General features: G+C 45.6%; 12 protein-coding genes and 2 long non-coding RNA genes across 27 annotated transcripts; 6 read left to right on the top strand and 8 right to left on the bottom strand.

Moving 5' to 3' along the window:
* Positions 1 to 29695: 29695 nt before the first annotated feature.
* LOC129386885 (uncharacterized) lies at positions 29696 to 41613 on the bottom strand. The gene is made up of 3 exons (XR_008614189.2): positions 41109 to 41613; positions 35226 to 35310; positions 29696 to 31363 (listed from the first exon to the last, which is right to left on the bottom strand). It is a non-coding gene; the product is annotated as an uncharacterized lncRNA (long non-coding RNA).
* A 57754-nt stretch (positions 41614 to 99367) lies between these two features.
* Positions 99368 to 107921, bottom strand: LOC126539204 (uncharacterized). Its single transcript, XM_072285231.1, has 6 exons — positions 107913 to 107921; positions 107132 to 107329; positions 105641 to 105936; positions 103469 to 103640; positions 101413 to 101641; positions 99368 to 99681 (listed from the first exon to the last, which is right to left on the bottom strand). Exons 1-6 carry the CDS (start codon positions 107919 to 107921, stop codon positions 99497 to 99499), a joined length of 1089 nt encoding a protein of 362 aa, XP_072141332.1. The 3' UTR covers positions 99368 to 99496.
* Positions 107922 to 116909: 8988 nt separating this feature from the next.
* On the bottom strand, positions 116910 to 252703 carry LOC126539199 (uncharacterized). Of its 3 annotated transcripts, XM_050185943.3 has the most exons (7): positions 204870 to 205035; positions 157157 to 157297; positions 142899 to 142972; positions 130473 to 130548; positions 129034 to 129413; positions 124466 to 124769; positions 116910 to 122215 (listed from the first exon to the last, which is right to left on the bottom strand). In XM_050185943.3, exons 2-7 carry the CDS (start codon positions 157261 to 157263, stop codon positions 120859 to 120861), a joined length of 2298 nt encoding a protein of 765 aa, XP_050041900.1. In that variant the 5' UTR covers positions 157264 to 157297; positions 204870 to 205035; the 3' UTR covers positions 116910 to 120858. The 3 variants fall into 3 exon arrangements, with proteins under 3 accessions (XP_050041900.1, XP_072141635.1, XP_050041901.1); XM_072285534.1 differs by lacking the exons at positions 157157 to 157297; positions 204870 to 205035 and adding an exon at positions 250813 to 252703; XM_050185944.3 differs by lacking the exon at positions 157157 to 157297.
* LOC126539200 (dihydropyrimidinase-like) lies at positions 233770 to 288673 on the top strand. 2 transcript variants are annotated; one of them, XM_050185946.3, is made up of 13 exons: positions 233770 to 234054; positions 261091 to 261185; positions 261559 to 261632; positions 262474 to 262584; positions 263178 to 263345; positions 264757 to 264899; positions 267333 to 267401; positions 269003 to 269280; positions 270353 to 270494; positions 273402 to 273485; positions 274876 to 275139; positions 277176 to 277404; positions 288361 to 288673. In XM_050185946.3, the coding sequence occupies exons 1-13, from the start codon at positions 234052 to 234054 to the stop codon at positions 288444 to 288446; spliced, it is 1746 nt and encodes a 581-aa protein (XP_050041903.1). In that variant the 5' UTR covers positions 233770 to 234051; the 3' UTR covers positions 288447 to 288673. The 2 variants fall into 2 exon arrangements, with proteins under 2 accessions (XP_050041903.1, XP_050041902.1); XM_050185945.1 differs by lacking the exon at positions 233770 to 234054 and having other exon boundaries at positions 261085 to 261185.
* Positions 288674 to 291783: 3110 nt separating this feature from the next.
* LOC126538991 (F-BAR domain only protein 2) lies at positions 291784 to 377966 on the bottom strand. 6 transcript variants are annotated; one of them, XM_055075242.2, is made up of 24 exons: positions 377745 to 377966; positions 360877 to 360968; positions 356286 to 356460; positions 352284 to 352496; positions 344795 to 345074; positions 335306 to 335536; positions 326589 to 326681; positions 322976 to 323035; positions 318007 to 318100; positions 313293 to 313505; positions 311895 to 311919; positions 311703 to 311763; positions 311509 to 311550; positions 309705 to 309838; positions 308597 to 308632; positions 306387 to 306460; positions 303191 to 303360; positions 302732 to 302877; positions 301586 to 301798; positions 299569 to 299714; positions 296563 to 296779; positions 295774 to 295941; positions 294736 to 294988; positions 291784 to 293367 (listed from the first exon to the last, which is right to left on the bottom strand). In XM_055075242.2, exons 1-24 carry the CDS (start codon positions 377772 to 377774, stop codon positions 293345 to 293347), a joined length of 3189 nt encoding a protein of 1062 aa, XP_054931217.1. In that variant the 5' UTR covers positions 377775 to 377966; the 3' UTR covers positions 291784 to 293344. The 6 variants fall into 6 exon arrangements, with proteins under 6 accessions (XP_054931217.1, XP_054931218.1, XP_054931219.1 ...); XM_055075243.2 differs by having other exon boundaries at positions 313293 to 313475; XM_055075244.2 differs by lacking the exon at positions 308597 to 308632 and having other exon boundaries at positions 377745 to 377965.
* Positions 377967 to 378384: 418 nt separating this feature from the next.
* On the top strand, positions 378385 to 397904 carry LOC126539201 (integrator complex subunit 12-like). The gene is made up of 8 exons (XM_050185947.3): positions 378385 to 378542; positions 381790 to 382020; positions 384967 to 385179; positions 386911 to 387077; positions 388231 to 388297; positions 388810 to 388902; positions 391873 to 391998; positions 392785 to 397904. Exons 2-8 carry the CDS (start codon positions 381841 to 381843, stop codon positions 393196 to 393198), a joined length of 1260 nt encoding a protein of 419 aa, XP_050041904.1. The 5' UTR covers positions 378385 to 378542; positions 381790 to 381840; the 3' UTR covers positions 393199 to 397904.
* On the bottom strand, positions 387634 to 392939 carry LOC140214091 (uncharacterized). Of its 2 annotated transcripts, none has more exons than XR_011891012.1 (2): positions 392851 to 392939; positions 387634 to 387728 (listed from the first exon to the last, which is right to left on the bottom strand). It is a non-coding gene; the product is annotated as an uncharacterized lncRNA (long non-coding RNA). The 2 variants fall into 2 exon arrangements; XR_011891013.1 differs by lacking the exon at positions 387634 to 387728 and adding an exon at positions 389010 to 389157 and having other exon boundaries at positions 392851 to 392925.
* A 712-nt stretch (positions 397905 to 398616) lies between the features above and the next one.
* On the bottom strand, positions 398617 to 401482 carry LOC126539198 (tetratricopeptide repeat protein 33-like). Its single transcript, XM_050185942.3, has 4 exons — positions 401161 to 401482; positions 400517 to 400598; positions 399683 to 399814; positions 398617 to 399150 (listed from the first exon to the last, which is right to left on the bottom strand). The coding sequence occupies exons 1-4, from the start codon at positions 401382 to 401384 to the stop codon at positions 398929 to 398931; spliced, it is 660 nt and encodes a 219-aa protein (XP_050041899.1). The 5' UTR covers positions 401385 to 401482; the 3' UTR covers positions 398617 to 398928.
* A 3569-nt stretch (positions 401483 to 405051) lies between these two features.
* LOC126539196 (oxysterol-binding protein-related protein 11-like) lies at positions 405052 to 434247 on the bottom strand. 4 transcript variants are annotated; one of them, XM_050185940.3, is made up of 21 exons: positions 434094 to 434247; positions 433624 to 433655; positions 433318 to 433423; positions 433196 to 433243; positions 432366 to 432447; positions 432182 to 432291; positions 429760 to 429990; positions 429036 to 429077; positions 428641 to 428721; positions 428301 to 428374; positions 424621 to 424709; positions 417508 to 417647; positions 416631 to 416716; positions 416054 to 416135; positions 415244 to 415376; positions 410120 to 410230; positions 409320 to 409474; positions 408736 to 408852; positions 408389 to 408550; positions 406152 to 406235; positions 405052 to 405570 (listed from the first exon to the last, which is right to left on the bottom strand). In XM_050185940.3, exons 1-21 carry the CDS (start codon positions 434106 to 434108, stop codon positions 405511 to 405513), a joined length of 2040 nt encoding a protein of 679 aa, XP_050041897.1. In that variant the 5' UTR covers positions 434109 to 434247; the 3' UTR covers positions 405052 to 405510. The 4 variants fall into 4 exon arrangements, with proteins under 4 accessions (XP_050041897.1, XP_050041894.1, XP_050041896.1 ...); XM_050185937.3 differs by lacking the exon at positions 434094 to 434247 and adding an exon at positions 433779 to 434058; XM_050185939.3 differs by lacking the exon at positions 434094 to 434247 and adding an exon at positions 433779 to 434057 and having other exon boundaries at positions 432182 to 432261.
* A 1469-nt stretch (positions 434248 to 435716) lies between these two features.
* On the top strand, positions 435717 to 457675 carry LOC126539195 (serine/threonine-protein kinase PLK3-like). The gene is made up of 10 exons (XM_050185936.3): positions 435717 to 436109; positions 440431 to 440538; positions 442749 to 442865; positions 444269 to 444582; positions 445299 to 445693; positions 446290 to 446364; positions 448475 to 448631; positions 449425 to 449554; positions 450219 to 450332; positions 452136 to 457675. Exons 1-10 carry the CDS (start codon positions 435969 to 435971, stop codon positions 452358 to 452360), a joined length of 1776 nt encoding a protein of 591 aa, XP_050041893.1. The 5' UTR covers positions 435717 to 435968; the 3' UTR covers positions 452361 to 457675.
* A 6948-nt stretch (positions 457676 to 464623) lies between these two features.
* Positions 464624 to 476207, bottom strand: LOC126539183 (uncharacterized). 2 transcript variants are annotated; one of them, XM_050185929.3, is made up of 3 exons: positions 475968 to 476207; positions 468792 to 469374; positions 464624 to 466347 (listed from the first exon to the last, which is right to left on the bottom strand). In XM_050185929.3, the coding sequence occupies exons 1-3, from the start codon at positions 476028 to 476030 to the stop codon at positions 465659 to 465661; spliced, it is 1335 nt and encodes a 444-aa protein (XP_050041886.1). In that variant the 5' UTR covers positions 476031 to 476207; the 3' UTR covers positions 464624 to 465658. The 2 variants fall into 2 exon arrangements, with proteins under 2 accessions (XP_050041886.1, XP_050041885.1); XM_050185928.3 differs by having other exon boundaries at positions 464624 to 466350; positions 475968 to 476206.
* A 120-nt stretch (positions 476208 to 476327) lies between these two features.
* LOC126539182 (uncharacterized) lies at positions 476328 to 492731 on the top strand. Its single transcript, XM_050185927.3, has 5 exons — positions 476328 to 477484; positions 477559 to 477811; positions 481412 to 481580; positions 484295 to 484403; positions 490624 to 492731. Exons 1-5 carry the CDS (start codon positions 477373 to 477375, stop codon positions 491421 to 491423), a joined length of 1443 nt encoding a protein of 480 aa, XP_050041884.1. The 5' UTR covers positions 476328 to 477372; the 3' UTR covers positions 491424 to 492731.
* A 13366-nt stretch (positions 492732 to 506097) lies between these two features.
* On the top strand, positions 506098 to 559731 carry LOC126539184 (uncharacterized). The gene is made up of 4 exons (XM_072285372.1): positions 506098 to 506672; positions 508623 to 508723; positions 554123 to 554358; positions 554852 to 559731. The coding sequence occupies exons 2-4, from the start codon at positions 508642 to 508644 to the stop codon at positions 555155 to 555157; spliced, it is 624 nt and encodes a 207-aa protein (XP_072141473.1). The 5' UTR covers positions 506098 to 506672; positions 508623 to 508641; the 3' UTR covers positions 555158 to 559731.
* On the top strand, positions 527645 to 529729 carry LOC140214159 (uncharacterized). The gene has a single exon (XM_072285519.1). It carries the CDS (start codon positions 529145 to 529147, stop codon positions 529727 to 529729), a length of 585 nt encoding a protein of 194 aa, XP_072141620.1. The 5' UTR covers positions 527645 to 529144.
* Positions 559732 to 576716: the final 16985 nt, after the last annotated feature.

Genomic DNA, 576716 nt, shown 5'->3' with positions numbered 1-576716 from the left:
CTTTAACCATGACCATGCGGTATTTTGCCCATTTTCCAGATGCGACATTTGGCGAAATTACGCTAAATTGGCTGTCCTGGCGGGTTTGACATGAGTGCAGATGTACAACGGCAACTGCCTCTGCTCGGAATATATCACAGAAAGAAACTACGCCGTTCCGGCCAAAACAAGACTTGTGGTCGGCTGTGCCGACTGTTAGAGTGAAAGTGCGGTCCCTGATCGATGAAGGTAAGGAAAACAAGTTATTAGTGTTTGCGAATCTGTGCTTCTGTAATTCCTTATTTTCGAACAGAAACCACTCGACAGGGCACGGCGCAAGTGTCATTAGCACAGCGAGCGCTGTTTTGTGCACATCATTTGCTACGGGGTCTGGGGCCATGTGACGTTACGCAGGGAAACTTGCTCGGCGTGCGCGAAGAAATCAAGTGCTTGTCAATTTGTTTCTCGTTTGCTCGTCTGCAGTGCGCGATGTTCCCGATTATAGGCTCAACTAAAAAGCCAACAGTTTTAAGAGACAATGGCCGAATTCCCGTTCGTAAAAAGTCTCGCCGGGCTTGGTGCTACAGCATGCGATACGGTGAAGCCAGTTCTTGTCGCGTGGTGCCGTATTCTCCCGGAGTTTGGTTTGCCGCTTTGTAGCAGAAATTCTTCCGCAGCGAAAATTCCAACGCTCAGTTGCCCAGCAGCTTTAAACCATCGAAAGATAGAAGTTAATTTTTCTCTTATGAGTATTTTGCAGAAAAATGAAGCCATGGTAGATAAAACATCCAATTACCTAATCCTTAGCAAGATGAATCAAAAGTTTTCATCGATCAAGAAAACTAGCTATAAAAAAACTGATGCCTATCATTCTGAGCCAGTTCTTGAGAAAGCAGGAATGCTTAACATGTTACAGTACTATGTAGCAGCCATAAAACTTGGAAATCGCTTATTAAATTTTCGAGCTATATTCCTACTTGAAATACTGCGACCAAATATAATCATACGTGACGAGCATGGATTGAAGGTACTAAATTACGAAAACAGTTCGATTTTTTGTCACGTGCCCTAGAAATTTGCTAATGAACGTGCTTTTCATGGCTTGTTTCAATAAATTCAAAGTGCTATCATACGGTACGCATTTGTCGCCAAAGAAATTTGCTTTCCAATGCAACATGACACTGTAGAATACACTGGACACTGCACTTGTCCTGTGTGCCTGCGTGCAGTGTTCCTTCATACAGCGTGAAACTTTGGCGTAAATTTGCCCACTGGTCCAACGAGATGTTCTAACGAGGTATCTGTCTTTGCAGGTTCTGCATCACCGCAGCAAGACAAAAAGCGGAAAATATATTCACCAGAGGTCGCAGGTGTCGTCAATCGGCTGAGGAATGATAGACAAAGATATCGCAAATGCGCTAAGTTAAAGAGCTGCCGAAATATTACCACGGGGGAAGCGCTGGAGAAGTTGATGCATCGTGTTAGCGCAGAGTTCAACCAATGCTTCTGGAGCCAGGTGACCCTCCATTATCGCAAGAGGAAGAGAAGGACATGGAGAAATGTCTTCTGGAGCAATTTGGCGTGGTCATGCACTTGGTCGGTGTGACCACTGTACTGAATTTAAGCTGAACAGCAGTCTGCTATATGAAATCTTTTGCTCCAATAAGTGTCGCATAGACCTGCTGCAGCAGTTCTGCTATGCGTGGCTTCTGCTGCACATAAATGACATCAATCTGGATCTCAAGATAACATCGTGAGAGGAAATCCACTGCAAAAAAAAGTTCCGGAAGCATGAAAATTGGGAAACGTTTTCCGATATCTTATTTTTGCCATTCCGATAAGTATTAGTGCGGTATCCTGACCACTCTATATTTGAAAAAATATTTCGGCATATTTAAATATTTTCATAAACATCGTGCAGCGTTATCTTTGTGCAGGCAATCGTTGCTCCCACACCTGCACCCTCCTCTTTAGAACTTGTTAGGTAGCTACGATACACGGATCTTGGGATACTAGAATCTTCCTGAGCTTGCTTCAATAAAGTGCAAGTACTAATGTGGCTCGACACTTTTGACTTCAGTGGCTTCATTAATATCGCAAAAAAAGGGGGGAGGGGTGCTCCTTTCGGCGAAGCCACGAATAATCGTATTAATCAAAGAAAGCATGCCATGCCGTAAACGGGTGTTTAGCCATGTTGAATTGCTTTCGCTTCCGTATTGTGCGGACATCGAAATTCTCATGACGGATGACTTCCAGCCAATAATTAAATTCGTAACATAACTCTGAAACCTGTCCCATGCTTCAAACAGGCCGCCCGAAACTGAGCTTATGGGCTCTGGGAAAGAAAGTGCACAGTGTACGTTCAGCGTTCAGCCAGGTCATAAAAGCCATTCAAAGGAAAACTGTTCTGAGCAGGTTGCCTTGATGCATTGGATGCAGCCGAGTTGAGTTACCTTTATAGTAATTTCTTCATGTGCCGAAGCTACGCCTTCAATAATACCTTTGTGCATCACTCTGTCCTGGCGCAACCTTATCTGACGATCAACCGCTGCTTGACACATGCTTCTGTATTTACTGCTTCTCGACAAAACGGTTCGGTGCTATTTGTGTTACTGTTTTGGGAATGTGCCATTTATACCTAGATAATGATAGAATAGGCGGATTGAACTAAAATTTTTAAGAAACATCTGTAATATGCCCGTGAGCAATTTCTTAATGATACCTTGTTCGGAATGTTCGATATGAATGAAGCTCTGGTGGTCTTACATGAATCGTGAAAGAAAACCAAACATGAAAAAATTGTTTCTCAGTTATGTTTTTTGGACTAGCAAGTACACCCGCTCTATGAAATAAACTTTATACTGTAACACTTCATTTGGGCCTAGTTGGTACATAATTCTGAACTTAACGTTACAGCGCAAACACCTAAGACGATCCACAAAAAGTGTGTCGTGTCTTTTTGTGGATCGTCTTAGGGGTTTGCGCTGTAACGTTAAGTTCAGAACTTTATACTGGTATGCGAAAAATGTGGACGTGCTGCTCCTGATAATCTTTCCATTATTCACAAATAACTCTTTCGACAGAAACTGCTTTGGTAGAGTTGTGTTGTGCACACCAAACTAAACATGGCATCTGTAGTAATTTGCTGTCTGAGATGTAGAAAGCTGTGTTATCTACAGGTACGTATGATCGTAGTAAAGAATGCGCCCATTTGTACTCAATGCCATACTCGGCGGTACATTATTGTGTTGTGTATTGAATGCCTTGCTGTGCGATAGGTTGGTAATAAAAACAGTGAATAAATCTCATTTTTCTGCCTATTTGTTTTGCCGAAACTAAATAGCCATGCATCATGGCGTGCTGGCTCGCGAATCTTGAACAGAAAAAGATACATTTTTACAGATGTGTCCCACAAATGTTGTGATTACAAGAAAATGAGAAGACGAAAGGTGTTGAAAACAAGGTCTGAAAGACGAAAACAATTCGAAAAAAATAAAAAGTAAGCGACGTTGGTTTCTGTTGGAGCTTGCAGACGACAAGCGGGATGGCGTTTCTCCCTCGCGCATGAACAAAACCGTTGCCATGGCAGCATGCTTGTTTTTTGTTTCGCCCAGAGTTTCGCCTGCTAAGCACCAGGGGACAAAATGGCGCTCATGATACAATTCTCGTTAACTGGGGGGGTTTACCAGCTGACATGGCAGTAGTTAAGGTTTCGTTTCCTCATCTTTCACCGTGCTTCTCACATACGTGTGCGATGTTTTTTTTTCTTGGTTTTTTCATCGGATCCGAGAACGAAGAGGGCGAGGTCGACGCGGTCGTGTCATGCAAGCACTCCTCGGCCAAAGACGACGCTGGCCTTTCGTGCGTCATCACCAGGTCACGTGTGAGAGGCAGCACTATACGATCTGGCCAGAAAGGTGAGCGCATCGAAAACATGTCCTGCATCGAAATATTTCCATTGCCTTTCGCTGTGCCAGTTGCCCATAACAGAATTTCACGCACACTAAACCCGAGTACGCCAATGCTTCTGTAATTTTCATCAACGAAGTGTCAACATAAATGTTTGTCAGCATTTCAGCATGAAAAAGTAACCTAGCGCAGTCCACAATTCCACCTCAATAATGTTATCACTGCCAAAAATTGCAGACTGGGCGAACTGGAAGTTATCCAGCGCAGCAACGCATCAAGAACAGGGAAGAAAGAAAATGGCAGACGTGCGCTTCCTGACAAGTGAAAGTTAATTGGAAAATAGCGTGAAAGCATCTGCATCGTTCACAGCATTTATGTTGCGCTGTTGTCCAATAACATTTCAGTTATGCCCCAATGATAGTCTTTTTCAGAGTCTTGTGTGCGTGTGGTTTGAAAGGCTACATTTATCACTTCCGAATACCAGCAGTGAAATAAGTTGTCTATGTACTTCGCGTTCGTATCGTTCGTTCGTTCGTATCATGTGGTAAAAATGAGTCCCATCTGTCCACTACGGCGTCCTTCGCAATCCCCGAGTTGCTTTGTATTATTTTACCCCAACTTAAGACTGCAGCAAAAACGAAACACACAACGGTTTTCCAGGCTTCCTCGTCGCTGGTAACGCTTTGCCATTCCGCGTAAATCTGCCGCCTGTTCTTGCCATTGGGCATCATACTTAAAGAAGTCGCACAGTTTCAATCCATAAAAGAACTAAGAGTACATGACTGGGGTTAATTGGGGCCCAGGGTTTCTTATAGTTGACAAGTGGGAAGTCGTTGAGCCCACCGACTCAATACCGATATTATTCTACAAGATAACGGCACAACGCAAAACCTTAACACGACAGTATTACATTTGCCCCTCTTGCTTGTTACAATTGTACCTTATAGTTATTGTGGCTAGCATTCTTTAACTTCAAGCAGCTTGAGGTATGTTTGTCGGTTGGTTTGTTTATCCGTATCTAACCTCTTCCACGCCAACTGTCACAGTGTAGTCCATGATGTAATGAGTAGGACATCGGCCGGCTGTGCTGAGGGACCATCTTGGGTAACTGGCTTTGTGAGGGTATGTGTCGCACCTCAATGAATGTATTCCATGGCATCCTGGACACTGGATATGCGCCAGCACCCGCCGTGATGGCGCAGTGGCTTTGTCGTTGCGCTGCTAAGCCCGAAGGTGCGGGGAGAAATCCAGGCAGCGGCGGCCACATTTCGATGGGGCCACATTTCGATGGAGGAGGAGGAAAAGAGATAAGAAGGCAGGGAGGTTAACCAGAATCATGTCCGGTTGGCTACCCTACACCGGGGGAAAGGGAAAGGGGGAAAACAAAGATAACAGGGAGAGAGAGTAGGGAAGGAAAGAAGGAAATTGCAGTGAGTTCGCTGACGTGTGTGGCCTTACAGAAATTGCATTAATAGTCACAGTTGGTCGCACAAGCCCGTCGTCCTTAAGAAGCACAAAAGTGCCTTCACCGCTTTATGGGCCGACGGGCGACATTTCGACGGGGCGGCCACATTTCGATGGGGCGGCCACATTTCGATGGGGCCGCAACAATGCCCGTGTACCATGCGTTGGGTGCGCGTTAAACAAAGCCAGGTGGTTAAAACTAACCTAGATTCCCCCACTACGGCGTGCCTCACAATCACATCGTTGTTTTGGGACGTAAAACACCGCGATTTAATTTGTTTTATGTGCCATTGAGGACGTACTGGCCTTCAGTCGCTATCCTTTAATACAACTTGCGTAACTGGGTATGTGCTACTGGGCATGAGCCGCATTTTAATGTTCCTCTTTCATGCCATTTTGGGTCATTGGGCTGTTCTACAGCGGCCACGTGTCTTGCTGCCTGCCCTGCGTACCTGGTGACCAGGCCTTCTAGTACGATGGCATCTGGCAGGGACTGCCCTGCTGACCTGGTGGCCGGCTGTTTGAGCAGCCTGGTGTCTTGATGCCCACCCTGTGGATCTAGTGACCTGCTGATCTAGCGAGCTGAAATCGCGATGCCCGGCCTTCTGACCTGGTGACCAGCTGTTCCTGTGGCCTCCTCGGCTGCTGATCAGAAGATCACGCATGCGTTAAAAAATCACAGGTGCCAAACCTTTTTCCATCATAATTTCTTTATCAAAAAGACAAGTTGGACGAGTTGTTTAACATACGCAAATTCAGCGTCTGTGTTACTTTCGATATTTTGTGCTTATTTATTTCTGCCATTAATTTGTATTTAAAAATTGTCTTCGCTACAATAACGGGAGATGTAGCCTGATTCGTTATCGCGGATTACCTTTGCGTTGGATGTCATCTTACCATTGATCGTGCATGTGGTTGCGCGAATGAGTGCTTACTTACTTTCGTGAATATCTTTAGTCTTTAACTCATGAACGCGACTCACACCACTCTTTTTTTTGAAGACACCACTAATTGAATCAATCAATGCTCTTTGCTCGAAAATGCAAGACATCCCCGTGGCTCTTGGTTCAAAGAACGCGGGGACATACAGCCGGGCCAAGTTTCGCTTCCTATGAGAGATGAGGTGAGCACACTCCTTACGACTGTTTTGAATTAGGCCCAGTTAACTTTTGGTGTGGGAGCAATCCGCTGTGCAATCCGCTGCTTTTTGCTGTAAGCGCTTTCTCTTTCGTACTCGTGAAGTTGGCGTATCTGTGGTTAGACAAATACACTACATCACTTTCTTCTGTGCGGCAAGTCCCTGAATTTGATATCGCGTAGTTGAAAAATCAGCTGTTCGGTGCTTATTCCGAAACGTAATTAAAACTTGCTGATAGAGGGAAAAATGATAAATGAAAGGCAGGGAAGTTATCCAGTTCTGAGCCTGGTTGGCTACCCTATACTGGGGAATGGGGAAAGGGAAGGGAAAATTTAAGAGAATAAGAGAAAGTCCACTGTGGATATCGCCGACTTGGTAACACTTTTCTTCTTTATAACCATTGACGGCCACTCAATCCGGTAGATTCCAAATATCGCAGCAGCGCTTTTGTGGCTTTTTGTCGCTGCGATATGCGAGGCCATGGTTCCAACACCTTGTTCAAGTTGAACAGTTTTCTAACTGATTTAGAGCCTTACAGAGATCGTGTCTTTCATTTTCAGAGATGGGCAGAAGCACAATAGATGTTTTATAGTCTCTTCGACACCGCAGGCATTGCACTCCGCGCTATCAGCCATTGCAATCAAACACGTATATGCACTGGTGACTGAGACACCTAAGCGTAGGCGCCATAGCGTTGTTTCCTCATTTCGCTGAAGTCTAGGTAACAGCCGCAGTTTCATGGATAGGTCGAGGGAATGCAGTCGATGCTGGATGAATTCAGGTGTGTTCCACTTCTCCAATGTCATACGGTGGGCTAGCTTGCTTAAGTGTAGGGCTGCGCCAGTCCTCGATAAAGGTACAGAAACAAGGTTTGCGTCTTCGTGGGCTTTCCTAGCAACTTCGTCGGCGAGGCCCTTGCCGGAGATACCGCAATTTCCCGGCAGCCGCTGAAGCAAGACGTCATGTCCCTTCGCGATTATATTATCGTGCGTTTCTCGTATCTCCGACGCAAGAGGTTCATAGGACCCGCGACGAAGAGTTGACTAAAGTCATTGTAGGGCTCATTTCGAGTCGTAAAATATCGCCCACCAATTAGCCGGTTGGTTGTTAATATAATCAGCGGCATCTCAAAGCAACAAGCTCCAAAGCGGTCGATAGAGTATTTAAGGAATAGTGCAGGCAGGTTTACATTTGCTGACGTTTTACGTTGTTTTTTATTTTCTCTCGTGGCAGCATCATTGGAATATATTGCTGACCGAACGCAGATGTTCTAACTTATTTGAAGTGAAGCTCTTAATAAATGCTGTACAACTAACAGGGATGCGCACAATTTCTTTATTTTATGCTGTGCAACGCCAAATCCATGCAAAGTCTATGCACATTCTCTTTGTGCAATTTTAAGAATTTTGCACTACACTGTTCAGAGTCATTGTGAGATGCGAACATCAAATCAGGCGGATGCACATTTTTAGACGCCTGTGTAGCAATGTGACGAGGACGAAGGCTTGTCTAGGGAAGAATGTTGATGATAGGTGTGTGCTCAGAGAAGTAGAAGGTATCTGTAATCACATGTATTCTGGACATGTTAGGGGAAATTGCAATTTTCAGAAAGCGTGGTTTCGCAGCTTTGCGTAGAATGTCACTGAGGGCCATGTACTCTCTGCTGTGGTGGCTACGTGCTTAAGTCCCTGAGTATTCAATGGTCTATCGTATATTATGGGAACGTCAGGTGTCTTCGGTGTTGGTCAAGAAACCTGGTTAAAATGAGAAACAATCGCGTTTGCCTTCCCCACGCTGCATTATTAGTGAGACCAGTGTATCTTCTAAGTTTGTCAGTCCCCGTGCCTGTTTTTTCTTCTCGTTTCTTTTTGTGTGTGTGCAATATTTACCGTCCGCATTTTGTTCCGTTTGTACATTTCTGGAACTCCGTTTTCACTTCTATCGTAGCTTCAAACTGTTCAAACTGTGTATCTACAATTAAACAACAACAGTAATGTTAACAATAACAGCGACGTGCTAAGGACAAGACTACGACAAAAAGACGTTGGCATGACGACGTGATGATATGTCATTGATGGCATGACTACTTAACTGCTGTGGCAAAAAAAAAAAAGTTGCAACTCTGAACATATACAGCGCGTTCGTCGTTCTTGATGCAGCACGCCCTCTAGAATGTTTATGGTCGCAAACTTCTGGGCGAATACTTTCTTCACTTCTTCCGTCTGCTTTCGTGGTTGGTCGGTGGCTGGACTCCTCAAGGAACCCTTCGTTTGTTTGTTCTTTTGTTCGCTCCTTCGTTGGTTATTAGTTCTTGGCTAAACTGTGCATTCGTTCGTTCGTTCGTTCTCGTTTAGGCGTTCATTCGTTCATTCGCTTGAGCTTACATAGGCAATCATAGAATTTTTTTGCGACTGCACTTAAGTAACCATGCCACCATTTCATAGTCACCATCCCGCAGTCATCATACACTGCCCTTTTGTAACATTGTGGTTGTCGCGCTCAGCATTTCGGTGTTGTCGTTATCTACGTGTTACTGTATCCACGCCGTCATTGTTGTCATTTCCGTATCTCACCGTCATCGTTATTGTGCTGTCTTTATCACATCCCTGTAGGGGTTATGTAGCCGTCAATGTTGGCGTCACAGTCCAGCTTCATCGCAGTCGTCACCGTTACAGCCGTGTCGCCGTTTTGCCCCGGTCGTCTTCGTGGCATCATCGCAATGTTCGTAGCCACTATGACGTCCTCGTAATTGTTTTCGTGGTTCGACGTTGTGTAGTTGTCATTGTGCCATTGCATCATAATTGTCTTTCTCTTTTACTCGCACACAAGCATGCGCACAAACACACACACCTGTTTAAGTGATAAAAAGGATGAAGTATCTGGAAACAGGGTGTGTAGGTATACTCCATCTCAGTAGTTCCTTGCAGCACTGGAGAATCTGCAGGAAGGCTGAATGCCCATCATCATCTATTCATACCCGCCGCGTCGTCTGCTTGCCATCCTTTCGATACATCATCCAGTGTTCGTGGAGTGACGCAACACATGTTTTTGTGTTCCAACTATATAGACCGTATTTTCACGAATACCAGAGCAGGCCTTCACGTCACGGATACGCTTTCTGACAATTTCACTGTAGCCTCCATAGCCGGTTTTCGTAAAAGCGAACGCCCTGATAAATATTCCCACGCCCTGTACCGTCTGCTCAGCGTCTATTTGGTTTTTGCTCGCCACCGTTATCACGTGCCATACTAGAACGCTGTAGTAAATTAATGATGAAGTGGATGATTAGGCGTTCGTAGCGTTCCACATCGTGAAAGCATTACCAGCGCTAACGCTGTGGTGCCACCTGCTAACTGGAAATCAAACCAATCTTGCTGATCGGCGCTGCCTCTGTAGTCCTAGCAGCGTCAAAACAAGCGACTGATCCGGATAACGACAAAACGTAACTATGTCCTCAGCATGAGATGAAACTAAGCGATCATAGATTTTACCGTTTATGTGTTACGCTCTGGGCAGACAGCCCTTAACAAGCGCGAATTGGGATCGAAGCGGGTGGTTTGGCCTGCGCCGGGCGCTGCCATGTTGCCGCGTAATCGCAGTTAAGGCAGCTATTAATGTTACCGGTGGTAACCACAGTATCAATTTCCGGTAGACGACGTGCATGCGCCAACGGCCTAAGATCTTGCGTATCGCTGTAACGTATATATAAAGCAAACATAACAATCTTCAATCCCGCCAGTAATCTGACAGTTAAGCCCATATTTATATTTTGCTGCGCAAAGATATTACCTCTGTACATGTCGTGCCTAGGGTAGCGGTGCGAATCACTTGTGAGATACAGTAGTTAGGGTGCGATATTGGTAGCCAGGCAGATAGCTACCCGCAGAGTAGAGAATGGCTTAGCCATAACGTAAACCACACAAACAATATAACAGGAGTTGCTTTGATGAGCACACGTACGCCACTGGTTGTTCAATTGTTAAGATACGGGTGCGTTTTTTTTTTTTTTTGCCTATTTTGCCAAGAAGCTTTTTTTGCATATCCTGCTATGCTTGGCTGGGCCACCACTGGTTCTGGGTTGGTAATTATGTCGGTCTATGTATTTGTGGTTGTGTACGCGAATTTTATGTGCCCCGAATGCAAGTACGAGCCAGTAGGCTTGTATAATCCTTGTGGGCTGAACGACAAACTAGTACCACCAGCAAGCGTACCTCTGTTGTGCGTAATAAAAAAAGAATTCCTACATAAAACATGGACATATATCTACATAAGTAGTTTTGAAGCACACGGACGTCCTAATGAATTAGCACATTATAATCAACTGATTCTTTAGTGCATTTGATTTTCTTTGAATTAACCATTCGGTATGTCCCGCCGGGTGTGTGCTAAAGCTTAGTTAACCCTGCAGAATGGTTATGCGCCACTGTTGACACCAGAGGTACACAATCCTAAATGTATATAAACATGTGTCACGCTTCTCTGTGCGCTTCTCTGTGTAATCGCCATTCTTGCATCGACAAGCATACGTTGGCTTTGCCCTCGTGAGATAGGTGCATAGACGTGTGATAGTGTGCAACTGTCTGATTTAGTGTTTGAATTTCGGCAGAGCTTATGAATGGTGCAGTTACAAATATAAAAAAATTGCATGAGATTCAAGTTATGACCTTCGTGGTGGATAAACATCGTATGGGATTACACGCTCCAGTCCAATGTAACCTTGCATCGCAGTTAGTTGTATAGCATCTGTGTGTACGCTTCACTTAAGCTGCGATAAATTCTAACATATTCGTAGGATTTGCATAACCGTTTTCATGTGGCATGTATTAGAAATTTTGAATTGTTAATATGGGCCAGCTGAGATACTGCAGATTCTGCAACAGCGTGACTATAAGGGAAACAAATTCTACTCCGGTTCATTCATTGACATTTTGTGCTTATTACGTTTCAAATGCCGCGTTTGTTCTTTGTAAGTCAATTATATATGTGCTGCGCCTCTTTGAACATCATCAGCTGATAGACAACGGAAGCATTTAGGCTCTGCTTTTCACACTGATAGTCCAGATTCCACGTTATCTTACTCAATTCTTTACTCCATGTACTTACAATGTACTTGTACTTGCCTTCTTAGAAAAACAGCTGTTAGATATTTACGGCTTCGGATCCTTGGTAATATAATCCAAGTATACTGATAGTGAATAAATAGACTAATAGAAGCGAAGCATGCAAGCATATCGCGATGTTCTAACAAAAGAAATAAAAAGTAAGAGTAATATGAATGCTATACGTCATCCATTCCGAAGTATCATAACTCTTAACGTGATAGCGCAACTAATACCGCGCTCACGCACGATAATAAACAACCAGAAAATCTGTAATGTAATGCCCCATCGGGGTACTTGAGGTATAATAAATAACATATTTCTTCTCGAGTATCTGTCGCTTAGTGTTGCTGGTTATTGCCCAAACTTAACGGGTTGGTTCATGTGGTTAGCTGTTGCCACTCATTGCGTCTATAATAGAATGTGACTGGTAAACGTTAAGACGATGAGGAAAACGTGGACAAGGTGAATGCAGGAGCCAACGTTTCGACAAGTGGACTTGTCTCCTTCAAGGCTACATATGCTTTCCTCGCCACAGTATATATAAGTGGGGCCCCTCCAAAGAGGAGAGGGCGTGAGGCGGGAGGACGCGGAAACGAGGGAAAATGTGTTAGCGTGTCGAATTGAGAGTAAAGAAACACTGTGTACAAGGTCAAAGCCAGACCCCCCCCAACCCGGTCTGTCAACACACGCGCGTTAGCCGGCGTGTCAAGAGCGTCTGACACGACGGCTGACAAAAAAAAAATAATAATAAATAAATAAAGGGAAAGGAAAGGGGGAAAAAAAAGGGGGGGCGGGGTGGATACGCCAAGAAATCAAACTAAGAGTTGTTGCCTATAGCTTGAAGTTTAGCATAGCGAATAGATTCTAAAGCTCCCTTTGAAACGTTTATGCCTATTGGTTGCAATGCCTTGAACTTGTGGATAAGGTATGATTCCCTGTATTTTCTTTCTCGTTCAGAACGGAAATTTGACTGTAAGATGTAGAATTTAAGTTCATCAAAGTTATGACCTGGTTGGTTGAAATGCTCGGCGACGGCTTTGGGAAGCTTTGTAGCTGTGTCCGCGCGATGTGCGTTTAATCTGACGTTCATTGATTGTCCTGTTTCACCGATATATTGTTTCTTACAGAAGGAACATTCAAGCATATAAATCACATCCGAACTTGTGCAAGTGAAGCTAGATTTTACTTCATGTGTATAACTATTTGCGGTGCTTTTAATTTTAATGTCACTTTGAAGGTGCCTGTAGGTTTTGCACCTAGGGCGACAACATGCTTTTATTACGGGGGAATGCGGCTGGCTGACTTTTGCGTGCACTAACATGTCTTTAAAGTTCTTGTTTCGGCGATAGGTAACCCTGGGTACATCCGGGAACGCTTTTCGCAGACGCTTGTTACTTCATAATATTGGGTGGTATTTTCTTAGGATGTTGTTTATGTTTGGGAGTGCATTAGAATATTTTGTTATAAAAGCCGGCGGTCTGTCAGATTCTAATGTGGGCTGTCTCTTCGCCAATTCCGACTGTCTCTCCAATCTTGACGCGGCATCATAAGCTCTATCGAGAGCAACTTGGGGATAGTTCCTTTCTGCTAGTGTTGATTTAAGGTCATCTAGGTGGTGGATATAATCGTGGTGTTCGCTGCAGATTCTTCTTATACGTTTCGCTTGTCCGACAAAAATTCCTTGCTGCAATGTCGCGGGTGATGACTGTTGTAGTCTAAATATTGCTGGCTATCTGTAGGCTTCCGGTAAAGTGTCGTTCTCAGTTTACCGTTTTCTATGTAGACCGTCGTGTCCAGGAAGTTGATCTGACTAGGAGAGTGGTGAGCAGTAAATTAAATACTCGGGTGAAAGCGATTGAAATCGCTAATTAAGTCGGTTAAAGCGCTTGTGCCGTGTTCCCATATTATAAGTATGTCGTCAATGTAACGGAGATAGGTGTGGGGTTTTAAAGGGTAGGATTTCAGCAGGTCTGCTCCAAGCTGTCCCATGAAAATGTTCGCATACGTGGGAGCGAATGGCGTACCCATGCTAGTGCCGAAAATTTGCAGGTAGTGTATAGAATCGAATTCGAAATAGTTGAGCGTGAGAACTAACCTAAGGAGCGATAAGTAAACTTCAGGAGCAAGATTGGAGAGACAGTCGGAATTGGCGAAGAGACAGCCCACATTAGAATCTGACAGACCGCCGGCCTTTATAACAAAATATTCTAATGCACTCCCAAACATAAACAACATCCTAAGAAAATACCACCCAATATTATCAAGTAACGAGCGTCTGCGAAAAGCGTTCCCGGGTGTACCCAGGGTTACCTATCGCCGAAACAAGAACTTTAAAGACATGTTAGTGCACGCAAAAGTCAGCCAGCCGCATTCCCCCGTAATAAAAGCATGTTGTCGCCCTAGGTGCAAAACCTGCAGGCACCTTCAAAGTGACATTAAAATTAAAAGCACCGCAAATAGTTATACACATGAAGTAAAATCTAGCTTCACTTGCACAAGTTCGGATGTGATTTATATGCTTGAATGTTCCTTCTGTAAGAAACAATATATCGGTGAAACAGGACAATCAATGAACGTCAGATTAAACGGACATCGCGCGGACACAGCTAAAAAGCTTCCCAAAGCCGTCGCCGAGCATTTCAACCAACCAGGTCATAACTTTGATGAACTTAAATTCTACATCTTACAGTCAAATTTCCGTTCTGAACGAGACAGAAAATACAGAGAATCATACCTTATCCACAAGTTCAAGACATTGCAACCAATAGACATAAACGTTTCAAAGGGAGCTTTAGAACCTATTCGCTATGCTAAACTTCAAGCTATAGGCAACAACTCTTAGTTTAATTTCTTGGCGTATCCCCCCCCCCTTTTTTTCTTCTCCCCTTTCCTTCCCCCCCCCCTTTTTTTTTTGTCGGCCGTTGTGTCAGACGCCCTTGACAAGCCGGCTAACGCGCGTGTGTTGACAGACCGGGTTGGGGGGGGGGGGGCCTGGCTTTGACCTTGTACACAGTGTTTCTTTACTCTCAATTGGACACGCTAACACATTTTCCCTCGTTTCCGCGTCCTCCCGCCTCACGCCCTCTCCCCTTTGGAGGGGCCCCACCTATATATACTGTGGCGAGGAAAGCATTGTCGCCTTGAAGAAGACAAGTCCACTTGTCGAAACGTTGGCTCCTGCATTCACCTTGTTCACGTTTTCCTCATCTTCTTGAATTTCCATCTCCCGCATTCCCCGTCTTTTCTCCGGTGAACGTTAAGCAATCAGAAGATGGAAGAGGCCGTCTGAAGCCGCGAAGATCTCTTTTCTAGAGCCCAATAAATGTTTTCCGATCCGATTCGAAGCTAGGAAAAGGAAACAATCCTCAAGGGGAATAACAGCCATCATCATCACCAACAGCCTATTTATGTGATATTCCAGTAATTTCCAATAACCCTTATCTTGCACCAGCTAAATCTTTCCTATGCCTGCCATCTTCCTAATTATATCGCACCACCTAATTGCCCGCCGTCCGCAATCACACTTCCATACCACCGATTACCTGCCCTATGCATTACATGGCTCACCCAGCTCCACCTTTTCCTCTTAATGTCAACTAGAATAACAGCTAGCCCTAACAATCCGCTTCACTGTCTTCCTGTCCTGAACGAGAGGTCGAACATTTTTCTTCTCAAGGTTCTTTGTTGATCCCTAAGTTTCTGCTCAATGCGTTACCACCAGCAGAAACAATGAGTGTATGCATTTCAAAGATACCGGTATGCTGTGGGTCATGATTTTGTAGTGCATGCCGTATGTGTTCTAGCTGAATTTATTTTCCTGTAAGTTTTCTTCCCATGATCACGGCTCCCTTTGAGTGACTGGCCTTGATGTACGTTTTCATTGACCATACACCATTCACGTTTTCATCAGGCTCAAGAGGCTGACCACCGATCGAGAATTCTCATTGTGTTGCTATGCAACTAAACGTTACCTTAGTCTTCTGACTATTAATATTCAAGCTTACTCTTCTATTTTGTCGACTTGGTTTTACCATAGAGATCATACCTTACGTGTAGCACCAAATCTAATAATAGAAAAAAAAAGGTTGCAAAGCGCAATCATATACATGTGGTGACTTCGATACCAAGAATATGGTAGGGCTATAACGAAGACTTGATCCATCTAGCAAAGCTCATCTCAAGCACCACACTGGTTACGTTGCATGGGCACAGGTACAATCTATAACACTTGACAATGAATCATCAGAGATAACGTAGGGCAAAACTGCGCGCTGCGTTAAGTAAAGGCAGAATGGGCGTGAGCAAAATGTTGCTTTCAGACTTACAGCAATCGCCGAAAGACGAAAGAAAGTCAAATGTTGCGTATTCCCAGGAATAAGTTCAGATGAGAGAGATTAGCTAAGAAACATACGGCGGTTGGGTTTGTCATGCGTTGGTAGCGCACGGCACCGCTTGTGCTGTTACTTAGGGAATCACGGTATCGTGGAGTGGATGGCCTAGACCCTTATGCACAACCTACAATTGCGGCTCTTTCGGTTTCCTTATCCCCTCTGATGAGACGTAGTATTTATTCTCTCCTTTTCCAGAATGATTCATTTGTTGGGAGTTGGCGCTATGTCCGTGCGCTTCGCTTGCGCTTGCCGTTTTTTTTTCTTTTACTGTTCATCAATTACTTCCCATATCAGCCTATCAATGTCCTGCCATAAAACACCACGGCACGTACAGCTGGCGTTGCTGTGTATGGGACTACGTAGGCGAATGCTATCATCGAGGTGCGGACGGCCAGTGGTTAGAAATCGTCATCTGGGACGATCACTTCTAGGGCGACCACTTTTAGGGCGATCACACCGGATATGTGCGCGCATACGGCCGAAAGCGTTTCTGGCTCTGTGCCAAGTTCGCTTTGTAATGGTGTACAAGATAGGTCAAGGTTTCTTGTCCTCACCGTGCTTCTCACATACATGTGCGTTGTCTTCTTTTTCATTGGTGCTGTCAACGAACGGCTCGAGATCGACATGTTCGTGTTTCGTGCCCTGCACGCATCTGTCGGACGAAGATGATGCTGGCCTCTCATGCGTCATCACCAGGTCAAGCGGGGGAGGCAGCACGGGAACCGACTGCACGAGTCAAACCAGCAAGGTGAGCAGTTCAATGACGTGACGTTTAGCGTCGTAATTTTTTTATTTGCCTTTCGCTCTGCCAAAGTAATCACATATAAAACGACTTCACACACACTTAGCTCGAGTACGCCAATACCTCGAGTACGCCCGTACAGGTGGTTTCAATATGAAAATGAACACATACTCAGATTTAAATAATTGGTTCTTCCAGAAGTGTCGAGTTTCAAAAAAAGCACATGGAAAGAATGTATTGAACGAAATGAACTGGTTCTTTCCTTGCATATCGTTTTTCTTTCTTAGAAACACATATCGCACAACCTTCCCTCAGACATAACAAAATAACCAGCGCGTTTACAAGCTAAGACAAACTAGATGGTTTGTAAGGGATATGACCCCATACAGGTAATTTCATTATAAAACGAACACCTACTCAGATTTAAACAATTGGTTGTTCCAGAAGTATCGAGTTTGGACAGAAAGTTCTGATGACTACTATATGCTATCATTGTGAAGAAGGATGGGTCAGGTGAAACTTGAATAACATTATCATGAAAAATAAATGCCCATAAACTCCATTTGAAAGCAAATCTTTTCAAACAGGCAGATCATACATTAAAGTGATCTCTCCACTATACATGGCTTCAAAATGGCTATCCAAGTCTCCGGTGGGCCACCGGCATGGGACATTACTTATGGAAGTCTAGCTCCATTATTCTTTGTAGGCTGTTGCATTCTAATATAAGGAAATATTTAAAGGAATTTTGAACATATATTTCACGAATAGAATAATTTGTTTCGGCGCAGTACTGCATTCAACTTAGATTCAAAATTTGGGTTGTTCATGCATTGGCACAATATGTAGAAGTGCATGAAAAACTAACGGAGTACACTTGAAACATTTATTGTCTATGGCATAAGCGCCGACTAAGGGGGGGGGGGGGAGGCTTCGGGGCCCGAGCCCCCCTACGGAGATTTTCGGGGGAGGAGGGGGCTGAGCCCCCTCCCCGGGTGATGCCGAAGGGCCCCCTCCCCCCCCCCCCCCCCACACACACACACACGTCATTACCAGAGCTTTATCACCCACATCCTTTGAGATTTCCTTTGACTTTCCCCGACCTTTTCACTAGAAATTTTACTAGGGTTAATAGCTTGCTGCATCATTGTTGGCGCGGACGTGCACGGCTTTAATTCATACTTTCACTTTATTTCTGCCAATCCTGACTAGGAGAACACACGCATTAGAAGCGCTAGCGGCAGCTGCCTAATCCGTACTTTGTCATTTCAACATTGTTTTAAGTTTCCACTGTAAACACCATGCACATATACAATATATTTCAATATACACACAGGGCACAGTTTACTATGCTTTTGAAAGAGATGGAGGTATGGTATGGCAAAATTTTATTCTGGAGGTAGTCAATTAAAAATTATTTCTAAAGGTATGGATAGCCTATGCCTAGAGAATGAATATGTTGCTCTATGTCAACCAGGCTTCAAATTGCTTTGCGTGCTTTTTTGACCATGAAAAAGACCTATAGACTCCAGTGACCCCTTCGGCAGAGTCTTTCATCAATGACGTGCGAAATGCATGTGAATGTTGTGTGTCTTAGTATTGCTTCTGTGTCCAGTAAGCAATGCTAACGACTCATGAAAAAAAATTTATAACAGTTTACAATATTTATTAGGAATGGAAACATCAGTTGCGTGCAAAGGTTATACATATATGTAGGGTGTTCCCACTGACTATCATGCACCAAGATTTAAAGAAAGAGCAATGCGTTACTCAAAGAAAACCTAGTGCATATTGTTTACAGTACAGTGGAGTAGCTGCCAGTAATTGTTTCGTTACTGAGATTTAATTAGGTAAACCTAATCATCTAACTCGAGATGCGCTATCTTAATTATCAAAGTGCAATGACAGCCTGTGACCCGGTGTGCCATTGGCTATCAGTGGCACTAGTTTTCAGAGGCACGTATTTTAACTGCGGGAAGCAACGTTGGCTTACGTTGTTGTCGTGGGCTCTAGAAAGCCGGGCAAGAAAGGCGATGTAGGAGACGTACGGGAGCAGTACACGTCGCCTGCCGTGGTACATCATGCAACCTTTCGATATGATGGCCTCTGGAAGAAGAAAAAGAAGATAGTGATGTACAACTTCTTTATTTAGTCACTTGCATAGATGCAAACTATGAAAGCACTAAGTACCAATTCAAATATTTATGGCTGCTTGCATTACTGAACTGCAGTTCCCAATTAATACTAGTTGTAATACTGCACCCAAGTTATATATACTGTTTGCCTTGCGTGTGCTGCAAGACAAATCTAAAATTACATATACGAGCAAACTGCTCAGCAAACCTGACATGGTAAGCGAAAGTTATAGTGACGTTGAGGGAAGGCTTCATATTTACAAGATGTCTGCTGCATCGAGGCAACAAGAGCAGGTCGAATCACTATCCATACTTGTGTATTCGCCGCTCTGAGGAAGATTGTTTCACAGGCAGAAAAGTCATGGAGTCTTGCGATAAATTCGTCCAACTGGATTTAATTGCTTTAATCGTAGTCGCAGCCTTATCTGCGCATGTCATGGAGTCAGCTTTCTTTGCCCATTCGCAAACACAGTTGGCAGTATATCACCGCATTCGCACATTGCAGATAGTCTACATGGCTGTATCCTGCGGGTGGTGGTCTACCTCGTGTCACAATGGTGAAGATGTTATAGGTGGGTGGGTGAATGGTCATGATGACGATGCGCCCCCTGGACATAATGGATGAGCAAGAAGCTCTCGAGGATGCCCATGCCAGCAATGGACTGGCCTAGCGATACCACATCTGCATTAACAAATGAAAAGTGGCTGCGTGAACAATATAAACACCATTGAATATAAGTATGTTATTACCAGCAGGCATCATCAGTAGACAAAATTGCGCCCAGACAAGGAATGCAATGCGTAAGACTGTGGCAAGCGCTATTAGCAGTTAGAGTAGACGAGAACATATGGTGCCGTTGAATGCCATTTAATGTGCATTAGCGCTGACAGTTTTGCCCAGAGCTCGTGACTTCTCTAGCATGGAGTAATGTCGTACGGAGTACAGTGGATGGGTCGTTTGCATAGACTGCCCACGGGTGTAGCACCTCTCGCATAGTATTGTAGGGGCAACGGGCTCACATGTTTCATACTAGTTATGCTATAGAACACTAATGACGATTGCAAAGGTTTAGGATACTCATGAGAAGCACACACCTAAAGGTGAAGCTTTTTCGCACCAGTTTTTATATAGATCCACGTTGCACCTTTTGCCAGTCAATGTAGTACCGTAGTGGTAATTCCTTGTTCGCTGAAATAACTGAATAAAGTAATGAAGAACACGAAATTACTGTTGACTGCGCTGTAACGGGCCTGAAAATGTTTGGCACAGTCAATGAATCAGTGAGTTCAAGAATATACGTAGGCTGCGATTCTCACTCTGGCCTTGGTATCACTCCCAGGTCCACCTGGCTCTTGGCGCAGCGAGGTCAACAGCATCGGGTGTCGCACGCCCAAGTCAGGCCACAGGTGCCAGTTGCGAGCAACGTATGCGACACAGTGCACCCTCTTTGGCGGCGGCATGAGCAGTCCGTGATGTCTCAGCGCAGCCGGCTACTCGACTTTGGATGTCGGTTGGCCAAGATGTCCAGCAGGGTGGAACCTTCTTGCTCTGCCTGTTGAAGTTCAAAGATATAATGCTTAAGTGGCCCTGCCGCTCATGTGCTCAGATATGTATGTTTTCTACATTCTGACATTATTTTATGATGGCGAATCGCCGTTTCCACGATATTTGAAGTTAGTGATGAAACATCTGTGGCTCTAGATGTCGATGCAAACAAATGTACCGCTTTGGTTAATCCGACGCGCAACGCTGTGCTCTAAGACTTACTGAATATGCGAAATGTCGAAAGAATGTGTAAGACGGGTACAAAAAGCGAGATTTCAGTGCGGAAATCAGCGACAAGACTCCTAGGCGGCCGCGTTGGCAGGCGGGACTCACTGCGCCTTAAACGGCCGCAACGTTGGCACAACAGCGTGCTTAGGCTTGCTCATCCAATAGTCGGTGAGGGCGACATGGCTTCCAGGTGCGACATGCTTCCCCGAAGGAGCCAATCACGCACGCCCAACATGGGCGAGAGTGCACAAACCAAAGGGTGAAAGCTCCGGTACCCTTCCAAACCGTTTACAGCGGCATGCTACGCGGGGCATCACAGCAAAGTGAAAAGGGTGGATTAGTTAAGAAAGCACGCTGTAAACTACTTTTTTTGAGCTGGACATTTTCGGAATAATTCTGAGCTTTGAAATATTTCATCATCATCGTGATTAGCATCATCATCAGCCTGCTTTATGTCCACTACAGGACGAAGGCCCCTCCCTGCGATCTCCAGTTACCCCTGTCCTGCGCCAACCCATGATAACTTGCGCCTGAGAATTTCCTAATTTCACCACCCCACCTAGTCTTCTGCCTTCCTCGACTCCTTGCCATCCGTTCTGTAACCCAAATGGTCAAGCAGTTATCTAACCTACGCATAACATGACCTGCCCAGGTCCATTTTTTTTCTCTTAATGTCACACAGAATATCGGCTATCCCTGTTTGCTCTCTGATCCACGCCACTCTCGTCCTGTATCTTAACGTTATGCCTACCATTCTTCGTTCCATCGCTCTTCGTGCGGTCCTTCCTTTCGAGCATCTTTGTCAGTCTCGAAGTTCCTGCCCCATATGTTAGCGCCGGTAGTATGCACTGATTGTGCACCTTTCTTTTTAATAATAACGTTTAGCTTTCATAATGGATCCTAGAATGTATGCATGCGCTCCAACCCATTTTTATTCTTCTGTAAGTTTCCTTGTCATGATCAGGATCCCCTGTGAGTAATTGACCTAGGTAAACGTACTCCATCACAGACTCTAGAGGCTGACTGGCGATCCTAAACTACTTTTCCCTTGCCCGGCTATTAATCAATATCTTTTTATTCTGTATATTAGTATTATACCCCACTATTACACTCTCTCTGCTAAGGTCCTCAATCATTTGTTGCAACCCGTCCCCAGTGTTGCTGAACAGGACAATATCACCTGCAAATCGAAGGTTGCCGAGATAGATTGTCTCCTTGTCTAACCCCTTTCTTTATAGGTACCTTCTACTTGTGGAGAATTAAGGCAGCTGTGGAATGTCTGCATGTATTCTCCAATATATTTACGTAAGCGTCTTGTACAGCGTGGTACAAGACGCTTCCAGCCCGTGCTCTGCGGATGCTGCTTAGAGCGCCAGCAAGTGGCAGCAAGGAGAAGCACGTGCGCTTGTGGCGTCATCTGTTGGCGGCCAGAACAACCAGGCATGGTCGATAGGCAAAATAGCTGGAACGCCTCCCCCCCCTGTCGCGTGACTTGCGCAAGGAGCGGGGCATACAGCGCAATGTCTGCTACTAGCAAACCGCGTTGGGTACTCAAGCGCACTGGAAACGTGGAAGCGACAAACCTACGCCCGGTAGTTATTAGGTACTCCCGGGGTATCTATATTAAAGCGTAAGCATTCTAGAGCTACTTCCACCGGAATCCGTCCGTCTGTTTGTCTCTCTGTAGCGCGTGACACGAAGCACTGCGCGTATAGGTGTACGTGAGGTCCTATGCCTTATGACTACGTATGGCTACTGAGATTTATTATTATGACTATATATAGTCAGTACAGAGAGGTATAAGTGTAATTAAGGTTAATAAAGGCTACCAAGATTATTTACGATAAAATTAGTTAAGCGTAACGGCGATTATTTGAAGGTAATTAGAAATAGCGAGGCTAATTAAAATCTATGTTAAATTGTTAGACTAATCAAGAGTTGTAATGCAAAAGGATAGAAAGTTGGGCGAGTTGGTACGGTAAAAAATTTAGTTCAGAGTTAGCGCTCGTCCTGCCTGCTTCTAGTCTGTCACTTCGCGCTACAATCCAAGATCATGTAATTTAGAGTTACTAAGGTTAAACCAACAGAGCCTAATCAAGAATAATCAAGGGTAACTTGAGATTAGTTAGACCTACTTAAGTAATCTTAATTATTAATTACAGATGCAGACGTCTCCATCATAACTTTAAGGAAGGCTAAATAAGTAATTGAGCAAATGTCGTCATGATAAAAAGAACAGCATGAATAATTGCTTAAAGAGATAATTACGTTTACTTACCCAAGCTATAGTTTCACCTGAGTGCACTTCTCTCCCAAACCGCTCCGAATCAGGTGAGGTTTGTTCACGCTATGGCTTGAGTGAGGAGCCAGAGCTCCGTACTGCAAAAAAAGTATGCAGAAACTCTACTACAGTTGTCAAAGCGTCCATAAGCCCACGCCCATATTTCAGTTTGGCCCACTCCCAAATTTCAAGTTTGCCCACCCCCAAATTTCAAGTTCACCCACCTCCAGATGTCAAGTTGGCCCACCCCCAAAGTTCAAGTTGCCCCATCCCCAAATTTAAGTTAGACCACCCTTGCTATAGGCTTCGATCCCGTGCATTTTCTATGAACCCGCTTCTTATCTATGGTTACTATCGTTAATAATTTTTTTCAATCGTTTTTTGTCGATTTTAAAGCTACCAATCTACACTTACGCTAATATAATGATTAAATGTCGTAACTTCGTACACTGCGCATTCTTGTACTAATAAAATGTATTACACTTTTTACATGGTGGGCACATCTTGTTGCGGTACTCGCCAAAGAATGCTTACGCATAAAATGTATTGGGAGTGCTTATTAACTCGCGGGTCCGTCCACGTTTCCAGTGTGCTAGCGTACCAAGCGCGGTTTGCTAGTAGCAGACGCGACGTTGCAGGCCCAGTCTGTTGCGCATCCACCTGGCTGATAGGCAAGCAACCGCTTGCCTATCAGCCGTGTCTGCTTATTCTGGCCGCCAACAGATGGCGCCACAAGTTGACGTGGCGCCATCTGCTCTAAGCTCTAAGCAGCCTCCGCAGAGCACAGGCCACGCGCTCGCGTGTTCCCTTTCGTAAAGGAACACCCTGTACATCTCGGCCACGTAACACGTCTATGACTGCTGGTATCTCTACTGAATTAAATGCCTTTCTATAATCCATGATAGCCATATAAAGAGGATGACTGTACTCTGCAGATTTCTCGATTACCTTATTGATAACATGGATGTGATTCATTGTAGAATCTCCCTTCCTAAAACCTGCCTGTTCCCTTGGACTAAAGTCCAGTGTTGCCTTTATGCTAATGGAGATTTCCTTGGTGAATATTTTATATTATACTGGAAGACCCCTAACGGGCCTATAATTTTTCAATTCTTTAACGTCTCGTTTTTGTGGATTAATATAATGTTGGTATTTTTCCAGTTGTCTGGAACCCTTGAAGTCGATAGACAGTTCGCATAAAGGGCTGCCAGTTTTTGAAGCCTTATGTCTCCTCCATCTTCGATTAAATCGATTGTCTATCCGTCCTCTCCGGCCGCTTTTCCCGGTTTCATGTCTTGCAAGGCTTTCCTTCCTTCATCGCTAGTTACAGAAGGAGCCTCTGTACCCTGTTCATTACCAAGAATACAGGTATCGTGGCTGCTTTGGGTGCTGTGCAGGTCAATATAGAATTTATCCGCTGCTTTTATTATACCTTCGAGATTGCTGATGATATTATCCTGCTTATCTTTCAGTGCATACTTCTTGATTTGACCTATGCCAAGTTTCCTTCTCACTGATTTTATGCTACGTCCAATTTTTACTGCTTCCTCAGTCTTTCTCACGTTATAATTTCGATTATCCTTTTTTTCCTCCTTGTTGATCAGCTTTGACAGTTCCCGGAATTCTATCCGATCTCTTGAGTTGGACACTTTCATTCTTTGTCCATTCTTTATCAGGTACTTTGTTACTTGGGAGAGCTTCAATACTGGTTGCCTTGATGCCTCACCGCCCACTTTAATTGCTGCCTCTGAAGCCAGCCTAGTTACGGTTTCATTTATTAGTTGTGTGTCATCTTCATCTCTCTATTCTAAGGCTGCAAGTACCAGCATGCACTGGTCTGCTTTTACCGTTACTGCGTCTAGATTGGCCTGTTTCTTCTTGAACAATTTTTGTCTCTTCAAATCGAAGTGGATCCTAGACCTCACTATTCTATGATCACTGCCCTTAAACTACCTACCACTTCTACATAATGCACTAAGCTGGGACACGCAGAAAGTACGAAATCAATTATTTCTCTTGCTTGACCATTCGCGCTTTTCCAGCTCCTCTTTTTGCTCCTACGCTTCTTGAAGGTGTTTATTATTCGCAGCTTTCTTCCTTTCCGCGAATTCTACCAACATCTATCCTCGTGTCTTCCTGAAATCGACTCCCTAGTTGCCAATTGCTTGTTCGCCAACCTGCTTTTTTCCCACCTTTGCATTGAAGTCGCCCATTACTACAGTATAGCGAGGTTGCACTTTATTCATCACTATTTCAACAATCTTCATAAAACTAATATGTTTCCTCATCATCATGACCGGAGCATAAGCGTGTACTACCTTTAATCTATACCTATTAAGTGTGATTGCGACTGCTACTACCCTCTCATTATTGCTGTAGAATTCGTCGATGTTGCCTGCTATGTCCTTATGGATTAGGAATCGTACTCCGCTCTGCTTCTTACCTAAAAGTCCCCTATAGCAGAAGACGTGGCCGTTTGTCAGCCTCACCAGTTCTTGTAACGTCATTAAGGCGAATGATATCCGAAACAATGCCGGATAGTTCCTCAAGGAGTCCTGCTAAGCGAGCTTCACTTGGGAGAGCTCGGGTGTTATATCTTGCCAGTGTCAGTTTGCAATGGCGGAATAATTTGCTGGCACTCAACTTCATAACGCACAAATCGTGGCAGTATAAATAGATGAATAGGCAGCACAAGTAAATCAATAAAGTGTGATACAGTTTAGATGGTATGGTCAGCGCTCCGTAAGCGGCACTCGCAACCAGGGTCCGTAAGTTTCCTCTTCCCGCTGTCCGTATCACCGACTCTCTGCCAAACAGTGTGCAAATTCCTTAAAACTGAGTAAAACACGCGACAAGCATTTGTTTCTGCCTGAAGGAGTTGCCAGCCCTCTCTTTCTTATTACATTTCCAGAGCAACGTGCTCACCGGAAGTGGCGATTACGGTGAGGATGTCCCACACCACTGACTTCGAACGGCAAATCCCTTCATCGGGAGCAACTTGGTGCGAGACCGCCGAACAGCCGCTGACCCAGGCTGGAGAGGTTCAGTTCGAATGTCGCGTCTCGAACCTGAGTCAGAGTGGCCACATCTATCGTCACGACAACGAGGCAATTGACACCATTGCTGGAAATGCCGACAGACGCGTTGTTATTCCCCCCCACACACAATAATAAAGAGACTCAAAACAGCGCTGGCCACAAGGCCAGAAGAGGACGACGATATCAGCGTGCAGGGCCAATGACGTGCAAAACGACTCACGTAGCACGAGTCTAACCCGTAAGTATTTGTGGAGAGATCTTGACGTAGCCCAAGGAGAGTTTTGGGCGAGTCATCGAAAAATAGCGCCGGTAACAAGGGGGCTTGCCGAGTTAAGTTGGTAAAGGCAGGGGAAAGGCAAGGAGTGGAATGGTGGTGGGTGCCATTCATAGTTCAAAGAACTGAAACCCACGTACGCCTTCGAAATTTGATATGTTGACGGCACTGTGTGCCGTTCACGTATTGTTTTCTTTCACATAGTCACGAAGGTGGTTCAGGACCCTTTTAACCCTGTAGTGCCCAACGCACCTTCTGTAGGTTGCGCCGTTTCAGATTTCGAAATTCAAGTTTGCGCACGTCAAGCACAAGTAGCGACGTTAATTGGCTGGATTCGGGTGTCACGTGTGCGTAGCTTAGAAATCAAATTAGTAACTACAGTGGCAATTATGCTTACTCGTATGTTCCGTTAGATTTAGCGCAAATATGGCGTCCATGGCGAGAAATTGGGAAAAAAATTCTGAATTTCCCTTCATGTAGACTTGTGTTTGGGCATTACAGGGTTAAATACTCCCCATATGTGTTTTAGTGTCGATGTTCGGCGCTTTGAAACGCACTCTCTCCAAAGTACTTAGAAACTTCAGCAGCCAGCGGCCTCGTAAACGAACAACGAAACCATATGTGACAGGTGACTTCCACTCCACAGCGTATCTTGGACGTACGACAGGTTGAGTACGTTGAAAAAAAAATGTATGTCGTGATGGCTTATGACACGCGCCTCTCAACTGGTGCCTACGTATTGATTGCGCAGACGGGATAGGTACCCGTGCCATTGGAATTTTGCGTAAGCTAAGCAATCGCCGTATATGATTGACGAGCCACTTAAATGGTGCATGTACTTCCCCGTTTTGCAGTTTTATCGCGTACTTTTCTCGGGTGCTCCACCCTCTCTCTCGCTTAACCGACGGCTTTGGAAAGGTGTTCCAAAGGTTCTGCCTCCAAAATTTCGATTGCCTTCTCTCGTGCAGGTGCCGCCGGTCGGCTTGCAAACGGGCTTCAGCATTTAGGAGTTGCCGCGAAGAGGTTCTGAAACCGGTCATTTCTCTGCCAGCGTTAGTTTTGACATGCATACTTGCGATTTTCGACGAATGCGCGCATGTAGACTACGTGAACGAAGCTGAGAACATCAGTCTACAGGCAGTCTCTTGATTTTGTGTGTGTGTGCGCGCGCGCGCATTGCAACCAGAAAAATGCTTTACCTCATGGACAACCGCTTGTTAGCTTGGAAATAAACTTTCCTTGAATTAACGCCATGCGTGTCGAGTCTGACTTTGTTTTCGTCATGAATGTCTCGCATACGAATGATGCGTTCACTACGTACAAAATAACGCATGCGCACTTACGTTGCCGTTTACATCATTTGTCTTTCTGCGTGGACAAAATGGCACCAGTCAAGCGTATGTAACGGTTCTAGTGCCACGCCGCGGCAAAGTCGACGACGAACAGTGTAGCGTCACCGCGCAGCCAGCGTGACTGGCGGCTTCCTGTGCGCATAAGCATGGCCAGAGCGGGGTGGAGCACGTCTTGTCTCGTCGGCAGAATGAACTGTGAGAGCATGGGCGGCGACAAGGCCTAGCTGGCCAAGCTACTGGTCGACAAAAAAAACTGTAAACGGTGTGCCGTTGCGGTGGTCGAGCGGCCTGAGTGTTCAACTCCTATCCTTCAGGACGGTGGTTCGATTCCCGCTGCCTGCATCGTTGTGAAAAAAAAAAAACGCAGCGATGCGGATGCCGGGGCTCGAAGTGTCGTCCGTGAAGGGTCGAGGTGGACCATGTAGGCTGGGTCTCGGACCCCAGAGGACCTCCTGCATCGTAGTACCGCCGTACGCATGGCCAGTGCGCGGATTGAAGGCGGTGCGGACGTCGGCACTATGACGCAGGTGACCCCCTGGGAGTTACGCTGCCGTACAGCTGGGTGCCGGACCTCCCACCGAGCTGTACTCTCGGCCGCCGGAATGTGGCGGATAAGAGGGAGTTTTGTGTCATGGTGCACATCATTTCCTCTCGCTATCCCCCGGGTATCCTAAGAGGGTGGATACCTGTTGCTTTTGTGGGAAGTGCGAAGCGCACCCCGGCGACGAAGAGAGGACATAACACCCACAGAGTGAACCCACGTGTGAGAGACCCCTAGAGAAAAGCGACCCGGCCCACCTTTGAGAGACCAAACCCCCCCTAGAGAAAAGCGCCGTCCACCTCTAAGAGACCCCCCCCCCCCCCCCTAGAGAAAGCCGACCCGGCCCACCTCTAAGAGACGAGCCCCGCCGCCTTCGCTCTTTTGCCGCGAGAGGGCGAACCTCTACAGAGATCGCGCGGCAAAAGATTGGCAGGGGGGGGCTGGTCTCTTAAAGGTGGGCCGGGTCGGCTTTCTCTAGGGGGGGTTACAGGTAGGTGTTACGTCGTCTCTTCGTCGCCGTTCTCCGTGGGGGTGCGCTTCGCACTTCCCACAAAAGCAGCAGGTATCCACCCTCTTAGGATACCCGGGGGATAGCGAGAGGAAATGGTGTGCACCATGACACAAAACTCCCTCTTATCCACCACATTCCGGCGGCCGAGAGTACAGCTGGGTGCCGGAACTGCCAGAGGCCATCTGCGCCCTAGTGCCGACATGCGCACCGCCTACAATCCGCGCATTGGCCATGTGCGTATGGCGGTACTAGGATGCAAGTGGCCTTCTGCGTTCCGGGACCCAGCATCGCGTCCACCTCGACCCTTCATGGACGACACTTCGAGCTCCGGCATCCGCATCGCCGTCTCTTTTTTTTTTCTTTCAACGATGCAGGCACCGGGGTTCGAACTGCCGTCTTTACGATAGCTCGAGCCTCGACACCCGCATCGCTGTGGTATTTTTTTTTCCACAACGATGCAGGCGGCGGGAATCGAACCACCGTCTTGAAGGATACGAGTTGAACACTGAAGCCACTCGGCTACCGGAACGGCACACCGTTTACAGTTCTTTTGTCGACCAGTAGCTTGGCCAGCTAGGCTGTTATCGTGGCCTACGCTGTCACAGTGCATGCTGCTGACGAGATCAGACGTACTCTATCTCCGCGCTGCCCACGCTTATGCCCACAGGACGCCGCCACTTACGCTGGCTGCGCGGCGACGCTAGACTCTACGTCCACATTGCAGCGGCGTAGCGTAGCTGTGCAGGGACTCTAATGGCGCCGAATAGTTATACAGGCTTCAATTACACTTCAGTCTTTGACCCGGTTTGGTAGCGCTGCGACGTGTTGCGATAAGACGCTGTTCAGTTGCTGTCAAAGGGAGACCTGGGCCTACTCGTAAAACGAATTTACCTCGTTGCCTTCGCCGGTTGATTGACGACATTCTGCCGCTTGTCGATGCAAAGAAAACTGATCTACCCGGCAATGCAAATATGAATGTACTATCTTGTAGGTAGTGAGCGAATCACCGGCATGCGATGTTCACACGAGGAAAATAGAGGGACACTAGACACCCAGGGCGTTAATTCACTTGAAGTTTATTTCCAATCTCGTAAGCATTCGTACACAATGCAAAGCATATCTCCGAGTGAGTCACACACGAAAATAAAGATGAGGCTCTGCCGGTGGGACAACCCTTCACAGCTTTTAGTTTGTAGTCGGCATATGCGCACATGTCGCAAAATGTGCTGGAGAAATTTTGCATCACAATGATATGACATCCAATTCATAGAATTAACGCTGGCGGGGAAGTTTCAGAAAGTCTTAGCGGCGGCTCCGTAAATTCTCAAGAACATTTGCAAGAGCCGAAATGCATTAGCTGCACGAGGGAAGGAAATCTCGACTCTACAGGCAGAACAATTCGAAGAGCTTCGGAGAAGCAGGAGCGTACAGGTGTTTGTTCCAAGGGAAAAGGCGCGCGGAGCACCACAAATCTGCGCGATGAAACCACAAAATAGTACGAAAGCACACGCGACAATGCAGTGCCTCTCCATTCTCATACGGCGACTGCTTAGCTTACGCAACATGCCAATGGCACGGATACCTTTCCCGTCTACGCAATCAATACGTAGGCACCAGTCAAGCGGCGCGTGTCATAAGCCATCACGAGACACTTCTCATCGTACTAAACCTGTCGTACGTCTTCAAGATGCGCTGTGAATAGGAATGCAAGACGCGCGTCGCAAGTTTCGTTGTCCGCGTACGATGCCGCTGGCTGCTGAAGTTTCTAAATACTTGGTAGAGATTGAGGTTCAAAGCACCGAACAACATCGACACCAAAAGCATATAAGGGGGAAGTATTTAACCCTGTAATGCCCAAACACACGTCTACATGAAGGGAAATTCACAACTCTTTTTCCGACATATTTGCGCTAAATTTAACGGAATATACGAGTAAGCATAATCGCCACTGCAGGTATTATTTCTAAGCTACGCACACCTGACACCCGAATCCAGCCAATTAACATCGCTACTTGCGCTTGACGTGCGCAAAGTTAAATTTCGAATTCTGAAACGACGCAGCATACAGAAGATGCCGGGGACATTGAAGGGTTAAGAGGGGTCCTAAACCACCTTCGTGAGCATGTGAAAAACCCACTACACGAACGGCACACGCTGCTGTCAGTACATCAAATTTCGAAGGCGTACGCGGTTTTCAGTTCTTTGAACAAACAATGGCACCCACCACCATTTCATTCCATCCCTTGTCTTTCCCCTGCCTTTACCAGCTCGATAACTCGGCAAGCTCCCTTGTTATCGGTGCTATATTTCGATGACTCGCCCAAAACTCTCCTTAGGCTACGCAAAGATCTCCCCACAAATACTTACGGGTTGGACTCGTGCTACGTTAGTCGTTTTGTACGTCATCGGCGCTGCACGCCGATATCGTCCTCTTCTGGCCTTGTGGCCAGCGCTGTTCTGAGTCTCTTTATTATTGTGTGTGTGTGTGGGGAAATAACAACGCGTCTGTCGGCATTTCCAGCAATGGTGTCAATTGCCTCGTTGTCGTGACGATAAATGTGGCCACTCTGACGCAGGTTCGAGACTCGACATTCGAGCTGAACCTCTCCAGCCTGGGTCAGCGGCTGTTCGGTGATCTCGCACCAAGTTGCTCCCGATCGAGGGATTTGCCGTTTGAAGTCCGTGGTGGGGACATCCTCTCCGTAATCGCCACTTCCGGTGAGCCCGTTGCTCTGGAAATGTAATAAGAAAGAGAGGGCTGGCAACTCCTTCAGGAAGAAACAAATGCTTGTCGCGTGTTTTACTCAGTTTTCAGGAATTTGCATACTGTTTGGCAGAGAGTCGGTGATACGGAAAGCAGGAAGAGGAAATTTACGGACCCTGGCTGCTAGCGCCGTTTACGGAGCGCTGACCACAGCATCTAAACTGTATCGCAATTTATTGATTGATTTACTTGTGCTGCCTATTTATCTATTTATACTTCCACGATTTGTGCTTTATGAAGTTGAGTACCAGCAAATTATTCCGCCAATGGAAACTGACACTGGCAAGATATAACACCCGAGCTCTTTCGAGTGAAGCTAGCTTAGCAGGACTCCTTGGGGAACTATGCAGCATTGTTTCGGATAGTGTTGGCCTTAATGACGTTACAAGAACTGGTGAGGCTGACAAATGGCCACGTCTTCTGTTATAGGGGACTTCTAGGTAAGAAGCAGAGCGGAGTAGGATTCCTAATCCATAAGGACATAGCAGGCAACATTGACGAATTCTACAGCAATAATGAGAGGCTAGCAGTAGCCTTAACCAAACTTAATAAGAGGTATAGATTAAAGGTAGTACAGGCTTATGCTCCAAACTCCGGCCACGCTGATGATGAAATAGATCACTTTTATGAAGATGTTGAATTTGTGATGAGAAAAGTGCAACCTCAGTGAGCACTTGGTAGAGTGCTGGCTGAGTGCCACTTCAATGCAAATGTGGGGAAAAAACAGGCTGGCGAACAAGCAATTGGCAACTAGGGAGTCGGTTTCAGGAACACACGAAGAGAGATCTTGGTAGAAATCGTGAAAAGGAAAAAGCTGCGAACAATGCACACCTTCTTCAAGAAGCGTAGGAGCAAAAAGTGGAGCTGGAAAAGCGCTAATGGTGAAGCAAGAGAAATAATTGATTTCCTACTTTCTGCCTGTCCCAGCATAGTGCATTATGTAGAAGTGGTAGGTAGCTTAAGGGCAGTGATCATAGGATAGTGAGGTCTGGGATTCACTTCGATTTGAAGAGAGAAAAATTGTTCAAGAAGAAACAGGCCAACCTAGACGCAGTAGCGGTAAAAGCAGACCAGTGCAAGCTGCTACTTTCGGCCTTAGAATAGAGAGATGAAGATGACACACAACTAATAAATGAAACCGTAACTAGGCTGGCTTCAGAGGCAGCAATTAAAGTGGTAGGTAAGGCATCAAGGCAACCAGTAGGTAAGCTCTCCCAAGTAACAAAGTACCTGATAAAGAATGGACAATGAAAGTGTCCGACTCAAGAGATCGGATAGAATTCCGGCAACTGTCAAAGCTGATCAACAAGGAGGAAAAAAGTGATAATTGAAATTATAACGTGAGAAAGACTGAGGAACCAGTAAAAATTGGACGTAGCATAAAATCAGTGAGAAGGAAACTTGGCATGGGTCAAATCAAGAAGTATGCACTGAAAGATAAGCAGGGTAATATCATCAGCAATCTCGAAGGTATAATAAAAGCAGCGGATAAATTCTATATTGACCTGCGCAGCACCCAAAGCAGCCACAATACCTGTATTCTTAGTAATGAACAGGGTACAGAGGCTCCTTCTGTAACTAGCGATAAAGGAAGGAAAGCCTTGCAAGACATGAAACCGGGAAAAGCGGTAGGAGAGGATGGATCGACAACCGATTTAATCAAAGATGGAGGAGACATAATGCTTCAAAAACTGGCAGCCCTTTATGCGAACTGTCTATTGACTTCAAGGGTCCCGGACAACTGGAAAAATACCAACATTATATCAATTCACAAAAACGAGATGTTAAATAATTGAAAAATTATAGGCCCGTTAGCTTACTTCCAGGATTATATAAAATATTCACCAAAATATCGAATAGAATAAGGGCAACACTGGTCTTTAGTCCAAGGAAGCAGGCAGGTTTCAGGAAATACTTTACAATGGAACACATCCATGTCATCAATCAGGTAATCGAGAAATCTGCAGAGTAGAGTCATCCTCTTTATATGGCTATCATAGATTATAAGAAGGCATTTGATTCAGTAGAGATACCAGCAGTCAGACGTATTACGTAATCAAGGAGTACAGGAAGCTTACGTAAATCTATTGGAAAGTATATACAGAGATTCCACAGATGCCTTAATTCTCCCCAAGTAGGAAGACACCTATAGAGAAAGGGGTCAGACAAGGAGACACAATCTCTCCATTGCTATTCACCGCGTACTTGGAAGTATTCAAGCTATTAAACTGGAAAGGCTTCGGAGTGAGGATCGACGGCGAATATTTTAGCAACCATCGAATTGCAGATGACATTGTCTTGTTCAGCAACATCGGGGACGAGTTGCAACAAATGATTGAGGTCCTTAGCGAAGAGAATGTAAGAGTGAGGTTGAAGGTTAATATACAGAAGACAAACGTAATGATCAATAGCGGGAAAGAGAACAAGAGTTCAGGATCGCCAGTCAGCGTCTAGTCTGTACGGAGTATGTTTACCTAGGTCAATTACTCACAGGGAACCCTGATCATGAGGAAATTCATAGAAGAATAAAAATGGGTTGTATCGCATACGCCTAGCTACTGACTGGAAGCTAAGCATTATCATTAAAAAGGAAGGTGTAGAATCAGTGCATTCTAAGGGTGCTAACATATAGGGCAGAAGCTTGGACACTGACAAAGAAGCTTGAAAACACCGCACAAAGAGCAATGGAAGGAAAAATGCTTGGCATAACGTTAAGAGACAGGACAAGAGTGGTGTGGATGAGAGAGCAAACAGGGATAGCCGATATTCTATGTGACATTAAGAGTAAGAAATGGAGCTGGACTGGTCATGTAATGCATAGGATAACCGGTTGACCATTTGTGTTACAGATTGGGTGCCAAGGGAAGCGCAGTCGAGGACGGCGAAGTCTAGGTGGGGTGATGAAATTAGGAAATTCGCAGGCCAAGTTGTAATGGGTTGGCCCAGGATAGCGGTAATAGGAGATCGCAGGGAGAGGTCTTCGTCCTGCAGTAGACATAAGATAAGATGATGATGATGATGATAGTGATGATGATGAACGATTATTCCGGATCTCGGGGTTAGACCGAAAATGTCCAGCTCAAAAAAGAAAAGTAGTTCACAGCATGCTTTCGTTGCTAATCCGCCTTTTCCACTTTGCTGTGATGCCCTTTGTTGCATGCCGCTGGAAATGTTTCGAAGGGTGCCGGGGCTTTCGAGCGTTGGTTTGTGCAGCCGCGCCCATGTTTAGTGTGCGTCGGTTATGCGTTTCGCAGATCGCGTTTTGTTTCTCCAGGGAAGCACGTCGGACCTGGAAGGCATGCCACACTCGCCGACTACTGGATGAGCAAGCCTACGCACGCTGTTGAGCAAACAATGCGGCCGTTAAAGGCGCAACGAGTCCCACCTGCCGACGCGGCGGCCTTGGAGTTTGCTGTCGCAGATTTCCGCGCTTGAATCTCACTTTTCGTATCGCTCTTACACATTCTTTTGACATTTCGCATATTCAGTAAGTCTTAGTGCGCAGCCTTGCGCGTCGGATAAACCAAAGCGGTGCATTTGTTTGCATCGACATCTACAGCGACAGCTGGTTCATTATTAACTTCAAATATCGTGAAAACGGCGCATCGCTATCATAAAATAATGTAAAAATGTAGCAAAACGTAGATATCTGAGGATATGAGCGGCCGAGCCACTTAAGCAATTATCTTTGAACTTCAACAGGCAGAGCAAGAAGGTTCCACCCTGCTGTACATCCTGGCCAACCGACATCCAAGGTGTAGTAGCCGGCTGCGCGGAGACATCACGGACTGCTCATGCCGCCACCAAAGAGGGTGCACTGTGTCACATACGTTGCTCGCAATTGGCAGCTGTGGCCTGACTTGGGCGTGGGACACCCGATGCTGTTCACCTCGCTGCTCCAGGAGGCAGGTGGACCTGGATGTGATACCAAGGCCAGAGTGAGAATCGCAGCCTACGTGTATTCCTGAGCTCACTGATTCATTGACTGCGCCAAACACTTACAGCCACGTTACAGCGCAGTCAATAGCAATTTCGTGTTCTTAATTACTTTGTTCATTTATTTCAGTAAACAAGGAACTACCACTACGGTACTACATTGACTGGGAAACGGTGCAACGTGGATCTATATAAAAGCTGGTGCGGAAAAGCTTCACCTATGGGTTTGTGTTTCTGATGAGTATCCTAAACTTTTGCAATCGTCATTAGTCTTCCATAGCATAACCAGTACGAAACACGTGAGCCCGCTGCCCCTGGAATACTGTGCAAGAGTTGCGACGTTTGTGGATAGTCTACGTAACCCACCTATCCACTGTACTCCATACGACATGACTCCATGCGAGTGAAGTCACGAGCTCGGGGCAAAACTGTCAGCGCTAATGTAAATTGAATGACATTCAATGATGCCATACGTTCTCGTCTATTCTAACTGCTTATAGCTCTTGCCACAGTCTCGCGCACTGAATTCCATGTCTGGGCGCAATGTTGTTTACTGATGATGCCTGCTGCTAACAACACACTTCAGTGGTGTTTATATTGTTCACGCAGCCACCTTCAATTTGTTAATGCAGATATGGCATCGATCGATCATTCCACTTCTGGCATGGACATCCTCGACAGCTTATTCTTCATCTATTATGTCCAACAGGCCACCAACGGGCGCATCGTCATCATGACCACTCACCCACCCTCCTATGAGACTTTCACCACGATGACACGAGGTAGATCACCATCTGCAGGATACAGCCACGTACACTATCTGCAATGTGCGAATGCGGTAATATACTGACAACTATGTTGGCGAATGGCCAAAGGAAGTTCAAAGCATCACATGCTCAGATAAGGATGCGGCTACGATTAAAGCAATTAAATCTAGATGGGCGACTTTATAGAAAGACTGCATGTCATAGTGGTTTTCTGTCTGTGAAAACCTAAGTATGGATAGTCAGTGATTCGATCTGCTCTTATTACCTAAAACTCAGGTGCATGTTGTACTTATTAATGTTCAGTTGTAGAAAGAAAGGTCCCTGTCTCCTGGGGGCAAGGAGCCCTGCACAAAAAAAAAATTCAACCTTAAAATAGCAACCCAAAACTATTGAATGCCAGTACCTCCCGTTTCCTTGTTATATACGGCAAAGAATAAAAGACCAGAATGCAACAACACCATGCTGACGTAACACATACAGTGTGTGCACATTTCATAGAAAGTGCTGGGCACAATTGTCATGATTCGCATCACGTAGCTCAAACGACCAGTATGGGTAAGGTTGCTTGACTTGTGTGCTTGAAGAGAGAAAGATTAACTTCATTAGCAAACAACCTCCTTGCTCAAAATTTAATATTGCATATCAGTAAAATGCGGGTAATATGATTTTACGAGATTACTCGTACCTGACGTGCATACGAGAAAGCCCACAAAACAAAAAACTTTTGCACCAGTTGCCGCAATGCCCTTTTTGATTACATACGTACTGGCCGTCTGTAAGCAGAATTACCACTTGAACTTTAGGACTGATGTGCCATAGTGAGCATTAAACCTTTCCATGCACCAGACCTTAGTGTATATAAGCCCCTTGCCTCAATGTCACTACAACTTGTTTACCATGTCAGGTTTGCCTACCCTATCCCCAAGAACATGCACCCCACCCACAATCAAGAGAGAAGAGCAGCGCGTGCCCGCATGTTGCACAAACGCTGTTTCAGAGGCCCAGATACATACTACACGGACGCTAGCCCGTATCCCTCGTCACCACGTTGCGGGCCCAAATACACAATCGCCGTTGTCAATCAGGGGAACCTGGTAGTCTCTGCCTCCATCCGCGCCACATGCAGCGCAGCAGCAGAAGCAGCAGCGATCGCTCTCGCACTTCGCGACGCCGAGAGCAAGGGAAGGCCCGCCCGCGTCCTTACGGATTCACAAGCGGCATGTCGTTTACATATGAATGGAACACTCCCTATACAAGCCATTCGAATCCTGGGTCGCTCACTAGAATGGACCCACGGTATCGTCTGGTGCCCCGGGCACGAAGGCCTGCGGGGCAACGAAGAGGCGGACTGCGCAGCTCGAGGTCTCACTAGCCGAGCGGCAGACCACACCGTTCTTCAGCCCCCGACAGACCGACGAGCGACCGACGAGTTATTAACGACAGGTCAACAAATACTACAGGACCAACGTCTCGGAAGAACACAATACGCTCCCCCACACAAAGCTCTCAATAAACTCCAGGCATGGGACTGGCGCCGCCTGCAAACTAACACATGCCCACACTTGTCTCATCTACACGCAATCTCCGCAGATAGATATACGTCCCGGACATGTCCCTGGTGTAGCAACCGCACAGCGACACTCGCACACATAACACACGAATGCGCCAACCATCCGGGCGAGGCAATTTCGCCACGAGTCACAACACACACACTCACTATGTGGCCTTGGGAGGCGAGACTCTCCGAACTGGACCTGGGAAGCCAACTGGCGACCCTCGACCAGGCCCGGCGAGCCGCGATCGCCAGTGGAGCCCTGTCAGAGGGAACCACCCAGGAATAAACCGCGCAACGGTTTCTGCAATAATAAAGTTCCTCCTCCTCCTTCTCCTCCTCCACCAGCAAAGTTTCCTCCCAGATGTAACTTTAGTCTTGTCTTGCAGCATATGCAAGCCAAACAGTATATATACATTGCGGGCAGTACTATAACTAGTATATATTTGGGAACTGCAGTTGAGCGACACAAGCAGCCATGAATATTTGGATCGGTACATAGTGCTTTCATAGTTTGCATCTAGCCAAGTGACTAAATAAAGAAGTCGAGTTGTACATCACTATCTTTCTTCTTCCAATGGCCATCATATCGATAGGTCGCCCGGTGTACCACGGCAAGCTACGTGTACTGCTCCCGTAAGTCTCCTACATCGACTTTCCTTGTCCGGCTTTCTAGAGTCCCTCCGACAACAACGTAAGCCTACGTTCGTTCCTGCTCTTAAACTGTATGCCTTTCAAAACTAGCTCTACTGAAAGCTAACAGCGCACCAGACCACAGGCTGTCATTGCACGTGCTTTGAATGAGCACGATGGGAACCTGCTATATCTTGTGGACGATCATCCACTTTCGGAAGGGCAGCGGATTGGGCGAGTTGGTGTCCCATGGTAACAATAAAATTCAAACAGCGCTAGACGACAGGACCAGAAAGAGGAGGAGACAAACACGGCGCTGAACTTACAAATGATTTATTTGAAGTAAGAAGTCAACTTATACATGCAGAACTTGGCACGCATGCGCCCGGTCATACATCGATGACCAGATACAAACTCCGGACAGCCGACATACGCACGCGATGTACGTGCCTTGCAATCTACCCTTTATGCAGCAATGTCATTTCTTTCGCTGACAAGATTAAAGATGTTTTGCTAACGCAACTATTAGATTTTCTGATGATATGGAATGCTTCAGCGACTTCTCTGGTAGTCTTGTCACTATGAAAAAATAACAATGGTGTATCGTCAAAGAAAGGTACGCATTTACGAATACTGCAATGCTTTGCCAAGTTAGTGTCTTTTTTGTCCAATGAATTGGCATGCTCCATTAGTCTAATATTGATGCAACGGCCTGTCTGGCCTATGTAAGTTTGACCACAAGATAAAGGAATTTGGTAGGCAGCGCCCTTCTTGCAACTGATATACTTATTGACATGATTTACCTTGCATGTAGCATTCCGTTTAAAGCCTTCCTGCTTCCTCTGAACTGCTGCCCCTAATTTACCCAGCTTCATCGGAGCAGAAAAAACGACCCTCACACCATACTTGGCCCCTACCCTCTTAAAACGATGTGACAACGCGTGCTCATAGGGCATGACAACAACTTTCTTCCCCGCAACATTTTCTTTGGGCTGTTCCGAACATTTCAGCGTTTTTATAATCTTATTGGCACCAGCCACAATTACAGAATCTGGAAAACCGGCCTCTCTGCATCTCTGGGCTTGGACCATCAGGCTACTGGACATTTGATGAGTACACGATTTTTTGACAGCTATACCAATACATCCTCTTACAATTCCGGATTTAACAAGCTTAGAGTGACAACACGCGTAGTTTACAAGAGGTTTTTCACTCCTGGGAGCGTATCGCCAGCATAAATGGTTAGACAAAAAGATCAATTTAAGATCTAAGAACTGCAGGACGTTCCTCTGTGGGATCTCATATGTGAAGCTCAGTCCGGACACATGCTTAGAAAAAACATCGAGTAAGTCAGGCACACATTCAGCCCCCTTAGACCTAACTAAACTTAGGAAATCATCCACGTATCGAAAAATTCGAATATACCTTCCCCATTTAAGTCCTTCTCTACTTTCCTGTCAACATAACTTAAAAAATGTTACTAAGTATTGGGGCCATTTTGGCACCAATACACACCCCCGACTTTTGCTTGAAAACTTTATCTTCCCACATTACATAGGTATTCTCTAAATAAATGGATAAAAGTTCCATGATAGACCCACTCGAAATGCCACAATTATTTTGGAATGCGCACTCATCGTTTTGGTCTGAGATGCAATTCTGAACACATTGCAGAAGTTGATTATGGGGAAGAGAATAGAATAAATCGACCACATCTATGCTAAAACCAAAGCACGAAGCCGGGTTCTCCGGTGTGAGGGTCGTTTTTTCTGCTCCGATGAAGCTGGGTAAATTAGGGGCAGCAGTTCAGAGGAAGCAGGAAGGCTTTAAACGGAATGCTACTTGCAAGGTAAATCATGTCAATAAGTACATCAGTTGCAAGAAGGGCGCTGTCTACCAAATTCCTTTATCGTGTGGTCAAACTTACATAGGCCAGACAGGCCGTTGCATCAATATTAGACTAATGGAGCATGCCAATTCATTGGACAAAAAAGACACTAACTTGGCAAAGCATTGCAGTATTCGTGAATGCGTACCTTTCTTTGACGATACACAATTGTTATTTTTTCATAGTGACAAGACTACCAGAGAAGTCGCTGAAGCATTCCATATCATCAGAAAATCGAATAGTTGCGTTAGCAAAACATCTTTAACCTTGTCAGCGAAAGAAATGACATTGCTGCATAAAGGGTAGATTGCAAGGTAGGTACATCGCGTGCGTATGTCGGCTGTCCGGAGTTTGTATCTGATCATCGATGTATGACCGGGCGCATGCGTGCCCAGTTTTGTATGCATAAGTTGACTTCTTACTTCAAATAAATCAGTTGTAAGTTCAGCGCCGTGTTTGTCTCCTCCTCTTTCTGGTCCTGTCGTCTAGCGCTGTTTGAATTTTATTGTTACCCACTTTCATCTTTCTCGTTCACTATTTTGCTTGTACTTGACTTTCATTAGGTGCGTGTGAGTAGTAATTTTCAAAACCGAATAAAATACAAATCTAGTAGTGCCAGAAGCGGAAGTAGTTGAAGACAGAATACTTTTCAAACAGTTCTAAAACTAGTAACTTCCGTTTTCACCATAAATTTGAAGCCGTCTTCATATCCCAAGACATTACTAAATTTATGCGCATAGAGAGCACCTTTGGAATTGCAGTTTATTAAAAGCACAGATAAAGCAATAGGAGCACATAAGTTATTCTCATACTCGGGACTCATTGATGAGTGCGGAAGATACAAGTCTAGTACGAAAAAGCGAAGCGGCAAGAAAGGACAATGCACATTAAAGAGGCTAAAGTAAAACAATGATGCATAAAGGATTCTACGCCGTACCTCGCACACCGCAGTTGACCTGGTGACGTTGGACAACCTGCCACCGGAGGCGATGTTCGAGTCCGGCCAGCGAGTCGAGAGCTCGGTCGAAGTGTTCCAGCGCCGGCCTGGGACGCTCTCCGACCCGGGTCCTCCGGGCAACGCGCCCGTAGTCGTCTACGTAGCGGGGTTCATTGGATAGGTGCTGGCCCTGTGGGTGTGAGTGCGCGCTTTCATAATCTCAATCTTTCTATGACCTCCCGCTATCCGTTCTTTATGAAAACCCTTGTTAACCTTTCCGTAAAACCTACCTTCCTGAACGTTTTGCATAATCTTGTGTAGACAATCAATTAGGAATTGTCAAAAGTTTTTTTTGTGTTAAATATATATTTGGCTGATACACACGCGCGTAAGCACTAGGGTGGTGAAGATTGCAGCTTATTTTAATCACCAAGGGACACTTGTCTGCATTATTGTGCCATCGCAACGCTCAGGGTACCACATTCACATGCCACAGACACATCCCAGTTTCAAATTGCAAGCGCTTCTTGAGCCATAGACAATAAATATCTCAAGTGTGCTCCTTTAGCTTTTCAAGCAGTTCTTTATATTGTGCAAGTGAATGAACAATCGACATTGTGAATCCAAGATGAACTTAAAACTGTGCAAAAACAAATTATTCAATTTGATATTTAGGCGTTTAAAATTTCGTTAATTTTTTCATTATTATCGAATACAACAGCCTACTAAGAATAATGGAACCAGACTTTCATAAATAATGGCCCATGCCTGCGACCCACCGGAAACTTCTACAGCCATATGGAAGCCAACCATATATAGCGGAGAAAGCACATTTTGGCTCCTACATGATCTGTTTATTTGAACAGATTTACTTTCAAGTTGAATTTGTGGGCATTTTATTTTCATGATGAAACATTTTAAATGATATTAATAATATTTAATTATTTATTGTAAGCGCAGCCCTGTTTCCACTTCTTTAAAACCCTGTAACTAGACGCACATATAGCTACCCCCGCCTCCAGAAACCTAAACCTATAGCCCATTAAAATTAACGCGACGCCCTATTCTCCCGTCATTAAACGTGTAAATGGACGCAGTTATCAATACTTCTGCAAATAAATGTATGGTGACACTAAATTATGAGAAGAATACAGAAATTTGCCTAAATTGCTTTTCCCCAAAGAACATAAGCAACAGCTCGTTCTAATGTACGCACAGCCCTCTTCTCACTTCTCTAAAACCGACTACCTGGACGCACATATCACAACCCCTGAAATTGAACGTATAGTGACACTCATTTGCGCCGAATATAGTAAGTGACAGAAATTGCTTTACGCAGAAAAGAAAACGTCAGGCTATAGCCCTTTGGAATGTTCTCAGAGCCCTGTTCTCACTTCTATAAAAACCTCAAACTGGACGCAGATATATGTACCCAAGCAAATGCACGTTTAATGACACTAATTTAGGTGAAGGATGCATGAATTTCTGAAAAACGATTTTCCTAGAAAGAATATAATCCCGAAGCCACTAAGAATCAACGCACAGCCCTATTTTAACTTCTCGAGAAACCGTGTAACTGGACGCACATATCACTACCCCAGCAATTGCACGTATAGTGACACTCATTAAGGCAAAGAATACAGTAATTTATGGAAATTACTGTATTCATTTCTCAATACAATATTCTTTTCTACAATATTCTAAGACAAAAAACATCAGACTACAGCACGTTAGAATGTCCTCACAGCCCTCTTCTCACTTCTCTAAAAAGCTGAATTTAGACGCACATATAGGTACCCCTGCATATCCAAGTTTAGAGACACTAATTTAGGTGAATAATACATGAATTTCGGAAAAGTACTTTTTCTGAAAGGAATATAAGCACAAAGCCACATAGAATGTACGATAAGCCCTGTTCTATCTTCCCTATAACTCTGTAACTGGACGCACATATCACTCCTGCAATTGCACGTATAGTGACACTCACTTAGGCAAAGAATATAATTTTTTAGGGAAATTGATTCACGCAGAAAGAAGAAACATTTAGGCTACAGCCCGTAAGAATGTCCTCAAAGCCCTGTTCTCACTTCTATATAAAGCTAAACGGGACGCAGATATAAGTACCCCCCGATAATGCACGTTTAGTGACGCTAAGTTAGGTGAAGGATACATTAATTTCTGGCAAATGCTTTTTCTGGAAAGAATAAAAGCCCGAAGGCACTAAGAATCTACGCACAGCCCTATTTTCACTTCTCTGAAACCCTGTAAATGGACGCACATTTAATTACCCCTGCAATTGCACGTATAGTGACACTCTTTTAGGCAAAGAATACAGTAATTTATGGAAATTGATTTACGCAGAAAAAAGAGATACATCCGACAACAGCCCGTTAGGATCTCCTCAAAGCCCTGATCTCACTTCTCTATAAAGCCAAACTGGACGCAAATATAATTACCCCGGCAAATGCAACGTTTAGTGACACTAATTTAGGCGAAGGATACATGAATTCCTGGAAAATGCTATACCTGGAAAGAATATAAGCCCAAGGCCACCAAGAATGTATGCGCAGCCCCTTTCTAACTTCTCTGAAATCTTGTAACTGGACGCACATTTCACTACCCGCGAAATTGCACTAATAATCACACTCATTAAGGCGAAGAATATAGTAATTTATGTAAATTGATTTACGCGGGAAAATGAAAAGACATCAGACTATAGCCAGTTAGCATCTCCTAAAAGTTCTGTTCTCACTTCTATATAAGGCTGAAACCGGACGATCATATAAGGAGTACCCTGGCAAATGCGCGTTTAGTGACACTCATTAAGCAAAGAATATAGTAATATATGGAAATTAATTTAGGTGGAAAAAAAGGAGAACATCAGGCTCCAGCCCGTTAGAATGTACTCAAAGCCCTGATCTCACCTCTTTATAAAGCCAAGCTGGACGCACATATAATTACCCACGTAAATGCACGTTTAGTGACGCCAATTTAGGCAAAGACTATTTAAATTAGGGAAATTTATTTACGCAGAAAGAAGAAAACTTTAGACTACAGCCCGTTAGAATGTACTCAAAGCCCTGTTCTCACTTCTATATAAAGCTAAAGTAGACGCACATATAGGTACCCCTGTAAATGCCCGTTTAGTAAGGCTAATTTAGGTGAAGTACACATTAATTTCTGGAAAATGCTTTTTCTGGAAAGAATATAAGCGCAAAGCCACTAAGAATCTAAGCACAGCCCTATTTTCACTTCTATGAAACTCTGTACCTGAACGCACATATCACCACCCCCGCAATTGCACTGATAATGACACTTATTTAGGCAAAGAATATAGTAATTTAGGGAATTTTATTCACGCAGATAGAAGAAATCTTTAGACTACAGCCCATTAGAATGTCGTCAAAGCCCTGTTCTCACTTCTATATAAAGCTAAACTGGACGCACATAAATACCCCTGCAAATGCACATTTAGTGACACTAATTTAGCCGAAGGATACATGAATTTCTCCAAAATCCTTTTCTGGAAATATGAGCCCAAAGCCACTAAGAATCCACGCAGAGCCCTATTTTAACTTCTCTGAAACCCTATAACTGGACGCACTTGTCACTACCCCTGCAATTGCACTGATAGTTACACTTATTTAGGCAAACAATATAGTAATTTATGGAAATTGATTTACGCAGAAACAAGAAATGACATCAGACTACAGCCCGTTATAATGTCCTCACTGTCCTGTTCTCACTTCTCTATAAAGCTGAAACTAAACGCACATGTAAGTACCCCTTCAAATACACGTATAGTGACACTCATTGAAGCGACACCTATACTAATTGGTGGAAATCGCTTTACGCCGAAAGAAAGCATCAGACTCCTTGCGCGCCGGCGATATCCGAATGTAGTCGCGAGGTTTCCCTCTTGCGATCGGGGCTGTGGCGGCTTTGACGGGCAAAAGTTCGTTTATACCACGGAAATAAAGAGTTCATTTTCATCTTGCCTGTCTCCTATGGAGCGCGGTTTCTACCACACTCTTCTGCGGGAGAACGCCCCGTTCGTAAAAAGAAAGAAACAACGAAGATTGATTTGAATTTTGAATAACAGAGCAAGAACTGCTGAGTGGACAGAAGAGAGCTATGCTCCCTTCTCTCTTCTGTCCCCTCTGCTGTCCTTGCGCTGTTACTCAAACGTTAAAGCCAGGTTTAACAACAAGCCCAATCTTAAACCGTTCTTAACGAAGATTGGCCACGAAAATGTGCAGTGCAGAAAAAAAAAAAAAAACGACTTCTTGCGTTCGCCACCGGGCCCCCCGCGTGAGCCACGCCTCAGCGCTAGTGACTCGACAAAAAGCTGCCGCAGCGGCGCACGCAAGCTCACGCTTCACGCAGTTTTGCCCGTCGAAGCCGCCACAGCTGCAGTCGCAAGAGGGGCACCTCGCGGCCACATGCGGATCTTGCCGGCGCGCGAGGAGGAAGCGCGGAAACATGCACGCTTGCAGTTTCCGAGGGACGCGCATGCGCGCATGGCATCACTCTCGACAACAGGGGTGCGGTGCTAGAAGGGGAGGAGGGACGTTTCCCCACGTGCTCGCGCACCCCGCACTATTTTGTCGTCGAGTCTACATACTACACACGAAGCAAAGTTTCAAGCATCGTCCACATACAGACAGATACACAAAAAAGGAGAAAAAACAAAGAACAGGTAGAAACAGAACGTTATACGACATACCGGTCTCTCTGATAACGCAGCATGGACAAGGGAAACGCATTTATTTCATTGTAACCACGTTCAGTGACGAACTCCGCAAAAAATTCTTTCTCATATAGGTACAATCGCTTTTGAGGTTCTCAAAGACATAAGCTCATAGGCGCCACAGCAGAGGTTACATGGCCCTCGTTGACAGTCGACGCATTGCTACCTAACTGCGTTTTCTCAAGATTGTAGTTGCTTCGAATATGTCCCGAATACGCGTGATTACATACGTGTCCTAAGACCTGATGCCCACTCCTGTCATCACCATTTTTTTCCCAAACATCGCACATCGGCTTCGTCCTGGTGACATCGCTACGCAGACGTCTCACACTGTACATACGCCTTATTTGCTGCCAGCATTTCAGAATAGCTTCAGAGCGGTGTAGAGCACAAATCTAAAGATTACACGAGGCGAAGGTAGTTGATAAACAGTGCATGAATTTACTCGTTGCATAGAATGAAATAAAACAATTTACAAAACCATTTATTAAAAGACTCGGATTCAAATAGATTACAACGTGTGCGTTGGATCATTATTCTTCACGGATGCTACCAACACAGAAATGATCAAAAACAAGTTGAAATGGCAGAATACGTAAACCTGCCGGCAGTATTCCTGGAATACTCTATCAGGAAGCTTTTAATTGCGTTTCGGAATACGGAACGAACATGTTATTTATTTAGACTACACGACAAGAAATTTAAGAACGTTAAAAATTATGGGGTTTTACGTGCCAAAACCACTTTCTGATTATGAGGCACGCCGTAGTGGAGGACTCCGGACATTTCTACCACCTGGGGTCCTTTAACGTGCACCTAAATCTAAGCATACGGGTGTTTTCGCATTTCGCCCCCATCGAAATACGGCCATCGTGGCCGGGATTCGATCCCGCGACCTCGTGCTCAGCAGCCCAACACCATAGCCACTGAGCAACTACGGCGGGTAAATTTAAGAACGTGCTGCACTGAACAGGCCTCCGTATTAGATTAGTCTAACAAACCATACGCCTACTTAACGACCACGAAAGAGAAACGATTTCAGCAAAAAGCCGCGTATGGCACTTCTCGTGGTTGCTACAAAAGTTGACTGAGCGTAATTAATACAAAACAGTGGCAAGGGCTGTGTTCTACTCGTCTTTTAAGAAACGGAACAGACATAAGGTTCGGCTGTCCATCACCGCGATGTGTGAACCAAACGTCATGGGGATGTCCTACATAAACAAGCAGCCAGCATTGATGCAGCTATGTCGTGGTGTCTTTAAAAAGCGGCGTGCCTTTCATTCTGACATTAAAGGCTAAAGCGTTTCACCAAAGCAGGTGAGCACTCCTTCCCACAAGCACAAGCACTGACAACGACAAAATGACAATAAACGCGACAGCAACCCGCGCTATCGATTCAGGATACACTGTATGTTACTGCAGCGAAGAGAACTTTCAATAACAAAGAAATTGCCGAGATCAAATAACGCGAAAGGTACGATCTTAACACCAACGCTGATTTTGCGTACGTTAATCAACAACTAGGCCAACTTGTATTGCTTTGATAAAAAAAAGAAAAAAAAGCTTTTGCCACCTGTGATTGCTTAACGCATGCGCGATCTTCTGATGATCATCCAAGGGCGCCAAAGAAGAGCTTGCCACCAGGTCTACGGGGCACGCAGAAAGACACCACGCAGGTAGAACAGCTGACCACCAGGTCAGCTGGGCGGGCATTGAGAATACAGAAGGGCAGCGGATTGGGCGAGTTGGTGTTGCATGGTAACTAAAAAATTCAAACAGCGCTAAACGACAGGACCAGAATGAGGAGGAGCTCAGCGCCGTGTTTGTCTCCTCCTCATTCTGGTCCTGTCGTTTAGCGCTGTTTGAATTTTATTGAGAATACATCAGGTCGCAAGATCCGCTGAACGCCAGGTCAGCAGGGGCGGCATTGAGATACCATGTCGCAAGATCAGCTGGCCACCAGATCCGCAGTGGAGGCTGCCAGGCGCCATCGTGCTAGGTCCGGCCACCAGTTCCGCAGGTGATACAAGAAGACACCGGTAGGCTAGAATATTTACCCACGTTTTCGTCAATGATATCCAATGAAGGGCAGTACGTACCCAAAGGCACACAAACATTTTGGGGGGCTTTTACGTTCCAAAACCACGATATGATTATGAGGCACGCCGTAGTGGGGCACTTCGAAAAGCTTTTGACCACCAAGTCTTCTCTAACGTGCACCCAAGGCACGGCACACGGGCGTTTTTTCATTTCAGCCCCATCGAAATGCGCATACCACGGCCAAGATTTGATCCCGCGCCTTCGGGCTGATATAGTTGCGAAACGCCAACGCTACTACGCCATCACGGCGTGTAATGGTCGATAACTAGTGACCGAAGTTGGTGTATAGAAGAGGTTCATAGATGAGCAGAACATGCACAGTGAGCCATAATGACATGGATGGGGGCGAAATGCGAAAACACCCGTGTACTTAGATTTAGCTGCACGTTAAAGAACGCCAGGTGGTCGAAGTTTTCGGAGCCCTCCACTACGGCGTGCCTCATAACCAGAAAGTGGTTTTGGCACGTAAAACCCCATAATTTAATTTTTTAATAATGACATGAAAAAATTTCGTTAAGGTGCGCCACATACCATCACATAACCAGAGACCCAAGTTGTTCTGAAGGTTGGTTTGGAACCCCTTTTTCTTAGCACAGAAGCCCGCTGTCCTACCCATTCGTCCACGGATTACCCCGTGACTCAAGTTGGCTTGGAACAGGTTAGATATGGATAAACAAACTAACCAATACACAGGCAAGCGCACCGCTAAATGAGTGAAGTTCAGAAGGAATGGAAACAATAATTGAAAGATACAACAGTGTCCACGGCCATCGAGTGAGATGTCTTCGTGTTTGCCTGTGTGCCCATGACAACGTTCTTGTTAATATAGTTAGTAAGCTCGATGTTTACTGAAGTTTATGGCGCTTATAAAACTGCTAATCTTTCTTCGTACAGTTTAGTGTGCGTGAAATCCTTTCATAGGCAATTACCTTGGCAGAGCGAAAGGCAATGGAAAGATGGTGCTGCAACAAGCCCCGTCTTCGGTGCGCTGACCTTGCTGGTCTGATTCACCTAGTCGGCCACCATGCTGTCTCCAGTGCTTGACCCGGTGAGGAACCACGAAAGGCCAGCAGCGTCTTTTGCCCTACAGATGCGTGCACAGAAAGAACATGTCGATTGCTTGTCCTCGGCGCCCATGAAAAATTAAAGAAAGACATGTGAGAAGCACGGTGAAAGATATGGGGACACGAAAGCTTGAGCTATTCTAAACAACGTCAAATAGCGTTCTTGGCGCCAAGACAGAAACGCTTTCGGCCGTACATTCGCACTTATGCTGTGTAAACGCCTCCTAAAGTGATCGGCCAAGACGTTGCTCCCGGACAACTGGCCATCCGCGCCTTCACCTACGTATTCGCATACACAGGAATGCTATCTAAAATGCAAATGTACGGGCCTTGGTGTTTTCCGGCGAAACATTAACGGGCTGATGGACAGCAAAAGCAGGCAAACGCAATCGAAGCACAAGAGCACAGTACCAACTCCGAACAAATGAATAATTACGAGAAAGGCTATGAGAGATACTGTCTCAGCCCAGAGAAAAGACAAAACGGTGCAATTAAGCGCAAAATTATAGGCTGTGCCCAATAGCCTAAGCCATCCATTCCACCATACCACGATTCCTCACATGAGACAAGAACCGAAGTCACACGACGCTAAAACATAAAGTGAAGGACCATTCTTTTTAAACATCGAGTGCCTTGCTCTAGTTGATTCTTATAAATGTGGAAGATTTGAGTTTCCTTGAAATTTCGGCAATAATTATAATCCTGGAAGTTGAACGCCACCCGCATATTCTCCTATTGTTTGGATTATGCTCGTTCGACCTTTGCTTAACACAGTGTGCAGTTCTATGTCTGTCAAGTGATTGACGAATGTAAGATTTCACCTTCCTCCCATAACACATAAGGACTGCTGTGCATGAGATGTTTTGCTAGAAGGATTAATTCTCGGTGATAACCTTCGAGCTTTTCGATGCGGATATTCTCACGTGTATATCACTCCGGTGTGCCATCTCTTTTATTCTTTTCTATTATGGGAATTCCTGCTAACGATAAGGTATGACTGGTATAACTGAGCCAACGGAATGAACAGTAAGGCTTAAGATTAATGTACACAACGCTAAAGCAATGGTGAATTTCCTAGCAAGAGAACGGAATTCGCGATTGATGGTAAGCCTCTCGAATGACATCAAGGCAAAGTAGTAAAAGGTTGTCCTGATCAAGGGAAGGAAATTGAGAGGAAAATAAAATCGCTTGGAGTGCATATGGCAGGCATTACAAAATCATGATAGGTAGCTTACCAATATCCTAGAAATGGGTATAATCGTTGCATTCTAAGGGTTCTAGCACAAGGAGCTGAAACTGCGAGATTAACAAGAACCCTTGACAAGAGAAATGTTAGAAATAACTTTAAGAGACAGAAAGATGGCGCTATGTGTAAGAGTGCAAACAGGGGTACGCAATATTTCAGTTGACAGTAGGAGGAAAAGATGGAGCTCGGCGGGCCATGCAATGCGTAGGGCAGATAACCAGTGCTCTATTATAGTTACATAATGGGTGTCAAGAGAAGAAAAGTGCAGTAGAAAAGACAGGGAATTACGTGGTGTGAGAAAATCGGAAAGTTGGCAAGCATAAAAATGAATTAGCTGGCGCAAGTCAGGGATTAAGAAAATTGGTGGGACAGGACGTAAATAGGCTGATGATGATGACTGCTAGATTTGCTTTCTTTGGGGTTGACTTCGCTCATTCTATTTTTCATGTTGCAATGCAGCTTCGCAAATTTCCTTTTTTTCTATCGTGTGTACCCCCCCCCCCCCCCCTTACTCGATGCTCCTTATAGGAGCCTGTAAGATGGAAAATAAGTAAATGAAATTTAGATTGCAATGTTCACAAGCTATGCGAAAATTCAAACACTAGATCAGGCGGTTAAGCAGTGTCAGACATTTACGATGGGATGTTACCTGGACGAAGATTATTTTTTGTGCTTGTCAAGGGAGCAATGGCGATAACAGGCGTACGCACAGGGAAGTATTACACATGTCTACTTATAGTAGGAACTATGTACCTACTGCATCAAAGTGCACTAAATGCTCAGTACGCGGGCGTTCTTGCACTTCCTCCATCGAAATCCGGCCGCGGCGGGGTTTTGATCCCCCGCCCCCGGGCGCAGCAGCGAACGCCAAAGCCACTCACGGGGATGTCCTAAGTACACGAGCAGCCAGTCTCGAGATATCAATATCGGTGCTCACTAGATCTCGCGTGATTGCGGCGAAGGCAACGCTTCAACACAAACAAATGGCCGAAATAAAACAGCGCACAAGGAACGAAGTCAACATAGTCAACTTCAAGTTTGTTTACCTTCCAACCTGTCCATCTTGCTGCTTTTATAAAGAAATCGAAAAAAGAAAGTCTTGCGTCACACGTAGTTCTCTAACGCACGCGCATCATCCGATCAGCAGTAAACCAGGCCGCCGGAATACCTGACCACCAAGTCCGCAGGCCGTCCTGGCCGATAGATACCAGGTGGCTTGAACAGGTGGCCATCAGAATCTTATGGCGGACAGCAACATACCAGGTCGCCAGAACAGCTGGCCGAACGAGTCCGCAGGTCAGGCAGCAGGATACAGTTTCGCTCGAACAGCTGACGACGAAGCCCGTAGAGCGCACCGCGACATTTCAATTCGCTACAACAGGTCATCACTTCGCACGCAGGGCGAGCTGCAAGAGGCCAGGTCGTTGCAACGGCTGGCCACCAGGTCCGCAGCGTGGGCAGAAAGATGAATGTCATGAAGTAAGATTAGCAATATATTACGAACAACAAAGGACGGAGAACCGACGCTTGCGGCCCACCTGAGTAGAGAAATTTTAATCCTCAGCAGTAATGTATTGCGAGCGATCAAATAGAAAACACTCTGTCCAATTTAGAACGTTAGCGCCAGTATTCAATCGGCTTATTTTGTGAAATAGAAGCTTGTAACACTTCACAATGCTTTCGAGAAATCTAAAGCAAGGCATCCAACGTATGAGCTGTAAAAATGCGATCCATTTTATCAGTAAAACACACGAGTTGAGTCTTGCATTATTATTATTTTCTGAAGCCATGCTGTGCAACTGAAAAAAAAAAAAAACGCCCAAGCACTCCGTAGAGATAGTTAACCAGCAAAGCTGCAAAGCGCGGTCCCGATGTTTATCACTGGGTTCATTAAGCGACGGCTTGGTAGGCTGCCCGATCCTTGGTACGCAGTTGCCGCTTGCGCTCGGCTGCACGAGCCCGTTCTTGTGTCCGGGCCGCAGTAAGGGCACGGTGTAGACGAGCTCGTTCCCGATTCTGCTCACGGCGTCGCTGATCGAAAGCTGCCTGCTCCTCAGGAGTACGTATGACGCGTGGCCTAACCATTTCGGAGCCAGAGAGAAAATGCTGCGCGCGCGCTCGGCTGCGACGGACAGCAACGACGTCACTACTCGCGCAGCCAATCATGCGCCTTTATCTTTTTTCTCGTGCATACGCATGGGGTTGCGTCGGAGGAGTTTTCGGCAGACAGGCGACAGACGCACGAATCGGCTAGCCATATACAGCTTCGCTGTAAAAATGAGTTATAAAAAATCGACAAAGCTTTTCAATACACTGTGCTCTAACAGCTTGCAACATCTGCTTCTAAGCGAAATGGGGCGGAAGTTGCTAAATATTGGTTACCATATTTGTGGAGGAGGACCACCTTCCCTAACTTCCGTTTTTCAGGTGAAGCGCCTGTATCGAGTGAGTGTTCAAAATGTTTTGTTAGTATAATAGAACTGTAGGCGGAAGTGCTTTTTCAACAACATAGCATTAATATAGTCGAAGCCAGGCGAAGCATCGTAATAGATTAGTCGATAAGCTTAGCAACACCACATAAATCGACTGTCACTGGGAAAATAAGTGGCTCATTGTAGTTACGTAAATTAGGGAGTCTCTTATTAGGAAGTCACGAAAAAGCTTTGACAAAGAATTCGTTAAGGTGAGTTGCGGAATCACTTTTGGAAAACGGATAAGTAGGTGTGCATTCTAGTAAGGTTATCAGAAAGAGGCTTAGTTACTTTCCAATATTTTAATACTGCATTTAAGAACGGATGGAAGAGTAACAGTTAGAAAATTACGGGTTGCATATTTTACCGCTTGAATTTAGTCGTTCGAAGCCCCCTTGCATGCCTTCCAAAAAAAGAAAAAGACTCGAGGACAACTTGGCTGAGCAGTAAATGCGCTTTTTACAGCGAAGCTGTATATGGCTAGGATTTCGTGCATCTTTGTTCTCCGTGAACAAAAACTATCATCATCGGTGGCTCATACCCCCGTAAGCATCCTTGCTCCCCTATGCAAGCAAAAAATGCAATGGCTCATAGCACCTAAGGCAGAGGCTACAAGCACTCAGCAAAGTGAAGTGAACAGTGCTAGAATTCTTTCTAAGCACGCATACAACATACAGAACAGAATGTCGAAAACTGTCATAATCAGGGGCTCATACCACAATGTATGGTGGCAAATGGCATAATTACGTACCTTATTCGTGAACATTGTCTGCTTGCTATAGTGTACTCTTTCTGTATTTTCATACTATGTAAGTCTCTGTTTTGGTTGTTATGAGTGCATTACTAGTTTTTTTCATGTCGCTTTTGTTCCCTGCATTGAATTCCTAGAACTAACCCTGTATTTTTTACTCTTGGAATGTATTCTCGCCCTTCCCCTCTGCGATGCACAATTATGTACCTTAAGGGTATCACGCATAAATAAATAAATAAATAAATAAATAAATAAATAAATAAATAAATACCCCCATAAGCAAGCAAAAAAATGGAATGACTCATGGTCCCTTAAGGTTCATGGCTACTAACTTTGTGTGAATTAGCTGCGATGACATTATCCCTGTCGTAATTGGCGGTGATTTGAATGTGGATGCGTCGGTACCGAAAAGGGAGCGGTTAACGCGTTCCGTGTTGAAAACGTATCCCTTGCGATGCCACACCGATCCGGCCCAACCGACCACCCAGCGGCGCATGTGCATTTATTTGACATTATCAAAGAATGTGAATGCAGTTGCGAGTGAAATAATGACCACCGATCAAGACAATAAATCAGTGTGCGAACCTTTCGTCAAGACGTCCCCCCATCGAGATAAGTGAGTTCGTACCTTTGTTAATAACTATGTGTCACCTCCGTATCGTGTGCTAAATAGCTTCGCTGGTCAACCACCTTCACAGAGTGGAATGGCTAATGATTTTTTTTTCGTTTACGAAGTCGTTTAATATACGTGGCATACCAGGGGGCCTTGCGAGTTAGAAATTATGGTACTGCTGTGAACACATTGTCATTAGTTCATTTAAGTGGTCGGTAAAGATGTCCCAATGAACTTGAACAGAACTGTCGTGAAACGTCAGTCTGGAATGTGTGAAGAAACGCACATAATAGTTGCTGATGACCTCAAAGTTCCCTTTTATTATTGTCGAGAATCGTTTTCTATGTTTTGTAGGAGGGTTGGCAGTAACTTAGATGCGGAAGCAATATTTGAAAACTAATTGAGTTCAGTACTATGTCGATGGTGTTTGACACATCAGACGTATCCCTGGTGAGTTTGTTATCACTTGCGAAAATGAAGAAAATAAACATAAGCCTAAGCATTCTTTGGCATATGAGACGAAAATGGTAGTAATGTAGCTAGTTGAGTGTACCATCTACTGTTTGTAATGTAAACAACGCCTAGCAAATAAAGTGTGGATGACGCAAAACGTGAAAGTAAGGTATTAATCATATCACGCAATTCCTTAACGAATGTGGGTTAAAAGAGAAAACGCCTATAATTGCGTTCCGGCGATCAATTGTAAATAAATCCCAGGCGATTTCGAGGCAGTAGTAACAAAGAGTAAGAAAGATTGTCTTTATAATTGGTGAGAATGACGCCGACTCCACGACGCACAACCCGATCCTGCCAATAAATTGCGAAGTAATGGCCATCTTCAAATATTTCCAAATCGTTACCTTTAATCGAAAGCCATGTTTATGTGAAGACGATAATAAATGGACAGCAAGTGTCAATCGCTGAAGACAAAGACAGAAGAAACTTGTGGATATATATATGCGAAGGTTATTTGTGAGTCGACTGTTCGTACTTGTTTTGCGTAATCAAAAAGGTTTCTACACAGAACCTTATCATATATTTCTGCATAAATATTTCTGAAGAACAAAGACATCCTATTGTATAATATAATCAATTGGTTTTTATTGCACTTTATTTTCCTTATGCTAGTCATTCGGCATGTGCCGCTGGCTGGGTGCCATTTCGTGGCCAATCCTCCAGGCTCCTCTCCGTTTAAGCTGGAGTGCTCACAAAGTGCTCGCAAACAAAGTGAACAAAATGCTCGCGAATAAAGCGCTCGCAAACGAGAAGCTATGTTGATGGTGTGATCCTTGCAGCTCGACGCACTGAAATGCGGAAAGAAGAGAAAAAGAACGAACGGTTAGCGAATGGACAAGCACCTGCTCTGGTGCGTGTCCTTTTGCTAACCGTCCTTTTGGTGCGTGTCCTTTTTTTTTTTCTTTGTGCGGCTTCAATTACACAGTGGCCAATTGCCGTTATACAAACACGGGCAGCACGCATGCGCAGCAACATTACGCCGAATAGGCCTGCGTCACCATCGGTTAGGAATAAGCGTGGAAATCCATTATGTGCTTCATTTTGCTGTAGCTTTAAATTATTGGGTATAATATTCAAAAGCCACAATGGGAATATGAGGGACGCCAAAGTGGGTAGCGGACAAATATTTAGCAGCTATTATACGGCAGGAAAGCCGAGTACGCCGTGAATATTTCACTGCTGGAATGCTGGAGTGAAAAATGTAACCATTGAAGCCACGCGCACGAATCCGCCATGAATGCCGGAAGTTCGCAGGAAAGCAGGCAGTCTGCGTCGAATTGTTTTTACGCAATTACGGTTGCAGAGTGGGAGGCAACGGTAATATCAAGAGGCAATAAGTGACGTCTTCAATGCGCTCACCTCGCTGGTCTGCTAGTACAGTCGGCCACCACGCTGCTTCCCGAGCTGGTAGTGGCGACGATGCAAGAAAGGCCAGCATCGCCTTTGCTTGACAGATGGGTTCCAGACACGACCAGATCAATCTCATACCGTTGAAAAGAGAAAAGACATCACACGGGTATGTGAGAAGCACGTGATAGAGATGGGGACGCGAAGCGTTGGAGTTCTGTATTACCCCGTCAAACGCCGCCATGATACATCAATAACTGCAATTTATCAACAGTCTTGGTACTGCAACAAGTATAACTCAATGTAGCATTCGACGCTTTGTTGTGCGGGGAGAGAAAGACATCGACACTTCTATTGGCGTTTCTCTCGCGTATGGTTGCGTCAGGTGCAATCTAGCAAATTAAACGACAGAGGACAACCAGCCGCGCTCATGCCCGCCATTGGTACTAGGCCTTTATTTTCTATCTCAGTCGTTTTTCAAAAGCAGTCTGGTATACAGGGACGATCACTTAAGAAGATAGTTTAACTTTCGCGAGATTTTGCGAGACTCGGCACCGGACTCAATTATGTATACGGCCAACAGCGCTCTTCACACTGCGCGGACAGTGAGCTTGGTACAACGCCAGAAACGCACTCGGTCGCCTAGGAAACACCGGCGAACATATGCGAAGCACATAAACAAAGCAGTCCCAACAAATGAATCATTCTGGAAAAGGCGATTATAAATACTACGTCTCATGTGAGCAAAAAGGCAAAACGCAGGAGAGAGAGAGAGAGAGAGAGAGAGAGAGAGAGAGAGAGAGAGAGAGAGAGAGAGAGAGAGAGAGAGAGAGAGGTGAGGGGGAGGGAGGGAGAGAGAAATGAGATGAAGGAAAGGCAGGGAGGTTAACCAGACTGAGTCCGATTTGCTACCCTACACGTGAGGAGGGGGAGTGAAAGAGAGAGAAAAAAAACATGAGTTTATCGCACTTTCACATGCACTAAGTTAGGTGTAGGATGTCCATAATCGGGCACTCAAGTCTGTTGGCTTCAGGCAGTGAAGTGAAAAACGCAGGAACAAGGCGCAATATAGTAGGTCGTCCAGAAGGGCCCAGGCCGTGATTCCGCAAAAGCCGCGATTCCGCAATTCCTGACGGGAGACAAGAACCGAAGTCATGCGATGCTAGCGCATGACAAACGCAACCGTAGTAGTCGTACCTCAATTATAGCTCTAGCCTTATTTGATTAGTATGAATATGCAAGATATTAGTTTCTTTGAACTTTCAGCGATGACTGCATGCCTGGAAGCCGGACGCCAACATTATATTCCTCTACCATTTGGCACATGCTCATTCAACCTTTGCGTAACGCCGCTTGCAGATTCGCCTACGTGATGCCTGGGGACGTATTCTGCGACGATCACTCTCGGCGATAGTATCGCCTCCGCCGTCAGGCGTGCACTGATTGGCTGGTTGAGCAAAATCGGGTGAGCTGGTTGGCTTGTCGAGCACTACCTCGCGCAAAGGCCGTAGTATCGCCGAAGGGATCGTCTGAGAGTACGTCCCTTGATGACTGATTTTCGAATGTCAGGTTTCACCTTGCGCCAATGCCACGTAATAACGGCGGCTCTTGTGATGTGTTTTGCTAGAAGAATCAATCCTTGGTTATAACCTTACCATACTAGTTGCGTCGAAATTATAACGTGTATATGAATGCGTTGTGTAGTCTTTTTCTTTTTCGATTACGGGAGCTCGTAAGCAACGTAAATTTTGACTGTTATGGTATGACTGAGCCGACAGAGTGTAAGAGTAAAGTTTAACATTAATATGCATAACATTAAGGTAATGTTTCATAGTCCAGCTGTGATGAATGATCATGGCAAGCAATTTTACAGGAAAATAAACTTGGTAGAATCCATACCGATACACATTACAAAATCATGACCAGCAGCTTACCGCTATCCTTAAAAAAGGAGCAATCATTGCATTCTACGGGTACCAATGTATGAAGCAGACTTGGAGATTAACAAATAACCATGACAAGAAAAATTTAGGGAGTAACGTTCAGAGACCGAAGAAAGCGATGTGGATTAGAGAGCAAACAGGGGTAGCCGATATTCTAGTAGTTAAGAGGAAAAGATGGAACTAAGCGGACCATGTATTGCACAGAACAGAAAGCAGGAGGTGCGTTAGAGTTACAGAAAGCGTGCCAAGGGAAACGAAGTGCAATCGAGAACGGCAAAGAATTAGGTGTTACAAAGTTGGCAGGCATAAGATTGAATCAGCTGGCGCAACTCAAGGTTTATGGAAATCGCGGGGAGAGGGCGTAAGTAGGCGGATGGGGTGATGACTGCTACATTTTTTCCCTTTGGGGCTGGCTGTGAGGCGCAACCAGACGAACCGACGTGGACAATTTGGGCAAAAGTTAACTAAAGCGACAAATACTCGAGAAGGCGACAAACCGGTTGGTTTTGTTGTGCGCGAGCATGGCATTAGTTGCTCTACTGCATATGGAGTTATGGTATCCCCAAACGGATGGCATAGGATTATAATTCTCCTATTCTTGAATTAATTTGTCAGAAGAAGGCACTTTTTTGGCGTGCTTCGCGAAGTAAAATGGCTGCGACAGTGTTCAGGTATTTGCACTGGAAAAACGTTGATTCACAGTGGAGGAAAATAACTAGGTAGCTTACCAACAAGTATGCGACCTGTATACTGATCGACATGGCAACAAAGAACCTTAAGCGAAAAGTCAGAGAGACTGAGATAATCTCATGGGTGGCTGTAATGGAGAAGAAACTTGCTATGATTGAGTAATACATAAGAAGAAAAAAAAACAAAATCGGAAAATGAAACAATATATGATAACTCAAAGGGAAACTCGATACTTTTCGAAGTGAGATCAGGACGCCTCAGAAAACACACGCATAAAGGGAGATATAAAAAAGGAAGAAGCATGTGCTTGCTGCGATAAAGCTAGGGAAACGATGGAGCATGTTTTATTAGAATGTGAATATATCTGTCCAGCGGTCGATTTAGGCAACATTGTCCTCCTTGAAGTCCCTGGCTTTAGCGAGAGCAGCGGGAAAGTAAACATGTCCACAGTAGAGATTAGTAAGAGGCGATTGGAAGATTGGTGGAAGAGAAGTAGGGAAACAACAAACGACGGAGGCGTACAAAAACAATGTTTACAATAGGGGATCAGAAATTTCGGTTATGAGAATTCATCATGTTTTCTTTTTCCTTTTTTTAACATAGGTAGCACATTAGGCAATATAGTAAGAGCTTCGTGGCGCAACCCACCCCCTCGTTCCAAAGGCAACGCTCATAGCATCCGTCCATCTATCCATCGCTTATATTCGCCCATTGTTGCAAATTTGTACATCCATATTTTACTACAAGTCTTACTAGTACTCACCTACGGAGCAGAAACCTGGAGGCTTACGAAAAGGGTTCTGCTTAAATTGAGGACGACGCAACGAGCTATGGAAAGAATAATGATGGGTGTAACGTTAAGGGATAAGAAGAGAGCAGATTGGGTGAGGGAACAAACGCGAGTTAATAACATCTTAGTTGAAATCAAGAAAAAGAAATGGGCATGGGCAGGGAATGTGATGAGGGAAGATAACTGGTGGTCATTAAGGGTTACGGACTGGATTCCAATAGAATGGAAGCGTAGCAGGGGGCGGCAGAAAGTTAGGTGGACGGATGAGATTAAGAAGTTTGCAGGGACATGGCCACAATTAGCCCATGACCGGGGTAGTTGAAGAAGTATGGGAGAGGCCTTTGCCCTGCAGTGGGCGTAGCCATGCTGATAATGATGATGATGAATGATGATTTTACTACAAACGAGTATAAGCCGAAGCACTTTCACCAACATATTTAAAGGGACGGGAACCTCGCATTTTCGAGTAATAGCAGAGCCTGGTATTGTATGGCATAAGATATTTGTTGTAGATCCTCTAAACTGCTAAAATGCAAAAATCCTTTGTTTCATTAGCCCAAAAAGTGAAAGGCACATTTGCTTCATTCACCTGATACACTTCTACACGTAGGCTGGGTCATTGTTGCGACTGTCGTCGCTCAGCTTCACTCATGTAAGAACAAGAAAACAAGAATTAAGTAGGGCATACGTAGTTTCTGGAGTTGGAGCGCGATGAGCAGAGAACAAATGCTTGCGATGCATATTAACTGATGGTGTTGTTTATAACGGGGCCGCATATACATAATTGACTTATGAATAACCAACGGGGCGTAAGAAATGTGATAAAGTACAAAATGTGTATAGATGGCCCGGAGTATAATTTTGTTTTCTGCCCTGCCACACTGTTGTGACACAGACAGTGTGACAACCAGCAGTGTACCAATTGGCCCAATTTGTCGGTGCGGAATGTCTGTCGCATGTCACACGAAAGCAAAGTTTACGATGATGCTAAGCACACGTTGAAGTTTATATCGCGCGAGGCTTAAGTGAAACGTTCAATCAAATCCTATATACAACGGTGATGCATGCAGTTCTGTTTACTTACATCCCGTGCATCGTGTAATGCCATACAATATCTGTCCATCCACCACAAATGTTACATTTCTAATATCTTCGAATTGTTTTTATGTTTGTAGAGTGTACCTTTCACAAGCTACGCAATATCCAAACCCTGAATCGGTCAGACGCACAGTGTCAGACATCTACGCAGTGGTGTGACTAGAACAAGGGCGACTTAGGATGCCTGTCGATGGAAGAATGGCGATGATAGGTGTATGCACGGAGAAGTACAACACATGCCTAAATTCATCAGGGATTATGTACCTCTTATGTCACAGTGACATACGCCGATTCTTGAAGACTGGCCAATTATTGGCTCACAACCAGTGGTACATACCGAATGACTAATTCAAAGAAAATCAATGGAGCATCGTGTGATAATTCATAATTGATGTCTGTGGACTTCGAAGTTACTCACGCTTATATCTTAAGGGTTTTATGTAGAAATTTACTTTTCTTTATTACGCAAAGGAGGTCCCCACTGGCACTATTTTGCAGTTCAGCCTAGAAGGGTTACACAAGCCCGTTTGCAGGTAGTCGCACTCGAAACACAAACATAGCCTTAGGCACCCTACATATGAGTTTAAGCGAAGCTCTTCGGCGGCGGTTCTTGGGTTAAGCTTCAGGGTTCTGGGCGTAACTCGAACAGGTTCGTGCCGCTGCTCGCGCTTTCGTCGTCGTCTTCTTCCACAGCTGGCTCCGATGCCGCTCATCGTGCCAGCGTTTACGTACTGCCTCCCCGCCCCCCCTCTGCGAAGGAACTGACGGCAGTGGCCCACTGCCGTCAGTTCTTACTTCCTCTTCGTTTTTTCTAACTTCCTCACTCCATCCTATATAAACAACTTCCTAATTTCCTCACCCCACCTAGTTTTTTTGCCGTCTTCGACTGTGCTTCCCTTCCCTTGGCACCCATTCTGTAACTCTAATGGTCCACCAGTTATCTACCGTACGCATTGCATGGCCCGCCCAGTTCCATTACTTTCTTTTAATGTCAACTAGCTAGAATACTGGCTATCACCATTTGCTATCTTCCTGTCTCTTAACGTTACTACTAACATTTTTCGTTCCATGACACTTCGCGCGGTCCCTACCTTGTCCTCGAGATTCTTAATTTTGTTAACCTCCAAGTTTCTGCTCCGTACGTTCGCACAGGTAGAATGCAATGTTTTTAGACTTTTCAACGACAGTGGTGAGCTCCCAGTCAGGATTTGGTAATGCCTCCCGTATGCACTCCAACCCACTTTCATTCTTCTGTAAATTTTCTTCTAATGATCAGATCTCCTGTGAGTAATTGACCTAGAAAAGCCTGCTCCTGCACACGTTATAGAAGCCGACTGGCTGCGGCAGCAAAATAAATTGTGGAGAAACCATAGACGATGATTTCCAATGTAAGCTAATAGCCAAAACGACCGACCGATCGGACGAACGAACGAACAGGCAAACTAAACAACGCGCGCTAATCTGGCGCCATCTCGTAGCCATCGTCGCCGCAGAGCGTGTCTTGCGCGGCACTACGCTAGGGTGGCCACCCTCACACTTTCGCCATACCCTCCTCTTCTACTTGCCGTCACATGGTTCCGCTGTACTCTTCTCCCCCGCTTCCCTCCTCGCACTATCTTCGCTATCGCAATCATATCTTTCGCTGCGCTGCCTGTTCGCTTTCATCCTTAAATTAATTCTGGGTTATCACGGGCGAAAACCAGGGTTTGATTATGAGGCGCGCCGTATAGTGGGGGACTCCGGATTAATTTTGACCACCGGGGGATCTTCAACGTTCCCTGAATGCACGCGATATGGGCGTTTTCGTATTTCGCCCCCATCACAGTGCAGCCGCCGCGGCCGGGATTTGATCCCGCGACCTAGTTCTTAGCAGCGCAACACCATAGCCACTAAGCCACCACGGCGGGTCGCTTTCATACTTCGCTTATGCTTCGCTGTGTTCGTTTGCTCCGTTACGAGCGACAACGCCGACACTCGCCGCAGAAACAGAGGCCTAAGAGCTGGGCTCTAAAAAAGCACGGGTAGAAACAGACCGTTATGCGACACATTGGTCGCACTAATGATTCAGCATGGACAACGTAAAATCGGTTGATTCTAATGCATCCTAGTGCGCTGGCCAACGTCGAACAAACTTTTTTCCCATAATAAGATCGCTCTTTAAAAATACTTACGGACATATAAGCACGTGTCCGTCGCAGCAGAGGGTACATGACCCTCAGTGACCGCCTACGCAAAGAGCCGCGCTTTCTGACGATTACAAATTCCCCGGATATGACCCAATTACTTGCGATTACAAATGCATCCCACTTCTCCGTGCGTACACCTGTCATCCGCATTCTTCCCTAGATAAGATTCACCCATCGCGTTCGTCCTCCTGACATCGCTACACAGACGTCCTACACTGCATGTACGCCTGATTTGGTGTTTGCATTTCGGTATAGCTTTTGAACGGCGTAGGGCACGAGGCAAAAAATTGCACCAGGTGAAGGCTGTGCATAAACATTGCGTGTAATATACTCGTTGCATAGGATGAAATCAAACAATTGTGCACATCGCCGTTAGATGAGTAGCATTTATTAAACATCTTCGTTTCAGATAAATTATAACAAGTGCATTGGAACACCCTTATTCTCCACTGATACTATCACGACGGAAACAATCAAAAACAAGCCGAAACGTCAGCAAAACGAAACACGCCTGCCATTTTGCTCGATTACTCTATCACCAAGCTTTCAACTACACGACATCAAATTCAAGAACGTGCTGAACAGGCAGCTGCACCTACATTTGTCTAACTGCAGGTACACCTACTTCACGAGCACGAAAAAGAAAGCGGTTACAGCAAAAAGCAACGGATGCCCCTTTGCGCGGTACCAAAACTTGAATGAGCGTAATTAATTCAACACAGTCGCAAGGATTGTGCTCACCTCGCCTGCTAGGAAGCGGAACTTGGCCCGTCTGTCCGTCTTCGCACCAGGCTGCAAGAAAAGCTGGCCACCAGATCTGCAGGGCAGGCTGCCAGCCCCACGGTGCTAGAAGGCCTGGTCACCAGTTCCGCAGGGCAGGCAGCAAGACACCAGACCGCTAGAACAGTCCAGTGACCGAAGTTGGATTGAAACAGGTTGACTGAAATGCATAGCCAATGGCACATATCCAGTTACCCAAGTTTGCCACTGAAAGGTAGTAGGTACCCAATGGCACATAACGAATTTTTTCTGAGCTTTTACATTTCATAGATTATGAGGCACGTCGTAGTGGGGCACTCCAGAAGAATTTTGACCAGAAAGGGTTCTCTAATGTGCACCCAGGGCACGGCACACGGGCGTTTTCGCATTTCGCCTCCCGAAATGCGGATGCCGCGGCCAAGATTTGATCCCGCGCCTTCGGGCTTAGTAGCAAAACGCCAAATCTACTACGCCAGCACAGCGGGTAATTGCCCATATCTATTGGCCCAAGTTGGTGTAAAAGAGGTTCGTCGATGAGCAAAACACATGCATTGGCCGATAATGGCGTGAAAGAAGTTCATTGAGGAGTGGCACATACCGTCACATAACCAGAGGCCCAAGATGTTCTGAAGGTTGGTTTTGAACCCTCCTCCCTCAGCATAGCAGCTTGTCGTTCTACCGATTAGACCACGGACTACCCCGTGACACAAGTTGGCCTGGAATAGACTATGATACGGATAAACAAACAAACCAACAGATAGGCAAACATACCGCAAGCTGGGTGAAGTTCACAAGGAACAGAAACTGCAATAATTATAAGGTACAACAGCGAGTGTCTGCGGCCATCGAGTGAGATGTCTTCGTGTTTGCCTGTGTGCCCGTGACAACGTTCTTGTTTATTTATTTATTTATTTATTTATTTATTTATTTATTTATTTATTTATTTATTAGTACCTCAAAGGCCCCATTGAAGGGGTATTACATGAGGGGGTGGAATTTCAGCAGTACATTCCTTCTATGGATGATCTGAATGACGATGAGTCGATCTGATCAACGATGGCGTTTGGCAGGTCATTCCAGTCCCTTGCTGTATGGACGAAAAATGATGACAGATGCGCAGAAGTGCGAGCAGGGGGCGGATAGACGGCCTTCCCGTGGTTTGTGCGATTTGAAATGCGATGGGCGGGGCTGATAATGGAGTTCAGAGATGGATGATAAAAGAATTTATGAAACAGACACAATCTGGAAATTTTTCGGCGGTTCGCTAAAGTTGTAAGATGAGCATTACGTTTTAGTTCAGTTACACTTACATGATAGGAATAGGCGGAGAAAATGAAACGAGCTGAGCGGTTTTGTACAGATTCAAGAGTAATGGAAAGATTATTTTGATGAGGGTCCCAGATCGCGCATGCATATTCTAATTTTGGGCGGATAAGTGTTAAGCAACCAAGGGATTTCACTGATGGGGGTGCTAGTCGCAGGGTTCGTCGAAAGTAACCAAGGACGCGATTTGCCTCGTTAGTAACCTGTGATATATGAAAAGACCAATTTAGATCAGGTGTCAAATGGATTCCTAAATACTTGTAAGTTGATACTGAAGCGATTTCTGCATTCCCGATTAGGTATTTTGAAGATGGTTGTGAGTGACGTCGGTGGAATGATAGCAGAGATGTTTTTTTTTTTTTCACATTTAAGGTCATTAGTAATGAATTACATCAGGTCAGTACGTGCTGAATGTCAGACTGAAGAAGCAAAATGTCATCGGTGTTAGTAATAGGCCGGTAGATAACGCAGTCATCAGCGAATATGCGGATGTTAGAACATATGTTAGCAGGCAAATCATTAATATATATGAAAAAAAGAAGGGGGCCCAAGACGGTGCCCTGAGGTACCCCAGATATAACAGAGGAATAAGAAGATGAGAATTTATTAGCAAAGACAAGCTGCTGCCGATTAGTGAGAAAGCTGCATATCCAATTAAAAACATGTTCGTTAGGATGGAGACAAGAAAGTTTTAGGAACAATCGTTCGTGAGGAACTTTGTCAAAAGCTTTTTCAAAATCGAGGAAGAGGGCCTCAATAGGAATGTTAAGGTCAATGCTAGAGCTAAGGTCGTTAATTAAGAGGGCTAACTGTGTTTCGCAAGACAAACCTTTTAAAAAGCCATGCTGGTTAGGGTGAAAGAAGTTGACGGATACTACAAATTTTATAATTTGAGAGAAAATTATATGTTCCATTAGTTTAGAAGTGACAAATGTGATAGATATAGGTCGATAATTATGGCGAGAAGATGAAGGCCCTTTTTGGGGGACTGAGATGACTTTGCCTATTTTCCAGTCATGGGGTATAATGGCTGATGAAAGGGATTGCTGAAATATTTGAGACAATATGGTGTTAGTTGCATGTTTTGTACTTTTTAACACTTTAGTATTAATTTTGTCGACACCAGCTGAGGCGGTTAATTTCAACGAGTCGAATATTTTGACAATGCAATCAGGTTCGAAGCTGAAGCCTGGCATAGGTGGAAAGTTAAAGGAAGGGAAATCGGGTAATTCGTTATCCGGTTCGTGGGTGAAAACTGAGCTGAATGATAAATTTAAAACTTCCGTAACGTAATGATCTTCAATTGGATTATTATCATCGTCACACAGTGTTATGTTTCTGATGGGGTTAGGATTGATGCATTTCCACAATTGACGTACGAATCATAAATTAGAGTAGAAGAAAAAATGAGTGTCTAGTTTTGTATACTTGTAGGTTGTAGGCTTTTTCTGCTTCGTAATAATTTTGCCACGTGGTGGGGTTATTCGTTTTTTTTTTTTGGCGGTTCGGAAAAGTCTTTTCTTTTTGTTATTCATGCGTTTTAGCACGGAATTGAACCAAGCTAGGGGATTCATGGTGCTCAGTTGCGGTGATGGTAGGTATAAATTTTTCAATTAGAGCGTGCATTGTTCTTGAACAGTAGCCAATTAGTTTCAGGAGTGCGTTCATGAAAATCGGTTAGAAACCAGGTTCGGAACGCATCAAGTTCACTGTTGATGCTTTCATAGTCTCCTTTGTCATAAAGTGTGATAGTTTTAGTTATTTTTTGGGGGTGCGGTAAGCGGTTGAAAAACGTGGCGTGTATTACTGAGTGGTCACTGATTCCCGGCAGATTCAAGAGCGATATCAAGTTTTCTGCATGTGATGTTAGTATTAGGTCTAATATGTTCGATGATTGAGCATTCTGCCTTGTTGGGCTGGTGACCAGTTGGGTCAGACCAAAAGTGTGACAAGTATTCAAAAAATCGCGCGCACAAGAATTAGTCGTGTCAGATGGGTTTAGATGTCAGATGAATTTAGTCAGTAAGCAAATGTTTACAGCAGTTTATGCGACTGTAAAACGAGTAACCTTACTTCGTACACTTTAGTGTGCGTGAAATCATTTTATATAACCAACCTTGGCAGAGCGAAAGGCAATGGAAAGATTATGATGGAACACATCACGTCTTCAATGCGCTCACCTTGCTGGCCTGACGCGAATAGTAGGCCACCGTGATGCCTCCGACGCTTGGCCCGGTGATGACGCACGAAAGACCAGCATCGCCTTTGCAGGAAAGATGCGTGTACGACAGGAATATGTCGATCGTTCTCCGCACCGATTGGGGAAAAAGAAAAAGACATTGCACGCGGATGTGAGAAGCACGATGCAAGTGCTGAGGACACGAAACCTTGAACAATTCTGTACACTATTGGATAGCGATCTCAGCACAAATCGAGAAACGCTTTCGGTCGTACACTCAGCATACTGTGACAGACCCGGTGTGATAGCCTCCCAAACCACTGGCCATCCGCGTCTCGATGAGAGCTATTCATCTACATAGACCCACATACAGCAACGCTAGCTGAAACCGAAAAGTACGGGAGTTGGTGTTTTCTGGCAAGACATTAATGGGCTGACGGACAGTAAATGACGGACAGTAATAGACAACAGGCAAACGCAAGCGAAGCGCGTGAGCATAGTACCAACTCCCACCAATTTAATAGTCCTGGAAAAGGCGAAGGTAAACGCTGTCTCATTACAGCGAAAAACGAGAACGGAGAAATGAAGCGCAAAATTATAGGTTGTGCGGAACGGCCTAGGCCATCCACTCCATGATAGCACAATTTCTCACGTGAGACAAAAAGCGATGTGGCGCGATGCTAACACAAACAAAATCGAGACATGTTTTTACCTCGAGTGTCTCTCTTGCCATAGTTGATTCTTATAAAAATGCAATATTTTAGTTTCCTTGAACGATCTGCAGTAACCGTATGCCCGGAAGTTGGACGCCACGTTCATGTTTTCCTGACATTTGACTTATGCTCATTCAACCTTTGCTTAGCACACTGTACAGATTTTCTTCGGTAATGTCGGCCAACTGATTGACGAATGTCAGATTTCACCTTTCTCCCATGCTACTTTTAGACCGACGTGCATGCGATGAACTTTGCTACAAGGACCAATTCTTGATTACGACATTCCAGCGTTTGGGGCCGACATTATCAGGTGTACAAGATATATTTTTTTTCTATTATGGGAACTGGTATTAAAGATAACGTATGACTGAGCTAAAGTAATGAATGGTAAAGCGAATGTAAAATGAATGGAAAAGGAAACTATGGTAATATACGGTAAAAGACTATCGTAATCTTGAATTGCCTATCAAGGGAACGGCACACGCGATAGGTAGTAAGCCTCCAGAATAACACATATCAAGGCAAATTAATCAAAGATTATCCTGCTCAAGGGATGGAAAGTTACAGGAAAACAAATTCGGTTTGATCGCATAATGCACATTACAAAATAATGATCGGCAGCTTACTGCTATCCTTGAAATAGGCCCTATGATTGCGTTCTACGGGTAGTAATATAAGACACAGAGACTTCTAGATTAACAAGAAATCTTGATACGAGAAATTTTTATATGGATCATTCCGAGACAGGAAGACAGTGATGTGGATTCGAGAGCAAAAAGGGCAGCCGATATTTTAGTTGACATTAAGATGGAAAAATGAGCAGGCCATCCAATGCATAGGGCAGATAACCGCTGATTGCTTACACAATTGGTTACACCGGTTAACCGCTTACACAATTGGTTTCAAGGGATGAAAAGTTCCGTCAAGGAAATTAGATGGTGTGATAAAATTAAGAAGCTGGCAGGCATAGGATAAGATCAGCTCGCGCAAGACAAGGGTTATTAGAAGTTGCTGGGAGAGGTCAAATATGATGATGATGATGATGATGATGATGATGATGATGATCGTTTTCTTTTTCCCTTGGGGGCAAGCTTCCATTTTTCATCGCTGAACTTTTTTACGGCCACCTTCGCTGATAGATACAATGAGGTGCAATGGGTAACCAGACGAACAAACGCTGTCAGATTGGACAATAACCAACGAACTTAGGCGCGAAATACTCAAGAAAGGATATTTATATTCCATTAAAAACCCCAATGGGGCATTACATTACAGATATGCCGGCTGGTTTTTGTCGCGTGACAGCGTGGCATTAGTTGCGCTATCGCATAAAGAGTTGTTCTATCTCGGAGTGGATGGCATGAAACAGTATATTACTCCTATTTTCGTATTTGTGTTTAATAGGTCGCGCTATGCTTGCATGCTTCGCTTGTCCGTACTACTTGCATATACGCGTCTACTATATTACCAACGAGACCATGTAAAATTTTTTCATGAGCAGTGCTATATTCACGAGAAGGTCATCAGAAGTACATTGTAAATACAAGGAGTTAGGAATTGAGTATGATAACGTGGTATCTGGTGTAGCTAGGTGAAGAGCAGAGTACAAATCTTTGCGCTGCCTATCAGCTGATGGTATTGTTCAAAACGGCGCCGCATACATATGAACATAAGAATAAACACAGCTTATGAAAAGTAATGAAGTACAATATGGCAATGGATGGTATTGTCCGGATAATAATTTTGTTTCCCGTATCACACCACGCTGTTGTAAAACCTGCAATGCCTCAGTTGGACCAAATTAGCACTTCGAAACGTGTGATGCATGGCACATGAAAACAAAATCATGCAGATGTTAAACATACGTCTGAATTTGTGTGACACGAAGCTTAAGTGAAGCTTAAAGGAAGCGTGCAATCAAATGCTATACAACTAACGATGATGCGTACAAGCGTGTTCCCTTTCATCATCTGGAGCGCGCAATCCGACACAATATGTTTATCCAACACAAAGGCCACAACTTCAATGCTATGGATTTTCTTTTTCATTTTTGTAAAATACACCGTTCACAACAAATGCCGGAATTCAATCTCTAAATGCAGCGTACACACAGTGCCTGACATCGACGCAACGATGCCACGAGGGCAAAGGCAACATACGACTCTTGTCGATGCAAGAATGGCTATGACAGGTGTATGCACAGAGGTATGACACACGTTTAGATACATTTAGGAATATGTACACCCGGCCACAAAGTATTACGGACCATGAAATCGGAGAAAAAGCTGAATATCTCCGCAGCCTCACAACGCAGCCTGGTATTTGCATTTCGGGTCTAGACTAGAATACGCTAACGACATTATTGTATACAGTTTTACTGGCTACTGCTACAGGTTGGTCGGTAATTGAAGGTTTTATGGGATCCCGTCGTCCGTAAACTTTTGTGGCCGGGTGTACGTCTGGTGTCAGTGGCACATAACCATTCTGCAGGATTGGTCAGGAATCGGCACGCGGCCAGTGGAACATGCCGAATGGCCAATTCAACGAAAAGCAAGAGCCCTAAATAATCAGTTAATTACAATGTGCTCAATCATTAGGACGTCTGTGTGCTTCAGATACTTATGTTCAGATATGTGTCAAGATTTTGTCTAGGAGTTTACTTAACTTGTATTGCACAGAGCCGAGGTGCGCAGTGGCAATACTTTCCCGGTATGTGTATATATATATATATACATGACCAACAGACAATGAAGCCAAGGAAAGCATCGGGGAAAATAGCTGTAGTTGAAAACTATGAGTAAAATGAACGTGGACGAAGAGAACGTATCGCCGGTGGGACCCGAACCCTCGACCTCCGCATCACGCGTGCGGTGGTTGTGTTCCGCATTACAGGGCGTTGCACGGAACATGAGTCACGCGCGCGTTCCCTCTTACAGTAGACCCACCAAAAGTTGCGGTCTTTCTGAACGTAAACACGGGAGCGAATAGTTGTGCGCTGCGAGCGCAGTTATCCAGCGTCTCGATATCAGTGCGCATGCGCGGCGGGAGTAGCTTCCCTTCAAGCGCATCAAGTCATCGGAGCGCTCGCCTGTCGTCTGCTGGCTGTTTTTCTCGGTGGCGGCCACATTACGGCTAAGCAAAATTGGGATGATTCTAGTTGAGACTGTGTTCCTAATCCTTAACGTTAAATATGAGGAAATCGCTGCCTAATCTTTTCTTTTTGCCTGGGTGCTTTTAGTCACACAATGCAGAAAACGAGAAACGTGAACATTCAAAATTTTATTTTGCGAACTTTTCAAGAAATATTGAAACACTTAGAGAAGTGACAGCTGTGAACTGCAATCACTCGCGGTTTGACTTCCGTTAATGTTTTGTCATATCCCCTTTCCCAGCAACAACTGCTGCCATTCTGTACTCGCGGACAACCTTCTGTGGCTATGAAGTTAAAGCTACGGGGGCATGGCTGCTGTACATGTGTTACCCCGCTGAGTAGTCCACCAGCGCTTGACAGCGCTTTTGGTTGGTAGGAACAGACGTTGGATCCAGGCAGCTTCCCCGTGCGCCGGTTCAGCGTTTCCCCAGGCACCGAAGGGAAAAGCCACAAAACAAGCAAACCTCTTCACTCAGTGGTGCGCTGTCTTATTTGACTGCTGCTAGTCGGGTGCTTATGTTTTGTCTTTTTGTCTTGCCCAGCTTGAATTGACTTGGATTAAAACGCGGCCACTCTTTTCAGAAGCGCTCTCACTTGTGCGCGCTTTGCCTCCGTAGCTTTCCCTTCATAGCCACAGAAAGTTGTGCACGAGTGTAGAAGGCATTGTAGACTACAGGACAGGCACAAAGTTAATTGCTCTAAGATGCTCCCACTCTTGGCAAGCGGCTACCCCCAGCTCGCCCCCAGTCGCCCAATAAATTGGGTGTCACGCCATGGCTGCTTTAATGCGCCGTCATTCATTTTCGCAGATGTTCATGTGGGCGCCCTTGGACGTCCAGGCGAGCAGATGGGCTACGAGTTTCTAGGTGCTCTTTCAGAATCTTGGCAGGGTGCACCGGCGCAAGATCATTCTGGAACACAAAATCAGAATCTGGTAAGGCGGTGTGGGCATAAGTGAGGAGACTTGTTGAGTTCGCTACAGTAGTGCTGCGAAGTGTGAGCGCCCTCGACGTGGCGTAATGGCCCGATACCGTGCCTTCGACGCCGTGCCTTCGACGCCGTGCCTTCGACGCCGTGCCTTCGACGCCGTGCCCCACACGTTCATGCAGGTACGTCCGCTCGCGGCCACTACTTGCACATTGGCTTGCTCGTAACTGCATGGGAAGAACGTTAAAGTTAGTCCTTCACACAAAATAAACACCGTTCAAAAAGATTTCTTACCGTGTCCCTCTTGTTCGCCAAACTCGCACGCGTTGGTTTTGACATGTTGAAAAAGTCGACTCGTCCGAGAAGATTCGATCGACCCCAGTCATAGCAAGTCCACGAGGTGTGCGCTCTGGCAAATTGCAGTCGTGACGCCTTGTTCGAAGCATGTGAGGACGTGCTTTCGGGCAGCTAAAGAACTTCGCAGCCCAACACTCCTGCAGGACTCCTGCGTATGGCAACAACGGAAGCGTCCACATCCAGCAGCTCCCGCAGTTGTAGCCCGCACTCAAACGGGTTCTCCACGACTACGGTTACAAGAGCTCGTCCTCTTCATCTGTCGTTGCACTTGGTCGACGCCCATCAGAAATGCGGCCTTCCTTGAATGCTTTAGTGGCCTCTGCACCAGTACACCGACGGAGCGCTCAGAATATCCCTCGAGCGAAAGTTTGACTATGTCCCAACTCTCTTCGAAATAAGGGTCATGCCGAAGTTCAACAGGTGTTCTGATCAATGCGGTAATGTGAATATATATCTTCCTTAGAGACAGTAGGGTACTGCTAGAATACGGCCACAAGCATAATACGCATGCTTGGCAACCACTTAGCTATGAAACAGAATGATCTTAGAAAGGTTGGCAAAAGATAACACAGTTTCCTGTTTATTCATAGATCCTATGGAACGTAATTGCAAGTTCAGCATTCTTACCACTTTTTAAGCGCACGGCTCTCTTATTGCGGTACGAGTGCTGTAGACGACACGCACGTGCTTGCGTGACGCAAAGACGCACGGCGCATGCGCGCTGCTTCTCTGTACCACCGCTAAACTGCGCTGGTAGTACGGAAAGCCATGAGCTCCAGTGTTCACGCTCAAAAAGATCGCGACTGTACATGGTCGCCTGTGACAGTCTACGCAGAACTGCTGGACTGCGCCTTCTTTCAAGATTATAACTGCCTCGGATATGTTACGAATATGCGTGATTACAAATGTATCCTACTTTTCAATGCACACACCTGTGATCAGCATTCTTCCTTGACAAGCATCACAGATCGCCTTCATACTCGTGACATCACTATGCAGATGTGTCACACTGCATCTGCCTGATTTGGTGTTTGAATTTCAGAATAGCTTTTGAACGGTGTAGAGCATGAGTCTAAAAAAATTGCACGAAATTAAAGTTGTGCATAAACATCGCATGAATTTACTCGTTGCATGGGGTGAAATTAAACGATTGTACGCGTCGCCGCTAGCTGTATAGGACTGTAACATAAAACTTCGCTTCAAATAGATTCCAACGAACGTGTGCCTTGGATCTGCATAAAATTTATCTTCCTACAAAATTTTTCGTTCGTGACGTTTCCCTGATTCGGCAAGTTTTCCAACGATCGTGCCACGACATAAACCAGCCAAAAACACGGCAATACGTAAAAACGCCTGCAATAGTCACTAAGTGCAGTTTCAGCAACTTTTGAATTGCGTTTCGGAATATGCAACGAACAGGTTATGTGTTCAACGCGCCGACATCAAATTCGGCGGTGTGCTGCACTGAACTGGCATCTGTAGTACATTTGTCTAATTGTTGATACGCCTACTTCGAGAACAGGAAAAAACGCGTTTTACAGCAAAAAAGCTAAGGTACATATCGCATGTCCGCTACACAAAAAGTCCATTCAGCGTAAACACTTCATCTCAAATGAATAGGAAAAATTGCGCTCACCTTATATTTTGGGAAGCGGAACTTGGCCCGGCTGTTCGTCCTCCCTGTTCGAACCATGAGCCACGAGGAAGTCCTGCATGCACGAGCAGCCAACATTGTCAAATTGTGGCGCCCTAGATAAGACTGCGGCCTGACGGCACAAGCTAAAGTTATTCACAAAACCGGTTCATCTTCTTGCGCTCACTCACATGCACTAACGAATGGCAAGATGGCAGCCAACGCTAAAGCAAGTCACGTTATCAGCGCCGACTACCTCGCCCGCTACTGCGGCAAAGGCAACGTTTCAGCGCGAGAAAATGGCCGAAGTCATGCAGCGTGATAGGAACGAATTTTTTGCAACGCATCGACATCAAGTTCAGTGGCCTGCTGCACTGGACTGGCAACTGTAATGCATTTGCGTAATGGTTGATACGCCTACTTCGCGAGCAGGAAAAAAGAAAGCGTTTTACAGCAAAATGGAGTGCAAGGCATTTAGCATAGCTGCTACGCCAAAGGCTGATTGTGCGGAGTTATTTCAAGACAGCAGCAAGAATCGCTCTCACCTCGTGTGCTGGGAAGCGTAGGTTGGCCCGACTGTCCGCCGTTCCCGCGTGGTTCGAAAACCGCGAGCCACGGGAATGTCCTACATGCACGAGCAACAAGCAATCTTTCAGTAACTCGGTGGTTCTTTCGAAAAAGCGACGCGAGTTGCGGCCTGACGCCAGAGGCGTATGCTTTTCACGAAAACGGGTGGGCGCCATTGCATGCAGACACATGCACCGACAAAGGGCAAAATGGCAGCCAAGGGCGAAGGAAGCCGCGATATCGCTAGTCTACATCGCTCGCTATCGCGACGAAAGCAACGTTCAAACGCAGAGAACTCGCGGAAATCAAATGGCGCGACGACTAAGACATAAATTTGGTCGATGTTAGCCGACCAACTCGGCTAACTTGCCGTTCTGACGCAGAAATTCCGATATAAAGAAAGAGAGAGAGAGGGGGAATATAAACACTTGCCACCTGTGATTCTTTAGCTTGCGCATGAACTTGCGAGCACCACCAAAAAAACTAGAGATGTAGGCCTTATCTGTTTTTCGCAGTACGTACGATCGTTATCTTTGAGAAAGGGAACACGCGAGTGCGTCGCAAATAGCCTCGTGGGTCACGTGTTACGCGGCGCCACGGCGAGGTGCAAAACTCGAAACGTGAGGAGGACGCCGTTCCGTGTTTAGGTTGCACCCACCCTAGATTGGGCGATAATTGATGAGTCACTGTGCTTTTATTTTGACAGTTCCTGCGTAATTCTTTTGGACCGTGCGTATACTCTGGTGTTATATTTTGCAATGCTATTACATTTATCAGTAGAAGAACCTCACGCCAACATCTGTATGCACGTCTTTTATCTTTTCTTTTTCTTTCTTTTTCTTCTTTGCTGTTGATACTGTGACACGTTTTTTTTTTTTTATCGCCTCCTCTTTAACTGTCATTTCTGTATGTAATCTTGCACCGGCAGTTTTTCAAACGAGCCGCACGAGACAGATTGTCCACGCCAGCCAATAGATCGCAAAATGAACACACGTATAGAGCCGCGCACAAGTTTCGCATAAGGGAGTATCGTAACCGTCGCTGAATTTTTGTTTCTTCTTAATAAGCGTTAGGCCACGATTATCTTAAGATAAGTTCGGCCACAGTCCCACGCGTAACTATCTCCTTTTCAAAGCCAGCGAGCCCATTGAAATACTCGGTGTCTGCGCGCCATGCCACTTTCTTGTCTTCCTCCGTTGTGACAGCTCCCGCTTTGAGGCACCATGTTAAGACTGCACTTCTTTCCAAGACCGACACCCTTTCCACACTGCTTTCCTCTCAGGAGGTTACGCTACGTATAAAGTCTGCGGCATCGTGTCGCATCGTGTAGTGTCTATGCCACGTAAAATCCTAGAATGTAATTACATTTCAACTCTCTCGAAGTGACGTAAACCTATCGTCTTGATAGCAGCTCCGGTGTCGACAGTTACGAAGGCCGGTGCACTTTCAACGACTGTAATGGTTGAAACATTGCGTGGGTTGGCGTTGTGACCCTCGTAGCAACGAGACTACGTAATTAAAAGGCGCATCGAGAGAAAGCCACAATGTTCCCTAGCGAGGTTAATCCGATGACGCCCAACATATTAGATACCCCGAGTTTTATACCTCGGATTGGCGATTTTATGCTGGAAACCTAATGGCAAACTATAGTAGCGTTTTTTTTTTTATATATATATGGGAGCAAAGTTTAAGTTTTGGGATAGCTCAGCAATACAATAACAATGTAATTAGCTTATACATTGCTCTTCTTTTACCTCGTATAGAGAGAGCGTAAACTTTGTTTTCAAGTCAATAAGATTCGAGTCCGGCGTCCTTTTAGTGGGTCTGGGCACTCGCCGCGGACGCGGTTCCGAGACCTTGTCTCGAAGCGGCTTCCTCGGCTCGCTGGACGGCCCAGAGTTGTGCTGTCAGGTTCGTATAGCACTTAACTATTTTTGTTAGGAATATGCTCACCATTGCCTAAATTAAAGGGGATCGAGTTGTTTTAATTTTCCTTGGTGTGTATTGGAGACTGGGCCTTCTGGGGTTAAGAAAGCTTTCCAGCACCAAGCGCCCCAAATACGAGAAATTAATTTGTATTCCATGCAGTTATGGTGTCTTTACGGCTATAGGGTTTCCGCGCGGAATTCTACAACATGAACTCGGCTACCGAATGAATGGAAACAAATTTAAAAAATATAATACAGTTTAAAGAGATGATACACTCGCTGTGAATACTGCATTATGTCTTTGCGTTTTGACACCACGGGGAATAGCTACTCCGCGCAGGTTTTATAGCGACGGAAATAACATGACAGAGCTCTAACCTAGATCAAGCGCTGCAGTGGCAATGAGGTCATGGAAGGAAGAGCACCATGGAGAGGCGAGAAAGCCTGCAGATAGCAGAGGAGAATGTCGGCCCCCTGTTCAATTAGTATACACGACGTGTGATGAGGTAAGATTACAGCGGTTGAACAAGCTGGCCAAGTCTGGTCGGCCCAATTTGTAATGCCTGGTCGCCATTTGTTTACGACGGCAGTTAACAGCTCGAAATTGAGTTGGCGTGCCCCAACTCACGTTAATTGCCGCGCCGTTATGGCTGCTGTTGTTTCCGTATGGCACGCACCCGCTAGGGAGGGTTAAGCAAGTGTTTTATTCAAGCGAGGATACCGATCATGCATATATGGGCTTTACACTGACTACGTAGAGAAGAAAACCCCCAAAGATAGAAAAAAAGCTCGCCCGTCATATCGTAAATCAGGATCATACCTTTCCGGCAGTGTGCTATAGGTACTGCGGACAAGTTAATTAAACAGCACGTATTGTGCAACATTTGTATGTTGAACTCCATGCTTGAATTTGTTTGTTGCACCATCTCAGAGTGGCGATATCTTTGCATGCATTTCGTGAAGCACGGCGCGCAACACTATAGAGAAAGATGTGCGCATCAGAAGTGTTGCAACCTGAACACCTGGCGGCATGTGTTATGTTTGAAATAGCCCACGTGTGCAAATGGTGGTGACACTTGCGACAGCCTGCCGCTGCGGTGAATAAGTACAGAACGGGAAGGATAGCTCAAGTGCGCCGATTCTAAAGGCGCAAGCATACGCTTGGAGTGCACAAACTATATGTGTATTCTCTTCCGCGCAATCTTACATTTTTTATGGACACAGATATTTTTTATGACAAAGACAACGAAGTTAGCCGCAGGATGAAACCTTATTGTGCAAGGTGTTATGCAAGAACGAAGCATAGAATGCAGTCGCCCAGATGGCCAAAAACACGATCGAGGCAATCGATGAGACGGCCTCTTATGCAGCGCATTTGACACGCTAAAAATGTCCTTTGTAAAGCTCAGCTTAAGCAGTCGAACAATTACGCGTAAGATGTAAACGAAAGAAAAAGGAAAAAAAAATCTTTTGATCGCTTTGAACATCCACAATTTAAGCGCACATGTAAACTGTCATGTAAATTAGCATGCACAATTTAATAAATTCCGGTATCTCGGTTCAGGCATCGGTCGCAACTGCGGAACAGTTGACGATTTCGTTTCATCAATGACCGAGAGATGCTAACTTTAATGAGACGCTGGAAATGTCAGTTCGGCCTGGTCGCCGGGCGCGCTACTTCAGCTGCTGGGTGATAATTACGGTGATAATTACAAATAAACACGAAACAAATAAAGTATGAACAGACTCAAATATTAAAATGTTAGGTCAGGTCCCCTAGAACAAAGACAGGAGCATAAGCCTTTGAGACAGATGCGAACGCAAGGTTCCTCAATGCTATAGAAACTATCTGAACAGTCGATACCACGAGTAAACAGAAACATCGGGAGGCGGCTGTAAACTTGCAAGCAGATAAAGGCAGCCGGTGGAAATTGAAACGTAAGTTTCACGTGTCGCAGTGCAGGTCACATTAAGTCCCTAGCGCTGCGCCGCATTGTTAACAGTTGCTGTACAAAGGAGCGTCCTCTATTCGGGCTCTCCTGACGGGACACCAGTAGGCGAGCAGAGCGCCCGTCACGACGAGGGAGAATGCCACGCACACCAGGTCCGACATCCAGACCTTCTTGGCCGCGAACTCTTCATCCGGGACATCGCAGGGCCAGAGAAGGATCGCCGTAGCCAGAAGACCTGCGAGGAACGCCGGAAGAAAGCATTCAGTCTTATCTCGCGGTTCTCTGAGAAAATTTGTGACGACAAAGAATTTCGATTCTTTTCAGGGCGGACATCACGTGTCCCTCAGCTCACACAAAGATCTGGTAGAGGTATTCATTCGCAGCCGGAATCACTGTGGCTGTGCCGAGAACAAGAAAACCTTAATTTCTAGTTATGCCTTGTCCGCATATCGCGTGATGCTGAGAGAGTGGGGAATAGTTCCTGGTGACGTTTGGCGCGCACCTGTGTTCATCTGTGTTAACGACAAGTAAACTGCTTCAGCTTTTGCACAGCAAATGACTATAGTGAGGGTGCACGTCACTATAGCCATAATACTTTAGTGGCAAGGCAACGGCAACCGATCCAGATAGGTGTAATCTTTCTTTTTTGGTCATTAGGCTCATTGTTATGGGGTCCTTGGTTAAATTCGTGTCGTGGCAGTCTTCTTTTTAAAATTTTTTCCCTTTCCTACATTCCTTTATTTGTCCCCATCTGCTGTCCGCATTTACACGCTCTAAACGCTCAACACAAAACCAGAGCTCGCCTAACTAGCTCTGTTGACCTAGTCATTGTTACGCGGTCTGAAGTTTCGTTGCAGTTGCAGCCTCAAGTGCTTCTCAAGCTTAGCAATTGCCAAGCGTCCTACCTTAGCGCGCCCAGAAGCACGTATACACGTATAGCAGTATTTAAACCGACCATATGAAACACGCTGTTCTTCGTATCCGAAAATTCGGCTTAACTGTGTTCGCCATAAGGGGAATCTATAGCATAATACTGCTACTAAAAACTATGCTTTCTTTCTTGTGACGACGTCGTGTATAGCTATATAGTGTCAATCAAGTCGGGGCCGCCCTATACGGAGCATGCGCCGGCCGTGGGTTGCGACTCGCCTGCTATCGTCCTGCAGTGCCACAGCGGCGTCAAGGCGCTCCTCTCGGTGGCCATTGTGGTGCCCAATGCGACCAGCGCGTGCTCGGTGCCGTAGTCGGGGCCCGACAGCTCCGCGTAGTGGAAGGATACGGACAACCCCGCGATGCATATGACAGAGCCCGCTGCGGTAAGCTTCATTTTGGTGGTGACGTCATCGGAGGACACGTTTGCGACGCAGGTGCCGATCGTCTCGCAACACTGCGTAAACGGACATTGCAGTACGTGGCGCCGTTTCAACGAAGAGCAAGAAAAACAGCTCCGGCGTAAAAACGCAATTTTTAAATCTAAGCACATGAGCGTTTTTCATTGCGCTTTTTTTTTTTTTTGCATCGCGACAACGGGTTGGAATGGGTTAACAGAGAGCTTTAGCTTTTCCGTAAGCTTCTTACCATTTATTACGACGTTTTAGGACGCTAGCAAAAGTGAAATGCGACAAGGACAGGAGAGGGCTTCATTCCAAACCAAGTTTACTTGAAGCGGACAGGTCCAGTTTTATCGGAAATGCGCCAAGGCGCGCAAATATATTCGCACACCGATATGAGACCACGGAGATGAAATTGCGAGAGAAAGAAAAAGCGCCTATTAACACAGAATTGATAGAATACAAAAATAGATAATAGCACTAATAATAGCTTATAAGAAAATATCTAATGGAATATCGGGCAGAAACGTAGATTAAAACAAGTAATTGACATCTAATGCTGTGCAGGGCACAGACGTATCATTGACAAAAACATCGAGCCTTTTACCGATGTAATATGCCGCCATTAACTTTCGCTCTTTCCTGTCATCGTCGTACTACACTTAAGTCCCCCACTTCACACATCCTAATACCTATGAACCAATTAGCCCAGCCACAAGTACAGCGATTCCTACCGTTTGCGAATTACCGGGTTATCTCTCCGTTAGCATGGTCATGTCCGCGCACATCACCAAGGCCAGCCAACTGGAGCACTTGCCTTTCGAAAGATGAGCACGGAGGGGAACGAGTTCAAGACTCTGGTGAAAGGGTAGTCTCCGTTCAGCTCGAACACGTCCCGGTTCAACACGGCTACGGCTTCGAGGAGAAACTGCGCCCCCTTCAGCGTGAGCGCGGCCATGTCTTCGAGCAGAGCCGTCGTCCGGCAGAGTGCGGCGTCCAGCCACCCCTCGCTTGACGCCAGCGGGTCGTCGAGTTTCCCCCGCTTCCACACGCAAGGGTCCTCTTCCTCGGGGCCGTTGATTTCGGAGGCTGGCTGCAGTTCGGGAAACACGGGATACGAAGGCAGACTTGAGTCAAGAAGACGACCGATAACAGTGGCGTAACCAGAAGTTTCTTTAAGGAGGGAGGGGGGGGGGGGGGGGGGGGGGGGGGGCGCCGTGGACTAGCGCCCACAGCGCCTTTCTCCTTTATTCAGGAGAGCAAGGGGACTCGGGTCCCATTTGCGCTCCCGACTAAAGCTATATAGCACGTTTCATACATATTTTGCATACCACATATTGCACGTTGAATACTATGTGATTTGACGTAACATTACGACCCAAATTGTAGCTGCAATATATGAAGTAGTCGTTCCGCATAGAAGTTGCAGCCGATCCAAAACGACTGCGCTTCAATACGTGTGGAGTAACATTTCCGCGACCACACTATATAACCCGCGCAGTTTCCGGAGGGTTTCTTGCTAGTGGTGCATTCGACTGGTCACTTTCGAGCGCTCTAGAGCGCTCCCGCGGTGCGGCTTACATTGGGGCGTGGTAGAAATCGAGCGGTCGCAGAACACGTTCGCCAGGTCTACGCTAAAGGCGCCGCGCTCCTGCTCAGAGCACTCGGAGGCACTCGCACATTCAACCTGAGAGCGCGACTGAGATCGGACAGAAACTCGATCACTCGGCTGTTCCGATTGATCTGGGAGCAGCTAGCTCGCTTGGCTGGGGGCAGTGCTTCTGTGGTTCCAGTTTCGAGAGGGCTCCGCATCATCGCAAACCGAGTATGAGAACGGCGGGAACCATGTCGAACGTATGCTAAGTATATGGAACGGAGTGTATAGTTCTGCGCTCTCCGAAACCATTCCTTACGGGCAAGCTTTGTCTGTGAGCCAACTCAGATTTTTTTTTTCTCGATGAACAAGTGGAAACAGCAGAAGCGCTGTTCTCGGTGAAATCACTCTCGGGGACACGATCACTTTCGCGAGAACGCGCTTGGCTCGGCACCGGACTCGGCGCCACGCGGGCGCATCGGCATTTGCGGGCAACAGCGCTTCATTGCACGCACAGAGTTTCTTACAAAAGTTACTACATGAAACTGGCGCTAGTGTCTAAGTGATCAAGTGATCCGCAAGCATGGCGGTTCAGCCATTATAGCCAGCCTTGGCATGCGAATTCTCCGTGAAGCCATTCTCCTCGCATTCCCCCCCCCCCCCCCCCCCCCCCCGCAGTATTGGCCCAACACATGACTTCTGAGTCAGTGTATTGGCCGAGAGCTTTCAGGTTTTGTCCAAAAATCAGCGATACAAAGGCAGATATGTAGGAAGAAAATAGCCGCTTCAAGCACGCAAAAGTCTCTTTGACGTCAGGGAAGTAAGCGAACCTGGTTAGCTGAACCATCTATGCAAGTTGTGCTTAAGTTGGATGGCGTGCAACCTTCTTATTCTGAGGTTCTCACCAACTATAGGCTGTTCGTTTTGGCGTAGCTGTTAGCATGCAACGTTACGGCACTGGTTGTCAATTCACATCTGGATGCTGCGGAAATGACCGTTACCTCTGCTGCACGGGCAGCCAGTTTCTGGCTCCGGTCCATCCAGACGGTCACCGCAGCACTGAGGTAGAGCGCCGCCGCCATCCCAATGATCCACTCCTTGCGGAGGCCACACACTTCGACCAGGAGGCAGGTTGCCACCCAGCTGGTGAAGGCTACGTACGCCTGAGCAAGAAACGTTTTGCGTTCACGCAGGGAAGTTGCAAAAAAAAAAAGGAGGGGTGGGGGGGAGAGCAGAAAACACAGAAAGCAAAGAAAAATAATAAGTAACCTGGTGAACTCAGAGTGGCGTTCCAAAAATGAATGTGCAGGCGCCATCTTAGTATGGACATGAAGTTACAACTGGGACCGAAATTGCGTCTGCTGTCACCTATCGCTGGTGATAAATGCAGAGCGGTTTCGCAGCTGATCCACCACTTGTGGCCTTGAAACGTCGCCACACGTGAAGCATATTTTGAAAGGGGTGCCGATCCTTGATCGCCCATACGTAACATGCTCGCCAGGGATTCCATCTCCGCGGTGCTGACGACGAGGTCTACAATGAATGGTGCACATCCAACAGCAAGACCATCTAGCGATCCTATTAAGTGTATAAAGAGCAACGACTTCTAGAAGTTCATTAACGCCTAGGTCTTGATGCCATGTAAATATATTTGTTTCTTTTCATTTCGTTTTACAGCGGAGCTGTCATACGCTAGGGTCTGGTTTTTTGTGTGCGTAGGCAAAAAAAAAAAAAAAAATGGCGGCCACCCCAGAGCTAACGAGCGGCCGATCGCCGTGATAAAAACGGTGATAAAAAGCGTGTCGCCCGGTATGCCCCAACTGCGTTTAATTGTGAGAATTGTCAAATGGTATTGTGATTTAAAAAAAAAAAAATCCGTGCCCTTCCACTCTGTATGGCGAGTGCCTAACGCCTGCTTCACCTCCGCCGCGGGTCGGCCCGGCATTGCACCATCTTCGGGATCGGCCCACGTGTGTGTCTGCACATGGACACGATGCTGGGGGAACTAGCCCTTAACAGCCTCGCTGTAAAAATATCGCAATACACAAAGTGAAACCGTAATAGACACTGCTTAGAATGGACTGTGGTTTGACATCACGGTCTCTTTAGGCAAACCACCGTAACCTTATCTCAGTTCCCTTCCACCTGTGCAATGGGTAGGTCGCGTGCGGCGAGGACTGCGGAAGAATAGCGCGCCTACGGAGAACACCGTCGCGAACAGAAGCGGTAATATGTGCGGCGACGGCGGGCGGCATAGTAGGTACTACAGAGCGCACTGCTTACGAAAGTACAATTTCGTAGTAAGAAAATACCAGTAAACAGCTTATTTTCTTGCCAACAGGCTACGGTACAATCAGCAAGCCGTTTACGATAGGCGCTACTGAGGACATTTTTTCAGAAAAGTGCACCTTGGTAGAAAGAAAATAGCAACAAATGGTGTATTTCTTCGCCAACAGGTAACGCTACACTCAGCAATCCCTATGTCTGGGCCGCCCGAATGAATAAAAACACGTTCTACTGATCGCATGCTGGACAGCCCTTTCTTTGCAATGGGGCCCTCAATATGGGGGTTGCCGATTGTTGCGTCATCTTTTGGTTAATAACAACACCATTTGTTGGCATTTTCTGGCGCCTAAATGCCACTTTCCTAGATATACGCTTAGTAGCACATATTCTACAGTGTTTGCTGAGCTTTGCGTTACCTTTTGGCAAAGAAATAAACTATTTATTGGTATTTTCTGCACTGTATTTCACTTTCATAAGTGATAGGCTTAGTAGTACCTATGTTCGCTCGGGCCTTGATAAAGGGGGGTGGGGGTTTGCTCATTGTAGCATTACCTGTTGGGGGAGAAATAAACTATTTATTTCGTACCTTATTGCTCGTAAATCGCCGTGTCCTAAACGGCTCAGTAGTGCATGTTTCAAAATTCAATTCACTTTTGGGTGCAGAATACGCTGTTTGGTTGATTGCAGCGTTACCTTTTGGCGAAGAAAAGGACAATACGTTGTCTTTTTCGTTTTGCACAGGGCCGCTAGGTTCGTTGCATTTCGCAGCGCAAATTTGCGGTGCGGTTATCGTTTTTCTTGGGACAGCAGCCGTCGCGGCTCTGTAATCTCTGTTTATATTTGCCGACTGCATGGTGTAATGTTTGGTGCAACGTAGTCCCATGGCTGCCGAGCTGATCAAGCGTGCAGTATGTTTACATTTAGGGTTCGCGCTTCGCAGACAATGTTGAAGCCACGAAACACTTCGCCTTTTCTTAAAGACTTGTTCGCGTTTTCGCCGCAGTTTTGGCATCTTTGGAGCCTTAGAAAATGCACTGACCTTGAGCCGTCGCGGCATTTTTTATTCTTGTTGTGCTTTGTGAACTAAAAACCAAATGCAGGGCAATTTCTGGACTTGTTTGTGCATGCAGGGAGTCAGTGCAGCTGCTGAGGCCATTGGCAAGAAAAAAGAAAGAAAGAAGCACAAGGCGTCGAACCAAACACGAATCGAAAACCGTTTCCAAATCGCAATTTTGAGCAGAAATGAACCCGAACCTAGAAAAATAATGATTACTGGTTCGGCAGGAAACGGTTCAAGCCTATAAGGCGATAACGGGTGCTCAATAGTTTCCAGGATTGCTCGATTCAGTGGGGCACAGGACCTCGAGCAAACACGTCTCGCTGCGTGTTCTGTGTGCTACGTATAGACAAACCAAAAGCGGTTCACGCAAGGTGACAACATTACGTAACGTCTGGCGTATGCCGTAAGCATCGCCGCTAATTATCGTCAGTCAGCGCGAACAGCACGTAAAGCTTCGCTAACAGCGATTCCCACAGTTTGTCGAATCTGCCTGATTTTTTTTTGTGCCTTTATATTGTTAGTATCATTCGAAGCAAGGCTTCTCTGCTGGCATTCATAAACAAGTGCAAAACACAGCCCGAGACCTTTCATTCACCTTAAATAGGCAAGTGAAAAATGTTGTTGACCTACTGCATAAAGGGAAAAAAAATGTGGTACACCCGACTGCTTAGTAACTCAGGGGACCAACTGCAATGCATGCTCACTGATGTGGAGAGGCAGAGCAGAAGGGTGGGACTAAAAATGAATCTGCAGAAAACTAAAGTAATGTTTAACAGTCTCGGAAGGGAACAGCAGTTTACGATAGGTAGCGAGGCACTGGAAGTGGTAAGAGAATACATCTACTTAGGACAGGTAGTGACTGCTGATCCAGATCATGAGAGTGAAATAATCAGAAGAATAAGAATGGGCTGGGGTGCGTTTGGCAGGCATTCGCAGATCATGAACAGCAGGTTGCCATTATCCCTCAAGAGAAAAGTGTATAACAGCTGTGTCTTACCAGTACTCACGTACGGGGCAGAAACCTGGAGGCTTACGAAAAGGGTTCTAATTAAATTGAGGACGGCGCAACGAGCTATGGAAAGAAAAATGATAGGTGTAACGTTAAGGGATAAGAAAAGAGCAGATTGGGTGAGGGAACAAACGCGCGTTAATGACATCTTAGTTGAAATCAAGAAAAAGAAATGGGCATGGGCAGGACATGTAATGAGGAGGGAAGATAACCGATGGTCATTAAGGGTTACGGACTGGATTCCGAGGGAAGGGAAGCGTAGCAGGGGGCGACAGAAAGTTAGGTGGGCAGATGAGATTAGGAAGTTTGGAGGGTCAACATGGCCACGATTAGTACATGACCGGGGTAGTTGGAGAAGTATGGGAGAGGCCTTTGCCCTGCAGTGGGCGTAATCAGGCTGATGATGATGATGATGATGATGATGATGATGATGATGATGATGACACCCGACTGTAGCACGCGAAGCTGCAAAGGAGACCCGCAAGGGGCTCTCAGAAAGGGAAGCTCGCAGTTGAAGAAAGATTTGTTCTGGTCTGGGATTCGAACACGGGACCAACGCCATACCGGGACAGTCGATCGACCGTCTCAGCTAGACAGGAGGTTACGAATGTACCAATGTTAAGAATGTACAAATGTCACGGATGTAACATTCGCACATTCTGTCGTACATTACCATTGTAAGAATGTAACATTCGTAACATTCGATCCCCACTTCTTAAATTTTTACGGAAAGTTCGGGAGAGCTGGCACGTATACGTCCGCGTACCTCGAGGTGCCTGACCACGATGACGTCTCTCTTTATGTCCAGCAGTGTCGCCGCCACTGATGGGCCCAGCCCCATGACGAGTGATGCCTCGTAGAAGAACCCCCTCCTCTTGGCTTCACACGCCGCTACGGCCGCCAGCAGAGACAGCGACGCGGCGGTCCTGTCAAACAGAACCGCGACCTCCTACGTTAACTTAGTATGCAGGCCACGCTTACGCAACCCTCGTACCACTAGAACGCGAACTCGGGCAAGTAAGCCGTAACGGGGACAATTTGCACTCGGGAGAAAAAGTAGGCACCGCGCAGTGAAGCTTGCGTGCGACGCCAGCGCCATCTACAACAGAACCTCTGGCGCGGCCATTGCGTTGACAGTAGCGCTAGAAGATATAGCCGAGCGAGTTGTGCGAGCGAAATCGGAGAGAAGCCTTAACATTTTCCGTGGCACTTTCAGTAGCTTGTCAAGGGGCAAGACTTCCTGTGATGTGAAAACGTTGAGTCGCGCGTTCCCTGCGTATGACTGCACATGTGCGCGATCGAGATCGGAAGCGCAAGCATCCGTGAGATCCCCCTCGGCAAGGCGCAGTGCATGGCATTCAGACGACCGATGACGCTCGTCTCACCAAACACATCTTGCACATACCTTGCACATCTACATTAACCATGTTGACGACAATGTCATCTGTTGTCTGTACACGGTCCTTTCCTTTCTTTATATATTCTGCTAACCTTTAAATAAACGCCACTTGAGAATGGCGCGTGTTTGTTGCATCTGTTTCTTCGCCTATGTCCAGTTCGGAACACGCCTTTGCAAGTTCACTATCTCGTACTAAAGCGGCCTCTCGTACTCTTGCGGTAACTAATATACCGATTCAACACCGACTAGTCATCTTATGGTAACACCCAACCCCCTCCTCTGTGTTTGAAATCACCGGGCGATAACGTGTTTGGCTGAAGCGTAATATGTCTTCCTTCACGGTCTCCGTCTTTATCTCCAGTGCCAAGGCAGAAATCGCGAGTTATCAAGTACACTCACAAATAAGCAAGTAAGTAAAATTCTACAGTTGAAGGAATTATCTCAGAGCCGATATCAAAGGGTGGTACTTGGGAGGCAAGACAGGCGTCCTGGCAGAACGTCTCCGAAAGAGCAGCCAGGCCAGGTAGGGTCCCAAGAGCACGGCCAGCTGCTGCACACCGAGCAAGACGTACACGTCGCGCCTCTTCAGTCCTCGCTCCTCGTAGAAACTGTACTCGTACGGCCACTGGCTGAGGGAGCCCGCGTACACTAGCAAGTAGGCGAACGTGGCAGGTTCCCTACTGATGGGCAAGCTTCACGAAGGAAAAGAAAAGGAGGGGAGTGCTTCAGGGGACCTTAAAGGAAAACATTACGTCGAGCTAGATCGATCAAGTATTCGTCTAGAAGTCCATCACCGTTTTCTATGGATGGATGGATGGATGTTATGAACGTCCCCTTTGGAACGGGGCGGTGGGTTGCACCGCCAAGCTCTTGCTATTATACTGCCTAATGTCCTACCTAGGTTAAACAATTTAAAGAAAACACACACTATGAACTCCCACAACCAAATTTTCTGATCCCCTATTGCGAACTCTGCTTTTGTACGTCTCCGTTTTTTGTCGTTTTCCAACTTTTCTTCCGCCAATCCTCCAATCGCCTCTTACTGATCCCTATTGCTGACGTGTTTCCTTTTCCACTGCTCTCGCTGAACCCAAGGGTTTCGAGGGTTTCAATTCTATGCGCCAGTCTTAGGGCGCCGCCTCGTGGAAGTCTCACGCAATCGGCTCCCTACCCGGCGAATGCGTTCCGTTGGCGTGTGCGATTATAAGCAGGAGGCCTTCGTGCCTCCAACGGCCGTTGTAGTGTGGGCGATCGTGCAGAATCTCACAGGATGTGACTAAAATGTGTTCATGTATTTTATCTGCCCTGCTTCACGCTACATACGGGAAACAGCAAGCTTTACCTACATAATGTATTTCTTAGTTACGTAGAAAATTGTCACCGAAGGCCCTGCTGCTCCTCCTCCATTTCAAGCGTCCGCGCCAAAACGAACAAACTGACGTAATCACCACGTGGCCGTCCTATTAACCGCTCTCGGCGAATCAGTGAGCACCGACGTCGCACGAGAGAGACGCGGCAAGCCACGGCAAGTGGCGCCACTCGAATTTTGTATTTTACGTCATGTTCTTGCTTACAAAAGCTCCGTTCTCGCTGCGAAGGACGAATTCGTTAATGCGGAAGCCCTAGCCATTCAATCTAGTTCGACTTTGTATTTCCCTTTAGCGCCACTATAACCAAGTTGCAGGCCCGTTGACTGCCCTGCGGCGAGGTAGCGGAGATGATACGCTAGTTACTGTAATGACTGTTTCTGCAACGAATGCACAGAACTTTTCCAAATTTCGGGAATCTTTTCTTCATCGAATTTTTTTCCGTTGGTCATTCTGTCAAAAAATAAGAGAAAAAAGAAAGAATGGAGGTGCAAGAGGAAAATTGGCAGTCTCCCCTGAACGGGCGAAGCATGGAAAGGGATACAAAGGTTTAAGTTCGGTGAAAAAATGCCTTTGCAATTGCCATGGCGGTAAAAATAAATGCTAGAAGGTGTCGGTACATTCAACTTCGTTCTTTTCAAAACGACATTACGGAATCCCTACCCTACGCGGTGACTCGGTGGCTCTGACGCCCTGAAGCTCAGCACGAGGTCTCGGATTCGACGACCGACCGCAGCATTCGCGTCACGACGACAGAGAACTAAAAAAAAAAAAAAGAGAGAGCGCTGTGTACCGTGCCTTGTTGTGAACATTAAGCAACCTCGGGTGGTAAAAATTAGTCCGGAGTCTGCGCCGCGGGTTCCCTTATAACCCACTGTGCAGCAGCGAGACGTTAAGCACTACAGCTTAATATGGAATCATTAGGGGTACAGTGCGTGCCAAAAAAAAAAAACTGTGCCAATCCCCTCTGTGAAGGTGGATGCCCAGCGAAGCTGTGTATGTGGGCCCCTTAACGCGAACTGTCCATTGCCATGGGTCGAACGCCGTAAGCACGTAAATGGAAGGCGAGGCGCGACTAGTCGCTCCTCCGCGATGTTGAGGCTAGGAAAATGATGAGGCACCGGGGGGTATACATAACCATGTATTGTTGCAAAACGCGGCAGAGGGATCCTCTCTCGCATGCCCTTTACGTGCTCGCTTTTGAATCGCTTCCGCAGAGTCTGTCCTGTGACAGTAGAATTGGCCGCTTCCTACTTCTGCCAGTTTCCCCTCCAGTTGCACTGTTCGCCTATGCAGATGACTTGTCTATAGGCCCAGACGAGACATCAGCTTGCACCGTCTTGGATGTAATGGACAGTTACTGCAGGAAAAGTGGTGCAAGGTTGAATAGGTCAAAAAGTACAGCCACGTACTTGAGTTCTACTCCATCCAGTCCGCAGCCCCTTCATGGTCTACCCGTGAAAACGCGGTTGCGAATTCTAAGTTCCCAGTTATATCCAGACGATCTGTCTCCTGAAAACTGGCAAAGCTAAGGAGTAGCTTGAAACCAAGACTCAGGACATTAGCGCGTTGTCGTGTCCACTGACGACTCCAGCGACAATTATTTGGTACCTTCTATTTTCTATTCTCACGTACGTAGCACGTGTGTCTCCTGTCCCATCCCAAACCCAGCTTATCTTGCAGATGGTTATCTTTTGTTTTCTTTGGAAAGGGATAACTAGTTGTGTAGCTCGGCAGGTGCTTAAGTTGCCCAAGGATAAAGGAGGACTCGGAATTCTCTAAGTGGGCATCGTGGCTACTGCACTACAAGGCAGGTGGACTCACGCCTCTCTTAACTCGGATATGCCCCTGACTCGAAGCTTTACTTCTTTCCTTCTCAGAACTCGACTCCGTTTGTTTTCGCCAAGCACATTCTTTCACTGTCTGCCTCGCTCAGGTTCCTCGCCCACCATTTATGCGGCGGCTGCCAATTCACTTGTAGGCCTTCGCAAGGTTCAGCCCAGCGTCCACGTAGTTTTAACTCCTTTTCAAGAACTAGTCGATATCCTCACCCCAGGTATCCACCCACATGGCCAAAGGACCTGCCCATCCACAGGCCAACCTGGAAGCTCATTACGGCCATCTTCCTAGACTCCAGACAAGCTACCTTCATGTACTGCTTGGATCGGGACTGCCTGCCGATGAGCTACAGACCCTTCACAGCAATCCCGACTCGAGGGGTGTGCTTTTTGTGGTGGTCGTTAGGATACGGTCCATATCTTTTCGCAGTGTTTGCTTCCCGCAGCTTTTCTTAAATGGATAGCGTCTTTTTAGCATCCCAGGTGTTCCGATTCAGGCAGTTCGTTTTTTGCGCCCTTTGCCAAAGCAGGCGATCAACCAGCTCGTGCTTCTTCTTATCCAGTGCTCATACCAAGTTTGTTTACCGCGCTATGATGCATGTCACGGGGGGGGGGGGGGGGGGGGGGGGGGTAGGGCACCGAGCTTTCACGAAGTGCTTGCGAAAGCACGGAAAGTGGTCTGGTTCCATCTTACCCGCGAACGGCATCGCTCAGGCGAGAAGTTTCTCGAAGTGTGGGCTCGCCCTGCCGTAGTTTTTGACGAGTCAGGTGGAAAGCTCTCCATTAAGTCATGAAGCTTGCGTCTAAGGTCGCTCGACTTGGCCGTGTGAGCCAGTCGATCCACGTGTCTTTGTTCGCCTTAGTGGAACGGAACCCAGAGTCAGAGCCGGTCGTGGCGCACCCTCGTGCTATCGTGCTGCCGCGCGTACGGCTTTGGTGGTCTCCGTGGTTGTTTGCGTTGACCTCTTTTGTGTTAAGGCGATCCGAGGTTCTGTCGGCCTAGAGTCCCGCAAAACCGACATGGCTGTTTGTGTGTTGAGCCGTAGATCAGTTCGAGCTGCTCCACGGCAGACCCCTCGTCCGGGAAGCACCATTGGTCCTAACCAAAGCCCCCCGCCCAGTCAACCCTGGCAGAGGGGAGTTGCCGGAGTGTACCGAATGATGCCGGGTTGATGAGTACATGTAAGCTCTGGTACGCGGCACCTCCGGGTGCCAAGTCCCCTTCCCATCTCGAAGCGGGAACGCTATCGCGTTAAAATGTATTCACTTTGATACTGGTGCCACGCGGTTTCGCGTGTAGCTACACTCCTAATTTTGTTGCACGCAAGTGCGTTTGTAAAATTTATTCCACTAAGGGAAAACCTATGTGGAACGAATGTCCTCGAATCTAGGATGTTCCATCGGTGGAGCTTCTTGCCATACTGTATAACACTCCTGATTTCGTTCCACTTAAGGGGCCGTATAACGTAAAACTAATTCCATTCTGTTTGTCTTTCCACCTCCTGACGTCAAGTTTAGGTATAAGTACCGACGCAAGTATCACGCGGTGACCCGCCGCGTTGTTTGAAGAGCCCAATCAAATGCTCTCCTTTCTTATAGGAGGTCACTTTTAGATTTCAAAGCGAATAGCATTGCCTGTCTTTAGTTTCTTTTATCTAATTGGCTGTCAAAAGGCGATGAGCACGCAGAAGTGAAGAGAATATCGGTGGGGCCGACCTAGCACAGTGAAAGTAGATAACCGGGTGACGAGAAGAGTGCCGGCGCCTGCGATTGGTCCGCGTCCCCGTGCGGCATGCAATGGAAGTTTACAGTGCCGCTGAAACGGGTGCTCCGCGAAATAGAGTTGGCAGAACGATGCCGTATACATGTCGAATGTATTCGACAACGTTATGCGCCCACGCAATAATTTTTATTATACGCAAACAAAAAAAGGATCTTTCTCGTAAGCAGCTCCGAGTCGCTGCAATACCTAAGGACTCGCACCCACCCCCAGGCAGCCATATTCTATTCATTTCAGTCTCCGGCTATTGAAAAATAAAATAATTATGTTCGGTGCATTAATGAATCCTGTAGTTCTTACACGTGACGTTGACGACTAAGCTTTCGCGGTTTTGTAACGCTGCGTGACAGAAAGACAAAGTTGTTGCCGCCCCCCATAAATTTTGACCAATACACTCTAAGAAAAGTTTACACCCTTCGGAGTGCCCCTTCTGCCACACAACGATAATCGTCATTTGCCTTGATGCGTTTCCTTTCTTTAACGCTGTGAGCCCGGTACCTTCCAGTAACGAACGGCATGCGCGTTATCACCATGACAGCATTCCCGACAGGAAAGTCGCGGACGCGGCGTTTTCAAGAAAGGAAACGCATCAAGGCAGATGACGATTATCGTTGTGTGGCAGAAGGGGCACTCCAAAGGGTGTAAACTCTTCTTAGAGTGTAGCGTACGGCTAATGCCGAAAAAACAAAGCGTAGAGTATAAATATTTTTTTTTCTTTTGTTAGGCTTAATCGTGCATAATCAGTGGGCACGCGTGATGTCATAAGGGGAGTTTTCGCAGCTTTCCTTAGGTCACGTGACAGACAATTTTTCCACCGACTGTGTATAGGGCTAATGGCATAAATGTAATAGAAACAGTTGCGAATACGTTTACGTTATAGCGCCCAAGTTCCTCTATAAGTAAGTGGAACCTGCACGCTGATCTCGATCCGCGTAAGTTACATTTAGTAAGTTCAATTAACTTGCGCGGAAGGAGAACAACAGTGAACTGCGGCGCCAAGTGTCATTTGCGTCCAGGTTCTTAGAAGCACAGAAAATGCCCGACCTCTCTCTGGTGTCCCGCAGGGCCTGCAGTGCGATCGACACTTGGCGGCACAACGTGCCGGCGAATCTTCCCAGCGCCTTCAGTGCCATGGTGCGAGGCCTCGCAGGCGCTTACTCGCTTGGCGGCCACGTGGAACAAGTCTTCTAGGGCACGGCGTCTTCTAGGATCCGGCGTGGAGCGTCTGATGATGATGATGATGATGATGTCCTTGACGAGTTTGGCGCTTACCCACTCGCGGGGATTGGCCAAGAGTAGGGCAGACTTTGCTTATGTGTTCAGAAAATGGAGCGTCTCTCGAAAACCAGGGCTTTGGTATGGTTTGGTGCCTACGGATATGGCTATACCCACTACGGGGGATCGGCCATGAATCGGACGGCAGTAGGTTAAGAAGGGAAGAATACTTAAATGGAATTTTGTAATTTCGAAATGATATTAAATGAATACTAGTCGTTATTATCAATTTTCGGGCTAGTATTCATTTCAAAATGTGAAGTTAATATCTTAGTGTTCATATTGAGCAAAGTAAAGCAATGAAATTAACATGGCAGTCCCTTTGTTTCGCTTACAAAATTAAATACGGCATCAAATGCGTTCCTGTTGCAGTGTCCCAGTGCCGACGCCCCAAGAGGCAGTATCACAGGGAGCGTAAGGGAGCCCTAGCGGTTGTGTCCTACGAAATGAATGATGACGATGATCATACTACTGTATGTGCTCTTTGGCTCAGCAAAAGTTGTGTTCGCAGTATACGTAACCAGGGAGTTTCTAAAAAAGAAAAAAAGATATCTGGAGTGGAGATGATGCCTTAACGCCGAAGCCGGCCGCCGCCGTTTTGCTAGAGGAACCGATTAATGTTAGCGGATGCGCCTTTTTTCTCTTTGTTGTTGTTGTTCTCACCTCCAGCGGTTCCGACGCGGTCAGTTTGGCAGTGCAGATGTCTTTCGATGTGTTTGTTTGTGTCACTGCATCGTTTTAGGATGAAACTTGAACGTGTTGCCAGCATGTATGGGGTGATGCTGTATGGAGGTTTATGGTGCAAGGGTCAGATATGGCCAAAGAGCGCCATAGACTTCGTGATGGTTTTTCCTCGAATAGTTTATGAAATGGATAGTTTTAATTTGACTGGTGGATGTAATATGGCTTTAAATAGGCCTAAAATCAGTATTTTATATGCGTAAAATATATAGGTATAAAAATAATGACAATGACCAGAGATGTGAACTCTGACCACAAATGTTTTGTTACGCAGGGATGATGTAATAAAACGTCTAAGCCAACGTAGCACTACTGCCTCATCAGGGCCCTTGAATGCAAGGGCCTGGACACACGTGCTGTACTAGGTGTACCTAACGCAGCAGCAGCCTCTGGTAAGAGGCTGTACTATGTAACTTTTGGACTGATAATGTACACTGTAAGAGTGTCATTTGAAAGAATTAAAAACAGATCTGGTGTCGAATAATGCGTTGAGGCCAAGAAACTATGCTGGATGTAAAGGAAGACGCTGTCTACAGGCTAAAGGAAAGTGCGTTTTCCTCTCGATTTCTGTTTCCCGACACTCCACAAGGACCTGTATGACGGTCAGTCTTTCACATCTACTACATGCAGGATGTTCATCCCCAGTAAGCAAGAAGTTGTGTGTACCGTATGTTTGCCGTATTCTTAGTCGAAACAGCAGGGCATCGGTTTCTTATGATTTTATTATTGATAGAGAAATGTTTAATTGTGGCTTAATTAGATGAAGTTTTTTAGAGGTCTAGGCGTCCCACAAGCGTTGCCAATAATCTTAATTCTTTTCCGAACGAAAGGTTTCAAATCTATGGCGGGGACAGCTGTGCAATTGTTGAAATCTTTTGTTGCCGTGGATATGGCGATTTCATCGGCGAGCATATTACCCTCGATGCCTCTGTTCCCGGGCACCCAGCATATTATGACACGTTGGTTGCATGCATAAAGGGCGCGCAAGAGTGTATAAGGATCAATAATTTCAGGATTGTATGCTGTTGTAGGGATAATACAGCCTTTACAACGCTTATACTCCGGGCAGCAGCACTTCGACCGAAGTTCAATATGTGCATTCGAATATGCATCTCAGCAGCATGCTTACTGACTTCAATAAATGACACGTCACATTCCATGAGCTGCCACTGCCACGGCGGTGACAGCGTCGCTGGAAGCATTAGATGGTGCTCTAGAAATTGGACATACATTTCTTAATTGAGATTCCTAACACGCAGTGTGAAGGGCTCGCTGGTTATGGGCCGATTATGAAAAAGTACGGCACAGGACAAATGGCTTTCAGTCGTGTAACGAGGATGTTCGGGATTCAAGTTTACTTTCAAATAATATGTGAAGCTGGAATATGACCACTGTAGACGGAGTGACCCCTCGTTTGATTCTACATAGAGGCTTTCTACGGGGCTTGTCCTGAAAGCAGCAGTCGCGAGGCGCTTACCTAGATGGTGCACAGAGTTTAGGATTTTAAGCGGGCTTGGCGTTGCAGAGCGATCGATTATAGCACCATAGTCAAGGCGAGAGCGGTCAAGGCTCATGTACAAGTTCAGGAGGCATTTTAGATCACTATACCCATGTTGTGCGCGACAGAATTTACAAACGGTTTATTGTCTTCAGACATTCTGCTGTCATATATTTAAGATGGGTAATGAAGGTAAGCTTGGAGTCTTAAATTATCACCAGGAATTTGTGTTCACTGCTCACAGATAGCGATATTTGGCACTGGTGTCACTCCTATTTCGTTTGAGAAGAGTATGCACGTACTTTTCTGTCCATTTATAAAGTTCATTTGCATCCGCCCATTTAGATAATTTGCTTAATGTAAGCTGAACCTGTCGTTCGTAGATATCAATGTTACATGATTTTAAACCTATCTGTACAACATCGACATACACAGAATAAAACACGGTGCGTGGAATGACTGTATAAGGGAGTTCATTTTTACATTGAAGAGTGTGCAACTAAGCACAGCCCCTTGCGGCACGCCGGTTTCCTGTGTGAATGTTCTAGATAAGGCATTGCCGACTCTTAGGCGGAATATGCGATTAGACGAGTACCTTTCGACTGTGTTTAACATATTTCCGCGGACCCCCATCGGGGAAAGACCTCGCAGAATCCCGAAGCGCCATGTCGTCTCGTACGCTTTCTCTAGATCTAGAAATACCGAAAGTAAAAAACTGCTTATGTATAAACGCATTGCTGATGTTTGCCTCGACGCGAACACGGTGGTCTATTGTCGACCTGCCTGTGCTGTGCGTGCGTCTCCTGGACACACAGCATTATCGGACTATATTTACGGAGGAGCTCTTTAACATCCCCAAGATTATGGAGAGGTCCTATGACGTTCCATTGTAATATCTGCGTAGCCACAATGAAATAATATTTGTGCTCTGTGTTAAAGAAATGAAATTTAGGTTACAGAAGATTCGACGAGCGCTGTGACACGCTGTTTTTCTTTTTTCGGAGCGATCGCGAGAATTTTGCTGCTCCTTAGGCGCTGGAGGCGCCGTCTGGCTGTGAGTTGAGTCCATCGCCTCATGAGGGACGCTGGGCACCCGCTCTTGTGAGCGGTTTGTTCGTGAAGGTTTCGCCTTCAGAGAAGTATCCCGCGAGGCCGCCAACCCAGATGTTGATGGGCCGTCCTTCTTTGATGGCGGCGCAGCGCTGGATGCATCCGCCGACAGGCCGGTTGGCGTGGCCACAAGCTCGCAGCGAGCGTGCCGGACAGCAGCCGCAAGCCGTTTCGACGCTGCCCCTCCACGCGCCACTGCAGCAAAGCTATTCTTCGGCAGGTAGGATACCCACCTGCGTGCTTCTTTAAACGATATGTTCGCTTTGACTTTTATTGTCACGATTTCTTTCTCTTTCTGCCATGATGGCAAGGACCGCGAGTACGCGGCGTGCTCCCCATCACAATTCACAGAGTGTGCAGTGTTTTCGCAAGTTTCAGTAGTCTTTTCTTGGGCACTTAGCACAAGTCAATCGGCTCGGCAGTTCTGGGAACTGTGGCCAAATCTTTGGCACTTAAAGCATCTGGGAGGTTAGATACGTATGGCCCGACACGGATCTTGACGTACACGTACGTCCTCAATGGTCTCGGGTAGCACACTTGATCCAGATGTAAGAATGATATGTCTGGTCTGAATTTCCTTTTCAGTCGCGTCTCATCTTAATTCGTTTCACATTTACCACGTTTTGCTATTTCAATCCTTCCAAAAGCTCTCCTTCAGTGAGCTCCATCATGTCGTTGTCGGAGATTACACCTTGGATGGTTTTCGCTGTACGGTGACGGGCGACCGTACCTGGGATTTATCCGAAAGAAACTAAATTGGGCAGCTTCTCATACTGCTTTTTATCGCGGAGCTACAAGAGGAGGTCCCCGCTGGCCAACTTCATAGCCTTGTAGCCTTGGCTTCGGTGATACATTTAGAAACTAGAAACGGTGAAATCATCCTAACGGTCTTCTCTTGTTTATCACTGTGTACTACATGGTATCGCGGGAAATTCTCTCTTTGGTGGCGACGAAATCCGAAAACTTTTTCAGGGTGCCCCCGATTCTGGGTTCGATATCGATATGGGAGACGGGGGGAATGAACTTGCCATGCATGGATTCTTGCTTCGGCAGTAATGCCAGCCATCCATCATGGAGCCCAACAAGGGGACGCCGCAGAACGTGTAAAACAAGTCCTCCAGACGGCAGCTGTACGTTACTGCTATAAACTAACATGATATAACCTACATTGGTTAAGTCACACGCGGCTAACCCTTGCTGCCCAGAAAATTGGAACTTAAAGGAAATAAAGAGAAGATAGGAAAGATTGAAAATGAGAGAGAAAGATGAAGAGTGGAGAGGAAGACCGGGAAAGGCAACTACCGATTGACCCGGGACAGGTCAGTCCGGGGGTGCCTCTACGTGAAGCGGAAGCCAAAGAGGCTTATTGCCTCCACCGAGAGGCCATACAGGTCCAAACGCTCGGCATCGGCTCAACCCCCAGGATCATCCCCTTTTCCCCGGACACGACTAATCCGCACACCGCCAGACGCGGAAGGGTCCAGCCCTCGAGTGCTCGGGTACGTGGTGGCGCAACTCACCAAACGCCTGCTGACGCAGACGCCCCTGCGGGAAGCTTGTATGGGAGATCATGAAATCACTACTCAGCCTATGACAATATTTTAGCCCGAAACAGCAATTTTTGTACGTCTTTAATTCCTTTATCATTTAACGTAACAGTTAGGGACAGTTGAACGGCGACTAACTATATATATCAGCACGCTTTCAACGGTGAAGAAGGGTCAGGCGCTGGCGTAAACTGTGCTGGTTAAAATATGCGAAGGCTCTCACTCCAGGTCTTTAAATACCCCCTGGAGGTAACTCAGGCGCTGTGATCGTTCGACTACGATAAGAATTATAAGTACCTAGTAGATGTACTAGACTAATTCACGCGTTGTGCCTTCGGACTTTCTTGTGGCTTTATGCTTCCTCACGTTTTGCGTTTCTTTACGATTTATGTTTTCAATTGTACAAGAAATCCTACTTCTTTAGAGCGATAGCTCTACTACCCAGGTACAAACCCAGAAAGCGCCTGGTTCCGTAAAACTGACCTTCAAGTTCAGCCAAAGTCAAACTGCGACTTGGCCTGTCTAATGCGTTGTGTAGTGAAAACGAACAGCGCCTCAAGGTCAGTCTTTCGTGCCGCCACCGCCAGAGGCGCTGGCTGTGTCAAGTTCACTTGGCCTCCTTGAAGCCCTTGGGTTCAGCGGGAGCAGTGGTCAAGACTCTGAGGGTGGTGTCATCTGTGCGCGCATTACCGGGGCTGCAGCAAGCAATAGTGCAGCGGACTATAAGGCGAAGTTGTGCGCAATGCACGAAAACAACAGAGAGAGAATAACGGTACACATTCAACCGACAGCTTTCCAGCGCTCTCGCCATGTGGTTTTCATCAAGATAGTGAGAATCGGGCCCCCCGAATTCGCTCGACATGTTCATTTCGAGCGTCGAGTTCCTGCTCAGAGCGCTCGGAGTTGCTCTCACTTTTACGTCGGGAGCGCAACCGAAATCTGGCATGATCATGATCACGTGGCTCCTCCTATTGCTCTGGGTCAGTCTGAACGCTGAACTTTCGATTCGAGGCATTCCTTATCTGGGTCCAGCATCGATAGGCCTCGGCATCTGTAAACCGATTCGGAAATATGCTATAGGAGTCACTCGAGTGTTTCAATTGTACTGCGGTCCAACGGGGCACTTTTGATCGCCGTCAGCCCCGATCTGGATCGTGCCTCCTAATCCAAATACGCTCATTTCCGCAGCTTGTGCAAGAGAGCCAATCTCAAACTGACGAATTCCCTCCCGAGCGGGCACGTTCGCTATTGACAGTGTGACACGTGGTGTCGGCACTTCTGGAGAGGGCACGTCGTCGTCTGCTGCGAGAGCCGGCTGCTGTCTCGGCGAGTGTGTTCATATCCACAGGAATCGCACGAAGTTCCCGCAGGTATTTCAAATATTTAATAACAACAACAACGACAAAGATCTCACAGTTGCCGTTTTCTCGGCGGCAAACTATTCTCAAGCAAGTTACTCGAAGGTGAACACCGAGTCAGCGTTGACGGGAGAAGCGTCAGCGACGTAACCGCCTGCGCCTAACGCTGACGCTCACTCCGGCGGGCTTCAAAGCAGACGACGCAAAGGAGGCGGTGGCCGCGAAGCAGCCCAGCATAAGAGCCAGCGACGCCCAGGCGAGAGCGGAGTCGAACTGACCCAGCTGACCGGCAGGCAACGCCAGTATGGCGGCCGATATCAAGCCTGGAGCAAGCAACGTGAAAGAGGAGGAAAAGACAGAAAGGTGCGTTAGGCAGAAAATTATCTTCACAGCTTCGCGAAGCTGTGAAGAAGAATCTTTTCGAAGTTTATTACAATAAATCTTGTCATCAATTTTCGATGAATGCGTTTTCACGTCTCCAGCTGCCGGGTGCTGCCCTTCAAACCCTCGTTTGGCTTTGGCAGGCCCGCCTTTGTACAGTGCTATTGTATTCTCATAAACATTATTATTATGAAATTGACAATAAGGTAAAAACATTAAGTCAAGCTAGATAGATAGAGTATTCGCCTAGGGGCGTATCGTCGTTTTCTGTGTAACAATGTGATTGCCGTTTTGCTCAATTCCTTAATTTGAACCACCTGCACGAAAACGGCTGCGTTCACGTAATCTCCACGTGACCTCATTCTATGCCGCGCTCTGTGAATCAGCCAGTGCCGACGTCACACGAGAAGTACGATAGTCCGCAACAGATGGCGCCACTCCGACTTTTTTTTTTTAATTCTCGTCATTCTCTCGCTTACACAACCTCTGTTCTCGCTACGAATTACGAATTCGTTATTACAGACGCCTGTACGGTTTCAATCTAGCACAACTAAATATTTTCTCTTAGAGCTACTTTAAGTTATCACCAAGAGACTAAATCGGTTTAGATGGGTAAAGTATTTTTCAACTCTGCTTTCGTCGAGTTTGCGGTGATAGGTTGTAGGTAATAGGTAACAGACGGAGACACTACAGGTTGACTGCTAGAAGAGCAGAAAGACGAAACTTCGACTTTCCAATTTCGCCGCGAAATCCTGGGGCATGCACGTCATTGTGATCACACAGATTTCAAAGTTTTCTCTTTTTCTTTTCGCATTTGGGTTTTGTAACTCATTAAAACGGATAGCTAGCTGGGCGGGTCGGTAGAACTGCAGCTTCACTTACAGCGGGAACGAACCAGCAAGCACAAACACGACAGCGCTCGTGCTACGTGTTTCTTCTTCGTCCTTGATGGTTCGTTCGCGCTGTAAGTGAAGATTCAGGAAAAAAACGCTCTCGAAACTTCACAATTTGAGCGTTTGGCTCTCTTGTAATACTGTATACGTAGCGTATCTCTGTAGACAAAAATTAACTACGCCCGAGCGGACACTGTCAATATTCATGACGTCTCCACCAGCTTGTGCGGGGAACTGCACGCCGGCGCCGACAGCCGTCCTTCGTCTTCGAGTATTTCTTGCCTAACGAGCCCTTCTCAAAATTAATCCCTGTGTTCGGAAACGCATCTTAACTTGAAAGGCCATGGTCGACTTGGATCTAAATGGCATCTGTAGTAGGAATAGCAATGAGTGTCTCGAGCACGTTCCGGTCAGACGTCATTTAGATCAAATCACGCGTGGGCTTCAGCTTAAGATGCATTTCAGAACACGAAGTTGGGGGGGGGGGGGGGGGGGGGGAGTAGCAGCTCTCTTTTCTGCTATCGCGGAAAGGTAATTCACAAATACAGCTCGAGTGCTATTTCCGTTTAGCGCCCACGTCTCGACAGCCGAACGTACTCTTCCAGATTATTAGTGCGAGAAATGAAAGCTAAAGATAGAAATAATAAAGGAAGTAAGCGGTGCAAATTTAGAAGAAACTGCGACGTTGTGCATGCATGAAAGAAGAATAAGAAGGGAAAAGAAATCCTAGCCCTGCTGTATATAGTGGCACTGAGACAACAGACAGGCACTTGACCTGACCTGCCAGGTGCGTCTCCCAGGCGGGCCTCGCGGCCCCGGCGGCTGATGACATTGACGCGGAGTAGGCGAGCATCATGTGCAGCGCGCACAGGTCCTCCTGATGGATGTACGTCTGGAAGTGCAGCAGCAGCACCATGGAGCACACCGTGTAGCCACTGAAGAGGAACATCCAGCGGCCGCACGGCTGGGGCCAGCGCACGGCCTGGCAGGCGGCCAGCTGCTCCAGACACTGCGCAGAAGCGGCTCGCTCGGTTCCTGAAAGCTGACGCTGGGCCCGTTCGATTTGTCGTCCCGGACTGCACTGGAACTGCCCGAGACGCCGCATACGCAACGCTCGTTTGGCTGTGAGCACCGCCTATAGGGAAGGCCGCGGGGGACTGACGGGGGCGGGTAATCGAAGAGGCCCACGAACTAGTGATAGAGATGCGCGAATATCACTTTCTTTTTCGAATACCAATCGAGTACGAATAGCAGGCGTCGAATATGGAATCGAATATCGAATGCGCCAACACAGGCGCATATATTTACGGCAGGAACATTTTAACGCGATAGCGTTAAGGAGCCCATGTCGCAGAAAATCCCGCGTCGGTGGCCCGCGTCCGGCGTTGGGCATCGTTTCGCTGAAAGTATTTTCGAACCACCCATACCCAGACTCTCAAGGTGACGCAAGGAGTTTACTGAATTAATTGAATTTCTCAAACTAAAATACGCTGAAAAATCGTAAACTATGAATTACACGCAACCTGCAGACATGATAGCTCTCGGATTGTAATTTGACTATACGAGAAAACATAATTCTGTTACGCGAAAACTCAAGAAAACCCCCTTTTCCAGCGTTTCCAGCATTCACATATCAACCGCGGCGTCCGCCATTTGCGCACGCCGGGGCGCGGGTGTCTTGGGGGGTCACGTAACGGCGCGCCCGGTTCCTTGCAATACCTCCAGCTGGCGCTCGCCACCATCGCATCCCGGCTCACGCAAGAGGCCGCGTTTCTACCACAAAGCCCGCCTTCGTGCATAGCGTTCGCGGCCAGCGTTTCCCGGTAAGCATTACGATTACATACGCTCCAGTTGCCGGGAAGCGTGACAAGCAGTCGGTTATCTATGAATGCTATCGCGTTCCACTCTTAAAGGCGAAGTTTAAACGTCCTGTAAATTTTTATTTTTCGATATATTTAGGTAAGATGCCTGTATACTGACTAGTACAAGACAGCTAACTATCGGAGGCAATTAAACGAGCAGTTTTAAACAGAGGATCACCAAGCGTCATTAAAGAAAGCTGCACAAATAGCCTCTAAACAACAATAGAGCGTGGTTGAAAACAAACTATCCAAAAAGTAACAGCCACTCTATGACTAGCTTTCCAAGAACGGTAAGAAAATGGTTGCCGAAAAAAAAAAGGAGTTGTGCAAAAAGAAAAGAAAGGCTGCCGAAGGCCTCGTGTGACGTAAACACATGTAAAAGGGCCTGTTAGGCGGAAGACACAGCTGGTTGTAGCGTAAAAGAAGATGCTGCGTCGCTAGACTGCAAAAACGCACTAAACGACAGGCTACAAGCAAAAATCACAGGTTGTGATGTAGGCTTTCTTTGCGAAACTCAAAACAAAGCTTGCTTTACACATTTTGTTTCTGCGTTGCTCATAAAACTTTTGTCGCTGTCACACTTCCGATAATTAGGGAAACCTTGCTCAGCAGACGGTGCACAGAAACCAGGCTTAAAACAGTCGGTTGTGGCGATATTATTGGTTAGTTTTGAGTATTCGCAAATACCGAAGTTAACTTCTGAATGCGAATCGAGTAATACACACTGACTATCCGTATTCGTATCCGAAACTTCGAATCTCCGCCAAGCCTTGCCAATGGCACTACAGCAGTACGTACAGGCAATAGCAAATGGCCTGCCTAAACCGCCCTCCCGAGTATTCTTTAAAAAGAAAAGGGTAGTTGTCGACGCTACCCATCGCAGCATCGCCTCGCAGTAGGCTGAATAATAGCTATCACTGTAACCGTTATCGCGTCACGTCGGGTATGCTACTCGTTTGCGACGACAGACTCACCAGCCTCGCAACGAGCAGCGCTGGCAAAGAAGACACGTATTGGAAGCACGGTATCTCCACCACCGCCGGGAAGGCGACGCGGGCCAAGATGGCGGTCGTCTGAATGGAGACGCTGCTGACGCTCATGGCGACGCGACTGGTGCTCTCCGAGTAGAAGGTCAGCCACACGAGCCTGCACGAGGACAGAGGGAACACCTGCAGCTGCAGACCTCTGCAATCACGCACCACTTGCTAAGCTAGCTCTGTGTAAGCCCTTAACTAAAAGCCTTTAAACTTCGTAAAGTAGCACCACGCTTTGAAGAATGCCGCCTCCTCCTCAAGCGCTCTGGCCACGGCCGACGCCGCGTCACTATTGGCCTAATTGCATCGCGTGGGCCCTCGCTCCGTGCTTCAGCGCCATTTCTGCTCGAGAAGCATCTACGGAGTGACGAGGAGCGCATGTTGGCGCCCTTGCTAGGCTCGAGCAGTGTAGGTGGCGCAACGGTCGAGGAGGGAGCGTGAAAGAGAGAAGAAACGAGGAGGAGTGAAGGCGAAGGAGGAGAGTATCGCTACTTTGCGAAGTTTAAGGGGCTTTACCCTTAACAAGACAGAGGTTCTGTCTGCGGGCTTTCACACCACTCACGACCAACGAAACTAAATATGGAGCACCAATGTGAAGTAGCACTACTATGAAACAAGAACCCAGCACGCACGCTAAGCAAAGCCAAATAAGCAGTGTTTTAAATCAGCATCTTTCTCTTGTTTCAGTCAGGTTAGCCACTTTACGATCTTCCCAGTGGGCAGCGGTTCCCAGTTTCAGATAATCGTTCGTCAGTGGCGCGTCGGTCAGTCGAGCCATGGCACAAGTGTACTACCCGAGTAAGCACGAAGTTTGAAGCCCGTTTCGGAATTGGTGCGATTGAAGAACCCTGACTTTCAGGTGTCAATAGTCGACGTTGGTTGAGTTGAGTAACGCAGTAAAAGCTTCTGCTGTGGTTTTACTTTCGATGAAAAAAGGAAGTAGTTAATTGCGCGCCGGCCCAGTAGAAGACAGCCAGCGATAGCTGAGAGCCCCTTTCATGCTGACGTAAAGCGCTCTCTGGTGACACAATTGGGACACGTTGTGCGATCTGAAGTGACAGTACATACGGGTGGGGGCTTTTGTGTTAATCGAAGCTTGGGGGCCACTCTGTCCATGCATCTTGAATTACGACGGTTGGCTAGTGCACTCTGATAATACACTCTGGTCGCACATTACAGCTTGAGACCCAAGAGGTGACCGGTTGCATTATTAAATTTTTCTGCCGGGCTGTAAAAGTCCGGCTAGGAGGTGATTTCTATTATCGCCGTACTATCCTTGATAGACTAATTGGTTACTGATTTTATTTAACGCCCCAGATCCACGCCTGGTTTGCCAGAGTTGCCGCAGTGAAAGTTTTCGAAATAACCTTGTCCACCTGGACTACCCAGGTTTCTTCTTTTTTTAAGTATAGAGACTTGGGCGATGTGAAAACGGCCATAGCGCGGTATACAACATTGCTCTAACATTGGAGCAACATTCCAACATTGCTGGAAGTCAGCGCTGCGTGTGTTTTTCTTTGTATGTCCTCGAATTCCGCGCTGTGCTCGTTTTGCCATGTTTCATCGTGCACCTCGGCCTAATAGGCAAATGTCCTTTTTTTTTTGCATTCCGCCAGCATCTGTATAGAACACACCGGTAATCAAACGTGCCACCTGAAGCTCAGAATCGGAACGTCGTAACCGCTGAGCAAGTTGGGCGGGCGGCGAAGAGATGCTTGCTAATTCCATTGCGTCAGTGCATTCAGTCCTAGGTTGTCAGAGCTACGGATGTCGCAGTCAATCAATTAATCACTGAAACAACCACTCAATTAAACCGTTCGACGTGGCGTGAAACTTTCTTATTTCCTCACGCAAAATCAACTGATGCCTTTGACACCACTCTATACAGGGTGTCCAGCTAACTCAATGCAAGCTGTTCAACGAAAAAAATATTAAGAAAAACACGGTGCAAGATACAATTAAAGGACTTACGGTGCACGGTCGCCAGATCTCTGACGACCGAACACCATAGGGTCTTAAAATCCTATCTTTTGCCGCGTTCTTATGTATATTTCTTACTTTTTCGAAGGGATCGGCTAAAGTCAGCTGGGACACCCTATAATATGCGCATACCTGGCCTTAAGAGACTGGCCGTAAAAACGCGGCGACGGTGACGCATCGCGACAGCTGGACGAGGAGTCACTGTCGTCGTCCTCTTCGTCGCTGCTCTCCGCCGTATCCCGTTTCTCGAACGCCCTCTTCGCGAAGGACGAGCAGCAGCGCCTTCTGCCCGAACGGCCGACCAGTAATAGGCAGACGACTGCGGCCGCGTAGCAGGCGGCCGCCGTCGGGTACACTGTGTCGATGTCGAAGCGCAGCACGTCCACTTGCAAGGCCACGAGCGTCCAGATGGCGTGGCTCGCGCAACCCTGCGACGAGGTGAAGAAATCGTCGGACGTGTCTGTTTCGTCGCGATAGCAATTACATGGACACACCAGGCGAATGTTTGTCGTCGCCGTCGCCGTGATGTTCCGTGTAAAGTCCAAGGGCGATAAGATCGTCGCCGTGCGTCGCACGCTGTATGTGAGAGTGAAATACTTGTAATGTAACGTAGTGTAATACTTGTATCTAAATACTTGTAATGTGACCCAACTTCTAACAATAAATTCTGATTCTCAAAAAAAAAAAGCACGCTACATAAGCCGGCGATTGCGGCTCAATATGGCGCGCGCGAAGGGAGAAAGCTGAGAGCAAACGCGCCGTCTTCCGTCTCGCGAAAGGCAGTGGGGCGACGGATGAGAGGGAGGGAGGGAGCGGGAGCCTTGCACGATCTAACACAATCGGAAAGGGAGGATTCGGGCAAATATGGACATGCCGGGTTTCAGTGCAGATGATGGACATCTATTGGCAAGAAGGTTTGAGGATCCCATAAATGACACAGAACGCGTTCAGTGGGCTCGCTGCCTAATAAGTCCGTACGCAGGCAAACATTACATTTTTTTCTCCTGAATATCGTTGTTCACATGACTGCTTTGAATTTAAGAAAGTTTTTGATTTATTGAAACAACGTCACTTGTTAGAGTTACATGGGAGCGTGCTTGCTGCCGTCGGGCGCTGCTCTAGAAATTCTGGCCAGCATCGGAGACAGTCTACGTAGACAGCTTCGAGCCCAAGTAAGGGAACACGTCTGGAACCGTCGGGAAGACGATGGGAAGGCGCGGTTGTCACGTAACGCCACCCCCCGGCGACAAGCAAAAGCTAAGGGAAGCCAATATTATTTCTATATGTTAACTCTTTGCACGTACCAACCTACTATAAATGCAACTTGACTTATAATAGGCGCACAGCAAAACATGGCTGTGGCACTTCTGCGCAGACAACCTGTCCGTCGAATTTCCAAGCGTCCTGCTCAGCCGCCATATTGTTCGTACAGTAACGTAGCCTGCATCGTTTTCGACTTCGAAGCTGTCCTCTCGAATCTGTCTTCATCGACAGAATTGGAACGAGACTTAACATGTCCGCGTTGTTCGCTTAGCCGTCTACTTTGCCGTCTACGGCGAGCCACAGTCACTGGATGGACATCGACGCGCAAAGAGAACACGTGATTAACGCGTGTTCCTTCACCTGCCAGGCGGAGATTCCAGCATCGTCGCTGGGGCAAACCGCCTCCGCGATGACCGTGACCAGGAAGCCCTGTGTGGCGGCCGCCGCGTAGAAGTGACCTCGAGCCTTGGCGACCGTAGCGGCGACAAGCGCCGACGGCGCGAAAGGCAGCAGGCGTCTCGGAACACGCACGCAGAACAGCCTCGAACACGGACAAGGCTGCGAAAGCACGATGAAGCGCCTTCTCTAAACTGCTGTTGTTATTCTAGTAATGCATTCACATTTAAAAAAAAACTATCGTTGTAACGAACTCATTTGGAACGGAAACCGACTTCGTTATAAGCGGTATTTCTTTAAAAGCGGTGGAGCTGAATGAGAGCTGTAATAACGCGAGAAGATGAACAACTTCGAATGAAGCTATTTTGCCGTGACTAGGGTTTACTGTACTTGGTTCTGGCAGTACGTGACATTTCATGATATGTCACTGGAGCTAAATGACAAATAAATATGTCGGAATTTGCTCCTCGCGCCACCGTAACACTGAAACCAGGCGGAAATGCAGAAAGAAGTAAAGAAAACTTGACACATAGACAACGGCACACACTTTGTATAAGAAAACAAACAAAAAACGTCACTGCAATACTGTTGCGTCGTTATTGCCCTTTTGTAGCTTTCAATCCACTTTCTGACAAGATTCAATTTAATATTATGTATATTTTTACAAGGGCGAACACTACAATTTAAAGTGCAGCTAAAGATGCACATTTCAATACTACGAAAAAAATGTACTTGTGAACTGCACCATATACATGTATCCCACGTAACTTCTGCCAAAATTTAAAAATGTGCAAATGCCACGTAGCTGCGCAGAGCCAGGGTAATATTTGACGTCGCTTGGATCAAGTCAGTCTATATTTATTATTTCACTTCAATACATAATCAGTTATTAATAAATCGATTTCATTAAATATCATATTCAGTGCAAAAGTGTCAATGCGAGAATTGTAGACCCCGAAAAATTCCAGATTCCGCTTTCTGATGCTCAATACGTGCTACACAAAAGCTTTGTTTTTCAAGCTTGAAAGAAAGCATCCCTTTTGAGACGGGGTCCCACCAATACTGGCCACCAATAAGCTCGTTCGTTTTGCCCTTCTGGTGTATCTTGATGTTTGAATTATTTTATTCACTAAACAGCCATTTCCTGAAAATAACACGCTACACTAAGGCAATATTATTCAAACACGTTGTTTCATTGCTGGGGTAGGTAGGTTAGTTGGTTGGCCATTATTTTTGCAGAGGCAGCACACGTTAGATATAGGTATATGTATAGTAACATGGAAGCAAACAAGAGCGCTACTGACCTTCCTGGCGTCTCTTGCTAAGGCTCCACTGGAGATCCATTTACATTTTGCCCGACTACTTCACTGAGCGCAGCAGAGCGCCACTCCCCGGTTACAGAAGAAACTGAACTTCAGCGACTTTATGCGATTTCCACGGCACGGAGTTGCTTGTGAGACGCACCTTACCAGCGCATTCGAGCAAACGCAAAAGAGCACTTGTTTACAAAACCTTCACTCGTAAATCACCGCGTATTGTCAATGAAGCTCAGTTGGCGCGTACCCACAACGACAGAACGACCAAGAAACGTGCCCGCGTTTCGATAATGATGAGGATGACAAATTTTAATACAATGGCACATACCCACCACCGGCGAACGGCCAAAAAGCGGCCCGGCACATTTAAAATAGATAAGAAGTGAAAAAAAAAATGCGAGGCAATACAATATATTTGTCACATTGCGTATCATGGACGCACGAGAGCACAAACGGGCGAGCGCGTCAGTTTGCTATACGTCAGAGACGCAGGAACGAAATGGGCAAATTTATCGCATTTCATAAACCGCTTCGCGTAGATTTCGACATGTGCGTTCAATCTGCGCAATCTGTCTTTTTTTTTCTTTTACGAAACACTCACTCACCAATCGGGCGAGGGGTAAGACGCGACCGAGCACCAGCGCCACCTGTTGGACAGCCACGACGAGGCTCACGTCGCGGAGGGACAGGCCCCGAGACTGGTAGAAGCGGTAGTCGAACGCCCACTGAGACACGTAGCCGGCGTGCAGCAGGAGAAACGCCAGGGTGTCGTACCGAGGCAACCGGCACCGCCAGCGCCTGCTCCGTCGGCAGAACGCCATACAGCGTCAGTAAATTGAGCGGTGATCGCGGGACTACAGTGAGTTAGAAGGGACTTTCTGCGCCAGTTTACGTCGTTCCGACCTCACCTTGCAATGAGCGACGCATACGTTATAACTTTTGCAGGCACAACAAGTACAATAATACTGAAATCCGACCGAGTGTTCGATTACAACGGAACCAGAGAAGCACGGCGACAGAGCTCACCAGGGCGTCTTCTCCACGACGACGTCGTCAGTATTGTAGTTGTAGTACTCCATCGGCACTGTACTGCTCACGGAACCCTGCAGTGCTATCTTCTTCTTCTCTCTATAGCTATTCGATGTTGATGATGTGTTGTCGAGAATGGCTGTCAAGTACGCCAGCGTGGTTGGTCGAAATGCAGGAGCAATTGAAGACAACGACGACGTGCCGCGCGGAGTCGTGCCACGCGCCAAGCGTCGCAACAAAAGAAACAACAGAAAAACGAGCACCAATCGTCGTTGCACACGGGTACACGATCGTACACATTTGTGTACACCGTGCACAATCGCTAGCTGGCCGTGCACCGTGTACGCTTGTGTACGATTGTGTAGACGGTATCGCCGTTACCGACAATTGTGTGCACGGTACACAATCGTCGGTACACAGAAAGAAGAGAGGAAAGAGGAGGAGGGAGAGCAGCGAAACACTTTAAATCCCATTTGTGCTACAACTTAGTTCATTTCACCTTAATTTGTTAAAAAAAAATTGATAACCGTTTTCGCACCGCCCAATTCATGGCCGATACACCCAGAGTGGTTTGCGCCATTTCACTATGCAACAAGAACAAGAAGCGGAAAGGGCACGTTGGTGATTGGAAGAACAAGGGAAGGTGGCAGGGTGCAGAGGCTCGAGCCTGATGGGTGCTTGGTCACGAAGCATCTGCCTAGCCGGCTGTACACTTTCCGACGACGTGGCGTAATCCCGCAGCAGGCTGCTGTGCTTGTCCACGAGAGTGACCACTTCCTGTAGAAACTGGACGACAAGGCGCGATAGTGTGGGGTGCAGGGCGAATGAACCTGGGTTCCTGGGCCTTCCACTCGGTCACATCCTGCCAGCTGGAGACGTCAGGCTCTGACCCCCTTCTCGACGACAAGGCAGCAGTTAAACACACGTCGGCCGTGCGAGACCTGCTCCCTTCCTCTGACCCCAGGCTTCATTTGGCTGGTGCTGCACTGAAAAAGGACTCCTAGACACAAATAATAGCGTATCGTCGGCGAACGCTACATTTGCACGCGACATCAGCTTTTGTTACCACTAGATAACTCGGTCCACTCTATTTTGTGCTTTTGAACTTCTAAGTGGGTCTCGTGGTATAGCTATCACTGCAACTCCTTTTTTTTTTTTCTGGGGTAACAAAGGATCTGCGCAAGAAAAAAAAATAGACAAACACGAGAGATTATAGCTCTCTGCTTTTCCACTCTCGTTGTTGTGTATTGGTTCCTTCGACAGCCGCAAGATTTTGCGCTTCACGGCCTGTCATGCATACATAGTTCTCTTAAAACGACAGAAAGCTGACCTAGTTGGTAAGGATTCATAAGGTAAGGATTCCTTCTTTGCATTATGAATACATAGTTCTCCTGGCCTGTGAGTGTAGCATAAACAATTACGCAGCTACAACGCACGTGTTAGAATCTATGTGAAACGAAGCTTTCACGAACCAGTTGATGAAACGCTATAAATAAAACCTTGTAGCATTTCACCAACCGGTTCGTGAGAGCGTGTCTTCACATAGATTTCACAATTCACTCCTCCCTGTCTGACGTAAAGCAAACTGGTGAGCGAGATGTAGGTTTATGTGATCCACTGGCACGTACCCACTCTGGGGGATTGACCAGGAATTCGGGTAGGTTATAGTAAAGTGTAAAATAAGTCAAAATTTTGTAATAGGTAAGCTATAGTCGAAAGATAGAGATCGTACAGCCTGAATGATTTTGTGAAACTAAATATTCTACCATGACCATAAAGTAAAAGCAATTCAAGTCCAGTTTTGGAAAGGAGGCTAAAAATTTTTATATGCAGTGTTTAAATCTCATTGATCCTAAAAGAAAGTCTTCAATGGCAGCGCTAACCTTTCCGTCGATATGCCCAAGCGTAGACGCACCGAAAGAAAGCACCTTTTGAACAGTTAAATCTAATCCAAGAAGGCGGAGTGGTGTTTCTAGGGTCCGTTTTCTTAGGCTAATAAATCGTCGACAAGAAATTAAAAGAAAAATGGCGCGCGAGCATATGCATGCTACTCGCGCACCCGTGCTAGGCAATGTGGCAACTCTCACACTGCCTCGTATTTCTTGATTTCTTATTTATCTTATACGTACCGGGCCGCTTTTTTGGCCGATCACCAGTTGTGGGCGTGTGCCACTGTACGGAAATCATCACTGTCATTATCGACATGCAGATGCACTTCGTGTCCGGTCTCCCGTCGTGGGTACTTGCCGCATTATGGAAATCATAATCGTCACCAACATGCGACGATCATGTCGTGTCAGAGCACGACATACATCGCCAGCTTCTAAACGAATCATCCGTTGTATGTGGCATAGTATAGAAATCATAAAAACATTTCCTATAGTTGCGCGTTTGCATAGCACGAAAGTAAACATAATTGTGCGTATCGCCGTTAGTTTCGTAGAGCATGTAATCACCCGCTTCGCTAAATCTCCGCTGCAGATAGATTCCCACGCGTGCGTTGGACCTGCACATTTTTTATATGTTTTGATTATTGTTACTATGATTATTGCGTCCTCGTGCTAGCCGTGAATCGCGAAATCTTAGGGGCACATTACCTGACACAGGAAGCGGCAATCTCGCTACAAAACCACAATGCCGAATGATGATAGAGTGTACTAGAAAGACATCACGACACAGTATATCTTGTGATCACAGCACCCCAGTTTAAACTCCGTAACAACTCCCGCTATCCCTAGTATCCTGAATGCAACTTCGTTGCTATGGCTACCGATCAAGGGGCCATGCTCCACGCTGAGGTGTCTGTTATGGATGCGGCGCTATGTCACTTTAATATATTTAGGGTTACATAGTCCTTGCGTCTCCATAGCGAGTCCACTTTGGGCGACTGGCCAGGAATCTGCACATATCGATACAAGTACGTAGCGCTCAAGCTGTCTGTACGTTCGGGCACATGCTCAGCAGCGATTCTCAAGCTACGTTCGGGTGCACAACAAAGTGACCAGAGTTGTCGACTGCGGCCAGACAAGCAAGTTGTCCATTCGAGCACACACCTAGTGACCCAAGCCGACACATACCTAGTGACGCAAGCCAACACATAGCTAGTGACGCAAGCTACTAAACAACTTGGTTAACAACTTCAGTGCTTGAAAGAGGTTAAAGCATGCCGCAAAGGTGACGTTCCTAAATAATGATAATCGCACAAGACACAAGGATGCCAATTTCTTGATATTTATTTACACAAAAAATTAAACGAATTCCGAAGAATAAACGAAGATATGCACCACATCAAACTTGGCCTTCGGCTCTGGCTTTTCGTGCACGATCAGTCCTAGTCCCTGCAACGGGGCTGGTTTCATGCTCGACAATTACGGACGCTCTTGCCTCGCGTTCCTTCTCCGTGCGAAAGCTGGCCAGGTGCTGTCCGAGGATGGCCTATTCGTCGCTCGGCGTCGCCCCTGCAGTCGCCAGAAGCTGACCTCGCGAGCGACGCTCGGAAACGGGTGCTTCTCTTGCGTTTCCGGCAACGTCGCACCGGCGCTCGTCTTGGTTACGGTTCTGCTTCAGCTCGAGGCGGGCGAAGAGTTCCGGAAGGTTTGCTTGCGCGTTGGACGGCGAGCTCCTGCGGGGGCCGCTGCTTGTCGAACCGAACCGGCTGCTCAGGCTTGAACTTCCAGCTTCTGTCACGCGTTGCAGCAGCGACGGTTGACATCTTTCGAAGCCCCAGATGCGCCAGGCTCTGGTGGAATGGGCGAAGCATCGGCTGAATAATGGATGGAGCTCCGGGAGCGCCGATTCTGCCAGGCATGGATTCCGACGCTGCAGACGTGGAACGATTTTAACGCGAGCAGAACGCGCCGCTCGCGCCAGGACCACGCATTCAAAGACCGTGCATGAAGGCAGCCAGTGATTGGAGGCCACAGCGGAGCACGCGGGGCATGCACTCATGCCTCTCCCTCTCCCCCCCTCCCCCCCCCCCCCCCCCGATGTCACTTCAGCTTTCTCTTCCTTGAGAGACGCCAGCACGCTCTTCGCTGGTACGTTCAGACTGTTTTACAGCGAAGGTGTTATTTCGTCTATAGAAGCGCTCGAAAACTTTATGTATCCCTGTTTTCGCGGTGTCCTGGAACAACTCCACACTAAAGCGAGGATTCCCCTCGCCTCTTCCCCCACTCTACGGGACCACGACTGCTGGCTGTCTTGCACGATAGGCCAGTATCGGACGTAGTGAAAACAGGCTCCACGTATTGTGCAAACCAAGGCCCCGCGGGCCGACAGGTGATGCAAGTATAGGCGCAGACGTGTGCTTCCAACGCCAACGCGCCGTCGTTGTGCCATCGTTGTCATTCCACCATCTTCGTGCCATTGTGATAATTCGTTTGTTGTCGTGCCATCGTCATTCCTTCCGCTACCTTCACCGCAGCATCGTCGTCGTCATTACACCATGGTCGCCATGCCATGCAACGTCTTCGTTGTGTCGGCGTCATTCTGTCGGGTAGCGATTCCGCGGCAGTCATGACATTGTCGTCGAGCCGTCGTCGTCGTATACAGTTATCTTCATGTGTGGGATGCGCGCTTGAATGAACGCCACAAGCTCATGTTGAGCTAGGCGTTTCACTGCAAACATGTGTTTAACTGTTGTATGCTCTTTACTTGCAGAAGCCCGCTAAACGAGGACAACCGTTCTTAGCAAGCGTCAATAAAGGTTTCGCTTAAGACCGACACCCAAAGCGCTTGGGGTCACAGGACTCGCAGGAAGATTATGAGGATGTAACGCGAATATTAAAATCCTCAAGGCGTCCCGCAAGCGGGCGGACGCGCGGAAAACTGCACACGACGCACAAAGGTGCAGTGACTAATTCCGGTTTTACACTCGGTGCGCACGAGCGATATAAATGAAAGTTTGCGCATATGTGTGCGACACGTGCAGCTTTAGTTTAAGCATGTCCGCAAACGTGGGCAAGGTCGCTGGAAATGAGCGTAAGTTCAGCCTCGTTAGCTGTGGTGCGGATTAGGCGTTTTCGCTCCGATTCTCAAGCTCACCGAATCGCTTGTGGGTCTGAAGGTCCCGCTTCGTCCATGACATTTATGTGTAAAGGATGCGTCGCTGCAAAACTTCTACAATACTGTGGCCGCAACCTGCGTGCTCGCGATTGAGTCTACTTTGCTTCGTCGTTTCTGATACCAAACGCACTCACTGCCTCTGGTGGCTTAGAGCGCCGTTGATAGGGTACGCCCCACAACTGTGCATGACGTGGCCAGGTTCCCCTCAAGTTGCTACTTGCAGCTTTTTGCCTGGTCATCCTCGCAACTTTGTTGTCGCAAATAAACTCAACTCCAGAGATATTGCAGGTTCAGTGGGCGTGTTCGCAGCCCGTGATGTGCACGGTACCTGAATTCAAACAGCGCTTACATTCCTGTTGCCTGGTGATGCGCAAAGTTCCTAGATAAAAAAAAAAAACTTGTTTTAGCTAGGGAGTTTAGTGATGATTATTGTTTATTGGCATCCCCTCTGAAACGTGGCGGTGACAAATACTCACCCAGCTTGCTTTATTTAACCAGGCGTACATACATGTTATATATATTGTGGCGATGCGCGGCTCTCATGCGTCTCCTGATATGTTGTTTTCCCGCATAGCTCCAGTCTCCTGTAATCCGGCTTCGCCGCGTGGCCCGGTGCAAGCGGCAGTCGGTCTGGTTGAAGCGCATTGCGACAGATGGCGCGAGCGTGGCTCTGCTAAGGCCGCCTAACAGTGGGGTTACTTGGGCGCAAGAAGGAGAAGGCTGTCTCTCTTTGGCTCGGAATCGGCAAGCGGCGCGGACGTTCTGCGCGTGCGCCGATCCATACTTCTGCGAGACCGTCTCGCGAAGCCTTCCCTGGAATGGGCGAACACGATCGTTCGAATACTCGCCATAGTCCATCTTGCAAAGCTGCGAGAGCCACAGTGCAACCAATAGCTGTGCCTGCAACTTGCACATTTGTCTTGCAGCATTTCTGACACGCCCGTTAAGCCGAATTTTACAAAGAACGTCGAGGTAACAAACATCAAAGACCGTCAAGAAGGCGAGACCACTATTCCTCTAGCTAAAACATATCCTACCAATGAATTCGCGCCTCCTAATGCAATTACTTGAACAAAAACACGCAACCGCGTCATAACATGAATTAGACGTGTCAGTGTAACGTGACTGGTGTAAACGGTTTAGATTGATGATCGACAACGAAAGATGAATTATTCGACCATGTTAAGCAAATAAATTGGGGGCATGTGCTCAGTAAGATACATTGAGCCTGCAAAGGCTCAACATTGCACAAGTCAGTCGAGGCGTCATGCTCAGTGATCGATAATCATGAACGCTGATATTAACGGCCACGATCATCACCATGTTAACTTGTGGTGTGCTCAAAATGGAGTTAGCCCCAAGTTTTCATGACCTTGCAAGTTTGTCACTGTGGCCACGCGCAGCTAGTATAAAAACCACACTGACTCGTCTACACAGTCGACGCAGAGAAAACAGGGATACTGATCTGCGAGATGTGTCAAGTGCGTGCGACTTAAAAACAAGGGCGTCGCGATGACTGGTGAGCGCCAGGCACAATCGAGGACGCAATTAGTCACCGTATTCTGTCAAGAGCATGAAATGCATTTGTTCAGTCAGACTATGAAGTGTTGTCTGTGCTGCGATTCAAAACGGTCGAGATGGCCCGCACTTACCTCTAGTCCCACCCGGAAACCTGGCCATACACGAATGACGGGATGCCACGCAGTTGAGGCACATTTTCGCTCGTAATTCACAAGCGAATCTAAACACTGACTCCAGGAAAACAATAAGACTGCATCTCTAGGTAACTGTTCCTTAAAGCTGCTAAGTCTCTTCGTGTTAACAACGGTTCCCTCCGCCCCCCCCCACCCCCCCCCCCAAAAAAAAGACACGATCCTGAATGTGGTAAGTAAAACATATGCGTAGAAAATGTAAGTTTTTCTTTCTGGCGCGTGCATAACCACCCGCCTTTGCAGCCGATCACGTGATGAGTGGCACTGGTACATTTCTACACACCTGCTCAGTGCATCGATATCACCTCAGCCGGCACTTGTAGCTAGAACGCAAGTGACAGCTACGCGTTAGAGTGTTTCCTTTAACACCGGACCACACTGTACGAAGACTCCGGTTAAGTGACACGTGACGTACAAAAAGACATGCCGATTACGTCCGATACCCTATTGGTCTGCGTTAGCCGGCCATTAATTCAACATCGCGGTGCGGGTCTGGACAAATGTATATACATACTACACGATTCTTCCGCATTCGTCCCAGGGTGACCCTTCGTCCTTCACAGGACGTAACCTGCATTATACAAGCGGAGCCTATAGCCTATCGTTCGCGAATGACTTGGGCGCGTTTGAACCATCTTTAATCCATGAACTCCAGAGAGAGCATCAGTGCTTCCAGATTACCAAGGAATCGTCACAGAATCCGATGACACAGCGGCAGTTCTCTTCCGTTGACCCTGCAGACGATTTCCTTCGACGGTCAAGACGACACGTTTCAAAGCTTTGTGCATCAGACGGCAAGACGTCACTCGCATTCGAGAGACACCTGTCGTAATTTGAAAAGTAATTACTGTGACGTGTGTGGCACAATCAGTTTTTTTTCTTCTTTGGTTCTTTCACATAACACACTATTATCACCCGTCGCGGCATGAGGACATCGAAGATCTTACCTGTATTTTCCCGACTACAAGCGAGCACTCTTGTAAGTTCGCGTAGCACACGAGAGTTAAAAGAGCCTTTTGTTTGGAAATGAATGTTCCGCGAGAGGCCGCTCAATTGTGACCACATCGAAAGCACACAGCGCAAGTCCGAGAAAGAAACTTTACAACGAAACGAGCCGGAGCAAGTTTGTTAAGGCAGCAAAAGCTACGAGAACAAAGATATTTTCAACGAGAAACACGTTCAATTTAAGGGCTAACTACAATATAACAGGCATCATATATAAACGGGTCCTCCGAGCCATCTTTATCACAAATGAACAAACGTCCACTCCTGTAACCAGATAAAACGTACCCACCTGTACAAACATTTCTTTCTCGTGAAATCAAACCAACATATATATATATATGTATGTATAAGGCTCTGAAAACTGCACAACTCACGGCTCCCCGTGGACGCCACAGTCGCGAAAGACACACTCGTGTCACGTGCGGTGAAACTGAATTTTGGCCAGAACATTCTCCGCGTTGGCTGTGCGTCGAGCGAAAGCGAAACACTGAAAACTCGCTACAGGCACGGTCTTCTCAACCACACAACCTCTTCTCTCTTTACAACGTTTGCTTTTTGGCGGGGGTCAGAAACACTCTACATGTCAGCAAAATCTCACGTAAAAGAAAAGAGAAGAAATTGCTTCGGGAACACGAACTCCAGTGGTAAGCATAAACTCATCTACGGTCAGCCGCAAAACCGAGACTAGCGTGTTGTACTGCGGTACAGCTGAGTGTATTATGCAGAGCTTTAAACAGGGGCCCTGAAATAGCTTTCTTATATTTCGGTCAAAGCTGACGTTTTCTCTGTTGAATATGTTTCCCTGAAATCCCGTATCTTCGAGAATCTAGGTGGCACGAACGCGGGAACCCGTCGAGCAAGTGCTGAAAACATTGGAGGGTGTTAATCAGCAACGAACGAGCTATAGAACGAAGAATGATGGGTGTAACGTTAAGGGATAAGAAAAGCGCAGAGTGGGTGAGGGAACAAACGCGAGTTAATGACATCTTAGTTGAAATCAAGAAAAATAAATGGGCATGGGCAGGACATGTAATGAGGAGGGAAGATAATCGATGGTCATTAAGGGTTACGGACTCGATTCCAAGGGAGGGGAAGCGTAGCAGGGGCGGCAGAAAGTGAGGTGGGCGGATGAGATTAAGAAGTTTGCAGGGACGACATGGCCACAATTAGTACACGACCGGGGTTGTTGGAGAAGTATGGGAGAGGCCTTTGCACTGCAGTGGGCGTAACCAGGCTGATGATGATGATGAATCAGATCCTTACTCCCCTAGCAACCAGAAGGGTGTAAAAAGCTTAGCACTAACCAGGATTCAAAGTTGTACATTTCCAAAAACACATCACGGTCTCCTCGGAATTCAAATACTGTTACTTCCACTTTGAAAGTCAGCTCCACACAAAGCACCTACTTTCCTCCCTGCAAACTTTTACGTCTAATTACCGCAGAGCGTATTACCAATTAAAAGCTTCATGCACTTTAAAGACCCATGTTGACGAAAATACTGTTTGGGCATTGGTCCTACAGTTGTGAAACACTGCACTCCCGGAACTTCATCACTGAGAAATAATGGGCGTGAAACTATTGGAAGAATCGTAAAGCACGAGGGTCCAAAATTTGTTAGTGCGTTTGGAGAGTATATATAGAGAGTACACTCTACTTCTGCATCTAAGACGAGTTTTGGACAGCTGAACAAAAAAACATAAGCACTTAAGGAAGACAAGACGTCGCTGCCCTTGTCGCTCTTCCGTAGTCCTTTGTTTTTAGTTCAGCTGTTCAAAACTCGTCTTAGTTATGAACAAACTAGCTCTGTTAAATACTACGCTAATTGTGTATCTCGCGCGTGTTTCATGTGTTTTTCGCAAGTCTTGTGGACATTACTTCATTTATCGTCGCATCCAGCAGGAGTAGCCTGCGAGACGTGCCACCATGCGAGCCTCTCCCGTTTTTCACGGAAGAGCCTAACTTAACAAAAGCAGTGAGTCACTGCGAAAACCAAAGCGCGATAATTTCCCGTGTCACGGCTATTTCAGGGCCCCCTTAACATTCCGCTGCTTATCGCACACAGGAAACGAAACGACTCGTGGTTACAGTGGCCAGCCATCGTCGCGGTGGTCCAGCAGATAAGAAAGGCCTCTCCCTAAAACAGAGAGGATTTCCCGTCTTGTGGTTGGTGCGCCATATGTTAGCGTGGTCGATAAGAAGGGTCGCTTACTACAACAACTATAGCTGAGATAAAGTAAAAAGTATTTACATTTGATTCGCGACTTACCTAAGGCCCGCGCGGGTCTTCTGCTCTACCGACCGCGGTCGGGGTGTGGCGAGTCTTTTCTCGGTGTTATTCAAAAAAGTGTGTCCCGCTATAGCCGGGACATTGAGCGGAGCTAGCGAGAAGCATTGCTCTAGTCTGGTCAACACAATGAAAGTAGGATGGCAAAGTGCCTTCACTTGCTGTGACCGTTCGTTAACATACAAACGACTATGTCGGTCAGCGGCTGTCTTGAGTATTATGCAAAGAAAAAAGTAAAAGAAAAAGGAAAAAACAACTCCCGTGCTACTTGATCTTCGTGCTGATGTCTCGGAAGACCGCGCCATAGCTTGTACGGCTGGTCAAGTGAACAAAACAACTGCCTCAGTTAACGAGGCGCAACAAAGGCATTTCCTTTAGATCTCTCTCTACTCGTCATAGGTCGTCCTTTGTATCACAATCTCAAACAAGGTGCATTAAGAAAATTAACAAAGGCTTAGGCTAGGAGTCCGCGGTGTAAAAAGTCGCGCTAGCGTGTGCGGTGGACATCGAGACATTCAACAGAAATGTGGCTGCGATCAAAGAAATAGTTCTAACGGCGTAGGGAATATCCTATATACATATTTGTACCACTGATATCGAAGAAAGTGGCACCTCTGAACGCCGGCGCGAATTCTCTGAATCTGCGCCGAAAAGCATGTTTCACTGTGCTTACGACAGCCATCAGATCAGTGCGAAATTTCACCGCGTATACGGCTGATAAAAACCGAGAACTGCACTCAGAGGCTCCAGTGTGAAAACTTGCATGGCAACACACACGAAATGCAACGCGCATAATGACACCCTGAGCGCATCCTAGCGATGAACGACGACTGCAACGTCGTACAATTCCGCTAATTACAAATATCTCGAATATTCCTGGCACGCCGTCAAGGCAGTTTGCAAACTCTCGCCTTCTCCGAGTTAAAAAAAAAATCCATCCAATGGCCTCAAGCGTGCGCATCAGCAACAGTAGCTACTGTTACGTGAACCCCAGCAGTCGGCCACCTACACGCAACGAATGCAGACCGACGGGATGTCATCATTCTTCTTTCCTCGTGAGCCATGGCTTCTCATGAAAACTGCTATGAAGTAAAATTCATCGAGAGGAAACTGGCTCATCGCTTTACAGACACACGCGCGCGCGTGTCTACACGTCGAGCCAGGCTTCCCCGTCGACGAATTCTCGCTAGGAAGGCATGCGTAGTGGAACAAGAGCACACCGAATCGCCGATCCCTGCCGCGCGCAGTTCACACCCACTGAGCGACCGCCTCGCGTCCATCTAGTCCGTCGGTAACCTAGCGATGGGCATGTCGCAGCAGGGTCCCTGAGGCTTCCAGTCGTCCTCCATGGCGGAGTGGGAGTCCTCCGAGCCTTGCTCTTCCTCGATGCTGAGCTGCGGCGAGAGCAGCCTGGAAGAACCGAGCCTCGGGCTCGCACCCTGGCCCGAGGAAGAGCAGCTTCGCGGCGAGTCGTACGCCGGGTCACGCCTCGAGAACTCGCGGAACAGCGCGTCAGTCTTTGGGTCGATGCTGAAGTCGCGCATGAGCAGGCGCTTCGAGCCCGAGCCGCCGTTGCTTCCCGACGAGGCCGAGCGGGCGCTGCTCGTTCGGCGCGTGGAGCGGAAGAACCTCTGGAACACGGACACCTTGCCCTGGGCCTCCTGCTGCAGAGACCCCAGAGGTTCGGAGGAGAGGCTCGAAGACTGGAGGGCCTCGGCCGCCTCGGCTGCTGTGGGGCCCGAGATTAGGTTGGACGACGAGCACGACGGGGGCGCCTCTTCGGAGCGGGCCCTCATCTGCAGGAGTCCGCCTTCCAGCTGGCGTCGCTTGCGGAGCGCCGACCTCCTGGAAGAGGGCGCGCCGCCGCTGCTCCCGGCGGAGGCGGCGTGCAGCTCCTGTAGCGGGACGTGCTTGCGGCTCAGCTTGGCCGGCTTGTTGCCGTTGCTGCTCTCCATGGACTTGTAGCCACTGTCGGCCTTCATCTGCTGGAGCCGGGAGGCGTGCCCCTGTGCGTCCGCTCCGCTGGTCCCGCCGCCGCCGCCGTCCGTATTGTCGGTCGTCGAGTCGAACGAGGACGTGGTCACGCCGCCCTCGGTCCGACTGGCGTCCGTCGAGGAACAGTCGGTCTCCATGCTGTCGAAACTGTTGTCCGCCGAACCTTTGTCGACCCGGCGCTGCAGCCGGCGGGCCAGCAGGACCTTGTAGTTCTGGCGCCGCACCTCGCTGGGCACCCCGTGCGCCCTTCCGCCGGACGACCTGGCATGCTGCTCGTCGGTGGCCTCGGACTCCTGCGACGTGCTGAACCCGGTGTTGCGGTGTTGCTGCAGGAGCCGCCGGTCCTCTTCTTCGCCCTCGGCGACGTGCGACGCGGCCTCGGCGGTGGACAGCTCTTCGAAGCAGTCAGTGGTGGTCTCCTCTTCCTCGAAGGTGGCCCTGAGCTGCCACAGCTGCCGGTACTGCATCCTCACCGTCTCGGCGTCCTCCTCGCTCGGGTCGTCGCTCTCGGGCGTAAAAGCGCCCGGCGACGAGAGCGACTCCTCGTAGTCGACGGCCTCCTTGCTGCCGATGTCGTTGTAGCAGACTACGGAGCCGCCCGTCGTGGGCTCCTCTTCCAGGGAGCGAGATTTCAGCAGCAACCTGCGAAGAATAAATCAGACGACTCAATGAATGAGTGTATCACTACCTGCGTCAGTAAAAAAAAAAATATGGGGTTTAACGGGCCAAAACCACTTTCTGATTATGAGGCACGCCGTAGTGGAGGACTCCAGAAATTTAGACCACCTGGGGTTCTTTAAAGTGCACCTAAATGCAAGTACACGGGTGTTTTCGCATTTCGCCCCCATCGAAATGCGGCCACCGCGGCCGGGTTTCGATCCCGCGACCTCGGGCTCAGCATCCCAACACCATAGCCACTGAGCAACCACGGCGGGTTCCGTGTCAGTAGCTTCAACGTGTTAAGTAAAACGATTGCTGTGTAATTACGAACATGTTGTTCCGCCTAGTATGCATATGTGGGGCACTAAGAATGATAACAGCTGCGATATGACGCGAAAGGTCGACGGTGTCTATCGCGCACGGATGTCGGCGTAGCGCATTTCATCAGTGACTACATCACGATATCGTCGAATTGTGCAGTTGCAGTGCCTTCGTTAAAATTTGTGTTTTCCCTTTACTAGCGGTCCACACTGTACATGGAGCAACGGTAGCAGCATACCAACAATATGTTAACATGCGACAACTATAAGGGAAGCATCATAGTGAAGCAGATATTTGTGAGGGCGGACGTGTGCTCTTTTAAAAAGGGCGACCTGAGCGCGAGAAACAAAATTTTGGCGTATTCACAGTAACGTCCCTAGCTCAGAGATTACAATGTTTCGCACTAGCGGCCCCACACAGCGACCGGGCTGATGCTCGTAAGTGCCGCAGTATTTCATCGTTTATAGCTGCTCGCTGTAAAAAGAAGCGACAAGCCGAAATCTGCTTACAATAAACGAAACTGGACACCCCCTACCACGGACACCACGGCAGGGTAAGAAGGCGAGTTTGAACGGCTGAACAAAAACTCGGGACTAAGGGAGACAGACAAGTACGTATCTGAACTATTAATTTACTTCTTTCGCCGCATGTGGCTACACATACACTAGCGCAGGGGCAAAAACTAAAAATGGATTCATATCGTCTGCGCCCCGTACCGGCCACGCAGAGGGGAACGATACGTGATCGGAAATCACGTGTCGGAAAATTATGTTCTTCTACCTGTCAGGGCAACTGAAGCGGTGCTGAGAGAGACAGCCAAAACATGTTTATTGAGCAGTTTAGCGATGGAGAGACAGCCAAAACATGTTTATTGAGCAGTTTAGCGTATGGAGTGGATCCTTATTTCAGGTAGCCATGTGCCGCCTTGGCTGCCCTCGTTATAAATCCCAATAGCCCCCAGCATTTCCCGTTTTTGCTTGCTGTTGTTCTTTCTTAAGGCGCTGACTTCATGAAAATGGGCTCGGCGTTCTGCCAGGGGGAGGTGGGGGGGACAGCACGAGTGTCAGTAGCTGTGATGACCAGAGAAAGAACCTATCTATCCGACAGGTGACTTCCGATCGCGTATCAGCCCCATTTGTGTGGCCGATACGAGGCGCAGATTCTGTGCATTTCGTTTTAGTTTCTTGCAAGTGCGTTACTATACACGTATAGCCTCATGCGGTAATAAAAGTCAGTTGATAGTGAAGCGACGTCCTTGTCTGTCTCACTCTGTAGCGTGTTTTCCGTTCAGATGTTCAAATTCGCCTTAGCGATGAACCAAATAGTTCATGTGAATGCAACTTTATAGCCTGCAAATGATTACTATTCACGCCACTTTAGGCAAAGCAGATGGCAGGTCCTTCCCATAATATCCTGAGGCCGCGGCCTCGCGCATTTGCGACGTACAGCCACAAAAGTGTTGCTGCCTCTCGTAAGATCTATCAGCCTACGTGTCTACTTGTGACCAACTGAACAGTGAATTCTTAAAAGTGTGTGTGCGTGCGTACTCTGACATTCTCTCCGTCGCTTCTTCTCTTCGCTCTGTACTCCCCCCCCGCCCTTTCCCCCAGTCCGGTGCGGGGTAGCTGACCTGGCTGAGCCTGGACAACGTCCCTAATTTACCTCCTCATCTATCTATCTATCTATCTATCTATCTATCTATCTATCTATCTATCTATCTATCTATCTATCTATCTATCTATCTATCTATCTATCTATCTATCTATCTATCTATCTATCTATCTATCTAATCTCCTCTCACTTTTTTGGTCTCTGCAGCTCTGCCCAGGACAGTGCGGGGTAGCCTATATACATACTGGACCGCGACGCCATTGTTTCTCTCTCGTATACTCTGCAAACGCGCGTTCGCACCTGCGAGCCATCCGGTCCAGGCTCTGTTCCAGCAGTCCCGGGTTCTCGGTGCTCGCCGACTCCCTCAGCGAAGCGGGCACCTCGGACCAGCCCTCGCCCGAGAGGTCCCGACGGGGCGGCGAGGACGACGGTGGCGCGGGGGGCGTCAGGCGCGCCGGCACGCTGAGCCGCCTCAGGGGCGGGCTGGGCCAGTAGCTGCACTGCGGCTCCTGGTACCACTGGTCCTCCTCGTACCACGGTATGCACACCGACGCCTGCCGCTGGATGCGGCCCGACGACGCCCAACGGGCCTTTCCCTTGGAACCTGAGACGGGCGGGGAATCGGCATTGCGGTTTCCACGCGCAAAAACACCGGATGTGGTTCGAAAGCGATGTTTGTTGGGCGAGTTTGGTAATCGACGCCGTGCTGGAATTCGCCTGGAAGGCAAGGACCGAGTGAGGCGGAGCGCTCACGCGGGTGTCCTCGTGTGCCTCACTCAGTCCTTCAAGTCTTCCAAGCGCGTCTCAGCACAGACGTGGTCGATGTCTGACCCACACGTTTTATGTATTGCCAGTTACGAACGTATCAGGTATCGCATAGTGAGATGCGTCCGCATATGGAGGTATGAGGCCAGATATGGCGGCCGCCTTGCTTACAGTATATTGCACTGTAAATGATCACATATAATTTCATCTATGACGCATTCCTTACGTTCCATACCATTTATATTGACCTATTGGGTTTCAGATATGGCAGTTGTGTTCAGAGATGTAATGCCGTATATACGGCGTTTCTCTTAAAACAGCAATCTGAAGGGACATCGACAGGGTAAGGGGCGGAGCGAACTACTATTCTACAGTATGACAAACGCCGCGGTATTACCAATGACATTGCACAAACGGACATGGACGACAAGCGTTCGTGCCTTGTTTTCGTTCTAATCTGGTTGCGCGCTGTGATCTGTAAGATAATCTAGGGACATGTCCCTAAATACGGGGACTTTTCGACATTTATTGCGATAACAGAATGAGGCTCGGCCAATAGCGGAGGTATGTCTATATCCCGGCTTGACAGCAAAAACCTCATCCGATTTTAAGCTAGGCGAGTAGGGCTTAGCTTAATCTAGGCGAGAATCGCAGTTTCGCCTGTAAGGCGAAGCATCAATTGCGATAGGAAATGATTAGACAGCTATATATACGAAGTAAGGACAGTAGTTTTATTTGCCGTATGAACTTACAAACATTCGCTTACTAACTAAATTAACGAGCATGGTGTCAAGCGCAGGCAGATATGAACATATCTCACTCGATGGCCGCGGACGTTTCCTGTCAAAACGCTCGCTTGAGGAAAAGCGGCAGCGGCAGTTTTCGTCCTTCGTGCTGCCTCTCGCTTCAACGCGAACTAAACGGCGAGACCACAGCGCACACGAAGCTGCCAGCCCTCGGTGCGCCTGGACTATGCACCCATCGCAGATCACTTTGGAGACAGGGCCCACGGGGCCGCGTCATAATCAGCCGCCGCCGGAATAAAACAACGCCACGATTTCTTCTTGTAGTCCTCCGTTGCCTTCCAGGCGCATGTGCAGTTTAAGTGTGTATTACCTTGTTCCTTTAATACATTTTCCAGCTGATGGTCAGAGCTTGTTTTGTCTTGTGTCCCAGACAGTGGCGCATACCCACTATGGGGGATTGGCCAAGAAGCAGCCGGTTTTTCGTGCTTAGAAGTAAAGCCAAACTAGATTTAAATTGTGGAGCGTGAAGATCTTGTGTTGCGCCTACGGCTACCTTCGTCTTCGTTTTCAGTGCAGTCATTAGCAATGAACCGACACCGACCCGCTCAGTTTTCTATTCTCTTGTCTCATGCAGGGTGCGGAATGTGGTGATCACCAGTTTTTCACCCGTGGTGCAACGGTAATCACGTAAATGAGGCGGTGCTTAAGTAGACGAACAGAAATAAGCAGCACACATCATAGTCAACGATACAAGAAGGGAGACGTGGGCTCACGAAAGCAATAACAAAGAAGAGGAAAATGACCAATAACTTCGTTTTCTCCAACGCGTTTTTTCGTCACGAATTTGTCCACGTCCGAATCATCTTCCCTCTTAAAAATAACATCAGCTCTGGCTGAATATCTCGCTTTATTTTTTCGTGGGCACTAATGACCGTTTCCCTTCTTCGTTTCGTTTGATGGCTCATTAGCGCCTTCTGGTTTCTCTCATGCGTTTTGGCTAATCGCTAGGCGACAGAGTACTGCTTCACTTTCTGGCGGTATTGGCGGCACGGCAGGCCGAAAGAAGCACCACGGGGAACCAGTGGAAATCAAGCCAAGAGCTAATCGCATTTTGCAATCACATGGCTGACCACGGCCCAAAAATATGTTTGGCACACGCTGGCGCCTGTTAGTAGCAATTGTGCGAGCTATTAGCAACCAGTGCGAAGCCGAACCGCTACCTGCTAATGCCAACAGTCAAGAAACAGGTGTTATTCATTCGGTCGTCATCTAGCATCGATGAGCAGTGGGCGAACACGGGAAATCAGAGTCCGAAGCTAACGTTTGAAAAAATAAACGGTGGTGTCTGAAATGACGCGAGGAATCTTTCGCATTAAAACGATTTCGCCGTTCCCCTGTATTGCAATAGCAGCTCCGGGCCAAAGCTTCCTCTTAGAACGCGACTTGTTGAGGTAAAGCACCAACCTTCACAGAGAGGCACCACTTGTGTTCCTGAATACCCTAAATACAGCGCCTTCTCTTTACCTTCTTTTTAAAGGCTGTCGGCAGCAACAATCATTTTATTGCGATAGCAATTATATGGACACTAGGCGAATTTCCGCCGTCGCCGTGATGTTCCCTATAAAGTCCAAGTGCGATAACATGGCGGCCGCACGCCGTATTGAACGGAACCGAAAGCGTGCGAGGATAAACGGAGAAGGATGGTGGCTCGCTCTCGTGCGTCCTAGGCTGGAAGGTGGTGGGGGGAAGCCCGCCGTCTTCCGTCGCACGCAAGGCAGCCGGAGGGGGAGGCTCTACTCCAGCTGCGGCCGCGCGGGCCTTATCTTGAAAACGAACTGCGACGAGTACAGAGTCTAGGTGCGCCCAGGGCGGTTGGTTTCGTGTGCGCTGTGGTCTCGCCGCCTAGTTAGCGTTGAGGCGAGTCGCAGCGGGAACGGCAATTCGCTCGCTGCTGCTGCCGTCCTTCCTCACGCCAGCGTTTCGAGAGCGAGTGTTCGCGGTCATCGAGCGACATGCACTCGTGTTTCCCTGTGCACGCGTGACAACATTTCTGTTAATTTAGTTAGTAAGCGAATTTGTTACAGCAGTTTACGCAGCTGATAAAACAACTCACCTTACTTCGTATAGTTCCTTAATAATTTACTATCGAAATTAATGCTTCGCCTTTCGGGCGAAACTAGCTTTTTTTTCGTATATCAGATCTCCGTTTTTTTTCCTTTATTGCGATAGCAGTTACCTGGACACTCCAAGCGGATTTCCGCCGCCGCCGCCGCCGTGCGCCGTATGCTGTAAGTGCAAGGGCAAGCGTGCGAGGTTGAGCCGAGAAAGATGGTGGCTTTATCTCGCGCGCACAAGGGAGAGAACGGGAAATGTATGCGCGATAGCAGGGAGAAGGGGATCATTAGTACGGTTCTCTTTCACACACCATCTTGGAGGTAATCGGAGGTGGATGCAAAGCCCAGGAAAACCGAGATAACTGATGGCTTCGTGTACGCTGTGTTCTCGCTCGCCTAGTTCGCGTTGAGCCGAGAGGCAGAACAAAGGGCATTTCTCTCGCCGCTGCTGCCGCTCGTCATCCCGGCAGCACCCAGATCGCGAGTGTCCGTGGTCATTGGGTGAGATGTGTTCATGCTTGCCTGTGCACGCGACGCACCACCCTCGTTAGTTAAGTTAGTAAGCGAATGCTAACAGCAGTCTGTACGGCCGATGAAACTGATATCTTTAATAACTCATATAGCTATCTATTGCAATCAATGCTTCGCCTTTCGAGCGTAGCTGCAACTTTTTTTTTTTTTGTCAGCGAGAACAACGACACAAGATAAAGTCATTCCTGGGACATTTTGATTAAAGGAGGCGCCACAATGTGGCGCTGATAGCGCGGCTATACTCCAATCCACGTCAGCGACGCTCCTGTATTCCGAAAGCTGTAGTACGTTTATGGCGTAATAAGGCAAATGGCGAGTTTTAGCTCGTCTTTTCGACCTTAACGGAGTACCGGGTTACCGAAGACGTGATTGGCAGTAAGAACGCGGCTGCGTCACAATCTTCTCGTGCAGTTTAACCATGAGAGCCCACATCTATCATTGCAGTGGGCCAACCACATTTTGTACATAGCTGCCGGTGTAAAGCGTCAAACGCAGACTGTTTAAACATTTTCCTTCGGCGAGGAAACCCATGCGACACAAGAACACTTGTAATGCGTTGTAGTTTTACAAAGCGTCACAAGACGGCGCTACCAGCGCTGCTGCCGCCATCGACGTCTGCGGTGTTCCGGTATTCCGTAAACGGTAGTGCCTAACTGTAACTATGCACGGTCCTATAAAAGCATTCGAACATCGAAAGATACCGCCAGCGTACCTGTATGCGAGTCACCGTGAGCTGTGCCTCGCTTGGTCGACGACGAAGACGACAAGGAGGAGGTGGCGTGAACGACGATGCGCTTGGGCACCGCTCCCGTGCTGCAGGTGGAGAAAAGCACTTCCGGTTCTGCCGGTGGCGGCTCCGCAGCGGAAGTCGTCGCTGTCACTTCCGGCTTCTTCACCTCCGGCTCACCCGCCGGCGCGTCCACGGGCTTGCTGGAAGACGAGGCCTCGGGCTTGGCGATGCCGCTAGCGTTGCTGCTGCCGAGGTTGCCAATGTTGACGCTGTTGCCGCTGCTGGCCGACGACTTGACCTTGTTCTTCGGGTCGCGCTTGGAGCCTCCCTTGGAATCGGACTCGCTTTTGACCTCAGGCTTTCTGCGAGCGGCGACGCGAGGAAGGGGCACATTTAAGAACAAATATTGATCGCGGTGGAGTACGTCCGAGTAACCGGTACTAATTTATGCGATTGAAACTTGAATGATCACGATAAAGCTTGAAAAGAAGCTCAGTGCTATGAAACGAGCAGTGGAAACAGCAAATGCGAGGCTTAAGAGAAAGCTTCAGCTGATGAGCGCCTACGTAAATACATGGAAACGGAGGAATAGTTTTTCTCGGCAACCACTGCACTGATTTTTGATGAGGCCTGTTGGACTTTAACCTGGAAATATTCAGGGCGTGTCAAGATACCTGCTCAGCAATCGGCTTGGCAGCAACCTATAGGCGGAAGGCCTAAGCGCCACTCGCAGAAGTGCTAGACTTCTTTTACGATGGTTATCTTCTGCTGGTCAATGTAAAGATTACCAAGGCGTAGGGACCATAGACCTTTTTTCGGCCATATGCGCTATACAACGCATACGCCTTTTTCGGTTTACTAGGCTGTTTTTTATTTGTCTTTAAGAGCCTCACACTGTTATTTTGCTGCTTAGTTTCTGCTACTATGTATCGTGGGGTGTATCCAGAATTTTTATAATATTGTCTTGTTTTCCGTTGCTGTTTAGTACCTCTTGCATTATTTCCTTCTAGTTTTCTTTTCGCGTAACAGAATTAGAATCTATAATCTTGCACAATTGTTGGATGGGCTAGTTGATGAACAGAAATAAGTGAATTAGCGCGAAAATTGGGAACAAGGAGAGGCGACAGGACAGAGCGCCGTCATGAAAGCACCGTCACGATATGACTTGGTAATTGTTCGTTTAGTGCATTCACCTATAGTAGAATTCACGAGTTGATCTTTATTTTTTCGCGTCTGCCTAAAGGTTGTTTTCCAGCATCACATTATCCAAGTATGTATATGTCCTGCCTGCCACGTAACAGGGGTCACAAGTTTCACGTGAAGCGTTTGTCACTATATTGTGCGCGTCCGCCTCGGTGTCTCTTGCGTTATATACGTGAAATAAAACTGAGATAATAAACACTATGCAATAGCGTGCTCACCCTTTTGGCAGCTGTGGCATCTGCCCGGAGCCAGGTGGAGTTGTGTGGACCACCGGAGCGATTGGCAGCTTTTTCTCTGCACAGAAGAGACAGACAGAAAGATACAAACTTTAACGATATGCTGGAGCTATGTTAGCCTGGCTGATCGCCTGACGTGTTACACCACGTGTTCGGTGATGCTTACGATTATACACAGTGATAAACACTTACAGAAAAGAGATGACACAGTTGAGAAACTCGGCAGGAGGGACAGAGACAATTACGTTTATTTAAATATAGAAGCTAAAAGGAAGAACATCCTCCCCGGTGTTTTTCATCGGCTGCCTAAAATGAGCCTGTTCCTGGTGAGCTGGTCACCAGGAAATCTGCCACATAGACGGCTTTTCGGTGGGCAGGGTTTCCTGGTGGTGGGGGTGGTCAAAATGATTTGCTAACGAGATGTCTTCGACCTGTCATCACGGTACAGTCACGCTCTGGCGAGCGAGAGACAAAAATAGTATGACTTCAGGGAAGGGGTACGCGCCGAATCGCATCAACGGCTGTATTTCTTGAGATATATCTTTCACGATATGTTTCTTTTTCTACGAATAAACTAAAACTGGGTTTTACGTGCCAAAACCGCGATATGATTATGAGGCACGCCGTAGTGGGGGACGCCGGAATAATTTTGACTATCTGCGGTTCTTTAACGTGCCCCCTATGCACGGGCACTTTTAAATTTCGCCCCCATCGAAATGCGGCCCCTACGTGGGTGGCTGGGATTTGATCCTGCGCCTTCGAGCTTAGTAGCGCAGCACCAGTCACTACGCTGCCACGGCGGGCCCCTTGTGTGCGCATATATATATATATATATATATATATATATATATATATATATATATATATATATATATATATATACACACACACACCGGAAGAATGTTTCACCCACTTCTAGCTGAACCCTGTTCGGGTGTTCAGGACGGTGTCCTGCATAATTAAGCATAGCTCCAGGTACAGCTAGAGATGTACGACGCGATATTCATGGTAAAGGTTACAAGTATGTAGAACGCTTTTCCAGATAACAGCGGGTAGTTGAATGAACGCAGTTCCGTATATTTATCTCTGTGCATTTAAAGAGTGAACGATTCAAATATATGGAATGTCGTTCCATAAATTTCGCGATTCATTTCTGTACAACGCTGTTCCGCTTAGGTAAGTGGGAAATATCAAGAGATAATATATCCAGTTGCAGCCGGAATGTAGAACAAGATTTAGCGCGTAAGCCTTCTTCGTTTTCGCATACGGCATACCTTTCAAAAGCAGGAACCGGACAAATTCTGTCGAGTAACTATTAGAAAAGAAAATTTTTTGAACGCCACTGCTTTGGGCGAAACGCCCGTTAGATTCCATTTTACTCTTAATTCCTCCTCTTCAATGATTGAGGTCGCGCAGGCAGCCGTGAACCAGTTTCTTTCGTCTGTTCTTGTCTTTCGATTAACCAGTTTAACCTGGCCTACCCGACGAGATGCCTGCAGCATTACGCATCTTCGAACGATGGAAGCGCCTGTGTTCGTCCGTAATTAATGCGCACTTGGAGTAACGTTGTACGCAGATGGCCAATACGTATACCGTAATTGCGCAGTTATAAGCTTCGCCGTGAGAGCTATTTGCTCGAATAAATCATTCTCGTATACTTCCTACTGCCGGCATTCGCGCACTGGTTGTCGCTACTACACAGACTTTTGAAGTTGGTCGAATCTTTTGAGGTTGACTGAATCAACCTATGCCCGCGCAGTCGCGCTGGCTGAGCCCTACTCGACGCTTGTTCGGCCCAACCGGCTAAACCATTTACGTGAACTCGACAGGCGTATTTCAGCCCGACAAGTCGACTCGACCCGCTTCTGTCGCGTTCGCGTAGAGGTCGTGAAAGACGAGAAAAACGTAGCGCCAAGCGGCCTACAGTCGAGACTATCGTGCAGCGCGCAGTAAGCGTGACTGCTGCTGAATTGTTAGTTAGTTAATTCGGGTTTAATGACGCAAATGCGACTAAGGCCACGCTGCGCTAGTCACAGGACAGTAACTGCTGAATTGTGCTTGAACTTTTATTTAATTTAATAGAAATGCTCTAAACACACGCAACATTAATTTTAATGCATGTAGTCATTAAATTCTCAGTTTTACAACAACTGGTATGGAAACGAGGGTACACCCTTCAGCTGCCGAGGGAGATCGCCAATCTCCCGTGACCAAAAGCTCCATTAATCCCCTCCCTCAGCGGATTGGCGACGGTGAGACACCGAGCGCATATCCCTCGAGATAAAGACAACGGAGTCAAAAAGGAGTTTGTGGGTGCCCGTGTGACAGGGTTATTCCTTTACTGCTGTGTAAAACTTTCGTCTTTTCACAATGTGTGACAACTCACATAAAGAACGCGAGAAAAAAAGAAAAACAAAAATATTTCGCCGACTCGCGTACGGTTCTGAACTCATCTACTGCTACAGCGGCAGGCTGTCATAGCGGACACCCAACTGCTCCTGATAAAAAGAAATGAAACACACGCACACGCTTCTCTACGATGCACAGGACGTCGTGTTCGACCGTTACAGTACCTACTGCATGATATTCTCCCAAAGGACATGTATGACAAAGCGCAGTTTCAACCGGACTGGCACCTTCTATTCGTTAGTTGTTTTTAGTTATGCCGACCTGTTTGGGACAAATATGCCTGTCTTCTTCGTCTCCTGCCACTCGTGCGCATCGTGTGGTTTTCGGGTCCTCGTAAAGCCGCTGAAGTGTCGTGTAATGCTCGCACACTATGTGCACTGGCGGCAATGATCGAATACCGTGTGTGAAGGAAAAATGATTTGGCAGGACGCATCCCTCATGTCTGTCCCATGTAAGCGAAGCGCTCTTAGTTTTGGAGAACAGTGCACTGATTCATAGAGATGCAAAATTTCCGGAAATTTTGAGCAATCGGAAAAAAAAACCTGTTTTTTTCACGTTTTTTCCCGAAATTTTGGAAAAAATGGAAAAGAACAAATTTTCTTTAGCATACGGCAGTAGTTTATTGGAAAATGTCAAAAGCCATAACTCTCCTTATGTAAATAACAGGAGTGAAATGCTTTCTGCCTTTTCACAAAGGAATGCAGGGTTTACCAGATCGAAGGCAGACCAGAAGTATCACCGCGAACGCGTTCAGTTCTCTGTGAATCGGTGCGGCTTCCTAGAATTGTTACGGCACTTCAAACAAGGAACAAAGAACACTGAAATATCTCTTCTGTGGATATTTCGTCGTGGCTTCGACTATGGAAACATTGGTCGAGATGGTAAAACGATGAAGTTCTACCTCTTATTCAGAGTCAATATCACTGACTTCATCTGTAGCATTCTTCATTATGTTGAGATGTGCGTGTACAAAAACAAGCTTTTGCACCGTTTCATTACGCAGCCTGTTCCTACGCAGAGTATGAATGTTGGCCAAGTCGGACCAGTTCCGCTCACAAGCAGCTGATGATGATGGAATCTGTAAAATGTTTCGAGCCAGAGGCATCACTGTTTTACTCGTGCAGATTCCCTCCCACCATGTTGAAGGAGGCATGTGGTTAGCCGAAGCCCATATTCCGGACCTTGACCATATGCTTGAATTCGTCCCGTATTCTGCCACATCGGAGTACACTTTTCCAACTTCGAGGTTCATGTGCGTACTGTGCTCCGAGATCCAGTGACAGCGGATCCCCGTATTCCGCGCCAACGGTCTCCCCGACCTTGAAGGGCATCCACACGTCGGAAATTGGCCGTACCATTGCAGAATTTGCTTCCACACGGCTTTATATGCGGACTTCCGCCACAGGTTGCACACGTGTACGGCGGAAAGTCAAGGTTGAACAATAACGGGAACCAAACCATGAGAAACCGTCCCCGAATGACGGAGCTACGCTAACGCTGGAGCTGACATTATGTGACGTCGATGGCGAGTGGCCAGCCGCCGTTTGGTGTTTCGGCATCATGTGCGACGTTTCGATTTCGCGTTCAGTGTTTCCGTTTCACATTCAACGCTGGGTGTCGCCTAAGCTTTATTTCTGTACGTTTTTCCCCGCGGAAATTTTGCCCAATTTTTCCAACTGCGCCGGAAAAAACGGGAAAAAACCTGTTTTTTTCCGGAATTTTCCCGTTTTTTTCCGCACTTCGCATCTCTAGCACTGAAACACAACACGTTGTATGCAGAACGTGCAGGACTCGTCATTCACATATTATGCGACGTGTCCGTGGTTATCGGGTCGTTTACTCTTTTTTTTTTTTTTTTTCTGCAGCTGTCTGGATCTTCCAAAGTGGCGCCATTCACAACTGGGAGAAAGGGTCTTCTGCAGTATCTACGATATATTGGGTGTCCCGGCTAAAATTAGCCAAGCTGTTGAACGAAAAGAAAAAAAGGAATACTGACACGAGATCGCGCACCACACGATTTTAAAACCTATCGTGTTCGGCCGTCAGAGGTGTCACGACCGAACACCATATAGGACTTATATTTGCATCTTGCACCATGTTTCTTTTTAACCTTTCTTGTTGTTGTTGAACAGCTTGGTTGTTCGCCGGGACACCCTGTACATGTCCGATGACGTCAATTGCCCATTCTAATTGATTAGTAGTCCAGAGTGCCTTTTTTTTAATGTTATATCCGAAACGCAACCGATCTTGTTACTACCGAAATACCCCGTGCTGACAATTCAGCGCGTTGAAATCGCTTGCCACTATGCCCATGCGTCATAAACCACGTGAGTGAACTAGGAAAACATGTAGCGCACAAGCTTTAGTCAAACGCCACAGTAGATCGGGGCTGATTGGATATGTGTTGGATATGTGTTCGATATGTATTTGACATGTGTTCGATATGTGTTTGACATGTGTTCGATATGTGTTCGATATGTGTTGGATATGTGTTTGATATGTGGTGAGGGTGACGAAAGGTTTCAGGATGCCTGGTACAAATTTGGCACTATATAAGCCGATACAGGCGTATGACACCATTGCGCACCTGCGCAGTCGATACAAGTAAAAAGAAACAAACGTCAACGTGTGGGAGTGATGCCAAAGAAGCTTCGTTTCAAAAGAAATGGATGCAGCAAACTCAGTCACAGTAAAGCCTTCAATACGGTCCACGGGATCCAGACGGCGAGAACTATTCGCACTGAAACCGCGCGGCAAACGCGCAGCACAGCTTGAAGCATTAAGATATTTCTCTCAATTTGCAACTAAGCACCCGCATGTACAAACCATGCAGATGCTCCTTTCGATGACCTACAACGACGCGGCTCTGAATATAGTGCGCCTTAAATTAAACGGCCTTTAGCGAGAACCGGACTCCACGTAACTTTACGGGTGGTTCTTTTTTTTTTTTTTTCATTCCGCCTCTCTCTGAATGTGACCTCTTTATTCCAATCACCTGCCCGCGCTACGCGTCCAGAAAGAAATTGGCCGCGACGAAAGGGCGGACCAGAAACCGCGAGAAAGCCGATAAGCAAATCCGCGTACCGAAAGTTCCACGCAAGCGCCGCTGGTAAAGATCGATCTGGTATCTACGTATGGCCTCGGCCTGCAAGTCCACTTTACTCGAGGAAACAAGAATGAAAGAAGAAAATAAGAGACAGAGAGAATAAAAAAGAAAGCAAGAAACATGTTATGCTGTCCTCTGTGCACGCACGGCACAAAACATGCACGGCAGGGTAAAAAAAAAAAGTACGAGGAGATGGAAAGATCCAGATTACGCGCCACGCGACCAAGAAACAACTGTCCCATGTGTAACACGAGCTCGGCGGTCCGAAGATGAACAAGCGGGAGGACACGCGACCCGCAGGACGAGAGTTGGAAACGCACCAGAAAACTTAAAGATAGAAGGAAACTTGTACGCGTACCACTTCTGCAGGCGCAGAGCGATTATGCATCGAGATAGCGAATGGAAAGAAGAGAGAGAGAGAGAGAGAGAGAGAGAGAGATGCTCTTGAAACGGTACGCTACCTGCGGTCGCAAGGTCGCGCAAACACTGCACGAGATACGTAACCGTTCCTGCGTCGGTCCTGCTTCGAAAGCATCTTAGAAGCTGCCGGACTTCTCGGATCCGCAATGTGTTGGTGTTTCAATCTGTTCATTGCTTTTGAGACACACTTGCGGGTGCATTACGATGAAGCGGCACGATGGGATTCGTGCACGATTACGGAGCAGCACGTGGTAGATGCGAATGCGACAGGCCCGTGGTAGAACTGCGTTGCGATCACGTGATGAAATTGTGGTATAACAGCGTGATAGGCACGCGTGATCCACACGTGAACAACACTTGGTGGAATTGAGGTACAGCCATGTGGCAGACACGGGACAAAGACAGGTGACTACGCGGTCGAACGGTGTAATAACCACGTGATTGAACCACCTGGTAGACAGCTGGTATAAACACCGGACAGAACCCCGTGATAGAGTCACGTGGTCGACACGGGGTCGAACCACGTGGTAGACGCGCGGTATAACCGTGGTAGAGTCAGGTGGTCGACACGGGATAGAATCACGTGATAGACACGTGATGGAGCAACGTGGCAGACGCCTACTAGAATCACGTGATAGACAAAGAAACATGCTTTGCTCACTTTGATTCTTATCGGAATCGTTCGGCTTGAACGTTTCGTATTCATTACAACTTGAGAGTTTTCATTCAACTGATTCCAGCGGAAGAAAGTTGAAGATATGCTAACGACTTCACTAAGCTGTAGTGTAGCATCAGAGCAAGTGTCGGTGAGAGCGCTAATGTGATAGCCCGATGACGCGGACACGATCACGAGAGACCTGAACTTTCGCTACGTCCTGCTTTCTCGTGTTTGTCCCTGTCATATGTGTAATTACTCTAGCGCTAGAATGACAGCCAGCGAAACACGTAACTACGCAAGGATACATAAAGACAGAAAAAAAAAGAAAGACGCAGGACAAAGCGTAGATCTTGTCGTGCATTCTCTCGTTCAGCACATCAGAATTTCTTCTGAGACGTGCAAGACGTCTCCTGAAGCAGCAAAAATAACTGTTCAGCGCAACGCCAATCTCTTCATCAGCTTCTGCGATAACTTGCAAAAAAAGAAAAACTAAACCTTGGCGTTCTACATGCCAAAACCACGGCACTATAATGAGGTAGGCCGCAGCGGGAGAGTGCGGAATAATTTTCTACTTCCCATGAGTTCTTTAACGTGCACCTAAATATAAGCGCACGAGCGACTTTGCATTTCGTCCGCCGTCGAAATGCGGCCACCGCACGCGGGATCGAACCCGCCACCTCGACCTGAGCAGCGCAGCACAACCTACACGTCGAGGCAACTGCCGTATACACGTCCGTACACAGAACACGTTATTTCGAGTAAAGGTTTTTAAACCGCGGCATACAAAATCATTCCCGCAGGAAGGTATAAGCGCATGCCCCACTCACCGCGTCTGACCTTTCACTGCTCTAACTTTACTTTTTTTTTTTTTTAGGGGTGAGCCCACTCACTACAATTGGAGTGAAACGCCGGCCAGCTTGAACCTCATTTCCATTTCCGCTCTGAACGAAGGGGGTAGGGGAGTGGAGGGGGGACTGGCTAACTACTGGAGGGGAGGGGGGGGGAGCACGCGCGCGCGTACGGATTGCGCGACTGAGTTTGCGCGCATGCAAATGTCACGCCCCTTAACGCGAAACTTTTACGTAGCCTCCAAACCTTCTCCTCCACGCATCACGTATACCAGTGACTCGCACCCGCCTCCCGCGGTGTGCATTACACGCAAGCCCGCGATAGCAGCCGCATATCGAGCAAGCGCGGCGTCGCACCTGTGCTACGGCACCGTACCTGTGCTCGCACGCGGTGCGCCACTTCGCCCCGAACGCTTCAGCTTCGAGCGAGCCGGTGGGCCTACACGCCATCGCGCGCGCGCCCACCCTGCAATCTTTAGTAAAGAGCGCGTTTAGCATTCACGCCGAGTCGGTCGTCCTCCGTCGGGACGGCTATCATCTCCCGCCACGCTTGACCCCCCCCCCCTCCCCGCGCCATCTGGATTACGGGCCCCGCGTCGCGGGCAGAACCGGCTGGCCAAATAGTGGAGCTGTGCAGCAGTGAGAATTCTTTTCTATGTACACGTTTTGCCCGTTTGTTCTGTTGGTTTGCTTTGCTTTGAGCGAATTTGTTTGCTCGTTTCGCGTCATTCAGTCCGAGCGGGATATCGCAGTTCATTCCGCTGCAAATTTTTTTTCTTTACATATTTCCATTCTATGAATTTTTCGACAGGAATAATGAAGAACAATACAATAATAACAGAGCGCGCATCTCTCTGTCGTCCAGGGTAATGCAGTCTGTGACGGGTCTGCAGTTTTCAATCGTTTTTCAATCTGGTCTTTTGTTTCTTGAGCCTGACGGGTGCTTGGCAGTTTTAGGCACAAATGGTGCACGTTCTTTTAAAAGTGGCGCGGCACAACAACGCGGAGTAATCATAAGTTAGAATAGATCGAACGAAACCCGATTTTACGAAGTTCCCGATGTAACGAAGAAATGTCCACTCCCCGGCAAGCACCCATAAGGTTCAGTGTTGTCATCAACCCGAATTAACGAATCTACCTTGCATTAAACCCGATTGAACGAATCTTTACCAGAAATAAATGAGTAAAAAAAATGCTGTGATTTTTTTTTTCTAGTTTGACGCAGACGGGTTTTTCTTCGATCGTGCGCTCTGACGCTATCGCGTTAAAACATTCAGTCACCCTAGTGACGGCCCTAGCTTTATTTTGAAGAGGCTGCACGCCTCGCCCATGCATGGAACAACGAACTCAGCAGTCGCTAGCGTTCTTACGCACCAGATGGCGCTAGAGGCGGCGGTAGTTGGGCCGCCCTCGCGGATTTTTTACACGCGTATAGGCGTGGTGGGTTAGCCGCAAATACAATGCCGCGGTACCTTTTGGGTGTCGCTACGTTACAATTTTAGATTTCGAAAGACCCAAAAATCCCTTACTCGATTTTACGAACTTCCCGATTTAACGAAATAATTCGAGCGTGGTCATCACTTCGTTGGCACGCGTTTTCTGACCAAATTTTGAAGTTGCGTTCGCTGCTGAAGGAAGTAATCGCAGCTCGCTAAACGGCCCACACTTCTTTGTGGTAAACGAGAAAAGAACGCAATTTACACGACCTTCCGTGATGATCAGTTTCGGATAGCCAAACCTAAGACTTTATATGACGTCACTGATTAGGGCGAGCCAAAGGCTACCACGATGCTATTGTATCACTTTGCTTCAACGTTATCGGCTAATCGAATTTCATACTGTTGACCTTGAGTCCTCAACGACTGATAAAGTCCTCAGCCAAAAAAAAAAAAAAATAATGGGGTTAAACGCGCTTTGCTGGCAAAGCTGCTGCCGCTATAGTCAACGCGGCGTTACGTGATCTTCCCGGCAGCACAGCGCCGTAAAACTTACAAGGCAGTTCTATCTGAGACACGGCGCACCGACTGCTCCGGCAAACTGACAGAGGCACAAGGAGGACGCCAAACGGGAGTTTCTGTTGCTATCTAACGCGCCGTATAGCGACCTTTTCGGCAGTGCCGTCATAAAACGTTAAAGCCGCAGTTTTATCAAGTAAGCGAACGTTTGCTTACGCGTACGAGCAATAAGAGTCGGTCAGAGCGCGCGACGCAATCGTCTGTTCAGCTGCCTAGTAAACAGACGGCACAGAGAAGCCCGCACGTAGTTGCAGTTTCTATCGCTAGTCAACCCATCGTTACGCGACCTTTTCGGCAGTCCCGGCATTCGGGTTGTAGTTATATATCGAGCGACCGCCTCGTTTACGAATGCAACTTCGTAGGGTGAACTGATCGCACGAACAGTTCATTCGAGAAAGGAGGACTAGGTGCCACGCACCTGGATGGAGCAGTACACGTACGGAAAGGAACAGACGATATCGAAACAGGGTTGCACGGATCGCCCCCTATCGAAATCGCCGAGCAACGGGTCTCGCACGCGTTCCATATGTGATCGTGCTCGAGGTGGTCGGGTGCACAACGCAAGCGCCGTGCAACACAGTTATCGCAGTGTTCCATCATTCTTTTTCTTTTTTTATTCGAACACGCACGAGAGAGAGAGAGAGAGAGAGAGAGAGAAACATTGCGGGCACGAAAGCAACAGATTCGCTTCCCCGATCTCCGCCGTCGATGACGCCGTCGCGACGCCCATCGCGACTTTGCATAGCCAGGCCGGTAAAGATTGCCGCGCGCCTGCTGTGAGGCACGACAGCACTTCGCGTGGAAGCGTTCCTTTGCGTGCGTATTTATGTTGTGCGATACGTTTTCGCGGTCAATCCACGAAAAAACCCTTCTATATCTGAACCTCGGAGCATTTCAGCGAAAACAGAAACACGGGCGCAGCGATATGCAGAAGCAAAAGCAGTCGACGAGGGAGAAACGGGTCGGCACGTCGTCTCTTTCGGAGAGAGTTTTGCGTGGTGACATGCACGGGAACACTCCCAAGTTGGCTCCAATCCAATCGCAAGGCCCGGGACTGTCGTATTTTTGACGCTGGCTTTTGCGTTCCCTTTGTTTCCCATAAAATTAAACGTACACGTTGCTTGCATGCATCAAACGTGTTATGCCGCAGGGACTTGAGCAAAATAATAAAAAAAATATCCATACGTGTCAAGAAACAGCCAAGCTTCCCTCGCACGTGTCTGTATTTATGTGTATGATTGTACGCGTGCGTTCGGGCGCCATTACATGTGTATTTAAGTGCGTGTTCGTGCGCGTGTTTTCAATACCTCACTTTAGCATCTTAGTACACGGAAAGAGTACCACAAGTTGGAATTTATCTTCCAGAGTAACGTCCAGGCGAAGACAAACGTAAACAAACTTTTACAAGGCTAGAATATGCTCAGAGCATTGCTCAGAGGACCGCGGGACCGCGTGGGTCTGCACCTCCGACAGGCAAGAGCGCCGAAGTTGAATTTGCCGGACGAAGGTGAGGACGCGTACCTCGGACGCTATAAAAAAGAGGGATGCCGAAGAGAGAGAGAGAGAGAGAGAGAGGCCCGCGAGGAATGTACGCGATCCGAAACAAGGCTGCGGAATGGCATGTCCCCAGCGATCGCACGTGCGAATGGCCCAAGTTGCGCGTGAAACAGAGACATGGGGTCCAAGGGGTCCCCCACGAAGCTCGAGTTCAAAGTAGAAAGCCAGCGTTGTATGTATTTGGGTGTCTCATTTTGTCCTGTTGCTGTACGCTTGAAGTTACAACCCTCTCAAAGAGCCTCAGGTGGCCGGTCGCCTCGGAAGTCCCGAGACCCAGATTGTGGCCATCAACGTGACGACAGTTTGTAGGACCAACCGTACAGTGGATCCGAGCCCCGGTTATCTGGCTCGCGATCGTACTGCACCCATCTACCACATTCCTGGTGCCGCGATATCGTTGTTATAGCGACACGTGTGGTGTGAATTGTATACAAATTTCCGCGTGCTTTAGCATCGCAGCGACCGTAGCCGTGTGACCCACGCGCCCCAGCGTGGCTAAACGCGCCTGTGCTCGTAATCACCAGCGCGCACACTCCCCCGCTTTGGAGCATGGAGGTCGGCGCCACGTTTTCGTGGCCCCGTTTGAATCCTGAATCGATGTTGTAAAATCGGTTGGGTGCGTTGTGGCTCGGAACGTTTCTTATCGGGTGATTTCGGGCTCGTGAACCATATCGAGGTAAAGGCTTAATAATATTAAGTTTAGTTCGGTTCATTGAGTATACAAACCTAGGGAGGCATACAAAAGACGCTGCACCACCGGTCTAAGGCCGGCCCTTGCCGTGAAGAAAAGATAACAAAAAATCATGGCGATTGACTGATTGATTGATTGATTGATTGATTGATTTATTTATTTATTTATTTGTAGGGTTTATTGGCGCAAGGGCCAGATGTGGCCAAAGAGCGCCAAGTCGATGATCCGTGCTTCTCAATGATATATGCATGAGTGTTAATTCATGGTTAATCATGGCGAATGAACATATCGCAGCAGTGACACCTGCCGGATTTTAATAATTACATATTGACAGATATATTTCGAAATACATATTCAAATACAAATAAACCTAAAGTGAAATATCGACATAGCAAAAAATAATAAGTAGACAAACCACCATAGAAACTAAGGTACAATGATTGAATAAGATAGACACAAAGATAGAAACTCAAATACAATGCCGTGAACACACTTCTCACCACGCTGCAGAGTTTAGTTTTTACATGCGAGCTGAAGAATTAAGCATTTTAAATGTGAGCTTTTGGACTAGCGTGCTCCCCGGTCCGTGGTCTGTCAGGTTGACAATAGGCATGTCAAAAGCCGCAGGCACTGTGCGCGACTATATAAATTACTTGTTTCTTTCAACCATTTTACTCGACGATTCTATAGTTATGAGGACGTACCTGGCACATCCTTGGTCGCAAAGCTGTTGAGTGGGATGGGCCCAACCGCCGGCTGTCTGCTGGTGCACTGTTCCCTGTGAACAAAGAGTACAGCCACCACCGAATGAACAGCACAGAAAAAAAAGCTGAGCCAGAACTTAGCAACTGCTAACTCAATCTAAGTGTGCCATAGCATACTTAGACCGCGATGATTGTGACGTTCCCACGGACGCACACGCCGTGCCTCGCGGGCGACCGTCCAGTCTCGTACATCAAAGTGACGTGTATCAAAGTGACGTCATCACATGCGTAACGTACACGGTCGTCCACTTCCAATTTGAACACGGCTCCGGGCGGCCGGCGAGGCCGGCGCTCCGCGGAGCGCCGCTCGTGGGCGCCGGTTTAACTAACGCGCCGGCGCACTGGCAGCCACAGGCGTGGCCTCAGCCGCCAGCACACACTAGTGCAGGCGCGCTGTAGCAGACGAAACGGCTACGGCCACGCTTGTGGCTGCCAGTGCGCCGGCGCGTTAGTTACCCCGGCGCCCACGAGCGGCGCTCCGCGGAGCGCCGGCCTCGCCGCCCGCCCGGAGCCGTGTTCAAATTGGAAGTGGACGACCGTGTACAACTGGCGTGGGAGGCGTTGTTTTGACGTAATCTAAACTCGTAATTAGTGCCACCAATTTGAAAGGCCTGGGAGAACGCGCCGTTCAGTAGCCCGCAGGTTAATATACTGCCACCACGATCAACTACAGCTGCCTTACGGGCGAGCCTGTATTAGGCAAACCAGAAAGCGCATTAAAAAAAAGGAAACAAAGAGTGATTAGGCCGAAGATTCTCAAGATCCCCGAGTTTCACCCAAACAGCTCATTCACCCAGGCTTCAAAACCAGCGAAGTTCTTCATTCAAAGATCACCTCGCAATGCCCCAAAACAGAAGAGCTGTGACGTCGACGAATATCGCCCGTATTCACTTAAACAATTCACTTGCTCGTAAGTCAACAAATGTGTCGGAAGTCAACACTAAACAAAAAGAAGTGTATATGTTCGCCTCGGTTCGGTGCTCTACTAGTTCGCGATACACCTATAGAGAGATATAACGAGGTTAATTTTATGCGAGTTTCTTTGCAATTACCATCGTTCTTCCTACACACTTTAGTGATAGCTGGCCATCAGTTTGTTCAGCTTATTTCCGCGTCGTCAAATACAAAAAGCATCCAAAACTCATTAAAGGCTCGACAAGAACAGCAGAACTGCGAGATGACGTGCGTAATTCAAATCGGCGTGAAAAGAAAATCCGGGCGGCCCTGCGCACGATACCTTTCTCGCTGAAAGGAATCACGCATCTTGTATTCCTAAACGCTCTTAGCATTTTCTTTTTCTTTTCTTTCTGCGGCATGCGGGACTTCTCGAATAACCAAGCACGCGCTCGCTGTAGCTGACGCCCTCCTGGCTTCTTCGATACCCCCCTCTCCGTAAGCCGCACGCGTGCTCCTATATTTAAGTCCAGCCGTGACGTCACGGCAGCCGCAGGTGTGCCGCCGATTGCCCCGATGCGCAGCGTCGGTGGCTCGGCCTCGTTAGGGGCTCATTATTAAAGCAGCGGCCGGCGACGCGAGAGCGCGGTCTATTTTAATGCGAGACCGAACGCCATTGTTCCGCACCACCGCCACCAGGTAGCGCGCGCGGCGGCGGCGAGCCCCCGCGTAACCTCCTGCGCCAGTTGCGTGCAGCGCAGCCTTAACTAATCGCGCAGCGATTTCATGTGACAAGCATACGACGTGTACTGTATAAGACGCCGGGAGTGATGAAGGAAACACGGGCGATGACCCCCTGCACCAGTTGCGTGCAGCGCAGCGCGGCGTGACGTTAACTGATCGCGCAACAATTTCAAGTGACAAGCATATACAACGTGTATGCGCTGCGCTCACAGCTATAAGGTTTAGTCGAAGAGGTGAAACACTTGTGTACGCAAAAGAATGCCGGGTGCGTAGATACAAGATAAAACGAAAAAAATAAACAAGGAAACGAGAGAAACACGAACTCACAGCGCTATCACGTGACACCTGTGAAGGTGTACCGCAGAGATGTACCGAAGCCTGACTTACACACGTGTCGCGGCAATAACGTACCAAAGTGCGCTACCGCTACATCCCTTGCGCTCGTGTCACGATATAGTCGATAAACGATCGCCGACCGACAATAATCAAGTGACAATCGTTTCTTTATAGAAGCGGTGTCTGAGGTCATCGAGCCTGAACAGGGCAAGGGCCGAGACGAGGACGAAAACGTGCGTGCGACAAGCGCTTGTGCCGCCTCGTCTCGTACCTCTTCCGCTGTTCACACAAGCAGCCAAGTCAGCTAACCACCTTGGTTGAGGCTAACAGGTATATATTGTCCTTGGCTTCCAAACTTGCCATGGACCGTGATAATTGGGCCAAACAGCGCACTGTCTCTGTTTCCTCTGAATGTCCGTGTTACCTTTCGCAAAACTAATCGAAATATATGTCACGGGGTATTATTCTGCATGCACAATGTTGAATTCCGCAATATTATCACATTCGTCATCTTGCCAACACTGATTGGCCCACGGGGCTGCTATACGGTTTCCCTGATTGGCTGAGCACCCCAATGCGACGTAATTTAACAACGTCCCTATTAAAGGTGATGTCCCGATACACGCCCTAGCGACGGAGCTCCCCCATAGAAGCGAACACCAATATCGAAGGCCACGCCCTTGTTGACTGTGTGCGCCAGAAGCGATTGCGGAGCCGGGAACACGTCATAGACGCCAAGGTACCCGATCCTCTGCCGCGGACTTTGGAGTCAACTTCACGAAATATTCACGCGCGTCCTCGCAGCTCCCTAACAGCACGAGCCGTCACTGTCAGCAATGTGAATCGACCGATCGGTCGTGCCCCTGAACACACAAGTCTCCCACGCGGCAAACGAAGCGCCGCTGCAATCGAGGCGCCCTACCAGGCGCTTACGAGATGCCGAAGGAGCATCATTTATATAGACTATTTTTTGCGGAAGCTTCGGAACACCGCCATCGTCGGCTGTTAGCGGGAGCGTTTTCTTTAGTTACAAAAGCTGGTGTATACGGATATTGCGGTCGAGTCGCCTGCATGAAAATGGTTCCACAGACGCTTTCAGTATTTTATGATCGAGCTGGAGGCACCGGTGAGCAGCATCGTTTTGCACTCCACCCCCCCCCCCCTCCCCCCCCCCCCCTCCGCCAAGGTCCGCGCTAGACTTCCCTAGCGCGTATTGATTTCCACAAGGTGCCACATAAGATGAGTCGTGAAGGACGTAAGGAAATGCAAAACAAATCAAATTGTGTAATGTTTCTTTGTTACAAGGAATTAACACCCGCATTGGGACAGGTTGTTACGCCTTAGAGATCAGACCGAGACGGAGCGCACCATCCAATCTCGGAGGCAATGCGTTGAGCCTCTCGACGACTGGGCTGCTTCCTCGTAAATGCCTGCAGAGGACGGTACTGCACGTCCTGCCACAGACGTTTTTGGTGAGCGGAATACAAGAAAAATCTGAATCTGCCCCCACCGATGCAACCATAATCAAATGGAGAAATTCATTGGTCACTTTCCTGCATTCCAGTAAAAACTGCAACAAATAATTTGATCCAACCACCATTTTCCTTATTCTAGTGTAACACCGAGCTTTCAATCATTCAATTGCGCATTCTGGTTTCTCGTAGAACCAATGGCCACCTCATCGAGTAATTTAGCTCAAGGGTTAGAATTGTGATACCTGCCACAGACAGTTTTTTATAATTTTCGTTAAGCAAAGAGAGAGAGAAAAAACTTGGTATATGTAGTGCAATGAACATCATGCTCCGCCATGTTTGTTTCATCGAAACTAAATCACGCTTCGCAAGTTGGTCCGACCATGGCTTCGTAGAAACCAAAACGGGTAGAACATCCGACGCTGCTTCACCCTCGCTACAGCATCAAAACCGCGCCGCAGAAGTGCACCGTTTTTCTCTTCGAACACGCTGGCTGCCGCAGCCCACTATGCCAGGCGCGTCGCAGCATCGCCGCTGCCATTACACAAAGAAAGTGCGACCACCAGGGAGCGCGAAAGCAGACAAGGCACACGCTTCAACAGATGGGCGCGTGAAGGCGCCGTCGGCGCTATCAGTGCTGGGACAATCGGCGCGCGCGATCTCGTTTTCACGGCGTGACATCGACGCGTGCGCGCCTTGTTAATTAGATTCACGCGGGCGATTAGTATTCCATCCACGGCCAGACAGCAGTCCCCGCACGCCCCCTTGCCCCCTCGACTCTAGCCCTTGAACTTTTCGTCTATCTTGGGATCGATTTTTTTCTTTTTTACACACGACCATCCCGACTACTGCCTCCATAGCCGGACACTGCCACAACTTCCGTGCCAAGTGGAAGTCTATAAGAGGAAAAAGTCGGCGTATAGTGGCCGCGCAGCACTGATTGCTGCGCCACCTATCCGCCTTTTACAATGTAATGGAACTTCCAGCTGACGAAACGAGTCGAGTTCAGGACACTGCAGCATCAGCAGCGTTCTCGGAGGCTTCCTTTAGAGTTAGGTTTCCTTAAAAAAAAAGTTATTTTGGCACTCTAAGTGCATTCAGCTGCAAGTTCTGTACAAAGTGTTGATATAGTGTCTGTGATACAGAGACAATAGATATTAGGGTTTGACGAAAGCTAATCTTGTCGGGCATGAAACTATGTTCTCAGCAGTGACCGACACTCCCTGTTCCTCGTCGACTCTGCCTCTGAATGTTCTCTCTACTTTTGTATCAATCGCTATGGAGGAAGGGTGTCTTGTTCAAGAATGTATAGGCGTTTGCTAGGTGTATTGGAATAAAAGTAAAGTAAGGTTGCATATAATATTCACGTAAAGTTCACGCATATACCCCGTCACACGACTATGTGTCACTCGGTATGTGCCCTTGTCTACGTGGCCCTGCGTATCTGCCGATTGGTATGTGCCGCTCTATGCATGGTATGTGCATTATCAGTTGCCTGCAGAATATTTACACCATCCATAAAAACCACTCGCTACGAAACCGCGAGTGCTTCGGCAGATGTCAGTCTGCTTAAAATTGTTTTATTCGTTATTTATTTTTGAGAACACATGGGTATGTCTCCTACTGGCGTTAGGGACTCCAAACAGCTCCAAAGAGCTCATTAAAAAAAAAAATACACATGAGCAGATGACAATACGGAATTTGTTAGTTACGACGCTGACGCAATACCACAAAGATGACAAAAAATTCCGCAGGAACCCATCTCGCGACTATGACTGCCGACGTAATTGCTACTAGCAATCATGGAATGTAGTGACAAACCGTACTGCTTAAGACACCTTTATTTGCAATTTGTAGCGGGGGAAGCAGGCTAAAAATGTTAATTGCATTAGTATATGCACGCTAACTTGCGTCACAGCGCCACCGCAGACTACAATGTGCACACCTTCGGAAGCCACAAAGGAAGCTTCACGAACGTGGCCTTCCAAACGCGACTAGTTTTAACCCACAGACAATGTATAATCATATCTGACTTCGAATCAGCTACGCCTCTATTGCATAGGCGTCTTTTGCAGGCGTAAAACTTTCGTTCACTGCCAGCTAGAAAAATGGACGTTCTCGCTTTTATCGGGTGGATAGGCATTCGTGGACTACGCTTGCAGCACTTGAATAGCGCCGTGAGAGAGGTTCAACACCGGCAGAGCGAAAAGTGTCTAAAGTGCCCAAAGAATGCTAACTGCATTCGTATCAACTCCGCATTACGCGCAGCACGTTTTCATATAAATGCACCGAGTCCTTGTGCTCTATATTTTTACTTTGTGGCGAGTGGCATTTAGGCGTGCAGTTCGTCTGGAGTCCACAGAACCTAAAGGGACTGACAACTGGCCAGAATGTGTTGAGACGTCGATAGAAATGATATGAACATGATTTATAGTGATGGGAATCCAGCGCGCTATTCGCGATTTAAGTAGGACTTATAATTTTAAATTGACAAAAGAAAGTCTAAAAAAAATCAGTAAGTGGCACGACCTGGCGACGAAGCCTCAGTACTTCGGCTGCATGTGAGAATACCGTACGTAAGTCGGCTGTTCTTAAGCACATCATACTTGTTGCTTTACACTGCAGTTCGTATATTATTAAACTCTTGTGTTTTATTCTACGCAAGCGGAGTGGAGTGGCAGAACGGGCAGCGATGTTCTTTGCATCGCGGCGCTCGTGCAGCCTTTTGTACGAGCGCGAGTTTGCGAGTTGATAACCAGAGTTCTGGCATATCCTACCACTTAGCTTGTCGTGGCTGATAAAAAAAGAAAGAAAAAAAAGAGCCTGGCGCATGCAGCCAGCAAAAGCACGGCCTTCGAGCTCTGTAGAAGAACGGCAGAGATTGTGCGAGTTGGTGGTTTTCCATATTGCTTTTAAAAAACAGCGCCATCGACGCAGGACAAAGAACGAGAATGAGGACACCCATGTACGGCGCCTGAGTGCGTCCCCGTTCTCTTCGTCCCGTGTCGGTAGCCCTGTTTTCAGTTTATTAATCAGTTTCTTAATTGGTGGGAGCTGCCGCTGGTGCGTAGGTTCGGACACGGCCTATTATCGTGAATATAATTCAACGCTTCATAAAACATGAACCGCGAGAACATCGGCTTAATAGACAAAATGTTACCTTCGTATGGCTAGAGCCGCCCTTGTCGTCTGCTTCCCACCAGTGCCGGCCTATAATCGCTACCGCGCTCACCTATCACTGTTATTTCCAGCACATTTCTTGAGCACAACGGCATCCTCAAAGCAGATCGGAAAATTCAGGTTAAAAAAAAAAAGTTTCCGACGATTACGATACTTCCTAGTGCAAAATTTGAGCGCAGCTTTATATGCGTTTTCATTTCACGACATACCGACCACAGTGTTTATTGATGCATTTGCCCCCCCCCCCCCGCCTTTGTGTAATACCGTGAAAGGGGTCCTTTAAGGAACAATAAGTTATGATGATGATGATGATGCCAGAAGTTGAGACCGATATCACCGCACCGACTGGCAGTGGGCCAGTGCCACCAGCACCTTCGCAGAGGGAGGGGCAGTATGGGAACGTTGGCATGATGAGCGGCATCGGAGCCAGCTGTGGAAGACGACGACAACGAAGGCGCGAGCGATATATTGAGGCAAAGAATTTGAGGCCGAAATCACCGCACCTCGTGGCAATGGGTCACTGCCGTCAGCGCCTTCGCAGAGGCAGGGGCAGTATGGCAATGCTAGCATGACGAGCGGCTTCAGAGCCAGCTGTGAAAGGCGACGACGAAGGCGCGAGCAGTGGCACGAGCGCGAGGGGCAGTGTGGGAACGCTGGCACGATGAGCAGCATCGGAGAAAGCCATGAAGCTTTCCTCTGTGGCTATACGCTTCATGGAGCCAGCTGTGGAAGAGGACAACGACGAACGAGCGCGCAGTGGCGCGAGCGCGTTCGCGCGGTTACGGCGAGGGACGCCGACGAGCTAGCTGCGGTAGACGACGACAAACGCGAGATCAGGGCCGACGCTCAACCCAGCAGCGCTCTGGAAATGTACCACAGCGTTTGCCGCGCCTCCAGTGTATGATTGGACACTTATCCCCGTATTCGGAGATGTGTCTTAACTTGAAGCTCACGCTTGACTTGATATAAATGACGCCTGGTGCGAACGTGCCCAAGACACTCATTGCGTTTCTTTTGGTGCGTTCACGATAGGCGTCTTTTAAACGAAGCCACGCATTGCCTTCAAGTTAAGATGCATTTCTGAATACGGGGGTAAGACCAGTGAGCTTTCCGTTGGAGTAAAAAAGAAAGAACGGGTGCTATAAAATTAGCTCCATTTTAAATATCATCGCCCAAGCACTCCTCGCATATGGTTAACATGCGAAGCTGAAACGTGTGGCCCCGGTGTTTAACACTGTGTTAATCCCGACGGTTCATCAAACGACGGCCTGGTAGGCTGCCGGGTCCTCGGGAAGCAGTTGCTGCTTGCGCTCGGCTACGAGCCTGTTCTTGTGCACGAGCTGCAGCATCGGCGTGGCGTATAGTAGACGAGCCCGCTCCCGGCTGTGCTCGCCGCGTTGCTGATCGAAAGCTGCCTGCTCCTCGGGAGTGCGTATGACGCATGGCCTACCCATTTCGGAGCCGGAGAGAAATTTCTGAGCGTGCGCTCGGCTGCGACGGAGAGCAACGACGTCACTACTGGTGCAGCCAATCCTGCTTTTTTTTTTTCGTGCATGCGCATGGGGTTGCGCCGGGGGTTTTCGGCGTAAAGACGACAGACGGGCGGACGAATCGGTTAAACATATAGAGCTTCGCTGTAAAACGGCGCTACCGACTAAGGAGAAAGAGCGAGAAAGGGAAAGGGGGGGACATGCGCTGAACATGCAACTGCGTTTATTGGAAAAACATGTTTGCTTTTAAAGCCATACATGAAGCGTGCGCGCATGCTCATTTTCAATAAAGAGCACTTGTTATTTCCAGCCATTGCCTCGTGGTCGCACGTATGATTATCTATGTTCCCTATTTTAACAAGCCCATTTCCCTGGAAAATAATCCTACGGAAGGCTGACTAACAATGATATAATAATATATGAAACGCCTCCGCCGCTTCCGTGTGTAGTGATTTTAAAGAGAATGGAAGAGATAAGTGTAGTGCCGTAATTGCCTCTCACAGGAGGACACTCAACAGCATTGCACGGGGAAAGGGGTGTGGGGAGAAAAAGATGAAGAGAGGAAAGGAGAAGGCGGGAGGGTCCAACCCTCGTGTGCTCGGGTACGTGGTGTCGCAACACACCAAACGCCTGCTGACAGACATCCCTGCGGGGACGCCCGCTTCTCCCGTACTGCTATCAGCGAGAACAAACAGCATTTTTAAACTTTACTGGCCGCGAACTTGCGATTTCACCATGGCGTTGCTCCGAGGAGGCACATGACGTCACAACGCGCGCCTCGCTACTGCGCATGCGCCACTAGTAGCACCGAGCCACAAGTGTTCCGCCGCTGCGCAGCGCCGCGCCTTTTCGCTGCCACCGTTTGGTATGATGTCACACCACGTTCCTCGTCGTTGCGCTCGCCTCCGCTCGCTTCGCCAGCTGCGTCGCATGCCTGATAACATGTGGGAGGATTGAAAAGGAGAGCTCGCGTGCGCCGCAACCACAGCTGAGGCAGCAGTATGTACGGCGACAATCCTGAGAAGCAGTAGGAGGCCTGGAATCGACATCGGAACGAGATAAAGAGCAAACGAATCGCCCAGGAAACAGACGAACAGCGCGCCGAACGATTGGCTAAACGCCGCAACATAGCTAGACAACCAGACTAACCTGGACTTGCAATGAAGATTAACCAAGGTTAACCATGTGAAGCCTTAGCTTTCGCTACGTATATCCTGGCATAGCCGAGCTAAACCACCGCCAATTTTTTGTGTCTACAAAGAACAGTGCTTTGCCAAGTTTGTAATTTCTTTTCGAAAAAAGTAAAGCGTTCTTGACACAAGGAAAATTGTGTTCATAAAGAGTTAGTGGGCCGTCTGTTTAAGTGACACAACATGCATGGCTCTGCAATAAACCTCATTACTTCCACTAATGTTACAGATGACTTGTCGCGACTAATTTCTTGAATGCTTGCGAAGAACAGTTAAACAATAGTGCAGACGTAAACCATTTGGTCACCGACGTAAATATTTTACACAACGCTTTTGGGAGAAATGTGCGATATCAGTTGAAAAGTGATAGCTATGTCTTCCAAAGCGCGCCCTTCTAGAGGCACACGGGCCGCGAGATCAAGAGACCGCTCATAATGCGATGCCAAGATAGACGCGCTGCAGGTCCCTGTGGATGTTGGTGTTTTACCGTGACAACTCGCGGACTTAAAAGGAGTCTAACGTTGTTCAAGGACCTTCTATTTTGTGGCGCAATAGAAGGCCTACCATTTGAAGTATCCAAAGTTCCAGTGGTTTCTCTAAAAAGCGAGCAGAAATATTTAAACAAAGTTTTTCGATGTGGGCAGCCTCTTGCTAAAACCAACGCTCGATGCGGATAACACTTATTACTGGGCGCGATGGCAATTTCGGAGGCCCCGCATCAACGCACTACTCTGTTCACCGTGACTCCGTTCGTTTGCGCAAGGCGGCGCCACTTTTCAACACGTGCTAGCTTGAAACGAAAGAAATGACTTTCTCACCCAATGTTGGCGGAGGAGCATAAACTATAACTTCAAGCAATAGAATATTGTATACAAGCACAATGACTCTCCCTGGGCGCTTTTTGGTTGCGTGACGCTACACGGATTGGCTGCACTGCTTCACCGTCGGGTAACGCCACATGTTCCCACACCTCTTTCAGAGCAAAACTAGATATATGGTTCCTCTTTTATGGGATACAAGCGTGCTGGTTTCTGTCAATGTGACATACAATCTTTTCATTCCGGCCAGCATTCATAGACACGTTCCGAGCGGTACACCTCCGAGGTTCCTATCGAAATAAATGGCTACGGAGAAATTGCTTTTCTCGGCAACCACTGCACCGTTCTACAGTGGAGCTGTTCGAACCTCGCTGGGTTTCTCTTGACGTTCGAGCTGGGGGAGAGAGGGCAGAGAGAGAGTGAAAGCGGAGTATAAAAATAGCATCGCGCAGCACAGCGATGCGGCGAGGGTGGGTGGGGCCTAGCGGAGAGGAAGAAGGAACGGCGTGACGGAGACGCAAGTGGTGTGACGTCATTGCTCTCCTACAAAAACCCGCGCGCTAGCTTTGCCGGATTTCAAGTAGCTACCAGGTACACGGCGTCGATGCAGCGTCCGACACACGACTCGGACGCATATGGCGTCTCAACAAATCGCTTCTGTTGCGGCGCGGGCGCCTAAAATGGCGCGCCGTTCCAACCGAACCCCCCCCCCCCCCCCCCGAGGAAGACGGCATGGATTTTTCTGAAGCCTTGACTTCCTCCAGCTGCGCTGGTCACTGGTGTTTGCGACAGCAGAGCCACGCATAATTTTTTGATGAGGCTCGCTCCATTTAAGAGGACAATTTCACATCTAGGAACTGTAGCAAGCACAACTTTAATTCATGCCATGAATATTTCAAAAGAAAATCTTGAAAGTCGCAAAATAAAAAAAAAACAAGAAAATCCGGTATCAAATTTGCAACTCTGACACGGATATAAGAAGAGATATCCCAATTCTGTAAAACGCACTTAATCTGAATTGGACAAAAGCGCTTTATCGTTCACCGCTCTGAAATTTACCAATAATTTATGGGCCGAACTTTTTGTGAGACCTACACAAACACTGTAACAATTTCCCCAATGTCGTAAATTAATATATCATAATTGTGCGCTTTAGATTTCGGACAGATGCAGTTTACAAAAAAGCGACGTCTGCTTTTGGGGCCATGGAGAGCTACATATTTGTAATCTTTATGCTGCAGTTGTTTTTTAACTTCCGAATTTCAACAATTTTCGTAAAAATTTTGAAATCCCAGTTCAATATTCTGTTCACCAAAGTTGGTAGAATTTAACTGCTCTTTCTCCCAATGCAACAAACTTCATTCAAAACGGCCCATCGGAATTATTTCGCGAAAGTATTTCTACCTTTTTACATGTCTTGCGACGAGTTCAGATGCAGCAACATGGCACTAACGTGCAAAGTGCGTCAGCAAATCACACTAGCACAAGGTGAACTATTATTGCACAATATAACCGAAGTACGCGAGAGAAGTCGTAGCTACATAAAAGCAAAAAAACCCCGCACGAGCCACAAGCAATGAAGGTGCAGGTCGCAAGATCCGATCTCCTACCTGGTAATAAAATTACGCGCGATGCTAGCGGCTCGATTTCTAGACGACGAGCAGTCACATGACCTCCGCCATAATTATAGTTTGCTGTTCGCGACACACTAACCTGCGAGCAAATGTGAGCATATCTTGCTGGCTAAAATCCCCTAAGACAGAAAGCTTTACTGCGTTAATTAAATTCCCTTGTGTTAAATAAATGTGCGTTATAATCTATCAAACGACGCGCATGTATGCTAAAGCAGTTATAGTGTATTGTTTAAGCACTTAGGCCCGACCGCAGCGTCTAAAAATAAAGAGTGTAGATCATGGATGCGCAGGATCTGTCACAAGACTGGTTCGCCCTTGAACGCCAGCGCCATCCATTGCACCAAGTAAGAACTGACCAGAAAGGAACAACGATTTATGTATTGAAAATTAAAGCACTGTTTACGTTTAGCCGACGGAAAATAATCGGAACAGCGGAGAGACAAAACGACGCTACCCTTAAGTGCTAACTTTCGTGCCAATTCGCTTAAAGCAGCGCGTATACCTTCTGAATGGCGGGCAGTTCAAACTTGACATTCGTTATCGTCAAGCAATAACTTGCCCAGTACTTAAATGTGCGCAGTTAGCAATAGTGATCTTATTGCCGACATTGTGGTGCAGCATGTACTGCGGCTCTTCGAAGCTCATCTTTGTACTTTCATTTTGACTATCGGCCCATCACAACGCACAAGCCGCCACCTGCCGACACCTCTCCCACGGTCAAAAATATCGGTGCACCAGGAAACGATACGAAGTTTCAACACATATATGGCTAGACACCACGGACGTCTCCACGCATTTCGATCGCTGTGCCTTCGACCAGAGGTATAGCATATGATGCTCTGTGACGTCAACTAACGCATTGACGCAAGCAGGGCGGCGACGAAAAGAAGGCTCGGCTAAGTCTTTACGATTTGAAATAAAAAATAAAAAATGAAAAGAGGTTGAAGGAGAAGACGACGGCGATCCCTTGGGCCAGCGGCAGCATTTCAACGGCTATCTTCCCGATCAATCATCTCTGCTAGTCATCATCTGTAAATAAACACACAATCAACTGTAACAATACCTTTAACCTAGATGGTCAATGGCCATTGACACTCGACAAAGACCTTGCTGAGTGGTTGCACCTTGGGTTAAGCTAAAGCTACAATTACATAGCAATAAATCCCGTGAGACAAGCCCAAGTGTTACTTAGGGCTAACTTCAATTTGGATGTGCCACAAACAAACAAACAAACAGCTACCACGAGGCGACTGTCATACCTCGACTGCGATTAAAGGCAGAGTTATGTAAAAAGGAGATACTCGAAGAATTAGAAGCATCAACGAAAAGTTTTTCATTGCTCGCACTTTCCTTGTGCAACATTAGGTCACCACAAATGCATGACTGGGCAGTTATAAGCCTCAATAGTCTATCGAAGGGTTGAAAGACGCCTAGAAAACATCGGTTTACTAACCACGGTCATGCAATAATTAATAATACAGAGCCCCTTAAAAGGCTGACACGGTCAAACGCTCACCTTATGATGGTGACTGCCTTGACATGCAATATTGGCTCGACATAAGCGTGAGGTCGGTAGCTGAACCGCTTAAGCCTCGTACAACCTCGTCCAAAAGGTTGAACGGCGACCAACCTTGTCCTAACCACGGCCATACGATAACAACGCTTACTGCACGAAGTCTTTAACCGCTAATACTATTCATTAGTTTAAGATGAGGCTTGTCTTCTATGCACAAAACATTGGCTCAACAATGAATGCGAAGTCTTAAACTAAACAGTTTAAATATCGTACAATCTTTAAGAGGGTCGAAGTGCCTTAACAGCTAGCGCTAATGATCACCATATGATGATGCGTGTATTCTGTACGTAACATCAGCTCGACGTAAATATGACCTCGAAAATTAAATCATTCCAAATTCGCATGACCTTGCGAATGGTCGACCGGCGACTAACGTTCCGAACACGGCCACACGAAAGCAATGTTTACAGCCCATATAATTAAGGAGCTAATTGTATTCATCGACGCCATCAGATTATTTCACGTCCACTGCAGTACGAAGGCGATCTTTCAGCAGTCTCCAATAAGCGGTGCGTAAAACGTGGCGGCCATGACCTGTTTTCGGCCCCGCAAGTACTTCCGGCGGATGCACCAAGAAAAAGCATAGCCTCTGAGATCCGCTACTGTTACTCATCGGCAACTGGCGTGGATTCGTACAACCCTTATTACCCCTTTCTCGCGTCGACCAACTTCACCCCACACTTACACATTTTTCTAATCTCACCACACAATCTAGCTCCGTCCCTGCCGTCTTAGACAACGTATTCGTATCGAATCGTGTTCAGAACATTCCAATTCAATACGCCTCTATCGAAAATGTCGAGTAGAGAGAGAGAGAGAGAGAGAGCAAGGTACACCACCGAGAGGAAGAGACCAGGACCGTACCATGCTGTGGCACCGTGAGACTCTCCGTTCTGCTGCGGTTGATGATGATGTTGCTGCTGCTGTTGTTGCTGCTCGCTCCCACAGCCGAAGCATCCGAGGCAGAACATGGACGCCGATGGATCATGGCATACGTAGCGGGGCCTGTCACATCGCAATACGATGCCTGTTGTTTCTTTTTCTTTAGGCTCCTCTCGAAAGCGGATAAAAGTTATAGCAACTCCTTGCCCCATGTTCAGCAATGCTCGCTACGACGCTCCGCTGTGGACGAAGTTAAAGTTCACTTCTTTTTTCAACTTGCGACTCTTTCTTTCAAGGGAACAACTGCTAAAAGGTATACGGCGGTTAAAACCGACCAGGCGGCCAGGCGCTGAGAGCAAGTTTTCTATGATGTTGAAGCTTTGAGGCTTGATTCTGCAGTTTTTTAGACATGTGGTTCCGACCAGGCGACACTTAGCCTGAAGCATACGCTGCCTTTCGCGAAGTAAACTGAAACACTCTACAGCGTTCCAAATGACTGTGTGATCAAGGCTCTCAGATGAGAACTGTGCTAACTTCTCTGCCCAGCCGGAAAGCTAAGTCATGAAGTAGCATAAGCAAATTTAGATATGTTTAAAGAAGAGGTCATCAGCAATTAAGGGTAACTATTGGTGCAACAAGTATTACCTCAATCCGTTATCGGAAGCTACTGCCACACGCTTGTTCCATTAGCAAAATGTTACTATAGATATTTATTTTTGCATTGCGTGGCAACGCGATAATAGGTGAGAGAACAACACGTGAAGCTCAGTCGGCCACTTGATCTGTGACGTGAACGCAAGAAATTACTGCACACTGGCAGTCCTAGTAACCTGGCATCACTAGGTTGTTTATATCTGTGGACAAGCCTGACTTGAATCTACAACGCGAGAAGAAACTAGGCGACACTGAACGTAAATTCAAAACAGCTCTCGAACAAGATTTTAAAGCTTGGAGGAAACGTAGAATTTTGCTGGAAGCCGACCTGGCTTCACTCATAGGTAAAAATACTCCACAGCATAAGCTTATTTCAACATCACTGACCATATCTTGACATATCACTTGCTTCAAATGGGAAGAGTCAAAGTTTACTTAGCACAATAACGATGCTTTCATTCTTACTGGCAACAGATAATTGCCAACGACGGACATAGATACGCTAAAACCACACATCCATAAAATGATTAGATAAAATGTACTAATTAACTTTCTCAATTGCTGAATGGGACGTAGAGGAACTCCAGAAATGAAGCCAGTCAATGCTCAAGGCAATATCTACCTAATGAGCACATGTCCCGAAGCTAGCGGCAGTTCCGTATTATCTCTCCTCAGTCTCTCGAAGAACCGCGCATTGGTGCTCTCGTGATTGTTTCCCAACAATGGTAATTTTTCTCCCACCCTCTGGAACTAAACTCATTAATATATTCATTAAGATGTTCATTAGGATATTAAGATAGCCAACATTTCGACAAGAGAACTTGACTAACGATGAAGACGAAGACGAGACCACTTGTCGGTACGTTGACTCTCGTGTTCGATCACATAACTTAATTAGCAAGTGTTAATTAGTGAACCTGAGATCACCACAACTGCTGACGCCCGCCACCGCTATTAACAGGCTGCCAAAAAGAAGACAGCACTCTCTTTACTGCACTGTCTTTACCTGAGTGCCCTTTAAAGCCCAACGTATCATTTACGCTACGCCGAGTTTGGTACCTCAAAGCTCTCATTTATGCACGGGAAACTTGACTCATAGCCTCTTGCGACGGTTTTAATATGCTGCAACGAAGTTTTATTTGTTCAAAAGGTATTTACAAATTTTCAAGTTATTGTACTAATTAAGATTTTACTCATGCCATTCCATTGCTTTCTTGTGTGCTTAAATGTAATTTCCATTGCCACAAATAAACGTAAACACGTTTTCACTTTTCTTGGTGTGGAACTGTGCTTGGGCATTACAGGTTTAAAAAAAAAAGTTCACTCTTTCCATTTGAGACAGTTGGCATCCTCGCAGTTACTATCATGCAGTCTTTGTCAAAAGTATACGGGCTACATTGCCTGCGACAGCCAGGCTGACTAAACTCTGTACAACAGAGTTTCTCTGGTACGAGATGCGTTCCAACTCCCAGCAGTAGGAAATGAACTCGCCTTCTCACCATCCCGAGACCTGGAATGGCAGGAGCGACGCGGGAACCGCACCACACATCCGAATGACACATACGTTGAATGCGCGGACAAGGCCCGTATACTTTTGACCAAAGGCTGCACCTACAGCGTCCACAGCTTGGAGCAACGTGAACGAGCACTGCTGTGTAAGGCTTCGTCTTCCAATTCCAAAAAAAAAAAAGAAAAGAAGGACGAAGAGGGGACACGTACGAAACCAGGAGGGAGTGACGTGGTGCCGTAACGTCCGGAATCCACGAGCCAGAGGCAACGAGGCCACGTGCGTGAGGATGACATTCCTTGACACCAGGACATGCGGATGTGGGGACAGTGCCAGGAGTGCCGCGTCTTCTTTTTTTTTCTCTCTTTTTTGTGCACGTACACAAGATTCGTGGGTACGGGGCGAGGGTGGCCAGAGGAGCGGGGACTCGAAACATACAAAAACCACGCCGCGGGAAAGTCGTGTACACAGCGAGAAAAGCAAAAGCCAGTTCGCTCGCAGAAGCTTCCCGGTGACGCGAGCAAAGCCAGCAGCAACAACAACAGCCGTGTCAAAGCGCACAGCTCACGGATACGAATTGACAGATTGCGCAAGGCCGCAGGAATAAACTGTTTGTAAACGCGACGTTTCACGCAAGTGTGCCAACTGTGGCATACATAGAGTCCGTACAGTACATCACCTTCAGGCGTTGTGCGTACTATATTGTACACGCCAAGGCTGCGCATAAAAAGCAAAAGCAGTTATGAAAATATTGAAGAGTCACGTTTCACATATTTCTTGAGAAATTTCCGATTGGGAGATTGCGGCAGATCTGAACAATATGTGCAAAGTGTTTTAGTGAAAGGAGTAAGAAGGTAGAATTGTGGGCGTTTGCTCTCGGCGCCGGCATGTCGTCACGTGGAGAGCTCGCTTCCTTGTGTATGGCAGTGTGCTGGTCGCGATAATATGGGCGCGGCCCGGAAAATTGTTTTACCAAACACGGAGGTCTAATGGCAGATTTGGAACAAAAGCACAGTGGAAAAGTATTACGTTATCGCGAGTCAGATATATTTTTTTCCAACAACTGACCCGCCATCGACGTATCCGAGTTGTCCGTCAACTCTGCAACATTATTCCATAGTGTAACTAAAAGAAACAAAAATCGTACCATTAAAACTTTCAATTCCTAACGTTGCTCTAAAAGGCTCACACAAGAGTGGAAGGACATTTTCGTTGGTTATCATTCTTCTTGTTCGGCGCTACAAAATTTCTTTAGCAGAACCTGTTGACGCAGACTGAGCAACAAGCGTGCTTCTGAATGAAATACTGTGCACGAAATGTTCACGATACGTTCACGCGCAAGTTGTCCTCTTCTATGCAAATACTATGCCCGCGGGGATGAAATTTATCGTATCTTGCCCCAATTTTTATGCTTGGTTTCGCACAGCCAACGTTTTGAAATATTGGGAAACTACTCGAAAAATATTCGTTTTTAGGAACTGCTATTGTTATTCGAATGTTATTCGAATTGTTATTCCAATAAACTATTCGATTTGCAGGCCGAATCGAATAGGAGACTCTTCCGATGCGTTATTCGAAAGTTTCGAATATTTGCACACGCATACAGTACACGCGCCGGCAAAAGTGTCTCAATTTCACTAAAGCATTTTTTTTATCGTTCTATCTCTCTCTCTCTTTTCTCTCACACATACAATCGTCGTCAGAACGTTGTGCTGTTTCTTTAGCGGAACGAGCAAAGCAAGGAGCTTCAGGTCGGGTCCCATGGTACAGCCACCGGCATACACGGACGCCGCCAATGTACACGTGCACAAAGGCACGGCCGCACTGGAATGCTGCCGCGTGTCCCAGTCGTGCACACGATGCAGGCCTTCGCACGGTTCTGGCGGAATCGGGTAACGCTGCATGCGCCACCTGGTAACAGCTACCGGAGCACAGCCAATCCACTCGCGTATAGCACTGGCACTCAGCGCCACGCTCACATATCGGCACCGCTGTCCTTTGCACATTTGGGGCGGACTACGTTCATATTAATTGACCGTGATAAGCATATGTGAGCTACGAATTGGGATATGCCTGGAACAGCCAACATACATATATTGCGACGAGGTTTATTGTCGTTCACAACGGTGTGGAACGCTAGGTAAATCTACGCACTGCAAGGACTGTCCGTAGCACGGGGCTCGCTCGCGATCACGGCACGGCCCTTCGTCTTCCTCTTCAGACGGCACATACACAGGGGCGCGTCTGCTTCCTTACAATATATATATATATTGTACACATTAGTTGGGGTTCGTACCAAGAATTTGACAGCTCCGATAGAGGTACTCTGCTACTAGTGGACTAGAATGACGCTGGAAGCTTGATTGAAACAGTGCAGTCCAGATATGCTTCTGGGTCTCAAAGGAAGCTCTTTTTCTTGCTCCTCTGGACCACAGACCGCGGTGAAAACACCTCAACCCTACTTCGTAACGAAGACAAGACAACACCGGGACAATATCAACTGTCGCACTTGTCCCTTCGTACTTTCCTACCAATGAGTCAGCAGCCACCCACCGAGTTCACCACTTTGCTGCAGTCTGCGTGCGTTCAGACGGCCCCGCATGTATCGTCGTGCACATGCGGTGGCCGCGGGCGCCATGCTAACCAGCGGACGTATTCTGTGAGAGTCCACCTAGCGGACATGTGCATTTCGGCTGCTGCTGAAGTGCTGATTGGCTATGACGCCTTGTGCTGCGGACGCGCAGCGCAGCCCAGCCAATTAGAACTTCAACAGCAGACGAAATGGACATGTCCACTAGGTGGACTCCTACAGGACGCCTCCCCAGGACTGCCAGCTTAGTCAATCGCTGTGTAACATATGCTTGGAAAAAGAAATGTGAAACATCGATACCAATGATGCATGGGAGGCTGATCTTTGTTAGCTGAAATTTGGAAAGTGATCCCAGCCGCCTACATTGTAACAGGCAGAGTGGGCGGCGGGGATGAACTGGTCCTCAGGCCTGGGATTTGGAGTGTTCTTTGAAGAGCGTGCCTAGCGCGTGTGTGTGTCCTGCCGCATACGCACTGATCAGATTTTGGTTTGGTTTTCCTTTAATGAGAAATTCCTAAACCGGTTTCTCTTTCTTCGCCATAATCGTCAACAGCACCATATCTTAAATGGACACCAAAGAGCAACGCTAAACTATCTTAGACTGTTTCTAAAGTTGTTAAGTTCTTTCACAATTCTCTGTATTGATTCGTTTGGCAAGAAAAGGTTTATCACTTCAAGAATAAAACGACTGTCATACTCATAATGCAAAGAAGGGGTAAAGGCGTGCGAACACGGACACTCCTCCCCTCCTTTTATTTTTATTGTGCGTCGAAACCTCTACACACGTTTACGTCATCGCTGACGTTATAAGTTCCAAACTATCCCTTCGTATTTGAGCTGTTCTGGCGCAGAAATAGTTCTCAAACCTTGTTATACAGGTTGAGTCTGCTAGGTTGAGTCGCTTGTGGATTTTCCCATTTATTAGTTTGTTTGTTTTTCTTAATTACATTCGCGCCTTAGAATAGTTTCGTCCGCTTCTTCCTATCTATATCTGTCCCTTCTTTTTAGCGCAGCGGGGAGCTTCATCGAGACGCAGTGAATTGAGAAGGCCTGGTCACAAGCGCAGCGTGTCGAACCGCGGGCTCAGCCTGGCTTTTCCTTTTCCCTTTTCTCTCTTTCGGCCCTGAGGTTCAGGTTTACTGGAAGCCCCGGCCACAGGTTAACATGAATAATCATCAAGACGGGTGTCACGACATTGCAGTGGCAGGATAACCGGGTAATACGGAAGCATGCAGAACCAATCGCATGGCATATAGCACGCCTAGTGTCCAATTCATGAGTATGTCGAAACCATGGAAACGACGGCTAAGTAATGCCAACCGCGGTCATTGAAATTTGAAACGATAATTAAGCATGTATAATATAGACCTTCGAAGTGCCCCTCTTAACACGAGCTTAGCGCGCCCCTTCCAGCAATCTGTAAAGTGGACTGATCTTGAAGGCAGCGCGCACTGGAATGGTGTCGATAATTGTGATATTGGTTACGCGTAGGTGCCGGCCGAAGAAACTACTGAGTAAAGACAGTAATAGAGTATCGCTGTTAGAGATTCGTCAGAAGACTCTTGACTTCGCGAATACGATCTCTGATCATCAGGCAAAGGGCAGTCTCTTCTAGGGATGCACGTAACCTCGGCTGGCTTCGTCGGGCCTTCCAATTGACGCTCCCTGCAAACCGTTTTCTTCTGAAGTAATCCAGAAAATTTTCAATAGAAAAAGCGTGTTCTGTCGGCTCAAATTGTGTGCGACTTAGCGTGTGAGTTAAAAGGCACGAGTCATTGTCATGAGCGAAGAGCTTTGTGGTGGCTACTAAAGCTCCTCCAGATCATCAAATATACGTGAAGCAAAGCTGTGAGGATTGGCATAGTTATTGCGGAGGTTGCTTAACCGGGTATGGTGGCGTGGTCTATTTCGTGGCTCCGTTGCGCTTCTCCTTAGTCGATTCATTCGCGCTTGTAGCTCTAAAGTTTATGCGCCAGAAGAAACAGGCGAAACGCAGGGCAAAGTTGAGGAATATATATATGCATTTGAAGGCGAATGAGAAAGTCCTTGCCCCCATTATTTAAGCCAAATTACGGCTGTAAATGCGAACATGTCCATTGACAGCGGTGGACCTTTCTTGGACCGGCACGGCCTTATCTGCCGGTAGCTACGCGGCACGGCGCTGCTGTCAGTTGTTGAAAATGGCGGTTGTGCTTCACACGTCCACGGCGTGCGAGCAACGAAATGTGATTCGTCTTCTATGGAGCAAGGGAATGAAAGCACATCGAAATCCAGAGGGAAATGCAGCCCACGTATGGGTAAAGGTGTCTCGCTTTGAGAAGTGCGAGGTGGTGGTGGTGTTGTGATCTTGCAAAACGCCATGAATACCTACATGACAATGAGCGTTCGGGGGGACCGCGTGCGGCAATGCGAACCGCCGACAAACTCCGGTCATTTCACTGGGAGAATGCGGACCACCCACCATACAGTCTCTCGCCCCTAGTGTTTTCCAAGGTTTCGGTCAGATGAACAAGTTCCTGGCAGGACAGCGATTCCCGTGCAACGATGAAGCCAAGACCAGCAGTCTGACGGTGGTTCCACAGTCAGCGGGGCGAATTTCACCACCGCGGTATATCAAATTTAGTGCTGCGATGGGAAAAATGTTTGAACCGGTGTGGGGACTATGTGGGAAAATAGTGTAAGGTACGTAGAATTATGTATGTTTAGAATTACCTGTATGTACCTTATTTTGGATAATAAAGTATAGGGGCAATGTCTTTCTGATTAGCCCACGTATAATAAAGTGTTTGTAGCAACACTCGGTATATGTGGTCACATCGCCTGCGTAAAGACGCCTTCACAAGCCTACCGACGGCATCGATTGTCCACGGTTAAGCTACTGTCCTTTCTACTCGGAGCTAAGGAAGGTGCGCTGATAGATGCATTACATGAGGGATAGGTCTTGCACATGCATATTGTCCAAGTGCAGAACCAAATTTCGAGAGGAGGAGATAGTGCATCGGTCCCGCAATCACACACACAAAAAAAAGGAAGCAACCGAAGTTTATGCCCTTAAGGTTGCGCCTCATGGCTCTTGTATCAGTGCACCTTCCTTAGCTCGCAGCAGAGAGAGAGAGAGATAATCGGTGATGATAAATATTAAAAGTAGCCGTTGAAAAATAAGTTCCTTGGGAGACACGCTGTCAGTGGCGGCGACTATGGGGTGACAGGTGATATGTGGTATTTAGTCGCTAATTACCAAAAAAATCTATAATTTACCGTCTAAACTGATAATTTCAACAGGCTCTCCGTGCAAGCCAAATCAACTTTTTGGATCTGGAAAAAAAAAGTGCGGTTATCTGCGGAACTATGGCACGACGAACTTCGGCTATCAGCTAGAGCGCGCGAAACCGAAGCTAGGAAGCTGCAGCGAGCGCAAAGCCGCACCCTTCGAGGCGACGTTCTGCTTACGTCACCCAGCGGCGGGCGGCCTGCGCGCTGCGACAGCGAGTGCTAGTTTCGAAAATTCCAAGTGAACCAAGTTCACTTCAAGTTCCAAGTGAAGGTGCCTTCGCGAAATCACTGGCTTAATTCATTTCGTAAAGTGCAATGTGCACGCTAAAGCAATTGGTTGAAAAGCTGATTCGTGAAATCCTGCCTATTACTTGATCATGCCTTTCTGTTTCTAGTGCAAGTGATGTCTTCCTCCTTGACTGATACAGCTGAGCGAACAGATTTGTGCTACATGCCACAGACAACTTTAAAGGAATTGGTTAACGTTGATTACAACAGCCCGTATGTAGGCCACCTACACTACCGCCACAGGTGTGTCGGTCAACGGCTTATTTGTCTACGGAATAACGTAATCAAACAACAAACGTGTAGCTATATAAATATTCTAACTGCATCTTTCCTGCAATACAGAGAATAGCTTTCGAAAAACGTTCGACATGTAATGCCCCTACATCGGCAATCACCGTCGATGGTTTCTGCACATTGTTTTTTCGTCTGCCCCCTTTGCTAGAATAGCACGCAACAGCAAAAAGAGAGAGAAGAGAAAAGGAAAAAACACTAATACGAAGTTGCGACTGAGGAAAGCGTCACAAAATCACGCACCGACACTGCTGTTACTATATCAACGTCTCCGATGCTCTAGGTATGCCGTAAACTGTAATACGCTTGCGGAGAGGATTTAAAAGAGCTCTAATTGCAGGCTACACGGTTTTACGTTGTACTCTAAGACAAGCTTCTGACACAGGCAAATGCAATGTCGTTCTGAAGGGGTTCACATCATCGTTGGGGCCACTCGCAGGTTGCCGTACGGAAGCACTTGGCGACAAGCACTCACTCGCTGGCAAGAGCGTTTGGGAATGTTCCTTCGCCACGACGAAGTGTGCAGCGTGATAGACATTCAAAAATAAAGAAAACATCGTTGAATGTAGAGTCGGTATTAACTTTAAAACGCTTGTTTTTTTACACCACCAAAAGTATTAAACGTACCCGAGCCAAAATTTCAAAATATGCCAGTGCCGCTAGCTGGATAGAACCAAGGTAATGTTTTCAGACTACTAATTTTTATATTTCGCCTAATTGTATTAGTTATTATTGAATAATTAACTTCTCAATTATTATAATCAGAGCAAGATTGCCAATCCAACTTATAAGCACCGTTGTTCTGTACCGTGCTACAATAAAGATTTTTCCAAGACTGAAAGTAGCCCGCAAGAGCACGCGAAAAAGTACGGCGCGACTATATTCGCGAGGCATTTTCTTTTGAATGTTCTGCGGGTTTTTTTTAAGCGTAAGCGTCGAAGCTTAAACGTGCTTCCCCTTCTCACTTGTCTCGTCTACGCGTAACCTTTACGCTGCACGCTTAGATTATGAATTGCCAACTTGCCCGATCATCCACTTTCTTTAACGCTGGGAAAAAGAAAACAAAGCATTTATGTAGTACGTACAGAACAGAAAGATGGATCCGTAATGTTTTTCATAGTGGCCTACACTTTGCTGATTGACAATGTTGCTCTGATTACATAATTTGAGAAGTTAGTTAATTGATAATAACTAATTATGTAATTACGCCCATATGCAAAAAAAAATTAGTATGACGCTCCAAGTGACAGCAAACAACATTACCTTGGTTCTGTCGAGCTACGTGGAACGCGCATATTTCTTTAAATTCTGGCACAATTAAGCCACATTGAGACACCCCGTATATGCACATTACTTTTTTTTTCACTGCCTGCCCGGGATATATTCAGCACAGAACGTCAAGCTGTGCCATGTTGACGAATTCGCCATCTATTCAGTTGTCACGAGACTGCTACGACCTCTGTGAAAACGGCGGAATTTCCAGCCAATCAGAAAGCCTGCAGCATCTCTCTGGGCCAATCAGAGCAGACAAGATGGCCGAATTTGACAATGTCCACAATAAAACCGCAGAATAGCATACCCTGGATATGATGCTGTCTTATCTTGACTCGATACAGAGGTGGGGGGGGGGGATAAACTCTTGTTATAGAACCAGCATTTTATGATGGCCGGGCCTAAGCCTCCCAGGAGGGGATGTCGAGGGCTTGCCTCGCCGCCGCCTCACGGGCGTGCTGGGTCGCCCAGGTTTGGTCCTCGAGGGCGGAGCTCCGCAGAGCCTCACGCAACCTCGACGAGAGGGTCGTGGTGTTAATGTGTGTGTACTGTGCTGGGCACTCGCACAGCATATGCGGAAGCGTAGCCGAGTGAGTGCCACAGCACCGGCAGTTGGGGGTCGTGTAAACAGCTAACCTTTTTTTCACTTATTGTCATGTTTTAGGCAGAAAAGCAAGCACAGAATACATATATATTTAATACAGTCGAAAACCCCGTTAATTCGGCAAGTAAACTTTATGTGGGCTAAAGCTCACACTACATAATGTTTAACTACTACAACGCAGTATATATATATATATATATATATATATATATATATATATATATATATATATATATATATATATATGCATATATATATATATATATATATGTATATATATATATATATATATATATATATATATATATATATATATATATATATATATATATATATATATATATATATATATATATATTAGGTGGCTCCTTATTTACTCATAGGTGGTGCCATTGTGGTGTCGTATAGATGGTGCCGCCTATCGTGCGGCGTAGTACACTCGCATAAAGTGCACTAAATTGCCCCGTGTGGCATGGCTACAAGACTCTCAGTAAGCTTTAAAATCGGTGTACTCACAACTCGCGAAATTTCAGTTCGCCACTTCTGGACTCTTGCCTGCTCACAGACATCGAAAATGCGCTTATACGAACTTACGGCTTATACGAACCGACTTCCAGCATTAAAATTAAATTCTGTGTTTTTTTTAAAGCGCCAAACCCGCGATACGATTAGGAGGCTCGCCGTATAGTGGGGGACTCCGAAATAATTTTGACCACCTGGAATTCTTTAAAACATGCGCCCAATGCAAGGTACACGGCCGGTTTTTTTTTTTTTTTTTTGCATTCCGCTCCCCATCGAAATGCGGCTTTCGTCATTTCCGCAAAGAGCCCCCTCAATGGCTTCAAAACGGCCCACGCTGGCCGAATATATCTTGACTTTTCGTCGACGCTTTGGGGGCAACGCGTACTTACCTCGTGAGCAGGTAGGTCATCAACCGCATACCACAAGAGAACACACTAGCCACTACTCGCTAACCAGTGCTACACTACTATACTGAGGCTTTCTCTACGCCAAGCATGAACAACTACGAAGAAAGAAGCGAGAGAAGGAAAACAGTGGTGCACACTGGGGCAGGGGGTTTTCAGCAAAATGAAACGTGAAACAGCTCGCCACTAGGAGAACGTACACACGAACTACTGCAGCGCCATGGGTGTATAGACCACTCTACGCCAACCTACGCCAGCCTTATGCAAGTCTACGACAACCTACGCCAGGCTTCTACTACACAACCAGCCAAAAAAAAAAAAGAACAAGTAAGCATACAGAGGGTGCTGCGTTGATCGACCAAAGTCACCAAGATTTACACGAGTGTGAGGATGACCACACCGTGAGCAGACGCACTTGGTTGATGCAGCGAGATACCGTATAGACTCGTCTAAGGGCCGCACTCCCAACCTGTAACTCAATATTTGTAAAAAAAAAGAAAAAGAAATTCCGTGAGAGAAGCAATTGCGTTCGGTGCCTCGATGCCGCGCTGCGCACTTCGACGCGCCCCTACTAGGATGGTGAGAGCTGCACGTTTATCTCTGATGCAATGTTACATCCGGAGATCCGGGGTGTGCAGTAGTCGTCGGCTGAACCGGCACCATTTTGACCAAGAGGTTCGGCCCATTGTAAGGGCCGCATCTGGCCAAAATAGTGAAAAAAAAAACATAGGTGCGGCCCTTACACGAGTCTACGCGGTGTTTCGATAAACGTTTCGCGTGAATGCTGGCAAGAAGTTAACATTTTGTGAACTCAGGTTGCGATGTTCCTTTTTTTATTTTGATGTAATTTCTATTTGTCTTGCGCTCGCAATTTTTTACGCGTTCTGCCGTGAACACTTTGAACGTGAGGAGACTCCTCATGCACGTCCCGTCATGCGCTACCTCTGTTTTAGGCATGGTTTGTATGTACTTGCCACATTAGAGTCAAGTTCTTAACATGTAGTGTGAGTTTCTTTTATTCCTGGCGATTGTGAAAGGTCTTGATTATCTCTTCTATTTTTGCTGTTCTCTCGTTTAGTGTTTCTTTAGCTATGGTTTTGGGAATAGCGGCTCTTCAGTAGCCAAACTTCCCATACTGGCGCAGATGATAAACCGCGAGAACAGCTTCTTGCTGGAATAGTTGATGCATTAAATTGGCGAAAATGTTAGTGTTCTTTCTTTTTTTTTTTTGCGCAATAAACTCGTACTACAGCGCAATAGAGTACTGAGGCGCAAAAATAAACACACACTGTTATGTGATAGCTGCTAGGTGACTAAAGGTAATCGGAACTTTAATGTGGCTTAAGTACATAAGAACTTTGGGGGAACAAAGCAATGGAGCGCCTCGTGCTACTTCGACAAAAGGACTCGTCTTTGTCAGAGGAAAGTAAATTCTTTTCTCGAAACTTCGGCACCGGACTGACACGTCTTTATTGCTTGTTCCCGTACACTACCGGAGCAATTTCCCCTGTTTCAAATACTAACTCCCTTTACGATGGCTTACGTATATATGAAGTATTTTGTAACCACCATAAATCCAGATAAGTTCCATTCAAAAAGAGAGAAAGCTGTCAGACGCAGTCAAAAAGAAGTTTCTAGTTTTAAGCCCTTAACTACCATGATAATTTTTTTGTAAATATGAAAAGCGCAAATTTTTAAACCGTTTCTGTCATTTTTCTAAAAGATACGACATCATGAACGCCTATAGCGTTTCTGCTGCTTTGCTGGAAAGAGAAAAGCCAAATGCATTGTGTATTATTTGTGTACATTGTAAGGTAGTTCAGCCTTCGTCACGACGAGTTAACATGTCATCAGCAGTGATACGGTTAAACGGACAGTCCCGAGAAACATTAAATCAGTCAAGAGTGATAAAGTCTTCTTTCGAAACATTATTTACGTTAATTTCATGGCAACAGGTTAATCTTTATTAGAAGAGAGATATTAGAAGAGTGAAACTTCCATTTCATGAATTTTCTCGCCGAAGCCATACATGCCCTTGCACGTGAGTGTGACGTCACATATTTTAAATGTTTGGCTGTTGTGACGCGGACAGAATTTCTCAAAACTTCCTGTGCGTTCGGCCTTTGGCTCTTCAGTAATTAAACGACGTGGTCCAGCTTTGCGATGACGACATCAACTGCGTCAGAGAAGTACGCCGTCTAAATTCATGACGCCATAGCGGGCTGGTGGTGCCGGAACCTCGCGGTGGCGTCGCCACTAGCGTGTCTTTCATTCGTTTGCGACGTTCCTCGCTTACCATGCCTCGATGGTCTCAAGGTAAGAGTTGGTTGTTTGGCATTGAAGAAGCGTAATTTACCAATACAGCCCAGCCTATATTGGCATTTCGTGTACGACAGCACTAAGTTATTAAGCCTGGTTGCATATTTCTCCAAGGCTACATGCGTGCTTGTGTATGGCAGGACAAAAAGGTTGTTTATTAGCGAAGAAAATTATGTGTGAGCCTCTTATTTGCGTGCCCAAGCCGCAGCGCGCCTGCGTCAGTGCGAATTCCACAGATTCGAAATGTTTTCGCATGTATGAGCTCCTTTTGGTTCAGCAAACGTTTTCAAAACTCACTAGCTTAATTCATTTCTTAGTTCTTCAAGAATACAATGTAACCTTTATTTATAGATATGCTGTTATTAGTTCACAGCAGACTCCATCCTATTCTTATTTCATCACGACGGGATGACCCGGGAAATTCAGGCCGATCTTTCTCACGTCTTTCTCGGCTAATGATGACAACGTCTACGATAAGACACGTCTCTGGCATTCCAAAAGTTAGCATCTCCTGAAAGTGTATTCTAGCGGACCACGTGAGCCCCATCGGTTTGGAAATATCGCAACGGTCGTCTGCAAAAGGATTTGACGCGGGAAACACCAGAGTGTGCCGCCCTGCAAAATTCTCTTTCAGCTATAAATCACTTAGGCACACCTTAAATTTTCATACGCGGGAGACTGCTTTATATTGACACTTTCCAAAATATTCTGTCCTCCAATTAAAAGTGCTAGAGTTCTTCAGTCCCTGCTGTCTCATGCTGCACATTTGTGTAAAATTTGCAAATATGCAGTTATACTTTACTCGGTGCTTATATGCGCGCGCGCACGCGTGTGTGTGTGTGTGTGTGTGTGTGCGTGCGTGCGTGCGTGCGTGCGTGTGTGTGTGTGTGTGTGTGTGTGTGTGTGTGTGTGTGTGTGTGTGTGTGTGTGTGTGTGTGTGTGTGTGTGTGTGTGTGTGTGTGTGTGTGTGTGTGTGTGTGTGTGTGTGTGTGTGTGTGTGTGTGTGTGTGTGTGTGTGTGTGTGTGTGTGTGTGTGTGTGTTCGAGCCTCTGTTACTGCTTGTCGTATCTATCGTTGGTCCACATATCAGTTAAACCTTATCTATGGCATATCCACTCAGCATTATTGAGTTCCTTCTTTGTGAAGACGGCAAGAAGTGCAGTGGGAGCAGTGAAGGCATTGTTGGCTATTTCATGCATTAATGTGTGCCTATCTCTAATTCCTTGTCAGTTGAACTGGCTCCTAAGATGAACGCGAGAATGGACTGGAACTGGGGAAACGCTGAATGCTTGTCGTAGACGTTGACAGGACGGTCTCTATACTGTCATTCCTTGAGCAAAACACTGGTTGACAACGTGTAAATGTATAATAGCGTTATTACAACGCAACGACGTACACAGGAGCACAGGAGCAGCATGGTTGTGAATGACAAAACCAAAATACAGGCTACAAGTGAGTGTAGGCATGTGTCGAGTTAGGCCTGTCGGCTGCGGGTTGTGATCTGTTGGGTGTGTTTTCGAAGCAGAGTGACGGTGTTTACAACAGAAATTGCCTGACAACGATGTCAAGCCACGCAACTTGTGGCTACTGGTATTACGTGTAGCAAGATGGTGCAAACAACGGGCACTGTCAAATAGCGAAGGCCAAGCACGAATGTCAATCGGATTTAGATGTTCAGAAGTAGAAAGTCCCTGGATATGAAAATATGGACAGAATTATTCCAAGTCGGTTCCAGGAACGCTCAAATATGTCCTGCCGATTGGTACATATTCATTTTATAAAAGTAACAGCGCTTCATACAGACGTAAAGTAAAAGACACGAAAGGGCTTTGTAGCCATTCTTTGTTATATTCATTGTTATTCTTGTAATCGGGGTCTCCCGTGCTTGCTAGACCTAAACCTCCTAAGTCTAAATCTCCAAGTTAAACCGAAATCTAAACCCCCATCGAAATGCCGCCATAGCGGTTGGGACTGGAATCATCGAATCTCGGCTTCAGCAGCGCAACGCCATAGCCACAAAGCTACCGCGGCGGGTAAGCCATGAGTAAACGTCTTGGAGAGGTTTTGAAGAAGTCGTGCTTGACAGGTAACAGTGGAAGTCCGACAAGCCGCACACGGAACGACGGCAGCTCACAGCAGCATTAGAGTAAAACACTACATTAGCATGTGCTGTTTATCGCTTTTAACTATTTAACGCTATTTATTACGTCACTCGTATATTTTACGCCTATTTCTAATACAACTTTAGATATCTATATGTGCGGCTATCTCTTTATATACTTTTCAGCAACTCCCAATCCAATGAGATATTAATTCTGACGTTTTATGGTCTCAGTTGCATTTGTGATATTAAACTTCATTGATCATCATCATTTTAAGCAAGCAAAAGCATCGCTTCGTACTGTCACAGCCGCACGATCGGAATGCATTGTCAACTCTTCGAGTCGTAAACTGCACGCAAACACAAGGCCGCCTAGAACGGTATTGTCCGTACCGCTGACACGGCGTCATGAGAAAAGACCAAACTATCCCAATAACAACTTCGTAAGTTCAGGGACGAGGCCAAACAATCCCGCCATCGGCCTGCACCGTGCCAGCAGTGAGAGCTTGCTTCACCAGGTGGCGCCAGCTATCTAACACGCTCCCCGACGTCAACAGCGGCGGCGGCGACCCGGCGGTTTCTCCTTCCCCGTGGAGAGATGAGCGAGGGACAGAGAGAGAGAGGGAAACAGGGAACCGCGTCAACGATTCGACCGGTCCTTCACCCCTTGTCCGGCCGGAGACGCCTCAACTGCGAGCGTGGGTTTGCCTTCACCGCATTGCGCGGTCGCTCGCAGGCAGAGCCCGCCGCCCACCTTCCTTTCACGACGCGAGCGGCTGGCGGCGGGAAACGTCGCAGCGCTGTTGCGTCCATCGTGCAATGACCGACGATCCGGGTAATTCGATTGCGCTTCTAAAGGACGCTGTGCGCCGATAGCTTGTGCGGACGGCCTAATTATTTTGGCTCTGGGAGAGCCATTGGTCTTATACTGGGCAGGACTAGCACTGAATCCCGGTGCGCGCATCTACGTAGTGAGTGGCGTACGGCAAAGTGCACACGTGTGGGTGATTAGGAGCACGACGTTATTGAGAGCGCTATTGGTCATCGCGATACTGCCTACGCGGGCGAGTAGGTTTCGACAGGGCAATACGTGTACATCGGACGCACAGAATCTCCCCCCCCCCCCCCCCCACCTCCCGTTTCTAGTTGCAGTGGTAGTAGTAGGAGGAAGTTCTTATGCTAGATTAATGCTGCAAAGTCCGTTATTAGAGTACGTTCCACTCTCGGGGGAAACACCTCAGAGCGCTGATTAGATGTCCCGTTTCGGCGCGAAAGCCTGCAAAGTAATCTTTTATCACGCTTCACGCTAACCGCTTTATTGTTTGCCGGAAAGAACGAAGATAAAGCCACATCCAGTATGCTAAGGCCTTGGTATGAGTTGCACAAATGAACGACTATGCCAAACTCGGGAATCTGGCGCTTACGGGCCACTATTGTATCACTCGATGTAATACACCTGTTACAGCGGGATGCAAGAACGTTCGTCTACCAAGCTTTGCGAGCCAACTGAAAAAACGCATTGTCCTCGTAATTAATACCGAGCACTCACTACGGCGTCTATCAGAGACACGGTGGTGCTTTGTGACACCAAAGGACGTCGATCAATTAGGCAATCAAATTTGTAATGCAAAATCTGAACACTTAAAAGGAAGCTTTAGCTCGGGGCCTCATACGATTCCGGCGATATAACCACATGTAAAATACAAGAAATACTATCAGGAGACAACAGCTCTAAAGGCTTGAATCAAGTTTGTTGCATTTGATAGAAAAAGTTTTGTTCCAGTGACTGCAGGCGGCAGGATTGTGATCTGGGGCTTGCAATATTTTTTTCTTTGTTTAATTATAAAAAATTGCTAACCTTTAAAAAAAGCCGACGGGCGAAGTTTACAAATCCGTAACTCTGCATTAAATACAGATATCGCAACGATGTAAACTCCATAATTATGGAACATCTAAAGCTGACAAATTTATTATATAAGTTTGCATCCTATTTGAAATCGTTACAACGTTTACGACGCGTTTGCAAAGTTTTTCCCACGAATTATTCGTATATCTCAGAGCAGTGCACACCACATCAATTATGTACGATTAAGATGTATTATTAAGCGCAGTTTACAGAATTGTGATATCGTTTTCGTTGCTGAGTTGCAAACTTGATACATTAATTTTCTTGGTTTTTTTAAATTTTGCTATTTTCAACAATTCTTGTAAAAAAAAACTGACGGCACAGATCGAAATCCGCTTTCTACAGTCACTAGCTTCTTCTTTCTTTCTTTTTAATACGCAAATCTCACCATAACTGCTGCAGCGTTTGCCGAGAAAACCGATTCCTCCGTTGCCCTGCATTTATACGCCAGTCTCCAAGCCACAGCTTCTGCTTAATGTGCAGACTCAGGTTCTGTACGTCACAGCCCATCAACTCCATCCAATCCATGAGAACTGTGAAGATATGCCGTCTTCTGTGGAGCTCCGTAAACAGCGTAGATTACTAACACATACATAAGGAGCAATCCATCTGACGTAGTAGACTTTAAGAGTCAACTTCAATATACTTGAAAAAGAAACTTGGTGGATAAAGAGAAACTGGTGCTGCTCCGGGGACTGAACCCGGCACAGCTGCCTTTCCGAGACAGTCGCCCTAGGTGTAGGACCACTGCACCGGTGAGAGGGCTCTACAACGTTCTCATGAATGGGTAGATAAACAGCTAGGAGCAATCAGAGAGAAAGTGAGAGTAAATGAGACAGCGAATTGGATGCGAATGGATGCGAATGAGGATTTACAAAAATGAGAAACAATAAATTGGAAGGAAAATTCCGTACAATAACACGAAGGGAAGTCCCTTGCTATTTGAGGCTCGAGATAGTTGTCTGACAAAAACACAACGGAGCCAATATTCCAAATTAGGCGAGGCATGCGTGTGCTGCAGCAATATCGGGAGAACATTCAGCACATCCTGATGGAATGCGAAGGGCTTCCCCCATGGAGCTAGACGAGTGCGTAACGTAGAAATTCCAGAAGCGCTTGGATTTAAAGTAGACGGAAATATCAAGCGGTCAGCAGTCGAGATAAGCAAGAGACGTTTACAGTAATGGTAAAAAAAAGGGGCAGGAAAGAGCTTGATAGGACCAGATTCATTACAGGCCTAGGTAGCGGTACTAGGTAGGTATAGATAGATAGAAACTTTGTTGCAATGGAAAAGATTTGAAGGAGGGGTGGTGGGAGCCTCTCAGCCCAGGGCCCCACTGACCTCTGCCGCCTGCCTGACCTGGCTAATTAAGGACTTTTGACCTGTCAGGTCGGAGCGTGCGAGCTGTGCCTCCCACTGGTCCATTGTGTCATAGGTAGATATAGAAGTTTTCAGCAAGAGAAAAAAAGTAATAAGGCGATGTATACAAAATAAAAGAATGAAAAACATGTTTATAGCAGAGCTTATCAACTCAAGAAGGCTAGGTGACTACTTGTCCCGCTCCGTTTCAAAAGGGAACGCCATTAAATCATCACCAGCATCACCCCAGCGTCACCGACACCGGCCTGTAGGGATGCGAAGCGAGTTGACATTCTAAACGACAACGACGAACGCTTCATCGCTCGTCCGAGAGCTATGCATCGAGCTGTGCCCAGTTCCGACCTGGACCACAAATCATCCCCAAGTACGCGAAGCGCACGCAATTCGACACCGTCAAGTGTTGTGCTTCCCTCCCTGGCTAGACTCTGCTGCTGCTGCCCCGACTGTAAAAAGCTTCAGCACACGGTTCCGATACCATTCGAATTAACCACAACGGGAGAGGCCGTACGAATCGACAGCTCGGAGTGCGCTGAAAGCTTGAAACGAAACGAGCAATTAGAACAAGTAATTCTGCGAAATACGCCAAGGCGGCGGCAGGATCGCGCACGAAAAAATTGCGATGAACCTGATTACTGTTGTTACTGTCAGGGCTTCCACGCGCACTCAAAACTCTAAGCGCTTACACTTAGAATAAATGTTCGAGTACATTTTCGTATTTTTACAGATTACAGGTTTTCTTTGCACATGCGGATACTTGCGCTAAATATTGATACCTTGCTTGCACTGATAAGTCATACCTGCCGTGGTTTCTCAGTAGTTATGATGTTGGGCTGCTGAGCACGAGGTCACGGGATCGAATCCATGCCAAGGCGGCCGCATTTCGATGGAGGCGAAATGCGGCCGCTGACACCTAAATCCAAGTACTCGTGTGCTTAGATTTAGGTGCACGTTAAAGAAACCCCAAGTGGTCCCAACTAATATGAGTTCCCACTACGGCGTGCCTCAATATCAGATGGTTGTTTTAGCACGTAAAACCCCAGAATTTTTTTTAGCATAAATGATGATATGCTAAAGTAAGCTTATGCTCGTAGCTTACATCAGGTAAATGCGGAGCAAAATACGTGCTATAGGAAGTACCGTAGATGATGCCTGACGCTCAGATTAGGTATAGTATATTTCTCGAGCAATCTTTATTAACATCGATATAGCGATGGTATTAAAGTTTGCAGTGTGAAGGTAAACTGCTAAACATAAACAAGCGTAGAAGATAACGCTCCTCTTTATTTACGGTAAAGAAATTTGGTCACCTGGAGGAAAAAGAAGAAAGAAACAAAGCAAAGCGTATAAATATTCACTGTTACCAATTTAGAAAGCGATAAACTGAAACAAAAAATAGCGTATCTTCTGCGTCATTGAAGAATACAACAAAAAACGCGCACCGTTTCTGTTTAGTCATACCTCCATGTACACACAGCTGAGAAGTTGATAAAAGTCTTCGAGTGCCGCTTGTGATAATGTGGTGTGAATAGGTCGGCGACGCGATAACAGCTGTATACAGAGTGGCATAGAGAGCAGAATGGACATTCATCGTCGCTGTTTGCACAGCCATACAAACTGCCGCATTGCTGTATAAGATAAGACCCAAGTGCTCCTCCAACCCAGAGACACACACACAAACAAACACACACCTTTCTTTCCTTTTTTTTTTTTCTAAACGCGAGGCGAACGCGATAAAACTGGCCGATTACTCCAATCGCTGCTTTCGCCTTGCGGTTGGCTGCCGCCGTAACTTCGTTCTTCAGCCCTTGCGGGTATCATAGCCTCCGAGATCGGGCTCCGCGCATACCGCCAGATCTTCGAGGCCACACCGGGACCGCATAGTGTCTCGCTCAGAACTTTTCGTCCCACAGCCAATACGTGCGCGAACTTTTATATTTGTTTTAGCACAGGCCCAACGACATGGATTGGGATATAGAGGTTACGTGGGGACAACAAAACAATGCAGGTGACGTGTGTTGTTTCGGGTGCCTCATATGTCCGTGTCGCTCTGCCTGCTCCAGAACAAATTAGAAGATGACCTATCGACAATCCCACACCGCTACCCTCAACGCGTGGACGGGCGGGTAACTGGCGGGGCTTCTCAAGTGATTTCGACACTCGGAAACCGTCGATGGTGAGAAACAGCGTCCCTTGAGTTTCCCTACTGGAGCTGTTAGAATTTAATATAATCGCCGGCACAGGACCTTTTGACGGGGAATCGTACGTGGATTTGCCAGAAATTCGTCCTTCTGGCTTGAAATGGATTTGTGGCTTCGCAAATGGATTATCTTCAACTAAATATTGCGGTTAATATAATTATTACTGATAGGTACAATCAGTTATGCAGCACGCAAACGCGAACATTTCTGTCTTTCTCGACCATCTGAACAAAGGCGCTAGGAAGTATTGAAAAACTTTGGCAGTAAGTTACAGCGCGCTGACAACTCCGATGTTCCTCTTCAAATACACGTGAAGCGCCAAATTCCCTCATGCAAATTTCTCGCCCATGTGCACGCACTAAAACATTTTCTGCTTCATTTTTTCCCAGAGCAGCAAAAGACTGGAACGGCCTTTCTCGCAACATCGCCACTATCACGTGCCCATCAAGCTCCATGCATAGCATATCAAATATAACATCGGACTGATCGTTGTCAACAATATTCTGTCTAACAAAAAAAAAAACACCCCTTATCTAATACCCTCTCGGGAATCTTTAAGGAAATAAAAATGAATGAATGAATGGCGACCACCGGACCGATTCGAATAAAGTCGGCATGCTGAAATTTTATATTTTTTCTCAAGTTTCTTTTTTTTTTACCGTCTATCATTAGTTCATCTAATGAAATGCAATTTACTTACTTCAACTCTCTGTTAAAAAATTCGTGAGCGCGTTTTGAATCTTGCTTACATCTTATTAACTGCTTCGTTTATCTGCTTGCTTGTTTCAGCAGCCGGCCTACTTTTGGCATGTATTGTTTGGCTAGGCAAGTAGAAGTAGCCGACCCCAACCATGATGTCTATCTCCAGTCATCTATACTTGAAAAAATTAGTTGCATTAAAAAAAAATAAAGAAAACTGCGAACTACCAGATGTCAGGAGCAGAAGCGAGACGTATGACCTGAAATTTTTCTTCTAGAAATCCTCGGTAGTCAACAAAGAGAGAAAAAAAAAATAAGGATCCAGATTTACTGATCTGTGAATGCACACCAACAGACATCACAATTGCCAAAATTATCGCTATAACGTCTAACCAGGAAAAACGAGTAAAGTATTGGATTACAGTAATGTGTGAAACATTTACGCGGTCATCGTGAGCCTTCCGAAATTTCTGTTGGCGCACTAGCGGTATATTTCAGAGACAAGTTTCGTTCGCATTATAAAACCTGGTAGAGCAACTTCACAATGAATTTGACCTAATATTAAATATAAATAAACAACCAAATAAATAAATAAGTAAGTCCTGGTAGAATCGTTTCAAACTAATTATTCAGTTGGACCTGAATATTCAGACTGACATGCGAAATAAAAAAATGAACGAATGAAATAAGTTAAATATATCTAGATTTTATCTCGGCAACAACGTAGTCGACATAACACCAAGAAATTACCCCAAGTACTGTCGATGTGACTGTGTGCTTCGTATTCTTCTGGTAGGTGTGTCATGGAACGGGCAAACTGTAACGTGAAATCTGATTCTAAAGAAAATCATTGTATGTAATGATGCCCTCGGACGTTAGGATCCAATAAAATGTACAAACAAATAAGTACACTGACGACGCAAGTGAATACCCAGCGGTTATATGAAGATATATCTCGGTATCATCTTGCCAATGTTGTAGAGGTGCAGAGATACTCTAGAAAACATACAAACGCATAAACAAACGACTGAAGTAAGCTTAATATGGTGTACATTTACAAATCGTAGTTTCGGCATATAAGTTCCCATTCAACGCACTTTGCTAATGACAAACCCGAAGCCGAATCCAAGTTCTACGTGTTCATTTGTTTGTTCCAGTTTTTTTAAGATACCGTTTTTTATCGATGGACACATTCACTGTAAAATATATCGCTGCTTGATCTACTTCTTCCTTTGCCATAGTTGAAACCATAGCAGCGTTAAAGTCTGCCTGTGCGAGAGCGCTGTCCGTCCTCTTGCGACAGCGATCTCTGGATAGCACTCGCTGTTTTACGACTCACAAGACGCTCGCCGAATCGTGACTCTTTAATTTATTGTTGTCCCTTTCGTTCTTTGTTTTCTTTCGCCGCGGTGAATGAACATGTTCTTCGCATCGTGTGCGAGCGAGCCGCCATGTCATTGATTCGAAAGCGAAGCGGCACCGTGACGCAACCGAGGAACAAACTACACCACGGCTCGCTTCACGTTGTAACCCGACGACCTTTCAGAGCGCGCGCCTCTCTTCACACTTTTTTTCCTCCGCCCCTTCCCAACGCACCCTTCCCTTTCTCCCCATAATTTCTCCCGCAACTTCAAGCCCCCTTTCTCCTTGCTCCCAAATTTTCTCCCTCCGTCGCCGGCGCAGCCTTCCCCCGTTTCCCTAGTTTTCCTCTGCGATGCCCAAAGCGCGCTTGCCGGTTTCTTTCTTTCCCGATTCCCCAACTCACCTCTCCCCAGTTTCTTCCTCCCTTTCCCAACGCACTCTTGCCTTTTCTTCCCGATTTCTTTCCCTCTCCCTTCATGTCCGACGCGGTCGTCCCACGCCAGGAGGAGCGCGGAAATGTCAGACGATCACAGGAGAAACCCAATTTTTTTTCACCGCGCCGTCCAACGCCCACGCGGTCACTCTCTCTTTCGCCGCGATATTACCATATTTTTCCGCCAATAGTCCGCGAAAAAGTGAGAGAGAGAGAGAGAGAGAGAAAGCAGAAATAAGAGAAACAACGTTGGCTGTAGAGACACGTTGCAGAAAGTCGAAATGAGTTGACATTCTTGAAGTATAATCTTTCTTTAAAGCGGGATATATGACGTTTCTATTTCTGGTGAAAGTTTTCCAACTTTCGCCAGTATTACTTTTATTTCACTACCTGCATTCCCAAACCAAGCGAGTTTATATGCCTCCTCTAAGTGCGACCATCGGTATTCAAATTTTGATCAGGTAGCGTTTGCCTCATGAAGGAATTTCAACACTTGACATTTACTTCCTAAAGGCACGGTCCCAACGGAAATCCCCTTTGATGTAGCTGCATTCATGTTCTCCAAAGCTGCACACCTTGACATTTGCGTCAACAGGCGCTCTTTACATTAAATAGTGACAATATAGCCGAGCCAACTTTGATACCCTGGTTATATTTTGTTAGTTATGAAACTACAACACCGACACCAGTAAACTTTACGAGTGTAATATGCACTTGTGTTCAGCACCAGGTGCAGTGTCATACATGCTCAGAGAATAACCCTTTGGTTCCTGTAAGTTGTGTTTTTGGCTCTTCTAAGTTGGATTGTTGACTCCTGCACATTTAGCTCCGGTTAATGACTACCGTTGGCATAACCAATATATGCAAGTTCGTAGAAAGATAAAACTCCACTGTCACTCGACTGCTTCTTAAACAGGAGACAACGCGGCGCGTAAAAGTTGAATATCTCGTTCATTTAATAGTTCTGGGACGTTAACTAAGCCAAAAAAAAAGAACCGCAATTGCGCCATGATTCAAGCCAAGTAAATTTATGCGTTCTTTTCATGATTCATACAGAAATTGTGCGAATCCTTATTTTAAAAAATGTCACGTGACACTTATGGCACTTATGCCTCATATACAACATCATATTCAAGTTGAGTCGAAATTGAGCTGCCTTTATATGACGAGTGTCTTGAAGTTTCTGATACGAATATGCACAATAATTGTGAACATGTAAAAGTCAATTGACCAATATTTTATTTAATCGTGTATTTCTTGACTGCATTTGTTCGGGAAAACGGTGCCCTCCAGAGCGCATAAACTATCTGTGCAAGCAGCGTTTGCGTATCGAACGTAGCATTATATATATATATATATATATATATATCGCGCGTATAGTACCAGTGCCTGCCACAGGTCAGTGAATCATTCAGAAACATTGATGCCGCTCGCGATTTCCCCCTTCACTTTTCCTGTTGGTTCAGTAAAGTTTTCAGCAACGGTTGGTCAACCAAAGCGTTCCGCCTCAGTAAAGCAATTAAAACACTCGCCTCAGTAGCGCAGTGAAAATGGCGTTGCGCTGCTAAGCACGAGGTCACAGGTTCGATCCCCGCCCGTCAACCGTATATCGATGGGGACGGAATGCAAGAAAAAAAACCAGAAAAATGTTCGTATACCGTACTTTTGGGTGCGCGTTAGAGAATCCCGGGAGGTCAGGATTAATCCGAATCCCTCATAACCCACCCCGCAGCTTCGGGTCGTTAAACCTCACAATTGTCTGCAAAACAAAATACATATTTCAAATTAACAGTGTGGCTCAATAAATTCGAGACCGTACAAGTATGAAACTTACTATCCCGCAAAGCGTAAAAGAAAGAAAAAAAAAAGAAATTTGTCAGAACGCTCACCACCTGCATACCGTAGCCGAGAAAACGCGATACATCCTCTCTCCGTTCCCGATTCCTCGCAGCATCTGTAGCTAACCGAAAGGCCAAGTGCGACGACTCCCTACTACGCGCACGTACAGAGCGCACGCACATTAATTCACGGCCGTATAACGATCGGGCAACGTTGCCCATCGGCGATCTTTTACGACCTACACGCTGGGATGACGGCCAACAGTCGGCACGCCGTTGCTTCGTGCTCCCTCAGCAGTCCCACTTACGTTTCGCCCTTCATGCCCTTTCTTTCTTTCTTTCTTTCTTTTTCTTCCTGGGGCTTGCATCCTCGAATGCCAATCTTTTGTGTTCGTTCCGCCGTCCCGACTCTTCCATTTCGCCATCTAAATGTCATAGCTACGTCTGCCTCGTAGCCCTCGACCCGTGATTCCCTCATTACGCCTGAATGTCACCGCCACCAAAAAAAAAAAAAAAAAAAAAAAAAACACACACACCCACGACGCTGCCCTTAGGATGCTGCGGCAGCTGAATAGAGGAACACGGTCTCGCAAGTAGTGTATAGCCCACATGATGATAAAATGTGGTCCCGGATTAGTGTGTTACAGCTTAATGCAACCACATATAGTGGCGATTACTCTTTCGTGCACCGAAGACTAAACACGTGTTCATTGCAGGGTGTGTGCGGGAATGAACTTGGACATTTCGAGGACAGAGTATTGTAGGAGACTACTCAAAGAAAAAAAAAAACGTTATGTGCTGCCCGAAATGGCGACAGCTGGATCGACAGAATATGTGTCGATGCTGGCACGACGGCAGCACGAGGACAACGATGGTACGGTGACGACGACATGACGACTTCGGTATGACGACACAATTACTGTGACGGTACTAATGAATATGAAGATTATGATGACATGACCGGACTATGATGATGATGACGATGGAGACAATGACGACGACGGTATGATGACGACGACCACACGATGACAGTATCACGACATATTTACGATTATGGCGTTGATGACAATGAAGACGATGGTATGACGGCCGGCGGCGATGATCTCATCAATGACAATGACGATGGTATGAGTACATAACGACGATGATGGTACTGTGCATTGCTACATTTCATGAAAGCGACTGGCCTCAGTGACCGATCATAGGCGTGAGGTTGTGGACATCCGCATGTACTCACACCGATAGTGCCTTCTTCCCTCCCTCTCCTTCCTTTTTTTCCCTTAAACCCCTTCCCCTGTGTAGGGTAGCAAACCGGACATGCGTCTGGTTAACCTCCCTACCTTTCCTTCCTTTTCGTCCTCCTCCTCCTATGATGATCCTACTATCAAGACACGACTACGACGGCGGAAATGATAATGACGATGTTGAAAGCAAGATGACGGGGTCATAATAGCCGACAAGTCGCGAAACCGGCGTCGAATGTGAATTAGGGGGAAAAAATTCTCTACTGTGTTGGATAGCTCCTACTGAGAAAGAACCAGGACAAGGACAAAAATTATAGTGAAACGAATGACGAAGCCTAAGGAAATACAATGACAGATCCTCAACAGCTATCACTGTACGAGCAAATAGGTTCGGCGGAATTACGCTTGGAGACGGATGTCATAGAAGCGAAAATTGCCATTCACCTGAATACAGCACGAAGATACAAAAGAGGTGCAATACTTATCCATAATGAAAGCTTCGCAGTTAGGGGGGGGGGGGGGGGCAAAATGTTTCTGCAACTATCGCTACACTTAGAGCTATTGCTGCACTAACATCTATCACTGTAGAACAAAATATTCTCCCAATTCAAGCCGGTGGCTGTGATGAGGCGTACTCCAGGTATTTATCTTTAACGTGTCTTTTCTTTCGGCCTATATACCGAACCAGTGCTCTTGGCGAAATATATGCAATTTGCTCTATCAGAAGCTCATTGTGATCGTGTCCTTCGTTGTGCACTTACATTGCTCGTAGTTTTTGTTCCGACTGACTTATGTATCATTCTAGTTTTCAATGTCATTCACAATTGGTGAATTCTATGTGTGTGTGTGTGTGTGTGTGTGTGTGTGTGTGTGTGTGTGTGTGTGTGTGTGTGTGTGTGTGTGTGTGTGTGTGTGTGTGTGAACGAGAGGAAAGGAAACCGAGGGGCCCGACCTTTATTGGTGACATCATAAGAAACCAACAAACACTGACACCAAGGGCAGCATAAGGAACACGATCGGCAGTGTTTAATCGAATTAAAGAACGAATAAAATAAATTTAAATTAAAGTGGATGACAAAACAGCTGGCCGCAGGTGGGGTACGAACCCACGTCTTCGCATTACGAGTGAGATGCTCTCACGAAGTGAGCTACAGCGGCGCCGTTTATCCATCTGCTTTTTCGAGGTATTTATGTGTATCTATTAAAATTAACCATACCCCTGAAAAGAAGATATATATAGGCCTGCGCGTATTATGGATCACATTGTTACATAATAACATTATATCGTAATATAACTTTCTCTTTGGTTTCGATTCTCTTTTCCATTGTCTTCGCCGACTCCCACCTGGCCTTTTCCTTTCTTCTTCTGTTACCCTATCCGGCTTCTCCACCCACACGAAAATAATACTTTAACTCCGTGATTCGTTAACGCTTTCTTTTTCCTTTCTAAATCGTTTATACTGTCTAAGCGACGTTCAAAACCCCGTTATCGCCTTCTCGAGAACTGCGAGCCGCAGCTTCCCGCTCTCCCGTGCAAATAACACGTGTTTCAGTTACCACCGTGCTGTTGAAGTTTGCTAAAGGCCTTGCGTTTTTAACATTTCACGCACCGCTCTACTGTACAACCACCCAGCCGTTTACTTTTAGGTTCTTTTTTTCTCGCATACCCGCTGCATACGCGTCCTTTCTTAACCCCGCACAGAAAGGAAGGTCACGAACGCTTCGCGCGCGGAGAGCTCGAAAGGGCACTGCGGCGGTGGCGATGAATTTTACAGCGAAGCGCGTGGGTACATATTTCAAGTTTACGAACTCGCACGCATTTGGAATTCTAGGACCTGGAGTGCTATTCGGAATTCCCCGTTCTTGTCGCCACCGGCCTTCGTGTGTTATTCTTTGAAGAGCTATATAGCTTGCGTTCTCACATATACTTGTATCGCCATTTGACATATACGCGTATTCCCGCTTAACACGCTCGTTCGCATTATACGTACACGCAGCTTCGTTCATTTGCAGTTCCAGTGTGGTCACAATTAAAGCTGCAGTGTTTGCTTTCCCGCGCTTGAGTCGCTTGGTATCACCGCGTTCCCGTTTGGTACTCAGATCTGCGCTTCAGCTGGCGCTCTATGTATTTATTTTTCTAACTGCTAGTTTGCGCATTGTCATTGGAGCGTCCATCTGGTATTCGTGTATACTCTAGTTAGCGTAATCGCCTAAAATTTATTCTTCAATTCGTGAGCAGTCACTTCGCATTGCACTTGGCGTTCCTGTAATTGCGTCATCTGACATTCCTTTGTTGTCGTTTTGACACTATACATATAGTTCACGTTCTTGAAATGATATTTGCATTCAACAGCTCCCGTTTTGTGCCCTAGCTTCGGTTCTATACTTGGAGTGTCATTTGGCATTATTCTGCTGTCCTTTGCCACGCTAGCCTATATTCCTAGATAAACGTAAAAGGTAATTAAGCATTCTCGTGTTGTCATTTGGTATGCAAGTTCATGCTGTCAAACATAGTGTCGTTATATGTATTCGCGCACTCTCGTACGCTGTCACTCTTAAACATCGACTGCCATTTGATATTTGTGTACTGTTAGGCGCGTCACTTTGGATTGTTAAACATGCAAAGCATCGTGTGGAAACGCCACACAGCAGGTGAAAGAGAGCTGCAGTATTTCAGCAAACATCCGCGGTTGACCTTCGGTTGACGATATGTCGAGTATTCTGCACATTTCTTTTGCGAGCACTTCTGATTACTTCGTTGTCTTTTTGCGGAGACTGCAGACGGCTTAAATCGTTAGGAACGATTTCCGCTTAAACAAGGAACAATGAACTCAAACAATGAACGTAGGTTGGAATTATGTGCAGCAAATCTAACTTCCTAAAGATGACTTACATGTCGAAAGTGGTGCAATCTACCCGGCAAGCGTGCGATTCCAGACAGTGTAAATTAGAACTCGGCGCAGCATTGTGTATATTACAACCATCCAGAACACGACGTCATCCCTCATAATTTCCCACCAGTTTTTCACGGCGTTATTCTAGTTCGCTTCTGCTATTTTAGCTTGACATCCTTCGACGGTGCTTCCAATATTTACGAAGAGTGATTTACTGCTATTTCTGCGCAACCACGGATAAGCGCGAAGCCAACTGTCCAGAATAAATACCCACATACGCTTCGCGAAACGAACGTAGGCGCGGTCAGCTTCAAAAATAGCGCGGACCGTGCTCGGAACGTTCGCCCAGCACTTGAATTAGAAAACAACTCGTGCGAAGCGATGAGAGAATCCTGCATAGAAAAAAAAAAACGCATCCCACGAGCCTCAGAACCGAACGAACAAATACAAAAAAAACACACCTGCGTCAGGGCGTCGGCAGGTTTTCAATTCCGAGCGCATGTCGGAGGCTCGGGGTCTGTCGCCATGCGACTGTTAAACGCGCACCGTATGGCTTGGGTCATAGCTGGAACGTTCATAACCGCAGACATAAAAGAAACACAAACGTTTGCTTTCACGCCTGCAAACACACACGCACACCAAACGTACGCGCAACAGCCTTCTGCTATTGGACAGACGAGAGAGCTAGAGAGGCAGTGGACAAGCTATCGTCTGCTCTTCTTGTTACTTGTTTCGTATATTTTTAACGCACGCGGCAGCAACAGCAAAACCAATGTGTAAAGTAAACAAACCCTTCGAGTTTGAGCCTGTCCACGATGAGCATGTAAAACTAGGCCTCCTGTGATTTTTTCTGACGTCTATTTTTCTTCCTTTCTTTCTTTATTTATTATCCTGTTGACGCTGTCTACTTTCCACAGCATTACTGCGCCTTTTAACATGCTGGCCCGTTTGTCTTTCTTGCTTCCTTTCTTTTTTTTTTCTTTCTTTCTCTCAATCGTTCTTTCGCCTACTCTCCGGCATTGCATCGTCGTCACTCACCCCTCAAGTTGTCTTCTATACAGCAACAAGTGCACTTGGCCTAGCCACCTCATGTCAACGCCAAAGCGTTGCCTGACGGGATGCGTCTTTGGCTTCAGGGACGCGCTGTATTCTTGACGCCCCTTTCGGCCCTCGGTCGCCTTCACATATTCATTGACGTTCGCACGAACCAGGACTGAACGAACAAAGAGGCCCGCGCACCAACAAGAAATGTAGCGGCGCCTGCCTAAGACAGAAATAAGGCTTGCCGCAAATTGAGCTAACGGTAACAGCATGCCATCAGATATATTTGTCTTGTCCGCATTACATACTACTACTTATGGGATTCAGAAATACCAGAGATGCAGATGTCAACCGAGCAGCGCTAGTGGCGACATCTTCCGGCGTGAAATTCAACGAGCGCGCATAAAGATATTGCAGTGAAAGCGTATGTGCAGCCTAGCCGGCGGCGCAACGCGTAGACCTCAGCAATATAATAAACTATCTACAATGGCCAAGTTTCCTTCGACTATGGTGCATCAGGATACAGGACAACGTCCCTGTCGCTTTGTGGGCAAACAAACGGCGGCAAGGTGTCTTTACCATCACTGTTGCTGCTGCCTATCAACAGGCTAAAGCTTTCTATTGACTAAGGTATGCTCATGATTCACGCATAGGTTGAGGCGCTCATCATGGAGATGCAAGTAAAGGTCTATCTCTAAGTTTTCGACATCAGTGGTGCTCAAGTAAGGTTTCTGTGGTTAGTTTCTGTGAAGTTGCAAGTTGATTGACATTGCATTTTTAGGCTCCCTCTTCCGGAACACGAAAAAATCGGCCTGTCACTTGTTAGGTGAGAATCCCTCTGTAGCACGACGTCGTCTGGAGACATTTCAAGTGGGGCTATGGCGCCAGCGTTCTTTGTCACGCTCGATTCTACTTTTGTTGAACTACTAAAGATTTTCACCACTTTTTGTCGACCGCTTATTGTTTCTTTTCATTTTTATTCTTTTTACCATGCAATTTGTTCAACGAGTCGAGCAAATACTAATACCATCTGAGGTGTCCCGAGCTCAGGCACTCTCCTCGCTCGAACAGACGTCACCGGTTAATTCCGTTTCACGTATTTTTAGCCACACTCCAGGTCGGGGGAGCGAAACGTTGTAGCACAACAAAAGTATTGGACAGTGGACAACTAAAAGTAAAGCACTGCGCAAACGGCAAAGTACGCAGAGTTAGGTGAAGTGGAAACACGTGAAGGCACTAACCCGCGACTTCAAGTGTTTCATCGACATCGCTGTTCTTGCAGACGACATGCACAAGCACGTCTCGTCTGCGAGAAGACAAAAAAACAAACAAAAAACAAAAACAGTTTACGAAAAGAAAACGAGCGGCCTTGACCGAAAAAAGTTGTGTCCCGAGTTCCTCCGAAACGTTATGAAAAGCAGCAAGCGTATGCGTATTCCTGGAGCTATAGAGGGACCCTTTAAAGAAGTTGACCTTTATACCCATTTATGGCAGGGCACGACCTTCGAGGGTCCCCAAAGCCCGTTCGTTTCTTGCTCTCTTTTTCGAAGCATCGTAAGGAGGAACAAAAAGCAGCGCAATGAAGGGGACGTCGCGCTCGCCAAATAAAGCGCTCTTATTGGCACAAGCCGGCCTTAAGTTTAAGCCATTTTCTCTTGCTTTTTATTCTTTTACGTGTCTTTTAGCGTCTGCTTCAAGGGTGTCGTTTTCTGCGCGCGCGTGCGTCGTCTGTTTTCCGCTCACAGACGACCTTCACAGATGCTTCTCCCGTTTCACCGTCACGGCCGGCTTATTGTCCTTGTTATCCCTCTGAAATAGGACGTCGCCTATCCCGTTAAGGGGATATCCTTTCGTTTTCTCATCCCTACACCCTGCTATATTTCACGGTGTTTTGAAAACAAAGTTTGTATAACGAGAAACCTTCGGGTTTCCAAGAAATATCAGCCGCCATCCCCCCCCCCCCCCCCCCCCCGTAAAGGCCATGAAGATGCGGGGCGATTTAAGGTAATTTGCGCGAATTTCTAGCTCGGGCATAAGTTGCTTTTGTCAAGTCCGCCATTTTTAACAAAAGCAGCGTTTTCATTACGCTCTGGGTAATCCGAGCGTAATCTTTAGCCTGCAAAGGCCGCGAAAAGCGCATGCGTGAAAGATGTCTTCTGCTTGATGTATCCTTGGCATCCGGTTTCGTTTAGCCGGTTTCCGTTTCCACCCACGCCCTTTCTTTTTTTTCAACATTTCTCTACGATTTCGCAACGAAGCACAGTGTAACCATCCCAGTTCTTCCCGCCTTGTCTTGAAAATAAGCGGGTAATAAGAAGCAAAAATTGACAGCTGCTGATATTGTTCTTGCGAAGAAGTGACCTTGAACAAGACGCATGTTGCGCCGACTGATGGTAGCCCTAAGTAATCAGAGAATCAAATTAAACACCAAAACAAAGAGGGCGACATATATGGCAGATGACTAGATGGCGGGATGCTAACGCTAAAATGTTCCCAGGCAAGAAGTGGGCGTCTTCAGCGCATGCGCAAGAGACAATACGAGTCGCACTGGATCAACGAAGATGCGCAAGACTACGCCTGTCATGATGACGATGATGATGATGACGACTACGACGACGAACAGAGTGTTTGGGATATTGGAATAATCTAATCTAAAAAGGTACACTTCCCCATTTTTCCTAGGATAAAAAATGAAAAAAAGAAAACCTTAACGTACAATGCTGAATGCGCAAGGTTAGATGTTCCATTCTTCCAACTTGATGTGGTGATTGCACTAAATACTTTAGCCTTGCTTCCGGTGTTGTTGATGCCATATAATACTACTTACATGCTTGTGATTTTTTGTTCTTGTTGCTATAGCGTGTGCAGTGTGTTATTGTTTTATGTTATATGCATCTCTCTTATTTTTTATTATATTTTCTCTTTATTTCTTTCCTGGTGTATAGTGTCAGACTTTACGATATAGCCGGCTCTAAAGAGGCCAATGCCTTCACAATTTTCTTCCCTTAATAACTAAATAAGCGCAAATGCACAGGATCCAGTACTCTAACAAACACTTTAATCAAGAACCAATGAACAAATAATCAAGTTGAAGCAACTTGCGCAGTGTAATTGCCTTGCGTGTGACAGCATTGGGTTATTGGTGATAACAATCAACGACAGATATTAATTAAGTAAATCCCTCCATCAGGGTCGCGTGGCCAGATCACGAAGGAGATTCTTTCGCACGAGACAAAACGATTACAGTGAGGAAAACATCGTGAAAGTTTTACTGTCAATTAACTGAAGCAATTTTGTTGGTCGCTTACAACAGAAACGTCAGACAAAATTTTATGGATCACATAGCCCGGTCTAGCACGTCTGGACAAGAAGACCAGTACTTTCGATGTTTCGCATAGAGGATGGGGGGGACACAAACAGCTCAACGTCGAAATGTGGTATACTTGGCACAAGAGACCAAGACTGACCACGTCTGAGCGAAATTGTAAAGCTCTCGCAAGTAGTCGAAGACGATACACTTTTATTAGCAAATGAGTGCTCAGGCTCGCTTTTTTTTATATATCTCCGTCGAAAACATCTTTTTACTGGTACTTCCAGAAAACAAAGTGCCCATAACCGTTCGACAAAGTCCCCTTTTAGCAAAACGACCATAAAATCGAATACCTACTGCAGACTTCCACGCTATTAAGCTTAAGTTCTTAATGCTCGCCTCCGTTGCAGTCGTCGTTTTGGTCGGGTTTGCACACGGTGCAAAGACTTCTTGGCGTCTTGCCGAAACATAAACACGTAGGCCGACCTCGGGAGAGTCTAACTTAAGGAGATGCAGTTGAAGCTACGTGAAAGAAATTACACAGAATCCCGAAAATGTGAGCTTAACACATGCTTCGTTAGTGAAAAGGCAATAAACATGTCAAATAGTGCAGCAAACGCGCGTGAAAAACAAAGCAGAAAACGTAAAGAACCAAAGGAGAGAGACGAGAACAAGCACACCATGACAGAGGTGATTGCTGTGATGGTATTGATGCACTAAAACAAAATATTAAAACGAAGCATTTAATTTACTAGCCATTAATCAAAAAGGCATAGAAAAAAGAATGCTGAAAAGACGAAACTAGAAACCCCCACAGCAGAGGGAGAAGAAATACAGAAGACGTAACACGCCGATTAGTGCCCCTATGGTACGGAGTAAATCTATTAGTAACAGTACAATAAAAGATTAGCAATATTGTGAACTCCAACTATACCGTAGGTTACCGATAACCTCAAGTACTGAGACCTAACTCCCAGTGTAAGCCATGCACTAACGTTGCACCATAATTTATGGATATGGAAACGCTTCCCTAGAAAATCGAACTCACTAGAACTATACCGATACATGAAATTGATGCGTGAAAAAAAAAAGAGAGAAAAGAAAGGATAGCGAAGGCGTGGGTTTAAGGTATTACTAACAGTCCACAAAAGCTACGAATTCCTTCCAAAATTCAGGAGAGCTGAAAGCAGAAGCAAATCTATTTATTCAAGTCATTCTTACATTACGAGCCACATTGGTCGCTGGACAATTTACGTACTAAACAAATCATTTCTCTCTTTTCTTTTAAATTTAGGATAACCATTATCAACATTGAATACAGAAGGCAAGGGATTGAGTCAACATCTTCTCCCGGGGACCTACAGTCACCCCTGTCGTGTCACCCGACATCACTTAATGCCTGCACATTTCCGCATCTCATGACTGCGTTTAATCCTTTGTCACCTTTTAATTCGCTTCGTTTCCCTCACTACCCGGTAGCTCTGCTATTCTAACGGACTACACCTCTAATAAGCTCCAGGGATTAACCGACCTTCGCCAACTCCGTGTCTGTCTTTCAAGTACAGAATATCCGCTAATCGAGTTCGCTAATCAATATCATCGTTCTCCAGTCTCCTAAATCAGTTTCTCCCCATCGCTCGTTACACGGCCCTTAGTTAGCCTTTCAAATGTAATTTTCTTATCCCCTAAATGTCAGCCCATGAGATAACACTCACGTAAAGCTTTGATCACATGCACGTTTTTCAGTGAAATCAATAAGCCGCCTTTCATTACACCGTCGGCCGCTAGCCAAACGTGCCCCGGCCCACTTTATTATTCTCCTACTAATTTCTTTATTATAATTCGGTTCGTTGTGGTTATACTGCCCTAATAAAGGCACTCTATCGCCGCTTCAAGAAGCCGGCTAACGATCTCGAGCACTTGTGCACCCTGGCCTGGACACTGAACATTACATCAGTTATCTGCATTTTATCCTTAAGCCTATATGCTTGGACTTTGCGGGTTCAGGCACTCAATAACACTTACTATGAGCTATCACATCGGTTTGCTAATCAAGTCAAAATGGGGAAAACTTAATTAGAAATCAAGCAGGAACTGTGATCTAAAGACACCGCCTAACAAAGTATTCATCGTGTGAACAGGCAGGTCAATGGTGTGTGTGTGTGTGTGTGTGTGTGTGTGTGTGTGTGTGTGTGTGTGTGTGTGTGTGTGTGTGTGTGTGTGTGTGTGTGTGTGTGTGCGTGCGTGCGTGCGCGCGTGCGTGTGCGTGTGCGTGTGTGTGTGTGTGTGTGTGTGTGTGTGTGTGTGTGTGTGTGTGTGTGTGTGTTCTAGCAAAACAAAAAACTAAACGTGCAACACAGTCCCACGAACTCTGCTCCCACGGCGCACGTGTGGGGCTATGTTTAGCGTTTAGCACGAAGCTGAAATCGCCGCAAGCTCTCTATAATGAATGACGTCAAGGCCATTTTTAATCGGGCGAGAGCGCGAATCGGACCCGGTTGCGACATGCTCGTAAAGCACGTAGCTTTGAGCCGTTGTCTAAATATAGAGGGGCGCCCCAGAAAAGGAAATGCGGACTAAATCTCCAAGACAGCCGGTGGGAAAGCGCGGAGATTATAAAAAGAAAGGCTTACGCGAGAACAAAGGAAGAGAGGAAAACGCGTGGGTTGACGAGGGAATACGGGACGGAAGAACGGGAGCGACAATAACACTACGGATATATATATATATATATATATATATATATATATATATATATATATATATATATATATATATATATATATAGTTTCCCAGCCAATTTTAGCCAGAATTGAAAGCTATGCAAATGCCACGTAGCTGTACAGAAACAAGGTAATGTTGTTTGCCGTCGCTTGGAGATGCTCAAGCTATTTTTCTTTATTCCGCTTAATTAGATAACTAGTCTTAATTAATAATTTTCTCAAATATTATAATTATAGTAAAAGTGTCAATGAGAAAATTGTAGAGTGACATGAAAAACTCCCGATACAGCTTTCTGTTGCTCAATACGTGCAACATAAGAGTGTTTTCCCGAGCGTGAAAGAAGCCCGCAAATGCACGCAATTGCCGCGCGGCTGGCCACTCGAGGCGTTTTGCGTGTATTCGCGGACTTCTTTCACGCTCGGGAAAACAATTTTATGTAACACGTATTGAGCAACAGAAAGCTGTATCGGGAGTTTTTCACGTCACTCTACAATTTTCTCGTTGACACTTTTAATATAATTATAATATTTGAGAAATTGATGAACTAATTGTCTAATTAGGCGGACTGAAAAAAAGATTATCTCGAAGCGACGGCAAACATTACCTTGGTTGCGTGCAGCTACGTGGCATTCGCATATTTTTAAACTCTGGCTAAAGTTAGCTGGGACACCCTATATATACATATGAGAGCTTTAGTTTGACCGTAAACGTGTTACCATGTGCAAAGTGCCGGATTACCGGAGAGGTGTAGTATTAAACTAAGCTAACTGGTTCATATCTAAGTCGCGTTTGAACAGCTGAATAGAAACACGGGACGGAGGCAGACGGACAACGATGTCGCTGAACAACATCTGCACATAAAACAAAATTATACAACTTCAAGACTAGCTAAACGAGGGGTAAATTTAGGGACACCGCGGGAGCGAAAGCGAGATCACCACACCGCTCCAGGAAGTGAGGCAGGACTCGTGTAATGTCATCGTTCGCGAGGGAGGAGAGGGCGCGACGGGAGAAAAAAGAAAGGAAATCGGGAAGACGGGAAAGGAGGACAGCGGAGGCGCGCTTCTCGCTTCTTTTACCCATGACCTTTCAGCCGGTGCCACTCCGAGCGAGATCCGAGTCAGCGGGAGAGGAGGAAACCGCCTGCGACTGAAGGCCGCGCCGATCTCCTTGGGTCCCCCGCAACTCGGAAACGAGCGCGCGCTCAGCTGACGTCACCGCGGATTGTTCCTTTCGATTTCCCCGGTCGGCCTTGCTGCATGCCGACAGACCTTGTTGTTGTTGTCACCGGCAGCGATGACGGTCCCTGCGGCTGTCTTGGTCGATTGCCCCGTACTTTGCTTATGCCGGCTGACTTTCGGACTGTTAATGCAGACGTCACGACCCTGACGATTCCTGTCGACGTCATCGTTCGCGTCGCTCGTGATTGGTCTTGCGATTTAAGTGAAGTCCTTGTCGAGTGCCGGCCTAGCTTGTTGTTGACGGTAGCGAGTGACGTTCCCTATACTGCTGCTGTCGTTTGCCTCGTTGAGAGTTGTGGCTGGTGCGTTGATGCTGGTGATGGCGTATCAATGATGGCAGCTCGTATTGTTGACGTCGATGATGATGTGGCTGAAAACGCTGTCGCGTCCGCGCTGATTCAGTTGGTGTTGTTTGATGCAGCTGCTGATTCGGGCAGCTCTGGTTACAGAGGCACGGTCAATTAACTGTAAGTAAAGGTCTTTTAAATTTAGTCCGGTTTAAATATTCCTTTCGTCGGGTAAAGGTTAAAGAATAACAAAAGTTGTTTTTGTTGCGCAGTCAGACAGTTGGAAACATACCTAAAACTTCCATACCTCCCCCAGATTTTGTAACGGAATTTAAAGAATATCCCCTCTGCAATCATTACAGTACGACCTTTTGGCTCAGATGGGACAAGCTTAATTCAAATCGACTCGGTAGTTGCGCAGCGTTCTGGTCTTCATGCGCACTTGAATATCAGTGTATCACACATGAAACACAGCTAAACACGCTTCAGTTGCATCTTCTTCCTCTATCGCACTTTATTTGTGAAGAAGGCAAACAAAATTCGTGACAAAAACAGGAAACGTCCCAGCAACGACATGCCGCCGATACAGGAGTCAAGCGTAGAGCTGTTGCGCTCTCGTAGAGCTACAGCAGCAGCAAGGTTTACATTTGCTACAGCAATTGCACCTTCCCTCTCTCCACTTTAATTCCTTAAATATCTACGCACTGCCAGGAATAAACGTTTTGTGGAGCACAGCTGCCGCGAGAAAAGCGAACGTTCGTCGTTACCCCGTAGCACGTGCTTCACACTGACTGTATGGTTCACGACTCCATGCCCCTACACCGCCGCAAAATTCATACTACATTCGGGACAAAAGTTCCGGAAAGCAAAAGTTTGTGGACTTGGAAGCCTACAGACTTTTGTGCAGCACTGGGCACTTTTGGACGGGGAGGTGGTGCGTCGTCCACTTGCCCCTGTTGGCGCACTGTACTTTCTTGCACTGATTTTTACATTCCGTTTGTTATACGGGCGTTAATTTAAAAAAAACGTGAAATAATTCCCGTTGTAGTATATACAGGAAGACGATGGTATAGATTACAAGTCACACGCATGCAGGTTGTGTTTTAGTTGAGGTTACAAGGAGAAGTGTAGGCAGGTAAGACACATAACACAAGGAACACGGTAATCTGTTAGAGCAACACGGTAAGTACCGAGATGATAGGCGCTATCGAAGGCGGCAGAGAATTAATGCAAGCGATGAAACTAGACAATTTTCGATTTTCTGTCATTTAAAGCTTCGGTCTAGAACATTCAGTTTGTCCAGGCCCGTGGAGCTTGGAGATCTTTGAAAAAAGGATTTCATCTTAGCAGCTGTACTTGAACAGAATGACGATAATTATGACCACGTCTGGGACGACGAGAAGCACTATGTACATTTCTCTTCTAACTGCTGAATTGGCTGGTGGCTACTTTAAGGACATAGTGAGTGTATCTTGTTCGACGTGTTCGACTTCACGCCGGAACATACGCACACTCCTAGCACATTTTGCATGGTGCTCACATGTCTCCCAGTTCATTCAAGCGTACGGAATCAGAATCGTAGTACGCGCACTAACCAGAAAATAGGACACGTATCAAACAAACTCTTTAAGAAATATTCAGCGCAGCAGCTCTGACGGTCGAAGTATCTAAGCTGACCAACGATGGATTTCACTTCGGTACGTATAATTGATACGGGACCTGCTCGCAAGTGAAACTCTCGTCACTAAATCGCCTCTGCCAATGTTGCCTGACTATAGGATGCAAGGCCGCGCAGGGGAAACGTTTCCTGACACGGTGTTTCCAACTTAACGTAATCAAACGTTGCGAACGTAGTTCTTGCAGTTCGATTTTGCAAATACTTCCAAGATTGCGGTGTGCCTGGTAGAGTGTGTAAGCGGGACTGAACGAGGACGTAGAAAGAAACAGCTACGCAGAGACAGCGCTACTTTCAACTCTATAGTTGAAATCTATAGTTGAAAGTAGGACTGTCTCAGTGTATCTATTTATTTCTACGTCCTCTTTCAATCGCGCTTACACACTCTATCGTGGATTCAAACCAACTAGCCCGCCATCGTGTTTTAACCAGCTGTGCCTGAGTTGGAGACTAAGCCAAAGCCAATTTTATTTATTTATCGTTTGCCACTACGGAGTGCAAATAGCCAGGGCGAATTAGGATCGAAGCGGGATTTCATGGCGCTGCCCCGTTTTCACGCAATCAGGGTATAAGCGGCGGAAGTCGTCGCGGTAAACTTGCCGGACTGAGGGCAGGCTGAACTCCACGAATCCACAGCTGTGGAAGCCTGTATCAGTAACGGTGGGAATACCATCATTTCCTTATCTCTGTTTTCGAGGCAATCTTACTAAACTGCTCGGGGGGGGGGGGGGGGGGTGCATGGATAAAGACGGACAGTTGCCTGACTGAGACCATTCCGGAAACCAGGCAGGATTCGAAGGAAAGTAGTTTCACTAAAATGTCGTTAAGCCAATACTGCGTCATTAAGAAGCAAGTCTGGCTACGGCTGCTTATACATAAAGTCTCATCCACTCTACCTGACGGCAAGTGGATGCGTACGGGGCGTGTGTCTGTCATCTCAGTGCCAAACTAAATAACGTATTCATTGTCTCGTGGTCAAGGGCCCGCGAAAATATTCATGCTCATGTCTATCCATATTAAGGTAACAACAGCTTCGCCGCGAGAGGAAACGAGGGTCGAAAAAAAGGAGCCATTTTTTTTGCCCCAACAGTCACACCTGGATATCGTTGAATACCACACCTGTGACAATTAGCGCGTACCTTGTTGTTATAATGCGTCGCTCGCCGTAATTACTTACGTTTCTCTTCCTGCAGCAGTTTCTTTTTCCAAGGGCGTTTCTTACTTTTTCTCACGTGACAATCACGTGACACCAAAGTGGTAAACAAAGCCGAATCGGTATTGCCAGTGATATCTTGTTGACAGATCCCCGTTCACTTGTAGTGTAATAATAGATTCTGTTTCGTCTGAAAACACAATAAAGCGATTACTGCCTAAGTAATATCAACCTAAATCCCTGGATAAATCGTCGCTCGAAAAATCAATTATTCGGGAAACAAGATTACATCAAACTATAACGCTATCGTGAGAGACAACTTTCCGCTAGACCAAAAATGGGTGCGTCAAAACACGACACGCATATCAGCACGACATATATCAACAGGTTGCGGTAAAATGTTACGGCTATAACTTGTCCTATTCTGCGCCTTCAAACTTCTTCACACGTTGCGTGGAACCCGCCGTGGTTGCTCAGTGGCTATGGTGTTGGGCTGCTGAGCACGAGGTCGCGGGATCGAATCCCGGCCACGGCGGCCGCATTTCGATGGGGGCGAAATGCGAAAACACCCGTGTACTTAGATTTATGTGCACGTTAAAGAACCCCAGGTGGTCGAAATTTCCGGAGTCCTCCACTACGGCGTGCCTGATAATCAGAAAGTGGTTTTGGCACGTAAAACTCTATAATTTAATATTTTTAACGTTGCGTGGAATACACGATACGTCCAATATGACATGAAATTAGTCTCAACGATTTCGAAAAGAATACACTTACATACATGTCGCGGTGTGTTACTAGCATGTTTGTCCCAGTGAAAAAGTTATTCGTAAGGATGACAAAAGGAATTTCACGTACTGCTTTTGCGAGTCATTGTTTTAGGCTCTACGAAGCCATTTTAGTTGACAGGTCTTGGGCGGTCATGAATTTAGTGTGTTCTAAAAAAAAGATGAAATTTGTTAGGGTCCACACCTATATGTTCAGCGTAAGCCCTTAAGCAAGATGCGTTATTACACCACGGAAGCGGATATGCTTAAACATTATTGATCACATCTACCCTGTTGAGATTCGCATCCGATCATCCCATCCACAAAGCGAAGGTGTGCTTTTAAAACTGCGCATATAATTTGCATGGTATGTTACATATTATTATTATTATTATTATTATTATTATTATTATTATTGTTGTCGTTTCTTTATTGTTTCGATTTATTTTACCGTGAGCATCCGCGGAAGGACAGGCAGTATATTATTGCAAGTCCCTAAAGCCTGCCTACCTGCAAGGAACAAGAAAGCAAAAAAAAAAAAAAATGCCAGTGGTAGTGAACGGACATCTGCACTTATGCACACTAGCATAAAATGAAAATCTGTGCATTTAGAGGCCTCCTATGAGCCTGGCGATGGTTGCAATTCACGAAACATAGACACGCAAACACGACAAACCGGTGACAACAAAAGCGACAGGCGTCAAATAAAGTGGAGCAAGTGAAACAAGAACGACGGTCTCCGCAATAACAGCAACTAAACTTAGTCCCATATTAAAACTTAATGATCCGTTTTTTGTTGTTGTTGTTGTTTATTTCCCCTCTCTCTCTTTGCTGCCAACTCCACTGTGTTTGTCGTACAAACGACCTGCAGGCAACGTCGGCGGCGCGCAATGACGTAAGCCACGGTATCGTTTCGCAACGGTTTGCGACACTCTATATATAATGACTCTCCGTAATGGAGACGCTAATGAAAAAACGAGGGCCTTCGTAAGCGGGCACCCTCACGGCTTGAGACGGCTTCAGGAGTGGACTTGGCTATTGTTGGCTCGACTGCCCCTATATCGCCTTCCATGTTTGGATTTGCCTCGATACTCGTAAGCAGCCCGCCGTGGTTGCTCAGTGGCTGTGGTGTTAGGCTGCTGAGCACGAGGTCGCGGGATCGAATCCCGACCACGGCGGCCGCATTTCGATGGGGGCGAAATGCGGAAAACACCCGTGTACTTTAGATTTAGGTGCACGTTAAGGAACCCCAGGTGGTCGAAATTTCCGGAGTCCCCCACTACGGCGTGCCTCATAATCAGAAAGTGGTTTTGGCACGTCAAACCCCATTCATTCCTTCAAATAACTGTATTCAGTGCCCTGCGATTTGGTGGGGTGGGCCTGCACCCCGCCTAGGTTTCGGCCAAGGGTTGTTGGCCGAAAGGTTGTCGCGTGACGATTACTAAGACGAGGAACTAAAACTCTCAAGTCATTCAGCAGTGCGAAAACCATGGGTGGTTTGTGGAGTCTTTCTTCTCTGTCTTCTGAGTGGACGTGGGGCTTCGCCGGCAAAGACATAACGTGACTCGTTCAACTTTTTCTTCGGGACCCCCAGCTGTGTTCTGAGCTAGCCTCGAGAAATTCCTTAGCAGTTACGCGGTTAACGTTTGCAAACGATTCGTGGGAATTACGAAACTTCAGATTCACTGTCTCAATAAATCGGGATGACATTTGGTTATTTTTTTAGAGTGTACGTAAACGTACTATAGTTTATGTAATACCACTCGCGACGATGCTACCGGCAGCGCTGGTAACGTCATCTTCTAGTGTTGAATTCAACCACAACGCGTTCTCTCTTCTCTTTTTTTTTTTTTTTCTGTCATTATAGCATCGTTGTTCTCAAAGAGCAAGAAAAGAAGAAGAAAAAGCAGAAAAAAAAGGACACTGTTTCGCTGACGGCGGTTGCTGTCAACGCCTTTGCGCACAGAACTTGGAGATGACATGGTAGTTGCAATTATAAAAGTCTGTGTATTATGTAGTTGATGTCAGCGTCACAAGATGACGTCACAGCACTGTTGTACACTTACGTGTCAGCAGTTTATATCTTCTTTTTCTTTTCTTGGGGGGGGGGGGGGGGGGGCGACTGTGTGAAATGCTACACGCGTACGGACCGGGTGGAACTTTCTAAATCTGCTATAAGAGTCACCAGGAGCGTTATTTTTGACACAACATAGGCCTCCTCGTTCGTATAACGTGCTTAAATACAGCCGAATGACAGCATGCGAAAAGGTGAAATTGAGGCTAATCCTTTTCTAGTGACAAAATTGGCTATGAGAATTAAGTTCGCTTCACGAGGAAGAAAGTTATTCCAAGGAGTCACGTAAATAAAGTGAGAGAAAGAAGCCAATGAGACGAAGTTTGCAGGAATCCTTGTACCGCCAGCGCCTGGTTAACCACTAAATAAGAAGCACCATTGCCTGCGGAGCCGGCTATTTCTTCATATATTTAATAAAGAATGACTCTACTGTTTGTGTTTGTAAATTACTGCAATGCTGCAATGATTTATTTGACCTCAGGTCATTATTTCATTCAATTACCATATAGTGGGGAGGCCGGTGACACGGTTTTTCGCCAACGTTTCCAATATAATCACGTTGATTAAGTTAACCTGCAACCTGTGATAAATGGAAAGATGAGTAAGAACGTGCCAACGACTGATTGAGTGGTAGATGTTGAGTGACGGATCGACTAAATATATTATTCGATTAACTGACCGTGACTGACTCATTCATTCATTCATTCATTCATTGACTGTCTGTCGCACTGAAGTATTTTCTATGACAGCACCATACTGACACGTTCTCCGCAGGCGCTTGATTTCCGCGATGTAAGGCTGGTTGGCTAATCCCATAATAATCAATCTATCTATCTATACCATTTAACAACCTCAAGGTCTGAGTGCTGGCGCATGCATACGTAATAATAACAATAAACAACTCAGATATATTTATCCCCAGTGAAATGGAATGTGAGAAAAAGGACAAGGTAAACTGTCCAACAGCTCAGGTACTTCGGTGTAATCCCATGCCAGCTTGTCGACGATGCTGCATTCTTGCAAGTTATATGTTCGAGACCGTGTTGACAAAATAAGAATATGACCTTAGACTCGCTTTTTTTTCCAAGATTAAGGCTTCAATCTCAAAACTATATTGTATTTAGAACACGCTGCAGGGCATACTGTCTGTCTCTGAGTGACTGACAATACGGCGATTGACAATATTCTGACTGATCAGGACCTTTATATCTTCTTTTTGTGTGTGTCTGATTTACGGACGACTCGGTACGATGATGGTTGCTAGCCGCATTATTATTCAGTCGAAGTTCTGAATAATAGTTCTGACGGTGTATAAATACGCTTTCATCGACTAAGTGCGCACGAGCCCTCTAATATATTTTAAAAAGAAATAAAAGAGAAATCTGACCTGAATACTCATGCCTAATGCCATCAGAGACGCATAATTAGCCTAAAAAAATTACGTCAAGCGCAAGCCGATTCACTGCGAGCAGAAAATGCCACGACAAGATCAGATTATCTATAACGAACAAATTGAAATATCGTGCCGCTAGTTCGCCCAAAGTTTTTTTTTTTTTTTTTTTTTTTTTTTTATACAGGGATAATATGCCGGTCCGTACCATTCACGTGAACATTGGAGTCCTTTGAATCGCCCATAAGCCAGAGAGAACGTTTCCAAAGTACCTTTAAAAGATAGTACAAAAAAAATTCTGTTTTCAACAGAGGCAGTGAGAATAGCCGGTGAAAAGGCAGTGTTTGTAAATTAGCGAGAAACTCTTTCAATTTAGTGAGTTTTTAGTCACCTTATCGACGACTTTGCCTTTTAGGAGTACTGGCGACGAGTCTACAGATTTTTTTTTTATTGTTTAGTAAAGTATATGGCCGGTAAATAGCACGAGTAAAACTCTCAAGACTCTGCTACGTTAAACGTCTCGCTTTCACTTAATTACAAGGGAGGTATATGAGCCTCCAATTGTTACCATATATTTCAAAAGCCATACAGGAGATCTTAGTAGTGAGCCATCTAGGTGCATCAAAACTTCTTTTATAAGCAAAGCACAATCTTAAAATGTGATACCGTTTTAGGAAATACGGAATTTCTTTCCATTTTCGCATTCCGACCACTGACTCACCACAAGAGGACATTCAAATATTGTTCAAAGAATAACAAGGAAGACATGTAGGAACAAGCAAAACGCAGAACAAATTCCCAGCAAATCCATCATCATCATAATCATTTAGCGACCTTAAAGAAGTTATGTCTGATATTTGATTGCATCTTAACGAACACGGCATTGAAAGCAACGCAAGGTAAGTAGAAACTCAATAGTGTCTCTATAATGACTTTAGTAAGGAGAATCCTCGCTAAAAATTTAGTGTTCTGGACCACGCGACCTCGCGAGATTGTCCAAAAGTAAGTTACTGGCACTTCGAAAAAGCACGACCCAAGCGCGCATCGAAGCTGCTCCTCGATTCGACGAGACCACGTCTGGTGGCTTACGAGGACTCCAACGGAACCAGAGCAACCGTAAAGAAAAAAAAAAAGTATATGGAAAGATATTACGAGACCAGAGAAATAGCGACAGCTGCATACCGATTCCAGCGAAACCGTCGCCGTATCGAATTTGATCCACGCGCTTCACAACAATGCCCTGCTTTTCTCGAAACGGTCCCCGCCATGTTAACGGCTGTAGTAAGCAGCACACAAACAGTTGAGGGACGCGAGCGACTTCTTGAGAAAAAAAAACGACTTTCATATACCCGAAGACGATCAGGAGGCCCCCCCTACGCACGAAACTGCTGCTTCGTACATCTTGGAAGGGCGCAATGAGGACCGCGTAGCTCACCTACTAGCTATCCGGCGACGTACAAGACGCAAACGTTTATTCGTTTTATCTTTCTCGCCGTTTGTTTTCCCTCGACTCCCGAATCCACCGAGAAATTTTTTTTTGTCGATTCGCAACGCCTTGGCGCGCCGTTACGGACGGAAATACCGCTTTCCAATACGCGAGCTTAAACTATTAAACGTATACGTGAGTAAAGCGGTTGCGAAACTGGAATTACGGACAACCCAAACAGCGAGAAACGGAAGAATCGCAATACCGGCGGAAAGGAAGCTGACCCGAACTTTCCGTTGCGTTGTTCTTTTACCCTCAGCTAAGCGAGGATATCGTCCGAGGGAAACCAATACAGTAGTTTCCACCGCTTGCAGGTCTTACCTGCCAGGTAGGAAAGTGACTATCGCGGGAGCCCAGCAAGACAAAAAAAGATAGTAATGAATAAACTCGCGTGAGCTGAAACATTAGGTATTGTTTCACATCTTTCTCTCTTGGGGCGTGTTCGCGTAGTATCAGCAGTGTCGCAGCCAGCGCAACGGGCAAAATGCAGGCGAAAGGAAAGCCAGGGGTGGAAAAGAGGAGTTTCGCAGTGGTGGTTCCAGGGTAGAACGCGGCGGCTACACAGGCAAGCACACAGACCGTGCGGGAAAGGCCGACTATCAGGCAGAGCATGCTGGACCGAGCAATCGCGAAGACGACGATCAGAGGGTAGGGGATCCATTCGGGCGAGAAAACTTTTGGGAGGCCAAAAATTCGGTCACCGTAAGGAAGCCGGTTTCTTGTGGGGAACGAAGAAACGTGCGGTGAAAATGGGGGCAACAAAAGCTCACCTGCATGGGCAGCGCGTGATGGAGCAGGGGCGTTTGAAGACGGAACAACAAGCTCGCGCGACGGTCGGTCGGGCGGGAGGGCCGCCGAGAACACAGACACCGCGCAGAACACAGGCACAGACCGGCGGGCAGGCCCCGACCCAACCGCGGGCTGCTTCTCGCTAACCTGCACCCCCTCCCCTGGAGACCGGGGTCCCGTTGCCACGGCGACGGGCCGGAAAACGGTATGACGTCATCCGCGACGTCATTCGCGACGGCCGGCAAGGCGCGTGGCCGCCGACGTCACTACTACCAGCACCGCCGGAACCGATGCCAGCGCCGCGTCGGGAGAAGAGTCGGAAACGAAGCGTCGCATCGCGCGTGGCTTCAGAGACTGGCGCCGCGTTGAGGATTTCGGAGGCCACGCCTCACGCCAGAGGAATGGAAGAGTGTGGGAAGGGAAAGAGGAATCCCTATTTTTAGCCAGACAGGAAAGAAGTCCGCCGTTCGGTCTATCTCTTTCTGCGCCGTTCCCGCCAAGCGAAACAGACGTGGTTGTAAGACAGCCGGTGAGGGAAACACTCCCTTTACCTCTTTCGCTCGCTGCGTCGAAATGCGCGCTCGGTAGCGCAAAGCTATGAAAAAAAAAGTTGGACGAGAAAACGGAAAACAAACGTAGTACGTTCTTTTTTTTATTCTTGAAGGGAAAATGGGCAGGGTGCTTACGTAATATAGGCCGGTCGCAAACATCTCACGCTCGTCGGGTAAATCTAGTAGTCACGCGCGAGCTTCGATTGCGACAAAAAAAAAATGAACGTGATTAATTGCTTGCAGGTCGCAATGACCTAGAGGCGGTCTCGTATTTTATCGTCTGCCGTCGCGGTGGTCTACAACGTTGGTAGTCTGAAAATGTGTCGTCCGCTCACGATGAGGCGAAACAGAATTACTAGTGGAAACCGACGAGACAAAAATTAAAGAAAGGCACAGTACAAGGCCGATAACTAAACAGCCGAGCGCTGAGAAAAAAAAATTTCCCGCCTTCTTTGTTTTTCTTTTCTTTTCTTTTTTTTCATTCTTTCCGGGAACTCACTCCCATGTCCCGCTACTTCACAGAAAGGCCATTGTTGCTGCGGCGTTTTCCGCACTGTTGTGTCAAAGCCAACTACGCTGGTTGGCTTCTCTTGCGCCTCGCTCTGGCTTCCTTTGGCTTCGGTCTCCGAGGAAGCCAACAAAGCAGAAGGGAATGGCTGAAACGCTCACTGCGCTTTTTCTGGCCTTTCTGCGAGCATCTGTTTTCATTGATTGCTTGTTTTCAGTTGCTGTATCGTTCTTCAGTCCGGGTGTATGCACTGGCGCATTTTTATTCGATCGTTCGTTCCTTCTTTATGCCGCTTCTTTTTCAACTTGACTGAACTGCGCTGGCAGCGGGAAGCGAGCCCCTCATAATGAGTCCACGATAGCTCCTTCAAGTTTTCGACAAATCGACAAATCGAAAAAAAAAAGAAGTCGGCTTCCCGTCGGTACTTTCCCATAGAATGTTAGTTCAGTGCGAGATGGAGACAAATACAAAAGTCCATTTCAAGTTTTAGTCAGTCAATCAGTGATAGAGATTGATTGACAAGGAAAGCCTGCTAATGGATCTGTAACAGTCCAGCGCGCGGCTGACACCTGGACATCAATCATGAATGTGGGGAAGGGTGAAGATGAAGAGGTGCAAGTATTACAGAGCAATCCCTCAATCAGTGATTATCACAAAATTACATACGTATGTACGCATGTACGATGTAAGTACACACAAACATACATACATACATACATACATACATACATACATACATACATACATACATACATACATACATACATACATACATACATCGCCATTGTCCTCGCTACCTCGCTGCGTAGACCTTTCAAACCATGCATCGGGCTGATTTCATGTTTCCCTTTAGTGCATAAGCGTAAAAATTGTCCGATAATAAATGTGACCTTTGTGGTGGATAAACATTGCGTGAGATCGCACGCATACATAGGATGTAAGTAAACAAACATGTGCGCAAATCCTTTTAACCTATACAACACATAAAATTAAATTATGGAGTTTTACGTGCCAAAACCGCTTTCTGATTATGAGGCAAGCCGTAGTGGAGGACTCCGGAAATTAAGACCACCTGGACCACTTTCGGTATATAGAGACACGTCACCTATAACATATCACCCATTCTGTGCAAATACAGAATTGCTACACCAATTGCTTCTATCGGGACCAGCGGGGACACTTTATGAGCGTTTCGCATACCACCTCTGAACAAGCAGCAAAGAACGAGAGTTTAGGAATTTTCATTTACCCTCAAGTATTCCCCACACGTACAATTTATAAATTGCCTGCGCATCACCCCTAACGTACCCCACATTTACCCTAAGTGTACACTACGTGCATCATATAGTTATCACAGGACATGAACCGCGAAAACAGTCATATAGTATATTCTAGGGCCCAGTGGTACCTACCCCTTCGCTGTAAAGCGGCAGCAGCTGAGAAACGAACGGCGGGCTGGCATATCTCACAAAGAAGACAAATTTAGTCAACGAGGCACCCTGGGCACGAATGCGCGCTGGCCCCGCACGACAGGATGCCAAAATCAAGCCAAACATCCTCCACTGAACACTTACAATTCCATTGAAGCAGGAAATATCGTAAAACATGAAATACTACAGAAGTTACATCGAGGAGGGTGCGATGGCGAGCACCATCCCACACACGCAGTATTACGCGTAGCAATCCAATCTGGCGATTTCCCCGTCTTGCCTTTTTTTTTCGCAACGAATTCGATTCAGATCACTATACTTATCGGATTGCCGATCTTTGTCCTCCAAGAGGAAGAGGACTTCAGAAATTACGCTGCGACAACTTGGCCTGCCGCTGGACTCTCCTGTGCCGCAGTCTTTCGACATTTCTGCGCTGGGACACTCCCCAACGGCATCGCCGTGGAAAAATTCATTAACAAATCCAGTAGACTTGGCTGTTAATCTCATCGGTCACTTGTTCGACGACTGCTCAAGAAAGACAGCTAAGCTCTTTATTAGAAGGCAGAGATGTCCCCCGGAGTGCATAGGGCTGCTGACATGCTACTCTGCATAGGGGCGGAGAAGGGCACTGAAGATTCCAGAGGAGAGTCGAACAAAGAAGAAATAAGTATAAGACAAGCGGGTAAGCCTGACAATATTTACAGGTGAGATGATGGGAGAATTCAGGCTTTTCTAAATTCGTACCTCTAATTGATTTCAGAAATGCGCCCGATACTTCTCCACTCTGCCTGAGTGGGCAGGTGTCAGTGCCTTTCAAGTCATCACCATCATCAAACCGGACGCCACTCGGCCTTACTCCATGGCTGGATCTTTGGCTGCGCGTTCCGGGCACGAGCTGCACGTTCTCCTCGAGGTGAATTCGTTCCATGTCTGCCATCGGAATCTGGCTGCCAAAAACCAACGTTCCCGGAGCTTTCCCCATTCCATCCGAGCCTGGAGGACCTGCGGCTTCGAAAGATGTCAACCGTCGCGGCCCCGAAGCGCGACATCAGGAACTGGAATTTCGAGCCGGCCGTGCTGTCGTTCGCTTCGACAAGCAGCGGTCCCAGCAGCGGCTCTCCATCCAACACGCAAGCAAACCTTGCAGAACTCTTCGCCATTCTCACGATGCAGCAGAAACTTGACGAAGACGAGCGTCGGCGCGACGTTCCCGAAAACGCAACAGAAGCACCTGTTTCCGAGCGCTGCTCGAAATGTGAGCTTCCGGCGATTCCAGGGCCAACACCCACCGACGCCTAGGAAGCTCGGTCATCGGCCGACAGCACGAAGCCTTCGGACGCAGAAGGAACGCGAAGCAAGCGCATCACACAGCTGTCGAGCGTGAAACCAGCCCCACTGCGGAGACCGAACTGATCCCGCACGAAAGGCCAGAGCCGAAGGGCAAGTTCCATGTGGTGCATACCCTGAGGCAGCTGCGAGAAGGCATGGGCCTGAATCTCGTGGCACGCATGCGGCACGCCCACTGCCTTCCTGGACCGGCGCCCAGGATTTCGAGTGCTGCATCGGGACTTCCGTACTCATTCGTGTCTACTATACCGGGAACCTTTCGACGAAGAATATCCGCTGCCTTTCATCCCTCGACAAAGAGGGACCCATACCACCGCGTCGTGTTAGACTTATTCCACGAAAGAGGACAGTGCACGCCAGTACACGGCAATGGCTGCTGGCGACGGGCGTCTGCGCGTGCGTAACAGCTCGTCGAGCAGCAGTTCTTCGGAGGCTGCCATTGGTGGATTGAAATGATGACAAGAAAAGCGGGATTTTTTTTTTCACTAAATATATATAGCGAACGAAATCTGCGTATTTTTTCTTTTCGTTTTGCAATCAAACATTCAATAAAAACGATTGTCAGTTGGCGCCCGAGTGCATGTGTGTTTTGCTTGGGTCTTATATACCACCCTCTCAATACGCTTTTTTTGTCTGCAGTTCGGTTATTGATTCGGTTTTTGTACGCAGCAAAAATGTGAAGTTCTTGCACGTAAGAATCGCGGATCGGGTCATTACAAGTGCGGTATATCAATAACTTTTCAGCAGTAAATCAACAAATCTGTAGTCGGATGAAACTTCAACTATACTTCAACTAAACTATTTTGAAGAGATCCTAATGCCATCTTACAAATGCGCTATGTGTTTTCAATACGATACGTAAGCGTTGAACAATGATACTTCAATTATTTCTCAATAGAGGTTTTGTAAGCGAATATAAGTAGGGTCCTTCGTTTTAGGCCATTATGTATTGTTCTTTAATTTGAAGGGTAAATCAGGTGTTATTAGCAGAAAAAAAAACATTTTTTTTTTTTTGCCTGGCAGGCTAACAAAACAAAATCACTTCCCCCACCCCCCAACCTTTGTTTTAACTGGCAGCCCAATGCTCACAATTGATTTGGTAGTTTTTACAAACGATGGACACAAGCAACAGTTTTCTTTTGGAGACCATTGCAAAGAGTGGTGCTCGCCAATCGTACGTTTGTAATTCTAAAAAGGGCACGCTGGCGAAGGGCTAAAAGCTTTCTCTGCTGACGTAAAATACCTGTACTATTCCATTCCACAGTATGACTTACTAACTTGCGTTGAGGAAAGCATTGAAGAAATCGGTGTTCATGCCGTTTTACAACGAAGCCGGCAAAATTCGGTCGAAAACTTCTTATAATTAGGTACTAAGGCGCTACTCCGACATTTAACCAGTCGGTGAATGCTCCGTATCGGTGCCACGTAATTCTTCACCATGTAATTCAATTGGCTAAGTGTTTCAGGCAGGGTCTTTGTTGTGACTGGATGTGCATTTTTTTTACCCTGTTACTTTGCACTACGTGGCGTTACGATGGTACTGCAACATGCCGGTGGATCAACTCGTAGATGCGAGGCGTGGTTGGCATCTTCCAGGCGTGATTATGTTGGCAACAGGCGCTAAAGCATTGCGGCTATGCAATGAGTTTGTGCCTCCGTCATGATAACGAAGCAGTTGTGAAGAGTCTCATGCGGTCACTTTCACGCTGATTTTGCCCCGGTAATCTTGAACGAATCTTTACTCTGCAATTCATCGGAGTTTACGTGCATTGCGTATATCGTGCGTATAGCGTAGATATGCTGCTTGCATTATTACATGTCAACATTATTGTGCCTATGCGTTTAAATTGTTTTTCCCGCACCACCATGTGTCACCATGCAAAGGGTGTCGAGACCTCAGTCAAGCCACCACGGCTTCTCGTCCTGGCCCTTCCTATCAAAGGAAAAATATTTTGTTTGACTTATTGTTTGATCGGCAAAAGCAGGATGCGTGTATCGAGTCCTGCTTAGCTCTTGTCCTAAGTACCTTGTATGTCGCAAAGTTGAGACACAGAAGTGGCGAACGCCTCGAGGGAACCAACAGTATGTAGCTTTTCTTTTTTTCATATTTGCTGACGATTTTTTATTGCTACTTGACTGCATCTTCCAGTGTTTTCAAAACAATCTGAAGGTGTTATTAATGTTATTCGTGGATGTCTTACTGCCCTTGCGTTGACCTTCGAGAAGCAAATGGATGGAATCATGGGATTCCTCGAGGTAAAATTTTGTGCTTTTTGGCGACCACGCATGTTGGCATTACCGCCATCGAGCTAATAAGCCACTTCAGTCTCATGATTCAGCTCATTCTAAACCTGTAAAAATAAGCATACCGATACTGCATATTAGCAAATGAGCTAAATAAAGTCGTGTCGCATTTAATGTACTGCGACATTAAACAGCAGATAGCGCGATTACGCAATGCAGGGTTTCCCAGCATGCTTAGTGACGCTATCGATTGTTCAAGGGCTTTCCAGGAAAGCAATGTGAGGAAGGGACGCAACCTCGATGCCAGCAAGCGCAGAACGAAAAAAGTAATATTTTGCGGTTATCACGTATGCACACCGGCGGTCACATAACCCGAACAAGATAGTCCTACGCGAAAACGTGAACGTTGTTGTTGTTGTTTTCTCCACTCAGAACAAGCTGGCGAGTCTGGGCGCAAAAACTACACCAGGTAATAGAACAATGGACGCACGAGAAAAGAAGCACCGGAATAAATTTGCTGAATGCAAGACGAGCGTCACATATCGAATACCATTATCCGGCGGGAAAAATTAATTTGGGAAAGCTGGATGAAGAGTGGATGAGCGCCAAAGAAATGAACAAACTGTCGGCGGACGGTTTCTCCTAGCCTTCATTGTCAGAAGTATAGTTTCGTTTTCCGCTTTCGAGATACAGTTATCTATGGAGGAAAACAAATGTGAATTGACCCGCCTAATCGCTGAAAGCGCCCACACGAAGGGATACGACGAAGCATGTGTGGGCAAGACGTCCCTGTCAATGTAAAAAAAAAACACACATTTTTCTGGATGTGTCAGAGAGCAGTGACTGTGTTTGTTTGTTTGCCACGATTCAACTACATTGGCGTTTATTTTCGTTGTCACTGACAGTGGACACGTGTCTACGATGTGAAGTGCGGGAGGTCTTAAGTGTCACTCGTTGCCGGGAAATAAAATCCCTTGTTGAAAGCTGGAGCTTTGTGTCTGTCTTGTTCTCACTCTGCATCGCTTACGCACTGTTACGCTGCGACCGAAAGGCCTACACATGACACTAGATGGCGCAGCGTGTCCAGAGGGAGGCGCCAGAGAGGAGCCCGCATGCAGTAAACACACGTGACGCGTCTCAGCGGTGCCGATAGGGTGTCTCGCTAGATTGCTTCGATGCTAATCGCATTCACATCCGTTGCTTCAATGATAATCGCATCCACGTCGACATTCACCGTCAGGTGGGTTCTCCCGGATGTTTTTTTTTTTTTTCTTGTTCGCTTTTCACACTCACATTTCACCATTTCACATCCAGCAGATCGTAGACGTTTTGCGGAGGCTGTTTTGTACAGAGGCAATGAGAAGATTTGCGCGTTCACATCGTAGACGTTCTTCCGTGGAAAGAATTAAACCATAATGTCAGAATTGAAATTGATTCGCATGTGCACTTCTTGCCGAACTGAATTTGACGTCATCCTCCAAAATCCAAAATTTCGGTCGTTCAAGTATTTCAACAGCCAGCCGCAAGATTACCTCGTACATGTACGTGCTTTAACGTTCGAGGAGAAGGCGGGTGTAGACATTCTCTCCCCTTCACTTGGTTGGTCTTTTTACTTACTTTTTCCCCCGATTTTCAGACTTTTGCTCCCGTTTTTGAAGTTGAGCTTTTCGCAGTGATTCTCGCGCGGCGCAAACTTCCTCTGAACGTACTGATTTGTCATTACCAGAGCTGCTCCTTTTCTATCTTTTCTTCTCGGAATTTTATAAAAAGAAATTCGCCAGTCTTCAAAGCGATCCTATCACTACTTACTTCGCACCGGGTCACTGCGGGTTACATTTGAACGAAATGGCCGACTCGTTAGCGCGATCATCGCGGAGTGGACCAATAATAATATTGTCCCAGCATCGACGCACGTCACAGCGATGAAGTTCCGGAAACTTTCAACACGTAGAGACTACATCGAATCAGCAATAAGATCCTTGGCAGAATTTCAACACACCTCAGGTTTGCCTCGAAAAATAAGTGGTGCCTATCAGGACGATTACAGATTATGATTAGTTAAGTTCCGTTGTCATTTCCCCTTACCCTAAACCTATATCTTTACAGGCATGATCTGGTGACATGGCCCGATGTGCGAATTCGGCTAGGCAAAAAAAAAAAAAAAAGATTCTTATTTCCTAATCTGTCACCGGTTTATATAAGAAAACTACTTCTCGAAGCGCAGCTTTGTAAACTTGGTTTCAAGTGTTAGAATATTACACTCGTTCAGAGCTCCTATAGGATTTAGTCAAAGGGACGTGTTTGACGCAGCAGGCGATTTCATTCAAGCAGACGAAACGTTCACCGTGCTAATACCTACTTTCCTTATTATACCTATTATATATGTCTATTAATTCCTGCTATATCGTGCGACTAACCTTGTTTCTCTATCGTTTAAATTTAACCGCCCATTAAGTCTGGTCTTACTTCTCAGATACACAATACTCTTCTAATTCGCAGTTTGAACTTTTCGAGCTCGTTTTCCTCAAGTTATTAACAGTGCGTACGACCACCTGATTCTTGGCCCAACGCCCGGCGTGGCTATGTGCTTTGTTTTAAATTCACATCATCATTACCATTATCCTCACCATGATCATCATCATCGGGACACGAGTGCGTGCCTAGGATGCATGCTGGCTGGATCTTTGGATGCGCGTTCCAGGCGCGAGCTGCACGTTCTGCTCGCGTCGAATTCGTTCCACGTCTGCAGCGTCGGAATCTGGCTGCCAGAAAAACCAACGTTCCCGGAGCTTCACCGTTTCCATCCGAGCCTGGAGCACCTGCGACTTCGAAAGATGTCGACCATCGCTGCCCCGAAGCGCGACAGAGGCTGGAAGTTCGAGACGAAGCTGCTGTTCGGTTCGAGAAGCAGCGGTCCCAGCAGCGCTTCTCCATCCAACACGCAAGCAAACCTTCCGGAACTCTTCCCCCTTCTCACGACGCAGCAGAAACCTCACGAATACGAACGTCGGCGCTGCGTTCCTGGAAACGGAACAGAAGCACGCGTTTCCACCTTCTGCTGGCATGGCGAGCTTCTGGCGACTCCGGTGACGTCACCGAACGACGTCTTGGAAGCTCGGTCATCATCCGACAGCACCAAGCCTTCGGACAGGAAGGAAAGCGAAGCAAGCGCGTTCGAGGTTGTCGGAAATGAAACCAGCTTCACTGCAGAGGAACAAGTGGTCGTGGATGAAAAGCCAGAGCCGAAGGCGTCCAACTGCTACGTGGTGGATGTCCTGAGGCAGGTGCCAAACATGCGGCGAGCTGACTGACTGCCTTCCTGGACCAGCACCCAGGATTTCGAGTGCTTCACGAGGACCTTGTTCGTCTGCTACCAGGAAACCGACGACGTCGAATGCGCGGCAATTCCTCCCTGGTCGTGAAAGAAGCCACCGCCGCGTCGTGTTCGACTTCTACCAACGACAGTGGACGCCAGTACGCGGTGGCTGGTGACTGACCTCGACGAGCACGGGCCAATTCGTCGAACCGCAGATTTTACCGAGTATTTCGCGAATGGAGTGGGACAAGACCAGGGAAAACAGAAAATTTTCGTACAAATAAATGTAGATAACGAAATCTCTTGTGCTTTTGTTCGCTTGTTTGCCTGTTTGTTTTGCTCGGACGAGTGAAAGAACGCAATGAACAGTCCAAGAGAAGACCGGTCGCACATCAATCGAATCTTCTTTCCTCAATCTCAATGCCAGCAGCTGCCAGTTTGCTCCCCTCTGTGTGCTTCATAGGTAGCGTCTGTGCCCCTGTCTTAGTTCTTTTATATATCACTAGCCGAGTTATATATTATATGTGAGTGGTGGCGCTGGCTAACACTCCCAGGATTAGTGAAATAAAACGAACACTCGCCATATTTACGTTTATCTAGGGCGAGTGTTCGTTTTATTTCACTATGCTCATTCCTCGGCAGACGGGTTTCCGTCGTACTCTGGATTATACTCCCAGGGTTAGTTCTACTAGATATGGAAAACTTTATTGGTTCTTTAACATATTAGCGAGTTGAGGACGAAGTCTTCATTCTTGAAAACTTTGGGTCCTCTTCAGCCTTGGGTGGGCCCCTAGTCCAGGGCACCACTGAGTCGGGCCACCTCGCTTGCGTGTGCTATGAGGGCCCTTTGGACCCCTAGCTCGCAGCTGGTGAGCCGGCTCTCCCATTGCTCCGCACTTGGTGTTGTATGTTTGTGGAATGTCTTGTTTCTCTCGCATTCCCATGTGATGTGATATAGTGTTGGCCTTGCTCCGCACCACGGGCATACGCCGCAATATTGTGTGGGGAACATCCTGCTTAGTACGTAAAGATTTGGAAAGGAACCCGTCTGCAGTCTACGCCATCCTGCGGCTTCCTCCTTCGTCAACGCTTTGTGTGGTGGGGGGTATTGGAATCTTCGCCCCCTATATAGGTTTAGCAGCTCTGAATAACTGTCCCCGCAAGTAATCTGAGGCTCTCCCTCAGATAAACGTAAATACCCCAGAAAGTGGATGGGGAAACGGCGCCGCGCTAGCTTGATTGGTAAGAGCATCGCACGCGTAATGGGAAGCTGTGGGTTCGTATGCCACCTGCGGCCAGTTGTTCTTTCATACGCTTTCATGTCAATTTAGGTAATTAAGAACAAGGGATTTCCCCTCAGCTGTCCTTTGTGTGACTGTTTGTTGGTTTCTTATGAAATAACTAATAAAGGAATCGGGTCCCTCAGCTTCCTTTCTTTTCGTTCACACACACACGAATATATATATATATATATATATATATATATATATATATATATATATATATATATATATATATATATATATATATATATATATGTATATATATATATATATATATATATATATGTATATATATATATATATTCTGGCCTAATAAATGTAAACGGAACAATTAAGCTAGAGAAATCCCCATTTTGACGCCGTGTGTGGTCAGGTAATGGTCAGTGGCATGGGGCTGCCACTGAGGGTGAACACTTCAGAAAACTCGTGCAGCTTCGCCTGTTCTCGTTTTGCTCTTCGTCGATTCAGGGACATATATTGAAGTACATCGATCTCTGCAATGCCGACTGTTTTACAGAATATACCAGGAAGTGCGAGACGGTTAATCTACCAAGTTTGAGTCTCTGCAGTGGGAAAACATGCTAATACAAAGGCATTGTTCTGTGTTAGATGCCCGCTTCAGTTTCCTTAAAATGAGTCAAGAAATCTCACGCAGTGTAGCAAATGGTGTGAGAGTAATTTTGGATGTTCGCATCCGACATGTAGTTATTCCTAACTGCAATATGAACGTTTCTCTTAAGGCAATATGATTTAGGCTATAAGAGGATATATATATATATATATATATATATATATATATATATATATATCTTTTTTTTTTTTTTTGGCCCGTGGCAGTGCCGGTGTAAGCTGTAACTAGACGATAAAGTTCCGAATTTCACGCAAGGCCAAGTCACTATATGGGATGTCCATTGCGATGAAACAAATTCGAGTCATTTGTGAAACCTTTCCAGGAATACACAATGCTTCACATTCTGCTTCGGAAGACTACATTGAGCTGTGTGATAAAATTCGTATTGCTTGATTACCAAAGACGTTGGGAAATAGAATCGAAGCGCCAGCGAGCGAAAGTCATCGTTAATTATGAAGTGGTAAGAAAAGACTTTGCCGCTAAATATAACTAGCAGCGTTGAAATGCAACCGAAAGCTACGAATTTAATACGAACATTCGGATATAGTTGCCTTCGAATATCAAGCTACGTATATCGAGTCATTTTTTCTATCTCGGGAAATGTGGTCGTAATTTATGGACGATAGAAAGTAAAACTCTTGACATATTTTTTTGTAGCCCATGCAGTGCAGTCAGAATTGGAGCTACAAAGTTTGCTTAGAATAACTTGTCCTGCTATAGTTAGTTCACACGTCAAGCAAAAACATTATGCAAGTTCCACGCACGGTAGGAATGGATGTTATGCGACGCACTCTGCAGGCAGCAGGCTATCCATTACGGTACGGGGTTCTTCGAAGAGTTACGAGATCGACTAACCTGTTCGTAAAAGCACGAGCAGTCACGTTGGACGCGAGCACGTGTGTGATGACAGAAGTAAGGCAACGACGATAGTATGACGGCTATGACATTACGACAGTTTCTTTTTCCTTTTACTCCAGGAAGATATACGCTACAACCGGTTCCATTACGACCCGAGCTGATCGGCACGGCGATACGGAAACTACTGGGAAAAGTGGGCCGATCACGGAGACGCTGCACTATAACACGACGTCTAAATGTGCGAGCTGTCACCAGGAAAGAACGCGAAGAACGTGAAACGTGACGCTAAGGTAACCGCAAATAGAATCAGAAACACCTTAGACTTTTGTCAAGCAAAGGACCAAGCAAAGGCAGGATTCCGTAAAGGCTACTCAACAACAGACCATATTCACACTATCAATCAGGTGATAGAGAAATGTGCGGAATATAACCAACCGTTATATATAGCTTTCATTGATTACGAGAAAGCGTTTGATTCAGTCGAAACCTCAGCAGTCATGGAGGCATTACGGAATCAGGGGGTAGACGAGCCATATGTAAAAATACTGAAAGATATCTATAGCGGCTCCACAGCCACCGTAGTCCTCCATAAAGAAAGCAACAACATCCCAATAAAGAAAGGCGTCAGGCAGGGAGATACGATCTCTCCAATGCTATTCACAGCATGTTTACTGGAGGTATTCAGAGACCTGGATTGGGAAGAATTGGGGATAAGAGTTAATGGAGAATACCTTAGTAACTTGCGATTCGCTGATGATATTGCCTTGCTTAGTAACTCAGGGGACCAATTGCAATGCATGCTCACTGACCTGGAGAGGCAAAGCGGAAGGGTCGGTCTCAAAATTAATCTACAGAAAACTAAAGTAATGTTTAACAATCTCGGAAGAGAACAGCAGTTTACGATAGGTAGCGATGCACTGGAAGTGGTAAGGGAATACATCTACTTAGGACAGGTAGTGGACTGCGGATCCGGATCATGAGACTGAAATAATCAGAAGAATAAGAATGGGCTGGGGTGCGTTTGGCAGGCATTCTCAGATCATGAACAGCAGGCTGCCATTATCCCTCAAGAGAAAAGTGTATAACAGCTGTGTCTTACCAGTACTCACGTACGGGGCAGAAACCTGGAGGCTTACGAAAAGGGTTCTACTTAAATTGAGGACGACGCAACGGGCTATGGAAAGAAGAATGATGGGTGTAACGTTAAGGGATAAGAAAAGAGCAGATTGGGTGAGGGAACAAACGCGAGTTAATGATATCTTAGTTGAAATCAAGAAAAAGAAATGGGCATGGGCAGGACACGTAATGAGGAGGGAATATAACCGATGGTCATTGAGGGTTACGGACTGGATTCCAAGGGAAGGGAAGCGTAGCAGGGGCGGCAGAAAGTTAGGTGGGCGGATGAGATTAAGAAGTTTGCAGGGACAACATGGCCACAATTAGTACATGGTAGGAGTTGTTGGAGAAGTATGGGAGAGGCCTTTGCCCTGCAGTTGCGTAACCAGGCTGACGATTATGATGATGATGCATATGCTCTAAACCTCTTAAAGAGCAGGTCGGTTTGGCACAAGAGGAGGTGCGTATTATCTTCTGCTCATAATATTGTATAGTCCCCGTATATACGCCATTTCATTCATTGTAATAAATAGCACGCAAGAAAAAAAAAAGAAACGAGATTGTCACCTAGTGATTAGAGTATTGGGATGCTGTACTGGAATACGCAGTTTCGACCATGTATTTTTTGTTTCTTATTACAGAGGCCCGACGTGTGGCAAGACAGCACCCACCAAACAACCGACCTGTCAAAAAAGAGCGTGAAATGTGGCGAAGAATTCTTTACATTTGTATAACAGTGTCAGTAACAGTGTTTGTATTGCTTAGCAGTCCGTAACAACCGACTTCAAATCAGAACGGCCTAAGATGATATCGCATTTCTGGAGCATGTAACGTTTTCGAGCGTCCATGGTCGCACAAACGGTTTCGCTGTAAAACCGTCCGAACGAGGAGCAGCGAAGAGGGTGCCACCATCTCTCGAAGAATTAAGACAAAGTTGAAGTGGAATCAGTGCACGAGTGCGTGTCCCCCATGAATTTATTATCGGTGCCTTTTTCATTTTCCATTATTCATTTCATTTTCCTCGCTTTTTTTTTTTATTTTTGTCATATATATCATAGCGTTCGGTATGTTCCTTGTACACATTGTAACACTATATATGATTGTATATTAACGTATTTCGCACCATGTATTTCTTTATATTCACATATGTATTCTTATAGGCTTTGATTGTATTCTCCCCCTTACGCAATTCCTCTAGGGGTCTGTAAGGTACGTTTAAATAAATAAGTATTACCACCTGGTTCGTGGCCTAACCTCACAGTTGGTTTGTGCCGTTAAATGAAGCACCATGATCATCATCACAAATCATGCCCCGATGCGGCTTCGAATCATTCGCTGACTCCAAGGACCTTTAGATGCGCGGTCCGGGCGCGAGCTGCACGTTCTGCTCGCGAGGAATTCGTTCCACGTCTGCCGCGTCGGAATCTGGCTGCCAAAAAAAAAACGTTCCCGAAGCTTCGCCCATTCCAACCGATCCTGGAGCACCTGCGGCTTCGAAGGACGTCAAGGCTTCGAAAGATGACGACCGTCGCTGCCCCGAAGCGCGACAGAGGCTGGAAGCTCGAGCCGAAGCTGTCGTTCGACTCGACAAGCAGCGGTCCCCGCAGCAGGTCACCTGCCAAGCCTCAAGCAAACCTTCCGGAACTCTTCGCCCTTCTCACGATGCAGCAGAAACCGGACGAAGACGAGCGTCGGCGCTGCGTTCCCAGAAACGGAACAGAAGCACGGCCTCCACCTTCCGCTGGCACAGCGAGCTTCTGGCGACTCCGGTGACGTCACCGAACGACGCCTGGGAAGCTCGTTCATCGTCGGAACGCTCGAAGCCTTCGGACAGGAAAAGAACGCGAAGCAATTGGCGCGTTCGAAGTGGTCAAGCATGGAGCTGCACTCATGGGAGAGCGAGAAGGGATCACGGATGAAAAGCCGGAGCCAATGGCCAGATCCGACGTGCTGCACATCCAGAGGCAGGTGCGACAAGGTTTCGAGTGGCTCTCAAAGCATCCGGCGAGCGGACTGCCTTCCTGGACCAGCACCCAGGATTTCGAGTGCTGCATGAGGATCTTGTTCGTCTGCGGCCGGGAACTCAATGACGACTACTGCGCGGCAGTTCATCCCTGCTTGAGGAAGAAGCCACTGCCGCGTCATGTTTGGCATCTGGCAACGACAGTGGACGCCAGTATGCGGTGTCTTGTGATGACGGACCTATGCGCGCGGGTGCCAGTTAGTCGAACACCAGTTTTCACGAGTAAGTTATCGTAAAAATAAATGTAGATAACGAACTCTCGTGTTCTTGTTTGCTTATCCATTTTTGCTTGGAGAAGCGAAATAACGGAAATAACGGTCCAACAGGAGGCCGGTTGCACTTCAATCGAATAATCTTTCATCAATCTCAATCCGAACAGTTGCCACTTTGCACCCGTCTGTGTGCTGTAGTGATCGGTAGAGGTCTGATGTAGTCGATGCCAACAGTATGAAGAAAACAAACACGCAGATCCAACGCAATGTAGGAATCGATGTAAGCAAAGCTATTGAAGGTGCGACAGTGGCGATGTGATGTGAAATGTTACCTTGCCTGCACCCCTTGTGTTTGTCCCTGTAGCACACACAACCCACAGAGGTGTTATTCATTCACTTTCTTTTACTGAAGAGGGCCCAAATGACCAATGCTTTCTGACGACGCATATTCTTTTTCCCGTGTCATGTTAAGAACTCCCACACGCGCCGCCAGTTTGCTACTGCGTCGGTGCGGAATCCGGTTGTATCCATTCCCTGCCTCCTCTATCACTGCTCCCTCTCTAACGGTGCGGGATCCGGTTGTACATCGTGGTGTCAACTCACTTCTGTCCTAGTTCGCTGGCGCTAAATATGCTTTCCAAGTCAGTTTACCAACACGCCCAACAAATGGCAATGTACACATTCCCTATCTCCTCCTCCTCCTCTCTCTACTCCCTCTCTATCATTATCCCCGCCTCCTCCCTGGAGTGTCGTTGCTTTTGCACGTGAGCGCGGAGGCAAGCGCCGCAGCTTCTGCAATGCTTTTGCGGGGGGGGTCACGCATAGTTAGGGCGCCCAGAGGGCATTGTTGTGTACACCAGGGAGCTTCAGACAGCATTTCGGCGTCCCTCAGGGCGCGTCAGAGGGCATTGTGGCCCCGTTATACCGAAACGTCGTTGACGTCACCTATCTTGTCTCCCGCTTCTATCTACGTCCCCTCTGGACTTGCATGTTAGTCGAAAGGTAAGCACTGCAATTTCTGCAATGCTTACGAGGGAGGGTCACGGATAACCACAGAGGCTAATGTGACGACGGCCAGGGAGCTCGAGAAGGCATTGTGCACATTCGACGCGGCGCGAAGTTCCAAACGAGTTTCTCGAGTAGACTTTATTCTCTTCCACGCTCCTGCCATGTATGTACACGCTCTGAGCCATCCTCTGACACGGCGTTTAAGGAAGCAGCAGCAACAGCGCAAAAGTCGAAGGAAGAGGCAAAGAAATCTTGACTTTAATAGTTTCCGGCAGCGAAATAGGTGCCAGTAATCCAGGCTGGCAGGTTGGATGTCGCGTATATTGCTGACACACTTTGCAACTCAACCTGTTGTTCGCAACTGTCGACGAACGTGTGGACATTGCTTTCCGCCTTCGGCCCGCAAAAGCATTCTTATAGAAGCGTCACGTTTGTAGAAGCGTCTAGTCGTTTACGGAATTCGTAGAAGTTGCCCCTGCCAAGATTTTTTGTGACGTGTTCTAATTACTACTTTTTGTTTAATTTCCACTATATTTATTCGATAAATAGCTTCTCGTTTTCTTTCAAAAATTTGTTAATTATAATCATTTAATTTCGCATTTGTGAACCAATGCTCCTCGAGATTTGTTGCATTTAAAAGAAAAAGTTGAAACCTACTGACGGTAGGCAGCGAATTTATTTATAAAGGCCGCCAGTTGTTTGGTAAACATCGTTGATTATTGCTAAATTTCAAAAATAACCTATCAGGTTCACAACGTTGTAACTTAACAATGAAAGCCGATATCTCAATTTCACAATCTGCACATAATATTACATCTAAAACGAACAAAATTGATGTATTATACACCGCTCTGAAATGCAACACTAATATGTGAGTAGGACTTTCGCAAAACCCTTGTTAACATTGTGAAACCCTTGTTAAATCTGTATGCGTACAATATACGAACTTACTTTTCATGTAGTAGACAACATGCCTTTGATAATTAGCTGCCGTTTTAATGATGAACGCCGCAGCCATACTTAGCTAGGCACTCAAGCTAGCACGATAAAACCAATCTAGGTACAACAGCGTTGAAAAGGGTCCGTCCTAGACGTAGGTGACTGCGATCGCCTTCGCGTTCCGATTCTCATGTCGGCCCTCGACACGGGCACGGGTGCGACGCGGTGTCCATTAATCGTCGACCTGGAGCGAAAATGTCACCGTCCACCGTCCCACGTGAAATGTCAAAGCGCTACTGGGTATACGTGTGGGTGGTAGACGAACGTAATTTAGACTCAATGGCATGTAATAAGCTGCAACGTTGTGTACTAAATGAGGCGTGCGCAATGCAAAATTGCTAGCAACCAGAGCATTAGGAGCCCGTTAAAGCAAAAGCGAGGTGGTATTAAAATGATCAACCCTCCACTGCGGTGTCTCTCACAGCCGTTGTGTTGCCTTCCCACGTTGTGCGTCACACCTGCCCACCGGCCCGCCCGTTTGTCCGTCTGCCCGCCTGCCTTGACCTGCTCTGCTTCGATCTGTCGTGCCGTGCACTGCCTTACCATGCATTGCATTTATGTCTGCATTGCCCTGCCTGCCCTGCCTTGTCTGATTTGCATTTATTGCCTGACCTGCCCTGTCCAGCTTCGTCCATCCATCCATCAATTCATCGACACCAATCCACATCTATCCATACACCTACATGTTCTTATACACCAGGTTGAGAAATTTTGATGCAAACTGGCCGCTATAAAAGGGCGCGTCTGCTACTCTGCGTAACGCACAGATTGAGAGATCTTCTCCAGGTTACACGCGGCGCTGCACACAATTCGGCGCGGTCTACGCAGGACTGTTGGCCGGCCGTGGCGAAACCGCTCAGCGCCTGGCTTATCGGGCGCCAGCAGTTTCGGGTTACCGCGGCCCGCGCAGATGTGAGCCTCCTGTGAGATCCAAACGAGGGAGACGGTGGAGGTTGCCCAATTTAGTTCATTCGGCCAGTCTATCTTCACTCTAGCAAGGCTAAGCTTTAGGTCACCGGCTCAAGGTGACTTAGCATAAAATAAGTATGGTATCAGGATGTGCTACCTCACGGGTCTTTATACCCCTGCCTACGGGATCGAGCCGCTTTGCAGAAATTGGCGCGTTTCCTACCCTGCAAAGCATCAAAATATTTCCCGCTTACCGCTGCTCTGTTCTTGCTCAAATCTCGCAGCAAGACAGCATTTCATGGTCCGGGTCGCTCGATATAACACCTGGCACTATTACTTGCCTGGTTTGTCGAGAAGAAAAAATGCGAATTTGCTTTCATCTGCACCCTTCGCAGCGAGTCATGTCCGAAACATGGCGGCTATATAGCAGTATAAAACAAATCTTCGCCTTCGAAATCCATTTTCATAAACAATGGTACTGTGGAAGGGTGCAAACGAAGGGCGAATTCCTTTTTTTTTATGACAAGCGAGGGAAGTAACAGCGACGAATGCTGTATGGAACGGCCCGGGCGATAAATTGTGATTTTGCCGCGTATCATGAACAAGAAAAACCGCGTAGCGGTTTGCGAAAAGCTTTGTTGTTGTCGTTGTTGTTGTTAATGATTTCTGGGGTAAAACGCGAGTCGCTGTAAGAGTATTCCTTGTTGGGCTGTTTGGTGAAGCATGTCTATTAGAAGAGGACTGCAAATGAACAATTATACACAGACGATGACCACAGGACAAGGCCCGTCTGTTTGGTCGCTCCGGTTATACGAGGGTGAGTCAGAAAGTCTTTGCCCTAGTTTTTCTTTCTTTCTTTAGCCAAATTACGGCTGTAAACACGAAGTCAACATATCCATTCCCAGCGGTGGACCTCTCTTGGACCGGTCCGGCCTTATCTGCCGGTAGCTCCGCGGCATGGCGCTGCTGTCAGTTGTTGAAAATGGCGGTTGTGCTTCACACGTCCAGGCGTACGAGCAACGAAATGCGATTCGTTTTCTATCGAGCAAGGGACGAACGCCCACCGAAATTCACAGAGAAATGCAGCACGTGTATTGGGAAAGGTGTCTCGCTTTGGGAATTCTTGTGGGTGGTGCGCGTTCGCAAAAGGCCGTGCAACGACGAAGCCAAGACAGCGGTCCAACGGTGGTTCCACAGTCAGCCGAACGGAAAGGGCTATTTACATTTAGTATTTCTTTTTTCTTCAGTTAATTTTACTTTTACCCCCATTTAACGAACGTCTACTTCGTCTCTTACATATGTGTTAATTTGCACACCTTTTCTCATAGCAGGTATCTGTGTTTCGCGTTGACTGCAACAGCCAATTCCGGTGATTTCCCTTTAATGCTATCGCATAAAAAACTGTGAGCGACATTATTAGGCATATGACGCCGTCCATGGTCACGTGGACCTTCTGAACATTCAGGCAAGTCGGGCTTTCGATTACTGCAGTCCTGCTACTTGGTATTTGCAAGTATGCGAAGCAGATGGCCCAACAGCAAAGGAGCGGAGCAACCTGCGGAGGAGCGACGGAATGACAGGTGACGTCAAAAGAAATATGCAGAAACCATAGAAGATTATTGTCAGGGTCAAAGAATAATTTTCTGAATACGCTTGATTATCTGTCAAAGCCATTGGCTAAAGCTAGTTCTCGTTCCTCTGCGGTTATGGCGGCCTCCTTTTGACGCCTTACCTCGTGTCGCATTTAAAACTTACGTTCCTTAGTCACCACAGCAGGCCGCTGCTTCGCCGACCCACATGGTCTACCAACCTCTGGCGTGACGTCAGCGCCTTTCCGACCAACCAGCGAGGCCTGGAGCACCAACGCCTTTCCCTCTTCCCCAGTGACCTACTTTCTATCGCTAGCTTCACCTCCATGATAAACGTCTGCCAATTCATTCGCTCTAAACCAAGCTGAGTATTACATCACCTACAGTTTTCGCTTGTACCAACGGGCGTTCTGCAGTTGTCTATTGACTCTCCATGCCTTTTACGCATTAAATTCAATGCAGTAGAACGAACTCGGCTCTTGCCACGCATTTTTAATCCTGCTTGCCGCACGTTAATCAAGACTAAGGCGTTGAAATCTCGGAGGGCATACAACACTGTCGCACATTCTGTACATCAAGTATTAAGCATGAAATGCCTTTAGCTCCCGTTGTCGGCGACCTTCAAATGACCTTGAGCTAAAATTCAGAGCCGTCACCCGGGCAATAAGACGAAAACGTCCGGGCAAGTTGCGAGAACAAAACGAGACCATCCGGGCAACCACCCAAAACTTTCATAAATGCGGTCTCTGGCCCTAACCTTTTATATAGGACCACATTAGATACGCTAGTTTCTGCCCAAACAAGCTACTTAAGTTACAAAAAATACTGCTTCCGAATTCTTCCTAATGTTTGTTCCCAATAACACTCAAGCTGTAACTTGTAGTACTCTGAAGGTTTATTTGTCATTTCCAATAGCGACGCACCATACACTTCATTGTCATCGTTTGGCGCTGATCGCCAGCGGTCCGTGAGTTCTGTGGCGCGGGTATCGCATCGCCTCGAGAGCTCTTTCAGGCGCTTCTACCCGCCGCGGTGTCTTAACGGTTATGGTGTTGCGCTGCTGAGCACGATGTCACGGCATGAAATCGCGGCCGCAGCTGCCGCATTTCGATGGGGCGAAACGCAAAAACGCCCGTGTCCCCTGAATCGGGCGTACGTTAAAGATCCCCTAGTGGTCAAAATTAATCCGAAGCCCCCCCACTACGACGTGCCTCGTAGTCAAATCGGGGTTTTCGCACGTAAAAAACCCAGAATTCAATTCATTCTTTTAGTTGGGCAGTGCGCTCTGCCGCTCCGCCGCCCTGGCGTCTTCCGCTGCCTGCCATGCGTCTATGTGGGCCAGACCGCATTATGGGGTGGCGTGGTGCGGTGTGCCTATCCTAACATGCACAGCCATTTTTTTAAGATTGTGGCTAGTATCATCTACAACCAATTCGCTTTGCCGGTTGCCATTTCATGCTAACATCTATTCTCGATTACGGGAGAGCCGGCAATTTATTTATGAAGTTAGCTGTTGGACTGCACGTAACAAAATGCTTAATTTTGTACATCGCTTGCTGACCTGTTTTACTGTATACCATGAACGAGCCTGGCGCAACGCATACTTGTACAGTTACGTTTACTTACCCCTCCTTTCCATGCTACGCCACACTGGCTTCGTTACTGCGAGGAAGCCTCGCTCGGGGAGTGCAGCCTGGACGCAACCTTTGTACAGAGTTAGAAGTTACACTAAAGAGAAACAATAAATTAATTAGATTGATAGAGCGTCGTTTCAAAACTCAATTTTCGGTAATTTCGCGGCAAGAAATTGGAAAAGAACACTCAGGTTCACAATTTCATTTTGTGAATTTCGCGCCGAATATACCCCGGCGCCGGTACGTCAGTGGGACGGACGTCACGGATTTTAATCATATTGTTACGTAGGAAGACGCAGACGAAAAGCTATGTACAAATATATTTACAAGGAAAATACGCTGCGCTTGGCCAAGAGGCAACAGCCCGCGCTAGCTTCTAATCGTCGTCGTCGTCTTCACACTGCTGGCCTTTCGTGATCGCGCATATTGTGCCGTAGCACTACCCCCGGCTGCAATAGCGCCGTCCCGGAGCGACTAAAGATCGGACTCGGAAGCAGTGTAGTAGGCCTTGAGCCTACTGACGTGTACGACATCACTAGATGCCACAGGAGAGGACGAGGTTGAGGCCACAGGAGCAATTTCGTAAGTCACAGGCGTCACCTGGCGCAGCACGCGGTAGGGCCCTGTGTATCGCGAAAGGAGCTTCTCTGAAAGTCCGACGTGACGAGAGGGCGACCACAGGAGCACGAGCGCACCAGGTGAAAACTGTACGTCACGATGGCGGGCGTTGTACTGACACTGCTGAGTGGTCTGTGAGGCCGTCAGTCGAGCACGGGCAAGCTGGCGTGCATGGTCAGCGAGGGCGATGGCGTCGCGCGCATACTCGCTTGTTGAGACCGCAGCAGGAGGAAGTGCCGTGTCTAGGGGCAAGGTAGGTTCGCGACCGTACAGTAGATAAAAGGGAGAAAATCCGGCGGTGTCGTGCCGGGAAGAATTGTACGCAAATGTTACGTAAGGAAGGGCAATGTCCCAGTCGTGGTGGTCCTTGGAAACGTACTTGGCCAGCATATCGGTAAGAGTACGGTTTAACCGCTCTGTCAGGCCATTGGTTTGAGGATGGTATGAAGTAGTCAGTTTGTGTTGAATGGAGCAGGAACGCACAATGTCAGCGATAACTTTCGAGAGGAAGTTTCGACCACGGTCAGTCAGCAGCTGTCGCGGGGCGCCATGAAGCAAGATAATGTCACGCAAGAGAAAGTCCGCGACGTCAGTGGCGCAGCTGGTAGGGAGAGCCCGAGTGATAGCGTATCGGGTGGCGTAATCAGTCGCGACGGCTACCCATTTGTTCCCAGAAGATGACGTGGGAAAGGGACCGAGCAGGTCTAATCCAACACGAAAGAACGGTTCCACAGGGACGGTGATCGGCTGGAGATGACCGGCAGGTAGCACCTGAGGTGTCTTCCGACGCTGGCAGGGATCACAGGCAGCAACATAGCGTCGAACGGAGCGAGCGAGACCAGGCCAATAGAAGCGGCGGCGGACGCGGTCGTACGTGCGGGTTACCCCAAGATGTCCTGAAGTGGGTGCGTCATGCATCTCAAAGAGCACAGTCTGTCGTAGCTGTTTTGGCACGACAAGAAGAAGGTCAGAGCCGTCAGGGAGGAAGTTCCTTCGATACAGAATGCCACCCTGGAGGACATATCGGCGAACGGATGCGTCGGTAGGTGTAGAGCGCAGACGCTCGATAAGTGCTCGCAGCGATAGGTCTCGGTACTGCTCATCGGCGATGTTACCGAAGGCAGAGACAGAGAAAATGCCGTTGGCGCTACTACTGTCGGCGTCGTCAGGCTCGTCGACCGGGTAGCGAGACAGGCAGTCAGCGTCCTTGTGTAGTCGGCCAGATTTATAGGTGACAGTATACGAATATTCTTGGAGGCGTAAGGCCCAGCGACCAAGTCTTCCTGTAGGATCTTTCAGTGAGCATAACCAGCAAAGCGCGTGATGGTCTGTGGCAACGGAAAAGGATCGGCCATATAAGTATGGGCGGAATTTCGCAACCGCCCAAACTAGGGCCAGACACTCACGCTCAGTGATGGAATAGTTGCGCTCCGCGGGTGAGAGGAGCCTGCTGGCGTAAGCGATAACACGGTCGTGGCCACGCTGGCGTTGTGCCAGTACTGCTCCAATTCCGTGACCGCTGGCATCAGTACGGACTTCGGTAGGCGCAGAAGGATCGAAATGGGCCAAAACGGGAGGCGTTGTGAGAATGTCGATTAGATGAGAGAATGCAGAGGCCTCGTTATCGCCCCACTGGAAAGGAGCGTCTTTTTTCAAAAGGTCGGTTAGTGGTCGTGCTATGGCGGCGAAATTTCTCACGAAACGGCGGAAGTACGAACAAAGGCCGATGAAGCTGCGCACATCCTTGACACACTTCGGAACAGGGAAGTGCGTAACAGCATGGATCTTGCCTGGGTCCGGTTGCACTCCGTTCGCGTCAACGAGATGTCCAAGGACGGTAATCTGGCGACGGCCGAATTGGCACTTCGATGCGTTGAGTTGCAGACCGGCTCGCCGAAAAACGTCCAGGACTGCTGAGAGGCGCTCGAGGTGCGTAGCGAACGTTGGGGAGAATACGATAACGTCGTCCAAGTAGCACAGGCACGTGGACCATTTGAAACCGTGAAGAAGGGAGTCCATCATGCGTTCAAAAGTGGCAGGGGCGTTACATAGACCGAACGGCATCACTTTGAATTGATAAAGACCGTCGGGTGTGACAAAAGCAGTCTTCTCGCGGTCGAGATCGTCCACGGCAATCTGCCAGTAGCCGGAGCGAAGGTCAATAGAAGAGAAATAGCGAGCACCGTGGAGGCAGTCAAGGGCGTCATCAATCCGAGGTAGGGGATACACGTCCTTTTTGGTAACCCTGTTAAGGTGCCGATAATCCACGCAAAAGCGCCATGAGCCATCCTTCTTTTTGACCAGTACTACAGGTGACGCCCATGGACTATATGATGGTTCAATAATGTTCTTGGCAAGCATTTTGCGAACTTCTGCGTGAATAACTTGACGCTCAGCTGGTGACACTCGATACGGGCGGCGATGAATAGGAGGGGCATCGCCGGTATTAATGCGATGTTTGACAGCTGTAGTTTGGGCTAAAGGACGATCGTTAAAGTCAAAAATATCGTGGTAGGAAAACAGAACGCGGTAGAGTTCACGAGCGTGCTCGGAGGGCAAGTCGGGGGCAATCATTTTCCGTAAGTCAGCGATGGTACAATTTGCCGACTGCGATGGTAGAGGAGTATCGGATGAAGTGTCGTCTACTGCAATGGATGCTACTGAGTGATCCTCGAATGAACAAAGCTGGGCCAAAGACATCCCACGTGGCAGCACTTGTGTCGTCAAGCCAAAGTTGACCACTGGCAGGCAGACGCAATTCGCCGTAATAGATAAAACTGTATGGGGTACTGTGATCCCATGTGTAAGGAGGACGTCTTGCATAGGAGCCGCGATGTAGTGACCGTCGGGGACTGGTGGGGATGACACTAGGTCAACGTAGGTCAGTGCCGAAGGTGGCAAGCGAACGAAGTCGGCGGAACTGAGGCGACTGGGGTGTGGTTCAGCAGGATCCAGAACAGGCAGGTCAAGGCGGAGAGTACTGGCGGAACAATCGATGAGAGCAGAATGTGCGGAAAGGAAGTCTAAGCCGAGGATGATGTCGTGGGGACAGTGGGCGATGACTGTGAATAGCACGATTGTTGAGCGATCGGCGAAGGAGACGCGGGCGGTACACATACCAATTACGGGGGCTGTTCCGCCATCGGCGACACGGACAACAGGCGTCGTGGCGGGCGTGATAATTTTCTTGAGCCGGTTACGAAGGTCAGCGCTCATTACGGACAAATGCGCCCCAGTGTCTATGAGAGCAGACACAGAAACACCGTCGACTTGCACGTCAAGAAGGTTCAGATGAGTGGGCAAAGTCAGTAGAGGATTTGGCGGCGTAGGGAGCAATGCAGCGTCACCTCGAGGCGCTGCATCGTCTAGTTTTCCGGCTGGGAGCGGCGTCCGAAGGGAGTCGGCGAATAGGAGCGACGGGGCTGGGGAGAGCGAGATTGTCGTCGTTGGGGCGAAGGCGAACGAGAATAGGGGCGGTTCGTTGCAGGAGAATCAGTGGCGGCATTGTCGGAGCGTGCGGCATAGGGACGAGAAGGGCCACCTGAGGGGCGAGAGTAGGCAGTATAAGTAGGCCGGCTCGGGGAACTCCAGCGACTACGACAGTGCCGAGAAATGTGCCCGATTCGATGGCAGTGGAAACAAATAGGCTTGTCGTCAGCAGTGCGCCATTCAGATGGGTTGCGGAAACGTGGTGGGTAAGAAGATGCGGGACGGGGCGAAATCGAAGAAGCCGGGCGGGTATTAGGGCGATGGGCCGAGCAGATGGTGTGAAGACCCATGTTTTCAAACTCCTGGCGGACAACTGCCTGGATCAGTGAGACCGTGACTGCAGATGTGTTGGTGGGACTGGAGTCGAAGGCAGCCGGATAGGCGGCCTCGATCTCACGCCGGACGATCCTGGTAACATCGGCAGTGTTGTTGGGACGAGGGGTGTCGGCACAGGAAGATGTCGCTGGGGTGTTGGGCAGACGGGCAAACTGCTGGTCAATACGTCGGCTTTTGGCGAGTTCCAGGCGGCGGCACTCTCTTATAACAGCATCCACCGTCGCTACGTTGTTGCAAACGAGCAAGTTGAAGGCGTCATCGGCAATGCCTTTGAGGATGTGGGAAACCTTGTCTGACTCAGTCATGTGGGTGTCAACTTTGCGGCACAGAGCCAAGACGTCCTGAATGTACGTGACATAGGGCTCTGTTGACGTCTGCACGCGGCCGGAAAGCGCCTTCTGCGCGGCAAGTTGTTGACCGTAGGGGTTGCCGAACAAGTCTCGAAGCTGTGTCTTAAGTGAATCCCAACTGGTGAGCTCATCTTCGTGCGTGCGATACCAAACTCGAGGTGTGCCACCGAGGTAAAAGACTACGTTGGCGAGCATTATAGTAGGGTCCCACCGGTTATTGCGGCTGACGTGTTCATACAGGCTGATCCAGTCATCGACGTCTACCCCATCTTGGCCCGAGAATACGCCAGGATCACGGGGAGCGGGGAGAGTGATGTAGGTCGTCGAAGTGGCAGCAGGTGTCGGAGCCGGCGGAGTCGGGTTGTCGTCGCCGGGAGCCATGAAGGAAGGCTCGACGTACCGTCCACTGCGAAGCTCCGTGACGAGGTACAGGGAACGTCCACCTCCACCAGATATGTTACGTAGGAAGACGCAGACGAAAAGCTATGTACAAATATATTTACAAGGAAAATACGCTGCGCTTGGCCAAGAGGCAACAGCCCGCGCTAGCTTCTAATCGTCGTCGTCGTCTTCACACTGCTGGCCTTTCGTGATCGCGCATATTGTGCCGTAGCAATATCTTTTCGTCTTTGGGCCGTTGTGGCTCGGTAAAGGTTTTCGAAACTTGCTAAGCTCAGTACTTGGCTCTCTTAGGATATAATATAGTACATCTTTACAGATAAAGTTAACCATGCCCGAGCAGACGTCACTAAATATTTATGACGTAACCGAGAGCTGTTGCGGCATCTTCAAGGTGGCTTCGTCGCCAGTCTTTTGTTGTTACTTCTTTTTCTGACTAACCAAGGTTCTTCACACGCGGTAATAGTGGCCTTTTCTGGTATCCTAGACAGGTAATTTACAGTAAGCCTCAATTTAATGTTTTCTGTAATGCCTATTAAATCAGAATCCGACAAAAGGAAAGGAAATATATGATGTTCCCGATGTTAAAGGAATGGTTCCGCAGGAAGCGACAAAAACTTACGGTACGAGCCCCCATCACCAGAAACCACAAAATTTTTTTGTTTGAACTCCACCACAATAAGCGCACCATGTCGTGTCATCGGGATCCTCATTTTACAGTGAAGCTGTATATGGGAGTCGAGGCGCCTGGAAAAGTTATTTACCCGTTTTCCTGGTGTCCTGTGAAAACTACATAATGCATAGAGTTCAGGTTTGGAGGGAACGTTAATGGTGACGTGCGGGCAAAGACTGAACTGTGAGGACTAATTAAGGGGGCTAAATTAAAATCGCTAACGCTCTTTTTATGCCTGCTTAGAAGCCCTATTGAAATGCGTAAAACGTTCCCCCGATGCCTTGGGATAATCAACTGTGGCAGCGTCTTTACATCTACAGAGGACGGCGCAGAGGGCATGTTATAGGTGACATGCGCTGAAAAGTTTGAAGTGTGTAGGGTAGTTACAAGCTTTGCGAATAGTTACCAATCACTCGTTTTCATCCTTTGTGTCCAAGCGCGTCTCGAAGTAAACGACTTAGCTGACAATTTGGTTAGTGGTTCTGCAAGTTCGGACAAGTCTGCCATCTTTTCATTTTTTAGAGCGCAGCTCTCGAGGAAGCGTTGGCCTCCCTCGTAACCGAGCGAACGAGCACAACGAAGGATGAAAGAGCGAAAGCGGAGCGCAGGGGGTGACGAAAGACGGCGATATCGAATAGAGTAGGAGGAGGAAAGCGGAGGAGGAGGGTGTGGAGAAAGCGTAAGAAAAGCGTAGTGCCGCGCCAGACGGCCTCTGTGGCGACGATGGCTACGCAATGGCGCCAGAGTAGTGCAAACGAAGCGCTGCATGAGCGGAAGTCTGTCTGCGGTGGCTGCTGTGAACCGCGCCCAATAGTCACCCACGCGCTGCCTCTCGCGATTAGACGATTAGCGAGGCAGTCGCTCCATACTTCGCTCCGTTTGGAACGCGCCGCACGAGATAGATCGTCCGTACCAGCCAATATATCGCGATATGAAAACACGTATACAGCTGCACTCAAATTTCGCATTGGGGAGTATCTTAAAGGTCGGTGACATCTTTTACACGTTTTGCGATATACGTTTTTTTTTTACATATTTCGGAAAGAAACTGACCATTTTTATTTGTTGAAACTAGCCAAAAAACTAAGGGGTGGAAATTCAATGTTATCCTTACAACGCCTTCGAAATGCCTAAAATGCAAGAAACAGTTTTTCTGCTGAGTAAACTTATCTGAAGGAATTCGTATTTGAATTCCGCGGAATGTTTTACCGACAAATTCAACGTAGCCACTACCCGCAATCTAGGCTTTACACGGAAAAAGGCCGGTTTCGGTTTCGATCTCAACCCTTTCTCTGTGTCTAGCGAAGAACAACATTCCAGCCGGCAACACTGAGCAGCCGCACCCCGGTGGCGAAGCCGACAGCGCAGGAGCAGTAGCCCGGAAAGAAGGCACGGCGCGCCGGGAGCTTCATTCAACGTGCGGATTCGGCGCGTTTTGACAGCTGCTACCAAAGGCGATCGGCAAAGTTTTGCCCTCCCGCGTGTGTGTGTTTGGCGACAGCATCGACTTGAGGAATCCGAATCTTCGCAAGGGACACTCGGCGTGAAACACAGCCGACGTTGCGGGATTTCTGAGCGCATTTTTCTTTTTCTTTCCTCCCTCCAACTGACCCGGCCCGGGAAGGCGACACGGCGGCATCATGGTGAGTCCAGGCTGCCGCGCGGGGTCGCATTTCTCTTTCAACTTTCGGCGCGCGGTCTTTCGCGCCGGTTAGCGACGTTGCGCTGTTTAGGTGGCTCTTCCCGCTTCAATTTGCAAATGTTTTTTCGATCTGTGCACCAGACGCCGCGCCGCGTCAATTGATCGCGAACCGGGGGCGTTAACCTCCGCGGTCGAAGCGAAGCTCCTACATAGATCGCCGCCCGCTTGACCGTTCCCGACCGTTGCGGAAACTTACCTTTTTGTTCTCCTTCACTCGCTCCGTTTCGTACTAGCAGCTTCGCTCGTAGCTCCCGCTCCTACTTCTGCCGGAAATAATGGATTCGGTGAAGAACGTTGCGCGAAATAGCCGAGCTGGTTTTCATGTGCAGCGGCACTGCGCCAGCAAGCTTTCATTCATTGAAGCATGGCTGACAATGCATGACGAGTATCAAATCGTTGGCGCATTCGGAGTGTCTCGAAAGCGACGTCATCTCTCGAATAATCTGGGCAGGCCCGTCGAAGTAGGGAGTAAAAAAACAACTCTAGTCGTCCTTGGTTGCATGGAGATACGGCTCTGCAGCGACGCGCCACTTCAAAAACCGATTCGCATCGCGCCTGCAACGGCCGATTGACAGGAGGCGGTGCGCAGCTCCTGTAGCGGGAAAAACAAAAACGGCGGGAATTACGAACGTATCTATAGTTGCCGGCGTGGCGTTGTTCGGAAATTACCCGCAAACAGTTCGCGATCTGCTAGGCGCTTCGCGGTAGAATACCGTGAAGCCAAACGCGACAATATAGGACGTTTGTTGTGTTGTGATGTGCATGACGTGGTAGGGGTAGCGACCGCCTACTTTCGTCCTTGCTTTCTTTTTTCTTTGTACACTGTGAGAGCAGTATTCTTGCAGGTATAGCGCTCTACTGCTCCCAAGGGTGCATTACGCGCATAAACACGAATGTAAAAAGAAAAAAAAAATGGACGTTGCAAGCACAGTTTTAACGAACTTCGTTGACTTGCATGCAATCTCGTCCTCGACTCGGTTCGTTACTTTCGGCCTACGCGCGACAATTTGTCGAGCACCGCGTCGCTACTTCTGTTAATAGACCTCCGCGTCCCGTCCTCGGAGGTCGTTGACCGCGCCAGCTGCACTATTAATAGCCGACTCGGGCATTATATCGGATAATTGACTTAATTGACGTGTGGTGATACCGGTTCAATCGCTCTCGCAAAGCGTAGGCGCAGGCGTCGTCCACTGTCAAACCTACGGGTGTGGGGCTCCTCGTGGCTTATTGATTTAATCTCGTCTATAGCTTCGCGTGGTTTTGGCCAGACGGGTGGACGATGTCGCGGTGATTCAGCCAGTCCCATCGATTCCGCTGCGCCCGCATCCTGCACTTTTATTTATGCGATTTTATGGCGTGATATACCGTTATTTTTTTTATTTTTTTCGGAATCTGACAGCGTTCTGTGCTTGTAGAGTATTTAATGGGATTATAGTTGTGGCATGTGCGGTGCGTAACCATAAACACTGCATGAGATTACGCGTTGAATATGATAAAAAGTAAACAAAATTGCACTCACCGCATTTAGTTGTACATCATTCCATTAAGCGCTTTACGAAAGCTTCGGTTCACATATAGTCGAATGTGTGTTCGATCTGCATAATCATGTTGTTTTTCTCATACCATAGCGTCCATATCTCATGACAGCACGGAATACTTTACAACGTAAAGAACTCCCCTTCTTGTTGATGGGCGTACGCAGCGAAGTAAATTTATGCTTTGTCGCTAATTGCTCGCTGAGAAATGCCGCGACTGACTAAGCATATCGTTTGGTGAAAAGCCATTACAGTGTGGCCTGTGCCACAAAACAGGTTGTTTTTCAGACAAAATTCGTATCTGGAAGCACACAAATTTCAATAGTAGCTGTTAGCCACCGTTGGTTTTCAGTTTTTGCGGGCTTGTTTCACGTGCGGCAATTACCGAAGATGTCAAGTTCACACTGCTGTTTCAAATGCAAAACAAACTGTAAACTGCTCTCGTGAATCCTTTTCCGCGTTTGTCCACCAAAACGAAATATTAGCCAGGCCACAGTCAGTGTCGGACGATCTGCATTGTTATTGGTTCCCCGTGCTAGCCACATTTCGTATGCAAAATCGTATCATGAAGATCTTCGCTCTTTGAGAGACGACTTAACAGGTGCAGTAACGGCACGAGAGGTGAAAGGTGGTGTCTGAAACGTGCCGGCCAAGATGTGTTTCCGGATCCGCAACTACTTCCGGCGCATGTAGTCCGCAAAAGCATAGCCTTCGAGATCTATATCTGTTAGTCGGAGACGATCGTCGCTGTCGCGTGGACTTGGACAACACCTATTGTGGTATCGTCACCACCCTGTCGCTTACGCGGATCCCCTATTTTATGTAAACTACGTGATCCCTTTATCGCTTATGCTTACCTTATCTGCAGCAGATTTACGCACAAAAAAAAGTCGCACAAAACAGTCGATTTGCAGCAGGACCTGCTTAGATATTTTGCGAATGTATGGAGATTTTACAGCTCGAGGAAAAACATATCCGGGTCTGATTCTCAGGCGAAATGCAGACTACATTACACATGCAGTCTGCTACGCTAAGCGAGGTCACGTGTGTCGTAGTTTCCTACGACGATCACTACCGAAGCTACAAGCATGGCGGTTCAGACATGAGAATGTTGTTGTTGTTGTTGTTGTTGTTGTTGTTGTTTGTGACCTGAACCGTCGTGGCGCATACCCACAGTGGGAAGTATGGTCACGAATCGGTTGCTGAAAAAAAAAAAACAAGGACGAAGCGATAACAATTTGCAAGTTGAAATTAATGAATCAAAATTCTAGGTTGCGGAAAAAGGTAAGTGAAAACACAATCTACACGAAACGATTACTCAAAGATAAAGAGGGGGGGAGATTAATCTAGCATGGTAATCTGTTACGTTAAATGACGGTTAGTACGCGCTTGCCTAAACTTAATCCTTCTGGCTTAAGACTGCTTCTTGGCTTTGCAAATTGACCATTTTCGACGACGTATTGCGCTAATAAATGCAGCAATTTGGAGTGATTATGCACACGTGCACAGAGCACAAGGACGTCTGAAGAAAAACGCACGAAGACTATAGACAAATACAGAATCACATTCTTATTTACCAGACAATACGCTGGAGGGTCCGCTACGCTAAAAGCCGTGTGATCGAATTGACAGGGACCAGTAGACCGTTACACGGAAGCAAGTGTGCAAAGTTCAAATATTCAAATACAGATACGCCGTGACAGCGGCAAAATTAAAGCAAGCAAACTGAAATCCCGAATACAACGTACTCATGCACCACACAGTTACACCTCAATTGTAGGAACAAGAAACCCCCCTAATTCGCAAAATACCTAGCGTGATTGCCTAGGGCAAACAGAACCGGAGTATGTGACCGCACCTCTTTCTGTTTTTTTTTTTTTTTTTAATAAGTGGCCGTATTTTCATGTGTGTTTACTGCGTAGTGGAGCTGGGACCTTTGTACCACTTATCGTTTCCATGGTAACTGAACGATATGACGTCTGCAATGGGCGCAAACAGAAGCCGCGTTAGCGGCCAGACATATGAAATTCTTCCAGCGCCGCCGCCTGTACGTTTGATGCGCGCCCGTCCACTTGGCACGTTTTTGCATTTGGCGTCCATTCAAAAGAAAGAGTTCTCTAGTTTTTCATCACTTCTTTTTCCGTTGCCTGCATCTCTACTTTCATATTTCTTTTCTTTCTCTCTTATTTTATTTTCTCAACGCTACTGGAAGCAGACGTCCAAGCGGGACACGTGTTCCATGGTTGACCACTCATGATTGGTTCTCCCGTCTGCACTGTTGCTGTCTTTTTTTTTGTACGCCTGCTTCTTTTTTTCTTCGTCTGCTTCTTTTTGCGTGGGCAGCAGCTGCCCCTACGGTCAGTTCGGGTGGCTGCGCTCAGCGCGCATTGAGAAAGAAACCGGTCTTCCCCCCCAGACACGCGTGGATACGCAGACAGCTTTCGAGCGGCATCCTTTTCAGTGCTCGCTAGTTTGCTTCGGTATTCCTCTCCCCTTCCGTCCTCGCGAATTCTTTCGCTTTTAGAAAATATATTGCGATAAGGTTTGCAAAGGAACGTGGTCGTCAAGGGATTGACAGTAGTAATAACTATTCCGTAATGGGGGGACTTCTAATAATAAGCATGTGTTCTGCCCTAGTTAAAGCGTATCATCTTTCAGTACCGCTCAGTATCTCATTTCCCTGTCAGGCGATACTCCCAAGTTAAGCCTGTGATGCACAGGTAATAAATAAATAAATAAGTAAATAAATAAATAAATAAATAAGTGGAAATATCAAGGTTTGAGGCAGTCAAGCGCTCGTGGCACGCTTAAACGATATTGCACTGCTTATACCTACCGACACAATATCGACCGACCATTCAGTGGGGTATGTGTGTTCTGTGTATAGGACGGCGTCTGCTTTGCACCTTTTTTGTTTTTGTTTTTTCTGGCTTTATCGTTAATGATATACTGTGACACGTCCTCAAATGAACGTTCACCTGCTTGTATCCGGCCATTGTAGGCGCGGAGCATTATAGAGCTGGCAGACATAGGTGCACGCTGGAAGTTGCTAAATCTCGCCCGTACGTGTCCTCTAACAGTGGCTCAGCACTTTGCGTCTGGCGATCGGTACATGTAACCTGTACTACAACCGCGTGTCAGTTGGTGTTTCTGCCACAGTATTGCCCTTCGACGCCTTCACTGCATCGATGTCGCGTCTGTGGCTGCCCTGCAAAGCTTATACGGCGATAGCGTTTCAAAAAAAAAAAAAACTACACCCGCCGAGCACGTGCTTCGGAAAGCAGGCGAACGTAACCGGAACCAAACTCGGCGGCCTGCCGATTGTGGCGTCACCTCTGGGCAAACAGGTGAACCTAGTGGCTGCCCCCAAACCGTCGGCCTAACGTTTCCTCTACTTCGTCCGTGTTCGTTCACAGGTGGCGCGCGCGTCCGCTCCCTCTATCGCGACCAGTCAAACAAACGTGTCAACCGTGATGTGAGGACAAGGTTTGTCCATACTCTTACGAGTTGGCGCAGCTGCGAACGAGAGGCTGCCATTGCGCGCGAAAGCCCATAACCGGCACTTCCAAGGCCGCGCGCACTACCGAGGTTTCCTTCTATTTCAGGGCCGAGGTCGTCCCTGCGGGGCGGATGCGTGCGCCTCGTTACACCTCGCGATCGGCGCAGATTCTCGCGAGAGCGTAGCGCTTCCCACAAAGAGATCACCACAGGGAACTGTGGCGCTAGTACACACGCGAGCTGCAGGGCAGTTCAGCCAGCGTGGGAATGATGAGTAGTACATGGATTAGTACGTGGAGTAGTACATACGTAGTACATGGTTAACTACGCCCTTATGGCTTTAATAAATGGCTTCGTGACTTTGCAAAGGGATCATTTAACAGCGAAGCTGATAGTTGGACGGCATTTCTTAGTGTCCACGTCCGTCAGCAAAAGAAATGTGGACCGATTCCGGCGGCAGCATGGGGACAGGAGCAGTGGCTCGTCGTACCCCTGTAAGGCAGAAGCTTCAAGCAGTCAAACAGTGCCATGCATTCTTTAGAATCGCGCGCATACAGCATGCGGAAGGGCATACGTTTCAATAAAGAACAAGTGCAAAACAATAATCCGAACCGCATAATTATGATAAGGCGCGCTCCTGAAAACAATGCGAAGCGCGCGGCGCTTCCTGCATGCGTTTCCTTGTAAAGCTTAGCAACAGATTTTAGTGTTGCTGCAGCACCGCTATGGGCGGCGGCGTGCTGTAGAAGTGACCATTACTACCATTATACTCTAAATAATCGTTGCTGCCATTACTCTAAAGCACTAAAGCATTGCACAGCCACTTAAGAAATTTACGCATGCCACTTAAGGCCCAGATAAAGCGTATAGTAGACGAAGCCACAAGAACCTCTGAAGCCCGAAGCATAAAGATCAGACACATCCATGCACTACCCATCATTATCATGGTGGCTGAGCGATCGCAGCGCCACAGTTTCCTCTAGTAATTACTGTAGGAAACTCTATTGTGTATCTATGCGGAAGGAGAGCGCTCAACCTCCACCGAAGTTAGCGGCACATAATTGTGCTTTAGAACGTTCGATGATCGAACGTCCCGTTGAATTGCAGAATGTTCGTCGGGTAAGAATCTTCGACTACTCTTTCAGTATACCGAAAATCGGGGATGTTTGTCCAAGACAGATTGAACTTGCGAACTCCATCAGCAACAGCTCTGGTTTGGGGATGTCGACCAACCTCTCCTAAACGTCTAAAATTATCCCTGCATTCCTCGACTATGTCAATTGTGCCTCATCATTCGAGTATCTCGGCGAAATCGGCTAAAGAAGAAACGTGGAGTGGGCGCGAAGTACGCCTACAGCCACCTTCAAGTGTATTGTCGCGTAGCACAGCTTGAGTCTTTCTCACAGCGATGCTCTCGTCTGCGGCGAACCTATTGATACAGACTTTACACCGACAAAAATCTGTGTTGGTAACAATCGGCTGCCTCGAGCAAAGTTCCCGAGTGAACGATAGCATTATAAACAAAGGCTAAAACAAAACACGGAAGATGGCATTTGTAGGCTCAGAAAATCCAATATAGACTCCTACATCGAAAAAAAAAAAGGCATTTACAGGCATAATGAAAGTGCCACTAAAGTGCTTCTAGGTCCATAGTTTGTGCTTATACATTGAATAGGCCGGATAAGGACGTAAGAAAAAAAAAGGTATTTTGCCTAAAGTTCCGGTATCCAGTGATAACCGAAGATTCCTTATAGCACCTCCTGGCCGGTGCAGGCTGCTTAAACGTACACATAAACCGCTGCAGAGAACAAGACGACGCTCGGTGCACGGGGCTAACCACCGTAGAATCGATGCTGCGGTCTGCCGATTTCGCTGTTCACGAGTGCGCGTATGCGTGCTACCCACCCAAGCGTTCGGCCAAGCATTCGTGACTAACTATATCGTCTCGTGACGATGTGCCATGCACGCGTCCCGGTTCACCACTTCGGCATACGGCAGCCGCGGCAATTGAAAGTGAGTTCAGGTTGGAAGCCTCCATAGAAGCACGCATGCCTGTACAGTTTAGTTTTTACAGCGAAGCTGCTGGCCTCTATAGTTGGTCGGGATTTTTCGTGGCGTGCTCACCCAAAAACAGTGCAGCCGGGAAAGGGGGGGTTTGTGTTTGAGTTTCCGCGTAACAGAGTCGTGTTTTTTCGTACATTCGAATTACAATCCGAAGCTATCATGCCTGTAGGTAGTGTGTAACTCGTATTTAGGAATTTTCCGATACATATTTTTTTTGTTCTGGTCTTTCTTTGTTTCTTTAACATGAAACGAAATAGAAAAACAGCAAGACAAGAGCTACGCTTGTCTCTAGAAGCTGCCAACCTTACCCTTTTCTTTTCTTTCTTTCTTTCTTTCTTTCGAACGGTTCTTCTAAGAGCCCAAGGCGTGGTTCTAGCCTGCACGACAATGCGTCGCACTAGTCACTAGTGAATGTAGACAGAATGTCTGCATGGGGGCTCGAGAAATTTTGCTTTCTCTTTTTTTTTTTTTTTGACGTTCTGGGTAGTGCCGTTCTTAGCCGCCCTATTATTGGCTCGCCGCTTGTGTCCATCGGCGCTCGGCGACCGTGCGACGCCGTATCGCTGTGCCTCGTGACCCGCTTTAGTGTCGGCGACGGAACGACTGCCAAAAGCCACTTGACCTGGCACGAGCTCGAGAGGAAGTCGATGTGTCTCCGTGCCAGGGTGTCAACAGCAGCGACGAACGGCGAAGCCACTAAGCTACCGCGCCGGGTAAAAAAAAAAATAACGTAACAGTGGTTCAACCTTGAAAGAGCAAAAAACATTACGCAAGTCCAACGCACACGTTGGAGTCCTGGTGAAGCGGCGCATATTAAATCCTATACACATACAACATGAGCTTACTTTCATTACATGCAGCGTGCAGCCTCGTGCAATGTTTATGCTTGCCCGCCGCGAAGGTCAACTTTTATCTATCATGCACTCCAGAAGCTTTGCCAACCTACCTGCGAACACGGCAGTGTAAGCAAAGAAAACTTAGCTTTAAGAGAAGAAAATAGTCAAGGGAAAGTAAGAAAGGGGGACATGACGAATTTGGTACAAGAATTATAATAGTAGAGAATATATAAGGGTACATGCATGGTCTAAATTATGATGTCTATTCTCATCCTCCGTCTTTAATATATTATTGTGCATGCAATTCAATAGCCGCGGGCAAGAACTCCTAGCTAATGTGCTGCTCTGTCCGTTTGGCGAGCGAATTTCTCATACGTGCGTGCCATATATGGTCTGGAAATTTCGCGGTTCGCTTAAGCGGGAAATCGTATATTGCAGCTTTGCCTACCCCCCCCCCCCCCCCACCCACGGCCTTTTTCTCCCCAAGTACTTTTTAACGACTGGCTATCGATTACGAGTGCAAAATTTAGTTGCGATGAAGTCCGAAGTCACTCTTCCCTTTTATGTCTCGCCACTCGTAGCGTCCTTCCTTCATTATTCGATTCATTTCTCCATTACTTTCTTGCTTCCTTTTTAACTGGCTTCCTTTCATTACATTTTTTGCTTTCGACTTTGCTTACTTGCTCCATTCTATCCTTCCTACGGCCCTTCTCTCCCTATCTTGCTGCCTTCCTTTCTTCCTTTCTACATGTAGCTTCCTTTCTCCTCATTACTTCCTTCCCCATTCCTCGCTTCATACCTTGCTACCTTCCTCCATTCATTCACCCTTGCTTCCTACCTTGTTCTAGAGTTATTTCATTGCCGTACCAAACCACGTGACCGTAGTAGCCGAGGCTGGTGAGTGCTGCAGTCACACTGACAGTACCAGTCACCAAGGGGTCTGGAAGTGGCACGCGGTGGTGGCGGATATAATACTCCCAGTATGCACGACTATTACTGTCGCGACGCTCTTCGCTCGTGTCGAAGACGGTAGAAGGACAGAGTCCACCTCCAACCTTACTCCTACATTCTCAACTTCGGTCGTTCCACGGATGATGCCGAATTTCAGTATACATACAGTACATACATACAGCTATAGGTACGGACACTTCTTTTTTTTTTTTCAGGGAACCGTGAGAATTTTTATAGGGTCCCTGTTGTTATCTTGTTACTTACAATGTGTGAACAATTTCAGTGGCAGTTAACGCAACAACTCCAATTATTGCGTGGAAAATATTAATACCCCAGCCACAAGGATCCACTTCGGATCGCGATCCAGCCCCGATCAGGATCCAAATTCTCTACCGGGCATTGGTGCTCCCCCCTCCCCACCACCACCACCACAGCTTGCGCAAAGGAGCCGATCGCGATAGAGAAATTTAATCCCGATCGGGCTCGATCGCGATCGAAAGTGCCCCGTGTGACCTGAGTATTAGATGATACAAAAACAAAGGCAGGGAGATAATGTGTCGCTAGCTTTATGCAAATAATCTCGGAGTCCAAATGTCACCTCATTTTATTCCCATTAGCCTCTGCGCAGAGCTAATGTTCTCAGGAAAGACATAATGAAGACAATAATAATAATAATAATAATAATAATAATAATAATAATAATAATAATAATAATAATAATAATAATAATAATAACAACAACAACAACAACAACAACAACAACAACAACAACAACAACAAGATGATGATGATGATGATAATGATCACAAATGCCCAGTCCAGGGGCATTCTGACACCGAAACTACCCTCGCACGTCCCCGTCGTCTGGCAGCCGTTCCAGGCTGTTTCCATCGGTCACCCTGCCTAGCGCAGCCGAGAGGGAAAAGAAAACCCAGCCTCTCCGCGCACAGCTTCCGTGTTCCTAAATGTTATCGCAGTCGGCTGTATACGGACGCGGCTCGTACCAAATTAAGAGGGCCCTTAACTGCTTCTCATCGTATCGCATGCCCGTGGCTATGTGCGTGTATGTATATATATACACACGTTGTCGACGAGAGAGAGGGAGAGAGAGAGAGCTCCATCTATGTACACGACGTGGCTCTTCCGAGAAGCGAGACCGGCGCATCTTCCCGTTGCGAGAGGCTGCGTTGCTCCTTGTACTGTACGAGAGGCGGCGCTCCCTTTTAATCTACGCACTCTCTTCGCTTCGGCTGCTCGACGACGGCATAGTCTCGCGAGTGCGTTACGTCACGGCTACCGCAGTTGCGTGCAGTGCCGCGGAAACGTGTTGCCTGAAGAAGCCGCGCAACAATTAACCCAACATACCGTCCAAGAAAAAGACATGGGCACGGGCAGGACATGTAATGTGGAGGAAAGATAACCGATGGTCATTAAGGGTTACGGACTGGATTCCAAGGGAAGGGAAGCGTAGCAGGGGGCGGCAGAAAGTTAGGTGGGCGGATTACATTAAGAAGTTTGGAGGGACAACACGGCCACAATTAGCACATGACCGGGGTAGTTGGAGAAGTATGGGAGAGGCCTTTGCCCTGCAGTGGACGCAGCCAGGATGATGATGATGATGATGATGATGATCGTCCAACGTATCGAAGGCGATAGTTTGATACCTCAAAATTCTTGTTTATGCGCGGAACGAGAAAAGAAACCTAGGGGCCCGAGTTTTTTTTTTTTTTTTTTTTTTAATTAACGAGCATGTGAGGCCAACTGACAATGAAGCCAAGGAAAGCGTAGGGGAAATCATTTGTATATTTAATTGGAGTGTAGAAAATGACGAGCGACACGGAAGTGAAAGTCGACGAAAGAACAACTTGGCCGCCGGTGGGAGCTGGACCCACAAACTCGGCATCACGCGTCCGTTGCACTACCAATTGCTCTGCGGCGACGGCTGTTCCCGCGTCCACATTCTGGGGCATTTATGTGTGCGATGTAACGCGAGGAGTGTTAGCTAGTGCCACTTATGGCCACCGCGGCGTACGACGGTCAATTGCACGGGTAACTGACGGGTAAAGTGAGCACGGATGCGCGGTTTCAGTTGTGGGCAGTTCAACAAGCCAAATGCTAAATAATTAGCATACTAATCTAGTATTAACTCAAATTACATTTCAGTTTTTTTTTTTGTCTATAGATGTACTGTCCATGGCCAGAGATTTGATGAGAAATTTGATATTAGGAGCGTTCGTGCAAACTTCCGACTCGCAAATTAGTGGTATATATGAGAACGCTCTACAACAATTTTGTATACTTTAGATACCCGATATGCGCAGCTTATAAAATTATGGTCCCGATGTTCAATGCTGAGTTAGAGCTGTAAATTTAGCATTTGAATCATACAATCTTCAGAAATTTCCTATGCTAAACAAACACGGGCTTCACGAATCTTCCTACATTCACTAGGTTCTCGCATATGTTATGTTATGTTACAGGAAAACTAATCAAATTTGGATAGGAGCTCTCGAACTACATAAGCCTTCCTCATGCCTGTTATTTGTTTATAGTGTAGAAATAATAAGGAAAAGTGAAATGAAAGCGAACGTAAATACAGCTAGCGGAAGGTGGGAGTCGAAACCACACATTCAGCGTTACGCGTACGCTAAGCTGCCATTGAAATACCACGTCGACTATCCTCCCATCTACCCACGATCGCGGTAAACCAAGAGACAGTGCGGATCGAGTGACTTGAGGAAATCTGAAAATTTAAATAAAATCTAACCGCTGTCTTGAAAACCCAAGATAGTGGGTTGATCTGTTAAACCCAAGATTGTAGGTAGATCCTGAGAACCAAGATTTTGGGTACATCTTGAGAATCCGACGCAAGATTGTGGGCAGATCTCGAGAACCCAACGCAAGATTGTGGGTAGATCTTAAGAACCCAACACAAGACTATGGGTAGATTTTGAGAATCCAACGCAAGATTGTGCGTACATCTTCAGAACCCAACGCAAGATTGTACATACATCTTCAGAACCCAACGCAAGATTGTGGGTAGATCTTGAGAACCCAACACAAGACTATGGGGAGATATTGAGAACCCAACCCAGATTGTGGGTAGATCTTGAGAACTCAACCCAGATTGTGGGTAGATCTTGAGAATCTAACTCAGGTTGTTGGCAGATGTTGAGAACTTAAGGTAGGTTGTTGGTAGATCATGAGAACCCAACCCAGATTGTGGGTAGATCTTAAGAATCGAACCCAGATATTGACAAGCTTGTAGTAGATCTTGAGAACCCGAACCTAGATTGTGGGTAGATCTTACGACCCAAGTTATGGGCTGATTCGATTTATCTTAAGCTCTTCGGGCAGTACACGTACGTCCGGCCACAACACTTTACGGGCCACGTATGAAGGAAAGTAAGAGACGGCTGGAGTATTGGTGGCGTGAAGGCATAGAATTCCCAAGATGGTGCATAAATATCGGAATGCCCAAGATCGTGTAATTGTATCTGAGGCCACGCATACGTGCCTTCGACCGATTCCCTTAGGCAAAAATAAAGGTGATATAGCAACTACTGCGTCGCGAGCTTCTCCACAAGCAATAATTCGTTCAATGATGAAATGATTACAGCTAACGATATAAAAAAGCGTTCAGACACCGAAGCTCTTTTCGCAAACGTGCCTCAACACTGTACGCGCGGTAACGGTCGTATGGAAGAGATCTCGCACGGCGCGTTGGCAGGGGCTGCTGCATGCAATTAAGCGGGACTGATGATGGCGCCCTCCCCTGTACACGTGCCACGATGCCGCGCGCCGCTCTGCGCGTTTCCCGCCGAATCGCTGGAAGGCGCGCTTGCAGTCGTGGCGGAACTGCAGCTTGCCGTCGCGACTGACTGCACATCACTCAGCCGCCATCGCCCTTGAAGAGGAGGGAAGGAGGGGGAGGGGGAGGGGAGTCATTACCACAGCGCCGCCATCGCGTTGCCCGGAAGCCCCATTGTGGGGGCGTGCGTGCGTGCGTGCGTGTGTGTGTGTGTGCGTTATATTGTCCGTGTGTTCGTGCACGTACAGTCGGTCACAAAAGTTTATGGAGCACCGGTGCCAAGACAAATGCGAATAGGACTTCTTCGTGAGCCTGTTGGTGGGGCTTGCTAAAAACTTTTTTTTTTTTGGGTACAAGAAGAGACATGAAGGGGAGGACACACACGCACAGAGCGCCAACTACGAACTGATTTAATCGTAGGAATCACACGAACTTTTTTTTTTTTTTTTGGCACACGCACAACACAAGACGCATATGGTGTGACAGTGGTTGCATGCCTGCCAACTCTGACCTATTTCTCGTAAACTTTACGAATTTGGGCTCGTTTTACGAATTTTGTGAGAAACTGTACGAAAGAAAAAAATGGTGACGAAAATATTTGCCCGTCAATACTTCCCTTCGAGGTCCTCTGATGGTTAAGTATGCAAGATGCAAGTATACCTGATTGGAGGAAGTTCATTCAGAGAAGCTGTAGATCGAGGCAGGCAAAACAGGCAAAACCTGAAAAGTCATTGTTATCTGAAGACAATGTGTTGGTTGTCGGACTTCAGTGTGCTTTGAAACTTCGGGGCAAGCTTTAAAGAAGTGCGTGCTAAAACTGATTTCTACTAAACTGATTTTCGTGTTCCGCTTTGAGCGTCCCTTTGCGCGAACGTATCCGCAAGATGTGGAACTCGTACGAGCGAGAGTTTTGCTGTGGACGCTCGCTCTAAGCTGCATACGCGCCGGAAGTAAGATAAACTAGGCGTACTACACGAACGAGAGAGAAGCCCTGGACGCCCGAGAGAAGAGAAAGCCGAAACTGTGTACGGCGCGAAGACAAGGGGGGTCACGCGAGTTTGTTTACCCGTCCGAAGCCTCCCTCCCTCCCTCCCACTCACTTGCGGGGCTTCCGGGATCGCTATTCTTCGTGAGCCATTGTCGGCGGGCCGGCGAACTCGGGCGTTGAAGTTGCGTGCAGTGTGAGCTCTAGCTCCCCGTTAGCACTGTATGCTTGCGAATTCTACTTATTACTGTATGTACTCTATTTGTACTTGCAACTTCGATTATCGTCAGCGCGCTGTCTATGTATTCACGATAAGCTTCGCAAGCTACGTAATTCCTGTCGTGTACAAGCTCTACGCCACTCGCGTAGGTCATGTACGTATACAGTGTGGTTCAGTGTTAAAGAGAACACTTTTTTTTTTTTCCGGGAAGGATGTGCCGCGAGGCATTTGGATAATTAAAGAAAATCGAATAAAAGGTTGTAACGCTGCATAGTGCAGCAACTGACAGCGACGTTTCTTAAATATTATTGTCCGTCACCCAACTGATGTAGTTTTCAGGTACGTATGGCTACAGTCCAGCGTTTCTAAATATATAAAGTCTGATCTCCCGCGTTCCGGCCACTGCCAAAGCAGGTGTCAAGCATCTCACGTTGTCAAAAGAGCCGAGCACTTGGGAAACGTTTCCCGGTCGATTTTTCTCGATCCTCAAGAGCCCAGGCAACGGATAGTGCAAGGGCACCTCCAGCCCGAAGCCTATGAAAAGACACCTCCTGCGCCCGGGTAAGGCTACGAGGAACAAGCGCTTAATTAGTATTACAGTACTTATCATAGTGCAGTTTTGATACGAGGGCCTGGAGAATTTTTCGAACCAATGGATATCAGCTTAATAAGTCACATAATGCACTTTTTCCCCATGTAGTTCAAGGGACAATAAACAAAAAAAATTAAGTTGAGCTATATTCGTAAAATATGCTTCTAGAACATCGAAGAACACAATCTTACCATGAAAGGACGCTTGGTATGTCGTAAAAGACGGAAAAACGAGACTGGTGGCAGCGTTGCATTGAACTTCCCGCGCTACCGGTCACTCTATGCGCGCACCCATCAAGGCATCCAACCCGCGACGTCATGACGTCATCGCCGCGACGTCATGGATTTCGCCAGCGCCAGCTCACGTCTGGTTTAACTGTTCATCGGCGAAGGATTATGTTGTATTCTAGAGCGACCCGAAACCGAACTCAGCAATTCCAGAACGTTAGTTCGACATAACGGCCCCAAATACGAGAAGATATTATTACATCCATGACGTCAGACTGACGTACCGGCATTGGAGTTTAGCGCGAGATTTAAAAAATGTAATTTAATTGGCCTTCATTTTCTTTTCTCGTAATCAACAAATGTCCGCCAAGTCGAACAAGAATTTAGTTTTAAAAAAGTACTTTACCACTGTTTCTCTTTGGCATACCTTTAAAGAGACGTTAAAGTTATGCTGGCTTGAACACTAATTAGGCGTTTATTTAACCGTGAAATATATTGTAAATACATTAGTCGCACAGGGGGCACATGAGCTAACGGCCTGGTAGCCAATGATGTAAAGAGAGTTTGCAGTCACTGACCAAGTTCGTTTGACTTGGTCAGTGACTGCAAACTCTTTTCACTTCAATGCCTGACCAGACGAATTTTCGTCGAAACCTTGACTACAGCCAATGTAGTTGAGGTTACGAGGACGAAAGTGCCATCACACGTATTTACAGGCAAAAGAAAAAGAAACAGCGTTTGAGTGAAGTTTTTGCTTGCGATACATCTATTTTCGCAGTGCACGCAATTAACGTCGCTGCCTGGGAACGACCGTACGTGGCGTCATTGTGACACGAAAACAGACGGCGAGCAACCTTTCAAAGCAACCACGCTTCCGCGCAGTGGACTGGGTAGCGCTGCGCCACCAAGCGCTGAACGTGACGGCGTCGTTAGGTCGAAATGATGCAAGCGTGTCTACCCGGGTGCCTTGACATTGGGTTCGCCGCAACTGCGCATGCGTGACGAGCCACCCGGGAGTCCGTGACGTCACGGACGATCGTGAGCAGCCGCGTGGACGTTCCTGTGCAACTGCCTCTTTGAACGCTGGACCCCAAAATTTTCACTTGAGGCCCCCTTTTCCTCTTCTCTCTCCACACAAACACACACACACACGTGTGTATGTGTGTGTGTGTGCGCGTGCGTGCGTGCGTGCGTGTGTTGTGTGTGTGTGTGCGCGTGTGTGTGTGTGTTGTCGTTGCTCTATGCTCTGCGAAACGTTTGTGACACGCGCACGCACACGATGTTGGCGAATGACGGAACGCAACACAAGTCAGTTTGTTTGTTTTTTGTTTGGTTGTTTGTCAATAAAACTGTCGTTTTCAGTTCTCAAAATATGGCTTAGGCTAGCCCAAGGTGACTTTAAGCATGTTGTAAAGTCATACCGCGTGCATCTCCTAAGGCTTCCACGACAAGTGCGACATGTAAATGGCCTCTGAAGTGCTTTCAGTTAGGAATGATTGCTCTCAGCGTGCTGAAATCATTGTGACATGTATACTTGTTATGAACATCAGGACGAGAACACAACGCAAGATATAGATCAACAAACAGACACGAAAGAAGACACGCAGCCAAAAATTCTTAGCTCGCTATTGCGTACACATACCTCTTCGTTTAGCGCACGGCTCGGTCTGTCGCGATTCATGGCCAGTCCCCGTAGTGTGTTGAGCCATACCCATAACCACTAAAGTAAACCAAACTGCAAAATTAACGCTTGCCAGTTTTTGTCATTGACCACACTTCTCCAGCGAGTAATAAAGCTTCTTCAGAGGCTCCACTAATAGGCGTGACCGGATCGCCTGATTAGTACACCGAAATACACATACGATTTGCAAGAGATATTCAACGAAGTACGGTGCAGTGATTCTCATCTCAGTACCTTATAGACGACCTGCCTGAAACCTTATGGAAGTCGAGCAGTGTTAAGCATATTGCTGTACTTACACTTGACAGCAGCCTGCTTCGTAGCCATGGACGCCGTGCTTGCTTTCGGCTCGTCCCGTGTACTGCACAGAATATCCCCAGGTGTTGAAACGCGATGCACAGATGGATATGAATCAGCACGGCAAACGCCAGAACCATACGCAGCCGGTAGAATGAAGTGTATAAAGGGCTTTGCACACAGCAGCAGTGTGGCAATGCGAGCAAGCAGTGCATTACGCTTAACAAAGTTTCGCATGGGTTTCACCAGTGGCCTCCGAGATCGAATACCTGCCCCGCTTACCGATCTCAGAGGCCGTAGTCTTCGCCCGTAGATTTTTTTTTTTTTTTTTTTGCAAGGATTACCCGGTGTTGTGATCGTTCGGCCACGCACTTGAGGACTTGGCGGTACGTAGAGCGGCTGCTTCTAATCAGACACGTGCCCCGTTGCTAACTTACTATGGGGATCGCTTTTTTTCTTACCCTCATATGCTAATTTTTTTCATAATTCCCACTAAAACTTACTATTTATCGTTCACGATGTTTAACGTTGTTTAGACATTTCCGCGCACCAAATAAACTACTTTCGTGCTGTCGCCCAGTTTGAGAAATATTTGTACAGCCCGTTGGGTATAACAGTAAGACTCCTGTGTCTCATACACGGCCGCATATAGTCAATCAAGCGAATATACCGTCACACTGCTGGCGTGGCTGGCTCAAGGACAGAGGGATGACAATTACTATTTAATGTTCCCTCACTCTCTTACACACGCACACTCACACACACAAACACACGCTTCCCTAATATAGCTTCGCTGTCTCTGATGTACGAGTTGCTCGGATTTGCGTATTTGTGCAGATTTTTTCCCCCGTTTTATTTTGTAGGCAATCTTCAAATTGCGGTAGCGCACGCAGACGCAGGGACAAAGAAAATACAGGCGGCCGCTCACATCTCACAGAGAGCTCGCGTGCTGCGTTGCTGAGCACAACACAGAAACTGGAATTAGCGTGCCCTTATGCCTTCCTCTGTTCACAGGCATTGTCTTAAACCGGGCAGCAATGTGCATGATTTTTCTTCCTTTTTTTTCGTCTTTCTTTTTCCATCGCAGCTCACCGCTCTAGACAAAATTGTAGGCGTCTGAATGTTCCGTGACTTTCTTTGTGCAGCGATGTGTTGCCCACCACGTTCGTATTATGTACGAGGGCGAATCAGTCTTAGCCCCATTTTTTCTTCTTTTTTTTTCTTTTTAACCAAATTACGGCTGTAAATGCGAAGTCAACATATCCATTCCCAGCGGTAGACCTTTCTTGGACCGGACCGGCCGTATCTGCCGGTAGCTCCGCGGCAAGGCGCTGCTGTAAGTTGTTGAAAATGGCGGTTGTGCTTCACACGTCCACGGTGTGCGAGCAACGGAGCGTGATTCCTTTTCTATGGAGCGAAAGATTAACGCGCATCAAAATCCACAGGGAAATGCAGCCCACGTATGGAGAAAGGTGTCACGTTTTGGGAAGTGTGAGGTGGCGGCGTGCTGAGTTCGCAAAAGGCCGTGAAGTCTGGCATGACAACGAGCGTTCGGGGATGCCGCGTGCGTCGCTGACTGACGACAGGGCTATATCAAATTTAGTGCTGCGATGGGACAAACGTCTGAACCGGTGTGAAGGCTATGTGGAAAAATAGTCTAAGGTACGCAGAATAGTACGTATATTTGTAATTACCTCTATGTACCTTATTTTGGCTAATAAAAAATAGGGGCAAGGACTTCCTGATTCACCCTCGTACCGGGCAAGTAAAGCATCGAAAAAGTTTGCCTTCCCCCGCACCCCCGAAGAACTTGTTTCGGAGATATACCGATGGCAGTGTCAATCCGGTGAAAAATGCTCACCCTCCAAAAGGCAAAACAATGTAGGTGCGGACGAAAGTAATTGGAACACGGCAGCTATGGCTGTGGGCGGACTGCACCACAATGTCATGTAGCAAGCCTTAAGGGCAAGCAAGAAATTTGATTACGCATGTGTTCAGGCCAGCAACCATATAGCAGTTCAATCCGACTGCCCTCTAGTAGCATTGATGCTGCGAGAGCAGTCGAATGCAGATCGGCCACAGCTCCCGTGCTCAATTACCTTCGTCCGCACCGACGCGTGATAATACGAAGATGACAACGAGCCACGGTTACCAAACACCCAGCCTAAGTGACCCTTTTGGTTTGTCAACTTCATCGTGAGGAAACACCGGCGTTGCTGTTTTCTGTATACTTTGTTTCTCTCCCGTCATCAACGGCGTTTATATGGTTTTATTGCTCCGTTGTAAAGGCAAATAGGCTCATTTCTTCCACAGTTCTTACAAGCCAGCTTTTCGACTTCCGGCACAAATCCCCGCAGGCCGGAGATGCCGACACACGCATATACACGCTCGTCGGGGAGGCTCTATCTACAGCCGACGGACGCTTCGCTCTCGTCAATAAGGAAGTGTTCTCGCCGCCGTTCAACTGTTCCAAACGATGCGCGGTTTAGGGAGGGGGGGAGGGGGGGACGTGTGGTAAATGGCTCAGGAGAGGAAACGTGAGGCGAGTTGCGAGAGTGGTCGGTGCTGGCAGATAGAAGCGACGTGTGAAGGTCCCGCCCACGCAACGCCGTGTTGCGTTTTCTACTCGTGCGGTGTTGTCAACCCCTCCCCTTGGAAGTTTGCAGTTCGCCGCACGTCACCAGTTCAGGATCGCGCCGGTGATGTGATGTGCGTGTTCTACGTTGTTGTCGTTTTCTGTGTCTACTTCGTTTCTCTCCCCCGTGCATCAGCGTCTCCGGTCGAATTCGAGCGCGTCGTTGTTTTGACGTGCCGGATGATGGGGTTCCGGCGGACTCTACGTTCCCACGCGTCACGATATGGAGTGTGTGTGCGCGTGTGTGTGTGTGATATATATATATATATATATATATATATATATATATATATATATATATATATATATATATATATATATATATATATATATATAACGGAATTAAGCGTAAGGGTGGCACATGGAAAATCATAGGCGTGCTTCTTTAACTTCCCTGTCTTCTCGTTTTCCTTTTGTCGGCTATTTTGTTTGTTGGTTGGTTTATATCTTTGCACCGAAGCAGAATGACGCCGCTACGCATCGTAGACGTTGCGCCGTTGACTGCTTGAAGCCTGACAAGCACCACTTCGTGACATTTCCTTCTTGCCTTCCGCTATTTGTTCCACGGGGAGGTGTTTGCAGGTTCAGTGCCGCCAATGACCGCTGTTTTTCAACATTACTGCTAACATGCCCAAATGCGTGCCTGCCGACCCGTGAACATTGAACTTCGTAAAATCCAGCGGACACGGCATTGCGGGGAGAGGGCGAATATCGCGCATTTTTAAGCGTACGGCTATTCGAGAGAGAGAGAGAGAGAGAGAGAGAGAGAGAGAGAGAGAGAGAGAGAGAGAGAGAGAGAGATGATAGCTGGCTCAGCGGCTGTAGCTGAAGTGCGGCGACCGAGAGTGGCAGAGATGGTAACACTCGCAGACCGAATCCACAAACTGATGGCAGATGATCTAGGTGTAACGGAGGAGACGTCAGTGTAAATATGAAGTTGGTGTAAATATGCACTAGAGCAAAATGTGTCAGCGCCGGCCCGGGAATATTTCTCTCGCTCTTGAATTTGTTAAAGTGTCCTTTTCTTTTTCGCACAGTTCCAGTAATTGTACACGCTGTTAGGATAGATATCGGCACACTGCGGTCTAGAACGAGCTAAATAAGCTAAAGCACGATGCTTTCTGTGAAAATTTTATACGCAATAAAGTGCCTCCAAAGATTACTACATATTGTACTTGTGTAGGACATAACTAAAAAAAAAATATAGCAGTTACGCAAGAACTACTGACATATTTGAAATCTACATGACAAACTGTATGAATGGCAGTATATTTTCAAATCACTAGTACAAATATAGATATATTTTTTTCCGAGTAGCATCTCCCTCTTAGTATCCGATAAAACTAGGAGAAACAAGCCGCGTGTGCAAATGCATGCACCCTGACCGAAGGAAACGTTTGAGTGTCTTCTTTTCTTCTTTTAATGCTGCACGGCTTCTAGCGAGACGTTCTCGACACGGAACTCGCACGAAGGCAGCGCTCGATATGTGACGCGACCACGCCCAATATGCCAGAGTTCCGCCGCCCGATGCGGCCCGTTGCTCATCGCTTTCTTCGCTTCACATATCCTCTTCCGCCTTCGCCCGTGTGTGTGTGTGTGTGTTTGTGTGTGTGCGAGCTCGGCTGTGCTCCGGGGAAGACGAGAGGTCATGACCCCGGGTCGTCACGGGGACGACAGCTCTTGCTACTCCCGGGTCACGCTGCGCCTCTTTTCTAAACGTCGCCGGCTTCGTTCTCGGGCTTCCGCCCTGCCGTCAACACGATCGCCACGCAGCGCCTGTACTAGAACGCAACGGTGTAGAAACGGTGCACGGTGAATTGCGGGCTCGGTCGATCGCCCATGGCGCGCTTGTCGGATGTCGACGCCCGTCTTTTCACGATCGGACGGTCGCGCGGCAGGTGGAGCGTTTAGGCCGATAAGCTTATCGAGTCTGAGGAGCAAAGAAAAACCTTCGCAGACGCATATGCTAACCCGAGCGACTCGCACGTCACGGACGGCGAATCTGTAGTACGAGGGCGTTGTGGATGCCCTTCGGAAGTCCAGGTTTGGCTTTACCACCGTTACCACCGCGCGAAATCTACCCGAGAAACTTTGCGAACGCTTACATGGAAAGGTAATGGAGGAAAGGAAACACAAAAACAGAAAGTTGAGGCATATTTTATAAGGAAAGCAGGCGACAGGTGCGTCAGCTGTACATCTTTTGAGTTTGCAAGAAATAGTGACGTTTCTGTGGAGATATCTAGACACTTGAACTGATTGACCATACAATCGTATGTATGATATGATTCATTTCAATTTTTGTGTGCATGATAAAGAGTGAATGGTGAACGTGATGCGCAGAGCATAAATAGATGACCGTTTGTAATAAACGCCAGTTGGGAGTAGCGCCAGTCCTGTCGTATGTGTTCCTTCGTCTTCGTCTTTAGCGCTTCTTTATGAAAACCGTCAAGGTGAACCAACTCGCCCAAATCAAGGTATTGTTGCTTGCATGCAGCGCTGGCTCCGCTACAAAGCGCCGATATTAGGGTGGCTACCTATATGCCTCCTCTATTCCGCCTCCGCAGTCGCATCCGGCGTACGCTCCCCGCATTACCATAGCCTTCGAGATCCGTTTTTGTTTTGTTACACAGAGGGCAACCGTCACTGAGGCGTTGGTTTGGACACCCCTAAACAGCTTCGCTGTAAAAATGCGGAGTTAGAGCAACGCCTGAAAAAAAAAAAAAAAAAAAAAAAAAACGAAGTCGAAGACAAAAGTTTGCTGTATGCGTCGGACAAGTTGCGAAGCGTGTGACGTCACTTATGTGCAGGAACAAAGGAATTTTCGACAAAACTCTACGGGGCGTGAATATTTGTTTTAGCTATCCCATCGGGCGGTTAGGGCGACCGAATCTTTCTTCGTGAGCCCTGCCTACTAACTTTGCTGACCGTGTCTTGCTGAATAGCTCAACGCAGGACAGCACATATAACGTTTTTTTTTTGTTTTTTTTCCCCACACCATACAGAATTTCTTAAAAATCGCCTGTGGCAGATAGAGTAATTGTAGTTCTGGAGCTGAAGTACTCGAAGCGGCGGTCACTACTTGCACGAGAAATGGAAATGCATATTCAACTAGTCAACAAATATCAGCTAATTAGCTTTTTAATTATTTTGCGACACACTAGCAGTTTATGAATTGTAGCCGTAGCATGAAACCCATACCAGGCCGGAATGCAAGCAGGCTAACAGGTAACAGGTAAACTGCGCGTTGCGTGCACGTTAACGGTCACTAGGTGAGCAAAATCAATGCCCTCTTTCGTTCGTAGCCAGCTGCGATTCTTTGGAAGTTCTACCCAATCAATCAATCAAATCAATTAATCTGCTTAATGACTGGATTTGGTATCACCCAATGTTGGTTTCCGTTATCTCCATACATTCTGATGTTTATTCTGGCATCTATAGGTTTTCTTTATTTATTTTATTATTATTTTTTTTTCAAGATACCTTACGCACCCCATGAGTATAGCACAGAGCAAGTGGGGAGGAGGGGGTCATCACTACAAGACAGTTGTACAGGTGAATACCGCCGAGATGAGTAGAAATCATCGCTGCAAAACAGGGTTACAAATGAATAAGCGTTACCGAACATCGTATAAATTTTATCTCGCGCACATAATCAAACATCGTGTAAAGAAAGTGTAGTTTAAAGCATGAGGAGAAAAAAAGACTAACAATACTCAGATAAACAGAAATTACACTTCGGGATAGCGTACAAAACATCTCATAAATTTTACTAACCACATTGCTCGTGCACATAAAAAAAAAAAGCTGTAGTTTCAAGCACGAAAGAGAAAAGGGAAGAAAAATCCGAGTGACGCTGCATAGATATACAGAACATGGCATACAGAATTACACATCTTTGGGACAGAAACTGCAGTTTCAGGAGCTGCCTAAATTTATCTCTGTCCGTTCGTATGACAGTGCTCCTGGCAAAGCCGAGAAATTCGATCATCTCTCCGTAGATGCGATTGAAACTGCGGGGATGCGCGACTCTTAGGCGTCTCCCGATGTTTGTTTTCCGCGCATGGCTCCCGCGTCTCCTGTAATCCGGCTTCTCCCCGCAGCCTAACGCGGGCGGCGGTCGGCGTGGTTGCGACATATTACGAGAGATGGCGCCAGTGTCTCGCTGCTAACGCCACCTAACGGCGGGGTTACTTGGGCGCAAAAGGGTGTTGCTCTTGGGCTCGGCGAGCGGTGCGTATGTGTTGCGCGTGCGCCGACCCACTTTGCGGTACTGTCCCGGGAAAGGCTTAGGAGCCGGAAACCGGAATGGACGAACATGATCGTTATAACGCGTCACCGTTCGCGCGCACGGTCGCGCGAACGATTACTAGGCGTTGGTGCACAGCTTGGGGGCGAACACATTCGCTCGCCATCCGGTCGCGGTCAGTCTGGCGTCCTCGATTTGTCGCACGCCCATCGGCGGCATGTCCTGTGTGTTCCGAGTCGGCTCGCAAGCATTAGTGTATGAAAGGTGCAATAAATGCCCCTTTGATTGCTTGCACTACTGTGTTGTCGTTCCCTTGTCCCAAGAGCACGTGTGACACCCCACAAGACTTAACTTATTTTTCAGTCGTCGTGATATGCAACTTGCACGTTCCAGCAGCAAAGACGATGACTTCAGTTGATGAACACATTTATGGAGCGAGGACAGCAATGCCACGTTACGACGATCCTACGTAGTGCATGAAGCGAAAGATCAACTTTGCACTTTGAGTTATGCTTGACTGCCTATTGTAATTGCGGGAAATGAATCGACTAGCTCGGTTTTGGATGGCTTCTAAACGCAGATTAATTATTCATGATGAGACCATATCGAGGATGCGAACTCGAGCTGGGGACGGACGAAAGTAAAGATTTGCACTACACTTCGCGTTTTAGTGCATGCTCGCGCTGTTTATGCAACAGGTCTTTTATCTGGCACGACCATGCTTATCATCTCGGTAACCTAATAATCTCGCTAAGTGGCTAACGCATATTCGTCGCCGGTTGCGCCGCTTCGCAGACAGCAGGAACAGCAGGTGTTAGCACACTGGCTAACTGTACATAACATTTGGAAGAGGCAGCCAGAAACGACTTTAGATAAGAAGCAGACAGGTTTGATTAGATGGATTAACGCCGTCTTTTTTTACTGTGTCGCACTGTCCTTGGCCGCGAAGCGGTGCCCTTTCCAGATAAGGGCCGTTGGCCCCAATCGAGCTGTGGTGGCGTTATGAAGTGAGTTGCGTTTGTAATGCGCTACAACTTTCAAGGAGAATAAGCGTTTGTTAGAACATCGCTTCGGCTACGACACTAATTGTTACGATAGTGCAATGAGATCGCGTGTTTCGGTGCATATATCGTTCATTGGAAGGACCCTCTGCGGATCATAACGGACATACGAATCCAGTAACAGCACAACACTCTGTCCGTGCGTATGACAGTGCTCGTGGCAAAACCGACAAATTCGACAGTCTCTCCGTAGATGCGATTGAAACTGTGGGGATGCGCGACTCTCAGGCGTCTCCCGATGTTTTTTTTTCCCCGCATGGCGCCCGCGTCTCCTGCAATTCGGCTTCTCCCCGCAGCCTAACGCCGGCGGCGGTCGGCGTGGTTGCGACATATTACGACATATTATGCGCCGCGGTTAGTTGCTCTTGCAAAATGTACGCGACAACGTCATCATGTCATCATCATTATCAGTAGCAGCAGCAGGGAATGTCCATAGTGGGACGAAGGCCCTTTGCCAGAGGTCTCCAGTCACCGCTGTGAAATGTCAGGCAAGTTGCCATGCTGACGTTTCATTGTGGAATTAACGTCATCGCGCGGCACGATATAGCCGTCAAAATCAAATTGTCTGCAGGCTATTGTGTTATTTACTGTTTAGTTTTTTCTTCAAATTTACAGACTCTGTGCAAGAACGCTCAACATGAATGTAAGATGTAAAAGCATCAGATACTTCATTCATAGCATTAGAAAGCACCTATCTAGCCATGGAGGAGTCGAACGATGCCACGTTTATCCAACATGATTGGCTGACAGCGCATCGTCCCTCTCCTTCTTATGTCCTGTGTATTGCGCATTTAAAAATGTGCACCGTTGTGGAGGTTGCCATATTGAAACGATCAAATTATGCAAGTGTGACACGTTTTTCGAAAGTTCCATTACAATTGGTGACTAAAGACCTTATGTATATAAATGACGCTGTGCACGATATAGCCGTCAAAATCAAATTGTCTGCAGGCTATTGTGTTATTTACTGTGAAGTAGTAAAGGCCGAGCCACGCAATGCTGTTCAACAAATATCTGTTTCGAAAGGTAATAGCTTGGTGTGACACTTGGCGAATGACTATCAGCTTCGAGAAAACCGTATTCGTGGGAAATAAAAATGACATTGCAGGAGGCTGACGAAATTGGTATCGAAGCATCAGATTCACTAGCTGTGGCAACATTTCGTGCAGTAGGCCATGGCTATCTGCCTTTACTTTGCTGACTCTTCCCTCTTGCACACCTGCCAATTTTTAAACTAAGTGTGGGAAGGCGGGGGGAGAGAGGGAATAGTTATGGACGATTCTCCTTTATTTTTTATAGCCGCTTAAAGTCTGCTTCTCCCAAAGCTTCCATGCGCGATGTGAAGCTCGCTTTCCGTCACGGCCGCAAGTCTCCTTCACTGCCATTCGGCAGCTCGGGAGAAAAACTTATTCTGAGACGAGGAAAAAAGGAATCGTCCCAGAGTGTTTTCCACGACGCCAGCAATGGTCATACTTTAAAGCAAACATATTTATTTGCCTCTTTCCCCCGCTTTCCTGGTTGGTCGGTGGTCGGACTCGGCAAAGTCATTCGTTCGTTCATTCGTTCGTTCTATTTGCTTACACGGACGATCATCGTCGGTGGTTGTTGCACAATTTCTTCCTAGTATTTGTTTACTGATTGGAGTTCAAAGTACATGTCGCCATTTTTAAAAAAGTACCCCCTTCGTGCGCCAATTCTGTCCATTCACCAACTTTCACCATTTTCCTTGCATCTCCATAATGATCACAAGCGTACATCTGCAAAAAAGATTAAGAATTCTGAATTCATTGAGTTTGTTTAGTTTTTTCTTCAAATTTACAGACTCTGTGCAAGAACGCTCAACATGAATGTAAGATGTAAAAGCATCAGATACTTCATTCATAGCATTAGAAAGCACCATTCTAGCCATTTAAAAAATAGGCCTGATGTGAAACATGGTAAAAAAAATAATGAAAGTGAACACATACAGGGCGATTTACAGACACGCCTACTACGCCTCGCACCACCTACCACACCACGCCTACTACTTTCAAACTCGTTTTACTTAAACACATTATGTATATTATTCAAGACTCCAGCATAGGCCCATTCAGAACATGTATGCGACATGTCTTGAATATAATTATTTTCATCAGTGCTTTTAATTTCGATCAATCACCTTGGCATGCACAATTGTGCACGCAGCATCTGAAGAGCACGTTTATCCATCAGGTTCCCAAGGCTGGTCTGTTCAGCAGTCGCTTAGGTTGCTTTTTTCTTGCCAACCTGCTGTCTTATCTGGAACTAAAATAAATTTGTCATTGTCTAAGTGAAAACAAATTTGCTGTTCTCTATGCAGAGTGCACAGACAAGGTTGCTGATCAAGGGCGGCAAGGTTGTCAACGATGACATGATGGCCGATGCTGACGTCTTCATTGAAGATGGCGTCATTAAGTGAGTTGGAAATGACTGACAGTATGCACTTCTGTTAGCGGTATAATGCATTACATCACTCACTATTTTGAAATGTTTCTGCCGAGATACGCAAGGTGGAGGAAGCTTTGGCACTTAGATAAGTTGTTGTCAGTGTTTCCAGAACACAAACTTCACAGTAGAAGGAAGATACTGATTTCAACTTTTTCGTCGCCAGTGGAGTTTTTGCTTTTTGATAACCTATGTATACCCCTGTGTTACATCTTGTACAAACAGGTAATGCCAATTTTACTGCACAAGAAGCTTTATCCACCTTACAATATTCTGTAGAACTTATTTGCATAAATCATTGGTGTGTGTATAAAACAAAAACTTAGACTCCTTCGAATTTCAGGCAGGTGGGCAAGGACCTGTCCGTGCCTGCTGGGACTCGTACTATAGAAGCCAATGGGATGTACGTCATGCCAGGTAAGCAGGTAATGGGTTATGAAGTGAAAGAATTTACGCTTGAGTGCCTCAAACAGCCTTACAAACACTTCTAAAGGCACAATGACTGGGCTGGGTGGTTCATCTTGAATACTCGTGATAACAACGCAAAATGACTTAAAAGAGACGCACATATAGCAGGACTTTTTCTCTGTGTCTTCTTTGAGTTTTTTGTGTTATTACATTGGCTTTTGAAAGCTTCTCCCTGTACATTTCATCTCGATAGTCTTCCTCATACGATCAGAGCTAATCTAATATTCTGGTTACGTACAGCATGTACCAAAGTTTGCTGTGCACATCACAATAATTGTTCACTTAGCAGGTGAACCAAGGTTCACGAGTTGCGTGCATTGATGTGGAGGCCCTAAATGTTGGCATGTCATAGCAAAGAGGTATTATACGTGTTCCCAATCAATGAAGTTTCTCCACTAAGGAAGCCTGGCCAAGAAGCAGGCAGTTTAAAATGATTTCTGAATAACTTGCAAATCAAAACAAGTTAGAAGAAAACAGTATGTGCATATAGTTGCCAGTAAGACACTTAAAAAAAAGTTGCAGACAAAGTATTTTTATGTAAATGATTTTGAGAACTAATAAATTTAGAACTTCGAAAAATAGCACAAGTAGTCATTTTGTGAACTGCTGTCAGTAACTTCTTCCGGTAGTGTGTGTCTGCTTCTAGAAGTGGTGCTGCATTTTAGATGATCTGCACATTTTGCTCAAGACTTTGTGCTTGCTACATCAAGTTAAAGTTAACTTACTCTATTGGTGAAATATTTCATCTAACATATAGCTTAGCAGAAGACACTCCATTTTTCTCCACCAGGTGGCATCGACTGCCATGTCCACTTCGAATTCTTCTTCATGGGAACACGCACTGCCGATGACTTCTACACAGGCAGCAAGGCAGCACTTGCCGGAGGAACCACCATGATTGGTATGTCTCGCACATAGTGCAACATTCACTGACATTCTTTTAAACTGATATGCAGCATTTGCTCAGCCTATTTCCACGTGCCCTCGTATTTCTTAAACAGAGCTAACATACTTCTAAATTTTAAAAAACTGCTTAGAAATTTTTTGGCACAGCCAGTGCATTATCATGCTATATATATATAGTATTATGGTAGCTCTGGCCACTTTGTTACAAGCTTACAAATCTTGACTCTAAATTCTCAGACAGGGCTAACAGCTCAGTGATTCTCATTCATGTCTCTATGACCTCACAACTGATAATTTCTTTGATGCATCCTTGCACAGAGGTACCTATTTTCCCTTTCTAACACCGCCACAGTAGCTTAGTGGGCGAGTCATTGCACTGCTGACATTGAGAGTGTTTCGATCCCAACCACGCACGTCTTGATGCAGATGAAATGCAAAAACACTTGTTCATGTACTTAGATTTAGGTGCATGTTAAAGAAACCAAGGTGGAGAAAAATAATCTGGAGTCCCCACTACTGCATGCCTCATCACCAAATCATGGGTTTGGCATGTAAAACTGCTAGCATTTCTTCCTCGCTTGTATGCAGTCGACTTTGTCACCAAGAAGTCTCCCAGTATGAGCCTGCTTGAAGCCTACGAAGATTACCGAAGCAGGGCTGACGAGCGCATCTGCTGCGACTATGGCCTTTCGGTTATCCTCGATGACTATAACGAGAATGTCCTCAGGGAGATGGAAACACTGACCAAGGAGAAAGGTACAGGACTTCTGTGTTTCTATCCTTGCTTGCTTGTTTTATCATTTTTCCTATTGATACATAACAGTTTAATTTGAATACAAGGGGCACTGAAGAGAAAAATAATTTTAGCTGCATTAGCAAATTACCCAGCTACAACACCAAGAAAGCCACTTCTGCTGCGAGAAGAGCCTCGCTAAAAGCCAGAAAATGTGCAAAAATTAAATACAGCCTTTAAGTGTCCATACCAGCTTGTCGTGATGTCACGAATTTTGACAGTGTATGCTTGTGCCTAGTTAAATTTTTTCCAGATGATGTGGCCTACATTATGCTCTCAAAGTGCCAGAGGTCAAACTTTGCAAGACGCATAACCCCTTACAACAGCTGAAATAGGACAAAATACTTCGAAATCCATTACGTCATGCTGACGTACTGGCGCTGTGGCGTTGGCCCGAAGTTTGGAAAAAGCAATTTTTACCTTCACTTTCTGTTGTAGCAGTCACCCTCTTACCGAGAAATTAACAAAAATAAGCAGGGGTGTCCAAATATCGAAATTTTCTAACGAATCGACTGCAAATCGACTATGTATACTTCGCATCGAATATCACATTGAATATCATATAATGATACACACATGCATTTATTAGCAAGTTGAATTACTTTAACATGTTGGAACATTGAAATTACATTGCTATTGGTAAAAAAAATTAAACTGCTAAGCAGTTATATTAAAAGATTGTGTATTTGCCTCATGTTAGCTTTGAAAAATTTCAATAAACTCATTCAATTCAATTCAATTCAATTCAATAAACTCATTGCACTTCTAAGCCCAAGGGTGCGGGTTCAAATTCTGGCCACGGCGGCCGCATATTGGTGCGGGCAAAACGCAAAAATTCCCATCTGCAGTGCATAGAGTGCACGCTAAAGAACACTAGGTGGCCAAAATTAATCTATAGTCCCTCACTAAGGCGAGATTCATAATCAGATCATGATTACATGTAGCACCACAGAATTTAATTAAATTTTTTGCAGAAATCCGCAAAGTGGAGAAAGGGAAGGTGTTATCCACTCGAAAATATATGAAGCCCCGAAAAAAGCCCATACAAATTTCTCACCCGTACGTGTTCGAAACTTGTTGTATCTCACCCCTTTGTCATAGTCCAGTGTTCATACATATTGTGAATGGTGTGCGTACACTTCATCAATTACATGTGTCTGAAACAATTGTCATTCCATTATCTTCTTGGCACGCTCTCTCTGTCGCCTGGCCAAATAAAAACATTCAGTCTGCTTCAGTTTTACAACATATATTTATCTCAGCTGCCATTGCTTCGAAGTGCCTTTTAGCTCACTGATGCATAGAGATGACAAACATGATTTGTCTTACTTTTAGCTTTGTTTACATTGCTTTCTCTTTTCGTGACCTACACAGGCGTGAATGCCTTCAAGATGTTCATGGCCTACAAAGGTACACTCATGATGGAGGATCACAAGCTCATCCAGGCACTCAAGGCGTGTAGCAAACTGGGAGCACTGGCTCGCATCCATGCCGAGAACGGCGACATTATTTACGAGGTCTGTGTGATGTATGCGAGACATGATACCCAACGTTATGTAATGAGGGTGCCCTTTCCCATCAACTCTTTCGATAATGTGGACGAGACCAGTGTGCCTATGCCGACTCAAGTATAAAAGGGACTGACAAGCAATTTTCATGGTAGCCATTTTATTTAGTGCAATGGAAAGTTTACCAGTGAGAGTGTCTAATCATGAAGTGCCACCTAGGAAAACGCCACGGAAAATGTTTTATCAGAATTTTTCGACCTTCAGTGAGGATGTAGTCATTCACTGGAAGCATGCTGAAAACAGTGATAGGTGAGCGCAATAGCGATTATTCACCGGCATTAGTGGGTGGCAGATGACAAGTGTGGCCGTCAGTGTAACAAAGTATGGTTTTGTTTATCAAGTCGATATTCCTGTGATTGATGTTTTCCGAATTGGTAAATGATTTCTGCCATAATAGCTACTTGTTTTTGTGGTTTCCTGTCCAACAGCTTAGGTATTTAACCAATCAAAACGAAACCAATCTGATCGAAAGCGAAACACCTTTACACGTGAAATGGAGTTCAGCGTGCGTTTTTTATTTACGAAACATAGAATAATGCGCGAGTGTCTAATAATATACCAACCGCAACATTAAGCAACACTCGTGCTGTACTAAATAACAGTCGACAAATGTACAGTAATCTCGTAGAATACATTCGAAGTACCAAGATTTCACCGCCACGTCTCACCACTTACTGGTTTTTGATACTTTCTTTGCCAATTTAAACTTATAATTCCTACTTAAATGGCAAACAGTGTGCTGGAATCTATCACTATGAATCATGGTAATTTCATTTCCATCAACGTCGCAACACATTCTGGCCAGTTGTCAGTCCCTTTAATGTGCTGCTGAAGAGGCAATTCATTCACATTTGCACTCCAGATATTTTAAAGCATAGACATGTATAGAGTGGCATTGAATTTCTGTTCCAGTTAGAAGAATGTGAAGTTGCCTTTTAAACCACTGACATGATGTTCTGAAATATACAATTCTTGTAACGACTCAAAATTTTAATCTAATGCGAAGTAATCCATACATTTTAGTTCACTCACTTTTTCAGGCGTTTGTTTTCCAAGACAATATTAATGTGGATCTTGGATCAACACCACTAGCAAATTGTGCCATTGACTGGTTGCAGCAAGAGTGACTGGGTTGTGCATGCATTTGCATTGATGTCCTGATTGTATATCTGTATGAATGAAGCAGTGCGTACCTTTACAACAAATAACCAATAGTAATTCTGTTTTGCACCACATTAACATTAATTTTGCCCAATTCATACTTATATTTAAAGAACATGTGGTCTCTAATAGATTGAATGAACAAGAGCCAACTGTAAATTGATCTTGCAATTTAGTATTTACTTTCATTAAAGATGTTATTATGCATGTGAGAAAAGTCAGTATTTCTGTATCATTTTATGAAGTATATCCACTAGGGAAAAGCAGTGTTTCTTAAAGTTTGCGCACTATTCTGTAGGAAAATTAATCAACAAGTCACATTGCGAATTTACCATTTATGAGGTAAATATGACCACATCAGATGTGATGTCATGACCTCTCCGATGGTGTCCACATATTGCTTTACACTTGCCCTTGCTGTGCAGTCACAGCTATATCTGCAGAGTTTTCATCGCAATGCAGGGAAAACCTACAAGGGCAGAGTTTCTGCACACTAGTTACTATGCCAAGTAGTGCAGCAGAGTTTGACAGTGCTTTAGGTTTTTTTGGGACAGATACGGAGCCAGCGTAGCTTCCAGGTAGGACGGTTTCACATTTGCCGACGGTTTTACATTTGGAAGAGAAAAGCAGAAAAATAAGTCAACTTTAACACTCAGTGGTGTATTTTTCTTGTTTTATTTTGCTGTTGCAAATAAGGTGGAAGGGTAGCAGTTTGGGCTTAGCCAGTATTCTATAGTACAATAAGAGCAAAAGTGCAAAAGAAGGCAGGACGACAAGAAACATGGACAAGTGCTCGACCATTTTTCTTGTCGTCCGGTTTTCTTTTGTGCTTTTACTCTTATTAGACTATGTAAATAAGATGTTAGGTTTTCCCTTCTCCAGCTTAAACTCTCACAGATGAAAACATGGGGATTCTTTCGGAAATGCACTTAATTTAGGCACACTTTGCTTATGTAGCTTTCCCTTCCTTGCCACAGAAAGTTTTTCACGACTCCAGTGTCCTGTTCACTGAGACTAGGGTCACTGCTGAAGAGTACTGCATCATTTTATATGTGTGTGCACTATAGCAGTCCATGTAGCTCATAATGATTTCAGCAGTTAAAATATGGTCACACACGGCATGTGCCCCGACTATCAGAGCTTGTCATGCTTCCAAAAGGAACGGTGTTAGGACAGTGATGGCTTTTCTATTTTACCAAAAAAATAAATTTTTTTTTCCAGAACCAAAGCAAGCTGCTTTGCATGGAGGTTACTGGTCCAGAAGGCCATCTCTACAGCCGAGAAGAAGAGGTATGTATTTTGCTTCTTGAAAAAAGAAAATAGAAAGAAAAAGCTCGGCAGCAGCACAGTGGCTATGGTGTTGTACTACTGAGCTCGAGGTCCAATCAAAGCTGCAGCGGCTGCATTCCAATGAGGGTGGAATGCAAAACTCCTTGTGTACCGTGCATCGGTTGCACATTAAAAAAGCCAAGGTGGTCAAAGGTAATCGGAGACCCCCACTATGGCATCCCTCATCATTAAGTAGTGATTATGGCATGTAAAACCCCAGAACTGTTCTACTTGCTGAAAAACAAACAAACATGCAAGCAATAAGGCATGAAAAGCCAGCCACTACCTAGTCACTCCTAGAATTAACAAGTCAAACAATGAACCAACAATCTCCACAGCACATTTCTTTGCATTCCTTTTGACTTGATGATCGTCAGCTCAACATAAAATTATTTATGCCACTTTTTTTTTGTTGTTGTTGGTGTTCACTTTCTCAAATACATTAACGCAGCAGGGAGTGTTTGGTAATGTTTGTTTGTTTAATTGGTTGTCCAGCCTCTGGAGCCTTCCACTGCCCCACAGTATAAGTATAGTATTGGGGCTTAAAAACCCAGTTAACAAATCAATCAATCAAACTTTGACACTTTCAGAAACTCCATTTTATCAACACTGAACTAAATCTGGACCTGTTCTTACTCCCAACTTCTATCTTACAATACAGGTTCCAAACTGCCACAAACTCATGCAAACACATTCGCATTCTCTTCTAGCAAGGACAGCTTCTTAGTGGAACCATCCTCCGCACTAAGCTGCCTGTAATCCTGACCAGCTGTCCTTTAAAGCTGCCATTAAATGTTATTATTTACCCCCCCCCCCCCTTCCCACCCACCCCAAAAAAAGCCTCATCTCTCTAATAGCAGCGGGTTTTGAGAGTACATGAAATCAGCTAATCAATTATTCAATCAATCAGTAATCAATGTTCTCTGCGGCACAGGTAAAGGCAATCAGTCACTTTTCTTGCAAAATGCAAAAACCCTCATGTACTAGTTAGATTTAAGTGCGCAATAAAGAACTCCAGGTCATCAAAATTAATCCTGTGTTCCCCGCTATGATGTGTCTCGTACTCAAGTTACATTTTTGACATGTAATACTCCAGAATTTAGTCACTTTTCCCTGTCACACAAGTGGAGGCTGGTGCCAACAGGTTTTGAGAGCATTTCAAATCGGTTAATGATCTAACCAATCAGCCAAAATGAATGAATCAATCAATGCTTTCTGTGAGACAGGTAAAGGCTGATGCTATCAGGTTTGAAGAGCACTTCATAGCAGTCAAGCAATGATTCAAGCAGTCAACCTGTACTGAAGGTGATGGCAATAATGCTAGTAAAAGTAGACCAAGACGATAACAGGTGCTCACTTATCCTTCTCCAGTTATTGACTTCATAGTTAAGGCAGGCTGCTGCAAAGCTGTGTTAATTCTTGCCAGGCAAAGATCCCCTTTGGAATTGGTGGAGATGTGGTTTTCTACTCATCACCCTGGAACTGCACAGCAAAATGCTACCACGAACGTCTCACAGCGACTAATCAATCAATAATCAATCGCCGTTCCCTTGTAAACACAGGTGGAGGCTGAGGCAACACACCGGGCTATTGTGCTGGCCAACCAGGTGAACTGCCCGCTGTACGTGGTGCACGTCATGAGCAAAAGCGCCGCCGAGGTGATTCTGCGGAAGCGCGCTCAAGGCTGCGTAGTGTTCGGCGAGCCCATTACAGCGGGCCTGGGCACTGATGGCAGCCACTACTTCAATCGATGTTGGAAGCACGCAGCCGCGCACGTCCTGTCGCCCCCTCTGCGGCCTGATCCGTCCACCCGAGGTTACCTCATGGACCTGCTCGCCAGGTGGCTCTCTTATTTGTTTGGTCTCATGCCTCTATGTAAAACTGATGCAGTTAAGGTGACGCTGATAAGAAATATATTCACTTAGTGTGAATTGGTAAATTATGCTTCTGGGATAACCAAAACTGGCAGTACTGCCATGAGGAATCTTGGTAAATGAGAAAAAATGCAAAAACGAAAGACAGGTGGCAACACACTTCGAAGTTTTCGCACAAGCTTTCCATGACATTGTGGATTTTGACAGCTACTGCTCAGGACGTGTTAATCGTCTGTGGATAAACAAGGAGTACATTGCATACTAAAGAAACTGAAGGCTCAATCTAGCGAATATTTGTAGCCTTTTTTGCACAAGAATGGCATAAAAATGTGAAAATGCTTTGAAATCTGTGATGTCACTTTGACCCTGACAGTGCAATTTCGGTGTGAAATTAAAAATGGGAAGAATTGACCTTCATAGTCGCCACCATGAAAGAATATTTGATTAGTTTGAACAAATTTAGCATCCACCTTTAGTGTTCCTTCAAATTTTTTTCAAAATGATATTTGAGGGACACCGAGTGTTCAGTTCACTCTGCTGCAAGGTAAAATCTATACTGCAGAAATATTTAAAAGGATCTGACTTAAAGTTTTCCTTTAAGCTTACTCAAGAATCACTCGCACAGCTGATGTGTCTTGCCCTTTCCTGTTTCGCGCTGGCATTCAAAGATCATTTGCAGTTTTTTGCAGAATTTTTGTTCTTTCGAGGTAAAGGCATGCTCAGTGCTGAGAAACACGCATCTATGGCACAAAAAAACCTTGCCGCCACACACAAGGCTTACTTCTACCCATATGACGCAGCAGAAGGCGCCAGTCAAAGAACGCATGGGTATCGTTTGGGAGAATGGTGTGGTTATTTGGTATCGACAAGTACTATTACTTGGTAGCTGATGCAAGCTGTGTCATTCTCATTTCAAACTGCAACAAAACAAAGTGATTTCGTATTACACTTGGAGAGAGTCGTGAGCTGTGCATGAATTATTGCAAAAGAAGGTAAGGCCATCTTTCATCTGTTCTTCTTTGTGTGTGTGTTTACCAGTGGAGAGCTGCAGACGACTGGTTCAGACCACTGCACCTTCACTACCACCCAGAAGTCGATCGGTCAGGACGACTTCACCCGCATTCCAAATGGAGTCAACGGCGTTGAAGAACGAATGGGTGTTGTGTGGGAGAATGGAGTGGTGAGGAAACTTTCAACCTCCTCTTTTTTTTTTTTTTTTTTTTTTTGCACTTAGACTAATACCACAGTCATATCGACACCCATGCACTCCTTTTAATTCCTTTGTATTTATCTGTATTTATTAAGGGTGTACGAATACCCAAAAGGTTTGGTTATTATATTGTCAATATTCATAATTCGAAAAATAGACATTTGTTCGAACATTCGGCTGGATACGAATATTCGAATCAAATTGAATATATTGCTGACTGTGCGGGAGCAAACATGGTTCTTAGCATTTGTTTTTATCTAATCTAACAACACTAGGGAGATCTTGTGCGGCATCTTGTAACATTTTCGTGATGCTGGCGAAATTTCGCGTGTAGAGAGCACACTTAGCCGCTAAACACCGAAACTTCGCGGGAAAGCCAGCCTCTCGGTAGCAAAAAAACACGGTTTGCAGACTTTTCCTCATTTTTTTTTATTTTTTTGCAGTGCCACCCCGGATTATGAGTTTATTGCTTGACAGCAAGTGCAATGAGTGACGACTGGCACAGGTCAAATGCCTCCGAGTCGGGCATTTGACGCGGTATTCATAGCTCATTCATTAATCATTTTCATAAGAGCACCTACACAGTATATCCACATACACCAATAACCGATTTCTTACCAATGGATCCCATCCCTATTGCTGCAGTTGGTGTCGGAAGGCGGCTGATTGTCAATTTAAAAGCATATTTATCGGTCGGTCCAGATTGTATCTAATCAAAAATGCTGAACTGTGCAGAAGTTTATTCTTCGTTAATGTTGACAAAGCTTTTTAAACAGTCATTACAGATGTCTGCACTGCCCGCTGATTGGAAGATAGGGACGGTGGCACCTGTGCATAAATCTCGTGTTGTGCATTTTCCCAATACTTATCATCCCGCATTATGTTAATCCATTCCAGTAAAAATCTTAGAACATATAATATACTTGCACTTCAGTGAATTCCTTGCGTCAAATTCCTCCTTCAGTATTTATCAGCATGGACTCCATAAAGCAGTTCGAGCAAAATGGAATTGCTGTTTTACTAATGACTTGTTAATGCAGATCATGACTTTGATACTGAATGCATATATTTGGATTTTGCTAAAGCATGTCACTCCGTCTCACACGATCTACTTATCTTCAAGCTTAATCAACTTAACATAGACCCCGGTGTACTTGCAAGAGTTAAGGAATTTCTCTATAACCGTAGTCAGTATGCAACAGTAATGACTTTTGTTCATCTAATTCTGCCATAACATCTGGTGCCCCCGCAAGGGTCTGCTTTGGGCCCTCTTCTTTTCTTTATTTATATCAATGATCTTCCTACTTGCCTTTCTTCCTCAACTGCCCGACTGTTTGCAAATGACTGTGCAGTTTACCAAAAAATTACTAACCATGCTGATGATCTCGATCTTCAACGCAATTTAGATAGGGTATTTGAACAGTGAAGTAAATGACTGGTGACACTTAATACAACTGAATGTAAAAGAATGCAAGTTTCTACCCCCCCCCCCCCCCCACCTATAGTCGTAGTCCGCATACTTACTCCTTCAATAATATTCTATTACCATCGGTTGACAGTCATAAATAAGTTGGTGTCCACATTTCTTTCTTTGTTGTTTCCTCCGACAAAGTCGAAGAGGGGGCCGAGGCTAAAGGCGACAGAGCACCTCACAAGGGCCCCGGCCCCCTTGCACAATATACACAGACAAAATACATCAACAAAGTTCAGTAAGACAGACGTCATAGGTTCAGACTGAGCAATATTAAAAGGGGGACTAATCTTTCGTGGAATATGCATGTTGAATATGTAACTGACAATGCAAATCGCATGCTTGATTATCTGCGTCAAAACTGTTTTGATGCCCCATAGTCCCTGAAGTTAACACTTCACAAAATTTTGGTACGGTCTAAATTAGAGTATGCATGTGCCATATATGGAGTCCTACTCGGACTACACTTAAACTCTTGAAGGCATTCAGAATCGCGCAGCACGTTTCATTTTATCAAATTATTTACATCATGCTTAAGTTCATCTAGTACTTAATGTTTGGTGAAGGTTATGATAGAAGCCTGAGTGATAAGTTTTCTATTGCTTAAAGGAAACCATAAGGCACATTTGGATAACAGGGTTCCATGTGTAGCATCACTCAAATGCACAGCGACACATAAGACACGACAGTGCAAGGATCGTAACAAAAACTTCTAATTACGCTAGGCCAACATACTAACTACGGCAATGAGATGTCAGAAGAACGCTACCTTTTGTTTTTACTGCAAGTTTGCGCCTCCTTTCTCCCTTTTTCTTTTCTTATTGTTATTCTTCGTTTTGCATTCTTTAGTGTTCCTTGAGCGTTTCGTGTTAATTCTGCCGCCTTCATTTATTTGTTATTGCAAGAGGATGTTCACTAATTTTTATTGAATATGATGTTTACCTATGCATTGTAGTCTTTTTTTTTCTATTGTTCTGTCCGTGTTCTGTTGCTGCCGGTTTTTATGTACGGGGGTGCGCCCCTCTGTCAAGCCAGTCATAGGCTTTTTGGGTGCACCCCTAATATCCCTGATGTTGAAATAAAGGTATTTGTATTTATTTGTATTTGTAGTGGCTACCATTTAAATGAGAAGGGACTGACTAGTTCATGTTGCCTTGGTGACGCAATTCTTAACTTCATAACTCGCAGCCAGTTCGGAAAGTAGCATCGCTGCTTGAAGCGCCGTTTTTGCCTGAGCTGTGAAGATCTGTTAATACGGATGCAAAAGATTGAACTGCCAAACATGGCGCAAGAAAACACATCACTAGTGCACAAAAAAAAAAAAAAAAAAGGGTACTGTCGCCTGTCATGAAAAAATTTGGACTCTGCCAAAACTGTACTTTAAAATATTACAACATCTATTTCAGAACACCGGAAAGTTGGATCCCTGCAAATTTGTGGCCGTCACCAGTGCCAATGCTGCAAAGATCTTCAACATCTATCCGCGGAAGGTAAGCAAAATGCGACACTGGCAAACACACACACAGCCACACAAAAGTCACGATGGGAGATGCTTACAAGGAGGAATGCTCCTCGAAAAAACATATTTATATATTTGTACTAGAGATTTGAAAATCCACCCACTTATCGAGCATTTCAACGAGATTTCAAATATATCATTAGTTCCTGTGTAGTTGCTATAGTTCCTGAGTTATGTGCTACACAATGGCAAAATAGTGATTTTTCAAGCAATTTATTGTATGACATACTAGTTCTGCAGAAACCCGCAAGGTGGAGAGAAGTAATTAATTAAAGGAAAATTAGACATCCACCAAATCGTAGCAATTGCTACAAAGGAAACCCGTACGGGTTCCTCGAAAGAAAAGCCTTGCATTCGAAGAAAAATTCATCCTGGTCCGGGACTCTAACCCGGGACAACCGCCTTTCCAAGGCAGCCACTCTACCATCTGAGCTAAGCAGGCGGCTAGCAGATGGCAGGGCGAAGTCGGATTCGTCAACAACTCGAGGCTTCAAGTTGCTTCAAGTTTGCGTCAAGTTGATGACAAATTCATTTCTTCATTTCTTAACCTTGCAGCTGTCTTGTTCCCCAAGATAAGCCAAAACAGTGCAACTAGTAAGGGGTGCAAATATTCAACTTTCGAATAACGAATAGAATTCTGTCCAATTAATTCAGTCTTCAAATAAAATGGTTACTATTCTTAAATGCAGATATCTGTTGAATAGTTTCTGAATATCCTAAATTACCAATTGTGTGCAATCAAACATAAAATTGAAGCAAAAGTGTGATAAATTTCACTTTGGCAACCATAATAGACAAGACGCAAGATGCACCAACTAGCCCAACATCGTACTTGGCTAAAGAAACAAGGAGTTGCATAGCAGAGCGCTGTTAGGTTACTCAGGGAGCCAAGTTATTCTGGCAAAACTGCCATCATTTGTACTCACCAACAAGTCGTAACTATGTAAACAAACTGCCTATTTGTTCCTGTATTAGACAACACTTGATAATGCGCAATGTAATGACATAAGCTTGCTAATGTTGCGATTATGTACATACAAGGATGTGAGCTTAGTTCTATATTAATAGTGAGAAACTGCTTTATCATTATTCGAAAACAATTAGACATTATGGAATACTTTATTGATTCACTTCTGGCACTATTCAATTCACATTCAATTTGGTCTCAAAAATTAATTTTCACACACACCTAGCAACTAGACGAGGACCGAAATTGAAGCAAATGCAGATCACAAATGTGCATTTGCTTCCTTATCATCATTTAGTTGTGCTGCCTCAGTTTTTTTTATTAGTTTCTTAAAAGATGAACTAATCCGGCAGCACCCCCAACAAAGTATCTTCTTTTTGGCTCTGCATTGCAGGGCAGAATCCAGGCTGGTTCTGATGCAGACGTTGTGATCTGGGACCCCGAAAAGGAGCACGTCTTCTCGGCCCAGACTCACCAGTCTGCCAGTGACTTCAACATTCTCGAGGGATTCCGGTGCCGAGGTGCTCCGGTTTTCGTCATATCTCAGGGGCGAGTCGTCGTTGAAAATGGAGAAGTGCATGCTGCCAAGGGCGTCGGCAAGTTCATCCCGATGGCGCCCAACTGCAGCTACGTCTATTCAGCTGTCCGGCAGAGGGAGGCAAGTGGTGACATTATGTGCACATAAATGTATTGCAGAGACAACACATCTCGTTGCTCTCCCTCCTTTTCTTTTTACATGCAGTAAAACTGAGCACTCGTAGGTGAATGTGCTGTAATGTACTTGTGTTGGCAGCACTGCTGTGAAATAAAATATGTCTTGCATACATTATTTAACTTCTTGCCGGTGAACGTTTTTCACCAGATTATTACTTCTATCAAGGATCATATGGCACAAAACATGCATACCGTACTGAGAAGTTCTTGAATGTTGTTAGGATTCTGTAGAAAAGGGGCCTCTGGTCAAATTACGTATGCAATGCAAATGCCATAGTACATTTTCAAATGTAAGTGAGCATGAGCAACTATTCTGGAATGTACCATGAGGCATGTATAAATAGCAGACAGACTTGACCTATGAAAGGAGAGGCTGCTGTTGAGAATAGCAGAACTGTAATAGTAATCCTAGCAGAAGCTGTAGCAGCAGGTTTTTCATCAATGTGGTTCCCATTTTAGAATGTCTTGCAACAAAAATTTTGGTCCCTCTAGTGTTGTGCTACTTTTGAAATAAATATTAGATGTCACAGTACTAAAGCGAAATTCCAGTAACACTGCAATTTTGCATGAACAGTCTACCAATAGCACGCACTCGCTTTTTGTAGTGACAAATAATCTCTGTTTGTGTTACATGACGTTAACAAGTAATATTGTCACGGAGTAGTGACGGTAAAGAACACAATAGCAATACTGTGAATGACAAAACTAACTTTTATAGGGCGGACCTGCGCCAACAAAAACAGGCTACACTTAGAGCACAACGATAGCGGCAAACACAGTCGGTGATCGGCGAAAACCTGATCTGCCGGTCAAGCCCATCGGCTTTTATACACGAGCCATCAAACGTTTCAGAGTATTCGCTGGTGCCCACGTGTCTTCCAGAAAGTTGTACGCCATTCCCGTCACGCATACATGCAATCAGATTACACAAGGTTCGGTGACAACAGACAGCGGATAAAACCATCAATAACACTCCAGAAACTTCCAATACATCCGTCCCACGCTGAGTGATAACATTTGTCAAACGGTGAAAAGTGCTCAACCAAAAAGATCAACAAGTCCTTATGTTAATATGAACTCATTGTTCAAGCATCTCTCATTGCACATTCGTAGATTTAGGTGCACGTTAAAGATCCCCAGGTGGTCAAAATTTCCTGAGTCCTCCACTATGGCGTGCCTCATAATCAGAAAGTGGTTTTGGCACGTAGAACCCCATAATTACATTGCACATTCGATAGTGTGCAACGGCTTACAGAAATTAACCAGAACAAAGGCACTATCAGCATAACTTGAATTGAAAAAGAAAAAAGCGATATGAACACCTGTTCCTTATAACCACAAGGAAGTGCTATGTGCAGTCGTTCCGCAACCAGTCTTCAAGCATAATGCGGACCAAAACGGACATGATGGAGCTTGAACAAATTCACTGTCACAAATGCCTGGCAAAGCAGGAAATGCAATAATGCAGCCTAATCTCTTTCAGTTTGTCCACATTTGGGGGGAGGTGCACATTTTACATTCCCAAGACAGAGCTTTGCAGTGGAAGCTGTGTCCCTGTTTTCACCACTGCTCCTGACAAACGAACTCTATCTGCATTGTACCCAGCTTCTACTATGGCTATTAACCAGCACCTCCCCTAAAGTTGTTTTGTGAAAGGAGACAACAGGCGAGGGAGTATTTACAGAATATATTTGCAGGAGTACAGCACTCAGCAAGATGAAAAAAGGCTCACACAAAATAATTTTGTTCCTTTGCTTCACCAACACATATCTGCTTCAGTTATCCTGTAGCACTATGGTACATGTTATGCACTTCGCAAAACCTTTTTTTTTTTTTTTTTTTACATTTTTGCACTCCAGAGTGACGCCCCATGCCAGGTTTTACACGAGGATGTGCCTTACATGATTAAGTACTTTACCTTCCTCTGTCACCTAAGTTGAAGCTTCCTTCTAACCCCATTGACGCTGGCGTCCCTTACAGGCTTCAATTCCACGCAAGATCGATCGATCGGCCCCAACGCCAGAACCGGAGACTGTAGAAGAGCCGCCCGTGTCGCCCGCAAATGCTGCCCCTGCGACACAGTCAACTCCACCACCCGCACCATATTACAAGGAACCCCTGTACCCAGCTACGCCCCGAGAGTTCCACAGTCGGCCTCTGACACGCAGTGGCTGCCGCAACCTCCAGGACTCCACCTTCAGCCTCTCTGGTAAGCATGTCGCCTTCTTCACACTTAGTTAACCCTTTAGAGATAGGACATAAAAATACCTGAAAGAAATGCTTAATTTTTGTCAAAATGTGCAAAATACACCTAGAACGAGGATATTTGATGTAAAAAAAAAATGTTCACAGCTCTATGCCAATCCAAGCAACTCGTACATCAAGGAAAGCAAAGCTGAGTAACAAAAATTTTCACACCTTTCAAATGTAAAATAGTGCTCCTTGAGGGGCACCGGGGACAGAGGTCTCGACAGGATCCTCACAGGTCCCCAGGGAGGATCTGGCGATGATGGGCTGAGGCCCCTTATATCAGCAGCAGGCTGGATGCCCGGCAGGCCCTTGGATTCAGAAGCAAAAGCCCATGAAATGCTGACGGGGACGCGTATCACATGGGAACGTGAAGCAGAGGTGCTAAAACTGAAAGGCCCAAAAGCGATACCCACAAGATGTTTGTCAATTTGAACTCTTCCTAGCTGACCTCCAAGGTGGAGTTGGTTAAATGCGACGTGAGAACCAAAAATGATTAATTAATGGGTAAGATAAACATGCAAAGAAGTTGTCAATTCGAGCAAGGTATATGCATGGTAACTTTTATTCTATCACTCTTGATCATTTCATTTCAAAGCGAATTAGAGGTTCTGATGCAGGCTATGTTGCTGGCTCTTCCTTAACTGACCTCCAATACCGAACACGCCACAAAGGAAAATGGTCGTGGAAGTCCTTTTAAGAGCTTTGCTGTAAAATATTTTCGGGAATCTTTTTCAGTGATAGGTTTGTTGCCTGTGAGCAACACCAAACAGAACATTGAAAGTGAGCTTCCCTCCAAGCCACCTATGGCTTCATGTGGAACTTGTACAGATAGTTCTCGCGGCAAGTGAAACAGAGGCGTAAATTGCATTTATTCTACATTACTTGTGTGATACCTCTGCAGCCGGGGAAATTGCATCTTTTTTGCTCGGCCTGCGCTTTCAAAAGAAAGCGGGTTGTGCGCCAAATTTTTTTCCTTGTCCTCTGTTCCTTCTTTAATCCTACAAATGACACTTGCAGCCTGTCATTCAGTGCTTACCAAAGATGATTAGCCTAATATTTCACACTCCAAACCAAAACTCGTGAAGAAAATCTTTTTTTTCATGTGTTGCCTGTAGGTAACCATCTTAAAGGGGGCAAATCACAGCTGGCAAATAAATTGTCACGTGTGCTTCGCAACTCTACTTTAATCCACCTTGCTCTAATTTGTACCGACCTTAATCCACCTTGCTCTGATTCACACCAACCTTAATCCACTTTTACCCACCTTAATCCACCATCATTCACTTTACTCTACCATAGGTTACCTTACTCTAACTTGTAACGTTAATTCACATTAATTACCCCTAATTACCACTAATTACTATTGTTATGCCATTTACTATCTTCTATATTATTAATGACGTCATACAAGACACCGATAACATCACTGATGATGATAATTTTTTGTACCATCACTTGATCATGCCCGATTTCCTGCCTCATGGGAAATATGCTTTCGCATTAGTAAAGAACAAACACAAGCTCTTTCAGACATTCCTGTTCTTTGTCCACACTAACACAGCTATGAATTCCTACCAACTAGCTCACTCGCAATGCTTCCTGCTTAACGTCTACTGCAAAAGAAAAGACCTTGAACCCTGCAAAAGAAAAGACCTGGAAAGACCTTTCCCAGATGTTCACTTGTATCTTTCCTTGCATCAACTGAATCATGCTGTGCCTAATCTCTTAGTCGCCTAACACTGTCTACATAGTCCTTAGTTGCTTCCAACAATGCCCCTTTCGTTAGCGATTATTTCATTACTTGACCTTATTTCATTTGAGAGTGGCTTCTTCCTTGTCGTCAAGCACAGCTGAATGGCATCTGGCTTTCGATTGATGTGCCATATTTGCTCTCATAATGCTTACACTTTTGTTTGAGGAAAATTGATGCTACGTTGGGGGTGCAATAATTATGCGGAAGAAATCTGGTGATAGAACGTTTTCGGAGCTAAATAGAAAAACGAAATACACAGTGGCTGTAAATCGTGGTTTTCATGTCAGCCACTGTGAACTCAAACAAAATGTTACTTCCAAACAGCACATACCTTTGTAGTAAGAGCACAGGTTCTGCACAAGCAGATACTACTAACGTCTTTTATTTGCAGGCACTAGCTGAAGCTAGTCACTAAATGAATAAATAAAGATAGTCTGGCGCGACCTATTCAAAGTCGATGTCCATACTGACATTAGAACAAGTGGACAACTGTTGCTGCAGCAATGTTCAAGGTTCTCGTGATTACTCATGGGAAAATTTTTAAATTTTTAATGGCCAATGTGGAGGGTGTGAGCAATGTGCAAATAAATATGACACTGCCGTGAGGAAAAGTATATGAACCAGGGAATTCTGCAATGAAGCCAGTTAGCTTCTCTGCCTATGATGCAACTTGAAATTGAGTACTGCAGTACAGCTTTGGCATTGCAAATTTTCCAGTGCACTCAACAATTTAGTTTGTGTGTGTGGATTACCAATGAATTCAGCTATTTTGGTGAGCCTGCGGTCCGTATATTTTTGCTCACAGGCATACATAAGTGTAGCCCCCTGCTTATGCCAAGTGGAATGTCAGCCATGTGAGAGAAGTGATTTGAATACATCCACACCTGAAAGCAAAGTGAGAGCAGTGCTGAAGAGAACAAGAGATGTTTTGTAGCCTCCATATGAATCCGACACACATTGACTGAATTCCTTGTCAAGTGGCCGAAGTCTGCACATACACAAATGCCCAGGGGGTCAGATGACGAGACATCCACTGCTGTAGCTCACATGGCAGGGCACTGCACACGTAATGCAGATGTGTTCAATTCAAACTCGCAGCAAGTTGTCTTATAATCCACTTTCATTTCCATTTTCCTTATTAACTCTGCATTTCAATTTAAAAGAGCAATTCATTTCCCTCATGCTTTACTTGGTTTCATGTGTTTGTAACAAAATGTTGAACCCATTGGTTCCTTTTATTCTTTTTGCTCATTGCCAGTACTACAGTAACATAGCTACACCATTTTGAGCAGCCATCATCATATACACACCATTTACCTGTCAAAACAAAAAGCTGTTGAAGCGGCACACTTAGTATGCCTTCAAGTGGAAGTAACTGAGCCAGTCCAGGGTGTCTACCAAGTAGACATTTCATTTCCGAATTCCCTGAGTGCCTTTGCAAGTTTTTCTGAATGAGACAGAACTTTGTTATATGTCAAGACGGGCTGACACCATGTTGCCCGATTCTGTCACTCTCTAGTAAGCATGTTGAAACAAAGACTTACTAAATCCAGTTTGAATAATAAGGTGTAATGGTTATTTTATTCAAAAGCGAAACAGAAGCAAGGTATTAGTAAAATGCACAACAAATAAGATATCTGGAAAAAAAAATGGCAAGCCCCATACCAAATCGAGTCAAACATTTTCAAATACCAATGAAAAGTAGACGCACACAGAAGCAAATATTTTCAAATATGAGCTATTTCTATCAACTGATCGCAAGCTCATTGGTATGAGGCCTGAACTTTGTCACAACTAAGATTCTCTCTCAGCAGCTGGAAAGTCAGCCTCAACTGTCCTGACATATTCTCAGCCCATACACGACACCTCAGTGTTGGGTTGCACTGCTTTAACGTTTATTTTGGTTTGGATGAGGGACACCTGCATGGCGGCATCAGCGAACACTTCAAGCTTTTTCAAAGAGGCGGCAGCACGCTTTTTTTCCCGTTCATTCCTAAATGCATGGATCCTTTCTGTTGTCGTCCTTGTTCCACTAAGCGGTCGCTCCACGGACCATTTGAAGCATTCTCTTGGTCAGTTGTACAGCCAACATCCAATTTTTTGGACACCCTATGCACAGCGAAAATGTCCGAAAAATCGGGCAGTCCGAAAAAATGAATGCGTGTCAACCTTAAGGGCTCAAATTGCCACAGGCACATTTGAAAAAGCTCTGGAGGCCTGCCAGTACACTAATTAGGCATATTGGTGCTCGTACTGTGACAGGAGATGGGGGGTGCACGCGTTTATAACTAAGGAATACATACTGTGTACTATGACAATCACCCTTTTACCACGCTTATGCTTCACCGCAATACTTTCGCTTATGCTTCACCACGTAACATTCCTGTACTGAGGCGAAGCTGACTTTTGAGAACTGGTATTATGCAACGCGTTTTTTTCCAACCTTCGAAGCCCATCTGGAGGATTACAATGGCGGAGTCGATACCATTGCTGACAGTGGCGAATTCTTACAATGAAAAACCCGGCAACGCACGGCAAGAAGCTTAACAGCGAACGTAGAAAGTATGTGGTGGTGCTGCGAAGTCGTGCGAATTATCGGGCATGTCAGAAAAATCGGGCGTCTGGAAAACCTGTCGTTGACTGTACTTTGGAAACTCCTCAAGCCAATGACACTGTGTCAAATACAATTTGTTGCGATTTCTGTTACTGGAACCAGCATTAGCGTGACTTTCATTCACTTTCAATAACATTACAGCAAATTTTCCCTTATAGAAGCACAAGTTTCCCGAGTTTTCCCTCAAGTATCTTCAGACTATTCAAATTCCCTGAGAACTCCCAGTTTTCCCGGTTGGTGGACACCCTGCTGGGCAAAATGAGACTACCTTGGAAAGGCAGGCCAACATTTCTATGAATGCACCAAACTTTGTCAAGCTGCCTTTTCAGCATTTGCAGAGAGTGCAGTTTCATGCAGTTAATGTGGCAACGTCGCAAGGCATTACTGACGGCTGCACTAGAACACAGGCTTTGCAAACTTGGTAAGGAGTTCCAGCCTGCCTGTATGCAATCACAGTTAATGGAATACTGAAACATCAGAAACAGAGAAGTGCACAGCATAGGGTAGCATCATACACATGCTTCTGCTATGTTTTAGGGTGGCATTAGCCTTTGACAGGGTACATGCTACCACCTGCTAAATGCTCTGGCAAACTTTCTGCAGAATTTAGCAATTGTTTAGAATCGAAATGTCAGACTACTAAGAAGCCACCCAAACGATCTGCAGTACCCGTGATCATTAGTTCCATGCAAGTAATCACATTTGTTGAAATAGGAAAATGTCTTGCACCCTGCCACCAAAAAATACAGTGTATGTAAGCTCCACACAAGACACATTTACCTTTTAGATACTACAGTAGACTACTGTTAATTCGACTCCAGCTAATTCGATTTTTCGGTTAATGTTATTCCAACTGAAGGTCCCGGTTACAAGCCAAAATCAAAAAATTGGTTTTTGCTGGATAACTGAAACTTTACCAGTCAGCAAGCACGTGCCTGATCTCTATAGTGACCCTAATAGCGACCCCTTTTAGTGGCAGCATCTGTTTAGATGGACCTTGGGGGACAGTGTATGCTCTCAACACGCATCACCTTTCATCGAAAACATGTTTTCAGTCTGCCCTAGGAAGCTTTTTCAAGCCATAACCATACCTCACGAATGTCTGATTACTGTATTTACCCGATTTTAAAACAAGCCTTGTTTTTACTTTTTCTTTTCTTTTTCGCGAAAACTAGGCTGAAAGGGCGCAATTGGATATGAAACCAAAACCACCTTACTAAAAGACGTTTTTTGCCGCAAGTTAAAACACACACGAAAGGAAGACACATAAAGACAACGTGGGCAGCACTTCCAACTGATTTAATTTGGGCTGTGACCCATGAATATATATATACATACACGCATGCGCAGGCTGCTCACAAATCTACATTACCCAGTGGCCAAACAATATTATTTCCGATTTGTAGAGCACGATGTATCGCTAATGCAATTTGAACCTTTCTTTTTTATATAGTAAGCTTCCATTAGCTCACATGCTGTTTGATTTCGACTTCTGCCAAGAATCTTAATCTCAGAAAAACGTGGTTTGCACATGCAGGCCTTGCAGTGCGCTGGCAAATGTGCCACGTCATCTTTCATTAGATTTAGTTCGTGTTCCCTGGCTCATTCATTTATGCAGCGTCCAGTCTGTTCTATGTAGGACTTGCCACACTCAAGGGGAATTTCATACACCACTTCCGTGGCGCATTTCCCGGGGGTGGTGTACAAGCACCTGTAATGCAGGAAAGTAAGCTTTCAAGGTGGCCTGGCAAGAATAGCTTTCTCTCTGATCAATTCTCTTTTCTTTTTTTTAATGTTCCTTATCATTTATAAAGCTACCAGTCGAATACATTTTCACTATTATAACGATTAAATGTCTTAACTCTGCAAATTACATATTTTTTTGTAGATGCAAGGCATTACATTTTTTGCATGAGAGACAGATTTTGCTGGGGTACTCGCCAAAGAATGCTTACGCATTATTACATTACATTTATTCGCACATTATAAAGCTTACATTCCTAACTTATGCTACTGTTAATGGGGGTCTTAAGGTCAAACTTTGCAGTTGTGCTCGCTCTCTATTCCTAGTGTGGGCCCATTTGTTTAGCAAGAGGTGTTTGGGCACAAATGATCCCCTTACTGTTGGCACTCGAGTTTGACCACCTTCGTAGATGGTTGGGGCAGCTGCGCTCCCTATGGTGACTGACACAGCCTGCCATTGTCAAAAGGAATGGTCTCACTGCCCAAGACTCTTCATGCCATTTCTGGTCTGCAAGTGCTGAATGCAGACTGGCCGTAGCTGATCAAGCGTGAGATTTCTGCAACAAGTCGCACACTTGTAGGCCTTGTAACTCATGATGAGCACCAGTTTGGGTTTGATAAATTATACCTACTATGGCGCAGTGAGCTCGTCAGATGCAACCATTCCTGCTTGAATGGAAAAACGTACTGCCGAGCTAAGCATCTCTGAACACCATGGGTGAGGCTAAATTCAGCTCTGATTGAGTTAAGCATGGCATTCAACGGTGCCATCTGCACACGCAGCACATGCACGATCAAGTGCTGGCTTCTTTCCTCTACACAATGATACCAAAGTGCGTTACATCTATTCAAGCATTTGAAAGCTTACATGCCTAACGTATGATACATCGAGTGGAAGTCCTACAGTCTAGTCTTGCAATCGTACTCGCTCCCTATTCGTAGCGGGCCTGCCATGGTCAAAGGTGGTGGACATGAATTAGCATTCCTCTGTCTTGCTGCCCGGGTCTACTCACGCCATTTCTGGACCCTTCGTGTCAAACAAGGGAGAGGCCAAATTAAGCTTTGATTGCACCACACATTGCGCTGCAACAACGACACCATCTGTGCACATGACACATACATCATGGGTAGCGGCTTCTCGCCTCTACACAACGATGCCAAAGTAAGGCGTGTGGGCAGTACGGTTGCAAAGACAGGCGATAATAGTACATGCTTTCGTTACATGTAGTTTTAGCAGCCAACCCCCTCCGACTGATTTTAGAGACATTTCTTATTTAAAGGCAACATATTTGCTGTAGGTGTATGCAGGTTTTCTTCGCACACTGCAACATGAATGAAATAAAGAAATTTTACTATCTCATGCCATTATCGGCAAATGTCAATAGATAGCAATGCAACGTGCCTTCTAGCCAAATTGGGAATCAAGATTACGATCTGCCAAATTTGGTGGTAAATAGTGGCAACACTTTTGGAGCTGTCAGTACCCTAAAACAGTGGTATAGTGCATGTGTGGATGAAGGCTGCCTCACACAGCAGCACTGGTGATGCCATGTTGTGACAGTGGCATCAGATAGAGCACACAGAACTATTATTGCCACAACTATGTTGCATTTATGTGCTGATGCAAAGGCATCAGCAGCAACAATCATTAGAGTATAGTAGTGGATAAAATATATTTTTTTTCCATTTTTTTGAGAATGACACTTACTACACCTAACTTTTGACACATTGTAGTTGAAGAAAGCAGCACAAGATGATGGCTACCATGGGTGCTTCAGCCATCAATGTCTCCGCTATTCTGTAAGCCTGTATTACGTTCTAACAGTCTGGACAGTCTAGCAGCTCTCTATTAACTTTTTATGTTTAGCACCTGACTAGAGCTCAACACTGGAAAAATACTCGATAGGGACACTTGAGTGTTTAAACGTGAGTGTGACTGCACAGAAAAAGGTCCCAACCGACAAGCAGTGGTTTAAGACAGGTTGCTAAGACTACCCTCCATGGTTTCCTTGTGCCTGTCCGATGCATGGCTGTCCTCGACAATCACACTTTCTTGCGGGCTGCAGCTTGCTTCATCCATAGTGCTGTTATACTACTTGGGACACTCCATGACAACTTCCTTAGGCTGAATTAGGACTGTGGGTAGGCCGCTTCAGACTTGTAATTAAACCACAAAGCATGACACTCAATAAAAAAAGAAAGGATGCAATATAATACTGGGGATTAAATATGCTATGCTTCATTGTGTAACTTACACAGTTTTGAAATAGCAAAATTCTACGAAAGCAAGTTCTGAATGGCAGATTTACAGGTTAAAATTTGCCTAGCAACTAGGCAGATATTGTTTTACAGGGAAATACCTTTTATGTAACAGCACGTCAATATGCCTATCACCCCTTAGCAATGTTGTGCATGTCAGGTTGTACAAATCCATGACTCACCTTGGTGTTTCATGGGGAACATATACTCCAAACCCATTTTATCGCTCATAAAATTACCTTTCAACACTATTCATTTGTTGCGGCCTGTCTATGAAGAGCACATAAATTTGGTTAAATAACCGAGGAATTAAAGTGCTCAGATAAAAGACAAAAAAAAGCCATTGTTTCAAACTTCCAACTTAACAACCCTCTGTATTAGCAATTTTGCACTACACTGAACGTAATGCGAGTTTGAGAAACTTATGATGAGCAGAAGTAATATGCGAAATACGTAGGCTGGACGCCACAGACTGGCAAATTAATACTAGTAACCTTAAATGCTATCAGTGACAATACACATAGGCACGTGTATTGTGTGCCATCATACAAGAAAAGCTTTCAAATCACCAAAACATGTGACATCTACATGTCTAACACATTGCCACAACACTGTGAAGACCGCTCTTGCAAATAACAAAGAACATAATGCTAGCATTTTTACTCGTACCGCCGTGCAACTACGCTTCGTCAAAACTATAAAAACCAACTTGATTATCTGATGATTAAATTAAGTTTAGCTAGAAACTGTCTGCAATTCTGCAAGGTTCCAGAAGTGTGCCTGCCATTAAAAAGGGACAAAACACATATATTACATCGATTGGCACGGTTCAAACTGGGCCAAGCAGTTCTTTGGCTGCTGTTAACATAAATCACGTCTTTTGTAGAGCAGATAAATCGTGAAAAAGCGCTATCACTGCAGTACACAACAGTGTTATTTTATAATTGATCACTGCCCCATCGAGCCGCTGGCAGCTAGAACACACAGTTCGCGTTCGTCGCAGAGTTCTGGCCCCCATACCACCTTTGAAATGGGTGAAAAATGCTGCAAACAATCTCAGATAAACTTGCAGAAACGAAATAAATCAGTCTGAAACACGTTACATCGATTATCGTGCCTGGAACATGGTAATCCGAAACCTCGAATAACGTTACGTGTTGCGGCGGTTCAAATCGCGCTTCACGGCTTTCAAGGAATATATGTACTTGTTTCACGTAAAAAGGAAAGCTACTTGCCAAAATAAAGCTGCGCTGTTACAGTACCTCACGTTTCATGCAGCCAAGAAGCTTCAACCTCCACGTTCACTCGATCCACAACCTCCCCAACTCACTTGACTTTTGGCGCGCAATGCGAAAGCGGAAGGCGCCAAAAGAGAACAAGACCCCCCTATATATTTACAGGCCTGCAAGAACAAGAACTGCAGCGCCATGCCGCGGCGCCACATTTCAATGCAATAGAGTATGGACAACTTTCTCCGTGTCCTGCCGGCTGCGAAACTCTATGACTGAGCCAAAGCGAAACACTGCCATCTCGATCAACATATGCAGCACCGTGAAATGCAGAACTCTGTCGTGGTTTTATTGACACTAACTGCGCTGCTTAGCTGGCGGCCTCAGAGCCTGCGGAGCGTGGTGAAGTTCTGACGTCAGTCTTCACAGCTCATTTAACTAGATTCCGTCTATTTCGATTCTTTTGTAGAACGGCGAGGCCGACTTATTAAATTTAAAGAGGATCCAATTAACCTGGAAGCACTCTGAACCCTACACCTTTAAATTTTCGCAAAAAGTGAGGCATAAGATAGCCGTTTATTTATAGAATACTTTCTAGTACTCTGTACATATATGTACGTTTTGTAAATGTAGATCCTTGGGTTTACTGGCACACCCGCTCTGGGGGAATGGCCAGATATTAAATGTAAGGAGTAACAAACCTTGTGTAGGTATATGTTAGCAGGTATATGTATGTGTTGGAAGAATGATTTTAGGAGAATGTAGGATTAAGTTTAAAACATAAAAATAAAACAATTTGAAATCAAGTTGCTGAAAGAAAAGGAAACATTAAAATTGCATTTACCGTTTAAATATCACTGATCCAGCAAGAAAATTCTGGAGTGCAGTGAAAACCTTCACCTCACTGTGCCCAAGAGTTGAGACACCCTAGGATAGCAAGTTCGGAGCAGTTCAAGCTAATCCAAGAAGGCAGAGTGATGTCTCTAAGGTTTGATTTCTTAGAAATCTTCAACATGAAAAAAAATTTTCTATGGTCTCATCTTCTCTGTGAAAAGAACAAATTGGCGAGGGTACCAGACCAGCCCTATGTAAATAGAAATTTTAAAGATTGTTTTGTTTCTGAACAGCTAACTGTTACCTTTTCCTTCCAACCTCTTGAGGACTCCAGCAAGTTGGGCGAGTTGCATTGTTAGCGTAGCATTTATGATGAACGTACAGAGAGCAAAAAGGTCTTGGGACAAGACAGAATTGATTCATGAAGATTTGTTAAAGAGCTCCCTTTTCTTTCTCCTAATAGTGTGTTCATTTTAAATCCAGGTGCCCAGATCGATGACGACAAAGGCTCTAGAGCCGCCATCCGTGTGCACAACCCACCGGGAGGACGATCATCCGGCATCTGGTAGACATCGCCACGTTGCTTCCATGACAATGGCATCCGACTCCGCTAACTGCCACCTAATCGCTGCCGCTGCTTGTCAGCTGTCCCACCACCCTATGAAGTGGTTGCGATCAAATTTCTTTCCATCTCCCTGTTGTGCTTGTTGTGTCGCCCTTACCAATCCGAACTACTTCATTATTTTTAACGCAGTATGCGCGGCATTCGCTAAATAAAGTAGCATCGATATCATGAGATCAATGTCATTTCTTATTTCCACATGGAAAGCACACTATAAGCACACTGACTCACACCAGAAAGCAGCAGGTACTGTTGCTTGTCTTTTAGTACCCTTCAACTAATGTTACTAGAACAATGCCAACAATTAATGACCCATATTCGAGTGGTCACTTCAAAGCGCTCTGGTAGAGGTACTAGGGCCGTGAAATACTGCATTAAAGCTGTATTATAAGAGTAAGCGGCTCAAATTCATGCTTCATGATCACCATCTAAGCCCACCTTTATGCACTCAGCAAAGCTTAGTTGCTGTCTTGCATAACCACTGAATCTCTGCCAAAGCACTATATTATGGCCAGTCAAATATGCCTTAACTGCCATTGAGTACACACCTTCCGAAGACTTCACAAAGTCAGCTTAAGCACAATCGCAGACAAAGGGCAAGGTTTACACTCGTGCAAAAAAATTTTCTCCAACTTTCGTGCCAAGATCAACTGACGGCATGTCCCAAAGCTGCTCAATGGACTGTGAGGGACGCTGTAACGAATTGCTCTGGAAGTATTGACTGCCTGGCATTCATTATTGCATGCACCTAAATCTAATGCACTTCTGCATTTTGCCCCAATCAGTTCAATCCCTGTCCTTGACAGCTGCATTCTGAACTCGTGCTCAGTCGTCAAAATATCATAGCCACATAGCAACTATTACTGCGGGCCACCTCAAGAATATATAGTGTGCCAACAGATTCTTCAAGAGTCAAGTGATCAGAATCACATTTAATGAGATACTTTGACAGTAGCATAGAGGAAACTTAGCTACTGATGTGCCACTGAATATTCATCCTAGCTTTAGGCAAATTGACACGCACATTCCAACCTTCAAAAAGGCCACCAATACTTAGGGGTACAAAATGCTCCATTTCTCTAGTGGAGAATAACCCCAGACACCTCAGAGTCCAAAAAATATTAATGTGCTTGAAGTTGCAAGCAAATAACTTTAAATAGAGATTAAATTATGTGCCAAAAACAAAAACGCAACAAAAGTAAGCAACAGTAAAGAAGCCCATTGTGACATGCACAAAGGCTCGTGAACCTTCTTTGCACAGGTGGGGTCTGTGGGTTCTGCAAGAAGGTTCAATGTCAACTCAGTTTCAGCCAGCAGCCATTAAAGCAGTACAACACTATGTTGGTAGCATACACTAGTACAGGTATGCATTTGAAATGTAGGCTACATGCGCAGGCCCTGAAAATTTTTTTTTTCAGATCCTGCATCCATAATCTTTTGTTTCTGTTGGTACATATGAGCTGAGCTTGTAGAGTATTTGCATGCTTAAAGTATGGAAGGAAAAAATTGCTCAACCAAAGAGGCTCTGACTGCCGATAAATGGATGAAAATGGTTTGAGCTTTTTTTTTGTTGTTGTTTCGAATTTTTTGACATCACATGGCTTAAAGGAACACCAAAAGAAAATATTTATTTGACCTAGATCAATAGATTACTTGTCTACAAGTCTATCCTCGTTTTCTGTGTGCCAATATATCACTGTTGCGTTGAAAATTTCCAACAAAGGCCCCTCTGATAATTTGAACCGCTCAAGCCAAAACAGACAAGCTGACGGAATCTCTATGTGGCCTCCCTCTAGGCTGCTGCAGACAGTGCTGACGTCGCATGAGAGGTACCATAATGCACAACAGGTGTCACTACTGATTTTCAATTTGCTCCATTTTCTCACCTACAAAAGCTCTCTTCTTTTTGTGAATGACAAGTTCGTTATTGCAGAAACCTAATCTTTAAGTCCAGCTCGACTTCATACATTCTTTTCGTGCACCTTAAAGAGGGGAGGAAGGGGGCTCATTTATTGGAAGCACCTTTTGTTGGAAGTGCCAAGCTTCTTCATGTGGCACTTCATTTTTACAGCCTCGGAAACTAATGTCATTAATACATAGACAAGGAACAGCAACTAGCTTGAGCCACAACACCTTCTACCCGATTCTCACCGTTTCCAACCAAGTGTGTAAAAGAAGGCCCGTAGCAGCCTTTCTGGAGAAAATTAAAGGACATTCAAGGACTTTTCAAAGTATTTTTAAGGATTAAAGCACTAAGATGTCACACATCTTGAAAACTAAGCACTCCCCTGAACAATGAGCATTTTTTTTTATTTCACAGCGAAAAAGAAATGTGCTCCCCAAACCCTTTTTGCATTAACTACCACCACGGAGACTCCAGTTAAAATTATTAAAGGGCACCGAGATTGTTCAGCTACCACGGGAATTATGTATAGTACATGGATGCGTCTGATCTTTGAGCTTGTGGCTTCAAACATTCTTGTAGATTTATTTGTTCAGCTTTATCCGCCTGTATTGGCCCAAATTTTAAAGCAGTCCTATATTTCTCAATGCAGACCGCAATAACACTGCACATGCGGATTATTATGAATTATCGCATTTAAAATGCCTTAACTTGTTGAATATGATTGACTTGAGGGTCACAAAGCCATTCGAAGGTAAAGTTTAGGCACATCCATGTACTAACCGTCATTCTGATGCTAGCTGAACCACCATGCCTGCAGCTCCTATAGAAACTAGCGCCAGAGTTCCCTGCAGTAAAGTTTGTAGGAAGCTCTATGGATACTGGCATGGATACAAACGGTCCGCAAAGCTCACACATTTGCTCAGTGGTGGCCCAACAAGTGACCTCTTGCATCGAGGTCACGAATCAAGAATCTAGTTTTGCCGAGATGTTTGGTTCCCAGTAGTTTTTATTCGATGCCCGCTTGTTCGGCTGCCCTGCTGTGGCTCTGCCTGCAGAACGGGAATGCTAAAACCAACCGTGCACTTTGACGTGCAATCACGTGTCGGGGCGACAAGTTTGGCCTCAATCACGTTGCGTGATACTGCCATGGCCACCACAAACAAGATGCTAATTTGATTGGACAGGCTCTTGGCTTCCACAGACCTCGTTGTCGAATACACAAATGAAATTCGCTAAGCTCAGCCCAAAACAGCATTAAAGAATTTCAAAGTACGACATGAAAGAAACTCAAGGGCTTTTAAAGCCTTGAAAAATGGCAGTTTCACATTCAAGGGTTTCACACTCTACTAACGGACCTTGCAAAAAAAACACAAGACAGTTCTTGCTCTGAAAGGCAGCAATTTTATTGCTTCCTCCACAAGCTGTTTTCCGAGTTTTATTTTTTTGTTGCTCATGTAAAGCAAAGCATTCCATCAAATCAACAACATTGTGTGTGTATATATATAATATATATATATAATGTATATATTTATGTATATACTTAAGGTTAGACAAATGTCAAGCAACAACAGATGGTACATTTAAACAACGCATTCATTCCAAAAAATAAAGATAAAGGCTAGAGCAAACAAGTAATTGCCGAACAAGCGACAAGTTATTTAATTAAAACGAGGGAGAAAGAGCAAGCAGCAACTTCAGGCTGTTCTTGAGGTGGTCTCTCTTTAACTGCAATATTTACAAGGTCACGCGGGAAAACACGGACAATGCGACGGCGGAGGCAACGGTAACCGCAGCAGTAATTAGTCTGCGAACACATCGTCTGCAATGGCAACTGGCAGACTGCAGGCAGAACAGGAGGCAAAGCACAAAGGAGGCATAAGGCAAAAAGACAGGGATCGAGTCTCGTTAAAAAATATCCTCTCTATGTACACAATGCACGGTGAAAACACAGCAGGGCAAGTGCGACCGTCAGTCAGTTTATATTACACCGTCAGCGACAAGCCAACAAGAGAAGGAAAACATTTTTGCACGAGGTTTGCCATGAAGCCGGTCACATCTGCGCTGCCGCCGTCACCGCCGCCACCACCGTCGCCACTCGGGGAAAACATGTTCTGGCTCGCGTCGTCTTGAAAGAAAGGTCTGTATCCACCGGGCATCTACCACAACCGTTGTGTACCACGGGCACCTTCCAGAGGTCATCTCCGCAGCATGAAATAGGATGGGCACGATGCAATGACTGCAAGTTTTCACAAGTAAATGGACACAAGATAGCCCGCTTCGACATTTTGTCTACAAGAGGGAACATTTGTCGGCTCTTGTCAAACTCTCTCTCGTCTCGGCAAGTGGGAGGACATGGAGCGAAGGAAAATCGAGAAGGACAATAAGTGCCGTTCTCTGTCCTCACACCCTAGTGGTGGGTATGTGCGTGCACACTTTTGTCGAGTTTTCTCCTCGTTGACCTACTAACTGCTACGTCGCCAGAGTGCCACAATTTGCAAGGCTAGGCAGAAGACGCTGGCTGCGACGACGGTGACGGTGAGGGCCGAGATGTGAGCCGGGGCGAATATAGGGGGAGGCGAGGCCTGGTGCTGCTGCTGCTGCTGCTGGGGTGGGGACGGGACATCGGTCGCGGTACAGCGGGTTTGAGCGACAAGAGGCGGAGCTTCAGGGGCGGGTTGGGTTTGAGTGAGAGGAGGCTGGAGGACCTCGCAGGAAGGTCTCCGAAGGAGAAGTGGGGGCAGGGGCGGAGGAGGTGGATCAAAGGAGGGGGGAGGCGGAGTGGCGACACGCTCGTCGGTCGGACCAGCGACCGGCACAGGCGCCGCCGCCGCCGCCATGGTTGGTTGCGGAGCGCTGCTGTCTTGTTCGTCGGGGCTTGACGGCGGGGAAGCGGGGACAGGTGGTAGGGGACGGCCCGTCATCGCCGTCGCGGGCAAATGTCACGGCTCACATAGGTATTTGCCTGCATGTAAACCGAGCGTACATGAGGCATGAAAAGGACCAGTTTTCAGTAGTACTGGAACTAAACGGTTGCATTATGCATTCTTGACAAACTTCACTCTAAAACATCGCACTGTGACAAAAATTTGCATGTCGTGCACTTTTGCACTGTTGACTGACAAGGACAGGCCGCAGAAATGCGGGGGCATCAATGGGTGCTCATCACAACTGTGAAGGCACCATGTGAAAGTAAACCTTATTACATTTACACTTCCGCATAGGACATACAGATGACCCCTAGGGTCAAATATGAATGGGCATTAGAAATCTATTCATCATACAAGAATTTCACATTAACATTGATGCACCGTATCTCTGGGAAACCAAAGGAAGGTTCCTGAACTATTAAAATTATCAGAGAATACACCCCAACGAAGGTTGTCTGGGACGTGCTTCAAGGAGATGGCATAAATCCAGGCAGAAGTAATTCTGTCACCTGACCTGACATTTGCAGTAAAAACATTTTCTATTAGTAATTTTCTAACAGCAACTGAGCCTCTTGCACACCTTATGGCCAAAGTGGTGCGGAAGCTCAAAAAAGGATAACTGACAAGTCCAGCACGGATGTGCAGAAGTCACTACATTACAACGTGTAGAAATGCAGAAACATTGAAATTGGTTTTCAGGGTTACATGGGGAGCTCAGGAAACCATTACAGCCAGACTGCCACCTGTGTCGCCCACCCAAAATCTCCTTTTTTGTTTCTATTAAGAGACCTTGTTCGTTTATTTTAATGTGTTTTCTCATCTCTCTCACTACACCATTTATTAACCTTGAGATCTCGTGGAAACAAACTTACATGCATTAAGCAGTCACAGGAGGAATACCATCAATGCATGTTGAAATTGAAAAAAAAAAAAAAAAAAAATCTGGACAGCATACCCTGTTATGCATGTTGCATGAGCGCAATAGTGCTCTGCAGCCGGTTTCTAAGCATGGCACAGTCCCAAACATACATTTAGGAGCCTAAACTAGGTCACTGTCGCAACAGCAAGCAAACCCAGAAACACTAGAATGCTTTTCATTTCATTTCATTTTATTACCTTAAAAGCCCCATAGGGGCATTACATAAGGGGTGGGCACACATATATTTATTATACATCATTTTAAGAATAACAGAGCATAAGTTACAACACATGTGAAAATTAAGTACATAATTCCATCCAGTACACACATAGCATATCCCGTACATTTTTTAATTCTAAAAAATGGTCTGTTGTTTTTCTAGTCATTCTCAACTTTTCTGAATTTACACTGACAGCAGCTGCTTGAAGGTGTGTGCACACACACACACATGCACAACATAAAAGACAGCTCAGTGGCTACTCACCCGACAATATTTGCCTCTTGACTAGAGACACGCGATAGCCCTGGCCAATCAGCTCAAAGCTGGCACCGGACAGTGTTGCTCCCTCACAGAGGAAGCGTGCCTCCAGGGGGCGAGGCGTAGAGGGGCCTCGTGACAGGGCAAAGCGTGCCAGCACGGACCCGCCCCGCTGACCGCCTGCCGTCCCGCCCAGCGGGTCGTTCAGCCTCCACAGGGCCCGCTGGGTCTCCCCGTTCCACACACACGAAGGCTTGGCCTGTGCACACGCAAGGTCACAGCACAAACTTGTTAGGCCTCCTCAAAGCTGCTGATTGACTGATTGACTGAATCATTTTTTTTTATTGATCAGTTGCTTGGTTTGTCACCCTACTGACTGGTCAGTTGCTATGTTGACTAATTGGCCTGTTAGTCAGCTGATTAGCTGACTGTTTGATAAGTCCACTGGTTGACTGCTGGGATGACTGGCTGGTTGGTCGCTTGATTTACTGATTGACTGGTCAGTTGCTCAGTTGATTGATTGATCAGTGGATTGATTGGTCAGTTGCTTGGTTGACTGATTGATCGGTTGGTTGATCAGCTGGTTGACTGACCGACTGATCTATTAATTGGTTGGTTGACTGCCTAATTTGTCAGTTGCTCGGTTGACTGGTTGATTGATTTCTTGATTGATCAGTTAGTCGGTTGATTTGTTGACTGATAGATTGTTCAGTTGACTCATTGGCTGACTGATTGACGAGTTGGTTGGCTGATCAATTGATTGATTTGTCAGTTGCTCAGTTGACTGACTGATTGGTAAGTTGCTCTATTAATTGATTACCATGCCAAAGCAATGGAGAGGCCTTGAGACCTTTCTGGCACTCTGAAAGTGCAACAGCAGAGTCATTTCTCCTTGCACAGAGTGCCAAAGGCAAGATACATATTTCTGTTCTCTTTCTTGCACTAATCAAAGCAAAAGACAGCAAGTTCGATCATTTGTGCACACAAAGTCACTGAAGAACTCCGCACAGTTCTCCAACGCTTGCGCAATTCAGTGTTACAGACCTGCACACTAGTTACACCACCGTCCATGGGCACGCCCAGACATAGTCCTGTCAATGGCGGAAGCCCCGGTGCCGATGGTGCTGGATTTGCTGACGCAGGCTGGCTCACCCCAGTGGCCCCAGTGCCCGCCGGCAGGCTCAGGGCCTTGGCATTGTACTCGTAGTCAATCTGCAGCAGAAGGGAGAGCGCATTAGCTCACAGACACAGTAAATAGCACTCAAGAGGGAAAAATAAATAAAATAGCAAAAGCAGCAACCGTTTGCTGCTTTACATGTCATATTTACACATATTCTTCGACATTCTTTGGTAGTCACATTAGGTGCCCAAAGTAGGCATTCGATTGTGGCCAGCATGCTCTCCTTTTCATTTCAGTGCCCCCACTCCACAAAAGATGTAAAAAAAAAGAAAGACGTTGCTGCGGCACAGCAAATTGTTGCATGATGAAAGTTCGATTTCGTTACTTTTTCTGTAATGGGCCATGGGACACCATGCTACGGGCCACGCCGCACGCCGACACGACACTGGTCAAAATAGGGACGTCGCTCGTGTGCTTAAGTTGGCTACTGATGCGGCTAGTAGTGGCTGCGATACTGAGTTTTCTAGGTGGCGCTAGCTATGCATCATATTTATCGTTTTCAATTACAAACTGTAGCGTTTTTTAATAGCCTCGACTCTAAGCCGACCCTAGAGTTTGGTATACGATTATGTGAAAAAGACTATTGGCCTAGATTCTAATAAATACGGTATGTGGGCGTGCCGAGACCTCATGATGTGTGGCAAGGAACTTGCCTTGAGGTTTGTGTTGTCCTCTTGCGTCTTCCAGTAGGCGACCAGGTGCAGGGGCGCCGACCGAGCACCAGGCCCCGCCCGCACGTGGTACTTGAGGATGTCGATGTTGAAGTAGGACGCCGACGGTGTCTGCTCGTGCTGCCGCCGCAGCAAGCCCGTCAGCAACGACATGTTGAACTCGTAAACACACCGGTCGCTCGTCGACTGACTCGCGTCCCTGCGAGGCACCAGCAGGAAACAAATGAGACAGCCAGCTGTGACAATGACCCAAAAATATACTATCACCAAGTGCACGTCACAGCACTAACCTTTAACTCTTTAGTGCTGAAGCCTGGAGCTTGTTCGGCCTACCGGTGTGTACCAGCTTCATCAACAAATCAGTTAGCCATGCCACAGCTATTTTCAGTTTGCTTACCATAATTTACCATAGGAAACACCATATATGAAATACAGCAGTCAACTTAATTCAATTCATGAATTTACGATATGACTCCCATTCATCCTGTTAGCGAGTTTACACAACTCTAATTATTATGCATTCAGATAGTGATTAGATTCCAGATACAATCAAAGTTTAATATAATGAATGACACGGGACCGCCGAAAGTCGTTCATTATTCTGAGAGGTCGTTATAGTGGAAGCCCCAAAATTAATCCTTCCACCCATCAATCCATCAGTTCATACATTGTCACCGTTCGAGCTATCCACGAAAATGCTGCTGTTGGCTCTCGGCCTACGCTGTTGCTATTTTTCATAGATTCTGCCGCCCTGCACCACCGTATAATAGAGCGACGTGCGTAAACAGACGCTGACAAAACTACTGACAGAGAGGAAGCTCCACGTTGCTCCAAAGCACAATGTTTCTTGTACATTTGTTTTTCCCATTCCTTGCCATGGACACCGCAACTGTGTCACTCGGGGCAGGCAACTATTCCAAAGCGCAAGCATGTGACCGTGTGGCATCCCCGCGAATACAGAGGTTACATTTCACCGCATGTGTGTAGCTGGTATGGCCACAGAGAGAAGTGGGAAAGAAGGAAGAGACAGGCCTCCATTGCTATGAGACACTTGCCTGGGCATAGCATGCGCTCGCAAAACCCGATGTGTCATAGCCTCTGTAATAGATTAAAAAAAGCTTCTCTGACACGTTTTTTTCATTGAGTGACGTCTCAGGTTTTCCAAACCCGTGCACCACAACGTAAGCTTTCTGCAGCTTGTAGTCTGCTAGCCTACTGTTTCGGCTGCCATGAAGGATACATGAAAATCTAAGAATCCGCCGGCTTCGGAATATTAGTTCGCAGTACTAATATTCATAGTTAACATGACACAGAAGCTGAATAACGACCGTTATTCTGAAAAGTTTGGTATGTTGAAGTTTATAGTACTGAAATATTTGTACCTTGAAACCGTAAGAAGTCAGCAAGGGATTTCTGAAAAGTTCGTTAATCTAAAAAGTTTGTTAATGTGCTGTTCGTAGTAATGAGGTTTCACGGTATTGCACTTAAGACAATGGACTTTTCACTCATTCATTCAACGTACCTTAGGGGCCTTGCATGGAGTTTAGTACAAGAGAACATGAGACATTCTTAAGAGCTCGTGTCACTAGTATGCCTGCATAGCAGAACTCCACAGGCTGAGTCAACACGATGCCGGATTACCTATCAAGGTCAGTTGCCAGCCATGGCATATGCACTTGAGGGACCTGGTTTCGTGTATTAAGAATGCTGTTGCTACTTTCATTTTCACACCATTTTCATGCTTACTAAATCTTGTGCTCCAAAACAGTCATAAGAGGTCGCTACGAAAATAAACATGCAAGGCACTTTAGCGCATTTTTCTGGAGCACTTTAAGTGAAATCGGCTAGTGACTTACAGTTACGAATACTCTTAGGAATAGGAGCAGGAAGTGTCTCTGTCTCTCTCTACAACATGCCCAATATCAAATCTCAAAAGGTGCAACTGGTTTAGTGGCGCCATCTCATGCCGACACAGAGCAGCCTGAATGTAATGCACAAGTATGCTTGGACAACTCTTATGTGTCAATGTACTCTCATCAGCCAATTCTTTCTTTTATTTTTTTAATCAGCAGCAACGACAACATTGCTCTATCCTGAGAAGCCCCAAAAATATGAATTCAAAATAATTTACAGTTACTTGAGCTTTAAAGGGGCACAGAAACATTTGTCTATCTAATCACAGAATGACCTCACTACTAAACTACTACGTCGCTTTACACATCTCCTGCTACAAAAATTTTTCCACTCCTTCAAGCACAAGCGAAGTTAGACACAGTTGTCGGACTGATGAGCGGCTTTCTTTCGCCTTTCATTTTCATTGGCGTGCTGGAAGCTACACAGGGGAGGCGGTAAGGAGGCGCAAGGGAGCAATGCACCGCTGGCCTCATCCAGCAAGATGGCTTGTGACAGCACCTCGTGGGGGTCGCAATTTCTACACTATGCATTCTACCTCGGAGGCCATGCGCAGCAGACACAGCAAAGCACAACTGTTGTGTGCAGACCAACAGTGCAAAGACGAAATGGTTTTTCTGCCATTTTGAGACCGCAGACATATATTTTTCATTTATTTAACACAAATGAGCAATAATCGTATTAGTACTGAGAACATTCTTGCAATCGCATAGTCAGCCAACAGCTGTTGTGGATGCACCTGCTTACCATGACGCTGTATGACAGACTTGGCGACCAATTTTTCACTGATCTTGACATCAAATTGTAAATTTCCTGCTGTGTGCAGTGAAATGCTATTTGGCTCATGTGTTCACAGGAGCCTCATTAACAGATCAGCAATGTTTCTTACTATGTTCAAAGAGTGCTTCATGGCCCTTTTAATTATCACAAGTCAACTAAGTTATCTCAGAGATGCTGTCAAGTCAGCTTGAGTTAGCATTTGCATGCTCCTTCAACATGTGCCAGCAAAACCTTTCTGAGAAATCTGTAGCAGTGGCCTTGTTCGGACTCACCAAAAAACCTACAACTGCAACTTACAATGTGATGAGGTTCTTGTTGGGTAGAACATTGTCAAAGCGAGCTGTGTTGACCCTGAAGGTTAGCGTGGCTGGCGACGGGTTGTTTGTCAGAACGTGCACAATACCCGCAGGGAAGGACACCTTCATGTCGCCCAGGAGCTTTACCTGAAAACAAGGAGTCAGTTCAATTTCATGTGGATGGATCAATGTTATGAGCATCCCTTTGAAACATGGTGGTGGATGATGCCACCGAGCTCGTAATTTCTGTCTTTAGTCTGTGTTTACTATCGGCCCTTAAGATTCTTCTTTCAGGTTAACAAACCATCTAACCTAAGAGAAATTTATTGCCCTGAAAGTATTGCCCCTTCACTCCATTTAAGCTACTAGTACTCCAGTGTTCTACTATCTCAATCACAAATTCATCAAACTTTACTCTACAGTGGAACCCCCCAATAACAACACCCTCGGACAATAAAATTGTCGCCACAATGTAACATTTCCGTATCCCTAGCAAACATTTATAGGATTCAATGCACTTCATATCTCTCAACAACGAAACATCACTAAACTGTAATCCCGTATCAATGAAATTTGACGGAACATTAGATCCCATAATGCACTTTCTCCCCACTTAAATGGCATCAAATACCATTAAAGCACATGCGAGGCCGGCGTCATTTCTGTTTACAAGGACAGCAAAGTGCTGGAAGCAACCGTGTGCACCGCGAACACAACATGGCTGTCATCTTATTTGTCGATCGCCCATTTCTAATGGCATGGCCGCATCCCTTTACAAAGGTATCCACATCCCGCCGACACGGACTTGTTTATGGCGCTTGAGATGGTGGCGTCAACACAGGCTGTCACGCCTTCGGCCATGATTGAGCACTGGGGCCGTATTGTGACTCCAAAAGTGATTGTCCAAGAATATGTGCCCCCTGCTTCAAGAATGATGGTTTATGTACCACCCAACAGGCATTGCGTGCAGATTTCTCACTGATGTCTACAGGCAACAGCATGCACTGGAGGAGCGCTATTGTATGCATGGAACACTGTTGCTCATACCGTACGCTTCTGCGTCTATAGGTGACAGCATTTCTCCAGTGCTCGCAGTTCCCCGTAGATGACAACGTGTCAAGTGTCGAGTTAAATCTCGTGACAGCGACTGTATCTCTGAAGCCATAGATCGAGAATGCAGCTCAATTCGGGCCAATCTTCGTGCAGAATGACAATGCTCATAGATGCTGATGCATCTGGTGCAGAGTTATGCAAAATATTGAAAAAATTATAGTATACCGAAAAGCTATCAGCCGAGGATACCACTACCTGGTAGTACCGCCATCACTGACTGACGTATGCGGTGACGAAGGCTAACGGAACTTTGACAATAATGTTTCGTTTTTCAGCGCATTCCCAGTCTATGCTGTCTCATTTCGCAACAACGAAATTCTCACGGAAGTGAACTTTTTTGCTTTCTTCGCCAATTTCATTATTGCGAGGTTTTGACTGTATTCTTAACCCTTTGAAGCTTAGTGCCATATGTGTACAGCGCCATTGAGCTGTCCTGCATGGTTTCTGATGTACATGTACAGCGCTGATATTACGTTTAATATTTAATGCGTGTTCAGCATCACCGGTTGTTTAAGAGGCATTGCCATCTCTATGAAGCCGCCCAAAGTCATTTGAAATTGTGTTTTATGCTAACCAAGGTGCACAACTCAACTTGTTTACTGCAAGGTGCAAAAGACCATGAGGGCATGGTTTTTTTAAGAAAATTCAACCTTCATAAGGTCAAGGCCCAATGCCTCAGACAGGTTAACTACGCCCTCATTTACCTCTGGGTGAATACATATTACATAAAATATGGTGCAAAATACTCCCACGCAATAATGTAAGGTTATATTCTACTGTTTTTATTCAAAACCCACCATTAGCTCTCCATGATTGGTCAAGATTTTTTTAGCTGAGCCCAAGATATCTCGAATCTGTATTTGCATCGATATGGCACATAAACTGCGAAGCAAGCCACGTAGTACCTGGCAGAGGGTCTCGTCAGTTCCTCGGAAGCGGGCATGTACCACCTCCTGGAAGGCGATAGCCAGTGGTATGGAGTCGCACAGGCCAATCGTGAGTGGCGAGGGACCCCGTGACGACCCCAGGGGCATAGGCGTCGTCTTGAAGTCGCTGCTCAGGCTGCCCACGCTCTCCGTCCGGCTCATGGGCAGTGGTGACGCCCGACCACGTACGGCCTGCTCACATTGTACACACAAACACAAGAGGGAGCATGTACAGTGAGCCACGACAGTTCGTGGGACACAAAACTAGCCGAAAGAAGCTGAATTCCCAAAAGGCCTGGCCACACAGCTAAGAATCCAAAGTTTCAATATGCAGTAGCCACTGTGGTATACCCAGGGGGCCGTTAAATTACAAATTTCATGCCATAACAGAGCGCAAATTCACATCTGTCGTGAAGCCCGCGTCACACAAACTTATGCAGCTGACTTTACAATTTACAGGATAAGTCCTGTAAGAACACAAATTATTATTTCTGAATTACAATGAATCAATAACACATCAATGAATGAACTAACCACTGAACTGCTAAACTGATCAATAGACGAGTGAATCAATGAATGAGTAGACAAAGTGAACAAACAATACATTTGTGAATGAATTAATAATTGAATGAACCCATTAGTTAGGGAATGCACAAATGAATGTGTTAGAGGGTAAGGAATCAGAAAAATATAAACAATAAATTAGCGAATGAAAAATAACTAACGAACAAATAAAGCAATCTACAAAAAGATAAGTAAATGCAATCTTGAGTGGGCAAGCGAGACAGTGAGCAATCACTCATTAAATGAATAAATAAATAAATTAAGAGAATGAATAAGCAAATGCACGAATGGGTGGATGAGTGACACAGTAAGTGAGTGAACTTATTAACAGTGGTTGAAGAAGGGATGTCACTTGAGTCAATGTTTTGACAAGAAGACGAGTCCCTTTGTTGAAAGTTGACTCAAGCGACATCTGTTGCTCCACCATTGCTATTCACTTCAAGCCTCCATCTTTCTTTGGACCTCCGCTTAGTAAATGAGGGAGTCCGTAAGCTACTGAATGAAGAAGCAAGCAATTTCAGAAAGCCCACAGAAAATACAGTGGCCGCAAAGATGGCCCACCTCCGATCGTCTAGACGGCGGCCTTGGTAGCGCCGGCCCCGTGAAGGCACTTGTTGGTGTTCCCCCTCTGCTGGTGGTCGCTCCTTTGCTGGCCTCTGAACTCGACGAGTCGGCCGGTGCCTTGTCGTTGAATAAGTCACTCAATGCTGCAAACATTTTTAAGAGGAAAATACCACTTTTACAAGAGTTTCTCATATCAAGCAGGCTACAATGGAGGCCACAATGGCTACATTAACAACAGAGGCGAAGCTCAAGGACGAGACGCAACAAAAACAAGCTCGAAAAGACCTGATGTAACATGTGATTGCAAATGTGATAGGCACCAGATATTTTTGAACAGTCAGGCTGTTTCAGATATCACAGCAGTTCAGCCCTGTCTGGGTCTTGACATCGCTTTCCAAGCATGTTTTCTTTTTTTCTTTTCTTCTTAATCACATGTCTGGTCATGCTTGCACTCACCTGCGTATCGGTCCCAGGAGGGCACGTTGCTCGACGCAGAAGGCTGCGGCGGTGGCTCGCCCTGGCCCAGCGGACTTTGAAGTCGCGTGGTGGCCGTTGATGCGCTCGTGTCCAGTGGGAACAAGCCGAGCATGTCAGCTTCCGTGCCGCTGCCTATGCCTGCACTGTCCCTGTGAATAAAAAAAGGAAAAGAAAAGTTAATGCACTCACTGCAGCCATCAAACACAGCAGCAATGGCCTGTGCTCTGTAACAATGCTGTTTCCTCGAATAAAGTTGTCTCTCGCTCTCTCTCTCTCACTCACTCACATGAGTGAATGAGTGAGTGAGTGAGTGAAGCAACTTTATTCAGTCCACAATAGACGCGAATACAGGGACAGGGACAGCGTGTTTACAGGAGGTATTCAGAGACCTGGATTGGGAAGAATTGGGGATAAGAGTTAATGGAGAATACCTTAGTAACTTGCGATTCGCTGATGATATTGCCTTGCTTAGTAACTCAGGGGACCAACTGCAATGCATGCTCACTGACCTGGAGAGGCAAAGCCAAAGGGTGGGTCTAAAAATTAATCTGCAGAAAACTAAAGTAATGTTTAAAAGTCTCGGAAGGGAACAGCAGTTTACAATAGGTAGTGAGGCACTGGAAGTGGTAAGGGAATACATATACTTAGGACAGGTAGTGACTGCGGATCCGGATCATGAAACTGAAATAATCAGAAGAATAAGAATGGGCTGGGGTGCGTTTGGCAGGCATTCTCAGATCATGAACAGCAGGTTGCCATTATGCCTCAAGAGAAAAGTTTATAACAGCTGTATCTTACCAGTACTCACAAACAGGGCAGAAACCTGGAGGCTTACGAAAAGGGTTCTACTTAAATTGAGGGCGACGCAACGAGCTATGGAAAGAAGAATGATTGGTATAACGTTAAGGGATAAGAAAAGAGCAGATTGGGTGAGGGAACAAACGCGAGTTAATGATATCTTAGTTGAAATCAAGAAAAAGAAATGGGCATGGGCAGGACACGTAATGAGGAGGGAAGATAACCGATGGTCATTAAGAGTTACGGAATGGATTCCAAGGGAAGGAAAGCGTAGCAGAGGGCGGCAGAGAGTTAGGTGGGCGGATGAGATTAAGAAGTTTGCAGGGACAACATGGCCACAATTAGTACATGACCGGGGTAGTTGGAGAAGTATGGAAGAGGCCTTTGCCCTGCAGTGCGCATAACCAGGCTGATGATGATGATGATGATGAGACGCGAGTAAACTCAGCGTCACCTGGCTAGGCCCACTCGGGGACCATGAGGTGAAACCTGATGGCCCTCTCGCAGGCCCTGCCAAAAATATTTTTTTTTTTTGAGTGACACTAAACAAACGCTAGATCAGTCTAAACTGATAAAGAATACATTTCTTTTAAAACTATATTTCCATTAACTACACAATACGTTCATTATTATTGAAAGAGAAAATAAAAGTAAGTTCTCTCTCATTTTTTTAATTATGCACCAGTACGTCTGTGTGGCATCACAGATTTTAAATTTTTTTTTTGTATATGAGCCATTGTGGCTCAGTAAATGTTTTTCAAAGTTGCCAAGTTCATTTCTTGGATCATTTAAAACACAGTGTAGTCCATCGTTAAAGGTGAACAATTAACCAGGCCCGAGCAGATGCCATGAAAATCCCAAATGCCAAGGCGAGCTGGTGCCTAAACTCCATAGCGGCATCGCTGCCCATTTTTAGTTCTTGCGCTTCTTCCGGCTTGCCTAACCTCTTGTAACAGTAGGAATGGCTTTATTGGCGTTGTAGAAGGATGCCCTGTTAACACAGCTAGAATTATTTTTCTCTTTAGTATCCCTTTAACACATTTGATATAGGAGACTTCATTGAAATGAGCCCTCGGAAAAAAAGAAAAAGAAGAGCAAAAAATTTATTGTGTTACAACAGTTCCACGAATGCTGGCACCCACTTTAGGCACGCAAGAAATAGGTACTGGAATGAAATGAAACATTTCGAATGCAGCGCATCGAAACGACACATTACTATTTCAAAAACTTGCACAACGCCATGAGAAGAGACAGATGAGAAGCTGCTACATGAGCGACCACCAATACAACTAACTTCTCAAGCTTACCTTACAGCAGATTTCATGGCCAATGACCAGTTTGATGTCACAGGTCCATTCAGCGGCTACTACACTGTACTGGAAACAATATGCACTAGGTTTTCTTCGAGTAGCGCAATTGCTCTTTTTTTAAGTCTTGTGCACGATAGCGGGGACCCCCTGTATAATTCACTCAGTAACCGAAATGAGGCCAAGCCGCGTTCACTCGAAATCAGAATCAACAGCAGTCATATGTGCAGCAGCGCTTATACTGAAACTCCCAGTTAAAAAAATAAGTGTGTGTGTATACATATACACACACACACAGGGAGAGAGAGAGACTGCAGTTTCTCTGGAAAGGCGAAGCAGTATTAGTGATAGTGAAGTATACGACAATTACACGAGGGAATATTACATCACCGTGACACGCCAGATTCTTGGTGCTGCAAGAGGACTCGGGCTGTGAAATTGAACTGTTTCCTACCATGAGGTCTCGTAAATGCTCATATAAGGCCATGACTTCAGTGCACCATTCTTCAAGTGCAACTGTTATCAAAGGTTATATATATATATATATATATATATATATATATATATATATATATATATATATATACATATATATTGTTACGCATGAAGAAAACGAAGACCGGTGAACGTGCTTGCGGTCCCGAGTGGGGGAAGGAAGAAGAGAATTACGCTGAGTTGATCAACCAGCTGGCTGCTCTTGCGCTCACCTTCGCGAGCTAAAGTAAACAGTCCCCTTCATCCGTAACGGTTATAAACGGTCTCCTTCGCACGTAACAATATATATATATATATATATATATATATATATATATATATATATATATATATATATATATATAAGGGGTTTGGAAAGCTGGTTGGGCCTCAGCCCCCTCCGGAAAAATGAAAACTTTCTGCTTATGACTGTCAGCTCCATGTCGAAGCCCATTGCTGCCTGTCCAATTACAATTGCAATCCGATTTTTAGGGCTTGCAGCAGCAGCTTGTAAACAAATAAGTTTCTAAACAGTAAAAAACTGCCAGCCATGAAAAGGGGGCAATGATTCCAATATGCAGGAAAAGTAGGCTTACTTTGAACTTTGATTTGCTGGCCTCTTGGGTGCTTCGTCTGGCGTCGACGAGGCGCTGTTGTACGCTCTCCGTGCCTGCAGTGTTAGCACTGTCAATCTCGCATTCACACACAAGGAGAAACTACAGCTGGCATGCAAGCCACTGCTGCAAGGGAGACAGTAAAAAAGGAATCGTCCAGTTCCAAGCACATGGCCATGCAACACGATCTTCCTGTACAGACTGTTGGTCGATGCATGTATGCAATGCTTGTCATGTGCTTCCTTTACTTATTGCTTCTGGCATGTTATCACTAATGTCATGCACGTATGCAACGCGCTCACAGTATCATATTCTTTTCACACTTAATCTGGAAGGCCCTGTAATCCAGAATTCAGAGCTAATAGTGAGCTGCATCCTTCACCTCGTCATTGTCAGACACTGTTATTGCTACCACTATGACTGACCTGTTGAGGTTATACTTGAGATCAATGAGCAAAAGCCTTGCACAAATAAACAGCACTGTCTTTCAAGGTTCGTGATCTGCCCAAGTTTATGTAGGTGGTACCAAGTGCATGTGCTACCATGTGTCTGTGCAATGTTAACCGCTACTAAAAGGCAGCTGCAAAAAAGAAAATCGCACAATGATCAGCCTTGCTTTACCTAACTAAACTATGAGACAAAGCTGCATGAATGAAACAACCCAATTACAAGCGTTGCAGAGTGTCAACATCTTTTTGCAGGGTTTCACATATTGCACTTGAATATGAACATGAGTGTTATGCCAGAACACCTTCCGCATAATTGAGATGTAGGAATTCTGAAACTAAATTATGAACCTTGTTCGTTTCGTTCACTATTTCACAACCTATTTATAGACGTTCATCATTTATGACCTACATTAGATATACCATGCCCCCTCTTTCAAACATCTCCACAGATACCTCGTGTAGAAAGCTAGGGTTTAATCCAACACAGATGGAGGAACAAGTTACTTACGATACCTCGACTAAATAAAGCAAAGTCTGGAACTCAGGCTTTTCTTTTGTGATCCCTACCACATGAGCAAGTAACAGGCATCCACCTAAGTTGTTAATGGCACATTAGTTAGTACCCACTCACATTCTCCATTTGTAGAGAAACTACTATGTAGTATATTATTACCGGGAACTGTGAGAATATACAGTATTCTAATGGGAATCAAGAAGCAATGAGTTTAAAAAGAGATTGCATAAGTATGCCATATGTAACGTAAAGAACACACATTGCAATCAAGATGTCTCACAAACCGCAATACCGGCCTAAATTTCTCCCTTTTCCAACCAAAAGAAGAGAGGCTCAAATTTGTGCACAAACGTAGTGGCATACACACTCATGGTATACTCACAGATGCATGCACATGTACATGCATAGTTCACATGGTAAACAAAAACAAAAAAATGAACAAGGAAAGAAGATCAACAGGTGCAGTTACTAATCATGAGCTCTCAATGATAAGCTGACGTGTTAATGCGCAACCACATACACACTTGCATTAAGACAGAGTGTGATGAGACAACTTAGCTACAGTCGTCTTTTTCACTGTAAGTGACCATGCATAGCTCATGACATGTCAAGCTCAATTACAGGCCACATGCCAGGTTTTTAGGTGAGCAAATGTCATCAGAAAAAGAATGGTAAATAAAAGGCGTCTTCAAGAACAGCCACACCAGAGCCTTTTCCAAATTTGCAAATGCACTGACAAACATGCTCCTCTGTAATGCACTGTTAACCAATTAATGGTGGCACCAATCACAGTTTAGATGACTGCAAAGCAGAGCCGGTGCGTGGTGCTTTGCTGCATAGATTCACCAAAGTGCCATGTCTACATTTTTCATCCCATAAGAAGCACAATCTTTTCATATACAAATCGAATGCAATACTGACTATGCTGCCATCCAATCAGCAATGTGCACTGCGGGAAATCCAGCTTTACAAGTACGTCAAATGCAAACTGACTGCACTGTCGTCAGATCGGTCAACTGACTTACAGAAAAGCGAGCATTACAAGCACTCTGAGTGCGAAAGTGCCTTATGCTTCCATCAAATTGGCACAGTGCCCTGCAAAGAAGCCTGCTTTACAAACGAGAAAAAGGGTCTCCTGACTGCTCGGGCAGCGGTTTGGGGCAAACACAGGCACAGCTATAGCCACGCACTCACTGCCAGCCGCATGCCACTAAGCAACTACAAGCTACCTTGTGCCTGATGTACAGCGTTTCTGGCCTCCGACTCTGCAGAACGGCGTCGGTGGGAAAAGGAGAAAGGACAAGGCAAAGGGAAAAATAAGAAAGAAGACGTAGACAAGCACTCTTCTTTGAAGAAGTGTGCGACACATATGAGACAGCAGGCCAAGTGCCCCAAAATTTCACTTCGCAAGTGGCTGGCTGGCAAGCTAACCAGCCAAACCAGTGAAGTTGTCAATTACCGTGGATACATAGGCTGCATTAAATTTGATTAAGCTGAACCTCATCTGAGGCTTACTGAAGTTACACTCACAAGAAAGTGCGTCCGCATATACAGTAATCACGATTAATGGAATAAATGCAGTCAAATGTTTTGTGCAACTGCATGTAACTATGGCACGCAGTAATTGAGCTATAGCTACAGTTAGCGTGCTAGTGCAATTGGTCTAGCTGGTCTGATAGTTCATCTGATAGTTTACTTTCTGAACTGCATCCTACTTGTTTTTCCCCCAATATGACATGCAAAGTTTCGCATGTATGCAAGCCAATAATCAAATTATAAAGTGGCAACCAACTCCACACAGCAGCACCAACTTCCAAAGTTGACAGCCATAGCTCTATAGCTGCTAGCTTCAATAAGACTTCAGGGGCCATAGTTTTCAAATGTTTCGCAATACTCTTATTTCGGAAGTGTTATGTCATGTATGACACCATTAGTCGAGCAACAAGCATTTAGTCAAATAAATTAAAGAACTATGCAACACGGAACGATCAATTGATGAGATTTAACATCCTAACAGAGGGAGCACAAGAGATGCCACAGAAAAGGGCTCAATATTAATTTTGATGAGCTGAGGTTCTTCAATGTTCCCTCTTTATCGTTCACTCAAGCTCAGTGCTTGGGCATTTTCATATTCCACCTTCAGTGAAATGTGGCCACAGTGGCATGGAATAAAACCTTGTGCTTCAGCAAAAGATCACAGACGTTGAGCCATAGTGGCGTGTGTGAAAACAATGCTTACAGTGCAGTAGCTGCTATACATCATGACAGTAGTAAAACAGAAACAAGAGTATGTGTGCATGCACACACACACATGCAAAAGAAAAATGCCAGACTTACAGAGTGCTGGGGAATTGGTGACAGTGATAGTGAGCCAATGGTGGCGCGCAGTTCGTCAACACTTGCACTCATTGGTGCACCGTTGCTCAAGGGCTTGATTTCTATGTGGATCCTCCTGTCTCTCTCTTCATCGTCTGCACGTCACAGTACACCATGCGGAGGCGTTTAAATGAAATGTAGCAGCAACGACAGATCTCTTCTGAACTAACACAACTGAATGCTGAGCTTTTCTTTTTTACCATAAGGCAAAAATCACCAACTCATCTCATGAACCTTTTGCAGTGAAAGCACTGCAAATGGAAGACGGGAAATTCAAGAGCACGCTCATAAATTTTCTGCGTTGTTGGAGGCACCTGCTCGAAAAAGCTAGGAAATCAACAGCACCTGCTTGCAACAGTCCAAAAAGCATGCATTCATATGTATATACTTGGAAAGATGCATATGTTGAAAATTCAAAACTCATTTTGACGTGGCTTTGGTAATTCGGGTAGAAATGCTGTCGTGAACTCTGTAGTAGCATGTGGCTGCCAGGATACATAAAAAAATATACGAGACATGCTGGTGCATAGATGTTGATAGTGACTGTTTCAGTCAATGGACCAAGGCTAGGATTCTTTTTGTCAGAGATGACATTGCCAGTTTCCAAAATTTTGTGAATATTTGAAGAGTACGTAAACTTCCAGCAAGAAAATTCCTTCAGAACTATTACACCCCACTGTTTGGTGTGAGTGTGTATGTTTCTCCCCTAGTGGCAGACAGATGGAGCGGTTGCCTGACGACGCGTGAGAGAGGCATAGCTGCATGACAGATGAAAGGAGCGTAAGGAGAGAAAACACTCACAAAGGAGTGTACTGCACCATAATAAAGTTAGGCAGATCATCTTATAGACCCTTCTGTTTTGGTCCTACATACGCGCTGCTGAGCAGCTATGTTCTCTGCCGAATGATGCAATGAAACAACAAACAGTGTGCAAGTATCCTCACTGCAACATACATGCACCTTTAAGAAGAACATAACTGTAGTAATGAAATGTGTGGTTATGGTAACAATATGCTGAGAAACAAGCGTTGCAACACCCAAGTGTCTTTAATCTCGGAATCGTGCGGGAGGGGTGTTAATAAGTCTATTCTTAGTTCGCCTCAACAAAACTGCAAGTGGCACTTCAATCCCAACGTTGGGATTTACGACGTAATGATAGAACAGTTGCGTGTGAACTTCAATAGCATATGCTGGAGTGTGATGGCACATGTCATGCCCCTGTTTCCAAGAGTAATTCTCTCATATTTATCATCACCATCATGATATAGGCCGTGCTTCGCACCGTTTATATTACAACTTACTGTTGGATCTGCCAGTTGAAATGGTGGAAAGCTGCAGGTAGAGTGCACTTATGCTCATCTTATCGTGTCGTGATAAGGCAGCAAGAGCAGCACAACTCAAACCTGAGCAGGCATGAGACTCCGAAATATCTTTTGTAGAACAACTAAAGAGGTTATGAGCAGTGTGCCATGTGCTACACAAAAATTGTGGAAGTGGTACCCCAGTTAGTCATAGCAATTTACATGACAAATTTACTAGAAGGTTTGGGACCAGCTTCAAAGTAGAACGCTTGTCTCCCGCAAGGTATAGCTAGGTTTGATTCCCAAAGAGGGTGAGCTTTTTATCATTGGTCTACTGATATCCCATGTGCAACTTGTTCCAAAATTGCAATAACACTTGTAGCTTCACACATGCAAGTGTTAACTTTAAAAGATTTGTGTTGCATTATCAGTGGATTACATAAATGAAGAAAAAAATGTCTCACCTGAATCGCCGTCTGAACTTGAGTAGAAACTGTCCCTGTCATCTAAAGGAGCCGGTGGTTAAGGAAATATTAACACAAGGTAGCACATTTTTTGACAGGATAGTGCACCACTCAAACTTGCAGCGCACTGCTATGTTACTATCCACCAGCACAAAGAACAAAAGTCTGATATCACCGTACGAGAGAAAGGATACTTTCTTTGTGACGCTCCGATGATGGCCGTACTGTGTAACCTTCTTCGTCGACTTCGGCATTCTACAGAAGAAAGCGCCATGTAAAATGCCTGCCCTAAAGCTCTACGGAGTGCTTTTGACACTCAGTCTGTACTGACAATGAACAGTCAAGCCTCTGCTTAGCTGAGAGTTAAAACATAAAGGTTAGCTCACCTGTTCTTCAGATTCTTTGCTGTCTCTGAGAAGGCCAGCGAGGCAGGGAAATGAACAGATGTAAAATCAGTGTGAATACATTTTGAATGCCTCGTGTAGTCGATGCCTTATAAAACGGATGAACTTCAGACATTTAAGTGAAACGCCAGGCATGGTTCAATACAATTACACATCATGTGCATGACCTATGATGACTACCTGAGAAAATGATTAAAGATTAGCTGGTGCGCTCTTTTGAAAGCTGCTTACAAGGAGAAATTTGCGCAACAAAATATCAAATGACACTGTATCATTGTTTTTTGTAGTAATAGGGGGAAATGAACATGGGAATGCCGTTTGTGTCTAGATACATTGCATGATGTTTACATAAAGCACATGTCTGTTATTGTGCCAACACAGCATCGAGACAGCTGCTATATGCACTAAGGTGATTTCGCAACAACTTAATAAGCTGGCTCCTTACAGTACAAAGCTTGTAACAAACACTTTCATCTCCCTTGTTCCGTGCACTGAGATAATGTCAAAATTAACAGAACACAGTTCAACAGGTAATCTGTAGTCACGTGTGAAACGTGCAGTTAGCGGACAAGTGAGAAAGTAGGGTGGAGAGTGGTGAACACACCAATTCAAGCACAGTGAAAAACGTGCAGTAGCCGTGGTATACAATAAGCTTGTTAGTAGCAGCGTAGCAGCAACGTTAGTAGGCAAAGCCAACACAACCACTAGTCAATGAACTTCACATCACCACACAATACGCACCGATACAGATGGAACTTTTGTAGCGCTAGGTGAAGGGGCACCTCATTGGACCAGTGTGAACACCACACACATACAGTTTCACCTAAGACAGCAACAACACCAAGTCCTGTAGCAGTGTCTTCTTATGTGTGCACTACTACCTTCTTATACAGAAGGTAGATAATGTACCAATGTGAGCTATTCTTTGCAGTGAAGATGTCAATTTCAGATATTTTTACTATTGATTGATTGATACATTCATTGATTCATTGATTAATTGATTGGGTTTGTTGTCCCGAAGAAACTCAAGGGCTAAAAGAGACTCCAGATTATTTTGACCAGCTGGGGCTCTCAAAGTGCACTGCACACGCGTTTTTGCATTCCAGCATCGTCAGAATGTACTTGTGGCAGCCAGGAATCGAACCCAAGGCCTAATGCTCGGCAGCGGAACGGTGCTGCTAGAGAGCCTGCATGGCAGGTATGCTACATTTTATCTAAAAAGGCATGTGAACAGGACAATTCAAAGAAGGAAAAAAGTTCAAAAATTTTGCTGATGGACACGTCAAACATTAAGCCTACCATTTTGGTTTTACATGCCCGAATCGCATTTGCATACCAACTACTGCTCGCTGCCACCGTCTTTGCACCAGAGCCACTAACCTGGTGGGCACCGGTGCAACTGAGGTGGTTGCCGTGGGGACCGGCACGTGGAAGAGCGAATCGAGGTCGGAGGTGGCTCGGGGCTGCTCGACAGAAAGCCGTCGGAGCGCGTTACGCTCGCATGGCGGCGACGGTTCGTGCAGAGTGCCACTGCCGCCGGCTCGGCCCAGAGCGGCTCGTGCCCTGAGGAGCGAGCGCCACCCAGGCGGCCGCCTTGCTTTAGGAGAAGACGTGTTTTGCGCTCAATCTGAAACTCGCCCAGGGTCAGCATTTGCTTTGTACATGAGATTCTCATGCACTTACGTTACAGGGAGCCTTGCAACACCTGTTTACAGAAGGTGTGCAACGCATCTGGTACTACAAAGGGCACGACTTCATGAATCTTTTCAAACAAAATGTTTTTTTAAGTGTCCCTAGTATGAGCAGTTATAAATGCTGCCACTGCCAGACCTTTGAAACCATTCCCCTTATTGCGGTCAACCTTATCATGCTTAATGCTATGTGCCAGGTCTACGCAGAACAATGCCCTTGGCTCTCTGTACATCACTGGACCAAGCTTTTGTGTTAGCACAACCTCAAGATCCAGTGGCGCAATTCTCCGCAGCACTGCTTATCTGCCAGGCCATAGTATCAGCACAGTTTTATCATTCGCCACCACCAGAAGCTGCGATTTGCCTTATCAATAATAAGATTTATCTGCTTCTGCTGGAAGCACTGCTTAGCTGTAATAATTAAGGAAGTCATACTAATATGCATTTTTCACTTGTGTAAAAAAAAAGGGGGGGTAGCACGAGGTTTCGAAAAGTTGAAGGAAAGGGCAGGCAGTCTTCCAGGCGCAACTGTGGATTCCAAGGCACATGTTTGGGAATAACATTGTGATCAGGCATTCCTGACAGTATTCTGTAGCTATCACGCAAGTTTATTTACGATATTAAAGAAGAGTGTTGCTAGGCCCCTTTAATTTCCTTTTAATTTGAGTTGTGATCATCCTTTATTACAGCCCCAACTTATATTTAACCAAAAATTTTGTAACTACCCGTGCCCTGCTTGAAGCTTATTTGCCTTCGCTGCTAAATGCTGCCGTAAAATTACAAAATAAAAGATTGATTAACTTACTTACACAGTTCAAAATTAAGGTTGCTTTGTTTTATTTGTCTAAAAAGGTTAAATATGTTCGCAAGGCATGCTTTAAGAGTTTACGCTGAGACAAGTTGTGATCATCCCCGATTACGGACCTGCCTTCAATGCGAGTGCTCCTTTTGTACCCTCCCTGCCACTCTGCCTGGAGTTCGTTTTCTGCTGTTGCTAACACATATCTTAAATAAAAGTAGTTGTCGTCGTTGTCATCATCATCATATTTTTATGTCTACTGAAGAATGAAGGCCTCTGCATGCGATCTCTAATAACAACTGTCCTGCGTGAACTGATTCCAAGTTGCACCTGGAAATTTTCTAATTTTATCACCGCACCTAGTTTCCTGCCGCTTTCAACTGCACTTCCCTTCTCTTGGCACCCATTCTGTAACGCTAACAGTCCACCAGTTATCCATTCTATCTTACATGGCCTGCCCAGTTCCATCCTTCAAATAAATGTATCAACTTATTTATACAACCAACCATATTGAAGACTTGTCAGTTTTATTGTTTCGCTTTCAATAACACTATACTATTGTGCTGTTATTTTTTTCTGTCTGTAGTGTTGACCTTGTAGGCGTGCTTGTCTGATAAGCTGTGCTGCTGCTAAATCGCTTCATTTTCGTTTTTACAGCGTAGCTATACGGCTGTACTTGGCAGACTGCTTACTCCTTTGTGGCATATCATTGCAGAAAAGCTTGCGGCATGTGAGTGTCAACTCTGATTCAAGGTCTACTATCGTTTGAGCACGTACAGCACTACATAAACAAAGCTGGCACAACAAGCAGTGTTAGTGAACACAGAGCAAGCGCATGTGAGCACAGACAACTGTCAAGTGGCAAAACTTACACAAGGGGTGCAGTTAGCTTTTGCACAGCACACCAAACAGACCAACACCATCTTAGACATGAGCAAGAGTGAAGTGCTACAAAAAACACAAATTACACAAATGGTGTAAGAATAATTCTTGAGCTGTGCAAGGTGAAAAGACCCTTACTGAAAAACGACTGCCTTGGGGAAAGTGTAGAGATTCTGCAAGTTCAACCTACTTCTCATTACACATACTTCTCAAATGGTGAAGTGTTATAGCAGCTATACAGGTCCACAGTTCTTTTTTAATTAACATGTGTTAGCACTTACAAAATCGGACACAGAACGTATAGCTGCTTTAGACCTTGTGAAACAATGTGCAATTGAGTGAAAAATGCACTCAAGATTGTGCTACACCTACCAAAACCCAATCCTGTCCAATTGTTCAGAGGAGCCAAAAATTGCAGTGCTTCCACAGTAAGCTATGACTCAGAACCCCGGTTAGTTCTCTTACCAACCTTTGTCAAAGTATTTCATAAATGCTCATAATAGCAGCTCCAAGAGCGAGCAAATTTGGCAATTAATTTCACAGCCATTGCACGCTTGCAAGATAACGACTTCCCAATATGAGAGCTATGCCGATCACTAACACGGGGCACTTAGTGATGTGAGTTAAGCACATAATTACGAGAAGAGAAACTGAAAACCATCTACAGTGGAATCTCCATGATACAAGCCTCTCAGGACGGTGCAAAAATTGACAACCCCCAAAAATTCGTATCACACAAGAACGTCCTTAAAAATCTAAAAGGTAAGGGGGGGGGGGGGAGGGGCAGCAATGAAATCGCTGACTTGCTCAAAATTTCAGATTTTTTCACTTATTTATCCTTCTGCAGTCCTAAGGCCTTCCTTTATCTTATAGCAAAATATTTGGAACAAATACACAGCAGAATTTGAGAAACCTGCACATTTTTAGTGTGGTGTTTTTGAAATCAGGAAGAAAATCAAGCTTCGGGAGGTCCTATCACACCGCTGATAGTGCGAGCACGGCTTTCCAAGAGCTGCCATCTTGGTATCGCCGTAAACACAACATGGAAAATTCAGATAGCCACAGCACTGTATTTCTCCATGCAGATATAAAAGCTACAAAAGCGAGCACGAAAAGGGAGAACTGGCATTGCAATTTGTCACTGCAGTCACTTGGCATGCAAGGAGCACTCCTATTGGCTGGCACGAATTTGAATCACTGGCACGCTTGTTTCGAGCACATTTCGGCAGCAGCAAGCTGCGCACTCCGTATGTTCCAAGGCCGACATTTCAAGACCTGCCTGGTTATCTGGTTACCTTCAGTTTATTTCATTGCTGCATTCTAGCTGCTGCCTCACGGTGATAAGTACACAATTTGTGCAAGGGAATCTGAGTGCTTTCCTTTGCAGTGGCAATGCTACTTTGTATCGTGCATCTGACAGGTGCAAAGGTAGCAAAGTTTCGAACTGTCATCAGGCACCGAAGACAACGGAAGTAAAGCTACCCATGGAAGTGAATGCCACTGACCTTGCTGACGCAGCAAGACTGGGTTGCGTGTGATTGCCGGTTCCTGATAAACTTGCAAGGTGTTTGAAAAACAACCAACAAGTTGCGTGATACTACACAGAGCACAAGTATTTTTTCCTCCTTTCTTTTTTGAGGGGACAGAGGGGATGCACGTTGGTGAAGTCAAGGGGGCGTGACGTAGGTTGTCACTCTGGCAATAGTGATGCAGCCAGCACATCGGCGCAGCCGCTCTGCGAGCCCGACAAGAGTCAGTGTCTGGTGCTACCGGCACGTCGGGACCTCCTTGCCAGCTCCACCGGATATCACACAACAGCTCAATTCATTGTACCATACGGCGTGGCTCAAAAAGCAGTTCAAAACATTCAAAATTTAGCATGTTTTAAGCTAATGGACCTGCACCAGGACTTCTTGAAAATTCTTACCATCCCGAAATTCATATCAGGCATGATCGTATCACCGAGATTCTACTGTAATGAACCCTTGCCAGCTATTCACCATAAAACTTGTCACTAGTAAACTAGAGCAAGAGGTACATGACCAAATTTAAAGTTGAAATGCACCAAGAAAAAAAAAAGCAATGCAACGTAATAGGGAAACCAAGCAGCCTTGAGAACTTGGCAAACAGTACAACAACAGCTGTCACACATTGCTTTTAGAAAGACCTGTTTATGAACTGTTCTACGAACTGATACTAAGACATTGAGAGGGTGCATGTCATGGCCAACTCTAGTGACAGCCACATATTCACCAATTTTCACACACACAAATTCTGTAGTGACATTTACTAATGGACAAACTTAGCCATCGCTGGTACAGAAAAAGGTGGCCCTCCCACACTTAAGGTTTGTATTCTTTGAAGACTACACACAACTGTGAAACAATTTACCATATTTTATTGTATCCCTTCGACATTAAGCACCCTGCAAACCTAAGCACTCCCTTGTCTATGATGGCCATTTTCAGAAAGATACAGATCACTGCGTGTAAAAACAAAAGGGGTGCCTAATTTCCCACAAACACAGTAACAAAATCCTGTCCTTAGCTTGAATAGACGTGTGCCTCAGGTTCATCTGCAAGTTAGTACTTCTTTCCCTTCTACGATAAGAGAGGTGACGCAGACAGAGCAATGCAAAGCCAGGCATGCAGGAAGAAAGAAAGAGGAGGAAAAAAAACTAGGAATGTAAGCGAAAAAAAAAAAAAACAAGTCCGACACTCACGCCTCTCCGCTCGTGGTCGATGCATCCTTGGAAGACATCTCCTTCTTGCGCTTGCGCTTCTCTTTTTGCCGCTCCCACTTGGTCCTCAAGAACCCTGCCGACCCAGTCGCCCACCAAGAACAACACCATCACACATCCTGTTCCTTCCTTTTGCAATGGCAAATGAAGCTGAAAAAAAAAACAGCTTCTCTTTTCTTAAGCCTACAAAACGATTAAGCCAAGATGCTTGAGTGTAGTTCCGCTGGTTTTCTTTTTGTTTTAAACTATTTTATTTCAATATTGAAAGTGCATCAAGGTTATCTCCTTTGTCTAAAGGTTGCACACTGAAACCCAGAGCCAGAAAATGTGCCTGCTGCTACAAGAATGGAAGCATGTGAGCTAGCTGCTTCGACATTAGGAACAGTAAAGCTGTGCAAAAGATGTGGACAGGAGGGAAGACGTATGAATACAAAGTGGCACTGACTAACAATGTCATACAAGCAAATGAAGTGAATTTGTTAGTTTGCATTTGTGTGAGTGCTTATGTCCTCCTTTCTGACCATGTCCCTTACGCTGCAACTACTCCAATATGCCAACATAGCAGTGACAATGGTTGTCACTAGAGCAATCCAGTTCAGTGCAGAACAAAGGCCTTTCAAGATGTTATATCTCACTGCACCTGTGTTCTGAATTTACTGTTTCTGAATTTGAATGAGCAAGTTCCCGAACATTGTCCCTCTTGCTTATCCTAAGTAGCACCAAACTGAGTGTTCCTGCTTTCTTTGAATCCACAACAACAGTGGACACGCCTCTACATGTATGCTGCAACTGCAGTTGCATTACTGGTTTTGGGACATTATGTAATTATTCCTGCTTTTAACGCACCCAATTAAAGTCTTTAGTGCTAAATGTATACAGTATCTCTACATGTTACAATTGTGTCAAATAGGTCCTTTAAGTTTCTGGACACTTCCATGTATTCTCGGCTATTACTACATACGTATTGCACAAAACAAACACACAGCTTCTAAACTCATAGTGGCACTACCTCCCGTGGAATACGTATTTCGTGGTTGTTGTGGGCATACTTAAGCTGAACAGGACAGGACGTGACAACGGACACTGCTTACAGATACAGCACGCGCCAGTGCAAAGCACGGTAGAACTACTCACTACAATGTAGCTAGCGGCTGTAGATTAAAAGCAAACACAAGCATTGCGTACTCTTATGCATACTAAAAAATATTTATCATGTACATAAGGCCTGCCTCTTTAACCAACCAGTACAATGTGATACATATTGAAACCTGCGCTAACACTCATGTAGGCACTAGTGACATTATTAATTATGTTGTTCTGGGTCAGTTACGCTGTAGTCCGCAGGACAACTGTGCATGCAACACAATATCATCTTTTTGCACAAATTAAATTAAGTTGCATGCATTATGGAGGTAGACCTCCATTTTTGGTCTTTTAGTTTGAGAAATTCAGGCATCAGAAAAGCTGTACACAGTCCCATGATTAAGGTAGGTTTATGTTTCTTTTGAATTTCTGACGCCATGCTTAAATTTGGATGCACTCTTGCTGTAACTAACATAATGAAAAAAAAAGTGCATTACATACTGTAAATGTCACATGGCTTGCTATCACACTGCAGTGAATTAAGACTGCAATAATGGCTTGTCAGTTGACTAACTGCTGGTACCAATAGTGCGGGCTACACATGCCAGCGCAAGTTAAAAAGATGTTAGCCTGCTGCTAACTTCCATTTCTCGCTTGCTGTGAATGGTTATGCATGGCTTCAGAATATAAAATTGACCCTTTCCGACGTATAAGCTATCCATGAATATTAGAGATGTAGTTTTCATTTTCAGGCATTACTGAGTTTACAAACACTTGCTACCTCAGTATTACAGATGTAGGCAGGCATAAGCTGACCCTAAAAGAACTTGTATGGGATGTAAGCATGAAAAACACTGGGTTCTGACCAAAAACGAAGAGCTCTCTCTCTGCAACTCCTTCAAGCACATCTAGATGTTGCAGAAGGTTAAACGATTACTGCATGAATGACAGCTATCAAATGTTGAGTGGAAAAGCAACAATGCATCACTGACACTATTTCAACATGCCAGATTATTACTTAACTATATGAAATGCTACAGTAACTCTTTTGGTTACTGTCAAAGACAAATCTGACAACTATTACAGAATCAAAATCCAAACACTAAATGTCTGCAATGCTGGGAATGTTGCTTTAGAAAATATTAAAAACGCATTCATAGCTGCATGAAGACTACATCCACCACAGTTAACTTTCCTTAATTGAACACCAGCGTAGCTGTGAGAAGTAATCAAACTGTCTGAGAAAAACTTAACAGGGGTAAAAAGATGCACTGGCTTTAGCATTTGTACACTTCAGTATTTGGTGAAGAACTTAACTGGGGTTGAACAAGAAGTCCTCTGTTACAGGATCAATTCAATCTCACATAAAAAGAAACTACATATATAAGAAAAAATGATGATATGTTTGCAAGCCAAACTCTCCTTCTGCCTACTGAAAGAAACATAGCCAAGCATGGCTGACCAATTTCACAGCCCATGTGCCTATTATTTAAGCAGTACCACTTTATTATTAATGAAGTCTCAATTTGAAATGTCCCCAGAATTTAATACATTTACTAGGAATGTTGCCCATGTAATGACATCTCATGATGTCAACATAATGTGACAAAATCACAAGGCAAGGTGAGAGATGCAGTACAAATATGACTGTATAACAGCTGGACATTTCCTTCGTGTGTTGGTATATGTAAATTATTAGAGTAACCATTCATTTTGCTAGTCAGCAACATTATCCAGCACAGCCCATTCTGCTTTTAACAGTTTGCACAGTAATCCTATTGCCCAGCAAACAATCAACTAGCTGAGGCAGAAATCACTTTCACAGCACTGTCGCGAAAAGTACTGTAAAAAAGTAGTGGCAAGGGCAGGCTGGTACCAATTCATTCTGTAAAAAACATGTAAAATTATCTAAGCCATTGTGACTTGCTTTTCCTTTCTTTCCCAAGAAATTCAAACATAAATGCCAAGGATGGTCAACTGATAACAGTGGCAATCCCTTCCAACCACGTTGCTTCCGTGTAATACCTACTTAAATGCTTCGTCAACGCACCAAAGGTCTCATGAGAGGTAATAATGCCCAACTTCAATGACTCATTCTGTGCTGTACCAATGACTACACCATAGCACAAATGCTCGAATATCTGTGAGCACAAAGACGGTAGTGGCTGCTTCCACTGGCCACATGTACAAAACTAGTTTCTTGCTGGTACCAGCATGTGTAAAAATTCCAGTGCCAACATCAGTTAGATTCCTGTACCAACAGTGCAGAGATGCTGATACCAGCACATACCCTCTAGCAATGACTACACAATAAGGCTGCACTTCCAGTTGCCGCTTGAACAATGCTGAAGTTTTCTGCTAGTACCAACACTGACAATATCGCAGTACCAGAAGTGCAAAAGTACTGGTACCAGCACATCTTGAAATGCTGACAGATTTTTAGCTTTTATTCCTCGAGTGCAGACTGAGGAGAGCATGGCTTGAAAGCACATCACCACTGTCACATTTACCCATCTGCTAATGCTCTTACTGTTTCGCTAAAAAAGAACATTTCACAGAAAAAAAATGAGAATAACAGAAAAGCGATGAGTCACCACCACTGCCACCGCCGTGACCGCCGGCGCGCTGCTTCTGCTGCCACTGCTGCTGCTCCCAAAGGGTGAAAAAATAAAAGCGTGATGCAAGAGATGGTGAAAGGGTGCAAAAAAAGGATGGTGAAGTGGGTGGTGATGTGAAGTGACGACAAGAAAAAGAGTTGAGGTAAAAGGGAAGAAGCAATTTAGCATCTACATGTCAGCTATGCCAGATGGCAAGAAGCACCATCACCTCAGCAACCAAGCGTTTATAAACCAAAAAAGCACTGCCACCACCATTCATGAAATGCTTCTTCACTACCGTGCACCTAGTGTAAAAAGCACGTGCTTTTTGTGTTTACAGAAACGAAAGCAAGTCAGAAGGGATGAACCATTTTTCAATAACCTGACCTGCAAGGGCAGGTGCTAGTATGTATTGACAAACTTATAAGTGTGATAAAACTTACACTGAAGTTTAAATGCAAAAAAGTCATCATAAAAGAGAAATGCAGCTTTACATTACGCCATACACCAGTGTATATGTGTGACACTGGTGTAACACTAGTCTTGGCATGGTTATGGTTAATTACAGTACAGCATCTCTATAGTTTGGTTGTGCAGCAACACCTTTTACTCATTTTCATTCTTTATGCTCCGATTTACCTAGCGGTACACTATCAAACTATGCCATACTATTAACGAATAGTGGTAAGAGGAAAGTGTTAACAAATATGAGAAAACATTAGTGGTAGGAAAATCCCAGTTTAAAGAAAAAATGAGGCGAGGTGTGAGGTGCATTTGGAATGCATGTATGTGTTTGTAACATGGCAAATGTGCACATTATCTCCAAAAAAGAAAAAGAAAAGAATCACTCTAATATTACAATAACAAGCTGTTTAGGAATCATGACTTCATACTCATTTTCATTATCACAGCACTTATTTGAACTGACAGATCTAATCTCATGTAAATGCTGACTGCAAGAGCAGCATTAAAAAAAAAAAAAAGAACCTAAGTGGTGATATGATGGCACAGACACTGTTCTAAACCAGCTTCTTCAGTGGATACCGTAACAACTGGTACTAATGCCATAGCAACATATAAAATGCCTACAAGTTCACATGATAGCCAATGACATTAACATGACAAGGTAACTAGGGTAGCTTTCAAATACTAAGGAAGTCAAAGTTTTAACAACTGTCTAGCTCGTGTTCCAACAGTAAGCCCTATCATAAGGCTCCTCAACTGCTGCTATTGCGTTCATTTGGCAAATGAGTATATTAAGACGTTCGTACCTGCAATGTAACTGTATGCTGCCATGCAACTGATTGGTATGTCATACTCAATGAAGTAAACTAGAAAGATAAAGTAAGAATTAATATCTGGCCAAGCTGGCCAAACCGAACAAAATTGTTGCAGTGCAGAAAAAATCCAAACAAGGGCAGAACAAGAACAGAACAGGATCCATCCTTTGTTCTCATGCCTTCCTTCTTGAACTTGACATTATGAAGCTGCATCAAGTGTATCAGGTCAATGGCTAGACACTGTTTTAAATGTTAAAATGGTTCATTGTTGGGATTTTTAGATGTTCAGTTATGCAACTTCGAACAAATTTCTGTGGCTGACAGGCCCTTTTCTAAGTCTATTAAAAAAAAAAAAAGCAGCTATTATTTGTGAACACAGGTACAAAGGTGCTACAATAGGCATAACAGTCATCCTGCTATCAGATTGGCCCACTTGCAGTCTTTGCTACTGCTAAAAATTTTAAAGCTAGTTTGCAAGCACACACTGTCTGTTTTACTTTTTATTGAAACCCTGTTCTTTGTTAGCATTCCTTTAGTAGGGTTTTATTGTTTTGAAATTGCATATATGCATTCAGTTGAATTCCCCCCTATGTAAAGCCCACTAAGGCCCTTAGGGTACTGAAAATTAATAAATAAAGAAGATCGGCCACTAAACTGGACTCAAGTGCTTCTGTTTTAGCAAATTTGCTTATATATCTAGCGGATTTTATGTTTGTTTAGAGCAAGAAATCCACTTATAGTGGATAAACAAATGAGGCCAACAGAAGACATTTGGTTGTTACTAAGAATAAATTGAGGTACTCAGTTTTCTTGGTTCTTCTCGCTTGTTTATAGCAAATAATATATATATATTACACATTTCAGCTTTATTCTGGTTAGCATTCTGATTGGCGAGTTCTTGGCACAATCACGAAAATATTCAGGCAATTATGACAAATGCTGCTCTGGTGCTTTGTTTACAAAAAAAAACATCCTAACTATAAGCTCACCAAACTGTAAGCTGTAGTCGTTGACAAACAAATGCCACTCCGTAACTAGCATATCTTGGAAGCATTATCACAGCTTTCGCAACATCACTGTCATGAAACTTTCTAAATGCACTACACACTTTAAAAATGCTCCTTACTATATTACACCTTATTTCCCATTCCCCTGCAGTGCAAGCAGCCCTGTCCATCACATGAAAAAGTATAAGGCTTTGCAGCAATGAAACTTGCACGAGCGTTCTGGTACACAGCCTGAAACTAGGTCGAGTTATGTGCATGGTGGCACTGAAAACTTTTTACCAAGACTGTAACTTAGTTATATGTTTAACCAGAACTGTGTAGCCCTACATTTACAGCTTGTCTAGAGAGCAACGCTTTCTTTAGATCCTCTACAGCACTGTACATACTTCCATGCGACTTTTAATTTTTAGCTTTTGCTGTACCATCTATGTTTTACTGCTCTGCCTCCTAGATCACTATGTAGTCCTTGTGCCAGGAATACTCATGGTGGTGGACATATTGGAGTGCTATTACATTGCAACTATCGTGGCTCCTAGCCCATTGTTAACAAACACATAAAACGCAGAGTGCAAATCCTAGGATTGTTGAAATCACCACTGGTTTGGTCCAAAATCTACAACAGCACCCTGTAAGCAAGAGGCTGATCGATAGCAGCACCATCCAACCTACCAACCAGGGTACTGACACTATTGCCACCATCACCTGCCTAGTTCTTACTACTAAAAACTAAATTCTGGAATATGATGTGCCAAAGCCACGATTTTATTATGAGGTACACCATAGTGAGGGGCTCCAGATTAATTTTGGCCACCTGGAGTTCTTTAACATGCACCCAATGCACCATACACAAGTGCTTCCAGCTCTTACTATAATTCTAGGGCACAAGTTCACCCAATAAACCATTCACATCTGCATCCATCACTTCCATACAGTAAAATTGCATACTGCACATGCCATATCTTACTGTTTGCGAGAGTTGAAGCATGGCTTACAGTTTTTCAGATATTCTTACAATTACTGTGTGCAAGTGAACCCATAGAAGGCATTAGTTCAAGATAACTTTAAAGTTTGTAATTAAGTTAATAAATTGCTTTAATTTTAGTGCTGGCTAAGTTGTTCAGCTCTGACAGTTCGAACTTGCGTGCGAGCTGAATCTATTCCTTTTCCTGAGGAGTCAGAGTGCATCGAATTGTAGTGAATGCAGACATCCTTAGTGGACATCTTTAAAAACCGGCGAACTTCAGATAACACACAAAATTACTTACTCCAACAGTGTGTTCCGTGAACTTCTGAAGTAACCAGCCTTGCTGGCTAAAGCAGTTAATGGTTCATCGTGCGCTTTGCCAGATAGGCCAGAGAGACCAACATTGCACGTTCCCATTCCAATAAGGCATGCAGAGGAGCATTTCGGGTTAGTCAAAAGCGTTTGCGTGTGTTAGGTGAAGGAGGCGAGTGGCGTGGGGTGCTTCCAAAGGACAGAGAGTGCGTGGCAGGGAGCAGATGTCATCGCTCAAAGAAGAAAAAAAAAATTTTTCTTTAGACGTTTTGCGAAGAGAGGAGACACTGACAATGTTGCATCAAGTGACAAAAACGCAGAAACAATCGCAACGTCTCTAGCAGAGCTAGCAGGTTTGTACTGCCAGCAAGAGCTAATGGGTCATACATCAAACCCGAAATGCAACAACACTACTTGCACAGTGGGGACTGTACACTTCCTCACGATCACCCAAAGGCAAAAGTGATGCAGCAGCACTGTAACATGTGAGAATGCCAGGAAATAGGGTTGCAAATGGGTGTCGTTCTCAGAAGACTCAGGGCAACTTGAAGGTGCATCTGGCAACCAATTTTGAGTCTGTCACAATGTTTTAGCTCCCTCTACAAAAACAGCCTGTAAGATGCTGTCTTTTGTTATATTTTTATCAGTGACTGCTGCTGAAGTACAGTCAACCCTGTTGTAGTGTAGCCAAACAAAATGTGAATAGTAGTACCAATGGGTCACTAAATTTGGAAGGAAGACGAGAGCGTTCATTTCGAGCTGGTTTCAATCACGTTTCCATATTCATTTACTTGCTATCTACCCATTCATAGTGGCACATTTTGTACTTCATTGTGTGCCGGCCAATTTCCATCCAAATTTGCAGTAAACGGACAGCAGAAAACACCACAGGCAATGTCCGAATAAACATTATGACCTGAGCACACAATAAGCAGGAGCTTGAACTTGCAAACACAGGCGTCCATGCAGGACTACTGCGAATGCTGAATGAGTCTTGCCTACCTGGGAAATAGAACTGCACAAAGGCCAGCTGCCAACACAGTTGACAGGAAAAGCATTGTGAACCTGATGCAGCGAGAGTTTGCTTTGCTTTTCACTTGCACTGACCTTAGCCATCACTGCTACCACTTTTTTTTCCTGCCCTGCTAAGCCACGCTTACATCAGCTACGTTGCGATAGTTTCTGCGCCTTGCCATACCAGCGGCAACAGTTCCAGCGGTATGTCATCCCTGCCTTCTTAAAGTCTCTTTTCTACAACGTATTGCTACTGCTACCATACGAGGATTAAGGGAATTGGGGGAAGCTAAATTATGGACTTTACATTTAGATGATCGCAGCGAGGTTCGGGCAAGTGACTCTCTCTTGGGAGCGGCTGTGGAGTTGGCTTGGCTGCCGTTGGCATCGACTCCTGCGCCTGAGGGGGGAAAGAGAGACCAACGGTACACTTTGGTGTCACATTTGGCCGTTTCCTCAACAGTGCCGGCACAAGACGCTCCGTTGCTCCCTTGCTGTTGTTGCTGCTTCTTTTGCACCGGAGGGCCTGTTCATTGACCAGTATCTCTAATGGCTTCGAAGGCAACACAAATCCGAAATAAGTAATAGCAGCCCAGCCCACTTCCACTGTTGAGGCTCACCTTGTGTAATACCTATCATGCCTGCTTTGACCTGTGTGATTTTATTAAGTGTCACACAAACAAATGGCTAAGTGAACACTCTGTTCCCAACATGTACATAACACCTACCCTTGTCAGCAGGGCTGTTGCAATTTGCACTAAAATAATTAGTGAACAGAGCTAACAACTCAAGTTCGACAGATCTGCACTGTTAACAGGGAAACTGAACATTAACACCACGCACATCCTGTGGGTGCTAAGCCTAAAGTGAGGGCAGTGACTAAATTCTAAATATTAAATTTGTGGCATCAAGCTGAATTAATTTCCACTCGGTGCTCACTGTGCAGAATAAACCCTAAGTTAAAGAAAAAAACATAGGCAAAAGGGCAGGTAATTGTCTAAGCTCCTCACACCTAAGGACTTTTTTACAATTTTGCTCTAAAATATGCCTTGTATTAAACCTAAAGTAACTGCAATGACTTATCATTCTTAAATGCCGCAACATCACGTAAAATTAACACCTTCTGTGTAATAAGCACCAAAGACTAAGAGAAGAAAAAACAGAGGCACAAGGGCCTGTATATGTCTGGGCAGTTCACTCCTAGGAACTTTTCTTTATCCTGTTCTAAAATATGCCTAGTGCCAAGCCTAAAGTAATGTAGTCAATTAATTATCCAATTTATTAAGTGTTGCAACATCACATACAATTAATTTCTTCTCTACACTCACTAAGCTGCAAAACATAGACTAATTCAAAGAAAAAGCACAGGCACAAGGGCCTGTATAAGTCTGGGCCCACTCACTCAATGGAACTTCTCCCAATCTTGCTCTAAAAAAGTGCCTTCACCCCTTGCGGCTTGGCTGAGTGAGAAGCCAAGCCAAAGCCAAAGCCAAAAAATGTAAAACAGGCGGCGCAGCGACCGAAGCTGAAACAATGCAGCCAGCGAGAAGCCAGCCAGGCTTAGCGGCGTGTCTGCGTGTTTGCACGCTGCTCGACAGGGGGGGTTGGGAGAAAAAAATAAAAAGCAGACTGCTGCAAACATGAACGTAAAGGCACACTGAAGTTCTGTCAACGTACTAGTGGGCAGAAAACCAGACAACAGGAAGTGAGGCACGAAAAACCAACCAAGCACATCAAAGTAGTGCAACAGAAAGACAGTGGAAACAACAAACATACAAACAGCCCACCCGGGAAAGGAACAAAATAAGGGGAAACAAAACGTAGGAAGGAAGGAAGTAAACACGATGTTCCTTTTAACACAGCCAGTGAATTTCCATGCATGACAATGGCACAGATGAATGCACACACAAGCACTGAAACAAAACACACCACAAAAATAAACAGGCCTAAAAGACAAAGAAAAAAAAAGGAGACAAGCAACAAGTTGTTATGTGGTAAATAACTGAATTAACAATGGTAATGTGCTCTCTGACACAACAGGAATACAACATTCTAATGTGTATTGCAAGCTCACGCATACTTTGGCATTTGTGTAGTTAATTTTCTATTGTTTCTGTCTTTTCCTAACTCATTGTGCACGGTAAGACATGATTTTTGAAGCGCGAAAATTCAGAAAAGGGAATACCAGTTAAACGAAAGAGCAGACAGAAAGATAGGTGCTACACTCACAACTGGTTATTCTGTTGCAAACTATCAGAGTGCATGGTTTTAGATTAGTGGCTGAACAGAAACTAAAAACTTTCCAGCATTACGAACGTATAGTTGAATGCACTTTTCACTGCACAAGCTGCTCCTTTTATTCATTAATCTCTGTGCACAAACGGCATCTGAAACTGCCTTCTTGCTAAATTGTATTCGTTGCAGATTACCCCCTGCTTCAACTGTTTCATACATTTTTACAAAGAAATTTATATTTCATGTTTCAGGCACGTCTTAACCTTGTCATTCGTGCGACCAGCTCTATTTCTACCAAACATTATTCACACTTTTGCTTACAACAGTTCTGTCTGCCATATAAACTTGTACTTCATGCAGTTTTCCTGGAAACGAAAAAAAAAAAATTACATAGAACCCAACATTTCCTTATGGTTGGGAAAACGTTTCAAGGTGCTGTTGAGAAAGTGGCTACATTATACTTCAAGTTCAACACGTTTACTAGCAAGAATTGTCTGCAGAATAAGCTATTGGGGACAAAAGCTTACAGCCCTATGTAACTATGGAAATTATTCAGTAATAAAAAATAAACAATCTCCTTGTGGCCTATTCATGCTGCAATATCATGCTGGCCATTAAGCATAGCTTCACTGTCCGGAAAACTGCTCACTAAATTGATCACTAAAGCTGTGCAGACATTAACAACGTACACAATCTATGTCAGGCTCTACAAATATGCAAAACACAAGAAAGCCCTAGAGCTGAACATAAAATTAGCACTTCGCCCTTCAACTGACAGAATTCAGAAACAAAATTGCAAAATCTGCCAATTTTTATTCTTTTACAAGAAGCAGTGTGGGAATGTCGTGTTACTAACGGGATAAAGTGGTTATTGAGAGACACTTTGTTACTAGATGCATGCAATACATAGAATGGATGTCTCAAGTGGAGGCCACAAGCAAAGTGCTTCCCCCCTCAACCGTTATGGCTAATAAACTTTTGCACCAAGCAATAGCAGTACAGGGTATTCGTTACATAACACCTGCCCATCTGTCCTTGCAACTTTCAGGAAATAAAATATATATACATATATACAACACGTATATACACGGGCGCAACAAAGATGGATACAGGACCATGCAAGAAACAAAGAAGACAAGTCAAAATGTCAGTAGGAGCATAAAAATCAGAGTGGTGGAAAGGTGACATGGTACCGTGTCGTAATTAAAATTATGAGTGTAAAAAAAAAATCAGGACATAAGAAAAAGAAGGCTTCTTCTTTTCATTTTCTTGATTCCTCACATTAGTGTTATGCAGTGTGTCCATTATGAATTGTGAAAACTCAGCTGCAATGACAGTGCAGCATGCTACAATGGTAGTGTGGGGGAAAAAAAAATTATCCTGCCTCTTTCACACACAAGTGAAATTTCCTTCATTACTGTAATCTCATCAATTTTACCAGTAAGAAACAAATATTACATAGGAATTGTGCAACTACACTGACTTCGTGCAGAAAGACTGAACTGTTCTTTGCTATCTTTTTGCTGGTGATACTGATAAAACAGTAAAAGGTTCACAGGCGCCAACCTTGAGCAATGTTTTATTTAGGCAGTGGCACCTGAGTGAAATCAGATGAGCAGTGTATACCATGAGCATTTCTTTACAAAATGGAATCAGGTTAAGCTTCAGGTTGGATTAACGAGATTGAACAAGGTTCAGCTTCAGTCTCCTACTGCCAAATGATCTTGTACCATGACTTGTTTCATCTTACACCTTACTTTATCTTAAGTGCTAGTACCAGCAGCAGAAAGGCCATAAATAACTCGCTTCAACTTCACAATGACGTGTAATGATAATAATAACAATAATAATAATAATAATAAGTGCCAAAATAATCAGCAAGTGCTATAAAACTAAAAGATCAGTGGGGTAAAGTGACTTCAACTATACTTGGTGGTGGCAGAAAAAAAGTGAAGAAGAAATTTTGGATAACTGATAGGCAGAAAAAAAGAGAAGAATGAACGGGCAGGTTAAGGCAGGGATGTGAAATATGAACGTTCACAGGGCTTGCCACTATGCAAGGGGTATTTTGCAGCAAACATCAATGAATGTAGAAACGCACCTAGTTGCTAAAACAAAAGTGTTGAAACAGCCAAGTCAGCGTGCAAAGTAATAATGACTGAAAAGAAAAAGAAAACAACCAAATGTTCCTTTGAGATACACTAGGGTTGCCTTGCAAATCGCACCTTCCAAACTGTTTGACCAAAATTTCCACCAGTGAAAATGCAGCAGTAATGTCTTAGTCACGCAGGCACTCTAAGAGTTAAGCTAAGCCTCAGTCATGGTGTATAGCAACTATAATAGAACCTCGTTGATATGTTCCCGTTACGCACCAATTTCCCAGAGCCAACATTAATGATTCAGAACACAGAAAATGGTTGAATTTAGTTACGTTTATGTTTTTACCAGTTCATACGTTCCCGGAAAACACGATCTTTCGGCACTAATGTTCAGTGTATCGCCAGTAAATCTTATGATACGTTTTCCAGCCGATAAATCCCATGTAAACAAGAAAATGCGCGAGACATGCACGTGATCAAGAATAGTAGCCACCCGCCGTGGCAGCTTCCCCGCAATACTCGCCCGCTCACTGCACATGAAAATGCCGGCACACCCTCTGTTTCTTATTCCGGTACCCACAAATCTCCTCCCAAGTCGTCACACACCGCATTCACAGCTATCGCCGCCAACCCTATTGCGATAAGCATTTTCACCTATCTGTTTCACAGTGCATGAGCCGTTGGAAGCGTACTGCACGCTTTTAGTAGGCGATAGTCCAAACGCGCTACCATTCCCTGATGCAGGCGTCGCAATGGGCATCCGGCATCACCTGCCAGATACGATCTTGTTGCGATTTCTCGTCGCTGTTTGCGTAATAAGGAAACAACACAACTAATCTTGGGCCACCCGAGCCCTACCAGCTCGACACACATTGGTGTCTCATGCCACAGTGATTCACGTAATGCTCCACATTATGTAGATGACAACTGCAACTGAGTCTGTCAACTTTTTACAGCGAAGCTGTTTATGGCTAGGGTTCCATGATATTTCCGTGTTCAAGCAAAAACTATCATCATCAGCAATGGCTCATGCCACTGCTCGTGCGCTGATCACTTTCTTCTACAGCTGGGTCCATTGCCACTTAACACATGCCAGCGTTCCCATACTGCCTCCCACACTCGTGCCACTGCTCGCACCTTCTTCATTGTCGTTGTTGTCATCCATGCTCCGATGCCGCTCCTCATGCCAGTGTTCCCATACTGCCCCTCCCTTTGCGAATGCGCTGATGACACTGGCCCACTGCCAGTCGGTGCGGTGACTTCGGTCTCAAATTCTTTGCCTCGATATACAGTCGCCGACCGTTTATTCGGACCTCACGGGGACTGCGGAAATGTCCGAATAAACAGGTGTCCGAAAAGGCAGATTAAGAAAAAAAAATGAAATCCTTTATTTCCACGCACTTATTTGGGCTCGGCAGTAGGCTTGAAGAAATCGTGAATGCACCGTTGCACGCTGTTCCGTTTACGTGCAATCAGATAAGCCTGAATCTCGGAGAGGGTCGTACGGTCACTGAAGGCCGCTGAAAGCACAGTCACTGCTTGTACCCGCTCCGCATGCGACGGCAGCGTAGCACATGGTGCGTCATCTTCCGACTCGGAGTCATCGTCCGGCGGTGCAGCAGAAACCTGACGAATGATCTCGCCGTTGTCTAGTTCTGCGCATGTCAGTACAGTAGTATCAGCACCTGTGAAACTGTCAAATGAGACGGTGTCCGGAATCGCAATGCAACCACTGCGCAGGTCTCGGCAGAACATTTTCCACGTCAGTAGGGAGCACATCGGAAGGCGACAAATCTTAGGCCTCCCTGCACCCGCTTGCCGGCATTCCCCAGCGCAGTCTGCGCGGGCACTGTCGGCGCCATTAGACACTTGAAGCGATGTTTCCGTATGCCGCGTTGCATCACTGGAACCTCGACACAGCGCACAAAGCAAACACCACCATGCTGACACCAGTCGCACAAATGAAAAACATGGCCTACTTACAGCGTCGTGCGCGAAGAAACAAATCAGCTGCTGGATTGTCTTGACATGGCTTACTAAGCTGAAACCGGAACTGCTGTAGAGCCACTCTATCGAACCAGCCAGAAACGATGATGATGAGCAGCAATTTGCAGTAGCGCCACTTTGTGGGGCAGCAAGGAGGCTCCGTTCAAAACAAAAATGGCATTCAGCAAGTCGAACCACGCGCCAGTCAGAGTCGGTGCATGGTGCTCTCGATCGAGTTGGCTCAGGAGTGTCAGAAAAATCGGACGAGGGGTTGCAAGGTGTCCGAACTTTTGGCAGTTGTTATACATTATGGTCTATGGGGAGAATGGCGGTGCCGCGAAGCAGACCGAATAATCGAGCATGTCCGAATTTTTGGAGTCCGGAAAATCGGTCGGCGACTGTATCACAGAATGAAAACACAAATGCATACAATGAATGTGTATAATGAATGTACAACACGAATGAACGTGAATGCATAAAAATAAATGTGTGCACGCATCTTTTGTCACGATGATAACCGATCAAGTCAATAAATGTGTTCGTCCCTTTGTTAAAAATTCTGTGTCACCTCTTTGTCGTGTGCTACACAGCTTCGCTGGTCATCCACCTTCACAGAGTGGAATGGCTCATAATTTTCTAGTTGCTTCGGATCATACGTTATCCCAATCAGTACGCTTTGCTCGCATATATATATACATATATTTTTTTTTTCAGAACGTATGAACGAGGTTCTACTGCATTCTCACTCTAGTAAAAAACCTAGCCACATCTCTACTGCGATAGCAATGAAGTTGTGCTGTTCCTAGTATGAATACTTCATGCACGATCGGTGCGTGGCGTGTTAGGAGGTGTTTTTCTGAGACATGACAGACACACAGTGTGCTTGGCCACAAAAATGACAAAGCCAAGTGGGCGGATTGTCACGCTCCATTCAATCAGTTCTGCAACAAAGCCAGGGTAGCGTTCTGCTTTCTGCCACTGGCATGAGTGTTGTGTGAACAAACACTAGCGTTCCTGCAGAGCAGCTGTGTGCATGCCGCAATGTAGTGTACAATAGTCTGAGCGGAACAGACGGCAAACTTTGAACTAGAAACGCCAATGGCTTTCCTTCCATCTTATCTGATCTCATGCATCATCAAGGTGCGACACCTGCAACGTCGCTGACAGCACTCCTCATCCTGCCAGCATTCCGACACACCTCATAGCTGCCGAGGTAGTTTCTGTTGTACATCAGCGCTTGCCACATGTGCTGTGTCATGACAAGTCACCCCCACATATTTTTAGAACACCGTCCAAGGCGATTCAGCACAACATAAACCCTTACTATAGCCTTCAATTTTTTGCCCTTCAAGTGAAACTTCCCAATTTTTTTTCTTTTTTTCATGAGCCATGGTAAAGTTAGCCCTTGAACGTTGTTTACCTGCCGGTATCAGAACACCATAGAAATGCCCAACATGCTGAAAAGTAGGGAGAAGGAAGTGTCAGGAAGTGAAGAACTTTGTGCAAGTTTAAAACTTTTGCAATGAAGTCCATATGGAAAACTGCGAAATAGTTTTAGTGGATTTGCCAGACCTTCACGATTCAGCTGGTATTCAATACAACGGCGTGTGATTGCAAAGGCAATGGCATATGTCAAACCATTGCAAGAATCATCAAACCTGGAAGCCAATTGATCTCCAACAATATTGTGGCCCGCTCTACTGTATTCATGTGTTCCCTTCGCATGGCAGCAAGCCCCACAGGAGTTCAATTCTCATGCGTGTTGCAGGCGAGACAAAGGAACAGGGATGTTGGAATAAGTTGAGTGGAAATCAGTGAGGTGGAGGTTTCGTGAAAGGAAAATTTGTCATCCGCTTGAAAACAGCTGTATGCTGCTTAAAAACTCAACCATGAGGATGACGTACCACATATTTGCGCATATACTCCTGCCATACATGTAACTAACAGCTCTAATACCAACCCTTGAAAAAGAAAAGGGGGGAGGGGGGGCAACAGGAAAGTACGGTTGCAAACCTATCTGTTTGAAGCAATGTTCTATTCTATATAGAAGCAAGCCAGCACACTTGCTGGCACAAAGCAAAGCTGTAGAAACGATTATGTTGTTTTGCATGTTCCGTCATCAAAGCTTTTACAGCTGGTCTCTGTTGAAGCACAATGCAGCTTCACGGCAACGCAAACCTTCCCTTTTGGTGCAGCTTCATGGCAGCAACTCGATCATTGCCGTGAAGCCGCACCGCAAAGCAAATTTCGCTCATCAGGCTTGATACACAGCATTACTTGGGAAACACTAATTCGTTAAGACAAATCCGCCTCCGACACACAAAACGAAAGAAGCAAAATTGTTATATCATATGTTCAATATAAGCAAATACTAGAGCAAAATTTTGTTTACTTCAATATATCCGATAACTCGTTAATCTGTGCTCGTTTCTATCAAAGTTCAACCATATCTAAAATTTTGGGTGCAGAGTATATGCGCAAGGGTGCGGCAATTTCCTTTCACTCCCGATGTCAATGATGTGGGGGAACAGTTAGAACCTACCCGCGGCGGGAGCAGCAGGATGTGCAGCGGTGGTGGTGGCAGTGGCGTTGATGTTGTTGGCGACGGGGGGAGGAGAAGGGGCCGGCGTTTTCGTGGCCGACAGGGACGGAGAGAAAAAAAACAGGTCCAGGAGAGACATGGCGCGGTGACGCCGCCCTTTACCTTCTTTCTTAGCCACAGGCGGCTGCGGACCGTTGGTGGCAGCTGAAGATGGTGCCGGTGCCGCCGCCGCTGCAGCCGGGCAGAAGTCGGCTGGCAGCACAGGCCCGTTCTCGGAGCCAGACCCGGTTGGCGCAGGCGTGGATGTCGTGAAGAATGGTGGTGAGCCCGTGGTACCCGCATTCGTCGGCGTCAACTGCAGACTCGGGTCGGGCTCTTCGAAGGTGATCGCCTCTGCAAAACAAGGCAGGGAAACAATAGTTCTCGCATGCGCCTATATAGTCTTAGCACCGTAAACTCTAAACTCCCAGAATCTCAAAAAACTCCAAAAAATTTCATTTTCTTTTAATTACTTACGTGTTTACAGGTAGTGTGCTCATTGACAAAAATTATGGGGATGCTTAGAACTTTGAGAATGTGAAGGTGAAGGCCGACTAATCTTGCACATGCAGCAGTGGCCTCTTTTGCTGCGACATCCTTCTTTTTTTTTCGCCTCCAGAAAGGGCGTCCAAGATGGCCAGTTTGTCTTCAAGAGTCAATATTTTATGTTTCTTTGTCGAGGCACTCACCCTTGGAATGATACACTGAAATGACTGGATGTGTGGACAGAGGAGCCGACTCGCAAGTGTGCACGGCGTCAAAAACGAAGGAAGAGACAAAGGGAGACCATGAGACATGGAAAGCTACAGTCCTTTTCTTTTCAGTAGTGTCACCTGGTGTCAGGTTAATGAAGTGAACTACAGAGACTTCTGCAGCTACCAAAGAGAGTGGCGCTGCCGACGCACCACCGGAAATTATCAAGGGGCTTCAGCTGCCGGCAACCCGCAAGTGGCAGCAACATTACTCAGAGCGAGCAGCGGGATATTTGAAGGGAGGAGGAAAAAAGGACACGGTCGCGACGGCACAAATCGCGTTGCCGGCCGGCTCAAGGGACACAGGGGATGCCTCAATACGTGCGCAGACACATACGTCAAGCGTTGTCGCTCGTACTCTCTGCACCGGCAGCACTCTGTAGAAGCCTCACTGTCGCCGGGGCTTATTTGTGCATCAAATGCGATGAGACCGCTTCACACTCCGGCGGCAGCGGGACAACCGCAGGAGATGCATGTGGCTGCTGCTCGCGCTAAGATAACAAAATTTTGGGTAAAACCACTCGGTGGTCGGAGGGGGGAATTCGTTATTTCCAGGGCTTCTCCCGCAGCCACTTTGTTACATAGAGGTCACAAATACATGTGCTTCTATGGAGTGACGGCGGGGAATAGAAAAACTTCGGAATACCGAGGAATTCATTGTATGGAGGTTTGTTATAGGCAGGTTTAACTGTAGTGCATATTGCAAGTTTCCTGTTTATTGTGCTGTATATATTGTACTCATCCGGTATAATTGCTTTGTTCTTCTCAAGTCTGCAAACAGATCTTTATCACTTGGCCTTGCCATATGTTATGGATTACTGTTATGTAAGATAGTGCTTTCTTTGTTTGCCAATGTGGTTGACTGTACGCTTAGAAGTATGCTAAAATCTCTATTGCACATTATGTGTATCAAATGCTATTCTAAATAGTTTCGTTCATTGGAAATGTGCAAGTTCACACATCTGATGGCATGTTGCAATTTATGTGCCCGGAAATGTTTGGCACTCCGGAAGAACTGCGCGGCCTTAGTCTACGTCACCGTTTCGTTTGTCTGGTGCAGAAGATTGCACCCTGCTTTGTTTTGCTATTGTACTGTATTTTGCTTATCAACACGTGATGCAGTGAAACATGCATTTTTCATGTTTTCTTCAGCAAGTCTGTTGTTAGGTTTTGCGCATCTATGTTCTTAACAATCATATTCTGGTGAACCTTATTGCCAGGCATTCATGGCTTTCACATGCCTGCATGTGTATACAGTAGAACCTCGCAATAATGAAATCGGTGGGGAACGAAAAAAAAATCGGTCTTGCGAGAATTTTGTTGTTGTGAAATGAGACAGCATAGATAGGTAATGCATTGCAGAATGAAATTTTGCTGTCAAAATTCCATTAGCCTACTTTGGCAAGCTCTGCTCGAAGATATAGAACCGCACTGCCGACACAGTACAAAGTGCGCAACATGCGTCGATCAGCAGTGGCAGCGCTGCCTGTGAAGCAGTATTCTCGATCATTTGCTTTCGGAGATGCGATCACTTTTGCGAGACTTTGTGTTAACTTGGCACAGGACGCAGAGCAACAGCGCTCCACGCACGCAGCAGCATTTCCCCAGCGCACGCTGTCGCCCGTAGGTGCCGACGCATTCGGTGCTGAGTGTAGAAGTGATCGTATCTCATATATCGGAAGGCAATCGATCTGAGATTATGTCCGCTTCGCGCAAATCTACGTCCGGCGCCGAATCTGCACGTGATGCCTGTCGGGTGGCACCCAAAACCAGTGTTCTTGAATGAAGGGATGCGTATTCCCGGACAATCGTTCAATCGCGGACCAATGCATGGCACTCCATGAAGCAGCCACCATCTCAAGCGCCATAAACGGTTCCACATAGCTGGGACATGGATTTCCTTGTTATTGCTGCATTTTTCTCACTGAGGCGCAGATCATACACTGCAGAAGGTGCGCGAAAACTGTAAACTGTTGTCACATGTCCATAGCAACATGCATTCAGCTTCAAACAGCCGATCAACAAACAAGATGGTGGCCATGACGTGTTTCCGGCACACGTGGCCGCTTCCGGCACTTGGTTGTTTTTGTAAACAAAAAAGGCGCTGCCCACGCCAGTGTAAATTGGTGGCATGTTGCGGAATTGCAGTGCAATGCAATCGCATTTGCGCACAGTTTGGAGCCTGCTAGCTTTGAGCGGGTAGGTAATATACAGGGTTACGTTCAGGCATATTTCGTTGATGCGGGATCGTAGCACAGTGACATTTCGTTGTCGAGAGGTATGAAATGCATTGAATTCTATGGGCATTCGCCGGGGATAGGAAAATATTTTGTTGTCGGGAGAATTTAGTTGTCATGGGATTTCGTTATAGCGGGTTTTGACTGTAGTTTAAGGGGGGACGCGGCACTTGAAAGACGAAAATCGGCCCGAAAACCGCATTTTCAATCTCTTCATTTTCGCGTTCCCGAGACCCTTCTGCACCGACCTGCAACTTTTGGTTTCAAAATTACGCTTATTTTATGAGTTATAAGAGATCAAAACTGCGAATCCGCGCACGCGGACCTTTAAATTGAAGTCTAAACTCGCCTATTTCAAGCATCCGTAGCCCGCGAACTACGCGCTCCACCGCCGCCATTTTGGTCTTGTTTGAAAGCTCCTGTTTCTAGCGTTTCATTTTTTTCCTGTAAGCAACCCTGCTCACCACGCGAGAGCGAAAAAACCAACGACAAAATAATGCGCAGCATGTGCGTCTATTGGTTGGTTGGCGCACGTGACCAAAATGACAGTTTGTGATTGGCTAGGGAAGCTTGTGTTGCCAACGCCGCCTCTAGTTTTACATACATGCCGCCATTATGAAAAGGTTTTTCACTTGCAAACGTGTGTTCTCCCTAACGTGATCGTGCGGTTGACTATGCCAGGCGGTGCGAAGAAGTTCCGATCTCTGCATGCTTTCGGCCGTACACGAAAGAAAGGCAGGGACAGAAAGCGTGTTGGAGCTGATACTGCGCCGCAGGAGCATGTGAGGAGCAATCGGGCCCTGACATCGCCTGATAACGCCGTCGTGACCGAGGACGCTTCCCCCCAAAACGTGCACTGTGTGGACTCCGGCCGTGTAAGCGTAAACGTCGATGTTATCGGCGACAGCGGTGTTCGTGGGATTGCTTCCCCTGACAGCGTGGACTCTGTTATGATAGCCAGCGATGCTATCGGCAACTGCGAAGTGCGCGAGGACGCTTGCCGTGACAACGCGTGCGATGTCGACTCCGGCCGCGTGAGAGTAGACTCCGATGTTATCGGTGTCGGAGAAGTGCGCGAGGCGCGTGCCCGTGAAAAGGCCGCACTTGAGGGGCTTTCCTCGGTACCGGCAACGGCACGGAAGGTTGAGCCTTTCGCAGAGGCGAGCGGTGCAGCGACGGCGTCAGATCAGCCTACCGCTCCTTACATTATAGTGAACCTGAACTCCCTCAACTTGCTCCTTCAAGTTCTGCGATGTGAAACGTGCAACGAACCAGCGCAAGTAGTAAGGGGTGATTGCGACTACGGCCTCGCAGCGAAGCTGACTGTTGTGTGCAATAATTGTGGAGACATCGCGGCCGGATGGAGCTCGCCCCGAGTTGATGGCAAGAAGACGTGCAACCCATTCGACATCAACCTCTTGGCTACGCGGGCGATGATGTCTACTGGAAATGGCCAGACAGCCATGAATGATGTATTTGCGGCAATGGGATTGTCCCACCGTGGGATGCATCACCGGACTTATCAGCGCCACTTGAAGCAAACGTTGAAACCTGCTGCCACGCAAGCGGCCGAGGTCGCTATGAGCCAGTGTGCACAGAAAGTGGCCACACTGTATGAGGACCTATGTTTTGGTCATAGAGGTAACATAGCAGTGTGCTATGACGGCACTTGGATGACTCGCGGTCACTCCTCTCACATAGGCGTCGGTGCTGTCGTAGAGCTCTTCACAGGGTACGTGCTGGACTATGTTGTGCTCTCAAACTTTTGTTTAGGGTGCGAACTTGGACGGAAGCCTGATTCTGACGGCTATGCAAAATGGAAAGACGCACACCAGTGCCAAAAAAATACTGACAGCAAAGCTGGTCATATGGAAGTCGAAGCTGGCCTCACACTGTTTCGAAGGTCTTTAGAGCGCCGTGGATTGAGATACACGACCATCTTGTGCGATGGTGACAGCCGCACATTCACTGCTATCCAAGAAGAAAAAGTTTATGGATTTGTTGATGTCCAGAAGGAGGACTGCGTCAATCACGTACAAAAGCGCATGGGGACGGCACTGCGTAATTTAGTGCAGAAACAAAAAGGTGAGGGGAAGAAATGCCTTGGCGGGAGAGGCCGGCTGACAAATGAGCTCATCACCAGGCTCAGCATGTATTATGGCTGGGCTCTAAAATCCAATTACAGTGATGTGGACGCCATGCAGAAGGCTGTGATGGCGACGTACAGGCATGTCTCATCCACTGACGAACGTTCGGATCACAGCCTGTGTCCAAACGGCGAAAATTCATGGTGTCGTCACAATGCTGCAAAAGCAAAAGGAGAGCCTGAACCCAGGCACCACTACAACTTGCCGGAACATGTGGCAGAAGCAATGCTGCCTGTATATACGCGGCTATCCGAAAAATCCCTGCTCCAGAGATGCCAGCGAGGCAAGACACAAAATTCAAATGAGAGCCTTCACTCAGTGATTTGGAGTTTAGTCTCAAAAGAACAGCATTCTTCTCTCTTTGCCGTGCAAGCTGCTGTAGCGGAAGCTGTCCTACGCTTCAACACTGGGAACCTGCTTGCGTCCACTGCAATCCTACAGCAGCTGCATATGAATATTCCTGGCACTGCATCTCAGCGAGCTAAGGAGAAAGACTGCCATCGAAGTGCCAACTCCAGCAAGAAGCGAGAAGCCTCTTTGAGCGCAAGGAAGCTGGCTAAGAAGCGGCATAAAGATGGGATGCATCCAGATTATGCCCCTGGTGCATTTCCATGAGATTTTATTGGCATGTTGCCAATAAAAATGTTGCAGAATGTTTTTCCTTGATTTCTCAAAACAACAATTCTGACAGACTTCTGATTTTGGAGGTGAAATAGCTTCTGTCCTATTTCAGCTATCAGCATAATTTTTTTTTTGCCAGAAAGAGAAATGTATGCAGTAAGCAATATGCCCCTTTTCAAAGCAGTACTCTTCTCAAAAAGTTTTTGAAATGGGTCACATGTTTGACATGTCAAGATGGCATTTCTTTCTCACAACTTTGATGAGCTCTAACTCTTGCTCAGATTAGCCTAGAACATTGATTAATACCTTATGGCACTCCCTGAACATTCTAGATAGTCTTCATACTCAAATTACTGTGTTAGGGTTTTCTGTTTAGATGCTAATTTTCCTCCAAACAAAGGACCCAGCTCATACAATGCTTTTAGAGTATATCGGAAACTACTTATCCTATGGCAAAATTAATTACATTTTTAGAATCTGCACATTAAAATACACAAAGTGTGAAAATTTCGTGCAGATCTGTCCACAAATAAAAAAGTAGTCTTTCAAGTGTAGCCTCCCCCCTTAATGAAAAGCTCTTTGTTGATAAAATCAACATCCAAAAAAGCTTTGAAGTGTTCTTGTGATAACTTTAGGTTAATCAGTCTGAAGTTGATGTTAGTTTGCTAATGTCAGCCTTTTGGTTAAGGTGTCTTTTAGCAGAGTAATTTTTATATCTGAAGAATCAACCAGACCACTGGCCATCCTCCATGCCACTGCATAGTAATTAAATGTGGTTTGCAACCATGGCAACAAAATAGAATACAGTAAAAACTTGTTAAACCGTACCCGCTGAAACAGTAGTTTCACTTTAAAAGTAGTAAAGTCAAATGCCGGACTCAGCGACCATTGAACATAATGCGTTTTGTATCTACATAAACCGTACCAGCTTATTGCAAACGTATCAGTTAACACGTAGTGTTTACACTTTTCGTCGCGAAATCACGGAGGTATGTCGGCCCCGCAGAACAACAAGCCTAAGAGATCGTAATGGCCTCCAAGCACAAACGCAGCGGCCGATTGGAAGGGTGAAGCCACATCAACATCAGCATCATTTCGGCGCCGTGCCAGAATCAGGGTGTTGTGGCCTGTGTTGTGGTGTCGCACAAGCTACGACAAAAACCAGGTGCTCAGCATAGAAGAAAAATTTATGAAGGACGCGAGAGGGATCTACCATTGACTACGGTACGTGGCATTTGGGATGCGAAGGAGAAGTTGGTCAGCAATGCTGCTGCAACCGTTAAAATACGTCAGCTACGAGGTACGACTTTTCGAGGTTCGACTTTTCACCATCGTTGCCTCTGTTAATGCCAAAGTGTTGCCTAACGACAGTGATGAGGACAACACGAAAACCAACAGCACAGGCGATTCAGGCCCGACAGTGGCAGATGCTGCGCGTTACGTCAGCCTCATGCAGGTGTTTGCCGAGTAGATGGGACTGGCAGAAAAAGCTGGCTCGTAGCTTGAGTGAGTTTGAGGCTGCCATCGTCACTGCTAGCCCACTGCGGCATCAAATGAAAATAACATACTTTTGTCGCACAAAGTGAATAAGTACTGAGTGTTCTCTGCCCTTTCATCGCTCTCTCTCGTAACTACGTTCTTGACAGGTAAGTTGGCGATCTTACGCTATTTCGGTTAAGCAGTACTACTGTTTAGTACATACTTTTTCCAAGCTCGTGCCAACTGTGGTTTAACGAGGTTTCACTGTATAATAATGCTTGGCATAGGGCCACAGAATAGGCACCAAGAGTCCTATATTTTGTTAAAGAAGTCCTCAGTGTCGAAGAGGCATTTTTTTGTTTTTTTTCAATTTTTTACAGTTGTACATTTTGCTAAAAATTTCAGTTTCTATTTCATAGGCCTTTGGGAACGTCCATGAAGTATATGTAGTTCATTTTTTACATGTTTACAGAGCAGTGATGCATTCGTAGTTCGTCTTCTGTAAGTGCGGAAGCCCTGACGCTTTGCAAAACTACGCCTGCCCTATATTACTGTAATAAAAACGGGAGTACATTTACTGTTCATTCATACATGTTCTGCATAGTTGCCTGCAAGAAAACATGGCTTGAAAGCTGTGTTTAACCTTTTACGATAATACAGCTGCCAATACATGTGTTATAGACCCAGAATATGTTAAAAATGCACTTGAAAAAGAAATTAAGTACTTTTAGCTCCTTTCTGGATTTTTAGCTACTTATAGCTACTTTTACATCGCCATCTAGCTAATTTTGCTTGCTGACACTGAGCAACAATGAGTACATGGGCTTAGGTTAGTCCACTGTCTGTCTTCCCGTCTTCTGTGTTTGCTCCATCAGCATGGAAGTGCCGACTGCTAAGCTGACTACATCATGATGCCGCAATTAAAGGAAAGTGATCACGTGTGCAGAGAAGGACGAAAATCCGGCCGCATTATGGACGTTCAAAGTTCCCGAAACTCGCTTGCAGGATTGCAGGACTGGCGCAAACAGAAGGAGAGGCGTTCCACTCTGCAGCTGCTGCATACGGTGCAACCACACAAGCGCTGTCTTGAAAGCAATCTGCGATGGGGACAGAGTCTACGCATCTAGGTGCACCATGTTGTTTTCTTGTCACTTGGTTCGCGGTGAAGTGAGAGGCAACACGAAAGTTCCTGCTACCGTACTTCCTCACTCCAATGTTTTGACGAGTATCCGCGATCATCGATTGCGTGCATGACACCATGCTTCTTAACTTAGTAAGCGAGTGTTGACAAGTTTATACAGCCTATAAAACTACTATCCTCACTTCATATTGCTGTCCACTAATTTATTATCACAGTCGATGCTTTGTCTTCCAGGTGAACCTGCGACTTTTCTTATTCATTGCAACTTCAGTGCATTGGGAGTAAATCTGTTTTTACAAATCAGAGAAAGTTGTATTTATTTATGAAAGCATAAGGTGCGCGGTACTGTAAAGGACTTTTCTTTTTTCAAGGTCACAGCAAATGGCTGTGCATGTTACAATCGAAAGCGCCTGTCCTCACCCTTTCCTTCATTTTTCGTCTAGGAAAACGGGTGCACGTTACAATCGAGGGAGCGTTAAAAACAAGTAAATATGGTAAACAGAGGCAAACACAAAGAACTGTGTTTGCTTTTGCGTAGCCATCAATATATTCAATTTGTTCCATATATTTGTATTGAGCCGAATATCCAAAATTTTCAAATACCAAGTTTTTAGATCAAATACAAATATTAAAAATATTCAAATATTCGCACACCCCTAGTTATGAACTGCTAGCTGCTCCAGCAGCCTTCCATGTAAAGAAAAAAGAAAACTAAGTGTTGAATGGAATGACAAACCAGATTAACTTGCTAAACTGTGCATATGTCAGCAGCTGCACTCTTTTCCTCACTCCATCTCATTTTATGGCCTTCAAAATTCAGGACCACATTTCGTAACAATTTATTTCCGAATAGAGATTTTATGGCATTACTGAGTTGCAAACTTGAGTTATGGGGTTCTATTTGTGCATGACTATGAAGTCACAGGAGGTGTTTTGCACGTGCAAAAACAGGAGAAATCAAAGTGGGAGAGGCCTCTGTCCTGATATTTACATGGTAAATAAGTTCAGGATGGTGATGAATTCACATGACTACAGCTTGATGCTCAATTCTGTAATGCATACATTCAAGCACTGGAACAAGCCTTTCGGACAATATTAAGCAGAAGTACGAGGTGTCGCTCGTCGCAACGGTTCGTTGCAGATAATGGCAGCACCCAGGAGCGGTCACTGAAAAGCTACTAGTGATCGATTCAGTGACTGACTCAGAAAGCAAAACAGAGCCACTAGTCCCTCACCTGGCTTCTCGGAGCCCGTCTGACGGACAGCTGCAAATTGACGCAGCAGCGCGTCGACATCCAGGGCGTCGCACTGCTGCCGGAACTCGGCATGCACCTGCCCAACGAGGGCGTGGCTGCTGTCGAGTACACGCGCATACCCCGCCAGGAACTCCTTCATATGCTGCAGGTGGCCCACCTCAAGCTCCTGGAACCGCTGACAGGAGCCAGCCATGCGCCGCTCAAAGTCTGCCCGCACTGCACCGTGCCGCTCCACCAATTGCCGGTACTCCTCGCATGCCTACGGACACACAATGTGGCAAACAAGTTGGGCAGGAGCCATAAAGAAGAAAATAATAAACAAGCACAAAGGTGATGAAGTGTCCTGTTTTCATGATGTGATCAGAAGAGCATGTCACTCAATGAATAAAGGTTAAACCACAGGCATGCAACCTTAAAGCGACAAGTTTGGCCATTGCAGAGGGCAATCTGTCGCTTTCACTTACTGCAGTGCCAATTTTTGGCCACCCGGAAAATTTACCTGGTCACCCGAAAGCCTCTGGCGTAGCTTCCACCAGTTACCGTGACTGCGTAACAATGTGAAAGCCTCAAGGCTGCTCGCGTTGATCTGAATTTGTCCTTGCTACTTTGCTTTCTGTCATGACAACAAAACACAAATGGCACAACTGGCTTTGCTTAGTCTTGTCTCTCACTGAGGACAAAGTATTAGCAATCTTTTGTCAATGTTATAGAGATCAGCAGTTTGTTTTGACACTGTTAGGCCTAAGATGCTGCTGAGCTACGAACATGTCTTGATTTCAACACATCAGATGGTACCACAGCATTCAACGCCGGCAATGCAGAGCACTTTTTCACAGAGCACAAGCATGTTATTAAAGCTAGATTTAGTATGCTCTAGTTGAAGTGTTGACGTCACAGCCCATTTACAACTCTTCATGGGCATGCGATCACATCTAATTGGATAATTTCTTATCTTATAATTTCTTATCGCAATGTTGTATCCATGTGGTTGCCCCACGCAGAAACACAAAAGCATGGCAGGGTCCATCCACTATGTCACTTCAATATCGCATGCACATGGTTACACCTTGAGGTGACACCATGGGCCACTCGGTGTTCATGCAGTCTTGGCTGTCGGTTAGGTGGGTGTTTGATGCAAGGCCCAAGCCCCCTTCAACAGAATCATCGACTGTGCCAGACACCACACGAAGATAGGAATGCCTGCCAGGTTACTAATCCATAAGTAAGGCTGAGAGCAAAATAGACAAGGACCAAGATGGGAAGGGACAGTAAGCACACCACAAGGCATCATATATCTGCCATCATGACCTGCCATGCCAAACTTTCCTTTAAATATTACTCTTCTGAAGGTCTTTTATCACCTCACAGTACAATCGATTTCGGTTAATTCGACTTCAGTTAATATCAATTTTTTGGTTAATTAGGCCTCGACTGAAGGTCGCAGCTAGCACCCATACATTTCTATGGGCCCAAACTTCCGTTATTTTGATCTCAAAATTCGCCTCGGCTGAATAATTCGAACTTGACTGGTCAGCTTTGCCACAAAACAGCCGCATTATGCATAGTGCATACGTAATTTATTGCAGTGAAGCATATCAAGAATAGAAAGGGAGGCCACCGTCATGGGACATGGTATGCGTTTCCTAATTACACAGGCGCACACCTGCCATTTCCGGTCACAGTACGAGCACCTAGTCGCCTAATAAGCATAGTGGCAGTCAGTCAGAGCCGTTTCTGGCATTTCTGTGATGTGAGCCCTCGTTTCGCCCCCTATGTGTGGCTCATATACGAGACCGTTAACGGGAAGTAGTATGTGTTCCTTAGTTATACAAGCATGCACGCAGCGTGCACCGAGAAGGAAAGAAAAACCACTTGCGTTTTAGTAAAGCTAGCGAAAAGGAAGGTGGTCAGGTGAAAACAACTAAGTGTTGAAGGGACGATTAAAGCGAACGAAAGAGCAGGGGTCCATCTAATTTTACTCTCAAGGCCTGGAGTAAACTTATTAAGCGTCTCGGTGCTTGTACTGTAACCGGAGACAGTGCATGCGAATGTATAAATTAAGGAACACATGCTATTGGCAACTCCAGAATCCGTTACCTGTGCTGGCAAAACTGTCCAAATAAACAAGGATGGCTACAACATCCAGGTTCACGGCAGCTCTTTCGCTTGGTGCTGTGTTCGCGTCTCTCGTTTCTGGCACCAAATCAAGATGTTTCGCCGAAGCCGAACAGGTCCTTGCTGCAGATCACCGTATTTAAATCGGTCTCAAGAATTTCAGCAATGAAACTGCAGAAACAGTTCCGCTGCACGTGCAAGCATTTGGCCTGCCCAATGAGCTGCATCAGATTTTTTTAAAGAGCCTTTCAAGCAAGCAAGCAAGTGTTTGTGTGTAGCAAGTCTCTCCGAAAGGTGCAAGCACTTGTTCGCGCAGTTGCTCCACTGGTGCAGGTACGATACTTGATTGTTTCTAACCTTCATAGGCAACTCCGCACTGCGACTTGTCTCGTAGTATACCACATATAGCATCTCACAATACATAGACAGTGACGTCTGCAGTGCTTTCAGAAGCTAAATACTGTTGTTCTGCATTGATAGAATGATGCTAAAAACTGTAATGTTACCTGGTCAACGTGTCTTGGTTTAATAACAAATGATTAGGTTCTGACTAGAAGTCGGGGTGCGCCTTTTACAGTTAGCTGATACATGTTATAAGGTACTGGACAATGTTCGTGCTCGCAAAACGCAGTGTTTGAGGTAGGGCCCAGGCTGGGGAACACAGCAGACACCTGACACCCGTAGGAATTCTCAAACCCCTGTGAAATATTAGAAGTGAATAACAACCAATCGGACCAAATCACGTTTCTTTCAAGAGGTTCCAAAAATTTACCAGTAGTTTCTGTCGAGCAAAGTAATTTGTATTAGTGAAATTAAGTGTATGACTTGTAAACGAACTAAACCAGCTGTCACGTCATTTATAGCTGCACGCACAGATTCGGAAAGCAAATTGTAGCTGCACGGTGCACAGGTTCCAAAGCGGAAATGAATGCCTTGTTTGCATTTCCTTCTAAATTTCTTGCAAGCAAATAAACGGATAACTCATCACATTGAATGAGAAAACAGCATCTTCTGCTTGCTTCGCTAAACTTAAGCATGCTATGAAAATGATATGTCGCCTCGCGGCATAACATGTGTGATGATCAACTTCAGACCTTGTAACTTAGTTATCCTTCCTGCTACTATGCCTGCAGACAAAAGTACATTAGCGAAAATATTTTTGCTGCTTAACACTTTCCTGTCCGCAGGAAAATAGGCAGTTTTTGAGTAGTCAGTCAACAATTTTTTTAACTACAGCAAATGCTTGATATTAGATTGTATGGTATCAATTTGTAGAAGAAGGAATGTGCTTTTTAATGGTATTATGTTCAAGCGAAAATTTATTGACAATTATTTGTAAAAAAATATTTAATAAAAAAATTTGTTACGAAAATGAGAGGACTGCATAAAAAAACATCAATGCTGCTGTGCACCAAGAGAACATAAAAAAAAAATTCAAAGTACACATTTTGAACAAAAAGGCTATATATATACAACATTCCTGCAAATATAAGCTTTCTATCTGTAGAAGTTCTTTATATACAAAGAAAAATGTTAACCCTAGCGGCTATTGTGATCGTGCGGCTTCTCTTATGAAATGCCGCGCGGCACTGCGGAGCGCAATTGTGCAACACCAAAGTCCGCTCCCGGCCGCCTTCTTGTGCAGAACTACACTCCTTGCGCTGCCACCAGCAAGCGGTCCTGCTCAAACGATATTGACACCCTGCAGATGAGAACTGTGACCTTTAGAACACAACAGACATGTTTAGGTCTGAATGTGGCAGCGATGACACGGTTCGGAGTAGAAAACAAAACCTGCCGGCAGATACCTATTGGTATTCCGGGGCCATTTGACGCACTTTTGCCGTCCATGCTAGAGTCCAATGAATGAAAATAATCTTCCGAGACTGTGCTGCTACCACCATAAAAAAATTCTGACAACACAGACTCATCGGAATCCGTCAAAATTCACAGTTTTGCAAGGGCACCTGCATGTGACGTCGACGCCATGTCGGAAGCTACGAGTGCTCGTCACGCCCAACTATAAGAAGCGCTTTAAAGATCCCCCCCGCAGTGAAAAAAAGAAACACAAAATCGAAACTAGAGAAGTAGTTCCTCTTTTATGTGCTAGATGATGCTAGCTGTCCAAAAGCGCCCCGAGCACAGCAAAGCTTGAAGTGACACCATCGATGGGTATAGGCACAGACAGGAAAGTGTTAAACCATTAATAACGCTAATGCTAGGACAGAAAACTATTAACAAACGAAACCAAATGAAGTTTAAGCATACATCACTTTAATTTATTAAAGTGCATGTCTACAAACTAAGTACAGACCACGATATGAATGCTAGCAAGATATTTAAAATAAACAAAAATAAAGTGATGATTTATACTCCAGTAAGAAAAAAGTCGCCCCAAGTAAAGTGTATTGAACAAACCAGCATATTGAGCAATCCACTTATAATGATATCATGAAGAACGAAAAATCCAATCATTATAACCTATCATTGCTATATCTGGACTGCCGTAACACACACAAAAAGAAAAAGAAAAAAAAGGGAGAACTACCAAATACCTCTGTAGCTCCGTAACGAAATTTGCCCCTCGTGCTAACAATAGACATTGTAGAAAGTAGACAGTGAAAAATAAAACATTTATACCTCTAAACAGCATGTCAAGCATTAGGTGCACTGAAATAGTCAAAAATCTGCACTTGCTTTTGCGAAAGTTTCAGGTTCCCAACCACGGTGTGCATCGCGTCCAGCAGCTGTACAAACACTGGCAGCAATTAATAAGCTTGCATGAAATCAATAAGTGACTCAGTCGGAGTCGGTGTCAAAAACGGGCCGTTGTCAATCTCGTCGTCACTGCCGATGCTGTCATCACCAGCCCTGCACAATGCCACTCTCTGTTGCAACAGCAATCGCCTCGTCGGATCTCTCTTCGCAGAACAAGGCAGCACCACCTCTTTCATCGTCAGTAGCAACATGCTCCCAGAGCTCGGTAATGTCAGCGGCTCCCACCATGTTGGTTTCACTATCATGGGAGGTTTTGTTCTAGCGCACAAAGCCCACATATTCAGTTGTTCGGCATGGCCCCTGGTTGCAGCCGTCATGATCACGGCACCGCTATGCGAGCTCATACTTCTTTGAGTCTTGCAAAATTTGCAGCTTTGTCACACGCAGCACAGCCTTGCGCTTGTCGGCATCATCTTCTACTAACTGGGCTGTCCACTGCATCGGAGTTGCATCCGCAGCGCATTTCCACGCTCGCTGAGAGAGCGTGGAAATGCCACTTTGCCTTTCACTTCCTTTTTTTTAACTCTCTCTTCTTCGGACGCATGGACCACGATCGTGAGCAACGCAGATGCAAATCAACTGGTGCCATTTCCGTGGCTTTCGCAATCGGTGCACAAGCGAGACGTGCTGCGCGGTAATTGTGGCATATGCGAACTCATGTAGGCAAATTTTTCGCCCCATCTCAGCCTCGTTCGTTTCAGGGGAACTTAACAAAGCAAATGCCACGATTATTCTGCATAGAAAATGCCATCCAGAAGGTAAAATTTTGATCATTATATCAGATATGCGGCGAATAAATTATAGTTATATATTGTTTTCCTTTTCATAGCCATAATGCATAAGTTGATACTGTTAAGTCGACTCATTGTTATAACCAATATATTGTTATATGTGGAATCGTTATAAGTGGACTACGTCGTAGTGTCAGTCAATATTTCCCAATGCAGAAGTTTCTCATATAAGTCACTCTCCGACGCGCGTTGCCTGCTTCTTTTGGAAAAAGATGAAATCGTACACTGCTGTCTTTCCACTACGATGACATGCATAATGGCACGCAACAAAAGTCTTTCAACATCCGTTTTTTTTTTTTTTCCATCTTCCGGCTTGTGTACGGCATCACAACGATTTGAGAAGTACAAGGCATTCAGCGCATGCGTGATAGAATTCACTCTTTTGCTTCAAGCCTGAATCTGGATAGGCTGTTTCTCGATGTGGCTGCTAGGTGGGGAGCGTTTATTTGAAATCCCGAATATCCCGTAACACATGTCCTGCAGGAATATTAATAAAATTTATCCAATCCAATCTAAAAACAATGGCGCCTTTCCCATCTTTGTATGCTTCACCGCCTAACCCGACTGTATTGCGGCGACGCTAACTGTAAAGGCAAATACTGCCAAGTGGTTCAACAGAGCACAAGCATGGTACTAAAGCTAGATTTAGTACGCTCCAGTTAAAATGTTGATGTCACAGCACATTTGCAACTCTTTATGGGCAAATATGTGTCCGCACATTTTTCTGCCTTTTGTTCAATTCATTCGCTTTCCACAGGCGGCGATCCACAGGCCGCGACGGCCTTGGAGTAATCGGCGATTCGTAGGCCGCTCAAAGAACGGCTGTTTCTGGCTATTCTTCATAGATGGTAGCTGATTGCAGGCTATTTTCTAGTTTCTTTGGGTGCCACACACTAAATGAACATATTTGTCTACACTTTCAGCAGGAATTGTTTGTAAAGCATTGGAAAGCTTCCGGCTTGCCAGACTCCTCTCTGTTGTTGTAGCCGTTGCAACTAGAGTGCCAGGCTCTAAAATAAGCGTACAGGCATGTGGGACCACTTTTTTCACCACACACCACCGTAAACTGAAGCAGAACCATTCATTGCTGTGATTAGTTTTCAAGGGCCAAGTTCAAAAGTCCAAGAGGCATTCCGAGTGCAAAAGCACAAAAGTGCACTTCGCCTTCACGCATGTTTTGATCTCTTTTACGCTCACTTTCTAGTTGGTTTACTGCAACAGATACAGAAGCCTTTTGCAAAAATATAAACCAGACATTTTGTAAATACAATGTCTGTAGCAGATTTCAGTGTAATTTCCTTACAATGCAGACCACTCTCAACAAACCAGGAAAATGTGCCGCGGAACACCAGGTGCAGCAGAGTGCCGAATGGGCGGAAGGGGTTAATTCAAGCCACCGTATAATCCGACCAGTTTCGACTGTCCTGTCAGGATCTAATTAACAGAAGTTGGCGGACTTTTAACTGCACATTATCACAGAGGCACGTGTTCAATACCCAGTGGCGAAGGCAAGCAGAAGATTGTTTTTCTTCGCCTTATGGCAAAGATCACAGTGAAGCTGTGCATGATGTAGTGGGCCGATGGTAGTCGACGTAACACAAAAGACGGACTGACGGGTGCATGGACACTGCAAAGCTAGTTTCAAACTTCCAATCACCGAAGCAGTAGAAAGAAGGCAAAGGCAGAAGTAAGGCAGACCATAACAAGGGATCTTACAACTGAGGAAATCGTGAATCATGGAGAACAGTGTCAGGACGAAGGCGGTCTTCGCCACCACCCCTCACCTTGCGAGCCTTGGCCTCTGCCTTGTCTAGGTCCTTGGGTGAGGACTCCCTCCTGAGCTTCTCCAGCTCGAGGCACCGGGCAGCATAGGCCTCGCGGGCCTTGGCCAAAGCCCCCGTCGTCTGCTGCAGGCCCTGCACCACCTCTAGCGTTGGCGCCTCCTCCTCCTTCACCTGCTTGTGCCGCCGGTGCTGCTCCTCGCAGTAGCGCTGCACCTGCACATGGTGGTCGGCATCCATTCTCTTAGGGCACTGATTCAAAACTCAACTGCCCACTGACGCAAACTTCAAAAAATGGTCAAGGATCAATCAATGACAACAAAGAACGTAATAAGTGGGTGCTATGCTTAACACCTTCACTATTACTCGGGTAACAGTCACAGCAGTTATTTCCCCTGCGCAGGCCTTTCCTGCACTGCGCAAGTGACATCCTTGCTAGAAATCAATGGAGAAAAAAATTGTTGCTTCTGGTTAATGCGGCCTCTGTCTATACGAAGTTTGCCCATGTGGCGACAGAAGCGGCGACCTCTCTGGCTTTTCACAGCTCAAAAGTTTCCCCTATCATAACAAACCTCAGGCTAGCACACTTAGACTTCTGCAAACGTGTTCGTATCACACTCCTCGGTCCCTAACAGGATAGACCCTGACCACTCACAGTTGTGCCCCAAATCTGGTCATGACTCATGCTCTTTTGAACACTTGCTCTGGCTGTGCCCAGCCTTTAACGCCTCTCCACCCATCACGAAAGAACAATGGGAGGAATCCCTCAAGAGCAGCAATTTCCACACATTCAACTCCAGGCTGTCCGGAGGGCCCACGACATTACGGTGGGACTTCGTCTCCCGGTCCCATCGTGGGTGGAGCCACCAATTTGATCTTGGGGAGCCTTCTGCTCATCTAGATCTCATTCCCCCAGGATTCAAAGTTCTTGCCATGTCATGTCTGGTTTTATGCGTCGTGGCACCATCTCACTGCACCTTGGCAAAATTTTCAAGGAACACAACTTCCTGGCGACTCACCGGTGGGTCACGATGTACCAGAGGAATATTACAAGTTACCCACAGTGTGACATCACAGGTATGGAGACTTGAATATGTGCTGCCGTAGTGAACGTGTTAACAAGACATTAGAAAGTAACAACCTTCAGTCCTGTTCAATTCAGTGTAGCTGCCATCAGAATTAACCCAAACATTCAAGATGAATTCCTACAGCCTCATTTCCATCAAACACAGGTTGGAAGGAGCAAACACCGAATAATCATAAGGAACCCTCACCAAGCAAGCAGTTCCAAGGCACCCCAACCAGAAATCTCCGCAGGACGAATGAAAAGGCTTGCAGCGTGATTACCATCCTAATCAATTTGTTATCTGTGCTTGTGGTGTTGTTCATAACATCCTACTATCGTGTGGAAGATTGCATATTGGACAAAATAACGCCTGCCTTAACGAAAGGTTACGCCAGCACAACAATTTAAATACCAAGTCGACAGGGACTGTTTCAATACCATTTCAGAAACGTCGCAACGCTTGTTTCATTTCAAGAAAATACGTAGTTTACGAGAAAATTGCATCTGAAGAGTCCGAATACCTTTTTCGAAATTCAAATCTCTCGCCACCCAATCGGGGGAGTGGCGAGTTGCACATGCCATCACCATCTTTGCTGCTGTCGGTAAGTAAAACAGCACCCGAGAGACGGTGGTGCCGAGCCAAGATAGAGCGGTGGATTAGTCACTGCAGCTGCTTTTTGGTCAAGTGACGTAGACCATTTGGGTATCCGCAACATCACATGGAAGTTGAATTCTCTGCTAAATGCAGTTTGTGAGTTTCCTGAGCCAGCAAAACCAGCACAGCACTACGCAATAACGGAACTACCGAAACGCAAAAGCGTGGGCAGCGCAGAGTCGAGTGAAAACGAAACCTTTCGACCACTCGCATCGTGGTGAACGACAATTTCAATTAGTTCTTTTTTCAAAAAATGAAATATAAGTGGACAAGTAGCATTTTATTTCACCTTATCATACAATGCAAGGATGTACTTTGCAACGAGTGATTGAGTACTAGTGGTGGAATGTAACTGAGGAGTGCTTTTGTCATCGGGCAAGTGCTTGAATGTCCCGGGGGAGTCTCTAAGCATGTCCTGCATTTACCTCAATTTCTCGATTGTTAAGGCTCTGTTCGCGATAATATCGATGCCTTAGAGATTCACAAACAGTAATCTGTTGCTTTAGCTTGGCTTAATATTTGCCTTTAGTGCTGCTTTAAAGGACACACCTTTATCCCATCTGTCAGCACATTGTGGTTCATGTGGGTGTAAACCACTTTGTGAACAAACGCATCATATTCAGGCACATGGATCAAAAAGCAAGCAACATCACTGAAGCTCTCCACATAAAGAAAAACCATGAACACTGCATTTCCATCCCATCTATCAACCTGCACAATTGTGAACTCAGCCTCCTCGAAAGATGTGGCAAATATCAGTAGCATGAGTATGTGTGCATAGACGGATTGTTTACATTGTCATGCAGTAGTGGCATAGTGTCATGCAGTATAGCCTGGGCCAATAGTTTGAGTTAGACATTTGGAAACAAGGAAAGGCAATATCATTCTTGGTGTCTTTCCTGGTTTCTCAAGAGTGAACTACCTGATGGTGGGGAAAGTTTTCAGTGTTTCGGGCAAAAATATTTAAGCACTTCTTCAGTTTGCCCTCATTTCTGAGGGCAATCAGGATGTTTGAGGAAGGAACTATCTATAGGAAATCTTCAGTTTACAGGAGTGACGCCAGCCACCCACCATGGAGCGCAATAAGGGGACACCACAGGTCTTATAAAAGACAAGTCGTGCGGACACCAACTGTATGTTTCCACCAGAACCAAACATGTACAACCAAGGTTGGTTGTTCCACACACGGTTAACCATTACTGCTGGGTAGATCAGAAGTAAAAGGAAGTGAAGACAGAAAGTTTGTAAGTGAGAGAGAAAGATGAAGGTTGGAGAGAGAGCAACAGGAAAAGACAACCGCCTATTTCCCCCTGGTGGGCAAGTCCAGGGGTGCCGTCTACGTGAAGCCGAGGCCAAAGGGACGTGTTGCCTCCACCGAGGGGCCTTAAAGGTACGAACACTCAGCATCGATTCAACCCCCAGGATCCCCTTTTCCCCAGACACAGCTAAGCTGCCAAGGTTAGACGTGGGAGTGTCCTACTCTTGTGTGCTCAGGTACATGGTGCCGCAACACACCAAATGCCTGCTGAAGTAGGCGCCCCTGCAAGTTTAGTTTGCAGTGAATTATAGAGAGTCTGGATATTATATATGCATACTTATATGCAGTGCATAATATATATATATATATATATATATATATATATATATATATATATATATATATATATATATATATATATATATATATATATATATATATATATATTATTTATTAAAATTTTCAGTGATGTCCACAGTATCACGTTGCACTGGCGGTGTTTTTGATGCGTTCGTTTCTTCTTGTGCAATTGCAGATTGAAATGCGCCAAAAGTCTCAACGCACTGGCTTGTCCGAAAGAATGGGTATTCTAGCCACTTGTCGGCGCCTGCGTCCATGGTGTAATGGTTTTAATATCAGGCTTGTGTGCTAGAAATTGTGAGTTCGAATTCGGCCGTGAGATAATATTGTCGTCTGACGTTGTTATTGTTGAAAATGATGAGTTTGCTAAGTCACAAACCCGTTTGAAGCCAAATGGGTGAAGTTTAGGCAAATCCATGTACTAACCGTCAATCCCACGCCAACTGAATCACCCTGCTTGCTTGCAGCTCCTACAGAGACTAGCGCCACAGTTCCCTCTAGTAATTATTGTACGAAACTCTATGCTCGAAATGGCAAACTCATAAACTATTTTGCTGCACCGTTCCTAGATGCACCATCCTGTTAAACGCGTTTGGCGTTAGAGGCCAGATACGTATGAAAAAGTGCCTGAAACTCGGCAAGTCGCTTTAAAAGGAATACATGTACCTCCCGGACCAGGTCCTGCAGTTGTGCCACCATCTGTGCATGGAGTGAAGAGAGCTTCTCGGAGGTAGAGCGCAGCACCCCCCATAGGGGGCCGAAGGTGCCCGTCGAGCAGGAGCCAGCTGCCTGGCGGGCAAGCTTCGACAGCAGCTTCGAGTGGGACTCCTCCACCAGGGACCTGCGCAAGAGTGTGGCCTTTCATGGGAGGGCACTTACTCTATCCCCCAAAGACTGACTCTCACGAGTTCTGTTGACCAGCCCCAACACAATACCTCTACATAGACCACTACCACTATGTCTGAACGTAAGACTGGTCGTGGTGGTAACAGAGGTTAGTGGACCTCTGAATTAGTTGCCGGAGAAGAAGCGTGGCTATCTGATAAAACGTTCGAGTGGTTCCTACGGTGCTCCGACTCGGTTTACAGTGATGTGAAGCCTTCTCAAGGTTAGAGTCATAGAAAGCCTGCCCAAGCTGAACTTTCAGCTGCTCCGAGGGTAACTGGAGAAGCCACGTGGCCGGAGTTCTGTAGGATCTCGATAGTTTTCCCAGCACAAAGGTGAGAACGCCTCCGAGCACACTGAGCTGGAGTGTTAGTCTGAATGAACCAGGCAAATGTTTTCCAAGCACCTAATTACCACCAGGCAAATGCAAAATGCGATAGCACAGTGCTCTAGGTGCTCAAAAGCAACCATTAAATGTGCTGTCAGCCATGGGCAGAAGCGGGTCTGTATGGACTGCAATACATAAAAAGCATGTGGCATTCTTCCACACATTCTCATCCTCTATGTAATCCGTTTGTTACTCACTTTTTGCTTGTCTCATGGCAACTGGCCCATCATGCATGTGCAAGCTGCACTAGTTTGCATACACTTGCATTGCATGGCAATGAAATCTTGTTGGAGGTCAGCGTTTCATATTTGTCTTGTCAGTACTTGCATTTTTCATTGTACTCTGGTCTACTGAAAACACTACCATGTCTTCTGCTCAGAGTAGTGCAAGCAGCCAAAACAGAGAGGTTTAATCAGCAGATATACATTTCATCACTACCACTTATACAGACCAGGAGAACATAACATGATGTTCATGGCAACACCCTGCAATGCTATGTTCAATCAAACTGCCGTGGGCCTCTTACAGCATTATATAGCTAAATACTCTTATATGCTGGCACAAATGCTTTTGCAGTGGTGCAGTTTGTAGAAATAGAATTTTCTCCAACAAGAAGAATTGCACAACTGAAGAACATTTCAGCACTGGTGCTTGTTTTTTCATACCACTATGAAATGATAATGATAATGCTAAGATGTACATGTACCTGCAATAACTTACTGATGAAGAGTAGTCTGCATTTGGCCTGCTTTGTAGGCATCGCAACCAGAATTTGCTTGATTGATTCATTCTGTCACTGAAGCTTAAAGGACATGCTGCTGGATTAGCTTGTTCATACTCAAACACTCTAAGACGACGAAACAGAATCTGGCACAAAAAATGCAACAAATTGCTTGATTGAATGGTTGATTGATTGAGCAATTTATTATGTGTCCATTCAATTTTTGACCCCCGGGATCACCTAACATGCACCCAAAGCTTGGTACACAATGTTTATGCATTCTGTTGCCATCAAGAAAGCGCTCAGGGAAGTCATGATTCACGCCTACTGCCTCTTGTTGAGCAACAGAATGCTATAGCCACTGAGCCACAGTGACAAGATATGAATTTGCGAGCTGAAAAAGCCGCAGAGATTGAAAATAATTGGTTAAAAATGCTCTTGTTCAGTGAATGCAACAACTCCAAGCCTATTGAAGCATACTTCCTGTTGCTGGACAAGCAATGAGAGGCATGCAGTGAAACAGAATAACTGGCTGGATAAGCTATGTGAGTCATGCACAGATGGAGTAGTAACACGTCACTGTCAGATAGCAGATGTGTCCGCCACAGTGCATTACCCACAACTGCAATAAAACCTGTCAGAGAGTCCACCCCTATGTGCTGACACGCATCACACTTGTCTGACAGGATGTCACTCTCTTGCACCCAGTTATGTTGCTTCAATGCAGCAAAGGTTCAAAGGTCAATTGCATCCATTTTTTTACAAGTGCAAAAAATTCATGTGCTTTCCAGAAGGTTGAAACTTAACAAAATGGGACAGAAAAATGTATTATGTTTGACAATGTTAACAAAGTTTTCATTTTTATTAATGGCAATAGCTGGCGGAAAAAAAGAAAGAAGCAACATCAGTATCTCTGAATAAGATGGCAAAACAACTGAATTGAATTAGGTTACGATTGAAAAGCAAGACTAACAGATGGGACCACAAGAAAGCGAGACAGATGACAGACAGCATTTTAATACAAATAATGACCTTGTTGGGCCTTTGATAAATGCAGTGTTTATAAGTGTGGTGCCTTTCACCTTTTCTTTTTCGATGCCACCATCTTTTTCCATTGTGCTGAACACGTTAAGAGTTAAGCAACTAACAGTACCTCATATTTTCTTTTTTTCTCTTTTAATACATCTGTCTGAAACATCGCAGCAAGTGTTACGGTGCACCCAAAACAGAGAACAGCTTTTGCACTGCACACAAAAGTAAGAAAGGTTGTTGCTCCAAGTAACTATTCCCAAGCTCCGCCACACGAACACCCTCTCCCCAGTAGTATTAACAGCCTTCTTGTCCACCACACACCATGCCCACTTGTCTACGACTGGCACATACAAAAACACGCAGACTCACTTCCCAGACAAAGCGGCCACCACTCCCAATAAGCAATCACTGCACTTCCCGGTCAACCCAGCAGCTCCAATCGCCAGCCCCCTTTCAGAAGCAATTGCATTGTTTCAGATGGCCCATTGTTCTTGCAGCCACCACACGTCAAAGGCCATTGGGCAGACAAAGAAACGAAAACGAAACTTCTGAATGGAAGTACACGGCAATGCAAGAGGGAAGGAGGCCGTGCTCAAAGATAATAATCAGGCAGTGACGGAGGATGGACAGCCCGGCAGGGAGAACAAACAGGCCTGCTGAAATGGCCCGGTAGCTTTGAAGCACTCTGCTACTGCAACTGTAAGGCTTGAGGATGTGCATTAAAGAGGCTCTCTGCAGGGCCTCTCGTTGACATGGCTAGTTCTTCGGTTCCCCTGCCAAACACTGTCTTTTATGTTCCTTCATAGTAAACACACACTTGTCCTGGCTCGGTACAGCACATCCAGTACTCACAGTACTTAGCTAGTCTTGAGAAACAGTACTTTGTTCATTTCCATTTTTGCACTGGTTAACCCAATGAAGCAACTCCCGCTTGTACTCAACATTATCAAGCAAATACACCGTTAGCGGCTTTCATAATCAACACTGGCCAAGTGCACGTCACAATGCCATAAAGACCACGAGATGTTGCATAGAACTGAATTACAGAAACTAAAGAACATAGAATGGAGCTCCTTTGAATCTATAGCAACACAAGGATGTGTAGCCGCATCTTCAAGAGGAAAGATGATCAGTACTGAAACAACCAATGAATTAATGGCAGGAAGCGGGTGCTTTTGTTCAGAGGCAGTCATTAATCATTGATTTTACCTAAACTAAAGATAAAACAGAAGTAGAAAAAAGAAAATATGTGCAGTGAGTGGGTACAGCAATTACAACCAGGCATACATCGCACTGCATGCAACTAGGGGAGGCATAGGTTTGATCCTTTCCAACAACATTCGTCTTCTCTTGCATTTTCCATCATTCTTAACAAAATGACAAGATTACCTCCTGCGCTTTCTATCAATCTAAACAAAAGTTTAAAATTAATGACACCCTTTGACAAAAGAAACCCCTTCAGTGCCACTGTATGTTCCCTGAAGCGTGCATTGTTGATGACACCACCCCCCTTTTGGTTCTCAAGTTAATCCCTCACTGACACACTTCCTGTATTCTTTAGAGCAAGCAGCAAAAATCTGATGAAGGGTAGTGCCAGAACCGACTAAATAACTGGAACAAAAATGTGTCGCGGTTCGCAGAGCAGTGCAGGAGCAATCTGGATGAGCAAGCTGAGTTGCAAGCTGAACAAGAAACCAAAAGAATGTCGCTCATGGCCAAGGGTTGCAGTTTCTGGTGCGCTACAAATGACAAAAGGACAGGGAAGAAGCCAAAAAGGTGGCAAGGGACAATTTATGGCTCTTCATAACTCTGACAACAAAAAGGTCTCAAAGCAAGTCTGCAGTATAAGAGGCTTAAGAAACCACAATTTTTTCATGCACATGAAACTCTTTAACATGGAAGCACTTCATAGAAACTCTCAAAACAGGTGTTTTCCAAGCCAGCATCCAGTAATGTTCAACATGTTTCCCAACCTTCAACAGACAACATCATGGGAGTCCCTTCTGCTTACCGGCATTACAAGGAGCAAGTTTCCCTTTGGGACATGCTTTGCAAACGCCCGCAGGCTTTTCTAAGATCGTCACATGGCTTCAAGAGTTATTATCGTAGCTTAATAGCCAGCTCAGTGTAACGCAGCAAGAAAATTTCTTTTTCCGTTCATACTCCAAACAATAACAGGACCTTAGTGAAGGCAATACTGTTACACTGACTAGAAAGGAAAGCTGTCTTACCTCTCGCGGAAGAACTCCGCCAAGTCTTTGGCTGCGAGATAGCCATATTTCATGTTATGGTAGAGCACATCAAAGCCATTGTTCTTTTCTCCCTGCAGAAAAAAAGAATGAAGCATGAGCATGTGACAACATGGCACCATGAAGCCAATGCCTCTTTGCAATAATCCCATGAGGACCATATCCTTTAGAACATGGGTCTGTATCTTCAGTCATTTCCAAAGATGATACCTGCTACACTCACCAGACCATCAATCGCAGCGTCTTGCTGGAGTGGACAGCAAGAACTACATTTACTGTTTTGGTCAAAGAATTGTGTAAACATAATATGTGCGAAAAAGTGAATTGAGCATGATAAATCTTCATTTTGACCTTGAATGTGGCTTTGTTGGCTGCACAAAGCAGAACACTATTCCACATCAAGGACAGCTAGATCTTGTTCACCATTATTTCTGGTCATGAAGAAAAGTACCGTGCCAAAAAGAAGGAAAAAAATACTATTTGAGTGAAAGTTTGCTAGTATAATAACTAATTAATTAGTAATTGTTTATATGAACTATGAAATAAATATGTGTGATTCCAGCCAATCATAAATGCTACTGTGAGCTTTCGTTAAATTTCCTGCAGTTAAATAATAATTCTGAGGTACCAAATTCAGCTTGTAAAAGACGATACGGTGGGATGTGGGGCTAATTGCTTCAATGCATTTTCACAATAGTTGCTGGGTGCATTCACAGCTCTAAAAAGGAACAACCTGATCATTTTCAAGTCGAACTGTTCTGTAATTAAATCCCTACCATGACATTCAACAATTGAAACCAAGCTAGTTTAGGTTATTGGTCCCAAGTGTGTTGTGTTTCATCAACTGAAAAACAAAAAGGACATTTAGCTTGGCTGATGCAGACAAACGATGTATCCCCTCTACAACAATTTCCCAACCATGCTAAGCTCAACTACTTTAGCCAATCAGTGAACAATGAAATGATTCATCATGCATAATGTGGTGGCAAATTTCAATTTTGCACAATATAATCTGCCTGTAGTAAAGAAATAGTATACACATCCAACCTTACAATTAGTGGAGAATATAGCAAATGTTTGTCAACAGGGCAGGATGAACATGAAGGCCGTAACATAAAACACAAGTGAGAAAGCATGCATGCAAAATATTGCAACATATGTTTTTCTGGGGTTTTACATGCCAAAACCACAATCGGATTATGAGGCAAACCGTAGTGGGACTCCGGATGAATTTTGACCACCTGGGATTCTCTAACATGCACTCAATAAATGGTACACAGGCGTATTTGCATTTCACCACATCAAAATCCGACCGCCACAGCCAAGACTTGATTCCATGAGCTCATGTTTAGCAGTAGGTGAGTGCGAATAGAGATTTTGAGACCGAATCGAATATGAATAGAAAAATGCAAGAAGTGAATCAAATAGAATCAAATGTAGAATAGTTTTTGAATAGTTTTCGAACAAGTTAGCAAGTTCCTGTCATTACATAGTACTACGTTAAGCATTGTTCATTAAAAGCACAAAGGGAGCATTAGGAACGAACAATAGTTTCTTCACATGTACAGGACTCTTCAGAGAGTACGAATGATCGCTGTATTGCCTGTAAGGTATATATTGTAAGTGACATAACCTGCTCCACTATGCGAGTTCTTTGGTTTTATGCCTATACTATGCCCAGTGGGGTGAACATTTACTGTACTTTTGCTCCGATGTTATGTTTAATTGGGTGCAGTTGACGTCATTAAATATTTGAAATGTATTAGAAAAATATCTACATATACAAATTAAATTAAATTATGGGGTTTTACGTGCCAAAACCACTTTCTGATTATGAGGCACGCCATAGTGGAGGACTCCGGAAATTTGGACCACCTGGGGTTCCTTAACATGCACCTAAATCTAAGTACACCGGTGTTTTCGCATTTCGCCCCCATCGAAATGCTGCCGCCGTGGCCGGGATTCGATCCCACGACCTCGTGCTCAGCAGCCCAACACCATAGCCATTGAGCAACCACAGCGGGTAGATTTACAAATAATGACTATTCAGTTCGAAAACCGAATTGAATAGGACACTATTCGATTCATTATTCTAAAGTTTTGAATATCTGCATACCCCTACTCAGCAGCATAACACCAAAGCCACTAAGCAACCAGGGCGGGTACACTACAACGTATGCCCAGGAAACACACTCAGCACCAAATTTCCGAATGACGTTAATAGGTGCACACAGGCACACTTAATAGCCAGAACAAATCTGCATTCACTATTTTTTTCGCTCTCTTATGAGGCAGCATGGCCTCGTAGAGCGCCAATGCCAATCACGACACAGTTTCAAGTTCACTATGATGGAATAAATGAAATGAAGGGTATGAATCGAACTTTGCTTAAAGTGCCTACCAGCTAAAATGAGAGTTGAACACAGGTGAACAATTTCACAATGAAAAACAATATTCTGGTATTTTTAGTGGTTAAACATTTGATGTAGCTTACAGCTCAGCGTCAGGCTTAGTTGTACAAAGAGGCACAGTTAAGCAGCCCAAGTGAAAAAATTCCAACCAATCCCATAATATAATCACATCTTCATTTATATACCACAAGTTATGTTGAATACCCTATGTTTTAATCAGACAAGGTAAGCCAGTCAAAAAAGCAAATCAAACCTGTGACAAAAAACAACTAGGCCTTAAATGTACATGTTACACAACCTATTAAAAACAATTTGCTTTCAAACGAAGTTTACTCAAGCTAATTAACTGGATGCCATACACTTGCATAATGGCCAGTGAGCCACTGAATCAGAATTCCAACATTGAAGTTATGTCGTACCTTAAATGGAGACCTCAATTAAACTTATTTAACTACCATGAAATTTACACAGCCCTACGTGCAAGGCACATAAACTGCCAATCAACTCAGTACCGTTGAAATGTCATACTCCTTCAAACATGAGGCAATTAGATTCCTTCAAATGCGAGGCAATTACCTTCCTTCCACTAGCACTCTTCCAAACGGTTGTTCTATGAAGCCTCAGAAATGCAAAGCTCCGTCGCGCACGCATACCAACGAAACGCTTTGCTGAAGACACAAGAAAGCCTTGGCAGTGTATTGGAAGCGTACCGGTAATACAGAACACGCAGCATGCTCCAAAAGGGGGCACTGTAACCTACGTGCCGAGTGCCTCCCCATCCCTTTGCATATGCGGCGTCTCAAAAAGAAGCAAAAAGACAGGCCTAATAAAAATTATAACAAAGAAGACAGCCTCTGAAACTCGAGAAAAGGGAGGCATGCCGTACACATAAGATGGAAGAAGGAACCGTAAGGTAATCTTCTCCCCGCCCCCACACCCCTTCCGCCAAGGCCGCAGCTGGCTTACGTCCAAGGAAGCCGCACACGCAATCCTGAATCTCATGCGCGTGCAAACGAGAGAAACGCCCATGCCTGCTATACTATATGCCTGCAGTTTCAAAAGTCTGACAGCTGGGTGGTTGGTTCAACATAAAAGGATATTGGCAGGAAAATTTTGAGCTTCATGTTCATGCAGCCGTCTGCTGTGTAATTATGATGCGAAGACTAAAATGCTCGAGAACACAACAATCATTACGTTGCCTTTTGAAGCAACCAGTTCAAGATGAGTGAAAAGTGGAGCGTGGTTTCAGACGTCAAGATGGAGAGTGGATACATCAATAAAAATGGAGATGGTGGTCCCGTGGTGTCGCAAACCCCATGGCTCCCAGTTAGTTGGCTTGAAAGAGTGGTCAAAGGTCATACAATGACAGTGTCACCGAAGTTGGCCACATGCCTCCGTGTTGGCAATTCCCTAATTGCTTATTCTATGCTCATCTGCATTTTACAGGCTTCAAACCTAAAAGCCTGCTCTGCTCCGCTACTGCCATTTTTCTTGGAATGCAGGGGGCCCCTCTCATTTTCTTTGGTCCAAAATTGTTTCAATTAAGTGAAAATGTTATAATATGTGCACCTCGATGACAAAAGAAAGGGGGAAATAAATAAAAAAAGCCCCTCTAATAGCTTCAAGTGGACTATCACTTTCCACCTCCTGCCAAGTGTTATTTTCTCTTTAGCACCTCTCATATAGCTATGCTAAGTCATTTTCAGTACCCTCAAACATAAGTAAATTGCTAAATAAGAAAAAGTTAATCAATGCAGCTATATTCCCACTCTCAATGTTCGTAATACTGCACAGAATTACTGAAGCCCAGCACAGACTATTTTAAGAGCAACATTCTTTTACTTTTCCTGTCACTTTGCATGGAGATGGCTGTCTAGTCAAAATAATCTGGGCCGATCCCAGAGGTAAGATAATCAAAGATAGTGACTTGGTGGGCCCATCCTGATACCAGTTTTTGAAAGCTGAAAGAAAGTTATTACTGCTTTCTCGAGGTCGTCATATTGCCAGCCTATGTCTTTCCCATGAGCTTTTCTAAAACTAACTGCATCTCACACCTTACACTGTGTGCTGCACACATATATTACAATGCATCGGTTATCCACTTCAACTTTCACGCTCCCACTCTATCACTTTTGCAGCCTAATTTTTTTAGCGGGCACCATCAAACTAGATGGGGCTTCCCCATCAAGTTGCATTAGACAGTTGTCCATCCAGGTTTCTGCAAATGCTAACAGATCTTGCATTTATATAGTACCCCTAACATAGGTGTGTTAAATAAAATTAAGGCACCAAACTGAAGTGCACGATGCGTGCCCTCGCAAATATTTCAATGTGGTTTGTAACATGGGTTGATCCTGCAGACAATGCAATGTCGCAGCACCCCCCCCCCCCACCTCATAGCATTAAACAAAAGAGCCAACCAATAAGCCTCCTCAGGAGCTTTTCTCAACAGGTCAATTAGGAAACTGTCGCTTGACTTTGGCAATCTCCCTGCAACTGTTCTCACAATTACTTTTTCCTCCTTGCTTGGAGATATAGCTGCAAGCATTCCCTAGGGTATTCAGTTAGGCCTTCTAGAATTCCCCACACATTCCCATGTCACAGGCACGTGTCCTTTAACCAAAACATGTCCTTTTTGGATTACGAAACAGGCACGAGGCTTGTGCGTTATAAAAGTGCAATGTTATTTGCCCCTAGGGAAGCGCTCTCTTTCTCATTCTCACAGTTTCAGCTGGTCAGGCCACAGTGCAAACCTCCCAAGCCAAGCACGGACTTGCACGTGCAACAGCAGCTGCCCAAGTGCTCACTCCTTCTTTTTGCATCTGTTTCACCCCTGGGAAGTTCTACCCTCGCCCTGTTGCACAATCCCGTGGAACAAGTAAGCGTAGTGACAGTCTCTTGTCATTTATTTGCACGGCCTGCGGGCTTCTCTTCCGCTTTCGTAACACTAATCTTTTTTTCTTTTTTTCTTCACCCCACTATACACGTGACTCAAAGCATCTGTACACAATTGTGTCCGTGCACGTGACAGCACGAGCAACGTATGTGACTCAGACCATTGTCTACGTGCCTTCGAAGAGTCCCAAACAGCTGCCAAGTGATTGTCAGATTCCACGAAACGCTACAAAGTCGCAGGAAACGAGCTTGTGAAAGTGCTCCCTGCGATTTATGCAGCTGCAATGATGCCAATTTCCCAGCACGAGGTTCGCCGGTTATCAGAGCTGTTTGAAGGAGCTATAGTTGCCCTTACTGGGCTGGCATGATTCTTTAGCTATCTATAAAAACACACTAAACAAAAGATAGACTAAGTTAGTAGACTGCACTTTCAGTAAGTAACATAATCAATTTAACTTAAAAAGAGTTTTTGGTGGTACTGGAATGGTTTTCAAGTAGTGAAGAGGGACGCTAAAGAAAAGATAGGCTACGTTAGTGGGCTGCACTTCCATTAACACGCCCCCCAAAATAAAGGCTCAGTAAAGCAGAAAAGGAATTGAATAAATAAGACAGGAGGTAGTGACCCCACCAACCAAATTCTGCAACAGTTAAAACAAAAATTAAACTGTAGGGTTTTTAACATTCTGAAACTGTGTTATGAGGGACGCCATGGTGGAGGGCTATGGATTGATTTCGACTGCCTGGGGTTGTTCATGGTGCACCCCAAGGCACGATAAATGAACAATTTTGCATTCTGCCCTATTGGAATGCAACTATCACAGCTGATAATAGAACCTTTTGACCTCATGCTCAGCAGTGCAATGTCATAGCTAGTAAACCATCACAGTGGGTGACAGTAACATGCATAACAGAGAGGCCAATGAGAATAGGTTAGGTTGCTTGAATAATGAACAGGTCTTCACATTCCAGTGCTATAGAAGGACATACCCAAAGACTTACGCTCAGAAGTACATGTTGCTGGGCTAGTCGGTTCATTCTGCTGAGTAGACCATAAATGTGATCGCTTGGTGCAAACAAGGAAGGATGGGAGGGAAGAAAGGGAGCGCCAACTTTCGACTGTTTATTCTATACTGTATACGATCCAATATATACAAGCAAGCGAATGCACAACATACAGAACCACTTCAATCGTGCAACATCCTAATCACAGCTGGCTATCAAAAAACCTTTCTGCATAAAAAAGTGAAACTGATGTGTCACTAATAAAGATGAATCTCGCTCTCTAATATGGAATGCCTCTAACAATTCACGTGTTATGGTGTCCCTGCTTTTTCTAAGAATCCGTATCTTGCCCAGTCAAGCCTCACACAAACATAAATTGCAGTGCTTAGACAAATGTGCTCTGTCTTTACCTTCCAGTGACAGCTCATGTTCCCGTGCGTGCTCATTTACGCAATGCCCAGTCTGGCTGACATGTGTTACCACAAGACATAGATGACTCCGGTAGCACATTTTGTGTACGGTTTGGCATGTATTTTACAACAACCACGTTTCTTACTCCCATCAGAAAGCATGTATAGACACAGCTGGGCGAGCTTGCGTGGCGCAGAGAATACGACTGGCACCCCATGCCTGTCTGCAACCTTCTTTAAGTTGTGAGTTACACAGTGCATATAAGGTGAGACCTCCGGCCTCACCGTCCTCTGCGCTTGCTCAGCCCTTCTCCTGCATTCGTCGCTCTTAAATGTCTGGAGGAGTGACTCGGCAACAGCAGTAACGGCAGTAATGAGCGCGCGGGGAAACCCAGTGGAAGACAGCTGAACCAATTGATTCTTAAAGCTTGCCTGCAATGCGTGAGGGCATGACCGTACAAAAGCGGATTCAAGGCAAAGTTGAGCAATAGTCCTCTTAACAGCCTTGGAATGTGCTGACTCATATGGCAATAACTCCTTTGTTGTCCAAGGCAAATAAAGCCAGCAGGTGTGACTCGTCTGCAAGGTGATGTTGATATCTAAAAATTGCAAAGAATTGGAGGAAGGTACCTTGCGAGTAAAAACCATTCCCTTCCCTTGTTTCATTCTGTCCTTCCTTGTTTGTGCCATGCAATAATATTTAGAAGGCTCAGTTGCAGATAGTACTGATTATTGGCTGTGAGCATGAACATACGTTTAATACAGGTGTCACACAGTGCCATTTCGATCAAATTTCTCGGTCGTTATTGGCCTCCCTCTGCGCAATCTACTGGAGAGAGCCAGTCGCAATCAAGAATTGCGATCCGGATCAGGCTTGATTGTGATAAAGAGAGGCCGTGTGACACTGGTATAAAAAGAAGCTTTAGCTCGGGAGCTCCCATTTGAAGACTACATGGCAATGGAGAAATTCTGTCTCAGTTACCACTGAACCTGCTTTTATTATTTTATTAAAATCTAGTAACTAGGAAATAAAGTTTCAATTTATGCTATAATTTATCGTACAAGTATTGCAATATTTTCGAAACTAATACCGAGTTCACAACTCTGTAACTCAGCGGTAAAACTAATATAATTCTGTAAACATTTAAAATGGACAAAATTGATGTATCATACATGGCTCTCAAAGATAGTACTAATTTGTGGGGTGGTAATTTGGGCAAGTTGTAACAGTTCAGTCATGATTGCGAACAGCGCACTACGAGAGACAAGGGATGGAAGAAATGTGAAGGAAATGAGGACACAGTGCTGTCTTTCAACTAAACTTTATTTGACAAACATTTAAGTTTCATTCATTCTTTTTCTCTTTGTTATTTTCTGATCTTCCAACTAAAATTTATTTAGTTGGAAGATCAGCCATGTGTCCTTGTTTCCTTCGCATTTATTCTGTTCCTTGTTTCGCAAAGTGGGCTGACATCATGACTACTTTGCAATGTAGGACTTTTGCAACACTTTTGTAAACATCACTACAACTTCCCATAAGCTGCAAATTGATATTTAAAATTCGTCAATTTGAGATGCCCTAAAGATGCAGTTTACTGAACATTTATATCTGCTGTTACTGCAGTTATGATTTTGTAAACTTCGTGCTTTTATACATTTTAAACTCATTGATTTTGGGCGAGTTTTATAGAAAAAATTCCAGGCCTTAATATCAAAATTATGCTCCCTAGAGTCATTAGAATTTAAGTTTCTCTCTCAAATGCAAATTTAATTCAAGTCGGCTCAGCAGTTGTCTGATAAAAACATTTCTGAATTTTACATGTACTATTTGAATTGACAAAGTTTGCCCCGAGCTAAAGCTTTCATTCCTTTCAAGAGAGAAGAGCAAATGAAAATGCAGGGAGGTTGACAACTTAACTAATGTGGTTTGCTGCCGTATGTAAAAAAAAAATAACATTTATGCTGGCATGTCACCACAGGCCTGTCACATAGACCTGTTTTTATACAGAATGGAGCAGGCAGGGGCTTTGGAGCCTGCTGTGTAGAATTAAATTACCATAGAGGCCAGAACTCTGCATTTAAAAAGCAGGCAGCTGTCAGGCTTATCAAGTGCAGAAAGGAAGCTTCTATACCTGCCCACAAAACCAGAAGCAGTCACAGATAGGATTGAAACCTCCAATTCAGCGCGCAACATAACCACCAATAGTTATTAATAAGTGTTGACTACCGCTGTAAATGCAATTGTAGATGCAATGCTGTAGATGCAATTATTTCTAATTTTTATTTATTTGTTCTCCTCAAAACCCAAAACACAAATACTTAAACAACTGCAAGCTTTCAACCAGTCAGCACATTGACTGGTCAACTGCTTTGTTTCTAAAAAAATGACCCTATGAAAGGAAATGTCATAAGTTCCTTGAAGTTTAAACCATTTCACAAGCTCATATAAAAACGCATTCTTATTTTTATAATGGCAGGATTTCATACCAGCTAGGCTGAAGGATGCTTGCATGGCATTTACACATACTCTGGCACATACCTGTAACTTATACCCATGCCATACGGGCAAGGTTAGCACCATTAAAAGTGTACGGCCTTAAGTTTCTTCATGCCATTATATTTTGGTCGCTTCTATATGTGCATACTTAATGACACTAAATGTTGTGATGGCGATGGCTGCAGTGAAGCGTTTAAGGTTGCTTGCCAATAATACAATAAAAAAAAGTTATTTAGGGAGCAAACGTTTACAAAAAGTGCGTGAAAAACATTAATGGGCATATTTTATGTAGTTTACTCCAGGAATGTCATTTTTGCACCCAGCCACAAGTTGTTTGAAGCCGAGGCTTTCGATGCATTCTGCGGCCAAGTGAGTTGTGATGGTTGTGAGAACACACTACACTGCGAAAGAACAGCTCTTTTTTAAAGAAAAGTGAAGAATATATTGTCACGGTACTATTCCGCAAGAGGAGCGCCAATGAAGACACTTTTTGATCTGGCACATAATTTTGACCCTATGGTTCAGCACTTCATTGCCTTGTAAGTATATTGTAAATGTGTTTTCCTGTTATGCATGCCTCCACGTAACATCTTGGTGGAGGCAGTATTCATTGTTTTTCACTACAAATTCGTTTAGCATGGTCAGAATGTGGAGACATCGGGAACGAGAGTACACATTTGATAGCCAAGTGAGATGAGTATGCACTGCGCTGCAAATGGCTAAGCATGTCTAAAACTAACGAAGAATAAAATGACTAAGCAGGTCCATGCGACAATCCGCAAATGGCATTAAAATTTAAGGCATTACCAAGTTAGCGTCATTTTCTGTGCCCGTGTGGCATGGGATGGCTAAAGCAGGTAGCGGGCGTCAACAAGCTACCGGTGATTAGAGGGACCCCTTTGTGTGGCGTTGCGCTTATGAAAGGGTGTGGCACGGGTATTACTTGGCTTTCAAAACTTACCTACTTTTAATGTCTAAAGAAATTAAACACAGGGAAAGCTTCAAGAAACAAACTTAATTTATCAGTAACTCAAACATATTACAAGGGAGTCTTCCAAAATGGCTCTAAAATGTAAGCTCTAAAATTAAAGCATAGGCCATTAAAACTGCACTGACTCCCATGTGCCCTATTATTAGATTAGAACTGAAAGACCATCGGTCTACAGATACTTAAAATGACACAAATAATAAGAGCAAGGTCAGCAAGATAAACGACAGTTATCAGCAGTCTGCGTGATGCATGAGAACAAAACCATCAATGGTGTCAAACAACCACGCTCTTTGTTCCTTCGGCAGGTCACAAGGCATCTGCCATAAGTGCCAGCCGACAATAGCCTTTCTAGAAGTTGCAATCAGTGTCATTTAATAACTTGGGTGTTTTCTAATGAACAAAGGGCTCACGTATATCAGGGAAACAAACCTCTACTGTGTGATCTGTTGTTAGCTGGTCACGCACACCAAATTACACAGTCATGTGGCATTTCTGTTCCTATCCAAGTAAATTTTATCATTATGCATCACGCCAGCACTTCTTTGCCCAATCATTTCAAATCTGTATGTTGTTATACTGACAACTACTAGTTACCTGGCAACTCTTGCGGTACCTTTCCAGCACAGAGGAGCCGAGTCAGTTAACATACTGCAATGTATGCGACATCATATACTGCTCTCTTTGATGGCATGGTTTGAGTACAATACTTTAAAAAGGCAGTGGAGCCTCGGTCTCATTTTTTTGTTGTCAAAAGTTGAGCATTAACTGTGCTTCCAATATTCGTGATCAACAGGTACACATTGAATGTATTCTCTTTGAATAAGACATGCAAGGAAAGAGTAGCTATCAAGATTGACGACCTGAGTGAGCAGCTCTCCCTTTACACTGCAGCAACAATTTACAGACATTTTTTTCAGGGATTAAATACTATACAGACTCTTACAGTGAAAGAATTCATAAGGGAACTAACTTTTAACAAAAAAAAGCCGGCAGATCCCATGCTCTGTGGGAACCAATGTTATGCGAAGCAATGTGCAGGGAGCCTACCAAGTTAACGAAACGACTGAGAGCACAATGACGTAGGCATCTGTTTCATAACCTACATGATCTGCATGTTATGACATTCATGTAATGACCTATCATTTATTTTCGTCATACACGCTTTGTCATAGTGTGCCAATTTTGGTACAGACCATGTTAACGAAATGACCATGACAGCACCAAGACGTAGGCAGCTGTTTTCATGACCTACATGATACACTCTTGTCATACTATGCCAATTTTGGTATATACCAAGATGTAGGCAGCTGCTTCATGACCTACATGACACGCATGTCATGACTTATTATTTATGTTCGTGACACACTCTTGTCATACTATGCCAACTGTGGTACATACCAAGTTAACGAGACGACCATGAGAGCACCAAGACGTAGGCGAATGTTTCATGACCTACATGGCACGCATGTCATTATATTCATGTGATGACCTATTATTTATGTTCATCACACTCTCGTCATACTATGCCAATTTTGGTACCTCAGAACTTAACAAAACGACCATGAGAGCACCAAGACGTAGGCGCTGTTTTATGACCTACATGACACACGTCATGATATTTATGTCATGATCGATCATTTATGTTCATCATACACTAATGTCATACTATGTTAATTTTGGTACATACCACGTTAACGAAACTACCATGAAAGCACGAAGACATAGGCGGCTAAATAGATAGTGTCAAAGTGGCAAATTTTCAACAATAAATAATTCGCATTTCATACAAAGAAACGCAGCTAAAATTAGCATGCATATACAACATGCTTCACAGAAAGTAATCTCGCACTGCCTTTCTGGACAACTGTAACACATCTACAGACTTATTTGCAAAACAACTAAGCAAAGCTGGGAGCAAAACTGATTGTTTAGTGTAAGTGCTATGAGGAGTAGGTATGTGCCAAATACTGGGACAAAGCCTATTGCGTGCGGTAATGTTTTTTCTTAATTGTGAAATCTCAGTGTAAAATGAATTGTCCTATTTATGGTCAAGAAATAAGACTGCAGCAAATGATAGTTATAATAGTCATTTACATTTATTATTACAAGTTGTTAAAGAGTTTCTGCATTTAAAAGTCAAGCGGAACATTTTCAATTTTTCTCACAAACTTCTGTATTATGAAAACTTTGTTTGCATGCGTTTCTGTTATGCCCCGTATGAAGTGTGCACTTGTATGCCTTCATGAACAAATAGGAATAGTATACAAGACAGTGAAAGATTAGGTGTCATGCTACGCTACTTCACGCATTACTTTTCCTCACTGCTCCTTCGGCTTCTGTTCTTATTGTTCCTGTCGACTACAGACAAATTCAGTTTAAAGTTAGCACACACATGCGTCTGTTTTTTGCTATCCTATTTAACCTGGCTCTTGACAAAAAGAAAGAAAACACAAACCAGCCAGAATTAACAGCTTCTTGACTCATTCTATCTACCTGCAAGTGATTTTTCTTCCACTAGACAAACACTGAGAGACTTCTGAAGGAACACCATACCAGTCTGGCACAATATGCATATCCCTCTAGGGTCTGGTTAAGATCATTTGATTACCACACAACAGCACAAATTCTAAAGCTAAGCCAACATACATGTCCTCTATCATCCCAACAGCCAACAACACATGGCAACGTCGGGAAAAGCCCTTGTTAAACCTTGCTTTGTTGCAAATGTCAGTCAGTACGCACGAGAGAAAAGAAAAACAGAAAACATTCTGCACAACGTGCAGAGCAAAACAAACACGTTACGTCATGGAGGTTTCTGCCTTTAGACCGTTATCTCGACGTTGGTGTTCGAGGCCTCTTCCGTCGAGAACTTTCCGGGCACAATGCCAGTTCTTTAACCGTAGGCATTATGAATGACTCTGCCTTGCCCCCATTCTGTGTGTCACTATCTGCCCATGAAGGCTGGTTATTGCTTACTGTAATCCGTCAAGGGAAGGCTACTCTTCTGGGAGACATTTGCCAAAGTAACAGACCACTTTTTTAAGATTTAAAACTGGAGAAAGTGGTCACGTATGGTTTTGAAAAACTAGCAAGAAGGACTTTGCACAAGCTTAACGATCTAGCCCTTTGCCCACAAGAAAGATCCCATAAATTGTAGCAGTGTGCAGTAAAGGATGCACACACAAGAAAAATATACTAGAGATGCGCTACCCTATCTGTGCATTTTTTTTTTTTTCTTTCGGTACACATTGTTTACTGCATGCCACTACTATGGATACATTCCAATTTGCTGCTTTTTTAAAAAGGCGCACATCATGGGTCGTATCATGCAAGGATTCGTTTACCTCAATTTTATTCATTTTTATCACCCATTGCAGCAAGTGGCCGACAATGGCATTAGTGAAGACCTGGCATCATGCCAGTCAACGATGAAAGCAAAAGGAATGGAAAATGAAAAATATCCTTCCAAACTACGATCCCAGGCTTCTTTCGTGTAATAACCGATAAATGTTTATAAACAGTGCATACGTGCAAAGTTATCAGATGATCGCTGAAAAAAAAAAAATTCTTTTTATTTTTGTCCATAGCGAGACCCATTGTGCGCTTGTTCCCAAAGTTGCATCATAGAAAAAACTCAGTGACACAGAATCTTCCAGTATCTTTTCTTGCTGACACAAACCCCTTATCACTTTCACGAGCCTTCATTATCTCGAGCTGTCGGAAAGCAAAAGAGTCTGCCGAGAACCTCCTTCCCTCATAACTTGCCGCCACAGCGCTTCTACACATATGGCGTGATAAATACAAATGCTAAGTCCAAGTTCTACAGACACAAACGAAACTTTTGTTGTCATATCAGTTCCTGGAAGCTCCTTGTGTTGGTACTTAATCCAAAGAACAGAGAGCTGCTGCAGTGAAAATTACGAAGCACGGAGTTACTCTTAATGTTTGGCTGTTCGAAGGCTCTGTTCAGAGATGAAACAACCCCAGGGCCCTAGCTGGAGTAGACGCGATTCCGCCTGACAGCAGTGGGCTCGAATAATATAAAATGATGTCCTGTTTACATGCAGCCATACGGTACATACGCACAAGGATAAAAAGAAAAGACGGTGTTGTGAACTTCATAAACAATACCACCTAAAATTGGTAAAAATGTTTCCCAACATAACTGACCATAAGGCATTATTTAAAGAGCCAACCCAGGGCACGAAAACTGCCTAACAAAGGGTATGGACAGCTACTGTCTGCAGATGTTTACATAAAGAAAGAAACATACATGGCGTCCTACAGCTACAGCTGCATATTGAAACATGATGGAGTAACCGGATGTTTTGTCCGTACTACCAGCAGTTGAGCCCTGCTGCAAAAGGAGACGCGATGAGTCATCAAAAAGGTTTAATTCGCATAAAACACAGCACGGAAGTGCCACTTGCGCGAACAGAGAAGACGAAGAATTTGGTCAATACCGCAGGCGCGGTAAGGGGACAGTCAACGCTCGCTGCCACGCACGGTCGTTTCGTGCAAAAAACCCCGCGTGTCCTAGGAACGCGGGCAGGCCGCCGTTGCTAGGCTCAACATCACGACCCTCTCGCTCCTCAGTGCGCAAAAGCTCGCTGCACGACTGTTACGAAAGAGGTTAGCGCGCGCACAGTAATTGGTTTCACCGCCGTCACTTGGCCAGGCTCCTCACTGCCGCTCAAACGTTTATCGCCGCGATGGAAGGCCTTCGAATCTCTTCCAACGGTCGCGCCGGGGGCACGGCGGGCGGAAATCGACTTTCTCGCGACGCCGTGCGGCAGTCCAGCTAGTACGCAGTTGATCGTAGGCGCTGCTCGCCTTTTCTTTCTTTCGTTTTCGCACGACTGCTTGTGGTAGCGCGATAGGAGATCACGCACGAACGGAGAAAAAAAAAAAAAAAAAAAACTAGGCGATGCGACGGTGTCGGCACGTCGTCACATGCGCGCCTCTTCTTTCTGTATCGCTTCTCTTTATCATTTACCTTCTTTCTCGGCAGCCGATCACGCGGAATGCGTCGCCGATAATGAAGGCCGTGACTCGCCACTATGACGCAAGCCCCCAAATCGCCCTCACAATTATCGCACCCAGCAGCGCCGGCGCCCGAACTGCACTTTTAATTAAAAGACACCGCATCGGTAGCCCGTACGGAACGTTGAGACACGGCGGACAGGCGCTCAAGCATCGAAACCGCGTGTTTGAGGCGCTCGGCAAGCGTCAAGCTCGACATCTTGCGTCTGCCACAGGCCTCCACAGGCAACACGGGTGCGCGTGTCCGCTCAACCGTCGGCTCAACGAACCACGACGGCCTAGCTCCGTCTCCGGTCACGAACCGCGGTTTGTGTTCATGCGATGCGTGAAACGAAGCAATCGTGGCGAGCTTTTGTCGTTGCCAAAGCGCGCTCGCACAGGATGCGTGCGACGCGCTTAATTCTTTGGCACCGTACGTGCGTTTTTGTTTTGTTTTTTTCGTACCACGAGAGCAGACGACATATGGTATTTCGTTTTACTGCACGATGACATAATAGAGCGCGAGGTTCACCTCTGCAGCGGTGAGCGGACATGTAGCTTTATAGAGACGGCGATATCTTTATAACATAGCTTCGCCTTTCAAGGCGTTTCAGCGGCCCCGGTTGCCCACATCAAGCGAGCAAACGCGCTTCACAGTCGTAAACGCTCCCATTTACAGCCGATGAGAATAAGCACGATAAACAAACCGCGCGTACAGCTGAGTCACGCGGTTAACACCCCACCGCTGAGACCCGGAGTCGCCGCACATGCGCTTGGAAACAGCCCATCCCTGTCTCCGCACTATCTGCACCGGTGGGGTCGATCCCGTGCGCATTTGGACCTCACGCAAGCACGCTCGAGAGGTCGACCACCTGACAAGCCAAAACAGCACACACACATAAACAAGCCGTCGCCCCAAGCACGAATCAGTGCGGTGTGACAAGACCCCGGCTGCGCACACAAACACGACCGCATTCTCGCAGGGTGATTTGTGCCAGCACTAAGCATATGCTTCCGTGCTCACGAAAGCAAACCCAAAACACCGTTCGACTAACGAGGATCTCTTGGGCAACTCTGCTTGCACTAATCACGTCCGACGACTTTTTCGTGGTTAGTTTCTGCGCGCCTTCTCGCTTCTCGCGTAGTAAAGCGTGCATTTATGTATTTCCGTTGCGAGCTCACTTTCGTCCTTCCCTACGCCGACGACGGGACGTTTACCCTCTCTCGAATCGCGGTGTGGATGCGTCTACACGCATCGACGGCGCTCAACGCGAGACGGGGCGGGCGACAGAAAGCAAAAACTAATAAAACAGCACTCCCGAAGCATGGTATCGCGTACCCGCGGCAACACACCACCGCCGCACCACCGTGGTATGCATCCAATGCTCGCGGCGAAGCCACAGCACGAATTACTCGCCGCGCTTGTCACTGTAGCGCCGGCGGCTCGCTGTCCGGCAGCGTTTTCGGTTGAATATTTAGGCGTAAGCGAGCGCGGACTCGTCGGGGTTTATGCGATGCCACTATCGTCAGGGGTGATCGGAACGACACATCGGGGAAGTGGTGTCCCGCTTAGCGGGCTGCGCGAACGCGCGGCGGTCGAGTTTGGCAAAATCGGTACGCACCCAGAAGTAGTCGCGGAAGTCCACAGTCATTTTGGAGTCATGGGAATGGCAGGGATGGTGTGAGGGTACCGCGAAAATTCCTCGCTGTCTTGTCGTTGGGTGGGGAAGGGGGTCGAGTTCCGATTCACTGATGGCGTTGGCCAAATATCACACACAGGACAGCACAGCCACCACAACGGCAGAGCAGCCAGCAGGCAACGCGAACGAGAGCCCGAAACGAGACTCGACGAGAAATCGTCATCGCATGCTTGTCGAATCGGCCATTGTCGGGTCCGGCGCCGTAGTGTCGTACTGGTCGTACGACGAAAACGAAAACCAGCAGCAAATACATGCAAATTTGAACAGTCAAACATTGTTTCAATTAATAAATGTAGCATCCACAGATCTCTGACAGCGGCAGATAATTTTAAATTTAAGATGTCAACATGGTGCAGGTAAGAGGGCCTTTTGTTCAGATCTGTTCAGCTTCTGAAAGTTCTATGTGTGCCACTTTTTTTTCGGACAACTGTACAAATTGCTGTTATGGTCTTAATAAAAGCATTGAGCTATGGTTGCAGCTTAGAAATGCTTTCGCGCAAAATATTTAAACATTCTACGCGTCCAAGGGCGGCCTTCCTTGGCCGTTCAACTTTTATGGCCGTCGCACCGCAATCGGCATCGCCAATCGCCGACAAGTCAGACGTGCCGGAGCTCGCCAAAAAATTGCCGAAAAAACTTAATCGGAGGGGCTGCACGCTGGTGTGAGTCCCCAAATAAACGTAGGAAGGTCCGGCAAATTCATTTTTCCCCAGCAAGAACGTAAGTGCCGCCCGTCACAGTCGGTGACAGACATTTTTCTTGCCCCTATGAATAGCTGGGCGTCCGCCATGAGCCGACTTTCTCTTTTGTTTGCATCGCGTCCTTCACCTCCTCTCATCTGTCCATCCTTCTCTCCTCTTTCAGTCAGCGCTCTTTCGCTTGCCCCTGTCGGGTTTGTTTTAGACGTCCGTCCACTTACTCTCTTTTTTTTTAATTGCGCACTTAGATAACTTTTTTTCATCTTTTCTTTTTGCGTGTAAAAGTTTAAGTGATCCCATAATTAATCGTCCAGCCGCGAGCTACCAAAAAATTGGCATTGAAATTATTATTGTTGTTATTATTATTATTATTATTACTATTATTATTATTATTAATGTATGGCACAGTATCATTATTACCTCTGCATTATTGTAAATACTTATGCAAGAAAAAAGTTTTTAATTAGTTGAACAGCACTTCTTTTACCGCATAAATTGCAGATTGACATTCCAACAGCATGCTTTCTTTCTTTTTTCATAATACTTTTTTTATGTTGGAAAAAAATTGAGCTTTATTGTTTTTGTTTTATTTATTTACCTCTTCTATATCCATGCTTCAGGAAAAAGCCAGAACAGTGTGGCATGCACATTTCACTATGATAAAATTGCTTGGCTAACAATTAAAAATAGTGTATCAGGTATATCCAAGTCTCGCTGTACTTTGTAAGCCAGTTCATGCATAATCGTAAAGTGCTGCCTCATGCACAACAGGGCTGGCAGCTCCTGCAAGAGGCGTGCAGTACCTCTTCCACAAGTGCCCTCCTTGTACTTGTGCAACTCGTTCAGAAAGGAGCCTGTATTGTGTGAAACAAATTGCAAGGTGCAGGTGCTGCACCGGTGCAATGAATAGCAAAGTCAAGTAGTACTCCCAGGTCTAGCTCAGGAAGCATGGGCAATTCAATCCATGCTTACAATTTTTTGTATCATAGGTGCAAGATAGTTTCCCTAAAGAAAATGTGGTATCCAAGACAATCTCAAATTCTACCATAGTAGAGAGTTTAAAAAGACCATTGGTTATCTGCCGTATGCATTACACGGCCTGCCCAACTCCATTTCGTTGCCTTAACCTCAAGTAATATTGCCTATAGCTATACATCCATCAGCTTTCTTTCCACAGGAGTAGCCTGGTACAGGGTTACCTTTGGGGTAGCCCCTCACCAGCTGCCCGCTCTGCAGACTACCATTATGCAAACATGAACAGCTTTCCATTTTTCTCTCCCCCAAATTAGCCAAGAGGCTACCCCGGGGGTAGCCCTGTATCAGCTTATAGTGTTTAGCAGAATATCAGTATGTAAACATGAGCAGCTTTTAAATTTATCTGACCCCCGGGGTAGCATAATATGGCTACCCCACGGCTACACACCCATACCAGCTACCCTAACATAATACCAGTATGCAGACATGAACAGCAGCTTTGGTGGTGGCATCTTGTGATGCTACATTCAAATTGGAATGCACTGAAACATTGCCCCTTTGTGTGAGACTTCATGTTAGGAAAAACTGTATTGTTAGTGAGTTCACAGTAAGAAATGTCTTTTTGGCAGCAGGTAAATTTACAGCCGCAAAACACAACAGCTAAGTGCAACGTCATGGGATCGAATCCCGACCATGGCGGCCGCATTTCGATGGGGGAGAAATGTGAAAACACCCGTGTACTTAGATTTAGGTGCATATAAAGGAACCTCAGGTGGTCCAAATTTCCGGAGTCAACCACTACGACATGCCTCATAATCAGATCGTAGTTTTGGCACGTAAAACCTCATAATTTAACCAATTTGTAAAACACAACGACAGGCCCACACAGTTTAGTTCAGCACTGTGCCACCAGGTGTCTCCACCAGTCCTACTGTTCACATTTCCATACTGGTTTTCACCTAAAACAGTGACGTCAAAGTTCTCTGTTGTACTTGCCATTTTGCCTTCCTCGAGTGCCTCATATGGTTGCTCCACCCTCTCTGGATCAAAGAGTAACAAACAATGGAATTGGGCAGTGTCCAGGGCCACTATATTGTAGCGATGCCTATCTCGACCCCAATGCCTTTCGGCAATTTTTGCATTCATGAGTCACCCTGTTCGACAATCCGCCCAAGGATGACATTGCTGGAAAGTGCCAAGTGGCTTGCAGTAGGGCAGTAACCAACTCAACCTCATTTACTGTTTGCCTGCATTATCATCATTACTACCCTACATCTACAGCAGGACAAAGGCCTGTACCAGGTGTCTCTGCTTACCATGTCCTCTGCCAACCAATTCCACACACCAACTACCAATTTTATCACTGAACCAATCTGTTCAATTACTTGCTGGTCTCGACTGTGTCTCCCTCGCCTCTATCTTTTAAATGTCATTTTAACCCTCCAGCTTCCAAGTTCTTTTGTTCAAGGGTGTACATGATCTACCACTCTTTTTTATTCCACCAATTGCACATCTCTTTGGGAGTACAATGCTCCTTTGGCAATATTGGTACAAACAGCAAGGACAAATACAGCACATGTTGATTGTCATTGGATTAAAACTGGGTCTGATAATTATTTTTTGGGTTACAACTTGTAGATATATGTAATTTTATGCGTTCGTGTTGAATATGAGGCCCATTTTCGTTTGTCTCGCTTGGTTCTAATTTTACATTTCCTTTGCTTCTGAAAAAAAAAAAATGAAAAATCAGTTCCTCAGATTTTACTAAACAGGGCACCCATCAGTGGCCTTTGTGTGATTCAAGAAATCTAATAAGACTAACATTATTGCTTTGACTATCCTGAAACGAGTTGTGAGATTTCAAAGTTGACACTCAGGAGAGTGTTTTTCTGGAAGTCATCTTCATTCGGAGCCTCACATTAAATGAAGACTTTCAGAAAAACACTCTCCTGAGTGTCAACTTTGAAGTCTCACAACTCGTTTTAGGATAGACAAAGCAATACAGTCTTCATTCAGTGTGTGGCTTTGAATGAAGATGACTTCCAGAAGAACACTCTTCTGGGTGTCAACTTCCAAGTCACGCAGCTTTTACTCCAGGGTAGACAAAGCAATATGGGTGGCCTTATTTGATGTGAGGAACTGATTTTTTGCAATTTTTTTTTTTTCAAAGTTACTTTAAGTAATGGGCACTTGCATAACATTTTCTTAGTCCAAGGCTCAATTTTTCCACCTTGCTGATCACGTTGCTGATATTTGGAATTGGAATGGTCAAGCTTAATTTCTCTTATTGACAGGAACGAGCGCCACTTTTGTGGGTGGATCGAGGCAAAATCGTCGTCATCGTCATGGCTCAATTAGAGCTCGACCCGCTGTTCCTCAAGGCCCTGCGACTGCTACACTCGAAAGCCAAGGACTCGGCTGAGCAGCTGCGGCAGCTCATCGAAGACACGCTCGTGCAACGCCAAGGCGCCAGTGGGGGCTCTACGGGGAGGGATACCAAGACGCTGCTCACCACCATCAAGCTGGTCAATGTCCTTTTCTGATTAATTAATTTATTTACTTATTAATCTAGTACTACCTCACCATAATTAAAACTTGGTTAATTCTAAGAAATCTCAAAATTTTTAGTTGACCCACTATGTTTTCTTCTAATTTTTTAAGCCACTTTGTTCATACAAGGTATGAATTTCTTTTTTTTTTAGAACAATGCAGCAGGAAACACTCAGTGAGGGCAGAGTTCATAAGGCATCAATAGTCACAACCACAAGGCGTTAATAGTCAAAAACATGCCCATTTTGTATATCCAGGCTGCTGTGTGCATTGGTGGGGGCCACCCTGAGATAGTGCCAGCAACCCAGTCATTGTTAACAACACCTGGGCTTGTGACTTGAGTCTCCAATTTTTTTTTCCCTTTGATTCTTTTGTTTTTCTTGTCATTTGTAGCATTGAGTAACCAATCCCAACGATAACACAATATTGATTGTGCTACAAGTCCTCTGCAGTCTTCACAACTTTGCACAAGTCCTCACATATCACATCACGAACATGCGGCAGTACTAGAGTCAGTTTTGAAATAAGTAGTAAAGATGGCTGCCCCGATTCCATGCTCAATGCATTGCAGCAGTCTCTTTGTTTTCGGATGTGCAAGCTGTCGATATCCTTCACGTTTGGCAGCATGAGCATCATGACGTTGCTAGCGCACAGGAGCATGGGCAGGGAATGCCACCTGCCATTCTTTCTGTCAAAGTCGCTTCAAATAGTCAACATGACAATCCATGGCGAATTGCCAGCTTAGCCTTCTGCAGTAACACGATTAAGATGACTAAGTAGTTTCCCACACCTGCCAAAGTTGCCTGCAACACATTGACATTGGTAGGCACTGGTAGGCACCCGTCTCTGTGTTTCAAAGTGGAAAGAGCTTATACATGTGTGCATGTGTGCGTGTGTGTTTAATTCATGAGTGGCGCTGACTAACACTCCCAGAGCTATATTTAGTACAAGTGCCCAAGAAAGTGTACATGAGGACAGCCACAGCCATAGCTCAATGGCAGAGCACTCGCGCACATGTAATGCAGACAATGTGGGTTCGAATCCCGCCTCTGGCAAGTTGTCTTTCTGTTAACTTTCCTTTCCCTTTTTCGTATTAGTGCGATTAGCATTCTTAGGATACTCCTCACACTTTGCAGTATCTATGCAGGTATCTAATTGTGTTCCCTTCACGCTAGCTTGGGTCACTGATCATGTGTCACTAGGTATATGCTGCGCTTCAATGAACCTCTTTGACACCATACACAGGGAATAGCACAGAATCTGATGAAGACAACCTGAAGAAGCCAACAACTAATGAAGCCAAGGAAAGCATAGGGGAAGTTATTCGCAGTTTTAACTGATGTGTAGAAATGATAAATGGAAATGCAAGTGTAAAAAAGAATTCACCGACTATTATGATACTCTCCAATGCAAAAATTTGAGCGTACCTGTATACCTGTTTTCATTTCACAATATACTGGCTGGCATGGACGATCCATCTCGTGCGGCATGTTGCACACGGAGCAAAGTGTGCCGTGACTGCCTCACTAACCTGGAGATCGCGAGAGCCAGCAGCCACCTCCGACAAATCTACCAGCCGACGTGCACTGCTCTGGCATCATCTCGTAGCCATTGTCGCCGCGCCCCCCTCTCCGCTTGTTCGTTTGCTCGGTTACACCGCCGACGCTCGCCCAGGAATGGCTACCTAAGAGTTACACTCTAAAACAATCGCAAACCATGACAATTGAAACAGGCACGAGCGAGAGCTGACAGGAGCAGACGATAGTATGGAATGACCGGTGTGGTTGAGACCAGATACGAGTAGGCATAAAGCGGTCGGGCGGGTTTGCATGACACCAGTTTCCCGCGCGCACTTAATTAAGTCGGGACACTCATTGGCCATCCGCAGCTTTCATCTCCCTCTCTGCGTTCCCTCTTTCATCTTTCGCTGTGCTCGTTCGCTTGGTTACACCGCAAATGCTGCCGACGCTCGCCACAGGAACAGGCACCTAAGAACTGCGCTCTAAAACAACTTGCCACCTGTGGGAGCTTAATCCACAACCTCTGCATTATGTGTGTGTTGCACTACCAATTGTGCCATGGCAGCGGCTGTTCCGGCGTTCACATTCCTGGGCATTTATTTTTGTGTTACTCGACGAGTCTTAGCCAGTGCAACTCGGTCCATCGCAGAGGGATGTCGAACATCCTTTTGACTGCGTAATGAGAAAGTTGTGGGCTCGACTCCCACCGGTGGCAAGTCGTTTTTTCATCCACTTTCTTTTCCCTTTATCATTTCTACACTTCAATTGAATCTACAAATAAGTTAACCCATGCTTTTCTTGGTTCCATTATCTCTTCGGCCTCATATGGTTGTGATTAACAAAAGTCGGGCCCCTCGGTTCCCCTCCTTCTTCGAGACGAGGAGAGGCACACATAAAATACACACACAGCGCTGTACTTTCAGCAAACCCTATTGGAAACGCTAATCAAACCTATGACACCAACTTTCGTCACCAGATATGTGCCACTGGGTATGCGCTGCTCTTATATGGCAAAAATAAATATTCTTCACGATTTCTTTGGTGCCAGGTGGAATTGAACCCATGTCGTATATATTCAGACACTCTCTTCTAAATATGTATTCCGACATTTGCCCTGTGCGGACTTCGCGGCAGCACCGCTGCAGCCTGCCTGCAGCATAGCTCATACATGAGATACTTTGGCGGTGGCAGTATGGCGTGTCGCTATGTTGCTTCAATGCTAGTAACGTTAACATCGACAGTCATCCTAAGATGGTTTCTGCCGGAATCTTTATTTCAACTTTTCCATTTAAAAAAAAGTTAATTTCCTCTATCCTTTTCCTGGCATTGCCGTTTATAATGTGCATGTATGGTTTTTGTATGTGTGTTTCTCCACATGCATTGTTGTTGTTGTAATCACAGGAGAATGATGGCAAGGCACACCTTTTGGCACGGCGGCAGTCGCCAAAGCAGGAGCCCGGAACTGGCAACAATGGAGGTCCGCCCGCCTTGTCGGCCATCCGAAGCCTATCCAGCGATGAGCCAAGACGGAAAGACCCACCACCTCTAGAGTGCAAGCCACCTCCTCTTCCTGTCTTGGCGACAAAGGCGGATACCCCATCGCCCGTCTTAGAGGCAAGTATTCGCGGAATTTAGATGCTGCTACCTTTTAATGAGTATTAGCTAGTATTAGCAATAGTTTTAGCTAGGAACCAGAGCCAGTAGTCGAGGGGGGAAGGGGTCTTTTGTCCTTTCTTTCTTTTTTCTTTGGGGGGGGGGAGGGGAGAGGCAAGGAAGATTTCTTGCATCTCTTGCTTGCCATGATGCTGTTATTAAACATTAGTAAAGAACTACACCCACGTGAATGGTGTGAGAGGGGACAGCCAAATTTCCACAGAAAAGGCCGTAGCAGCTAAACATTTTAGCCGAACATAAAAGCGTTTCACAAGAAAAAATGTTCAGCTGGAAAGCAACATCGTATTTATTCATGTCATGTTTGAACTCCCATGCCACTAGAAATGATTGCTCAACCACAAATTCGGTGTGTCCTTTCATGTCCCTCGTGGGTGTGGACACTTGACAATACATCTGCAAATTTACAATGTTGCTATATTGCTTCTTAAAGAAAACAAGTTGGCATGTTTTATTGAGAACTTATTCTATGACGCTTTGGGTTACAGTTGCATTTTATCAGGCAAGTTTTTCTGACAGAATGACAGCTTACACACTTTTCAGATGTGCAGGTGAGTAGACATGAGGAAACGCAGCATTTCATGTTAGCGGTTCATCTCGCATCGATTGATACTTGTTCACCTGAATTGCAAATTTATAGGAAGAATGAAAGCATTCCTTTTGTTATTGGTGTCCAAAATTGCTACATTTGCACTTTTAAAATATGATCAATAATGCAAACACCAACCAACTAGTCTTATTAAGTTTCACCCAAATTTACAGAGTCATTCTGAATTCTTTACCAGGGTTGGCATTGGGAAGTTGCAGCAGCTTTCTATTAATCTGGCTTGTGATCCGAACAGTGTTTTTTGCAGGAAGTACAGCAGCCAATCATTAGGAGCTTTGTCACCTACATTACATGCAGAGACCTTCACAAGGTAACTTCCAACACACACAAAAAAAAACACCAGGGTCGAAATCGGGGTCAATAAAATGCTGCTGCAGCTTCCCAAATTTACCCTTGATGAAGTAGTTGGAAGGACTTTGAAACATTGGATTGAATATTGATAAACTTGGTTGGTGCTCATCCAGTAGGTGGTGTCCATGTCACTCCCTCCAGTCACTTTTATTAGAATGTGAAGATATCTGCCCAGCGGTCGATTTAGGCACTACTGGCCTCCTTGAAGCCCTTGGTTTCAGCGAGAGCAGGGGTAAAGTAAACATGTCCGCAATAGAGATTAGTAAGAGGCAATTGGAAGATTGTTTGAAGAAAAGTAGGGAAACAGCAAAAGACGGGGACGTACAAAAACGAAATTCGCAATAGGGGGTCAGCAAATTTGGTTATAGGAATTCATCGTGTTTTTTTTTTCTTCTTTTTTTCCAGTTATTTTTCAACCTGGGTAGGACATTAGGCAGTAATAGCAAGAGCTTGGTGGTGTAACCCACCACCCAATTCCAAAGGGGACGCTCATAACATCCATCCATCCAGCACAAACTTCCCGAGAGTGACTGAGACTGATCTCGAAGGCCATGTTTGTTGCGTACTGTAGCCGCTAGAAGAATGTCATGGCCTCAGATGTCATCTATTGGTCTAATTGAAAGCACTCTTTAGCCAGACTGATTTTGATTGAATTTTTACCATTCGAGTGCGTGCACTCTTGCACCACCAAATGTGTAAACTATTGCTTTGTACAGGTGAGTGGTTTGTTAGAAGCCAAACGTGCCCGCACGGAGTCGCCACAACTAGCCTCATCCCAGTCTGCATCGCCAGCTAGTCGTCTCGCCTCATCCTCATCCCCGGACTCAAGCAGCGACGGAGATGACTTCACCGTCGACATGGGTCAAGTCTGTGTGATGTGCAAGTGAGCAACACAAGATGCTGTTTCTCCATGTTATCTCTGGTCTTATGACTTTGTTCCAAATAGTATTTTCACGTCAGCAAGAATGCAGAAAGATACTAAGCACAATATGGGATGTGAAGAGTGCATTCACAGTCGCAGGCAAAATTGTGCGGAGCAGAGATGCTGCGAAAAAGATTTTTTGTTTCATTGCCTACACATGCAGTTTGAACTCAAATGGCACAGCTCATGTCCTAATTCTTGATCAACCAATGCATTGCATTGACAGAATTTCATCTTGCATGGCTGATATATTAGGACAGTTTAAATTTTTTGCTGCTGCCATGGTAGTCTAAACTTTTGCTCCCACTGGTACTTCTTCTTTTTTTTTTTTTTTGCTTTTCTTATCCTGACCTTTATACTGTCGTCTTTTTTTTTACTTCTTTTTGGCAATCATAGTTTGACTAGCCCTCCTTCAATCCGGCCTAAGCAGTTCATCATCTCCCTTCTAGTTGCAAGCTTGTAGCTGTGGGATGGTACCAACCTTATTGGCTTAAAAGTCTTTTGGCCTTCACATTGGTGGGCAAATCAGATCATATTTATTCTTGAGAAAGTATGCAGAGGCCGCGTCTGCACTCTTGTAAAGCTTACAGTCCTGCTGTCCGATTCACGACTCTGCAAGAAAACAATGCACTATGCAATGTGCCCAATTACAGGTCATCTTCCCTTTTCGTGTTTTTGTCACAAGAAACACACTTGTGAGAAAAACACGCTTTATGGCCACAGCTGTGATGCAAGGAACTGCAATCATAAAACAGCCTATCTACATCATGCAAGTAGATGTCGTCGTGAACAGTTACACTGGCTTGGCCTGGACTATGGAGTTAAAAAGACCTAAGGACTGATTGTTTCAAACATCGCTTACAGCGCATACAAGGACAAGGGACCAAAAGAATGAAAAATACAATGTTGTGTCAACGACGTGTCTTCGTTGTTCTTTTGGTCCCTCGTCCTTGTATGCACTGTAAGTGATGTTTGAAACAATGGAATACCAACTAGCCCATACCCAAACCTTGCCTATGGACTGAACCTGAAGGCGCACCACAAGAAAGCTGATAAATGTTGCAATGCTGAATTTCACATCAAGGCTGCATTTCCTTCCTTTCACACTTCACAGCCAACAGGACGTAACTGCCAAGAACCAGCTGATCGAGTGCCAAGAGTGCCACTGCCTCTATCACCAGGTGTGTTATTGTCAACTTCGAAGCGTTGTTTGCAGATTTGCTAATTCTGTGACAGTTGGCTCAGCAGGACAAACTGTATCTCCTATTCCGCTGTTGTATGCATTGGCCTCACATTTTTTTCTTCTTTTTTTAATCAACTGCGGTGGCCATGGCGTGCCGCTGCTGAGAATAAAATTGTGAGTTTCAGTTCTATTTGAGTTCCCAGCCATGACAGCCACATTTCGATCAGACAAAGCGCAGATACATATTTTTTTTTTTTTTCTGAGCAGTTCGCCCTGCTGCATATGTGTTACTTAAATAAAAGCATGGAGGCCCTTCCCATGTAAAAGTGCAAGTACTCTTGTTCGCTGAACTTCGGTGCATGCTAAAGAAACTTAGGTGATCATAATCATCCGGAGCTCATATGACAATGTCCCTCGTAGCCTCTGTGTTGATTTGGGATGGTAAAGCAACTGAATCAATCAATTAATCAATCAGCCAACCAATGCTTTCCTTTCTTTCTAATAATACAGGAGTGCCATAGGCCGCCAGCTACCGACTATGATGTCAACGACCCTCGCCTCGTCTGGTACTGCGCCAGGTGTACGAAAAACATGAAGAAAATGGTGAGTCGACCTGGTGGCAATTGAAAAAAAAGAAAGACGGTTTGTGAACGCTTTCACCCAAAGTGCGAAAAGGTGACTGAGATCACTCGAGAAACTCTGGAGAACCATTGCTAAGTGTTAGTTTTTATTTTTCTCTGTCTCACTCTCACTTTAGAAACACGGTTGCAATAATACAATGTGCCAACTTTTCGTCCTTGTCCTTTAGGTTTTGTTGATTTCCTTTTCTCTTGTATAGAAGCATTCCTTCCACATGGCCTGGTGATAACACAAAATTAATTATGCCTTTCATGAACAGGTGTTTGGTTCTAAAAATTGTTCGACCGTACGAGACACTGGTGCCACTTTTATTATATGGCATATTAAGGTTTAGCATTTCCATCACGAAATAGATTTCCGTCTATTTCAACAAACAGACAAAGGAGCGGCCCATAAAAGCTGCTATTTGGCAGATTGACAAGCCCACAACCTCCGTTATGTAAATTCACAGCAGCATAAAGAGATGAACACAGGTTATTACAACAAAGAAAGAGTATTGAAATGAAAAATACAATAACATAACGCTGAAAAATTCCTACATAATCATGCTACGGTGTTGTGGATGGATCTCAAGAGGCATGGCCTAGTAGTCAGGAAATTGCCATTTTGACTTGTAGCTTACAGGTTCAAATTTTGTACTTGTTATGACAATCTTTCTAAAGCAAGGGTAGACACACAAAGCACAATAACTTGTCCACTGGCATTCCTGCGTTTTCCTTTTTTTATAGCAATATCTTTATTTTTGTGCTGATGAAGCAATCTCTTCTGAGTGGTCTCCGGTAATCTAGAAGTAAACTGAACAGATGCTAACCTTAACAAACAATATTTTTGCATTAGAAAGTGGTAATGAGATTTACTTGCAAGAATATAGTGTAACGCATGCTTGACGATTGCGAAACAAGATAGAGCATGGCGCAACTAGTGTTCGAGATAAACCACTTGTCACTGAAAAACATAGATAGATTTTTCTGCTCGGAAAAGGTTTTATATATGCAACACCAAGTGACTAGAATTGTGAGTGAAATTTACAATTTATATTCAAATGCAATGCCACTTAGCCGACGCAAAATTTTGTGAACGAGTCTTGCAGTCGTGCTTCATTTCAAAAGCTGCGTAGACTCTCATTTACTTGCTCGGCACAATGTTTTATGACTGAGTCACAAAATTTTGTCCCTGCTCGCGAGTGCTGTTGTTATACGAAATTTTTTTTTATTAAAGAAATGAAATGGCGTGATTTTACGTGCCAAAACCACCATGTGATATTGAAGCACGCCGTAATGGAGGACTCCGGATTGATTTTGACCACCTGTGGTTCTTTAACATGCACCTAAATTTAAGGATACGCGAGCATTTTCGCATTTCGCTCCCATCGAAATGTGGCCGCCGCAGGCGCGGTCAAATCAGCGACCTCGAGCTTAGCATTGCAATGCCACAGCCACTGGGCTACCACAATGTGTGGTAATATGGCAGACACATTAATTATACAACGTTTGCTGTCTTGCTAATACCGCGTTTCGATGGGGGTGAAATGCGAAAACACCCGTGGTCCTGTGCATTGAGGGCACGTTAAAGATGCCCTGGTGGTCAAAATTAATCCGGAGTCCCCCACTACGGCGTGCCTCATATTCAAATGGTGGTTTTGGCACGTAAAACCCTAGTGTTACAGTATTCAATCGTCTTCCTAATGCTGTCATTTATAGAACTAAAATGAGAAAAAAAAGAATACGGACACTAATTGGTGGGCACCGTGCTACGCTCGCCGAGATGCAGTCAGAGCGGGAGAAAATGCGTGAAAATGAAGCTATAGTATAGCCGGAGCGTAGCAGGCGACAGAGGCGGGTCTCCCGACTTGCCTCATAGGAGCGCCTTTCCCAACGCTGCCGTCAGTCATGCATGAGGCTAATAAAATTTTATAAAGAATAATATTTAATTTGTTAAAAACTGAATAGAGTTGGCACTAGTGGCCTTTGAAAAGATAGACAACATATGTTATAAAATGGCAATTAGAGCAGAATTAAACAAGTTACATGGCACTAGTGAATTCCTGTACTGCACAGTTAAACAAGAAATAAGAAAAATGGCAAAAGTCAAAGGCGAAGTCCAACTGAAATATGCAAGAAATTGAAATATGCACAGGGGGAAAGAAGATTACTGGTTTAGGATTTTAAGCCACATGCTCTTTCCAGCAGAGCGAAGGAATGTCAATCGGCTGAGCTGTTCGGGTGAAACCGACACCTTCTTCGAATGGCCACAGAACTAACATGCGAGAATAGGCACTTGGAAGCTGTAGATTTGCTGGAATTGACATGAACTCCATTGCTGTGTCAAATACATGCTCCAAGCCGGTGTGAATGCTGTGCCTGTTTTTTAGGGGACTGGGAGTGAAATGACAATGAATGACTGGGTTTCTATAGTATGCCATTCGTTGCGAGGACATTTCAATTCATTTCGTCTCATCAGGCGGCATGGTGGCATGTGGAGGAAGAGAGGGGAAGCGCTCGGCATCACTCAGGACTTGCAAAAACAGTCGACAATCGCTCTGTCACAGCAACACAGTCAATGCTCATGCTCCGCCATTCTAGTACAATTTCAAAATTTTTTTGCCACTCCTGTCAAACTCTAGAAAACTATTAATTGAACATGTCCAATCGATTAAGTCTATTAAATGAAAGGTGGACATTGATGACAATTAATCGTCTTGCGGGATACTTTTAAGTGATTAATCGTTCATCGATGTTACCAGACCTAGTATGAATCTTCTAGCTTCTTGGGTATGCAATAGAATGCTGGAAAAATAAGAAACAGACCTCTCTGTCTTGGTCTCTTTCTTCCTTTCGTTCTTTCTTTCAAGGGATAATTTTTTGTGTGTTCCTTTCAGCTCTCAGGACCATCAATAAAGTTCCTTGTCTGTCTGTCCATCTGTGTTACTTTCAGACCATCAAGCCTCCAAAGCCAGCATCGAAGGTACCCTTTGGGGTTCCACGAGAGCTGACGCCACCAAGCAAACCAGACACGCCTCCACCACTGACATCTCAGCCATTCAAGCGCGCCGAGTTGAAGGTGAGCCAACGCGGACGCATGATCGTAACTGGAGCGCTGCAAATGAAAGGCTGTTGCACAAGCACTCCGAGAAGACCACACCCTTGCAAGCATGAAATGGGCATAACAGGCATGGCCTCGCACTCTGAGTGCCTAGTCCTGAGGTGACATACCATTGTGATTTGACTGGCACTCGGGTGATTTAAAAATTCTTGGCCCTCCCAGTGTAGCCAGCCAAAGATTAACGCAATAGTGGCGCTCTATAATAATTTGCAGAGCATTTATTGCTGTACTCTGTTTAATACACAGCACGAAACGATAAGAAGGCGAGAGACTTTTCTCACTGCTCGCAATCACAACCAAGAAGTAGTGCACCCCACATTAAAGAAAGTTATAGGTGTACGTCTTGTAATTCTATGCAAAATTAAATCTCATACTTTTATGTCGCAAGCTATAGAAGGGCGAAAATAATGAAAATGTGGGCAGCCCGTTTGAATGACAGTGCTATCTTTTATGTGTCACTCATCTGCATGTTCAGGGTGGCATCATTTTGTTCTCAGAAAGAGGGCACAGTGGTCTCTCAAGAGAAAATGTCAGGTCAAGTTACTGCGTCCTTTTCAGAAAATCTAATTTTTGCTGGTTTTTTTTGCTGCTTCAAAAGTTGTGCCTTCCTTACTTAAAGCTGCAAGCAAGAGCGAACCAGGCATGTCAGGTTGCATTGACTATCGTCATGTGGTTCTGTAGCTGCTTTGCCCACCTTCGCACTCTTGCACAAACTTCTTCGCCCCACCATCTTTCTACATCCAGGTTCCTGCACTGTCTTCCTCTGCTGGCCCAAATAAGCCCATCGGACTCGCTGGCCTCGCCGCCAACCTGAGCAAACCGAAGCCGCTGAAGCCGATGGGTTCCACCGCGCAGCCACAGAAGCCGCTGCCCACCGCATTCCAGAATCTCTCAAGCCTAGCCGCAGCTGCCACCGCCATAAAGTCCGGTTCCTCCTCTGCCGGATCCTCCAGAGGAAATAACGGAGGCAATGGCAATTCCTCATCATCGAGCTCCTCCGGCCCGTCGCCGCCGGCACTCGTCCCCGTGAGCACTGCAGGTGGCAATGGGAAGTCGGCATCCTCATCTCTACTTATGTCTGCGGACAAGCGGCTGCAAATAATGAAGAAGAAAGCCGCAGCAAAGATGCAGGAAAAGCGACGAGTAACGTCGAAGTAGTGCAATTTATTTTTTGTTTTTTTTGCCCCCCTCTCGTCTTCTCTCTCAGCGGCTGGCTCCGGAGTACGGTTTGCGCGGGACGCTGTATTGACTCGATAGTGTCAACCCCGGTACTGCATTGATTTAAAAGCGCCACACGTCTGGAACTTCTGGCCAAATGGGACATCATAAGACTATGTGTCATCCGTTCTTTGGCTTGATGGATTATATGACAAATTGTATTTTTTGTTTGCTTGATCTCTAGCCACATTGCGACCGCCTTGCCAATCGGACACGACAGCAAGGCAAGTGAACTTAAGGTACTGCGCCGACAGTGTAGCCTGTTGCGTGGAGCGTCGTGGAACATTCATGTTGACGCAAGAAGCAAGTTTGAACTAGCGAGAATGTCATGCTGCATTTAATGACGCTTGCTGCTTGAAGTGTCAAGATTTGTGCACCTTATTGTGCGCTCTTGTTTATAGCAGGTGCCTGGTAAATTCGTAATGAGCACTGACTGATATAATATTGTATACCATACGGTTCCCGAAAAAAGACTGATTTCCAATAATTCATGACTGCGCTGGATCTGTCCCCATACAACTGTGGCAAGTTGCATGTCTTTTGTGCAGTTTTTATTGTGAAGAGCTGCCACAGATGTACATGTGTCGAGCACGTGTCCAGCACGATGCATGTTCCAAGTCTGTGATTGTAAATACTTTCTCCATTCTGAAGCAAACGGTAATTGCTGTATTTGGAGGCCATCATTGGACTGCATCTGGAGCGTGGGTGACAGTGTGATTACATCACTTGGTCAAAAGAGTTCAATGGTACTTCATCTGGTGGGGAAGGTACCACATAAGATGGTTAAGTTTTGAAGTTTTAATCACCACAAGACCTTGCTTGAACCACCTTAGCCCTATGAGCCGCAAAATGTCTTGGTGATTTCAAAGACTGCTTCGAGGTTGTCAGTTCAGTCCTGCCCAATTCAGTGTGTTTGGCAGTTCAGTCCTGTCCAAATAATGCATGAATGAAAAGGAAGTGAAACTTATAAAAAGGGGATGCGTGCCACTGGGTTAAGCAGTGAGGCACAAACAATGCACATGTTTGAAATGTCACTGTAGTGAAGTCAGTGAACAAATGAACGAAGTCACTGAATGATTTCCAAACACCAGGCAGGTGCATTAACATAACACTTATAACGTACCTTTCTCTGTATGTGTTTGCTGGTTGGTTGAGGGCAGATGATGCAGAAACAACACATCGCTAGTGCATTGATTGCTCTTAGTCCAGGATTACAGATATCACTGAGTAAAGTCGTCAAGGGCATAGTCACAGACTGGCTATCTAGTCAGCCATCTCTAGCGCTAGAGAGCGATTGGTTGAGCCCTGTCAGTACGTAAAATTTTCAAGTCAGATTCATCTGTTCTCCGCTCCAAGCCTCGGTCCTTGAATGTTGATATGGAGCTGTTCCCGGTGTCGTTAGATTGTGGAAAAGTATGATGTGCAAGAAGTAATGGTGTGTTCCATACGACAAGTGGATTAAGAATGCAATAATGACTTTTAAGCTTTCACTCACCCTCTAGGCTTGACATTTCATTAGCATTCAGGCACACACAGAAAGTTTACATTTGAAATACAAGCCCACATATTAATGTTTCGTTAACTTTCTATGAGGCATCATAGCGGCGAAATTTTCCTGTAATGCAGAAGGAATGAAGTTATGTTGAAGTTATGTAGTATTACATACCAAGGAAGTATTTCCTGTAATAGTCGACAAGCCTGCACATTTGACATAGCTGTCGACTATCCTGCGGATTGCTTTTATTTTCAGTGCTGGCATGCCCAGGAATGGTTTTCAGTGTGCATATTGAGTAGCCAGCTTTCCCGGTTTTTTTTGTCAAATATTTATCAGAACACAAAGACATTAATGTTAAAAAAAGCGCCTTGGGCATCCAGTTGCAAAGCAGTTCTTCATGTTGCCCAGAGCTTGGTTGTGAGTATCTGTCATCTGGTCCACTTTAATACAAATGTGCACACGTCTGTCTAGAGTGAGAGCACACAATATCATTTTTACCTATGAGCCTTCGAGTGAATGTCAAGCTGGGTTGAAAAAGCATTACATTGCCTCAACATGAATGGAACTGAGCACAGCCTGTAGCACTACATGCGCTCTGGATGGACAAAAGGCATTGTCATACATTTGCAAACAGTGTCTCATGCAGCATGTACTATAACAGACAAATGAAATAAGTTAAAGCTAACTAGAGCACATCCTTTCATTTCCCTATTCACCACTTCATGCGATGCTTGCACAATTTCAGATGTACATTTCGTTTAGGTCCTACAGCATTTTCGGTGACCAGATACGTGCCAGCACAATTGAGTTATTACTCCTAAGAAGTGGCCTACTTTATAGTTTCCTGTTCATGTTCCATTTGTTCATATAGTCCAGCGCTTACTGAATGAAACGCGATAATCAAAGCGCACATCGCTTGGTAAATTTTGTGACTCTGCTTCATTTAGAGGGTGACATTCTACTCATTGCAAGCTCGAGGTGAGAGGCATGAGAGCGAGTGATTGGTGCATTTTTCACCATCTTCATAACTACACACATGGTTCAGAAGCATATACAAAGCTGTCCACTCCCAGGAAAAATACCTCACTACTATTCAGACTTATCCTTCATTGATCAAATCATAACAGCTTTTTTTTTTTCTGGTTAAGGAAATTCTGTAGTTACTACATTCAATTAAATATTGTGTTTGTTTGTTCTCCATTTAATAGATAATCCAGTATGCTTCACAGCACAAAAAATATGGAAGTCAAGCACCTACATTCTGTTTCATTTGTCTGCAACTATACAGAAAATGAACTCTGAAGTGATGCAAGACTTAGTCATACTTGTGCAAATTGCTCATCGCTGAATCATTTTGTCATCTTGCACATCGTTGCTTGCTTGCTGTGATCCACGTTGCGCAAGGAATGTCACAGACAGAAGACATCGAGGTACAGTGCACACCGTTTGTCATGTAATGCCCCCTTGGCAGGATTCGCTGCATTGTGTGTTGTTGGATGACTGACGTAGATTGTGCCAGCCTGCTCGGATTACCCAGTGAATACTGCCGAAATGAGAACTCTTCACGTGGACTCTGCAGAGTGTCTTGAGATACTGTCTTCGTGACACGGCGTAACATGAAATGTGCTTGCTACCCGGTGCATTACTCTTTGGTACAGTACCCTGTTAATGTCTCGGTGAGTCTGTATACTGTCACTGTTGGACAGAAGTACAGAACACTGGAGACATATGTGGCAGTAGGGCCGGTAGCGCCCCCTTGTGATGCTTTGTTCAACCACAGTGCATAAGAAACATTGCTGTGTTCCACGAACGTTCTCACTAAAGGAAAATAAGAAGGACAGCCACAAAGTGTACATCAATGATTATACTGCTGGCAAGGAATTTGTAGCAGCAGCTATGTAGCTTGTAATCTGCCACTGCAGTAACAATTCTATGCACTGCAGTTGAACTAAGTGCCACAAGATGGCACTGCCAGCACAGCTGCCCTATTTTTCAAGGGCTTTAAGCTGCCCATGTCTGTGTATCCAGCAGTTCGATAATCTGTAAATGGTAATACGTATATTGACAGGGTTAAACTCTCTAATGTCAGGATGCGATAAAGTCGATAGTTGCATCACAGGTGTCATGTGCAGTCTACAGATGGCTACATGCCATTGAGTTTTTTAAAAAAACCACTAGAGGGAACTTGGCACTAGTGTCTATGGGAGCTACAAGCATTGAGGTTCGGCCAGCACGGGAACGATTGGTAGTTACATGGATCTGGAAAAAAATTGTCGCTTCGACTTCAAACTGGTTTACGACTTCTAAAATTTATCGTTTTCAGCAAGATATTGCATTATAAATGCTACAATTTGCAGCGATTGTGATTGTGCACAAAAAAATTATTGCCTTCACGTATTTGGAAAAATATGATTGCTTGGAAACGTGGAAAGATAAACTGTGATAAGGCCACAACAATATCTGAAGCTACAAGCACAATGATTAGACGAGTCCATGTACTGCAGTTATGCCCGTTGATTATTCCCATGGAATTATTCACACAAGCCACGTCGGTCACCTTGCTCGCCGGAACTGCCAGTAAGCAACCAATAGGGCTCGTTTAGATGAGCTTTGGTACTTTGTGCAAGAATCATCAGCAGTTTTAAAAAAGCAACTGCAGAAAATTTATGCCATGGGCTGTTTGTGATGCAAAAAACTAGGTGATCCTACAGCAGGGTTGCATAGCTGCATTTGATGGTCTACCTTGCCCTTTGTCGCACAAACTAGTGTTGTAAGCCGGCAATTTTTTTTTTTTTTCGTTCCCTCAAGTGCTTTGCTGGTTTCAGGGCATTTGTTTTATGTTGTTTCTATGGGTGTTGGGGAATGCGTTATTTATAATCACAACTGCTCCCTTGTTGGTGGAATAACGGGTCATCAAGACTTACAAGTATTTTAGAAATATTTTTTTTTTCTTTTCCATTTCTTTTTCCAAGGCAGAGGAATTGAAATTGTGATATGACTGCTTTGTATGAGGCCTGCTTCCTCGAGACACACGTAACGAGAACCGCCATCACAGCAATAAAAGAGAGAAAAAAAAAAGGAAAACAAAGCATCACAAAAATGCAAACACTAACTGTAAAAGCAAATGATATTAAAGATGCTGAAACAATTGTTTTGCTGACTGCAGTTACTGTGCGACACAGTTAAAGCACATGAAGGTCTCATTTAGCTCCTGTTAACTTGCGCAGCTGTAACTAGCATAAATATCATGCCTCCCAGTTCCCATTAATCTTTTGTACTCCACCAAGCACTGTACTCCTTTAAGCACTGACAAAACCCTCCCATGATGTCACCATTCTCACTTTAAGTTAATCCACTTTGCCAAGCGCACCGTCATACAACAAATCAGTTCTGCGGAGGAAGATTCAGAATCACTTCGGCAAAGGAAGATGGAAGATTTGGGAAAGGAAAAACATGGTCATTCACTCAACTCTAGTGCCAAGCTACAAGGAAACCCATGTAAGTTTCTCAGAAACTCGCATGGCTCTACCTGAATGTAGCTTCGTGCTACAGTTAGGTAGATGACAATTTCTTGCTTAACAATGTTGTGTGCCAAAGCTATGTGACCCATTGCTTACCCTCTGGATTGTCACGATGTATTATCTAGTGTATGTCAGCTGGACCTAAGTGAGTGCACTTTGCCCAGCTGCAAAGGTGCCATTACTCTTTCATGTGACACTCATGTTATGGTCGCTGCCACCACTTCTACAAATGAACCGTGAACGCCAGTGTTTGTTCTGATGCAGGCTAGCATCTTGAAAGAATGCAGAGTCTATTCTCACTTCACAAAGAGGTGACGGTGAGTGCTGAACAAAGGGCACAGCTGCGAGCACGAAGAAGGGCTTTATTGTCTTGAACATTTAATATCCACCACCAATGCACCTTATTTTAAACAATGTTGCAGAATAACAGTTCTTGCATGGTACATCAGTACCTCACAATCACGAGCACAGACAGGCATCGTTTTTTTTGCAAAGTCCACAACACATTATGTTGCAGCTTCGAACCAAAAGCACAAGCCTGATAACTTGCTTTCTTCAGTCACTTTGGTGCAATGTATTCACAAAGAGGGCACCATGCATTTTTGGAGACTCTCACTGCACAGGCCCAGCACAGCCAGGTCCCAACGCATCGTGTCACCTTATCTCACGGCAGCGAATCAGTTCTGGTGTTGTAGCTTCGGTGTCCTGCACCTCAACGACATTGCCATCTTCATCGAAGCAGACTGGAGCCTCCTTTTCGCTTTCTTCCGCGACCTGCTTCTTTCTCAAAAGCTGCAGAGTGTACAGGAGGTCTTCTGTGCGGAGCTCTTCGTCCGTGGGATTGAGGTGAACCGCAAAGCAGAAACTTCGAAGTGCCTGAGGAAGACCAAGAGTTGTGCTCATAGTAAAAGCGGTGTATTTAGACTGCAATGCAATTGCCTCAAAGTATATCGTCATCACCACCAGCCCATTTTATAGCTACTGCAAGATGAAGGCCTCTCCCATTGATCTCCAATTACCCCTGTCTTGCACCAGCTGACACAATCCTATGCCTGTAAATTTTTTTTTTTCATCATGCCACATAGTTCTCTGCCATCCTCGAACGTGCTGCTCTTAGCTTGGCAGCCATTCTGTAACTATCTAATAGACCATTGGTTATCTACCCTAATCATAACAGGAGCTTTTCCTTCCTCTTGATCTAAGCTAGAATATTGGCTACCCCGGCTTGCTCTCTAATCCACACTGCTCTTTTAAGTATAAAGTTTATGCAAGTTATAAACTATGCACACTCACAGAAGCTTCACGCTCCACGGCCTGCCCTTGCCCATGCATGCTCTTGGCTATACACACCACACACTAACATAAGAGTTTAAAGAAAAAGATGCTGTGAGTAAAAAAACAATCTTGCCATTTGAATCTCGCCCAGCTGGAGCTGTGCTCGTCCAAGGGTTTGGTACGCAACCCACCACAAGGGGTCTAGCTTTACAACCTGCTCCGCCTCCTGGACTGCTGCAAAGTCTTCCCGCAGCAGCATCAGAACCTAAACAGTAAACATTGTCTTGCTTCTTCAACATATGACTGGCACCAGAACATTCAGTTATATCTTTAACACGTCTACTAATGTCACATGCTCTCATTTATTGCACATTCTCTCAGAACAACTGGAAGACATACAAAAATTTCGTTTCACAAGTTGTTCCAGTGGAACCTACTGGCCAGCAAGATGCAATATGCAGGGATGGCTTTAGCAGCACTTGCTGTTGGGACAGTTAATTCACAGCCTACATTTTGTCGTCTTTCTTGAGTCTGTCTGTACTTTTTCGTGAATGTGCAAGGATATGTTAAGCTGGCACCAGCAACTAGCCCCACCCTAGTTATGACAGAGAAAGCAGCAATAGGAAAACAAAAATTCCTGGATTTTACATGCCAGAACCACAATATGATTTTGGGGCACGCCGTAGTGGGGAATTAATTTTGACCATTTGGGATTCTTTCACGTGCACCTTATGCACGATGCACGAGCGTTTGTGCATTTCGCCACCATCACAATGAGGCTGCCCTGGGTGTAAAGCTGCAAACATCCCATGCAGCACTTCAAAGGAAAAACATTGCTTCCCACTTTGTTTTAAACCAATCAATGAATAATGTTTTGATGGTAGTAAAACACTGTTGAGTGCGGTGTCACAGTGCTGCTGAAACATTTCTTTTTTAATTGTTTATGGTTGTCCAACGTCACTCTCACCTGAGCTCTCATTTCGTGAATTGTGACATCACCAGGAGTGAGCTGCAGCGCTTCGTCGAACTTCTTAAGCGCTTCCCAGTTTCTGCAACGCCGCAATCACGCAAAGGTGCATTAAACTATACATCAGTTTCGAGATAAACAGCCCCGAACTTGCGGCTTAACGCCATTCGCATTTCACACATTTTCCTACAAACATGGGACAAAAAAACAATGAGAAAACCAGGATATTTCATCGACTAATTCAGTGACGGGCAACTCAAAAGTGGGCATGAGTGCTAGGAACATTAATTAAAAGCTAGCGAGATCTTGTTGAAAGCTTGTAGGCAATTATCGCACAATTTCTGATGTACGAATGCAATTGATATGCATTTTTGCAGGCAAAAATTATAGGACTCGATACAAATGCAGAGCACTCGATACAGAGGACGATTGCTCGCGCGAAGCCATGAACGCATTTCCGTCACACGCAGGTGGCCAGTGAGATAAACGAAACTCAATTCATGATTTACGCTTTTGCAGGCCTGCGCGTGTTGACCGAGAAAGCGCATTCTAGCCGTTCTCGCCAATGACCTCGACTGGGGACAATATACAGATCAACGCTCTTAAATTGTTGATACAGATCGTAACACACGATCGGGACACACCTGTCGAGCTCTGCCAACGTTGTCCCTTCTTGTCGGAGGCGACGGCTCTTCTGCGCGCAGTCTTCGAGTAGAAGGTTCCTGCGGCGCTTGTAGCCGCTTAGCCAGTCGACGCCGTCCGGGGGATCGGCGTTCTCGTCCGCGCAATTATCTTCAAAGGCGGCCGAGAGGTCTGGTGCCACCTTGCCGCTCGCCTTACGCTTCCATCCGAAGGTGGTAGCCTTCATGACTGCGAAGCGCCAAGACGAATAAAAGTCGTCGAACCAGGAACCAGGATTTACAACCCAACTTGTTGCAAACGCGAATTACTCAGACACGAAGCTTGGCGACATTTTGAACTGGGAGCGATGACGATGCCACGTTTGTTTGCAAACCGAAAGCGAAAACAAGAACAACGCAAGTTGTCGAAGAACAAAGATAATGAAAAGCGAAAATAAGTACGTACCAGTACTGGTCAGAGGCGCAAGAGCTGCAGGTGCAGCCAACAGTTCTCGGCTTGGGGGAATAGAAAACGTCGGTAACGTTCTTAAGCATAGCGTAATCGTATTACTGTCGCCGTGCCAACTTTATCAGCTAGCACGAGCTGATTCGCGCAGTGTATACACAAAAACGCGCTGCGTGTGTTAGCTAGCACACGCAAGGGCGCAAGTTGGCAGTGACTGATTCGACCCCACTAATATTGCCTTGCTACGCTTCAATAACCTAGTAAATGCTTCACATAAATCACGTTTGTTTAGGTTGGTAACATATACGCTAATGGTCACCGTGTTCGTAACTCCTGAAAACCAATAAAAATTGCATTTTATCACTTCCCCATGTGTTTTGAAGCATGTACGAGACGCGTCAGTAGCAAAACTGGGAAAATTAGTCGATAAATATTTAGTGTAGTCTATGTGTTTGAACATTAGTAACTAAACATAACTCTATATATATGTAACCAAATATTGAGGTCACTTTATAGGTAAATGGGACAAGTGCATCTGCGATATTTTTCGGCATGCAATTAAGTTTGCGTTTTATAGTAAAAGTGCATCACGTACGATAAACGTGTTCATTTGCCGGCGTCATGATATAATGGTGAAAACAGCGTGTTCTATATAAGTGCTGGCAAAACACGCACAAATAGCCGGCTTAATTAATATTTTCTTTTTGTTGACGCCACCTTCCTCCTAGTGCCAATAGTCTGCCATATGACACAATAAATTTGACAGGACTGTTCACAATTTCACAAAGTGTATGTGTGCTGTCCATAAAAGATTGTTGAAGCATTTTCTTTTTAATTGTTTATGGTTGTCCAACGTCACTCTCACCTGAGCTAGCTCTCATTTCGTGTACTGTGACATCACCAGGAGTGAGCTGGAGCGCTTCGTCGAACTTCTTAAGCGCTTCCCAGTTTCTGCAATGCCACAATCACGTAAAGATGCATTAATCTATGTATCAGTTTTGAGGTAAACGGCCCCGAAAGATTGTGAAAAAGAAAGGTTAGAAAAGCACCCAGAACGTTTCGGCATGATAATCGACATCGTATAAGAGACAATAAATTCTAGAGATGCTTACACGGTGCCCATCAGTGCAAATGTCCGAGCCGGACAGCTCTTATTCACACAGCGTTATAGCTCGAATGATATTGCCACGAGCTTTAAGGCAGTTTTCATGTGTTCTCTGCGACACTCATAGCCGCAACAGCACAAAGTGCTTAGTGTGTGCATAGTCTGTGCCTTTCTTGGTCACATATAGTAAAAATGATTTTCGCTTCCACGTGCCAAGCTGAACAGTGCACAACTGTGCGCCGGGAACATAAGCTTTTTGCAGCCACTTGCCGCAGGTGGCGTTGCATGTCCAGCTCAAAAAAGCAGTGCACGAGGTCTTGCAATTATAGATGGGGAGGCAATGATGGCATAAAATCGCAGCCCTCAGGTATTACTTAATTTTGAGGCTATGCAACCATTTACATACCCCGACAATTTCTTCCTTTCTTTGCAGGCATATATAGAGTTATATTTTACATACGCACAAGACTAACAAGTGCAATTACGTGAAATAAAATTGCCAAGTGGCAGCCATGTGGCAACCATGAGTACCGTCCATTTGGCTCACCCTGTGCCACTTCGTGAACTAGTTCCTTACCAGCTCAGTGCCAGTTTTTGCTTGTGTAGAAATGGCATGGCACAAACTGCACAAATGCTGCACCACATCTCCGACGAGTGCAGGGAAAGCGAAGAGCAGCACCTCATGAACTAGTTCAGAAAGTGCAGGCAAGTCGAATGAACATTGTAATTGCAATGCTTCACGTTGCTCCTGGCATACCTACCACATGCTACAGCCCAGAAAGTCACACGAGTGCTTTTCTTTCCTTCTCTTCTTTTTATTTAGGGTATATGCCACAAGACATATGGAGTAAAGAACAAAGAAAAGACAATGTAAACACATGCAGCCCTTTGTGATGGAGGTTCCGCAGCAATGAGTTAGCCTATTTGTTGTCCATTATCCAATGGCATATAAAATCCTCTGGTTTCCTTGAGCATCTTGTGCCAAATATCTTGTGTGCCGGGGCACAAGCACAAAAGGTGACAAATTACCGTCGCAGATGCAGATGCTTAGGACAGTTAGGACGTGTTGCAGGGTTGCCCTGCCTAGTGCACTTGACTGATCTGTACCCATATGTCTTCTCAAAAGAGGAAGCTAAATATTTTTCCTGCCAACCAACATATTTCATTGTACGCAGAGAAAGAATCAAATTTAGGTTCAAGCTTTATAGCTTCAGATAGTTCACCTTGTTCATCAAAGCATTTCCTTCAAAACTGCAAGAATTACAGTTTTGCTATACCTATATGGCACTATATACATTTAGAAATAAACACAACAGGAAGTGTGAGTGCATTGCATCTGCATGCCTAAATGGAATATGATGTTTTATTTTGAAAGACTAATAAACAGTTAAAAAAAATGGGGCTACTAAAGTATTCTTTCACTTTGGCAGAAAAAGTTCATTACTAGTGAAGAAAAAAAAAACATAGCCAGAACTTTCCTTCTTTGAATTTAATGCCAGAACCTGACCACCAACATGTCACATATTTCAAAGTACTTTCTTGCATTCGGGGCTGTTTTGGCACAGGAAAAGTTCTTGAACATTCCTAGGTTGAATGTCTGTTTCCCTCACAATGCAACGTAGTCCTACTGCACCGATAAACAGCAAGATACACTCACCACGTTGTCAGTGTGTCCAACTTCCTGTGTGTCCAGATGCTTTTAGCGGCAAATGTGTCTCCCAATGAATACCAACTAGGCCAAGAATCATTCCCTCACGAGCCGTAAGGCACGGTCTCATGGCTAAACTGGTATGTTTGTACAAACGCATTTGTAACAAATTTTCCTAAAATGCCATGAAAGAACTCTTGAGTGCTGTCTGCTGGATCGTCATGTTCTACACTGACATTGCAAAAATCTGCGACAGCTGGCACCCTTGAGGAGAGGAGTGAATTCTAGAATTTAAAAATGTTGAATTAGGGCTGTTACAAACGTGTGAAAAACATGTCATGTGGAGTAAAAGCTGATCCAAGAACAAGTGATCATTGTCTTGGATGAAGTTAGACAATTCACACCACGATTGTTTACATGCTTCAAGACGAATTCTAATACGTTAGCCCTAGTACACAGTCAAAGCTGACATGTACGTCTCACATGGAGAGCCCAAATCTATACAGCAACACAATTGCTTATTAATCCCGTCTGCAACTCCACCACCTGTCATATAATGCTAAAAAATGAGAAACTATATGTGCCGATCAGCTGCAAAAGAAACTGCAATATCAGTTGAGCTGAAGTATACAAGTTGGCAGGTCCTTATTGTTTTGTTATATATTGCGCACGAAAAAGCAAACAAAAATGCAGAGCTTCTCAGATGCAAAATTCTTTGTTTTATTTATTCATTTCTTAAATAAAAAATTCAGTTCCAAAATACATAATGATATTACAACACTTGCATTTTCCTGTGTTTTTACTGTACAACATACCTGACACGTAGTTCAGGAGAAATGATGGCGGCACTTTCTTTCTTTCTTATAGTTTTTTGACACAAAGGAATGGCTAACATTGTCTTTACTTATTGCACAGGCTGCCGGAATGACTGTGAAAACACAACAGCAGCATCCTCCACAAGTTGATAGCCAGGCTTGATCCTTGCAAGGGGATGGCATAGCTGTTCTGTGCAGGGGTTTCGGTGTTTGTCCTCAAGAAAGCATTTTTGTAGTGTCAAGCGCTGTTGTTGCCACTTACAAGATGCTGCTGCAACTTCTCGGTCATTCTTCAGTGCTGGACCCGTTAGTAACCTCTCGTTCGCAGGTTCTGTGTAGACTAGCTTGGCTTGCCCAAGGGGTACTTGTACTTCCACACGTTTCCTTCAAGCCGGAAGAGCTGAAAAAAGACAACAGAGAGAGAAGAGCACGTTTAACACTATAAAGGTCAAATTTTTCACAGACCACGACTCCGTGGTAAATTTTATGTTTTGCAGTTTTCAGTAGCAGGAGATGATTGAAAACTCATGAATGCAGCAAAAAACTCTTGCAAATGATATTTTGTCCAAAAAAAAAAAAAGGGCTTTTGCTGACATCACAGCAGTTCTGATGCCTAACTGTCTAATACACTGAACCTAATAATGAGAACGATGGGTAACCTTTGCAGAGTAGTTTCGTCCCTGTATCGTATCATGCTTTCAGTGGTTTATACAGTTAGTACAGTCAAGACTGCGACAAAGCATGAACAACATTGTCAAATGCAAAAAAAAAGTAATACAAAAGTAAATAAATAAAAAAACAATCTGCAAGAATTACCAGGAATCTAAATTATTATATTTTTCTAATTTTATTTTTGGCTAGTGTGTGTTCTTATGCTTGGCAAATTATTTGTTACACAATATAACAACAACAACATCCACATCGTGACTACTTTGTGCTCATGTCCACATACACTTTCAAATAAAACCCCGCTAAGTTTACCTTGGCATCATGTGTATGCTGTGCCGTCTCTCCCTGCTCAGGGTCACCTTTTCCTCCAGGTTGCTCTTGGAGTCTTTCTTCAATCTGTTGCACAAAAACAGAAAAGGAAATAGGGAGGTTTGTCCAAATCTTAGAACCTACTAAAGAATGTTTTTAAAGGAGTACTAAGACATATATTTTCGATGTTGTAGAAACTCGTGCTTCTCGCACACAGAAGGACGACAGTTAGCAAAGAAACTAATTAGTGGGGAAAAAATGAAATATTAGCGATGGACATTACTGGAAAATAATAATAAAAGCAGAGCGCACTCCAGAGAATGCCTAAGCTTAAAAGACAACCGCAACGGAACTTCACTTTGGCTAAATTGGTTATAAATGAATAGTATACTGACCCGTGTATTTGTCTTCATCAGGCGACACGTTTCACCGCCTAACAAATGTTATTGTCGGAAGTTTCTGGAATGTTATCGATGGTTCCATCCACAGTCTGTGACTGAACCTTGTGTAATCTGATTGCATGTGTGTGCGACGCGAATAATGTAGAACTTTGTGGAAGGCGAGCGCGTCCCAGCGAATAGTCTGGAACATTCGACGATTGATGTATAAAAGCCGACGCGCTTGACCCATTGATCAGATTTTTCGCCGATCGCCGACTGTGTTCGCCGCTGTCGCCGTTCTTTGAGTGTAGCCTGTTTTTGAGGGCACAAGTTCGCCCAATAAAACGCTAGTTTCGTCTTTCCCAGTTTGACTGCTTTCTTCACCGTCACTACCATATGACAATACACTACTGAAACAATCCTGGTCAACCTTCTGGGCGGGTTAGTGTCTAATTTTATCTTTAACAGTCTTTTATTTTTAACAGCACCTAAGTAGAGGACATACTGCCCCAGTGGTTAGCAGATATGACGCAAGTTCCATCACACTGCCTTCGAGATTTCTTCAGCGCGCTGCAGGTGGCGCCTAATGTCAGAGGTCATACCAAGGAGTTGAGCTGCGCTTTAAGCATGCCTTACTTCCTTGAGTCATGCATTACTTCCGGCTGGCAGTAATGAAGACTTTCTTTTTTCTCCGGTTTTGGTATCAAAGACATCAGCTTCTGCGAGACTTCTGTGACGCACACATTTGTATTTAAAATGTAAAATTTTGCATAAAGGGTGCTCTATGCCTACGCTATACGGAACTAGGGTCTTTATGCAGCCCAACATTTCATTCCAGTTGGCCTTTTAAGGCCTCGTTAAACCAGCAAGCATAGGATGATGCCAGCAGCTGTAAGACAGGGGTAATAGGAGATTGATGGGAGAGGCCTTCTTCCTGCAGTGGACATAAAATAGCCAGATGATGATGATGATGATGAAAGCAGTCTAGTTGTCAGAAGGAAAATCGGGCAACATGATAGAGTTTGTTGTTTAGCTGATGTAATTTAACAATTATACAGCCAAGTTGTCCATAATCCACATTTTGCATCCACTTTTGGACCCACTTATAGCATTACAGGTTTTAACAATGCCTGAATATAACAATGAGCAGCCAATGCACTGTCAACTTTTGTAGGTGTTCTATGGTAAATTAAACCACTTACTAAAATGGTCCCATTTGGTGTTACCGGTTATAACAATTAAATTTGTGTGCTCCGAAAGAAAAAGAAACGAAACACCATAGGTGAAAAAAAAAAAGTAAAAGACGGAGCTTCTTTGCAACATGTCCTTGTGCCATGCGCACCCTCCCTTCGTCGCATTGCCTATAATTTTTTTTTAGGAAAACAGGTGGGGGCTTTGCCACACTCTCCTTTGTGCCACACACCCTGCATGGTAAACCTTCGTTGTGCCCCTCTCCTGTCCCTCTTAGACCCTCTCACCTACATCGAAGGAACGAAAGGGAGACCAGAGAGTGGCAACTAAGGCATGCCATCCAGAGTGTGCAGCACAAAATTGGGGATGGTGAAGTAACTTTCTATTCCTGGATTTCCCAGTCCTTTTCCTTTTCAATCTTTGTTTCAATCTTTGTTTGCCTGCCTGCCTGTGTGCCGTCATGGCCATGTGACATATTGCGGAAGTGCTGCTACACAACGCAGGCAACAAGGCGACGAAAGGGTTTTAGTGCTTTACATGACGATGACTTTCAACTTGCCTTTTCTATACATCTTTATCCCATACAACTTGCACAAGTATCCATATTGGTGTGTATCAATTTTGCTTTCATCCACGTTTATGTAAAGCTACCCGTTCCCTTCAGCTCACCTTGCACTTGTGATGCGATGCCAGCACTGCATTTCCGGAGCGCAGAGCTTGCGTGACAGGCTGCCACAGGCGCCGAGACTCAAAGTTGTCCTGGGCATCAATGGGTCGACAACGCTTCTGCTGGCGCTTCAGCTCACGGATCTTCCACTCTTTGGAGCGTCCCTGCGAGACGAGCAGAGTTCATGCAATAACACACTGCTACAACGGAAATCCATACGGGAGCAAATATGGTACAACATTAGACAACTTCAAAAATGTATTGTTGATGAGATGCTCAAGACTTTCATAAAGAGGTGCTTGTTGTTCGGACAAGTGAATGCAAATGAAAAAAAAAAAAAAACACTCACGTCTGCATACTGCAGCTCCAGCCTTGTGTCCCACTCCCCTGAAATCTTGCACACCGTTTCTCCTGTCACGGACTTGACTTCACCGGAAATGCAGTGAAGCTTGCCTCCGTAGAATGGCTGAAGAAAAAAAAAAAAGGGTTCTTAATTACCTTTACCAACTGAGGGTCACAGTTCTGGAAAAAAGCATCTCCCTAGGGTTAGATTATTTTATTGCAGATTTAAGTTCTGCAGAAGAACTTATTTCGAGAAAAAACAAGCAAATAATTTTGCTCATCTCGCACCACCTTGTGAGTTTCAGCAGAACTGACTTGCCATACGATCATTTTAAATTGTCAAAGCCCATTACACAATGGCCAGTCCACTGTGTATTGCACAGTACAGGGCAGCAAAGGATTAGGTAGCCTGATGAGATTAGGAAATTAACAGGCATACAACCAAACTAGCTGACGAAAGACAAAGTTACTAGAGCTGGATCTCGGGGAGAGATTTTCATCCTGCAGTGGACATACATAGACTGATGGACTATGGCAAATGACGACAATGATAACGACAACACAGGGCCACAACAGGTGGCCATTACTTGCCTTTGTGTGGAATGTGATAGGTGCGATGGCATCACCGCATGCAACTGTGACTCTACCACCAAGTTCGATGTATGGCTGGCTGAGCAGCGACCGCCAATACATGGTGGGCAGTCCGATGCTGTACGTCTCGCCCAAACTCAACAGACACAGCTCCACTGAAATGACAGCAAGGCCTTCATTTCATCAACAATGATGGACTAGATCTGCAAGGTGTGCACCAATGCCTGTGATTCTGTTATCACGATACATTGGCACTGAAAACAAGGCGGGATGAACAGAGGCGAAATAAGGTTTGACAGTCTTGCACAATCCTTTGGAAGTGAATCTTTTGAACAGTTAACTGATGGCCTGATGACTTTCCTTCAACTTGACTAGCCTCCTTACTCTCACCTCTTTCGCAATAACTTTGCAATACATTTTAACTTTTCTAAACTCTTTATTGCTTGCTTTTGAACAAGATGACTTCATTTCACACAGTGATAGTCATTTCTTAATCAGCTAGCGATAGGTCACACCCACTGTGTACACCAAATTTATATCTCAGAATTCCTATCCTGAAAGCAACTTTTCGTTGCCTCCCATTTGCTGCAAGATACACTGGCACAGCTAGCTACGCCAATAAAAGTTGTTGGAATAGTTTCGCGGTAGAATGCTCATCGTTGACAGCCTATAAATTTTCTGTCAGCAAAAAATGACCAGAAAATAAAAGAGGCAAGTTCACTATAAGACATATCTCCGGACTTCTGTATTCAACAGATGAAAAAGCTGAGAACATGGAGGCTTTCATGCTGAATGCTCACCTTCTCCCATGAACTGCAGCCCTACATAGTTTCCCATGAGGTTAGACTTAATGCTGAGCGATGCTTGAAGGCACATCTGCTTCTCCAGGCACTCCACGTAGAAGGCACTCACTGCAAATTTCACAGGAGAGTTCATAAACTACCGTCATCAATGTTTACACTAAAGGCAAACATTGATTGATCAAGTGACTGGTTGACCAATCAATTGCTTAACTGGATGTTTGTTTAACTGATCAATCGATTGATAGATCAACTGGTTGACTGATCAAGTGATAAACATTCAATTCATTGATTAACGAATTGATGGATCAATTTGTTGATTAACACTTCATCAACTTATCACTCAATTTATTAATCGAAGATGATGATGATCAAAGTTTATTGGCGCAAGGGCATCTAAGGCCAAAGAACGCCAGGACATATGTTTTGATTTAGGAAAATTGTGAGTTTAGGACTATGACTTAAAATAAAGGCTGTACAGAGGCCAACATGTAAGATAGATCTATAGATATTAGTGCATCAATTCTAAAATATTTACTAAAATAAATATAAGGCCTTAAATGCACTGACTACAGGCACACATGTAAAGTTATTGTGGATTGTCCGAGTCCCTTGCTGTACAATTCTTGCTTACGCAAGAAGTGCGAGAGCTCAGACATACTTTTGTGCATCAGAGTGTATTTCACCTGCGAGGCACAATCTGATGGTTAGGATGGAATGAGATGACGTCTAGAAAGTTAACTTGTGCAAGATAATTAAGCACACTTTTAAAGTTAAGAAGTGCATCCTCTGATAAGAACATTGAGGGATGGGGGTATATGGTGTGAGTAGAGTTCCCTAAAATGAGCCACTCACTCTCGGTGAAGTTCGGGCCATTGAATGAGGACATATAGGATGGTTAGGTTCTCACCGCAGCGTGTGCACGTCGGTGGGTCAGTTGCAGTGAAGAGGTATTTGTGCGTATCATAAGTGTATCCTATTCTGAGTCGTGCCAGGGTGACTTCGGTGAGTCTATCAAGCTTCAGTGGGAAAGATTTGGTTAACTACTGTTTAAGCAGGTGCAGCTTACTTTCAACTTCTTGTCCCATTCAGCTTGCCAATGATTACAGAGCACCTTTCGTATCACAGGTTTCATGCCTACACCAGGTAAGCAGCTTGCATCAATTGTATCCCGATGAGCCGCTTGTCCAGTATTTTTGTCCGCCATTTCATTGCCTGCGATCCCAGAGTGGCGTGGCACCCAGCAAACAACAAGAGCAAGGTTTTGTTTATATGCTACGTGAATGCGTTTAAGGAGCTTGTTTAATACAGGGTTTCGGCTTGCTTTGCCACAGGACAGGGCTGTGAAAACGCTTAAAGAATCTGTGTATATTATAGACTTTTGCACCTTGTACCGTACAAGGTACTCAACAGTGATCAGAACAACGTACGCTTCCGCTGTAAAAATGCTGCTATGGTTATGCAAGGTTTTAGAGTTAGAGAAGTTTGGGTGATGGGCTGCACATGATACCGAAGTTGCAGACTTTGAAGCATCAGTAAAAAATTCCATAGATTTATACTTGTCTTCATGGGCCAAGAAATGTTGCTGGATGAGGGCATTTGGACAACTCTTTTTGTTAAGCTCTGTAAAGGACAAGTCACAAGTGACTGGACATTGCTCGCAAGGTGGGATGGGTTCAGCATAGTCACTTTCCTGCAGATCTGTGAAAACTATTGCGAGTTTTTCCGCAACAGATTTTACTGCTAATGGGAACGGTGGGGCGGGTGAAGGCCGGTTTAAATACAACTGATTTGTGGACTGATCATTTATGAGTGCTTTGCGTGTATGTTTTAGCGACATGGTTCTTATTGCATAGGTGACTCCGCGATATGTAAGCTGATAATCCAGTGGCCACTGATCCGACTCTGCATAGAGGCTTTGGACAGGGCTCGTACGAAAGGCACCAAGTGCTAGGTGGATACCTAAGTGATAGACAGGATCGAGTAGCTTAAGTGTTGTCTTTGAAGCTGACTGGTAAACAATACATCCATAGTCTATGTGTGACAACACAAGGCTTTTAAGAAGAGATGGGAGACAATACGTATCTGTTCCCCACGACTGGTGAAATAAAATCTTTGAAAGGTTCACAGTTTTAAGACATTTCAGCTTCAACTGTTTTATATGCTGCATGAAGGCTAACTTAGTATCGAAAATTACATCCAAAAATTTGTGTTCTGTTTTAATTACTTGGCTTCTCCCATTCATCGTAATGCAAGGGTCAGGACATACCCCTCTTCGTCTGGAAAACAGCACACAGGTAGTCTTTTCTGCACTGAATCTAATCCCGTTTTCGTCTGCCCATTGGGTGAGCCGATTAACACTTTACTGTATCTGGCATTCACATTTGGGCAGGTTGCAAGATTGCTGATTTGGATGTCGTCCACATAAGACAGAATAAGGCACCATGGATGGTATAACATAACGGAGAGAGTTCATTTTAATTATAAAAAGTGTGCAACTTAGCACTCCTCCCTGTAGTACACTGTTTTCTTGAACAAATGTGTGCGATAGTACACTGTCAATTCTTACGCAGAACTTCCTTTCAGATAGGTTCAGATAGGAGAGAACTTCCTTTCAATTTTGCAAGATGTTCAGCATACTACCACAATTTCCACAGGATGACAGGTCTTGCAGAATACCGTATCGCCAGGCAGTATCATATGCCTTCTCAAGATCAAAGAATACAGATAGACAGTATTGGCTGTGTACAAGTGCACCACATATATATATGACTCAAGGAAAACAAGATTATCGGTTGTATACTTTGCTCTTCGGAAGCTAGGTTGGTGAGGGTCCAATAAACCATTATATTCCAAAAAGAACACAAGGCGAAGGTTAATTATTTTTTCAAATACCTTAAGTAAACAGCTGGTGAGTGCAATTGGTCTGTAGCTGTTAACTAAGGAAGGGTTTTCGCTGTGTTTGAGTACTGGCAGGACTATTGCCTCCTTCTAAGATGAAGGTATACAACCAGTTGCAAAAATATTATTGTAAAGACCTAAGATGCAGTTTCGGGTCTCAAAAGGCAGATTGTTGATTATTTCATATGTTATTGTGTTAGAAATTGGAGCTGAGCTGCCACAGGAGCCTAGGGCAAGCTTGAGTTCATGGAATATTAGTGGTTTGTTGTACCCTTCTGATATGACAACTTGTTTGGACGCAGAGGAATATTTTCAGCTATTCTTTTATGGTATAAGAACTTTTCGGAATAATTTTCCGAGCTTGATACCCTCTCAAAGTGCTCACCAAGAGTATTTGCTTGATCTTCCATTGTAACACCAGAGCCAGTGACGAGAGGAAAAGAATTTGGACGTTGTCCTTTTAGTTTATGTACCCTACTATATATTGTGCTAACATCCGTATACGAGTTTACTGAGGATACGTAACATGTCCAGCTTTCTCTTTTGGATATTCGGCGGATACGGTGGCCATTTGCTTTTGCACCGCTTAAAATTTATTGGATTTTCTGTTGTTGGGTAGTGTGAAAAGCTGCTCCATGCTTTGTTCTGGCATTTCTTTGCAATTTCACAGTCTTTGTTCCACCACGGTTTTGGATTTACTTTATCTGTGCAGGACTGAGGTATGCAGTTTCGAGCAGAACAGAGGATGTGTTCAGGGATGTAGCTGGTCAGTTCCTCTACACCTAGGTGGTCCACGTCTTCCAGGCACAGTTTACTTATGTTTCTAAATTTCGAGCAGTCTGCACTATGAAGTCTCCATTTTTGGGGGCAAGCTGGTCCATCGTGCCACTTTGTTGTTTCAAGGAGTGTTGGGAAGTGATCGCTCCCATATGGATTACTAATAACTCTCCATTCAAGGTATGGAAGAAGTGATGCTGACCCTATGGCTAAGTCTATACACGAATACGTGTTGTGTGTAGGACTGCAAAAAGTTGGCTCTGTCTTGTTAAACTGACAGGCTCCAGATGAAAGAAGGAACTTTTTTATTGCCCGTCTTCTCGCATCACATCTTGCGTCACCCCAGAAAAATCTTCGATTACTATATAGGGTTCAGGAAGCTGGTCAATCAGCTTTTCAAGTTCTGCTGTGTCAAACCATTCACCAGGCGATATATATATGGAGCAAATAGTTATAACAATATAGCCCAAACAGCCACTGCTTCAAATGAACTCTGGAGCGATACATGCTGGCACGCTACTGACTTTTGGGCTATGATTGCCACACCGCCTGAAGAAGAATTACCATTATTTCGATCTTTATGGAAAACTATGTACTGTCTTAAGTTCTTGTGTGTCGACTTTAAATGTGTTTCTTGAACACAAAACAGTCGTGGCTGATATTCCTTTAGTAGATCTTTGACATCATCTAGATTGTGAAATAGGCCCCTGGCATTCCACTGAATTATTTGTGTAGCCATGTTGAGGAAGATTTTTGTTGTCTGTGTTCAAGAGCATGTGGTAAAGATAGATAGATATGTATACAAGGACAGTAACCATTTAGGTTACCGGTTCATTCCTCAGAGTAGTTGCAGGAATTTTATCCCTCCTAGCGCGCTGGTCTCAGAGAGTGCTGAAAGTGCTGGAGGTCGCATAACTTCACGAGTTTTGGAGATGCATTAAATTGAGGCAGACAAAGCATTCGCTCCCTACCACCAGTACTTTTCGTGTTAGTACCGTCCCACTGAGGGCAACACTAACAGTCGTGGGGCAGAGTGGACACGAAAGCACGGCTGGCTTCACTTCGTACTGCCGATGCGAAGACATAGTTGACAGGGCATGAAACTGTATCTTTCGTCGCCGACTCTGAAATTCAACAAAATAATTTTTTTTCTTATTCAAATTTACTTTCTCCAATACCCCAATAATTTGAAAATTTTGCGCTCCCTCCTGTGCAAGAAAAGTCCATCGGCGATTGTACTTATTTGTATGAAAGGTCATATCTCAGTATAATGAAATTTCGATGTAACGAAGCAAATTTCAGATTTTACATACTTCATTATATCGAGCTTTAACTGCATCTCTTGTGCCACTGTCTGCACAGTTCATCATTTTGCACTTAACTTATGGCATGGACATCTTTGAAAGATGCAAATTCTAAAACACAGTCTCATGTGGCCTTACATACCTGGAGGGTGATGGGAGACCTGCTCTGCCACAAAGGTGACCTGTGTCCCGGTCTCGCTGCTGCCTGCCACTTGCCACGAGCAGTGAAACATCTCGCCGAGCACGGGGTTGTACGGTTTTCTGGCTGAACGACTCTGCAAAACATTAGCGAACTCTAACCTCTCTCAACGTGTGAAACAATGAAGGAACTAGGGGCCTGTATTTTGTTGACAACCCTTTTTTCATCTTCCATTCTTTTCACTTTTCATAACTGGCTCAGACACCACCACGATGCTGTTGTCACTTAGATTCACCACACAGCACAATAAATGATGAGAAAAAAAAGAATGAACAATGAAATTGATCGTTACAAAATGTGGCCACAGTTCTCATATTCACAAACAGGGTTTCCAAGTACTCAATTCAAAAAGCAGTGAAAATATGACTTGATGATTATCTAAAGCCCCCTCACTTCATACCAGTAATTACGGATATAGTAAACCTTAGACTAACAGTCTGTAAATCAAGTTGTTGTAAATAGCACTAGCTCTAGAATGAGAATTAGAGTGGTGTAGGGCATCCTATTCCTATAGTGCAGAACATGACTTCGTCGAAAGGCAGTCTGCCATTTATGGACCTAACAAAGCAGTTCCCATGAATTTCAACATTAGCAAAAGAGTGGCATGCAGCATGGTACAGATAAAGCTTTTGTAGATGAGGTGCCCTTCATGTAGCCAGAACTGGCAACACTGCAATTTAAAAGTATCGTTTGTGTGACTGTACAGTTTAAAGGGCTTATACTACACTATCGTGATCGTCATAATCAACCTACCTTGCGTGTTGCATAGAGTGAACAGAGAAGCCATTCTGTAACCATGACCAGCCTCTCCTCCGGCGTTTCACCGTCAGCTATCCTGAGTAAATATGTCGCATGCAAAAGCATTATTCACAGACATTCAGCATGAACACTGGAAACTGAGACACTGAAAGTCAACAAGCTCCTACAATTACCAGCAGAGCAAGCAAAAAAAAAAAACGCAACACACCCTCAAGAGAAATGTTAAGCATCACCAAAAAGCATCAGTTCCCCTACTATTTCGACTCAGGCAAGGCTTTCCGAGAGAATATACCAGTTTACTGGGCAAACTTGTGTCCAAAGTGAAATAGACACAGAAGAAAGACAAAAGTGGCTGTGAGCTAACAGAAGTTGTGGACTGCATTTGGTCCCAGCCTAGCTGACGTGCCAGTTACTGACACAGCTTCAAAAAGTGCTACGGGTACCAAGCAAGAGAATAACCCAATGGTAAGAAGGCACATCTTGTGAAAGAATGAAACACGATCACATCGTTCCTGTCAAATGATCATGACAGAGAACATATTACACATGGTGGCAGAGATCCTCAGCTCACCTCAGAAACATATCGGGGTAGCTCATGAAGTCAGCGTACACTTCAAGAAGCGATCTAGGCTCCAGAACATAGCTTGGAAGCGCCACCTGCATGTTCAGAGAAAAACAAATATTTTCTGTGAGTTACGCGATAGCAAAATTTAAGACAGCCATTCTAAACTTCTCACATCTTCCTGTATGAAAGTGCATGATAAACACTTTTGGCAGCACTGAAGTTGTGCATGTTTGCATACTGCAAACTTAGCATAGAGCAAATCTATCATAATGGAAACTATGCTATACTGTGAGTTGTCAACACACACGATTTCACAAGGCTCCACATGCGTTACAAAGCAGCAGTGACATGAAGTAAGGCACTGCAAATCAACAAAAATTGGTCCCAGTGGGTGTGTCAAGCAAGAAAAAGACCATGCAAACAAACACGATACCCACTGGAAAAATCACAGGGCATTCGCAAAAGCAATGTGAATAAAAAGATCACCTCTCTTTCAGTAACGAGCATATCGCGATGACCAAAATTGAAGGATATGGCAGTTTGTTATCAAAACTACATAAAATATGGTCTGCTGCAGCTGCAGATTAGTGCTGAACTGTGAAATATATGTAATGTGATAATGTAATATGATAAGATAAACTGTGCTGCAGTTTTCTTGCAATGTCATGCTCCTACTTAAGGTGTATACTTCTGGTGCCAATGCAATCGAGCTCAACACAAACCACAGCTATCACTGATGCTAATTAGCATGCACTCACAATTACATGCCCTTTTCCTGCATTCCTTCCAGCTACGTGATACCAATGTCCCAGTGTAATCCAACTGAAACTGTGCATGTGTCCCAATAACCAAGCCTTGTGATGGTGTTCAATGCCATACATGCCTTTGTGAGGTCCATGCCAAGCTTGAGTTTGGACAGCAGCTGCAGTATGGCATCCTTGTTCTCCTCAGTTGGTATTGAGGAATCCTCGTCATCACTGTCATCTTCGTCGAGTACCTCGCCAGAGTTGTTGTTGTCCACCCCTGAAGGAAAATAAACAGCCTTCAGGAGCTGTGCCATTATTTCTGCTGCGTTGCGTTTACATGGCCTGGCTATGAATCAAAAGTACTGACAGTCTAAAAGTAACAGAAGAATGCAAGAGACATGTACGGCACTGCAACTAATGTCCCCTCCATAGGGCACTACACATATAAACCTGTGCAGAAGTTTGTGCACTCTGCACATTTTTGGCAGCCTAGTTCGCATGTTCTTCCATGCTACCTTTTCAATGCCTAGCTTTCAAAAGAAAGTGGATTAGCCCAGCAAAGCTAGACAGCACAGAAGCAGACGCAATCATGAACGTTCACACCATTCAACACTGTGCACAAGTGTGTGTGTGCAGCAGTTCATGCAGTTGTGATTTACCCATATGAATACAGGCTGTTGTAGGCAATACCCACAGTCGTAGCTAGCACTAGTTACAAGAAGTGTTCGTTCAGTTGGTACATTCTGTTCTCATAATTTCAGTGTCACACAAGCTGCTGTTTTGACAACTGAGTAATATTTAACGGGTAATGTTTAATGTCGCATGGGAACAAGAAGCATACAGGACACCAACAAGCCCAGCTGACTAACTACAATCCCAACTTTCCTTAACACACATTCATTCATTCACACACGTTCACATAATCATGAAATTCACAATTCATGAATTCTAGTTATACCATGAATTCCTCTCTAATTTGCCATTCTGGGTGCACTACAAAGCTGTAATAATACATGGAAAGAAAACTAATTAAGTAGAACAAGCACTTTTACCTTTACACTTTTCAGTATGAGATTGATGAAAGTCATTTTTACTTGAATGGCAAGTTTTGGCGCAACAGAATGTTTACAGACTGGTTGTATTTCATTTTTTCTTTTTTCAGAGCAACTATGCACATTACATGCTTTGATTAGTTTTCTTCTCATAACACATTTCCTTCCAGCCCCACAGTCGAGTATACAAAGTAGTTCAGACTGTACTGTCACAAATGGCATATTCACATCATGGATGTATTCAATCAGCATGTCTCACTGCTGGTCAGTGTGTAGAGCAATGGTGTTTCAACAAGGGTAACAGTTTGTTAAAAGAATTGATCAGGCACCATAGCGTTGCCATATAATGACATGAGAAAACACATTGTCAAGTATATATGCTTGCACAATATGAGTTACTCTTTAGCATATGTCCTAACCTTTTTTCTGGTTGATAACACGTTTATATTTGTCACTTGCTTCCATGACAAAATGGTATACTGTTCCTTTCAATGGACTCAGCAGAGAATGAACATTTCCATATTTCTCTTTATGGTCAACACTATCGCAATGCACAAAAATGATAAGCCCCTTCTATAGTGATTTAAAGCATTCAAATTTCCTTCTAACTTGATGGCTGAACCATACTACTCAGCCAGAAGATAATCTTCAGTCTATGGTGCCACATCAAACTACGTGTTTTCATCCTGATTGGATGGAAACACGAACTGGCTTCAATTACAATGGGTATGGTTATTAAAATATTACTAATTGTAATCTACAGAGACAATAAACTTTACTGTCAGTGTTTTATCCAAACTACAAGTGGGCAAGTTAAATTAGACTCATAGAACAAAACAACCGCAGCATACATTTGTACTCGTAAACGTTAGTTCAAAAATAATTCAGCTGTTGGCTAACCTTGAAAAACAGTGCACGACTTGATGGTTTGTTTTGGTAGCTTTCTTTCCATGTTTAAGAGCATCCTCTTTCTTCACAAAAGCACATGTACAACATCCATCAGAAATTATGAAACCCATGTGTGTGTGACTGAACCTGATGGCAGTTATGTCAATTAGCCCGCTGTTATGTCTGCACTTCTCGAGAGGTGCTAACCTAGCCTAACCCTCCAGGCTCGGTTTTATATACGGGTTGTTTTCCTTTCATTCCATTCCCTTATCAAATATCGCAGCAAGTGGTAAATGCTGGAGATAATAAAGGCATGACATAATGCCAGCCATTATTGAAGAGCAAAGATAAAATGTAAAATGAAAAACTTAAGAAAATTTTTTCAAAAATACTGCCCCAGAGTGGTTTTCAGTAGCAGATGTTTCATGGACATGACATGATGCAGCAGACTCTGAAAGGGTAAATCTCCCTAATGGCTTTTTTTCTTTCCACAAAGGCTGTACCATATTTGAACACATTTGCTACACACACAAAAAAAGGAACTAGATGGGATTTTCGTTTTTTTCCTGGCTGATTGAAAGCTGTGCTTGAAATTACATTTGTGGACTGTCCTATGCAGTGATTTACTGTGGTGGCTAGAATGCTGTGAAACAAGTGGGGATGCATTTCAAGCAGGTGTTGTAACATCTGTGGCTATTTCTGCAATGAGTCGTTGGAGCTGAAAACCAGAACATTTGCAGATGCAGTGAAATGTAGCCAACGAATGTGGCTTGTTCTGCAGTCACCGCTCATGACAATGCACGATTTTCTGCCCCAAGTTAACGAAGTTAATGAATCAATATTTTAAGCATAGCTAAACTAATAACATTCATTTCAAACAGTCTATGCCGAAGCTAAAACCTTAGACTATAAGTGCTCGAGTTAATCATGATGGCGAGTACTTCAATCTCAGAAGAGATGCATCGAGTAGCTTGTACGCATTTCGGTGGGCCAGAGTTCCAAGGCAGCTGTAATCATGCATGTAATTACATAATGAGGTTAGTGAAGTACAGAAGGCACAGGCATTACCTGACTACGTGACGTAAAAACTGTCACATTAGAGCTTCAGGAAACCCTGCGAGTTTGGAGAACATGTTGCTAATGTGTAAACCTGTTGCCCCTGGCACAATATCTCTCAACATTCAATTTGTCCTTCTCTTTTTGCACACAGCTACTGCCAATGCAATTGTTCAGAAACTATCATATAAAAGAGTTTATAGCAAACTTGGAATGTGTGACCTTGAGTGGCATTACAAGATATCTGGCCAAAAGTTAAAGAAATACATATATTGTAGTGCATTTTAACAAAAATAAAGGAATGCACAAGAAAAAAGAATGAAGTAGCTACAGGTTCAAGATAACTGATAAAAAATGAAAGCTAACGTGTAAGTAAACTTAATTTTGTCAGTGCAGTTTGCAAGCTGCGTGTGTCAGGCAAAAAGCATTCAGCGTATATGCATGCTACTTACTGTATCACAGACGGCCCACTTTGACATGCGAGGGGGCCTGTGCCTACGACTACCATGAAGCCAACAGACACGGTGAAATTGAAATGGAAAAAAGCAACTTTTATTGGTCACAGTGGTTCGCTTCTAGACACAACAAAAGCATGGGCCCCGTTACACTTTGGCCATTAGATATGAAGAACCTGCACCTCTCGGTCAATTCGATAAAAACCCTGCTTCGAAAAGAATGTTGAGCAGTTGTGATCTGGTTGGCAATGCGTAATATGAGCACATAACATGCCCGCTTACAAATTAAGAGAAGTAGTGTTCCAAAGATGTGTTCCAAGAGAGAGTGAATATAAGAAGCTTCCTTAAGCTACCCCTGACCATGGCATTATGAATATGAGAGATGCCGTTAAAACTGGAAATGTGGGCTGTGCCATCAGCTACAAGGGCTGCCAATCAATGGTTCTGGCTTGCTCTATGCTGTGCAGTGCGAAACAATGCAGGCTTCGGCAATGTAGCGAAAAGTGCTAGTCAGTGCACTTTATTTCACTGACTATGACTCCCTAACTTGCAAAATATACAAAGGAAATACAGTACATGACAAGTGCAAACTATCAACTGACTTTCTGGAGTTAGTAGCATCAAATTGACCAGTACGCTGTACAGGTGCCTTCGCCAGAAGACAAATTATGGGTAGTAGTGCAATGGTTCTTAAAGCGCGCTATAAAATTCTCAATTTGTTGAGGCAAATCATGAGATGCTCAAGCATCTATTTTTTCTTACTCGCAATTAGGAATGCTTCTCGCATTTCTGTACTGCGCTCCATTGTTTTACAAACAACTCCTGCTGAAAGTGTAGACAAATAAATCCATCTGGTGTGCAAAACCAAGAACAACTAGAAAAAAAGCCTCCAATGTGCTGCCATTTATGAAGGATAACCAGAAACAGTCGCTTTTTGATTTGAGTGGCCGGCAGATCGCCAGTCACTCCCAACTTTGGCCTTGGCCATCGCTGCCGGTGGATCGCCGGCCGCGGAAGCGAATGGGTCAAGTGAACAAGCTGAGGTTGTGGGTTCAGCTTCTACTGGCGGCAAATTCTTTTTTTTTTTTTTTTGTCCACTTTCATTTCCCTTTGCACACTTCAACTAAAGCTACAAATAATTTCTCTCGTACTTTCCTTGGCTTCATTATCTGTTGGCTTCATATAATCGTCAGTAAAAAGAAAAAAATTAACCCCTTGGTTTGTCGCCTTCTTCACATTCAAGCATTTTGCATGATGTGCCCGTTGTGACCCCCCTAATTGCTTGTAACACACCGCAGCAGGCAGGCGAGAACTCGCAGCTTGGCAGCACCTGTGACATGTGGCACTGGCTGCACTTTCAAATATGAGTTTGGTAAGCCCTGGCCTAGCATTATAGCCTGCGTAAAAAGACTACAGTCCAGAAAGTCCGATTAGGCTGGAGAATTCAAGGATTTGAATACTGTGCTAAGACACTAGCCGCTGAAGAGTTGCTGAAAGAAATACTGATCATCTTCTGTGCACCCACGGAAATTTCACAAGCAGACATACTCACTGCAAGCACTCGGCCAAAATAATATATGCAATGGCTGTATCAGGTTAGAACTGGAGTGCTCTTAGCATTTCTTGCAAGTAGTGCATAGTGTCAAAAGGATGTTAAAATGTTGTTCGAGAAATTTGTTGCATCAGTGTACTACAACTATGGAAGAACAGTGGCAGCAATTCTAGCAACACTACCGCCAATGCCGTCGCTTGAAGCAACTCGCAGCAACTACGTGGAGCCTTGTGCAATGAATAACTATTGCTGTGCAAATGGGTACAAATTTCACCGTGTCTGCTAATGTATCACATTTTTATGTAATCACAACAGGGAGCTGATGCAAGTGCAATAAACCCCTCTAGCAATTGGCACTAGCTTTTGCTCAGGGAAATATCCGTAAATCACTCTACCAATAAAACTGCTGGTCTGCTCACACTCGAATTTTGCAAAGAGATGCCATTTGGTGGTGCATCTGGTTTTGACTGGGTGGTTTTCTAATAGTAAATAAATGTGGCGCCATCTGTCAGAAGAAGGACAAACTTGTATCACTGGAATGACATGTGTCGAGTGGTTTACCTCATTCTTCTGGTGAAAGATGCCACTGTTTCCCTGACAAAAAAAAAAAAAAAAAAAATACTACCTGCATTACAACCAGTTATTGGTACTACTCATTGCATTTGCACCAATGGTGTTGTGTTATGCTACAAGTTCACTTATGTGGACTCTTAGCATAACATACCATTAATGCTTTCTGCAGTCACTCTCCTAACCTCACTGCTTCTGAAGCACTAAGACTAATAAAAAAAATATCAAATTTATTACATGGTGAAAGACTGAATGACTGCATTAATTCAGGGGACTTAACTTGATAAGGCAATTTGGCTATGATGTGCGCGCTAGTGGGGGCCTTTGAATTAACTTCAACCAGCTGGGGCTATGTGTACTGAAGATTGTAGTATACGAGCGTTCTTCCATTCCACCTCCATTGGAATGCGACCAATGCGGCCGGGAATTGAACCCAGACTTCAAGTTCAGCAGTAAAATGCCGTAGCCATACAGCCACCGAAGCGAGTTGGAATGACCACAAGATGCGACAAGTAGTGGAAAATGCATGGAGCGTGCTGCGGAGACACTCATAAACCATATGCAAACATTTCTCACAGCAGGTGTGGAAAATTCACACAATGTTATTCTAAAGATTTTGATTATGATGAATGTGGTGAGTATTATAGGTTATGTATTGCCTCACTGTCAAATAATAGTTGAATACTTGTCAAATACTACTACTTAAACTTCAACACCATTATAATGCTGTCATATCTTGGTTAATGCCGGCCTTGTCTACACATTCTAACAATGTGAAGGATTGAATAATTACTATTTTTGGCCGTCGGCATCACCGCAAACAATGCTTACTTTTGGTTTGTTCTAGGTGTAACAGTAATGTGCTGCCCGTATGTGTGACAATAAAAAGGCATTGTGAAGTGCTAAATGGAGCGGTAAGTTGATCTTTGCGTAAAACTTGACTGTAAACAAGCCAGCAGCTTATGTGGAAGAGCTAAGTATGTCACTGAGCAACACAACTGCACGTGAACTAAGACTCCTGCACATATGAGCAAGGTTACTTTTGTGGCAATGTAATAGCAGCTGTGCATACTGAAGAGCACAGCTTCGTCAACAGTTTTACCTTCAGAAGGGTCAGCGCAGCGAACCTGCCTTTCCCACTGCTGACAAAAGCAGGCATGGACATGGCAGAAAAATAATAATGCTTGTAAATACCGCAATACTGGTTAAGCAAGGTGTGGTCACAAGTGACACGAGAATCCAGCTAGCGTGGACTGCCGCACAACAGGACCTTTCACATTTGCCTTGCAACGGTTCCCTGTGCATGCCAACAAACTGACCCCTCGTGAGCCTAACAAAAGTCCTATGTGCATGTTCTGGCTTGGAGAGAAACTCCAGGGGGCTTCCCGCATGAACCATGTGGGCCCCCGGCCATGCCCCTTGTCATGTCCTACAGTGCGTGCCCTGATTTTCCTTCTCTCCAACACGTGGTACTGCCGATGATGCGGTTCCTCCTCCCCAACTGCTTTTGTGGCCCGGGACTGTCCAAATACCCTTTCGAAACACTGTGAACAATTGGAATGACCGTGCCGATGCAACACTGTTGTTCGAGACTTTCTTTGTAAGGGTTTTGTATGAGAGACGTTTCTCCTTGGCAACCTCACAGTAGGCGACACTTCCGTCAGCTTCCGACGTTACCTGGGCCAGACAAGCAGCTGCCCGAAGTGGTTGCTGTGTGGCCCAGCTTACAGGAGGAGCCTTGTTCACTGCTGCTGCCGTCCAGTGCGCTGCAAAAAAGTTGGAAAAAGAGAGAAAGCAAGAGAAAGAAACCAACCTCATGTTCCTGAGTTTATCAAATTGATTCGCACCATTCTGAGATTCTAAATGCTCAATAAGGTCTTAGTCTACAGTAAAATTTTAAGCTCTATACTTCATCTGACACTTGGCAAGCAATGCTACTGAAGCTGTGCAAATAGTGTGGTCACAGAAGACTCACTTCAAATGTTTCACAAAGCAGACATTTCTGATCTGCAGCACTTTCTACCGAATACCTACTTCACGTACTACTACAACTACAAAGTGTGGCCATAAGGTTACGTCAATTTACATATTCTTTGTGTACCATTGTGTTTCCAGTATGCAACACAATATGTTTTGGTCACAAGCGAAAACGATGTGCTATAGCCGCTGGTTGCAGAAATATGTTGCTCTGCTTGTTTGATGGCAAATAGGCTGAGATCTGCGACACCTTACATGTAATAACAAGTCACATTTAATAATAAGTCATGATTTGTATCATAAAAGCGTGATACTTGATATTATGTCAAATCACATGACGTATATCTATATCTTTCTTTCATGTGTGACACATTATTTTTTTTTCAGTCGCAAATGCAAGCAGTGAGAGAATCCGCTTTTGCCTTGGTAGCATTGCCTGCTATGTATGGAACAAAGTGTTGCCTCTAGTGAAACATTAAATGGTTCATCAAAACAGGATACTGGCAATTAGAACCTCACTGTCTAGCAAAGTTGTGGACTATAAGGTGCACAAGCACACTTCCCTTTTCACAATGCTTGGATATATACAGTCGAATTTTGTTAATTCAGCCCTGACGGCACCGACGCAATTGATCGAATTATATGGCGAGTTGAATGGCGAGTTGAATTAAACGAGATGCAAAAAAAAAATGCCAAAACACACCACTGATTCATTTGGCAGTATTTGCACCATCCTGACACGCACCTGAATTAACCCTTTCGCTGTCGGACCTTTCTGGCCGTGACGCACCCCCAGTGTCGGCTTGATTTCAGGGAGCGAGCATAACAGGGAATGAATATAGCAATTTATTTTTTATTATGATTGGTATACAAATAACATAGTCAATGCAATATGCACATTTTAATGTTCTGCAGCTGTTATTAGTAAACATCATCATCATCATCAGCCTGACTATAACATCCGTTCAACATCCGAATCTGACGATGCGGAACTCATCTCTTCGTCGCGTTAGACGCTGTCCGAGTCCAAATCCGAGCTCGGCTCGTATTCTGAATCGTAAGAGCCACCGCTCCAATGAACAGACGAAGGTCTCGAGCTGCTCAGCTATCCGAAAGTAACCGGGCACAGGGAGGATGCGCTTTCAGTCGCCCGCGCAACGGAGATAAATGGGACGTTGTGTGATCAAGAAGAGGGAGATGGAAAAAGGCTAAAACAAAGTTCGAAGGGCTTTACGTTTACTGCTGCAAGTCGGAAGCGAGGGTGCGGCGAGATAGCGAAAGCAGCAATCGAGTCACTCTTTTCGGAGAGGCAACGGCGGCGCGTGCGCCTGAACTTGACGCGCCGTAGCAGACACACCAACAGAAGAAAATAAAAACCTTCAAACCGGCGGAGATGGCAGAACAACCCTTGAACCCATAACCACACGCGCGCGACGCATGATCCAGCAAACGCGGAGCCACCGCGCCACTCGGCAAAAAGAGAGGGGGGCGTGGCAGTCGCACCGTATTCTTCAATACGTGTACTTACACAGGCCGGGGCGAAAATACGAACTTGTAGGAAGAGTCAACAGATGGCATGGCCAAGTCCGGGAGCGCCAGCTTTGCGCTCAGGCGCAAAATTTTGAACGCGCGATAGAGAACGTACCGGTACGTCAGTGACACTGTGGGGGGGAAGCGCGATGACGTACCGGTACGTCAGTGACAGCGAAAGGGTTAAACGCGCCCACTCTTCATGTGTCCAAAGCAGAAAAGTGACATATAGATTACACTACTGCTCCTAAAGCAATTATAAATCTAACTCGCACTCAATTTTTTAACAAGAAAAATGGGCAAGGGTCCAATATGTGTGGCACAATGTAGTCGGATTTATAAAGTCAGCTTCGCCGCACTGTTTTTAATGTCAGCTTCGCCGCAATACGTCCATGTTATGCAGTAAGGTATATAAACGCCGCAAATGCAGTTCTGGTTTTGTATTTGATTGCAACGCGCGGAAATTTTTCGGCCCAATTTTCACGAGAAAGAAAGGTCTGACTTAGAATCTGGCAAATACCGTAATCAGATATTGTGAGCTACGGTCATTACTTGATAATCTTACTAGGGCAGGCAAAAAATAGGCGTTTTCCACAGGAGTTTATGTTTGTTTAACGCATTCGCTATCCCCTAAGCTCCACTGATACAGACACTGCCACAAAAGAGGTCACTGTTGTGGTCACCATGGAGGTCAGGCACATGCATGCTGACTGGTGAAGTTTGAATTATCCTGCAAAGGTCAATTTTGCAATAGACATAACGAAGGTTTGGGCCCATAAATATGCATGGCCGCAGGCCAGCCTTAACCTTTGGTCAAGATCGAACTAACGGAAGTCTACTGTACCGGGTCATCTATTTCAGGGAAACAGACTTACTTTAAACATCTCCTATTGTAGGCATCACCATTCTTTTGCATCAGCTGGATTACTTAAAAGGGAAGATACTACTTAGAAGACAAATTGCATGAGTTGTGTTAGCTAACTAAATCAACTTCACAAACTAAATTTGTCATTAATCACTTTACAGAACATGTTCCAATTGCAGAAGTGAAGCTCATAAGAGATCAAGTAACTTCCACTTAGCAGAAATCTTAGCAGTTTCGAGAAATATGCCCTCAAATACGTGGCAAAGTGCATTGATGTTCCAGTTAACACTAACCAGCGCTCCATTTTCTGCAGTGCTCATAATCGATGAGCCAGAGACTTCAGAGCAAGCTGCTGATAAGATGCTTCAGATCGGAGAGTGGAGTGAGAGGGTATTCTGTAAGTGCCCACCTAGTGGACCGTCTATTTCTGCCACCACTGATTGACTGGAGCTACATAGGCGAGATGGAGGCAGGCTAGCGGTGCCTGCCTCCTTCTCAGTAGTACCGCAGGCCGGTCAATCAGCATTTCAGCAGCAGCTAAAATGGACAGTCCAATAGGCAGACTTTACAAAGTACCCCGCTCCTGTGAAAATAAAACCCTACAGGACAGCTCAACAGCACTTTAAGGCACCCTTCAAAGCTCACCACATGTCACCTCGTCAGACTACAGCGAGCCCACATGGTGTGGACTGTGCACTTTTGACTGAGGCTACACAACAAATAGCCACAGGATATTGCTAGATAGTAATCTATTAATCTTGTTGTGCAGAACAATGCAAGGAACAAAGAAAAAAAAACAAAATGCGTGGGTGCCACACTGAATGCCACAGCCACTGAGCCACTACAATTGTGTGCATGGCGCATCATAGCCGTAGTTACTTTTGTGCCATAACACCCTACATAACTAACTAACTAATCTCTACAATGGGTACAATGAGTAAAAAAAAAGAAACTAACAAGATGGGTGATTGAAAAAATTGCTCACCTGTCAATGCAATGTGATGGCTCCAACCATTCGACCGTGGAATTGCTGGGCAAGCCAGCGGGATTGCAGTGTGCCTGTTGACAGAACAAACCAGTCAGTCAACTGTGCAGTGTGCTGAAGACAGAGTCATAGTGACTGGACCTAGAGCGAGCAGTACTATTGACAGGAATGCCACAAGCACCTCCTTCATGTCTGGGAGGTTTGTGTTACGTCCCCGCTGTCAATTCAGTCACGTGCATTCAGCAGGCTACGGGCATCAAGCTCAGGCAAGAGATGGAAAGGGATGCGGTAATAGTACCACGTTCACTTGTCTAACATTAGCTTGTGTACCAATGCGTACCTTGCTTTCTTGTAGGATGCTGAGGCACTGCTCCAGACACATGACTGTGGCACACGATGTTGCTTTCAGCAACAACATGTCCTGGGAAAATGAACAAACAGTGCAATGTTTCATCAATCAGTTGACCAATGGGCTTTACCGCCCCAAAACAGCACAGTGGCCTCGAGAGGCTTCATAGCGAATGGCGCTAGATTACTCCTGACACTCCCCCCGGAATTCTTTAATGTGCATCCAAAGCACAATACTCACGCATTTTTGCATCTGTCCCCATCAAAATGTCGTCACCGGAAGTGGGAATCAAACCCACGACCTCATGCTCAAAGTGTATTGCATTTTGCTCTGCTGCGTCTCAGAGAATGCTACAGAAGTGGCAAATCTGCAGCATGAACACTCACCCGATCGTAATACTTAAAACCAGGCCCATGGCTTGGAAGGCTCTGCAATGGCAGTGAAGAGAGGAAACCAAGGAAAAACATAGTTACAGCTAGAAGTCTGCTGCTGAACTAAGATATAGCTACCAAAATAATCCTATAACTCAAGCTGATACAATCGAGCCTCACTACAATGAATTTACAACCAACACAAAGATGCTATCGTTATATCTGGTATGATTTGAGATCGGCTTGTTGACTGGCTGCGAGCAAGCCACACCAAGCCGCTGGCCAAAACATACAAGGGCACCCAGAATGTGCCATTTTAAGTTGCTTTGCTCTTGCAGTCTGACGATCCTGCTACCAGAATGTATATTGTTACGAAGCACTGCCAGAGAAAAAGCTGAAGACAGTACAGAATACAACAACGCTCATTGTTTTCGTGCAGACTGTCTTTCATCATGCATGCCATGCATACCACTGCATGTGCTGTAAATAGCCTGCAAATATATTTTGAACCTCTCTTCTCCCCATAATATTTTCATCTGCTGGCGAACAAATATTTACTTCATTGTAACCGATAGAGTCTCAAATATTGCATTCTTTGTTTCTTTGGCACTAGAATTTGAAATAAAGCATGGGAAATGAAATGTTATGTTTACTTTGTTATGCTCTATAATTTGTTATGTAAAGGTTCATCTGTACAACATTCTCAGTTCAGCAACATTTAAAGACGCCTCCCACGAACCTCAATGGACTGAGCCAGGTTGTGGTAGAGCTTCCCAGCACGTGCCAGTATCTCCCGAACTGAGGAGAAGGCCTCGGCAGGCGTAGCGCTCGCTTCGGTGTGTCCGCCCATCCCAGTCGTGTACCACACCGTCTGCGAGTTGGACCCCTGACCTGACCCGCTTCCCTTGTCCTGAGGTACCACGCCTTCGTGGGGGCCGCGGATTTCCCGCGGTAGTAGTGGAGGGTTTTTCTGAAAATAATGAACACACCATCGTCGTCACCATCAGCCCATTTTTGACCACTGCAGTGCGACGGCCTCTCTCAGTGATCTCCAATTACTTCTGTCTTGTGCCAGCTGACCCCATCTTATGCCTGCGAATTTCCTAATTTCATATCGCCGTCCAACTCTCAGAGGCCCTTGACTGTGCTTTCCTTCTCTTGGCAGCCATTCTGTAACTCTAACAGAACACCCCTTAATTATCTTACATATTACATGGCTTGCCAAGCTCCATTTCTTTTTCTTAATGTAAACTAGAATATTGGCTATCCCTGCATAGTCTCTGATCCACACCGCTGTCTTCCTATCTCTTAAGCTTACACCTAACATTCTCTTTCCATCGCTCATTGCATGATCCTTAACTTCTCAAGCTTCTTCAATAACTTCCAAGTTTCTGGTCCCTATGTTAGTACTAGTAGGATGCAATGCTTATACACTTCTATTCAAGTATAGTGGTATGCTGCCGGTCATAACATGGTAATGCCTGCCGTAAGCACTCCAACCCATTCCTATTCTTCTGTGAATTCTGCAACTACACATTGAAAGATATTTAAAGGCACATATGTGAGATGAAATGCATGTTTCAGGGTAGTGTCATCTGCTACAATGATTGGGGAATAGAAGCAAGACGTGGCAGGAGTGTGCATTCCATGCAACATGCGGCCGGGGACTTGGTGAAGAATCCGACTGGCGATCGGGTGGCTGATGCGCTTGTTCTCCATTTCCTAAAGGCCTTGTCTGCCCCTAAGACGGAGTCTACTCTGCATGCAGTGCGCAAAGACAAACGCAAGAAACCAGTGTGGGACAAATGAATGTGTTACTTTAGCTGTGCTACTTCCATCACTCAGGTTGCCGATTCCGACCACATCCACCGAGTATTACGGAACATGGCTGCTTACATGATGGCTATGACATGAGCGACCAGTGACTCAAGTGAGGAGTGTAATCACTCACTATATTTTAATAAAGATTTTTCCATCTCTCACAGGCCTATTACAGACATTTTTTCTTTCTGTTTTGTCAGCTGCAATTGTAGTACAAATAATAAATGCAAGGGCTGCTTCTTGTATCAATTCGTTTTAATTTTCCATGCTGTTTGACCTTCGTCATTGGCTCGGATGCCGTCATACCACCATTATCACCGAGAGTGGCCAGTCAGCAACAATGGATAACAGGAAGAATGGAAATTAAAATGGATCATTAAGTAAGGTAGCCTCAGGGCCCAGGTTTTGTAACATGTCGTTTCATTCTTTATTTTCATATTTATTTCACCAAGCGCCCAATCACAGCAAATAACAACGGTACAGTGGCCTTCGCCCAGTGATGAACGAAAATAATGGAAAACAAACAGAATCATTAAACAATAGCCCCAAGCCTCTTTTCCATTTCAAATCAGTATTAGAACTGTGCTCAAGTTAGTGTCAGCATTTCAAAGTAATATTTAACTTTTCCAAAACTTTACTGCTGATCTGCAATAGGTTTATAGCTAGAACCGGCCCAGAAACAGCAGAATGTTATAAGAACTGCCTTGATTTGTTGCTCTAATATAAGGGAAGCAGTCTTTACCCACTGTGTTCAGGAACCCTACTAGGCACGCAATGAGAGACGCTTTCAAAGCAGTATCACAGCCCATTTTAACAACCCCATGCTGGTGTTATGAATTAAATTACTCTTAATGCAAAAAGAGCACTCAAAGGCTCTCATCCACCAAATACAGCAAATTGATCACAGAGCATATATTTCACAGAAAAGACACATAAAATATCAGCAAGCTGCTGTGTGTTGCTGGCGTCTTTCTGTACGACTGATTGACGACAAGGGAGATTAGTTCCTACTCGAGGCCTTGATAATCTGCTGTAAGAGAAGAGTTGAATTGTATGAAGGCATGGACAATTTTTTCAGCTGTAAACTTTAGGAATAAAATTACTTTTGCAATAATTTGCATGACTACGCTTGGACAAATTAGTGTCGACGCGCAACAGCATGCGCAGCACTGCGCTATGGAAACTGTCGCCCGTACATGCTGAGACATCTGGTGTCAGTCAAATGAAATCTTGCAGAAATTATTGTACCCATGAGAGTGATCGGCTGAGCATATTTCCCCAGAACAGGCTATTGTCATTTTTTCGAGCCTCTACCTATTCTCTGCGTTATCAACACTTACTTGAGCTATTGTTTTTGTGTGGTCTTCAGCGACCTTGCGTAGCCTGTTGATCCAGAATTGTCTCTCCTTCGCGTCTTGGCCTGGAAAACGGGAACGTCCGCAGGACACCACTGTGTAGCAACAACCATCATGCACCAACTTTACGGACTAAAGCTGCACGGAAATCGCTCTATAAAGTGCCTACCTCTTAATTTGTACAATTCTCCGCAGGCTGCGCTGACGGTGAACATCTGGCCATCTTCATCGCTCGGCGAAATAACTGCCCCCTGCACATGGTAGCACTACTGCATGAGGGAAGAGGCACTTCAACTTTTTTGACAAACAAAATGAGGCAGCGACATTTGCAGCCAAGCAGAGTTACAAGAGTACCTATCATGTTCATCAGCCTATCATATATGTGAACTGCAGGATGAAGCCTCCCAGCTACCTCCAAGCCTCCCAGCTACCTCCAATTGAACTTGTCTCACGTCAGCCGACTTCCATCTTATGTCTAGAAATTTCCCAACCTCTCCCCACGCCATCCAATTCTTCACTGCCCTTGGCACCCATTCTATTACTCTAGCAGACTACAGGTTATCTGCTCCATGCATATAGTATATTAAAGTATCACTACTGTATCAGCTACACCCATTTACCCTTTAACATTATGTGCCTAACTCATAAATACACATATTTATAACTCATGTCTGCTTTTTTTCTCCCTGTTTTTGTTAATTTGCCACTGCTGCTTGGGACTACCAAGGCCTGCAGCACTCTGTAAATAAACGAATTAAAATAATCGAATATTGCCTTTTAACCAATACTGCACCTCCTTCAAGTAATATCAGCGTTACACATACCGCGTATTTCGTTCCATCGCACGTTGTGGAATCGTTTGTGATGCGAGTGCATGCGTGTTTTTTTTTTTTTTTTTTAGGAATTCCAGTAACCTGGCAGTCATGACTTGGCAGTGCATGCCACCATAGTTACGCAGTACATGAGCGCAAAATGATGAGTGGTTGTTTGCGAACTTACTGCAAGATGAACAGCACCGCGGGGCTTGCCTTTCTTTACTTCGTCTAACTGAAAAAGCACAGAGCCAGCAACACTCGTGAACAACTCACAGAAACAACGGGAAGTGCGTCAGATGAGCGTACCATGTAGTATTCCAACATTCCTATGTCCGGGTTCAGCACAAACCACCTGTACTGCCAGCCCTTGACAACGTTTGTGTACTTGTACAGCTGACCCTCTAAAGGTTGCCTGCGAACGGGAAATAAACCGACTGTAAGCACACGGCATGCGTGAGCGAGAGATGAACTTAGGTCGATGCGACATTTCGACGCGCAATCAGTCATCTGACTCACAACGCCAAAACGAAAGCTCAGATTTGGAGGTGTCGAAATGTTTCGTTACGCAAATGTGAAAGCAAAGATCGGCCGCACGGTGTTGAGGCCACTTACCTCATCTTGTTTTCTTCGTCAGCGTCAAGTTCCTGCGGGATCAGACACCGAAGAGCGATTATAGGAACAACTCACAACTGTATGTATGTAGTACATACACTGCGCTCGAACAACTGATACGCAAACGAATGAACAAGTGACGCGAACACCGATACCAAGATGTCAGCAAGGAGACGGGAGCTTAGCGCCTTGATAGTGTCAACAACGGCCATTCTTAGTTGTGTTTGTCTCTCAGCAAAGTTTTCAAGGAAGAAACAATCGCCGTGGAGTCGGGGCGTATGCACAAGTTGCGCACAGTTTCTCCGAGCTCGGGACTCCTTTTCTCTCCACTGTTCGCCTCAGCACTCCGTCTCTCACACACCGTGTTTACCTCAAGTATGATCATAACTGCCCCCGAGATGACGAACTTTCTCTTCTTTGACTAACGGCACGACAACATCGACAACTTACGGAAAATGTAAACCACCTACCTCGTCGTCCGCCATTGCGCTCGATCATAAAATTGACAAAACTAGTGGGACATGCGAGAGCCCCAGCCAAATCACTCTTTTTCTGCGGAAAGTCGTTTCTACATGCCGGGGGTTTGAACACTAAATACGACTTTAGCGCTACCTTGTAACTAACAATATAACTAAATTAGCACCGTTCTAGTTAGCTTGCATGTTTGTGTTTGCAAAAATCCCACAAGGTAGCGCAACGCAAGATTTTTTTAAAAAGCGTATTTTGCATTGGCTTGAGCACGGGCTTGACTGCGCACACTTCTAACCGTGGCGCAGTTTCGTTTCTCGTTTCGTTTGTAGGGCCGCGATCAGAGATCGTTCGAAACGCACGTTCAGTTTGCGTTCAGGATGGTTATTTCATAAAGCGAGAAAGTGCTTGCTATGGATCATGCAAAGCAGTATGTAGTATTTTATAGCCAACGTTGCTTCTACTGCGCATCGTGTATAAAACCACTGCTAGTACAAGTTGCGTTGATAGTGAATTCGCTCAAGTGATCCGTGGTCCCGAGAGGCTGGAACTGGTCCGGAACTTTAGTCTGTCTGTACACAACACGTACAAACACGCTTGCGCTTTCGTTGTGCACTTCATAATGCATATTTACTTGAAGAGCGGAAATTATATATAAGAGCGCACACACTGACATGATTTTGCAAAAAAATTGACCTTATGCCCTCACGTTGCCTAAACTTTAATTAACAAACTGACGGTGAATGTTCTGTAGTCTTCGACCCTCGTGAATCTTGTCCTAATTTCACTTGACAAAAATGGAATAACTGTCGAAGAATAAAAACTCCGCATTATTTTCTTCCTCTGTGATTGCATAATGATCTCAGACTTGTTAAATCTGGTATTCATTAATAGGCCGCATACGCAGCGGTCACTTCACATGCATGATCTTAAGGTCTTAATTCAAGACGCAACATATCGTTTTTAATGTATCTGTACATTCTGCATAATAGCGGACCCCCTGCCAAGACTCCCACACACGACGAATGTCCCCGCGTACGTGTGTTTCCTGAGGCAACTTCTAGGACGGCGGGGAATTACACGAGATAAAGTGCGTGTCATCACTATACCAGTTCCGTAAAGGCTGGGCTAGATTGACTCATATATGTGTTCGAACGGCCAGACCACGGCGAAAGAATGTGCCACAGGAGGAACGCCTCTTCCGTTTTCTTCGGCGCCGCGTGTGATGCGCATAATCTACTAGTGGCTCTGTCGTCTGCTGCTGTTCTCGAAGCACCGCCTACGCTACGGTAGTAAAACACAGCGCGGGGATCAATGAACTGTGTGCGTCCTAGGAGCTCGAGCATCCGCGAGCCACTTGACCGAAACAGTCTCTCCGGTCGCACCGATATAAAATCCGGCCGCCAGATGCGCGTTACATATTTTGGGCGTCCTTTTAATGGGCGCTTTCGATGTAGTTCAGCCGGTGAAGACGGGACGGCGTCGTCGAAAGCGAACGCCAAGAGAGAGTTCACTCCTCGCCCAAATTACCCTCCTTGGGGGCCCTTTGGTGGGCGGAGCCAGCCGGGCAAGTCGCGAAAAAATACCGGATAGCTCCCTCTCATGCTCCCTCGCACACTCCTGCGCCTCTCTCTCCTCCGGTTCCCGAACGGCAAATCGAAGTGGCCTCGCTCGTCGCTGGCTCCCATGCACAAAGGGGGGTGTTGTGTTCTTCGCATTGTTTACATGCGGAATCGGAGGCACCACTCTGGCATGCGTGCGCGTGTGCGAGCGGCGGCTGTGGGTGCTGCGGCTGCTGCGTCTCCTGCAGCGGCAACGGGGCGCTCCCCTGTGACCGGGGAAAATATGTCCTAGACGCGGCGCCGACGACGACGACAATGAGCGCCGTGCTGGAGCCGCCGGCTACGAGCCCGACTCGACTTCGGGCCCCGTGCGCCCAGCACGTCGTCGACAACGAGTGCTACATCGTCGACCCCGAGACCCGCGTCACGTACCGCAAGGGAAAGCTGCTCGGAAAGGTGAGCCCGCGGCGATGCCGAACACCGCCGACGCGTTGCATCCCCGCATCAGCGTCGCGAACGTGAAGCTGCGGCGCTGCGCGTGACCGTCTCCCACCTGCGTCCCCCTTTTTTTTTTCTCGTTCGCTCTGGTGCGACGCCTGTTGTATATGCCCGGGTGGTTGAAAAAAAAAATTCATCGGGGCACCTGCTGCCGCATAGTCTGTGTTCGGTACACCGTTGTGTTTCTTGTTTCTTCTCTGCTTCCCGTGCTCAACAAAGAGCGCAGCGTGGAAGGCGTAGTTCTGGAACTGCTAGGCTCCGCGAGTCCACGAACACGTATAAACAGTTGGTATCACAAACAAATAACTTTTTTTTCCTCTTTAATCTTTCTTCCGGGGTTCGTCGTAGCCAAGTTCAGTACGTACACGTTCTCGCGAGCGCTTCTGCACGACCGCCAGACAGATACGTGCCCCTGGAAGCAATTGTCTGTTTTGTTTGCTAAAGTGATTGTACTGATAATGGTGCTCTATCAGCCTCGCTTCTCGGCAGCATGGAGTGTGCATGGTCTGCAACTCGTGTAACCGTTGTTTCCTCGTCTATCAAATGCTCAATTGTAGGAACCATGGAGAAAAACATTTGGAACATCGACTTGTCGATACAGGCACGAGTGTGAAACGCAGCTAGGTTTCAGTTTTCGAAATAAAAGATGGCAAAATGTATTTACGGCGAAACGTGCAACTTGTAGCAACTTGCTATTTGTAGTTGCGAAAAATAGCCTGGCAGGAATTAAAGTTGGAAAATCATGAGATTTGAAGGCAACTCTCGATCTGCGCTTTTGAGAGGGGAAAAAAATGCTAGTAGTAACCTTACTTTGTTTTCTATAATTCAGGGCAGTTTCAAGCCTCCCGAAACGCTTATCTGCTGCGTGTCTTCCCTCCCTCTCATATTTATATTATCCTATTCCCCTCCCCCAGCGGAGGGTAGCCATGCGGAGGAAGGTTTTTCTGTCAGGGCACATCCCTACCTTCTATTTGGCGTCGATCTGCTTTTCATACCTTACCATCACTCCTGCGATTACCCCTTGGTTGACTGATCTCCATTCCCGTGCGTGTGCTCTCTTTCTCGTGGTGTTCATGTAAAGTCTAGCACTGACCGCAGACTCATGAGGGCGAGGGGAGGTGGGAGAGGGGGCACGCGCGTGATTGGAACCCCTAAACAGGCTACACAAACGGCACCGTTTCTTATGTGGGGGATTTTGGTTAGAAAGATATTGTATCCCAAGGTGCAAATCGCGAAGCTGCACTTGCTGCACGGATATCTTCTACATGTTTTGTGAAAACTTAGCTCGATAATTGTATCTCACTGGCAACAGTATGGGCTGCCTTATATCGGCTTATATAAGCAAACAGGCTGGTAGGTACTAAGGAGTATTTGTGTGTTCGCACCTAAGACATCTGTGCAGCTGTCATTCATGATGCTGCACAGCCAGAAAAAAGGTGCAAAAGTGTTTACCCTCCTGAACCATGGTGTGGCTTTGGAATAATTAAGAGCCATGCCCACTGATATGGATGGAACATGAAAAATCTGCTGGTCAGTGGATGCAATTATTTATTTCCATCTCATTTTATTGCCGTGTCTGATAGCTTCTGGTAATTATTCCTGTTACTTGCCCCTGTTCCTCATTCACAAATACGAACAGAAACAAGCTTCATCAGCCTGCAGGACGAAGGCCCCTTCCTGCAATCTCCAATCACCCCTGTCTGCCGTCCTCGACTGCGCTTTCCTTCTCTTTGTACCCATTCTGTAACCCTAATGGTCGAACAGTTATCTAACCTGCACATCACATGACCTGCCCAGCTCCATTTCTTTCTCTTAATGTCAATTATAATATTGGCTGTACCCATTTGCTCTCTGATCCAAACTGCTCTCTTCCTGTCTCTTAACGTTATGCCTAGCATTCTTCGTTCCGTTGCTCTTGTGCAGTCCTTAACTTGTTCTCTAGCTTCCTTGTCAGTCTCCAAGTCTCTGCCCCATATGTCAGCACCGGTAAAATGCACTGATTATGCACCTTCCCTTTCAATCGTAACAGTAAGCTTCCAGTCAGGAGCTGACAATGTCTGCCGTATGCGATCCAACCCATTTTAATTCTTCTATGAATTTTATTCTCGTGCTCAGGGTTCCCTGTGATTAATTGACCTAGGTAAACGTATTCCTTCACAGACTCTAGAGGCTGACTGGCGATCCTGAACTCTTGTTCCCTTGCCCGGCTGTTCATCATTATCTTTGTCTTCTGCATATTAATCTTCAACCCCACTCTTACACTCTCTCTCTTAAGGTCCTCAATCATTTGTTGTAACTCGTCTGCAGTGTTGCTGAATAGAACAATGTCATTGGCAAACCAAAGGTTGCTGAGATATTCACCGTCGATCCTTACTCCTAAACCTTCCCAGTTTAATAGCTTGAATACTTCTTCCAAGCACGCAGTGAATAGCATTGAAGAGGTTGTGTCTCCTTGTCTGACCCCTTTCTTTATGTGTATCTTCCTACTTGTGTAGAGTTAAGGTAGCTGTGGAATTTCTGTAGATATTTTCCAAGGTATTTTCGTAACCAGTCTGTACTCCTTGATTATGTAATGCATCTATGGCTGCTGGTATCTCTACTGAATCAAATGCCTTTTCGTAATCTATGAAAGCCATATAGAGAGGCTGATTGTACTCTGTAGATTTCTTGATTACCTGATTAATGACATGGGTGTGATCCATTGTAGAGTATCCCTTCCTGAAGCCAGCCTGTTCCCTTGGTTGGCTAAAGTACAGTGTTGCCCTTATTCTATTGCCTCATGTGATTAACAAAAATGCAATAGAATGTTTCCTTTGGATCCCTTGGTCATTGCATCATAGGCCTACCATTTTTTTTTATCCCTTTGGCCATTGTGTGGACCTTTTGTTTGTATGATTTGCATAAATTTCGGCAGACACTGACTATGCAGAATTAATAAAGGGATGTCTGACACATGGCTGCAAAATAGCAGCCGTGTGCATTAACACATAGTCATTTAGCTGCCATGGCGTAGGTGTTTTCCAGATAGTGTGTGTCTGTGGTCAATGTGGACATCACTGGCCTTCACATGCACGCAGAAGTTTTCCTTAGGTTATATGCCGACATCCTACTGGTAGTCTTCTGATCACATCAGTGCCAGCTACACATGTTCATTAGCTGCAGTTGTTAGATCCCGTTTGCGAGAATGTTACCTTAAATGTGGCAACGCTGTCAGATAATAAAATGTTGTAGTATAACCTTCTATATGTTAATATGATGTGGCTGCATTAAGAAAGCTGTATTATTTGTAAAAGGGAACAATAAGATATATTGGGAAACCATGAGGAAGGCGGAAGATGGAAATTCAAGATGATGAGCAAAACGAGAATAGGGTAAAAGCGAGAGCGAACATTTCGACGAGTGGACTTAAAGAAAGACAAGTCCACTTGTCAAAACATTGGCTCCTGCTTTTACCTTGTTCTCGTTTTGCTCATCGATAAGATATACTGTGGCAGGTGTTTCTATTATAGCAAACTGAAGTATAGTACTTAAATGTAGCACACACTGCTGTCTTGTTCTGACTCACATTCTGCTGGAAAATTGCATTTTTAAAATCTGCATCATTCAATGAAGTGCTTAACATTTTTGTCTGTCCGGCATGTACATGAGAAATAAAAAAAATTATAACACTGAAGCAGTGGCATTGTGAAACTGCTTGTGATATCGGTCTATTGGCACCTGCGAGCTTCAAAAATTTCTGAGACCTGCCGAGCGCGCTGCTGGTTTCTAATAATACAGCATTCGACGACTCGGACATGCCGCAGGTCTCGTGCTAAGGCAGGTGGATGCTTTTAATTTTGTTGGGTGTTTCAACCAAGGAGGCTGACAGTTTTTTACTACTTCACAAGACCATTTTCAATCCTTGGGAAATCCATGAATGGGAGCTTCACGAGATCTGAGCATTTTAACCAGGACTTTTGACAGCTTTGTTTTATTTCATTTGGAGTATCCATTTTAGATTAATTTTCTTTTCCGCTTTGCCTTCTGTTTCTGCTGCCTTGGTACAAGTGCAGAAACTGTTCAGACATTTTGCGAGGTGGGAGTGATATAAACGATTGCTTAAGATGTTAATATGGCTCTCTGGTTTGATGATAAATCTGCACTAAGTGACCCAGCCCATCAGAAAACTGAAATTTCCTGCTGTCTGCTATTACTGCCTACGACAACCTCCACCTGCCATATGCTTGATTAACCTTAACCATGCAGACACTCCAAGCTGTTGTGTTTTTCTCTATGACAGGGTGGCTTCGCACGTGTACACGAGCTTGTTGATGTCAGGACACAGCAGGTGTATGCAGGGAAGATCATCCCTCGGTGCCAAGTTAGCCGGCCTGGCCAAAAAGAGAAGGTAAGCTGCCTTGTCTGTACAAGGACACAGTGCACGCTACTACTAGTGAATGAAGCCTTTGCCAACTTGTGCCATTATTGCACAATATTTCGAGTCTGAGAAAGTTGCAGTTCCCTGTTTGTGTTATTTACTTCACCGAGCCGCCCAAGCTTTGAGGCTATAGTATCAGCACAGCGGTATTGTTTCCTGCTACCAGATAGCGTGCCACCACGTTATCAGTCGCAGGGCTTTTGTGCTCCGCTGTGTTCCATGTACTTCTTGTGCCACCTGGTTTGCTGCACCACCCAGTCTCGGAGGCTATGCTATCTGTGCATTGGTATTGTTCTGTGCCACGAGATGGTGCGAGTGTCTTGCCAGTTGTGAGATAGAATTCTGTGTTCCACGGTGTTCCATTTACTTTTTTTATGCCACTTGGTCTGCTGCACTGCCCTGTCTAAGGGTCTTTAGTATCAGTGCAGTAGTTCTCTGCCACTAGATGGTTCCAGCACTTCACCAGTCTTAACATTGTCCTGGCCGGAGGCACTGCTTAGCCACAGTGTCTGCAAAAATCTTGTGGAGATTGAAAGGAATACTGATATGAAAATTTTGTGTTTCATTATAGTTTTTTTTTCTTTCTTAAACAGCATTCAACAGCATAATTACAGTACAAAGCCTCAGTTGCTCAAGAGCAACAGAGATATTTAATTACAGCACCTTTTTCACGACCCTATCGAAATGTTTGTGGCATTGGAAAAGGAGACTCATTACATTATCGAAAGTGGATGTGACAGGGTGTGGTTGTTGAAGGCTGTGCAAGGACCACGTTGCCGAAAGCTGCCAAGCTGCGCTTTTCAATTGCTTGCTCCTGTTGGAAATGCAAGGAGACACATGCTCTCCCCTCTTGTCCCATCAACTGATGAATGGAGCACGGCAGTACGATCACAGTGTGTGGGTACGCAGCAGGGGTATTTGGTACCACAAGACTGCCACAACAGGTTTTGGTGACTTGTCGGGTCTCCTGTTTCATGCCCGGAGCTATGCTGCTCCTGGCACATGTCTCGAACTTTTATTGAAAGGTGACATAAATCATTATTTTTGCTCTCGAAGAATTGAGGCTTCATAGCGTAATTACTGGTATGACGTCTATCCAATAAAAGCAATAAAAACGAGACAAAAATGTTCTCCCGGTACTCCTTTAAAAAGTTGAAGGATAAGGTGCCCACTGCGATGGCTCAAGTGGAACATTTCAGTGGAGGTGATGGAATCCCTCCACTACAACATCCCCGATTCTGTGCAGTATCTGGATGTCAAATCTCATATATGTTTTTTAAGGGTGAGGGTAGGCTGTCTGTCTGTGTGAAATCGTAGGCTCCATGCATAGGAGTGCTATTTGGCTCGTGTGTTTGTGAGAGCATTCTGTATTAAGTGTGAGGGCTTGTTCATGATGTTCAAGAAAGCATTGGAAGGTTTCTGTTAACAGGAAGCTTTTCCTAGGGACCAACTCTATTTCCGTACTCAAAGTGTACAAGAGGCAGAAATGCTTTTATGAGACAACTGCTTGACCAATTTTTAAATGAAATTTGTTGCATTTGAGCGACAAAGTTAAATTTTAGTGACTCTAAAAACAGTATTTTAGTTGAGAGCCTGTAAACATTTGTAAGATACCCCAAAATTTCGTAAACTTGAAAAAATCAAACCATAATGTTTACAAGTCCATAACTCCACAAAATATATGTTGCAGTTCTGTAAACTCCATTTGTTAGAGCATCTAAAGCAGACAAATTCAATATATGAATTTACAGCTTTGGTAAAATTGCTACAATGTTTGAGGGTTTCGCCAAAATGTCTGCTGCAGGACTGGTGACATATTACAGAACAGAGTATAAAACATTTAAGTTTGTCTGCTTTACAGAATTGTATGATTTTTCATTGCTGAGTAAGAGTTGTAAAATTAATAGTTGATATTTCTGAAACTACAAAAAAATAATGATAAATAAATAAAAAAGATTTTAAAGAAATGGCAGCCTAAATAAGGTCTGCTTCCTACATTCACTAGATTTTAACTGTTTTTCTTTTAAATACAACAAATCTCATCAAAGGCGGTGCAGTTGTTGCCGTAAAAAAACGTTCATTCATTCCTGTGCGTTCAGATAGGAGCTTCCGGGCTAAGGCTACCCCTTCGTACCCATAGTAAAGACACACGCTTAACCTATATGCCCTGTTGCTTGCAGATTCTTCGAGAGATTGACCTTCACAGACCCTTGATCAACAAGCACGTAGTACGACTGCATGACTTTTTTGGAGATGCAGAGAACATCTACATCATTCTGGAGTACTGCCCAAGAAAGGTGGGGGCTCACTCATATAGCCAAGTCAAATCTTGGTGAAACAGGTGAATGTGTGCATGTCGAAATTTCAGCATATTAAACTGAACTTCTTATGTCAGCTTGTGCCACTAATTGGGCTGGTCTGGTTTCGTAAAAATCTGGATGCTGTTGTATGTGGCCGTATGTCTCCCACAAGAAATTTGTCACCCCGATTCCGAGCGTTGTATCTTTTGCACTCAAGCATTACCGCTAGGTAGTATCCCATTTGAGATTATCAAGGGAAAGCTTTAGTGTGCCTTCAATATTTCCCTTTTGTGTTCACTTAAAAGAATAGTTATTTGACATTTATGGCTTGTAATGTTCTTGTGCAGAATGAAGGTCTGAACACTTGAAAAAATATTTGGAAGCATAGGAGAACCCCTAATCCCTAATGAAACGTTCTGTATTTGCTCCAATAATTCCATGTGATTTCTGTTCATTTCTTACGTAGATACCGCAGAATTTATATGGGACCCATAAAGATTCCATAAGAGTTATACGGAAAGCATACAAATCATTAGAATGGCTTATGGAATGTTTCAGTAGGGATATGATTTGCTGGGCAGATGTGTCGTGATGTCGCAATGCATTGGCTCAAATCATCCCTGCGCCTGCTGTAACTGCCACATGTAAGCACAGCTAGAGGACGCATTTGCTGCATTCTAGTCTATTTTTCACGAGCAACGTCTTCATACCCAGCCATGTTGCTACACTATGTCAGCAAAGTTCCCCCTGTTTCATGATGTCATTATAATGTTGATGACACAAGGATGGCATTTGGAGACGAACTTTAGTATTAAATTATCTTGTGTTTCTCTCTTTTTGTACTTGCTAAGAGTGTTTTACATGTATCAAGTGTATGGTAAAGTTTGTACAAATTCAAAAATATGTTTGTACTTTAACCCTTTAACCCTTTGACTGCTGTGTTTATATTCAGACTGCCCTGCCACATTTTTTTCATGTGCTGGTTCAGCAAACGTTTCGTGCTGCATAGAAGCTGGTTTTTCATCATCACTTTCTCTCGATTCAGAATTCATATTTACTTAATCTTTAATACTTAATTAATGGATGGACCTGTCACACTGGCTCGCCATGGCTGGCTTGCTGAGACAGAATGATGTGGCATTGAGACATGCTCAATCACCACTCGGAGATTTAACTTGGATTTTTTGTGTCTTTAGATTAACCCTCCATAGATGACGCAATAGGTATGCAATTTTTTGCACGAGTTGTGTTGCTTTTAAAGAGGCAGGGACTGTGCTGAAAACACAAAATGACTGTACTCGAGAAAATTGGGGGTTTTGTGAGGGTGAGTGCCCAAGTTACCTCAGGTGTTAGGGTTACGATTGTGCTGAACCTCTGTCCTGTGATGCATCGTTTCGCAGTCGCTGGTACACCTGCTCAAGCAGCGTGGCGGGCAGCTTCCCGAGGCTGAGGTTGCTCTGCTGATGCGTCAGCTGGCTGATGGGGTCCGCTACACTCACAGCCAGGGTGTCGTACACCGTGACCTCAAGCTGGGCAACATGCTACTCGACGAGAACATGGAGCTCAAGATTGCCGACTTTGGCTTGGCTGCGCGGGTCGCTGACGAGCCACCGAGGCAGGCTGTCTGTGGAACTCCAAACTACCTGGCACCGGAGGTCCTTCGCATGGAAGGGCACGGTTTTGCAGCGGATGTCTGGGCCATGGGCTGCATCATGTGAGTAGAACATTGTCAGTGTTGTGTGTGTTTGCACATGAACACGTGTGTATGTACATGTTTTCAATAGGTATGTGAAAAGACAGAGCCTTTGCTTGCTGTGTTATGTGACTGTTTCTACAAGGCCTGTTAACTTGTCGCTGCTCTTGTTCGACTAGGAAATAGACCAGTGACTGCCTGCTCCTGCTTGGCTTTGGACGGTCTTTATAAATTAATTCACAAAAACAGAACCTTGCCTATGTTGAAATCTTTACCCTTTCCCCTGGCAGAGGTGTCCTGAGAATTGGTCATTTTTGTGGATACATTGTAAGTGCTTCCATATTAATTTATTGCCAACATGATGACACATGGAAACAGGTCATCTGTGTTGTGCTTAACTACTTCAGTTGCAAAGTACATGTACATAACAGAAACTGAGAATGATATGCATACAGAAAGAAGCTGCTAAAAAAATTTAATTATGCGGTTTTACGTGCCAAAACCACTTTCTGATTATGACGCACACCGTAGTGGAGAACTCCGGAAATTTGGACCACCTGGGGTTCTTTAACCTGCACCTAATCAGGTAACACAGGTGTTTTCGCACCTGTGGACACTAGTTCCTCGGCTGTTCTTAAACCTCCTTGATTGACGAAGAGCAGCTTTGTGTGTGCACTGATTGCAATTTGTGCTTTCAGTGTTGCTAACCATGCAAGGTCATGGCGCTCTATACACAGGTATGCTCTCTTGGTTGGCCGGCCACCCTTCGAGACGTCAACACTAACGGAGACGTACCAGAGGATTCTTCGGGGTGCATACACGTTGCCGCCTGGACTCTCAGATGTGGGCCGTAGTCTACTGGTGTCATTGCTCCAGCCGGAACCTCAGGAGCGGCCAAGTCTGAATGAGGTGCTGGAGCACCCATTCCTGAGGCCGCCTCGCGAGCAGTCCGGGCATCTGATGGGGATGCTTTCACGGCTACGGATCGAGCAGTCTGGGGTGAATGCAAGCCACTCAACGACACGTACGTCTGGCCACAGCAGCGTACAGGGTTCAGCACGCGACTCCCCCGTGCCCCTTGGTGACTGTGGCCTCTTGGGAACGCTTGGTCGTGTTCTTTGCCCAGACAAACGTGAGCTTCTGTTGAAAACATCAGTTCACACTAAAGAGAGCATTCTTGGTGAGCTCGGTGCCTAACCTGCTGCGCCCACAGCGGCAGCTCAGGGGCTATGGCGTTTAACTGCCAAGGTCATAGTGGCCATATTGTAATGGGGGTGAAGTGCAAAAACATTTGTGTACCTTGCATTGTCTGTACATCAAAAGAACCCCATGTGGTCAGGATTAATACGAATTGCCCCACTACTTCATGCCTCATAATCATATCATGGTTTTGGCATGTGAAACCCCAGACTTTAAATTGTTAAAACTGGTGCGGTTTTGCCGTAGGTGCTGGGCTGAGAAAATGCACTATTTGTGATAGCTGGCTTTTAGTTGCAACTGGAAGGATAGTGAAAGTGTGGCTGGAAGAAAAACTGTGCTCTAATGCCTCCGTATATGTACGAGGATTTTGGGAGTATGGTTTGGGTTAGGAAGCTTGACTCTAGTTCTTGGAATCGGTCACTGTCCTTGTGTGCTGCTGATTACTTGGTGAATGCACTCGAGAGTGGTCAGTGCTATGCCTGTCATTGTTGTTTCGGCCATCTGCATGTCGTCTGTCTCCAATTGCAGGGAGTTCCAAACTTGGCACCACTCAACTCTTGCATAGGCTACTGCAGGCCTGCTTAGATGAAATGCCCACCTCGAGTAAGTACAACTATGCCTATGCTGGTGGCACTTACAGCCTCCCTGACTGCATGCCTCCCTTGCATGCATCATCACACTTCTCTCCATGACAGTGTGCACTGCATTGCTTGTATCCTGCATGATGTCTTATTCAGGAATGTAATGTGGTCTCGCAAATGATCCCAGGAAATGCCATGTTCCTAGGGAATTATCCTAGGGAATGCCTATGTTCCAAAAGAGATTTGAAAGTGACCTTTAAAAGAGGCATGTAGGGGTGCACCAATATCAGATTTTTAGTTTCAAAGCCAGTTCAAATAATCAGAAACCAAGTGAAAAAACAAAATATTTTTGTGAATATTTTTTTAATATGAACACTTTGCTTTTACCAAAATACAATTTTTTTCACCAACCAGAGGTACGAAAGAAAACAAGTTTATTGCACAGCAAATAATGTGCAGAAAAATTGCGCCTTGTGGTCAACAAAGTTCTCTAGTACAACACTTTTTCTTGACACTATTGCAACTGCAGTTATTAAATGTAGTCATGAAGCAAGGATAACTGCTCTACATATTCGTGGAGCATTGATGCCCTCCTGCATGTCACAATTTCCTCCAGACACCAGAAAGAGTAGCGTGTGGTATTGGCAGGTACCTCTTCTCAAGCAGAGCCAACAGTAGGTGGCTTTGAGCACCATGCTCATGCGTATCTTATTTTCGGCACATACTTTGTCATGCACGTACATGTCTTTCAACCTGTGCTTGTGGCAGTGATGACTGCTGGTTTACAAGCTTATCAAAGTCTTTCCACAGTGCTGATGTGGAAGGAGCTTTCTTCAGAAGTTTTCATTGTTCTGGACATCTCTGGGTTCCTTAGTGTTGAAGTTTTTCTTGTTTCTTCTAAAGCCACATTTTTAACCTAGTTTGCAATTCATTCATCCTGGTGGTACACAACTACATTAGAGAAAGGGTCTAAAGACATTGCGAAGCTTGCTACTAGGTCGAATTTGTAGTCCGGAAACCATGTTTTTAAGCACTTAGCCAGATTAGTAGCAGCACAGAGGTTTCCACCTGGTGGTTGGCATTGTTCAGATAGACAGAGGAAGTACAGTATGGATGCTTCAGCTGATAGTGTCGGATAGCCATCAGCATCAGCAGTGGCCCCTTGACAGTACCCCCATTCTACTTTTTGTCTGCTTCACTACATAACCAATATGCTTCGTCACAATGCACGGTGTATACTTCGCCGCATAACACTGCTTTACTGCGGCGAAGCTGATTTAGGGAACCGACTTATGCACATTGTCGCGCATTGGTGAGTATGAAAGAACACCAGTACAGCCGTTGTGAAAGTGCACTAGATGATCTAGCAAACACCATTCAAGAAAAGACTTCATTCCACTGCGTCATTGCAGTTAAAATGCATTTTGAATATATTTAGAAATTTTCGTGGATTCAAATATCTTAAATAGTAAAAGTGTCCTTCGAATTGAATTCCACTCAATTCGAATTGAATATTTGCACACCACTAGAGACCCGGTGAAAATCTTCAGAGCTGGTTTTGACATATTTTTATTTGTGGAACGAACTTTGATCTCGTGCATGGCCAAATAATGCTGTCTACTCGTGCCAGTCACTTGGTATCATTATCTGTCTATTGAAAGGAGGACTGTCGTGTTGCAGTTTTGCATGCTAGTGCACTTGTGTTTCATGCCGTCTGTGAATTCTCCCCATTTTATGTCTAAAGGACAAACCTAGAAAGTAAAAAAAAAATTTCTCTGGCATTTTATCTGGTTACCTGCTTCTTGGTGCCAGTGCTAGTGGGGCGTCCTTTCATCTGATACTTCTTTAGTCTTAGTGCCCTTGGTAATGCATGCCATGTTGTTTTTAGTACACTGTATTTTATCTCGCATGGCAGAAGTGTGTAGCCTTGAAAAAATTCCTGAGGTAGATTCCAGCTGACATTTCAAAGTGCATGCCAATGTAGCTTTACAGTTAACTTGAAGCCTTGCCATGAAAATTGTAGTGGGATTTGGCAGTGCTATCAAAGTGGTTGCTGCATGCTGTGGTGCTTGCTGTAGTAGTGAGCTGTCATGCATCAATAAAGCACAGGATTGTGTGTTCCAAAATTGCAGATTGTGGCGTGCCACCTCCGTGGGCGGGTTCAGCACTGCTTGTGACCAAGTGGATTGACTACTCCAACAAGTTTGGCTTTGGCTTCCAGCTGTCCGATCGTACGGTCGGTGTTCTCTTCAATGATGCCACACACCTGAGCTTCTCAGCAGACCGCCTGTGAGTAGCCTGTTCTACTTGGAAAACCCTGTTGCAATAGTATTCTCAGTTAGTAATGTCTGGCAGTACTTTCGCTTCTGCGCTTCTGCATGTCGTGTCCTGGCACACTGTGTCACCGGGGCATTTCTTGATGTCATGACGCTTCTTCGGCATATCTTGTCAGTGCATGAAAAGAACAAGGTGTGAAATGAGCACTAGCAAGTAATGTGCCTACCAGCAAGCTTATTTCGCCAGTGTGTGCATCTATTGGCTTAGCCCTGTTCCTCGGACAGTGCTCAGCCGAACGCTGGGGTTCCTCGAGGGGGTTTATAGGTTTCCACAGGGACTGTTCTAGAGACATTACTATGGCAAGCGTTGCTGGCACAGCACAAAAGCTGTTCTGTACTAGTGAAGCTTGTTAGTGCTTATACAACCTGCGGAGCATTCCATAACAAAGATGCAGCAGCACTATTGTCATATTCTGTACAGCTAAAAAAAGAAGACAGCCTCTGCTGGTGTGAATTTTCTCATAAGGCAAGATTCATAGATTCGGCCAAGTTCTTGATAGCTGATTGGAAATATTGTCGTGTCGTTTAAAATGGCAAATGGAGGAGGCTGATGTTAACATAGTTGTTTGCTCTTTATCCTGCACTATGCCCTTTATTTACAATGATGTATCTTGTGTATACATAGTGTTCTCGCACACTCCAAGGAAACTCCATGCTACGGTGGCTAGAAGCATAGTCACGTGCTCCACGATATTTGAGTGGCATGTTCTTTAACTAAGGTTTAGGGTTGTGTAATTTTTGTGCAGGCGGCTTGAATACCGAGACAGCCATGGATCAATGGAGACCCATGCTCCGTCTAGCCTGCCGGCCACTCTGCAAGAGAAGTATGGCCTGCTCAAGTATTTCGCTCACTACATGGAAGAAAACCTGACTGAGGTAACTGATCATTAATTCTGCTTTATTTGTTTATCTTTGCTTGTGATAAAAAGTTATACTTTGTGGTTGCAATTGTCTCTTGACGCCTTTTGTGTGTCATATGTGCCTCTGAGATATATAATCATGAAAAGTCTTACTTGCAGTAGCAAGTCATACCTGATACTTGCACTTGTTCAGGTTGTTTTGTCTGAAGCCTCTCCTGTGTCATATGTGTGCCACAATACTATGTTGCAGTACACGCACGGAGGCTTAACCAAGGTGTGTAGCATCCAAGCCTTGCTAGTGCAAGTTTGTTGACGAGCACTTGAAGCGACGACTGATAAGCATCGCACTGTCTGATAGGCGATCAGTTGCACTGTCTGCAGACAAAGACCTGAACGTGCTGTCGCAAGTCATCACAGTTCTATGCAAAGAGCCATTAAATGGATGAAGGTTTGACAAAAGCACACATATGGGTGCATATACACACACACGTCAGCTCATTTTAGCAGTTTTCTGGCACTTGCATCTTCTGAGTCGTCGCGTGTGGTGTTATATTCATAGATCTACTGCTTTAAAAGTTTTCTGGTGCTTTCGCTGCATTTCAAAATGTGCCGCTTTGCAGAAAAAGTGAAGAGGTGAAGGCAAGTCGCTACCATACCAACGGGTGATTCTTTCACTGCAGGGTGGAGATGTGCCGAAAGCTTCTGGCCGCAAGAAGAAACCCCTTGTGTACCTCCAGCGCTGGATGCGCACAGATCGAGCCGTTGTCATGCAGCTGAGCTGCTCCATGCTTCAGGTAAGCTCAGCATGTTGTTCAGGAGTACTCGTTTATACACACACCCTTGTGTGCTACATGCATAGAGCCCCCCTATTTCTGGCCTGTTTCTGAAGGGGGAAGGTGTAACTGTGATGCCTGCTTCTGCTCTTAGAATTTTCTTACTAGTGCAACGCAGAAGCTCCTTTGATGTGCCTATGTATGTCTGTGCTGAGAGGTAAATAATAGTTGTGTACTTCGACTTGACCCATGGGTTTTCTTATAATACTACGTAAAGGAAACTTGCCGTTACTGTTTATGCAAGCTTCTTAATGGGTACTGTGACACCATGGGCATACCATGATGCCTTGAACTTGGCATGGCCATGCATGTGGTCAAACACTCGCTAATTAAACTTTTTTAGGAAATAGTACGCCTTGGATTTAGGTTTGCTCGCTTATAATACTGCTGAAGGAAATGGAAATGTATGATGAAAACCAGCACACATTGAATGCAGACCTTGCTCTTTCTAAAAATTTATGAGCTGCCAGTGCTACCATTTTACATTTCAGTCCCCATTGTAGGTACATTTGTTTTACTTTACAAATACTTGCATAATAATATACCAAAACGCCACCTTACGTGCGGCTTTAGTACATACTGAAGAGCTGCGACTAGGGGTGCGCGAATATTAATTTTTTTAGACTAAATCATATTTGAATTGAATAGTGCCAGAAACAAACCGAATCAAATATTGAATATTTTTAGAATAGTTTTCAATAATTAGCAGCCGTTTTCACAAGTGATATAAAAGGATGTTCACATCCTAGTATTCAAATTGTTAGCAGATATCTGTCGTCACGTTATACATAATGAAGCATTGTTTATTAAAAAGTACTTATGGAGCATTAGGAACAAATAAGCAGTTTGTTCGCATAGACGGGGCTCTTCAGAGAACGCACTCGATCTCTGTAAAGCTGGTCAAGTGTGGCTGTCTTAGTGACATAGCCTGTTCCACTCTACAAGTTCTGAAAGTTTGTGCCTACGCCTGAAATTTGTCATACTTTCGATACAGTTTTATGGTTGATTGCTCACAGTTGACGTTTAGAAATATTAGATATGACTGGGCATTCACACCACAGAAACATACGACTACAGGTACATTTTATGTTGTCTTCTTCAGAAAACAAAGGTATTAGTTAACAAAGGTGTAATTAATTAACCAAGATAATGTTAACCAAGACTTACCAGTGCTAACTGCACTGCTGCTGTACCGCAGCGAGCTACTCTACATTGTAGTCCCTCTAGCTGTGTCAGACCCTGCACAAAACTAACTTAGCAGGATGCATTGTTGGGCAAGTTGGTTCATTGTAATAGGAAACATTGATTGCGCTTTCTAGACAATCACATGTAAGAAGACAGGACAGGCGCAAGCTAACAACTGAGGTTTATTCCAGAAAAAACACTTATATATCAGACCATACCAGCGCAGGCGCATCAGGGTATCAGCAGCATAACAGAAGAACAACCCAAAATCAGAAAAAACCAAAGGCGTGGCTCACCTAAACATACTATCAAGAAAACGTGCCTCCCTATTGTAAAGTTTGACTGATGTGTCACTGATGCATGCTTGTCCCTTCTTTTTTATATATGGTTTTTATATATGGTCTGATATATAAGTGTTTTTTTCTGGAATAAACCTCAGTTGTTAGTTTGCGCCTGTCCTGTCTTCTTACATGTGATTGTCTAGAAAGCGCAATCAATGTTTCCTATTACAAAACTAACTGATGTATGCGTGCGCCAGCCTCCTGCAAGTTCTGCACTGGTTTGTAAACCGATTCGCAGGTCAACTTCTTTGGGGATCACACGAAGCTGGTGCTGAGCGCCGAGCGACCGGAGCGTCCCCTGGTCCTGTACGTTGATGAGCGGCGGCACACGGCGGCCTACACACTGGCCGCCGTCGCCCGCTTTGGCTGCGACGAGGCTCTCCAGGAGAGGCTACGCTTCGCTCTGGGTGCTCTGCAGGAGTTTGCCGAGCTGGAACAGCGCGACCCGCGCCGAAACGCTTGATCCAATCAAAGTAATGACACGGGATAGTTAGTGGAATCGTTAACAAATTGCCGGTGCACCACAATGAAAGCAGAAGAAAGCGGATGCATGTGTAAGTGCTGCATCTGTGTGTACACCCTTCTGCCTTTGTTGTGGAGCGCTGTCAATTTGTCTTTGTCACCTGATCAGTAGCGTGCCTTTCAGCAATTAGTCAGAAAGCGCTTCTGTTGGCTAGGTGTTTTCAAAACCAGCCCTCCTGCCCCCATGTTTACCCCCTCCTGTAGCTGTATCGCCAGTCTGGTGCTTTCATGGTGGTTTTCGTTAACCACGTCAGGGTTGTAGAAAAGTTACCCAAAGCGACAAGTTTGTCGGTGGTGTATTCAGCCAGCACCTACTTCGTCAACGGTGTCCCACATGCTGTGGATCAGTGCTGCCATTTCCAATGTGCCCGAAGCATTGGTTCCAGAAACAAGCTGTTGATATGGCATTGCAAGTGTTGCGTTGCTTCCAATTTTTATTCTCGACATTGGAAAGAGTGCATGCTTGTAAATTTGTACTCATGGCAGCTTGAAGGATGCAACTCGTGAAAGACTTATGAAGGTGCCTTAACAGAAAGCACTTGTCTGTAGCTTTGCGCTTCAAAGCCAGCCCACGTTGCCCAAAGGCCACTCGCTACCCGAGTTGATTGCATGCACACTAGTAGTTCGCTCGCACTGTTGAGCTCAGGACAAGTCTTTAGTCAAAGCAGCAAGAGGGCCACCAATAGGTCGGCAGCTTTATGGCATCGGGGTTTTTTCCCGCATAATGGGAAGAAATGGCTCCAGAAGCTGTGGACTGAAGGTATGGATCGTTGTAACTGAGAAAAAAATACCAAAGGCACTCCATCTTGAGACTTCCAATGCATGCTAGGCTCAGTCCTTCCTTTTGGATGCGTGTGGATTTGTGTGAGCCACTTCTCCACTTGATGCAGCTGAGGTCTACTGCTAAGCAAACTCTTTGTTTCAAGTACCAGTTCTTCGCTGGCTACGTTCGAACCCTGTTACATTCTTGCCTATGTTGGCATTCGTCTCGTTATGACACAAACTTCATCAGTGGGATGCAGTTTAGTTCTCATGTACATGTAGCTTCTATAACATTTGTCAGACATACAAGAGAGCCTGTGGCTGGTATGATGAAATGATTCTATTCCATTTCTTTTCATTTCCGCTCATAATCTGTTGTCTGAACAGCACTCCACCAATCGTATCGCCACAATCAGCTGGTCGTGAGAAGGGAATGATAATAAATAGAATCAAGGTGAATGGTACCCTTATACAGAATACTTGCCTGCATCTGTATGGTAATCACTTCTTGAGGTAGTAGACACAGCAAGGTAATAGAACTATGGAAGCAGGCACAGCTAGTGCACTGACATGTGCTGTGTTACTGTTAGACACCTGGTGCTCGCCAACTCTGCTGTCTACTTTATTTGGGCCAAAGCAACTGTGCCTATTGCACTATCTGCACAGCTGCAGCTTCTTGTCATTTATTCCAATGTGAAGTAAAGACCTCAAGACTGTCAACAACTTGCCTCTGTGTTATGGTTTAGTTTTGAACATTCTATGCTGCTTCCTTTTATACAATGCTATTCTGTCATAACTGCGAAGGAAGCATTCTTCAATGATATTAACAGCACGTTTGAAATAGCAGTCCATGGGGGTTGCAACTGGTGACTATGACGTGCTGAGGCATCTGTTTACAGTTATGAGGTCTTTGCAGGTAAAAGAAGCAGCAGCTAAGAAAGGAATATGTGAAATATGTTGTGCCATTGTAATGGACGTATGGTTTGTCATCACCTGTGGTCAAATTTTGCAAGCTGTCTGTTGTAAACTGAGCAGCTGCTGCATATTTTTTTGTATGTGCATGCTATTGCTTACAAATTGCATTTTAATGTGCCAATTCAATGATGTCAATTTGCTTTGATATGTCGAGTTTGATATTTCGTGATGTGCAATATTTTTTTACCCGAAAAAAATTTGGCGTGACAGCTCTATTACACTGACTAGGCACCTTCAGTTTCAAAGGCCATCAAGTTTTGCTTTGAAAAGGGAAGGGAAAAATGTCGACTGCTTGGTAAAGTTCCAGTGCATGAATGGTTTGACTGTCTATGTGAGCATAATTCAATAGTGGTGAATGGAGGGGAATGATAATTTATTTACAGTGTTTTCAATACTGAGGGAACCATGTTGTCAATGCCATTTTGTTCTAGCAATGTAGGCAAGGTTTGGGAGCTTTAAAAATATGGCTTCAACCAAAGGGTAATCCACGCAACTACACACAGAAGGAATCCCATTCAAGCTTGTCATATTTGCATTGTCTCAACATGGCTGTCTAATGCTAGTGGAGCGGTTTTTACTGTGCACTCATCTGCTTGAGTGCTGAAGTTCCCACATATGCTGAGCTCTTTGTAAGTGCTCTCAATCTAGAGTGTTGTGACACTTGCAGATTGGAAAAAGAAGTTCTCACTGTTATCTAAAAAAAATGCAATTTACTTTTCATATGACGTGGTTTTAGGTAGCATGACCTCGTCTTTATGTAACATATGCTCATCTGCCCAAGTGCTGAAGTTTCTACAAATGCCAAGCACTCTGGTAATGCTCTCAATCTAGGGTGTTTCGGCACTCATAGATTGTAAAAAAAAGTTCTCACTGTTATCTAAAAAGAAATGCAATTTAGTTTTTGTATGACGTGGTTTTACGTAGCATGGACTAGTAGCCCTAACAATACTTACCTTTTATACACTTTCTTTACACAATTTTTTGCACTAAAATTCACTAAAGAAAAAAAAAGTCACTAGGGAAATGACCTACGCACATTGCTCATCAACATTGCAGCATCTGCATAATTCAAGAGCACAATATTTCTGCTTGAGTGAACATTGCCGTTTACTTATTTTACACAATCAAGATGTCGAACTTCCATTCCAATGACCTGCACTGTACATCGGGAGTTCACAGGTCAACAAGGTTCTGGTGGCACATGTTGTTTCAAAAGTGTGAGCAGAGGTCGTCCCTATCAAAATAATTTTATATGCAGTCTCTTAACTTCGTATTGTCTGTGTTACATTTGCAGAAACAAAGCTAACTCCGTATCAGTCCCATGTAATCTTTTATTAGAACAGAAATTTTTCGCCTGAATGTATGAGTACTCTTGTTTTGCTCGACTACAAAGGTTGAGCTGGTTTCAGCAACATGGGTGGTGACACCTGGTGGTCTTGTGTTGAAACCAAAATGTACTTAAACTTTCGTTGCCCATCACTTCTCATTGGGAAAAGGTACAAGTATTGAAAAGTTCATGTTGCTGTGGAAAGGCTCACACCAGCAGTTGAAGGAACACTGTAGTCATAGGCAGGTTTCCCTGGCAACAAGTGTGTCAGATCGTCAAGTATCTTGCTTTGTAACAGCTTTATAAAGTGAAATAGTGTAACGAATAGTGAGAAACAGTTCATTACACAACTTTGTTTTGCTTTGGATTACACAAAGAAAAAGAAAATGTGGTCAATACAATACTAACAGAACTGCGAGATTGCATTTGAAGTATTTTGACAGGGACGACTCACTTATGTAATGTTTCAGAGCAATAGTTGTTCGGCTCATCATTCCCTAACATTTCTTCCTTGAAGGACAGGTGCAACATGTCTGAGAAAGGCCGCCGATCATGGTGCAGCCCGTTCTGGCCTAGTCATGTCATGGGCATGCCTGGCTGATGTGTTGCCAAAGAAGCCCTTCCTCTCCTCTCAGCGTTCGTTTTGTCCGTTTGCATTTGCACCTGCTGTTTTGACTGCCCAGAGGAACTTTGGGCATTGTTCCTACAAGCTTTCATCTCCTGTTTTGAGGGAGAAGGCAGCATCAACCCCAAAGGACGTTGTCCAAAGAGCCACCAGTGGTTTGTCCCACAGTCAGTTGGCTACACAAGTCGGTGTCTCTCCTCCAGTGTGTGTGCAAGGTCCAGCTAGTGAATCTTGCGTAAGTTGGTGACAATGATCTCGGGCATTGTTCCACATGGCTCCTTACTTTCTTGTACCACGTGGAACCAGCAGGTGGAACCGACTCCAAAGAGCCTGTGCTTTGCCGTAAGATTGGCTGGCTACTCGTATGAGCACCTTTTTTCTGTACACACATGTACCAGAAAATCAGGCTTTGTTGCAAGCCAGGTGTAACAAAATAGGCAACTCTGGGGCGTTATTCTCGAGCAATCACTTTTGGGGACACTGTCACTTTTGTAAGATTTTGTGTGACTTGGCACAGAATGCTGTGGGTTGTATACTTTGACAGGTCTGGTGTCAAATCGCTTATAATTTTGTGAGTGATGATATTCCTGAAAGTGATCACACGAGAATACCACCCCTCATCAAGCAGTCCAGTACCCGCGTCAGACACGAAAACTTTCATTGACCATTATAGCCATCCATGACTGTTGAAATTCACGAGCCTCATCAGATCCATTGTGCAAACTAGTGTGATAATACCAATGAAATTTCGGACATCATTGGAGAAACCCACGGCTGATGCAAGGTAGTTTAACACCACAATGGGCATATACAGGTTTTGTGTAGGTCTCCACGATGGCAGTCAAACTTGTCGCAAGCACATGCTTTGTTGCACGCGCATGCGGTTTTTTTTTTTTTTCTGCTTTCTTGTGCATGTTGGCTGCGGTCAAGGAAGGGCATTATGATAACCCAGCACCACGTCTCGACCTTGGGTCACCTTGTTGTGCATGACGGGGATGGCTTGTGTTAGACCTAGTTGTTGCAGCATACTTACGTAGTACATACTCAGATGTTTGCATCTAAACTCCTGTCCGCATCCCATTTTGCGTCAGGATACAGTTTACGATCATTTATGCTAAGTAGCCTAATACATTTCAGAGGCCACTGCCATTTTGTTTAACCTCTTTTGTTTGCTAGGTGTTGCCATTTTGTCGAGACCGTCCCCCAGTTGGCATTCTAAATTTTTGTCGTTTCGGCCTCTCATTCCACCTTTTTTCTTGATGCATTAACACTCTGTAGTCCTCGCCAAGTTCCTGCACTTTTTGCAGGAACTGTTTATGACGGACAAAATAATCATTGGTGACTTCATCTTCACTCGCCAGCAAGCTAGCTGGCGTTGTCTGCATTGCAAACTGCGGAAGGTCTTCCACCTCTTTTCTACTGGACATTCCGGCTCCAGGTCAACCTTTTGTATTACTGCCGTGACGTTCCTTTATTTTGCTTGTGTTTGTATCTGTCATGAACTCTTCTTGTGTTTTGTTTCTAATGTGTCACTACATACAATAAAGCCAGTCTATTTTTCACACAAGTGTGAGGTGTTTCATGTCGAGCTTCGAAGCTGTGTTGTGCCAGCTGTATTGAATTACAGCTAACAGCGCACATCAGAGATTGCTGGCGACAGCAGTTTTCTTAATGAAAGCTGCCCCACAAAACGTTCAAAGGGGATTACGAGCAGAAAACAGTACTAAATGACAGGATGAAGGGGAGGACACAAACCGCAGCGCTGTGGTCTGTCCTCTTTGTCCCGTTGTCTAGTGATGTTTTCTGCTCGTAATTGTGAACCAACCAGCCCAAATGTGTACCCTTCTGCAATTCGAAGGGACATTACATATAAAAATAAAGTTGCGCTGTATAAGTAAATTGCCTTTCCACAACGTACCAAAAAAGCCACTGTTGCCACGAAAAGCTTCTTAAAGCCAGAAAAGATGCAAAATCAAAATAATAATGTTGAAGCCGCCTTTAAGTTCTTGTGTATGGTCTCTTGTGCAAGTCTGGAGCTTAATTTGTCTCATGACTCGAGTGTATAAGTGAGTATATAGTTTTTGGCAATTATGGTTATGTGCGTTTTGGGAAACCACTCAACAACTTTCTTGAAGATGGCAGTTGATGGCAGCTTTCATTTGAGAATAAAGGTAAACAAATTTAATTTTTGGCTTCCTTGTGATTTGTGCTCTATGTGGAGCAATGAAAGCTCATAACATATGGCACGTAAATCCCCAGAATTTGAACTTTCACAAGAAACTATTCTTTTTCTACTTTTCAGGAGGCATAGAAAATACTAAGGGTTTTGATAAACCATAAATATGTTAAAAAATGGGACATTAAACTCTGTACAACACATAAATTTAATCCTGCTAGTTTAGTTTTATTCATGAAAATAGATATTGGAGTGCTGCTTTTAGGTGCCCCTTCCTGCGACGAGCGTCGGTGCCCTCTTAAGTGAGCGAATGAACGCAGCAAAGGATGAAAGAGCTAACGCGAAGCACAGATGAAAGATGCCGATAACATAGAGAGTGTAAGGAGGAAAATAGAGGAGGGTATAGCGAAAAAGTGAAAAGAAAAGCGCAGTGCCGTGGAAGACTGGCTTTACGGTGATGATGGCTATGATATGGCGCCAAAGTAGTGGGTGTCGTGTATGTTGACTGATGGCACCACTGATACCATGTATGGAAACAAAGCACTGCATGAGCTTAGGTCTGTCTGCGGCTGCTGCTGTGAATCGCGCCCACGCATCACCCGCGCGCTGCCTCTCGCAATCTCCCGATTAGCGAAGCAGTAGCGTCACACTTCACTCTGTTTGCTAGGTGCCGTACTAGACAGATTGTTCATGCCAGCCAATATATCACGAAATGAAAACACGTATACAGCTGCACTCAAATTTCGCATTAGGGAGTATTGTAATCGTCGATAAATTTTTTCTGAGATGCATTTCCCCATTACACTATTAACCCTGTAGTGCCTGAACACAGTTCCACATTAAGAAAAATTGGGACTTTTTCACAGAATGATTTCTTTTCACAAAGAGTGCATTTCTGCAAAACAAAACAATGAATTGGTATACGAGTAAGAAAACGTAATTAGTATGATAATTACTAAGTAGGTGTTTGAACTATCCACAACTTAAACTTCACTCCGGAATATTGAATTTCGAGGTATCAAACTCGACGTAGCACAAATGATACGCTGGTTAACATAGTTAACAGGTTAACCCTGTAATGAGGAAGCTTTGCATTGGGTCTAACATAATTTCCCCGTAGTTTGAATACATCCAAAACATGGAAATGCTGTCACCAGACAAACCCTGAACTGATTTGAATGAAAACTTGTAGCGTTTACAGGTTAATGCTAGCAACTCTATTAATCAGGTTTTCAACTCCGAGCCTGAATTTAAAAAAAAAAGAAAATGCCGAAGTAGGTGTTTTGAAAAATATAGACTTGAATTTTTATAATCTGCAACTCTGCGTTAAAACCAGATATCCCGATTCCATAAACTGCATCTATTGAGCACTATAAGTGGACAAACGTGAAAAATGAGTTTACGGCGTATAGGAATTCATTATGCTTATGAGGATTTTGCAAAAGTCCTACTTGCAAATTAGTGGTATTCTTCCGAGCTGTGCACAGTACACCAGTTTTTCCAGGTTTACATATTTTGATAAGTGCATTTAACAGGATTGCAATGTTGGTCTGTATTGCCAAGTTGTGAACTTGATCAGTTTATAAAATTTTGCTATATCTGTTTGTGAAATTGATGGCCTAAGTGAAATCTGGTTCCGACAGCTGCTAGACTGCAGCATTTCCTTTGCATCACTGTTCTCGTAGAAGGGTTAGAGAGAAAGGGAAATATAGTATTATACTTTTACTTCTGCTGGAACCGCTACGCCAGCAGATAGAACATAGTCTTCACAAATATAGTTTAAGGGAATGTCACCAGCTCACAGGGAACAGCATGACAGTGAAGTGAAAATGTACACAAAGAAAAAAAAACGGGGGGGGGGGGGGGAAACAAAACAAATTCCAGGCTTATTTCACTCTGTAAAACTTTAGCTGAAGTAGGTACCTTGCCCGGAATTTCAAGCCCTTGGAATGTATTAATCTTGCACTGGGCCTGGAACTCGCTAGTTCATATACTTTAACAAACAGATTTGGGCAGAATTAACCTGCAGTCACTTTCCAAATATACAAATAGCTGAAACGTGTCATATGTACACTCTTAAAAAAGTTTGCACCCTTTGGGGCTTATCTTGTCCCACAATAATAGTTATCTTGTCTACATTTCCTTTAATGATGCGCGTCTGGTACTTCCAGATCAGGAACTGCACGAGTGTTGTCAGGGTGAAATGGCATTATGGACAAGAAAGTAGCCAGCGCAGAGTTTTCAAGAAAGGAAATGCAAGCAAGGCAGATGGCGATTGTTGTTGCGGGACAAGATATGCCCGAAAGGGTGTAAACTTCCCTCTGGACACTCTGCGACTACCGACACGCCTGCCGCGAAGTCCATGCATACCCAGTGGCACACACACATTCGAGTTGCCATCGAAGAGGTTCATTGAAGAGTGGTATATACCCATGTGAACAGCCTACATTCTTCTTTTGGACAGCTACTCGCTCTTCTCCTTACCCCAGTGAGGAGTAGCAGGCTTAGAGACATGCTCTCTAGGCTGACCTCTCCTCCTTTCTCTTTTAAAATCTACTCTGACAATCTCAAGAATGCTATTTGCATTAAATTTTCACTGCTACATAGCATTAGGCTGGGAACATCAGATATCGGTCCATATGAGCTACAGATTTGAGTGCTGGATGGAATTCAGTTCCCTTTCAATATAGCAGCAATCATTTTTTCAGTATTGTTGGCTAAGGGACAAGGCATTACAAGAGCGAAGTTTGACATTCAGAACTTAGTCCACAGATGTCAATATCGGCATATGTTCTAAGTTTTAAGGTAACTTATGGGCGCATTATAACAATGTGCAACCTTTCTACTATAGTAGCTCCTAGGGACGCTAACAGGATTACACGTGCTTAAAGGTTTGTCAAAGAGCAACAATACACTTTACAATAATTATGTCCCTTTCTGGGTTACCAAGCGTCCGTTCATAGATCCAACTGTTAACAATTTCAAAAGTAATTTGCTACTGCCCCATGTTTCTCATTGTGTACCTGTAAAGTAATATATTGCTACATGTTATCCATGTTACCATTCTGGCACTGCACATTATGTAACCATTTATTTGTGATTTTATAGTGTGGATATGCCACCCTCTGCCTCCTAGACTACCTTATGCCACCTTACTATCCCCTAACCTTGGGTGGCTGACTAAAGCTATGACACTACAGGAGCAAGAGTACCTGGCAGCGTACATCTTGTCCGCTCTCAAGTACGTATCCCGACAGAGGCTGCCTGCTCATCAATCCGCTGAGTGACAATCAAGTTTCACCTCTCTCTCAGAGACTATATATTTTGCGTGCTGTGTTCAATTAAAGCTTCATACCATGATCGCTAGGCTGCCTATGAATTAAAGCAGATGGAAAAGTGAAACATGAAAATTTGAGGCCAGCAGTGGCACAGACACACTCTCACTATAATACAGTACATAGAATAACTAATATGTGGCAAATCAGTTCTGTGGAATATCACAAGGTGGAGGAAGGTTCATGAAAGGAAAAATTGAGATCCATTCGTATGTAGGAAGGAAACCCACATGGGTACCTCAGAAACAAAAGCTTTGTAGTTGAAGAAAAATTCGTCCTGGTCCGGGATTCAAACCTGGGACCAACGCCTTTCCAGGGTGGTCGCTATATTCACCGTCCTTGCATTTTGAGTTGCCAATTAATTCACCACAGCGTTGCGACCTGCTAGCCTCCTGGTCAGCTCGGATGGTAGAGCTACTACCCTGGAAAGGCACTGGCCCCGGGTTCAAAACCCCAACCAGGATGAATTTTTTCTTCCAACTATGAAGCTTTGTTTCCGAAAAACCTGTGTGGGTTTCCTTTGCAGCTTTGTGCTACATACGGTGAATGTCAATTTTTCTTTCAATAACCCATATGGTGTCACTGCCCATTCTCTCTCTACGAATAAATTCCACTGTTCTGCATAACATATCGACACCACTCCTACTGTAATGTATACTCGTTGATTTACACTCTAAAAAGAGTTTACAGCCTTTGCAGCATCTTGTCTCCACAGGGTGCAAACTTTTCAAGAGTGTAGTTGTTATGCTCAAAATAAATTACAGCAGAACTCGTCTCACGACTGTCAATGGTCCTGCAAATAGCATTCAAGCAATGCAGCGAGACAGTTTTCCTGGTCACATTTATTAAGGCTCGTGTAGCGATAATTCTAAGACTTTTGTTGCTTTGACTATATGTGGCGTGCTCCAATATCATCTAACTTTGCTCTGGAAGTCCCTTGCTAAGGTCGCCCAGGAGCATGGCACCGACACACTGACGATGAGATTACAAAGAAGGAATGATATCGATGGAGCAACAAAGGCGGTGTAATGGCAATGGCATGACTACTATAAGATGTTGATTCTTAAATTATGATTGGGTGCAATGACAACAGCATGATGACTACGACATGAGGAAAATGAGATGACTGTATGGCGACGATGGTATGACAACGAATGCATGATAGCATCTGTTTGACGACACAATGGGGACGAGGACAGGACTAAGACGTCATAATCCCGATTGACTGACGACAGCATGATTATGTCAGAATGATGAACAACGAGCGATGTTGATGGATCGACGAATGTGGTATGACAACAGTGCGATGACACTACTGAAGTGATAAATATGGTGAAACGACAGCATGACAATGATGGCTTGACAACGTCTGTATCATGAAACCTGTACGATGATAATGGCTTGGCGAGAGTTGGATGACGAAGCTGGTGTGATGGCACGACCATGGTCTTACAAAGGATGCATGATAGCGATTGTCGTGGGGACAGCATGATAGGGGTGGCATAATCACAAAAGAATAGCGACAGTATGACTGCAATTAAGTGGCATACAAAGATTGATGTCACTGCAACAATGACGGCATGACAATGAGATGACGTTGCCGAGTGGCGACGGTAAAATGACAGCGTGACGACGATGGTATGATAATAATCGTATACAGCATCACGATGGTGATGTGACAAGAAATGCATAATGACTGTGCAACGACGATGGCATTGCAAGAGTGGGATGACGAAGCTGGAAACACGACGATACGACAACCACGACAGCATCACGATCACGAAACCATACCTAGTGGCCCAAGCTGGGTTGGGTTAAAGGCATGATGACAGCATGACAAGAGCAAGTTCACGAATGTGGAATGCTAACAATGGAACCACCACAACGCCATCTTGACTAGGAGCACGTACCTAGTGGGTCAAGCAAGTACACAACTTGGGTCACTAGGCCAGTGTAAGAGGCTAGATAGATGGGCCCAGAACGGCTGAGGTAGGCAAAGAATACTATATACATTAAAGATATGGTGCCATTTCAAGGGTGACAACATTTTATCTACTCTGTCAGCAGCCATAGAGCTCCTTACTAAATACACTGGCGCTGCCATTTCTCGGGTACCACAGGAACGATGGGTAGCACATGACTGTCTTGTGCATGTGCCTGTAGAAGTCGTAGCGCGATTTTTTGCGCTTTATCTTTCTAAATTTTCAAGCACAGTTGTCTAAACATAGTAAGGCAACAATATCTGTGTGCATATATAATTACGAATGATTCAATTTAGAGTTTGTCGAAAATGGTTTGCAAACTAAAGGTCGTTTGAAGCCAGAAGGGCAGTTCAGGCTGAACTGGCATACTTTCAGCTCCCGTAGACACTAGCACCCTCTAGTGACTCTTTGTAGGACTATGCCAAGATCAACAACTGACAAGCTCCTAACAGCAGGTACACCCATCCATCAGCAATATCATACATTGTGCTGGACAAAGCATAGTGCTATGTGCCTCCTGCTTCGATGGTTCACAACAGCAACTGGTACAATTAATTGTTGCGGTGGACATTATCTCACATGCAGGACTAGGAGCAGACAAGGCTCCGCATCTGTGGACTAACAAGTCACATTCTCGGTAACTCTGCAATAGATTACTTAGTTGTAGCTGAACAGGCTGTCCGAGCAAGCACAGTGGTCGCCAAAGGCAACGCCACTGTGAGCCCTCATAGTCATGGATGAAATAGCTTTGGAAGCAGTAGTGCCCAAGCTCACAGCAGCAGTACTGCCAAAGCAGAATACGAGAAGAGCACATTACGAGGTCCATCAGGATGCATCAAGTAAGCTTTTTGTATGCCTTGCAGACTCGGGCATTAGTTCTAACAGAATACTTGAAACAGGATGTACACATCTTCACAGCTGCCGACGTACAGCAGTGCACCCTCGGTGTTCCCTTCAGGGAGCTGCCGACAGCACGCACACCTGCCAGACACGTCGGTAGGAAGAACATTCTTGGCACTCACTACGGAAACATGACCATGTGCACACATGGCAGTTTTATTTCCTAGGAAAAAAAAAAAAAAGAAGACTTGTGCCTGGTTTTAGCCCCCAGGCTATCCACACTTTTTTCTTCCGACAGGAATAACTACAAAACACACTGCCACGCTAAAAAAAGCAGTCCCGACGAGTGTTTGCACAGACTCCCTTTGCACCTTGCAACCAAGCACACATGCCGGCAAGGTCAAGAGCCAATCGCGAGGCACTTGTTCCCCTGGCGTTTTTGATGGTGTGATGCTGGCAACGCACGGCTTTCTTGATGGTCGAAGCTGGCAGCGGGGCCTTAACAGGCAAACGGCCCCCACCGGCCCAACACGAAAGGTCTCCCCAACATACACGACACACACGTCCCCCTTCCCCCAAACGCTCTCTCCTCCCTGGGACCAGAAGAGGCCACAGGGCCAACGCACAAACCCCGATGGCACTGCTGCTTAATGGCACTTGGCAACCACATACAACCTGTGCACAATATTTTTTTTTTCTTCTTTCTACACCAAAACATATGCCTGAGGGAAAACTGAAAGCAGTGGCAGGCACTAAATTTCACAAAGCATGACGATGATGAGTCAACACACCTGCTTAGGAGAGGGCTCAACACAGCAGCAGCAGGCCATGCATGCACACAAAAACAAAGCATGAACCAACGACTCTCCGCTGGCAAGTTTTATATACCCAATATATTAATGGAATTGTTGTGACATTGAATAACTTTTTCCTTTTACATTTAACAGTAACTTAGTCTATATCCCAGAGAGGGCACCACAAATAATAATAATAATAAAAAAAATGGAAAGCAGCTTTATGCAAACCCCCCCCTTTACTCCCCCGCCTCCGGGTGGTGGCGGCAGAAGCACATGTCCACGTGCACAGTTCATGACTAAAAAAAAGGGGGAGGGGGAGGCAATGCACGCGCACCATGCACGCACCCACCACGTAGATCACAGGCCAAAAAGAATGTGCCTCCCCATATTCGCTCCCCCCGTTACGTGACGACCCCTGGGTCACCAGTCTATATTTACATAAGGCAACATGTGAAGAAGGTCCCCCCCATAAGAGCGCCCCGTGGTCACTTCGTGCCAACCCCGCCACTGGCTTTCGTGGTCGTACACTCCGTTGACAAACTCCCACTGCTGTGTCGCAAAGCGTTCCTCAACCTCGGGCGTCACTTCGAGTGGTACTATAGGGACTTCCTCCTCTTCGAGCTCAACTTCTGGCCCGATCTCAGGCAGGGCACTCAAGATGGCTGCCACCTCGCCTGGCGCTCCACCCTTGGCAGTGGTGGTGGTAGTCGTAGGTGAGGAAGAGGATGGTCCGTTGGGGACCGATGACTTTAGGAAGCGGTCCATCAACTCTGACTTGGTGCGGCTCGTTTCGTCGTCCGTGCCCAGGAGGCTGTAGTTTCCGGACCGCTTCGGCCGCGAGGATGGGGGCGGAGGTGTGGCTGATGCGGCTGCAGCTGCAACTGCGGCAGCGGCGGCTGTGTTGCCATCCAGGCTGAGCCCACTCTTGGCTTTCAGGTCAGCTATGAGCTGCTGCGTAGTCTTGACCTTGGGCAGCCGCGGAGATGTGGTGCTGGTGGTGGTGGTAGCGACGCGGTTGCGCACGCTCTCGAAGGCAGAGTTGCCACTTGGGATGGGGTCCCACGGATGCACACCGTTGGGTGGAGACCAGGCTGCTTTCTTTGCGCTATCTGCTGGAAAAAACAATGCCAATTCTCAAGTCAGTTACAAATGTGGCTAGAGCTCCAACAACATGCATGCCCCCTGGGAACGCTCAGCTGTGCAACATAGACACATTGGTAAAATGCCACATTTTGCAGCCTCCGTAAGGGGAGTACTGTTCAGTAACCTTGTTTTCAGACTCACTCTAACCTGGCAGGCTCAGAATGTATCTAGCATTACACATTTTGTAAGGTTGTACTGCCGCCATCGTGCAAGTGACGGTCTACACCTGAGGACTGGCACTGGTTGCAGTCTTTTTCAAAATTTTACTCGTACATTGTGCTTCAAAGGAAGAGCAAACAGCCAATAACTGGCACCAAGGTTCCACAACACATACATGAAGCTTTAGATTTGATCTTTGTAGACTATGCGTTAGGCACGTGCAAACCAATCTGTAGTTCTTATATTGAGAAAAAATTGATCCCAGCAGACTAAAAACTGGGCTTAAAGTGTACTAAGAAAAAAAATAATTGTAGTACTCTGCAATAGTCACTCCGAGTGCACATGTTCAGCAGGTGAATGTAGTCTTGCCAGCACCTCTTCTATCTGAACAGTACTTTCCGAGAGCTGCTTATATGCTAACATCAGAACACAGGAAAGTTAAATTCAGAATTAAAAGGGGAAAGAAAAAGCGACCATGGATCACACTGTTAAATAAGCAGGGTCAAGCCAACTATCTCTCCAAGTCTGTTTATTAGTGGACTTATCCTAAACATGCAAGGCATGCTCCAGTTTGTTTTCTTAAACAACAGATGAAGGCTGAAAAGTGAGCGTGACTGATTCTGAAAAGACAGACAGACCAAACTAACATGCAGCAGGAAGACTGTTTGCAGGAAAATAAGTTACACCTGAAACATGTCCTATCTGTCAAAAGCAGCACATACAGCAGTGCCAGTTGCATGCAAAAATGTTAAGCTAAGATGGAAAAGCACAACTTTGAAAACATTGAACAATGGTGTGTCATAGTACGGGTATTCTCAGCTTTAGCACTGCTTTAAAACTAGTGTTTTCACAAGAGTTTAAAGTATGAAATTTCAATGTCTTAATTTTTCCCACAGAGACTGCGAGAACAACACAAAGCACACTACAATCAGCTGCAGTGTCAACTTTAAACCAGGCTTAAAACAGTTCCTCAGTGAAAGTACTATGGACCGGTTTATTCATTACAAAATGTCGCGCAAATTGCACAAAGAGAAACCAGCAAATCTATTCTGCATAAGAGCAGTGCAATCTCGCTACCCACATTGCAAGCATTGCATGCAGGCACTTCAATGTATTGTAACACAATGCTCAGAGCACTGCTTTGTACTATCAGAAGCCAGATACAAAACAAGTGCTCAGAATCCTCGTTTCAACTAGCTGCTTACCGTGAAGACCTCGGAGCAGCACAACAATTGTGGCAGAAACCATCGAAGATGACTATCAGAGTTGGTGATACAGCTTTCTTATATAACTTGCTGCATATCCCCATGCCGTCCGTGAATCGCGACACTTTATGCATAAGCACATCAGCGGACACACACAGAGTGGGCTGCTGCCAAATGATACTACAGCACGGTATATCTTGTAATCACAGCACCCCATTTGAAACTCTGTACCAAGCCCCACTACCCCTAGTACCCCTGTCTTGCAGTCTTGTGGACTTCGGCCTTTGCAGTCAAGACTGCAGTTTATCTCTCCACTCTTTTACACACCTCCTCGTTTGTGCTACCCTCTCCAGTTTTCATTGTAAGAGATTGGCCATTGTACACCCAAACTGGACAAAGTTGCTAAAGGAATCTATCACATTAATATAAACAGACTGATTGGCCAATAAATGGTACATGTTGTTTGACTGTCTTTTCGTGCCCCTCAGCATTCTTGCATAGCGAGGGCCTCGACATTGGCAGCCTAGATTTCGCAAGCTAGCGTACGAGGTGTTGATTGGCTAGTTGCTTTCTTCTAAGTTCAGATGCTATACGATGCATGCAGTCGCAAGGATGTTCCACACTCGCTGCCATGGCTGCAGGTGGTGCTGGCTAACACTCCCAGGACTAATCTTGTAAATGTACACAAATACCCAAGAAAGACTGATACGATGAGGGCCAGCCACTGTAGCTTAATTGTAAAACACCATGCATAATGCGGAAGGTTAAGGTTTGGCTCCCAACTGCAGCAAGATTTCTTTTTTGTCCACTTTCATTTCCCTTTTAATTACTATTTCTACATTTCAACTGAAAATAACAGTTAACTTTCCCTATGCTTTCCCTGGCTCAATTGCCATCAATCCAAGGCAACGCCTTCATCCAATTCATTGGCATTACTGGCAGTCATTATGTAGCAGTGAGGAAAAAAAGTATTCCACAGAGTCTGCCCCCATACAGGGCACTCCGAGCAGCAATGTGGCTCAGGACATGGGACAGTGCTCCCTTACCTGGTCCATCCGTGGAGGCGGCAGATTTCCTGAGTCGTTTGTTGGCTACATTGTTCTTGGCGACAGGCTCCAAGGGTGGTGGGCTGCGTGGGTGCGGGTGGGCAAGCGGTGAGCCCGGGGAGCACGGCGCCGACGGGCAGCATGCAGGACTGACGGGCTTGAAGCCACCGTTGCGCCGAGGCCCTAGGCCAGGGCCGGCGCCTGCCGTGGTCACGGCTGCAGCGGCCGCCAGGAGCGAAGGTGGCACGGGGCTGTTGGAGACACTTGAACAGCTTGGACTACGACGTGGGCCCGACAGTAGGCCGGGTCCCGGTCCGGGCCCAATGCCCGGACCGGGACCCGGCCCCACAACCACAACCGGTGGGCCTCCACCATTAGGAGTCTGCTGCTGTGGGTCACAGGGCAGCAGGCGTCGCCAGCTTTTCACCAGCTCCTTTGCCCGCCGGGCCAGGGAGTCATTGCTTGTGCGCTTGCGCAGCTCATTGATGTACTTCCCAAGGCGTGTGCGCTCCAGCGTGTCCTTGGTAATGGGCGTACGCTCCAACAAGCCAATGACCTCGATGACAGCAGCCATGTCGACCACCTGCAGCAGACGTGAACAATGGTTAAAAAATAAATTTAAATTCTGGGGTGTTATGCGCCAAAATTGGGGTATGATTATGAGGCACAACATAGTGGGGGGCCCCCTATTAATTTTGACGAGTGGTTCTTTAACGCATGCGCAATACACGGTACATGAGCGTCTTTGCATTTTGCCTCCCGCTGGAATGCGGCTGCCATGGCCAATAATTAGGAGAATAAGGTCAACCCGAAGCCATGAAAGCAGTCCCAATTCACAGCCAAGATCATGGGCCAATTTTATAGCTGGCTTCACTTCTTGAAGACAGGGTCATGAAATTATTGTGCCAGCGGCTGGAGCACACGGCAACAATTATTAGTGATGGTGACTGAGCCACTCATGAACGTGGTCAGAATCTTACCGAAAGGTACCTGGACTGCAGCCTGCTTACTGTAGTTTCAGGCCGGTCCATCTGAATGATTAAACCCTCAATATGTTTCCTCTTAGACAGCTGGCTAACAAAATACAGTCTGACCACTGCCACCTACATTATCAGAATTACGTGTCTGCACTGAAACTAGCGTGCGCCTCAGGCATGAGACAACTGTCTCTCACTGTAACTGTTAGCATCCTAATGATAAGCCATTCAAGTGTCAATGTTGAGCTAGACAAATTTAGTACGATCAGTGCCAAGGCTTCATTTAAAGTGATACTGGTAGCCTGGTATTTTATCTATGTATAGCTGTGTTGTACAGGTGTCAAGTGCACATATTTGATAGCGATTACTCCTGATCAGGTTCAGCCACAATAAAAAATGCCTTATGTGACACCTCACAACAAGGCAACAAACACTGACACTGAGGACAACACAGGGGAAATTACTTGTGCTTAATACATGAAATAAAGAAACGATAAATTAATGGAAACGAAAGTGGATGAAAAAACAACTTTCCACAGGTGGGGAACGATCCCACAACCATCGCATTGTGGGTGGTGGCGCTGGCTAACACTCCCCTGGTTCTACTAGGAAACATGAATACCCAAGAAAGTGGATGGGGAAACGGCACCGCGGTAGCTCAATTCGTAGAGCATCTTCACCATCAGCCTGGCTACGCCCACTGCAGGGCAAAGACCTCTCCCATACTTCCAACTATCCCGGTCATGTGCTAATTGCGGCCATGTTGTCCCTGCAAACTTCTTAATCTCATCCGTCCACTTAACTTTCTGTCGCACCCTGCTACACTTCCCTTCTCTTGGAATCCAGTCCGTAATCATTAATGACCACCGGTTATCTTCCCTCCTCATTACATGCCCTGTTCATGCCCATTTCTTTTTCTTCATTTCGACTAAGCTGTCATTAACCAGCGTTTGTTCCCTCACCAAATCTGCTCTCTTCTTATCCCCCTTAATGTTACACCCATCATTCTTCTTTCCATAGCTCGTTGCGTCGTCCTCAATTTAAGTAGAACCCTTTTCGTTAGCCTCCAGGTTTTTGCCCCGTAGGTGAGTACTGGTAAGACACAGCTGTTATACACTTTTCTCTTGAGGGATAATGGCAACCTGCTGTTCATGATCTGAGAATGCCTGCCAAATGCACCCCAGCCCATTTTTATTCTTCTGATTATTTCAGTCATGATCCGGATCCTCGGTCACTAGCTGCCCTAAGTAGATGTATTCCCTTACCACTTCCAGTGCCTCTTTACCTATCGTAAACTGCTGTTCTCTTCCGAGACTGTTAAACATTAGTTTTCTGCAGATTAATTTTTAGACCCACCCTTCTGCTTTGCCTGTCCAGGTAAGTGAGCATGCAGTGAGTTGTTTTCTCATCCACTTTCATTTCCATTAATTTATCGTTTCTTTATTTCATTTATTAAGCATAAGTAATTTCCCCTATGTTGTCCTTGGTGTCAGTGTTTGTTGGCTTCTTGTGATATGACTAACAAAAATCTGGCCCCTCGGTTAACCCCCTTTCTTCTCGTTTATTACATAATGAGGGTCTGAAATCCTGCAACACTGATGCCTCCAGGTAGCATGTGTGGGTTTATTGACCGGTTGCCTTCATCCAAAAAAGATCACATTCTCGTGACGCCTGCAGCAGAAAGGATGTTCTACATCTGCCGCCAAGGTCTGTGGGCGATGGCACTGGCTAACACTCCCCGCGTTCTACTAGGAAACATGAATACCCAAGAAAGTGGATGGAGAAACGGCACCATGGTAGCTCAATTAGTAGAGCATCACACGCGAAATGCAAAGGTTGTGGGATTGTTCCCCACCTGTGGCAAGTTGTTTTTTCATCCACTTTCATTCCCATTAATTTATCGTTTATTTCATTTATTAAGCACAAGTAATTTCCCCTATGTTGTCTTTGGTGTCAGTGTTTGTTGGCTTCTTGTGATATGACTAATAAAAATCGGGCCCCTCAGTTAACCCCCTTTCTTCTCGTCTATGTGACATCTGTATTAGATACTGCAGAATGCACTAGAAGGCTAGACAAATAAATCTCGGAGCAGGGTACACAAGAGTACATTGCCTGGATGATACAAAAGATGCATTTTCGTGGGCTCTGAGAAAACATGCTGACTAACCACTAACCACACTTACATATTTCATGCACAACTGACAGCAATTCGATAAAATAGCCAACATTTCGAGGATTATTTCCTAGCCTTCCAAAGGAAGTGAAGACTAAAGGTGGATAGGCCCGACAAGGTCCTAGCTCCCTCCGCTAACCAAGTGTCACTAATCTTATGACTCCATGCTCATCTACAAGAGAGCGCTTGGTGGAGATGCACCCGCAGTGACACCCTCCGACACCGAGTTTAACCAAAGTGCAGAGAGCTATTATTGTAGTTATAAACTGTATGCACTCATCTGCTGCCATAAACTTGTTTGCGGAACCATAACCAGCATGAAGTCTTCTTTTTTTCATTGGAGGGAGTAATTCAATGCAAGAAGAGTTTCAGAACAGTTAATCATGCTGTCGCAATACATCACTGCTGCCCACTGATGCACCTTATGCCCCATTGTGCCAAGGCATGTTGCTATTCTGACATATACGAATGCTAGGCATTTCATCATCAGCCCGTTTTGTGTGGACAGTAGGCTAAAGGCCTCTCCCAGAAATATTCAATTAACCCTCTTCTGAGCCAACTGACTCCAACCCGTGCCCACAGGCTTCCCAATCTCATCAAAACACCAAAACATCTACGCTCCTCAAACGCACGTTACTTCCCTTGGCGACAGCATCTACAATATGCCAAATCTCTCCAATACCTGCAGTCGCAGCAACAGAAATGAAGCCAGAAACCATCTCAGTATGACTGTTCACATTAGTGGTACTGCCACGAGGCTCCTCTTGTGCTTCCTTCTGAACACGCTGTGCAATCTAGTGCTGCCACCCCCCACAAAGTCCGCTTGTGTCAGATGCATACATGTATGTATGTGTCTGTATGTATACAAGAGAGTATGTATGACGCAGGCTCAAAATTTTAAAGGATTTCCTTTTGTGACTGAACAGTGGCCCATAACCAGCGACAAAAGCTGGTGTCACAGCGGTTCACTGAAGAGCGGCAAATACCCAGTTGTCACATACCTAGTGACCCAAGTTGGACCGACGGTTGGTTTTGAACCTAGTTTCCACAGCTCAGCAGCCAGATGCTCTATCCATTAGACCACGGACTACCCAGGGGAGCGAAAGAGGTTAGGTACAGACATACCAAAACGTGCATGAAATTCCCGAAGAATGCTAATCGCACTAATCATGAGAAGTGTCTTGGAACTACTGACAAGAGAGCAATAAAATAAGATTGAAACAGAAATGACGCCAGCCTCAGGAAAAGCAACAGTACAGCCCTGAGGACGTTCTCAAAGTTGGAAGCCGCAGGAGCAATCGGCAAACGACGAGGCAAAGAGGAGAAAGAGCAGCCCATGTATATACAAGGACGCAGAAGAGGCAGGTAAGAGGGCACGCTGAGGATGTTTATAGCAGGTGGCAGTAAAGTACTTTGGGCAAAAGTGATTATCTGAAGAATGCTGCATATCATGTGCGTTGCCTGCGCTGGGCTGCAGAAAAACGGATGCCGGGTAAGATGGGCAACCTGAATGCTATGGCTGAGAACCAAATGTATCAGCAATATGCTATATTCTAATTTCATTGTGGAGCTGCATGCAATATCAAGAATACCAAAACGTTTAGTAAAAACTGTTCAGCCAAGTCTCAAACAGATGTTTCTCCATACAATGGATCAGCTAACCCCACCGTTATCATAAGGCTACAAGCAATTATGCAACTTGCAGAGCTCTGAAGTGCTGCATTGCAATATCTTGCTATTCTATCAGAACCAGTGGCAGTCATGACCCTCAATACAGGCTTATAAGCTAGAAATCTACAGCCCATGAGATCATAATTCAATCACTCCAACCATCCACTTGAAACATTTCTGCTGTAACTGAAGCGTCATTTCTACTGCAACGGATGACCCTATGAAAAGTGCCTTCTTTTGCATACATAAATTTATCAAGGAATCAAAACTAACCAGCAGCAAACAGCACACACAAAAGACAAAGTGAACACAACGGCCAGGAAATTCTCAGGATACAGATTGTTGTGAGCACCACACACCATATACAACATATCCAACACACAGAAAAGTTGCGCTACTTTCAAGCAATGGAAGGTGAATAAATCGCTGCGTAGAGGAAAAGTAAACAGCTGGAGTATTGCCTCCTTAAACAGAAGGCCCATTTAATAAACTTCAGCAGATAGACCCTGCAGACACTTTCTGCTTTTTTCACATTTTAGTGCTTCAAAGAAAGTAACACTTATTCTTTCGGCAAGCAAGTTTGTTGCCCCCATCTGCAGGACCATGTTTTTTTAAGGTTTAATGTGACAAATGTTTGAGCACATGCTGTTTTGTAACCAGTGTACAGAAAAGGTATTGTTGCTCTTAGGTACACAAATGCAGTTGGCAAGGCTTAGTGAGAGCTTAATAACAACCAGTCCTTAAGGTCATTGCTGTATACATTGAGCCACCCTATGTGCATTAAGAAGATTGGCTACAGTAAAGATGAGGTCCTATTCCAAGGTGGAACCTTTCACAACCAAGCAGGCAATGACCTCTTTCAGAGAATCCGAGCCATAGCAAGATAACCTAAAGCGTGTTGTTCGAGTAATGGACTTTACACAATTTGGAAACATGGGCTGTGTTCATTTATGGGTTGTGCAGTATCACGCTGCAGTGGTGACAGTTGCCACAGAAAGTGGGGCGATTCTGCAGCCCAACGCTTTATATGGTCTAAGTTCAAATTTGACTACAGCTCGTTGATACGTGATGTAACTGGGTAGCTTTTAATATTCACTTAAATCAGTAACTTGTTTCCACAATATAGCATTGCCAAACACTTCGAGAGCTGCAGGTAATGTGGCATCGAAACCGAATTCGATGGTACTCTGGAGGGCATTCACATCTCGCTACCGGATACATTGAAAAGAAAAAAAAAAGTGAAATGATTTACTTAGTGTTAACATTTATGGACAAGCTTTGCGCCTACTCCGGTGTAAACGTTTGTCCGCAGTGCCTGTGCACAAAACGTCGCTCGCTGTAAATGTGCTGCGTGTTCAAACGCAAGCGGCAGTGGCGGACTCTTCGGCGCGCAATTTATGCAGAACATGCAGCTTGCGCCGACGTCGCCCAAAGAGAGAGACGCAGCTTCAGAACAACGTGAACTACGGCGACGACAACGATCGCTGAAAAAGTCTGCGCGTTCGCGGCAATCTGTTACGAAGGCGGACAGCGTGTTGCATTCTCAGTGCAGGAAACATAACCAGGGCCTCTCGCAACTTCGGCGGTAGCCATCGGGCAGGGCGCGCAAGCCTGACACTGTTCTAACCATGCGCCACAAGGAAATCCGATGCAGCAGACCCCGAAAGAGACCCGGCCGCCGAATGAGCGTGACAGACGCACTTTTTTTTGCAGCGCGCCGGCGCCAGACGCGGGTTGCAGGCACAAAAGCGAGAAAGGCTCGCGCTACGCGTGCAAAGAAAGGATGCCTGCCAGCGCACCGTCACATCGACTGAAAACGCGCTGCTAGAGCCCCGGACCGCCTCATGCCAACAAAGCGTCCACGAGCCGCCGATCACGGGCCGGAATGAAACGACGGTTAGGCTTAGACACCTCCCGTGCGACTCCAGAAGGAGAGCGTTTTAGTTGTAAAACCCGCCACGGACTGCATCTACGGCGCATGACTTGTGACGTTTCCAAGGGCCGACGAGAACGGCACACCGGAGACGATGACTGCCGCCGCCGGCGCGTTGTCGGCGATGCCGAGCCGCGGTGCGCCGCTCGGCCCAACGAGGACACAACGGCAAACGGGGCACGCCAATGCACCGCAGCCAGCTCACCGACCGCTGCTAGTCGCGCCAGCGACGGCACGAAATCGACTCTAAGCCTAACGCTCGTGTATTGCGCTACCCGTGTTTAGTAGCCGCCCGCAGGTTACGCTTGCGTTTTGGCCAGGCACCGCTGGGGCTGGCTTTCCGGGGCTCTGCCAGCGGCGACGCTGCACATACCGCGGCTCGGAGAGACATGAAAAGAAGGGACGAAACGTGCGGGGCTTACATTGTTGTCCTCGTCTAATGCTTTCAACAACTTATCCTTAATTTCGTAGGGCGAGCACTGCATCAGGCCGTACAACAAAAACTTCGCAGCGACCCAGCAGGCCAACTCCGTGACCGTCTCGCCAGCCACTGGCACAGTATGGCGGACATGCACAGAGTACTGAGCATGCTGGGATCGGTGGGCCGCGAGTGACGTCACGGCCTTCCGAAGCCGCTCCTCTCCGGCGGCGCCGCCGACTACCCGCCGACTCTTCCCGAAAATCTATGCCGGAGGGAGCCCGACAGGAAACAGCCCGGCAAAAACGCGCTCCTGTGGCCCCCTGGAGAACATCGCTTAAAACACTAGCGCTTTCAGCTCTTCCGCTTGCGCAAGTGCTTGTGTTCAAAACCGTGCCATGGCGCAGCGGACGCAATTACGCAAATATTTCCGTGCTCTAACAGGACGTTATTATTATTTCCTAGCGAGACCTGAAACAAGTTCATGAGGCTGCAACAGCTGAATTTTGCACAAACTTTACTGTTGTGAAAGTTAAAGTATTTTGAAGATTAAGGAGCACAAAGGAGCACAAAGCCGTCTACTAAACCCGATAGATGGTGCCACCGTCCCAAGCGCGTTTTGTTTTGTTGCTTTTTTTGTCTAATTCCTTCTTGGCTGGCCTGGCCGCCGCCCCGTGCCCCCGTACTTTCTCCTGTTCGCCTCGCCCAGGTCAGGGCAACATTCGCGGTTGGGAAGTGTTCTTTCGGTTGCGTCGCACACATTTGCGCCATTTGCATTAAAAGTGCGATATTAAACGAGCGCCTGATGGTCCGCTTGCCCTCGCGGCTGGGTGTCCTTTGTTACACGCTTTTCTGATACCACGCTGACCGGAGCAGATATTGTAATGAATTAATTAAAAACTGTTTATGACTTAAGGTTTCATGCAGAAATGGAGCCAGTTCAATACGATCAGCAACAGCGGCAAATGTAGCGACGCTTTCTTCAATCAGCGAGAGAAAGATGCTCTCAGAGCCACGCAAAAGCTGAAAATTTTGAACACTGGGGGTATAAAGACCATCAGTGCAGATATTTGGGTTTGTTGGCGTAACATTTTGTTGATGTAGCCACTACGCCGGCTACGCGTTCTGCCACACTACAAAGCACCGGCCAAGGACGTCGCATAACCTAGCTTTTCCAACCTATGCGGACCTTGACTCTGTTGACGCCATGGTAGACGCGCTGACCCGCCTCGGCTGGCAAGCTCCGCGAGCGACCTCTGGCCGCCGGCGCGCGCAACTGCGAAACAACTCCGTTGCTCCGTTTTGGTTTTGCTTCCGGTGACTCATGTGGGGGTGATCAAGTTATCCGTCCGTGCTCTGAGCCCTGCCCACGTGCAATATGACGATGGTCACCGAACTCACGTATTGCAATGCGAAAGCCTGTCGCCAGCTTTAGCCTTTCCGAAAACGCCAAACAGCAGCGCAAACAGGAGTTGCCGATGGCTGCCACCTGCAAAGTCGAAACCGCCGGTCGCGTCACGGGTAAGAAAGCGAAAGTATGCATGCGAACTCCGTGCTTCACTGGTACTGAAATGTTTTAATTATTTGATTTCCAGTCACCGTACCGGTCTCGAGCATCTGCAAGTACGTGAACAAAGCCTGCGAGCGATCACGGTGCTTGCGCGATGGGGAGGTGGCGTACGAAGCTGGAGACGTAATCGAGTGCGCCGTGGAGGCAGCTCGTGGGAACCGAGTCAACGTCGGTGCCCGTGTGCTGCACCCCAGCAGCCCTTCGAGCCCACCGCACAAGGTTGCGGTAACGATCGAACAAAATGAAGTGACAGAGGCCTGTTGCTCTTGTAAAACAGGGTGAGACCGTAACGTCAAAATACTTTGATGCCGCTAAGTTGAAACCCGAAACCAGTTAAAATCATCATAACAGGCACGTAGGAAAGAATGTAGGCTTTTGCTTTAAGTTTGAAAGTTTATTAGTCTCCACGCGTACCGGAAGCGAAAAGACTTCAAAGCAAAAAAGAAAACGATGCAGCTTGAGCAGTGACTGAGGACAGGCAAAAATAACACATGGTAGCAGCGGAAAAACAATGCAGCAGCCATTACAAAGAAAAGAAAAACTTGTACGCATGGTGCTATCGTGGTATAATGCACAAGGCAACGCAGCATTTGCATTATAGCAATACAGAAAAGACAAGAAATGATAGGATGTCAAGTATTTGTTACACATACCAAGTAAAAGTAAACAAAACATTACAGTGTGCAAATGTATTATAACTACCATTTGCAAAACAGGTTATTGCTCGCTATTAATACAGACAACTTTAAGGGCAGAACCAATCACGTTTAGTGCTGATTTTGCATCACAAAGTACAGTCCAGACTTGACGCGGTTCCATCTATATAACATGGACTGCCTTCCAGATGGCTACAACCTTCGCTGCTAATGATGTATGCAGTTTTGTAGTCGAGGCAGAAGTACTTTCTGATGATCAAATTAGGCTAACACAAATGCCCCGGTGGAAGTAGTTGGCAACATATCCATTGGTATGTGCATGTACACATTCCGGAGAAATAGGGCAAGTTGCCTTAGATCATATGAAGGTAGACATGACGTTTTAGTAACTGCCGAAATATAGAGATGCACCACAAAGCCCATGCTGGTATGCTTGCTACTTTGGCTGGAGAAAAAGAAAAGCTCAGGGAATGGTGCTCACGTAATGTGAAGATATTTCCACAGTACTCAGGCAGCTAGGCTATGTGCAGTTTATGAACTCTCCCATTCCACCTGTTTATAGAGAGATAATATTTAATGGCAAAAAGGCAGAGAGGTCGGCCTGAGGGACGTGCCTTTAGCCTGCTACTCCACGCTAAGGAAGGAGTTTGGGTGAATAACAAAGATAGGATGTGAAGGGGAAGGAGGGGGGGTGGTATGGTGAATATGATGAGGACAGCACAACATACTGTTTCTGTCATTTCACCTGTTTAAATACCAACTGCTCTTATGAACTCCTAATTTATATGCATCTAATTTGGCTTCCAGTTCAAGCTGATACCTTTGAAAGAGAATGAGAAAAAAAAAAAGAAGAAAGTGTACTCAAAAAGAAAAAAAAGAAGAAAGCAGGAAGAACACAAACACTTGACATCAGAAAGAGTATACTTGTTGAAACATTTGCTCTACTTGATTTACTTACCTCACAGAATCACTCATCTTCCTTGTGGGCATCAATTCATCATCAGCTCTTGCTCAACAGATCCACCTGTACATTGCCGTTTTTGCAAGGCAATGCAATAATATAGTGTAATCAGAACCATTCTTCCTGTTCGAGAAAATGGCATATTCTGGCTTGTTATGGCTACTGTAGAGGTATTCATTAGTAAGAGCCTAATCTTTTGTTCCACTAGGTAGCAAACACTGATACAAATGCTGCTTGATTGGCTGATTGTTATCTGTCCAAGAGTTTAAGAATACGTTTCATATTACCTTGAAAAATGTATTTGCTTAGATTAGGATAAATATGGTGTTTGTGATGCTTAGATTGTACCAGTTAAAATGCAGCATCTGATTGCCTAATATGTTGCTCAGTGTAATCTTGAGTATGAGAAAGTATTTATTTGTTTCCTCCGCTGTAAGGTAGTGTGTGTGTGTTCAGCAAAGCACATTGTTTAGCATGGTGAGCAATGCCAAACATATTTTTTTCTTCCAGGTGTGGGGCGCTATAACATAAAACTATTCCAAACTTTTCTGTTCCGATTCTGCAATGAGTCCTCCGCGATTGGTCAAAACTTTTTTGAAACACCCCCACTTCGCCTGTCCGTCACGAGACATCACGAAAAGCGCGATAGATACCCATCTGATATGACGCGTACACACTGATTATGCACGATTTGACCCAACAAAAGAAAAATGGTTATTTCTGATTCGACCCCTTTTCGCCATTAGCCCTCGGCTATTGGTCAAAAGTTTTCAGGCTGCACCCGCTTCACCTGCCTGTCACGCGATGTCACAAAAGCGCAAAAACTAACGTCAAAGTGACGTGTATGCGTTAGAGATGCATTAATATGCCGAACAAAACTGAATTTTCTTCTCAATAGCCGCAGGATTCCCTGTTCCGAAAGGAATAAAAGATGGCTGCTGCCGATCGCTCAGGCACTGGCGACTCGCACCTACCGGAAAGCATGGGTTTATTTGCGTATAATAAAACTTTTTTCGTGGCCGTGTAACATTTTCGAGCACTTTCGATACGTTTGCGACCTCGTTCTGCCAACTCTTCTTTGCCGAGGATCCGATTCAGCGTCATTCTTAAGCTTCCATTGCATGTCATCGCAAGCTAGGTAAGGGAAAGTGGACCAATCCCAGATGCCGGCACCGCCCTCTTGATCCAGTTATCGACTTTCAGTGCAGTGGCTCGGCCCCATAGAATCCCTCTCCACTTGAGCGTGCTCCTTGCCTCTTGTTAGCCAATTAGATCAGACAAGCCGTGCAGTGTAGGCAATTTTATTTGTTTTTAAAGCAAACAAAAGTGACCTCCTATAAACGAGGACAGCATTTGAGTGGTCTGTTCAGACAACCCTGCGGGTGACTGCACGATGCTTGCGTCGGCGGTTATGCAAATTTGACGTCAGGAGATTGGAATAAAAACATATCGGAATAGTTTTACGTTATAGGGCCCATGGTCTGTGAATCACTCCACACTGTACTTTTATGCATATCACGTTGGTCAAATTTTAAGCACTTGATCTTCTCCTATATCGGACCTCAAGACTGTTCGAAGCTACTTGAAGGAGTACTAAGATAACATCTCCTACTTTTCGATAACATTTCATACTTTTTGTTTCTTTTTATTAAGGTAAAGTCCTGAACCCTAAAATCTTAGGAGAAATACTGGCAAGCCTCAGTATACCTAAATGATTTGCTACGATAGGTATTTATTTATTTATTTAAAATGTCCTTACACACATCGTATGAAGCATTGGGTAAGGGGGTGTCACAGAAGGACTAAAAGAGTATATATGTAATGGACATATAACAAAACATAACATACATTATTAATAGACAGCATAAAAATGCATACACAACATCTTATACAAACATTAGAGCATTCCACAAAAATAATAAGACCGGCAATGTACATATTAGAGAAAAGACAAAAGATACAGTTCTCTGTCTTGCAGGTTTTGTTGCGTTTCCCAGGAGTTGTATATGTCGCTATGCAGAAGGTGGTCACTTGGGACCAGAAAATCATGAAGTTTTTGCACTCATTCCAGCTTGCTCGTTTGTCTGTTACATGGCTATGTTGGGGCACACAATGAGTAGCAGTATGGTAAAACTTGCGATTAGGCCACAGTCATCAGCAGTATTGAACACATAATTAAGAAATTGTATGTGGCTATGTGGTGTTCATTCGACATACTCTGTGGTTGCTCAGCTTTTTCACTGGCTATTATTTTTCTGCAGCAGCTACAAGTGTGAGCATGTGGTCGCTGTGTTGCTGCACCTGCATGCTCAACAATCGCTGGCACAGCCGTCGACAAAGCACCAAGAGCAGCACGAGTTGGTGAAAAAGGAAAAGCTGAGGAAGCAGAATGAGTTGGAAGAAACTTTGGATCTTCCCCGCATTGACAAGGTATGCATTTCTAACAGAATGCGTTGTTGAGATGTGGTGTAGTCATGACTGATTTTGGCGGCATTGGGATTCAGAAACTGTTTTATAGCATTTCATGCGTGCTCAACTCGGAGCGCACAGTTTCAGGCCTTCGAGTTATGCTGCTTGGCCCTAACTTCTTTCTGGCGGCATTGTGATCGGCACTTCTCTCTTCGCTGTATGGTAGGGTGGCGCATTTAAGGATACTGTGTATGAATGTGGCCTTGAGCCTAAACTACTGATGGTGCAGTCGTAAGAGCTGATCAGTAGTAAGTAGGCCATCTTTCTTTGTACCTTCTCTGTGTGAGCATAAAAGCTCACAGACAATGTATCAGTGATGGGATGAGAACCAGGAAAGCATAGCCTGGATCAAGTTGGGCTCACGTACCCCCTTCGTTCTTGCATCCCAGCCTTTCTCTTTTTTTTTCTTTTTTTTTTTTTTTTTGCATGGCACAGTTTCAGTGCAAGATAACCAATATGTTGTCTTGCTTGCACTTGAAGGTGTGCAAGAGGTGGAACTCTGAGGTAATGTCCGCATGTGCCACATTTGGAAGTTTAATTTCTTTGATTTGTCCAGAATACTGGTTTGAAACACTTTGTCATGTACTGACATGTCAGAGGCACTCACCATGCTTGTAGCCTAAAACAAGGCCAGACAGGATCTGTTTTGGCATGCACATAGCACCCTCCGTTATCTTGGACTTGCCTTGTTCAAACTCCATCATGTTGATTGAACACTTACCTTCTGCCATTGATTTAACACATACCTCTTGACATTCCTTTTTGCTGAAGAACATTGCCCTGGTTTTTGTGAATGCTTAGTAAAATAGGTCACAAAGTAGCCTGTATACTTTGGCAAAAAAGCAATGAAAATTTTGTGAGTGACATTAAAAGTAATGATCATGGCCTGAGGAAGGCAACTGGCTACAAGCTACATGCAGTCTTGATCAGCAACATGAAGGCATGTGAGCTACATCTTGGGAACCTTTGTTATTGCCGGGTCCAAGAGGCTTCCTTGGCCTCCTTCCAACATTATGCTTATTTCTGATACAACTTAGACTTAGAGCATGCAGACTCAGTTCTGTGGGATCTTATGGTTTCATGTAGCAGTAGCGCAGATAAAAAGTCTTAAAAATTGGCAGAAGTGGACAACTAAATTATATTTATTTCAGTATAAATACAAAAAAACATATGCTGGGGGCACAGTCAGAGAGCTGTGAAGGCTTGACAGGGAATCCTAGCATCTTTAACATTTGTATCTGGCTGTATCCTGGTTCGATATGGGTTAGCAGATAGTGTATGCTGTTTGACCAAACTGAAATCAGCTGTGGACTGCAAAGGCAACACCAATCCTACATTGCATCATGTGGCAGCCTCTGGGCCTGCTTGCACTAAGAATTGGACACTCTGGGCAGAACAGACCAGAAACTTAGGAGCTATGCTCGTTGTGATGAAGTGGAGAATGATGGGCATTATGTTAAGAAATAAATATTAGTAGTCAGTGTGGATTAGAGTGCGACAAATGAGTGCAGCTGACATTCTTATTGAAATCAAGAGAAAGGAATGGAGAGGGGTAGGCCGTGTAACTTGTAGAACAGATAAACAGTGTCCTGCTAGAGTAACAGAATGAGGAAGTGTGAGGGGCAAATTAGGTAGTGTGAGGGTCGTGTGAGGCAGTCATTCTATGATTAGTTATAAAAGTGCTTCAGGGCCCGTTTAAGCATTGAAAATCTCTGTCTGTGAAACTGTTCAAATAATGAATAAAATGCACATCAGTACTGCTCATACTTCTATGAAGCAAACATATTGGGGTGAACTAGGAAGCAGTTCTACACACAAATTGAGACTCTAGCAGTGAAACGGCACATAAATTCCCATTGGTTGTGATGCCACGACATGAGCGTGGCTTGACAGAGCAGAATAGATGAATCGGAACACCTGCTGCCGCATTAGCGTGCAGGTATCTCTCTCTCACTCCCACTGGACTTAGCTGCTGCGTGTGCCTGCCGGCGTTGCTGCTGCTATTTCTTTGGTCTCTTGACACGCAGGATGTTGGTGGCAAGTGGTGTCCTTGATTTCTCAGCACTGTCGCCCAGATGATTCCAGTCTACAGTCGATATGCTAATGTAGAAAATGTAAAAAAAATTACCAGCACCAATTTAATCGCAAAACTCGAAAACATTACTCACAGTGCAAAACTCGAAAGACCGCTTACTGGCATTCAGTTGGACATTAATGCTTTTGCATTCACAACTCGTAAGAAGTGCGTAGGTGTCCTGGGATTTTTACAGTGTGTGCTACTGGGTTCACAGGGACCTGTTGCAGTGTCTCAGTGACTATGACATCCTGCTGTTGAGCATGAGGTCAGGGGTTCAGCTCCCCGCCACAGCAAGCACATTCTGATGGTGGCAGAATGCAAAAATGCTTGTGTACCTTGTTTTTGGTGCGTGTTAAGGAACTTCAGGTGGTTAAAATAAATCGAAAGCCCTCCACAAAGGCGTCCCCCAAGGTCAAAAGTTGCTTTAGGATGTTTAACACCACACTTTAACTTTTTTGCTAGAAGGAAGGGAGAGTGTTTTAAGACAGAGTTCGTTGTTATGTTATTTAATGAAGACCTGTCAGGGGGACGACATTTAATTTAAAATTTATTGGAATTAGTTTTGGAGCACTTATGACCATAAACTGCTCTTATGCAGCTTACAATTGAGGATGCACCAGACGTAGCGGATGACATCTCAAGGGCGCCTCTTCGAAACCATTCGCACAAGCCCACCTCGCCAGTGCCCACAAAGCATGTGCCTAAATGTAAGTATTATCCATACTGATATGGACACTAATGTCAAACACTATTAAATCTTACTAGAGTAGCGGATTGTGGTCCTAAACATCGTCACTAGTTCTGCGCCAATAGGCATAGCTATGCAGAATAAGCGGATACTCACTCACGCTCACTCACTAATATATTTTTAGGCTATGTACTCACTCATGTACACTTGTCACACTTGCTGGCAGTTATTCACTTTCCTACTCATATTCACCAACACCCTGTGGTGTTCACAGTCACTTCCATTCACCCTTACAGGCACAGGCTCACACTTATGTCAACTCCCACTCACCGACAACTCACATACATTACTTGCGTCCGCTCACACTCGCCAACTGTCACGCATTTTCACATTGACGTCCACCTAAAATCAGCATCATTGACTTTCGTCTGCACTTACATTAACCAGCACTCACTCTCATTCATACAGTCCAGTGCCCCTAAAATGAACGCCTCTACTACGAAATGACCTGTATAGCGAAGGAATAATTATGTCCTGGTTCTATTGTGAGCTGTGCGGTGCGTGACCTTTACAACGAAGTGACCTGTATAATGAATGATTTCAGAGGCCCCGAGAACTTTGTTACAAAAGCGTTTGATTGTACTCGCGTCCACTCAGACTCACTGGCACACATTCCCGTCCATACTCGCGTCCACAACACTATTTGTCTCTGACCAACGCTTCATCTCACACCTGTGAAACGAGCGTCGAGCGAGTATGACCCAGTCTGCTTGTGAGTGAGTATGCCGACCTATGAAGTAACCTGGTTGCTGTGATATGAGAACTGAAGACAGGATATCGCTTGAGGAAACAGGCCAGCGTCATTCACAGCCATGTTTCAACTACCCAGCTCTCACTAATGTGCTCAATATCAGCCATTTATGCTGCATTCTTGTGCTCTGAAAAGCCAGAATTGTGAATTAACTGAAACCTTTGTTTAAATTGCCAAAGGTAAGCATCTTTAAAGCGCACTGAAAACGTAGTTTATTATACCAGAAAAAGAAAATGCTATTAAATTAACCAGGACATTAAATTAGGAATGATTGTACATTTCTTGGGTGCTAAGTGTTGCTTCTTGGACTGTCATTCTGCAGCAACTACAGGTGTGAGCGTGTGGCAGTGTTTTCAAACATTGAGCAAATCATTTTCATTTCATTTGCCTCATTTGTCCTAGTTAATTGGAAAATCTGAAGGCTAATGACTTCTGTTGCATCCACTAACTTTACCCTAACGACTGATCTCTAGCTGCAGTGTACTTGCACCCTTGCTGTTTATTATTCTGTTGTCCTGTTATAAGATAAACCTGCAGTCTGTCCTACGATAGCCAAAAATGTTATTTTTTCATGAAGAAGTGTGGAGAAAAAAAGAAAAGAAAACTGCACTTCATTTACATATATATGGTGCATTGCTAAATTTGGGAGAGATGAAAACCACCACATCATTCTAATAAAGTCCAACAAACCAGCCTTGTATGAGTCAAGTGGGAGCCATAATTTCGTATCTTCACATCTTGTACTTGCCGGTGTTATATATGTTAGACTGGTAAGTTTTTTTTTGCAGCTCAATTTTGTGAAGGTGAACAAGTCAAAACTTTTGTGAGAATGTCTTGGGCAAAGAAAAAGCTCACCACTTTATTCGTGTAGTAGCTGCACTAATAGTTCTTATAGTACAAAGTGCTGAAAGAAAAGTCCCAGTACATGAGCTTTTAAGGCATTTGGAACCTCATTTTGAAATTAGAAAGCCATTTCTTACCTGTACACAAAGCTGCTGCAAATACGCAGGCCAAATATTTATTCTGTTGTATGCAGCAGTGAACCCACAGTCTTGCATGATAGGTTGCACACTCTCTCCTTTACATTTTGAAACCTGCACATTTTTATGACTTATTTTGACTTTCCTTATGACTTCTAATTTTCTACCTAATCAGTGGTTAGGCAGAAAATAAACAATCACATAGCAGCCGCACCGAGAAACGTTACTGAGCCAGAAACATGACATGCTGCTGCTTTGAAGTGTTTGCCAAATAAATAACAATGAGCAAAACACACTGATCCGGATTTAATTCATAAGCGGAGAGTTTGGACAGCTTGGAATGCATTTCTAGCCCCACATTTAAAGAGCCCCTGAAATGGTTCGGACAAATTTTGTAGATGCTTACGGTACAACTAAAGTTAATCATTTGCACCATAATGTGTGTGAAGCGTGTCATAGTAAGAGAGCTACGGACGATTACAAGTTATCCTCCTCCATAGCCATGCATTTTCTCCTCAACTCGCTCGCCAAGTGATCAAGGCTAAGCTCCGCCTTCACTGGCTCTGCGCCATGATGACAAGTCGTGTCATCTACTTCCGGTTGTCTTGGAGCGTGCACGCGAAGCCTCTTTAACCTGATTACAACGAAGATGCCAAATAAAACAACGGACGAAGGAAGGTGACATGGGACAACCATGCAGGCGCGCATTTGGCGCCTTCGTTGTAATCATGTATAACCAACTCACCCACTAGCACGTGCTCTTCAACCTCTCCACCAGCTTCTTGGCTTGATCCCACAGTGTAAGCAAGAGCTATCGAAGCAGTGTGCATTGCGAGTATTCTGTCGTAGCGCCGAACGTGTCTGGTATTCCGGTAACCACAGGCGAGCCGGGCGTTGGGACGGATAGGTAGAGGCATAAACTCAAGCTGTTAAAGGAACTTCAGCATAGACATACGTGAGCGGCCTGATTGGTCTGCACGGTCCAGCCACCTGTACAGAGCTCGACTAGCCAAACAAATAGCTAATATTGCTCTAATCAAGTGTAAAACATTTTAAACATTTACAAAAACAGTGTGTTAACAATTGCGCTGCTACGAAAAATTTACATCAGCAGCAAAGAATACACTTCGTTACTGCTACTGTGTTTGGTTGAACTCTGTGCCACCAGGTGGCTGCACCATGCAAACCATTCACGTTTGCGCTTCTGCTCATCCGAAGAAACGGCACAGTGAAATGGCCAGGCCCAGTCCCCTTGCGCTTGCGTTTACCCGAATACCAGACTCTCTAAACACTATTGTGGTAGTGATCCTCCGGTGTAAAATGACGACTGCAAACGTGCAAATCCTGGCACTGCTCGAATAGTGACAGTCCGATGCACTGAAACCACTCCACTAGTCTACTGCCTTGCAGAAGGACACAATGTCGCAGCTTGACATATTGCCAGTCGCTAAGTTTGCAGCCCATGACGCAACAAAGGCGAATCATGGTACTCACTAAAAGACTGAGACCAACACCGACCGTGGAGCTCTCGTCAACACGGAGCACATTGTAACACAAGCAGATAACACTTGCTGTGTGCCAGAAGTGCTTAAGTGTAGTGAGAAATTGTTATTGTGCATTCTCATTCTGTTACTTTCCTTTTATAGAAACAAATTAACTAACATTTCAGCTATGACAAACAACATTTGTTAACCATAAAGTTGGGAAAATTATTGATGACGCACCCTAGGCAGTGAATCGGATAGCTCGCTGTACTGGCGTCATTAGGGCAATTTACGTCAAATGGTTAGGGGTGGCTGAAAATTCAGCTGAGCGGTGTGCTGTGATCGGCAGTGATGTACATTTTTAAAACCTTATAATAAATTACATGCTTTACGCGGAGTGCTTAAATGCGTCAATAAGAGGACCTACTCTAATGACTCGGTACGTTTGCACAAAATTGTTTCAGGATCCCTTTAATACAAGCTCTGTATACGCTGCTCGTGTCGTTCGAACAAGGCGTAATAAGCCCTGAAAATGTATGCACGTCCTCGGAAGCTGTAGCCAAAGCCTAATTTCATCCACACACTCACAATCTACAATATCCGCCAAAACAGAGGTTTCTTGACCCGTACTGGTGTCATGCACATCCACTGTAAATGTGAGGCTATGGAGGCAGCTGAGGCAAGTAATGGTTGCGTCATCACATGATCAAACATGACGGTGCCCACGGGATCGCCGTGAAAAGGGTCAATAACACGGGCATGAAAGACAGGACACATGCCAACGAAGAAAGGAAGGTTAGCTGCTGCATCAACTGAGAGCAGCCAATGATTTTAGGAATAATGAGGAAAGCAACATTGCACTCTGTATACATCCACTCATGTTAGGTCCTTTGCAAAACTTTCTGTGGGAATGTATTCTTGGAAGGTATCTCGCTTATTCCTGCACATTGTTCAGGTTTCAAGAAAAGGTGTTTCGCTGCCCCTGTAAAAGGCCCCTCAGAAGGTCTGGCCATATTGAGCTGACAAGCGCAATGCATTCAATGTGTGCTCACGATCTTGTCTTCTAAGAATTACATCGCTGCGCACTGCCGAAAGAGCTGAAATTTCAAACTACACCATTTGCCCTTCTCCTTGTGAGCGCCGCGCTGCAAGCTGGAGGGTTGACGTAGCTATGTGCGCAAGTGTGCCTATGTGCATGTCTGTGCTGTGACGCCGCTCATAGTGACCTGTGACTTCAAGGATTATTCATGGCAACATCAGTTATTTGTTTAATCTTTGCTTCAGTAGATGAATTAAAGTTTAGATAAATAATAAAACATACAAACCAAATGTCTGCACGTTTTTGTTTTATTTCATATCATAGCAAGAGATGTACTTCCGTTTTATCTGTTTGTTTCCACGTTGTGCAGTCATGCATGCAGACAACGAAACTATGTCATTTTCTGCCGTGCCCGCGCGTAATTATGCTCTGTGAAGGGAAGGCTAGACGGGGCGAGTGGAGAGGGAGTCTCGCTATGCAGTGGAGCCCGCCTGCTGAAATCATGGGTTCGTGGCACGGAAATATTTCCATCTTGGCTATTAATGAGCCAACTTTAAAAATATTTGCAGCAGAATGCTTCGCTAGAGGACACATAACAACTTCCAGCGTAGGTATAACCAAAATTTGCTATGGGGCCTGGTGAGGGGCCCTTTAAGAAACAAAAGTTGTGTAACTTGCTGGTCTGATGACTTCCATTAGTACTTGCCTCCGTTTGCATTTGCACAGGAACATAGTTTTAAATATCTTGCTGGCTCTAACTAGAATGTTTTCATTTTGAGGAGGCTTCTTCGAAGCAAATTGGTTGCCTGCTCCATTTCGAAGAGAGAATGATTTGAAGATCTTGAGCATATGCAGAGACAGGAAGCTATGCTTCGCTTCTCTTGGTTAACTGAAACTGAATAGCACCATTTAGGTAGCTAGATCTGCATTGTTTGTTAGTTGTGTTAAAGCAGTGCTTTAGATGTCCCATGTAGCCCCATCAGAATACTGGCATTTTTGAAATGCTTGCCCTAAGTAAGTTGGTGGTCCTCAGGATGAACTGAAAGGTCTTGAGCACATGCGAATATGTGCACAATAGCCTGGAGCTTATTTTTCTTTGTTGACTGCTTGGTCTAGAACTGTGGAGAATAACCAACTGAGGCTTTACTGTCAAGTGATAGCTTCCAGGGATGATGCTTTTGTTTTGTGCTAAGTGGCTAAATTGATTGAAATAGACATGATGGCAGAAACTATTGAAAAACTAGAAACAGTTCCGGTAAGGATAATTCTCATGTAGTGGAATTGTTGCGTGCATTGAGAGGGTGGTGACAAGAAAAGTTGCAGTGTCACTGAATGTCCATTGCTACGTTGAGGTGCACTGGTAACTGTAGTTCTACTAATCATGCCACAGTAGTCATTGTGTCAGTTCATGCTCAGCAATGATCGTCCATGCAGGCCTTCAGTTCCCATTGAGGTGTTATGCTGAATTTATGTCCTATGCAAGTGAGCAGCCACGTGACAATCTGCACTTTTACACCCTCCGTGCTGTCTTTGTGTCTAAGTTGCCCACACTTGGCTAGTGATCTGATACAGTAAGAAAATGAATGCCAAGAGAAGGGAAGCACAGTTGAGGATGGCAGGAGGCTATGTAGTATGAGTAACTTCAGAAACTTTCAGGCATATGATGGTATCAGGTGATGCAAAACCAAGGTAATTGGAGATTTCTTGAAAAGCCCTTCATCCTGCATTGAGAGTAAATTGGGAGTAGAATGATGTTGGAGGGGATGGTGTGACCCACACTTCAGTTGACATTAAGTTATGTTGCTTCAAGTTTCTGTGTCAACATTGCCAATTCAGGCAGGTACAAAATGTTCTTACCTGAAGCTGCTAGTTTTCCTGTGTTAAATCTTAGCGTATACTTATTCTTATTTTTCATTCTGCCTCAGGTGTACAAAGTGGGCAACAATCAAAAACACCAAAAACACTGAGAGCGACCATTCTTGCCATCGCGGACTCAGTGAAGCAAGCCAAGAAAGAGCTGTCCGTAGAGCGCATCTTCAAAGAGCTCTGCGAGCAGCAGCAACATGGCGATATCAAGATAATCGAACGTGCTACAAGAGAGCAGAGCTGCAGCAAACTTTGGTTGGAACATCGCGTCGGCATGATCACTGCATCAGTTGCCTACAGTGTGTTTACACGTGTTAACACGATTCAGACAAAGGCGGGACCTCACGATGTGCAGCCATTACTTAGGCTGCTCATGAGGGAAGCTCGCGTTACAAACGAGGACATGCAGAGAGGCATCACTCTCGAGCCAGTTGCTAAGGAGGCCTACAGAAACCAGAACAAGCAACACAGAGGCCTTCAGCTTCACGACTGTGGCCTTTCCATTCTTCGGGGCAAGCCGTTCATTGGTGCGAGTCCCGATGCCATCGTCACATGCAAGTGCTGCTCACCGAGGCTACTCGAGGTAAAGTGCCCGAGAAGTTTGGAAAGGTTCCTGCAGTCCGAGGTCATTTTCGATAAAGGAAGAATGCACCTGAAGCAAAAGAGTAGATACTTTTGTCAAACACAGGTTCAAATGGGGGTCACGGATCTTCCTTTGACTGAAGTCTTTGTGTATGTAAGCGATGAAGAAAACGTGACACTGAGTGTGACTTTCTCCCAGGAATACTTTGATGCTGTGGTTGAGAGGGCAACACTTTTTTTCAAGCATTACGTATTGCCTCACATGCTTGAGTTGTGAGAATAGAGGTACTGTTCTTACTGCTTGTGTTGCTTGTGTTTGAAGCTGAGAGCACGCATACATTAATAAAGGCTGTGACTGAAGGTAAAACACTGAAGATAATCTGTGATAGCTACAAAGTATGTGCGAGTTCATGTATTTTTTTCTTCGTTTCCTTCTGTTAACATTTTCCCATCATACACAAACCAATCTTACCTTTCTCATGATGACCTGTAGGCGAGTGAGTTTTTGAAACAATTGCCACATTTTTAAAAACACAATTTAAAGGGACACTAAAGAGAAAAATGATTTCTTCTGTATCAGTGAATTACCTTTCTGCAATATCAAGAACGCCACTCTTACCACGAGAAGACACAAAAGACTGGTGGCGACACCTCCTTGAAGTTCCCGCATCAGCTCACTGTGACGTCATGGATTTTGACAGTGTCATCTAGGGCCTAGTTAATTCTTTAGCGGTAAAGAATCGACTACATTGTGTCCTAAAGGAGCCAATGATTGAACATGGGGAGTTTCAATAGCTTTTGTTGAGCCAACGCGGCCTAAATACAGAAAACCCTTACGGAAATACGGAAAAGATGTCAGTGACGCACTGGCATTAATGATATGGAGCGAAATTCAAAAGCTGAAACGTTGACCTTCATTTTTTCTTCTGATAATCAACCTATTTTTTTGAAATTAATGACAACAGTGTTTTCGAAGGATGCTTTATCCATACAAACCAATGTAGTGTTTTGCTTTAGTGTCCCTTTAAGGTTGTAGGCAATGTGACATGGTACTTTAAAGTGTGCAAGAAAAAGAAATGTTGCTTCGGAAAGCTTCAAAAGCAATGATGATCTGTGATAAGCGTTCTTTTTCAATACTAGCTTATATGTGCGAGCTCTGCAACTGAAGATTTAATACTGCTGTGTGACACTGTACTCCTATGGAACATGTGCATAAGGAATACCTGCAGCAACAAATGGAAAGACAATTTGTAGTAAGCCAGAATTGTTGTGCGCCCCCTGTTCTCATTTTGTTTGTATGTTTTTTATGTGTTTAACGTACAAGTTAATGTAGGTTAGATGAGTACTTCTTATACTGTGTGTACGGTAGCTTAGTACTGTGGTAAAGTTATACTACCACATTTGTTTCCAAATTGCATCATTAGAAAAGGACTACATGGCTTATATTGAGAGCCATTAGTTGAATCTACCAAAGGTGTACATACTTCGTGGCATACTTTGCCAGGCCTGTATTATTATGCTTTGCACAGTTGTTTGTGTGCTCGGCAAGTGACTGCTAAATAAACCTGCTTTTGGATGAATACAAGTCTGAAGGTTTGGCTGATTTTCTGTTATCGTGATTACTGTATCTACACGAGTATAGCGTAAGTATTTTCATAAATAATAATTTATGGAAAAAAAGAGATTGTCCTTAAAAAAGAGAGAATGAAGTCCTTGAAGCCCTTAAATGCCCTGAGCTTGCGTTATGATCGCAATACAAATTTTTTTTTTCTTTTCTTAAGGGCGTAAACTCTGCCCTGCGGTATTTTCGTAGTCGTGCTACACTCGTGTAAATACGGTAATTCTCTGAAATTGGGACCAGCCAGTGTTACTGTCTTCTTGACTTGAAAAATAATTGTCCCTTTAATAGCACCATGCAAGTGCCGAGTAAATGCATTTTACTTATGAGTGCCTCCACCTCTCTGGCTAGTGTTCCGTTCGCCTGTGCAAAGCTGCTGGCAGGGTCAGAAGGCAACTTTGGGGACGAAAAAACTTCTCATGTGGCATACTTGTTGACCAGCGGAGGCACTCACAAATGAATAACAAAGGCAGTAACAGTGTTACGGCTTTTAGCAACTATACGGATCAATGAGCAGCTGAAAAAGTAGCGTTTTCTTAGTGCGTGATCTGCACGACCCTATCAAGATTCTCAGTTGAGCTAATTTTTACTTCACTTTGTAGTGACATCAGACACTTGGTGACATAAAAAGAAGTGACATAAAAGGAGACTGTAAAATGAAGTGACAACAGACAGCCATTTGTTAATGTTTATTGTTTCTTTCATGTGCCGACCTTCTCATGCAAAACCTGAACTTCATTCTCCCTGCATATCAATCGTTTATAGTAGCCGTATAACTTAATTGTTCATCTGCCCCTCCTCGGAGATTATTCCACACATTTCCCATAGGTGCATTGTCATTGCTGCATACATCACTTATTCAAGAAAGTTGTGTGTGTATCCTTGCCTCTTACTGGGTGTTTTAGCGAACACTTTCAAACAAAATTTTTAATTGCCTGTGGCAGATAGCACAACTCTAGTCAATGAGCTGGTCAACTCTAAGAGGCGGACATTATTTGCCTAAAAAATTGAAATGCATAATTGACTAATTAACAAAAATTACCTAATTAATATATATATATATATATATATATATATATATATATATATATATATATATAGAGAGAGAGAGAGAGAGAGAGAGAGAATGCATACATGCATACTAATATACTATAACAACACCATAACAAGGTTTAGTCAACTGAAAGATTTAACTAGTGAAAAGTTAGGGCAACTTAAAAGAAACGTCACATTTGGGCGACAGTAGCCTAACAATAACAAATTGGGGAGTTGGTGCCTATGTCGCTTCATGCAGTGTGCCTCTCTGTGTCATGCGGCACCCTCCCGCTAATAAGGAAGCAAGAAGGAAGAGATGGAAAGGCAGGGAGGTTAGCCAGTTCTCAGACTGCCTGGCTACCCTGTGCTGGGGAAGGCGGGTAAGGGGAATAAGTGATAATAGAAAAGAGATGTTATAAAAAATTGAAAGAAGAGCAAAAAAGAAAGGGCCCTCCCGCTAATACAACGCTACAGTGTACTAGGGTGGAGCCGTCCAGAGGGCATGGCAACAACTAAGGAGCTCTTCTTGGAAAGGTCTTGTAGACCCCTAAACGATAGTGTGTTTTCTAACATCACCTTTTCCCTGGTCCGCTCTTCTACCATGTAGATTATTCATGCTCTCAACCACCCCCCGACATGGCATGCACGACAGCAGCAGCAGTGGAAAAGTCGAAGGCAGAGGCAAAGGAATGCAGTATAATCCTTTGCAAACATCTCCAATTATTAATGTGCACAAAACTAGTGCTGAACTTAATTACACATCTACGTTTAAAAACCGAGTCAAAAGGAATTCTTGTTATGCACATCATCTGCATCGCAAGTGCTTTTTTTTGCCGACGGCCTCGGCAGCTGCACTGACTCCCTGCAGTTCCTTCACTTTAAGCATGCATCAATTATGAACCAGCTCAGAAAATGCTCAGTGTTTGGTCGTTCGTCTGGCAACACACACACACTAGGCGCAAGGTCAGCAACAGCACAAGGTCAGTGTATCAGTTGCCGGACTACATTACACCAAGTAGTCGCCATGCAGTCCATGCAGTCGGCAAAGATTAGCAGAGATTATAGGCACACTGCGCCTTGTTAGGCGGCGCCACCGGATGGATGGGTGGATGGATGGGTGGATATTATGAGCGTACCCTTTGGCATAGGGCAGCGGGTTGCGCCACCAAACTCTTGCTATTTTACTGCCTAATGTCCTATCTAGGTTAAAAAAAAACTGCACGATGAATTCCCATAACCAAATTTTTTGACCACCTATTGTGAACTTTATTTTTGTACGTCTGTTTTTTGTCGTTTCCCTGCTTATCTTCCACCAATCTTCCAACTGCCTCTTACTAATCTATATTGCGGACATGTTTACTTTCCGCCTGCTATGCGGAACCCAAGGGCTTCAAGGAGTCCAGTGGTGCCTAAGCCGACCACTAGGCAGATATCTTCACATTCTAATCAAACATGCTCCATCGTTTCCGTAGCTTTATTGCAGCAAGCTCATGCTTCTTCCTTCTTATATCTCGCTGTATAGGTGCGTGTTCTAAGGCATCCTGATCTCGCTTTGAAAAGTTATGAGCTTCCCTTTCAGTTATCATAAATTGTTTCTTTCCTGATTTCTATTTTTCCTCCTAATTATTTACTCATGGCAGATTTCTCTCCCATTGCTGCCACCCATGAGGTTATTTCAGCCTCTCTGACTTTCCACTTGACGTTCTTTGTTGCTGTGTTGCCCACCCTACAGGCCGCATACTTGCTGGTAAGCTTCCTAGTTATTTTTCTCCACTGTGACTCAATATTTTTTCTGTACAAATACCTCAACACTCTCCCAGCCCATTTACTTTCTCCCATATTCCTCAGTCGTTCTTCACAATCAATTTTACTGTGAGCTTCCCTCACCAGAAATTGTCCAGCCCATATCACCCTGCATAGCTTCATTTGTAGTCTTCCCATGAGCGCCCAATGTGAGGCGTCCCACTGACCTTTGGTTGCCATCGAGTCCTGATTGTACCCCTGATTTCCAGCAAACAATCGCATTTCTAAAAGTAAGTCCTAGAACCATTCCACATACCCCAAAGCACCTTGTACCTATTGTATCCCCATAGCGCTCTGTGCTTCATTATGGCTGCATTTTGCTTCCCCTTTACTGTTATTGTTTCTTCCTATGTTTCCATATAGCTATTGCCTTCGTTTATCCGTATACCAAGATATTTATATTCTTTTACCTGAGGTATTTCCTGGCCTTGTATTGCCACTGTATGTTCACAGTTTCAATTTCATACCTAAATTCTCGCCTTCCTGTCCACAGACGCTGCAAATCACTTCGCTTATTAGCTAGCAACACAATGTTGTCTACATAAAATAAACCTGGAAGCTGCTGCTCTACTACTGTACCCACCTGTTTGTATAAGAGATTAACTCCGATATTACTTCCTTGTAGCGCCCTCTCCGTCCTCACCACGTATATCGTAAAGAGCAGTGGGGATAACGGGCACCCTTGCCTCAATCCCTTGTTGATATAACTTTCTCCTCGCTCCTGATCCCTTCCCATTTAATGCAAACAGTATTCTCTAGGTAAATCTCTCTCAAAAGCTGTAGACAATCGTCACCTAAGCCTACCGCTTCCAGAATATCCCACAACATGTTGCGGTCTACGTTGTCATAGGCTCCTGTAATGCCTAAAAAGGTGACATACAATTAACGGTCTGTTTTCTACTTTTGATATTTCAATGCACTGAGTAAGAACAAACAAGTTATCAGCCAAACGCCTACCTATTCTGAAGCCATTCTGAAGTTCTCCCAAAATACGATTATTCTCTGCCCATGCTTGCAGCTTTGATTTGATTGCCTGTATATTACCGATGTGACGGTCAATGGTCTAAACGAGTGAATTCTATCTTTTTCCCCCTTACCTTTATAAATTAAATTCATTCTACTTTGTTGCCAACTGTCTGGTATTCGTCTATCTTTCAGACTTTTTCTACTGCTTTCAACAGAGCTTCCTTACTTTTTTGGTCCTAGTTCATTAATCAGCCTAACGGGAACCTCGTCTAGCCATGTGGCCGTGTGCTTAGGAATGTTCTCTGGCTTTCTTCCAGTTGAAATTTGTCAGAACCAGCTCCTTTTCCCTCTGGTTCTCTTTCATGCTCTTCTTTCTCCAAATGCAACCTCATCATTGCCTTGGAAAGATTCGGCTCTTACTTTTCGGATCTAATTTAATGCCGCTTTTCCTTCCAATTTGTTTCCATCTTCGTCTAGGATATGTTGTTGTATTGTTATTGACTTCCTGCCTAATAATTTTATGTGGTTCCAAAATACTCTAGGTGCAGCCTTCTTTTTCTGACGACCAATGTTCACTTTCACCTTTCATCTTTGCTTGCACCAGTATTTGAACCATATACTTTTCTTCCGGTATATTTCCCATTTACTGGCCACTTCATCCTGTGGCAACTGCGCCTTCTATGCCTGCCTGTGCTCTCGGCATGCTTTCTGTTGTTCGATTGCTTCTCGTGTCTCCCTGTTCCACCAGCTTTTCGGTTTCTTTTTTCCTTTCCAACGAACATGTTGTTTCTCTTTCTGATTTTTGTCGTTATTACTTAGAAACTCACTATATTCCCACTCTTTACTTGGCCATTAGCGAAGTTCTTCCTCGACTCTTGTGACTATATTTGTTATTTGTTCAGCGTTCAAATATGGACTGGCCATTTCGCACTCCTTGCTTACTTTCCCAACTCCATATTCCATTTTCAATGTGACGAGTTTATGGTCACTCCTTATGCTGCTATACCCTTCCTCGTTGATGACCATTTCTCTCAACTTATCATGAATTTCTTCTGTCATCAGACAGTAATAAATGGTTGATTGCCAGTTTCCCACTTCCCACGTGATTTTCATGTTTACAGCCAAAGAATTCAAGCGACCGCCACGCCGGTGTTTCGGAAAAGTGCAAATGGACTGCGGTTGTTACTCTGCATGTTCACGAGATAATGTCGAACTGATGCACAAGTCAGTGACGTGCCTGAAGTGCTAGCTATTTCATCATGGACTACATGTCAGGCCTTCGAAGATTCATGAGCTGAAAGCAGAATATAGTAAAGCTAGAACGGCTTAATTAGCGGCTAGCCACGCTTTTCGACATGACTAGTGTTCACTGTGCTGTGGTGGGGCCAGGTGCTTTAGGTTTGGGGGACGCCGAATGCCCGTTGGTCATATATGCACGTTACAGAGACGGAACGACCTTTCGAACCAACATTATCAGATCCTGTTTACCATGAGAAAGTGCTGCGGGTAAAAGACAAACCACTGTGCCATTAATTTTACTGTAAAATAAGCAGGAGCAACGACGATACCAAGGTACCCGTCCGCAGCGAGGTAGTTTGTACGGTTGGATTGATTTTCTGATCCGGATGACGTTTTGACAACCGTCACTGAGACGGTGACCTTACGTGCCAAGTTCGTCTTTGTCCAATCCAATGTTTCACCTTACTACAGGTTTGTAATGAGGTGAAGCATACTAAAGCACATTCGCCACTTTGACTAGAATAATGCCACATGTCAAGATATAATTAATTGTTGCTATCAAAACGCCCTTGATGTGCGATGCTTTTGCGCGTCTGCAAAACGTCCGGCGATAAACTAAAAGAATGCTTCGCTTCGAAAAACGATCTAATTAAATCTACGCTGCTAACACGCGCCATGCCGCCTTCCCATCGGATGTTGCTTTGCGAAACGCACTAGTTCGTCATGTGTGCAAGTAACCGCTTGGTAGATGATCAAGGACACTTATTTGGAATGCGAACACTTTTGAAGCCGTAAACGATTTTAAAAGAATGTTTACAACGGCACGTCAGCCTGGAAGACGCCGTCGCACCGCTGTCAGCACCACGCCACATATGCGTGTTTGCTTATTCCAAAATGTTGTAATAAAATGAACGCCTGCAAATGACAGTTCTGGTAATGCAGCGGGGGTATATATGCTGGCCAAAGTCACGGTGTTAACGTCCGAGTGCCACCCAACAGCCGTTGGCATTCGAATTTACTTTCATCCACTTCGTCCACACCACGCCCGGTCTACCGGACAAAACACGCGCTGCCGAGTGCAAAATAGCGCACCGCAGGTAACTCCAAGACGCCCGTCTGCCATCAGAACAAGGTCAACAAAAACACTGAGCATGTAGCTGGCGTTCTTAGCTGAGTTCGGGCCGTTGCTTTTTGTTATCTGCGCCTGTAGAAAGCTTCGTACCTGGACCATTGACGTAAACAGTCTTGCTAGCTACAGTACAGCAGTTTCGCGGTTTGAACGCGGGCCTATTAGAGTTAACGTCGAGAACTTCGGTTTTCAGTTGAAGTGTAAATTATCCAGAACAAGAAAAAGCGAAGAGCGCGGCCGGGCCAGCAAGTTGCTGTCGCTGCCAATGTTTCAAAAGCGTTTGCCGCTGCCAACAGTACGGTCGCTCGTGCCGCCGCTAAAGTCGAGGCTGCACGGCTGCTACGCTAAGGAAAACAGCCACCACACCGCAACACAAACACCAACACCAATAAATAGCATATTTCTTCGCCAAAAGGTAGCGCTACAATCAACAAACCCGTATTCTGAACCCGAAAAGAAGTTGATTTTTTTTAAACGGGGGTTACTAAGCTTGTACGTTAGGACCGTGCAGTTTCGTAACAAAAAAATATCGATAAATACTTCATTTATTGGCCAAAAGGTAGCGCTACAATCAACAAACCAGTATTCTGCACCTGAAAGAGAGCTCAATTTTTTTTTTTTAGAGGGGTGCTACTAAGCTTGTTAATTAGGACCGTGCAATTTCATAACCAAAAAATATTGATAAATACTTCATTTATTTGCCAACAGGTGGCGCTACAATAAATAAACCCACATTTGGAGCTCAAAATAAAGTTCAATTTTTTTATTAGGTGCGATGTGCTACTAAGGTTGTTTGTTAGGACCGTGCAGTTTCACAACAAGAAAATATTGATAAATACTTGATTTTGTTGCCAACAGGTAGCGCCACAATTATCAAACCTATTTTTTGCGCCCGAAATGAATTTAATTTTTTTAAATGGCTGCTACGGTGCTACTAAGGTTTTTGATTAGGAGCGTGCAGTTTCGTAGCAAGAAAATCTTTATGAGTACTTCGTTGCTTTGCCAACAGGTAGCGCTACAATCAATGAACCTGTATTCCGAACCCGAAAGAGAGATGATGATTTAAACGGGTGCTACTAAGCGTGTTCATTAGGACCGCACAGTTTAGTAGCAAGAAAATGTATATAAATACTAAAATCAAGAAATTCGTATTCTGGACCAGAAAGTGAGTTCAATTTTTTTAAACAGGAACTACTATGCATGTAATTTGAACCTTTCAATTTAGCTGCAAAGAAGTGTTTATGAATACTTTATTTCTTCGCCACAAGGTTGCGTTACAATGATCAAACTCGTATACTGAATCCGAAAGCGTGTTGAGTTTTTGAAACAGTTGCTACTATTTGTGTTGGTTCGGACCAAACACTTCAGTAACAAGAAAATACTAACAAATAGTGTGTATCCTTGCTAAAAGAAAGCGCTAGAATTAGGGAATCCGTATTCTAGATGTGAAAGCGAGTTGAATTTTTGAAAGAGGTGCTGCTAAGGTGTTGATAATGGCCGCGCAGTTTAGTACTGAGAAAATGTCGATAAATAGTTAAATAAAAAATATTCCTTATTCCTTTGAAATAGGGTAGGTGCTTGCAGGATTTCCTGTTGTTTATTCTCAAGTTCACCAAATAAGGAACACTTTGCTTCTTGTAGTCGTTAGGCCGTATAGTACGCGTTGTTTACCAGTGTCCTCTTGCGGTGATCTTTATAAAGCCAACATCGGTCCGAGCGAAGCCAATGTTATTTTCGAGCGGCTCGTCAGCTGTTCGTCTGCTTCTGGGCCGCTTGGGTCGGCTTGGTGCGTCCTGACGAGTCGCAGCGTGCGTGCTTTGGTGGTGTTATTCTTGGCTGGTTGTTGGCTGACGCGGTGTTGGTTGATGTGGCCACGTCACTTACCCAAGTTGTCTTTGCGGTGTGTTTGCAGAGCCGTTCTCACTTCTGCAGGTGCCTCTGCGTTGTCTCTGCCAGTTTGGCTCGGTCTTAGGTCCGACCGCTGAGGGCAAGGATTTCGGCCATGGTGTGTGACCGGGGATTTGTAGGTAGCCCCTGACATTCTTGGAGAACGTGTGTTACTGTCACCTCCGGGGTGCCGCACAGGCGACATGTTGGCTCTTACCAGAACAATTCTCGTCGACGCAGCTATGTCAGGAGGGAACCTGTCCGAGCGCTGCTCTATGCCCTCTGTAGTATGGCTCCTGTGCCGGTTCTTGCTTATGCTAATGGTAGAGCGATAAGCTTTGCTTCCTTTTGACTGCTTTGGTCCAGGTCTCCGTGCTGTATCTGGTGGTGTATTCTGCCGCCGCTTTGCGCCTGTCCGCCTCTGTTATTGCTTTTTGACGACCATAGTTTCGGCCGCACTTCTTTTCCATGCACTTTATCCGCTTTGTCCATTGCGTCCTCTGGCCGCAGTACCGTAGGTATTTATGTATTTTGAAGCTGTAACTTTTGCTGTGCATGGATTTCAACCGTCCTACGTACTGAATTTTTGACCTTGCCTCTATGCCTTGCAATGAAAACCAGTTCATTTCTCGAATTATCGCTGCATTCGCTGTTGCGCAGCTGCTCCCGAGTAGCCAGTGCCCCAGCTCGTGCTGGTGTCTGTCGAAACATTTCGTCGCTTGTGCTGTGTATGCGAGGACATCTTCAGCCGTTAGGGTCGGTACTGCAAGGGCTTTCCGCAGCGTCCTTCCGACTATAGAGTTTCCTACAATACACTGTATCAAACTCTATGCTTCCGACTGCATATGAATTGTGGGAATGATGAGCCAGAGCCAGACTTGACCTTTCAGCCTATTTAATGTTGTTTACCAGTATCTGTTCTTGCTGGTCAAAGTAATTTGGTTGGCCCGTCATCTTGACACCTAAATCTTTGTAAGTTCATGTTTTTTGATGTCTTTCCCTTGCCATAGTCATGTCACATTTTGGTCTGTCTTGTGTAAATTTATGGCCATTCATTGCGATTTGTCTGAGTTTAATATGAAGTCGTCCCCCTTTGCCACTCTAGAGCAAATGTCAAAGAGGTGCTGGAAGTCTGGGGCTGCTTCGGCGAGAACAATATCATCCGCAAATGCCAGACAATAAATTTTGGTGTATTATTCTTGGCGTTTAGCTGTGACAGTTGTAAGCCAGGTCCCTCATTGTCCGGGGCTTTAAGAAGGTTGTGTATGTACAAGTTAAACAAGGTTGGCGAGAGCGGAAATACCTGTTCCAGCCCAATTTTAGTTAGATTTTATGCGAAGTGTGGTCGTTCAGTTCGTACACCGCTGTTGAGTAGATCCCTGCCGGCAGTGTTATGGGTTTTTTTTCTATCCCTATTTCTTTTAGTTTCTTTCGCAGTATCCATTGGGGGATATTATAATAGGCATTCCTCATGCCTAGGAAGGTCAAGTGTAGTTGTTATTTTTAATTGAATTTCATTTATATTGCTTGGGTGATCGTGAAGATGTGGTCGCTTGTTCGACGGTTTGATCGAAAGCCATTTTGTGACTCTGTGAATATGTTATTGTATTCACAGTAGGTCTGCTGTCGGTGGCTTAATGTGTGCTGAAAAGCTTTAGAACATTGCTCAGTACAACTATTGACCTATATGATTACAGATCCCCCCTACGCGCGCTACTCTGGCGCCATCTCGTAGCCATCGTCGTCGCAGAGCCCGTCTTGCGCGGTACTACGCTTTTCTTCTCAAGCTTTCGCCATCTCCTCCTCCTCCACTTTCCACCTCATGGTAGCGCTGCACCCTTCTCCGCTTTGCCCCTCGCACTCTCTTCGCTGCGCTCCACGTTATCTCTCATCCTTCGCTGTGCTCGTTCACTCGGTTACGCCGAGGGACGCCGACGGCGACACTCGCCGCAGGAGCGGGCGCCTAAGAACTGCGCTTTAAAATCAAAGGTGGATTTTCTCGCGACTGTTTTCACACGTTCCCGAGTTTTACATGAGCCTGTTTCTTTTGGTTCTCTAGCAGATAAATTTTGTCGTTTAGATCCTAAAAAAAGGAGCGCGGATTACACGACCGTGTAACGAAAGTGTATTTCTTTCGACACTCGTTTTTGTTTCAACTTGGTGACGTCGCTCCACGTCATCACGTTTCGACGATTCGCGGTTGTCGGTCGCGGCGGAGTCGTCGTGGTCAGCGGTGTCCTGACCAGGAAGCGTCCAGTGACATAAGACGAAGATTAGAAGAATGACTGACAAACGCACAAAAAGATTGAAAACTTGCCGTGCTGGCGTAGGGCTGTCCTGCAAGCGACGACCAGTCACTTTCAGTTCGTAAGCATTCTAGGGTTGCTTCGGAAATCTGTCCGCCCGTCTGTCTGTAACACGTCACACGATGCGCTGCATAGGTATACATGTATATGAGGTCCTATAGGGGTGTGTATGAGAATGCCTTATGACTACTTAGATTTATGATTACACACACACACACACACACACACACACACACACACACACACGTATATATATATATATATATATATATATATATATATATAATAAGCCACCAAACAGTGACATCAAGGACAACATAGGGGAAATTACTTGTACTTACTAAATGCATTAAAGAAATAATAAATTAATGGAAATGAAAGTGGATGAAAAAATTTTCCGCACGTGGGGAACGTTGCCACGTCTTCGCATTACGTGTGCGATGCTCTACCAATTGAGCCACGGCGGCGCCGTTTTCCCATCCACTTTCTTGGGTATTTATGTTTCCTACCTTTCACTATTCGTTTCTCCCTCTCTCTCTACTGGAACCCTGGGAGTGCTAGCTAGCACCATTTGTTTGTTCATCCACTTCTGTTGGCTTTGGCTTTAATTTATAATTTCTTTAATTCATTTAGTAAGTACGTAAGTAAGTTTATTTCGACCATCACGTCATACATGATGATGCAGGGGAACCGAAGTAAAAGCTGTCTTTCAACAGCTTGACAGAGCAACGGCCCCCCTTATTTGGCAGTAGCATACAAAGTCACAAAAAAAGAAGATACACAAAAAGAAACACTGCTCACGGCGGTCACATTACACTACAGAACAATATATAAATATATTACATAAAGGCTGTATCTGGTACATAACATAAAAAAAAAGAATTGAGCCATACACATATGGCAAAAAAAAAAGTACAACTTAGTACAAAAAACGTTGTACAACAACGTTGTACAAAAAAGCACAACGCAGTAAGTACAACTAGTTTCCCGTATGTTGTCCTTGGTGTCAATGTTTGTTGGCTTCTTATGATATGATTAATAAAAATAAGGCTCTTCTGTTAACCCCCTTTCTTCTCGCTTATTACATAACGAGTATCTCGAATCCGGCAACATTGATGTCAGGTATCAAGTGTGGGTTTATTGACCAGACTCGTGACGACCGCGGCAGAATGGATGTTCCACATCCACCTTGGCGCCAAGGTTGGTGAGTGGTGGCGCTGACATGTCCCATAGGAATGAGTGAGTGAGTGAGTGAGAAAACTTATTTCGAATCAAAACGATTCGCGTCCGGCGAGTTAGTGGGCTGGGGCACCCGCCGATGTTACGGCCAAGAGTTCTTGCCTCTCGGCGGCTTCGTTGGCCCGCTGGACTGCCCAGAGTTGGTCTTCCAGGTTCGAGCTGAGCAGTCGATGCGTGTCGTGTTTATTGTCAAGCTTGCGCAGCATTGCCTGTTGTGGTTAAGTACTGATGCGACAAAGCTGCGTTTGTGTTTGTAACGTGCAGCGTGTACAGATACCGCGTCCTTATTCCTTCCGTAGTTCTCTGCCATGTTCTTTGCCCTGCTTTTTCTCGTGCACTCGTGATGTACAGGATGCATATTCTTTGATAAGGGGGGTACCGTGAGTTTGACCCTTATTTCCTTGGGTATGTCCCGTTTGTCTCCGTGTTGTGTGTGGTAGCGGTAGGAGTTTTCAGTATTTTTTTGTCTTTGCTGCAGTCTCGCTTGTTTGTGATGCTTTAATGTTGCGTGATGCGGCGGTGTTCAGACCTGCATCACCTAAAGTTCCGCTCGGTCTTTGCTTCCTTCCTTCTCACTGCTCCGGAAAGTGACACGCCGTTCGGATGGCGCGTGCTTTCTCTGACTCTGATCTAGAGCTCCTTGCAATTCGGTTCTACGAATCGACCACATAAACTTGCCATAACTCTAGGTCTACGCTTCCAGCCTCCTTACAGTTATGCTTGGTGATGATCGCCACAGAGCCCGCTCGACGAGATTCTAACGGATGGGGGCGTACTATTTTTTTACAGGTGAGCGTACACAAGCCCTCACTTCGAAGATTCGCGATGCGGGTGTATGAAGCCCGGCGATAAATGTTGTCACAGCGCCAAGAATGAGCTTAGCGGCGCAGCTGTCACGGCGGATGATGGATGATCTGGGTAAGAATAGGTGAGCGGCGCTGCGCGTGACGTCATCGGCAAAGCTGGCGCGGTGGCACCTCGCACAAATGGCGCGGCACGGAGCGTGTCTTAAGGACACGGGACCAGCTCTTGTCCTGTGTCCTTTCACTCCTCGTCGTTTTGTTCGCGCTGTTACTATTACGAATGACTTCAGCGCCCGACATAACTCGGCGCTCGGAGAGGCACGTACGTTAAGGTCGGCACTTGGAAAGTGCAGTAGGTGCTTCATTGCTGCGAAGTAGTATGGACGGAGCGGAACGGAGCTGGAAGGACGGTAGTGACATAAAGAATGACGGTATGCACATAAACGACGACGGCAGAAATGATACAAAGTGCGCTCACGCAAAATACGGGTTCACTTCCTGGAACGAGGGTCCCTTTTTCGATAAGAATGGTTGTGCAGAATAAAAGCTCAAAGCTGGTGACTTCCTCTGCACTCTTAAAAACTACTCATAGTGTTCCTATAGTTGTAGCTGGGATGGTATGTGCGGAACCAGTAATCCAAAGCTCCGTATATTGTGCGCAAGACACACCACTGGAGATGCGGGCGCTGCAATCGTTTTGAGGATTGGTTGGATTGGTCTGACGACTGACGTGGCTGCCGGCACTTCTTGCTGGTGCAAGAAGTGCCGGCAGCCACGCGCTCCTATAGTATCGCGTTTCAATCGCTGAGCACTGCTCGTTGGCCGCGAACCGCCAGCATAACATTCGTTTCTTTCACAGCAGGGTTTAATCATCGATAAATTCGATGCCGATCTGGCTCGATCACCGAGAGTGCACCGTGTAACAACCGTATAAAATTCGCGTGTAAGATAGCATTCTCGCAGCGGGAAAGGCGTCACTCCAGCCCCTTTCCCCCTGTTGAGCTCTTCTCTTACTCGTCCGCTAGGTCACGTGGCCCCTTTTTAACGAAGTCCGACAACGACGGCACATTGTCCGCATAAACCGCTTCGCTGTAGAAGCTCGACTAGCAGCACCAACACGGCGATGTCAAGATAATCGAACGTGCCACTAGAGAGCAGAGCTGCAGCGAGCTTTGATTAGAACGTCGCGTGGGCATGATCACTGCGTCACTCGCCTGCAGTGTTTACGTGTGTTAGCACAATTCGAACAAAGGCAGCACCTCACGACATGCGGCCGTTACTTAGGCTGCTCATGAGGGAAGCTCGCGTTGCAAACGAGGACGTGTAGAGAGGCATCACTTTCGAGCCAGTCGCTAAGGAGGACTGCAGGAACCAGAACACGCAACTCAGAGGCCTTCAGCTTCAGGATCGCGGCCTTTCCATTCTTCGGGGCAAGCCGTTCATCGGTGGGAGTCCCGATGCCATCGTCACGTGTATGTGCTGCCCGCCGAGGCTACCCGAGGTAAAGTGCCCGAGAAGTTTTGAAAGGTCCATGCAGTCCGAGACCGTTTTTCGATAAAGGCGCAATGCACCTGAAGCAAAACAGTAGATAAACAGTAGTCAAACGCAGGTTCAAATGGCTGTCACGGAACTTACTTTGACTGAAGTCATTGTGTATGTAAGCGACGCAGAAAACGTGACAATGAGCGTGGCTTTCTCCCAGGAATACTTTGATGATGTGATGACGATGTTGAGAGGACAATATTTTTTTTTCAAGCATTACGTATTTGCCTGACATGCTTAAGTTGTGAGAATAGAGGTACTGTTCTGTTTGTGTTGCTTGTGTTTGAAGCTGAGAGCAGGCATAGAATAATAAAGAAAGGCTGTGACTGAAGCTAAAACACTTAGTCTCTGATAGGTATAAAGTATGTGCGAGTGCATGTATTTTTTTCTTCGTTTTCTTGTGTTAATGTTTTCCCACCATGCGTGAACCAATCGCACCTTTCTCATAACATGTAGGTGAGGGAGTTTTTCAAACAGCTGGCATACTTTTAAAAACACAATTGAAAGGGACCCTAAAGAGAAAAGTGATTTCTTCTGTATCAGTAAATTACCTTTCTGCAATATCAAAAACGCCACTCTTACCACGACAAAACGCTTGATAAGCTACTTCGACAGTTCCAATTTTATGGCTTGCAGCCATTCTATATATCGCCGACGTTACTGTAACTGGCCTGTACGATCTCGTCTTATCCTTATCATATTTACTTTGTAGGTGAAGTTCATCTTGCTTTCACGCCATCCAACCACAATTTTATTCGTTCTAATCACTTGCTATATGGCATTAGTCAGCAGTGCCTTGCTCTTTGGACCAAGGTTTTTGATTAGCTGTATTGGGGTTCCATCAGGTCCCGCTTTCGCGTTACTAGGGACATTTGCTTCTGCTTTTTCTCAAATAAAAACTTTTTATGTTAAATTTTGATCTCTCTGACTTCTTTGTTGTTGCTGGATCTGTTGTTTATGATTCTGCGACGTGACACCACTTCTCGGCGACATGAAAAAGTTGAGAAATGCGCATATTATTTCTGTATTTTAAGTATTTGTGCCTGCCAACCTATGAAAAACACGATGTATGTTACAATGATAGCGTAGAATGGCGTGTCTACGTTTTCTTGTGCGAAAGTGACCTTCCTGTCGGCTTTCCAAGCGTCGTGCTCAGCCACCATCTTGTTTGGTCAGGAAAGTAGCCTGGATCGTGGTTGGCTTGGATGCTGTCTTTGCTAAGCCGTACTTTGCCGTCGATATGGCGAGTATTGGAACACAGCCTTAGCGTATGACACTGCTGCAGCCCGCTTATATCTCGCGCGGCAAAATCCGGAACTGGAACAAATGAAGTAACGGCTGTGCTTGAACGCAACGGAACACTGCATATGCGGGCTCCTGTTTCGAGCGCGACCGTGCTGGATTGTACTAGAGTGTACTAGAAGTATTCTAGGCCACTTCAAATTGGCTGCTCGTATTTCCGGCGAGTATGTTACGCCGGTTTAGGGAGGAGAGTACGCACTGCATGACACGCCAGCAGAGAACACCAGTACGGTGCGCAATGATGCAGCAGTTTCACTTTTTCTTTGTCTATACGGCGCGCTGTGTATGTCTTCGTCTAGCTCATTTACAGTGCCTTAGAGATCCTAGCTCATCAACGCTGTTGAAACTAGTTGGCGCGGTGCCCTAGTGAATGCCGACACGACACCGCATTCGTGTGCGGCTGCACCAAGGTTCCAAACTACGATCAACATGCAGTTTTTTTACCAGAGTCGTGCGCAACGCGGACAGCCTCCGTCAGCGCATGCGCAAGTCGCCGATTCCCGCCTTGGCTCCCGAGCCGGGCAACGATTTTCTGTGCCGGTGCTCATTCGAACTAAATGTGACTTTCATGTAAATTCAAGCCTCCGGCTTCTTTTTCGTTCTTCAGACACGCTTGAAATCTTCTGATGCTGCGACGCCCAAGAAGGACCGAGAATCGAGGCAAGATAACTGATTCCAAGCCACGGGCTCCGACACAAACGACCGAATGTGAGTGGCGGATGTGCTGAGGGAACCGCACGTTAGCCGCATGAATTGGCATGTGTTTTCCTCGGCAATTACTACAAATTACGTGTACTTGAAGCTTCGTAGTGTTGGAAATACGTGTTTAGGTTATCTTGGAGATCATATTGAAGCCGTATATATATATAGGTTTTCCGCGAACGTCGCTTCGTTGGGCTGTCTCCGTAATGAAATCGTTTTAGAACTGTAATGGTCGCTTGCGCTCGTTCGTTGTGTTGAAGAGTGCCCTCGCGTGAAAGAAAGCGTGTACGGCAGCGGCCGTGACAAGGCACTTGGAATTGGCGCCAACTCCAGAAACGAGCAGAGTTGCGCAAAGGCACGCCGTCTTGTTCCAAAGCTGTGCGGTAAAGCCACTACTCAGGCGCGCAGGAGCCAAACTTAGCACGGCGGCAGAAGTATATATTGACGCTGTTCCATATTTTTATAATTTTAATCATGTCACGTCACGCATTAGCTATTGCCACTGCACTATTAAACAAAATTACACCCTTTGGGTAGTATCTTGTCACACAGCAACAATCTTCATCTGTCTTGTCCGCGTTTCATTTCTTTAACGCTGCGGGCCCAGTACTTCCAAGTCACGTACGGCATGCGCGTTATCAACATGACAGAACATTCTCGGCAGAAAAGTAGCACGCGCAGCGTTTTCAAGAAAGGGAACGCAAGCAAAACAGAAGACCGTTATCGTTGTGTGGCAGATATACATCCCAAAGGGTGTACATTTGTTTAAGAATGTAGGTATGTACTCATGGACCGGCATCATTCATGTCATTACACGTCATCCGTGCAGTCCTACATGGATGTTATTCTTGTCAGGTCATTCGTGTCGTGCGTGCATGTCATTCGCGTGATGCATTAGTTATTAATTTATTTGATAATACCTGAAAATGTCTCTTATCGGGGGCTTTACGTGAGGGGTGGGTAACAAAGAACGGCTTTAGTATGCATCTCATGGATGACCTGAAGCATCGGAATCGAGAGCAGATTTTAAATGGGAGATGTTGACGGTTACAGCAGTGTGGCTGGCAAGCTCCTTCCAGTAGAGAGCAGCACTTACAAAGAAGGATTGCTGAAATGTTAAACTGCATGCACGTAATGGCACCACGACGTTTGGGTCAACAGTGCTCGAGATACGATGGACATGGGCATGTGCGTATTTAACGGGAAGGGGGCACATCCACTATCAGGAGATAGTGGGTGGTGATTTCCTGGAAAGATTCCATCCGATTCCCTCACCAATCCCAGGTTGTCGTGGCCAAAGGCGTGGTTGGTAAAATCTCGCGCGATGGAGCGGGCCACTTCGTTCCCGGAGAGTGAGGAATGCGCCGTTGCCCAGGTAATCTGGATGGCTCGGCGAAGTGAGTTTCGTTTCAGGATGTTGTAAGCTTCAGGGGAGATGCGCCCTTTGGAGAAATTACAAAGGAGTCACTGATTGAAAGCTTGCTTTTGGGAGAGGCGATGGCCAGGGCTCCCTCCTCCGCACACTCTGTCCTATGGGTTTGAATCGTGCCTCCAGATGTGATCGCACCTCTTCTAGCACGGTCACGGCGTGGGCACTACGTGCTTTATATGACGATGCGTATACATAGACTATACATCTGCGTTAGTATGATATAGCTTGTGGAGTGCTCGGGCCTTGGCTCACCTGCGGTCCTCGTGGTGGGTGGGGTGCATACTTTTCGGTATGGAGACATGTACACGGATGTCCATCCAGTATGGATGGTCTATATTTACTTTAGGGTTGTTGATGAAAGTGGCCCTCAGGAATGTCGATGTCGACAGTTGGGCGAGTTGTTGACCAATCGTTTTGGCAGCTGTCCTGTGCGGCCTTTCTGCTTTCTTTTGTGTCGTGCTTTTGCGCTTCATACGTCAAGAAGAAAACGACATTGTCGAATGTGCAGATCCATTATAATAGAATTACAACACTGCATTGAATTTTTTTCTATCGACATGCGTCACTTATGACGTTGTCTCTCCATTTTATTTTTAGGCTGTTTCAACATAAGTTATATGTTCCCTGGCAGCAGCAAGAAAAGTTGAGCTTTCATAGTTTGGGTAAATGGGAGGCCACCTTTTGGGTGATATAAACTGAAAGTTCAACCTGTTTAGGTTACTTATGTGCTTTGAAAATATTTACTAAATACCTGCTTTCTCTCAACTTTTATGCGTTATACATGAATTTAGTTGCTTTTCCCGTTTCCTCGGTAAAGTATACGAGACACGGTGTCTATATTTCATTGCAGTAGGAAGCATGGTCTGAGGGACGCGCGATAAATGTTTCATCTGTGTGAGTTCATTACAGCCTCTGTAGAATGTTACTTGTTCAAGCGTTCCAAGGTGTCATGCTGCCGTTATTCAAAATGTTTCCCAGACTGCCAAAACTAATAGGCGACGTACGAACTTCGAATTCCGTGGAAAATAGGGACAATTTTTCTCTAAGCTATTGTGAAGCTTTCATGTACAGTTTAACGTGGGAAATAATTACTGCACCCTTGTTTTTTCGTCTAGTTTTGTTTTTCATACGAGGCTCGCAGTTTGTTTCTCGAGTGTCTTTGGTGAACTAAACAAGGCACCTTGTTCGTATTTGGGGAAAATTAGGAGCACGGTATGGGTAATGCGTAGGCAACCTACCAAATAGGTGGGTTAAATGCGCCTTTTTACAATAGATTATGTATTCATTTGGTTCGGAGCGTTGTTAGTGTTCTACGAGCGGCGTAGAACTTAGTGCTGTCCTGGCATAACTGCATCTACAACCGAGGTCAAATCTTGCGGACATAGGGGGAACGCATGCCAGGTTTGTGTGCGATGTTAAACGCATGTTAATCAAACACAACTTCTGCAAAAAAAAGAAAAGAAAATGAGCCAGCGTTTGAAAGTGTCAAGCAGCTGTTACGAGCTACGTTCTCCAAATTCCCAAGAGAACTCTGTATTGCAAAAATATTAAGTGCAATGTGTCGCGAAGTTTTAACGTCTCTCACCTATTAGAACCATTACGAATAAATAATAAACCCTCGTTTTTTATTCTTCTTTTTTTGCGTGATACGTATATTGGGTCCACCTAATATCTTCAGTGAACTAAGCGAGGTAGCTTCTGTATGTTTGGTGTCAGTAAGGGCGACTTAATGGATGGTGTGTAGGCAACGTTCAAAGTGGGCAGGTAATTGGGGTTGTGTTAATACATTACGTATACAAGCGCCCTAGAGCACTGAGTGTATTTAACGAAGGGGTTAGAATTCAACCTGTTGCCCTGGCATAACTACATATGCCACCGATATCAAATTTAGCGAAAATGGGTGAAACGCTATGAAAAATCTCTGTGCGAAGCTAAATGAGTTGGTTGAAACACAGCTTTCGTAAAAAAAAGTGTCCTAATCAAGTTTTAAAACGTGTCAGCTATGCTTCCCATTGTACGGGAATATCGGTAGGTTACAATAGGTTTATATTTCGTGGAAATGGGAGGGATGCTCATGGTATGTGCCGTGTCTGACAAAATTTCTACGTCCCTGGTCCAGTTAGAAACGTTGCAAATAATTATTGAACCCCTGTTTTCTTAGGTACGTAAAACAATTTTTTTTAATGCGTCGTAAAACGTTCGTAGTTTGTTTCCCGTGGTCCTCGATGAACTAATCAAGCCACCTTGCTTATATTCGGCAAAAATAAGGAGCGCGTTATGGGTAATTTGTAGGCTAAGTTCAAAAGGAGAGGACAAATTACATTTGCAGTAAATTACACGTGCAAGTGATCCGGTGCTTTGTCAATGTGTTTTACGAACAAAGTAAAATTTATCTCGGGGCTCTGGGAGAACTGGAAACGAAGCTGAGATAAAGTCTAGCAAAATAGAGGGGAGGGGCAGACACTATAGTTAATTTTCCGGCGAAGTAAAATGTGTGTTGATTAATTACTGCCTTTCAATAATTCCCAATGATAAGTGTTCGAAAGCTTTACAAGCGGGCAAGGTTTTCAATGGAACCGTTATATACCGGCAACGTTTTAGAGTGTCATTCCAGGAAACTGAAGATCTTATTTCACCTGCTGGAAAAAAAAAAATTTAGCTTCGCTGGAAATTGGTTGCTAATTCTCCAAGGTGACAAACATCCGCTGACGCTTTTTTCCCCCTTGTGAATATTGCGAGTCTCTTTATGTTGACTGTACTTTGTTGTGTATACGCTCGACAATACTACTGCTTTAAATAACGATACATTTTTGCTGTATATTTATAAACTGAGTAGTATTATTTGCTGAATTATTAAAATTGCAGCGAATGTCTATTTTTTTTTTTAATTTGCGCTGTACTGCTGCTGCTGCTGTGTAGGGTCAGGTACATTTGTCAGGCACTAATTGCATTTCGTTGCTGCAGGTATCATCCTGAGATTTTTTGTAATTACGGAGAATATATATCTAAATTAAAATAATTTTGGTCCTCCGTGGCTCACCGTGTGTGACTGATAATCACGTATATGGTTGGTAATTATAAAATTAAGTGACAGTCGCATTTCCAAGCTCTTTCTCTTAATGCAATAGTAATCCGCAATATATATATATATATATATATAAAGAGAGAGATGAGGGAGGGATGGTCAGCAGATGGTTTGCGGTTCGCCCCTCCCACTGGAGAAATAATTGGCACACCAATTATGTCGATATGGGTAATGAGGACATTGTCTGGTGGTATAGAAGAATCTTATGACAAAGGCATAACCTAGAGATTATACCATGCGAAGCCGAGGGCAGTAGAGACGCTTGGATTGTATTGCTTTTATGTGGCAATGATAAGAATAGTTAGGTACGATAAATCGAGCGGCTCAGTTCCGAATGGATTCTTATTTAGTTACGATTTCAATGGAGAGAGTTACAAACAGGCATTGGAGTACTCAAGTTTGGGACGTAGAATGATTTTATAGGCTAGTAATTTCATCTAAGGGGCAGAGGTAAGCTTACTACATAAGTAGACAAGTGCACTGTTAGCAGAATTTGTTTTGTGGTTGGTATGAAGTGACCAATTGAGATAATGAGAAATAGGCATACCAAGGTATTTAAAAGAATCTGCAGACATCGCACTGCAATTTTCAATTGTATAAGTTGGGGTAGAGACGTTGTGACGGTGGTGGAAACTAATTAGCGTGGTTTCACTTACATGCATTGTCATAATCAGCCAAGTTTCACACGATCCTTCAATCTGAAGGAGGTAATTATGGAGAGTGGAAGAATCGGCTGAACAACACAATCGCATATAGGCGAACCAACGCTTGTCAAAATAGACGTTAGATGGCAAGTCATTTATGTAAATTAGGAAGATGAGGGGTCCAAGAATGGTTCTTCGGGGTAGGCAGATAAAACAGAAGAAAGAATAGGCATAGCAAGTGTGATTTTACGTGGATGAATTGTGGACATATGGTTAGAAACGTTCGAAACAAAGGTACGACTGACTTATGCTGGTTTAAGCTGAATAATACACGGGAATTGGACACCTTCTCGAAGGCCTTTTCAATGTATGAGCAAAGGAGATCTACATGAATGTAGGGACTGTGGAGAGAGTGAATATCGTGGAGAAATAGAGTGAGTTGGGTGTCTCAAGTGAAGCCCTTACGGAAGCCATGTTGGTGAAGGAGAAAGAAGTTCATAGTTGACAGGAAATTAGCAACATTAGAACTGATTACGTGGGCCAGAATTTTTTGAACGGATTCTAGTAATAGAAGCAGGGCCACACTTCTTATGACAGGGTTTAGGGCTTTGCTTGAAAACTGTAATGACCTTACCAATCATCAGGCCAAGTGGTAAAACTGCTGTTTCATGCGACTGTTGAAAAAAGTTTAGAGACTAGAAATTTGTTTAGTGTTTCAAAGTGTTTTCGCGTTGATGCCGTTCATTTCTGTTGATGATGAATTCTTTAGTGAATCGAATAGATTTGTGGTTTCGTGGGGATCAAAAGTAATATTATCGAAGACGGAGTAATTTAAAGGCATGAAATCAGAAAGGCTATCGCTCGGTTAATTAGTAAATATGGAAGGGAATGCGTTGTTCAGGAAGTTAGTGACTTGTAGTTTTGGGACAGCTGCGCCAGAGACGTCGCAAAGTGAGACGTCGTTGGAGTGGTAAGAATTTATGGTCTCCCAAAAGCGCTTAGGGTTGTTTGTGTAATAGATGGTAATATGGAACAAAATAAGTGGCGTTTTGTTCGAACATTGAGCTAGTTAAATGCATTAGCAGCAGCGCGATATTTCACCCATGCATCCGAATTCCCAGAAGCTTAAGCAAAACGAAATAGCCTGTCTTCTTATTTTAAGGCATTTCAAGGCATTCATGGCATGCCCTTTACATCGATGTCATTGATGTATTGCTTGCGTGTCATAACATGTCATTCATGATGTCCTATCATGCATGTCATGACATGTATATCGTGCGTGCTCGTCATTTACTCATGCCATCCGTGTTATGTGACGTCATACATGCCATGTCAATGACGTCATGCAACACGTGTTACGGAAGCTGCGAATCGCGATGATGGTGGCTTTGAGGGAAACGAAAAGTCGGCGTCGCGTCCGCGATGCTGTCTTCTCCGCTGCGTGGCGGAGCGTTTGACGTCATTTTAGACCACGTGATGCCGCTCGGCGAGTAGCGGTGCGAGGAAAAGGGAAACGGGGCATATGCAGCGACACTAGCGCTGACTACTTATAGCGGACGTTGCCTGCGGTCTGCAATGCTTCCGTTTCCGTTGCAGCAAAGGTATTATGTGGAGCAGCGTTTATCAACATTTTGCAGTGAAGCTGTTATGAGACTAGAAGCGCTCAGAAAAACGTTATATGCCAGTTTTCATGCTTTTTCTTTAAACAAGCTGGATCGTAAGCACTCGCGAAGTTTACATGTTCATGAAACTTGGGGCGAGATTTAAAGGGGTCATATTTGATTTGAAATGATTTATTTATTTCTTGTAGCGGTCACCAGCCTTGCGGCCTTGGTGACAACTCACTATGTCATGTACATCACATTTTTTTTTCACAGTGTGAGAAGAATAATGCAAGAAAAGAAATACATTTATCAGTTAAGTGAGTAATAAAACAGCGGACAAGCAAAAAAAGCGTAGTTAAAGCTGACCATGAATAACACTACTACACATTCACTCAAGAATAGATGCAAACTTTCATGTGAAGTCAGGGAAAAGGTCACTGTTCAGTTCAATTTCTATATGCAGCCATATTTTCAAGTGTGTGCACCAATAAGGGGTAAAAAGATTGCCAGTGGCCTAACCATGCTGCTGCCGAAAAATTAACACTGGCAGCAAAGTAAAATACACTTGGTTACTGCAAAACTAGCAGTGTTTGTCTGGCTGTGCTTTGCTCCTCCAGGTAGCTGCACCGTACAGGCCGCCCACGTTTGCGCCTCCGCCGGTCCGGTAAAATGCCAAGTCCGCCTGCGCTTACCGGAATATCGGACAAGCTAAAACTCTGTTAATGCTTTCGCATTCTAAACTCATAAGAAGTGCTTAGGTGTCCTCGGATTTCTTTATTGTAATTTCGCGCGGTGTTACCGCTTTTTCTTATTTATTGCATCACATTGAAAATTGATTTATGGTAACGGCAGTACACATCGACGACTTCCACCTTAAACGCATTTGCAGTGTTCTCCGTGACCCTTAAATTTTGTTCTATACATGAGAAGTGCTTCGTCGCGGGCTGGGCAGGATTGATACGGCAGCGAAGTGCCCACTCATAGTGCGAGTACGATCTCATCAGCCACGCATTAGACAAAACGAAGGGATGACTCTTCTTATGCATTTATTATTATTATTTTTTTTTTTGCTGTATGCCTGTGAATTCGCCTGTTTAAACTCTGTTTGGGTGTCGTGTGACTGCGCGGTACATGTCGTTCAAGGGTAAGTCTATACCAATAACTGCTTTAAGATTTTAAACTTTTCTTGCAGATATAGCTGTTTATTATATTCAAGAGTCGTTTTTACAAATTTCTATATAATCTTTAGTTATTAAACGTAAAGTGTACGTGCGCAATAGCTTTAAATGATATGCCAGGAAATCCTAACCCATCCTTCTGTTTTGTCGGCTTTTTCATGTTAGCGCGCTACACCGGCTCTCTTAAAAACATTTCGGCAGCATGTTACACTCCTGTAATACGTGAAGGCGGAAGCCTGCTGCACACGTGGTAGTGCGTCGTCTCGCATCGCCGCGTTGCTGTTTTTCGCAGTTCGGCTTCTTCGGCTCGTGTTCGACGCTTAGCTCCGGCTACGAGCGCTCGTATAGCGGGGTTGGATTTCGTTGGATCTGCTGAATTTTTTTTTTTCTGTAAACCTTCTCCACAAAGGCCGCGTTTTCTACCCGTGCTTGGGCGTGCAAGACACTTACACAGACACACATTGGGTGGTTTTCCGATTCATGGTATACCAGTGCACTATTATATGGGACACGAAGAGCTAGTGTATACATCACAAATGGGGAAATTCACTTAACACAAAGGGTATGCACGAACCTTAAAACACATGAATTATTACCGCGCATGCGGGCCGCTCATTCTTGGGCTGAGATCATTTCTTTTCTTTGTGATTGCCTACTTACCGTCCTTGAGTGATCATTCTTTTATCCATTTCAACGTCAACATCTCACGGCCAAAATCAGAAAAAAAAAGATCAAGACCATTCGTTACTATAAGAAAGCTGATATTGAATAAATTAACAATGAGCTCTGCATTTTCCTTGACACATTCCTGATTGATTTCGATAACCGCAGTGTGCAAACCAACCGGAACATGTGTATTGCTAAAACCAGAGAATCAACGGGAAAAATTATCCCTACCTGCACTGTTTCCTATAGTGATAACGCTCCGTGGTACAACTCGCATTAAGCGCCATTCTAACAAAAAGAAACGTTTGTGCAGATCAGTTAAAACATCGGCATACAGTGAAAAAATGGTAGCCTACAAACGCGTTACACATGACTACACAACAGCGTTTAAGTAAGCTGACTTTTTTAAAGAACGCATTGCCGTCCATGCTATATAACTACTCACACGAAAAAGTTCTGTCGCACTATTAACCCAAAGCATGACGACACCATAACCCTTGTTGATAACACTGGTAACGCCATTCCCGCTGCCAATTGTGCATCCATGTTAAATGACGTTTCTTATGCGCAACTTTTCTAAAAGCGCTCATGAAACGCGTTCAGCTATACAATCTTAGGACTATGTCGCCATGTATACCCGTTAATAATTAAACCCGTCAGCGTAGAACACTCATCTGCTCCTCGCTGCTACTTAATGCAAAGTTTCTAGAAAACACCAACACATGTTGTTCTGATATTCTTACAAATATTTTTCCAGCAGTCACATGCAAAAGTTCACTGCCTGCTGATTTGAAGGTAGGGAAGGTGACCCCACTCTACAAAACAGGTACTAAACATTCCCAATTTAACTATCGGCCTATTTCTTTAACCAGCATATCATAAAAAAATTTCGAGCATATTCTCTTCTCTCACATTGCCAACTTCTATATAGAAGCAAACTCACTTTTTTTCTGAGTTTCAACGCGGCTTCCGCAAAGCATATACATGCGACACCAAACCACTATCGTTCACTCATAAATTGAATCTAATACTTGACCACTATTCAGTAGCAGACACTTTTGTTAGACTTCACAAAAGCGTTCGATAAAGTGTGCCATAGTTTATTGATCTACAAACTGCAACAAACCTCGATCACAAAATTCTGTAGTGACTTGAGGTTTTCCTCACTAACCGCTCCCAGTTTGTTTCAGCTAGCGAAGTAACCGTGCTTGGACCTCTCCTATTTCTCATTTATAATAACGACTTACCTTCCCGTGTTTCATCTCAGATTCACCTATTTGCTGACGACTGTGTAATTTACACCGAAATAACTTGCGATGATGATGTAACCAGGCTTAAAGCTGACCTTAATGCCGTTTTTTGCATGCTGCAATTCATGGTTGATGGAAATGAATGTTAAAAATTGTAAATTTATGCTTGTATCTAAGCTACCAATGAACCACCTGTGTACTACCTTAATAACGCTCCCATAGATCTGGTAACAACTTGCAAGTACCTTGGTCTTCACATCACATCCGTTCTCACTTGGAATACCTACATCGCGCATATAATAAGTAACGCTACAACGCTAACCGAATGCTAGGTTACTTACGACGCAACTTTCCAGAGCACATTCTTTCTTAAAATTACTCCTCTATAGAACTCTAATACGGCCCAAACTAGAGTATGCCGCGTCATTCTGGGATCCAGGTCAAATAAATCTAACGCACTCATTGAAAATGGTTGAGAATAACTCTACTCGTTTCATTCTTTCTAACTATAACAGCACCGCGACAATCAGTGCCATGAGATCTGGCCTTAACTTACAATCCTTGTCATACTGTCGCAAAATTTTTCGTCTGCTTTCATAACTTATTCCATCCACCGCTGTTACGTAACAAACTTATTTCTCCGGCTCCCTATGTATCGCCCAGGATACAGATCATATTTATAAGGTGGGCATTCCATTATGCGTATTCATCGTTATTTTTTTTTTTTTGCAGTCATTTGTACCGCGCGATTCCAATGAGTGGAATCGCCTCCCTGTCTCTGGATGGTCAACATCGCAGATCACCAATTATTCAAGAACGTCATAGCTAATACTGCATGATGTAGGGATTGGGAGGTCAATCCCACCGTTCGTAACCAGTTGTCAAGATTGGAGTCGGGCATGAATTAGATGGTAGCTGGCCCATGCCGTCGTCCAACTTATCTACGCTGAGGACGTTGTTGAAGGGAAGGACTGCTTCTCATCGAGAACGAGGAATATGGGTTTATTTACAGTATCTAGATAAGGACGTTGCAGTTCATCAGTCTAGCATGACTGCGAGAGAAAAAGTACACTGAGCAGCCGCACAAAAGCGGTTTATAAACACTCGGTCCTCCCTCGATCCCAAGGTGAGGGAAACGTTCGACCAGGCACCGTAGACGAGGGCTTACACGCACACCTCTTTGCGCGAGGTTCACGGTCCCCAAGCGACGTCAGACGGCCTTCGCAGAACTCGGACCTGACGTCAGGAACGGCACATGCGATTCCCCAAGCTGACCCCCGCAGCGCGGCCGCCGGTTGTCCATTGTCTTGCGTCTTGAACGGCACGTGGGAAGGGGCCTCCGGAGACGTTCCCTCGGCAACTCCCCCGCTCATAGCAGATCAGGTCGGCGGTGGCGGGTTCAGTAACAATAGTTGGTGCGCCGATTGCGTTTAGTCACAACAGCGCCGAGGCTAGAGCGTAACGGTGGCTTTCCAAGAAAAGTTGACGCCGCTGTCGCAACTGGCTGGCAAAACTTGCACCTCAGCGGGCCGTTCTTAACAGCGACAAGGAACCTTTTTCTTCACATTGTTCAACGTGTACCCACGAACGCCATCGCTAACGTTGTATATCCAGGTGCCATTTGCGATATATATATATATATATATATATTGTATTAACACAATTGACCACATTTGCTTGTAACCACTCCACTCTATAATGCCGTAATGGCCCTGAGAGTATGCTAAATAAATAAATAAAAAAGCACTAGCGGTTGTAACGCAATTATCTGATTACTTTTTGACGCGAAATACCTAGGATACCTATATCTTCGCTTCCGATTTAATCATTTAAACCTATACGAATCCACCGTTTGTGTTGTCTGCGTCCTCTGTTTGTGTCCCGTGTATACTGCACTGGTAACGTGAATCAAGAATCTAGCAACCAACTGGCCCGTTTAAGAGCTGGTCCACCCAATGTAAGTAATGCATTGCTTATATTGGGTGGGCCTGCGACACGTCATCGTATATCCGCTACTCGCAAGCATTGCCGCTTTCGAAACCTTCGGGCGGAGACGACTCCTGACTCAAAAAACGCAGTTCACTTTACGGTCTACCACATTCCTTTCACTTGACTCGTCGATGTTCAATGAACTACGCGTCTCCAGCATAAACTTTAAGCGACTGCCATATATTCACGTATTGAAACTGCCGCCTTTCCGGCGGTTGCGGTCACAGACACACTGGATGTCGTTTCCAAGATGAAGTAGACACATTTTTTTTTTAAATCTCGTACCTGGGGTGGTAGTCTCTGTGGGCATTGTCAAAATTCCGCCATATTGTGGAATTCGTCATCTTGTCTGTTCTGACTGGCTGAGCTGCTACGGCCTTTGATTGGCTCGAAACGACTCCTTTGTAGGATTTGATATGACGGAATTGGACGAGTGTCCAGACTAGCGTCCTTTGCTTTTATTCAAGCAGTCTAATTGAGCCCAAGAAGAAATGTTTTCGCTGTTGACACTACAGACAAAGAAGGTTCTGTCCAACTACTCGTCAGTAGCAGTGTGTGGCGGTACTGCCGAGATAGTCCGCAGCGGCATTGCATCGTGCATGCAGACAGCAGTTCATCGACGGAAAGAGCGACAAGAGGAAGCATTTCTTTTTTCTGGTGAGTCACAGCAGTTGCGAATACTCTCGCAAGATTGCGTCTGTTGAGTCAAGTGACCGACTTCTTTGCTGTTGGTCGCAGATTCTTGGGCTGCTTAGACACACTGCAAAACGCGGAGGGCCGATGTCTGGCGGACAACGAAGCTTCATCGCAGACGACCCAATGTGAGTTACTGATCGGCTAAGCCTCGCGTCAGGTCTGAATCGTGCTCTGGATGCGAGTCCGCTCATTGAAAAATCACGCTATTTGAAATTAAGTTTTTCAAGCAACTTGCTGTAAATGATGTACTTCAACCTTCGGAGCATCGAAAACGTGTCGAGGTTATCTTGGAACCTGTGAATGGGCAGGCCAACTTACCAGCCAACAGCGAATCCTTGTTTCGATGCGCGGGAGGCACAAGGACACTTCTTGAATATAAAACCAGAGCAATCATGAAATGTAAGATGTAAATGTAAAAGAGATAAATGTAAACTTGTATGATGCAGTTACAGCTGGGGGGGTACTGAAATGACGCACTTGTCCGTTGTCCGACGGCTTGTCATCTGAGACATTCGGCTTAAGTTTGGCCTCCCTAAGCATATTGTGCCGCCTAATGTTCTTAGTATCAGGACACAGACCCGAAATATGACTGTCCGCCATAGACATCGGTGCCGGGAACTTAGGACACAATGTAGAGTTGTCGCCTGCAGATCCCCAGGCACAGTTGACAGCAGGTGTCAGGGCTACCCCAACTTGAAAACACACATGTCGGTATGAATTGTTCGTTGAAGAGCGGCACGTATGCACACATTACCACATGCTCAGTGACGCAGGTTCGGCCGATAGTTGGTTTCGAACCCTGTCACCTCATCACAGCAGCCCGATACTCTACCCATTCTTGCACCGACTACGCAGTGATCCAGGTAGGCGGGAAAACAGATAGATGGATGGATGGATGGATACTCGATTGGGATTGAACTCCTCGATCACGTTTGGATCCTTTCCGCATCTCGCACAAAGAAGCCAAACGCAATCGAGAAATTCGATTTCGTTCGGACTCGAGTGCTCTGCGTGACTGGGGTATACTTCATGGCGGCAAGGAGACAATGGACAAGTGCCCGAAAAGAAAAAAAAAAAAAGAAGAGAGGTATCGTTAACGTCGAAAGCATGCGTTACCTGCATCGTATACCATCGCGAGAGAATAAATCTACGCCGCCCATCGATACCCTCTCCCCGGAACACATCGACGTCCACTAGGAGGGCTCGATTCGCGCGGTGTCCATATTCCGCACAGCCATATGCGCCGCGTAAAATACTCGGCGCGTCGCAGCGCGAACCGATCTCGGACAATAGGAGAAAGCTTCTTGACGATTCGCCACGGCCGCTTGAGATGAGGAAACCGGCGCACCTTATATGTACGTAAATGGGCGCACCCGGGCACGATAAATAATCCGCTTTGGAGAGAGCGACCCATGTCCGCATAATACACTTGGCGATGATGAAGCCGCATCGCCGCGTGCCTGCGGTGTCTGTCGACGCGCCCCTCGCATCGAGAGGCTTCTTTTTTTTTCCTTGCCGACGTATACCGGCGTGCGACGCTTTTGTTCCGACCGAATTACGACGACTCGCCGGGACTGCTATAGGCGGGAAGAGGGTGGTATGGCTCGCCAGGATGAAGGCAAACGCCCGCGATCCGCGCACATAAATAACGTGGCAGGCCGGTATAGTGTCGTCGTCGTCGCCTCTGCGGAGCTCATAGGCGGGTGCGCCGTGCCGAAGAAACCTTTTGCATTTAAATTGGTAATCCGCGCGGACGGCGCGAAAAAAAAACTCGCCGCTTGCGGCTGACAGCTGATTTCCATGGACAGCGCGCGGAGCGCGCCCTGGCGGACGCCGCCGCCGCCGACGAGCTAAGCGCGCTTCGTTCTTTCGCCGACGTCGTGTCGTTGCGGTGGCTGCGCCTGGCTTCCTTTGCGGTTATACTTTGTGCACCCGTGCGCTTGGCCGCCCCATGACAATGCGATCGTGGCAGGCCTGCCGGGCCCCGCCCGCAGAGTCGAGAATCACTTCTCTTTGCTTCTTGGCTTCGAAGCCGCCACCCGGCGCAACGAGAACGTGTCGGAGTGTTTGCAGCGGTGGCCGCTAGGGGGAGTGAGGTGAGCCGTCACGTGACCGACATGGCTAGCGGGCGGGCTCTGGTGTATGTGATGAGACGGGCGTGTAGCTCCAAGATGGTAAGAAAGAGAGAATGGGAAAGAGTATGCCATTACCGTTTTTCTCGCTCTCTATTTTTTTTGTCGAGATATAGTCTTCACGAGTGAAATTCGAGCCAGGAACCGTTTCGATGGGACATCAGAAAAATTTCGATCTCTCCGATCTCTTGCCTCCCACACGTTTATAGATATCGAAACTTTGGAATAAAACAGAAACAGCGCGACACAGGACGAGTGAGTAAAGAGCACAGGACAGCGCTCTGTCCTGTGTCGCGCTGTTTCTGTTTTATTCCAATGATGAACAAGCCAGCCCCTTTGAACACACTGCTAACATAGAAACTTGTTCGCAGAAGGACGAGACTGCTATGGAGGTACAGTAGGAGCTATTTTCACGACTTGGGTAAAAGTTTTCGCATATCGTGCCTCACACCTCTGCTGCTGTGGAAGTTAGCACATTGATCTGATTGCCTTTTGTTTCATTGTTAGCTGGGATAAGCTCGACTCCTATGTTTGCGTCAGCCAACAACGTTTTGACACTTTGATCGTTGGCCTGCTTGTATGAATTATAAGGCAGGGCTAGGCAGATATAAGTGCCAATATGAGTTAGATGATGGCCGGAGGGGGATGAGATCACTGCAATGCCATTGCTGCGCAAAGTTTAACGATGACGAGAAGCGAGCTGTACCGTACAGTTGAAACGAGTCACGTAGGGCTGCAAACACAATGGTACGAAGAAAGCGATGGTGAAGGCTGCACGAAGAAGACAATGACGTTTTTGATTAGGTGAAGAGAACGCTGTACGACGGAGACGACGGCGAACGGGGCAAGAGAAAGACAGTGGAAATCCTGCTACGATTACGGGAATGCTGTCCGAGAAAAGCAACGGCGAAAGCTGCTCGAAACAATGGCAGTCGAAAAAGGAGATAACGACGAAGGCAACACAAAGACAAAATGACAGTCTTGTTATCAAAATAAAATTAAATTCTGGGGTATTGCGTGCCAAAACTGCGATATGATTTGAAGAGTTCCGCAGTGGCGGAAGGATTTCGACCACCTGGGGTTCTTTACCGTACACAGACGTGCACCCAATACACGGTACACGAATGTTTTTTTCATGCTCAGCAGTGCAAAGCCATAGCACCTTAGCCTAGCCACTGAGCACCCAGGGCGAGCAGAAGTCCTGTTACGATTACATGGAACGTTCTACGACGAAAGCGCGCGCCGGGAAATGGTGCACAAAGAAGAGAATGGCTGTTCTGTTTTCACTACCGGAATGCTGTGCGACGAAAGCGACGATGACTCGGAAGACAATGACAGTCATGATTATATTTTGGGAACGCTGTGCGACGAAAGCGACCACGAACTCGTCGGCTGCTTGTAGGCAGTTGCAGTCGTTAAGATTACGGGGACGCTCTATGACGAAAACGACGGCGAAGGCTGCGCCGATACATTTACAGTCACGTTATCCACTACCTGAACGCTTTACGACGATAGCAAAGGCGGAGGCTGCATGAAGGCAGTTATTGTCGTTATGATTACGGAAACGCTGTACTGCGAACGCATCGGCGAAGGCTGCACGAAATCATTATGATTGCGTGAATAAAAAAATGAATTGTTGGTGTGACGTGCCAAAGGTACGATATGATTATGAGGCACGCGGTAGTGGATTAATTTTGACCATCTGGGGATCTTTAACGTGCCCCCAACGCGCGGTACACGGGCGTTTCTGCATTTCGTCCCCATCGAAATGCCGCCATGGCCGGGAACCAATCCTGCAACATTTGTGCTTAGCAGCGTAACGCGATTACAAGAATGCCTCTCAACAAAAAATGACGGTGGAGGATGCCCAAGGAGCATTACAGTCGCGTTATGATTACGGGAACACCGTACGATGAAAGCGACGCCGAAGGCTGTAGGAAGGCAGTTACAGTCATGTTATCATTACGGGAACGTTGCACGATGAAACACTCCGAAGACTGTAGAAAGGCAGTTATGTTTTGAATTGATACCATGGAATACCAACTAGTCTGTACCCAAACCTTGTTTCAGTATGTTTTGAAGACGGGAACGCTGTACAATGAAAGCGACGTCGAAGGCTATAGGAAGGCAGTTAGTCATGTTGTCATTACGGGAACGCTGCACGATGAAACCGACTCCGAAGGCTGTAGAAAGGCAGTCAGTCATGTTTCGAAGACGAGAACGCTGTACACTGAAAGCGAAGCCGCAGGCTGCAGGAAGGCGACGACAGTCAAGTTATGATTACTGGAACGCTGTACGACGAAGGCGACGATGAAGGCTAGCTATCATTTGCTTACTTTTCGATATTGTCGTGCAGGACGCGCCCTTGTGGCTCCTGGAGAACTATGGTGGACAACATTTTATTTATTGCCTGCGCATATAACTCTAATTTCCGCATTGTTCATTTTATGGCGCTGAGCTGTAGCTTACGTCATAGAGTCTGTCTACTAGTGCGCACCACGTGTATTTCTCCATTTTCTCCCACCTCAGTATATATTAACGGAGCGTTCGAAGCCCGTAGCTAGGGTAACCTCTCAGTTAAGTTTACTCGCTCTGTGACGTAACGTACTTGTTGATGTATATGGTGTCACGATGTGAAGAACAGTACGAAAAGACAAGGACGAGAAAGAGGGCGACGAAAACAGAGCGCCGATATGGGCTTGTTGGTTGTCCATCTTGAAACGAACGAGCTGTTGCTTGGACAGGAAATTTGTGCACAAAACTGTATATTCACGGGCCTATTAGCTGCATCACGTGGGAATGCCGTGGGCTCTTGCGGCGCCTGGGCAGTAATTATCATTATTATCATCATTATCCCAGAATCTCCTCCTCAATTTCTTGTTTTTATAGCGTCAGCCGTGCAGGCTCCAAGTCTTCCGATTCCGAGCCCTCTTCGCTGAGCCGGGTAGCTGGCGTCAATAGGTGGTGTCTAATGCGTGGCGGACCCGTCATCCATAACCGCGTTTACATGAATGCGACAGAATGCGTCAGTAGCACATCACCTTTCCTAGCGCATCACGAGTAATGCGATGCGCCAGCGTTTACATGTAGCGCATTACCCTTGGTGCGATGGTGGCGCGCGCGGTGTCGCACATCGAAGGCAAAGCAGCGCATCAGACGCTTCCGGCGCCGCACCGCAGCTCGGCGAGCGTAGCAGATCAGCAGCACATTCAATTTCCCTGAATTTCTAATGCGATGCGATCGCGTTTACATGCATTGCGAAAGTCGACTTACTCGTCTCAGTCCGCCTCGGTCTGACACATTAATGTGACGCGATTTCCTAGCGCATTAGGCCCGTTTACATGGATGCGATGCGCTAGAAAGTTGATGTGATGCGATGCGCCAGTTGTCGCATTCATGTAAACGCGGCTTATGGCGTGTTTGTTTTAACGGGTTGGAATAGTGACGGCACGTGGTGTTATCTGTGGCGGCTATCTGCTGTACTAACCCGTTAAGACTAACGCGCCAAGGGTGACAACGCCACCTTTGACAAATATTGGTCCACCTATCGAAACATCGGCCAGTCTGTCTGAAGTGCTTATCCCTGTTTGTCCAACTGTTATCCCACAGTGTGTTTCCATCTGTCGACCCCCATATACCTTATTATAGTTTTTGAAGATAAAAGCCTTGTTAGCTGACTTCACACGGGTTTGACATGTATGAGTATATTGTAAACACTTTCATAAAAATACTGACACATAGTTAGCCTCAGAAATGAGGGCCTGAACGAGACAAGAAGCGAGAATTAGTTGAAAAGTTGGTAGAATTACCGGCACGGGCGTAATTAGCGGCAGTATAGTCGAAAATAACCACATTGCACTATACTCCTGTAAAGGGTGCACCGCCGCAGATATGGACATATTGAGGCAAAGCCGCCACATGTCACACATTACGGAAATTGAGTGAGTTCGCTTGAACAAAGCAGGGCTCGCGCGAGGTAATGAAGTCTGGAAGAGGGCTTCGCCGGTTGCCACACTTAAGAAGCCTGAATTAGTCAGAGTACGTAAAATTAGCGGTACGGTCTTAAAGCGCCAATATAGTCGAAAATTAGCCACTTTGCACCATGGACAGCAGTATCTCTAGAATCGCCTCACCTGGCTTCTTGATCAAAAGAGAAAGGAACGCTAAATAAAACAAGGTCGACGTAATTGCGAGTGAAATATGGTACAAATAAGATACGAAATGAGTGATTAATCAACATGAAAAAGAGAAAGAAAAAGACATAACACAGGGATGTAATCATTTAATCGTGGAATCATTTGAACGACCACGTCGGCTTACCTTGTCTTCTTAAGTGTGTATCTACACTTTGTTGAATCTTTTTGTTGTGTGGCACCTTTGCCAGTTCTTCTTACTTATTAATTTTGTGAACCACTTTTTCCACGTCTACTGCACTTCAGATACAGCTTATGCTAAAGAAAGAGAAGTAGACTAAACGAAGATTGATCTACTAGGCCGGAAAGAGAATGGGAGAAAGAATGCATTAAGATAGAATCGGCAAAAATATATCAAAAGGCAGTAAGTGGAGAGTCATAATTACTGTAAAAACATAACGAATTCTTACTGATGTTGATTACCATGACCTTGATTAAAAATTACGAATCTTTTAGTCCGTGCATTCATTCGCACAAAATTGAACAAAGAAGTCCAACGAAACACACAAACTCAGAGAGGAATGAAAATACTCGGCGAAAAACGAAACACGCAAGGAAGCATGAAACCGATCGCTCTACAATGAAGCGAAAAAAAAAAAAGAAAGTTTCCTCCTGAGCTTCTTCATTCACTCTAACAACGCCCCCTCGATGAAAGGAATTCCGCGGCTCGGGGCGCTACGAGGTGCCTCAGATTTAGCCTTCCCCTTAATCCCCCGCGATTCGCACTTATAACCCTTTGAACAGCGCCATATGGGTGCAGGGAGGCGACAAGCAGCGAGGGAGAACAAAGGGGGCAAAGTCAGGAAAACAAACGCGCTTTTCCAACAAGTGCGACGAGGACGGCGGCGCCAAAGTTTCCGCCCACGGTGCGTCGCCCCCCTCTCTTCCCCTTTCCACACTGTCCCTACACATCCACCACATTTCCACGTGAGCCAACCTTTTCATCCCCATCGCCGCCAGCGCAGCCGCATTCTTCCCGTCCTCACATCGTGATAAGGGGAAAAAGAGAAGAGTGTCGCTTCTCGTACCATTCTTTCGTTGCCGCCGTATATATACACGTCGTCGTCGTATAGTGTGTCGCTCAGGAAGGTCGTCGAGGAACGAAAGAAAAAAAACACGAATGGACGGGGGGAGGGGAGGGAAGAGAAAGGGAGGACCGGTCCCATCGTGCTCCCTCGATTGGCGGGCCGGAAGGTTCGAAAGGCGGGCTCTCCCGCTCTTGGGCGGAGCTTGGGGACAGAAACGGGCGTTTCCTTCCAGTTGCGGGGGAAAATCTTGCCGGCGCATCGGATGAAAAAGTAATACACGTCGCGGCGCGGTCACAAAAACCAGTGCCGCCGGCCGGGCGAGCCCCGTAACAGTCTCGAGACGTCGACGAACACACCGGCGGCAACTCCGTCGGCTCTGGCTTTAGGTGTGGTGCGGTGCACGGTGGAGGCGGTGGTCCTCGTTCGCCGTCCGCCGCTAAGCTGGAAGCTTCTGCCGCCTCAGCATTTCTCCGGGCGCTCGGAGGAGGAGGAGGAGGCGCGGCGAGCCGCGGTCGACGGCCGCGTCGGCCATGAGCACCACTAGCGGCGGGTCTTCGGGCTTGGGCCCCCAGCCGGCTACGGTGGCCGCTGCGGGCCTTCTGGGCCTTCGCGTCGGGGTCGCCGGCAGCGCGGCGGCGGCGGGTCTCCCCATTGCGGAGCGGTACCAGAGGACGCCCAAGTGCGCCCGTTGTCGCAACCACGGGGTCGTGTCGGCGCTGAAGGGGCACAAGCGCTACTGCCGCTGGCGGGACTGCGCCTGTGCGAAGTGCACCCTGATCGCCGAGAGACAGCGGGTGATGGCGGCACAGGTGGCCCTCCGGAGACAGCAAGCGCAGGAGGAGAACGAGGCCCGCGAGCTGAGCCTGCTGTACGGGTGCCACGACGGGCTGCTGGCCATGCACCGTGCCGGATACACGTTCTCGGCGGCTATGGCCCAGCTGCTGGCCAGGGACGCCGCGGCTGCAGCGGCGGCCGCCGCGGTCGCCGCCGGAGGTGGAGGGTCGCCCTCGCCGACGGCCACGACGACGTCGTCACCGCCGCACGGCGGTGGACGCCTGGCTGCAGCCGCGCCGCCTGCCGTTGCCGCTGCCACAGGTGTGTGTCTGCGCGTGTAAACAGTACGCGCTGCACGCTATATGCACCCTGTTGGAAATCCAGCCCGACGGCTGCGATATGTTATGCAGGCAACCGTTGTTGACAGTCTATAGAACAGCTTGCTAAACCGCTTTGTGATGGCCGGATGAGCGCTTAAATTTAGGTGGTGTTAAAGGGGCATGCAGCTCGTGACAATGTAGCGCGGTAGCTGTCATTGCGGCTGTTGCTACTGGTGTCTGAGTCATTGATTCTCTGCATGCTGTCCTGCTAATGGTTCTTTGAGCACTCATCACTGGCTTGCCCGCGGTTGAATTTGCCATTATACTTGAATCGAAAGAGGTATTCATTTTCGCGATTGGTATACATGAGACAATCGATCGCATGCTGTTCCCACGGTCAATCTTGCCTTCCACCTTGATTACGTTCCACTTTCCACTTAGTTGATAAGTCATATGCTTTACTTGATGTTCCAAGCTCGCATGTTTTCCGCCGCCACTGTCCGCGAGGCAGGTCTCCTCGTGGTGTTCTGACGACCATCTCGGCGTTCTCATGACTCGGCTAGTTTGCCTACGCGCTAGTTATAGGCGATGAGTTTCCCCGTCCAAAGTCCGCTAGGTAACTTTCATCACAATTCAATTCTATAGCGCTGCAATTATGGCGGGCTCCTTGCTTAAGAGGAATGGTTTTCGACTGTCCTTGAGCAATATACGTGAGGCTACACTTCACTGAGGCGCGCAACATGTGCCAGTATTCGCCAAAAGAGGTCAGTTTCATTTATTTTTATTTCGCGCCAGAACGCCAGCACCCATACGTCAATGTAACGTCACGAATTTCAAAGTATTGTTTCGCATTTGAGCCGTTGTGGCACAGTAAAAAGTTCTTGAAGCTTGCTCAGTTCAGTCCTTGGTGGTTTTACAGCATACAATGTAGTCTAGCTGAACTGATAACAAGGCCCGAGCAGACGACGTCAATATCTATGACGTCATGGAGGGCTGATGCGGCAGCTTCAAGGCAGTGTCGCTAGGTGCCTTTCGTTTTTGCGTCTTGCTTATACCTTATACAGCTTCTCCCGATAAGAACATATACACCGCTTCTCACGATATAAGAGTGACAATGTTTATTTAGTAGTGTAGAAACGTTAGTCATTAATACTGTGCAAGTTATTTTTATATTTGATTATCATCATCATCAGCTTATATTTGTGTCCCGCTGCTGGACCTAAGTAAACGTACGCCTTCACGAACTCTAGAGGCTGACTGGCGATACTGAACTCTTGTTTGCTTGCCCGGCTATTGATCATTATCTTTGCCTTCTGTATATTAATCCTCCAGCACCACTCTTACACTCTCTCTGCTAAGGTGCTTAGTCATTTGTTGAACCTCGTCCTCAGTGTTGCTGAAAAGGACAATGTCATCTGCAAATCGAAGGTTGCTGAGATATTCGTCATTGAGCCTCACTCCTATGCCTTCCCCAGTCTAATAACTTAAATATTTCTTCTAGACATGCAGTGAATAGCATTAGAAAGATTGTGTCTCCTTGCCTGACTCCTTTCTTAATAGGCATTTTCTACTTTTCTTGTGGAGAACCAATGTAGCTGTGGAATATTCGTAGATATTTTCCAACATATTGACGTATACCTCTTGTACTCCTTGATTACGCAATGCCTCCATGACTGCTGGTGTCTATTCTGAATCAAATGCCTTTTCATAACTGATGGAGCTCATATAGAGAGGTTGATTCTACTCTGCAGGTTTCTCAGTTACCTGACTGTTGACATGAATGTGATCCATCGTAGACTATCCCTATTCGTTGATTGAAGTGTTGCCCTGATTGTATTAGAAATCATCTCGGTGAATATGCATATTATACAATACTGAAAACGAGCTAGCAGGACTATAATTCTTCAATCCTTTAATGTCTGCTTTCTTATGGATTAGGATAACGTTGGTATTCTTCCAGCTCACTCGTACATTTGAGATCATGAGGCATTGGGCACAAAGGGCCGCAAGCTTTTCAATCATAATATATCCTCCATCTTTGAATAAATCGACTGTTGTTCTATTTTCTGCCGCTTTCACCCGGGTCATGTCTTGCAAGGCCCTTCTAACTTCATTGCTAGTTAAATAAGGAGCCTTTGCATCCTATTCATCAGGGCTTTTAATGAAGGTAGCGTGGCTGCTCTGGGTACTGCACAGGTCAGTATAGAATTATATTGCTGCTTTCACTCTATCATCGAAATTGCTGATGACATTACCATGCTACATGTTTCCTTGTCATATGCCAAGTTTTCTTCTCACTGATTGCATGCTGAGGACATTTTTTACTGTTTCCTTAATTTTTCAGTCTTTCCTACGTTATAATTTCGAATATCCCTTACTTGTTCTTGACGATCAGTTTTGACAGTTCAGCGAATTCTATCTGATCTCTTTAATTAGACACATTCCTGCTTTGTCGTTTCTTTAATAGGCCCTTCGTTTCTTGGGAGAGTCTACCTATACTGGTTACCCTGGTGCTCTACCTCCCGTTTCAATCGCTGCTTCTGAAATCAGCCTAGTTACGGTTTCATTCAGTACCTATATGTTATCTTCATCTTCTTGTTCTAAAGGTGCATATTTGTTTGCGAGCACCAGCCTGAATTCGTCTACATTTAGCCTTACTGCTGCTAAGTGGGCCGGTTTCTTCTTGACTAATCTTACTCCTTCTTAGAATTGAGAGAAATCCTAGACCTCACTTAACCTATGATCACTGCCCTTTACCTTACCTGACACTTCTACATCCTACACTATGCTGGGATCAGCAGAGAGTATGAAATCTATTTAATTTCTTGTGTTTCCGTTAGGGCTTTTCGAGGTCAACTTTACTGCACTTCCTGAGGAAGCTTGAATTCATTATTCAGAGTCTATTCCATTTCGCGTATTCTACCAACATACGAGTATTTCCTCTAGTGTTCCCAGAATCAATGCCGTAGTTGCCAATTGCTTGTTCCCTAGTCTACGTTTCCCAAACTTTTGCATTGACGTCGTCCATGACTACAACATACTGAGCTTGCACCTTTCTCATTGCTAATTGAACATCTTCATGAAACTGTTTTATTTCTTTATCATCCTGACTGGAGGTCGGAGCCTAGGCTTGTACTACCTTTAATCTATATATCCTATTTACCTTTATTACGACGACTGATACCCTCTCATTAATGCTGTATAATTCATCAATATTGCCCGCTATTCCTCATGGATTAGAATTCCTACCCTGCATTCTCTTTTACCTGGCAGACCTCTGTATCAGAGGTCGCTAGTCTCCACTGTAAAGGCTCAGCAGTTCCTCTTACCTCGCTAGAGCCGATAATATCCCAGGTAGTGCCTGATACTTCCTCAAGGAGCCCTGCTAGTCTCCACTGTAAAGGCTCAGCAGTTCCTCTTACCTCGCTAGAGTCGATAATATCCCAGGTAGTGCCTGATACTTCCTCAAGGAGCCCTGCTATGAGCTAGTCTTACTCGAGAGGGTTCGCGCGTTAAAGGTTGCCAGGGTAAGTTTCCAGTATATAGCGGCCTGTCCGGATCCTGAGATCCTCAGCACCTTTTGCCGCGTCGCACGTCTGACCGCGGCATTGTCCAGGGGCTCCGCAGCCGCTGGGGACTGAGGGCCATGGGTTAATTGCTAGACCGAATACTGCATCTATATTTAATGTCCCGGGACAAAAAGCCTGTAGAAGGCTTTTGTCCTCGCTCCTTCCTTAAGTTCTTTTTACTATTTAAACAGCGCAAAACAAGGTGTGCGCCCAGAGAAAGAAATGCTTTGAGGCGAAGAAATGCAAAATACCCCTGCCGACGAAACTCGCTTTGCAGGGAGTTTCCACTGTGAGCTTCGCAGTGAGTTTCACCGAGTGCCTCCCGTGCGCCTTCACTTGCGCGTTGCTTGAAAGACAAAATACGGTGCCAGCTGCGCCTGCTCCTTTCGAGAAGTTCTGACGATCAGTGTTCACCGTCACAATTGTTGCGTTATGTTGTACATTGTAAACGCGAAAACACCACTTTTCCGTTCAAGTACTCCGCTTAGATACTGGAGGCAGCATGTGCATGTAACTAGAGAACGTAGCCGTCTCCTTATCATTCTTGTCACAAGAACCGTTTTTATTGACCAAAATACATATATGAAAATCTAACATCGCGTGGTCCGTTGACTTGTTGACAGGGTACGTTGACTTGTTGATGCTGCGTCCTCTATTTTCGTGTCAACTTACATTAATTGCGAGGTATTTGATGGTTGCCTTTTTCCATCTGTGACGACACAACGCCCTAGACATACTTGGAAATTTTCACAAAACTTTACAGCAGTAAGTCGCCTAAACCACTTTTACGCAGTTCAGCATACTTCAGACTCTACGTCGGGGTCGGTTATTAATTGCAGCTGAGCTAATCCTGAACAGAAAGGAAAGCAACTTACACTATTTGGGTACTATGAGACTTAAAAGATTAATTATATCGTTTATCCATTGTTTTCAATAGAAACATGGAGTCATGTAGGTCAGCAGATATATGTATATTTTTGTTTTGCAAACTATACGCAAACGTTGATAAGTGCAAAACTTGGGTTGCTTTTTCATGGCAAAGGAAGCACAGTGGCTGAAGATGGGGTCGCAGGCACGCACGACGTCTTGTGTATCTTTGTATCTGTGTTCTTATATCCCCTTCCCCATGTGCGGGGTAGCAAACTGGACGTCCCTCTGGTGAACCGTCTTGTCTTTCGTTTCTTCTCTCTCTTTAGTTTCCTTCTCCCTCTCCTTTTGCGCCCCCGTCTTCCGCGCTCAGCTCGCTTTGCTGCTCAAAGGTACTCAATAGTACTATCTACACTCATGACACCAAATCACATGTAAACTGGGAAATAATATACATAAGTGCCAAAGGCCAGCAATTATCGGTGGAACGAGCCGTCACGTGTCACTCATTACCGCAAGGCGAAACTAAGTGCCCCGCGAACGAGTGCGATTCATCCTTGGCAAGGTCGCTACAAACTCGCACAAGGCGAGCGCGGCCTAAGCATGCGGATTAGAGTGTCAAGACCGGACACAAGCTATAGATGACCGGACGATCACTAAATTTTAAGCGCTTTATTCGCCCAAACAAGACAGGCAAGCCTGCAGCATCGGAATGCTTCCAGCGGTGAAACGAAGCTCGCACCAACGTCAGAGAAGGCTGGAATCCGATGCCTGGTATAGATAAACAGACACTTAACGAATGCACTCTTGCACTCATTGTGCACTCATTGCGAAACGAATGCGCTCGTTGTGAAAAGCCTGCAAGAGTTTTCTTTGCTGACGTGTCGTTCCTTCCGCGTATGTATGTTAACCTCACGAAACCAATTCTTACGCACTTGCAAAGCATGGCTAAGCTGCGTTACATCTTCCTTCTTCACTCTCTTGTGTTCGGTCACGCTCTTGTGTTCACGCTCTTGTGTTCGGTCATTGACCCAAAGTCTAATGGGGCCTACCTATACAGGGTTTTCATAAAAACAACGATATAGAATACATAACGCCGTTTTACGCACTTTACATGCGGTCTGGGGTTATAGCGTGCAGCTTCTGCGTTCGCACCACCTCTCGGGGATCGTTGTGCTCGAATGCCTTCATAGACGCGCGTGCCAGCGACCGCATTTAATTAAGTTATGCCGCATTTGCAGGACTGCAGGCTATTGTGGGCTGCAAGGCTGCAGATGGTTTCACGCACCGATTTACGCCCACGGGCACCCGCTGCTACCGAATCCTACGAGCGATTGTGCGTTGATCTCAGGAATTTCGTTCGTTCGCGCGAAGGGCTTGATTTGCGATGGCGGAGCGTTTGACACCAAGGTGAGGCAGTTCATGAATGCATACTCTATTCGACGAACGATGCAGTGCCGCTGTGCACTACCCCGGTAAATTAGTGATGGCCAAGCTATTATATAGCGCACTTCTAAAGCGGCACCTTAAAGCAATTGGGTTACATTTCAATTTGCAATAACAGACCACGACTTTGTTTACTGTACTAACGTACCTTTGACAAGCACTATGGCATCAGCATGAACGAGTGCTCAAATTAAGAGACGCACAGAGTGTCTGACTCTTGGGGCAAAAAATGACCAATGCTTGTACTTGCATTTCAATCCTTATGCGTAAAGCAAATGTTGGAGGGCTCGGCTTTGACTGATACTTTGTCACTTGAGCCGGGCACCCTTAGCCATTTGTAATTTCGAAGTGCTGCAAACGCCTCTAACACCCCTAAAGTCGCGTTCAGAGATTGCCATGGCTATGTGGTTTCGAACCTAGGGTTAAAAAATTTATGGTCGGGAAGAGTTTTGATGAGATTCCCAAGACACCACGGAAGCTATGCATATCTTGTCTCCGCAATATATTTCACATGGATGAATTTCGAACACAGAACGATTTACTGGAACACACGCATAGCTATTCTTGAGTACATCGATGGCTCATCGAGTCCTAGACAAGAAAAACGGCACTAGTGGAACGTCAACTGTGCAGTGTTGAGCTACAAAATAAGTCTGCCTATTCAACTCAACCGTGTATAAAGGTGACAATCGCAATGCTGCGTGCTGTGGTCGAATAACCTTCGCTGCATACTTCTATAATTGTGCGGTTGTTTTGTGCCACGCTCCCATAAAAGTGTACCTATAAGGATAAGTACGTGTCCGCTATGAATCGCTTTGCTGAATCAGTCGATCAATCGCACAGAGTTTCTACAGAGGCGTGCGTTTAGGTAAATTGTATGGAGACTCTGCATACTTTAGGCATCCTGCTGGTTTCCATACTGACCTGGCCAACATGGACGTTGACCAATGTCGTTGACCAACAATGGCAAGTTGACCAACATGGACGTTTCGTCAGCCTATCACAATGATGCTTGCGCTATATAGGCTAGATCAGTGCGGAGCGTTCAATAGCTGCTCGTCGTGCAGTACAGGTGGATAACGTATTTATTTGAATCACACGATACCCCTCACTGCTCTCGGCTGTTGTAGTCGTAGGTAGAAGGGGTAAAAAGGCAGTTGGCGCATTTTTCAGAGGAAGTGAACTAACAGATTCCGACACGCATGTCACTTTGCACTGAATCGAAGGGTTCGGCAGCGAAAAAGCAACACTTGTTGCACTTTTGACAAACAAAATGTCCAACAAGTGTTCTGAATGCTACTCGCGTCCAGAAGCTGGACATGAGAAATACTTTCCAAAAGGCGTGTCCATGTTTTGATATTGTAGAGCCGGCCTTGGCATTCTCGGTCTCTTAGTTCCATGTATTTGGTTCTCGGATCTCGAGCTCTTTAGTTTTGATGTTCGTGCCGTCTAACTTCCACCTCTTGGTCTTGTATGCATCTCATCTTCTATTCATTGCAGTTCTGACGCGAGTGACATAGCAGGTATTCGTACTCGAATACTTACACCTGTTGAGGAAGGTCGAAGCTTTGCTTGATGCAAATGCCATCTCTGCACCCTACTCAGCAGGAGAATTATTTCCCTGGCGTATGTACAGAAAAAAAACTACGCGTTCATAAGGGTTTTTAGAGCTCTTCTGCATTCTAATTCAGTTATGTGTTAATTAAATTCTTCTGCACTCTTGAATATACTATTTATAGTGATCTTATCGCATTTCGGCCTATTTTCATCACAGACTTTTGCTTTGTCTATAGACAGGCTACCGCGGTCCTTTATAAAGCATTGTAGCCTTGTTTTCCACACGTCGTCAGGCTGAGAGCGTCGGTTAGGCACTTATACTCGGCAGTTTTCTCATTTTCACGACACGCGGCATGTACATATACGTGAGTTGGGCAGATTTCCCGTAAGTACGGAAACTGTATATCGTGGCAGCCCCAATATATAGGAGCGTATAAACCCCACACGCGTTCCTATATCCTGTTCCACTTCTGGGTTGCCGTCGTCGCTTTCGCTTCGGTTGGGACTTCTGCGACATTCTCAATCGGATTTGCATGCCGGCCATAGGCGTTAATTCGTCTCTTCTAAAGAGCGGCAGTCATTGGCTGGGAAGATTACCAACGTTAACGTTGTCACGTGTTCTCCCGCCCCTGCTATGTGCTCACCGTCTCCAACCACAATCGCTTGCAGTCACAAGCACATATTTTGTTCGGCCGCGCGCTCGCTCGGACTCACGTTCACCCATACTCACGGGGAGTGCGTTTTCCGTTTGACACACCGCACTCGCCGGCATTCACTCACACTCAAACTCACTCATAAACTCACTCATAAATGGTTGTGCCGACTTTATTCTCGTTGGCGCGCATCGCCGGCATTCATTCACGCTTAAACTCGCTCATAAATGATTGTGCCGACCCTATTCTCGTTGGAGCGGATCGCGTTCCGCAGGTGTGATTCGATCGCCATCGAAACCGAGTCTGTGCAGAGCCACGCGCAACCGCAGCATAGTGGACTGCGAGCAACACCATGACGCAGCGCGTACGGATGCGATGCGACGCTGTTGTGTCTTCGTGTTTTTCATGTATCGTGCACGCATGCAGCAGCGGGGAATGGTGTAGAGACAACGGCCCATGAAACCGTTGTGCGAACAGGCATTGCAGTAAATGTATTGAGATGTGATCACAAACATTTTAAATTAGCGAGTTCGGTGAATAAAGACAATATACAGTACGGAATAGCGAGCCTATATATCGAAAAAGTGTCAACGCCAGCTGGCGACTGCCGGCAGCCGGTTGACTGCCTCTAACACTTCAAGACAATATGTGATTGGCTAAGACTGTAAAAGTGCACTATACGACATATATAAATGTTAATTCGTGCTCTCTACGCTATTCGTGACCTGAATAAAGTAATAATTTTGAATGATTCCTACTATTGCAAGCAACTTAAATTTATAATGGTGCGCTAAAAGTAGTACCTTTCTCGCTTTGCTCATATCAATGGCATGAGACGCATTCTCTTATGATGATACCTGTGCTCATCAAATGTTATAGCACTTGCACTCACCAAATTAGCCAGTCATTTCGCACCTCTCTTTCCTTTCCTGTGTCATAGTCCCGCAGGAAAGGTGAACGCTTTCCGTTGCAACTGAATATATAGGAAAATGAGTCTTGCGTAAACCCCCGTGTTTCGAGAAGCTTTGACAGAAAACGCCGAGCGCTTGTTGTAGCGATATAATCAGTGGAGCCGTGGCGACTTGGACAACAGGATCGCCATCCGCAGTGCGCGCTCCGTTGTCCCGCCGGTTCTGGCCGCGAGAACGCGGTAGTCTCGAGCTCGTAAGTGGCTTCCCGGGAGGGACCGCCCGGGGCGAGGCATCGATCGGCGCCGGCTGGAACACGTGTCGGGTACGCTTGCATCGCAGTTACGACTCGGAACCGGCTCCGGCTGGTCGCCGCACCTGACCACGTGACCCGTGGTGCTTCGTTACAGAGAGGCTCTCTTATAACGTTGCCAACGGGTAAAGAGAGACAGGGAGAGAGAGAGAGAGAGCGAGGAATAAGGGTTTCTTTGTTTAACGTCTTATCTCACTAAATTCGTGCCGTACAACGAAGGAGCCGATTTGTTGCAGGTTTTTGAACGCCTGATGCAGGTTATTTGTTCTGTTGATACCTGAAATTCAACACCCAGCCTCTTTTTGGAAGAAGAGATAACAGGTCGGATCCAGTTCTCGGTGAGCTCAAGTCACCTTATTGAGTCGTCTGGCAGGTTGATCTTGTTGATGTTCATCCGGTTTGCTTTCCCTTGCTGTAAATTCAATCATCTTGGTCCACACCTGCATGTATATAAACACGGCTGTAATGTTACTGGAAGCGATTGGCGTTGGATGCCCCTTGTCATGCATTTGTATGCGAGTTCGCCAATTATGCTTTGTACGTCAAGTCATTTATACTGCTAATTCATTATTGTTCAACGAGATTATTCTATAGTGCTTTGTTATATGCCTCTTATTTATTCACATTTAAATATTTAATTATGATATTCATACTAAGACCTGTAGTTCTTCCTTGTTAACGATTTGTTAAACTGCTGTAATTTGTGCTTTATTGCGTTTAGTTTGTAAAGGGGGTCCCATTGCAGTCTTTGACTTCGGGACCTTCTTCTGTATAATAACATTCTGTAATCTTTCCAACCATCACAACAAAACCGATTCTGATTCTGAACAAAAGTTAGGATCAAGCTTGCTGCTGACAGAAAATATGTAATGAGCCATGCTGTAAGGAAACTCTTGTGTACCAACTTCCCTAAACTGAATGCCTAATGCATTAGTTTGTTTATTGATATTGGAAAGCTTCCCAATTCTTGTCGCCACCAAAAGACTGGTATCAGCCAATCAGTAGCGAGAGCCGGCTGCTTGTTACAGAGAAGCGAGTGGAACACGCTCATTGTGAGCTATTAATCCTTTTGTGACAGTTCAATTCAGTCGGCGTCGCATGGAGTGCGATCAGAGGCGGACAATCCATGGGGGAGCCATTGTAGCCGCTCGTAGCATTCGCTGCACTGTAGGGCAATGAAAGGGGCAGAGCGCAGTCCAGTGCTCCAGGACGACCCTGACATGGGATACCAGGCTCTCCATGAAAGATTACATGCGCAGACGATAGGAGAGCAGGGAGTAGTGAGTTTGCTCCGGAGTCACGAGGTCCCGACAGCCGCGAGGTAATACTAACAGGGAAGCCTTGAGGGACGTTTGCGAGATTGATTAACGTTTGGTCTGGGCAAGTCCTACGACCACCGTGTACACACCGGGATTCCGGGACTTGGCCATCATCTTGTCAAGTTGTCAACATGTCGCCAAGTTGCGTTCGACCAGAGTAGCTTGTACTATAGTTGTCGAGCTGCGCGAACATTCCCTCGTGGCAATGAAGCAGCAGTAGCTGTTGCAAGATTACATCGCTGCTGTGGGAACTTACTCTGGCACGCAAAGATTTCATTCACGCGTGTTAGAAATAGGTAAGTGTACTTCGATCCGAACCAATTTCACCAGGCACCATAATGGCGCTGCGGTTTTGAGCTGTTTTAACACGATGCTAACATGTTGACATGTTAGCGGTATCGGCGATGTTTAATTTGAGGTGCACATTTAGCGAAAACTCGCAAGCATTTTATTGGGCGCTCCAACTAGATGCTTCCACGTCGCCCTTTCATGTTTCGTGATATTCGAAGGCAATTATTTTGTTTCATGACATAGTTTACGTTATCCTGAAGCTGAGTTCGTGCTGTTGTGAGTTAAGTAGAACCAACTCTGAGTGGGAAAAAATGCTTCAAGTGCAACTACATGTGTGGCCGAGTGGAACAAACAGCGCTTGAGGATTGATTCACGGAACTCACGGACGATAATATACCGCGGCAGCAGGGCCATACCTTATCATGCATGATTTTAGTAGCGAAATGTTGTGAGCGTTTATAAACATGTAGAACTGGAAAATTTTAGCATGTTTCACAGACGTATGTCCTGAAATGGCGTCAGGCGACCGGCATCACGTGTGACATAGTGTAGCTGCGTAGTATGAGTACTCGCTGAGGAACAGAACCGACATGAAAGCGTCATTGTAGACTAGCAATAGCTTACACGATTTATAGATGTCTGCTGGTGACAGTTCGGGAGGCGCTTTTAAACACAGAGTAGTAACACGGTAGTAAATTTCGCATGACAGGGCATGAAAAATCATCAAACCGAACAGCGTCGCATATGGTACAGTTGCGAGCCTTTTTCACATACTCACGAAATATGGGAAACCATATGAAGGATTACGTGCATGACTGACATAAAAATGTCACGTAGACACTCTAATAGCTTAAAAGATTTAACGTCTTGTGCAGATGACACTTCGGTAGACATCTACAAAGAAGAAAAAGAAATAAACTGCTGTTGGCCAGTGGAGGCCATGTAGGTGTGGTCGTATTTCAGAACGTCTGGTTCTCAAATAAGACCGAAAGTGTCCGATTTATCTTGCTCTTTCACCAATCAATACACCTCATTGGCACTGCTGTCCGATTGATCACTTACATGTCGTGGGAGGCAGAATAGATAACCACCGAACAAAGCCTTTCGTGTCTAGGGACTAGAATTGGCGGTGCCGTTTGGTAATAGTGACACGTTCTCTGCGTACCGGCGTTAATTGTCCCGGAGAACCGATTTAGCATACGAACCACTCTGCGGAAACCGGTGCACAATCGATACCAACGGAAATAAAATACAACCACTGCTGGTTGAACGAGACGTAGTGCGTGATATGAGAAAATTGGAAGGCTGCGGGGTGCTTGGCTTGGATCCCTTACCGTGTGTCGGTACGTGGGAAGTGTGTGGAGTAACTTTCCAGGCTTTCTTCCTGTAATGGGCTTAATTAAGCTGGTGAGGGTGAAATGGTTGTGCTTGGGAGTGTAAACTTTGTTGTGCGAGAAAAAAATAGATGTTACGCACGCAATGGAAAATGTCCTTGGGTATTGTGAAAGTCAGTGAAGAGATGTGAATTGAAAATCAGCGGGAAAAGCTAGCGAGAGAAAGAGAGAGAGATTTAGGAAGAACATGTTGATTAAATAAATTGCGGTGCGTGGCCGACTGGAACTTATTAATTTCTCAAAAACTTGGCGCGACGACGGCAAAGGACGACTACATGAGTGGTGTTTTCCCGGAGAACGTGTGGGGCCTTCAACTTTTCCGAATATTGCATATTTATCTTAATTAGTCCTTGCCACAACAGCTCGACGATGATAGTTTCCTGCCAATATTTACGGACATGGGCATCGAAACTGGAACAAACACGTAGCGGTTACCACAGTAATGTATATCAAAAGGGTCAGCAGAGAATTGCATGGCTCTATAACAACAAGTCAGCAATCAAGTTCCTCGAAATTTGAGTTACAAGTGCAACACCCGGTGCGGCAATACGGAATCGTACGTTGTTGATTGTCCGTGTCACGAACAAACGGAGCACCCTTCAGCTCTGTGTGATCTCTCATGCCCGTGCGAGCAGTTTCAAGTTCTCCAGGGCGTTGACACTCGCTAGTCTCCGATGTTTAGATGAATTGGTGAATTAATAGCGTCCTCGCTTGCATTTGATGTTAGGTCCAGGAATCGTGGTCGCGCTTCTCTTGGTCTTAGGAAAGAAGGGTGTTGTGCGCTGTGGCAGCAGCCTGGTGTATTACCCCGCTGTATGCCCTCACGAATGTCATCTTGTGATCTTTGACCCACTCCTGAAGCGGAGGTGAACGCACATGCACACAATCCTCTTTACTTTAGACAAATGTTTTCAATCAATCAATCAATCAATCAATCAATCAATCAATCAATCAATCAATCAATCAATCAATCAATCAATCAATCAATCAATCAATCAATCAATCAATCAATCAATCAATCGATGAATCAATCGATGAATCAATCGATGAATCAATCGATGAATCAATCGATGAATCAATCGATGAATGAATCGATGAATCAATCAATCGATGAATGAATCGATGAATCAATCAATCGATGAATGAATCGATGAATGAATCGATGAATGAATGAATGAATGAATGAATGAATGAATCAATCAATCAATCAATCGAACCAACACGGCTATTGCCAACCCGTCAGAACGTCGGGGATGCACGCTGAAACACTTAATTGAAATGGCAGAACGTGCGCAGGTATGTACGTGTTAAGAAACTGCCGTCAAGAAACTCTTAAAACGTTGACGAAAATGCGCTTAAAATGGTACAACTGCGTTGCGCATTCTTCGAATGCCCATTGTACTGCTCCTTGCTTGGGAACTCCCTGTGGACAGCGGGCGTCTGCGTGTTCACGTTTATTCCCGAAGAGATAGCGAAGAATGTAGCGGAATCGTGCCTGCATGTGCAGCGGACAATGCAGCTTGTCTGAATCATCTGAGCTCTACAATAGTAACAACAGCAAAAGTAAACAAACGTGATAAGGACCGCAATAAAGCCATCGCAAGATGAAAAAATAAGAAAGAAAATGAAAGATGCGGGACAGCCGATAAGCAACACTGAAGGAGTCTCGCTAAAAAGGACGCGAATTTGGGCTTATTTTTCGTCACTTAACGTTTTGACAGCTCTACTAACGCAGCCAAAGAAAGGACAGACGTGAAAGAAGAGCAAGAAAACGGTGAGTTGTCCAAAAAAGCTAGTAACTGTCTCTGGCCTTCTTCCCCGCCTTTGCTCTTCTTCCTTGAAGGAAGCAGGGCGATCTGAACAAACACGGCAGGCGCGAGCGACATGTCCCTCCTCGTACAAAGCGAAATACATAATGCAGACAAAGACAACGCACAACCGACGGCGCCGTGTCTGTCTGCTGAAGAAAAAAATTAAAAAGAAAAAAAAACGCAACCGTGGTGGCTTCGATTCTCGGCGTCCCAGGACTATATACCTCGTGTACGGCAGTGCCCCCGAAATGCGCGACAGTGTGGCAGGCGCCGGACCTATACGTAGTAGCGCGTTCAACAGGCGTGTCGGCGCAACCCGACACCGCAGAGCCTCTGGGCGACAATGATCAAGCGCATCCCCCATCCCTGGCGGGGGGTTGGGATTGGGGCTACAATGACGGCGCTGGGCCTGTTCATTGTGCGCCACTCCATTTAGGTAACCCCTCCTCCTCCCCCACTCCTCTTTCACCAACGCCACCCAGGGGGCGCCCCAGGTGTCTGCGGAAGAATGGCCGCGTCAACTGGATTAACCCGGCCGATACAGAGGCCTCCCATTGTACGTCCCCGTTTCCTTCTCCGTGGCCTCCCGATTCCCTACGGCTGCGTTCCCCATTCTGCGCCGCTCGTTCTTCGATAGAGACGATCCAGTCCGACGGGCGACGACACTGCGTTTTCGTTAGTCTTCTTGCGTGCTATAAGCGAAGACGAAGACGGCTGTCCGGTTCCGCACGCAGGACTCTGTGCGCACGCGCAGTGCGCGTGGTTCTTTCCCGAATGACCTCACGTCTCGCGTTGTCCTCCCTTTTTCTCCTTCGCCGTACAGGTCACCGCGCTTTGTGTGCAGGCACAAGGGTGACCGTGCCTGCCACAGAATCAGCGTGTTCAGTAGGGCGTTTATTTATTCTTTATACTTCCTTTTTGGACAAGTCGCCACGCTTCTGCGCGGACACAAGGGCAAACGCGCGTGTATTCGAAGAAGCGGTGTTCTATAAACGTTTGTTGCCTCCTTGCGCGTCTGCAAGTCAGACAACCTTGTATGGACGCAGGAATGTGCGTGCCTTTCGCGGGAGCACGGTTTGCTTGAACCGTGGCTTCAGAGGCTTCCCCGCACTGGTCATGGAACGGACGTCTCTGTGTGGGCACCAAGACACCACCACCTTCGATCAGGCGCATTGCTGTGGAAGGGAGTTTTGCACTCGAGAGAGCAAAGACCTCTGTGACACGCTCTGAAGGAAGTAGGGGCATGAGTAACTACTCATGCCTTTAGCATGCACTTTCTGATGCCCCTACATATGTACACGCCAGAACGACTTAAATTACGGTAACGCACCGAGAAGTTTCAATCGTTTTTCGAAGGTGGACTTGGGTCGACGGGATAGCGTTGGGAACACATGGACTTTGTGACGTCCTTAAAAAAAAAGATTTTTGGAAACACGGTAGATGTTCGCGCACTACTACGGCTTCGGCTACTCCTTGAATTGATTAATGGGTGTTGCATTAATACCTATAGCTTTGTACACCTGTGCACATGCTTCGTTTAGATGAACGACTTAGAAAGATGGGGAATGCACAAAGAAATTACAACATATAAATTAAAACAACACAGCGTTATTACAAGGAAGCTCTCAAAGCGACAATGCGAACAAATACTACAACGTCACAAACACACAAGACGACAGTACAATTAAAGAATCCTCTCATGAACAAAACACTTGTTACATGCGTTAATAAATACCAACAATCTTGCTGTCCTCAATAAAAAATACTTCATTGCTATTAACTCCGGCTTTTTCTTGGCTATTTATTGCTGCAAGCCCAATAACCCCTTGAAGCTTAATGGTCGACGATCTGATGCCATTAGTGACGAGTTCAGTCAGTGTCTTGGTATATCATGACGAGGGCATGAAAAAGTGATACGTGCTCCTATTGAAATGTATTTTTATCGCGTCAAGGTGAAGCCTCCGCTTTGTTTTGTTTGCGAGCACATTTAACACAAGCAATGCAGGATCCATCGATCAGTCTCCCCCTTAAGTGGCCTAATCAAAGGTGGCAGCAAGTAGATGACGGTAGCAATTATGTCGTCGATGATAACCGACGTGACACGATTTCGTGCAGCATGATCGTCGTCGTTATAATCTACAGACTTATCAAGTCTATGGTATATATCACTTCCGCCTGTCGAAGGCTTCTTCAATTTCCCTCCAGTGGCTCTTGTGCTTCGTCGGCTTACCGATTTATCATACTGTCGATAATGTTCAATTTTCTTAGAAGTAGAGTAAACATGCACGCTATTTCTGTGGGATTTCTGCGCTGTACTGCTGGGCTCTGTTGGGCTCTCATAACATAGCTCGATTTTTTTCCGCTCAGTTGTAAACTTTTCTCACGACCGGCATATCCCAGTGATAACGTAAAGGCGGAGTATACCGCTAAAACCATTGATTAAAAGCAAAAGAAAAATAATTTGGGTGTAGTTAGTACATTATCCCGGCCATCCCAATGAATATTGTTACTTAAGATATGTCACCTGCCGGTATGTTTTCATACCGATTTCGTGTTTTGTGTTTGTTGACAAGCGTGTGCGTTTTTTTGTGAACATGCATGTTGTGAACCACGCGTCATCTAACTTTCTGACAGTTTGTTATACGAGAATATAAGGCGAAGGGGATTTCGGGTTTTGTGTTTGCTGACAAGCGTGTGCGTTTAACGTAGACTGCTACCCAGAGCAGCGTGTTTGCAACACTGCACGCAGTAAACTCCTCCTGTCCTTGGTCGCCGTTCTGGCCCGACATTCCGAATGATTAATTTTAGCTTTTAATGACATATTGCTTGTTATTGAAAGTCTCTCTCGGAGTCCAAGTAGCGTTCAACTGTATCAACTGTAATACGTAAGCCAAGGATTTGTTCTAAGGATCTTTGTGTCCTGTAACTGTACACTTAACGGCGTAGGCATCAACAACGCCTCGTGTGCCCATCAGGACGGGGAGGCTTTAATGAATTTGAGGTCGCTGACCTTGAAAGCCTTTCGACTGGGGCACAGAGATTCGAGAGCAATTTTTCAAACTGCACTCGCCCTGCTGGAATGGTCGCTGAGAGTCATCGACGAAAGTGATGATGGGGGTGGGGGGTAGGGGATGCTTGCGTGGAGCGGGAGGGGATGGCGGGGGGGGGGGGAGGTCATTGCGTTCCTATGTCACGAGGGCGCGTGCCCCACATATCATCGTAAAAACGGTGGGCCCTCCATATTGCCCTTTTGCCCCTATACGTTTTTTGTGGCCCCCATAGAGGCTGCGGTTGTCGGTAATAAATGTGTCGGGGATATACCGATCTTTGTGCGCCGGTCCAAGTAACGGATGAGACAAGGGGAAGGGGTTAATATTGCGGGGATGTTGTGCCTGAGCTTAGTAAGGTGACGCAGCTATAAATCGTGAGCGAAAATTGCTTTTACTTGACAGATGTCTGCAATTCGCAAAGGTGCATGGATCCACCAAGCCTTCGGATGGCACGTATCTTTCTGAGAACCGAAGAAAGCTCACGGACGTAACCGCTTTTCGAGTCGGCTATTTATATGTTACGAACTCGAAAAAAATAATAGTTGAGATATAAGTACCACACTCAGATGTTCAAAGCAGCATCTTCATGTTCGGGGACGAAGGTGCCGCCTTCTGATGTGTAGTGTGATCAAGACCGTTCTTGTGTGCCTAACACAGTGCTTGCTTGCAGCGTGGTCGATACGGCATTCTGCATTTTCCTTACCATCTCGCGGTATAGTTGAAAAAGCGCTTCGCCAGTCCGTTTCATCAACCCGCCTTGGTTGCTTAGTGGCTATGCTGTTGTGGTTCTAAGCACTAGAGCGTGGGATCGAATCCCGGTCACGGCGGCCGCATTTCGATGGAGGGCGAAATTTGAAAAACACCAGTGTACTTAGATTCAGGTGCACGAAAGAACCCCAGGTGGTCAAAATTTCCGGAGCCCTCCACTCGGCATGCCTCATAGTCAGAAGGTGGTTTCGGCACGTAAAACCCCATAATTAAAAAAAAAAATGAAAACGAAGTATGATGGCAATAATGCTTCTTTGGAGAAAAACGCACGTGATTTGAGTAGCGCTCTAATGCCAAATGCTGTTTTTTGGTTAGATGTGCACAATGTGGCTAGTAAACTTAAGGTTGGGATCTAATTTGATGCCGAGGCAGGACACACAAGTGGAGGAAGGAATGTTACGCCCATTGAGGACTATGGTCGGAGAGCAAGGTAACTTACGTAAATACGTATCTTGAGTTGCGTTTTCGTAGGGTTTATACTTAGAAAAGTGCCATTACACCAATCAGTAATTTTAAAACAGGTCGCTGTTTAGTTTCAAAGTTAGCGAAAGTAATGGTTTATCTGAGAGGGCGGCAGTCGTATCGTCCGCGTATAGTATAGGTAGTGTATAATTAAGGCAGTCGAATAAATCATTCACACAAACGCAAAATAATAGTGGTGTTAAAATTGAGTTTGGAGGCACTCCTTGGTTCATAATTTTGCTTTCAGAGAAAGCCCCGTCTGCGTACACTGTTAATTCACGATTAAAATAGATAACTATTTAACATATGAAGTGCTGGACCAGAAATTCCACTACGCTGCTGTTTGGCAAGTAAAGCATTACGCTTTATTGTATTAAATGCTTTAGTTAAGTCTAAAAAACCGAGCCAATGAAGTATCCGATATCAAGTAAATGTCTCATATAATCAGTCGATGTTAGCAAAGCCAAGTTAGTCAAGTTTCCTGAACGAAAACAGAACTGACAAGGTTTCAGCAAGCCAAATTTGTGAAGGTAGCTGTTAATACGGTTAAGTAATAACTTTTTCTCAAGTTTACTGACTGAACATAAAATACATATAGAACAATAATTAGAGATTTGAGCTTCGTCACCCTTTTAGTGAACAGGATTTACCTTAGGCTTCTTTTCGGACATCTAGGGAATATACCAGTTTTGAACATAAGGTTAATGAAATTACTGAGAGCATCAGAAATAGTCGGAGCGAAAAGCTTTAAATTAAATGCGGAAATTCTATCAAGACTTATGTTTTTTAAGTTGGAAACAGAAAGATTGGTGGCATCGGCTTGCATGATAGTCAGAGGAAACATTGGTATTACTATATATTAATTAAAAGTGGTTACTGAACACACGGGCAATGCTAGACGGGTCAGTTATAGTTACATTACTGTAAATTACTTTTTAATGGAACTGTCAAAATGCGGTACACGCAAAAAAATTGTTAATAAGTCGCCATTGTTTTTCTGGTTGAAACTTATTTTTCACGAATTCATTTCCGTAATATTGCCTTTTTGACTTTGTGAATAAATTGCTCAAGATGTTTCAATATTTCTTATAGCGTAACATTAAATTAACGCTGAAAGGTTTTCTTTAGTCTTACTATACATGTTTTCTTTTTTCCTCGTGCTCACAATTAGCCCATTAGTGATCCAAGGACTGTGCCGCGGCAATTATTTTTTTTTTTTTGCACTTATCAGTTACAGTGTTAGCATGAACATCTTTTAAAGATAAAGAAAATAACTGAAATGCTTCTTCTGGATTTTGTTTGGCAGCTATAACTGTCCAGTCAATTTTGTCAATTGCATCAACAAAATTTATCTCATCGAGACGAATCGTAATATAACAGGGATCTGACCTAGGGAGGTTAGATTTGACATTGACGATTCTGACGTCAGGAGTAACGCGCCCTGCGAGGTTACATGCTGGAGACGAAAAAAAAATATGTTAGAAACAGAAAAAGATGGAGAAAGACGCGGAAGCGCAAATGTATTGTTCAGGAATGCACAGGGTGCAAGCCGTTGAACACGGCGGCCTCTCCGAGTCGATATGAGGGGAAGCACGACAAAAGGGGCTCCTATATGTACGACGACGGGGAGAAAGCCGGGAAATAAAAACGCGGAACGCGTGTCCTTCTCCATTTAGTCGCCGCCGCTACACGCCAATCTTTAAAGGAGCGGAATGCAAAAGGCCGCGAAGTTGGAGGACGTGAGATGGGGAACCACTATAGCTCGTTGGGACGAGGACAACAACGGGAACAACAGGGCCGACGAGGAAGCCACCATCGCGGCTAGCAGCAGCGAGCAGCCAGGGAATTTGTACGTCGTGCTGTATAAGACGTCAGCGAGAGAAAGAGGATGAAAGAACGAAAGGGATAGAGCTTCCTAAGTGCCTGGCTTCTCGGACATGTGTGACCGAGGAAAAGGAGAGACCGCTGCAGCTCACAAAAGGGTTCCCGTAGGAAAAAAAAAGGCTTGCGCGCTAGAAACCAGCACAAACGTTGCAAGGTGAAAGAAGAAGAGAAAAAGAACAGAAAGGGAAATAGGGGCAGGCGTACAAGTGCTGGGGGCTGGGAGACGGAAAGCCAGTCCGACAAGGAGAGAGTGAGCTTAGGCACGGAAGCACACACGTACGCGAGGCGCGCTGGCAAGCGCGCTTTCTTCTATTACGGCAGAGCAATGCGGCGAAGCCGCGACTCTCGCGGCGAGGCCGCAAGAGAGGGGGTGTGGCGGTGGTGGCGGCGGGTGAAGGCGCTCGCAGGTCTAGCCCCCATTAATCTCTCGCGACTCCCCTGCCACAATGGCCCTATGTCACGAGAGAGAGGAGATAGATAGAGAGGGTAAAAGTGCTGAAGAAGGAAAGAATGGGCGAGGAGGAATGGCTCTGGCTTGGGGAAGCCGGTGTGGATGTTTGAGAAGGCGATGGAGCTGCGACGTATTGAATGAGGGGGGGGGGGGGGAGTGGAGGAGGAAGGAGGAGGTGAGGTGCTACTGGGAACGTCCGGAATGCGACGCCTCATAATATCCGGGGGCTCGTGCGGAGGGCTCGAGCGTTACGACACTGCGTCATCTAACTTTCTGACAGTTTGTTATACGAGAATATAAGGCGAAGGGGAAAGAAAAAGGAGGTGGTGCGGGTCGGGAAGGGCGCTACGCGGCAGTCACAGCTTTAACACGCCCGAGCCCTTTATTTCACCGCCTCCTTATGAAGAGGGGCCGCATTCCTGGGTGGACTCTTCTTTTAATACGCTCGCCCAGGGATATATAGAGTGCGCGAGGTTTCTCCAAGCGCGGGCAAAGAGCGACACCTATTGACATTCTCGGCAGCTCGGATAACTATGTCGCTTATTAAATTTCTGTCCTTGGCCGCCGCTATTCGTCGCAGCCAACGCCTCGTTATTAAGTCCCGCGCCCGCACGTGCCCCCCCCCCCCCCTTTTTTTTTTTTTGCATGGCAGTGCACGCGTCAGTGAGGACTGCGAGAAGCTTTCTTTTGTGCCAGGCTTCAGTGCTCCGGCGGAACGAGCGAGGGTGCGCGTTACAGGCGTGAAAGAAAAGCGTTTCCAATAACGTGAGCCGACTCGCGTATATGACGTTACTGCGCTTTTGTGCGCTCCGCAGGTGTCGGGAGAATATGATTCCCGCGCTTGTTTCTGTTTTCATTTTCTTCGTTTTTTGTTTTTTCTCGTTCCATTGGCCCGTGGCGCTGACGCACTGGGCGCGCGTGTATGTGATGGTGAACCTTCGCAGGGAATCGAGTATCCGGTTGCGAATGGCGTAATTGCGCCCGTGAACGGAACCACGTTGTCGCTGTTGCTTCTGTTCGAGGTTATGGCTTCGCACGTGCGCGCGTTCCTTGCTGATGGCGCCCGGAATGTGGCGGTGAACCGCCGTATATCCGGGCCTCTGTGCCGGATATCGGGGCCTTTCTCGGTTATCGTTAGTTCACTTCGACAAGAACTAACGGAGGTTTGGGAATTTTTCTTGGCGAGTGAAACCGGTTGTCGAAAAGTTGCGTTCGATTTCAAAAGTTTCCGTATGCATTGACAGAGCGCTTGTACTTTTTTTCTGGTACCATTAGCAGAGTACTGGTACGGCAGAGTACTTGTACCATTACATTACATTAGCAGAATACTGGTACCATTAGCAGAGCCGAGTAGCAGAGTACGACCACTCTTGAACATTGAATGAGTAAGGAGAAATATGGAGATCCAACGCACATTGCGGAATCTATACGAAGCAGAGCTTAAGTAAAGTGGTAGATTAAAAGCTTTACAGCTAACGGTGATGCGTACAATTGGATGATGACAGGTTCACAAGTTTAGTTTAGTTTGGTTTGTTGCTATTGGTGTATGCGCAAAAAAGTACGGCACGTATCAGTTAACATTTACGGATTCTGTACATCTCGGGTCGCAGTGGAGCATACCCATAGGATTGTCCTAGAACGGGCACCTTCCCAATGGCGTATACCGAATTGGTAATTATAAAAGAAAGGTTAGTCAAATGATCTGTGAAATATAACTCACCATTCTGTTAACAGAATTGTGTGCTGTAGACAAAGCTGTTAGCCGAGATTACATCTTTGTCTTATGTAGGAGCCGTAGTGGGACATGCCCGTTCTGGAGGATCGGCCAAGAAATCATGCAGTGGCACATACTTGAGTGGCTAAATAAACTAAAATAACGTTAACCATGAAATTTGTTAAATATTAGTCATACCATTCCATACGGATGGGTGCGCTTTAGGGATGCCTGTGAGCCAAAATGATATGTACAGATTTTATGTAAGATGTTTTTCTGGTTACGTAGAACAGTGCTTGACATACATGGTAAACAAAGAACGTTTATGTGAGCCACTTCGCGGGTATCTCTATATAACCTGCGTATATATATATATATATATACCTCCCCAAAGAGCGACCGACTCTACAGCAGCCACGCGAAACCCGGGAAAGTAGGCAAAGAAAACCCCGCTTTGAAAACAATGAGTTGGTCACATAAGAAGATTAATTACCAGTACTGCGTTTGTCTTCAGAGTGTTAACGAAACTCTCCAACAGTTTTTTTTTGTATAGTTTTCTTCAATGAGTTTCTGTTTCTTGTTAAAGCAAGCTTGCAAGAGAGCACAGCATTTCGTCGAAGCCTTGCTTGGGAATCAAGTGTCAAAACATCGGTTGAAGAGGATGGAAACCGGATGACTGACATCACGGCGAAAGTTCTGCTGCTGTCTGCGATCCCAGTTACGTCTTGTTACTGGGTTTTAAATCCCGCGAGCATTAGGTGGAGGGATAACGACATCGATGTTTCTCGCTTCTCGTGCCAGTTATCATGGTGTGATGGTCGTCACACCATCGTGGTGTCGTTGCCGTGCCTTCATCTTCGGCGTTGTCATCGTTGGGTACCAGTGGGGGGACTTTGAACAGCATTGCGGGAGCTTTTCAGAAAATTGGAGGAACGAATGGGCGAGTCGGAAAATGTACCTGTGGTCCGCAGTAAACGAGCTCAGGGTCGATATAATTGTCGGTCTGCTGACGTATTAAAAGGTTAGGCAAACTTTATTTTTAGTCCATTGCAACCATTTTTGTGACGTGGTTTAATACTGCGGGGCTTATTCTTTTTCTGATTGTTTTCGTCTCTAATGGAATCGCAGTCCTTCTGTCTTCTGTGTCTTGCATTAGCTTACTGACGCGTTATATCAGTGTTCTTGTTCATTATTTCCGAGTCTGAAGTGTGCTCTGCCTGAAACTTCTTTGTTCTTGTTATAAACGCCTGCATCATATTCTGGTTCGCTTCCCCTGGCCGAACAGGGGAAGCGTCATTCTAGAGCCATCTTTTTTTTTCTATAAGAAGACTTAATTACGTCGGGGCTTGGCGAAGACAATTCCACCTTTCGAAACGTTGACTCCAGCCTCGAGGCTTCTCCTGTGCGGCCACTATTTCTTGTCTTACGTCTTTATCTCCTTGTGACCCTTTTGTCTCGCTCGGAATACACATTGCATCATACTGGCCCGTTGAAAAAATACCCGTAAGTTCCCGGTCATAATCATATATCGTCTTTTTTGGTCTTTATGGGAACATCCGTGTTTCCTCTTCCAGACCAACACCCTGTCCTTTCCATCTCATTTCTCTCTCTCTCTTTCTGTGAATGTTTTCGCCCAGAAGCCTTTGTGATCATGCATTATTTCAGACAGAGGGCACATGGGGTTTTTTCACTAGGGGCCGCTCTAAGGGGTGTTGCTGAAGTACTAAAGCGCCAAACAGACGACACAAGAAGAGACACGGACGAGTGCTCGTTTGTGTCTCTCCTTGCGTCGTCTGCTTGGCGCTTTAGTACTTCAGTAACATGCACCAACTAGCCCAACAAGAAGTTCTGCTAGGGGGTGTTCTATTTGATACTGTTGAAGCTGGTAATGTGGTTAACCCGCGCCTATTCCTGGGGGGCACAGTATTGAACGAGAAAGTATGTGCAAACCTTTCAGCGCCAGACTGGAAGCGAGGCGGCGGCAGCGGCGGGCCCCCGTCGGACGCCTCGTCGTCCGAGGAACCGAGCGGGAGCAGCGGCAGTCCGGCGCCGGCCTCGTCGGCCACCGAGGACGGGGCGCGCTGCGACGACAGCGACCGGTCGCCCTCGCCCGACCAGCCGCTGGCGCTGGACACGCGCTCGTCGCAGCGCCGGTCGCCGCTGGACACGCTGGCCAGGCTGTTCCCTAGCAGGGTGAGCGGCGGGGATCGAGAGTATGTTCTGAAAGCAAGTGTGTAATTAGGGCATGGCGACTACAGAGATTGATTCACCCGCTGGTCGGCTTTTTCTTGCTAGGCTTATATTAACGAAAGTCGACGAAAAGATAACTTGTCACCGGTGGGAGACGAACCCACACTCCACTTTCATTTCGCCTTTCCCTCATTATTTTCTACATTTCAGTATCAACCACGGTTAATTACTTCTATGGAACCAGTTCCTTGACTTCACTGCCTGTTGGCATGATATGGGTGTGATTAACGCTGAATCGAACCGTTCCTTGTTCATATATATGTATACATGTATATATTCAATGTATGTCAGTGGTTATCTAAGAAGAACATGTGGTTATGTGGAAGAATGTCTGGTTATCCAAGTTCTGTTGATATATAGGCACCGAAGTATACTGCCCGGTTTGTCCACCGATAGCTTACGGGCTCGGACGCGGTCCCTCCTCTTTCCACGGCAGCCGCAGTCGACCCTGGCCGCCGTGCTGGACCGCTGCGGGGGCGACGTTCTCCAGGCGCTCGACCACCTGCTGCTGCAGGAGCCGCCTCCGCTGGACTACCGGCGGCACCCGCCGCCTCCCCCGCCTCCCCCGGTGACGGCGGCGAGCCTGCTCGGAGCCGTGCCCGCCTACCCGGGCCTGTTCCCGCCGCCTCCCCCGCCGCCGCCGGCCTCCTCGGCCGCGGCCGAGCACGCCAAGCGACTGGCCAGCCTCTGGTCGCCCCAGCAGCCCACCGCCGCCGACCACCACAAGAGCGCAGCAGACTGAGCCCTCCTCCCGCCCTCACTGGGACTCCCGACGACGACGAAGACAGGCTCTCGCTGTTGTTTACCGTCTCGATCCGCCGCCGCCGCCGCACCGTTGCAGTATTGCCACACCAACAACGCCCCGCTGTTCTGTGCCTCTTTGTTTTCGAGAGAGGGCCGCGTTTGGATCCGTGGCGTGCCGAAGCCCACGCGCCTGCGACCCCTTCTTTTTTTTTGTACGCGAAATCGAGAACGCTGGCTTCACTGCGATGCGCGACTCGCACTGTGGTAGTGGCGTCGCTCGCCGAACCTCGGAACGTATTCACCAAACGTTCTTACGTTAGGATCGTTCGCAAGAGCGAATGTCAGCGAATCCCGATGGTGGACATCTTGTCGGAGGAAGGGCTGCACGACAGTGGCAAAGAGCACTTACGAACGTAAAGGCGTACGAATACGCGTGCCCTGATTTCTGGCACATAGGGAAAACCTAGCCGACGTTCTCACGAACGTAGCCCTGTTGCTACTCCTATGTGTAGCTACTGATTGGCAGCTACGGCATTGCGAAGAAAGATCTTATTAGTACGTTCATTCACTTTCTATAAACATCACTGTACTTGCCGATGTTGGACGTGCGCGAACGCCGCACTAATGGTGGCGTTCCATTTCTCTCTGACGCGGGAGAACTTCGCTTCGTTGAACGCGAAACCTACTTATACGCGACGACGGGTTGGAGAAAGAAGGCAGACAAGGTGTGCGAGTGTGTCGTACGGTTCATCTAAAGGAACACAACACACGGACGCGGTCTAATGTGAAGACATCTTAAATACAAAGTCGCACTAACTCACCCAAATGTCATTGCTGTCACGCGGTTCAGGATCGACAACTCCACCTCAGTAAAATGTGCCGATTACTCCCCGCACCCTCCGCCCCCACTCACCCTTTACTATATTTCGCGCCCTCCCTTTCTCGGTTTGAGCATCGGCCATGGCAGATCTGGTGGCGTATCGCAGTGAAGCCAGTATAGAGACTTCGAGCGGGACTTATGAACGCGTCATCGACGCTTACTCGTTTGAGCTTGGGTCGGGCTTCCTAGAATGTCCGTCGGCCTCACGAACTCTCTCAACTCCGGCTGCCTCCAAGGCACGAAAACCAGCGCGCAGCAGGGGCACCGGATGACGTCTTTCGCCTTCGGCCGCAACCTGAGCCGAAACACAGCGAATAGTTGAGGAAGCGACGGAGAACCTCGGTGGTGACGTCTCGGTCGAAGAGCTGATCGACTGTGGACTGCCAAGAGGAACGAGGGCCACTTTTAATGGAAAGAAATCTTGTAGTTCCACATGACGGAAAGCCGGAACGATTTCTTGAGCGGACTGTTAACACCCACGGCGCAGCTGAATCCCTTCAACGGCCGAGTTTTCCAGTCGCCATTTTCGGGGACATCGCGCTCAGTGCGCGCATTGTTTTGGCTGCGCACTGCAGGTCTTATTTTCACGTCGTGTGGTTGTCGAATGCGTTTATATGATGCCCGTCGCAACAGCGGGGCGCATCGCTAGACCTTGGTTGCATCGCGAAAGAAAAAGAAAAGTTAGTATCCCCGGAAAGGATCGACAGAGAATGCTGCGTCAGCGTGATTGTGCGAGGGATGTGCATAGTGTCGCATGGAGAGCCGTGCGGTGAATAAGCGAGCGAAACCGTTGATTTCGAAGGCGCGCCATGGCGCCCCAGGAATGGCCTCCCGCAGAGCCTTCGATGAGACCGTCTCAGTATTGCCTCCCGTTTTCCCGCTGTGACCTGCGGGGGCTGGGCTACGGGCCAGTGTGTCGTCCGCGTATACTTGCGCTGGCTTGGGCAGCGCGCTGCGCAATAAGCAGTGCATGGTTAGCAGACTGTGATAGCAGGATGTGGAGGTGTAGCAGGCCTGTTGGTTGCTACAATCCGTCGCACTAGAGCAGCGGCGTGGCTGAACCGGATGAGGCACACAGGTATTATGGTCCTTGACCACGTATTAGTGCCAGAAAACTTAAGGTTAGCCGTGAGGCACAACTGTGAAAGCTCTCTCGCTTCGCTCGTTAGCGCGAGGCGCAATCTTTCGTTCAAGTACACAGCCGACCTCGCGATCTCTCCGAATACATAAAGCCCGCTTCTAGAGACGTCATCTGAAGGATGTACGGTCTAAAAATTCACGAAATAAAGAGAGACACTTAAAGAAGAGAGCGCAAGTGAGCAGGTGCGAGAAATGTGACAAAAAGCGTTCTCTCTTCCTGCGCAAAAGAAACTAAAACACTCTAAAGGTACATCAGGCCTAAATGTGAGGCTGACTGTGTGCACTTTACACTTGACACTGAACATTCAGGTGTAAAGCTCTTTAACCTTATACTCTTCTTGGTGGTGTATCCGTGTTATTAATGAGTCTAAAGAACCGAAACTTTAGCACTGTCGGTACATCCACCTGCCCGATAACTCGAAATCGATTCGATAAGCTTTTCGCAAGTGCTAACGTATTCTACCATTACGCCGTAACATCGGTGCAAATCTCGATTGTACACTGTATGTTAGGTGCTGACACGTTCACTTCACAATCACGGCTGTTCTAGGTAGGAACAGAACTCCGTACATTTCGTCTGCTCCAGTAACAGTCTGAAACTGACTTTCCTATTCGATGAAAACGCCCTGTTACACGCACGGTCGTGCAAAGTATTCATTCAGTATTATCAACAGACAGACTACAGTATTGTTGTCCGAATAACTAGCTTCGCCTGCGTACTCGAATAACAAAGCACAATGCGTACAAGGTAGGAAGAACGTATGCAGAGTACTTCGGGGTTGCTTGTTGAGCGGAACGGCCTCTTTTAGTATTGTCGTTGCTGTGGCAAAAGCAAGGAATTTGTATAAAAAAGAATATGTGCTATGTGACAGCGCACTGCTATCAATCTTGTGCAGAGAACTTATCCAAATAAAACTAAACTTGAACGTTCGGAGCTTAGCACCGGAGCCATGGGCTCATGACGGCAGCAAGACGTTACGGATCTCGCAGTATTATTTTTCCCATGCGCAAAACAAGCGTATACGTAAGTGCCTAGGCTTAGTTATTGTAAAATTTTGAGCGTATTTAATCGTGTTTGATTCAAAATGAACACAGCTCGCCTCCGTTAAACAGTTCTTTTAAAATAATATTGCGAGCGTAGTGCGATCATGGACACCGCCATTAAGATCGCCGATGTCACGAGGCCCCAGTATGGGAGGCTCGAGACAGCGTCACCATCTGTCTGTCATTTTGACGTTTTTAACGGCGCACCAAGTTTTCGCAGACGCTAAGACGAACCTTCGGCTGAACTTACGAAATACGTAATTTGTGAATACACTCTACGTTAACTTAGTTCGACTCTTCTATGTTCGTTTGATGCCGATGACGTGCTTGCCGCTTCTCGTTAAGTCGCTCTCTATTAAAGTCTGGACAGCCGCAAGCGCGACGTCACACTCCCCGGATTGCCTTTGCTCTTGGTGCTCGAAAAACTGTGCCTATATATTACGGGCAGGAGACAACGATTTTCGGGCCCGAGCACACGAGGCCTGCAATAACTTTTCCTACCCACGCTTCAGCCCCCACATCCGGGTTCTACTACTGAGGTTTCAAGACGCGCACGTTCACTGTTAAAATGCAGACGCGCCCAAGAACGCGCGTGCAGACTGGCAGCTGTCGTAACGGTGCAACATGACACATACCGTCCCGTTTAAAGAGAGCTCACAAAAACAAATTGCAGAAACAAAATCTGGCTCCAACTGCCCCGACGGACACATGCATACTTGACCGTTGTTAATTACGTGGGGTGCGCCTGTCCGCCAAAGCGTTGTTGCAGGAGGTGACGGGTTTCGAAGCGAAGACGGGTTGCATGATTACAGAAATTCGTGAGCGCGACGGGCAAACGTTTAGGCCAAAGTTTTTCAGTTACACCAGTTGCCAACCTTCCCGCTGGACTCGTGTTTCAAACTTGGCTTACAACGTGGGAGGCCTGCGATTGTCGCGCCAACTGTGGACAAAAAACAAACAAACAAAAACGGCTATAAGACGTTCTCTTTTTGAGCAAACCAACGAAATAAGGTCTTGGCATGCACTGCAGGCGTAGTATAATGGTGTTACCAATCAGCACCACATTTTTCAGTCAGATTAGCAATTTCAGACACTCTAAGACGATGGGTGACGACGAGCTTCATCTTGTCGCTTAGTGGTGGCGCGTCAGTTGTATATCATCACAAAAAAGGCACCCCAGCGTACCGCCAGATGGAAGCGGAGATTCGGAACTGTTATGATTGAGGGATTCTGGTTCAAACAATGCTGAACCGCTTATTCGCTGACGACACACTGTCCTGGCCTAGTCACCGCACATCGAAAGGGTCAACGGCAGAACCGCAATCCGTGTATAACCGGACGAAGCGCGTAGTACGCGAATGACTCGCGACGAATCTACTGTGCATGCCTATACTATATGTGAAATGTTGTTACCGATGAACACACACAAATATACACGCACACGGTGTGATAAAGAAACATGAATGGAACACCTCACAAACGTGCAAATAAATTTATCCTCCAACAAATCCCGGCTGCCTTTGTCTTTTATGCGTGCTTTCATCGAGGCTTGGCCCCGTGGGAGGAAAAAGAGTCTGTTCTGTGGAAATCCGCAAGGTGGAGAAATTTGTCGTGTCTAAAACATGGTACTCGTGACGTATCTCCGGCTTTGCAATCGTATCTGACGCACGCAGTGTGCAAAAGCGTAGTCTACAAAAGCATACTCTACAAAAGCGTAGTCTACAAAAGCGTAGTCTGCAAAAGCGTAGTCTACAAAAGCGTAGTCTACAAAAGCGTAGTCTGCAAAAGCGTAGTCTGCAAAAGCGTAGTCTGCAAAAGCGTAGTCTGCAAAAGCGTAGTCTGCAAAAGCGTAGTCTGCAAAAGCGCAGTCTGCAAAAGCGTAGTCTGCAAAAGCGTAGCCTTCGAGATCTTTTTATCGCTGGTACGTGGATTTGTACATCACCTATCCTCCACCTCATGGATTTTCATTGAACACATCTGCCGTGTTTTGTGGTACTGCGCTTCGAGAGACCGATTAATTCGCACTCGTGCTGCTGTATGCTAATCTCCTGGTTAGCCCGGAAAGTGAAGTGGAGCCAAAGCGCTGGTCCCGGTTTTGATCCCCGGACCAGGATGAATTACTCAGCTGCGATGCTTTCTTAGAAATCCTTGGAGCTTTGGAGCTTCGTGCTACTTTCCGCTCGAGATAATGTTTAACGTTTGAAAGCGTAGTTAGTAAACCCGCTCCTGGGGAATCATTAATGTGGAATACATAAATGTTTGTGAAGTGTCTTTGCATGATGCATACACCATTTTGTGATCTGCCCTTCGAGCAAGGAAATTGATTGAAGTTTTCTCTCTCTCGCCCCTGTTTGGCGGTAAACCCGAAACCATCGATCCTTTCTTTTTGGTAGTTTGTCATTGATTTCCAATTTTAAGAAGACTTCTTTTTTTTATATTCGTAATATTTAACAGTATGTGTACAAGCTAGCTAGCCGAAATCAATACGTGCTTTTGGAGCCTTCATAATTAGAATGGCAATAGTAGTGCTTATATCGCGCTGGTAAACATCGTTTCCGAATTCCACCGTTCTTGTCTTCGGAATGTTCTCAATTCTATTCTTCTTTTTCTTTTCGGTTTCTCGAGTATAATTTTCTCTTATGTTAATGCAGACCTGGCTGTTTTCAATTTGATGTTCTGCCTTCTTTATCTGGAAATCTTATATGCTTTAATTTATAGTGAAAGACTCTCTTGGTGTTAATTCAAACCTGACTGTTTTCAATTTGATGTTCTGCCTTCTTTATCTAGAAATCTTATATGTTTTAATTTATAGTGAAAGACCGCCAAAGACGTTTTTCTTTTCCTTTTGCAAAAACCTTGAGATCCTCGTGTCGAACCCGCACGTTGAGTGTACGCGTAACCATTCCTGCGTACGCTAAGAACATTACTATTCGCGTGGCATCAGAACCAAACCCATGCTGGACCTCGCGCTCAGCTCAGCAGCACCGCAAGTCTGTGAATGCGGCTCGACAAGCGCGAATGCAAATGACAGATGTCGCACCAGTCAGGCGAAGTTTGATTCGCCGTCATAATACTTTAAGGTTGGCTTTTAAGTATGTACCCTTCCTCACAAAGGTCGGTCGCTCAAGAATAACCTCTTCGCGCAAGCTTCTTCTGCAGATCGTCGGTCGAAAGTCCCTCTTACTATGTGTACTCAAGCCTCGACGCAACTCAGATAAATCCTGCTCGTTCTGTTCGACAGAAGCCTATTGTTCTCGCTTAGCCGTTCACAAGGCGAGACGCCTAACCGAAGCACTCGTCTTTCAACTGTCGAAAGAGCTAAGTGGTGAGGTTGTAGCACAAGCAACGCAGCTTTGTCCCGCGTGACGCGTTATGCAAATGCGCGACGTGACACGGTCGGATGGTTTTGCGCCGGGCGTGGTTATATGCACAGTGTATTCAGTTGCCACCATGCCCTTTGCGGGGAACAACTCCATTCACGAAAGTTTTTTCTATATACATCCTGAATGTCGAGCACCATTATAGCGATTTCTTTGTGCATCACTCCTTGCCCGCCTCATCGTTTATGCCTCGGCGATCTTTCTTGAAGCCCTGGTGGAGTTGTGTGTATATTTCGGAGATGCGGTTGCTATTCGGTGAAATCTAAATGTTTGTCATGATGCTGTGTGCGCAAATATATATATACTAGATGTACACTTTCTTCACGATTCGGAGGGTTTCAGTAACGCGTCCTTCTCTCGCCCTTTGGCTATATCTGAGTTCACGTGCTCTGACAACCAGGAAGGGCGTTGTGCATTCAGTTTCAGTTTGTTCAGTTTAATCAGTGTCAGACATTTATACCTAAATATAGCCGAGATACCGGAGCACACATATGTATGGGGACCTCGATCCTGAATGTCAGAGTATGAAAAACATTAATTAGCAGTCAAATAGGGGATGCTGAGTACACATAATGGAAATATTCCAAATGTTATTTGTATACCATTACCGAACAATTGCAAGCTAAACGGGAAACTGTGTCCCTGATCAGGTATTTCATGAAACACTTAATCTAACGGCAACACTCGAAAATTTTATGTAAAGACAGCAACATGAAAAGTTAGATCATCACGATAAGCTTAAGGTGGAACAGAATGAAAGATATATGAGTAGTTGCTTACCTAATAGGAAATAAAGTAACACGAAAATATTGCAGAAATAAAACGAAATGCGCTGAATAAATGAAGGAAATAATCAGCAAAATTGTACCCCGGTAACTATCGCTCACAACGGGCACACAACACATCGAAAGTAACGAATGCTCTCAAAATGTCATAGACATAATCTGCAGTGCGTCGCGTAACACCCACTATTGCACGAATTCGGGAGCGTAGCCGACCTGGCCTTATAAAACGCTAGGGAAAAAGAAACTAACTGTTATGCGCCGTGTTATGCACCACGGCAGATGACCAACTACCGCGTCCCTCCTAGCCCAATGCGCAGCATTGGGACGGTGAAGTTGTCAATTTAGTTCTCAATTTAGTCTTAAATTAGTCTCCGTGCATCCCTGCCTCAGGTAGAAAGCAGGCAATGTAGGCATGTGCTAAGCCTCGCAGATCACTGTTGTCCATTAGGTTACGACTTTTTGTTTCTCTCTCTCTTTATTTCACTTCTTTTAAAATAAGCTACACCCGTTGGACCCGTAGCCAAATGCCAGGAGGGGGTGTTAACTAAAATATTGAAGTACAAGCAATTTATTGTGCTTCAAAAACGAACGATACATAAGGAATCCATTTCTACTAGAAGAGAAACACACGTGAGAAAAGAAAATCAAGATAGCGAAAATTCTGGGGGTTTTAGAGGCTAGAACTGCGTTATGATTATGAGGCACGTTGTAGTGGGGCATTCCGTATTAGGTTGACCAGCTGGGGTTGTTTAACATGCACCCAAGTGCAAAATGCACGAGCGCTTTCTCATTTAGCCCGCGTCAATTTGAGCCAGCCACGGCCGGGATCGAATCCGCAGCTGGCTCGCACACGCACACGCACACACACGCGGTACTGACTGATATCTCCTTCCCATATATTTTACACACTGCTTGCTTCATTTAGCGGACCTATCATCACATAGCATTGGAGGAAGTAGCGGCAAATGCACCTTCAAAAGAAAGTATAGCACGAACAAGACATGCGATCTTGGGGTTTCGTTCTAACGCAGTGCTTGCTGGATTTTTTCACAGCTATTACTGTTTGAAGAAACTTAAGTCGTCTTTTCTGGCGTTCGTGACAGCTACTATCATCACGCTTATGGCCATGTTTTGCTGGAAGGAGTTGCCAGAAAGGAATGATCTATTTGTCACCACCCAGTGTTCGAGCATTTGTCCTAAATATGTGAGCCATCGTGTTCTCGGCGTTTTTCGGGCAAGTCGAGCCTGCCCCCGCTGTTTTTTCGGATGTTTTATTCTGAGTAGCCCTCTCTAATATCTTGTTACCCATCGGTTACACCTGCCGAAAGGGTCTAAATCAGCTGCAGAAATTCACTATAGGCCAATGAAAGTGTATACCGTGTCAAGAAAAGTTTTATACTACAGTGAATCGACAACAGGATATCTTCCAACATCTTCATAACTTCCACGAAATTTCAACAAACCACGTGCATGATTAAAGTGTAAAACGAATTAACTAACCAAAGCTGCGGAAAAGGCCACAGGAAGTCTACTGAATGCCGGCACACGCGAACCGACTGCAGAAATTTTGCAAAGCTGCAGAGAGTTTATTTAATGCAAACGCGCATTTAGCGTGGTTTGAAACTGCCTAAGTCGTTCTTTAGGCTGCAGGAAAAGTTTGCAGAATGCCACAAAACAGCTTTCGGTATACACTGTAAAATAATTCGCACCCTTAAAAGTGAAAAAGGGTGTAAATATGTTTATAACTCGCACCCTGAGGGTGTGAGTTACACACACATTTACACCATTTTTCACTTTTAAGGGTGTAAATTATTTTACAGTGTAGTTACAGATCGACTAGAGGAAGTCGACACAAGGACTTCATCGAAAGTCTTCCATATCCCGGCAAGCTACTTATGTACGGTTTCACTGGCATGGTGGCTATGCATAACATGCGCTATATAGAGGGTTCCATTCAAGCGGCAGTTGTTTCCCACACTCCTTCAGTACAAGAGGCAGCGCTATCCATTCGAAAAACATGCGCCGCATCGGCCTTCGTAAGTGTCCTTCGTCTTTTTATATAACACTAAAAGGTCGCACTTGGGGGTTACGCTACGTGGTGAGCCCCCTTGGGCTTGCGTCGTGTATAGGTTAGCGAAATCCATCAAGCCGGTCTAATAGAAGCCTGAGGTCATGCTGGGGGCCGAAGGCTGCGCGCGACACCTTTCTAATATGCAGCGCAGAGCGCGCAGTTTTGCCGCTTCTCAAACAGGGGGCCCGCAACCCACGGGGCAGAAGCTATGCGCGCACTTTATCAGCTACACTCGATGACCGGTGCTCTTCATCAACGTCATTCATTCTCTCCTCCGGTGACAGACGCAGCCACGGGGGTGCGCTGCATACATGAGCGATTCCAGCGCCGCCTCGCTACCCGCGGGCACGGTAATTGCCACCAGAAGTATCAAGAGGACAAAGAAAAGAGAGAAACAGTCCTTTCCGCGGTCGTCGCAACAGGAACGGAACCACCCCTCTTTTACCATGCACCGGTGCTGCTCGTCCGCGATGCGTCCGGGCTCGCAGCCGGTGGTGTTTGTGTCTGCGCGTGCGTGCGTGCGTGTACGCGGACGAAGCACGTGGCATCGCCGGCTCCCCCTTGTGTAACGCTCCCGCGAGGGGCCCCACAAAGAAGGGTCCGGGTGGGGTGAGTTCGGCGGGGCAGGTTTTCCTGGCAGGCTCGCGAGAGGGAGCCACTTTCGGGGGGGGGGGGGGGGGGGGGCATTATTCTGTGCTCGCTCGTCCCTGTGTGTGCCTGTGCCTGCCCGAATCCGGCACTGATGATGGGGACTTGAGGCTTTCGCACCGCTGCGGACGGATATCGCTCGTCGGCGACCTCTGAAACCGACACATGGTTGCACAACTCCACTCCCACTCTACGCCTTCACACCCACCTCGCCCCCTCCCTTCCGCACCTTTTGTCTCTCCTCCGCTTCTTCAGACGTACCGCGCTGACATTCGGACAAGCACTTCCTTTCTTTCTTTCTTTCTTTCTTTCTTTCTTTCTTTCTTTCTTTCTTTCTTTCTTTCTTTCTTTCTTTCGTTTGTATGTTTGTATCTGACTCTCTCCGTCGCTGTACTCATCCTTGCTCATAATTGTTCGTTTCCTCTTTTTTCGTCTGTATCTGAGATCATCTATGATTTGGTCTTGGTTTTGTCATTCCTCCTTGAATGCACACAGCCTCACGAAGTCTCAGTATCGCTACCCTGAGTTTCATTTTCGCTCTTGCTTTCTCTTTTGTCTATTTATTCTGCAACCACTGTGTTGTTTTCTTTCCCTGTTCTTTGTCATTCGCATATATCTTTCAATGCTGCTCCAATCTCTTTATTCTTTGCATTCGTTTGTATGTTGTGTTGGTGTCTGCTATATATATAATGTATATTTGTGGTTTGTTACCGAGCAAACGGTCCTCACCTTGGAGCATGCAGACTGAGTATTGAATGATACGCTTGCCACTCAATCGTCTGCTGTCCGTAAGTTGCGCGGCATCTGTTTCTGATTGACCGACAGTCGTCGGCTCTGCGTAGGTAGAGTGGCGTCTGATACATCCTCTGTTACTCATCGTATTTTTCTTCCTGCCCCCGATTGTTGAAAAGCTTTTGTGCTGGTGCCTGCGTCCAGCATGAGCGCGTGTCGGCGTGCGTTCCATCGCGAGGGCTTCGTTTGAGTAGAGCAGACGACAAGGACAGCGGTGTGTTCGTCTGCGTCGCGAGAGCAGGGTCGATCGGCGAGATTGCAGAGGGTTTCTGCAGATGAGGGGTGAACTGGGACGCGGCTTGTGTGTGTCTCGCCCACATCGACACGCGCGTGGCGAATTTGCATGTGTCCCAGAAGGAGAGAAATAAAGCTGAAGAAAACACGAAGAAAAAAAGAAGAGCGAAGCAAAGAGCGAAAGGGAGCGAAATGAGCGAAGGAAAAAGAGCGTAGTCGACGCAATGGGCCGTGAGACGCACGATTAAGGTCCTCCAGGTCCTTCTCGAGTCGTTTCAGTTGTTCCTTCGTTCAGTGTGAAAAATCTCGAAAACGAGAACTCGCGCTGTTGTGTGAGACGGAGACGGTGTTTATTGATTACTAGAGAGCTGGAGCTATAGCTTGGCATTTTACTCGACCCAGGTGATCGTGGTTATGGACTAAAGAAAAAAAAAAGTTGCCGTTTCGTCCCTAACGTGAAGTGACGTGATAGCTGGCCAAATATAATGCACTGCAATCCTCAGACTGCTTCGTGCGATTTTTGTTGGAGTGAGCATACACCGGGGCGAAAGAGCAACCCCCTTTCTGGAGATAAATGAAATGTCAGTCTTATTCGTTTTTGGAAGTTGCGCCGTCTGGTGGTGAAGTGGAAATGCGGCGTTGCTTCCTCCTGTTACTCGTCCAGACTTAGCCGCTGGTCTCTACTAAAACAAGCCTTTAGGTTCTTCTTGGCGGATTCGCTCGGCTTTTCTCAAACTTATATTTCGGCTATTCTAATAATAGGCCTCACGCTATCGTTGAAGAAAGCGAGACGACGTCAGCGCCATCCAGTAAGCATGAGAAGAAGGTGAGTGTTTGAAGAATAAAACTAATGGGGGACTAATCAGGCGCGCTTCATCCTTGTAGCTACATGCATGCATCTAGTGCCTTTCCAGTTGCAGAGGCGATGAACCACGGAAAGAAAGCAAGCACGCCAGCTGTACTTAGTACACATATGCTGAGATGGTGCTAGTCAATCATAGCAGCTGCTAGCGCGATGGCGCTTTCCAGGACTTATATTCTCCACTAGAGTGGCATTTGGCAGAGTGGCCGAGAGAAAAATGTGCATAGGGATGGAGGCATCTTGCGATTCCGGTGAAGTATGTCATGCCCTGACAAGCCAGAGAACGCAGAGCGCTAATGGGGTCGAGGAAAAAAGAATTGATATTAAATTTGTGCTGGATAGGTTTATCCGTATACAGATATTCGATACAAAACCGAACCAAATGAAACTGCGCAGCGAAATGTAAGTTATATGCACAAAAACAGTTTTTGCTTTACATTACACAGTGAAACGTTGCATGTGAAAATTTTATTGCTTAAAAAGGCATTCGTATCTTCTGTAAATTGTCACCTTTGTGATTTACCTGAGACTATATTGCATTGCTTCATGAGTTGTATTCGGATGTGCTGCAATGGACTCCGTCGAAATACGTTATTTTGAATCAGCATACCCTCTGATATATGATTGCACCCCACGAAGATGACGTACAATTTTATGTGTTTTTCCTAATTGTACTGCGCTGTAAAATATAAATGTGAAAATACTACAGAAAATTTCTTTCAGCGGGAGAAACAGATATTTCATTGAAAAATTCCGTTTTTCTGTTTGAGGTTCAATAGGTTCGAACCAATTAATCTTAGTTTTGGAATAACTTACACATGAAATCAAGGCTAGTCATGTTGAGTTGAGTGGTTGTAGGCTACTGTTGGGATTAGCCTTGCAGTTGTTGCCGGCAGTTGCTCCACCGTAGCGACACTTAAAATAAATAAATCATAAATCAGTCACAGACCTCACAAATACAAATAGTCACTCCTAAGGTCACCATGTGGAGGCCGAATCCGTGTCCTGGAGGTAATTTAAAAGAAGGCGAGAATCCTCCTTCCTACACAACTGATTTCGGCGCGGGAAAACAATGTCCTGAAGAGAACTGTGAGGAACTCCTGTCTTCTTGAAGGACCCGAATAACGCACTCCTTTCCGCGTTATACAGAGTACAGCACATAAGGTAATGATCTATGTTACCGCACACACCACACGTTGAACTTAATGGAGACAACGCCAGGCCAGTCTTATACATCCACGCAGGGGTACGAGCAGAGCCCGTGCGAATGCGCAGCAGTAAAGTGGCTTGGTTTCTTTTGAGGCCCTTGGTCACACATGGCTTGTGAGGTGAGCTCCACAAAGAACTGAAATGGCACGACACCGCTTCTCTGAAGAGTCTCTTGTCCTTTTGTGGCGCTTTTATCAATGGATTCCCAGACAGCGCTCTATGGGCGAGGCTGTCCGCCATCTCGTTGCCATATATGTGTGAGGGTACCCATTGGAAACGTATGGAGAAGCCTTCGATATGGAGATTGTGCACCGAGCGTAAGGAGCTAAGACATAAGGCATCAGTAGGGAACCCGTGCTCTAACCTTTGAAGGGCAGATTTTGAATCTGTAAGAATGACAACAGGTTGAGGCGTACAAAACCGTAGTTTCTTTAGAGCTGCCTCAATGGCAACTCTTCATACTTCATACCAATCATACTTCAAAGAGGGAATGTGAAAAGCAGCTGCACTAGATTCTCTAACCTTGTCCACAGAGCCATCAGCAAAAATTTGAAGATGACGTGCATATTCAGTCTCAAGATGTTCCAGTACGAGCGAACGCGTTGCCGCCAAAGGGGAACTCCGCTTAGCGCAAACGTGAGGAATTGTGAACGAACAATCGAGGCTCGCGAATGCCCAAAGTGGTTTCAACCTCTTAGTTTGACCTCTAGCGTCGAGACACAGGTAACCAAGAGCATTGAGGGCCAAGTACGCTCGGGAATCGGATCTCTTTCGAAGGCGCTGTAGAATGGCTCGCCCGGCTACCGTCTGAGGCGGTCAATTTGCATCACCCAGATCGTGGCTATATAAACTCATAGGGTAGATACTTTGTTGTGTCAGTGGTCACGTGTCACGTGTCCTACGCAGCGCATTTCCTGTACTTGTGCAATCTGTTACTGTACAGCATGCCAGCATTTGACTCCTTCGTACTACATGAAAGCTGCGGTGACGAGGAGAATAAGACCCACTGCTTTAATGAAGTGCACTAACCATCAAGTTTTCTTCATTAAAAGTACAGAAAAATGATGCAGTAATTTTGTTGAAAGTACAGAAAACCAAGCTAATAGAGAACAGAATATTACAAAAGGCCGTACATTCTCTCTTTTTCTCACAAAACATTTTTGACAGCACGTATTCTTTATGGAAGACGCGTATGTTGAACGAGAATGCCGAGCCCGTTGTTTCCTCTATTCAGTTTGGTCAAACGATTCTTCACTTGAAGAACATGTCCAACCTCACAGACCTTCAACAGGACTGGGTGCCACCGCTGAATCACTTGGCTATCATATCATAAGAAGCCAACAAACACCGACACCAAGGACAACACAGGGGAAATTACTTGTGCTTATTAAATGAAAACAAAGAAACGATATTGACCGGTAGCCTTCACCCAAAGAGATCACGTTCTCGTGACGCCTGTGGCAGAAAGGATGTTCCACATCCGCCGCCAAGGTCTGTGAGTGGTGGCGCTGGCTAACACTCCCAGTGTTCTACTAGGAAACATAAATACCCAAGAAAGTGGATGGGGAAGCTGTGACGCTGTAGCTCAATTGGTAGAGCATCGCACGCGAAATGCGAAGGTTGTGGGATCGTTCCCCCCCCCCCCCCTGCGGCAAGTTGTTTTTCATCCACTTTCATTTCCATTAATTTATCTGTCTTTGTTTTCATTTATTAAGCACAAGTAATTTCCCTTATGTTGTCCTTGGTGTCAGTGTTTGTTGGCTTCTTATGATATGACTAATAAAAATCGGGCCCCTCGGTTAACCCCCTTTATTCTCATTTATTGTCTGTCATAGCCACTCTGTTGGATACAGAAGTGCTCGTAGTCTATAAAAAACAGAAGGGTTGAAAATTAAGCTTGTTGGAACATTTGGAAACTATCTTGAGGCAGCTAAACGACGGCACAAGGAAAGACAAGGGCACACAAGAACTCTCTAAAACAGTTTACGCGCTTAGGGGCGTATACATTTGTTCCAGAACAATGGCCACCATGTATCCTGGATGCTGTTCTTTATTAAACGAGGCGCGCTCGCTGTTTCCAAATCGCGAAACGTACGTGCGTTATCGGCGCGGCATATCATTTTTGACAGGAAAGTAGCAGGCGTAGAGTTTTCGTGAAAGGAAACGCAAATGAAACAGATTACGGTTATTGTTGTCGGACAAAGATATACCCCAAATGGCGTGACCTGATTTTGGAGTTATATACAATTTTCTGTGTTCCAAGGGGTACGCATCGTGCTTTATATATCCTTTTGAGGTCATCGATCTATGAAGTGTTGGCTTTGCAGTTCTCCCAAACAGTGTTGCACCCGTTAAAACAAATACCGTGTCAGACAAATAAAAAATGCGTAAGAGAGTTAGAACCTTGGACTACCAATCTGTTGGTCGTGAGTTCGAACCTTCGAGGCATAATAAGAAGTCATCTTTTTGTAGTTCTTTTTGTAGTTTTTGTAGTTTTGTAGTCACAGCGAATTCGTACGGCGGCAGAAACAAACACCTGAGTGGTCCCGTAAGGACTATCGCTGTAAAAAGACAAACAAATGAATAAAAAAAAACATACGCACGTGCACGAAAAACATGTACATGCACACAAAACACAACAGCACACAAACGCGAGGCAATTTAAGGTACCTGGTTGAAGTATGTGTGCAGCAAAATCACCAGGAGTGGATTCGTAGCAACCGAACCAGAGGCAGCACATCGCCATGGACCAAGAAAATGGCGAATTTGTGGGGTTGTTTCGATCATTTTGTGCAGCGAGCACTACGTATTGTATGCCTATGAGAGACACTTTGATAAAAATTCAGGAAGTTCTTCACAAGTCCCCAATCATACTTTAGATGGTGAAATTAATTATAACGTATTGCTGCTAAGTTTTAATTCAGGCTTGTTCAGTAGAATTATGTAATTTACTCCCACAAATAATATGCATATGTCAAATACCAATGATTTTCGCTGTGCAGTTTTGGTAATAAACTCCTGGAGGCACAGCATCTCTTAGCAACACATGCTGAAAAGTCGCATCCCACTGTAGTTGTTTACCTTTGACTGTGAGGAGTGAAGGGTTAGCCAGAAGGAAAAATTGGAGAACGCCAGGTTCATTCCCTTAAATGTAAACTCGATGTCTCAAGTAGTTCTCCTACGACAGCGAACAAACATTCCATGCGCTTCGTAGAACGCCTTCAATGAGAAAGAAGTCTAGATTTAGTAACTTTTATTCAGTGCACCCAATTAACCCCCAAACATCAAACTTTGCACCCTTATCACCCCTGACACACCATCCAACCCCTTCAAATTGAAACTCTATGCCGCATTTAGTCCTGTCAGCAAATTGTTCCATCATTCCACTCCCTTCGTATAGGGTCTCCAAACAGGGCGAAGACAAGTTTCTAAAAATTGACAGTGGCTTAGCTCGGCTATGCCAGGATATACGTAGCAAAAGCATGGTTAGCCTTGGTTAATCTTGATTGCAAGTCCAGGTTAGTCTGGTTGTCTAGCTATGTTGCGGCGTTTAGCCAGTCGTTCGGCGTGCTTTTCGTCTGTTTCCTGAGCGATTCGTTTCCTCTTCATCTCGTTCCGATGTTGATTCCAGGCCTCCTCCTGCTTATCAGAATTGTCGCCGTCCATACTGCCACCTCAACTGTGGTTGCAGCGCACGCACGCTCTCCTTTTCAATCCTCCGACATGTTATCAGGCATGCGACGCAGCTGGCGAGGCGAGCGCAACGACGAGGAACGTGGTGTGACGTCATACCAAATGGCGGCGGCGGAAAGGCGCGCTGCGCAGCGGTGGAACACCTGTCGCTCGGTGCTACTAGTGGCGCATGCGCAGTAGTGGAGCGAGAGAGAGAGAGAGAGAGAGAGAGAGAGAAAAAAATATCCGCGGCGAGGCGCGCGTTGTGACGTCATGTGCCTCCTCGAAGCACTGCCACGGCGAAATCGCAAGTTCACGGTCAGTAAAGCTTTCGCTTTAAAAATTTATCCAAAGCATCTAACCTACGCACTTAAAGCTTTGCTGTCACGTCACACTTCCCGTATGCTTAATTCCCTCCACACCCGATGCGATATTTAGTTCTCCCTAACACTTCTGAACGCTTTCGAACGTTCCTATAGTCGGATTTACAGTTTAGCTGTAACACAGCCTCGGAGCCAAATAACATGCTGCTGGCTTAGCTGGTGCATTGCTAACGACATGACGCCAAATGAATGCTGATGAACACAGAAAGTAGAACACACGGAATACAGCACCTGTTTTAGTACCGGCTTATTGCGTTGAATTCTCGTGTTTCATTAACGCTCAACTTGGAGACGTCCGTGTTGGCGCAGCAAAATGGCCTCGGCGACATCCCTAATCGCATCTGCCTGCTTGCGCCGGCGGAAAGAGTCAACGCAGAGCGGCTGGGTCGATGTGTTCGTTGGCAAACGCCCCGCCTAATCGCTTTTCCCACCGCCGGACGGGCCACTAAACGGCCCGACGTGGCCACTCGAGCACCCGTCGCCGCGCCCGCCGTACAGCGACGCAGGAGATCATAATGCTCGCCGGGCATTTGACAGATCCTCCTCTTCAAATCACTACAAGACCCCCCCCCTCTCACTCCCCCCGATCCCTTTCCCTCCACATCGACTTCTCCCGGCTCTTCGTGTCGCATTGTCGGTCGGTCGGCGGCCGCTTTGATCGCTCAGGCGCGAAAAGCACCCCCGTAGGGACAGCGCGCGCCGCGGGGCGGCAGCACCGTATGAAGCTCGTGCACCATGCATGTTAGCGCGGGCGGGCTCGTCTGCCACTCACTCGCCTCTACGGGACGCTTCGCTGTAAGGGCAGCGAGGATGCCCGCGGAACGTAAGTTTCTTTGTGAGGCCTGGAAACAAGAAAAGCACGCCGGGCACAAATGCACTTCTCTCCGCGGGCTGCTCGTGGCGGCGAGCACTGGAGCGATGATGCTTGTGACGACACAAAGGCTGTTTGTAGCCGCGGCGAGTTTCTGGTTCAAGTCGCTTATACACCGTTCGCGAGCGAGGAGCGTGGCTTTATATCAGTGACTTCCTGGGAATCTGGCTCGACAAAGAGTCGCGATCTGTGCGTAATGTGTGAAGCGACGCGGAGTCTCTCGAATGTGCGCGTAGGCCGCGAGAGGTCAGGAGGCACCACCCCACTCCGATTGGGAGAATGCGGCGTGATACTATTATGGGCGGAACGTATGGGGGCAGGCGTTTCGGGCTTTCCGGCTCTTCGGTCTGTCAGAAGAGTAACTCGTCTGTGTCACCCGCACCTCCTCTCTCACCTTCTTTTTTGTGTTACTTAAATCTCTTCCCCCGCCTTCCTTTTTCGCATGGCGGTTTGTTCGAGTTTGAACCCGGTGTTTGCTATAGGGATTTGCTTCGTTAAACTGGGACTTTGTCATAGGCAGAGGAACGGACGAACGTCTGAATTAAAAGGCATGCATGAAGTCAACTTGGGCAATCACAGAAATACCTATTCAATCTCGAAATGTGACGGTGACGTCTAAAACGTTAACATTTATGATAATATACAGTGGTAGAAATGGCGTTTTGATAATTCGCCAAATCATAGTTTGCGACGTCAATTTAGCCCGTTAATGGACTTCACGAGCTGAGGGTATTGCAACGTACAGACGTCAGTTCGTGCTAATTGTGGTGCGTATCCGAGGTCGTCAATACACTTCAATTTTCCTTTCGTTAGTGAACACTGTCCGTTTGTGAGCAGCAACGCTCGGCATGAATTCTCTATAATGTATAGTCAACTATAGTTATTGAAAGGATTTGGGGGCAGTAAACTGAAGGCAAGAAAGCTTACACACTATCCCCAAAATGATGACTGGCCATGTACCTAAATCATGTAGGGGTGTCCTAGCCGGCATGGACCAAACTTTCAAAAAAGAAAGAAGGTGGATCATTTTGCACTAGGAAAACTAAGAACATACTTATTGTTCACAATGAAGTGGAGAAGAAGCCACCTATACATTTTGTTGACGATATTCACTTAGGTAGTTACATATAATTATCTAACTCGTCAATGACTGTATAACCTGATTGGTAAGACGTAAATTAAGAAGTTCTAGGCAGTTATAATAAACATCGAACAGATGTGGGGTCAGAAAAATGCAATTAGCATGCTGAATTTTTCCACCTGAAAAAGAAAGCAATGATATACGAAACATATATAAAAAATGGGGTTGGGGGCTGCTAAGCACGAGGTCGCGGGATCGAATCCCAGCCACGGGAGGCCGCATTTTGATGGGGCGGAATGCGAAAACTCCCGGTTTAGGTGCACGTTATATGACACCTGGTGGTCCCAATTATTCCGAAGTCCCCCACTGCGGCGTCTCTCATAATCGAATCGTGGTTTTGGCACGTAAAACCCCACAATTTAATATTAACTATATATAAAAAAGTGAACATTTCTTAGCGACCTTCTTCATGAGTGCCATCAATGTTGGGTGGAGGGGGGGGGGGGAGTGTTAGCTGAGCACGGGTATTCATACCCCCCTTAGAGGTATGACCAGAGGAGCAGCATCCCTTGTGTTGAAACTTGAACGTCGCCTTGTTTTTTCTGTTGCTTTTTGCTCTAGGCTTACAAAGCCTCGTTGAATGTCTTACTAGACTTCGCGATAACTTCTTCACGGGCTCTCATTTAGTGTCATAAATGCCAACCGCTGACAAACGTGTTTCTAATTTCTGTGCCACTCACTCTTACATCTCTTAACCCCTCCCACCACATCGAAAGACAGCGCCCGTTCTCGCACACTTTCGGAAATATGGAAAGATTACGGCGTGTCCTCTGCACCTTTTCCACACTGACTCCGTTCATTCTTTCCTCCACGTTCAAGGTAAATGTACGTCTACAGATCTCCGTCATTATTATTAAGGACACGTTTCTTCGCAGCTAAAGTAGCAGGGCAACCACCGCCGATGGTTCAGAAACCACTTTCTTTGGTGCTGTTGTAAAGACGTATGGAACTACGTCCTGAAATAGAGCTTTCCTTATAGGCTCGGTACATACTTCCTCGAGTCGAGAATGTATGTAAACCTCGAGTCGAGTAAAGGAACGCACTACGATGCATCCTCGATGCAAGAAGAGGAAATTGGTGCGTCTTCGTTAAACTCTTCGTGCAACGGAATGCGAAGCTAAGTGGGCGACACGGTCCAGGCCACCTAATTAACTTTCGCGCCTCGCACCGAAGGGAGGGAGGCGTGACAAAATAAGCGACGTCGCATTCGGAGCGTGTGCGCAGGACAGCATACAACAAGGACACTCTTAAGAGAGGGTGTTCGGAATCGGGGTATAGTGGTTTCCGACCGCGGTTTCCGTGGGGGTGGGGGGGGGGGGAGGGGGTTGCACGGCCTGAGAAAGGGGCATCGATCGTCGCCTCGGAAAGCGCGACTCCGTTCAACTAGACGCGACAGCCCGGATGGTTTCTTGTTTGCTAGGAGGCTAGGCCACTTGTTTCGGGACTCCCGTGCCAAGTGCAGATTCCGCACGTCGCGGGGCGCCACTATCGCGCCGGCCCCGTCAGTGTACAACAAACTCGTTAGGCGAGTCGCGCGCTGGTGCGAGACAGGGCTTTTAATTAAACTCTCGAGTGGAACTCGGCAGCCCGCCAACTACATTGCACCCCCCCTCCCTCCTCCACCCTTTCCCCTGCGCCCCCCCCCCCCTAGTCGTACCCACAGCGAACGGTGCCGCCTGGTTTCTTGCTGCTGTCGCCACGCAAGCGTGAAGAAGTCACGCTCTGCCTCGGTACTTGTGTGCAGTATGGCGAAGCATAACGGTTCGGCATGCCAGTTGGGAGGGAGGCAGAGGCAACTGGACGTTCTCTTAGGTCGACCACGTGCACTGAACTCTCGGAGTCAAAACAAAATCAGCGAAGCTCTGAAGACGTCATGCCGTTGTTTAATAATAGGTTCTATGGTTCAACACGTTATACACAAGACCTGATAATTGGATGTGTGCATACTACGATGTGGAGAAAAATAAAACGCGTGTCCACTATCGCAAGTTCTACGTGGAACGGCTGTCGTGTAACAAGTACGATATATGATGCCTTATGAAGTTTTCAAGTCACGCGCTTTGTTACCACGTGGTGCCAAAGCTATATCGCTGGAGCTGCCACCTTTTCAAGAGTTGTGGTAAAATGCTGGTGTCCAAGTAGAAAAAAAAAAAAAAAAACTCAGCGCTGAAGTCTATCTTTTAAAAATTATTTGTTTGTTTGATTGATTGATGTTTTCTGACACAGTCCAAGTTACTTAATGCCCGAGAAAAAGTTTCCCAGTGCAGTTTTGTTTGGCTTGCTTGCTTTATTTCCAACCGCGGAACCTTCTTTGTTACGCGTCACTACAAAGACGGCAATCATGAGGTGGCCGAAACATGAAGAGTGTGCTGCAAGAGCTCCGGCGAGCAAGCTTTGGCACTCCGCACGAATTAAGAAAAATATATGGACAAAATAATTACGACA

The sequence above is a fragment of the Dermacentor andersoni genome, chromosome 11 (assembly GCF_023375885.2).
Source record: "Dermacentor andersoni chromosome 11, qqDerAnde1_hic_scaffold, whole genome shotgun sequence".
NCBI lineage: Eukaryota > Metazoa > Arthropoda > Arachnida > Ixodida > Ixodidae > Dermacentor > Dermacentor andersoni.
The sequence above is the reverse complement of the archived record's forward strand: the minus strand, read 5'-3'. Positions and strand labels throughout refer to the sequence as shown.

Bases quoted from the DNA above. Each gene is read 5' to 3' on its own strand.
- LOC126539204 (XM_072285231.1), bottom strand. The intron at 103,641-105,640 runs GTATGCGCATAT...GTCCTCGTGCAG, and splicing joins GGCCAGTCTCTTAAGGCCAG to GCTCGTGTGGCTGACCTTCT. The intron at 101,642-103,468 runs GTGAGTCTGTCG...GCTTCTGCGCAG, and splicing joins CGCTGCTCGTTGCGAGGCTG to TGTCTGGAGCAGCTGGCCGC.
- LOC126539199 (XM_050185943.3), bottom strand. From the start codon at position 157,263: ATGTTCTGCCTCGGATGCTTCGGCTGTGGGAGCGAGCAGCAACAACAG. The intron at 129,414-130,472 runs GTGAGCACGCTA...CGCCGCTCGCAG, and splicing joins ATGCCACAGCTGCCAAAAGG to AAAGCCTGAGGTCAAAAGCG. The intron at 124,770-129,033 runs GTACGCTGGCGG...CGCCCGTCTCAG, and splicing joins TCACGGTGACTCGCATACAG to GTTCCAAGGGAAAGGCCCGT.
- LOC126539200 (XM_050185945.1), top strand. From the start codon at position 261,085: ATGCAGAGTGCACAGACAAGGTTGCTGATCAAGGGCGGCAAGGTTGTC. The intron at 264,900-267,332 runs GTCTGTGTGATG...TTTTTTTTCCAG, and splicing joins ACGGCGACATTATTTACGAG to AACCAAAGCAAGCTGCTTTG. The intron at 273,486-274,875 runs GTAAGCAAAATG...TCTGCATTGCAG, and splicing joins TCAACATCTATCCGCGGAAG to GGCAGAATCCAGGCTGGTTC.
- LOC126538991 (XM_055075242.2), bottom strand. From the start codon at position 377,774: ATGACTGTGGACTTCCGCGACTACTTCTGG. The intron at 311,764-311,894 runs GTGAGCTAACCT...TTTCTTCTGTAG, and splicing joins GCAAAGAATCTGAAGAACAG to AATGCCGAAGTCGACGAAGA. The intron at 296,780-299,568 runs GTAAGTTGCAGT...GGTGCCTCGCAG, and splicing joins AACAAGAACCTCATCACATT to GGACGCGAGTCAGTCGACGA.
- LOC126539201 (XM_050185947.3), top strand. From the start codon at position 381,841: ATGGCTCAATTAGAGCTCGACCCGCTGTTCCTCAAGGCCCTGCGACTG. The intron at 388,298-388,809 runs GTGTGTTATTGT...CTAATAATACAG, and splicing joins GCCACTGCCTCTATCACCAG to GAGTGCCATAGGCCGCCAGC. The intron at 391,999-392,784 runs GTGAGCCAACGC...TTCTACATCCAG, and splicing joins TCAAGCGCGCCGAGTTGAAG to GTTCCTGCACTGTCTTCCTC.
- LOC126539198 (XM_050185942.3), bottom strand. From the start codon at position 401,384: ATGAAGGCTACCACCTTCGGATGGAAGCGTAAGGCGAGCGGCAAGGTG. The intron at 400,599-401,160 runs GTGTGTCCCGAT...GCGGCGTTGCAG, and splicing joins ACGTTGGCAGAGCTCGACAG to AAACTGGGAAGCGCTTAAGA. The intron at 399,151-399,682 runs GCAAGATTGTTT...GGTCTTCCTCAG, and splicing joins AGCTGGGCGAGATTCAAATG to GCACTTCGAAGTTTCTGCTT.
- LOC126539196 (XM_050185937.3), bottom strand. From the start codon at position 433,835: ATGGCCGTTGTTGACACTATCAAGGCGCTAAGCTCCCGTCTCCTTGCT. The intron at 432,292-432,365 runs GTAGGCACTTTA...GTTGCTACACAG, and splicing joins AGAATTGTACAAATTAAGAG to TGGTGTCCTGCGGACGTTCC. The intron at 406,236-408,388 runs GTGAGCTGAAGG...TTTGTGCAACAG, and splicing joins CATCGCATCACAAGTGCAAG to ATTGAAGAAAGACTCCAAGA.
- LOC126539195 (XM_050185936.3), top strand. From the start codon at position 435,969: ATGAGCGCCGTGCTGGAGCCGCCGGCTACGAGCCCGACTCGACTTCGG. The intron at 444,583-445,298 runs GTGAGTAGAACA...CTCTATACACAG, and splicing joins TGGGCCATGGGCTGCATCAT to GTATGCTCTCTTGGTTGGCC. The intron at 450,333-452,135 runs GTAAGCTCAGCA...ACCGATTCGCAG, and splicing joins TGAGCTGCTCCATGCTTCAG to GTCAACTTCTTTGGGGATCA.
- LOC126539183 (XM_050185928.3), bottom strand. From the start codon at position 476,030: ATGCAGTGCTCGCCCTACGAAATTAAGGATAAGTTGTTGAAAGCATTA. The intron at 469,375-475,967 runs GTAAGCCCCGCA...CGTCTGCTGCAG, and splicing joins CATTAGACGAGGACAACAAT to GTGGTCGACATGGCTGCTGT. The intron at 466,351-468,791 runs GTAAGGGAGCAC...TGTTTTTTCCAG, and splicing joins CGCCTCCACGGATGGACCAG to CAGATAGCGCAAAGAAAGCA.
- LOC126539182 (XM_050185927.3), top strand. From the start codon at position 477,373: ATGCGAAAGCCTGTCGCCAGCTTTAGCCTTTCCGAAAACGCCAAACAG. The intron at 477,485-477,558 runs GTAAGAAAGCGA...TTTGATTTCCAG, and splicing joins AACCGCCGGTCGCGTCACGG to TCACCGTACCGGTCTCGAGC. The intron at 481,581-484,294 runs GTATGCATTTCT...GCTCTTATGCAG, and splicing joins ATCTTCCCCGCATTGACAAG to CTTACAATTGAGGATGCACC.
- LOC126539184 (XM_072285372.1), top strand. From the start codon at position 508,642: ATGCTGCGACGCCCAAGAAGGACCGAGAATCGAGGCAAGATAACTGAT. The intron at 508,724-554,122 runs GTGAGTGGCGGA...CAAACCTTTCAG, and splicing joins TCCGACACAAACGACCGAAT to CGCCAGACTGGAAGCGAGGC. The intron at 554,359-554,851 runs GTGAGCGGCGGG...TTTCCACGGCAG, and splicing joins CCAGGCTGTTCCCTAGCAGG to CCGCAGTCGACCCTGGCCGC.
- LOC140214159 (XM_072285519.1), top strand. From the start codon at position 529,145: ATGAGCACCACTAGCGGCGGGTCTTCGGGCTTGGGCCCCCAGCCGGCT.